The 575,613-nt window shown below is 37.4% G+C and overlaps 3 protein-coding genes across 44 annotated transcripts; 2 read left to right on the forward strand and 1 right to left on the reverse strand.

Moving 5' to 3' along the window:
- The first annotated feature begins 8,127 nt into the window (after positions 1 to 8,127).
- On the forward strand, positions 8,128 to 480,106 carry RIMS2 (regulating synaptic membrane exocytosis 2). 42 transcript variants are annotated; one of them, XM_074145857.1, is made up of 42 exons: positions 8,128 to 8,297; positions 94,933 to 95,143; positions 104,056 to 104,067; positions 129,010 to 129,320; positions 206,247 to 207,172; positions 254,934 to 255,142; positions 256,497 to 256,616; positions 258,448 to 258,547; positions 259,357 to 259,480; positions 264,340 to 264,386; positions 265,560 to 265,672; positions 272,491 to 272,538; positions 280,871 to 281,001; positions 283,684 to 283,855; positions 284,375 to 284,528; positions 293,156 to 293,182; positions 301,109 to 301,177; positions 312,959 to 313,115; positions 317,308 to 317,424; positions 326,594 to 326,659; positions 327,263 to 327,370; positions 330,969 to 331,034; positions 333,436 to 333,498; positions 337,807 to 337,881; positions 340,397 to 340,465; positions 341,978 to 342,157; positions 343,284 to 343,393; positions 344,233 to 344,265; positions 350,804 to 350,857; positions 352,498 to 352,542; positions 362,432 to 362,521; positions 372,334 to 372,366; positions 382,189 to 382,224; positions 385,812 to 385,912; positions 405,370 to 405,542; positions 406,564 to 406,803; positions 424,080 to 424,321; positions 475,928 to 476,069; positions 477,444 to 477,556; positions 478,306 to 478,407; positions 479,304 to 479,443; positions 479,888 to 480,106. In XM_074145857.1, exons 1-42 carry the CDS (start codon positions 8,128 to 8,130, stop codon positions 480,104 to 480,106), a joined length of 5,718 nt encoding a protein of 1,905 aa, XP_074001958.1. The 42 variants fall into 42 exon arrangements, with proteins under 42 accessions (XP_074001958.1, XP_074001959.1, XP_074001960.1 ...); XM_074145858.1 differs by lacking the exons at positions 337,807 to 337,881; positions 350,804 to 350,857; positions 352,498 to 352,542; positions 406,564 to 406,803 and adding exons at positions 71,185 to 71,217; positions 71,598 to 71,684; XM_074145859.1 differs by lacking the exons at positions 326,594 to 326,659; positions 327,263 to 327,370; positions 337,807 to 337,881; ... (3 more) ...; positions 362,432 to 362,521; positions 406,564 to 406,803 and adding exons at positions 71,185 to 71,217; positions 71,598 to 71,684.
- Positions 480,107 to 528,876: 48,770 nt separating this feature from the next.
- DCSTAMP (dendrocyte expressed seven transmembrane protein) lies at positions 528,877 to 534,739 on the forward strand. Its single transcript, XM_074145734.1, has 3 exons — positions 528,877 to 529,887; positions 533,620 to 533,940; positions 534,656 to 534,739. Exons 1-3 carry the CDS (start codon positions 528,877 to 528,879, stop codon positions 534,737 to 534,739), a joined length of 1,416 nt encoding a protein of 471 aa, XP_074001835.1.
- Positions 534,740 to 541,744: 7,005 nt separating this feature from the next.
- On the reverse strand, positions 541,745 to 567,246 carry DPYS (dihydropyrimidinase). Its single transcript, XM_074144776.1, has 9 exons — positions 566,874 to 567,246; positions 563,237 to 563,395; positions 560,908 to 561,087; positions 559,591 to 559,780; positions 556,899 to 557,055; positions 555,765 to 555,906; positions 554,575 to 554,717; positions 544,586 to 544,793; positions 541,745 to 541,850 (listed from the first exon to the last, which is right to left on the reverse strand). Exons 1-9 carry the CDS (start codon positions 567,141 to 567,143, stop codon positions 541,773 to 541,775), a joined length of 1,527 nt encoding a protein of 508 aa, XP_074000877.1. The 5' UTR covers positions 567,144 to 567,246; the 3' UTR covers positions 541,745 to 541,772.
- Positions 567,247 to 575,613: the final 8,367 nt, after the last annotated feature.

The raw sequence follows: 575,613 nt of genomic DNA on the forward strand, positions 1-575,613 counted from the left end.
ACTTCTTAGGAAATCATTATGAATGTAATTATACTACTGTAGCTAGTGAATGAATCTTGTTTTAATCATACTTGTGCTCTTAAGTATGGCAGAATCCTGGTCTGGAGAGCAGAACACAAAGCAGGCAGCGTTGTGCTAACATGCGTTTGCTGACTCTCATTTGGCTTAATGCATTTTTTCCCTTAGCCTAGTAAAATGCCAAAGTTGATTAATGTTGATTAATACCGTTCTTCATAAACTTTTCATGCTACACAGTTTGATTTTATCCGAGGTACGTCAACTAGTATCACGGGGAGCTTTTTCAGGAAAACAGTACTAGAAAGTGTCAAATAAGTGCTAATCACCTCAATACACAAGAAAGAAATTGTTTTCCAATTAGCCTTTAGCTTTTGTCATTCTAGTGCTTTCTGTCTCTGGAGTATAAAATGAACTTTCACCAAATACTAGCTCCTTTCTTCATGTTCCAGAGCTAAAATTGTAATGAAAGCCTGTTTGCTTGAATAAAAAGCCAACCTGCCTGTACCCTTATGCTTTTAGAAGCAGTTTAGCAGTGCTACCACTTCTGCCTTTACCTGTTATTTGAATTAATTGAACTCCCTGATTAATTTTCTGGTCACTTGGCAGATGTGAAACCTAGATAGATTTCTAGATAGAAAATACCATATGCTAAGCTGTAATTATGATCCCTTTCAGGCATGTTTTCATTATCAAAGCTGCTATATTCCAGGTCTGCAAGAATTAACCTTAGTTGAAAATCCAAACAGGTAAAGCCTTTGGATTTTGAGGAAAATGAGCAGTCACACCAGGGTTTTCTTTCTTTTGCCAACAGAGAGGTCACAACTTAAACTGGGTGTAGTGAAAGAAGGACCTCAGTCATGGGCTGGTTTTGCATGGATGGATGTTACCTTGAGAACATCCCACTCGTGTGATAGTTTGGGAAAAGCTTAAACAGTTCCTCTCCAGTGATGCCCCTCTGCCTCCAAAACCCACTCTCCTTATTTTTCTTCAAAGATCAATTTAACCCCATCTTATGATAATATTAATGAAAAAATAGTCATCTCCCTCTTATATTAGTGTTGCTACCCGCTGCATTTATCTGAGTTACCCTCTCATTGCATTTTGTCTATGGCTCGCTCTCTCTGAGCTTTCTGTGGCAGCAGGCTGCTGTCCCTGCTATTTTTTCTATCAACACCTGGGGCACTAGATGCTTCATACATGACTAGGACATTATTACTACTTTTAATAATGAATAATGAATTGAGAGACAGAATCACATAGTAGAATCCATTTAGAAAAAAAAAAAAAGGCAAACAATAATTTCTATCTTGTATAAAATCAGGAGATTTGGGACTTTCAAGCTGACACTACAATAGGACCAAATATATTCCTGAGATCTGGTACAGGATACCCTGTACCAACTCTGAAGGACAATCTTATGACTGAATAAAAAAAAGATAAATCACACGGGAGTTAAGAACACTGGTGTTTTTTTCTGAAGCAGCTTGAGTTTCAGAAACATAGGAGGGGTTGGGGAAGAGGGATTAAAAGGCAGCAAACAGGGAAGGATGCCTATAAACATGCCTATAAAAACTTAAAGGGTGGGTGTCAAGAGGATGGGGCTAGTCTTTTTTCAGTGGTGCCCAGTGACAGGACAAGAGGTAAGGGGCACAAACTTGAACATAGGAAGTTTCATCTAAACATGAGGAGGAACTTCTTTACTTTGAGGGTGGCAGAGCCCTGGAAGTGGCTGCCCAGGGAGGGATGATCTCCAGAGGTCCCTTCCAACCCCATATCATTCTGTGAAGGACATGTGATAACATTCTAAGCACCTTCTGTGTCAATGTGAGCCTGCACTTTATGTGTTGAATAATGTCTATATACTCATTATTGTGGATTTTGAAACCCATATAGTATCTGACAACTCAGAACAGTTAAAAAGAAACCAAAGTGCCCAAGTTGGGGACAATTTTTAATACCAATGAAGGTATTAAATAGCAATGAATGGCCTGTGAGTCTTGTATGGTTTTGGTAGGATTCTTGAAAATTAGCTGTACAACTGCTACACTATCGAAAACAAAATCAGGGCCTCTTAAGTAATTTACTGGCCAGTTACTTAGAAACATTGGTGGTACAGGTCAAGAAGCAAACAGAAATGTGTAACTGAAGAACTCTCATTATGCAGGAATTTTTAGCTTCTTTCAAAAATTCCTCCTTTGAGTTTCAACTGACTAACTGAACAACAATCAAAATTGAATTTTCAAATTCAGACAGAAAATATTGCCTAAGTTTAAGATCCAGTAAAGACTTTTACCTACACCTTTAATTCAGCATGTTGTATGTCACACTTAGTTCAGCCAGAATATTTCAAACTGAGCGCATAAACAGAATTGCAAGAATGAGACATGATAAAGTTTTTAGAATTAATCATATTTACAGTCTTATGAACCGTATGCCTGTGTATAATTCCTCTGGACAAAACATCCCAAGCCCTAGAAATCATGCTCATCAAGTATCCCATTCATAGAATCACAGAATAGTTTGGGTCGGAAAGGACCATTAAAAGTCATGTAGTCCAAACACCCTGCAATGAGCAGGGACATCTTCCACTAAATCAGGTTGCTCAGAGCCCTGCCCAACCTGACCTTGAGTGTTTCCAGGGATAGCACATCTGCCACCTCTCTGGGAAACCTGTGCCAGGGTTTCACCACCCTCATTGTAAAAAATTTCTTCTTTCTATCTAGTCTGAATCTACCCTCCTCTAGTTTAAAACCATTACCCCTTGTAATATCACTACAGGCCTTACTAAAAGTCTGACCCCATCTTTCTTATGAGCCCCCTTCAAGCCCCCTAGGTTTCCCCAGGCTCTTCCCCAGGCTGAACAACCCCAATTCTCTCAGCCTTAAAACAGAAAACTAACTGATCTGAGCCTTCCTTCGGTGTTCAGCCAACTGTGCTTATAGAACACCTACGTGCCAGGGCCTCTCCCACATTGCATTTCAAAATACAACCTGGATACTAGCTCCTCAGTCTGATGAGAGAGGGCAAATCAATCTCTCACCACCCAGGCTAGTTTAGGAATAAGGCTGAAAATCTTCTATACCCCCAGCAGCTACGGTGTCCATGGTGAGCCCCCACTCCTCTAATCCAAAAAGTTTTTGCTAATGGTACTTCCTGAGCAGAGAAAGGGTTTGGAAGTGGCTAGTGTCCTCTTCAGCACAACTTCAGGACTTCCCCCTTCTTCTGAGTCTGTGAAGATACTGATCATATCCATGGAGAGGAGGAAAATGTGGGGGCACTAGTGAAAAGACTGATGTTTTTCCATCTACCGCAGACAGATCATTCACACCAGTAAAATCGGGAGGGGGTTGTTTCATTGACTATAGTTGACATAAGGGTATGGACAGTATTGTGTAAACTATGGATAACCCTCTATTGTGAGAAATGAGAGTAACAAATAAGGAAAACTAACTTTTACCCATAAACATCTAGCATTCTTCAAATCACTAGTGGGCAAGTATCCAACAAAAAGAAATTTACTTGGAGTAGAAAAAAAAATTGCGTATAGAGTAAGCAAAATCCTCCTGAAAGAAACCAAATGAAAATGTAGGTGACATTACACAATATAATTATCTTTCTCAGTTTAGATAGGGGAAAGCTGGGAAAGAACCAAGACTGCACGAGTAAACCAGTCCACAATGGTTTGATAGCATTTAGTATAGGACTTTCCCTATAGTACAGGGAATCACAAATTGTTGCAGTGTAAAGTTTTGTCCTTTCTCAACAGGAATTTGAGGCAAAATGCCTCCAGGAAGAGTCCTACAGGACACATTTCTTGCTGGTTATACATCTGATTTGATCCATCAAGAGTCTGACTACTGAAGGTTTTCAGCCAAGAACATGTTTAGCATTTTCTCCGTTCACTGATCCATAAGAGAATACTTTAAAGTTCCTTTCATGTCAGCTACATAAGGATGTTTTCCAAGTGAATGTTTCAACTTGGGAGAAAAATAATGGAAAGAATTAGTAACACTGGATTTCTCCCTTATACAAAACATTATAAAGCAGATGTTAGCATTACCTTTTCAGGAATGAATTACACTTAGCATGCTTGAATGATGAATCTACCAACTCATTTACTCCTGTAGTTGCTATGAGGAAGGAAATGGGAGTAAGTCTAATGAGACCCTTAGTGAAAGACATTTTGTAGTGATATATAAAACCAGGTTACAACACCACTGTTTCCTTGGGAACCCCTCTTGTCTAACAGAACTGGAAAGGAACAGAAGAGAAAAAAAAAAAAAGGATATCAGAAAACTTATATTAATAACACTGCTGTGTTATATGTCAGTACATTTAGATGACTTAGAGAAGCCACCAAAAGAAAGTATCATGTACCTTGATTCACTGGAGTGAATTTTCAGTTGCAGATTATACAGTGGAAGAACAATTCCAACAGAAGAATGTAAAACAGGGATGGGAATCTGGTTTTTCAGAGTATTGTGCTGAGTTCGGAACGAGAGCCGAGATGAACAGGAAGGGCAGGTACCTGGAGACATGAGGAAGTGAAGGTCAGAATTTATAGCTGTTTTGTTACTGAGGGAATTACAAATGAACGCTCCTTAAAAATATGTTTCATAAATGCTCATACTACATGATAATATTTTGTCTTGTTGGTTGACTGTAGATTATTGTTGACACCATTACTCTGGAGTAGGTAGAGAGGTCTGTGCTCTGAGTATATTTTCATCAGTATGTCACCTGGGTAATGTAAATAACAGTAACAGCATGAGACAATTCTGTGCAGGCTGATGGGAATATGAACAAATAACATTAAATTTAATTGCAGGAAAATGCGAGGAATGATAGGTGGAACTGATGGGAAGAAAGGAAGGTAGAAGCATAGAAAGGTCAAGCTGAACCATTTCTTCAGTGAGTCACAGGATATCTTCTGCTCTGAATCTGCTCTCTCTTTTCAAAGCAAATAGTTAGATAATATAAGGGGATTACAGTTCCTGTCCCTCGATTTGTTTGTTTATAGTTACCTGCTTAATGGTACAGGATTTATGGGGAACAGGGCAAATACCAAGGAGGAAAGAAAGCTCTTGAAATTCTACAATCATACTGAGAGCAGGTATTTGTAATTTGTGGATGAAAAATCACAGGCACGTTGAAATGATTACAGAAGCAGGCACTGCAAATCCAGAAAGTTCAGAGGTAAATATCCATCAGAAAGAAATTCAGATGAATAAAGCAACGCACAGAGAACTGTAGTGATGTCTTGCAACCAAAACTATGGTTGGAATACTGTTAGTGTTTATGGTTGAGACGTGGCATAAAATATTTTTGAAACAACCGTGTAACCAGACAGGGTGAAGAGATTGCTTTCAAGTGGTCTGGTTCTTTTTAATTATTCTTAGAAGCAATTGAGTGATTTCTCTCTTTCCTCACTTCCCCAGAATAAAGCGTAGTTTCCCAAAGAGATCAGTCCAGTTAATTCTTCCATTCAACATTTATAGATTGGTAAGGACTGTACTATCTTTGGGAATCTGATGACACACAGTTCTACATTTCCTCCTCTTTTTGTCTTAGATGCCAGATTTATCTATTGCCTGGAAGAAACAAGGAACTGGGTGAGAGCCAGTTGGCTGGAATCCAATCTGAAAGGTGAAGGTGATGTGGACTGGAAGAGCAGAGTGCTTTCAGGACTTGATGAAAAATCATATAGTTTATTTTACAAGGGTATCTGCTGAAATATAGTCTCCTCAGTTTCTATACAATGGTTTATGTATAGTAACAAAGGGTGTATTATACGTAATTTTACATCAAGAAACAGAACAGGCTCCTTTCAGCTAAGGATGCCAATGACATTTCTTAGACAAAACTAAAATTTGATGAATATATGTGCATGACAATAGGTATGGATTGCTATTAAGACTTGCTTTACCACAGCCAACCTATCATGTCGCTCTGGTGATCTGTTCCTCCAGAACTTCTTTTCCCAAAGGAATGATCTCTTCAGCCCAACATCACATGCAGAACTCTTTAGCTAATGAAGGTACATCCTGGAATTTATTCTCTGTGGAAATACAGCTAATGAGGACCAGGATACTTTCAGGAAGACGACATTTTTTTCTCAGGCCTTTATATCTGGCTATAAGTTGGTATCATAGTCCATTAGAAATAGTGCCAGCTCCAGAAATGTATGATCTGTGGTGGAGATTTCACTGTCGAAACCAGACCTTACAAAAGGACTTCGTTATTGCTACATACACTTATAAGATATCCAGTGCTGATGTGAAGTAGGAGTTATGTCTCATGATATGAGAGAACAGCGTTGTCTGTATTTACTATCTGTAAAATAGATTGAAAATCCACAGATCTGGATTGAATAGTTTCTTTGGCATTCTTGGACAGGTTATTTCCCATTTATTTGGGCTGGATGGCATTTTGAGCATTGTCCATAAATTACTTCTTGCCATCAAAATGACTGCTGAGGTGGGGGATTCAAAGGTAGCATCTCAAAAGGTAAGCCTTTTGAGAGGTTTATTCCATCCCAGCCTGGTTTCCAGGGCGGGAGGAGGACTTCCTTCTCCAGCCTTCTCTCATTGGTGTCATATTCCTGCTCTTCTGGGTTGGAGGAATCTGTCCAGACAGACGCTGGGGCAAATTTCACACCTTGCCTTGGCTGAAGGGCACTCCCGTAGGACGTTATGTAGTCGGCCGTGGAGCAGCAGCTCTGTTGGGCTGGTCCCGCCCGGCCCAGCAGCGGTGCCCCTCCCGGCCCGGGGGAGCGGAGTCGCTCCCCGCGCCGTTGCTCTCTGGTTCTCAGCCTAAACTGCAGACCGCGCCGTCGTGCCTCCGAGGGGACGGGGCTGCGGCGGCCCCGCCGCCCTCCCGGGCCGCTTCCCCCCTCGCCTTTCCCGCTGCCGCCTCCTTCTCCTCCTCTCGGGGACCGGCGCTCCCCCCGCCAGCTCTTTCGCGCTGGGGCTTCTCTCGGGGCCGGGCCCCGCCGAGCGGATGCCCCTCTCCGCCCCCCCGCCTCTCCGGGCAGCCCCGGCGGCAGGAGCAGCGGGGGCGGCGGCCGCGCAGCATCTCCCCGCCCTCCCCTCCTCGCCCCCCCCGCGGCCGCCGGGCTCGGTCCTCCCAGCGCGTCGCCGGTGCCTTGGCTCCTCCTTGTCCTTCCTCGCGTGATTTTTATCGCGTCCATTTTTTTTTGTGCAGGGATAAATAAATAAATAAGGAGCGCAGCCGGCCGCCCCCCCCTCGCCGCCCCCCACCGCCCAGCGCCGCTAGGGGCGGCAGCCGAGCCCCGCGCCGCTCAGCCGGGGGAGGCGGTGGGACGATGCGGAGCCCCCTCCCGTGACTCCGGCTCTCCGCCATGCCATGGGTTAGAGGGACTCCATCCCGCAGCCGAGAGGGCACCAGCCAAGCGAGGCGGCGGCAGGAAGCGGCGCGGCCCGGCCGAGGAGCGGCGGTGGGAGCGGGAGGCGGCGGCGGGAGGCGGGCGCGGCGCCCCGCCGCACCCTCCATGGACGGCGGCGAGGAATTATGAGCCGCGGCCGGGACTGGCACTCGCCCGCTGGGGCTTCCCCCGCTGCTCGCCCCGGGGCGCCGGGGCTCCGCTCTCGCCTGACCCACGCCTCGCCCCCCAGCAGCCTCTGCCTTCCCCCCCCCCCTCCCCATCTCCTGCCCCCCGCCGCTGGCTCCGTCCCCCCGCTCCCCGCTGGGTGCTCGGGGTTAGGATAATCTCGCTCGCACCCAAACCACAGCGCTCCCGCGGCTAATCCTGCCCTTTCCCCTCTCCCTCCCCACCCCGCCTCCGGCTCTTCCTCTCCTGGCGCTGCCCTCTCCCCTCCCCGCTCCCCCTGCTCGCCCCCCTGGGCTCCGCCGTCCCCGTCCTCCCCGCTTGCCCCGGCGAGCCGGCGGCCGGGCGGGTGGGTGCGAGGTCGGGGCCGCCGGCTACCCCGCCCCTCCCCGGCGGGGCCGTCATTAGGCTGCCGGTTGATTACAGGGTATTGATTTGTATGTGCTTCTCCCGGCGCCGGCGGCGGCCGCTCCCGCTGGTGCCGCCGCGGCCGCTGGAGTCAGGGCAGCGCTTCCCGTCGCGGCGGTGAGCTCCCACCAAACATGTCGGCTCCCGCCGGGCCCCGGGGCGGCCCCGCTCCTCCTCAGCCTCCACCGGCTCCTCAGCCCGAGATGCCCGACCTCAGCCACCTCACGGAGGAAGAGCGGAAGATCATTCTGGCCGTCATGGACCGCCAGAAGAAGGAAGAAGAGAAGGAGCAATCCGTGCTCAAGTAAGGGCGGGCGCATCCCTTCCTCGTCCTCCCGGCCCACGGCCGCGGAGGGCTCTTCCCCGGCCTCGGGGGCGGCACGGCCGGGGCAGGAGAGAGGTACCGGGCGGCCGGGGGCGGGCGGAGATGTCTGTCGCCGCCGGCCGTGCCCCGGCGGCTGCTCGGCGCCGGGCGAGTGTGGGGCGCGGCGCGGGGGACCCGCCGCGGCGGAAGCGGGCGGAGAGGTGGCCCGGAGGCCGCCGGGCAGGCAGGGAGCCGCGGCCCGCGCTCACCGCCTGCCTCAACCGCGCTCGGCGGGGCGGGCGGCGGCTCCGGCTCCGCACGCCCCGGCTCTAGCGGGGGCAAGGCGGCCAACATGGCCGCACAGGTGCCGTTCTCACCCGGCGTGTGCCATCAGGGGGAAGGCGGGGTGGGTCGAGGCGGCGGTTGGCGCCGCCGGAGGGGGCGGATCGGCGGCATCGGGCCCCGTCCCGGGGGCGCGGCGGGCTCCGGGCTGCCGGCGGCGGCCCTGCCCGGCGCTGCCGCGGCCGCCCGGGGCGGAGAGGGACCGCCGGGGCCTAGGCTCCGGCCGTCTGGCTGGGTGGGTTTGCCACAGCCGCCATCTTCCCCCGACAACGTGTCTGCCGCCCGCCCCCGCCCCGTTGCTCTTTCCAAGCGGGAGCCCCGGCGCCGGGGGAAACGTGGCGGCCCTGCCGCCCGCTCGTGCGCCGCGGGAACGGGAGGCGGCGGCGGCCGGGCTCCAGCACCGGGAGCTGTCCGCGGCCGCCGGGCTCCAGCACCGGGAGCTGTCCGCGGCCGCCGGGCTCCGGGGCCGGGAGCTGTCCGCCACTGCCCGGCTGCAGCCCCGGGAGCTGTCCGCCGCCCGGCTCCCGGACCGGGAGGTGTCGGCAGCGGCCGCGCCTACAGCCCTGCTCGGTGCTGGGCGGCTCCGGCCCGGCGTGGCGGGGTCTGGTTCTGCCGCTGCTGCCCGGGCACCGGGGGACGGGGAAGCGCGATCCTTCCCCTCGTCCTGTGCTCCAGCAGCGAGGGGGAAGCCGGTCGTGTCAGAGGTGCGGGGGTCCCGCTCTGGCGAGTGGCGTGGGTCCTGTCCTTCCCTAGTCCGGCACTGAGCAAACGCAAGAAAACTGTTCTCCCTCCCTAGCCAAGTAGCCACTCTGGCTTCTAACGGCTTAAAAATAAGCAAAGCTACTAGTGGCGTGGACATGACTTTTATGAGTGCCGTGCAGCTGAAGCACTAAGTGGTTTTTCATACCAAAATTCGTGTTGTGTCTTGGACATGTTACAGGCAGTTGGCCCTTCCCACTCGGTACCTGGAAGCTGTCTCCTGGGCTTTAGTTGCTGACTTTGGAAGTCTGTTTCCAAGATTCATTGCATTATTGTTAGTGTCACAATGAAAACTTCAGATACCATTTCTTGACAGCTACTAAACTGTGAGGTGATCTCCTAAATACATTTAAATATCTGTTAAAAAAGGTATTTTATTGGGTGAACATTTTGAAGAATGACAGTGTAATGTGAGCACTGGAAATAAAGTGCCATACCTCATTTTATCACTAAATATCTCCCAGGCTCATGCTATACAATTTGCTTGCTATTGTAAGTATCACCTTTTATTTTAAAGCAGTTTAAACTCCCTCACATTGCTAAATCATGTGGCATATCAAAACAAATGCAAATTTTTAGTCTAAAATCTCTAGACTCTTAAAAATCATTAACAAAGAAGAAAATGGAAAATTATTCAAGTTCCAGTTTAAATATATAATAACAGAATTACGGTTTTGAAGAAGGCTCCAGCAACTTTTATTGTGGACTATAATATTTTTATGATCCAATATAAAGTAAGATTTCAGTATGGTACCAGGATCAGCTTCAAATGAAGAATAAAACATTCTCAAGTAATGACAAGGTAAAACCAACTGAAGAAGTGAAACAGAATGGTTTTCATTTGTAATCTTCAGAATCTTGGAAGCAGGCAATGGACAACAGAAAGGTCTTAATCAAATCTAAAGATTAACTATAAACTTCATGTGGGGTTTAGTTTCTCATTATGTGTCACTAAAGCTTTGAGTTCTGTGTAAGCTGTGAGAGGTATGGTATGGTGTAAAGTTTGTACACAAAGGATAACCTAAAAAGGCTCTCTCAGGGAAATGCTTTTGCCAATGGAATTTGGATAGATGGCCCACAATATTTTACAGGATACTGAGAAGTGATCTGATGTCAGATGAGTAACTCACCAGTTTCATTTTTCTTAAAGTGAAGTGGCTCATTGAACCATGAGGTACATGTTTATTCTGAAAATATCTACAGATTTATTAAGCACAACCCTCCACCACAGTCATACCAGAGCTTGTTCTGCATTTTTAGGTAGATATTACTGAGTTTAATTCTCTAGATAGATGTTTTCCTTCTGTCAAGAGAAGAGAAAGAAAAAAAAGCCCTATATTTATATGAATGAACTACTGTTATTGCACAGAGATAAATACAGAGCTAAATCCTGCAGTTTTTGTTCCAGTGTAATTCTCCTCGAAGGCAAGCTCTCTTTGAAGTGGAAGGTATTTTTGTCTGACTAAGCAATAAAATTGTGTCATTTCATTCCATGGAGAAATATGGAAAGATAAAAAAAGATGCTGAAAACAAGAGTTGACATTTAGAGATATTATCACAAGAACGGTTCAAATGCTGTAGAAAGGGGCAAGCATGGATTTCCTCTTTTTTTTTTTGATAATTTATGGTAATTGAATGTCAGTATGAATGGCTGGTCCCTGGGCTCTACTTCCTTTCTCCATTCTACTTCTATTTTGTGCTTTTCAAATTCTTATGCTGTGCCCATCACTGTGGTATTTGAGCATCTTCCAAAAGTGCATTAAGTAGTGTGACTCACATCTGTAATGTGGACTATTTATTCTTTTCCTTTCGCTCCCTGGGGTAAATATGTGTGGATTTAAAATAGACACATAACTTCTTCTCCTCATGCCTGTTTTACTCTTTTTGGGGAAAGGAAATGCAGATGGTATTGAGTTGTAATCTGTAGCAATAGTGATCAGGTCAGCATGAATTCTTGCCAGGACTTGCTGGAACATGATGGCATGGAAAGCAGAAGCTTTCCAGATTTGCTCTCTCCTTTGGCCTGGTTCAGTCTGTGAAATACGCCCAGCTACAGTTGTGCACTGTGTTCCTGTGGCAGAGCTTCACTTTAAAAAGGAGGATGGGCAGCAAACTCTGCTGCTTTGACTGTCTCTCTTCTGGAATTTTTGGGACCCTTGGAGTGCATTTTGAATGTCATATATTAGGAAGGTGCCTTTTTGACAAGGTTATTGAACATATATTTTGCATAATATTTAATATGCAGAATGCATGACACTCAGAGAGAGTGAATTTATGTCTGTACACTTGGTGTAAGTCCTTCTCTGCTGTTATAGGAATATTTACATATTTTCAACTTTTATCTTTGTGTGTGTTTTACTTCCATGCATATTGAACTTTTTATGCTGGCTTTTCCTTTACATTATGCACATCCTTCCTCTTATAAATCCTAGTTTTCTGTGTGTAAGCTTTCTAACAGATTTTAGCTAGCATGTTTCCTCCATACAGATTGATTTGTGGGATCAGTCTTGTGCTTTTCTACTTTTCATTTGTACTTTATTTCTATACCAAAAGACTGGCTTAAGAGGATGCACACAGAAAAAAGATTTGTAGAAGATGCTAGGGTGCTGACATTATTTTTAAAGACTTAAGTTCCAGCCTGTGTGATGTGCATATAAACTTTTGTACTAGCAGTATCACAAGTTTCCAGCTCCTTTGCCTAACTATTCTAAAGATAAAATGCTCTCCTTGTAAAAAGTCAGACTTGCAGCTCTGAAAATACATGCATTTCAGCTTTTCATGGGTATGGACAGTTTGGCCCAGTGGAAGACAAGTTTTCCCAAGAGAAATTTCATAAAATCATCCTTAGAAAAGATGTCTTTCATATTGTGTGTGTGTGGCTGAAATCAACTGGCATTTTCATCTGCTTTACCCAGGGGGAGAAGACAGATGGAAACGTGGTGGGCTAGCTAGAGAATGGTGGCTCTCCGTTAGCCACCACTGTCAAGTCCAGAGTAAGCTTTAGGAAGGCACAACTGGCTGCAGCCTTGTGTGTGCTCTGTAGCCGTGTCCGTGATTGCACAGCCATGGTAAAAATCGGGTAGCTACACTGACTGAAACAAAATCTCTGACAAGCAGATGTCAAAGACTGCGTGGGCTCTCTGTGGCACCACGGATGAGTGAGTTGTGGGACAGGATGCTGGGCCTGGGGGAGAGGAAGCAATAGATTGATGGCTGTGAGTCACAGCAATGTAAATATCCACCTCGCAAAGCTATTGTACTGCTTTATAAATAATTATCCTGGTTTATAAATAATCAACTATTTTATGCTGCTTTAAAAGCATTGTATGTTTAGGATTTGGGGGCTGGGGCTGGAAGGATGACAGAGATGGTGGTGATTATTTGTTTTGTTTTTTTGAAAATAGAGATATGTATATGGGAATTTCCGAAGTTTATAGGGTAATGCGAAAAGATCTGCTTTGGACTACATAGTAAAATAGGACTCCAGGCAATTTTAGTTGTTTAAGTTATACTTCCATAACCACATTGTGTTTTGTCTGAATCTGGAGAGCTCATCAGGACAGTCCATTGCTATACCACTCATCATTTTGCTTTTGTTTCTATGTATCATAAAATAAAATGTGGTCAAGGTGACTTTAAAAGTAATAAATTCATGCAGTATAAAATAAGTGATAAAGGTAGTTATACATAAAGATGAATTTGTCCCCTTCCCTGCCCTGTCCTGCCCTGCCCACTTCTCTGCTCTTTTCCCTTCCTACTATCTCATTCTCTGCTCCCTTCTGTCTTCTTTATCCCTCCTCCCTTCTTTATCATCTCCGCTTTCTTTTGTTTCAACAATTTGTACTGCTTTTTTGGGCCGCTTTCAAAATTGTTATTATTCCTTACTCTTCTGTCTTACCACATGCTTAGACATTTTATACTGCAGATAATACTTGTCAGGATGTTATGACTTGTACCATTTGCTCTTCAAGAAGACCCAGTGTTTACAACTGTTCTCTAAAGCATCTAGCACAATTTTGGGCACTGTCTACAAATAATAGCAGTAGTACTTCCTCTTAGTGACTAAGCAGAATGTATTTGGGGATTATACAGACTGGCAGTTACGCTAATTACTGGGCTTGCTAATGTGAATGTTGAGTAAAATTTCAGAAGACTGCAATAGTGCTGATGTTCCCGCATTCAAGAAGTACGAGCAGGATGGGCTGGATGTAGAAAGACCTGACATCATATGGGGCTGAAAAATAGAAAAGCTGATACAGGATTTAGTTAACAAAGAACCCAAAAAATAGATATTTAACACCAGCCAGTATGTGCTTTCTGAAATCTTGTCAAATAAACCTGATTTTACTCTTCTTTGAAACAAAAAGGAGAGAACATTGAATTTTACATCTGAAAGACAAGAGTGTAGATCATAATTCAAGGTGCTGGGACTGTGTTCTAGAAAGCAGTGACTGGGTGAAATTCAGTGGTCTCTGGAGGTGAGGTTAAGGGACTGAATGGTCCATTCTGGATTTTGTCTGCATGCATTTGTGAGCTGGGTAACATCTAAATAACTGAGAATGTCAAATAATTGATTTTTCCATTGAAACAACAGCTTAATTAGCGTATATATTGTAAGTGCAAAAATGCACAGAAGTGGCAGATTACTACAGAACTGATATAAAATGTGTTTTTACCCTGCTGATGAAGTTTTAAAATACGCATATATTCAAAGTTCTATAATAAGACAGAAAAAGTTGTAATAGTTTGAACTTTGGAATTTAATCCAGTGGAATGTGAAATTAGCCATGTATATAAATGCTCAATTTTTAATCTGTGGGGTAGATCTGAGAGGCTTGAGAATTTTCAGGGGAATGCCTCCTCTCACCTCTCTGCTTTACTGGCTTCCTTAAAATTTTACTGTCGTATTTGCAGTCAGTCAGAAGGTTATGAAAGTTTCTAAGTTCATTAATCCTAGCTTTTCCATGAAGGATTTTTTTTGTGTGTTGCCATCTTTCCTTTTCCCCCAACATCTTCTCTGATGGCTTTTTTGACAGGAACTTGGGGAGATAAAACCCAAAAGAACACAAGAAATTATGAGTTATGATGTCTCCTATACTTGTTTGACTGCAACAGACATTACACCTTAACAATGAGCTTTGGGGCGGGGATGATTTTTTGAGTTAAGATTAGATCATGTGGGCTGTCTTAATCATATGTCTTACTATATCGTGGTTAATAGCTACAAGTTATACACAACCTAATTTCTTTAAAAGTGGGCAAAAATAAGTCTTCTTAATTTAGACTCGTGAGCGGGAAGAATCTTTTTAAATACTAATTGTTTTAAAATGGCACTCAAACCCAGTTGTCTTTCAGAGAAATTAATTCATAGTATAAATCTTAAGTTTAAATCAAACCACATTGTTTCCAATGCTTACTGAGTTTAGATTTTGTCTCTTTTGCAGGACTACGTGGTTTAACAGGAGGAACTGTTACACCTTGTTATGTCCTTGAAGTATAATTGTCTGTTGAGGGTATATTATAGTTTATTAATAAGAACAGTTTACATCTACTCTGGTAGTGCTTTTGTAAACTCAGTAAACTCCAGCAACCGCATCTCGTGATTTGTTAAACTTCTGGTTATACAATAAAATTGCAGAATCAGCATTGTGCTCTAAAGCTGCTTCTGCATGATATTATGTTGTGACTGTTTCCTCATGTTGTTTCTCCAGGGTATTGTCTTGAAGCTGCAAAGGGATCAGCCAGGACTGAGATTATAACAGTTAATGTAACAATACAAGATTGTACAGGGCAGTAGTAGTGCATTTAAGAAGTTAATCCATATAGTTTTTGAAGAGTAAGAGTTCAAAGTAATTTATACTGTTCTCTGCTGTTTTCACTGAAGGTAGAAGACAGTTCTTTTATAGTCTTGGATTCAAATATCAGTTGTCATCACATTTCTCTGCCTAACCATGTTTACAGAGTGATCTTAGTTGTACTTTGATAAACTGAAATCAAATTCATGCATTTTGATAGGGGCGGAGTTTATAATAGTTGACCTTATGCATCTTTTGGAGTTTTGAAGTTTTCATACGAGACCCTAAAGAATATCTTTGATTTAGACTTTAAACTCTTTTATTAAAACCATAGTGAGATACCCTGTTTGTTCTAGCAGGAGTTAGTGAGAACTTGTGTTTCAAATAAGCGCAAGTGCTTCTGTTTAGAAAATTCACAAAGAAAATCTTTAAGCTTTAAATAAAACATACAAAAGTTGTTTTCTTTTTGCTGTCTCCGTGGGGTTGGTTCTTTGTTCTTATATCTCCTACTAAGGCGCTTAAATGCTTCCTGATGACTTATTCTTTCTCTATTTAACATTAATGTTTTTGAGGTGAATGGTGAATGGTTTCTTATAGAAAATACTATATTGTATTTGTACATAGAATATCTCATGTCATACAGCATTGCTAAGTATTTGATATAATGCAACATTTTGGTTCTATGTATTTGTGAGGGAAGTCTTTCTTTAGAATGTGTATTTCTTAATCATATGAGGGAAATCAAATTTTTTTATCTTTAAAATTGTTAGAAGCAGACAGGCTTTTTTTTTTTTTTTAATATTTTGCAACCACATTTCGTGTAACTAACAGAAATAAGTACTCCAGTGTGTTAGAAAGAAATCTTTTTCCATATAGAATTTCTCTAACTCTTGGTGAATTTATATATTTTTCTCTTTACAGAAAGCATCAGTGAAAAGTCATGCTTTTAAAGCTGTTTAAAGCCAAGATAACACATAGAATAATAGAAAATAGGGCTGGTTGGGACCTCGAGAGGTCTTCCAGTTCATCCTTTGCCTTGAGGTATGACCAACTATAAGATAGAAATTCCTGATACTTATTTGCCTAATCTAGTGATTCCCAGCTGTGAGGGCCCACCTAGGCAGTGAAATAAACAGGTGCCATGGCCGAGGCAAGGGCACATAACAGACAATACACAGAATTTGAGTTAATCAGCTCTGGAAGAGCTGTGCTGCCTACATAGGAGAAGTGGGCCAAACAGATCTTAGAGCTCTTGGATCCAGTATGAAACTTTTACAGTTTTTTCAATTGGTAGTTTACTACTGAAAGGTATGTGAACAGCGAATCAAACTACTGACCTAACCAGGGATGGAGATTCCTTGAGCTCCCTAGGTAATTTTTCTCAGTTAGTCAGAGTCCTTATCCTTACCATTAGATTTTTTCCCCTACTGTTAACCCTAAATCTCTTTCCTGCTGTTTGCTACTTTGCCCTCAGTGGAAATACGGAGCAGTCTGCTACTTTTCTGTTTGTAGCAACTTTTTATATATTTCACAAATGCGATCTTATCTCCTCTGGTGGATTCTCATTTCTCCTTTCTGTAGAATCAACAGGTCATATTTTCTAGACTTTTGGCCATTCTTGTTGCTGTTCTTTATATAATTTCTAATGGATCTTTTTTGAAATACAATATCTAAAACCAGACACTGTATTCCAAACAAAAGTGTAGGGGGAGAACACAAGGGTAACAACGTGTGTCTTGCACAGAACGCTTTCCTTGTACAGTCAGTATGACTGTATATATATGACGTATATACATGTATATGCATGTATATACATGACGTATGTTTGGGTTTTTTGTTGTGATATAGCATTATGGACTCATGGTCAGCTTGTGATCTACTATACCTTCAACACACTTTTTTGCAGAACTGCTGTTGAATCAACCATTTCTCGTTTTGTATTTTGAAGTTGATTACCTCAGCTATGCATAGTGCTTGTCTTCATCCCCATTGAGTTGTGTTCTGTCTGTATCAGATGCCTCTTATGAATTTTGCATGAGAGTGCTTAAATAAAATGCACAAACAGCCCTTGGAGCAAGAACGAGGATTTGCCTCTAGAGAGTATCCTAATCACAGAGCTATTCAGACTTTCTCTTGCTTGTCCATACATTCAGGTCCCGAACTGCACAGTTGAACAACTTCACTGGTAGGATGCAGAATAATCGTATTCCAGTTCTGCCCATAACTTGTTTGCTAGGGAAGAGAGAGCTGTGTTCAAATCTCCTCAAGCTGAGAACGGTCTACAACACAGGTCTTGCACCTCCGTGGAAAGACATAACTGCTACACTGTTGTAAGGGAAATGGTTGTGTCCTCTACTATATTTATTCAATCAGTGGAAGCTGTTGGCTGACTTACAGCATATTTGACAAGAAAGTTAAGATCCTGAAGATACCTAATTAGTAAGAGTCTAATGAAAGTAAATAGATAGGTAGTGGAAAGGGATTGTCCACACTTCTGACTGTGGAAAAGTCTGCTTGCACCATATTACATACCAAGGAGTCCTTAAAGGGGAAAACCAACCATAGTCATCAAAATAAATTAATCATGAGCTGTGAGTCCTCACGACATGAGACTTCTTTAGGTTCAGCACTCATAGAACTGCTTCGTTAATTAAAATGATTACCTCAGTTTTGGTATCTTTTTCATTCCCGTGTTAAAATATTTAGAGCTTGGGTTAAGGATTGAGCCCAGCGAATCTCTGGGGCTCTGACCAGATGTGAATACCTACAGTGTAAGTGTTGCGCATCTGAAATTGCTTAGATTCAATTTAAAGCAAATGGAAATAAAGGGGTGTCTTTAGGATGTGATCCATCTCATCTTAAATTAGACATTTCAAACAGGCCGGATGAATTTCAGAGCCCATTTCTGGCTATGGCCTTAAAAAGACGATAGAGTGAATGTGTCAAACGTAGAGGTCTGCCTTGTAGTCATCTTGAGCTGGTTAAGATGAATCTCACCTTCAGAGTTCTGGCTTTGAGAGTAGCTCTTCACTACTTGGTCTTATGAGAATGCCACAGCCACTTTTCCTACTGGCACTGATTTTTATTGTTCTCCATATTTCTTTAGAAGCCTGTTTGTCAATCTGCATCTTTTGCTTTTATTTCAATCAATTATTAATTAGAGTACACTCATTTATCCATATCTTTACTATTTAAGACTTACTGCTGGGAACCTGAGTATGTTTCCCTTCTAGTCCAAGGTTATTCCTAGGATTTGATAGATCTTTTATACTAAATTCAGAAAGCCTTTGAAGAATGAGATCAAAAAGAACACTTTGGAATACAAGGTCTTTCCAGCATGTGGGATTAAGCATACCTATGAACAAAAGTACATTGCAAAGAAAATCTTCACATGCCATTCACTAATAAGAATGATTAGTGGATATGTTGAGCCAGAAGATAGACTCTCATAGCTGAAGCTAGTCTGAGTGCTAGATGAGAAGTTACAAACACAGGCTTTTTCTACTACTTGTAAACTTAAAAGAATGTAACATTAAGATGCAAAGAAAACTCTATAAACTCAATTTAAGTTGGTAATTTCTTTCCACAACTCACATACCATGTCTCTTTTGCCAGGTAGGAATGCAAGCTTTTCATTGAACATGTGCTTTGAATGTCTTTGTCTTTAGGGATAACGGTTTTAACTGAAAGAGGGTAGATTTAGAATTTATGCATTCTGAATTCAGCACTTTCTTGCATTAAAAGCCTGGATAAATGAGTATTTGTAGAAAGTGATGTGTGGTATAGAAATCAAATATATTTTTGCTGAATCAGGCCCTAAGACAGTTTGGGAGCATGGGTTTTGATTCAGCATGCTTTCATTAATTTGGTTAGTCATTGCGATTATGATTCATTTCATTATGTGTAACCGACTGCTGCACAGTAAGTGACAGCTGAACCATGTATTATCTAACAGCTAGAAAAATAGCCTCACTGTCACGTTTAGAAGTCTGAGGATTATACTTTTATTGAACACGTGTTTTGTACTCAAGTCAAAATGCTTCAGGAAAATCTTACTTTTTCTCAAACTACTTGTAGCGTTACAGACTTGAAATATCACAGTAAACAATATGAGCTATTTAAAAAGAAGAACTTAATTAAATTTATGAATAGAATGAAGCTTTTTGTTCTGATAATTTATTGGGTTTTTGGATTGGTTGTAAAATTATGTGTGTGGATGCTTTGCTGACAGTCTGGTTTACATATATGTGGTGGGGTTGAGGAGCTAAATGTAACTGAATGGCAAATATTTCTCAAGGGCTGATACTACTTCCATACTAATATATATCACATCATAAGATATTTCAAGTGAAGCAGTAATTTTAATTATTCTGCTGAACTTTACCAAAAAGGTCATGGAGATTCAAAAGCTAGCAGGTTGTAAAGTTAATAAAACCCCAACATGATTGAAAGAAAATTTTACCTAGTATCCCACATTTATTTTTAAAAATTGTATCTTCTGTGTTTAAAAATATGTATTAGAAAATTCAAATATATTTTTTCTGATTCTGTTTATGGATTATCTGAAAAAATGCTGTAGAGGGTGCTGTGAAGGCACTGAGCCAAGAAAAGGTATTTTCAGGGTAGAGAAAGTACTTGATATTTGAAAGCATTGGATTCTTCTGTCTGCTTGATATCTGAACATGCAGGTGGCCAAAGATGAATGAAATTTAATGGATTATAGCTGAGCACTGATGTGCTTTTATATATTATGAATTTATTTAGGCGTGGTTGGAAGATAAGTGTTTTTAGCTACTTTGTAGTATTTATTTGAACACGTCTTCTGCAGAATTTACTGTGTTCTTGTCTAAAATTTGGCCTGCGTTATATATTTGAAAGGTCTTCATAACACAGAAATTCTCTTCTATAAAGGAAGCTTTTATTTGGGGAAAGGAAAAATAAACATTTAGTTAGATTTTTAACTATTAGTATGAATTGTATATTTGTTCTGCACAAACAAAAGTGATTATAATTGTAGGAATTGGGCCATGATCACACTGACACTTATGCCCCAACTTAACTTCTCAGACTTAAATAACTATTTCTTAACTAAGTAGAATCAGTTATTTGCAAGTAAGAGATTCATTATTTAAAAGGAATATGGGTTAAAATGGTGCCTTTGTTTAGACTTCATAGTTTTGCCTAATAGTACTTCAAAATAAATAAATAAAAAGCATTCACTGAAAGTAGAGTTTCACTATGGAAGTTGAGTGATGATTCAATAGTTAATAATCAGTTTGGTTTTTTTTAAGTTTTTAGCTTTTTTTGTGCTTATAAAGAATATAAAATATGCTTTGCAAATGACAAAGTTTACTCTTTCAATAAGAAAGGATCTCCTGAAAGTTTACCAATAAATTTCATTAGATCAGTGGGTTATTAAATGACTAAAGGCACGGTTGTATATTTTTTTTTTGGTGTTATTATTGAAATAATTGAATAGTACACTCCTAATTTTATTCTTAGGTTAAATGAGAAAGAGTAGTTTAGAATTAGCATTTTTTGTCACTCTTCATAAACTGAAGGTTTTTCTTTAACAAGGGCTTAAGAGTGTTTTATTATAGTATACATGAAAAACTTGTCTTTCAAAGGGGATGCTGTTCCTAACACAAGTAAGACTAAGCACTTCCTTAATAATGATGACCTATTTTAAAACAGTTCCTGCCTCCTCCCATTGGCACTGCTGAGCGTTCAGTAAAGCTGCCCACAAGAAAGATGGTCGCTTGTGTTAAAAGAGGGAAATTGCCAATAAATATCTTCTATCTTGGACATAAATAACTTTTATTCAGTATCTATAAAGTTACTGAATGGTTTTATCATGATGTAGAAAGAGGTTTATACATGAGCTCTACTGTGCATTTCCATTGCTTAATATGTTTGGTCATCATTAGTATCTTTTTTAGGGATAATTTGAACATCTGCATAATAGTTTTTATATTTACATTACTGAAACGTATTCTAGCTTTCGTTTCAGTTTAATAAAGTATTTCTTCAAACAATTACTCCGTGCGTGAAACAAAGGGAGGAAAGGGTTGTTATTGAACAATCCATCAACCCGATTATTCTTTGCCTTTTAATCCATAATTAGGTTCATGGTGCCATACTAAATGAAAACTTACTAAGAACTTGTACGGAAGATAGATTCATCACTAAAAATCGTATCCTATCTTTTTTGGTATGGAGTAAGCATTTGTGTTGGGTTTATGTGTCCAGGTGTTGGGGGTGGGCTGCAGGGGTGGCTTCTGTGAAGACACCAGGAGCTGTCCTCATGTCGGACAGAGCTGGTTTCAGCCAGCTCCAAAATGGACCTGCTGCTGGCCAAAGCTGAGCCCATCAGTGACACTGGTGGTGTCTCTGTGATACCGTGTTTAAGAGATGATAAAAAATGCTGCACAGCAGCTGTGAGAGAGAGGAGTGAGAAAAAATGTCAAACTACTCTGCAGACACCTAGGTCAGTGAAGAAAGAGGGGGAGGAGGTGCTGTAGCCCGTGGTGAAGCTCATGGTGAGGCTGGCTGTCCCCCTGCAGCCCATTGAGGTTAACAGTGGAGGAGATATCCAGCAGTCTGTGGGGAACGCCACACCACAGCAGGAGGATGTGCCCTGGAGGGAATTGTGACCTCGTGGAAAGCCCACGCTGGAGCAGGCTTCTGGCAGGAACTGTAGCCCATGGAGAGAAGCCCACACTGGAGCAGGTTTCCTGGCAGGACCTGTAGCCTGTGGTGAGACCCATGCTGGAGCAGTCCATTCCTGAAGGACTGTACCCCATGGAAGGACCTAAGCTGGAACAGTTCTTGAAGAGCTGCAGCCCATGGGAAGGACCCATGTTGGAGCAGTTCATTAAGGACTGTATCCCATGGGAAGGACCCCACACTGGAGCAGGGGAGAAGTGTGAGGAGGAAGGAATGGCAGAGGTGAAGTGTTAGAGACCAACAAAAATGTCCATTCCCCCATTCACATGCACTGCTTGGGGAGTGGAGGTAAAAGATTCAGAAGTGAAGTTGAGCCTGGGAAGAAGGAAGGAGTGTGGAGGAAGGTGTTTCTTAGCTTTGTTTTTATGTCCACTGTCCTACCCTGTTATTAATTGGCAATAATTTAAATTAATCTTCCAAAGTGGAATCTGGTTTGCCCATGATAGTAACTGATGAGCCATATTCTTGTCCTTATCTTGACCCACGAGCTTTTCCATCTTATTTTCTGCCCTGTCCTGCTGAAGAAGGAGAATGAGAGAGTGGCTTGGCATGTGTCTAGCAGCCAGCCAACGTCAACCTACCACAGTATTTTGCAAATATATTTACAAAGGCTAACTTGAGCCTAGTGACACCGCTCTTCCTGGGTTCCCTGTGGAATCAACACAGCAAGAGAAAGAGGCTTCTCCAGAAGGCAGCTCTGAGGGGATAAATTCAGCTCCGGAGCCCTGGGTAGTTCTCTGCTGTCAGTGCAGCACAGGCAGCTCCATCGCCACCCCAGCTGCTCCTTCTTACCTCCATGACACCATCATGGCCCTGGTACAAGTGTCTGATGAACTGTCTAATGAAACTGCTCCAGGGAAGTTAAGCTGATGAAAAGTATTTTCCCCTTCGCCATTTTGGCACAGCATTTTTTTAATCTACAAAAAGGAACTGATCGGGTTTACTGTAGAGTCCCACAAGCTGCTGAGCTAGCACAGCTGAGGGGCTGGGAGAGATTAGCTGCAGTGCTTTTGGAGTTTCTGGGAGCAATGGACTTATTCCACCTTTATTTCCAGAGTCTGCAATGACTGGTCATGATGCAGTTGAGAAAAGCAGCAGTCAACACTTCCAAAGTCATTTCTGGTTTTGAATGTGCCGTTTGAGGCTTATGAATGGATGCCGCCAAAATTAGCACTCAGAGCTTTTTTCATGAAGAAAACAAAGAAAATGCTCATAAAATTTTGCGGTGGAATAACTGGAGGTGGAAGGCCATTGCTGGAGTTAGTTCAGATAGAATTAAGTTTTGTGTCTCTATCAAACAGCATATGCAGGATTTTTTTTCTCAGACACTTTTAAAACTGATTTTCTGACATAATGGAATAAGTTTGTTCAGCTCATAGGACATGGAAAGAAAGGAGAGAGGAAATACCTTAGGTGAAGCTGGCTAAGTGAATGGGCTCTAGAAAGTCGTGTTGCAATTTCCGATGTGATCTGGGACATAAATAATGAAAGATGTGTAGCAAAGATCCTAGTTGTAATTGCTGCACACACAAGCTTTTATATTTTCACAGGTAACCGGACACTCTTTTTATTGTGTAAAATAATAGGAGAGCTGCTTTGCCCCCAGTATTTAAGTTTTTCTGTGAAGATAAGATCTTCTGATTGTTCAAATTATGTGGTGGCTTTGGCTTTAAGTTCGCTTGCAATTTACTTGAAATATAGGCTACACTGATATTTTTAAAAAAAAAAGACATATAAATAATTTTTTTGTAATTTAATCTGTTATTAAAACATCATTTTAAATAGTGAATCCTGTAATTTGCAACAATTACGACTGAATTTCAGTATGCTAGGGTCATGAACTACCAAAAGCTTGCAAGATCACACAGCAAAACTCAAAGTGTGAACTTACCATTGCTACTGCCTATGCCAACACGTAAGAAAAAGACAGACATCGCATCAAAGCATTTATTTTTTTTCTAACTGTAATAAAAATAATTCATTCTGCTAAGTTATAAACTTGTAGACTTGTGCATCTGATATGCCGCCTCATTGGCTTAATTGAATTTTTTTAAAAAATGACTGTTTGAGAAATACAGCAATTAAAAATATCACCATGCTAGTAGCAATTTTCTGAATGCCTACCTAGCTGTCTTATTTTTAAGCAATGCTATATTTAGAGGGACATTTCATTCTTTCAGAAGAGAAATAAATCTATCAGGACTAGGACTATTATGTAGGACTATTAAATATTCACATATTTTGTACTACTTGGTTGCTAATATTAGCCCAGTATTCATTAGGAGCTACATTCTACCATTGGTTAGAAAATGTTGTGGTGGTGTTTTTTTCTTTTTTTTCTCTTGAATTGCTATAAAAGTCATCTTTGATCTGCATTTTGTTGAAAAATAAAACAGCTGTCCCCTTTCTTATGCATCCCCTCTAGACTGCTGGCAAAAATTACTACAGAAGCGATATTTTAACATGTTAACGTGTGTTATTACCCCCAAAATGAGTGTGATGGTCCTCCTTTCAGAATCAAAGCCCACTCTTCTGGAATGATTTGCTGTCCCCAAATATGAATAAATTATACAATTTTAAAATGTCAGATTCACTCAGAAACCAGCAATTTTATTAATACCTACTTCATTTTCAACATTTTTTTCTGTAAATATCAGACACAATCTTCTGGAGGATATAGTAGGCTTTTACTTTTTCACAGGTTAATATTCAGACCGTCTCAGTGGCTGGTTGAACAAATGTCCAGTGTATGACTGGATTGGTGACTCCATTACTGGTTTGTGCTGCTGGCTTGAATGCTTGTGTTACCGTAAAATGAAGTACTAAAAGGTCTTTCTTAGTAATGCTGTATTTAAAGAAGATGCACTTGTATTAGATGTTTCTCTGTAGAAAATGAGTCTGGAACTTCAGTAGAGATATATCTGAGATAATAATGGAATGATTCTGAAAAAATGAAGATATTATGGAGGGCATGTTCATCTTAAACAAGACTTTTTCCATCCAAGAAGTGATGTATTTCTTTCAGTGCTCCAAATATGTTTTAAATTATATAAGTGCTAGTTTAATATTTTTAATTTTACTTACATTTAGGCTATACAAGATAGGATTTTCCAATTTTTATAATTTTATATCCATTTTATATAAAAAAAGTGTTCTGGGAGATGACCGTTTAAGTCTGTCAGTCGTATAGATTTTAATACAGATTAATTTTAAATTATACACTTTCCCCAACTCATTTTTCATGGATGGAGCTTGTAAGAAAATATTTGGGTTAGACCATATCACTGGCAAATAAAACACTTTATTGCCTTTTTGTGATGCTTTCCTGAAAATTTTGTTTCAATAATAAAATGATTGAGCCTGATTTTGGTTTAACTATTCTGTTATAAGTCTACTGATGGCATTAGATCACTTCTGATTTAATCTTATTGTCAAAGAAAAAAAATTAGGTCCATTATTCCTCATCATTTATGTCAAAACCTGTAATGGCTATGCGGGAGTGAGAGACTGCAGACAGCCTCGCTGCTCTCCTGTAGAATTTAAGCAGTGAATTTGTTGTTCCTGAACTGGCGTTGCTGCCTGTGGAAGAGCAGAGAGAACAGCAATCTGAAGTGAGGTGTAGTGCCCATCCTGGGGAGATCCTGAAACAAATAAAACCCCATTTTGTCACGCTGAAATTGTATTCTTTAGTCTCATACGACTTCTACCATTTTCACTTGATACAGACAACCATATCGCATTCTTATAATCACTGCACAGATTTCCAAATTTTCTTATATTTATTGTTAATACTGCTTGAGCTGGAGGTGTACATATTGAAATCCTGGATTGCAGGCTGGCTGCTGATATTTTGCTGATGTCTTTATTATTCTTACACAGTAAGGTGTTTTCTGGTAATTTCTTCAAATATTGATAATGTTTTCCCTTCTTAGAAGGGGATAAAGATCATAATGTCTAGTGTTCCACTGGATGTAGATAAGTGGATAAAATCTGTAAAATAAATACAGAAAAGTGAGACAATTTTCCCAGAATGCCCTAGCAAGAGAGTAAAATGAGAGTTATCCATTATAACTATTGAAATTAATCAAGCTATTCACTGTACCTGTTTAAAATGAACTTACAAAGCAGTGAAGAAATTAGCAAGCTTTGTAGTGTCAGCTCTTATTGTATTCACTGTTGCTTCTAGAGATTTTTCCTTTCTATTTTTTTTAATATCTTAAATACTTCATTAATCTTACGCATCTTTGGCTACTCTATACCTGCAGATATTTTTGTGGAACATCAGTTTGTGGAATATGAAGGTTAGCATTTTAATAAACAGGGAAACCAGGGTACATTCCACAAACATGACAAAGTTTTGGGGTTAAAGTTCAAGAATAATCACATGTGTAGCAAGTATTGTGCTTACAATAATAAAAATAAGGGAGTTGAAGGAAATTGCAACTTGATATCTACACTTATGACATCATCTTGTGTATAGATAGAGCTTTAGGTTTTTATTTGTTTGCAGTAGATAAAGGGAGGACAATAGGGCTTTCAGTGGTTCTCATTCTTTCTTTTTTCCAGCCAGTTAACTAGCCTTTAAGAGCACACTCAGTATTTGAGTTACTTGAATCAGTTTTTATACAATTTTTTTCTGGAATCTAAAAATATTTGAAGAATAATTCTGAATTAAAGCTAAAAGAAAGCTATTTAATTAATAAAGTGCAAAGTAGAAATTATACATGCATTTGTCTAACATTAAAAATCTAAAATGTCCTCTGTATGTGTGTATATATGATTTTTATGAAAAAGTCAATTATTTTTGAAAAATAAGCAATTAAAAGTCAGTAACTTTTGGTGTCTCATTAAGAAAATCTTTCTGATTGAAAGTTTTTTACTGTGTTACACTATAAAACGCTTTAGCGCTATTTTATATGTAGTAGATAATATGTAAAAATAGATGTCTTATGGCCTTGAATTATCTTTGTCCCAGTATCTTTCTTGCAGCTCTTTTTAGTGAAAAAATTCCTATGTCTGTTGCTAAAGGAATACATCTTCATGGATGCTAACAAAATTAACTCTTGTCTATAGTTAATTTATCCAGTTTAGTCAAGTAAGAATCAAAGTACAGAAATTTGAAAAGGGCGTATTTAATTAATGTTATTTCTAACAGTTGGCATTTGATAGTTGAAGCTTTTTTTTTTTTTCTTTTTGTGCTGTCAGCTGCACCATTTCAAACTGAAGTGCTGTTTTTAATTTGCTTGTGACAGACAGCCGTGCCAGTCAAAATGCGAGAGCCTGGATGCTCTCAGTTGCTCTTCATTTGCTTATTCACTTTCTTGCTTTGCTACAACCTACTTGTGCTCTCTCAATCTGTCAGACACACTTAAAGGAAGTTGTAGTCTACATTTCCACACTAATTTTGTTTTCCCAGGTTTCCTTATTTTAATAAGCTGTTTTATCCGGTTTTAGTTAGAGCAGATTGATCTAAATTCTCCAGAAGATGGATGGATTGAGTCAAGGCGCCTGTTAGAACGACACCAAAATGCTGAACATGCAGTGAAATCGCCCAGCCCTGTTTCTGACTGGGTGCTGAAGAGGGACAAAAAGCTCTTCTCAGGGCCAGGAAGGAGGTCTGCTACTCTTCATCTCCAGCAGCTGTGTGGGTGTTTCCTGGGCAGAGGTGGAAAGGGAGCTGACCTTAACATTTGTTAGGAAGTTTTGGGATTGTCTGCACTCTCACAAAGAAGGAAGTGATTAGAAACAAGAACAAATCTGATTTAGATTATCCCTTTGCACTCCTAAAATACATTTTCACAGCCTTGAACAAATGTTGCCCCTGGAGCAGCACAAGTAGGTTTTGTTCCTTTCTCTGGGTTTTCAGTAAAAATAGAGCAAATGCGGATCATCCACGAGACTCGTATCTTAGTGTGTTCATCTTTGTCTCTCTCTCTCTGCTTCTGTTAGTTTCTGTCCTTGAGGAAGGATGTCATTATTACAAAAAGTTTTCAGTGGGAAGGTAGGCTGTTCATTTTTAGGGGCATATGAATTTGAGCTCTGTCTAGTACTTGAAAATAAATAGTTGTAAAACTCGATTTCCAAATTGAGAATGCAGTTCTCAGTACTGAGGATCCAAGAGTTTCTCGGAATACATTTCCCAGTATCTTCAGCTTGGTACACGTCCCAGTTCTCTGGCTTCAGGTGTGCACCTCAACTTCGAGGGTTTTACTCTGGAATGGAACAAAATTAAAGTGTGTACCAATTTTCTCCAGTTTCCCTGTGCCCTGGTTTCCACAAAAAGGAAGCATTGCCGTGTGAATCAGGTGAGAGCCATCGCATGCTATAAAAAATAGCTGATTTTGATGATTCAGAGGGGAGGGTATCTGGGTCCTGATGTACAATGAAAGATTTGTTTAGGTTCAACCTAGGTCCTATTCTAAATTCCATTACCTGCAGTGTGCATTGCATTGTAGTATCTACTATCTAGCAGTATCTATAGCAGCAAAATCTGTAGTTTGGCCTGCAGTGATGTTTTTAACCATAGAGTGTGTGATGAGGTGTGCTCTCCCAGGTTATTCTTGTTTGACAGGGAGATTGCTGAATTTTATACAAGTTATGTTTTCTCATCCTTGTTAGAAAAAGTTGAAGTAGTCTGATCAGGAAATGATTAAAGCATGAATCAGAGTGACAGTGTCCTCATTTGAAAAGAAAAAGTGCAGCCTCCTGGATACTTAAGGTTTTAAAACCACTCTTTGACATCAGTACAACTGTGCCTCCAGGAGAAATGAAGAATCCAGTATGACCCCATGACTGTGCACTTGATAATCATTTCACTCTTAATAATCTAATCCGTCCGTTGTAATGAAGCAATTAGCTTGCTGTGCCCCTAGCTGTAGTCTAATAGTGAATAAGGGCATTTATTCTTATTTTAACAGTTCTACTGTTGAATACTATTAGGTGGGGTTTATTTGACCTGTCCTTTCAGGCCTCATACACAGTAGAAAAAAATATTTTTATAAATCAGGCTATCTGTTGTGAGGACATTTATGATGGATGAATTTAGCTCACTTCCATAAATTTCTTTGGATCAGAAATATAGGTAATATAACATGGGAGGGAAAAAAAAAGGGAAAATATAAAGAAAAAAAGGGCAAGGAAAGGAGAAATCACAGCACTAAATCTGTATGCTATTAGTTCCTCTGGTTTCATTTAAAGTGATCAAAGAAGTGATCTGTGACAAAGTATTATTCATTCCTGATCTCGTCAGCTAGCCTCAGAATCTTCCCTGTATTTTTCAATTTCTTTTATGGTCTAACATTCCATTTCAATATAGGTTATCTTTTGAGGCTCTCTGTTTAAAATGGGAACAAAAAAAATCCTTGTATATTTTTAAATAGGATATGGGAAAGATTTTATTTGATATATAATATTTAAAGTTACAACATGTTTATTCTGATTTTTCCAAAACTGGGTAGCACTTGGGTTTTTTCTTCATTCACTGTCTCTCTCTCAGACTTCCTTTTACTCCCTCCTCTTTTTTTTCTGCAGTGCTTGTACTTTCTAAGAGCTTTCTATGACACAGGCAGGTTTTGTCCAGTGCAACCATTACTCCGCTTCTACAATGACTTTTTTCTTTGTAGGAATGGCACACAGTATCACACAGATGAGAGAAGGAAGGCAGAAGGAAGAGTGTCTGGGTTTTGTTCAGTCTAACTGCTGGAAGGCAGATCCAGGTGGAAAGTGACATTAAGAAGTTCTTCAGGGGAGAAAGTCCCTTTTTTGTGTGTAGTGTTTTCAAGGTTTTATTTAAGGTTTTATTTATTTTCAAACTCTACCAATAGAATTTCCTACTGCAGCGTATTGCGCAGGAGTACTACAACTGTGTATGTTCTTGTGGGCTCCTTGGCTTGTTTTCAGATCCTCAGTAAAGTTTGGGTATACTCAAGGCTTCATTAGACCTTCTCAACTTTTTGTTGGGATTTGCATGTTCACCGAGGTAATGAAAAAAATCTTTTCAGTTTTCATCAGGATTTTTTTTTTTTTTTGACAGTACTTTCCATGTGCTGCTAGATATCTGGATTCTGCTGGGAGAAACCAGAATTTCTGCCAGCTCCTCTCCCCAGTTCCTTGGCAGCCTCGCTGGCAGGCTGGTGGGAAGCCGTATTCTGCATCCTTTGAGTCGTTCAGTCCCTGGTTCTTCAGCAACAGAGACAGCTGGGGCTTCCAGGACCCTTAGTTCTGGGCAGCATGTCAGGTGGCTTGTTTCAAAATCCAGACTCCTGATTAAACTAGGTCAAAACCAGTAATTCTACTTTGTGGAAAATTTCTGAATTGTTGGTGTTCATTCTTCCATAAAACAGAATGGTTTGAACCTTGTATCTTCCTTTCCTTATGTGAATTTTGAATGTGTTTCTGCCTGGATTTTTTTGGTATTTCAGATGAATCTAACTCCTTTCTCTCTTTTACCTTTTTCTCTTCAGTCAGTTATAGAAAATAGTTACAGAACAATGTTTATGCCTTAAAAGTGCTCTGACAAATATGAATGAAAATATTGAATTGTTAAGAGTGTGTGATCTGACATGTTTCTCAGGGAAGAAAAACAATTCAGCCCAGCTAATCTGTACAGTGAGAGATTATTAACTCTGACTACCTCTTTCTTTAATGGGGACTGGAATCTTCTAACTAACCAGTGAAACTACATAAACCAACAAAGTTTACACCCAGAATGGGCATTCAATGTTAAATTGTTTTTGTTCTATTTATCTATTTGATTAAAATCACTTGCTGAACCAATGCTTCATAACTATATGAATCTGATAGCATAGTGGTCTAAAGCTCTGCTATAAAACCTCTGATATTACCTATATTCTGTAGTGTTTAAATATTCTTTTCTGTGTATTCAGCACAGCCAACAAACAAAATGTACTTCTAATTATTGTTATCACTTAACAAATAGCCTTCTGTTGTCTCATTTAGAACAAGAAAATTGTTTAACTCCTCAGAAAACTAAATTAGAACCATGCTTAGAGAATAATAGAGAACAAATTTAATTGCCTACCTTTCCCTATTCTTCCTTATCTAATTTATATTGTGGGCATTTGGGGGCAGCTCACAGGACTTTTTGTTGTTTTAGAAGTGCACGTCTAGTCTGGATTATGCTAAAATTTGTAGTAACTATTTGCCTTTCTGCAAGTTTTGTTAAAATGTAACTGTGACTGACATTCCCCAGAGGAACTGCTCTTAAATATGCCTTTTTGCTTGCATTAATTTTTGGACAACCCAGAAGAGAGCTCATACTGAGAACATACAAAGAGGCAACAATAGACACTTATAAATGAAACAGGAGAATAGTAAATAACACGTAGAACTAACACCAATTTCAACCTTAAATTTCTTTGAAGGCTGCATCTGTGTTAATCAGTTTCTTTAAATATAATTGGAGGCAATTACTAAGTCAGACACATGGTGGATTTTTTTTTTTTCTTTTTCTGTTTATCACTAGATATTATTCAAAGAGATTAAGATAAAAAGTAAACAGTATTTTCACACTTTCACCTGTTTTTGAGGTTGGGTTTGGTTTTTTTTTTGGCCACTGTAACTTTCAGAATTTGAAAGACTTTTGGAACAGTTTTCTAAAAAAGCTTGGGGCCTGAGAATAGCTTCCTTCTGTTTCCTGGTTTATAGCTTCCTCTACCATCTGAATTTCATGTCAGGCTCTTCTCCTGGGACTACTTTACCGGCGCACTTCCACAGGCTCAGACAGCTGCCCTCTTCGTCAGGGGTCAGTTTCTGAAAAAAGAATAGGTAGCTGCACAAGGAGAGGCAAGAGAATAAGAGGAGGAATCTGTCTGAGCTATTCACAGATAAACAGCTTGGAGAAAAATGGGATTTCTCCTGCAATGTCTTTGGACTTTGCTCCAAATGATGAAGTGTGAGTGTCCTAGTCAGAAAAGTATGCTGATTTATACTAGCTGAGGATGTGGTCTTGCACCTTTATTGTAAGACTAAATTACAGTCTACTCTCAGTACCCATGTCGGCATTGAGGAAATTATAACAATATCCTAGGGAAAACCGGAGGATTTAATTTTCATATTTACTCCTGTGTTTGTTTAGCATTCCAAATGAAGAAAGCTTGAAGCTTGACTTGTGGGTGAAGCATGTTGCTCATCTGCACTTGGGAGAATACAACTACTTCCCTCTCTTTTTCACCATTCTTGCTTCAAGCCTGAATGATTTTATGGCACGTTTTTCCAGAACTGTGTTTATTCCTTGTTTCAGGCTACAAGTGCAAATCTGTGTGAAAGCATGGAGCGCTACAGTGTTGTTGCTGTTGATAAAACAGCGAATAAAAACTAACTTGCCAAGACTGTTTCTTACAGATAGACATTAATTTTCTTGAAAAAGTTGGTTGTTTTTTTCTGAAGATCCATGAAACTGAGGAGGCATTTCTTCTTAGATTAGAAATAATTTGTGGTGTGGTGATCAGTTTTGATTTTCTGAAAGTTTTTGGTTTCAGTCTCTGTACTTGATATCTATGGCAGACTGAAGACACATAAAGAAATTTGGATCAAACCGGGTTTTTCACCTTTTAGTTTGATACTTTATTCCCATCTTGAAGGCCTTCCTCATTCTAAATAAGAGTTGTACTTTCTGGGCAGGGTTATGTGGCTGGATGGTGCCTAACCATCAAAAGCTTATTGTCCTTAAAGATGAGAAGACTGTCCAGAAGATTTTCAGGGCTTCTGTCTGGAGTAGGATATAGTGATGGAACTGAAAGCATATTCTTTTTTTTTTTTTTTTTTTTTTTTAGTATCTCTTGGAGAGTGACAGGCCATCCAAAGAGTCTGAAGGACTAGAAGATTAAGCCAAATACAGAGAAATTTTGAGAATTCTGAATAAAGAGAAAATTTGAAATTTCCTCATGTCCTCATTTTGAAAAGCAGGCTCTTTTCCTTCAAGTACAAAGCAGAAGATCACAGAGGACCAGTGGGAAATCTCTGTTTCCATCAAAAAGCTTTGCATTCTTAGAGTTTAGTCACTGCCCATTTGTTCCAGACAGAGAATGAAGAAACAGTAGCTATCAGATCTTTGTCAAAACTTAGCATAATAAAATTTTTAGAGGGTTACTTTTTGAGAGTGTGTACTGAAATCAGAGTTCCTATTTAATTTTGTGTTCATCCGGTGTCTTCTATTTGGTCTGCAGAACATTTAGGGGAGAGGCCACCCAAATGGTTATATGACCATCTACGAGGAATACTTTGTGCCATACTATGCACACATATTTTAAAGGAATTCTCAGCATTTTCTGAGAGAGTTTTAGGGAGGTTGGAGAGTGTGGTGTTTGCTCTTTTTTTTTTTCTAAAGTGGCACAGATCAGGAAGTCTGTTGGTAATACAGCCATGTAAAATCACCAAGCACATTTTATCATGTGGTTTTGTTGGTGTGTGGTTTTGTTTTGTTTTTTTTGTTTTTTTTTTTTAAATTTACTATAGCTATGCCCATACTTAGGTCTTGTTTCACCCTTTCTTTCTTCCTTACATTATTGACCCAAAGCTCAACACTGCTCAAGCTCTGGCAGATCAGGTCATTTCCAGTCGTGTTTGCATGACTCTGTGGGTCTATGCAAAATGCTATTTTGCCACTTCTCGGATCCCTAAGGGCGTAGCTTCACTTGTATATTCTAGCATTTACAGATTAGGTGTGCTGTTGTACCTCTGTAAGATTAAGGAACCAGAAAAGCTATTCTGTCTTTACCGCAAATGCAAAATGTGGAAGTTGGGATTGCTTTCCTAGGCTTGCAAGAGCTGTGATAAAGCTTTTAGTTTTTCCTCAAATGCTAAAATAATTGTGGATTAAAAATTTTCCATCCATTAGGCTAAATTGTCTCTGGAACAGTAGGATTTACAGTTTGTGTCAAACAGAGAGTCATATTACATTAAATAGTCTTACGTTACAGAGATTTTTATAAGTGATCATTTCCAAAGCTAAGGGTATAAGATGATACAGAAAGCAATCACATTGACTAGTATGCATGCCCAAGATAACTGTCATGGCTAGGAATTTGGTTTAATGTTGCTAGGACAGTGATTTCTGAAGTGTTGAAGAAAATATATGAAAAAGGATATAGCAGGGTCAGAGACTGAAAAATCTAAGGGGTAAGCTAGAGAGCTTTTTTACAGAACATGACACATGCAAAAATGTTATGACATCTCTCAGATTTTGCAGGATATGCTGTGGTAAAGGCCATACAAGAAACTAGTGTTGATGGGACACAAAGAATTAATTCATGAGGCAACATAGTCATAGATGTGTAAATGCATGCTGAGAAGAAGCTTTCTAATTCTAGACTACTATTTTCGTGTCCTGCGGGTAGCTTTACAAGAAGGCACTGCAACTGCAGTGATTTTGCAACCCAAATATGTTTTACATTTTGTAATACCTATCAATCGATCTGTTTACTGGGCATGAGTCATGGAGCTTGCAATGAAGTTTGGTATCAGGTGTGTAACACTAGCGCCTGTTGTTCCACTGGTTGGTGAGGAACAGAATTAAAAATAATGTGAAACCTGTCGGATGAAGCTGGCGATAGGGATATTGATTTGTTTAATTTTTTTAAAACACATCGTATCTGGAATATCATTTGCTATGGAATGATCTTTTATTCCAGAGAAAAGTATAGAACATGGCAGACATATCAGACAAATTGGGGTTTTGCAGACGAAGCAAATAAGACTTTGTTTTGATTTGGGGCCACAGGGGGCTCTCACTAATACAGTAAATGATACAGTCATGTGTACCAAGGAGATTAACAACCTTCAACATCAGGGATGTCATGTGAGTGCATCCTTAGACTTTTAATATTTTCACCGCAAATAGTGGTGAAGAAATAAGTCGTATTTTTCAGCTTCCGCAGGAATATGAAGTACTAAGTTTGCCATTCTCTTGAGAAGATTATGGACAGGTGATGGTAAAATGAGATTAAGACAGACAAGCTGTCTACTGTGTTGATAAGTATTTGAAATTCTGTACTACCTAATTATTGATTGTTCATTGATAAATGTGCTGGGAAAGAAACAGTTCACTACACCTTTCCCAGAGTCGTCTGATGTATAACTTGATGTACATATTGCAAAGGTCAGAGGCATCAGGAATTGAAATTGTAAAGGAAACTATTGTTTCCCTGATTTGTAGTAACCTGATTTAGTAAGAATACACAGTGGAATACAGGAACTAATCTTTAAATACTAGAGGAGATATGTCTTTTTCTCCCCTCTCCCTGCAAAACGTGAATAAAAAGAATTTCTTTCTGCATTTTTCTAGGTTTTCTGTAAGAGCTGGAACAAAGTCTCATTTGTTCCATCTTGACAGTTAAAGAAGCTGAACTACACTGGTTTTACAATTCATTGCAGAGTGGGGAATGATTTGGATTGCCTATGCACTGTATATCTCTTCAAATGTATTAAATACCTTGGGTTTTTTTCACCTTCTCAATAATACAAAAGACAGCCAAAATAATTTTTTTTTGGTGAATGACAGACTAAATGATTAAAATATATAAACTATCAAATCTAGGCTGATATCTTTGACAGTGGCCAAGCATGAATGTTTAGGACAGAATATCTCAACAGGCATTTTTACACCTATCCTTGTTCAGAAAAGATTTTGCCAGAATCTAGGATTTGCTGAGTGGGGTATTGTACTCACACCACTGGGCACTGATGATCTATTGTGTGAAATTCTCTTAACCTTTTTTTAATCTGTTCATACCTCTGGTTTCAACGCACACTGTGTACCACATTTCCAACTGAATGAATGAAAGCAGTGTGGAGGAACTCCCAATTTTTAAATTTGCCAATTGATAGCCCTAGTAGGCACCACATAGCTCTACTACCCTGAGGAAAGTAGCAAAGCCATATCCATCTTGACCACATTCGTTGTGTTTGGATGGACTTTGTTATATTCCCCGTCAATTGCTTTTTTTTACAGTTTAGACAATCTTAGTTTATCTGAGTTTGATCTTAGGCCCTTAAAGTGAGCATGTATAGATTTTCTAATATGGAAATAATCCTCTGCTTCTGATCACCCTTATTGTCCTTCTTGCTAGTTTTTTTGAATAAATTTTATGTTTTCTGAGGGGTGGTAACTAGAACTGAGAAGTTAAAAGACACCATTTTTATCAAGTGATACATTATGTAATATATTGTCTTTCATAATAAACCCCCAAAGTTACTGCCTTTGCTTTTTTTAACTACTATTATAAGTTCTATTTCATGAAACATAATAGCTAATGTATTAGTGAGCTTTGTATCTCTAGCTAGAGTTATTTTTGCATGTGCATTACTTTGTACATACCCATACTGAATATTATCTAACATTTAGTACCTGTTTGTTAAGTTTTTTAAGATTTCTTACAATTCTTCTCAATCAGCTTCAAATTCCAGTAACTTTGATCCATTGGTGAATTTTGTCACCAAAGTTTATTTTGTGTTTATCTAAAACCTTGTGTTTAGATGACAATATCCAAGCTTTAAGAACTGACATTTTAAACTGAGAATGCACTAGATAGAGGATTAAACCCATATATTTTAATTACAGCTTTTTAATGCCGCATATTAAGGTTTTCTCAGATTTTTTTAGTCCTAAATAAAGAGGAATTCCTGCAGTTTGATAATTTTATTAAATCAATAATATCAGGTGTTGATCTGAATATAAATATTACTCACCTGCCATCTAATATTCCAGCTACTGAACTTAAATCTTTCTGCACCTCAGGACTACAAGAGAGGGTTTTCTTATATGTTTGATTGCAACAGTTATATATGCAAATGTAAAAGAAATTATGAAAAATGTGGTCTAAATGTGATTATAACCTTATGTAATAAAGCTTAATATATTTTTTATTCAGAATTATTGTAAAGAATTTATAGTTTGTCTTAAAAGGAGTAAAGCAGTGCTAATTGGAACAATTTAGAGAACAGATATATGTTTATATGGTCATAGTACGAGATTTATTTACTTGGCTGGAAATCTTGTTAAAATGATATACGTGACTATAATTTAGATAACAGAGCAGATGAAGCGCTGTTCTTGACAGGTGTTAATGTTTTAAAATTTACTGATTTAAAACTTTAATAGCCATCTCCGGGTTTTGGCTCGGTTTCTTTTTTAACATTTAGAAAATTTGACATTACAGTGTTTCCTGATAGCTTTGCAAAGCTTACAAAGCACCTACTGTACTGCATTTGCACACTGTTCTGTGCGTGCAGTGTTTGAAAAATGTACAAGGCTCCTACAAGCCAGAGGATTCCACATAATGCACAGAAATACCTACTGAAGACTATTTTCTAAGTCTCCCCAATATCCGAGGCACCTTTATAACCAACTATTGAAAACGTAGACATTTTTGTGTGGGGCATATGCACATAAGGATATGGAAGTATTTGAGGCAAAGGGGAGAAATGCCAAGTTTCTACTGGTATACACATATTTAGTACCAAATGTTATAATTAAAAAATAATTGACTGCTGTGCTTTTAAAAGGAAAACTGATAATTATTCTTAATTCCTGGGTTTTTTTTTAGCATATAGCTGAATGGAAGATGAGTCCCTAGAAGGAACGAATTATTCTTTGGTCACCAAGTCCAAACTCTAGCTCTCAGACAAGCATGTCTTAATAGTCCATTTCATAACTATTTTATATGTAGAGCTTAATTAGTTTAACTGTATTTTGCTGTCACTTTTCTTATTTGAAAGTGTACTAGTATATCCCTCTCTCCAGAGCCAGAAATCATCCTCTAATCTCCTGCTTAAATGAGCCCCAGACATTTTATACCTGTTCTTTCACATTTTTCTTTTTTTCTGTGATATTTGACTCTACTTTTACTCCATTTTTCCATTTCTCATTTTACTACAATTCAAATCTCCTGTTTCTTAACTTAGGCTCCCTCTTCCCTAATCATCCTCCTGACTCTTCAGGTGTAAGGTCATCTGTCTTGAAGAGGGATAAATGGACTGCGGGTGGTGTTCAAGGTGAAGTTTTATGAGGATTAGTGCATTGGCATTAATGCTCCACCCTTTAGCATACATGGCTGAACTGATTCTCCAGTTTCTCTCCTTTGTTATTCTGTGAATTACTGGCCATTCCTAGTCATTCATGTGACCATGAACGCTTTCTGTACGCTGGATTCCTAAATGTGTGATCTTGTACTTAGCACAACTGGCTGTAGCAGTTTAAGAAGAGAGCAAGAGGACTAAAAAAAACTCATATACCAGCAAAACACTTATCACAGATGTATTTAACATTAACGAGTGACGTGACTTTCCTGCTCTGAAGAGTAGATGCCACAGCCCAAAAGCAAAGCTGGGGGTCAGCAGTTCCTCACACAGCCTCCTGTGAGGAGAGATGGCACAGCCCCAGAGGAGCTTGGGCTGGTGAGGGTTGTCTGGACACAAGGCTGTGGCGGGGCCCTCACCTTGCCCTCAGCATGGAGCTGTGGGGGGCCCCTCATCTCACCCCCACTGTGGAAGATGGTGGTGGTGTCCCCCCTGCTGCTTGGCACTCTCAGAGCTCCTACCTGCTGGAGCTCCTCTGCCAGGCCTCCTCAGTGAGGCCTCACCCTGTCACTTATAGGTGTTGGGGGAGAGAATGTCTCATTCTGATTGGCTCATGATGTGCTGGCGATTGATGATTGGCTATTGCTGTGTGGGCTCAGCCTGCCCTTCTGGAAGGTTCTTCACAGGCAGGTGGCAGTAGCTGTGTGAGGCTGTGGGTCTCTGTTGCATTATGGGGGAATGACTGGAGAATAAAGACTGTTTCAGTGGTCCCAGCCCCATGTGACACTGCCACACCTGCTCTCATGCAGCTATTGCTGTGGGTTTACTTCAGGTCAGTTAATTTTTATTGCACAAAACGTTGATCTGCCTTAGTTCTGCTGTGCTTAATTTGGTGGTGTCATCAAAAGTATGTGTTGTGTTCTTTTATACACGAGATTAATGACAAACGTTAAAAAAATTCTTCCCCAGATAGATTCTAGAGGAACTTTACTATTTATGTTTCTTCAGCTTAATGCTGCTTCTTCTAGTCAGATACAATGACATCTTTTTGGGGGCCAGTTCCTGACTGGTTTAATTAATTCCCCTGTGGCATAGCTCAAAAGGTTACTGAAATCTGGACAAATTAAGTCTGGGGGTTGGTTAGTTTCTTTGTTTTCCCCTCAAGAATCAACTGTTTTTGAAAGAAAAAGATTAGTTGGACTTACTTTTTAACTTTAATTAGTCTGCCTTTATCTTGCAACTGCTACGCAGGCTGAAGGGAGAGGCAGACATGAGACAGAGAGCTGAGCGCCCAGTAAACACCGAGTTGCTTTTGCAACCAGAAGGACAGGTAACTTTGCAAAAGTAATCTGAGCATTTAGAAGCCCAAGCACCACTGGGACATTTAGATCAGGTTTCTGCTAGCTTAAATAGTGGTATAAAAATGTAATTAACAACTTGTTGTGATGGCAAAACTATAAATGCAGACATGTTTAAACTTTTTTAAGCAGGATGGTATGTTCAGTACAAAGGACTATTTTCTTCAAATACAGTTTTTCTCTTTTCATATGTATTTTTCATTAGATTTTTTTGGTTGTATACTAGAATTTTTATCTGTGAATAACATTCCTAATGTAGGCATAGTGTGTGAATTCATGCCCTTTCTTTTGGAGATGTCACCGTTCCTCTCTTGCTATCTTCTGTGTGACCTTTGCTAGAATATTGCATTCACTTTTAAGGCCCCCTGGTGAGAAGTAAATTGATGGATTAAAAGTTGTTCAGAGAACTATGAAGCCATTTACCTGGGAAAGTACCAAGAATGTGAATTCTTTTATTTTTTCATGTTATTACAGGGTTTAGTGATAGTAAGGGGGGAAGAATATAGCAGTCTGCACAATTTTAGAAGCAAATCAAGGAGAAGCAGTAAATAAAAGTACAAATTCTTAATAAATATATTCTTGGAATGAGGATTTATTAGTCTATTAGTCTAGAGGTAATCTGTTACAGGGATTGCCAGAACTCTTTTTTACTTGATTCTTTCAAAACAAGACTAAGCATTGCATCTGTAGATACACAGTAAAGAACAATACTGATGACTTAAGGAACAGTTATTTCCTTTCACTTTATGATTCTACAGTTCCCAGTATTGACTGAGTGATTTTTATAATGGTCTTAAGAACTCTATTATCCTCAGGGATTTCTGTGCAGCATACTCCTATTCAGCCCCATACACTTTCCTCAGAAGTGCAAATGAAAGAGGCACATCCTGAATGCCATATGTTTAAATTGGAACAGCTTCTTTTTGTTTTGAACCTCTTTTTTTGTTTGTGTATTTGATTTATTTCCTTACATTTTGTTTACTTTTCCTGGCTGTTCTTATTCAGTGGGGAAGTTAATGTCTTACAACTTTTTCCTGGACTTTAGTTCATTTTCTTCACAAAGCTGCTGCTTAAAAAAACCTTCTGGCTTCAGGCCTTGCTTGGCATGCAATATAGCATCCTTCTGTCAGACAGCCATTCTTACCTTCTTGGATATCTGTCTGGTGAAGACATGTTTGGAAGAACTGTAGTGATTGCCAGACGTTTGAGCTCAGAAATAGGAAGGAACTGCAAAAAGGTCTCAAAACCACTTGTCTGAGAGTTTCACTAGATAAATTTCCAATCTGGCAGTTTAGGTCAATCTAATTAGAATATCAAATGGGCTTCTCTCTGGACTTGTGCTTGAACAAGAAAGGAATTTTCAAAATTAGTCTAATATCTAGAGTGTATCATCTCCAGAACTGGTCTTTAGTTATTATCATGCTCTTTCCCATTGTACAGAGGCGCTAGAGGAAGCTCTTCCTCTTCTGCTCTGGTGAGTTGACCCTGGCCAGCAGCTAAGCACAGCTGATCACTCCCTCCCCGCTCCTGTGGGATGGGGAGAGAAATAAAAGGAAGGTGAGAAGATTTGGGGATCAAGACAAAAACAGTTTAATAGGTGAAGCAAAAGCTACACGTGCAAGCAAAGTAATTGATTCACTGTTTCCCTTTGGCAGGCAGATGTTTAACCAATTTCTGGTAAGCTTAGTCTCAGCACTCAGAACAGTTATAGACGATTATAATGCACCACCTGTAAGATGCCTGATCCCAGCAGGGAGCTCAGGAGAAAGAGCCTTTCTATTCTCATTTCAAGTGTCTGGATCAAAACCTGGTATGACTCATAGAAGCTCAGAACTGTCATTTCAGATATGGTTTTGTTCAGTAGAGTTAGGAGATTCTCTTTGCAGATGAAATGTTTGGAGGATTTGGCTTCTAAAAATCTAAGAATTCTCTTTAGTATGTGCGATCTGAAGTTACTCCCAAAGGGTTTTTTTGGTTTGGCTTCTGTATGATGACCCAACGGCACATGCTTTGTCAAATGTTAAGGCCTTCTTCCAAAGTAAGTTGCTCAATATGATATCATCAGGTTTTTTTGTCATTTTTTGAAAATATAACGGTTTGTTTTCTTGCAGCTTTGTTTATGCAAACAGAGAAATCTTTATAGAGGCTGTTAAAGAAAAGCAGAATGAAGTAAAACCTGTGATGTAGAATATCAGGACATATGGCTGAAAAGTGACAAAGTTTTATGCAGTTGAAAACAGTATTTTATAATGGAAGTGCATTGCCATCTTTGTCTATTAGTAAAGAAGAATATTAATTAACCTATATCTACCTGAATTAATGTGTATACATATTTTTTTTTTAAATTATAACATCTTAATTGATTCATTTTTTTATTTTTTACCATAAAAAATAATTTATGAGGAAGTATGGCACACACATTGCAAAAAATCAAAAAACTACTCTAGAAACTCAATAAGGTTAATTTTATGTTTGTTAGGATATAGGGTCTGGTGCTCTCTGTATGAAATATTATGTCTTTGGTACACTGTGTGAGAACAGTAGAGGCTAAAGGCAACCCATCATGTGGTTATGCTTTGAAAAATGGCAAAGTAAAAATGACTGTATGGAGTTCCACGTACATGTGGTTAAATGTATCACCTTTCAGAAAACAGAAAAAAGACAAAACAACCCCCCTGAAACAAAATCTAAAGTTTCTATACTTTAAATTCTGGGAATTTTAAGTTAAACTCATGTTTTTTTCCCTTTGTGTTCTTCATCATACATCATTCATATTTGGTAAATAATTCTGCTAAAAATGAATAGAGGTTAAAGGCAACATAAAATATAGCACAGTGCAAAATCAGCCAATAAATTGAAATAAAATTTGTGTCGTTGTCAGAGCAATGCTGTCTTGGAGATATTAGTGGAGGTGAAAATTCATGAAAATGTACTTATTAAAGTAGGAGTGTGACTTAAAAACACAAAGAGAACATATTAAGACAGTAATTTTATCTTTTTATTGATTTTATACACTGTAAACAAAAAATTGCTCTGTTTTATGGTCTCTGGCAGCACTGGGAGAAATCTAGAACACTTTCAAGTGTAAAGGATTTTTTTTTTTAATTGTAAATATATTTGTGGGAGAATCAGAAGATTGTTTCTGAATGTATACTTCTACTGCAAAAGTGTTATGCCTCACACATTACAGAAAATTGATACTTAAATTCATAAAAAGAGAATTTGTGTATTGATGACATGTTTTTACATCCTGAAATTAGTTTTTATTGAGAATAGGTAGGATAGTTTGCTTAACTTGTCTATACAGCAATTGTTTATGCTTTATGTAACATTTTCTTTCATGTTATTAAGGAGTACAAAACAGAGAAAAAGTGGCAAATACAGTAGTGAGTTAATTTATTTAAGGATGCTGAACAAAGCAGGTATAATCTGATTTGAAGTTAAGAGAGCATCTAGCTTGATTTGTGTAAACATGAAATAAAATAATTGACTTGCTGATTTACTGTTTTTATAAAATGTATTGGTGTCATTCTCCGTGGCAGCTTGGGACTGTATTACTTTGTGGTGTGCTTATGTGCACGATGGAGCGCGGATGAGGAACAGTCATTTCCTCATTGATGGCTCCTGGTTAGGAGGGCAGTGCTGTATCATCTCAGCGGTGATGCACACAGCTTGCCTTAAGCACAGGAAGAACCAGCATTTCCCGCCACATGAATTTTTAGATTTTCTTTCTAAAACAGTATTGAAAAGTTTTTGCGGTAAACCAGAGGATGATCTCAGTTATTTTTTTCTGAGATGGAAACTAGGGTTTAACTTTTTAAAGTATACTTAATATGTATATAAAAATTAAGTAATATTAAGTATCTGCTGTTTACTCTGCCTTATATCAGTGTGAAAATAGATTATTTGACTACAGTGTGAACATTGTAGCAGTTGGTAAAATGGAAAGCTAAATATCTGTAGTTCATGGGCCTTTCTGGCTTTGCAGCAAACCAATAAATTTGCCAGATCACAACATAGTTAATCGTTAGGAAAAATAAATTCAGTTCACTTCTTTGTTCATTAAATTGTGTTGATTTTTCTCAAATAGAATTCTGAATCTAACCATTTCTCTACTTGATGTTAGAAGAACCTTGAGTTAGCAAGATGTGCTTCTGACTTCATGGTGATGACCTACCCTGTCTGTATATGGTTTTACTAACTTGTATATTGTGTTAGTTTCCCCTGCCTTTTTTCTGGTTAGTGTTTAAAAATTCTGGTTTAGTGTAGAAGAGGTTGTGATGTCTTATATTTCATACAGCATTTAACACTCAGGAGGTTGCCAGAGTGCAGATTAATAATAATAGACTGGTTGAGCTGCAATAGAGGAGTGATATTCTGTCAGTTTTGAGGGGATGAATGAGTTAAGAAAGCAGTGTAACAGCATAGCTTTATATTGCTGAACAGTTAGATTCAAAGTTTTGAGAAGAGAGACCTGGGCCTGCTTAATCCTATGGAAAGGATGACCACAAAAATCTCTTAAAAGCTCTTGATTAAGTGCCAGGGAAGAAGGCACAATTAAAGCAATTAAAAGTGTAAAATGCTAAATAACACATTTTCCTTACCACTATCTCTTAATGTATTCATGCTAGCTAGGGAGTTTTTTAAAAGAAAACTAACTTTCACAACATGTGACAGTCCCTTAGATGTCCCATTAGGGAAAAGAAAAGAACTAGACAGGATGGGCTTTAGCTACCATTGTTTGAGTCTTCTTCCTTTTACTGACAAACACAATAAAGGGAAGGTAAAAGAAAGCAAGAAAAGAGATGCACCTTTGTGCTAATTTTTTATTTGCAACTCACTGCTGGAGGAACACGGGCAGAGGACGAAGTCTTGCTAGCCTGAAGTAGTTCGTTCAGTCATTGCTTTCAGCTGTCTTACTCGCCGTTGGCTCATGGGGGTGCTGCAGCCATGAGGCTGTGGCTGTGAAGGAAGTTTCTGATCTGGTGGTGCCAATAGGAGGGAAACGAAAGAGGAAGTAAAAGGCAAAGAAGAGAAAGAACGGTTGAGACAGGTTTTGAGTCTTGCCTTTTATTTTTTTCCTGTGATTTACAAGCAGCTGCTTGAGATGTGTTTTTAAAAAATTTGGTCTTACTGGGATGTTTCTTAGGATCAGGCCAATGAATGCTTGTTACTATTGTCTTAGTTATTGGGCTGTTTAGGTTGTTTGATTATTGAGATGAGGGGATGGCAATTTGTCTTTCTGACTACATAATCCAACATAGTCCATTCTTCCATTGGTATTTTTTCCATCATTTGAGGCTAGTTTCTGACATTCTGATTAGTTCACCATTCATCATTAACACATTGTCTTTTAGTGGTAGAAGTATTTTTTGAAATGAAAGTTTTTTTTCAGTTAATTCACTTTATCTGCCTCATATCTTTTCCTGTCAATACTAATTCTTCTAAGATATTTGACATTTTAAGAGTCTTTATAGTACTTCAATGTGCAAGATTGCTGATTTATTTCAAAAGTAAGATTCCTTCTTGTTCAGCATCATATCCTGAGTTCATGAGGAATGCAGCACAGTGACAGACCAGCAGACGTCGAGAAGGACATTTGCAATACAATAACCCAGCTGGTCTTTTAAGTCAAAGTTTAGGTCTCCAGACCTCTTGACAGACTTTTTTGTAAACTAGTGTTTAACTTAGAAAGCCTTTTTTTTTTATTATTATTTTTTTTTTTTTAATTTTACCTGCAGTTATCATTGTGGCAGTTAAGATGTCTCTTTAACCTCCTATTCAAGGCAGAGAAAACCCCATGATTGCATTGATATAAGCTTATAAGCTGACCTTTTTCAACCTTGAGGATTCATTTTCACTTCTGTACATGTAAATGAAAAAGAAGAATAAAAGAATGTATACATTAATCATATATAGTGTAATAATTGCTTAGTGGAAGTGCAGTTCAATTTTTTTTGCTGATTTCCATTTTGAATTATAAAAATTTTCAAAACAAAAATAAATACATTTTAGTGGAACTAAAAACATTCCATAGAGATTAGTTAATTCAATCAAACTTTAGAGGGGAATAGTTGTGCTGATTTATTTATTTATGATAACTTCTAAATATTTTACTTACCAGTGTCATTGTTTCTAAGTAGTCATCTGTATTAGACTCATATTGAAAGATCATTGTATTTGTATGTGATCACTAAATCATCATGAAAAGGAGAATCACATGCTATTGTAGGAGAGAATATAAACTTTTTAACCTTATTTTAAAAATATAATGCTAATGAAACAATAGTCATTGTTTGACATAGTTAAGATTTTTTTTTTTTTATGCGACATTTTAGGCTTTGTCTTCACAAAGAAATTCAGAATTACTGTTACTGGTCAGTTCTGCTCAAAATGTTTCAAGCTGTCTTAAACTTAACTCAGTATGCATCCTAATAGTACCCAGTTAAAATGTTCAGTTGCAGATATTAAAGCTATGAGGAGCTCCTCCTAAACAGGAGTCGGTATGGCCATATGATCTAACTTCTGTATAAGAGATTGTAGAATTTTTGTAGTGGTCTGTATTAAAAACTTCAGCTATAAGAGCTAGAAATACCTAGTCTTGATACATCTCCCCCTTATTTTTGGATATTAAAGTTTGTGATTTGAGGACTAGCAGAATTTGTCTCCTTTGTTGTAAAACTAAAAAGAAATACTCATAATAACTAGTAATCATGTTATTGTCAATGCACATCATATGATTTTTTGTCTTCCAAACGTGTATTAATGTGTGCACGTAGTTTTTCAAATTTTTGGTCAACAGCAAAAGTTGTGAAATCTACTCTTTCATAGATTTTGTCCAGATGCACATTTCCTGGGCAGGTGTCATGTGCCTACTTATTTTAGCCCCCCTCCCTGCCCCTTATTTTTCATGGTGGGACAACTGTTGGAACTATAACTCTCTTTTTCCATGGGAAAGGAAGACATCTTTTATGTATCAATTCCTTGAAATGCCTTAGATAAATAACTTCTGTGAGCTTCTGTGAACTGAAGAAGAGGAAATGCCTGTTCGATATCCATGAACATAAAGATGATTTTGTATAGTATGCTTTAAAAATATTTAAAATAATATAAGTAATTAAAAAATGAAAGTATCTAGTCCACTTGTTTCAGCTTGCGATAAATACTTCAAAAAGCAAGTGTTAGGGATGTTATGTTCACTTTGTCACTTAGTGACAGCTTGTTCTGTATTAAGCGAAGAAGGATCAGTGGCATCTGTCAGAAACCACCTGTCATGTTGCTTGTTAGATGTGTTTTGCTTTAGGTTAGAACAATTACAGGAACTGTGTTTGCACATTCAGTACAAATATTGATTACCCTATTTAATTTTTTTTACAGCTAGTACATTTTGTAATAAGTTCCAGCAATCACAAAAATTGAACATGCATAGATTTTGCTGTTTCAGCTTTTCAGATGACAAAGCTAAATTGATAATTTGTCTCTTTTTAGACAGTATTTACTTAAGTGAAAATGATAATTAGTTTTTTTTTTTTTTTACACTGGTAGTTATCTATCATTTAGCAAAATGGCAAATCTTACTTGTACAGAAGCTTCTTTCAATCCTCATTCAAATGTTTGCTTTTGTCAACTGCATTCAAATTGTAAATGAATGGGCAGTGTAATGAATGATAGGATAAAATGTAATGTAAAAAGTGAAGCTGATACTTGTTTTTGGAATGAGACATTTCTATTTGAAATAGAATCAAAACAACAGTGATAATAGCAATGAACAATTAATATGCTACTTTGTCTTGAACAGCCGTGCGTAACTGTGCGTAAGTGAATAATCTCTAAAATTGCTAAGGTTCCTCACAGCCTTGGAACATATGTAAGATCCAGATGTCTAAGAAATATATCTTCTGACATACACTAACCATCGCTATGGAACAAGGTGTTTGTTCTAAAGCTAAATCTGGGCACTAGCATGTGCACAGAAGTGTCTTAGTGTGAAGAAACAGAAGATTCAGCTTGTCATAATGCAAAAACTAGTCAGGGAAGTTCTTAAACTCTCAGCACCATCAGAGATACAGTGCACTCAGCTTATGAATACCTATGGTTTTGAGTCTGTCATAAAACACAGAAAATGTGGCTATATTTAATTGAAAGCATTTTACATTTTTATAAGGGAATGAGAGAAGGCAGTTATAGAATACAAGCCCAGACAACAGAAGATAATTTTGTAGTATCATAAGACTGTGGAAGTTGGAAGTGGCCTCCTGAGGTTGTCTAGTGGTCCTGCTCAAAGCAAAATCAAGTAGGTGAAGTTTTGTTGGAACTTGTTGAATTCTGAACATCTCCAAGGATTGAGAATTCAGTCTGTCTGGGCAACCTCTTCTGGTATGTGACCACCCTCAAAATATGAGATGTTTTCTTTATGCATAGTTGGAATTTCCCATGTTCTGAGTTGTCTGCCACCTCTTGTGTACCTCCAAGCAGAGACCAGCTCCATCTTTTCTGTGCCCCCAGTTAGGCACCTCCTGTTGGCCGCCTTCTCTTCTTAAGGACTGCTTAGTCTCTCAGTGTCTTTTGTACATCATGTGCTCCAGATCTGTGACCATCTTGGTGGCTCTCTGCTGCACTTGATTCAGTATGTCAGTGTCCCTCTTGCACTGATGAGCCCCAAACTGGACACAGTACTCCAGATGCAGTTTCACAAGTTCTTCTGAGTAGAGGACAATAATCGCTTTTGTGAACCTATTGGCTAAATTCTGCTAATGTGGCCCAGGATGTGGTTGGCCTTTGCTGCAGGGCACACTGAGGACTCCTGTTCAGCTTCTCCACTAGGGCTTCCATGTCTTTTTCCAGCAAAGCTGCTTTCTAACTAGTTGGGCCATGAGTTGCTTCCAAGATTCTGTACTTTCAACTTATCTTTGTTGAAATTCATAATGTTAACCATTTTTCCAGACCATTTATATCTTCTGCATAGCAGCTGTGCCCTCCTTGACAGATACATTGATAGATTCCCCTTGTTCCTTCTCAATTTGGTATCATCCACAAATGTGCTGATGATGGACACCATCTATGTTGTTAATAAAGATAATAAACAGTGTTGGCTTCAGGACTGATCCTGGTGGAACATCACTAGTTTCTGGCTACCAGTTTGATTTCAATGTCTGATCACTATGCCTTGAGCCTGGCAGTCCAACCAATTTTTCATCCATTTGTCCAGTCCACGTCTCCCCAGTTTGGCTATAAGGATGCCATAGGAGACTGGGTCAAAAGCCTTTATGTTCACTTGTCCACACAGCCAGTCCTCTCATCACAGAAGGCAATCAGGTAATTCAGGTGTGTTTGTGTTGACCTTCTTGTCCTTCCTGTGCTGGGAAATGGCTTCTAGTAGGATTTGTTCCATAACCTTCCACCTAGGATGTTTGAGACTCACACCTCCTACAAGGATTAGGTGAAAAGTCTGATAGGAAATTAATTATTCCGGCTGTTGAACCTACGATATTATGCAGACAATGCAGAAAACCTCAGAGGCTGACAGGAAAGCAAGCTGGAGAGTCTGGCTCTGTAGCCCCGCAGGTACAGACTTCATCTGGGAGTGTAAAAAGGTCTGGATTTCTGTTCTGTTACTTTCATTTCTGGCTGGACAAGCTATTTAAAGATCAATGCCATGTTTATAAAAGGAATGAATCCATTTAATTTGGTTCTAACTTTTCCAAGGATATTCTGGGAAAAAAACAATTCATGGTACTATTGCACATAATTTTAAATGGGTAGAGAAGCATCAGCCATGTACCCAAATTAATGGAAGAGACAGAATTTCAGAACAGCAGTGTCATTTTCCTTCTGTTGGCTAAATCTATGCGGTTTCTTTGTCGGTTTTTCAAGTGTCTGGGTTCTATTTTAAGGATACTTCATTAACCGTACTTAATGCATGATTTAGACACTTTAAATAGTTTTCTTGGGGTACTTTTTAGGCCTTGTAAGAATGCAGCACAGTAGCCACTAAAACTTGCCATTAGTGCTTGCCTGTGCAGAGACTTGTCTAAAGTTAAGCATGTTCATGAACATCTGTGGTCTTTGAGCATGACCTTCAATTTATTTGAAAGCAGAGCTCTCCAGCTCTCTCTTGCTGTATTTGTGGACTTTTGACATAAAAGTGGTGGGAGGGAGTTGTCTGGTGCCTCTGTGCTATCATGATGCAGAGAAATAATAATTTTTGTTGGAAAGCTAATTGGGCAGTTACCTGTTTCTTGAAGGCTGATTTAGACTTGCCTTGTTTAACACCTGTGTATTTGCTTGCCTGACAGCCATGTGTATGTTGTGGCCACAGCACATGAATATGTCCTTAATTTAGTAAGAAATATCAAACAGACATGGATAAGATAGTGCTGCTTTTTTTTTAAAATGAGAAACCTGAAAAGTCTAAGGCTATTGCAGTAAGATTTTTGTCTGTGAGTGCTAACAAGCTCTAAGCTGTCAATCGTATACAAGGCTAGGAATTCTGGGATATAATTCTTTCCAAGAATTTTGCCCTTCTTTCCTGGAGGATGAATGATAATGAATCTGTGTTTTGCTTCTTTAAAAAATGACTTCCAGTATCCACCATCAGTTGTTTTATATTTAAAAAGCTATATAACTTTCAAGTAGTCACTGACATTGCAACCAGAATATATATATTTTGTTATCATGGAGCTGACTATTTAAGATAAAATATGTTAATTATAACAGTGTCATCACAGATGCGATATTCGTTTTATAGAAAATAGCTTGCATTTCCTGTCTACTTTAAATTTCACAACAGAAAAGACTACATTGGCCATTCCACAGATATGTTTGCATATCATACATTTTTTTGTTGACCACCTTTAGTAGTTCCCTTAACTTCAACTAGTATTTTGGAAAGCGGTTAGCATTTTCCAAATATTTTTAATGACATTTAAACACATTTAAACTTAAAGTGCTCTTTTTATGGGAGTTTGGGTTGAACTCCGAGTTTTTTAAGTAGCTGCCAATAAATACAGTTATTACATATTTTTTTTTAGGTGTCACCTTTAGTAGTTTTTTAATTATCACTTTTTTCAAAGCTAGTGTCAGTGATGCACAGAACAAATATCCTGTTTTGTTTAAAGAAAGTCTGAGTCCACAATCATTTTCTTTCCTGCTGTGATAATACCTATAATTAATAATACAATGTTTGTAGGAATTTTGACATTAATTTGTGGTTTCAGTAACTAGTTTATATAATGTTTATAGTGAAGTCCCTCCATTTACATCCTGAAACCTTGCACAGGAACAACAGAAGACATCACAAATAGAGTATTAGTATCAATCAGTTTGACCGCAGTGCTGTGTCATCTGTGGCTGACAATGTTAATTTTGAATCATAGTCTTCTGGGGTTTTGGCAGGCTTTACAGCAAATTAGAAGTTCTGAAGCATCTTTGTTGGACCTTCTAGAGTTTTCAATTTAATTGAATGTGAAAAAGAGATTTGTTTTTGCTTTTACTTTGTACTGTTCCCTCATTTTTAACAATAGATACTGAAGTGCTGATCCCGTTCTGTTCTGCAGAGGTTCTTATGTTGTCCTCATCAACATAGTATCTTTAGTCTTTCAGTCATGCATTAAATGACATGACTAACATCTGTTAGGTTTGGGTTGTTCTCTCACATTCTCTCCCTGGGGGAGGAATTTCATGTGCAGTTAGTTTAACATGGTGGGTTTTTTTAAATATGTACATTTCTTTGTGTTCATATTAGAAGAGGTGAGATCAGTGCACTTTGCAGCAATAACAAAAGACAAGGTGGTTTAGGAGTCAAGGATTACTGTAGAAAAGCTTTGTCTCCTTTCATGTATATTAAAACCATTATTATGCCCAAGGACTGAAATTGTTGACCATGATCTTCATCCTGGACATGTCTGTCACAAGATGCCGAACTTTTTGAACATACGAAATGAAACTTTCCACTCAATGCTCTCTTCTGTTAAAAATCAGTGCACAGAGTAGAAAAGTAGGCTACAGCCCTTATGGTGGAAAAATGTAGATTGGAATTTAATAACGGCTGATAGATTCTTGCTGAGGAATCTTGCCTTACTGTGGTTGACGTAGGTAATAGTAATGGCAGCTGATAAATAAGGGCACCCATAAAGGTGAGATGGAATCTCCTGACAAGCTAGGAAAGGAGAAAACAGCTGTAGGTGCTGTATGGTAGCCCATTATCAGGAGGAATTCCAAGAGAATTCTTAAATATTTGACTGAGTTGACAGTTTGAGGATATATGTGTTCAACAAAATAGGGATACAAACATTTCAAAGCGGCCTCTTTTGCCCATTCACTTCATCTTGTTCAGCTTCCACCAGCTGTTCTTCGTTCCTGAAGAGATCTTGTTCAAATAGCGAAACCCTGTTATCGTTATAAGTGATAAGAATCAGCACATCCAGATGCTAAGCTGGGCTTTGAAGCATCATAGAAAAATCAGGCAAGATTTCTAAAGCCATGATCAGTGTAACTCTTGTGCTTATTTGCAAAGATATAAATAAATTTTATTTATAGAATGCTATTTTATTGAAATCAAAAGAACTTGCTATTTCCTTACGAGAACTGTAGAAGAAGGCAGAGTACTTCCATCACTGCTTTCTGTTCTAAGAACATTTTGCAAATCAGTGTTATTCTGCAGCATTGTATTAGCAGTAAAAAGTATTATGTGTAATTAATTAGGTAGCAATTTTATGTGCTTTTTATAGCTCAGTCCTGAATGTTTTTATTTTGTACAGAAATGAGGTTGCTTCCACACTTCATTTTCTGAGGGTTTCTCTTCCAGGTATAATCTTTTCTTTGAGCTGCATTGTAAGCCGCTGTATACAAGTTCTCCAGAAAGTAAGATCCTTTTTCACATAAGTTAGAAGAACCTACGGTTTTCTCCTTCTGAAGCTCAGTATTTTATATTTTTATAGTTTCATCTAGTCTTATTGAATGTGCTACTTTTTTTAGTAACTGCAGTCAATGAGGTAATATTGCAATATTTTTAGCATTGCTTGTATTCCTGCTATTATCAGAGATGTTGAAACAAAATAATTTTAGGCATACTGGAAAACTGGCTTCTATAGTTTTAGCCATACAAACTACAGAGATTTGTTTGACAATGCATGAACAAAATGTACACATGAAAAGCCCGTATCTTTTAGATAACATTATTCATTGTTATTTAAAAATCAACTGTATATTATACATTTGAAATAACTTTAAATTTGTGTGGTGGTATTTTACTAATTTAAAATATGCAGTGTATATAGAATACAACCTTTATTTTTTCAGTGGGTGTTATTATTTATCCTTTTTAAAAATGTTTACATAACTAAAAATACATAATGTTCATTTCAGGTATAGCTCACTTTTCAGTTAGATGGTTATTAATAATATGTGATTAGGACATAACAGATGATGGCTTGCCTTGGAGTAGGATGATCAATTGAAAAAGTCTGCATGTTTGGATTTAACACACATAGGAAAATTTTGAGTACATAAAAAGAGAAGGGAAGAGTAGTTAAGTAGATTCTTAACTCAGAGGAGAGATAATTATGATCTGATTTAACCCATCACAGATGTAGTACAGTGTCTTTGAGCAATTATTGCATCAAGCTCAAGAAAGATTGAAATAGAACATATTTAGAAATGTATCCAATATTGACTTAAAATTGTGAAGTTTCACTACTATTGTGAGTAAAATGTTTCAGTATTTAAAAAGTTCACCTTTTAAATTTTGCATTTGTGTTCTAGTCTTCCGCTCTCCCCTGCAACTTCTATTCCTTGAGAATAAATTTTTCAGTGTATATCAATACTGTCCTTTTATATTTGTTAGGAAACAGGCCTAGGCTTCCAAGCCAGATGGTATTTGTATTCAATCTTTGTTGTCTTCTCATTCGTAGCTGTTTTTTCTTCATCAAGATGACTGCTTGGTTCAACCATAATGAGCCCGGCTGCAAACTAGTATGTATACACGTTGGATGATCAGGGAGCTAAAGTGCCAAAGTGGAAGAGAAAATGAACCAAATTCACAGTCAAAAGACTCCTAAAGAGTGTTCATGTCTCCTGTGTACACAGAAATTGATAAGACTGAAATAAAATTATTGATGTTATTTATCACTTTTCAAATAAGGTTAAAAAATCCTCAACTCGGGTCTCGCTGATGTTTCCCCAGTCCTTATACCATTCTTGACCATCTTTTCTGAACTCTTTAATATTGCAATTTTGCTGGTCACTCTTTTAATTCCTCTTTTGCTACATGTTGTTTGGAAAGAAAGGTTTAAGTAAATTTTTGAATTTTATACCCTGTTCATTAACTGTGGCATTCAGTTTAGCTACTTAGGTCCTTCTTCTCCTTGTAGTTGGTGTTGCTTTTGAGGAAAACACTATTATTTTCTATATGAAAAAATAGAGATTATAAGTAAGACTCAGTTTCAAAATGTGTTATTTCTGCAGCTGTGACAAGCATATCCATCTCTCTATGCATTTTCTGTTCTCCATCAGGGGCATTTCTGCAAGTAAGAACTCAGCTCTGGCTAAGTATCGTGAGATCTTGGGGGAGTAGGTCAGATAAGTTAAAAAAATCTGGAATGTTTGATACAGGCAAGCAGTGCCACAGACAGGCCTGGCAGGGCTGTCATAGATGAACCTTCTCCATCTTTGGTGAATGGTGATCATCAGTAAGAAACCATTGTGCTTTCCAAGACACTTGCCCAAAAGTATTAAGCAGTTTTAAATTTTGTTTCTTGGTTAATACAAGTGTTTAACTGTAGGAGACAGCATTCAGTACCTACAGAGGACTATTGCATTTTTTTTTTCAGGAATGTGAATGAGAAGAATTTTGAAAGTGGTCACAGATGTTCTATACCTTGTTTTGATCCTAGAAGCTCAAGGTTAGACTTTCTACTAATATTTGATTATAATAATAATAATGAATAAATAAATAAAATAATATGACAGCCAACAAGGCTTCACTAAGGGCAAATCATGCCTGACAAATCTGGTGGCCTTCTATGACAGCATTGCAGCATTGGTGGGTAAGGGAAGAGCAACTGGCATTATCTGCTTGAGGAAGTCTGATGGAATCCATTTTCTGGATATGCTCTTAGAGAAGACTAGAAAAGAGCCAAAACAGGATACACTGTTAAAAAGTGAGGATGGTGTGAGTGGAAGAAGAGCCAGAGAATTAGAAGTGAATCAGCCCACTTTAGTTCTCAGAAAAACAGTGGAAGAAATAAGCAAAGTTCTTGGCAGTATCTAGAAGATAAAAAAGAAATGAATAACAGACAATGTGGATTTATCAAGAACAAATCGTGCCAAAAAATCTAATTTAATTCTGGAACAGGTATCAGGTTCTGTGGACAGAGAAGTGGTGATAGATAACATATCTTGACTTGAGGAAGGCTTTAATATCATCTCACAGAACATATTCCCAAGCAAGCCAGGGCAGGTAATACAGAGAAAGCTACTGTAGAATAGTAATACGTACCAAGAGTAATAGTCAGAAGGTTTTACTAAGTATCTATGGATGGTTTTCTGTCTAAACAGAAAGATGTACCAAGTGAAACTTTGCTGAAGTTGTCAAGTGCATTCATTAATGTCCAGAATGATAGAATAAGGAATACTTACAAACATGTTTAGAAAAGAGGTTTAAAATTATTTTGACAAATTAGAGATATGGTCGAAAATTATTGAATGATACTCAACAAGGACATTATTCAGTAAGTACTATGCTTAGATGTAATCATACATTTAAATTGAAGTTAGCAACTGATTAGGTAGCAATTCCCAAGTGCAATATCTAGGCTCTAAACTGCCTCTTATGCTGAACATGAACTTTAATTGTCCATGTTGTTATGGAAAGGGTATTTGCCATCATAGGTTGCATAAACATTACTAGGAGGCAGTCCTTCATTTCAAATCAGCAACAGTAAATGCCCAGCTGGAAAGTGTCCAGTTTTGAAAACTGCAGCTCAAAATAGTGGTGGATTAGTTGATAGCAGTCCAGGTGAGATCTCTAGAAAACATGTTATGAGGAGATGCTGAGCAAATTTGATATGCTTTAGGACAGAGACTGAGGGGAACTTTAAGATTTTCAAAGGCTGCTGTTTTTCATGCCTGTAGTAGATGTTGGGACAGGAAGTACTGAGCTTAAATTGCAGTTTGGGAGATTCAGGCAAGATAGAAGGTAGTAGGTCTAATTTTCATTACACGTTAAGTTATTTAATGCATGTTTTCTCCTTTGCCCTTCACTTAGGCCTGTGTGTATTGAACTTATGCTTGGGATAAACAATGATTGATGAGCATAACCATGACTGAAATATGGTGAACTCATCCTTCCATCAGTAATTTCTGCAGTTTTGAGAACTCTACTCCATGTGCTGATGTTAGGTAGCTTTTTCATGTATAAAGTACATATTTTTCTCTCTCACTGTCTCTTTAAGCAAAAATGCATGTACCTCTTTCCTCAGAAGAAAGGGGTTGGTATTTTCCTTACAAAAGAGCAGCATACAAATTCATTAATTTATGGGCTTGAGAATCACTTTTAAACTTGTTTTCTGTAGATTGCCTTTACTTCTCATTTATACTACTATTGTGGATTTAAGAAAAAACTGAATTTACAAAATTTAGCTTCATACTCACAATCAGAAATATAGACACTAGTGTTGTAGCTCTGCAAAATGTGTTAACTAGTGAGTTTTTCAAGGTTGTTTAGCATGTGCTACATTTAAAATCATGGGACTATTGTCTGCGCTGCTTTCGATACCACTTTGTGTTTGCGAATTTTCATTTATATATAGTGTCTTCATGAATGGCAGTTCTATTCATTTTAAATGCACCCTAATTGCAAACAGACATGAATGAATGCTTGTAATTAGCTGGAAATGAGAACAATGAGTGTCTGCATTACAATAAGACTCAGGAGTTAAATGATCATCCAAAACTGTGATTCAGAATTCTGTTATTAAACATTTAGAACTTCTCTTCACAGAAGAGTTTGAATAACATATGTTTATGAAGAATGATGTTCACAAAGGTAAGTATTTCTAAAGGTAGCATATTCCGTTTATGCCTCTAGTACAGGTGTAGTTTTGCTGGAGGAAGAATGTGAGATCTGAGAGAACTGAAGTTCCTTTTTTCTACCCCTGCCTTTCCCCTACAACTGCCTTTCACCTATTGTGGCCAGTACTAAGTTTCTGAAATCCAAAAACGATCACTCTTACAAGAAAGTAGAGAGCGTTCAAGATAACATGTATATCAGGGAGAGGGTCCTGGGTTCTTAGTTGATTCCTGAATTTATTCCAAGGAAACAGAAAACAAAGGGAGCAAGCTTCATATTCTTCTTTATAATGCAAGAGACATCATATCCTTTCAGGAAGGTTAGGTGTTGAGTCAACATTGAAATGTTAATTGTTGAGAGAATAATGTAGTTTAAAAGGTTTAAAGGCTACCACCCTTGATACTTGATTTTGCCTCTGACTGTTGGAAGACTTTTTGCAGCCTGACTATGAAAGTTAATCTTAGGAAAAAATAGAAGAAAGTAAAGAAGTCACACAGAAAAATATAAGACTATTACAGTTTCAGTTATACTTTGTTTATATTTTAAAAAAGCTATGTTAAAACTAATAATGGGATTGAAGTTTTTCACCACTTCTGGGAGAGAATTTTGATTTTTACCTAAATGTCTGAATACCCGAAAGGAGGTTGTAGAGAGGTGGGTGTTGGCCTCTTCTCCCAGGTGAATAATGACAGGACCAGAGGAAATGGTCTGAAGTTGCGGCAGGGGAGGTTTAGATTAGGTATTAGGAAGAATTACTTTACTGAGAGAGTGGTCAGGCACTGGAACAGCCTGCCCAGGGAGGTGGTGGAGTCGCCATCCCTGGAGGTATTTAAGAAACGTGTAGACATGGCACTTCAGGGCATGCTCTAGTGCCTGAGATTGTTGGTTTGTGTCCGTTTGTGGGTGGGGTGGGGTGTGGTTGTGGGTGTTTGGTTTGGTTTTGGTGTTGGTGTTCTGGGATTTTTGTTTTGTTTTGTTGTTGGTTGGACTCGATGATCTCAAAGGTCCTATCCAACCAAAATATTCTGTGATTCTGTGATTCTGTCTGTACTACTTTTAGGCACCACTGTGATGTATTTTTGAACCAGGAGAAGAATGAAATTAAATGTTTGAACAACTTCTATAGAATTACTATGTAAAATCTCAGAGGTTATATTGGGGAATAGTTATACTTGCGTGTGAGTAGTTGTCCTTTGAAACCCAATTAAAGGAGTGTAAATAAGCACAGAATTTACTAACAGTAATACAGTTTTTGTTTGGTTATGGTGTCTCATTTTTGGATTCCAGAGTTCTTTCTTGGAGCCTATTTAGAGAGTAGATGTTTTGCTTTCATTGAGCAATGGGGATAGTTACATAGATCAGATTCTCATTTCATTCTTCATTCTATGATAGAGATTAAGGTTAAGATATTTTTGCACTGGTTATTAAGTCAAGTTGCTGAATAACCTGTAAAGAGTCACTGAAGGAGATTAACATCCAAAGAGAAAATAAATATATGATATCACTACAGCCATGAAATTTAGTACAGCCTGATTGTGCTCTGGAACATCAAATCTAATGGACCCAAAACATCACACTTCTCCAGTTTTAACGTAGCAAGATTTAGTAGGTTGAGTAAAACCAGAACTTACTCAACCAGGAAATGTCTGTTAGATTCAGCCACCAGCCAATGCAGAGGTTTGTATGTGGCAGGAGTTAATGAAAATTAATCAAAATTATATAGTTTTCGCTTTTAAAACTATTGGTATTCTCAGCCAAAGCAAGATACTTGGAAAGGCTAAGGAACTCTGATCAGAGGCCCTTTGAAAGAAATTTCATTAATTTTTATAACAGATCATTGAAATGCTTTTAAGCTTCTGCTTAGTGTGCAGTTTGTGATATAGAAGCTATTTGAAAGAATTTTAGTTCTGGGCCAAAAACCCCCCCCAAATTATTAAAGATTAATCTCAACAGTGTGTTCTGGAAAAGTTTTTCTTTCTTTTTTTAGGTGGTATTTCTTTCATGAATTAGACCAGATGAGTTGGTTTCTGTTTAGCATACTTTTATCAATGCAGTTCCTCTTTTAAGACAGGTAGTATTATTTGAACATCAGTTTTAAAACCTTAGAAGTTGAAACTAACTGTAGAGAGTGGAATGTATGCAAATTTGTCAGAAGTTTCAAATCTGGCTATGTTCCTATTATTGGATTATATTCTTCTCCTGAGCCTGATGCCTGGTCACTAGATAAAAATGAGTGTGAGCAATTAAAACACTCCAGTTTAATTGACATCTGTGATAAAGCATTAGAATCACTTTGCTAGCTAGTTGAAAATACTTCTGCCCAACATAAGAAATAAAAATTTCCACAAAAATTACCAATTTAAATAAACTCCTCAGACTAGGAGAGCTGTATTCATACAACAAAGAGCGCAAGACAAGGGGACACAGAAAAAGAATCAGAAAAAGTCCAGAAAAATTTGGTGAATTCCAAGTATTATCTAACTTTGATTCACTTTAAAATGAAGGTGCAAATAGCAAACAAACCCCAACAGAGTACTGATCAAAGGAGACAGAAATAGTAAACCATTCCGTAAAAAAATAGACTGCTACCTTTTATTTCTTAGTGGAACATTGATTCAGGCTTATAAAATCAATGGAAAAGAACATTTCCATTATTGTAAACTGTGTTACTATACCTAGTTATGCAGACAGTTTATAATAATATTCTGTTTATCATTCTAGCTCTTCCATGCATCAAATGAATCACCAGACAACATCTGTTTTTAAAGAAAACCACTTGTGCTTTTTCATTCAGTAGCATATAAACTGGGCATTGGATTTACCTCAGATATCTCATGTAGATAAAGATTATATCACAGATAGATGAGATTATATCACATTAATTTCCAGTGATTTCCCAGATATAAACAAATAAATTCTGTAGAATACATGAATAGAGAATTCAAAGTAGCTAAAAGTATTCTCGTTTATATTTTTATTCAATTAATCGTATTCTCAAAAAAAACCCCCAAACCAACAAACCCAGTATTTTATGTTTTACTCGCCTAACAGAAGGTCTTTATTGGAATTATTCCCTCAGAAAATATTTTAAAAAAATTTCTTTAATAATAGTATAATTTCCACTTCTTAAGATTTATGTGAACAGAAACAGCAAATCAGCAAAAATGAATGATTTCTTGATAAATTGGCTCTTAAACATGCCCATCTATTAAATATGTAATTACATTTTCTGTTCTTTAACAAGGAGATGGCACAGCAAAGTTTGTATCAGTAAGAATAACACTTTCCTAGATTAAAAAAAATCTATTTCCTAGATTAAAACATCTGTTGTATGGAACAATAGACTCTGCGGTACTGTTGTATTTCTCATTTATTTTTCTTCCCCTGGTTTTTCATTTCCTGGTTAAATCTTAGATTCTAATCTTGTTTTCATAGCAGAAGCTTATTGTGTTTCTTTTTTGGTAGGGAACTTTGATTTTTCTTGCCATTTAATAAGCTGTCCCTAGTGATGAAGTGCTTATACTGACAATACTGCTGTTTATTATGGGATAGTCATTCAGAGCTTCGTGTATCAGTGGATGCTGGACATAAGTCTACCCTACAAAGGGGCTCTCTGTAAGGCTGATTTTGAAGAGGCTGAGCAGAAGAACAAATTTGTGATATTTGTTATTTCAGTTCCTGTTATTTCCTCTGCAAGCAGTCCTTCTCTAGGATTGCCTGCACTCCGGAAGAAATCCGGTTCCATTTCATGCAATTAATTGTAACAGTCTGTGAAATACTAACTTAATATCTGTTGTGTAGTTGTTAAGCTCTTAAACATATATAATTTTCACCTGGTGAATATACTATAGCTAATAATGTAATAAAATCCTTATTTAACAGGCAAAATAACATATCAAGAACAAAGTGATTACTAATGCATTTCAAATTGATTACAGAGTTAAAATGAATTTTTATTTAATTCACCTGCTAGCAGCTGAGCCCAATGTTGCATATTTCGCTGTAGCAGCTGGTGACAGTACAAGCATCTAGGAAAGCGCTTTCTGCAGGAGATGCTTGGAATGCCATCTACTGTTGAAAAAGAAAAAAAAAAAAACCAAAAAACAACCCAAACCCCATAGAACCAAAAACCTTCACAAAACCTACTCTTTTGGAGTAGTTTGTTCTAAAATGAAACTCTACTTATATTGTTACAACTGTATATTTATTACTTGTGAGGCCATCTTTTTTTTTGCAGAACATTTAAAATAAATTAGAATTTATAGATAGATAAATCTATAAATAAATAGATAGATATAGATAGATAGATATAGATAAATCTATAAATCTAGAATTTATAGATAGATAAATCTATCTATTTATAAATAGAATTCAACTAGTGCTCTGAAAAGGGATTAAATGTGTTTTGATTTCAGTATCCTAGCTTTTGTATCAGTTTTAAATTTAGGCTTTCTGCTTTGTTTTCTGAGTTCCCTGAGAATTTCAGTTAGTTGCAAAACAGTTTGAAGCATAAGTAAAGATAAATTCTCATCTTTCCAATATAGAATTGATAGAAATTACATTAAATAAGAAAAGTTGCAATCCAGACACTGCAATAAATATTCCCTAAAAATCCTTATGATTAAAATTTTCATTTAAATGGAATGAAGTGTTAAGACAAAGGCCTTTCTCTGGGAAAAAAAACCCACACCAACCAACCCAACAATCCCCAAACCTTTTTTTTCCTCTTTTATTAAAAGCAAGTGTAGCACAACAACTTAAATGGTATTTGATTTTCTGTTACTGAAGTTCACTCTCATAAAATTATGCGTGGAAACTACAGATTTACTCAAGCTTGAGTAGTCTCGTGGACCTGTATGTTACATTGGGATATATTTATCTAAGATCTTAACTAAGATTTAAGTGCTATTCCAGCACTCCTATGGTGAAACCTGATTTTTTTAAAGTAACATTAGGTGTAAGAGTAGAGTATTTGCTTAAGGATTGTATTGGAAGAAAATTTTCTTTCCAACTAACTGTTTGTTAAACTGTTCTTAAAACCATAGGAAAACAAATAAACAAAATCAAAACCTGGCTAAATTCAAAGTAACAACAGTTAAAAAGTACAAGCTAATTAGAATTTTCTTCAATTTTATTTAAAAATAGATACATTCAAATGAATCCTATTTGTCAAAAATTATTCTTTGCTATGAGATTCTGTTGTAGTGGTATATGTAACTCGAGCATTTTTCAACCCAGATCTCACTTGAGACTTGCTATGAGGTCCTCATAATTACACAGAATTGCAAGTGACAAACCTTACGTGACAATTGGGCAATTTTTGCCTGTGTCCCTTCTTTGAAAAATCAGAGGAAAGTCCAGGATTTTTTTCTGATTTGACTCCTGCTATTTTATCTTGAATATTTTTTTTCTGTAAATCACCTGCCTGAAATATCTGTGTATCTGCAGGATTCATAAAAGTATCATTTATTAAATTGGAGAGAAAAAATTAAGCCCAAATAAACCTAGATCTTTTTTCAATGAACTTAAATATATATGTTTTTAAAGCTTAACCTGCTAAAATTTTGTTAACATAGTTTAGAACACCCTGAACATCCTGAGTGAAGGCGGTTACTGCTTACGTATAGGCCTTGAAGAAGTGTCGGGCTCCTGTGTGAGGCTTTTCAGCCAGTATGTAGCACGAGCACTGAGATTATAGAGAAATTGGGGCTTTTCAGACTGTGTGAGAGAGATGTTAGTGTGACCAAAGACACTGCAAGACAAACGATTAAACTATTGTCTCAAAATGCAGCTTCTTAAAGAGAAGAAAAATTATATTTGTTAGGAATATAGCCTTTTTTGTCTAGAAAGGAGTCCACTAACAGAATAAACCCATTAAATTCAAGGAGGTATTTACCTGTACCTCAGGTCCTTGAAACTGGATTTGGAAATTCATTCTAGTGAAGAATTACATAATACTAGCTGCTCTTTAAATGAGCCAATAGAAACTGAATAGATAAACTTCTATTAAAGAAATATTTACTAAGGCTCAAGGGCTCCTTAAAACTTGCTGGGTTTTTCTAACTGTTTTCCTAACTGCCGTCCTTGACAGCCTTCATATGCATTGACTGGATATCTGTTTTGTTCTTACTTCATTTCTAACAGAGGCTAATTTTTGACTTTACATGTTGCAAGTTAGCTGGTCTGATCTTGCAGCTGTTACATATGGCATCAGAAGTGAACAACTAACAGGTGATGGATAATTTACCTAGAGCAGATCAGACTGGTGAAGCTCCTAGTTCAAGAAAGTTGGTAATGTGACAACCTGAAAAAAACTTCTGGAACTTACATTCAGCGAAGAAGTGTCTTCCAATCTATTTTCTTATGTTAATATTGTTTATACAGGATGAATAATGCTACTGTTTTCTAGTTATTTGTATTGCCTCCCCTGACAACTTTGCTTGATCCAAGACTTTCTATTAATTACTGCTTTATAGTTTTTGTTTTCCTGGTTTTTGTACGTGCCTTGTTCTGTCAGCAGACACAAGATACCCAAGTGGGAAGCAGCTGGTATATTCCACATGGCAACCAATTATAATGCTGACGGCTACAAATTCCCACTTACCCTCTGATAACCAAAATACACTTTTGTTTGCTGAATACCGGAAAAGGCCACAGTACCCATTTTAAACAATGTGGTAGGTTTGGACAAACACTAGATTTTTAACATTGACCTTTTAATATCACCTCCCTGGTCAAGGCCTCCTGCTTGCAATTTTGGATAACCTTCAAAAGAGAGCATTGATCCATGAATTAATTATTGGAACTGCACATAACATAGTGGCTACCATTCAGTGTAGTACTTATTTGTTATTACAGTTGTACTACAGTTATTTTCTCATGGGCTGATTTGTGATTTTGACACTCATTTTATGGTTTTAGTATCAACACCGTAATAGAAAGGAAAAAGTCTGCCCCAACTAGGAAATGTTTGAAAAGTGTGAGAGCTTTAATTTGTAGAACACAGTGTCTCTATCTCTTTCTCCAGAAACAAATAATAGGAAACATTTTTGCCCTGAAGAGTTCATATCCTAAGATAAGCAGAGTCTGATTTATTGTGCTGGTTCTGAAATCATCAAAACATTCTGTCAGTCTCTTCAGTTTTAGATTTGAAAGTCCAGGGCTGTTGGGCACTATGCTTTCAGTTGCAGTGAACCACATCTTAGTATATATTTTCTAAAAATATTAGTGTCAAAATTTCACACTGAGACTTGTTTGTTTGGAACCTTTGATAAAACCATCCTGTTACTATCATCTAAATGCCAGAGTAGTCTTAATCTTACAGAATTTATTATGTTTATGGGTGATGTTCATACAAGGTTCATGCAGGGAGCTCATTCAGCCTCGACTATTATTATGCAGGAGCATGTATAGGTCTGTGTTTATCCTAAAGTATATATGGTACTTTCTTGTTTCTCTTGTATCTTTAACATCACTTTGGCTTGGACTTCAGGGATATTTAACCTTTTCATCTTGGATTTAGATAGGTTTTAAATTTATTATGTGATACAGGTATTGTTTCTAGCCCAAGTACCCAACTTCTCCACCTGCTTATTCATGAATATCCAATTTTCTCTCAGCTACTGATCTTGAAGGTGTTTTTTTTTGTGTAAACTGCTGATACTTTTTTTACAAACAGGTCAAAATTAGTCAGAAAAATCACCTACACACTTCTTCTTCAGGAAAATCTTTTCTTTGAAAAGACATCAATTTACTTTATTATCCAAAATATGATCCTTCTTAATGCAAATGCCTGTGCTCTCTAAATCAATAAAAAACTTGGACCAGTCATGTAAAAGGAAGACTTTAATTTTGATCAAAAATAATTGAGGTGAATGTTCTTATAGCATCAATAGGATAATCAATGCAGAGAATCAATTCAGTTAATATGTAAATACAGTTATCCAATTGACACGGCATTTATTTTTAACCTCCTTAACTCTCTTTTCTTGGAGTTAAATATACTTGCATAGTTTAACTTAATTGATCTGTAGAGGTGCTCTCTTTCAAGGAAGTAGCTGATTTTACACATATTTCACTGTGTGACTGTTAACTCCACTGTTTTGTCAAGAGTAGGTGCAAAGTTATGTATCGTGTATGCGTCATATATCTTGACTTCTGATGTGTGAGCAGATAGTCACTGCATACTAATCCTTTTTTAAAAGTTTGCCACTTGGTTCAGGGCATATATATCATTGGGATACTGTTACAAAGATTTAGAAAAAGAAGAGAAAAGAGTCCACAGCAGGCAGTCTAGGAACATGGGTTAATGGATCTTGCACCCTAAGACAGGGTGCTGGAAACCTCTGAATGTGGCTGGAGCTGATAATCTTCCCTCTTTTTCAGCACAGTCCCTAGTTAGCCCAAGGGAACAACTGCCACAGTGGTTTAGATATAGTTAGTTAGTGATATGTAGTTAGTTATATATATAGTTATAGTTACTTATGGTGTAGATATAGTAACACTCTGAATGCCATTTTTGGTGAGGAAGAGTGGGAGGCAAGGGAAAAGGAGAGAGGAAGGGGGGATAGAATTTTATCATTGTTTTTAAAAATCCTATTTTATTTTCAGTGTCATTTTCCAAGTTACATTGAGTTTTTCTACATTAAGAAATATTGTTGATAGTAAATACTTCTAAAAGGTTATGATGTTTGTGTACTATGAGACTATATAAATTCCTGAGAAAGACTGTTATATACCTTAATAAAAATGTTCTAAAAGTGCTGAAGACTGAAATAACTTGCTTCTGCTTTCTTTACCAGCTTCCCATGCAGTCTTCAGCCCTGTTCAAGTTGGGTAATGCTATATTTTTTTTTGAAGATTGAAGTATTAATTCAGTAATTGCATTTTTAATTTGTGGAAAGTCTTATGCAAGGATTCAACAGTGATCTCCTTTTTTCTCTTTTTCTTCAATGTGTAATCAGGGTTTTGGAAGGGTGGATGAGCCACAAAATGCAGAACTCCCAGCTTGTTGATGATACTTAGTTAAACATTTCCAATGGCAAGGGTAATTTTTCTCCTTTATAACCATGGCAAAGATTTACCTGTAACTTGAAGTTTTTACAGATTTTGACAAACATTTGGTAAGAGCATGTATTACCACAAAACATGAACAGATTTTTTTAATCTAGAGTATGTTAGGTACCTACACAATTTAGTGTATTAAGGTAATTTAAGTTGGGGGTTTTTTATCTGCTTTTGAATTTTTGTTGAAGTGTCTTCACTAATGATGAAGCGTGTGTGCCTTGAAAGATGTGGGTTTCTGCCGTTCAGATGGGTTAGAACTTCTTTGGTCAGGTGATGGAATCATCAGCTTGTTAAGGATGGCTTTAAAAGTGTCTCTCTGATAGGCACTTGTTTGTTAGTATTAGACTTTTCATAAAATTTTTCACTGTTACAGCAACTATCACAAGCATCACAAACACAGAGATACCCTCTTTTTACTGCTTACAGGACTTCTACATAATCCTTTTTACTTTTCAGAATACACTATAGCGTGGTATAGTCACAGTAGTCCTGTAAACTAGTAGTATCTCCGTTTTTAGACTTCTGTGCAAGAATTAGCAGTATCTAACTTAAAATCCATGAACTGAATTTATAGTTTTGTCTTCACTCTTTGCTTTTCACTAGGTTTGCATTGAGAAGACATTTGCTAATTATCAAATTATTTTGGAATATTTGAAATCTGCTAATAATTTGGGACAGTTATTAGAGAGAGAGAGAGAATACTGTCTTCCCTTCAAAGATTGTGTTGGCATCTTGACTCTTAAGAGAGCTGCTGGCTCTGTACCGTCGTCCGGGCTAGTGGGGTCTGGAATGCAAAGAACAACAAATCCAAATTCTGAGGATAGTATTTAGTTTAATTCACTTTATGATACATGTGGGTGTCAAGTAGTTAGCATTCATGTTGTTTTTATTTGAAAGATAGCAGCTCAATAGATTATTTGCTTTATGTCTATAACTAGAAATATATATTTGAGAAAAAATTATTTGTTGCAGTCTTCTTTCAACCATTTTCCACTTTACTGTGAACACAGCTGGAGGTCAATGTCAGTATTGCATCTGTAGAGGAAGCAAAATGTGAAGATTCTTTTTATAGATCTGAGACTATTCCTTATTCTTCCTGTATGATTTGCTTTAGGAAAACCAGATAGTTCTGGTTTTATATTAATATTAATAATTAATATTTAATCTCATCTTAATTCTTAATCAAGTTTAGTGTAACATGCAGTGTAACATGCATTGCTCATTGAGACTACTGTACATATATTCTACTTTGGGTTTTGGGTGATTAGGCTTTATGTTCTCTAAACTTAAAATTTCCTACAAGTGTCCCACTATTTGGACTTCATAGGCAATATATTTAATAAAAGTAGCTACTGTAGAAGCATCAACAACTTCATTAAATTCATACCAGCAACATCAATTACAACATTAATTGTAATAATGAATACATATTTAAAAGTTTTTGTTTGTGGATGAAGGAAATCAGAATCCTAAACAGAAGATTGATTTATATTTGCAATCCTCTCAGCTTGAGCCAAAGGTCTAGAAGAAGCTTCCATCCTAGTCTGTCCTCTTCTAACCACCTCACTGAGCTGGTTAGGAGATAAGGAGAGCATAGAAAGCTAGTGAGCAAAGGACTGGAAGTATCAGACTGTAACATTTAAAAATGAAAGTGATATAGAGTGTTGCATGGTATGTTCAACTCAGTGTTTCTATAAGTCATTAGGTACACCCAGACTATTCCTGAAGATCAGATCTCCTTGTGCTTGTAGGTCTGTGGATGGCAAAGTTGTTCTCTTGAGAGCACTGTTGGGTTTGAGATCGATATTAAGATGTTTATTCCTGCCAAGGATTGCTGATTTTGAAATCTGGATTTCCTCAAGCTTCACTGGAGAAGAACTAGATACCTGTTTCATTTCAGATATCTAGGAGGTCTAGAGTGTGCTTTACTCTCTAGAGTAAATTTATTTACTTGGATTTAGGCACCTGAATTCTGCCCGCATGTTTTTGTGGCTATGTATCCAACTATGTAGAAGTAGGTAAGAGATCTGATAACAGTGTTTGTTGGTTTAGCTGTGAGCAGCACATCTTTTGGGAAGAATGCCTTATGGTTTTGGCATAGTAGATTTTAGAGAGGCAATAGATTGAAGAATAATAAAGTACTAGGATTTTAAAGGGCCAAAAAAATTTTGTATAATAATGTTGTCACTACCTTTTCTCCTGCTTCCCTTTTTCTTGTTTTCTTCCCTCTTCTTTCTGTTCTGTTCTCTTATTCTTTCTCTGTGCCAGTGGGACTAGCCATAATCTTTGAGGAAATTTTTAGTACGCTGAGAGGATCTAACATAAAAGCGTTCACTGAGAATTGAGGTCTAACCTAATGATGCTAGCTCTTGGAAAAGATCAAAGGGATCTTGCAGAATAACACAAGAGAAATGGTGCTATGAATTTTTCAAAGGGCAGAGGTTCCCGATGACGAAGTGCATGGTGCAGAAATTCTTTATTGTTGACAAGTAGAAAAAACCTGGCTTGTTTTCTGTCGAAGCAGTATATGGAGTTGTGATCCGTGCAAAACAATTGTGATAGAAGCTTCAGACTCTTCTAACATTTTAGAATTAATTTGGTGCTTGTGCAGTGTTGAGTGAATTCCTATAATGACAGAAATAATCAAAATTGAAAATAAGTGGTAAAGTATTTACTATTCTGCACTGTTAGTATGCATTGTCTCAGTCACTGTTGATCAGACACGTTATTTGCAGCCTGTTGGTTGTTTTAGTAATCAGATACCAATTGGAAGTTGTTTCTAGTGAATAGCTAGATCTGGCATTGTTCTTGGTGGAGTTTTGAGAGGATAAGAGTCAAAAGATGTGGGGAGGTAAAATAAAGACAGGTAGTCTGGAAGAAGCAGAATGCAGTTGTATTGCTTGGGGGTTTTCAGTTGGTTTGTTGAGTAAATGGAGGCTTGGGATTTTTTTTGACCTGTCAGTCCACTTTAAGCAATTATTACTTGCTGATTTTTGAAAGAAGGGGAGAAAACAATGCATATATAAGGGAGTACATCACCTAGTAAAACACAAAGCAGTTCTTGTAACCAAAGGAAATAAAACTGTATGTGTGTATGTAGACAGGGTTTAAGAATCTGGAGTCTCTTCAATCCTTTTTTGTCTAGAAAAAGCTATTTAAACCACAGCAGTGTTAAAAACGTATATCTGTATTTTATCTAATATGTCATTATTTCTATCAGTTACTACAACTTCCACTCCTAATTTCATCTGATTGAAGAGTCTTTTGGAAAGACAGTAACAGGCATTAGCTTGTGGTTTGCTGGTTTAGATACAGAGTCTCTGTCCCTGACCTTGAAAGATAAATAGCTGTGCTGTACACCTGAAGGGTCGAGGCCTGTTGGTCCACAACATCAGTATTAGTGCAATTTCATACAGTAGAATTGGGTTTTTTTTCAATAGAGTTTTTCATAATTTCTTTTCAAATTGTAGCTTGCCCTCCATGTTTGTTATAAAGTCAAGGAAGATTGTTGCCTAGTCCAAGGACTGAAGGATGTATGGAGAGTGCTCAAGGAGTGCGTCACAGTTATATAATAAAGAAAGCTCACATAACTGCAGTGTTGAAAAGTGTATAGTGGATGAGACACAGAATTGTAGGAGGAGAAAAGATTATTTCGTAGGAGATATATTTGAATTATGGGGTCAAATGATAACCTGACATAGAACACAGTGTTCCTATAAAATGCTGAGAAAATAATTTTAAATTTGGGCTTTCAAAGTATCTTCTAAAGGGCAATGTTTTTTATTTAATGGTGCTAAACTAAAAATCTGATTGTAAGATTTAAAAAAATACCAAGGATTTGCAGCTGCAGTTGAAGTCACCAAACATATACTGTTATGTTAAGATGCTAGATCCTGTTGAAAAAAATGTACCAAAGATTTCAAATAGCATACTTGGAATTAGTGTGCGCTATTGCAATTTTGATATTTCTCTATTATGATCTGTTCCGCACGTGAAAAAAAATTGACCATGGTCAATATCCAAAGGAAAGGTGTTGATAATAATCTGATTACGTGAAGTGCTTAGATTTCCTTTGTTCAGTTCAGTAGAAAAAATTCACAATGAAATAATAACTTAAAAGTGTCCAGTAAAGATATTCTGGAGTCATGTACAGAGAGGAGTATAAGGAACCATGGACTAGCTGCATATTCAGTTTTTTTTGTCCAGTTGCCAGGGAGGTGATATTTACACTGTCTAGCTCTAGGCATGTGATTTAGGAACTCTGAATCATTGTCTAGGAGTGTTTCCTTCTCACAGTTATATAGAGCTTTTAGGCTCTTAGTGTTGAGAGATCTGAATTAAATGTCCTAAGGTGCCCAGTGAAAAAAGTATGAAAATGCTTTGATTCCCTGCCCTTCCCACTCCTTGCCCTTTAAATTTCCTTTCTCGAAAATCTAGTATGGAATCTCTTGGATAAAGATAATCTTATGATTAAGATGCATGGTAGAGTGGAATTGTGACTGCATGATAAATTTTTATTTTCATATTTCTTAACTTTGGAGTATATCTGCTTTTTCTTTTTTCCTTTTTTTTTTTTTTTTTTTTTTTTGGTACTGGAACATTTCTTTGTATATAAATTTCTAAAGTGCTGAAGAGGCAAAACCATGCTAGAAGACTCTGTGCTGCATGTTCAGTTTTCCCTTTTGTAGTCAATTTTGGAAAATTTTTAGTGTGTCTTAGTGTTCACTTATTTAGATCTTTAGTCACTGAACCCTGTTTATAGAGATATTCACTGTGGTATCGTATGAAGATGTGCACCTGTTTTGGTGAGATTTACTTTTCTGTCCAATGTTAAGCATCTGCTTGAAATGGGAGCCTGCACTCCCTGTTTACTTAAGTAAGAGAGTATTCATAGAGACATTCAGAGTATCTATTTAGGAAACTTTTTGGGTTTTTTAAAGTATACGGAAGCTAGATCCTAACTCAATATTTAAGACACATATTTGCAATTGGAGGATGTAAATATCCCTGTGAGCATTTTTGAGTTTGGTGGAGAGGAGTTGCATAGAACATCATCTTGCTCACACAAATTAAAGCATGTATTTCAGATTTTCCAATATTTTCCAAATTTTTCAATATTTTCCTAAAGACAATGGACAAATATTAATCAGTACTATGCAGACAGTGTGTGTGTATTATCTAATTGTTCTTTTAGCAAGTCCTAGTAAATTTTACTGGGAGTAAAATTCCTTATCTTTCCTTCCTTAGATTTTAGAGTTGCATTGTTTGCAGAGCCTGACATCCTTTGATCTCTTAGTTCAGGATATTGCATTTTAAATAGCATGTTACGTGTTATAAATTCACCTTGAATTATGATAGGTAATATGGTTGTAAATAAAAATTAAAAAAATAGGTTATAGTTAACATAATCAAATGCAAATCCTTTGCATTTGTAGCTAAATATATTGCTGGGAATGTTCTAACATGATACTCTGTCCAAAGAATTGGAAGGCAGTTAAAGAACGTTACAGATTTCATTTTGTAACTAAAACTTTTAGATACTTGGCATTCCCCATTTTTAATACTAAATGGAAATAAGCACAGAATACAACTTAATATAATTATACAAAAAAATATTAAATTCATTCCTTTTAACTTAAAGTAAGAACTTTCTCCTGCCCACGTAGTACAGATCATAGAACTTCAGGGTAGTTGTTTTACAGTATGTTGCACTCAGTTGTGCAAACTTATCTTTTTAGGGTCAAAGAAGAGCAAAAACCACAGCCGACACAGTAAGTAAAATATCTTAAAAACTGCAGTAGGCTTGACTTTTCTACCTTTGCCATGTTCTGCTTTCTGCACCTTTGATGGTATTAGCTTTCACTAATACCTGATAGGCTGCAGGTAGTTTGTCATCTGCTTCCTGACTGGCTTGTAAGAGAGCTGCCTGCAGCTTCTTACTTCATCCACGTTAGCTGGATGTAGGTTCTTGCTGTCTGCTTGTGAACTGTAAAACTTTATTTCCCTTACTGGCTGACTTAGTATTGCAGCTAACATTCCCATTGGCTATAGCTTTCCCGCCTGTATATTTCTATTAGCATTGGATAAGAAAACATTTAAACTAGTGTGGTTTTATTGGTTATTCAGTCACATTATTTGCTTATTTAAACAGGTGGTTTCCCTTTAGTGGGATCACTGAGCTGGTAAATAACGTTCTTCAACCACAGCAAAAACAGCAAAATGAAAAGGAGCCCCAGACGTAAGTAAGCTGCTCTCTGTAGACTAATATCTGTATAGCGTTAAAACATACTGGAGAGTATGTTTAAAATAATTGCTCATTCAGAATATCCTGCTGAGGGCATTTTACAAGCTTGACACCGTTTGCTTTTGAACCCCTCATTTGCAAAGGGAAAACTGAAAATCAGGTTGTACTCTCCTTATTGGTAACTTAAGTGATTACATTAGAATAGAATCTGAGGAGTTACTACTACTCCATTTGCTTTTTTTTTTTTTTTTCTTCTACAAATGCTCCATACATGAAACTCCCAGTTGAGTGTTGTCTTTTCTGTGCATGAGGAGCTGGAATGGTAAGACATGTAGTGTTATATATATAGCATGTCTATGCACATGCATGGTACTTGTGATATTGGTCATGCATAGAATGCTATACAAATCTACATAATATGTATGAAGAGCTTTTTAAAGGATGAGGAAAATGTCATTTCATTTTTTTTCATGCTTCTAAAATATCTGTAAAGTTTCAAGACTTTAGCAGATATAAGGTGAAATCTTGGTTCTGTCAAAGCTGAGGGAATTTTGACTTTGATAGGACCAGTATTTCATTTATAGACCTTTTACAGTGCTAAGCCAGTATGAGAGCCATACGAAAAATTTTGCTTTTCTTGCTATCTGAAAATTTTAAGATATAACAGAAACTGGCAAAGCTAGACGTTCAGTCTTAGAGTAGGACTTAAAGAATGGAACTGAAAATATTCTTTTCATAATGAGAAACTAAAAAATGATTTATTATTTCAAATTTTCAAATTCTTAAAATGTGAGTTTTGATATTATTTAAGCTTTAAACAGTTAAGTTGCTGTCTTTTCTTTCTTGTAAAGGGGAATGCCGTGTAAGTTCACATGATAAAAGAAATACTTGCATTTGAACCCATGTATAACTGGTTAAAAACATGCATATTATTTGTTGTTAATTATTTTCCAGGCAGAATCAGATTTAGTTTATTTTTAAATATGTGTATTTAAGTGGAGTTTCATATTTGTAGGCCATGAAAGCTGTGAATTATTTTTTGAGAATACACAGTGAGAAATTTTCACAAAATTAAACAGAGAAATAGGCTATAAAATTTATCTTCTGTGAAGCAATGTATTATTCTGAGCTCTGTTTCTGATATCCTTACTTAAGTTCTTATAAAATTGCGTATAATGTTAATAGTGAAGTTTGTCTTTATTGGTTATTGTTAGATACTGACAATATTACATTTTGTTCACAACACCTCAGTACCTCCTTTGTATTCCCAGTTTCCTTAATGCATCAGAGTTTGTTCTGCTTACCAGTGTTGTACGTATGAAGCATATGGCTTTGAAGAAACTGAAAATACTATATACTCAGTGTAAACAGTTGAGTTATAGTTGCCAAGAAATATTTATAAATGGATACTGTTATTATGGAAGGATATTTTTGAACAGTGATCTCTTCGGGAACCCACTTTGTTCAGTGTTTTTATTAAATAACTAAGAAACCAATTAAGTTGTATACTCATTGAATTTACAGATGGCACAAGGCTGGGAGGAGCGTAACATCTAATAGCAGGATTATGTTCCAAAATTATCCTGAAAAATTCAAACTGTGGTTATGATGCCATTCAAAATATAAATGCAAGGTGATGTAGATATGTAGGTTTAGTTTATGTGGTTGACATAGGATAGAGAAGAATGGTATGGGTAGAAGTTCTTTGGCAGAGAATCTGGGAGCCATAATGGTATCTAAGTTGAGCGGGAGCCAGTATTGTGAAAGAGATAAATATCATAGTGGAATGTATAGACACTAGCCTGGAAGTGCTGTGAAGAAGTTTTCTTCTCTGCTAAGCTTTAGTAAGGTTTCACCTGGAATAGCATGCTCTTTCTTAGACACTATCCTACAGAAATGTTGTGGAGCAGTTGCATTTCAGTGGAGAGCAATAAGAATGAATTATCAGATGTCTAAGAAACACGGCATGTATAAGGAAAGATTTAAACATTTGAGGTGATTTAGCCTCCTGAAGAGAAAATCCCAGAGGATGGTGATGGATAAATCTTTAATTATGCAGAAAGTTGCTGAAAAGGGGAAGGAAATAATCTCTATGCCTCTGGTGGGGAAGGAGTAAACTGAAGTTGTATTAGGGAGGATTCAGCTTGGTAGGGAAAACTTTTTAATGAAAGAAAACTTAAAGTGCTTGCATAGTTTGCCTAGGGCTTGTGTGGAAGTTCTGTCACTGAAAGTGTTAAGGAGTGGGCTTGGCAAGTATCTGTTGAAAGAGACACAACTGTAGCTGATCCTGAGCTGGGACAAGAGAATGGACTAAGTGAGTTTTTAAAGTGTCTTCCAGCACTCTTTATTTGTGATAATTTCATTAATTTATTAATGAACATGATATATTTTTGCAATTACTGTAAACTGTTAAGGAAAAAATAGAACAGAAACACTAATGTGCAACTTTATTTAATTTCTCTTTCTGACTTCAATGGCTTGCAGGGAACTGTTGTACCTAGGAACATTGTAGGATGCTGGGGAGTAAGCGTCTGAAGAAATTTTTACCACTATCCATACGTATTGGGGTGTTTTCCACTTGAAATCACTGTCATTATCTGAGTCTGTAATGGATTTCAAGATACATCTGTGTATCCAACTTTTCTGGTGAAAAATTTATTTACAGTAAGCTGGGGGGGACAAAATACAGTGGAAGAAGGCAGAAAAGGAATCATAGTAGTTGTTGAAAACATAAGGCATCATGTTACAAATTCCATTTTTGCTCTTCTGGAAGTATTTTTGAAGAATGTTTGACCACGTGTCCTTATTGGCAGAGGCAAGATTATTCTAACACTCATGGACATGAATTCTGTACAACAAAATCACAGAATGGTTTGCTTCAGAACTTGGTGAAAATGAATTCTACAGTTTAACTATGTGCTGTGTCGAGGAGTTGTTAACCGTTGTTTGCTTTAAACCTGCTGCATATTAATTTCATTGGGGTGTACTAGTCTTGTGCTATGTAATTCCTTAGATACTTGTCTATACTATGCATAACCTTTACACATTTCAATTATATTCCATGCAGTCTATTACATTCCATACAGTCATCCTTTTAAGCTGAAGAGTCAGAATTTCTGCTTCTATGAAAGGACTCAGTGCTTCTCATCATCCTTGTTGCCTTGCCTCCTTTTAAAAATTCTATTAGATCTTTTTGAGTTAAGGATGACCAGTGTCACTCACAGTGTTCAAGAGATGAGAACTCCGTGATTTTGTACAGTGACTTAGGAAAGAAAGTTTCTGGTGTTTGCTGCTTGAAGATATCCAAATATTGAAAAGATGGTATTTTTCTTTCCCCTTTTCCCATGAACATTTTTTTTCATTTTCAGGCTGGAAGTGAGTCTCTGGTTGGTTGTGTTGCTTGCTAAGAACTGCAAGAGGACTACTGTTGACTTTGGCTGCAGAAATGGAGCCTTTCCTCTAGCTTTGATAATTATTAATGAACAGTAGACAAAATACAGTCAGCATCAAAAGGCATTAAGCATACTGCCGTTTGTACCTAAGATATTTCAAAATATACATATTATAATATTTAATTGCCTTTTTGTACATTCACTAGACTAATTGTAGGAGACAAAAAATGTACATTGCTTAGCACAACATGACAGATTTTTTTTCTGCTAAAAATAGCTTGTTAATAAATGAATATATTTAGGTTCTGGATGTTATAGAGAAATGAAGATTGAAAATTACTGTAAAATGATACTTAGTGAAACCTTTTTTGCATGTTTTTCTGTAAACTAAAATAATTTTTCTATTGGTAGAGCACTCCAGCAAACAGTAAAATTTTCAGTAAAATTCCTTCTCCTGTAGTCTTGAAGAGTTCCATAAAAAACTGTAATTGAAAGAAATTATCCATCAAGAATGCTTGATTTTTTACATTTTAATTCGTTTACTAGTTGAAATGCGAAGTAATACTGAATTTTCATAATACATACTCATTCTCTGTGATCATACACATAGTTTTGTGAACATGCCCTGTCCTGTTGGTATAAAATGGCTAAACATAGTGGAAAGTTTTCAGTATATGAATGTGTGTACTGTAAAGAACAGGTAGTGTATTTATAAAGAAGGCAGTGTCATTATTCCACATCTCCTTTAAGGCACTGTTGCATAAGTTGTGCAAAAGAGCAGAATAAATTGTAAGACGCAGCACATAAAGCACTTTTTTGGGGTTTATGATGCTAATTCAGTCTTACTAGTCCCCAAATTCAGCATTTGACAAATAGACTTTCTTAGGTTAGATATGTTACTTTTTTCATAAAATTAGAAATGTCTGGTAAAGAAATATTACTGGATATTTTAGTAAGTGCTGAATCAAAGCTATCTTTGTAATAGATTGCTCCATTTATAAGAATATCTAATGAATTCTAGTTAAAATAGATTGGCATTTCTCAAATACTTAACATAAATCAATGGATCATTATTTTTGTGTTTCAAATTTACTGTGTAAACAATATGTCCACCAACAACTACGTAGCTTTGAATTTCTTCAGATTATCTATCCTAAGTGCAGTATCAAGCCCACATAAACAATTATTTAATAAAAATTACAGTATATGTTGTCAGAAGGTTTATTTGCACTCTGTGTAGTTCCTGTTCAGAATGGTTTTTAATTGAACCTGTTGGAAACAACCCATGCTTCATTTCAAGGATATTTTTCTTGAAGAGCAAAATATGCCTTTGCAGCCAATACACTTGTGACACTGAAGTCATGAGAAATCTAGCACTCTATATGTTTATTTTCTTAGGCAGTAAGATGAAAAGAAAACAGAGATTAAATAAGCTAAAAATAAAGTTATAATTTGCAGTATAGAAAAAAGAGTTAGATTGTAGCTATATTAAAGTCAAATATAAATCCACAGAATTTCTTTTTAACTATAAAACTATTTTTGTCTCAGTCATAAGGTACATAAACAACTTCTATTGTGTGATTTTTATGACTGATCATGATTCTAACTGTTATCATTTGCAGCATAAGATTATGGTTTCCTGACTTGTAAAGATGACCTGGACTTTATTTATATTTTTTTTCTCATAATATTTAATACAAGAAAGACTTATACAATGTTTGTGAGGCCAGGATAGTAGTCATGAATATGGTGGGACTCCATTTTATCAGAAGGTAAATATAAACACATTGGGGACAGGTAAATATAGTGATTATAAGAAATATATTTCTATATTTAAATTGGTATCCACCTGATTTATTTTAATCCTAAAGTAACCACAGATTTTTAATTCTGCAGATAAACCCACAGAATGTGATAGTTCAAAGATAATTTATTAAAATGTGAAATCTATTAAGAAATCTTATTAATAAGGAATTAAAAAATACTCAGTGACAAGGGACAATGTGAGGAACCTATTGTTAATAAAATTGTCTATTTGTGAAAGGAAGTGGTAATCTTTAAAGAAAAATCAGGTAGTATGGGATAATGAGGAATTCCTTGAGGATCTAGAATTAAAAAACAGACTTGCAAGTAGGAAGAAAAGAACACAACCAAAAGTACTTAGCTGGGCAGCAGTTATCGTTATGTGCAAGGAAAAGGTGAAAAAAGCCCCCCAAACTGAGATAATCCAAGTGTATATGCTTTACTCAAATAAGAAATTAAGATAAAAATAGTAATAAAGGAAAATATTTCCAATTATTTGTAGGGCTGAAGTTGAGCTATATCTGAACTATTTAGTATACTAAAATTTCCAGATATTTTGTGTTAGGCAACATAACAAGAAGTAAAAAAAAATTGGTATGACTGAAGAACAGAATGTTTCCATGTGTATATGCATATAGGTGTAAATAAACCTGTTGCTGTCTAGACAATACAGACTGCAGTATGTTGTAAGCAGCTCCTAAAAGCGTTGTGTGAGAGTATTTTCTCTTAGAATTTTTTAAATTTTTCAGAGTTTGTGGATGTGCTACTAATATGCTGACAACATCCTGCTTTGAACTGCTTTCCAAAAGAAACGGACAGTACCCCTAGAGGGATGACAGGTTGTCTGAATGAGATAAGGAAATAGATTTAGAAAATGCTGGCTTAAGCTTAATTTAAACAAGACAGTGATACTCTTACTATAATAGGAGGAAAGCATGTTAAGCATGCAGCTGAATCGGTCACCTCAGTCTCCAATGGAAACTGCCTTCTTGACAGTGACAAAAGCGGTTCTTGTAAGACATAGAGGCTATCCACTCTTTTTGTCATTGACCATAACCATAATGGATATATATATTTTTTTCCAAATAAGAATTATGCATTTCATTCTATGAAGAACTGATGATAAGGTCATACAGCAAGTTCAATTTGTATAAAGTTTATTAAATCTTGTCTTAGGAAGGTCAAAACATGTAGAGAGGATCGTATCACAGCTGCTGCACTCTACTGGCTATGTAGTATTCTTAATAATTTAAAGTCTTTCTCCTTAAAATGACAGGTGAGTATATTTTGTGAGTAAAAGTGATGTAAACCTTACTTTACTTGCAATATTACTAGTTCCAAGACTTCTATTTTTTATCAGAAATTATTCTAAAAAGATGGAACAAGTTGGTTTTGACTTGCCAAAAAAATTTGAACCTTGCTTTCCCCGATGTTTGTGATCATCTTAAACTGCAAGTGGTCATTTACATGCATAACAATATGTGGCTATTCAGTAGAGTTCCTATCCTGCCTCTGGTGCTAAGTAAGCAACTTTCCTCATGCTCTGAAGAAGGGTGTGAATATCCGTTACTTACATTTTTGTTTCCCTCCTCTAACATGCTTCTACCTTCCCATACATTTTTTCAGTCCATTACAGATACCTGCTCCTTTATTTACCTTTTTGTACCTGTCAGGGACTAAGCTAGTAAAGGAGTGGCTGTTTTTGCTGAGGCAGTCTGACTTAAACTTGCTGGAAATATTAAAGAAAAGCTTCAGTTTTTACAAAGGGCAGACTCATTTTCAGGGTAGAGCATATATGGAAATGTAGATAATTATTAGTTTTTGAAAATACTTTACACAGTAGAGACACCTGGATTTTTATTTAGAAGTGACTCTTCAGTGCACCCGTAGCTGCCACTATGTATAGAGTATTTTTCATGGATTATGTCTCATTTTTTAACCGTTCATGACGTATATCTTTTTATTAATAAGTAACTTTTAATAACTTTTTTGTAACCAATGAAATATTGTTATAAGTAATACATTCTTAACTTTTTTATAGAGCTTCCCTTTTGTTAAAATTAAAATCTCTTATTCAAATTCATGGAGATAACTTGACAGAGACTAAGCAAAAGAAAAGAAAAAAGAGAACCTTCTGGTTCTTATGTTTTGTTTGAAGGCTAATGCAAGGTGTTGTCAACCTTTTGGTACTTTTGGCTTTCTCTTCAAGCAGAGAACATTTGTCATCTGACACTTGAGTAGAAAATAAAGAATACAGAAAGTAGTATCACACTGATGAATAGTGGCTGGGGTTATGATTCGCATTGTGAAGATAACAAATACCAAAGTCTGTATTTCCATGGACTTATATTATCTCAGTCAGTTTTCATAGCATGCTTTTAAATCATTCTTTGCCCTCTACTACTTCTTGCTGACTCAATATTCCCATTGGGATTATAGGCCCAGTACGGAAGTACCATTAAAGTGCTTGAAACTGAAGGGAAGCTTGGGAGCCCAGCAGTTCTAGAGCATTCCTCCACTAGCATCCTAGTCTGAAACTTAAAGGAGAAAATCACATGGTAGACCCAGACTGTGCTTGGTGTATCATCTGAAGGCATAATGATGTAATTTGGTGTCATGGTTTAACTGCAAGTGGCAACTAAGCACTACACATTTACTCGCTGACTCCCTTCCAGTGGGATGGGGGAGAGGATTGGAAGAGTTACTAAATTTTGTTAAGAACTTTTGAGGACCAACCAGTAATGGTGATAGTACTTTCAATAAAAACTTAAATCAGACCAAGATATAGTAATTGACAAGGTAATAAACATCGCAAATTCCTACAAGGAAATGTAGTTCTTTTCTTGCAACATAGCACATCGTTAATAAAGCTCTTTTATTTTTTGAGGAGGTCCTTCCACTTAAGAAGGACCTGAAGGCAGCAGCAGAATATGAAGTTGTGTGTTTTATTTGTGACTCTGAAAGCCGAAATGGTTGTTTATTGTTTCCGTATACGCTGAGAGAGCTGGGGTTGTTCAGCCTGGAGAAGAGAAGGCTCCAGGGAGACCTTATAGCAGCCTTCCAATATCTGAAGAGAGCCTACAGGAGAGCTGGCAAGGGACTCTTTGTCAGGAAGTGTAGTGACAGGACAAGGGGTAATGGTTTTAAATTGGAAGAGGGGAGATTTAGACTAGATATTAGGAGGAAATTCTTTACTGTGAGGGTGGTAAGGCACTGGAACAGGTTGCCCAGGGAGGTTGTGGATGCCCCATCCCTGGAAGTGTTCAAGGCCAGGCTGGATGGGGCTTTGAGCAACCTGCTCTAATGGGAGGTGTCTCTGCCCATGGCAGGGGGGCTGGAACTCGATGATCTTTAGGGTCCCTTCCAACCCAAACCATTCTATGATTCTATGATTTATGTACTGTAGGACAAACGTGTAAATAGGACCCCTACAGTATGTGGAGAATTGAGATATCTCCCAAAGTATTTTCTTTTGGCTCTCTGGGCTTGTCCACTCTATTACAGTTTTCTTCCCCATGGACATCAGTTATCGTTGTCAATATTTTTTATGATTCTGAACATTTAAAATTTCAGTTGATACTAGTGGATTTGAAGAACAGCTCAACATATTATGGTGTTGTCTGCATTATCTAGTTTAAGAGTGTGTCAAAAGAGATTCTTATTAGTTAGTGCTTTTCTTTTTGGTTGAGGTTTCCCAGAGAAAATAATTAGCCTAGTGATCAGAATTACAAAATCAAAGGATGTTGGAACCAGTTAGTGACTTCAGTGGAAGAAATATATATATATATCTTCCCTAAAAAGATGCTTCTATGAGTCATGTTGCTACTCTAGTAGTACTGTAAAAGTGAAGAGTATGTTAAGGAACCACTCACACAAGACAGCAGAGATATGGGTGTCTATCTTCATCACTTGGGAAATATTTTTATGGCACAGTTAATTTGAGCTCATTTTGGCATTACAGCTTCTGTTTTCACATGAAAACAGCTGACTTGCGCTCACTGTTGTGTTCAGCTCTTGTAAATAGGGTCACCCAGTATTACAGACTAAGAGCGACTTTCTCCTGGGATGGTTCTCTAGACCTTCTGCATGAGGCTGTAGATTAAAACAGTCCTTCAGTACCTCTTTTCAATTTATTCCTCAGTCTCCTTCATTTCACCTTTTTCATCCTCTTAATGTTTCACCTGGAAAAACTCAAATGGCTTTTACCAAAGTGGAATAAAAGCCCAGAATATTGAGTATCACACATGAGTAGGACTAATGTAGAGACGGTAATTTGTTTGGTCTTTGCAGAGCAGTACCTTTCTCCCAGAGCAGCCCCTGGGTTTTTTCCATATAACCTGATAGTAAGAAAGCATGAACAAAAGATAGACTCATAGAATCATTTAGGTTGGAAAAGGCCTTTAAGGTCGTGAAGTCCACCACTAAATAATGTCCCTAAAGTGCTACATCTACACATCTTTTAAATACCTCCAGGGATGGCAACTTAACCGCTTCCCTGAGCAGCCTGTTGCAATGCTTGACAACCCTTTTGGTGAAGAAATTTTTCCTAATATCCACCTTTCCTGGTGCAACTTGAGTCCATTTTCTCTTGTCTTATTACTTGTTACTTGGAAGAAGAAACCAGCTCCCACCTCTGTACAGCCTCCTTTCAGGAAGTTGTAGAGAGGAATAAGGTCTCCCCTCAGCATTCCTTTTCTTCAGGCTAAACAACCCTAGTTCCCTCAGCTGCCTCTCATAAGACTTGTGCTCTAGGCCCTTCCCCAGGTTTGTTGCCCTTCTCTGGACACACTCCAGCACCTCAATGTCTTTCTTGTAGTGAGAGGCCCAAAATTGAACACAGTATTCTAGGTGGGGCCCTAGGTGGGGCCAGTACACGCCAGTGCCAAGTACTGGTGATGGCTACTTCCCTAATCCTGCTGGTCACACTATTTCTGATACAAGCAGATACCTTCATTTCTTTTGTTGTACGTGTTACTGAGCGATTGGAAAGTTTCTGAAAACAACTAGGAGAGATTTTTTAATTATTGGATGATTTGGGAAGAAAATCGACCAAGAATTTGAAGTCAGAGTTTTATAATAGATTATTTAGAAGTTGAAATAATGTTTCCTGAAACAGAGTGACTTTACCATAGATTTTAAATTACCTTTATCAAATATATCAGACTTCTTAAATCAGTAGTGATTGGTGTAATAAAAAAGGCTCTCAAAGAGATAGTTTTAATGAATGGTAATTTGAGATGTAGAAGATTCTAAATATTTTTATTTTGCACCAAGGTTAGAGATTATTCTTAAATAAACACTAGCAGCCCATTCTATTATGTATGATTGATATTAAGACATGAAAACAGCAAAATAAGCTATGTTGAATAAATACTCAGGTGAGAGGAGAGTTTTAGTGATCATGGTTGAATCAGTTATAACATTGTAACTGCGTAACTACCCTTAAAAAGTTGGATCAAATTCTAAAAAAGAAAAAGTCAGGTTCATGAACCAATAACCAATTTCAGAACCAGGAAGTAGGTTCTGGAACAGTAACTCTAGAAATGCTGGTGGCTACCATTTAACTCCATCGAGTTTCTTTGGTACTGAGAGGTGTTTGGCACTTCATAAAGGCTACCTGTGTGGTTTAAGCCCTACATCTTAATGTTTGCTATTGAATGTAAGTACTGAGAGTAGTTTGTTCCTGTGCAAATGACTTCTACAAATGACCCAGTTGCAGGTAGTGCTGAATCCTATTATAAAGTATTGACCACTTCTAGCTGTTAATGATACCAGTGGAAACAACAGTTGTTTTTCATGCTGTTTCACATAAAAATGGGTATTTTTGCTTACTTGCAGGTTGAAAGCAGAACCAGACCTGTCAGTCATCAGTATCTGGGGAATTCCTGTCCCCTGTCAAGAAACAGGCGTGCTGGAAATACATTTTCCCAGCTGCAGAGCTTTTTGGAAGAAAGTTCAAGTCTTGGTTAAATGCTATTAAATTTCCAGCTCCTTTCAATAACTTTTCTGTTTAATTGATAGCCATGAATCAGTGTTGTGTTTTCCTGTGGAAGAGTTTATTCTCTCAGTTATATGCTTCTATTTTGATGTATTTGCATTGGTTGATTGTATTACATGCTTCAGAAAGAGTGAGGTTTTGAGTAAAGTGTTTTTTTCACTGTTGTCTTGTTTTATCCCTTTGATGAAGAATAGTTGGAGTATTTGGTCAGTTCATTAGATAAAAATAAAATGAAGTATTCATGCCTTAATTGAAGAGGTGTGGAAGGGCAGCAAGGTTAGAGGAAAGAAACATCTATTTATCTTCCCATATTAAGGCAGGAAAGGATCAGACTGATTTAGAAAGGCTGACTACAGGATGTGGAGGTCTGCTGTTTTTACCTATGGAAGATGTAGTTGTCCTTTATCACCAGGTGAATATTTTTGTGATGTGGTGGTAGTCTCCGCTCTAGATCTGGTCTTAGAGATTTGGAGATAAATGAACAGATGTCCAAAACATCTCAGGTGTGTTCCAAAAGGAGCACAGCCTCAAAACATTATTATCATGAAACCCTCAGTCAGCTCTTCTATTTTCAGGTGAATGGGTCTTTTTAATTTTTCAATGTAATCATTCCCATTTGCTTTTACATGTGTCCTCATGGGTGGCTTTCTGTGGTAATAGTAGAAGTAATATTGATTCTACAGAAGAAGGAAATTCACTTATCTCTTCCTAAAGATGTTTTTCTGATTAGGTTCTGTGTAGAGAGAAAGTTGAAGCAAATTCATAGTGATGTGGCTCCTGGAGTATCTTGGACCCAGAACAAACATAGACAGATGGTGCTAGGGTGAGTTGATCAGAAGCCTGGGGTGAGGATGAGTACTACTGGGTACAAAGTCTCATCTATGAATAACATTAACAGACGGTGAAGATTGTCACAGAGCAAAAAAAAAGTAGTCTCACAGAAACAAAATCCAGTTTTTATTGTGGCCTATTGGGAATTTTGATCTGTCACAAACATGATTCAATGATTCCAAACTTTGAAAGCTTGTCAGTAATTCCAGTTATCTGTTCTACATGTCACCTTTTTCTCCTCCTTTAGGAAGCTTTACATTCATTTGTATATTCCCTGCTTCCACAGCTGATTACTAAGGATAGTTTTATTTTAGGAAAGGGATATTCTTGGTTCAGTGCAAAGCATTCAGCAGAGAGAATTTGGGTTCTGTCAACAGGAACACAGTACTACTTCTTATCTCAGGTGTTATTCATCCATGGATTAGAGACTGTATCAGAAAACAGTTTTGGAACAGTTTTTTACTCCCTGTCTCCCAATTATGTACCTCAGAACAAAACATGTTTTATTTTTCCTAGCACAGTGTTTACCAACAGAGTGAAAAACGCTGGCATTTGTATGACAAAAATCTGATTAACAGGTGACTTCTGAAACAGCAGAATATTGTCTATTTCAACATTAAATGTGTATTTAAGGTAACAAATGTATTCCAGCGGTGTTTCATCATATGTAGTGACAACATTGCATTCTCCTCTTTACAGTATCCATCTTTAATCTCGGAAGAGAATGTTATGCTATCTGTTCTGTTGGAAACTATTTTCTGAAAGATTTACTGTTTAATTTTTGACTGCATCATGTTCATTTCTTAGCTATTACAGTATTAATTACCTACATACACTAAATTAGTGTTCTTTCTTTGGTTAAACACGAGTAGTGATAAATGCTAGGATTACAACTTTATCTCCTCTGGTGATTTGTTCAAGTATTGGCCCTCATGTCTTAACCAATGCCTTTGCCTCTCTTTCCTTAGGGGCCAGGGAAAGGTGAGAGAGAGATGTTCATATGATCAAGTTCTTTTTTGGGTGTCCATAGTTAAAGAAAAATCCTACTTCCAATGCTGGAACCCTACTGTTAGAAATATCCCATTGTAACATGTTAATTACATTAGCAGAAAGAATTGGAAGTTTATCAGCATTGATATTCTGCCTTCTTTGAATAGTAATGTCTGGTGAATCCTGGATACAAAAGACATATCTGTAGTAAGAATGGCAATTGATTTTGGACATCCAGATTTATTTTCTTTAGGTGGAATTGACCATGTTCTGCTGTGGGAATGATAGTAGGTATTTTTTTCTCCAAATTATTAGCAACACTATAAAGTAAGGTTTTCCTTCTGACAGAGTCTGTTGAGTTTGGTTTGCAGCAAACATCTGAGCTGGGCTGAACCTGCTCAGGGATTAGGTCTATAGATCTTCTTATTTAAACAAAAAGTTTTCTCAGCAATTTACATAATTATATAACAGTATAGTAATCTGTGAGTCCTGATCAACAATATAAAAAATTGAATGCATGAACATGAGAACTGTTTTACAGGAAAAAAATTAGTTGATGAAGAGAAGAACTAAGACTTGTTCTACTTATTTAAGTGCAATTACACTAAACCAAATGTGAATAGAATCTGTTTATATTTACTGTTTTTCTAAATGGAAGTACTCCAGCAGATGGCTTTAATAAACTGATATCAAAATCTTGGCAGAGAAAAGTATTCAAGCATTATAGGAAAACAGAATTTCATAGAGCTGTCTCTAGGATAGTTCCTGACCTTTGCACATTGCAGTGTCCTTGCTGCCTCTGCCAGTTTACAGGGCCTTCCGTTACCGCATACTTCTACTCTACAGGAGTATGAACAGCAGAGCATGATCAGCAGGACTACTGGGGGCACAACATTGTTCTCTTACAACCCCTCATTTATACCTAGTAGCTCTGAGCTCTTAATGGTTAATTAATTACTTTTAATTAAGAGGTTAAAGGATTTAAATATGGGATTGAATTGTTTTTTTCTGGCAGATTTTTTTTTTTTTTAAATTTTCTGATTATTTGGAAAACTCAAGCATTACCTCTCAGAAATAGTATTAGATTAACTACTATCTATACAGTTTTTGAGGCATAAATCTCTTATCTTTTCAATCGTTATCAAATACTGTTTATCTAAAATGGAGAAATACTGCTGCAGCCTAAATTAAAATTATGTTTTACTTCTGAGAAATTTGAGGTCAGTGCACTTTTTGAGTGCACTGGGTATGGAAGGGGAAGGAAAGGTATGGAGGCATGAGTTTAGATATAATTAGTATGGGGAAAATTGTTACACACCTTGTTCATAAACTTATGAAAAATCTCTTCTGCAGGTGAGAGCATCTCCCTCCTTTTGTGATCTCCTTCTTCATAAAAAATCATCATTATTTTTTATATTTGAAATTCCATTTCAAGACGTGTTTCTTTTGTTTGTGTCTAGAAAAGGTTATATTAGCATGATGAAAACTAACTTGTGTTTTGGATCTGCTTCTTGTTACTTTTAAGAATATGAGCATTGTGGAAAATCAGTCTTTTGAGAATTGGGAAACTGTTGTAAGAGGATTTCCCCCTATAGTGCTGCTAGCAGTGTGGCTCGGCTGGTTGTACTTTTGCAGGTAGAATGCTGATAACAGTCAAAACCAAGATACACCACAGCCAATTACTACCACCAGTTCTGGTGGTGATAACTCAGCATCAAGCATGTTCATGTAATTTGCTTAGATGAAGCTGAGACAACCATATAGCAATCACAACTGAGACTTGGTTACACTAGCTTTCCTAGCATTGCTCAAATTTATTTCCTTTTTGTTGAAAAAGAAAAATCATCAAGATAGGAACAGGCCTGTCACAGAGGTAAAAAGATAGGGGCTACTTAATAATTGAAAATGCTCATGAATGTTGTAAACAATGTGGAATGAACTCGCTCTAATCATGATACTATAATGTCAAGAGGTGTTACATTTCGGAGCCAAGATAGTCTGACCTATTATTTAGCATGTATTTATTTTGGCTGTGTGTGTAACTGTCTAATGAAAAAGTAATTTTGGCTTTCATAGTAAGGATAAAAAAGTTTAACACAGTAACTTAGTTATTTTGGGCATTTCTAAAACCACAGGTGTGAAGTTAATGGCTTACTTTTGTAAGTCAACTGATGATGCAAATAAAGTAACCCGAGTGACTGTGAGAAATATTATCTCTGCTGGAGATGCCCTTTATAAATGTAATAATGTTGCAATGTGCTTAATTGCCCACAACTGAATTAGCCTCTTTTTAGGGTACATTTGTTAAATATTGCATACCTTTAAAATGAAATTTAGTATAAAGTAAATAAAAGTATGATTTATAAAAAGAAGTCAAATATAAGATAAACTGTGAAACTTTTTTGTGAGTGAATTATTTGGATAGAACAATAATTGGTATATTTTTTAATAATGAGGCAGTTTAAAAAATAAGGGTCTTGTAATTAAAAAGAATATGAGTGTGGGTCAGCTTTCTTAAAACTGATATTTATTTGAATTCCTAACATAAACAGTATCAGAAAAAATATAGAAATAGCCAACATGTGACTAGTTTTCTAATGTTTTTAGATTAATATAAAATTTCTGTTACAAAACATTTCAATTGAGTGAATCGGGAAGAAACATGTAACAGTATGTATAAAAACCATCATGGTTTTTAAGTATAAAAAGTAGAATGATTGGATACAAATAGACTGTCAAAGGAAATTTTTGTGAGAGCCTCAGCCAAGTGTATTCCTCAGTGATTTAGGTTTCAGATGAGAATTTTTGCACAGGAGATGAACGTCTGTGTAAGGTCTGTGTCAACTGTGCATGGAAAGTATACAAATAGGAGTCTTAATTTTTGCATAAGACTCATAACATAATAAGAATGTGGCAGTAACAGCAAAATAATTCTAGTTTCTAAAGTAGTTTTCTGTTATAAAATAAGTCATGAGATGTTACTTTGGTTCTGTTTAGCAAGGAGCTCTGACTCTTCTTTCTACTTTTTTACCTAGGCATCTGTTGTGGCTGATTGACTATCACCACTTAATGGTAGTCCAGGTATTAAAAAACCCCAACCAGAAACCAAGATTTCTTAGACATCTAAGTCAGAGTATCATGATTCTAAATGTATATAATGCTACATTTCATGTGCCTATTTTACAGCAATATGCATGCTACAGATTCTTCCTGTCCTTTGTACCGTCTCTCATAGAAATTAAGGACAGATGCTGGTCATCAGCAATATGAGACTGAATGCTGAAAGACTCATTGCTCCTGTGTACAGTTTCTGAAAACTCCGCTACTACTTGTCCAAAATGCTTAACAGCAGCAATACAGGATGATATTACAGTGTCAGTACAGCTGAAGATTCAAATAGTATCACCTATTGTAAGGTGTCTCTCTCTCATTATATCCTTTCTAATATTCAGGAAAGCTTGAGCTCATGATACATCTTTACCCCTAGATAACCCTAGTCCAGAAGTTCCATTCTGTCAGTATGACTATTTTTCCAAACTTGAAACCCAGTTGTCTTTGGGACAATTGTTCTTTCCCATCAGAACTGGCGGAAATTATTCAAGTGAGTTGAAAGTATCTGCATATCTAGGGCACACAGAGTGACTGCTTACATATTGTTTCATAACAAGTTAGTAAAAAAAAAAAGTTGACCATAATTAACTGTAAATTATAATCTGTAATCTTGTAATTTCTTTTATTTACTATAAGTGAGATGAAACACAAATGAAATGAGAGTACAGATGCTCAGCTTTAAAGATCCTATTTTTGTGCTCTGCCACATACACTTCCTGGCAGCCTACTTTTACTGGAAGTTAACTACTTGCCTCTGATCTTCATTGTCAATTGAGGATTAGTAGTTACAATTTCAGCACTTTACCAAAGAAGCTCCTTTGGGACAGCATGGATTGCAAAAGCAGGGACAAGGCCCATGGAACTGGAGATAAAATATTTTTAATTGAGGGAATGCAGCTGTGGAACGAACTTGGAGAGTCAGGCACTGGAAGATTCCCTTTTTCAATGGCTGGCATGGTTAATCTTACTTGAATGAGACCTAAAAGTACCTGGGAACTGTTGGCCTTGTCACAAGGGTAAAGGGCAGAAGGAAAACTACCACTGCTGTGTATAAGAGTATGGATTTAATTTACCTGCTTGATGCTTAAACATTAAAAAAAGAGTCCTACTGATATTTCCAGTATAGGTGAAGAAGGTACAGAAGTAGGTGGCAAAATTTATTATAAGAATAATGGAGAAATAATGAAAAGTTTAGCTAAGGATGTTTATTTTAGAAACAAATGAGAGAAACATCATGGCAATCTATAGACTCATAATGATTTAAAGAAGCTTAGCTTTTTTTTTAATACAGGAGCAGCTAATGAGAATGGTGATTATATGGAGTATTTTTTCCCTCAAAATATTTGTATGAAAGTTGTGGAAACTTCTGTTCTAAGTTGGATTTTAAATAACATTCAGAAAAGGGTAATTAGAACCTTCTCAGTTACGTTGAAATAAAATACAGAGGGGCATGAAGGTGCTCAAAGGTGCAAAGTAATTTCCATCTGTTATGAAGGAACCTCCCTTGCTTAGTCTCATAACTGTCAGTTATGGAGAAATTAGGTAGCTTTGTCTGAATGATTTGGCCATTGTTAAACTATTAGAGGAATGTGGTATTCTCGTTATTTTTGAATCCCCCTCTTATTTATTATAGCTAAAAAAGAGTGTTGAGAAGGTTCTAGATTAATTTGATGTGTGTATTCTGCTTGCTTAAACCTTAAGTGGGATTTTATAGCTTTTTTTATATTACAGATTGTAAAAATACAATAAACAATTCAGTTAAAGAGTAATTTTAACAAACAAGAAGAAACAAAGTCACAAAGTGACACTTTCAGTTTAATCTTGCAATTAGTTTGAACTGCTGCAGAAAATGTAGAAGCAATTATCTGTCTGTTCTGAGGAAACCTGGAAGTAAATTTGTTTGAGAGTTGGGGAAAAAAATGCATTTTCCCCTGAAAAAAAATAGTGTGGAGTTAATTTTCCCCTACATTCTTCACTTGAACAGATTAAGAAATTCCAGATTATTAATATATTTAGATTTTTCTCAGTTATTGTAAATTCCAGGGCATAGATTAAAAAGTAGCATTTTACTCTACAGTTGTTTTTAATACTTACAATTTGCATTCTCTAAATATTTTTTGTAGATTTTTTTTTTTAACTAAAGTGTGAGCTTAGACATTTCACTTAGGTAGATTGCTCTGAAGCCACTGACAGTAGAAAATAGTTAATTATCATTTATTTGAGGAAACCAGATAGTTAAAATCATACATCAATTCTAATGAGACAGTGGAGATTTCATTTTGCCAGCAAGAAAGTTAAAGTGCTGTGGATTAAGTGAATGTTTGTAGAGATCTCTGCTGACATCTAGTTTCTGTCAATATTTCATTTTCACTGGTATGAAAGCTGAAAACTCTGAATTGTGAATGGCATCATGACTGTAGTTGTGTTACCTGCCTGGGTACGATAATCCATTAATTTTAAACAGAATTGGATGTGAGGTTCTTATTTGAAGTTAGGCTTGAGTCTTTAATTGCTTAGTAATTTTTCTTTGTCTGCTAGACTTGAAGTAGAATCATGGTCTTCTGAAGAGGAGTTTTATATGATGCCCTTTCTCTTTTCAGTCAAATACTGGCAAAACTGTCATTTGGTGTCTAAGAAAAGTTCTATTTTGCATTGGTGAACATAGTGGTTTTCTAAAAAAATTACTTTTCTATAGCCTCCACAGATCAGTATGAAAGCACAAACTAAAGGCTTTTCTGCCCATTGCATTACATGGAACTGAAAATACGTGTGAGGTCATTGGTCAAACTTTGAGAAAGTTAACTATTTTCACAGTAGTTTATAAAATGGATGAAGTTTTGGGTTGATTTTTTTTTTCCTTTTTTTTTTTCTATTGGTAAAAGTTAAGTTAAATCTTTTTTTTCAGTGCTGCTGAGCCAAATAGTTGTTGCTGAATATTTTTCCCTATGTTTTTGTTTGAGTCTAGACTTCATATTTCTTGTCTTATGCCACAAAGGTGTTGTCAAGTACATAATCACAGAAATGCTGTTTGAAGGGGATCTCTGAACCAGCCTCCCACTCAAAGCATGGTTATTGCCAACACTAGATCAGGGCAGCTTGACCTTTGTCTAGGCGAGTTTTGAAAACCTCCAGGGATGGAGATCCCACAGCCTCTTGGGAGAACCTGTGCTAGTGCTCCACTGCCCTCCTAGTGAAAAAAATTCTAATGTCCAACCTGAGCCTCCCAATGTGCCATTATAGTCCATTTTGCACCTTGTTTTGGATTTGTGACTATCAGGAAGAATTTGACTCAAATTTTTTCAGGTCATTTTTAGATTAGATAGCTAGTTTCCCTTTTTCTGTTGCTCATACTCTTGGTAATGCACCCCCATATGTAATTTGTCCAGTTTGTAATGAGAGCACACACACCACTGGCTCATAGCCTGGTTTCCACCCTGTTTTCCAGGTTTTCTTAGCTGATGTTCAGCCAGTTGTTTCCTAACCTGTACCTACACATAGGGTTGTGTAAGAATAGCATCCATTCCAAAGAGAAGTGGGTGTACTCAGTGACAAGTTAGCTAGCACTATTATAAAAGCAGAAAGCGCTAAGTGTTTTATACAGTACAGGGAAGAACATTGTACGTTACCAGATAGTCATTGCCACCAGGCAGAAAAATCATTGAATGAATGGACTTGGCAGAACTGAAAGAGAACAAACCCTTTTTGAAGGCTGGATTCCAGCCACATCTGTGCTCCGTGCCTGGGAATAGGAAATGAGGGACAGGCTACAATCAGTAGCAAAGCTTTTGAGAGAACTGTAGCCAGGAAATGAGAAGCGGCTGCTACACTTACATCTGGCCTCAACCAGGGTATTTGCTTAACTGTCCCCCTTCTAGTGGGAGATTTTAAGCACCTTTGGAAATTTCAGAATTGTTTAAGTCAAATTTTGGAAGGCAGGAATGGCTTTTGGAACTTGTCAGTATTCAGGATTATTTTTTTTTTTAATAAAATGCTGAAAGTTTTGTGGGCATATCTGGAGGAGAAAACAAAAAATCTTCTGCACAATAATAAGATACACCAGATCACTGAAACTGCTTTTCTTACTTGCCTTTGGCAGTAGCTCATAGACCATGAGAGGCCCACAGATTGCTACTTTTTGATTGATACTGAATTTCTCATTTCCAGAAATGTGTGGGGAATCAAGAATAAGCAGAATTAAATCAACTCAATTCCAGAACAAAACAAGTATTCTATAAACTAGATCAGAAAGTTTTTTTTATGGACTTCCTAAAAGAAACACTGTGTATTTTGTTTCAAACATACATATCCTTGTCAAGTGGTTCTGCTCAGTAAGTAGAACACATATTGTGTGTAACAAATTATTTAATAGATTTTTGTCTTCTGTGCTTAATTTCTTTTGACAGCTATCAATAAATGTAATTTTTTTTTTTTTGAACAGAAAAAGATGTAATAATGAACTATTTTGGCAGACGATAAGTTGTTTGCTGCTAGAAGAAGTTTTTTAGAAAACTACTTTATAACCTTGAAAAGCTTATACTTTGAAGCAAAAGTTGTGACCTTGTGCCCAAGAGGAAACAAAAGTGAAATTATTTCAGTTCATGAGGCTTAAGAATTGGCAAAAGCCTTGAGCTTTTTATGCATCAGTGGGACTGGTAAGCAAATAATCATACAAACAAAGGCTGTAGATTATAAGGAAGCCACAGAACTGAGTGTAACCAAAAATAAACTTGAAGTTCAGCATAGATAATATGCTTTAAATGAAGAATGCAGTGTTTGGCAAAATTAAAAGGCAAGCAAGGTCTCAGAGTTTACATGTGTTATTGATGGAAATGGGCCAGACTACCAACTACCAATTATACACTATTATCAGTGTAAAATGTTGAAATGTGCCAGGTTTCCAGATTTCCAAATTTTGTTCTCAACTTCATTCAGCTCTTTCTTATTAGCGACTCGTGTCCTGCCCCGTTCAACAAAGAACAGTCAACAGTGAAGTCTTTTTGAACCAGTGAGAAGGCAGAGGAAGCCACTTACCCTGACTCCACGAACTCCTGTTAGGGCAATGATGACCCTCATGTCCTTCCAGCGGAGGCCAGAGGCATGACCCCTCTCGCTGCTCTGCTGCAGGCCAGAAGGTTCTGTAAAGCATGTGGGGGAGAAGGGCTGAAAGCGAGAGAAAAACATGCAACTGCTGTGTCCTGAGGGCAGCGTATGGACTCAGGACTGATCTCAAGTGACAAGAGCAGGTAGATCAGAAAAATGACACATAAGCAACATGAAGTAACCCTGCTTTCCCTTTCTGGAAAAGGGTTGGTGGCAGCTGAGAGCTTGAGGCAGCATATTGGTGCACAGAAGAGGCCTGCCTCCAGACTCCTGTCTTGCCTGATGGAGAGAGGGAGCTGCTGGTTTGTTCCTACAACTCCTCTATGGTATAATGTAAAATACATTCTTAGGGGAGTTTTCCTGAAAAAACAAAGCAGATCCCAACAATTCTTGCCATATGTGTGGGTATCCATGGTAAATAATATTTAAGATAATTTTTAACTGATTCGGTGTGGTAATATTTGTTTCAATAATAGCCTCTGACACATCAGATTAAATAATTTTGTACCAGGAATTTATATCTGAACTATATAAAGGCTATATTTCTGCATTAAGGAAGCTCATCTCACAGATTTAGTTTTTTCCAGGAGGTTATTCTTTGTTCTGTCTTAGGTTCATGTGTGCTTTTTAATAATCTCCTCTCAAGAATCTCTGAAAGGATAATTCTAAAGAAAAATAAATCTCTTTGCACTTTTAATTTTTTGGCTTAGTATACCATTTTAATGTTTCATAGAAAATGCTTCATTTTTGGGGGTTTTGCTTGTGTCTGTGCAGGGAACTAAATAAACTGCTTAATCTAGATTAATGACTTTTAAGTTGCTAAAATTTACAGTCTCTATTAACAAAATCAGGTGTGTTGAATTCCATGCTAAGAATTCAAAGATTGCTGTTCAGACCCCTTTAAATCACAAGGATAAAAACAAAAGAGAAGTCAAAGTTCTTTTTGGTTTTTAGTTTGGGGTTGGTTTTTTTTTTTTTTTTGTATTTGAATCTCTTACAGTATGCCGTGTTGCGTTTTCCAGCTTTTTTTCAGCAATGACAGGAGCTAAAAAATTCTAATTTTTTACAATGAAAATTAAAATTCCTATAACATCATTTACCTTCAGAAATAGGGGCTTTGAGAAAAAACTGACATTATAGAACGTGAAATGAGTTGGTAACTTTGGTCATAGTGAGAGAGTTTTAATTATCATACATGGAGATTTGATTATTGTGGGCTCAGAAATAAGAATGAAATAGCATGCCTGAAGGAACCATTGCAGTTCTGTGCGCACATGGCAGCTGACCGTGAATGTGCTCCTAGTCCACTGGAAATGGAAGGTAAAATGCGTGTATGTATCTGAAACTACTGTCTCTGAATTTTACACCTAAGGTAGTCTCGTACCTTATATTTGGCATGAGATGGCAGTACCTATATAATGATATGAACGGCTGAAATGATTTATAATAACTTGTTAAGCTGAGGCAACTTGTTATGGGCTTGAACTCAGTGTTTGAAAAGTGATTGAAAAAGCATTTTAGAGTCATTACTCTGTGCAGTATTGCTGGATAAATGAAGATAAGCTATAACAAGATATTTGCATCTGTCTGGTGGAATTAGGTAAAAGTACACTTGGAAGAATAAATTAGATTTGTTTGTTTTTTTTTTTTTTTTTTTTCTGGTATTAACCAGTTTATTGTCTAGTGCCATGGGCTCTTGGATCACTTAGCCCATGTTTCCTGCTGTTGTATTTGCAGCTAACAGCTGGTCACATCCTAAAGCAAAGTTACTTCTCTTTGTAACAGCTGGACTGTATGCTGCATGTTATCAGTATTGGGCCTCCTCCTAGAGGTTAGTTATAATGAAAAAGAAGTAGTTCTTGAATGTCATTCTTTTGGAGCATCATAAATTAAATGTATTTGCCTTACTACAGTATTTCTTTCTGCTTTGTGTTTTGAAACTGATTGCAGTTTAGTGATTGTGAAGTATTTGTGGGCTTAAATAAAACAATTGTTAATTATCTTTTATCTTCTGCAGAAAATTGCATCAGCAGTTTGAAATGTATAAGGAGCAAGTGAAGAAGATGGGTGAAGAGTCACAACAGCAGCAGGAGCAGAAGGGTGATGCCCCAACCTGTGGCATCTGCCACAAAACAAAATTTGCTGATGGCTGTGGCCATAACTGTTCATATTGCCAAACTAAATTCTGTGCGCGCTGTGGAGGAAGAGTGTCTTTACGGTCAAATAAGGTATGGAGTTATGAAAGTTTTATAACAAGCTTCTGCTAAACTCAATATCTCTTATTCATTGCTTATGCATCCAAATCACATACCTACTGAAACGGATTTCCTTTCAGGAGGTAATGATACCTGCTTTAGGAGCTTTTAAGACATCTGTCCTCATTTCAAATAATTTCCATTTGCAGATGGATTTGTGACTATGGCTTTTAAGTTAATACATGCCACATGTCTACCAACAGACTCATAAAGTACAATTCCTTGATTGGAGGATTGAATCTTTGTATTGGAGACAGGGAGGTATATCTAGTGATCTAGTGATGCTAATGTTGAGACACTGGTTATTACAAGTTAGAGCAAGGATTTGTTTGTTTTCTGCTTGCCCAGGCTCTTCTGTACAAGACAATTGTAAAATTAGTGTTAGAACAGTATATACAATATATTATGGAGTTTTAAATTTTACTATCTGTCATACATATGTATGTGTATAATGTGAATGTGCATATAAGTATGCATACATATGTCAAAATATTTTAGGAAAAAATACATGCACTAACTATAGAGTTACAGCTGCTATAGTGGTGTTTATTGTATAACACATAAAGCAGCAATCTGAATTTTTAAAAAGTTTGATTGTAGAGTAAAAAGTTCAGCAGAACTGAAGTAATCACAGAAAACCGTTCTGAGATCAGTTTATTCAACATTTAGATAAGGATTCTGATAAATGCTTGTAGAATATTCATGACTACTCAAGATGTCTTATGCTAGTCTTTTGTGGAAACACATTTTTTAAATCAATGCAATAATTTAATAATTTAATATTTATTAATATAATAATTTTCTAGTAAAATTTATTTCCATAAATCTATTTTTTCCACTAGTATGTTCATTGCAAATGCCATGCAATATGCAAATATTATCTTAATCTTTTGGAAAGTAGGAGACAGTGGTATAAATGTTATGTATTTCTTTGGCCAGGGTGGGAAGGTAGGCTTAAATAATGCATTCAGGTTTTTGATTGACAAAGTATAGAATAATCTGCTATTTCCTAATGATTAAGGTAACTGAGATTATGTGTAAATCTCTCAAAATGCCTTGGATTTTGTTAAGGTAATTTTAAATTTTTTTTCTTCAGTAAGCTCACATATTTTTATTGGGTTTTTATAAACTAATCATATTGCCAATAGTAAGAGATATAATTTCTGTATTAATTTAATATGATTATAAAAGGCAATCAGGGCAGATATTTGAGTCATTATGTCTATGTACTTAGAAACAGAAAAAGTACATTAGGAGGAAGATTTTATCTAATGAAGCATTCTGATACATCATTTAGACTGTCCTCGGGATGGGGCATGTGAAATTGGCAGATATTTTTGTGACTTCTCTTGACAGATTTCCAATGAGTTTCTTCCACACCCTCGTAGGTCATTTGTTCCATTGCTTCACCATCCTCACCACAGAAAGCTTTTCTTACTGTCTAACCTAAATCTGTCTTTCTGTAAACTGACTTCTCCATTCAGTATTATGAGTCTGTTCTGCAGCTCTTCTCAGCGGGCTTTTTTTCTACAACTGTTGATAGTTGAGTGCGATAAGTAAGCTTTTCTGTCTCCCATTCATTGCTGTTCTAGTTAATTTATAAATCCAGTGGACTGAGCATCTCTAGACAGATCCCCTGTGAGGCTTCACTAGTGATACCTTTCCCTAAAAAAAACTGTGACCATTTATTCCTGTTCTTCTTGTCTTTTCATCAATTAAATTTTCTCATGGATGAAAATATTTCTATTCTGTAGCAGCTGAGATTCTTTAAAAGCCTGGAAGCCCGACTCAACAGTATGAACAAACCCCATTTACTCACTTTCTTCTTGACTCCTTGAAGGAATTCTAATATATGTAACAGACACAAATTCCCTTTACTAAAGTCATTCAACTTTTATGCATTTTATCATAATTTATTCATATGCTTGCTAATTTTATTCTCTATTTTGGTTTCTACAAATCTATCCAATGTGAATGTCACTTGTCTATTATTCAGTTGATCTAATGCTGAAATTCCTTAAAAATTAATAAATTTGCATCATATTTGCCACCTTTTATTCTTCTTGTCAATGAAAGACACTATTATTGTAAATAGTTAGGTATTTTACACAAGATGTTGTATGCTGAATATCATCTGATTTTAAACATTTTTTAGTTTTTTTTTGTTCACTCACTGTATAGCTTCTCTTTCTGAAACACCAGTTAGAAGTATATCCTCTAGTTCATTCAGCATTAAATAATATTGTAGAGTAAATATCTCTCTAATCACCATGAACATGAACGCAAAAGATATAATTCAGACACAGACTGTGACAGTCTCCTATTTGTGATCTCTTTTATGCCTATACACATTATTCCATGAAAAGTATTTTTTGTCTACCAGAATTTACAAGAATTTATTCTTTTCTGTTTTCCTTAATGGATACAACTTCAGCTTCTTGAAGAATGACTTCTAATAGCTTCCCATTTTAACTGTGCTAGATTTTCTTTGGTCTTCGTAGGCATTTTTTGACAGGTTGTATATATCTGCTTTGGACCTTACATACGATGATTTTTAAACTGCACGGAATGTTCTTCGATGGAACTGTTTGATCTGTTTGTGATTTTTTCATAATATCAGATTTCAAGCCGAATTCATGCCACATTCTGCTACTAAGTAGTTTAGTACAGGCCAGTGTTAGCAGCAAGCATCTCAGAAGATGTAGAATTGCAAAGAATACTTCTCTTTCAAAGGTCACAAGGAGGACTACTGCTTACAAAGTTCATGGTCATGAGTAGGAACAGAGCAAGGAAGTGTTTGACTGTTTCCAGAGCATTAGATTAGGATTATCAGAGTAGTTGGATGATGTATTCCTTTTTCAGTTTAGTTACAGTGCCTGAATTATAAGCATTATAATTCAGTTCAGGTTGTACAAGTATTACTATTATGTGGGAGTTCCTTCTAGATCAAACAAATAAAACTGATAATGGCAGTGCTGCTGCTTCTGTACTGCTTATTACCTTAGTGAATGGAGTATTCAGCTAGGATTGGGGGCTTAGATTTCATGGGAGTAATGGATGTTGAACTCTATCTTTTATGTTTATGAACAATTTCACATTGACTAAAACTGAAATAACAAATCACATGACAGCAAGCAGTAACTGTTCTTAATAATATAGGTACCACTGATATACAAAATGTTACTGTTATTTTTTAATTATATACTGATTTATATAGGGAAATGCACACTGAATGAAGCAGTAAACAGCAGAATGAGGTTTATGCAACTGAGAAATTTACATGCTAAAATATTGAACAAATACAGCTTCCAGATAGATACAAGTTTGTATGCAGTGAATATAAATTCCAGCAGCTTAGAATGCCAATTCAGTAAACCAACTTTTCTTTTGTAGAGGAAGAAAGTAATACTCACCTGAAAACTTAATTTGATGCATGCCAAATACCTTCTTTCAGGGTGTTTGGCAACTTACTATCACTTGCAGCCACTGAAACATTCTTTTCTCTTTGTCTTTGAACATCAAAAGTAAGAAGTTTTCAGTTGTTTTATAGGACCCAGCAAATGTGTGCAAAACACATAAGGTACAAGTAGGGAACTTCTCTCGGCTCCCTCTGGTTCTGGGAAAGATTTACATTCTGATTATTTCTCTAGGGCTATGTTGGATTTTCAGAAAACCATCAGGTTCCCTTTGTTGAATGATTTTAACTGTTGAATGATTTTGCACTTGCAGTGTGACCATTTCTGTATTGACACCCTGGATTCTCTTGATTCTTCAAAAGAACCCAGTGATTTTAAAACAAACCATGTGGATATGATCGTTCTTTTCAAATGACAACCGCACAAACTATTTCTGTTATTAATTTTATTTATTTCACTGAATTTCACTGAATTTTTAGAGTTGGAAGGGACCATAAAGATCATCTAGTCCAACTCCCCTGCCGAAGCAGGATTGCCCAGAGCATGTCAGAGCATGTTACTCAGGACTGCATCCAGGCGGGTCTTGAAAATCTCCAAAGAAGGGGACTCCACAACCTCCCTGGGCAGCCTGTTCCAGTGCTCTGTCACCCTCACCATAAAGAAGTTTCTTCTCATATTTGAGTGGAACCTCCTATGTTCCAGTGTTTGAACATATATATAGTATATATATTTGAACATATATATAGTATTTGAAACTATTTTCATTTGGTAGCTGTTTTGAATCTCGTTAAAGAGCAGATGATGGTTTCAATTTCAACAGAGGCTATGCATGTTTGAACTCCACTCTGTTTCAAAGCTTTCAAATACCTTGGAGGTTATTATGATCCTGACACAATGAAGAACTGATAATTTTAGACAAACTGATAATTTTAGACACTTAAGGTGAAAAAATAATTTCTTGCAGAGTGGCTTTGGTTCACGCAGTCAGATGCCAGCTTGGCCTTCTAACATGTTTTTTTAAAAGGTTAAGGTGTAGATGTTGTCTCATTCTAGATTTATTTTGAGTATGGGATGGAATTCCAGTCACTTTGTTAACATTTCTGTGTGTCTGAATATTCATGGAGTTAAGGCCTTTCCCCATAAAACTGATACTAAAATATACTTGCATTTTCATGTGGAGCAGAACAAATATCATCAAATGCTGACCAATTTGTTGCTTTTTTAATATCAGTTCTTTGAGAACTGAATTGAAAAATTTCTTAAATGTCTTTCTATTAAAATAACTGACTAGACTGTCTCTCATACGATCACTCATGTCACCACTTACATTGTACTGCTATGAACTCAAGAATTTTGACAGAAATGTGGGGGAGGCAGCTAAGAAGCTGGAGGTAGTCTTAGGTGCCTAGTAAAGCATGATGGCTTGTCTTGAACTTCACATATCTTTATATTTCATAGCCTGTTTCTGAATAGACACTTCATCCTGGAGGTTATTCAACATAAGTAGATTGTGTGAACCAAGTCTTGATTACTGTTGCGATCACTGTGTGAATGGTAGGATTTGGAGCCTTCATGGCCCTTTCAAAGCCACCAATTTTTGGAATTACTGCTTTGTGTTAGAAAGCTTGTACTATGGTGAAGTGATTGAGACTTCATGATGCCATTAATTTCTGAGACAAATCTTTCATCTTATTTTATTATATAGTTCATAAATATGTGTGTGTGTATATATATATTTTTTTAATTGTTGCCTGAGTGGTGCTTGTACTTTGGGATATCATTTGAGCTAACAGTGAGAAAATATCTTTGATACATGAGAATTACTCATTAGCCATGATTTTCACTAATATAGTCTGAGGGTTTGGTATGTTCTCCTTGCTTACAATCTTAGGATGCATTTAGTATGTATTTTATCTTTTCTGTGATTTAAGTTTGTTTTCTGGAAACTCTTGATTTGAACATGAATTAAGATTTGGCAAAATGAGATAATGATCGAATAGAACAGTATTACCAGATCAATATTTCTGAGCCAATATTAGAACCTTGTGGCACAAGAGTAGCTATTAGAAAAACTGTCTCAAAACTCTTAAACTGTCCTCTCTAAAATATGTAACAGTGGTGTAGTAAGAGTTTGTTTCTGTGTTTTAAATGTTTTATTTCTGAGTTATCTCTGTTACTGGTTTGTAAGTATACTCTATTATGTTGTCATCTGAATTTATTTTTCTTGTATGAATTTACATTTCTCCTTATGTATTATGATTTTACTCCTCATAAGTGTTTTAAAAATCCTGAGTGAAAAAATAGATTAGAATATAATTCATAATATGAAGAGGTACAGATCATTTATGTGTTTGCAGAAGACTTAGAATAATTAATAGGTAATTTTTTCTCTATATAATTATCACTTATGGTTTGGCTAGACTGGAATACTATGTTAGAACAGCATAATAGTAGTCAGGACAATGGATAAATCATACTAGTCATTTTTGGAATAGACAAAATGGGAAAGAAACCCATATGAATGACAAAACAGAATGTTTAAGTATATGTAGGTGTATTGTATGTAAGAGAAAATTGTTTTAAAAGAGTAATATAGCTAGATTTTCTTCATGAGTGAGGAAAAAGGTATAGAATAATTAGGCTGGATGACCTCCAGAGGTCATCTCATCCAACCTCTTGCTCAAACAATGTTGAATTACATGAGTTTTCAGAGGGCCTTGACCAGTTAAGTTTTGAATCTTGAAGGAGATTCAGCAACCCCTGTGGGCAACCTGTTCCCGTGCTTGACCACTCTCATGATTAAAAAATAGAATAAAAATTTCCTTATATCTAGTCTGAATTTCCCATGTTCCAAATTGTATTTGTTACCTTTTGTTCATGCTTCACTGTGCATCTTTGAGGAGAATACTACACATAACACTACTAGTCATCAAATGGGTTGGGTTTTGTGTAGTGAAAATTATAAGGAAATAGAACAATTTCTAAGCATTTTCTTGAAATATTATGGGCCTTATAGTCTGTTTTAAAACTTCAGGGATAGTGGTGCAGTGCAGAATAAGAAAACCGGTAGGTAAACCCGAAGTCATTAAAAGTTATTAAGACATTAAGGACTGTGCTAGAAACTGTCAATTCTGCTCTAAAGTACAGTCAGCCTGGGTAGGTAGAACAGTAAGCTAAGCCATATGATAAAAAAAATCAAGTAATAAAGATAATTTTCTTCTCAAAATTTGTTTTATTAAGGATTTTGCCCCTTTTAAAACTTTGAATACATTTTAACATCTTCTGCTTAATATTTGCATTTTTTCATTTGTTATCGATTGTTTTAAAGATGTGCCTGTTTTCTAGTTTGAAATATCACCGTGTCTGTTTCAAATTTTTTTTTGTGAAACCTGCTACCTTTACTTTTTTCTTCAGTTTAATGTATTTAAAGTCTTTTTCTTTGTCATGTGCTGTTTTACCTACGTCTTGTTGGATTTTTTTTTTTTATTTTCTCAGCTTTTTGTTTTAAAATTTTATTTTTAGTTGCTCTATGCATCCTTGAAGTGGGGAACTGGACTATTCTGACTTAATTGCTCTTCTGTGCTGTTACTTGCCCCTTCCTGCAGCTGTGAGACATTCACTGAGAAATCAACCTAGTCAGGCATTTACAATTTAAAAAATTTCTTATCTCTGTGCTAAAAATACCTGGTAATGGAGTGTGGTCCTCTTGCATAGTACAGTATATTCTTCAGAGGTGAGGATGAGAAATTGAGGCACTAGATGTTGCTATTCAAAGTATCGATGAGCAACAACTGCCACTTTTGTTGCAGTGGGACAGGAAGCCCTGCTAGGGAAGTAGCAGAGCATCTGGTGCTGTGCAGGTAAATATGTCTCTGCACACAGAGTGATAATGCTTAGAAGTCCTGTGATTTAGATAGCTTTCAATGGTATTTCCTATTTGTGTAATGGAGAATGCCACTAAAACCTCTAGCATCTTTGAAAATACTTTAATCTTTTACCACTACGCATAGAGTCATTGAATAAATTGGGTCAGATGGGACCTGTGGAGGTTATCTAGACCAATCTCCTGCTCCAGGTAGGCTTAACTTCAAAGTTAGATCAGGTTTTCAGGATCTTGTCCAACCGAGTTGTAAAAAACTCCAAGGATGGAGAATCCATAACCTTTTTGGGCAACCTCTTTCAGTGCTTAACCACTCTTGTGATTTTGTTTTTTTCTTATATCCAATCCAATCCCTTGAGTGTTGCATTTTGTCCATTAGCTGTGCATCTTCAAGAAAATTCTGCCTTTGTCTTCCCTATAGGTCACCTTTAAGTCGTTGAGGAATGCAAGTAGTTCCCCTCTTCCCGCACCCTTCCCTACCCCAGCCTTCTTTTGGCTAAACAAGCCTGTCTCCCTTAGCTTCTCCCTGTATATTGTGTGCTCTAGTGCTCTGACTGTCTTCATTGGCCTCTGTTGTATTCTCTCCTGTTTGTTTGTATCTCTAGTATTGGGGGGAACCTAAAACTTCTGTAAGAGCATAGCCGGACAAAGTTACATGTCATACAGGTATCTGAACAACAAAGCAATTAAATGACTTGTCACCCTTTCTTGGTGAGCAGTTGTATTTCCAACATGGCTAAGTGCTTAATTGCATGCCTAGACTTAGCCTCTGTATTGGCATGTGAAACTAAGGTACCAAAAAAAAAATAAAATCATTATTCATCATTCACAAAAATGGGAAATAGTTTTGATTGAAAGCATTTTGAATATTTTTGTTTTCTAAAGTATTATTCCATTTACAGTTTTAGACAGCTAAAAAGAAAATTCCTTCAAGGAAAATAATAATCAATGGGAATGTTTGCATTAAATATTTATGGGTATGAAAAAGTATAAATAATACAGATCTGACATGATATGCAGTAAACACTTGTGACAAACTCTGTCTCTTTATGCTTTTAAACTCTAATATTTTAAAGATCTGTTCAGTGACTAACATGCAGTTATGGCATTATGCGTACCCTATATCTGGTTGTAGTAAACACTCTTCATTTCACTGCAAGTGCAAAGGGTTGATGCATGCTAATCACATGCAATACTGGCGTCCAAGGAATGTAGAGCTAAATTCTGCATCCTTTTTATGAGATGCCCCAGTTGTTTTATTAAGGTAATTAGGACATGACTCCCAAATTATTTTTATTAAAATAATTTTCTTTGTGCATTTTTTTTTGTACAAATATTTTCTTTGGTATATAAAATCATCTCAGTTTCAGCCATGAAAGGATTAAGAAAATTATTTAAATGACATAATTTTCACTAGATCTTCTTCACCACTAGGGGAAATAAGAAAGAGATATATTAATTCCTTTGATGTTTGTTTGTTTATTTTACTAACAAATACTACTTCTTGCTTTCAAAATGAAAGTGACTCTTTCCTTCTTTGTCTTTTTTTTCTGTCCTTTCTTTCTTGCTTTCGTGGATATGAACTCCAGGAGGACAAAGTGGTTAGAGCCTTTTTTCTGTCTAAAGTTCTTTTCTTTTACGGGTAGACTTACTTCCTGGCCTACATTTGCTTTCATTTACACAGGTGTAATTCCTGCTGAAGGCAAGGGGAGTTACTGTCATTAAAATGAAAGCAATGTTTGGCATGAAGGCTTACCTGTGTTTCAGATAACTTACTAATAATCTGTGAGTTGTTGTGAACATTATGCATGATATTCCTCTCTGTTTGCAGCTTTTGTGAGCATGCCCCTACTTTTCCTTTAGTTTTGCAATATGGTATGTGCACGGTTTTAAAAAAAAAATATAATTATCTCATAGGTGTTTCTCTTACAAAAATACAAATTAAGTTTATCAAAGTGGCATAAAGTTATTAAAATAATTTTTGCACCCTGTGGTAGTGATGTTTATATCATTGAATTGTACACATTCAACCTTTTTTTAGCGTCGTAGTTCAGTTTTGATTTTTAATTACAATACAGTTTGATACCAGTAAACATTAAGAAAACATATTTATTCTAAACATTTAGGAATATGTCAGCAATGTCAGAGTTATCTATTAATATAGAAATTATTTTCTAAACTAAATGGTATGTAGGCGTTCCTAAAATGTAGTGCACATATTGTATTGAGCATAATGTTGAAATAATGTTAGACGTTATGCATGTCACTGACACTGTGTTTGTCTTGCTACTATTAAACCTACAATAAATATTTTAATCTGATTTTATTTTAACTGTGTTTAGAAAAGGTAGTGTAAAGCTGAATTTGAGAATAAGCCTGGATATATTTCAATATTTTACCAAATTAAATGTGAATTTTTATTTTTTTTAATAAGGGAATTGAGAAAAGCACTTGAGGTAGTGTAAATCTGCTCTTCCATGAAAATCTCTAGTGTATTCTAAAGAATTTCAATTGCAAAAACAACTTACCCTGTAGTGCTTGGCAAATGATTTCCTATATTAGATGGATTAAAGGAATTCTTTAGTGTTCATATGCACCTAGTGAATGTTCTACAATAAATGACATTTTTTCTTACTGATAACAGTGTCAAGGCTCACATTGAACTCACAAGAGTGGTTCAGAAATGCATTGCTTCATACAAAAGTTTTAAGCCATCTGCTGTTGTTAACCATTTAGGATATGTTTTTACTAGCGGGCAAGTCATCGTTGTGGTGCACCACATACTGGTCCCCCACTCTGTTAGAGGGTTACATAGTTTTCTTTTGGGCTACATCATTAGAGTTTTCCACAATTAAAAGGCTGTGAACTCATAGAAGCTGTGAAGTAACACCGGTTCCTAGAATACAGAGTTAGCTGTAGAGCACAAAAGGTAGATGAATGAAAGGAACAGTTTTCTCCTTGAAGAATTTACCCTTTCAGTATAATCTTGTGAGTAATAGATGCATGCAAAGAGTATTCCCACTGTCAATCCAACAACCAATGTCTGTGAGGTACTCGTCTATATTGCAGCAGTATAGAATTCTAAATTCTCTTGGAAAATTGAAAAAAAAGAGTGAAGGAGGTCACAGTAGTAAGGTTATATGATTATCTAGTTTTACCATGCATGCGTGTTAAGGAGGGAAGGGACATGAATTTCTCTAGCTAATCACCTAGTTAGATTTTTCCGTAAATAATGACAGTGCCTCAAGTTGCTTTTGGTAATATCTGTTTCTGCTATTTTGTAATAGATGTTTTAGAAGTTATGAAGGCAGAAAGAACAGGAAGTATTTTAAGTCAAATTTTTCTTTACTACAAACAGTGCGAAGTAGGTGCAGCAGTGGTATTCATCTTGCTATTTTGGTGCTAACAAGTTAAAAACACTGATGTGTTGTGTGCAGATACCCTCAAAACAGATAACTTCAATGTAAACAGGATTTTTAAATTTCATGCGATACAGCATTTACCAGTAGGTTAACGCAGTTAGAGAATCCTTAATATTACTGGCTATCCTTCATTTTCTAGTGTTAGCATATCAGAGAAGGTGAGAATTCCAGTATTTCTTAAGAAAACTCTTCTGTATTTTGTAACTATGGAATGGCAAATTTAATCTAGAGCAATCTTAGATAAAATTATAGATACGGGGTGACTGTTGGTGGTATGTTGACAAAATTAAACAACACGGATTTGGAAAATGAAGTGTAATCAAAGCATCAGGTCTGTGAGGAGTTAGAGAGTAGAAAAATGTTTTACTGTGTCCCCTGTAGAAAGCTTGTCACATCTTTTGATAAATGTTAAGATTGTAAGGAATGGTAGGATAGCACATGGTGGTGAATGACTGGAACAATCATACGCCAATCTACTGGTGCTATTTATGGTGGTGGGGGATGGAGTTGGACATGAATTCTGACTATGTTGTAGGTATACCATTAAACGTGCGTGGAAGGGTACTTACATTACATACTGATGCCACTTCAGAGTATAAAGCTCACTGTGCCTTTTTGCACACAGAATGTTGGAATGTCCCAGTCCTTCATTAGTTTGGTATCACTGTATATAAAGAAGTACTTTTGCAAAATGGAGACCCAAATGTGCCAGAAAGGAATAATTTATGTTAATTTATAAAAGAGTAGGATCATCTCTGAGAAGGAAACAGTTGATTTTTTTAAATTGAAAAATAGTGTGATTAGTGATTTTTTTTTTTTTCTTTAAATAACAAAGGTACATTTTAAAGGATATCCAGCATTTGTGTCACTATTATTAAATGAAAATGTGACTTCGAGGTAGCAGAATACTCTTTGAGAAACCAGAGTCAATTAAGGCTGATTGAAATGAAGTTTATTTTAAAAAATAAAGATTTACAGGATCATCTTCCTTTTATTTAGATTTTGACACATATTCTTAACCAAATAACTTCATTAAAATGAGCAACACCATTAACTAGAGTAGTGAAATTGTATGGCTACATGAATGAAAATCATGGAAGGTGTGATTAAAAAGATAAGGAATTAAGATGTGCAGTACGATTTGTGTAAAAACGCATCTTCATTGCAAGTAGTAGGAAATGAAGAAGTAGTAGTAGAATATTTTAATTCTGACTGAATGTTTTCCTGAATTTAAATGAAATTATATACTACATACCTTTTCTTGAACGCAGTGGCTTTAAAGTAATCACTGATATTTCTGGAGAAAACAAGTAAGCAACCTAATATGGGAAATTTTTGGAAACAGTTGGCAGGAGAAAAGTCGGTTTCTTCTGATTTAGCTTTTTTCACTTGCTGATCATGACGTGGCTTTTAAAAACTTTGATAAAATCCCTATACAGTGTTTAGTATGGACATTTGAGGTTTAGATACATTGATTCATGTTTTGTTTTTCAAGTGTTCATTTTCTTATTTGTTGCTTTCGAACTGTCTCAGGTACAGAGATAAAAAGACGAATTTTATGTTTCAAATTAGATGCAACAATTAAATGACATGGAACCATTATTTGCAACAAATGTTTAGATCGGTGCTGCCCTATCTGAAAGAGAGGGAAAGTCTCTTTCTGGATTAGACAATGCCTGTTGCTTATAGTGAAATGTGGTTTGTTTGGGTTTTTTTATTGTTGTTGGTTTTTTTCACCCTCTATCCCAGAAGTTAGTATGCAGTTGCTGATTATCTCTCATAAAACCAGAGTCAGCTGAAGCAAAAAGATGATGTATATGTGTGTTTATGATATAGTGAACACACATGGTTTTCTAAAAGCTGAAGGAGAAAGGGGACTTCAGAGAAACTGTGATGCCTTTATATTCCTGCCAGTGAGAGGAAGTCTTCTTAACTTTCTTACATCCCCTTCATTTTGCTAGGAATAATAGTTTCCTAAGAAAGTACTGATGGCACTGGAACCTGATCTGGAGACCATCAGAGAAAGTGAAAAGACCAAACTATTCAGTATTAATCTCACAGATTCTAACGCAGACCTGTTACTCAAACTGGAAGAGCAGGTTTTCTTTTCGTAGCTATATTTCTGCGTAATCAAGTAAAGCACTTCTCTTGCTGATCATGATGTGGGTTTTAAAAACTTTGCAAAAATCCATGTGCAGTATTTAGTTATGGACATTTGACATTTAAATACATCGATTCATGTTTTTCATGTGACAAGTTTTCAAGTGACATGAAATGGCCAGTTCAGTGGCCTGGCCTTCAGAAGTTCTGATACTTTCTCTATTCTTTCATGTCTTTTAGTGGGTTCAGGAAGTTGTTTTTAGGGAAACTGTTTTAAACTGCTACAGGTAAATCAAAGTCTTCAACAGAAGTTTTTATAATTCTGTAAAGGATAAACCTGAGGAGCAATGCCAGAGAACTTCCTCTTTGTTCTATCTTTATTTCCTGTGCAAGTGGATAAATATTTGACACTTTCCTTGAAGTAAGTCTTCTACCTTTGTCATGTTACAGATTTTGAAATTCTTAAGACACAGAGAAATAGCTTTTCTTTAAAAGTCAGGTCTTCAGCCTTCATCAGTCTTAAGAACTTGCAGAATATTTTTTGTTATAAGGTCATCTCAAAGACTCTTCTAAGCAAATTCAGAATTGAATGTATTTACTGAGCAGTTTACTACGTTAATTTTCCTAATAACTTGACTGACTTTGGATTTTTATTTGAACTTTAATCATGCATTGAAAGTTTAATAATTGTTGAGATTCCTAGATGGAGTTTAGACAATGAAAGTTTATTTTTAGCAAATTAGTCTCCTAAAAGAATTCTATATAAAATTATATTAGAAAAGATGAAAAGGAATTACCATAGGGCATTATTCTCCCTCCCTTTGTCTTCCTGCTGTTAAAACTGCCTGTTCCCTAGTTTTCCTTCACTGTGTTCCAGAGTAATGCGCATTACTATTCCAGTCATGAGAGACCAAGGTGGTGGTGAGAATGTTTCCTGTCATTTTGTGGAAATTTCACTGTTAAACAAGCGAGAAGGTTTTTCTCATTTTACTTCTGCCTGTCTGAACGGGTCCTGGGCCCTACCAAGAATCCTGTTGTTTCTAAACCATCTGTGTTGTAGATCTGGACCTCCACAGTGCCCTATGACTTTCTCACCTGGAATTGCACAAATGTGACAAGTATTTGTAGAAACCATAGGTTGCTGCCTGCTTGGTATTGGAAGATATCTGTTTGGGTAAACTCTTACCCTATTCTTGACACTTGACGCAGACTGACTTTGTGTCTTACAAGGAAACTTGTGTCTTATGAGACACTCTGAGTCTCATCAAGCTTTTCATGGGCTATATATGCTCTAGAAGATATGTTTGTTTGTTTGTTTTTTTAACAAGGAAATATGTTAATTTCCAGATTACTGAAATTTGGGAAAAAACTTTTTTACAAAGAGACTTGCAAAAACAGTAGAATATTTCCTAGACTTAGCTCTGAAAAAAGCCTCCTGTACCAGCTATTATTTAGGATCCTTTTCTGAGATACCTCTCTGCAGCGGGAAGCTTAATGATTTTCCTTAGCTCTTGAGTATTGTCTTTCAGATTGAGATCTCTAAAAGTAATTCGGAGAGTTGGCAGCTTAGCCCTTCCTGTCTTAGGCCACTTGTCATAGGCTGTTCTCTGATCCTGTTTCTCATGTATCCATTTGTCTAAGAGGCTCTCCTTTATCTTACTGTGTTCAGAGCTCGCTCTTGTTTCCTTCATCCTTACAGAATGTGCCTCCAGTAGCAGAAGTTGCTTTTAACAAAAGTGGCACTGAAAGCCCACAGTTTTTCTGTCTTCTGTCTCTTGGAGTTGGATTGCAAAACATAAAATGGACTCTCTGTAAATAGAAGTACTAAATTACTTCTTTTCTTTTTGTCAAAACGTCTCTGATTCACAGTCAAATCATGTTCTCTACTCACAAATATGTTACCTAGCTTTCTGTTTTAACTATTTTCAAGACTGTCACAATGTGACATGTAATAGAATGTAGTTAGTATGCATACATCTTACTAAAGTTGCAGATGTAATCTTGCCTGAAATCCCAATGAAGACTGCACATAGAAATGCATCATACTGATGGTTAAATTGATGTACAAATGTTTTCCCTAAATTAGATCACTTTCCACGTGTTGTTAACTTTGACAGCCTTACTGTCATATACTCTGCCTTGACCATCACAGGGAAATTACACTGCTTTATAGACTCACTTTGTGTTAACTTCTGCTCGTTCTTTTTTTTTTTTTCTTCACCACAATGCCCTTTGGCCCATTTCCTCATGCACAGATCAATGGCGTACCCTCCACAGTGTTCCAGGAAAGGGGGATGTGTATTTGACAGTTAATTGGAAAACAAAAATAAAACAATTTATTGACATAATGGAGCTTCAGAATGGTCTTAACTAGTTCAGTCTAATGACTACATGGGATTTTATATATCTATGTAGAGATTCTTTGCTTTTGTTAGCAAGCTCCGTGCTTGAAGAACAGACTCGGATATGTTTCTTGCTTAGGAACAAATAGAAAATTGACTAGAAGAGTATGTAAGTCTGAAAATATTTTTACAGTCATATATGTACTTCTGTATTAGATGAGCAAGGGTTTATGTGCCCAAAAGCTTGTATATTTATTCACCTACGTCAGTGTAAAAGATACTAGTTCCTCCTATAAACCTTGTCCTGTCCATGTACACTATGGTGTTGTAATTTTATAGTACAGAAATTAGAAGTAGTTGGTTTGCTTTTAGATGGTACTGAATTTCTGAAAAGCATTATAGCTGATTTAGAGAGCCTGGTGGAATTAGAGGGGCTGGCTTTCATTTTGCTAACTATTTTTTATGTTAATTTCTCCTATTCTGATAGCACTAGAAAGTTATCTTTAATTTCAAATTGTGCAAAATAGATCAGTTTTCCATATGATTTCTTCTTCAAGCTATCCTAAAATAATTTTATCTTAAAATGTCTATGGAAACAATATAATAGCAATATGTACTTTATCACATCAACAAATTTTGGCTTTCATTTTCATTCAAATTAATAAAGCTATTTGCAATTCTGGAACCAGAAGATGAAACAGTTCTTGAGCAGTAAGTTATATTTGCCACCTGTTGCAATATTCAGAAACCATATCATGTGCTATTAAGTTCCAGGTGTAGACCTTTTATCAAAGGTAGCTCAGCAAATTCCTTGTTTCAGTCCCAGGTGTGTAACAGCACACCTAGGACGCTTTGGACACAGTTAGACATTATGGCACAGCAGGGGATGGTATAAATATTTAATTATCTAGATTCAGCTTCAGTGGCTGGAAACCAGTGCCTATATATATAAATAATGAAGACACTGCTAGTAATAGAGTAAAGCGGCAAACGTCTAAAGGTCGTGGTGGTTGATTTTTTTTGTTTTTTTTTCTCAACTGTTTACTTAGAGCTTTATTTGTATAGCATGTTCAAGGAACAGCTTATTGACAGGTTGAGGAATTAAATGAAAAAGGCCTTGCACCTGGGTTAATATTGTCTGCTGTTTAACTGTATGAAAACAGGAATTTTTATGGTGAATATGTCAAATATTGGATTCACAGGCAAGACAATTATGCAGCATAGTATGACTGACTTTATGTAGACAACTTCAGCAGATATTGGACTTCAGTGGATTCATGGAGAAATTTAAATAAATGTGAAAAATACTGTGTTTAAAGAGATGTCATCTATGAAGTATAAATAGGAGGGTATTTGAAAATTAAAAATTCCTTGGTTTGAATTATTATAAAGATGCCATCATTCAGCATCAAGGAGATCTACGGAAAAGCGTGGACTTCAGGTAGCTAATTCAGTTTCAGTCAATTGACGTGTACTAATGTTTGTAGTTCTCTGAGAATTAGTTTAATGCAATTCACAGGTCCTTCTTGTCATTTTAGATCTGCAAGAAATAAAATAACTATACTTTTTAAACCAAATACATAAAAAATACTACAGGAGTTCTGTTTGATATTGGGGAAAATACGTTTTCACAAAATAAATCTCTAAAGTGTTTTTATGCTGATAGAATTGTAGATCTATCTTTATTAACTGAAGTTAGAATCTTAGTCATTTAGTTTACTATGCATGCAGGGACACCTCCTGTTTATCTTTAAATGTTTAAACTTCTTGGGCAGTGTTAATCACTAGTGTTTGTTTAACCTGTTCATCTTTCAGTTTCAGTGTAATTGCTACATAACTTCAGAGTCATGACCTGGTTAATTAAGGTGTTCTTGCTCTCAGATACTTGGTCATGTGATTATGAAAGGTGATATTTACTGTTGTTAAAGATTTGGATTTCTTACAGTTCTAGGTAGGGAATGTATGGTATCTTTATAAGTGTTTAGAATACTTTTACCTCTACATTGAAGATAGGGCTCAAATGCTTTTTTCTCCTGATTTGTAACATTATCTGGTTTTCTGTTTGCATTCAGTGTTAGTTCACTTTTAAACTGTAGTACTGTGTTTTTTAAAAAATTGGTTTTTCTCTGTATGTGGGAGGGAAATTCATATGTCTCAATCTGCTTTAAATTATTTTTTAGTTTTATCTAATCCTGGTTTGTTTTTATTTTTGTCATGGACATCACTGGGAAAGGCCAAAGAAAACTTTCACTATGGTGGATGTCTGGCCTCAGTCATTTGGGAAAAGCATATTTTTTTTTTTTTTTTTGTTATTCACATATTTGTTTTTTAGCAAAAGGTGAAAATTGGCTCACCATTTAGCCTATAGACCCAGACACCAATCTCAAGTGCTCATTAAAAATGTCTAAAAAATTTCTTTTTTTATTCAAGAGAAAATGCTTTATTATTATGAACCATGTTGCAAAGAGATATTTTTGTGGTAATCTATGTTTCTCAACTCTTTCTAGATTAATGTGATTTTTTTTTTATAGTTTCATTTATTTATCTTAACTGACTATTTATAAAGGACTTTGAAATACAATAGCTATGAGTCAAAAGCTTAATAAAATACCATAGATACATTCTGTATTGTGAATAGGATACTGATACTTCTATTGTAGTTGTCACAAATTTAAAATCAAATTTGAAGTAATAACAAATCTAAGTCTTACTATGTTTTTCCTTTTCCTATAACTTTCAGTTTTTATTAACGTTATTTATTAATCTTCCCTTCTCATATTTAGTGGAACACTACCAACACAAATTATCTGGGGATTATTTAAGGAAGACCTCTTGCAAATGAAACATGTTAACTTTTTCAGTAAAACATGGCCTTTCTTTTCAGTGATTTTTATATAGGTATGTTTTTATTTACTGGTTACCATTCAGCTCAGCATGGAGTTCTGTTAGTTGAAGCCTCCTATAGAGCACAGGTTACATGATGAACAAAGAATGCTGTGGACTAACTGTGTCCTTTAATGATAAAGATCCAGCCCTTGACATAAATATATTGTTTTAGCTCTTTGTATAAACTGTGAAGCACATCTGTGAAGCATACGTCCTTCAGAAATTATCTGCTGCAAGATATTTTAAATCAGAAGTTTCATAAAGCTTCTGTGATAACTCACTGTTTCAGCTCTTAGTGATACCTTTTGTCGAAAAGTGTTCATAAATAAATTTTAAAAAAGGTAACTGGGAAAGTATGCATTTGATTTGAAAGCACACAGTGTCTGAGCCAACTGAGAATAATAGTACCATAAGTCTGGATGTCCTCTGCAGTGATAAAATTAGTTAAGTGTAGGAACCACAGCATTACTTACTTCAAGGATGGTAAAGACACGACTGATCCAAACTCACTCTCCCGATGTGCCACCTTGTTCCTGTCACTCTGATAATGCTCTCAGTAGGTGAGATGCCGTAGTGATTTACATTTCTCAAGCCTCTAATTAACTTGGGAAAGTGTTTTCTTCACATCTTTTGATGTGGAAAGACCAAGCTAGATGATATTCATATATTGTAAATTTGTAATTTGCATTGTAAATACACATGCATGCTCTCTCCTATTTTGCCCTCAAGCATGCAGTAGTTCTCACAGCTGATGCTGAATTAAAAAGAGTGTGTCTTTAGGGCCAAAGGAGAAGAGCTGCATATAAATCTGTGAATTTTCTGTTATTGACCTCACCAAAATCAGCATTTCTTACCTCATTAGCAGCAGTCCTGGCACATAAGAAGGAATTCCACATTGAATTTGGGGCATTAACGGAACTTTTGTTTTTAGACAGTCCTGATGTAATTTACATAGTTTATTGAAACTACTAGATGCGAAGTAATCCTTTTTTACTCAAAGTGGAAGTACAACAACACACAGAGAGAGGAAAGTAAAATCCAAGAAAGACAAGCAAAATAAAACAAATGCTCACCACCAAACTGATGCCCAGCCAGTTCCTGAGCAGCTGGCCCCCGCCAACCTCCCACCCACTTTATTGCTGAGCATGACATCATTATGGTATGGAATACGCCTTTGGTTAGTTGCATTTTGCTGTCCTGACCATGTCCCCTCCCAACTTTTTGTGGACATCCAACCGACCTGCAGGCAGAGCAGTCTGGGGAGCAAAGGCCTTGATGCTGTGAGAGCACTGCTCAGCAATAACTGAAACATCAGTGTGTTATCAACACTTATTTTCAGCACAAATCCAAAACAATCCAAAAATTTAACTCTCTCCCAGCCAAAACCAGCACATCCTGTGGGTTTCATCCTTGCAGTTGTGCGAGATCACGTTCAAACTCTGGTTATAGTTTTATATACATATAGTGATGCTCATCTTGATGTGAGCAGTTCTTCCCCTGTCTTATGTCATATGCTTATAGGAAATCAACTTGTTAAATAGGAGTGAGGACATAACTGGTCCCAAGAAATTCTGCAAATAAATCTTCAGTAGATGAAAAATATTTGCCTTTTGATCACTTTGACCCAGTTCCCAAGGAATCCTTTAAATTACTGAAGTTTGATGTAATCTTCATCCTGTTTTTCTTTAACAGTCAGTGAAATTGCATGAATGTGGGGTTTTTTTGCCTGGACTTCATAATTTTAGTGTTATGAACTTCTATATTTTGAAGCCTTTCAAGTATCTAGATCTGAAATATAAAAGAAAAGAAAAATAAGATTTAAAAAGGAGACTTTAAAGACATCTGGCTAACTTCAGGGGTTGTTTACAGAAATGCCAGAAGTATTAAGAGAAGACTTTAAAGGTTTTTTTACAACTTTCCAAAGCCTTTTAATGTTGCTGTGCTACTGTAATGTTGCTAACATATACACGACTAAAGCCCACTAGAGGGAGCCAGAAATATTTTGTTATGATATTGCCAAGTCAGTATTTCAGGTGATTTTCACTTCTACTTTTTCACTTTTCATTTCTACTGACGCTAGGAATGCTCTGTCTTTTATGGCACATTCTAATCTGCATGTTGTATGGTTATCATGGGTAAGGGCTTTTTCATGCCCCAAATCTACAAAATAGGAGCTGTCTGCTGCGTAGGCAATTATATGAGGCAGAGCATCCCACCAGTTACAAACTTACACGTAACAACTAGGGAATAAAGGGGTGGCTTTATCAGAGAGAAATAGACTGCTGCCTTCACTTTCAAGCGGTTAAATGTGGGTTTGGTCTGGTCCAGAACCGGGAATGAAAACACATATAACTTCACATCCTGAGAAGATAAAAAATTCTTACATAAAGGAACCATTGTGTTAGGATTTAATCTCAACAAAAGTGCCTGTTTAACTGCTTTTCTTTCTGAAGCCTCAAATGTTTAATGTAGCCCATTTATGTAGGCTGCATGTGGTGTCTCCACAGACCTTGACTTGTTTCACTCAACATTGTCTGTAGTATATGCCGAAAAAATGAAGGGACAAGCAGAAGCCACATGGAGATGATAATAGTAAGATATGCCGGTTTATCAAGGTAAATTGATAAGAGCTTCTAGCTGTGAGCTGGAACGTAATAACTGCACAGTATATTTAAAAAGATTTCCTTATAAACTACATGCTCTCTGTTAGGCAAACTGCATGTCATTTCTAAGGCACAGACATAGTTTCCAGGACTTGCTTCTAGAAAGTCTTTCATTCTGATGAGAACTTCATGTCTTGATGCAAAGTTTGTCAGGACTAAATTATTTTTATAATTAGGTAATAGTCTTTGAAAGGTGTACTAGTTGTTAGCTGCAAACTGGAACGATAGTGCAGACGCTTTCTGGAAGAGAGATTACTAGCCTATTCAGTTATTGGTGTTCTTCAGGACTCTTAGTCTGTGACTTGTTTCCTGTTTTTACTTCATCTGTATTCTCATATTATGAGTTTTGAAGTCCATGAATGACTTAAGGTATGAGACTTTGCATTGTTCTGCTTTACACTGTCAGTTCCAATACACATAATGCGTACGTGAAGTGTTTTACTACCTTATGTCTCTCTTTCCTTGCAAGAGGGAAGGATGCAAAAGAACAATAAAGCAGAAAGTGGTTGTTAAACTGTAGATACAATTATCTGCATGAAATGCGAAGCAGTACTTATTTTAGGGAAGGCAGTAATTCTCACTAATAACACTTTCAAAGCCTGCTAGTTTACACTAGCAGCGGAGGGGGAAGCATTCACCTAGCTACCTCAACAGGCTGCTGAAGTAGCAGAAGGACTTTGTGTATGTGGAATTTGTAGATATTTTAAAGGAAGAAATAATTATGGAAGTACAGAGACTTGTAAATTTTATGAAGTAGAAATGTAGGCAATTAACCAGATGTGTCTTCTAACAAAGGGGATTATTTTACACTGGAATTAAAAAGATTAGCTTTATTTCATTGTACGTAACTTCCTTTTTCCTTTCATAAAATATGTTTGTTCTCTTCAGCATATTGATTAGTAATATATACCCCATTGTCTTAGGTGTCACTAAGTCTGTTGCTTTTCTACTCTTATTGGCCTTTTCTATTTTGAAATTCATTAAACTGACATACTGACATACGTGTAAAATATTTTTTTTAATCTTAGATTTTCTTACTGTTCTGTCAGGGTTAACTGTGGCTGCATCTCATGTAGGCATAAAATGTGCAGCTGTTGTAGCATGCAACTCGGTGTAGATTCTTGCCTGGATAGCGCAGCATAGCTCGCTGGTTGTGAGAGGTGATTGTCCCACCCTGCACTACACCATCTTGAGTACTGCCTGCAGTTTTGGGTGCCTCTATGTACAAAGGGCATCAGACTATTAGAGTGTGTCCAGAGGAGGGTGACTAAGATGCTGAAAGGTCTCCAGGGCAAGACTTCTAAAGAGCAGCTGAGGTCAGTTGGCTTGTTCAGCTTGGACAAGAGAAGGCTGAGGGGTGACCTTTTCGCAGTCTACAGCTTCCTCAAGGCGGGTAGCAGAGGGGGAGGTGCTGATCTCTCTCTGGTGACCAGTGATAGGACACAAGGGAATGAAATGAAGCTGCATCACAGGAAGTTCAGACTGGACATTAGGAAAAGGTTCTTTACTGGGGGGATGGTAGGTCACTGGAGCACGCTCCCCAGGGAAGTGATCACAGCACCAAGCCTGTCAAAGTTCAAGGAGCATCTGGATGACACTCTTAGTCCTATAGTTTAGTGTTAGGTAGTCCTGAGATGAGCAGGGGGTTGGACTTGATGATCCTTATGGGTCCCTTCCACCTTGAGATATTCTATGATTCTATATGTCATATTTTCTTGGCTGAGCTTTGTAGCCAGCACTGAGACCTGTGCTGCTGTGACTACATTCTTAGTCTCTAGGCAGCAAGTTTATGTTAAGTTGAAGAATATTTATGTGGGTTTCAATAGGACAGTAACTGCATGATAAGCATCTAAATTTTTCTATTACCATTCTGTTACATTTCATTACAGTTGGATCTTCCATTTTTCTCAGACAATTTCAGTAATAAGTGATGACACAGATGATGTATGTGGTGTAGTTCTGTTGACTTCAATTTAGTGCCATCTGCATAAAGACCTCAGGCTTATTGTGGTCCTGTCACATTTTCTTCCTTTTTGGCCTCTTGTTGGTATTGATATCGTGTCTTGTAATACTAAATAACCTGTGAATGTTCAGTGCCATTCATCTTCAAGCAGTTTACAAGTGTTAACTAATGAATATGCTCAGCACCTCTGTGCTGTAGATCATTTGTTATTTTTATTAGCTGGTTCCTTAATGAAGCTGTGACATTAGTACAGAACTTTGAACACAAAGTAGTATAAATAATATCTAATTGAGACTTTCAGGCAACAAAAGTCTCAAAATCAAATCACTGTAAAATATTTTAATGTTTTTACCAGTGACTTTGAAAGTAAAACTTATGAAATAAAACAACTTGGAAGTGTCATTTGGATGATTTCTATTGTGCACTAAATCTGGTGGAACACAGTACTTATTTTGCCTGAATTAATTATTATAAAAATATTTAAGAAAATAAGAAAATGTAATAATATTTTCTTAAATAAAACTTAATATTTTCAGACATTCTGGATTTGTATTATATACTGTTAGGGTCAATTGCTTTGCTATAGAATTGTGGAAAATTAGTAATTCTAATGTCTATTTACGTTACTATAATCCAGTCATAACTGCCTATTTGTATTTTTCTGCCAAAAATCCAATTAGCTTTCCTCCATCTCAAATTTTTAATCCCTCAGCAAAGTTACTCTAACAACAGACTTTACAGAGAGAATTATATTTTTAGGAATTAAGGGAACAGATACACAAAACCAGTTGGACTGAAGAGTTCAAGGAACTAGTTTGTGTGCAGAGATGGCTAGGGATTAGAGTGTAAAAATTAGCTGAAACTTCTTTGCAGAAGATTAAGTAATGCGAGACCACCTAGAAATTATTGGTTAAACTGAAACAGTGAGAATTAATTGAATAATGATATAGAGGGAAAAGCTATAAGCAACTTCCTAGCGGAGTTCCTCCTGAATTAGTACTGGAGAAGATCTTTAATATTTTCAGTAGTGGCCTTGGCATAAAGAACAAGAATGTCATCGTTAAATACATTGGTGACACAAGGTTGGATACTTATCAGTACAGGGGAGCAATAGGGTACCATGTAATAAAGAACCAGATGACCTTGTGAACTCCAGTAGTAAAAATGAGTGAGATTAAATAGCACCAAGTGTAAAATCAGGAATTTAAGGACTAATAAGAATTTCTACTCTGAACTACAGGCCAGGGACTCCTGCATGGCTCAGTCCTGGTTAAGAACCCCAAATTCTGTTTTCCGTTGGGTTGCTGTGTCCAAGCTGCTCATTAGGAGCAGTTCCTGCTTCATGCTGTTCTCCTGCACTGCGTGCTGGCATTCTCTGAAAGATGCTGGTTGGCAAAGGCCTAACTGTGCCAGGAAGCGTAAGAATTAACAGGCAGTCATGGGCCAGCACCTGGCCCTGTGACATGGTTAAGTCTCGCTAGTATAGGCGTAGCCTGAGAGAACAAAATCTATTTGGTCTTGAAAAATAAAAGGAGAGAAGGTATGTGATGGGTCTCTATAAAAACATCAGGCAGCAAACACTGAGGAGAGAAAGGAGCTATTTAGCCTAAATGACAACACTGGTACAAGAATCATAGAATCATAGAATCATCCAGGTTGGAAGAGACCCTTGGGATCATCGAGTCCAACCATCTACCCTACACTACAAAGTTCTCCCCTATATCATATCCCCCAACACCACATCTAAACATCTCTTAAACACATCCAGGGATGGTGACTCAACCACCTCCCTGGGCAGCCTATTCCAATGCCCGACCACTCTTTCTGTGAAAAATTCTTTCCTAATGTTCAGTCTAAACCTACCCTGTTGGAGCTTGAAGCCATTCCCTCTTGTTCTGTCATTAGTTACCTGTGCGAAGAGACCAGCACCGACCTCTCTACAGTGTCCTTTCAAGTAGTTGTAGAGAGTGATGAGGTCTCCCCTCAGCCTCCTCTTCCTCATACTAAACAGTCCCAGCTCCTTCAACCGCTCTTCGTATGATTTGTTTTCCAGGCCCTTCACCAGCTTCGTTGCCCTCCTCTGCACTCGCTCCAGCACCTCGAGCGAGATTCACCTATTGAATAAATAGCAATAAACTAGCTTGGAACAAATGAGCACTGCAAATTAAAAGGCATTCTTTCCATTGTAGCTGTAGGACTTGGAAAAGCATTTTGACAGATTTTTACCTCATTATTGCTAGTTAATTTTAAGATGAAACTTTATTAAATTATATAGTTAAAATGCTGTTGCCTGAAGCAGCAGGCAACTGTGATCAATATACTAGGTCTCATTGTAGCTAATATTCTTATTTAGTGAGTTTAAAATTGATGAGAAAAGTGACAGCAAATGTATGCTCAGTTCCCTTGCTTTCTTAAGATTCTGAACCATTGTTAAAGGTGGAGCTTGGTCAGCTGTACATTCTCAATCTATTACAGAATTATGCAAGTTTCCAAGGCTAAAGGAAGGCTTTGTGGAACCGTCTTGCAGATTCTGTTCACTTATGGCAGGTTTCTTTCATGCCAAAATCTACCATGCTTATTTAATCAGCCCTCATTACTCTGTGGAGTGGGCTTACAAACTCTGATTTGGAAGCAGCCTAGCTGCATTTGCTGGGACATAACATTCATGGGTGTGTACTATGTCCAGGTTACACTCAGTTGCACATTAGCATTTCCTCACTGGAAGCCTTTACGCCATCTAGTTCTTCATGAAGTCATGAAAGCTCAGGGAAGATTTATATATGGCCACTATGGCACTGTGCAGGAATTACATGCTATTTCCGTTGGCATTGGTTAGAAACACTTTGGACTGGACAGCGTTGAGTTGTGCCTGTGCCATAATGAAAAAAGCTGTTGAGTTGTGCCTTTGCAAATCTTGAAGAATATAAGTTCTTTTATATGGGAACTACTCTTTTTCATCCATTGTACTTTCGGAAGGATATGCTCAGGCTTATATTAACCCACGTAGATTAGCGTTTGTCAGATTTTTTGAACATAAATAATCCGTTTTCCTAGCCAGATATCTTATTCAGTGATTGTACTTTTGGTTTTAAAAAAGGTATGAGCAAAATTGGTAGTATGTGCCTTCAGGATAAAAAAAAAAATTGATACAAGAGAGATGCACTGTCCCATTTGGATGATAAGTACAGCGTTAGTACAAAAGAGTGAATATACCTTTTTAAAATTGTAGTCACTTTTGATATTTTTCTCTTATGCTTAAAAGAATCATGTAAATATATACTGTATCAAATTCATGCAAAAAAGGTATATACTAATTTTTTGCTGACTTGCTTATGACCATCATAACTTTTCATATATAATATATAACCATTCACCATGAACTGAAGAACAAATGGGTAGTATGGTCACCCTCTCAGTATTCAGAATTTTTGTGTGCAAGTACACATAGCCTTTAGAATATATGTAAAGATGTTAGTCTCATACTAGAATTGTAAGCTTCCCCACTTTTATTAACTGGTATTGGAATCCTTGTGGTATTTAATACAATTTGGGAGGATGGGTATCCATGTATCAGTACGGATATAGGGCCAATAAACATTATGTCAGTTTTGGCAATTGGTCAAATTGATTATAATTTTGTTACTTGCATGAAAGTGAAAAGTCAGTACCACAGTGGCAAAATAGTGAAAACCAGGTAATATTTATCAGCTCTTATAGTTGTCAGAATTTCATAGATTGTCTTTGCTTTAGCAATATACTTCATTGACTAAATGCATTAATTTCACAGAGGGAAATGGCATGACACAAAGGGTGAAGGTTTACCACAGGTATAGTTGAATGAATAAGGTAGAGTTGATTGGGTAAATACTAAACCTTTGTTTGCTATAGTGCAGTATCAGAAGAAGCTACCATGCAATGTCAGTAATGTTATTAATTTATTTTAGAGGATATGAAATCTTTCAGATTCATTTTGCTTTGAAAGAGAAGCAGTAAAATTGATTGATATCAAATAAAAAGCTAAACCATCTTCAAGGTATGTTTCACAGTATAGTAGCCACTGCAAGGAGCTTTTGTTTCAGTTACAATCAAGTAAGTCCAGAGTAGTTCTGTTGATCTTAAAACAGTTAATAGGACTTATTTTTATGTAGAAAAACAGTTACCAAAATGCAGTTGCAAATGATCATAGAATTATTCAGTTTGGAAGTGACCTGGGATTTATCTAGTCCAACATCCTGCTCAAAGTAGAATTGACAATGGAGAAGTAAAGAGAAGAACTATTATATTTCAAAAAAGAAGAGATGTTTGGAAAGAAAACAGCAGGAAAAGAAAACCAAGATTTCTTAAAAAAACCAATAAATTGATGATGGACAGGCCTTCCTGTTTACATGATGATGACTTGTCTGTACAGTTGGAGTAGTAAAATGAATTGGAGAAGTTTCTGCTTCATTAAAAATATATCAAGACTGCTCTTTACAGTGTGTGAGCATAAAGTAGGTATGATTTATTCCATGCACTCCACAATAATGGATTTGTGTCTTTAAAATAGATCTTAGTTGCTACAAAACATGCATCAGTAATCTAGACTTGAACGTCTAGATGTCCTGATGTCTCTATAGATGAGCCCTAAATGCTCCAGCTGTTGTAAAAGTTTCTATGTTTTCCAGAAATATGAATGTTGGCTATTGGTAGCAAATGCTATGTTTAAGTCTTACACAATCATAGGCAGTTGTTTTTATTAAAAAAGAATACCAAAATCAAAAATTTAAAAAACCCCACCTCATAGAAAGGAATACGGACTTTCCCTCACCAGTAATGGAAACCAGTACTCTTAGCTGTAAGAGAGAATGCAGATTTCAGATGGGGGAGAAGTTAATTATTGGTTTTTAGAGCAGACATGAGTGGTTTTTTTTTGGTGGTGTATAGAACCAAATGGGTAGGATTTTATAGCTAACTGCGAGATGTCTTCTATTCTAATTTAAAGAACTTTGAACGCTAAATAATATGTAGAGTACTAAAAAGTTTCACTTCTGACAAGGACAACTAATAGTGCTGATATATCTTAATGGAAAATACACCTCAAATACTGTGTTCAGTTTTGGGCCCCTCACTACAAGAAAGTCATTTAGGTTCTGGAGCATGTCCAGAGAAGGACAACAAACCTGGGGAAGGGTCTGGAGAAGAAGTCCTGTGAGGAGCGGCTGAGGGAGCTGGGGTTCTTTAGCCCACAGAAAAGGAGGCTCAGGGGAGACCTTATCTCTCTCTGCAACTACCTGAAAGGAGGTTGTAGAGAGGTAAGGGTCGGTCTCTTCTACCAAGTAACAGGCGATAGGACAAGACAAAATGGCCTGAAGTTGTGCTGGGGGTGGGGAGGTTAGATTGGATATTAGGAAAAATTTCTTCACTGAAAGGGTTGTCAAACATTGGAACAGGCTGCCCAGGGAAGTGGTTGAATCGCCATCCCTGGAGGTATTTAAACGATATGTAGATGTGGTGCTTAGGGACGTGATTTAGTGGTTGGACTTGGCAGTGTCAGGTTTATGGTTGGACTTGGTGATCTTAAAAGTGTTTTCCAACCTAAATGTTCCTATGATTCCATAAAACTTTGGGAGATTTTAATGTATTCAGAAACAAACATAGAACCAGAAAAGCAGGTCAGTCTCATTTTCGGGGGAGACAATGTTCAAAGTGACCCTTGCAGTTCCAGAACCGTGAGACCCACTGATTAAACTTTCAGTTAATTAGAAACACTTTTTTATTTCAAATAGGCAAAATGGGGAAAGGTCAGCATAGAATCATAAAATCATAAGGAAGGTAAGGAAGATACCATTGAGTCCTACTTAAACAAGGGCCACATTAGCCAAAGAGGCATAGATTTGCTATATAATCATGAGTTCCATGGCTGTAGAGAGGAAGCTGACTCACGATACTGAGTGCCAACGCTGATTCAGCAGTGTCTGTTCCAAGACAACATAATGACTGATGGGGAGATGAAATACTCCTTCTTTGAAAAAACTTATTTGGTACAGGGTGGCTTCAAACATTGCACTGCTCCATGATGTAATGAAGTTGATTTACATCTGTGACAGATTGAGGAAAAAAACCCCATCAAAACCTACTAACTTTAGTATGTTAGTAAACAGGTCTAGTTACCGTCACACTGGACCCAAGCAAAGAGTTTTCCTACTTTTCCATTTTGCTCCCCCTTCCTTTCAACACTGTATTGTTGTTACCTCGTATAATTTTTAAGGAATTATATCTTATATAAAATATGAGGACCCTCCCCCCCCCCCAAAAAAAAAAAAAAAAATTAAATCAAGAGAAATTTTCTGAAGTACTCTAGCAGCAAGCATCACAGTTAATATAATGCTGATATATTACAGGCTTCTGCCAAGCAGATATGGTAGAACCATAGCAATAAACTTTACTGTCCCATGGAAGCCCTCCAGTATGATTTTTCACCTCTGCATAACTGCAATTCAAAGTAGCGTTCTGAAGGCTGATGAGGATTTGGTGTAATTATTTCTGAGATTGTAGCATCAAAGCTATCAAACTCAGGCTGATATGTAATCAAATATACTGTGTCTGTTAATCTAATCTTAAATAAAGATTTCTGTTTTGTTCTTAGAGGCTAGTGTTAGGCCATCTATAATTATACTTAGGGAAACAGTGAACAGTATTTTGTAAGTTAGCTGTCTTTTCACATAACGTGTCTAAAATATTAAAATTATTGTAATACCGTATATTTTTATTAAATTACATAACTTTGCTTTAAAATGTCTGCAGATGCAATTTCTTTATAAATCTCTTTTCTGTTTTTTTGAATTTAAAGTGGTGTGTGAAATGCGTTTTGAAGAATTTAATCTGCTAGACAACTTTGTAATGTTTTATTTAGGACAATACAAAAGAGTGAGTTTTTGTGCATTAATTATATCTGATATGTAGATGTGAAATGGCTGACTATTTGGATATTGCAGGTTTTGCAGAATTTGGTTTTGTGTGCTTATGTAATAAAAAGTGCTGATATGTGACGAAAGCTTTTGGGGAGTGTTAGCAGAAGTTAGAGCATATTATAGAATAATCTTGTAAAAATTGGTGAAGAAATCAAAAAATATTTAGAACTTGTTCGTTCCATATATGGAATTAATCTTTGTAAATGGAAAGCACGTGGAAGCTTTGAGGTAAATCTGTCTAACCCAAATTGTGAATACTTCTTTTCAGTGTTCTATAAAAAAAGAAATTTTTCTTAAAAAGACGGAATTAAATTAAGAGTTAATGTGAAAATGTCAGGCTAGATAATTTCGTGTTGTTATTTTCACACTTTACAGGAGAAATTTATTTGAAAAAGAACTTCAGCAGTTCTTATCCTAGGCACTAGATGGTGTTTCAGTCTTTTGTACTGAAATGCACATCTCGATACAGTACCACTGGCACTTTAGATTCTAGTTTTAAAATAGTACTTAAATAATTATCAGAGATGATGGAAAGCAGACATTTGTCCATTTTTCCCTTTTCAAATTGGCAGGGCTCTCATGCTGAGAGGAACTGACACCCTCAAATTGCAACACTGATGTTTGTGTACAAAATGTGTTCACGACTGGAACTCTAGAGTTCGTGTTAGGAGATTTGAAAATGGGTGTAGTAGGTAGCGTGCCTACTTAAAGTGCAGATTCTTGATGTAAGGCATTAGCCCTTTTTAAATTACTATTTTAGAAGGGAAACTTCTGTGGTTCTTCTTTGCGTATAGATCAAAATGCATGCATTAAGCATGCAATCCATTGGTGTAGTCTCCCCTTCTTCCCTCTGCTGTGCTGCTGTCATAGTCACATGAAAAGCTCTGTCCTGGTGGGGACTTGGCAAGGATAGAGCCACCCTGCATGTGTTTGAGCTGCTGAGTGCTCTGTCACAGGCCCCTTGGGGCAGAAGGAGAAATCCTGTCCAGGAACATGCCACCTTCCCGTCTGTGCTCTTATGCTACTGTCTTGCATTCGTGTCTGTCATTTAACTGAGAGGTCTGCACTGTAAATCGCTAGTATTTTTTAAATTGCGAGAATGCTTCTACATGCTACAATAAGATGGAGAAGTCAGGTCAGCCCAGTACTAATCGGAGGCTTGAATTTCTTGGTGCTCACTGAAAGCATCTAAATTTCTACGTGTGTGTGACAGCTGCCATTCCGCTTATTGTGTGTGACTATTTGAAGCTGAAGTTATAACTGCTTGTGTCAACATTGTGGAAGTCTGCATGTTGAAATTACATTGGAAATAAGGCATTATGGAAGTGTTAACTATAAATATTATGAAACACTCACAGAAAGGCAGAAAAAAATCCACAAAAGGCATAAATATATGCGTTTTTCATGCTGTTTGTTTGAACTTTTTTCAACATGAAATACCTTAAGTAAATTTTTCTTTTTTAAAAGAGAAAAAATTTTTTTAAAGAAAATCTTAAATTTTTTTAAGATATTTTTTGTTTGTTTTTGGAAGTGCTTTCAGTTTAAGTGTTCATATTGTTTCCTGCAGGTGTGACCCAATTACTTTGGTAGTCTGTAAGAAACATCACACAATGGAAACAATTGGAAGCAGTTTGACTTCAGTAGGGCCTGGGAGATAATATGGTGTCTTCCTTAAAGTGTCACTGATAGTGAAAAGCAGCTTCCAAGACACAGAGGTGAAAATAAGATACCAGATGATGATACAGCAGATAGTGGCAACAAAGACAGGCATAGCATCTTTAATCAGGGACTGGGTTTGATTGAACTTTTATAATAAAATGTTTGCTTGTTTCATATGGGTCTCACAGCACTGACAATTGCTTTGCTCTGTTCTGCTATACATTGTCGTCTACCTGGTTTGGCAGGAGCTGAGATCTATGTTGAAACAGGTCACTAAATTTTGTGTGTCATGGGGAAGAGGTTAGGTCAGGAGTACTCTTCCTGATTCTACTTTTGGAGGAGGAGATATTAAATCATGTTCATTCAGAAGGACCTCTCATTCTCTTGGGTACAAGGGAATAATACTGGTCATCCTGGAGTGCATTGTCCTGGGACAAAATGTGGCTGTCAGCCAAGGACATAGTTGCTCAAGTGTTTAGACTGTGGTACTTAGTTTTTGTGACATTCTAACATCTACTAATAGAAGGAAAAATAGCACACAAAAACTTTAGGGGATTTTATCATGTAGTCATTCAAATATTATATGTTTGTATACTTAAATAATTGTTTCAAATCTCATCCTTTCATTGCACTGATATATATATGGAACGTTTAAAACTTCTTTCAGCTGTGTACAAACCAAGCAGAAATGTTAAAGGCATTTAATTGCTATTGATTAAAGAGGGCAAAAATACTTCTGTGTTTGGTGCTGAAATTTAAGTTTGGAGCTTTTCTGTACTTTTAAACTTAATTAGCAAAGGTAGAACAGACCTGTTCTTACATTAGTACTTGAATGATGGCCAGGCCTGAAGTATACACAGTATTGACCATTCTCAGAACATCTAACCTGCTTCAGAGAGCAAGCTGCTACTCAGGGAGTCTCTCTTTTTTACCGTCAGTGCTTTGATAGCTTGTTCTGTCTTGTTGGAATAAGCAGTTCTCAAAGATGGAGTACCAGCACTATAAAAAGTTAAGAAGGAAATTTACCTGGATGGGGCATATCGCCACCATTAAATAGGCAAGTGATGCCTCCTTTTCCTGCCCCAGCCCGGCAGTTTGTGAATGAGGCAGTCAGGGAGTTTAATTTGAGTACAACTCTGCATCCGAGTAACCTTCTATATGAAGCTTTCATCAAAACATTTTTGGTGAGACTTGACTTGACAGCATGGCCCAAATTTTCCATTAGATACCTATTAGATAACTGCCTACAGATTGCAGCTTCTGAAACCTTTTCTGGTGGATTGAGCTTGGATATATTGTGAGGTACAAACTACATTTTCCATGTAGTTCAACCATTCAGCTAGTGGCCTTTAAAAGAATAATGAAGAGCATTAATGTAAGCCTTTGAATGTCCTGTACTGTAAACCCTTGAAAAAGAGGCAGCTCAGTGTAGGATTAGAACTGGAGGCTTGATAACTACATTGAAGGCTGAGTGTAGACATTCAACGAACATGTAGTAAAAATTACACAATTTTGTCTGTGAACTAAGACAAACATACATAAAGAACATAAAAGCTGAGTTGAGGCTGGAAAAAAATTAGTATTAAGAAGTGAAGGACTTGCAGTGGTTTAATGCTATCTACAATCCAAATTTGAAGATAACACAATAACCAGTTTGAATGTGCCATTGTATTAATAATTGGTCTGGTGTATTTGATTCATTACATCCTGATTTATTCTCATATAACATAAGAACTGAATGTGAAATTAACTTACAGATAATTGGCACTGGCAATTTCCTGCACTGCCATGTGACTAAGGTGATCAGATACAAAAGCTTTGCAAGCAAGTACATTTTAGAATATTAAACAATCTCATTATTATGCACAAGATCTCACAACTGGGAAGCTGCAATCATTTTGACAATTTAGTAAGAATACAGTGAAAGCTAAATCTTGGGTATGAAGTGGAGTGATTTTTTTTTTTTTACTTTATTTATAAAATGGCTTTAATTTACAATAGCTTTGAAAATCAAGTCTCTTCTTGAAGTCAGCTTCTTTATGTAAATATAGACAACCACTGAAGTAAATCAGCAGAGCATTTTGGAGAATTGTAAAATTACTTGTTTGCAACAGCAGAGGATCTATTCCAAAGTTCCTTGCTTAGTAAGAGAATGGATGGAATGTTTAATGAATTTTTTATTCCTTTCTTTTTTCTATCATTCTCAATCTATAGTCTTCATTTTCAAATCTTACATTTACTGCCATTGGAATGTCAATAGGTAGATTCTTTTCATTTATATGGCTACTATCTGTGGTTTTCCATGGTATTATAAATGATGAAACAAAAGTAGAATAAAAGTATTTTTATGTTTGTATTTTTTTCTAAACCAATTTCCTCCAAGGTTGTACAGACATATTTTATTGTGCTGTGGCTAAACTATTGTAATTTTAATAGAAAATTAAAATAGTATTCTTTCTTTATTTGGAAATGTCAACAATCAGTTGATGTAATCTTGATGAAAACTTTGTATACAGTGTTTACAAGCTAACAGATTTTTCATTTTCATGTCTGAACAGGTAATGTGGGTATGTAACTTGTGCCGAAAACAACAAGAAATCCTCACAAAATCAGGAGCCTGGTTCTATAACAGTGGATCAAATGCACCACAGCAGCCTGACCAAGAAGGTACTAGAGGTCTGCGGAACGAGGAAGCACCTCAAGAGAAAAAAGCAAAGCTGCAGGAGCATTCACAGTACCAAGGACCATCAGGTGATGTATCCACACAAGTTTTGGACAAAAACAGATCTCAAGGGCTCACAAGACAAGACTCAATTAAGAATGGTTCAGGAGTAAAGCATCAAGTAACAAGTGACACAACGTCAGACAGGTAAGAAAGTATTTAATTTTTATACTGATAAGATCTGCTGAATTTATGCTACAAATTTCATATTACCTTTTTAAGTTCTATCTTATTTTTATTCTGTAGCCTATAAAATACATAGTGTGCTTTTTGAAACAATCCTAAGAAGCAGCAATTGAGGAGTCTTTTACGGTATTCAGATGGTCATGGACAATATATGTTCTCCAAAAAAAAAAACCAGCTATGGACAATGAGTGTGTGACTGAGGTTGTCCATGTGCTTGCAACTTTGTTGAATCATAGTCACTGTGCTGTACAGAATGTTACCATATTTACACTGGAGGATCCCGTGTTAGATTACTTTCAGTAATTGACCCTCCTATATTTGACATTGTTTGAGGTGAGACTAGCATCATTTGTGTCACGTGGAGATTTTATGCTAAGGGCAGTTGAGAAGTAACAATATATAGTAGTTTTCACAGATTTAACTTTGTGAGCAGAGTATAGGTGTTGATGTGTTATAGCGCTGGACTCCCTGAAAACTGCCATATGATGTGAATCAAAGAAATGCAAAATATTACTCTATGTAATCCATGGGCTCAGAAGGTCCATTCTGAGGTGTGGTGTGTCCAGGTGGTAGATTTGTGCGTGTATACAATGCAGCTCTTTGATTTGTGCTATCCAATTTCACATTAATTCTGGATTATACGAAAGGATCCTTTTTATTTTATTTTCATCATAGGCATTCATGTACTCTATTGTTTCCAAGACCTACGCTACTCATAATTCAATACATTATGTTTTCTTTCTAGCAACACAGTTATTTGAATAGGCAAAATCTTTTCTCAGTCATTTTGTAGCAGGCAATCAGCTTGTGAAATGGTTGATTTCTTCATTCCAAAGCTTAAGCCAAAGCAAATGTTTATAATGTCCTATTAAAATGTGTATGACATCCTAATAATAAAAGCCAGGGAACAGGGAACCATAATGCTGATACAAAGCTTTTTTATGTGTCATTCTGTTTGCCTGAATTGTTAAATCTTTAGGTGGTGTTGCAGTGCCTGAGTTGTAACATAATTATTTTTCTTGCTTGTAGAAGGATCCATTGTAAAGTCATTTCAGTCATTTTCCACATATGAATTCAGTGTTTTAAATTGTAAATAATTTGTGACATTCTAGAGGTGTTGCTTCACAAACCTCATTTCTATATACCTGGCATTTCACAATCCTTTTTAAGCAATAGCTCTCTTAAGTAGGAAGCAACACATGCATCTTCCAAGTGCAAGGTGATGATGACATAACTATTTCTAATCTAATGAAACAATGTTGTGTAGTTCAGGTAGATGGGAATAAGTGAGTTTTTTGTTTTGTTTTTCCCTAATCCCTCCTGTATGAATCCAAAATTTGAAAGTGTTAACTTTGAGTTTACAATATATATTTGTCATGCATTCTATTACTGTAAGAAAAGCTTTCCTCAAAGACACTTTTAATGAGATTCAATGCAAAAAAAAAATAATATTGAAAATACTGTGAGAAAGTTTGCTGAGTCAATTTATCATTGCTGCATCTATCAGAGGGCGAGCCATGTCAGAAAAAAGAGAATTGGTTCTTGGTATCTGTAAAAATCACGATCTGTAAGGTCATGATTTGGAGCAAGACTAATGAATAAAGCTGCCTGAACCCTTTTCAGATTCACTGTAAGGATATGAGATTAAATCATAAAAACCAGAAAGGAAACAACAAATTGAGAGAGTGAGCAGCTGCAGAGTTGCACAACAGCAGTATTTATTTTCCAGGCCAGCAGACACAGATAAAATATATCCTCCTTCCCTCCTCCTTCTCTTCTCCTTTCAAAGATATATGTGTGTGTATATATATATATTTTTTAGAGGTTCTTTTTCTATCGTCCCTTTTCTTTTATCCCAGGAAAAAAGAGGATTTATGTGGTGGTTTCCACACGCTATAGTGGGTTTGGAAAATGCATTTTATTCCCGGTAAGAACAAACAAGACTGTTGAGGCTACTTGGGTCTGAAGATGCAGGTTTTGTGTGTATATTCCATATGGAATGAATACACGTGTATATAAAGGTTTTATTCTATTGTGTTACCAATGGCAGTAGAATGAAAATGGTCCCCTCTGTCCCTTTGCTTCTGTTCTTGGAAGGAGTGCCAGTGTGTTAGCAGCGTAGGCTCTTACTTTTGGGACTGCAGTTGGGGATGTCAGGGTGTGAACAGACAGAAAAAAGAGACCAAAATAAGAGGGAAGAGGAGGAGAGAGGAACAAGCAGGCATAAGCTAGCTGAGAAACATCAAAGAGCAGCATGAATTAAATAAATGAAAATGTGTGTCCATCTGTTTCATGTTATATCTTTTTCAAAAGTCTCTACTTCCTGGATTATTGACAACTGATACTGGGGACAGCACTGATGGTAGTTTATTGCAATTTAGAATCCGACAATGCAATGTTACAGAATCAGTCAATTACATTTCTTTCTGAAAGGCTGAAAACTGGCCATTTCCCAAGATTATTACTATTTTTTTTCAGCAACAGTTATGACACAGCACTATAGTGCAGCCTCTGATTTGGATTGTTTCTGAGTTGAGAGATCTTTAGCCCAGGTGTCTTTAAAAAACATACAATATTTACTTGGATCTGTAGAAACTAAGCTTATTTGGAAGCAATCTCAAGTAAAATAGAGGCATTTAAACTTTTTTACCTATGTTTTTCTACCTGCTGACATATTTAAAGGAAGTGAGAAATATTAAAAGAATTGTGTAGAGAAAGTATTTAAAATAAAGGAGTTGATATCCAGGAGTCAGAGTGACAGTGCAATGTGCAGATTGTTTGTGTTCAGAAGTATCCGTTAAGGACAACAGTGTCTCTAAATTTTTTAGAATTCTTTCTGTAAGAATTAGCTGACATGAATTTATTTTTTTGAACATTTTCACCACCACAGTAGAAAAAAACCACAACTGTTGAGAAAGCATAATGATATTCTTTCACTTCATGAATAAGTTTAATACTTTATACAAGTATTTTCAGGTTGAGTTTAAAATTGAATCAATATTCTTTTCCATGCATGACTGCAAAGAGCTGTCACTGACTTTCCGTGGTGCTAGAACAGGGTGCAAAATTTGGGCAGTAGAGGTACCTTACAGTATTTTTAACATATTAACTAAAGATTTAAGTTTTATGGGATTTGAACTGCATCCAAATAAGTTCTTATCTTCCTCTTCCAGCATTTTTCACCACTCTGATAGTCAGTCCTTGGAGCTGTAAAGTGAAACCAATGTCACTGTGAAAACTGTAGTCTTGGTAGTTTTGCTTTTGTTTCTTGTGCTGTCGATCTTCTGTTTCAGTGTATGCTTTATATGATTCTTGGGGTAATAACTTAGAACAAACGAGTTAGTTTCTTCTTCACAGAACTCCTCTTTTAATTATTTAATACCATTACATATAGGTTTAGGGGTGCGGATCAACATTTCATGGCTATTCCAGTTTTCGGGTAGAAACTAAAGCTATGCGTATCTGCTGTCTCAATCTGGAGTGGCATAAAAAGGAAATTAATATTAGCTATGGCCAATATTAGCTATGGCCAAAGGAAGCAATAGAAATTTATGGGAAGGGAGCCAGAGAAAATGCAGTATTTAATTATTGAAAAGTAGTACCTTGGGTCCAAGAAAGTCAGATATCCTTCAGTGCAGAAGTTTTAATGAAATAATTAGACACTTTTGACAAGGCTTAAGCTAAACCTACTTATGAGGATGAGTAAAGTATTTGGTACCATCTGTAATGTCTACATGCAGAGTCTCTCTAAGAAGTTTCTGAATGGTACTGACATTGTCTATTAACAGCCCAAACTACGTATTGTGAATATACTATGTTTTTACCTATTAGTAATAAGTTACAATGGGTTATAGCATCTCTATTCTATTCTAACTTCTGGAAAAGAGAGGGAGCTTTTTCTCTCTCTCTTTTTATTTGCAGAACTGAATCTTCTTCTTCTGCGAAACAAAACTGCTTGTACAATTCTAATGTCGGTTTTGTGGGTCTCCCACTCATGTGAATAGTGACAATGCTAACGCAACATTCAGGTCGTGCAGCCGCACTGCGACTGAAGTGTGGTTTTTCTGAGATGTGCATTGCTTCCCTCCCTCCACTTTTCCCCCAGTGTAGCAGAACAACCAATGACCTAGTTGTTCCTAATTTTTTCCTGGTGATGATTAAAAGAAAGAGTTTGGTTTTGGATTTTTTTTTTTCTTTAAAAGCTAGCCTTTATCTAGCTGTAGAATCTGTACCGAGTAGTGTTGGGCCTCTGACCGACGGTAGGTGCAATTTGGGATCCTTTTTTAAGGGAAACTTCCCTAACTGCAGCAGAACTAACCTGCCTCAAAGAATACTCTAAAACTGCTGTGTTTCTTTTTCAAACATTAAAGAGTGTTTTTATCAAGCAAATAACAAAAAGATTTAATTCCAGCTTTAAGTGACAATCTGAACACAGCAGCAATCATTCTCTGCAGTGAACAAATCTCATGTTGGTTTTAGGGAATTTTATTTTCAGAATTTACTGTAAAGTGCCTTTTCAAAAATAATTGCATTGCAACATGATGTTTGTATTTTGCTTACTGTTACTGATTAATTTTTTTTTTCTTTATTAAGCATATTTGTTGCATACTGCATGCTGAAAACTAGCACTGACTATTCATCTTTTCTTGCTCTTATGCAGAATGAGCTCAGGGAAGCCTTGATATTCAGTGATGATATTTGGTATCTTTGAAGCAGAGTTTGGCCTTCAATTGCAGTGTTACACTTCTGTATATCAGAGCTATGTCTTTAAGCATGCTAAAAGACCATTAATAATCTAAATCTGTAAACACAGATCTCAACTGTGTCAGAATATTGAACATTTTTTATTAAGTGCTAACTACAGCTAACATTTATGGAATTAAATGTAGTTTTCCTTTTAGCTAAATTAAACCTGAAAAACAGCTATACCAGAAAAAAAATGAGGGTTGTAACATTTTAAATTTTTTAAATTAATGAGGCCAGTACCTTTCTGGTTGACCATGTCTTCTGTTTTGTTGACCTTGCACAAACATGAACGTTAGAGTTCACTGTGTGTTCATAATCCTGTGCTGTGCTCTGTTCTTTGGAGGCTAATTTCTCTTTAGAAGTACAAATAACAGGTTTTGTTTGAATTTCATATTTAGAAAATCAGTGTGTAAAGGTGAATAAGTTACATCTATGGAGTGCAGCCGAGAGAAATGGTTAACATTTAATACCGCACTCTGCTAGCTCAAGTTTGTAGTTTCTGGCAGCAAAGTGGTTCTGGGATTTGCAGGAGGCAATTCAATGAATGGCCTTTTATTTTCGTACTTTTACCATAGCCATATAGACTGAATTAAAATAAAAAAGGAGAATGAATAATTGTTACTGGTACAAATTCTTTCTTTGGCTCTCTCTTTGTGCCTCTAGAAGTCACAAATGATAAAACAATCACTTCTGTAGTGCAATTTAGTTGTCATTTATCTTTTACATGGCAAGTTTAATAATTTTAGTAAATGTCAGATCTCAGGAAAAATTATAACTAAAAAGTGAATGTAATAGGACCAGGGTGACTATATTTTCATAATTAAAAATTACATTATTAAGCAATACCATTTTGTTTTCTACTTGGTCATTAGCATGATTATTATGTTCCTTTTTCTGCCCCTTCTTCAAGCCAAATCCTTGTTTGTCCCTTTGTGTACTCTGGAATGTATTTATCTATTTGTTTATTTATTTATTTTATTAGCTCATTTTCATCATCTCTTTCTCACTGGTGTGAGTTAAATACTTAAAGGGTGGGTCTTGTAAGGATGGGGCCAGTCTTTTTTCAGTGGTGCCCAGTGACAGGACAAGAGGTAATGGGCACAAACTTGAACATAAGAAGTTCCATCTAAACATGAGGAGGAACTTCTTTACTTTGAGGTTGGCAAAGCCTGGGAGCAGGCTGCCCAGAGAGGTGGTGGAGTCTCTGTCTCTGGAGACGTTCCAAACCCGCCTGGACACGTTCCTGTGCAACCTGCTCTAGGTGGACCTGCTGTGTCAGGGGGGGTTGGACTAGATGATCTCCAGAGGTCCCTTCCAACCCCATATCATTCTGTGATTCCGTGAATTCTTACAAAACTCTGGCTAGACACTGGAAGTATTTTCAAAGTTATACCTATGGTATTCCTTCACTTACAGACATTCTTTTCTTCTCTAACCCAGGTCTTTTTCTTTCCACGAGCTCTAGCTCACCTCTCTTCCTCAATTTCCAACAATTTTTCAAACGTTCATAAGTGTCCTTTCAGATTTGTGGTGAAGTAAGTGGATGCTTCTCTCTTAAGCTTTGAGAAATCTTGATTATGTGCCTTTCAGTGAAAACGGACCTTACCACATTCTTTACTAACCAAAAGGAAGACAGGCACAGACATTTCAAAGGGATAGTTACCTGTTTCAGAAAAGTAGTGCAGTACGATGTCATTTCAAGTTAAGTAGAAAATGTCGGTGACCTGGAGTCAGTGACTCTTAACGCAGAGTTGTAAAATCCGAGGTAGTATCTATGTATGATATGCAGTGTATACACAACTTTTTCTGACATTTCTGTATGTGCAGCACCGTGCCCTGTAATCATGACCTGGTGTTTCAGAAAGTGACATTAGAAAGGGCCCATTTCTAGGGACTCCAGTAAGTGTATCATCTTCACAGAATAACAGGAGGTTAAGTTGCTCCAAACACAGTTTTCCCAATTTCTGGTCCAGTGTTTTGTCAGCTGATATTACATGCTTGAATGGGTCCCTTTGTGTAGTTTATCTGCCAAAGTAAGTTTTTATTATGCAGCTTGTAGTAGGATTAACCATGAATTTTGCTACAGTGGCATTAGTCAGGGGTTGGTACTGGGACTGGTGCTGTTTAACACATTTTGTGACATGGATGTTGAGATTGAGTGCACCTCAGCAAGTTTGCCGATGACACCAAGCTGTGTGGTGCAGTAGACACACTGAAGGGAAGGGATTGAGAGTTGGGCCTGTGCGAACCTCACGAAGTTCAACAAGGCCATGTGTAAGGTCCTGCACGTAGGTCAGGAAAATCCCAAGCACAAATACAGCTTGGGCAGAGAATGAATTGAGAGCAGCGCTGAGGAGAAGGACTTGGGGGTGTTGGTGGGCAAGTGCAACGTGAGCCGGTAATGTGTGCTCACAGCCCAGAAAGCCAGCTGCATCCTGGGCTGCATCAAAAGAATCGTGGCCAGCAGGTCGAGGAAGGTGATTCTGCCCCTCTCCTCCGCTCTTGTGAGACCCCACCTGGAGTACTGCATCCAGCTCTGGGGGCCCCCAACATAAGAAGGACATGGACCTGTTGGAGTGGGTCCAGAGGAGGGCCACAAAGCTGATCAGAGGGCTGTAACACCTTCCCTGTGAAGACAGGCTGGGAGAGCTGGGGTTGTTCAGGCTGCAGAAGAGAAGGCTTCAGGGAGACCTTATAATGGCCTTCCAGTACCTGAAGGGGGCCTATAGGAGAGATGGGGAGGGACTCTTTATCAGGGAGTGTAGTGATAGGATGAGGGGTAATGGTTTTAAACTGGAAGAGGGGAGATTTAGATTAGATATTAGGAAGAAATTCTTTACTCTGAGAGTGGTGAGGTTGCTCAGAGAGGTTGTGGATGCCCCATCCCTGGAGGTGTTCAAGGCCAGGTCGGATGGGGCTTTGAGCAACCTGGTTTAGTGGGAGGGGCATGGGGAGTTGGAACTACATGATCTTTAATGTCCCTTCCAACTCTAACCATTCTATGATTGGATGATGCTATGAAAACCCATTTGCTTTAGTAAAAAGAAAACAGCAAGGACAACACTTCTTATGATAATATTTTGACAGAAAGCAATGCATTTTAGCTGCAAGAGGTTTCATTCTGTAATGACTTAGTGAAAATCCTTTGCTGGACTTTAAATCATAGCCTTTCTTGATGTTCACTTTAAAAAAATAATAAAAAAATAGCTATCAAGGCAGATGAGATTAAAGCAGAATGCATCTAATTTTCTTTGTAATTCCAAATAAACTGGGAAGCTTCAGAGGGACATAGCATTCTAAAGTTCCAAATCAGTGCACAAAACCAATTTTTTTTCACAGAGGTAGATTAATTTTAATTAAATCTTGTTGACTCTGGCATGAGGTGCTGGGCTGACAAAAAAAGGACCTGCCTTAGTTGTATCTTTATGCTCCAGTTAGAATTTGAGAACTCCTTTAAGCTAGAAGAGGAATCACAATTAGTTCAACAATCTCAGCTCTTGAATATAAAAAATTTGACAACTCAACAGTTAGTTCAGCAATTTCACCTCTTCATGATGCTGAGATAATTGCATTTTATTCCTAGAATGGACATCTAATGATTCGTCTTCCTGTATCATTCATTAAAAGGGACTGGAACAAAAAGGAATTCTTGAAAGAAACCCAGTTTAACTTGTGTTTCCATTTCTTAGAAAACATTGTATATTTTGGGTGTTTCCTATGTCTTGTAAATACAATGTCAAGTAAATACAATGACTGGAGAATTTATTTTCATTTAGAAAATATGTATCAATATTTAAAGCAAGAAATTGGATCTTTGAATAAAGTTCAAAGCAAAAATAATTTAATTGTTACTCAGTAGATTTTTTTGGATGCAGAGATTCTTCCTTGAACAAGAATATCAATTATGAAGACCCTGACAATCGGACAAGGAAAAGAGGAAGCTATGTCATTAAATAATGGATAAGGGAGGAATATTTTGTGGATGAGACTCATTCAAAACGAACTCCGGAGCTTTGGATATTAATGCAATGTCATTAATGCAGTGTAGTACTGTTTTAACTTCTCCTCCTCAACAGACTTGTTTTGGATGATGATATGCTACATTGCATTAATGACTGATGCACTGGTGCAGATCAGGGCCATTCATTCTTACCTATCTCTTCGCTCCTCCTTCAAGTACTTAAGACCGCTTATGAGAATGCTTGTGTCCCATTTGTAGATATTCACAAAACTGTCAATTAGTTTCAGAGTTAAGCCCGGTGAAGCTAACTAAACCAGGACGTGTCCCTCAAGACAAGCATTTTAAATTTCATGCTCTGTGTGGCATATGGGTACTTCTTTCAGAAGCATTTATCTCTGAAAATGAGATTTATTTGGAAATTTATACTGTGATATATCACCAATATCATGAAGCCTTACAGTTAAGATAACAATCAATTATGAAATTAACCCTAACCCCCTCCCCAAAGCTTTTAATGACATAGCCAGCACTGCCTTTTCTCCACTAATGTAAGACTCCAGTATTAAATGGAAATCTTTCCAAAGTAAAATATTTGCACTGCCTTAATGCTTATAAAACCCAGGCTCCGTGACACTGTCAAAGGAAATGAATTCCAGAGGTGTATGATCATCAGGAAAATATTCTTCTGGTATTTCAATCAGCTGAAGATAGGAGCAACCCAGGAGACCATAAATCTTATAATGACATGAAAGGAAGATAAATTAGTCTCTTTGAACTCGTTCCCAAGATATGGAAGGCTCCAACTTTTTTCCAGTGTACTGAACAGCAGAAATTAATAAACAATCCAGTGCATAGATGTGTTCTCTTAGCTTCTGCTTCACAAAATTAAAAGGCTAATCTTAATCTTACTGTCATTTGGAGAACGATCTATCTTCTCGTTTACACATACGTTAGCCTTTGTTTCCATCACAGATCACCTGGACACATTGACACCCAACACAAGTTTGGAGGCCTTTAAAGGTTCAAATCAGTCATCTGAAAGTAGAGATACTACAATAAATCTCTTAAGATATTTTCCAGGTGACTAAACGGAATTTCTAAAATGAATTAAACTCCCCAGTTCACATGGAATGAGAAGCAATTTCTGCAACCTATAGCCACCATGGACTTCAAGATCAATGTAACTGTTACTTTCTTTACATCATAAGGAGCTTTACGATCAGCCTGGTCACCCAAAGAAGTGTTTGTGTAAAGGGTGTCATCCAAATAGGATAATAACTGTGTCTTTCACAGAGAGAACATACATCTCTCTACCCAAGTGCATATATTGAAATTATTGCTTTGCTGGGTGCATTTACGTTGTTGGTAATCATCAGTGGACTGTTGTAAGATTTAAGTTTTGCTGTCTCCTTTGTGGTAATCATGTCCTCTCTTAAATTGGTATAATTTGGTGAATAAGCAAGTAAGTACAGGTAAGTAAGTAAAAAACCCTGAGGAAATCAACTTTCACCTTGAATACGTTATCCTGAGGCGGAGAGAAAAGACAGATGTCTGAAAACTGCTAGTGTGTGCACTTTCATCTTCTGTTTTTAGTATTTTACATTATTAATCGTGCGTAATACTTTGTTAGTAATATCTTAAATCACCTTTTGTTTTTTTTGAAAGGTGACAAATTACAACTTTTAATGAAAGTGAAGAACAGAAGTCTCTTTTGTAGCAGATAAAGTTTTCAATGCATTTTTTCAAAAATCAAACAAATCTCTGTTCTAGGCCAGCACTTCTTGACTAATGAGACACATCTCATTGGTGAACCATCCAGAACTGCAAATGAGGCATAAAGCAGGATTCATGTACTGTAATGAGGTGCAAAGAAATATCAATTGATTGTGAGTCAGCTTAAGGTAAAATTGGTTGAAGTATACTACTCTAAACTACACGTTCTGCAAGGTGCAGCATCTACTGCATATTGAGCCTCCTGTATCAATGTGTATTGCACGTACTTCTCTGCTTATTCAACCAGAGTATAAGAGCTTTCTGTTCCTGTCAGGTAATGTAGCTATTTCTTCAGTCAGGGAAATGAAGTCTCAGTTAGACTTCTGACTCTGATTGCCTGATTCTTCCATCTTAGTAGTATTCCTTTAATACTTTTAAAAATATTATGTATGTGTTTTACGCCTCATCTATGAACATGGATGAATGTATATATTCGTATTAAATGCTTAGGATGTATAGCTGGTGCAGTAAGCTGTCAGAGACTCTGAGGCAAGTGGGGAACTGCTTATAGGATCATTCTGTGATGCAGAATTTACAGACATTATTTTGTGGAGAAAAACAGATGTATTTCTCCTGTAGGTAGCCTACCAGTCCTGCAGACACGAAACAAAATTAGCAGTATGTATGAATTATTTTAGTACAAACTAGAATCATGGTCTTGCAGGTTGAAGAAGTAATTTTTACATTTATTAGACAAATAGGTTGTTTTTTGCCAAGTGCAGTTTCTGCCCCGGCAGCATTTTAGTTAAATTATGTCTTAGTTCAGGGCAGTGGGTTAAAAAACACTTATCCCTAGATTTTAGGGATTTTTTTTTTTTTTTAATATGGGAGATCTATCTTCTATAGGAATTTTGCTAGAAAATATACATATCCATAAAATGTCTGGATTATATGCTGGGACAATGCATGGATAAGAAAAAGGGAGAGACTGTACACACCTGGATTTTTTTCTGACATGGTGTCAGAACACAACCAAGGCAGGAATTGGAAAGTGTTCTCAGATCCAGTAATAGAAATGCAACCACAGACTTATATTCATACCTCCTAAATAAGGTGCTTAGACAAGCGTAAGAACACTTCATTGAACCTATTTTTGCTTACATGATATTTTTTTTTTCTACATGGTTCTCTTTCTCTCTATTGATTATACAGGAAGAAAAAGATGGCTAGGCTTCTAAACTACGCACCTTAGTCATATATATTGGAGTGGAATGAATCTGGGTGTCTGTGTTAATAACTTCAGACGATGATTCAGGCAACCTAATTTCAACCTCTGAATTTGCCTAAAATCTTCATTTTTAAGCACAGAATTCCCTAAGCAAGGAATACTTAGAAATGCCCAGATATGGCACGTAAGGCAGGAACTAGCCACTGAAGCTTTGTTAAGGACCAGAGATAGGCAACAACATACTTAAAACTTAGTGTTCGGAGTTTTTTTTGTAAACGTGTCACTTAGCATATAATATTATTACCAGAATAGCAAAATCCAAAGTGCCTTATTCCACTTGTGCTAGGAAAAAACCTCAAACTCAACACTATACCATTTTATGGTACAGTTTTTAAGTTTTCATGGCATGTTTTTAAGTCACAAGATAGAACTTGTGCTTTTTCTCTATTTTGTGCTGTGCCCTAGCAATATATAAGCTTTTTGTTTCACCAAGTGAGTTGTATATATATTATGTAATCTTCAGAGGGGTAAGAAGGACAGAGATAAGAGAAATAATTAAAATTAAACATTTCATGTAATTATTTTCAACTGTTCTTATCATATTTAAATAAAATTTCCCATATTGCCTTTCAACTAAAGTATTAAAGAATATTCCTTGGAGAGGTTTGAGAAGCCATAATCTATATTGAGCTAAGGAAATTAACCAATAAGTCAAAGTTATTAATGTTAAAGATAGCTTAAAAATAATTATACTGGGAGGTATACCTAGTTCTGAGGTGTACCTACTGATTCATTTCAAAAAGTAGTACTGTCATGGTATAGTCTATCATCATTAATAACAAAAGGATTTAAAATGATTATTTTCGTATTTCCCTTGTCCAACTTATTTGTTTTTTTCCTCTGCCTTACTCATCCTGGAATGCGCAATTTGTACGGTCACTGCCAGTTTTTGTATGTGTCCATACTAGGCCTAACAGCAGGATTTCCCAAGTGAACATATGGCACATTTCCTAGTATCTGCATAAGGAGCAAAATCAGACCTGTCATTGTGTTATCTGAGTTTTAAAAAATGCAGATTTCTTTTAACACTGAAACTATTTATAATAAACAGGTCATCTAGCATTTAACTTGCACAAGTCTTCATTTTTTCCTTTCGAAGATTTAGAATTTAATAAAGCCATAACTGGTCAAAATAAGATAAAATCTCAGCTTCCAAGTATTTCACTTGTAAAATATATTCTTTCCAAACTAGTAAGTACGCAGGTAAAATCTCATGTTTAACTTGCTTGCCACCTTTTAGAAAGTTTTAAAGCCATATTGATTAGTGGATCATTATTATTTTTGTCATTTACTTAAACCATGATGAGACACAGGAAAATGGATTGTTTTGTCTCATCACAGAACTTCAGCACACCTAATCAAGGACAGTTGGCACTTTCCTGCTAAGGAAGTCCAAAGCTCATCTGGAATCTCCCATCAAGACTTCGCCTTTTGGGCTGATGTAGTCCTTTCTTGGGAATCTATAAATGTCAAGGTTAATTTTGTCTTTTGTTAAAAAATAAGGCATTTCCTTGCCTTCCACACACACCCCCCCCCCCCCCCCGCCCCGTCTTGATGACATTATTTCTGAGAATTTTCAGAGATGGGAATATCCAGATTCCTGTAAAAGTGAAAAATGTAAACTGAAAGCTTATCTTTGTATTTTATCCTGAATGCTGGAATGTAAGTAGATTAATTAGAGCATCGTCTCAACCATTTGGAGTGTTGTGGTACTTGCTGGGTGAGTTCATGACTGAGGAACAGTGCACAGACTGCTTCCACTGGCACTAGAGGAGTTCCAATATTTGGAAACGTGCTAGAGGCATAGTGCTGAACTGCGCTTTTGGGTCTTGATCCAAAGACTGTTGGCATGCAGTGTTATCCCTGATTTCACTGGAATTAGCCTACTAAACAGTTGCTGCTACAGGGAATGGGAGCTCAACAGAGTTTGGAACAGTAAAGTTCTAGTACCCTAAACACAGCAAGTAAGAGAATGGATTTGGGTTCACACATCTTATCTGGGCCACTGACATTATTCTTTTCTGTAAGCTGAACCAGATAACTTCAGCTTCATTTCCTAAAGTATTGAAAAGTATGGAAACTGAGGAACGAGGGAGCTAAATGCAACTGAGAGAGGTGGTTCCATGAGCACCAGATTCAATACACCCTGTAATGGTGTCTCATGTTTTTCTATCCTATTTCCTCTGTGATGTGGTGGAGGATCACAATAACTTAAGCCCCTTTTGCTATCACTTATGATAATTTTGTCAAAGTGAAGATGGCAATGATGTGGCTATATACTGACCATATTCTGACTGTCTGTCTACTGCCAAAGCCGATGGGTAATGGCTCAGTTCTACTCACCCTTCCTCTGTGTGCACTGACTTTGGTCTTTCTCCTCCTATGATGATGCTGACTTTCACACTATTTTAATATTTATGTCCCTATGAAATTAACCAGTCTCCTCAAGCATATTAGTCATGGTGATAGATGGCAATATGGACAGGAAAATGGATAAACAGACTGTCCAGGTTTCTATGTCTCATATCCTTGGTTTCAAATCTGTAACTTAGGCTAAAAGAAGAGTATAGATTACTATTAAATGGCTAAATGGGAGTAATATGGAGAAGGACATTGAAAAGACTTGGAATATGAATATGGATAGAATGTCTGAAAAATGAAAGTAAGGAAACAGGGAAATGTGGAAGATACTGACATAAAAATGCAAGCAAGAAAAAACAGTATTTGATGGTTGAACATGAGGTTGGATTTACTTTCTTTAACATTACTGTACTTTGTTAGTGGATATTTTCTGTAACAAGGTTTGATCTCTTAGCTGGAATTTCAGTATCTTCCATCGTGGATCTGTGACCTGACTACCAGGGAATAAAATCAGTATCACTTTTCCATTTTCAATGAATGTTTAACTTAGTGAATTAAACAGTTCTTTCAATATTTAATTATTTGGCGGGAAGGAGAACAGCCTCAACAGCGAAGACAAGTTCCCTTTGGAATAACCAAGAGGGTGTTGATGAAGACTTTGTGGGCACTTTTGAGGAAGTCAGAAGAGAAACTTCGGACTCGGTTTTCCATGTTCCCAGACACTGTTCTAACTGCCAGAGTTCCTGTAATAAAAAGAAGGGTGTGCTTTGAATGACTGCTCAGGCGCCAGATCAAGGAGAGGATCCATTATTACAGTTCTTGGGCAGAGCCTGATGCTTCGCTGCAGCCTGGATTTAGGTACTTTTATCCTTTTGGGATTGGGGCTTTAGCTGCATCCCTCTCTTTATTATTTCCTATCCTAGTATTCAGGATATTGGCTTCTATGACTCCTATTCTTATGCGATTAAATTTACAGTTGTAGATTTTGCCTTAGTTCTTGCTGAATTTCTCTTGTGGAGCTGGACCTTTGAACACTGATGTGATGAAATACAAACAAATGTGTGCTTTACTCCAAAAGAAAGTCCGGTTGCATTTCGCTTGCAGTAGCGAAGTGAAATGTTGATCTTTGAATTTAATTTGTTAGTCCTTTAAAATCATGTCCCACCTTGGAACATTAGTTTGCTAATCTGACCCCAAATGAGTGGTAATAAAATACCATCCAGTGTGCAAAGCCACTCTTGTTAACTTACCTGTCTGAAAAGCATTTGTTCAGATTTGTTTTCATAATGAGAATACTTAAACAGTCAAACTTTTTTAATCCTAAATGCTTTGATAAGGATGTACTGGAGAGCAATGGTAGCTGCATTACAGGTATTTATGTGCTATTAATTACCCTATTTTATGTAGTGTCTAGATGAAAAAATAGAGGTTTGACTTTCGGTACATTTAAAAAAATCCCACTCTTGCCCCCAAACTCCAGTTGACTCACCTCTACCATTTTCTTCTGTGATTCCATCAAACTGTACTTATGTAATATCCACTAAATTAGAATCGAATCAAGTCCAAAATTATACTTGATAGTATCTTTTATCACAGAACAATCTTTGCCTTATGAGCTGTAATGTATAGCTTTAATGAGGTTGCATGACTTTACCTTGTTTAAGCTACAACTTTCTGTAAAGTGTCTTTTCTGTGTGGCTGTAATTAAGAAATAATACCTGTAAGTAATGTTTGAGATAAACCTATTATACAAATGAAGTTGACAATATATACAAATATGTTATCTGAAGAGCTTTCTGAATTCTAGATGAAAATTCAAAGAAGTTTAGTCTTATATTGAATTAGAAATGTTTTATATAAATTCAAAAATATGCATACATACTTGGGAGCTTTCTAGAATAACTTTTCTTCCAAACTGCTGGTTGCCGGAGGGTGTTTGTTAAGATTCAACGTGGCTAGAGAAATAGGTATCTGTATGGATCTCAGTGTAGCCTGGCTTAATGGATCCGATGATGCTTTCCCAGGCTTGTCTTTTCATTTTGAAATAGGCTGTCAGCCATGTCAGGTAGTTGCTTAGACTATCTGGTACTCATTTTTTCCATTCTGTGCAATATCTTTAAAGCAATTTGTGTTCATGTCTTTGAAATCCTTTATAAAACTGGTATAGAAATGAAATTTGTTATTATTAAACCATGATTAGCAAGAGTGTGTACATATATATGCAAGTATAAATACACACAATACTATAATAAAAATGACTATCAAAATTATTTGAATCAGGCCCTTGAATGTTAGGAAGTGCTAGAATCACAAGTACTTGAGTCGTGCTTGGCTTACGTAGTGCATGTTGAAGTATACAATTAGGGGTGTTTTGAAAAAAGGAGCCTGTGCATATAGGACCTTTTTTCTTGTAATATGAATATTGGATGGTCTTTTCCAGAATTCTTACATGAGGATTTTAACCTGGGAATAACTGAGGATGTAGTTTCCCAGATCTTAAAAATGACACTAAATCACTATGCCCTTCACCACAGGAAATTTTCTAATATAAAAGCTACTGACACGTTTGAAGATCACTAACAGGATTGACATAAGGTAACTAGTACCTGTACTGTTTTGTTCTCAAACAATATTAGTGTACAGGAAATAATTTTTTTGTGCAGTTCCACAGACTTCTTTTGATTGTCAGTTCCATTTTGGTCCTGAAAGGATGAGTACTTCAGTGGGCAGAGTGTACTCTGCTCGTGCTCCTTCATTCCATCTTCTCCATCCTTTTCTTGCTAGGCCTCTTTGCTTCGTTGATACTTCCAGCCCAAACTATTATCTTTTGGAAAAGGTGGGAGTAACTAAGAAGAGAGCTTAGTAGTAAGTCGACATTAGAGGGCCAATACAATAATACTGGCAACATAGTAAATATGGGAAAGAATTTTTTATTGGCCAGAGGGTCTCTTGGAGAGCAATAGAAGGGTCAGGAAAGACAATTCTGTTTATTTTTCTCTACCATTTATTTTTTTGAAATAAAAAAAAAATGTATTTCTAATCAACAGTAAGTTCCATCTTGATGAAAATTCCAGATGTCAAAAAAAATGTATATTTGCCCAACCCCTATGTCATTATAGTTGAATTTTCTGCTAGTAGCAACTACAGAGTATTTGCCTTTAAAAATATCCTTTTACTTTTATCTTTTCCCTATTAAAGGTTTTACTTGCATGACTATCTGTAGAGTACTTTTCATTCCTTACTGCAGAATTAAATGAAAAAATTAGAAGTTTTAAATGTGTATTCCATTTTGTCAGTAGTTTTAGAACAATTTTACAAAAAAAAGAATTTATGTAATAACTTCCCTAGAAAGGGGAATGTCCAGTTTTCAAGACATTGGTTGCAACTACAGGAGCATTTTGGCCTTGATGACCATTCATAAGGCACACTGAAATGGTGATATAATTGAAATATATGATACGGTATTGCTCTTGTACCTGCTCCATGGTTAATGTTGTCTCTGAACTGTTAAGTGGTGCATGTGAAACTGATAATTATTTGAATAACTTGAATCATTTTTAACAAGATGATTCTGCTTCTTGCAGATGAAAATTTTATCTTTTTGATGGAATGAAGTTAAGGCAAATTTTCTTATATTGTAATCATGAATTCTCTGTAATGTAGGTAAGGTGGTTACCAGGTATTAAGTTTCCATTTTACTATAGCAAGATAGCCATAAATACTCATTAGCTCCTACTCCAGGATCTCAACAATTACCAGATTTGCCATGCATATAGCCTGGTACTTTTAACTATGAATTGTAAGACGTTGCTCAAATACAAATGTTCAGATGTTTCCATAATGCACAGTATGCTATACGCATAAAAACAGATATTAAGAACTATTTGGTGTAGTACTTTGTAGGTTTTCACATGAGTTTTGGGAACAGTTTTGTTAGTGGCTATTTTCTTGATTTTTTTTTTTTTTTTTTTTTAATTTAACATGAATGTTATTATGGAGTCTTCTATATCTTTTTTAGAGGGATCCGGAGATGAATTTGTTCCTTTCCTTTGTTGTTTGAAAATCTGAGTTGTAGCTGCTGTCCTTCTGGCCAGAGAAGCCCGGATGGGTACTCCCTCCTGAGCACATCAATACAACACTTTAATTAGCTGGAAGGTTGCTTATTCCCATATCTTCTGGGATTAAAATCGCTTTCAGTGGAAGAGCTTTAATAATGGCCCTCATTTTCTGTTGGTTTATTCAGAGATTTTGTAATTAGTGCTAAGATGTTAAAAGCTGTGGATAGAAAATGAGATATTCAAGGAAAATCTTTTTAATTGTTATTTTTCAATTTGACAATGATAGAATATATTCTGTAATGTTATGTAATGCCATCCTCTGGCACAAGCGTTGAAAGAAAAGAGGAAAAATATGTTTTGTAGTCAGGGATACTTATTTTCTGTACATTTAACGGTATTCACTGTGCATATTATGCTGCAGAATCTCACTGTGTTCTGTTAGATGACTGATTCTGCTTCTTGCTCTTTGACTTTCTATACTGTATGTGTACCGGAGACATAGGCTTCTAAGACAGTGGGTTTTCCTGGAAGTAGACAGGTATGGGGCACCCAAAGAAGTGACTGATTTTGCTCGGTTCCATCATGGCTGATTCTGTGCAATAAACTTTTAAAAGATGCCGAAGACTTCTTATTGTGCAATGTAGTACATATATAATGCAGCCATTCCTTTTAGTGATTGTTCAAGTTTGCGTGATAAATCATTGCCTTGATGCTGTATGTACATTCCCTAACAGAGTAGTTACATGTAGAATGTATACTGTTTTCTTCAGTCATGAATTGATATTACATTTAAATGTTTGCACTGAAAAACCCATTATCTCATGTAAGGTACAGTATAGCTTTTCAGATATGAGATGAAAGGTCTATTGTTACAGTCTCAGTGCTACATGTTATTTATTATATGGAGAATATTTTTCGAGTGGTCTTTCTGTCCTGCAGAGCTGGCTTTACATTAAAAAGAAAAAAAAGACTTACATACACGGTCACTGATGTTAGTCCTTTTTACAGGGGAGGGAAGGAGGAGGGGAAGATGCAGAAATCCTCCTCCTCTTAGACAGTAGTAACAGTGTGAGGATGCCTTGTCCTCGTTTTTTTTACTTCTGAGATTTTATTGCTGGCAGCCAGATGTGCTGAAACTCCTGACGACAGCATCTATTCACTGCGTGTTTTTAATAGGCTTGGAGAAATATGAGTAGAGTACATGAAAGCAGCTCAGCTTCACACTTCAGCTGGGAATGCCCAAAAAGCTTACTGCTGTTTAGAATTCTTGCTACAGTCAGGAGAAAGCCGCACGGGTACTAAATCTTCTACGACTGAATTAGAAGAATAATGACTGTACAATTAGCTATCAGCCCCTGCTCATTTAGGCACAGTTTTTACAGAGATCAGGAGAAATATGGAACTTGATTGGCATGTTTGCATTTGATGGTGTGTGCAAAATAGATGACTTTTAAGACAGGTGGTGAAGAAAAATAGAAGGGAAGGAAAGAGAGAAAATGCAATTTGAGACACTGCGCCAGGTCTGCAATTCTGTTTTATCTCATTTTCATGGGGTTTTCTCATCCCCTCCAAACATTTTACAAAATGATCTTTTTGGACAAACGTTGAACAACACTAGGTGAGTAAAAATGAAACATTTTTGTCTTACCATTTCTGTGCTTATGCTGATAGTAATCTATTTGCATGTTTTTCAGTGGGGTACTTTTATAATTGCACTCTTAGATTTTAATGTTTTTATGGTAGCAGTGAGTCTCTTCTGTTGGTGCTTTTATGTTTTATGTAAGGATTTAAATGAGAACTCAATCTGCAGAAATAAAGCCAGCAAAGATAGAATAAAATATTTAAGATGGTTATGTATCTTTCAAATACATTAGCTACCATTAGAAGCTAGCAATATTAGCTGTAATCCTTAAAGCATATTAAATATTCATAAACAAATTTGTCTGAGAAAATGATTTCTGTGTGGATGTGGCAGTGAAAGGATTAAATGCTCAAAGATGTGTCTGTTTAACCATACATAATTTGTTGGAAGATGTAAATTAGTATTCCTGCATACCATTTGCAAAATAGGCAGAAAGCAGTTTCTTATTTTTAGAAGACTTAGATTCTGTGTGTGACGCTTTTCAATAACCTTTTTAAGTGGCCAAATTATAGCTGATCAGTGGATGCTTTGTAGCAGGTCAGTCAGCTCTGTAGGCTATCCATTTATGAATAGCTATTGTTTTGTGGGAATTAGAAATGATAGGGAGAAGTTGTTTATTGGTGTGAGGTGGTTATTAAATTGGTTTCTTAGGATTTTTTTGGGAAGTAAACTGAATTAATACTGAGTCATTTTTTTGGCATTTTTCAGTAAACATACTGTAATACTGATGCTTAGAACTTTTTCATACTGCTATTAAATATGAACAGTAAAAATGATTAAGAATTTTATCTAAAAGAGTGTGAGTGCAGATAAGGGAGAAAAAGAATCCTGTAGTTTTTTATAAAGGTAGTGCACTGATGGAAACATTCTGGAAAAAGGGTGGAAGTAATATTGCAGAGACTATATCCAGCATTTTAATCTTCTTCTCTGTATCTGTGGGAGAAATCCCTTTTAAATGGGATATTATTTCTTAAATACAGTGATACTTGCATTTAATACTTCAGAAAACTATCATTTTCTTTCCCAGAATATTGTTTTAAGGATTCTCTGCCTTACTGCTGGTGTTTCCTGTATAAGTATTGTAGTATTTATTTAATGTTACTGTTTTCAAGTTTTGATATCTTGGTTATGAATTTCTAATTAGGCATGCAAAATGATGGAGGTAGCTTTAGTAATCACGATCACTTTAATGTATTAAGATTTTTTTCAGATCTATATGAGATATGTAGTCAATGAGATTTTTCTTACATCTTTTTGGTGTACTGTGAAATCTTTGAAGCTCTACAAAATGGAGCAATAATTTATGTATTATCAGCTGTGATTGTAAAGCAGTGCATATTTCCAAGTGCACAGTTTCAGGCCTGCAGCAACCAACAAAGCCCTTAGCAACTGTTCTAATCAGCTACAAACCAAGTCCTGATTCTCTGGATCTGTTTTCGCAGATCAAAGTGCATGCTTTTTGAAGATCAAGGTGCATGCTTTTTGGTAATTTTTTTTTACAGATGTATGTGCGTGGTGCTTTTAGGTGTGTATTTTGCTTGTAAGTCTCTGGTAAAAGCTGCATATAGTATCAGTTTCAAATCAAAAGCCATCAGAGAATTATTTTATTGCGTTTGCTGTGTCTGAGATTTAGAATTATATTAGTTCTAGAAGACTGGGAATTAAAAGACTGTTAGGAAACCAAGCTTCCTAACTAGTATGGGCTGTCTTATTTAGGATGAGAATTTTTCTATAAGGACCAATGTTGTGGTTTTCTAGTTACCAATGCTTTTGACCTGAAGAAGACATTGTGCAATTTTTCAACAAAATGCAGCACTAATCATAAGAGACCAAGTCCTGCTTTCTGTCTTCTGAAGTTAAAGTTAGTTGAAAGTTATTTAAGGTTATTGAGTAAAAAGAATCTGTCTTCTCAATAGGTATCAGTATTCTAAATTTGATCTTGATAAAAGGACTTTGAAGAAGTCGTCTATTGAATAGTCACTAAAAAATCTTGCTGACATTTATTTCGGAGGCTCGTCCTTTTTGTTGTCTTACTGACATAAAAAAATACTTTATTTTTTCTAATTAAATCAATATAGTGTATATTTTAGGTAGATCTTTTACATAAAGCTTTGCACAATTAGTGTAACGTACTTGTTAAAAGCTAACTGTTCATGCATTAAGAGTTAATGTTTCAGAACTGTGGTAAGGAAAAAAAAAATACCTCTAGCTTGTAAAAGATTCCACTTTGATGAGGTATAATGTGGTCTGTTTCTTCAGCCTTTGAAGTTAAATATTTTGTCAGACTAAAAAGAGATGATCTTTTTTCTTTTTACAGTTTTTCTTTCTGTTTTTAAGTCTAAAAAGTAAGAGTCAGAGTCCAGAAAGATAACAGCTGACATTAAGCACAGAATGATTAATTGCTGCTTACAAAAAGTCATAATGTGAAGAAAACAGGTTAATGCATACTACCAGTACAGTAAATAAAGGAATATAAAACAGGAAGTCATAGGGAACCAGATAGTATGCCTATAACTGTAACTGAAAGTACATTCCTATTAATTTTCGCATGATCTGTTCTTGGAGCTCTCAGTTCTTCTGAAAGTTTAGATGCGCTGTGATTTTGGTGCAGGAAAACCAGTTATCTTGGCCTCCACTTTCTGATATTATACCAAACGTTAACAGGAACATATATCACACTGTTTTTTTCCATAGAGACCTTACATGAGTTGGTTTTTATTTGCATATTATTTGCTTTGCAGTAGCTGATGTGAGAGGACCCAAAGGATATTAAACTCCTTGTGAGTTAGATTGATTTTACCTTTTAAATGGGTTTAGTTATCCTCTGCTAAGAGCTTCTGTTGGAAGAATGTTGGCAGTTTAGTTCTCTTTTGCTTGCTACAGGGCAACCCTGCTGTAAGGTGCTATTATGGGTGTAAAAGTGATAGATGGTTTACTGGGTCTTCTTCCTGGTCCTGCACGTCTTTATCTGACATTACCAACTCCAACCAGTTGAAGCAGTAAGAGCTATGATTTAACTCAAAATTGTTTCACTGATATTGGGGGCTGTAGTGCTATTTCCTGCGTAATAGACTACTTCCTCTTGAAAAATGATTAAAATTACCTCATGTCAGGAAGTTGCAAGAATTGTTCTGCATTCTTAGCATTTGGCAAATACCTAGTTTTGGAATAAATTCTTCATGTGTCTGGGAAAAGAGAGTATGGGAAAAAAAATCATGAGACCTTTTCCAAAAACATACTAAGTGCTTACATTACATCCAAATTCTAAAGCAGCATCCACAGGATCTTCAGTGTTTTTGCAGTCTAAAATTTTTCTGATGACTTTAATTGACGTACTTTTCATTCAAATGACTAAAGACAATGAAATAAAGCTTTTAAATGTCTTTAAAAACCCGTAGTTATCAGATAAGCTGGATTTTCTGATTGCCATTCTTCATTTAGAGTTTAGCGTACAAATACTGTGCTGTCAGATGCTCTATTTGTAACAGCATGCTTTGCGAAGCCACAGTTGCTTTAGGCAATATTCAGATTAACACATCACTGCGTAATGGCGAGTATCCTTTGTGACTAAAATTGATACAAACTGTACAGAACAGTATCAGTCCAATTTTACCATTCCAGTATATATTAACAGCTTTTCTCTGAGAATAAGCAGTGGATTTACCTAAACGTGGTTTCTCCTGCGACACGTTGTTACTTTTTTGTTAAAGCTATGTGAAAGTGAATTTGTTGTCTAGGTTGGCCACACAGGGGCATAAGATAACTATATTCCGCCCAAAAATAGTACAAAGGTTGTTCACAAATTCTGTGTACAGCAGAGACTTAGGAATGGTCTGTGTTTCGAAATTAGACACAGTTTAAAAAATTAAGCTGTATTTTCTTTCTAAATTAAACCCCAGTATTTTAAAAGATTCTTAAGAGTTTTCACTTTTCCGGTCCCTTGGTAAGCGTCTTTTACATAAATACATTGATTTTCAAAAGGTTAATAAAATACCTAATAAATTAGTCTGTTCATGAAACCAGATATTTACACAGAAAATATAATTTTAGCAGAAAAATATGATTTATTTTCATTATTTAATTTTATGTTTTATTTCCTAAATATACCTATGAGCTATTTACTAATGCTCCATTTTATAATGAAGCCATCACATGATGTCAAGTATTACTGGCACAGGCAATTGTTATTTGTCATGGTGCAAGTAATGATTACTTTGACATTGAAGGAAAGAGATCATTTTCTGTTCCTTGGGAAACAATTTTGGCGAGATATTTCTGTAGAATAGATCTAAGGGTTTTTTCTGACTCTATATCAGTTCAACAAAGCAAGAGGTTTGCTATAATTCTAAGAGCATGTTGCATTTTCAGCTATTATCAGTCTAACAGCCAAGGATAAAAACACACTGATGGTATTAGAACTGAGAGTATATTGTCATATTCTGATATACAATAGTGAATAATAACTGAAGCTGCCTCTTCTCACTTCCAAAAACTAGCTTGTCTATAACTACCTTTAAAATTTTAGCTTGTTGGGATTTTCACATCTGCTCCCTTTTTACCTCCATACTAGATTCATATAATCCCATTTTAAATAATTTCTTGGAATTTGCAGATGATGTGCTTTCTAAATTGGAAAATCATGCAATGTTTATTTTATTTGTACTCCTACTATGTATTTTCTCCTTAAGGAGTTAAAGGCATAGTAAAGCAATTTCCTCCCCTGATTCTTAACTCTGTGTCTTGCATCAGACACAATCAGAATTCCAAAAGTAAGCTGACACAAGCCCTAGATACCTGTATTACTTTGGAGAGGTTATCCATGTCAAATTATCTTCTATCTTTTTTTCTTTCTAAAATTAGAGACATAGCAATATCCAGATGAATCCCTATGTGCATATGTACATAAAACCAACTGTAAACACAAGGGGAAGTCTCACTGAAACAGCAAGTTGTATATAAAAGGCAGAGAGAGACTCTTACAGCTGTGCGTTTGGTGTTTTTTACACCGTTGCCATGCATCTCTCTCATGGAGCGCTCTGTGTCCTCTTTGAGCTGGAGTAAGTATATCTAACACCATCCATCCTTTGCCCCTTATGTGTTACTTTGGGAGAAAGTGGGACAAGTAGCATGAGTTTTTAAATCTTCTCATCTTTCTATTTCCCTTGGAGGAAGCAACTGAACGTACTAACTTGCCCCAAAGCTATTTCTTTCTGAGAAGTTCTGTATTCCATCCTGTCTTGGCAACTGTTGGTTTTTGGGTTTGTTTTTTAAATCCCTATTTCTAGGAAAACCATCCCTGTAACATCCTGTTAAAAGATATTTTCAGAGAGAGAAAAGTAAGAGGTTTCCGTACAGAACCATTTCTCTTTCCATCTCTTCCAGCTCTGGAGAGAGATACCTTCTGTTACTTCCACCTCAGTTGCTACAGATTTAATAAGGTGACATATGCTTCCTCCATGAATCTTACAGAGCTGTGGATATTTGCAGCCATAACAGGTTTCTCTCTATTCTCATTGTGCATCAGCTGCTGTTATCTGATGATGGCAATAAAATCCTAGCTGGCATATGATTTTAACCTCCCACCAGGAAGAAAAAAGAGGTTGGGTCAGAGCTGGGTAATTTATTTTAATTCAGATAGTATGTTAAATTGACAAATTTAAATAATCCTAAATTTGGAAATGATTAAACATGCCTTAAAACTTGATTATTTTTTTTCCTCACCTGGGTGAGAGCAACAGAAATCTAAGCTATATTTGAGTTACCAAGTTCAACGTTTTTGGTTAGAACATATAAAAAGAATCTCTTTCCATTCTTGAATAACTCAAATAATTTCTCTCATGCTCAGAACATCCACGTAAGTTGTGGCTATTACCTTCTTTTTCTGGAAGACGAAAAGGCAGAGGCCATGATATTGAAAAATGAATAGTGATTTTGTGTACTCAACTTGAAACATTTTTAAAAAAATTTGTTCAATGACAAGAGCCCAGTAGTTTATGAAAACTGCATGTTCCAACAGGGACATCCAGAAAGCAAGGTTACTAGTCATGACCCTTGATTAGGTAATAGACACATTTGGGGATGGATTGAGCTGTGATGACTGAAATAACAACTAGCCCTAGCTATCCATTTTACCCTTCCTCAGCGTGCTGTCACTCCGGTAACACTGGCATGAATGCTATGCCAATCTGCTCAGTACTGCCTCAGTGTAGAGTTTGGTAAATTGGTATGAGGCAAAGTCAGTATGCCAGACTGTTTGCTGTAGCTGGTCAGACTAATTTTCATAAATATTTCTGTTTTCCCAGCTGTATGGTCAAAAACTCCTGTTGAGAGTCTTCACCAGTCCTGCTTTGCTCAGTACCAAGGAGTCCCTCACTTGTTTTCACTGCATTTTTATCCTTTTAGCTCTTTTACGTTTGGGTCAGCAAGTTAAATCACGTGCATGTTTATGGCACAACATGCTTACTAATGGCACAATTTATCTGCTAGGTCAGTAATAGTAATTATAATGCCTTGTAGAAACATGGACCTCCAAAAAGCAAAACTTTCCTTATCAGAACTAAGATATGTCTGTGTGTTCCTTGATGGAGAAGCTTTGCCAGCTGTTTCTGTCACCATTTATAGACTCACTGAAGCAGTGGAATGGAGGAAGACCATTTCTGTTGGTGTGGGCCCTGCTGTTGCTTGATGGCTTTTTTGACTCTTTTTTTGATCTTTTTGGCATAGTGTCATTCTGGGTAAGAACAGAAGGGAAGCCAAACCTTTTTAAACTCTACTATCAACTTACTAACCACAACTTACAGGTGGACAGAATACCACAAATAAAACCAGGACGTTTGGCTGTGTAGATATAGATAAACTGGGGAGGATGGAACAGTATTGCAGCTACATTGCTGCTTTCCTTTCAGGTGAGACAGGACTATTCTACCAGTTTCTAACCGTGGACCTAGTGTCCCTTTAGATTTCTCAGGAATGTGCTCTTGATTTTGCACTGTAAAGGTAGAATGAAGGTTTACTCATAGAAAACACTGTGTTTCGAAACAGTTCAAGAAAGATTGGTATCTGGGCCTCAAGTGATTTACAAAGTTCCAAGACAAGGAATAAAAAATATAATATTGGCCCCTGAAAAACAGTGAAATCTGAGATGAGTATTGGAGGTATCACTATCATTTTAGCTTTACCCCGAGCTAGAAGGTTTGAAGGAAAAGTTGGAAGTATTTCAAGTCCTTGGCTTCACTTCAGCATGTGCTTTGCAATAGGGAGGCAAAGGCAGCTTCTGGCAGTTGCTTTTTGGTTTCTGCCTTTTTTTTTTTTTTTTCTTAACCTGACAAGAAATAATTATGAGAATGAGAAATGAAATAAAAAGTAGTTGTGTATCAAGAGTTTTGTCCCAAATTTGTCTGACAGGGATTACAGATTGAATTGCTGAAACATAACTTTTACTGGTTTAGAATAAGAGTTGAGTTAGATTTATTGTACAGAAGTCAGAGTGAACTTCTACTGTGTCTTTATTTATAAGAATGAAATATGTCTTGATTAATACACTTTATCCTCCCTGCAATTTTTGGCTTATCTTTATGATTAAGATATACTTCCAAATTCCTATCTTCTGGTATTCGAGATAATTTTTTATCATGAAATTTCATCAATATTTTCAAGAAACTAATTTTTAGTCCATGTCTCTTAGATAGTAATAGCCATATATATTATAATAGGAACAATAACCTTTACTTGTTAAAAGGTGCACAAAATTAAGCTGAGAAGCAAGGTAATGCAATTATGATAATTGCTTTAAAATAGTTATAATTTTTAACCTATACAAGAATATGGAAAGTCACAGAGAAATAATCTAAACCAAAGAAGTTTAGTGTGTGGTTTAGCTATTGTGCACCAAAGATGGCATGTATTACGTATGTATATTTTTAAATAAATAATAACTCACTTCATTATTAAATAAGTAGTAGAATAATAAAATGAGACTGTCGCAAATTTTATTATTTTTTTCTGTGTAGCACATTCAAAATATTATTTTTAAAGTGACTAAAGATGATGGATAAAACATTACTAAAATATGGAACCTCAGAATTTCAAGAAGACTTTACACTCCAATTATTGACTTATCTCTACTCCTATAACAATTATTTGCAAGTATAGATATACAAACATAATTTTAAAAAATCTAGGATAACACTAAAAACTTTGGCTGAAGCAGCAAGCACAAAATCTTTCCTCCTCTCTTAAGCCTCGCCTCTTCAATATACCAGTGTGTTTCTCTTTACATTTCTGATTTTCTAGTATCATTTTTTATGTCGTCGCTCCTCTGTCTTCAGACTGCGCTTAGAGCAAGTGCATTTTGGGTGGATGTTAGGACCCCAGACGTAGTCAGTGTTTCGTTCACTTGAGGACTTCAGTTTTTCACTGCTAATGGTGGCATTGTTTTGCTGCAAAATTACAAGAAAAATGTGTTTTTTAGAGAAGAAGCAAATTTTATAGCTCTTCTGTATCACAGTAACTAACACTGTTTGATCATTATTCAAATAACCTACAGTAAAAGCTTCTAAGTGACCTGTTTTCAGGAACTCTTTCAGTAGAACCTGCTTCATCTAACTGTAATGCTTCTGGAAGTTTTGGAATAGTGTCAGGAAGGACAGAAAAGATTTTAAAATGCAGCAAGGATTATGATTTTAAAACTACAGCAATTCAAATAATTTATATGCAAAAAAGTTTGGCTGAGCTTAGCATGGATCTTTAATGTTGAAGTATGCTCATTTATGGGACAGCATAATCATGGTGTATAAGGATCACCTGCAATAGTAATTAAAATCTCTTATTTTTTAATAAAACAAGAGAAGAAGGTATTAATGCCATTCAGTCAAAGAACTGGAGGGTGCAGGAGTTTGAATTCTACACCTGCCACTGTCAACATCTCCTTTGTAGTGCCAGGAAAATCATGTAAACGTCACTGCTGGAGTTTTCTGGGATATATTTGGTGTTTAATACTTCATGGAAGTCTCTGAAGTTTAATTTATAAATATTTGCAAAGGTCTTCATGATCCTGGGTTTGTAAGTACACAGAAATGAAAGATCAAATCAGTTTTTCATTCTGTTTTCTGGGAATCTGAGTTCATCGTTAGATTTTAGGCCATCTGACAGAATAACTTAAGTATCTTAGAGATACACAAGGATTTTGTGCCATACCCTTCACTTGCACCAAGGATGCCCTCAATCATACCAGCTGCAAAATGCATCATGTTACTAACTACGTTATTTCCTTACGTACTGTCAGCTACACAGCTGATGTGGCCTCACTACAGTGTTTTGGTGTTTTTTTTGTCTTGGGATAGGTCTTTCAGAAGTCTTTTTCATTAGTGTAAAAATAGAACATAATTTCTCAATTCTGTATTCTTATACAAATAAAGCAAATGTATTTGTGAAGAAATTCTTAACAAGTGTGAGGATGTTGTGTAGTAAGCATGTTTGACAGAGACACTTAAAATTAGGTAACTATACAAAATACTGAGAGATTATGCTTGCAAGATTGCACTAGTGTACAGAAACACCTTGTTCTCCTGTTAAGCACAGAAAAAAATCATTAATTCTGCAGGGGGTGTTGTGTGGCCTCCCGATGGTAAAGTGGGGAAAAACCTATGATCTGCGTTTTTGTGGATTTTATTGTTGCAGTATTTCTATGCACCTAGTCCAAAGGGATCTTTACTGGATTCTGGTCTGTTGATGTAATCCACTATGAATAAGTCTGTATTTTAGAGTTCACAGCTAAATATAGAAATAAACACAGCTGAGAAATTTGAACATTTCCTACTTACTTTTAGTTGGGAAACCTTTTGAATAATCACTGGTGTCTAAATGCTTTCTCTCTAATCACTTTTCTACTCAAATTATGCAAGGGCCATTAATCAGTATTTAATTTTGATCACATATAGGTGATACCTGAACTTTTTTTACATCATATAAAAAAAAGTCTGTTGCATTTATTCACCTGTGATTGAAGCAAGTGGATTTTGAAACAACTTTTTGGGTCAGATGGAGAACTAATCTCGAATCTACTACTGCTTCAGCTGAAGTGAGATGACCTAACTAAAAAGAAAGGAAAAGATATGTTTTAATAGATCTTCAGCAATACATCAGCTTTACTTGAAGTCTGTAAGTTTCATTATAACAATTTCAAAATTGGAGTGATGTGTTAGTGATGTGATATGGTTTTGTCTACAGAAAATAATGTTAGGTCATTGTAATTCCCATGAAAATGTGTGGGAAAAGTACACTGAAATCTAAGGAGTGCAACAGTGTGGAGATAAGATAGGAAATAGAGTTTAGCAAATAGACCTGTTCACTGAGTTGTAGTGTGTTATTTCTGTCTCTTGCCTATCTGTATTTTTTTTCCTTCTCCTGCTTCAGTTCTCTTTTCTGACAAGAAAATGCTGCAAAATAATAGAATATCCTCATTAAATCATGTGTCATGCATCTCTCTTGTAATGCAAAATTTAAACTATGGCAATAGACTGGAATATTTCATTATCTCCATGTACCTAAATAACAAATTTCAAAAACTTTAATTTCTTTCCTGGTTACTTTTTATGGGGATGAATCTCATTCTGTTGCATAACAAAACACTTCATTCAAAGTTCAACATCTTTTCCTGCTCATCTCACTAGCTAAAAACAAATAACTTATACTTGTTTCAGTTTTTCAAATGATTTTGCACTTACAGCCATTGGTGGCTTTTTTTATCTTCTAGAAGAGAATACACTAAGTTATATAATCAAAACCAAGAGAAGGTAACATGTTCTCAGGACAATATATTAATGTCAGAATTTTATCAGCACTGTACTGGATTAGTCTATGTACTGAGCAGATCTAGAAAGAAAATTTTATTTTCTGTTTTTTTGACAGATTTTGTACTTAATCACTTCTGTGCAGGTTATTTTTAGAGTGTGCTTTAGCAAAGACTGAACTGGATACACTGAAAAAATATAAGAAAATGCTGTAATGATTAATTTTAATTCACTTTATACTGATTGCAAATTGACTAATGCCAGCATGAAACTGATACAGTCATAGCAGGGACCTTTGCATATAGACTGTATACCCAGACTTTGCCTGTACTCAAAACATGTCGGGAAGTCCAATTTAGAAGCATTACTGAACTGGAAGAAGAGGTTTATGAGAGCAGCTGTAAGGAAGGATACTGTCAATATCACAGCAGAAGTCTGTATTAACTCTGCAGTGAAACCATAGCCTCCATTTCACCTGATTATCTTTTCTGTCTATGATCTACTTTGTGCTGATTAGCTGCACTTTCTGTTGCAGGGCTGCTGCATTTTATTTGTGATGCATAAATCATGTATAATAAATACGGCAGTTTGAATACTTAACTGGGAATGATATTACATTTATACAGGTGTCCATGCATTATCAAGGATTAATTACGGTTCCATAGTTAATGTTAAATCCTTTTCTTTTTTTTTTTCTTCTTTGAAGCAGAAAATTTAACTTTGTTGCTTATATGAAGGAAAACAAAAATCTCAGGTATTCCTAGCATTCTCTCAGGAAAGCTAAATTTCTCTCAATATCTTGAAGCATCTCTAATCCTATAAGATAGTATTTTAAATATGTACATATTGGGTCTCATTTTTTTCTAACTCTGTACAAACAGTACAAGGAATAAGGTACTAGTATAGCCCTTTTCAGTTTCTTTGTAGCTATGTAATCTGCTAACTAAAAAAGACTAAAACTGGCTAGCTAGAGATTCCTTTCCATGAATAGTTATTGATCTTGATTAGTCAATAGAGATTGCTTTTGCTCTGGTGGTTTAATAATTGTAAGTTATATATACAGAAATAATTTATTTGTTAAAGGAGGATTATGATACCTACTGCTGTCCTCAGTATATCTAATACAATAAAATAGGTATATATTTTGCCATGAAAGCTCTTACAGTATTCCTTCCAAGCATCCTTATATTCCTTCTCTAAACCATCTTTCCATATCTTGATGAGAATTTTAGCTTCTAGTGAACTATTGGAAAAAGGAGTTTTATATTTGAACTCTTAGTGATGCACACGTTTATTGTATGTCACTCAGGAACTTATATTGAGGTAATACACAGTTTTAGAAAACAGCAGTGAACTTCAGATAAACATAATTTGTAGAATGGAAATTTAATGTTTTCCACATAGAGCCCACAGGTGCCTGTTGGGACTGACCATGACTGATGGCTTATCACCTAATTAAAAAGTTTTGAACACCGTCCTAGGTTTTGAGTAATGTTTCTAACTGTAAAATACAAGGTGGAACATGCTGTCCTAAGCATCTCTGAGACACTGACACTGGTATCGCTGTGCATAATTCTGGACATATGTTTTTAGGAAATTTAGATTTCAGAAAAGCGATAAAAGGAGGGTGAAAAATCCAGAAGAGAATTGTGAAGAGAAATGGACATATGTCTAGGTTGGTTTAGTTAGAGTTGAAAGGAGACAGATAGCAGCACATATATGTATTCATTACTTAAACAGCAAGAAGGGAAGACATTTATTTAGGAGATTTAAAAAAAAATTCTCAAGTGTGGTATAATCAATGGAAGGTTTTGACTGAATGCCCATGCAGATTTCTTAATCTACCACATTATGGAACGAATGACATAGGAAATGGTATAAAAGCCTTAAAAAAATAAAAACTTCTGAAATTAGATTGAGAAAACTCTAGAAAATGTACTGTGGGGAAAGATCCTTCATTGTCATGGAAACAAACTAGATGATCTAATAAATGTTTTCCATCTCTCGCTATGTTCTATTTCTGCCATTTATTTTCAGGTGAAGTTAGAGAAGGGAGGCATTTTTTTATTATTTTTACTGTCTGGCAATACAGTATAATATACCAACAGCTGAGATTTCGGTACTATCTTTGGAAGTTTATCTTTCATTAAGATTAAGTAGGAATTATTGTTTACAGTAAGTGAAAGGCTAATTAAAACTCATGGACTAAACAGCATTATTAACAGAGCAAATACTACTGCTACTGTCTCCACTGTTTTTTGCATTATGTGAGCATCGCTTTTATTATATCTTGCTAATTCTACTGTCTTTCAGTCCAATGAAGGCAAGTCAAAGAACTGAAATGAAAATTAATTATTTTCATTTATCTAAATGATCCCTTTGACTAAAAGACCTTGTTTTCAGAAAACTGCCTGGACTGTGTTTGTATGTTACCTTTACACAAGTTTTTATAGAGTAAATTATTTGCTTGGAAGAGTCTTTAAAGAATAATATCACGGATAAAATATGTGCTTCTTCCCATAAGGCTAAAAATTAATTTGATCTAGCACCAATCTAACAGCCTTTTTTCCAAAGAGGTAACTGTCACCTGACACATGAGAAGTTTGTAGTTAAAACATCAGAAGTTTTTTACTTAAATTCCAATTCTATATTTAGTCTTTCTTTGTAAGACTTAATTCAGAAGTCAAGTGTCTATATGAAGAAATAGCAAAAAACCTGAGGGCACAATGTATAGATTCTGAGGACATTTTTAATACTTGCTGCACTTATTTGCATTTTCTAAGTTTTCGTCAGAAAGGTTTTACCCTTTGCATTGCTAAAGTATTTTACAGTTATATAAACTTTTAAAGTCAGACAGGCCGCAGAAGGAAATGAGACCTTTGCCCAGCTGTGTCTCGCCAAACTTCAGATACTGACCAAAGCGTTATAGCCTTCCTGTGAAATCAGTGGAGAGACATAGGTATTTCAAGGCAGAAACCAGTTGATGTGTTTTAGGCAGCTACATTAATTTAAGTGTATTGCTGGCCAGAAAAGGTAAGGTAGTAGTAGCTTTATCTTTTTTACAGAGTGTTTACAGAGGGATGTGGGTGCAAAGGCTGCAAGGGAAATTACTGTTCCCTGAAAATTTCCTCGCTGCCTATATCCCACCTTAAAGCTCCTGCTTCACATTGCATGCCTAACATTTTACATGCTGAAGATAATTAACCAGTTAATGGTAATTATAATGAAACTCAGAGTATTCTGAGAAAAGGAGTGTGAGACAAATATTAATTACCTCATATGAATATGACTATTAGATGCACCCAGATTTTGAATCAGTTTTCAAAATGAGGTCAATGTATCCTTGTTACGGTGATTTCAGTGGTTGTTTTGGCATTATAATGTGTGGAAATATTTAATGACGATATAACTTCTAAAGAAAACAGAAGTTGCTAAAGAATAAATATTTGTTTGTAGCATTAATTATTTCTTTATTTTTCCTTAGGCAAAAGCAGCTCTTTCTACTTAGATTGTAAGAAGACTCATGTATAGGAAAGAAATAATTTCTCAAATAGTATGATAGAGAAAGGTTATCTTTTACTTTCCCTTAGTAGTCGAGATATAGTGTCTATATCAAAAAGAGGTCTTAATTTTTTATTTAGGTACTGTGGTTGTTGATAAGAGGAACTGTGCTGCATAGAGAATAAGCACAAAAATTTTATTATGTAAAAATTAAATGAAATAAGTAATATAAGATTACTGAAATTCAAATTACCATAGCTTGAGTCTGTGAAAATTAAAACTTTGATTGAGGCTACTCAAATAAATCTATTGAAATAAAAAAATCTTTGAACCTTCTTTTGAGTGGGGTCCAAGCTCGCAGCAATATTTGCTTATCCGTGTATGCTTTGACAGCAGTGGAACTTTTCAGAAGGAAAATTTGTCAGACTATTCACTGCAGATACAATTTAATGTAGTTTGCCAAAACTAAGCTCTGTACTGTATCATTGGCCATAGAAGCAGCTTATTTAAAACTGTACTAATTATCAATATGCTGCTCTCAGAGTTATTTTTTCCAATGCCTTCACTGTTTAGTTTAACGTCATTCAAATTCCTGCACTTTACAAAGATAATATTATTTTTAAAGTGAAGAGAGAGTTTCAAATTAATCTTAGACAAAAAGTTCTCAGAAAATATTGCAGACTCATAAAAAAATTGTCATACTCCCAAAGAGGGTACATTTGAAAAGAGTGTATTTCAATGTATTCAGATTTCACTTAAATCTGTTCCACATTCTTGTTAGTCTAATGATAACTACAGTGCTGCCTACCTTTTCTTCCCTTATGGCTGTCAACAGCAGCTGTTGCAGCCAAACCACTGAAATGAAAAAGAATCAGCACAAAATATAGCCATGTTTTCCAGAATATTAATTTAGGCTCTGTACTCCAAAATAAAAATAAGAATACTAATTCATTAAAAGTAATTAGCAATGCTTGAGAGATATTTATTTGACTAATAAGATGGTTACATTGATTCTGATTGTGTTTAAAGAATAGCCACAGGAGAAAAATTTAATATAAATTTTCAAATTAAAATTGGATTTATCAGTAGCTGTTTATTTCTGTTCTTTGTGTCTTGTGCTACAGTCTCCAGAACTTTCTCGTTTTGTATTTTATTTTTTTTTGTAAAGTAGAAGCCACATAAAATTTAATTGAATAGCTCTGAAATACTGTACAGAGACATTCACAATTAATTCATTCAAGTAAAAAACATACTTCGCCAAATACTTTGGGACACATATCCAACTGCAGTGTCAGTCTCACTGGTTCCAGATAAGTTTTCTGTTCAGTCATCCAGAGGTGCAACGTTAGACTATAAATTATTGTAAAAATCCCTCAAGGATATTTTTCAGTGTATATGTATATTTATGTATATGTATATACACATGCACATTTTGAAATACATATAATAATGAACACAAAATTATGACTGTCCTAAGGAAGAATTACTCTTTTGTTTATTTGGCTTACATTTTGAAAAATGAAACTGTGTACATCTTGTAAATTAAGTAGTTCATAGAAATCTGTGGATAAGTGCTTTGGTAGCTGATAGATCATCGACACCCACATTTTTATGACTAAATTTACATACTGCTTGCAGTTCTGAGAAGATCCTACCAGTTTTGTGGAGCTGAGCATCTTGTCACCTAACAAACATAGAGTACTGTATGAGATTCCCAGGCGAGGCACTCTTTGATGCAGCAGGCATGCTCAGAGACGCACAGGGCATGCAGAGAGCCCTGAGGCCAAGACAAGACACAATGACCGTGGACAAACTCACTCAGAAACACAGCTAAGTTATGAGAATACACAGCTGCGAACTGGGATCTGTTGTCCTCCTGCTAGTGAAAGCATAAGGACCTCCTAGAAGGTGACTAGAGTGAAAGATGCATAGGAAAAAAGGGAAATATGAGTGTCAGAGGCTCAAAATTGGATCACAGAGACATCAAGCAGAGCACTCCTGGTTATGGCCACTACTCCCTGGAGGCACTCAGGAGGTGGGGGATGTTCCAATCAGAGATGTAATTGAGTCAGTGGAAGCAGGAGATGAGGTAGTGAAAGTAAGTGCCCAAAATGCCAAAATTCCCAAAGGATTTTCTTTGCTGGTGATGTGGATGGCCTTCTTCACCAGGGCTAAGAACTTGGTGGCATCTTGGAAGGGGGCCATCTATTTGTTGACTCAGGTATCCCATATACGGTTGGACTTGATGATCTTAAAGGTCTTTTCCAACCTAAACGATTCTGAGATTCTATACACTGCTTAGAAACATAGTGAGTCAAATTCTCAGATTCCTAAATCTTCTCATTTGCTATGTAAGAACTGTTAGTGATTAACTTAGTGTCTTGTTTCTTACCTCATGAACTGCCTACTTACGATGCAATTGTCATTGTTCCCATACCTAAGTTCTTGTAAGGAAGCAAGATTATCCTGCCTTCTCATCTTTGACTCTGGACCCACTAGTGTAGCCAGCTCCTATTTTCTGATTTTAAGATATTGTGGATTAGAAGGTGGGGCATTTAGACCTATTTTTCTCTTATATGTGCTATGGATAGTTATTTATGTACATATGTAATAAATCTGGCAGCAGCACTTTTAAAAATATATTAATTAGCTCTTAAGAATAAGTAAAGCTAACAAAATTTCAAGCAACAAAATAAGTACTAAAAGCAGTATGCTGTAGAAAGATCCTATCAAATTGGAGAAAATAAAGGAATCTTTATAAATGAATTGAAAGTGTATATAATTAATAATTTACCTGTTATTTGATTTTACTTTGATACATTGTTTTGTGTCTTTTACATGAAAACCTGAGATTTTGATAACTGCAGTTAAACAACTTCTTAGCTGTTAATATGTACTGCATAAAATTTACTTGCTTAGCATATTAAGCAAAATGTTGTAGATATTTTTTTTTTTGAAAGATGCAATAACACAAAACATGCCAGGTCTCTACTGATGGGGAGATTGAAAGAAGAAATGGAAAACAAAATTATTATACGGTACAGAGATAAGTGTTGTCCAGCTTTGTGAGCAAATGGGCTGAGTGTTGTATCTTAAAAACATCAATAGATCACAGTCATAACTTAAGGGCAATTTTTTCTGTTCACTCTTGCTCCCTCTCTGCTATTCAAAGGAGCTCAAAGGAATCTTAAAACACCAGTGGAATCTCCTGGGGATTCTCACAGTTACTGATGTTACCAGAGAAGTTTAAAGATACTTGTTAGACTTTAGTCTACAAGATTAATATTTCCTGTGTTATCAGCAGCTTTTTTCTTGGTTTTCAGCTCTAGATGGTAGTGTGGTAAGTTAAGGTTCTGGTAAGAAAAATACAAAGTTATCTTGCTTCTGTTTTCCTCTGTTTAGTGGATTAGCAGCCAAGGCCGGGGGTGATGGTGGGATGAAGGAAAGTCAGAGCTCTTTGACATCCCATAGCATGAGATTGGTCTTAAAAACCTGAAAAGCAGGGCTTGTTGTCAGAGGCAGTATGAGAGAGGCAGACTGATTCAAATACAATTTCTTTAAAATTAAAGTATCTTAAATGCATTTTCAGACTGTAATCAGACATATTTGGGGGTTTTGGTGCAGTAATCTTTGAGTTTTTTTTTTACTGTACACTAGAAGTAGCACAGGAGTGCATGCTGTTATTATCAGTGATGTATTAGTTAGCCATTTGTCCACTGAATACAGGTTACAAGGTAAGCATCCGCAACAACAATGACATATCACCCAAACTTTTCCTTGTATTAGAAAAAGGATTTATTCTCTATTTTCTCTATTAGGAACTTAATTTCTAAATTACAAACAAACTATATCTTGACATTTTGCCTAAACCTCTCTGTGAAAATTAAATTGTAACAATAAGTAAAGTGAAAAATTTCAATGCAGCTCTCTATTTTAAATGATTTATGACCCAGTGTAAAAACGTATTTCACTATTATTTTGTCATCCATAAATACATTATTAATTGTTAATTACTTAATGCATAAGTAGATTATTATTATATAAGCTTGCAGAGCACTATTGTATTGATTGTAGTCTTGTACAATACGATAGCTTGAGGTGATCAAACCTTGGCAGAAAGAATTGCTTACAAGTCATGGAGGACAATAATAGGGTAGATCTTTCAAAACAATGTACTGTGGGAAGTGGTTAAATGGTGTCCAGCTGGCCTCAGAACAGTGCAGTCTGTATAGTCAACCTAATGGATGGGAAAGGATGGGTTACTGAAAGGGGGTGAAAGAGACAGGGAAAAATCAGGAGGCTCTTCCCTGTGGCTTTGTCTTGGGAAGAACCCTATCTGTGCATCTCGTAAGTTTAGTGCAAAAATTCTGTCACATTCTGAGCAGTGTGTGACATATCGTTATTATGGTTATTGTGATTAAATCTTACATCTGAGAAAAAAGAACTGAGAAGGCTAAAGAAGGACTGGAGGTGAGGTCCAGTTTGGAGCAAGAACACGAATATCTGAAAATTGATTAACTGCTATTGTTTCATGAACTGCTCATGTGAGTGTTGCAGTCCCAAAGTTGACTCATGATAGAGATAAAATTGTAGGACAATTAGTTGAGTAGATAATAAAGGAACAGTTTCAAATGGATGAGTTCCTAATGGCTTTACAAGTTAGTATCTTTATTTTTTTTTGTTGACTGTAGACTTGTGTTTCGTGACTTTCATTCAGACAAAACTCTGTCTTTCAGAGAGGTGTGGACATAAATCAAGTATGACCAGATTTGCCCATGTGGGACATAAGTGTGAAAAACATTAGTAAAATCATTAACTATATCTATTTTTAGGTTCAGGTTTCCAAAGGGATTTTCACTCCTGAGAAGAGCTTAAGAAAACTCTGCAAGGCAGCGTCAAAGTCTGGAAAACCTGCCTGAAAGTTTATGAAGCTAAAGACACAATATATTTAAAGAAGTGGAAATGCTTACTTGATGATTGTTGATAGGTGCCTGCTCCCTGAAAAGTTTTCTTAGGTGTAACAAAATCTGTTAGCTGAAAGGAGAGCAACATCTCAGATTAGAAAAGGGTAGAAGTTTTGTTCTAGAAATGGGGGACTTTACATCAAAAGACTCTAAATCACAATTGAATGTTTTTCAGAAGCTTATTTTTCAACTCAAATGCAATTTACCGTCCTGATGTAAGAAATCTTCTAGTCTTTGCAGTCTGGGAGATTATACGGGTCGTGTCGTGGTTTCAGTTGGGATAGAGTTAACTTTTTTACTAGCGGTTGGTATAGTGCTGTGTTTTGGATTTGGGATGAGAAGTACGTTTGATAGCGCATTGGTGTTTTTAGTTGTGGCTAGGCAGTCAAGGCCTTTTCTGCTCCTCATATCGCCCTGCCAGCGAGTAGGCTAGGTGTGCACAAGAAGTTGGGAGGGGACACAGCTGGGACAGCTGACCCCATCTGACCAAAGGGATATTCCATGCCATATGCCATCATACTCGGTATATAAAGCTGGGGGCAGAAGAAGGAAGGGGGGGAACATTCAGAGTTATGGCATTTGTCTTCCCAAGTAACTGTTACGCATGATGGAGCCCTGCTTTCCTGTAGATGGCTGAACACTTGCCTGCCGATGGGAAGCAGTGAATGAATTCTTGTTTTGCTTTCCTTGCGTGTGGCTTTTGCTGTACCTATTATACTGTCTTTATCTCAACCCATGAGTTTTTTCTCACTTTTGCTCTTCCAATTCTCTCCCCGATCCCAAGTGGGGGAGTGACCAAGTGGCTCTGTGGTTCTAGCTGCCAGTTGGGGTTAAACCACGACAGTTGATAAGAATAATTCCTTTATAATTTAATTTATGAACTAACTAAAGGCCAAGCGGTGGATAAAAGTCTATAAAGACAGCCATATCCTAAAAGATTTGAGGCAAAGGGAAAATAAGGAAGCTTGTAGTAAAAGTAAAGAAGTGAGTGTCTAGGTAGAGATAAATCTATCTTATATAGGAAGAGAGTGGAAATATGCACAGAAGTAGTGGTCTGCTTCTGGACATTCAGCAGGTCAAAGCTGTGAATATGTTAGGCATCAGGGTCATTTGATAGATCTTTTTGCCCCCAGATATTCCCACATGAAATGGTCTTTATGTTTAGTACTTGTGAACATAATATTCTTCCAATTTATTGTTTTATCTATATAGAAGAAAAAGCAGCAATATTAATTGGGCATACATAATTTTACTTTTGAAGCAAGCTTTCTGAATTAATTTTAACCATTCATCGTGTTAATACTATATTATACACAATGATGTTATTTAATTTAATTTTTTCCTTAGACATTTTTTTTTGTATCATGTTGTTCTTTCCCAATGAACCAGGTTACTGAGTTGCAGAAAATTTTGCATTTTGCAGCTGCAGTCAATCAAGAAGGGATATTTTAATTCAAGTAAATTTTCCATAGCAGGCATTTCAAGGAATATTGATCTTAGCATTAATTTTATTTTAAAACAAGCCTTAACAGCTTAGCTATTTTACCTGAGAATATAATTTTAAATCTAGTTTTTACTTAAATATGTACTACTGTGTGTTTTGTGTTCTATGTATTGCATGCCTTCTGTTCAGTTTTAGCAGTCCAAAGGAGTGGAGGGTGGATATGATTTCTGTGCATTTTAAGAAACTTGCCCAGATGGTGGGTATTGCTGATTCACCATTCCAGCCACAGGTAGCTGTTTTCTATGGCCCTCATAAAAATATTTGTGATTATTCTCATCAGTTTACCTGGACAAAATTAGGAAATTTATTTCCCATTTGATAAGCTAAATAGACTGTATTAATCAACTCCCTTTTAAATAACATATTCCCAGGGGTTGCACCATACCTATCTGTGCTTCCTGGAGTTCAATCATTAGGCCTGGACATGATCTTCGGAGGTAGTTGTAATATAACTTTATAGCAATAATGGAGATAATACAACGTAATGAATTAAATTTCCTCAGTTCCTACTTTATACACTGAAGGATTATATTAGCCCCTTTGCTCAGATTGTTTCTTGAAAATTGAAGTGACCACTTTTCAGTGTGGAGTCTTCCATCCTAATGATATGGCTTACCTGTTTTTTCCTAGCTGTTAAGATTTACATTTAGCTATACTGAAACATGATTTTTGAAGTAATCCCTTTCCTTTAGTCATTCAGTCAGTGTCATCCTGACGAGTTCATGCTTACTTGGGAGATACATAAGTATCAATGTGTAAATAACTTGACAATACAAGCCCACTGCTTCAGAATCTTGAAAATCACTGTTAACACATCAGCCTGCTCTTTGTGTACCCTTTTTGAAGCTACTGGGTACAAACTGATAAACTCTGTATCATTTAAAAATGTAAACCAATCATTACTAAAATTAGAGATTTCCCCAGCTACTGATGGAATAGGAAATGTTTATGATCATCACTACCTAATATCAATGTATCATCAGGCTTCCTTCAGATCACAGTAGAGCAATACTTACTGAGTGTCAGCTGAAAATTTTCTGTTTCATAAGACTCATAGAATTGTTAGAATTCCTGTGCTCTTAATATACTTGCAGAAATACTTCATAGATTTTTTGGTCTCATCTGGCAAGGGATTTTCCTTATATATTTTTGGTTCTATTACTAGATTTCTCTTAACTTCTAGCTTTATGTTAATTATTTTCAGCTGCTTCTCTTTTCCACTTGTTATATTTGTGTAACTGCTTTTGCTTACTGCTGAAGTAAAGGATAGCTGCTAAAATGTTCTGAAGAGTACTTGATCAGAATTTCCACTTCCAGTTTTTCCTTCATGTGATTTGGATCCTGATTTGGAATTGTTTTCGTCTTTGGGGCACAGATTACTTTAAAACTCATTGAATGTATATTACAGGCTTGGACTTGACTGTGAATCATATTACAAATACAAAGTAATTGTGATCATTTGTACCTAGGATGTTACTAAGTTTTAGTACCAGTTCCTCATCCTCTCAGATATTTTGCAAGACTGAGGTTCTTAGTGGCTTACTACTCAGTACAGGACACATAGGTGAACATGTCCCTTGAGTTACTTTCTTACTTACTTCCCTAGTGTTTGCATACTTTCAAGTCAAACAGCCTATTTTTCTTCGTGTCCTTTTCCTTTAGGCTCCTGTCTACTCAGGGAAAAAAAAAAACAAAAAAAAAACCCCAAAGAAACAACCCACCAACCTTTGCATGCCCTTAATGTGAAAAAGAATCCTTTTTTTTGAGAGAGAGAGAACAAAGACCTTTAAAAACTAAAATGTAATGATGTTTGTACCCTACAGGGAAAACTGCAAAGGTGATTCCATTTAAAGGTTTTCCAAATGAATGAGATCATGTAATAAAACTTACTAGAACACATAAATTCTTAGCGTATAAAGAGCTCAGCCAAGCAGGGTTATGGTCACATTTATTTGAGGCACTTTCAATGTTGCAGTCTGTAGAACAGTTCTTTGTAGCTGATCTCACTCATTTACTAAATATGCTTACTCTGACATAATGTCTTATTTCTGATTTGAGGAAAGCTGTGTTAAAGTTTTTGTTTGGATGAGAATCCTTTGGCTCTTCTTGGCTGGGTTGTGCTGCTAATTAGTGTCTTAGTTTCAGAAATTAGGGTCTTGCTTTCTCAAAGGAGATCATATATCCTCAAATAGGAGATAGGGTAGAAGGTACTAGAATTGAATCCAGTCCCTTACACTGCAGTTAAGGATGCAAGTAGATACTTTTGAGAGGTCTACAAAATATTGTCTGCTACAAAGCACTGTTTGTTTGTTTATTTGTTTTTCTGTTTTGTGTTTTTTTGTTTTGGGGTTTTTTCTTTCGTTTTTACACTTGAAGAAGTGAGACCTATAGTTTGAGATTTCAGGGAAAGGGAAGGAATGACCAAGAGCTTTATCAGCATCTTATATTTTTGCAAAAGGAGTAACACCCGTAGATAAGAATGCCAAATGGCGTATAAAGTAGATCAGACATTATACTCCAGAGAAAGACAAAAAATAAGTCCAAGCCAATCTGACATAGCTAAAGTTCATTGTTGCCCTCAATTGCATCAATTAGTCTATCCACGAAAGGGTAAGGAAGATGCAACAATAAGTTGAGATTTTTTTCATACCATCTGGAGCATGCTTGTCCTCCTCTCAGAAATCTGTTGCTAGATAGAGCCAGATTCTCACACATCAGTGAAAACTGAAGTCTAGCAAACCTAAAATCAAATCATGCTTCTGGAAAAACAAGAATGTACATGTGAGCACTGAAAGTCACAAAGCACAGGACTTGTTAAATGAGATGGTGGAACAAACAGGATCCAAGCCTTGGTTTTAAACATTTCCATATGTGTGGTAGTTAGATTGTGCTCATATCTCAAGCTTATATTTCTGTATCGTGGTCAGATAACGCCTTGTTTAAAATTACTGTTTCTGTTGTAAAACAATGTAGGTTTCATGCCTCTGCTACCCTTTGGAACACAATCCCAGAAAAGTACTTCATAGATGATTAGATAAATTTTCAGTTTTCAGTTAGTTTATTCATGGCTGATTTCTGTCTATCTCATCTTGTTACAGCATTATCCTGTAGCTCAGGTTGTTCTTTTCTTTCCGTGTTTGTCCCTAGTTACATGCATAGAGTTGTAATATTCTCTCTTTCTTTGTGCATAGCTAGATAAGCCAAACTATTTTCGTATTACTTTTTAGTGAAATTCTCCATTTTCCTAGTTGTTGCAGTAAGTGTTCTATGTGATTTACTTTTTTTTGGAAGATAAGTGACCAAAAGTGTACAAGGTAGTCTAAATGGAGTCTTACTGTGCTTCCTACGATGATGCCAATACTTATTTCTTTTGCTGAAAGTAAGTTTTTGATTAGTCCTAGAATCACGATTGCCTTTTTCACTATATCATACCTTTGTATCGTACTGCAGTCATACTGTGATTTGCCACCGCATCTATCCTGCATTTGATTTAGAAACATCTCCCTTGCCTTCTCTAACAGCTTCAGTCAAGGACAACACAGTTTGCAGCAGACGTTTTTGTGTTTAAGCAAGATTACATTTTTTTAATAATAAATTTTCCTATTTCTCTTACTGTGTTTGATTCTGCATGTCTGGAAACTCTCCAGTTCCACTGATGAACATGGATGGTTCTGGACTGCACATTTCTGTGTTTACTTTCTGCTCTACCCTATATAACAGCACTTGTGTAGTCAACTTTTAGGAGTAAGACAAACCAAAACTGTACTTCAAAGATTCCATTCAGATTGGTTGTAAAATCATAGGGGTTTTTGGTGGGGTACCTCCCCCCCCAACATCCGCCTAAGAATGGACGTTGTAGATTTCCCTTTCAGAATCTTTAGGATTCAGGTTTTCTACTTTTTCTCTGTAACTGAAAGGACTAGAAACTTATTTTATAAAAAAGATGATGTATTTGCTTTTTAGATGTGAGAGCTGAGATTCCTTTTTTCTGCTTAATGTGTAGAGCACCTAAGTAATCTTCAGCTTGCATGAATTTTCCTAAGAAGCAATGAATCCATCAGTTAATGGAGGGTAAAGCATGGTCAACTACACAGAACTCACCATCTGCTACTTTAGTGGCAAAGGTTTACTAGATATCCCATTGGAAAGCAAACCTTTGTATTTTCTTTTCCCACTCTATTGACTTTTTGGTCGTGTAGGCGAGGCCATACAGTTTACAGATTTGAGTACTTCAGTGTCCTGTCTCTGACAGTGATGAGCAACAGAGGTTTAGGGAAGAATATGAACAGCAGTGGAAGTGTAGAACATCTTAGCTGCCAAGAAATAGAAGTTCAGGGACTTCTTGAAGGATTGTTACGGCTGGATTGTCTCCGGTAGCCCTGTCCTCCCATTTTTTAATAATATTCTTAATCCAGTTAGTGTTTTGGCATCCACAGGCTACTATTGCAACATGTGAATTATGTCCTTTGTGGAAAAAAAGTATTTCTGTTCTGTTTGTTTTAAAATCTGTAATCTTACAGTTGAATCAGGTACATGCAGTTTTGTGAGATACAGTGAGTAAATGTTTCCTATCTATCTTTTCATAAATGATTTTATGAACTGACATCATCTTCCATCAGATTTCCTTGTTTCTTTTCAACATTTCAAAGCATTATTTCTATGCTTTTAGTTCATCGTAAGTTATACATATTTTGCTCAAAGAAGAGCAATCTTTCTCTGATTCTGCTTTCTTGAATGCTTGCCTTTTCTGTTGCCTTTAAAGACCTTTTTGTCTTGACTTTGTCTGATAATCTTCCCCTCACCCTACAACCACTGGCTTTAAGGATTGTATAAACCCCAGGTCTTTTTAATGTGTAATGTGATGGAATGAGAGAGAAAGGTAGAGAAACACAGAGTTTTCCTTTTTCTAAGTGCTTCCTTTTTCCTTCAAATGTGGTCCCCAGGTCCCCAGTCCCTGGTAGTATAAGTGCTTCTTTGAGGTCCATTACGCTCAGTACTATATGTACCCAACTGCCTTTGTCTACTTTAATAGCTAATGCAGCTTCTACTGAGATCAGTGGAAAGTCTCCCACTGACTTCACTAGGAGATGGATCAGACCCTATTGTTAATTCTCTTGGAGTCTGTTACCTTTATCTAACTTCATTTGCTAGTTTGGTGAATTCAAATATCCAAAAGGAATTCCAGGTTAATTTGCCTAGTTGCTGTGTCTTGGATTTACACAGCTTTACAAATTAACAAAAATGTGTAGTTGGATGAGATATGATATGTAGTATGTAAATCTGCCAAATTCCATTTCCTACTTCCAGCTTCAATTCCTAGTAAAATGTAAAAAATTTAAAGGGAGAGATCTGTAAATCTGTACGGGGCCCCAAAACCAATTGTTATTTTGAAAGTAGGAGGGAAGAGTATTGCTTAACAAACTGTTTTATTCGACAAAATTGTGTAAGAGGATGCATAGTTTACTGTGCTCTGCAGAAGACTTCGATGCAATCTCTTAAATTGTCTTCAATTCAAATCATGTGGGCATAAGCAGAATTCCATCTATTGAAAAGAGATGGAATGACATCATATAGTAGGTTAGGATAAATGGTAATATTCAGAATGGGAGATAAGTAACACGTGGATTTGTGTAATCTGATCACATGCTGCATTTTTATTAAAGCATCTACAGATTAATATTCTGTTAATTAAATACTTTGATGGTGCTAAATGAGACTTGTTGCTAACACCAGAGTTGTCAAAAAAGGGTAAAATAGGATGAGTTCTAGAAAAATACTGTCTATAATGAAATGAGTATGATGAAATATAGCTTTAAAAATGTAAGTGACTAGCTCTGTGCAGGGAGATAATGAAGTGCATGCCTAACTTTGATTATGTGAGTCATCAATTAGCCTGCTCAGAATCCAGTTTAGATGACATGTCGTCTTTGACAGCTGAAGAATTTTTTTATCTATTTTCATCTGTCCCATATCCTGGCTTACACATTCCCACCTCTAAAGACAACAATTTACCATCCATTTGGGCAGCTAATGCAAGTGCTCATTCGTAGCTTGTTCAAGTCAGACAGTGCATCCTTGAGCAGTGTGTTGAATGACTTCTTACGGCATTTTAGATACTGAATAAGTGAACAGCAGTTGAGTCAAACTGAAGGCACAGATACTGGGACCCTGTGCTTTCTGTGGCTCTCATTAGGGGTTCTGCTGGGCCATAGCTTTGTATGGCATTGGTATTTGATTATGGTAAAGAGAGTATCTGTTAATAAAGGTCAGAGATAATGTGTTAGTCCACTTAAACATTACTGGACTTTTATTTATTGTAGTGAAATTACACTATTATAGACACAGAATTGGTTTTAAATTATTCTTCCTCATAGATCTTAACTGTATAGTAGTTACTAAAAATCTATGGCCTAAATTTTGATTTTGTTTTGGTTGCTTATGGTAATTTGTTAGTTATGCTTCTGTACAGTATACATAGAATTTTTTTTACCTGTTTAAAAAAAAAAAAAGTTTGGATTAGAGATACTGCCTGATTACAACCTGAATTTTTAGTATTTGTTCAGACTTCTATTTTTACCCTCAGTGCCCTTAAACACCTACACCAACTGTCTTTGAAGGCTGTAATTAGCTCCCATAGGCAGCGTGAGCCTTTGTTTGAAGCTTCATTTAGGAGAAAATCCTTTGTGTACCATTATATTTTTTTAACTTCATTTGGCAGGCTGAATTACAAACTGTTATACATATATAATGCTTACACAGCTAAAATAGGTGTCTCTTACCTCCTTCTGTTACTTGTCTTTTTTTCCTTTGACTAATGACAGACTCCTAATACTTACACCTCTTAGGTAAATGTGGCAAAATGGTCACTGCTTGCTGAACTATTATTTCTGCGAAGTAAATTTTTAAATGAGATCACACTGTAAATTAATTAGTTAATCATGTTTTCTGCTTGGTAAGGTATTCATATAGCCTCTGGCTTGAATGTGGATATTGCTACACATGAAAACGTTGCTTGAAAAATAAAAAAGTATCATCTTATCTTTTGTCTCACATTTTTTGGTTGTGGAGTGATTTTTTTCACTTGACAAGTCCCAGTATGAAGGACAAAAGACATTAAGCATAATTTTTGAAGACATTTTACTTTGCTGACATTATTTTTGAATAGCTGAATGGTTGAATAGGCTTTTTATCTGAGTCCAAGTATGTTGAACTACAATATTCATGTAATATATTATAGAATGTAATACAGCATAATAGAATACGTAGTATAATATTCCATTACCAAAAAGGTAGGGTTTTTTCCTTAACAGTAAAAAAGAAGGAATTTTAGTCAAGCTTTTACTGTTTTGGGTTTTTTTCCTGTAAATTGCTTTTCATTGAATTAACACTCTTAGTAACTTGAAGGAACAAAAGGTAGATGCTAAAATTTTAGCCGAAGCTGATGTTATTGAGATGAAAAGCTGACTAAGGCTGCAGTGAGCTGTGAAAGCACAATTGAAAATGTTGAGAATGATCAGAATGCAAAATATTTCAGATTTCTTTGTACTGTAACTACAAGCTTTTCCTAATTTGGAGTGACTGGATTATTTGAATAGCTAATCTGGATACACTGCATTTAAATTGGACTGTACTGTCTTTACTGAAACATCTTTTTCTCTCTGAACTGAATTGAATTGTATTATCGGAATGTTCATGTAACAAATTTGAAATTCCACATAGAATCATAGAATGGCTTGGTTTGGAAGGTATCTTAAAGATCATCTAGTTCCAACCCTCTGCCATGGGCAGGGACACCTCCTACTATATCAGGTTGCTCAAATCTCCATCCAGCCTGGCCTTGAACACTTCCAGGGACGGGGCATCCACAACTTCTCTGGGCAACCAAGTCCAGTGTCTCACCACTCTCAAGTAAAGAATTTCTTCCTAATATCTAATCTGAATCGACCCTCATGAATCATGTACCCATTTCCGGTAAATGACTTATGGACCACTGTACAAGCTGCAAATGTTACTACAAATTAAGCCTTCATTTTTCTTTAAAGAAATAATTTGTTCTTAAAAGATTCCTTATTCTATTTTTGGTATTCTTATAAAAGCCTTTACTTTCCAACGCTTTTATTTAATTTTGACATAAGATTTTTTTGATGGGCTCTAAATATATATTATGCTGGCTTCCATAGCTTTTTGTGACAAAGGTTAAGAATTACATTTCTCTTCTGTGATTTTAGTATTAAAAATTGGCTATTACAGAGTTTTAATTTTCATTTTAGCTTTACACTACCATAAAAATGTGAATTGCTTTTGAAGCATAACATAATTTTTTTACTGTGAAAGTCTACAGGCAAATAATACTGGGATATATTTTGACTGAGGATGGGGAAAGGAAGGTTTTTCAGGTTTCAGAATATTTGCCCTTCTGATCCTTGTACCTGCTGGGTGTAAAATAACTGTTTACAAAACTTTGCATTTTCTCTTTCAAAAGCCAAATAAATATTTAAATTTGGATTCTGAGGCCTATGTAAGAATGCAGATATCAAGTTTCAATTAAGTAAGTCCTTTTGGAACTAGAGTAGTACCATAATTTCCTAGCATGAGAGTAAGTTGAAGTTAGGGAAGAAGGTGCTGCAGTCTGATTGAAGGGTGAAAAGTAAGCCGGAGTTCAAAAATTTAATACCTTTGACCATAGTGATTTTTCTTGGTGTACATTACATTATAACATAATTGGTCTTCTTAGCAGCATCACACCTAGGAATTGTGCAAATGGTTTGCGTTTTTTTTCCTTAGCAAGTTTGCAAGATACCTCCTCTTACTAAAAGACTTGAATAAGGAGAAAAAAAGGTGTCTGCAGGTGCTTATTAAGGAGGATATATAGCAAAGCAGATAAGGGGCAATAGCTAAAAGATTAGCTGTTTATCAAAGATGATACATCTGTGTTACTGGGTGTAATCTCAGTAAATAAAAATTACAGGTGGTATTACAAAAAATGGTTCCTTAATGACCATATGTAACTTTCAAGTGTCTACTTAAGCATTGCTTTGTTTAGGGGACTTGTTTTTCTTGACTCTCCAGCTGAGAACTTCTTAGTCAGGAAGTGCAGAAGTTCAGATCTCCTAATAAAGCAACACAGACTCTATTGAAATGGAATTAAATCACACAAGAACCCCTTCTTCTCTCCTGCAGTGTTTAACCACGTGTGTTTAACACAGTCCTGCATTTTGACCTTGTGAACATGATCCAGTCAGTCTGTCAGCTCACATTAATGCTTCAACTCAGTAAAATTTCTTAATGAAAGCATTCAAGTTCTGGAACAGACCCTGGTAGGGAGTGGGGTTTTCATGACTGACTGGAAAAGATACGTACTCAAGTCAATAGGTAATAAGCAGTGCCTGAAAGTCTCTCAGAAAAATAATTAATAAATTAGTTTATATTTTGCTAACAGTTACTTAGTTAAGAAAATTATTATACTTGATAGCATTTAAGTAGAGCTTTTGTAAATTGGCTGGAAGTATTCTGTCAGAGTGGCTATTGTATTTGGGATAATAATATAGTACTTCAGCATACTATTTAAAAGCACATATTGGCAGGAAAATCTCACATTATCTAAAACAATTGACACAATTTATTATTCTGTTTTGCTTTGGCAGATCAGTTTAATAAAAGAGAAAGAAAAAGTATCTTCTCTGTTTAACAAAAGTCTATAATTTCCCATAAAATTTTGATGCAATGGGCTTCACTTAATTTTATCTAAACTGGGATCAATAAATTGTCACAGTAATCTGGATTGTTTCATGGGGCACCTTAGAAACATATATTTGTCTCTGTTCAAGGCAACGTGTGCTCACAGCCCAGAAAGCCCATCGTATCCTGGGCTGCATCAAAAGAAGCGCAGTCAGGGGAGATGATTCTGCCCCTCTACTCTGCTCTCAGGAGACCCCACCTGGAGTACTGTGTTCAGCTCTGGATTCCTCAGTACAAGAAAAACATAGACCTATTGGAGTGGGTCCAGAGGAGAGACAGTAAGTTGATCAGGGGCCTGAAGCACCTCTACTATAAGGACAGGCTGAGGGAGTTGAGGTTGTTCAGCCTGGAGAAGAGAAGGCTCTGAGGAGACCTTATAGCAGCCTTCCAGCACCTAAAAGGGGCCTACAGGAAAGATGGCGAGGGACTCTTGATCAGGGAGTGTAGTGGTAGGATGAGGGGTAATGGTTTTAAACTGAAAAAGAGTAGATTTAGATTAGATATTAGGAAAAATTCTTTACTGTGAAGGTGGTGAGACACTGGCACAGGTTGCCCAGGGAGGTTGTGGATGCCCCATCCCTGGAGGTGTTCAAGGCCAGGCTGGATGGGGCTTTGAGCAACCTGGTCTAGTGGAAGGTGTCCCTGCCCGTGGCAGGGGGGTTGGAACTAGATGATCTTTAAGGTCCCTTCCAAACCAAACCATTCTGTGATTCTATGATTCACTTTGTATATCATTTAAAGCTCTGTAACATATCCAGGATACTAATTTTGACTAAATTAAATGGAATCATTCTCATATTTGTAGACAGAGCCTTAAGAGGTTCGTAATTCAAGGTTAAAAACAGAAAAATAAAATCAGTAATGCAATATAATTTTATTAAATATCAACTTAAAAATCAGAACCCTCCAGGAGCACTTCACAATACTCAGTTTCTTTTCAGTTTACAAAATATCTTTAGAGTTAAGGCCATTTTCCAGTAAAATTTAATGAATTTTTGATAAAAAGACATAACAGTATTTGCCAGCTCAGAAGTCATGAAGTCTTGTTAATATCGACTAAAAGATATATTTTAATTTTACAAACATTTACTCAAGATACATCTGTTCTCCAACAATTTTTTTATTAGTCCTTCAATGTTTCCTGACATTTAAATTATTCTACAAAGCAACTTATTAAAACAAATTTGAAGCCCTCTGATTTCTTTTGAAAAAATTCTTCGAGGGTGTTTTGGAAAATAAGCCAAAACCAGCTGAGGCAATATTAAGGAAAAAGGCCTTGCTTTTGGATCCTGCTTTAAACCTGGCAAGGTCTGAGTCAATCCTCTTTTTGTCTGAAAGTTGGACGTTTGGAGGGCAATGTCGTCATCCCGGCTGTCAGTTATTGAGAATGAGAGAAAAGAACATTCATGCCAGCTGGTCTCATCCTTTTTATCAGATATGTAACGGTGATAGACAGTATGTGAGCTAGGCAACAAGAGGAGAAACGAGATGGAGGAAAGGAATATAGATGTCAAACAGATACGTTAAGTCTTTCTTGCGGAATAATGGAATAGATACCAATGCAGGGCGGCAATCCTTTGCGTCTGAGGAAGCAGTGTACTTGTCAATTCTAGGCTTTGCAGTGTACAAAGATGCAACACGAGCATAATAGTGATGCAAAAATACACTAAATTTTTTCAGTTCTAGTTCTTGTTCTACAGAAGTTTTTATGTTTTTCTAAGACTCTTAATTAACCTTGAAAAATCTAAGAGAAATGTTAAAAGATCCATGTAAAGATGAACCATATAGCATTTTTATGTTGTCAGTATGCTCAGACTAGTTTTTCTTTGTTAGTTTGAGGACTGTTGATGTTTGAAATACCAACTTTTCTGAGTTATTACATATCCAATACTTAGAATGTAATTCAGAAAATGAAATAGACTGATTTTGAAAGGTTTTATGATTAACTTTTTTGGTAAAATAATCCTATGTCCCGATTCTTTGCTGTGGTGTTGCATGAAGTCTTTCAGCTATCAGAACAGCTGCCCTAACCTTTTAGTGGAACTTTGTTAAAATGAGAAAATCTGTGAGACTGTTTATCATGCCACATTTTCCTCATCATGTAGGATGGGCATTGATTATTCAGTTATGGTACTGCAGAGTACCATAAATATTCAAATCGTATCCTGGGCTGCATCAAAAGGAGCGTGGCCAGCAGACTGAGGGAGTTGATTCTGCCCCTCTACTCCGCTCTCATGAGACCCCACCTGGAGTACTGTGTCCAGCTCTGGAGTCCTCAGTACAAGAAAAACATAGACCTATTGGAGTGGGTCCAGAGGAGGGCCACAAAGATATCAGGGGACTGGAGCACCTCTTCTGTGAGGACAGACTGAGAGACTTGGGTTTGTTCAGCCTGGAGAAGAAAAGGCTCCGGGGAGATCTTATTGCAGCCTTCCAGTACTTAAAGGAGGCTTATTAAGAAAGATGGAGAAAGACTTTGTATCAGGGCCTGTAGTAACAAGACAAGGGGCAATGGTTTTAAACTGCAAGCAAGCAGATTTAGATTGAAAATAAGAAAGAAATTTTTTATGGTGAGGGTGGTGAGATACTGAAAGCGGTTGCCCAGAGAAGTTGTGGATGCCCCATCCCTGGAAGTGTTCAAGGCCAGGCTGGATGGGACTTGGAGCAACCTGATATAGTGAAAGATGTCCCTGCCCGTGGCAGCAGGGTTGGACTAGGTGATCTTGAAAGGTCCCTTCTGACCTGAACCATTCTATGGTTCTATGAAATAATGTCTGTCCCTCTAGTAAATAAGCACTCAATGAAAACACCATCAAAAGGAGACCAAGATGCAGAGGGGTCCTACTAAAGAGATTATTTTAATATTGCTTCAACGTATTTGGACTTTTCATGTCATGACAAGTTTCATAAGCATTGGCACAGTATTAGAAATAGACAGACTCTCAAACATCATCCAGATCAGGTAAGACTATGTGTAGTATTACTTGTTTAGTTTTAGGTCAATATGCTGTTGGTCTCAATTCATGATGCAGCAGCTGCATTGCAAAACCCCACCTATCCCATAATGAACCTAAAGTTAGTGAGAGGTTTTTTCTTGTACTCTGATCCTAATAAAACTTGGTTTTCTGTCACTTATTTCACAGCCCAGAGCAGAGCTTTCTTATTCCTATATTTCCTGGTTCTCTACATGATTGGTTTGCCTTTCTGTTTGTTTGGGTTGGTTGTTTTTTTTCTTCTTCTTGTTGTTTTTTTTGTTTTGTTGGGATAGTGCATTTGGTATTCTTTATTTTGGATTCTTCTCATTTGGCTTTAAAAGTCTAGACTGTAGAAGTTTGTATCTTAGTTGTCTGATCTTCCTTTACAGTAAATGGGGAGAAATAAGCAATTCTAGGGAACCGTTAGTCTCTTCCCATGATAGATATCTAAAATTTCTTAATCTCTACAAGTGCTGTTTCTTTCTAGTGACTGGTGAGTTAGGGAACTTGTTCTGGAGTGCCTAAATTACTGTTTTCACAAACTAGGTGAGATCACCCAGGCTCTTGGGTCTGAGGTTTGTTGTTTTACATGTTTTAAAGAAAATTTAAAATGAAAAAATGTTTGGGTTATCTTAAATAAAAATGTTAAAAAGGCAGCTGTTCTATTGAAAACCACCTTGATGGTGTCTTTAGGCTGCATTTTTTCCAGATTTACAACTGTGACAATGATGATTACTAGTTTGAACACCTTAACATGTAATGTTCAGTATCAGAAAGGCAAAAGTTTCAATTTCATTTAGTATTTTTGGAAACTGCCATATATAAATGAATGCTTTTTCTGATTTTTCACAAAGCATTGTCCGAAAGAGATGTAGATGCCAGTTCTTAGCCATGAGGACTGTGATAGTTTGTTCACACTTTATACAATGTGATACCGTGCAACAGATTCGTAAATGATAACTTTAGCTTGAAGCTCATCTCCCTTGGCTCCCATCATAGTCAATGGAGAAAGAAAGTTTCTCTTGGGGATGACTCAGAGAACCTAAACTTAGTTTTCCGCTCTGAATTGCCCATTAGAGTTGTCTGCCTCTCTCCATTGACTGTAGAGGAAGCCTGGGGAGAGCAGATTCTCTGAGCTAACTTAAAAGTGTTTGAATATCCCCATGCAAGTACATAGTGAAAATCTAATGCTTTGCGAGCACTTGTAAGTCAGTGAACACCCACTGAGGTATATGTTGAAAATCAAGGTTCTTGTCCCATATTGTATAGAGATAGTTATCCTCAATCTATTTTCTTTTCTTCTTTAAAAGCAGTATCACAATGTAGCATGTCAGATGGATTAAAATCTGTTAATTCTAGAGTAAAATATGCTATATTTGATTTTTATTTTAAGGTACAGAATGATGTGGCTTCTGGTACATGTGTGTGTTAGTTTCCTTGTTCTAATTCTTTCTAGATATGCTGTTTCAGGTAGGACATTTCAAACACACACAGTCTTATTACATTGTAGATCACCTTATTGCTACTGAACAGAGCAAGAATGTATGTAGTTATGAATTTTATCTTTATGTAGTCTTGATAATGTTAGGCATACTATTTATTCACTTTTAGGTAGGTAAATGTGATTTACTAAAAGATGATGCTATAGGTATCTCATCTATATATTAAAATAAAACAAAAATATAATCCTTGTGTATGCATTCTTAACATATATTGTATTAAGCATTTAAATTTTCCAACGTCATTTGGCAGTATAATTTAAATTATTTTAAACAGATAGGGATAACTGGATTAACGCAATATAAGGCACAATGAGCAAAATAGTATAGAAACACATTCTTCTCTTTGTCAGGAAGATAGAAATTTAATGTCCCATTTACAGCTTCACTTTTATGGTCAAGTCTAGTTTTGCAGTGAATTTGAGAAGAAAAAGGGTTTTATTTATGACTAACCTTTTCAACACATTTATTAAACCCTGAGTTAAAAGATGTTCTATGATGTTTCCCTGTAATTAATTTTAAACAAGCTTACAGAAGCACAATTAACATTTTCCCCCTGTCTTTATTTTTCCTTTCTTGGAAGGCTCTCTGCCCAGAATAAAATACTGTGAAATATTGGGTGATCTGATATTTTGGGAGCAGGAGAGGTTGTTTATTAATATTTCAGTGAATTATTTTAAATGAAGATGAACATACTGGAACTTGAGTCCTCACTTTCAGGACTAGATTGTAGGTTTTCTTAAAAAGGTGCTCTCTGGGAGTTATTATGAACATTCATGGGATACTATTTCATTATAAAGGCTTATAGGTATGCTGCTCACTTTGGCAGAATTGTATGAGTCATTTTTAGGCGGACTTGGAGCATGTAGATTCTGCATATCAGGTTACTGTTTGTGAGTCAGCAAAAATGAGGTGCTGATGACCAGTCATTTGAAAAAGAAAGAGGATGTCAATACCTGTGGTTCCTTGAGGCGTCCTGTGCATATGGAGGCATGGTTCTTCCTCTGTCCTCACCACTGAGGAGTCTTCCATCTGGGTTCTGCAGTGGCGGGGGAGCTGCAGGTACTCGCATCGCCTTTCTCATGCCTTGTAGGGAGTAGGGTGGGAGCAGTCAGGTTCAGCCCCGACAGATATCAATGGCCTTAAGATTACATGTTGAGTGCCTGAGGTGTCTGTGCATCAAAGCGATACATCTCAGAGAACTCCAGTTTCTGTAAGGTAAGTAATTATTCTCTCCTTTTTTCCCCCTCATGATTATTCCTACAAACAAGCAAACTGATTAAGTCTCCATATAAGAGAGAGTAAAAGGGATTATGTGCAAAAGTGATGACTGCAAAAGCTAGCTGTAAAACAAATTTTGAATCTCTTTTGTTACCCTTTACTCTTTGAAATAAACAACGAAAAAGTCTGTCTGCCTCTTCCCGTGAAATTTTTATGTATCTCCCTGATCTGCAGTGGCTAAACAATAAGTAGCTAAATTAAATATTTGCTATTTCAGACACGGGTGGAAAGAACTAAGTACATTTTGACACATTCAGAGCTATTGCATAATATCTGGTGATTCATAAAAGTGTAAAGATAATAGTTTTCAAGAGATCTCAGTCTCCTTTTGAGGTTTTAAAATCTGTGGTCATCCTAAATATTCTTGGAAAATAATGCTCCTGAATAACTGATCCTGTACCTTAATCACTGTAGATATTTCTTCTCCTTTGGTGTATGCACCTTGGAAAATAAATAAAAAGCAGGATGCTTATGTATTACTGTATATTTTCCTCTGATGATTTTCACTGGCTTTTTATGAGAATTCTACTGAAAACCTGTGTGTTTGTACAGGGCACTGAATTCTCTGAGAAATCCAGCTCTGATTAGATTCTTCTGTCGTTTCTTGGCCAGTTAATTACATTTCTTAAGCACAGTCACAAATATAGACTGAGACATATCGCTGTTATAGTTTATCCAGGGACTGCATTGCATATTTTGAATTGTTTAGCTGTGTCCTGTTATTAAAAGAGTCTGTAAAGGAGCATGTCTTTGTGATACTAAGTGTGCGGTTACATTTTCTATATTCAGTGACCCAGTATTTTGTAGCATTTCGTATGAGCCATAAGAGAAAATGAACAAAGACTAAATGCATGAGTCATTATTTGCTGAAAGGGTCTTCTATTCGTATTTTTATTGTCTCCCTCAGAATGAACATGTATGTTTTTTGTTTTGCAGGGACTGAAGGTTTTTTCTAGTGAATATCAGAGTAAATGTGCAGTTGTCTCCTTTTGCTGCTCTTTCAACCGGAAAGTACAATGCAGCCCCAGCATGTACTCTCTAGTTCTGATAATGGCATGAAAAGTATGGAGCTTTAGAGAAAATCAACTAAATACTGTGGTTATTTAAAAAAAAACATCCCTTTGACTGCAAAAATGCTCTTTTAACTTTTCAAAAAACCCATATGCATTAGTAGAATATAAACCCACTTTGACACTAAAAGAGATACTATGTATACTTATTTCATTATATAATTAATTTTGTGAAAAGATGGGTAAAATAATTAAATAGCCTGTGCCAGAAGTATGGAAATTTTAATAAAATTATTATCATAATTTACTTAGTGTAAAAAAATATTGTTTCTGAATACTAGAAAAATATAAATTATAAATTGATATTAAAAGTTTGTTTAACATCATTGGCTTGGAAGTGAGGGATGCTATGGATTTAAAAAGCCATGATGTGTAGATACCTCAGATTAATGAATTCATTGAAGTATGATTAAGAAAACATAAGTAAAAATTTCCAAGGCTTTCTAAGCCTGAGGATGATACTTCAGGGGGCATACTGAATTTTGATAACTGAGAAATTTCCATATAAATGTCTTTGGAAATGTTACAAATGCAGGTGCAATATTTCAAAGGAGATAAGGGAGCATTTTTTCATCTCTCCCTCCTCGTTTTTTGATCCAGCAGTCATGTTATGCCTTGCATAATGTCCCCGTTAGATCCTGACAAGAAAAGCAGTTGCGCTTTTTAACTACAAGAGCACAACATGTTTAAGCTTACCTTCATTTATTTCAGAAGTATTTTACAAATACTTGTAAATTGTTTTCTATCTCAGAAGTAATGTAGTATGGGATTTAGGAAAAAAATATTTGAATTCTAAAGACATTTACTTACCATGTTTGCTTTTATATTCATTATTGCAAACATAACAAATATCTGTTTTACTGAACAGAATGCAGTAAAATAGCAATATTTTTATTTGTATGAAGGTATAAATCTTGATCTACATAGAGTGAGCCAGAGAGTTCATAAAAATGCACTTCATTGAAGGTTTTGATGTTAGCTGTTTGAGCACTGAAAATTGGCTTACAGTGAAACTGTCTCATGGCATTGTCAACACTCTACTGGTTAAAAGATTTGAAACTTTATTAAACTTATGTCATGGATGCCCATTGTTTCAGCGAGCTTTCATCTCACTGACAGGTCTCTGGACATATTTTAAAAATTGGCAATATCTGTTGGTCATGCCTGGAATTACAATTGAAGTTATGTCTAGTTGGACATCTTTGTCCTTCTAAAAATCAGACTCCCCACAAATACTTAGTTTTAGCCACATAAAATAAAGGCTGAAGTTATTAATATATAGGCATTTTTTGGTGACATAACAGTTTTCATTAGAAAATATAGCTCAGTGTGAGACTTAGCAATGAGATGCCTTTTTTATGGTCTTTTTTTTTCAGATTTAGGGCTCTGGATTTCCTTAGAGGATGCCACATTATTGTTAATTGTGATCTTGGTAGGAGATAGTCACAGATGTCAGGTTAAGCTTTGTAATAAATCCATCGTTTTGCATTTGGCCCAGTACTCGGGGAATGTTGACAGGAATGTTGGGTCTCAAGGAATGGGTGACAAATTCTTCAAAGATGAGGCAATACATGCTCTGTAGTCACAGTACAGAAAATTGCTAGTGATACTAGAATAGGTTTTACTTTTTGGCATAATAAAGTTTCCTTTTTTTAAAAAAGTGAGTATTTTCTTAAAACAGTATTTGGAATATAAGAACAATTTCTGTTTCAACCATTCACTTTTTTTTGCTAAATTTTTGGTACTGAATATTCCAAAAGAATGTTCAGACCTACTTGTGGCTTGCCATATTACAATTTACTCTGAAAAAAGTAAGCATAATATAACCGCACCTTATTGTTTTAAGAAACATTTATTTTAAACAATTTTTCATATAGATTTCTGAAGTTCAGACTGTTATTTGCCTGGGTATTATGGAAAAATTATAAACAAGTTTTAAATCCCCCACAGCAGCATTTCTGCTGAGACATAAGTAATAAGAGGAAAATAGCTTTTCTGTTGAAGATGATCTCTCTTAAAGTAATGGCTTTAGGAAAAGCCCTGAAATATGGACTCAGATGTTAGGCACTTTTGAGAATCTCAGTCTCCTAGCTGGAGTAAATTTGATGATATCAGAACCACTAAATAGGTCTCCTAATGTAATGACGGGAACCTAATTTATAGTCAGTGCAGGTTATGCTACACATGCTCTCTTGCTTCTCTTTCTGTTTCTTTCCCCCCAGCCTTTGCTTTGAAGTTCTGCAGATGTATGCTTCCCTTCTCTTTCTTTTGTCTCTCCATTCCTTCTAATGCTGTGAAGGCATAAGGGAATAATCTGAAGGTGGTCACACTCTGGATGTACAGTAGCCCATCCATTGCATAACTACTTGTCTGAAATTTTCAGGAAGTTTCAGTCACATATCCCCCTCCTCCTTCACCTTATCCATCTGAATTCCAAATAAAGGTTTTATCTTTGCCATGGTCCTATTTCTCTTTAATCCATTTGTTACTAAAGTGACAAATTCAGAAGACTTAAATGTTATTTCTAATCAGAATCAGTGTGCGTTGGTGTTATGTGTACCATGGGTTCCATATGGGACATGGACAGTCAGCATTGAGACTTCCTCGTACGGCTGCAATGTTGGAGGTTTTGCATACCAAACTGCTGCTCAGTGATTTCACCCTGAGCTTGTGTTCAAGGCTAGGTATCTTCCACTTTGCAATCTGAAACACAATATTGAGTAGGAATGGTAAAGATATCAAGTTAAATCATTTAAACTATTAAATTAATTGTTAATAATTGTACAGTAATTGTACCACTATTCCTTAGTGTATTACTTACTGTAAGAAACAAGTGTAGGTTACCTTAAACCAAGAATTCTGAGAGTCTTCTAATTTAAATTGCCTTTTATAATCTTTCTATTTGCTTTGTATCCTCTTCTGATATCAGTGTGTTTCAATTTTATCTGCCATGCTGATCTTGAATCATTACTTGAGAAAAGCCTCCATAACTCCGTTTCATATGGAGAGATACATTTCAACCCAAAGTCTGCTTTTTGTTGCCTACCGTCAGAATGGGGTGTTGTAAAAGATGACCTGAAAAGACAGCATGATCTCTCACGAGAAGGCTCTGAAGATAAATGCTTTAAAAATATTTTTTATTGGAAGGCCTGAAGCAAACAGATTCTCTAATGGAAGAGATCTGATTTGCAGTATGACATAATCATGAAAAGCCTGAAAGCTAGATGCCTTTTGTTAAAAGGTGGTATAGAAATACGTAGGTCCTGGATGCTTGGTGTTGATAAGGTTGTGGTTGTGCCATGGTTGCAAGATACTTTTGATGGCAAAGAATAGGAATATGTGTGGATTCAGGAAGAGTAACTAAAAAATGAAATACATCTCTAAATAAGGTGTATTAATTTTTATTTGCTCTTTTGCCATCTTGTATTATTGGCCTCAGTATGCTAGCCAACTACAGAACATGTAAAGAGCTGGAGTGCAGGTTGTGTTACTGGAAGAATCCTGTGTTTCTTTTTTGGGCACCAGAACAAACCCATGTACTAGAATATTTGGAGTATTTGGAGTATTTATGTTTTGCTGTACTGCATGAAACAGTAGCATAATTATTGCTAGACAGTGGTTAGCTTGACAACAGAGGAAATCAGGGAAGGAAATCATGTCTGTGTTGAACCTCCCTTTAATAATCAGCTAGCTTAAGAAAGAAGTCCAGAGGACTAATTTTCTCTTGGTCTTTGTAAGTAATATATATTTTTTAAAAAACACCTCCTTTTATGCTGGTGCTTGATCTTGGTCCTTGAATCAGGTGATGAAACTGCTTTTCACTTGTGATTCTTCACTTCCAAAAGCTGTCCATATGAGCATTTTTATAGGAACACCTAGCACTGTTGAACTGTCCTTAACCTTACTCATGCAGTTATTCCCTTTTTTTATATGATAATCTTCCCAGAGACATTTTCAGCTACATTCAATGCGCCTGAAACAATGAAACATGGATACTTATGCTCCTGCTTGTCTCTAGTAAGTACTCTATCAAGGAGATTTACTTAAAATTAGAGTTTGTGAGTATATACAGTAAGACCCATATCATCTTGAATTCTTCATCTTGGCCACCACAGATTTTTGGAGTGCAGAAGTGCATGGCTGTTTTTTGTTTTTGTTTTTGTTTTAAATGAGAAATAAATTATTATTGTCATGTTGCTAGTCTAAGGCTGATTAGGACAGAAGTTTCTCAGCTAACCCTCTCCTTTCCTTCAAATTCATAGACAAGGAGGTATCAAATGCTGTAGGCCAGAAATGCTGTCCTATTCCAGATTAGAAGTCTCTTTGTGGCAGTATCCATTCTAAGAAGGAAGAATATGGGGCAAATAATACCTAATCATAGGAAGCCAGAAGAAAAAGTTTATTAATAAAATAATAAAATGTTATTTGAAAATTTGGGATTTGAAATGATAAGGAACATCTTGAAAGCAGGAATATTTCTGGCCATGTGTGCAGGCAACTAAATAGAGTATCACGGTTTGTTCCTGCAGGGGTACTCAGCCTGTACTTACACCCAGCAAGTCCCAGCTCCTGTGCAGTGTACAGCAGCAATGTACAACATTCCCATCTTGTTTCCCACAATCATTGCTATTACAGAGAGTGTAAAGTAATGACAGAAACTCAGATTAGAAATATCCTGGATTGCATTTTGTGTCCATCTTTCCTAACACTGAGGTTTTTTGGTTTGATTTCTGTAGGCGTTATTTGTAAAGCTGTAATGTTGATTTACAGCTTTACCTTTTTGTCAAATTTTTTATTAACCAAAATTTGATTATCTTTTTGAGTACAACATCGGATTTAGCATTTATCACATTCTTCATTCCTTCATGAGCTTCTTTGCCCATTGTATCAACTAGTGCTAAACACCGATTGCAAGACATACAATTTCCAAGTAAAATGATTAATAAAAGCATTTTAGTCCACTTCATTGAAATGCATATCTCTGTATTTGCTTGCAGCTCCCCTATGTTTTTAGGATAATAGCAGAGTAGTCCTGATCAAGGCCCCAGTCCAGGTTCTTGCAGAATTTATAGGCTCCTGTGTTAGTCTCTCGATTATACATAATTTTCTTAAAATGCCAGTCATCTCACTCTTTCTATTACAATCTTCAATCACATTATTTTATGTGAAGAATAGATCCATTATACCTGATCATCTGTAACTGAAATGTCAAGTCCAGGTTCCCATATAAGTGAAAGACTCTTTTAAATCCAGAATTTTTGAACTAAAAAAAGAACTGTTTGCAGGTGGTGAGAAAACATGGTCCTAACAGTGTTAGGCTGACCTGACCTGAAAATGGCTTTTGATTCATTAAGCGTTCTCTTAAGGCAACTTGTTGAGAAAGGGAGAAAATAGAATTTTTTATTCAGTTGAATTAAGATGAATTACATAATTGCCAGTCTTTGTCAGCCTTGCAAAGCCCTCGAGTGTCTTGCTGGACCAGCCTTTGCCTGTGAGGCTGTGTCTTTGATGATTCTTGACAAAGAGTTTTCAGAGTGGTTGGCAAAACGTTGGATCTCTTGACTCTGAGTGTGTTTTCTATGTTAAGTTTGCCGTCTTGCAGAGAAGTGTGGTATTCCTAATGACTTTAGAAGTTTGACTTCTTTTTCTCATATTTCTTTCAGTAGAGTTAAAAAATTCCACTCAACATTCCCTTAATCCAGCTCTTTAAGGAGGAGCTACGGCCAAAGAATAAGGCAGCTACAGTGCCTGTAAAAGCAGAGCAGGTGAACCTGGGCTGGCACTTGCCTCTAAAAGTCTCTAGGGAAGTTGTGCTCAGAGGGACTCTCCTGCTGCTGTTAATGCTGGTGCAGTCTAACTTTGCTATATGTGGTTAAACTGTCTGGTGGGACAGAGCTATCACAAGGCACAAGAGCAGCCCTAGCACAGAATAAGCCATCATCAGGATAAAGCAGTAATACAGCACAGAGCATAGACAAAATGCTTTGCTGTTAAACAACTGAGAAAGAGAAAACAAGTCTTAAAGTTTCTCGGTTTTTCAAAAGAAATTTGTGCTTTACTATTGTATTTTTATAATGTGGAATATAATTTTGAAGTTACAGGTAAAGTTTCTACTTTCAGTTAAACTGATCTAATCCCTTTTTTCCCTCATATTTTTGCTAAACTGGAATTTTTCTTCATATGCCAAATATTTTGTTAAAATGGGGCAAATGCTAGCTAGAAAATGCTTCTGTGTCATTAATGTCAGTTCTTAGGCTTTACACTATTGATTGGTAACTGCTCCTGAATTCTCCATTCAGAGATAGTCTCTAATGCACTATTGAAGGTACTTCTAAAATAGTTTAAAAAAAGCAAAAGGGGGTGAAGAAGAAAAATGTCTATGAACTAGCACAGTAGTATCTTTTTGTCCACTTTTCACAAAACTAGATTTTAGAAACCTGTTTTTTTCTATGGTGTATTGATGATGGTAATTCTCTCAAGATTTTTTCTGTATTTTAAGTGTTTATATCTGAGGCAATGATTTTCCATGGATTTATGAATCAAACTCAAAATTCTAGCTGAGTACTGCTGGTTCATCTCATCTTGCTACAGGAGAAGGTCTTGGGGGTGCAGGTGGATGAAAAACTGAATATGAGCCGACAATGTGCACTTGCAACCCTGAAACCCAATCATATCCTGGGATGCATCAAAAGAAGTGTGGCCAGCAGGTCGAGGGAGGTGATCCTGCCCCTCTGCTCCACTCTCATGAGACTCCACCTGGAGTACTGCATCCAGCTCTGGGGTCCTCTGCATAAGAGGGTCCAGAGGAGGGTCATGAAGAAGATCAGGGGGCTGGAGCCACCTCTCCTGTGAAGACAAGCTGAAAGAGTTGGGGTTGTTCAGCCTGGAGAAGAGAAGGCTCCTGGGAGACCTTACAGCAGCCTTCCAGTACTTAAAGGGGACCTACAGAAAAGATGGGGAGGCACTCTTGGTCAGGGAGTGTAGTGGTAGGATGGGGTTATAATGGTTTTAAACTGGAAGAGGGCAGATTTAGATTAGATATTAGGAAAAAATTCTTTACTGTGAGGGTGGTGAGACACTGGTCCCGGCTGCCCAGAGAAGCTGTGGATGCCCCATCCCTGGAAGTGTTCAAGGCCAGGCTGGGTGGGCTTTGAGCAACCTGGTCTAGTGGGAGGTGTCCCTGCCCATGGCAGAGGGTTGGAACTAGATGGTCTTTAAGGTCCCTTCCAACCCAAACCATTCTATGATTCTATGAGTCTATGACTTACAGCTGTAGGGAAATGGCCAGATAGTGGAAAGGTAAAAATTCTTTTGGTTGTACTATTAATAGCATGTCATCCATATAAACCCAAATAATCTAATCCATTGCTTTTGCAAATATCACTCTAATGATTAGGATTAATGAACTTGGTGCCACACTAAGGCCAAATATAAGGAATTTAATTTGATTATGTTTTTCCTTCTAAGCAAAGTTTCAGTTAGATCTGGCATTAATCTAATATCTAGAAAAAAACTTCCTGTGGCAGGAAGGACATCAAACTATATGATCGTGGTTGTACTTCTGTCATTACTATATATGAATCTGTTAACCTTGTAACTGTTTTGTTCGTTAACCTAGATATGCATTTCAAAATTGCTATATGCCATGAAATGCTCTTTGGCAATTGTAAAAGTCGAATCTGTCCAACTATCCATTTTGTTTGTCTCCTGTAAAATTATAGAAACTTGATCTTCACTTTCTGCTCCGTCAACTCAAGCATCCTAGATGTCTCCTACAAAGATAGCATGGCTCCCCAGCCTAACATCCAGTTGCTCTCATGCTTGAAAAGTGCTTCAGTGAGCATACATTTAACCTTCTTGCTTAGCTCAACAAGGAAAGTAAAGGCTAACTTAAAAAATACTACAGATCCCAACAATCTGACAATAACAGTACTGAGTGATGAAGTCATCACTAATCTGTAAAAGCTTTCATGTGTGTCTTCACAAATTGATTTTAAAACATCATTTTCCTTAATTACTTTTTTTCCTGTTCCTTTACTGTTCTCTTAGCTTTTTACTCACATTCTACTTAAGACTGAGTTATTGAGAGTACTCTGTAATTTTTATAATAGACTTGTGTTATCAAAGGTACTGAGAACTTGTACGACTTGAACAGTTCCCTCTCAGTGTTTCTCAGCTATTGCCAATGGAGTCTAGTCAGTCTTGGTTGGCCTTCTTTTTATTAGTTCTCATACCTTTTCTAGAGATGCTGTTATTGATGGAAGAAGTGACCAACATTAGGTCCAAAATCTTCTAGTATGTAGCCCTGATCTTTAGGTAGAATTTCCTCATTTGTATCTTGACTTTGGAGAATCTTGCTGAAAACTGGCTTCTTGGGTAATGCAGGTTATGTTGGTGACAGGAACTGTAAAGCGTTAATTAGTTGGGATGTTTGTATATACATGAAGTTACAAAATGAGCATTCATTTCTCCTGTGGAATATAAAAAGCTGGCATCTATTTTTCTTAAGTAAGACTAGAGTAATTAAGTCTATCTTCATTGCAGTAGAATGCAGAATATATCTAAGGGCTTCTTTATGTTACAAGACTAGGTTTATTTTTGTTTTTTCATTTTAAAGTGCCTTTGATACCCACACAACTTTCTAGGAAGAGACATAGTTAAGTAAATTTTCTTCATGACTATTGTGTTGCTAGTAGTTCTGCAAGAACTGTTCAACAGTGGTTTGCTTCCTGCTAGAAGAGGTCGGTATTTTCCTCTGTATGTTTTATACTGTTGTCATCTTGACTGGATGCTACCTTTCTGTACAAAAGCTGTGTCGTGGTTTTGACCAGATTGACCAATCAGAATGACAGATGGCCCCTCCCTCCCCCCTCTAAGGAAAAGAGAGGAGAGGAAAAGATAAAAGAGATTTATGAGTTTAGAAAAAACTGAACTACTTTAATGAAAATATTAATAAATAATGAAATAATAAATAATTAAAAAAAGGAAAAGAAAAAAAAGGGGAAAAAAAAAGTATACAGTATATACAAAACCGTATCAAGCTCCCAGGGTGATGATCATGTCATCAGCAGGCACAGGGGAAAGTCCCAGGCTGGACTCGGTGATGGACAGGAGCTGGATTCCGGATCTGGAGTCAGGAATGCTTGGATCGGGATTAAAGGCAGACGAACAGACAGGGTCCTCCTCAGATGTCGACCATTGAAGGAAGAGAGATGACCCTTTGATCCCTCAGCTTTTATACTGAGCATGATGCAGATGGGATGGAATACCCTGTTGGTCAGTTTTGGGTCACCTGTCCTGTCTGCTCTTCCCTACAGGTGTGACCCCTCTACGCTTTTCTGCTTCCGACCCTCCAATGGGGCAAATAACAAATTTACCTGACCTTGGTTGTTAAAGCAATAAGTATAAGCAAGGGCCTCTCTGCATACCATTCCTTGGTATAATCAGGGCTTATCAGTATGAGAATGAGCAGTTTCTGAACAATATGCTGTTCATTTCAGAGTTTAGTTAGTTAGAAGAGGCCCAGCTAAAAAGGTAAAATTACTGAACAGAAAATTAATTCTGTTTTACCTCTAACCAGGACAAGCTGCTAGGCAGCCAGGGTTACCCATTTGACTTCCAAGTGTTCACTTCCATGCGCTTTCTACAGTAGCTGGTGATCTTCCGTATGGATTTTTACAAAGATCCGGGAATAAATTTTCTTCTTTGGAAAGCTGCATGTTAAGCCTCTTTTAGGGAAGACTTCCTGTCATGCAGACAACTTGAACAGACAATCAGAAACTAAGAGGGGGGAACATCCAGAGCTGGTCTCAGCACTGTGGAAAAGTTCTGGAAAAAATACCTAATTCAGGAATCTGAACTGGATATCTGAGTATGACCCTGCTCTCTGCTGGTATTTCAAGAAACCAGGTTGTTGTTGGACACATGATGTTGTTACTACACGGTAGTGTGGTGGGAAGTTTTTCACATAGTGTCTCTGAAAGCCTAGGCAGCACAGGCATGGTGGACATCTCTCTTCCTCCTGTCTGAGCCCTGGGATCTAAACTGAAGGAGGTCTGGCTAGGCAGCTGTAACTGATCCTGCACACGGGGGTGCACATTTGGGCTCATATAGGGACTGTGGATTGAGAGCCCAGTATGTATATTACTGTGGAGCAAGTTCTTTTAGCTTGAAAACCGTTGTAAAGTCATGTCCTACCAATATAGAATATAGGTGCTGTAACTTTTTATAGAAATACATATTATTTTTCTGTAAATTTGTGGTCTGGTCCTATGCTGGATAGAGTCAGGTGCTGCTTTAAAAATACACACAATTAATCCCGTCTCACCAGCATGTTGAGAATGACAGTTGAATTGGAAGTTTAAAGTTTTATCTACCGTGGTAATTTCCTAGAGTTATTGAGTGCACCTGTCTCATTTCATAGTGGTCCAGCTGATGTTCCCTAGCATGAACACGTTCAGGCCACCAGCTTTGTCTTTGAGAAGCTGCTTCACACAACCCAGCATTCACTGACGAGCCACCACTGATTTAATTCACTAGATTTAATAACAGGCATTTACCTCACTTTTCTGAAGAAACTGGACATTTTCATAGCTGTTATTTTCTGCTTGCTCTTTTGTGGAGGCATCAAAACAGCTCAGTATGACCTATTTTGTCTCTTCCAGACTGAAATATGAACCACAGAGATGTTTTAAAACTGAAGTTCATTGTATGATATCACAGATATATGTAATTGTGGATACAATAGACAGAGAAAAGAAAGAAAAAAGATACACTGATTCACATTCGTTAGTAAAGTTACAGTTTTAGGAGTTCAACAATCCAAAACAGCCTGCAGAGATGTTATTAGGCAAAACAATTCTCATATGACTCCACATTGCTGATATTTTCTTACAGTTTGATCATTATTGAAGTAGCTGTCTTTTATTTAATGGTGCTAATACCCTAGTAATAATGGAGGTTTCTTTGAAAGAAAATTCTCCTCTTCATCAGACTTAAAGGTTTCCTTTGAAAAACCAGGATACTTTCAACTGCTGGGAGAAGCACCTGCTGCATGATCCCTGTGGTAAGAAACTGAAACACTTTAAAAAGATTAGACTCAAAATTAGATACAATGATGTATAGATAAAGTGTATTATGATATATTCTCTGTGATGACTGAGGGGAAAAAACTTCGGTGTCAGAATGCCTTTTCTAGGAGTATGAACTCAATGTTATTCAGGTGGATAAAATCTGGGTTGCTGCTCAGTCTGTATTTTTCCCATGTCATGTCACTTTGCCATAGATTAAATTTACTACAGTAAAATCTGGCTGGGGTATGGTGCTTTATATTGAACATAATTTGTTTGTAAGCTAGGTTGGATAGGCAGAAGATACCTTCCTTGTGAAATTGTGGAAAAATGTGTTTATAATTATTTAATGCAAATGAGACTGTCTACACATTTCTATTGTTTTCACATTCTCACCATATTTTGAAAGACAGTTCTGATGACTGCTGCTAGAAATAATTAGTCCATTGAATTTTACTGGGGTTTTTTTTTAATGGTATGTGAAAAAAAAGTATTTTTTGTTCTACAGTATGTTCAGCACATCAGACTGAAGTAGATGATGCAGCTATTTCAGCCTAACGGTTGAAAATTATGTCGAAATTTGACTTGTTACAAACTAAAAATAATAGATATTACATAATTTCATTTGAGACTTAGAACACAAAGAAGATGCTGGACCTAGTAACATGAAACATGAAATACTGGTCCTGCAGAATTTTAAAAATAGTTTAAATTAAATGCCTTGACCAGCATGTACATTTGTAGGCAATAGTTCTGTAGCAAGGCACTAATCAGCTAAGTACCATAATCCTCCTTATAGGGTAAATTCTTACTTGACCTCCAGCTATATACAGCACATGGTAACAGCATTAAACTATAACACTCCTCTCATGCTCTCAATAGCTTCCCATTGGGTCAGCTCTTTGACTTGAATTACTGTTGTTTCATACACTAGACTTTTTTTTTTTTCCCTAGATGCCATATATTTTGTAATTGCATTTTGGGGGAAGGGAAAGGATTGTAAAATATATCTAAAAAATTGTATCTCAAAATTAAGAGAGTGTTCATATGATTTCACTGAACACAGAGGATTAAATGAAAGACCTAGCCAGAACAGAAATTGATGTATTCTCATGAACCTGAGGCTTCCAACTTCCCAGATGTGCAGTGGCTGATCAAAAGGTAAAGCAGGGAAGAAAGATGCTGAATACGTTGTGTAAAAACAATGTGTAATGCTCAGCATTTTTTGTTCTTTTTGGGGATGATTAGGAAGATATTTTTTTACTTTTAGCAAAAAAAGATCAATGGAAGTATTGAAAACCTTTTTATTGTGCTTCAGATATAGGAGAATAGTATCTTTAACAAAGTTTTGTACTTTTATTTAAATTAGAATTGTTAATTGTACTATATTTTCTGTGACAAAAATATTATTGGAAAGTTGGATTTCATTTCGTAAAAATAGTATATGCAGAATGTTGGAATTTTCTTGTATTTTATATTATTATTTGAAGTCCTTTTTAGTAATAGTTCAGTATTGCACTAACTCATGTTTTAATGGTTGTGACCTAGTATTCGTTTAACACCCTGGGTTTTACACTTATTTGAGTCCTGTTGTATGGCAGCTGTTAATTGATTCCCACCTTCTGCAAATGATTTCTATGATGTCTGTACTAGATAACTAGAATGCATATTCTGACCAATTATTCTTGAAAGCAATTTAATTCATTTAGCATTGTTTTTATGATTAGCTTTTTTAACAAGAGATTTTACTAAAAAAGTAGGTGAGATATTTCTTGTTTATATATTAAGTGGAAATAATTAGCAAAATACTCTGAAAATATTCAAAAGTAGAAATAAAGAAAACTCTCAAGATGTTTAACCTATTTGTGAAAGGTAAGCATTCATCAATGTAGCTGAATAAACAGTACAGTTATAATATAGTTATTTTATTTCTCTCTTTGCAGTTCTCTAAAATAAAATTATATGATAAAAGGCTACTGAAAACTCAGTCAAAATAAAGGAGGGCAAAGCTTTTACTTACAATCACTAGTTTTGTCCAGTAGTTGCTCGTTTTCCCATGTTACAACCTTTTTCCCCACTCAAATTGAAATTAGCCCTTGAAAGCTGCAATGCTGAATTTTTGCTGAATTGCTTGTATAGAAAATGTGTGATTCTGAAGTAACTGTATTGCTTTATATGTCTGTGCAATCATGTCAAGTTCAAAGCAAAGTTGTTATCAGTGGTGAATTTAATTATGTTAATGTTTTGTTACTACAGATTTCCTTTCATTCCGTTGGTACCAGCGTGCAGTCAGTGAATTTATATTTTCAGATAAAATCTAATAGAGATCAACATCTGTAGTATCAATCTCATGCTTCAGTAAATTTTATAATCATAATTGTAAACTTAATTCATTATTGTTTGGAGATATTTAGTTGGAAGGTATTTTAATGGTTCAAAACGGTTGCTATAAAATAAAATTTGTAAGGCATGGCTGAAATGAAAGGATGTCTCAGATGAACTTTATTTAGAGAATTGCTTAGATATCTGAGTATTAACTGTACTTCGGGGAACCCTGTTTATATTGTTCAAGAATTATGATAAATACCTGTTATTTTTATCAGAGTAGGCTGTTTAAATGAATTAGTTTGCAAATCGTGCATTGATTGCTCATGTTCTTTCTTTCTGGCGGGGGGGGTGTAAGAAACCGAGGAGAGGGGAACAGACAGATCAGTAGATTAATCTAGTATAAAACTAGACAGCACAGAAGAACTGCAAAAAGAGATCTTGGTAGAAACTGTAACTGCTTAGAAGTCAGAAAAAGCTATTTTTTCAGTAAGCTGGAGCCACAGCTGCTTTGGAGAGTGTGCAAAATGATTTCTCATGCACAATGTGACTCAGCAAAAGCAAACGTTATACGCAGAGAATGAGAAAAGGAGTTAAATCAATACCAGCCAGTCTCTTAAAAATACTGCCAAAAATAGGTAAAAATTTTGCAGATTCTTCAGTATAGCAAAGGAAGTGTGTGGAAATGCTTTCCAAAGAGCACTTAGCAGTGAGAGAGCAGGATCCTCTCTGAGAAAGGCAGCCAGGTCCTAATATTGCACAGAAAGTTTTCTGGGTTAATTGCACTCACGGGAGTCGGTTGCAGTGTGTTCAGCTCACCTTCTTGTAACCTTTTGCAGGGTGTTATGATCGTGTTTTATCTGTTCCCTGTCACTGTTGTTTTAAAACAAGTGCCTGACTATCTGTTGAATACAGCACATAGAAGTATAAAAGTTTAGAATAAGAGAATATTCTTAAGTGATCACTCAGGAATCAACAAATGCTGTTTTCCTGACAGGAACCATATAGTAAAGGATACACAAAGCTGCACAGTGTATTTGACGAGGTCTCTGACAAGAAGCCCTCTCTCCTGCATGGCTTTCATGACAGAATTCTAGTGGGAAATGTGCATTTTTACCTACTCTGAATTAATCTTTCATGTACTGAAAGGATCACATTCTGAAAACAGTTAAGCAAAATTACAATATGTGCAGGAGAAATATTTTTATTTTTAATTTCCCAGTCAATTTTATTCCTTGCTAACTTTTATGAAATGGAGGACAATATATTAAAGGATTGTCTACCAAATTATAATTAGGTATTAAAAGTAGCTGATGATGACTCAGGCCCACTGAGCCCTCACTATTTCTTAATTGACCCAAAACTTATTTATAAAAATTTCCAAGTAAATGTAGATGAGTTCAGGTATCCATATGTTTGAACATATCTTTGGAATGATATTTTCTTGAAGGTTTCCTCCAGTTCACATGTGTCTTCTATTGGTCTGAGAACAAGATCTAGTTTTGACTGTGATATAAACACTTTACGTATTACAGTGGTTTTGAATATCAGTGGCTTCTGAAATGTGATGGAAACTTACCTTTTAAAATTTCCTTTTCCTCAGTGCGCTTGGATTAATTTTTTAAAAATCTAAATTAAAGCAGAAGAGTGTTTTCTCTTTAAGGAAGAATATAAATGAATGTTAAAGACTTTCAAGCTATTTAGTTCCGCTTCTGAAATCAGAGCTGTCACAGCAGAATAGCTTATATTCTTCTATGCCATATTTTAAGTACTTAATTCTGACTGTAGTGTGGGGGAGTTAAATTATTCAACTTTATGAGCAGGAGGTCAGGTTACAGTCCAGCTATTTGCTTTTTCATAGCACTAGTGATACTTGTAGTGCACTGCAGATAAGGTTCCCATCAGTGTAAGGTTCAGACACGTGTGTTACAAGAACAAATGTCATGTATTGATAAATGACAATAAAAAAAGATAATTAGTGATAATTGGTAGAAAATAAGTTTCAGTTTCTCTATCTGAAAAAAATAATATTTATAGAATGTATTTGATGAAGAGATTTGTGCAGGTTCTAGAGTTTTCTAACCATAGTAGAGATTTTATTTTATTATTGTTTCAAAGAAGCAGTAATCATAATGGCCTGGAGCATTTTTCAGTGGTGTGGTAACCTTTTCAGAGGTGGTGGTAATCCTTCTGACAAGAGATATATAGTGCTTAGTTGAGCTGGCAGCTGGGGGTGCATATCACAGCTGTTGACACACATTTAAAGTTCTCCTAACTTTTAATGTTCCAGGAAAGTCCTGGAAAGGCAGGAGTAATCGTTTTTCCATGGTGTATCTAGCTGGAGGTAGAGGAGGAAAGGCTTTTATTAAGGTATCTTTAAGGTAGTTAATGGCGAGAAATAGATTAGACAAAGGCTCATGAAGGTGAGTGAGAATTAGCTTCTGATCTAAAAATAACAGCAGATTTTTAATAGTCATGACTGGTGGTAAGTTTTCATGACTACTATTCCTCCTACCATGATTTAATAACACTGGTTTAAAATGTATAGCACACATTGCCCAACTGTGTTTGTAGCAGGTATTTTTAAAATGAAAAAAAAAAAAAGTGACTTCGGTAAAGGGGGGGTAATTGTTTAGTGACGACCAGTAAAGAGAGTGCCAGGCTTGAGTGCTAAGTGGTGTGGTGATTGCTGGGCAGGATGAGACCTCTCCTGCCAGCAGTTTCTGGCTGATCAGGTGTACAGGTACAGTTAATTTATTTCTGATGGATAGGATTACAACTTCTGGCATTTGATCCTGATAGTGAAGTTAGATCCCTTCAGCAGGGATGAAATTAATTAGAAAGGGAGTTTGATAGTGCCAATCAACATAGACCAGGAATTATATTAGTTACTTTTATCTATTGGGCTGCTTTCTCTGAAGAAAAAGGTTGCATTTCAGGAAGGTCCTTATTCTTGCATGGCCTAGAACTTGCCACATGCAGGACACCTGTGTAAAGCTATTGCCTTCATGAAAGCTTCAAATAGATTGAGGGCCCATCTGATCTTTACATTACTGTCAGCCATAGATGGTGTTCTTATATTCATGTATTAGCAACCAAATGGAGGAAAGGCAATGACTGCTTGTGGTAAATGTAACAGACAAGGTTAGAAATGTTTGTGTAAGAGGTATAAAAATATAATGCTAAATTGGTACATCCTCCTCTCATTAACACAGTTCATGCTAGAAAAAAGGGTGGATTTTTTAGTAGATCTTGTGCCAGTTCCTCAGATGATGTGTTTTCCTGATAGAAGTATATTTGCCTTAGCAAAAAGTCTACAATAAGTGTTTTTACTCATGTAGAAACTCCATCTTTTTTATCTCCTCAGTCTCTCTCCCCATGACTTTGTAGCAGTAATGTTTCCAGAATATGTTTGTCCACTATTCTTTGCATCCAAATGAGGACACTGTGACATGGAGTCATAGATATATATATATATACACACACACGTGTATTTGTGTGTGTATATATATAACATCTTCTATATGTAGCTAAAACAATTCTCAGTGTTCTGGTTATATTACTATAGATACATGTATGCAGATGTTTAATCGTGAAGAATGTGTACACTCTGCTCCAAGCCACGTGGGAAATTTATCAAACTAGATTCCGTATGGCTTCGTGTGTTACACAGTTTGTGGAGTTGATCCTATATACCATACACACTAGAGTGTTTTGATGTATTGCAGGATCAAATCTATTCGAAATCCTGTGGCTGTGAATACAACTTGACCCATATGTAATATAGAATCATAGATTCATATAATCACAGAATGGTTTGGATCGGAAGGGACCTTTAAACATCATCTAGCCCAACCTCCTCTGCAATGAGCAGGGACATCTTCCACTAGATCAGGTTGCTCAGAGCCCCGTCCAACCTGACCTTGAATGTTTTCAGGGATGGGGCATCTACCACCTCTCTGGGTGACCTGTTCCAGTGTTTCACCACCCTCATTGTAAAGAAATTCTTCCTTATATCTATCCTAAACCTACCCCTTTTTAGTTTAAAACCACTACCCCTTGTCCTTGCAATGAAGATCCCCATGGATGAATGACATATCTGTTGAGTGCCATTTATTCCAATTGGGTTGGCATAGGGAGAAGATATTTTGCCTATATTGGTGAAATTGGGCATGGTTTTATTGTAGGCATGGCAGAAATTTTCAGCGATGTAGCTAATTTGCTACTGGAACAACTTATTTTTGGATGTGGCATATTTTTCATCAGCTGAAGTATTTAAATGAAAAATAATTATCTTGTCTTAATGAAAACTCATGTGTCTTTGCAAACTGTCTGGGTTCTGGTAGTTTTGTTGTCCTAGTTGTCTGTTCCCATTGGCCATTCTGGTTTTAGACTTACGAAACTCTGTTCATGTCATATTAAGAGTGATTCAACTTGAGTCCCCAGAAGCAGAATCCATAGAGTTTTTGTTAAACTTACAGAGGTTATGATTTGTGCTGGTACTAACATGACACTTTAGTGAGACAGGACATCTTAGCTTCACCATAAGCAAATAGGCATCCAAGTGATGCTTATATTACTTGTCATGCTTCACAGGAAGAGTTGATTTTCGCAAGATTGAATTAGTTACTTCATTCGCAGATGCCATTGTAAGGCTAAAGTACTTTAATATTTACAAGGCAAGACTGGGTCCAAATCTTTCAAGCACAGTTTAATGACCCTGTATGGTACCTAAGGCAGGATGCCAGTTTGCTAGTCACCCCTCTGCCCACAGTCTGCTCAGGCAGTTGTGGTTTCCCCATGCTGAGAAGAGACCACATTTCCTTTCTGGCTGTGAGAAGAGCATTTTCTTTCCTACTAGCTAGGCAGAGCCCTTTCTGCTTTCCTGGGAACCAATGAGAACCTTTTCCCCTTCATTAAGTTGAAGCCTTTCCTTCCCTTATACCTTCTAGGACAACTGTGGCAACAACAGGGCTGAGTCTTTGCTCTCCTTTTCCCTGTCTTTCCTTACACTAGGCAGGATCTCGTGGTTGCTGCCTGCAAGGCTGCCCTTCAGGATCAGTGACCATTTATAAGGGTAGAAAACATTTTCAAAAGGATCTTAATTATAAAGATTGAACTAAATATAAAAGGAAGGGGCTGATAACACAAAAATACGTTCACATACATATTTTCATTACTTAAATCTTGAGCTGATCTCTCTTACCCCAGAGAAGGCCCACCTCTCAGTCTCTTTTAACCACATCTGGGATCTTTGCTCCAATTTCCTGCAGGTAACTCCTTCAGATCCATCTGGGGTGAAAAACTAAGTACAAATCTGGACGTGTCTGGAAGTAGCATTTTAAATGCTTGTTAGCCTGTTAGGATTGATAAAGGCAGGATCTGAAGCTCCAGCTTGGTTTTTCTCTATGAATCACTACTCCCTATTTAATTGATCCCTTCTAATCAAGTAGCAAATAATGTTGTATCAAATAAACAGAACATATAACATTCATAATATATTCCAGACACATCCTCTATTAAAACATTGCATATAATAAAATCACATGCTTCAGTGAATCATGTGTCAGGAAGGAATATCTGTTGATAATTTTTTTTCCACCTTCCTCTGAAGCCTCAGAAGTTGTCTATGGCTAGATGTAGTCTATGACAAACAGTCAGTGCTTAGTGTGGTACAGGAACTCCATTCTGTACCTGGCTGGTGTGTCTTGCTCAAATGCTTGGACTAATACTATTGCCATCCCTATAAGGATGGGAAAGATTTTTTTTTTCAAGGCAGACAGACAGGACTTTGAAGCTCTTTCCGTTCTTATGCAACACAAAAAAATGTTTTGTTTTCTGAGTTCACGTCTTCTGAGTTCATCTGATTTAGACAACTGCTGCCATTGGATCTTTGTCCTGTTTTCTGCCCTTGGCTCACACTATAGTTTTGTGGGAATTGAAATGTATGGTTTTTAAGCAATAAAGTCTGCTAAAAGATCAAACTAACTGAATGATTCATCTAGCTTTAATTTCTATGGTAATTATAAACCCCTATGAAATAGAAGTATATGGTCAAATTATATTGCTGTAAAATGATTACAAAGTATTATAAACTTTTGGTACTTATAGTTATGACTACAAAGTAGCGTAAGTATTTGTATTCTATATTTTATAATGTTGTATTAGCATTTTTCCTTTAAAGCTGTTTTTGATTTAAACTGCACCATAGGTAGATTTGTAGCACAACATTCTTTAATTTAGTACAGAAAATGTGCAAGCACATTTACAAAGAGATGCAATGAACAGATTTTTTTTTTCATCAGCTGATTATTCTATCATTTAATTACTGTTAACTGTGTATTTGTGCTACAAGAAATATTTACAGAATTCTCGGTCTTCTTTCTTGTCGTGATTATTTAGGAAAAGAAGCCCATCAATATCAAGAGAACAGAACAGAAGATACGACCAAAGGGACGAGAGAGACGAATATTCACAGTATGCTACATCAGACAGTGCGATGCCCAGGTCACCATCAGATTATTCAGATAGGCGGTCGCAGCGTGGGCCTCAGTTATATGAAGAGCCTGAACTGGGTGATTATAGAGATTCCAACAGAAGGAGTCGCAGGCGTTCCAAGGAGTATCCGGTAGAAGAGGAAGATGCACAGAACAGGGAAGAATATGAAAGACAGCGGAGGGAAGAGGAATACCAGGCACGATACCGAAGTGATCCTAATTTGGCTCGTTATCCAGTCAAGCCACAACCGTATGAGGAACAAATGCGTATCCATGCTGAAGTGTCCCGGGCACGTCATGAACGGAGACATAGTGATGTCTCCTTGGCAAATACTGAGTTGGAAGATTCTCGGATGTCTATGCTGAGGATGGAACGACCGTCAAGGCAAAGATCAGTGTCTGAGCGTAGGGCTGCCATGGAAAATCAGCGTTCATACTCTATGGAAAGAACTCGAGAGGCTCAGGGACCAAGTCCCAATCGCCAGAGGACCACAAATCATAGCCCTCCTACACCTAGGAGGAGTCCAATTCCTCTGGAAAGACCAGACATGAGGCGCTCTGATTCATTAAGGAAACAACACCATTTGGATCCCAATTCTGCCGTACGGAAAACAAAACGTGAAAAGATGGAGACCATGTTACGGAATGATTCGCTCAGTTCAGACCAGTCTGAATCTGTCAGACCTCCACCACCAAAGCCCCATAAAACAAAAAAGGGAGGTAAAATGCGCCAGGTTTCATTAAGTAGTTCAGAAGAAGAATTGGCGTCCACTCCAGAGTATACGAGTTGTGATGATGTAGAGATTGAAAGTGAAAGTGTTAGTGAAAAAGGTAAGATTTCTAATTTTTTTACTGTTTCAATATGTAGATGTGATTTAGTTTCCCTTCCAGTGTATGTTTATTTTACCTATTAAATTGATTGTAACAACATATTTATAGCCCTTCACAGGTGACTCAAGTTTGTTGTGATGGGAATTCTTTTTTTCTGATTTTGTGTTTCATTTACTTAAATGTAAATTTGATGATTTAAAATGGAAAACAACTTCGCAGCTACTTGAAGTATTTGGACATGTTAAAGGAAAAAATATGCCTATTGAAAAACCTGTTAATTAAATCTGCAAAGTACCTGAAGCTGGGCTGTCATATCAGGCCCTGGCTTCATGTCCATTAATATCAGATTCATGTACTCCTGGATCATGAGTACATCTTTGATCTGGATCAAGTGTGGGCGCGTGACCGCATTTCTGTTGAATTAACTTGAGCACATGATACAGAGCTTATCCCAGTTTCATGCTGGCTGCTGCAGGTTAAAGAGCATCTGATCTGTGAAAAAAGTTGTGCATATAAAGTTAATCCATTCAAGTTTTAAAAAAAAGTTTTTAAAACAAATTTTAAATGATTGATGTGGTTTATACCAATGGAGGTTTCTTTTTGCTGTGGGGCTGTGGTAGTTTTTGGTTTTAGTGCTTTTTAGGATTCATGATGTTGGAGATACTCCATTGTCAGAAAGAAAAGCTAAGATTAATTGAAATGATTCCCAACCTATCCCAAAGGTAACCTATGACTTAAATATGAAAGCACTGGGGACCATCAGTTTAAACTGAATCAAATTAATAATATTAGTTTGCTTACTTACATGTATGTTGTTGGTCTAAAGTACAATAGTTACAACTTTTCCCAGTTATTGTTCTTATGCTAGTGCACCTTTACTAATTTTCATGATGGTCGTCTGCTGTTGTGGATTGGGAAAATTTGCTACTATTTGTTATTAATATTGCTATCAAATTGGTTCTGAAGCAAGTAATGAATTAGAGTTAGTGAAATAACTGAGTTTTCATATGTCAATAGCAGCAACCATGATCTAATAAAGAAGGAGCCAAGATAGTGTAGAATGGAAGGAAATTTCACCCAGGTCAAACAGACATGCCCTTAGAGGAAACAACTGTGATGAAACCTTAACCCCTTAGTCTTCCTGATGAGTAGAAAAACTTCAGGGTGTTCATGGTTTTGTTCTTAGGAGCACCCTCGAGGAAAGTAGACTCAATCAATATATGGGAAGTGGCAACACAGTGTTTATTTAATGAAATTCAGCATAGGAAAGATGGTATACAGAATAATATGCAAACAATGTATTTTATTTACACATAACATACAAAACATTTAAATCATACTATACAAACAATAATAGATTCTCTGTCATAATAATCTGACAAATTATAGCTTTCACTTAAATAATTTTGTTTTTTAACTGTCAAAATATTATTACTGATAACAATATTTAATAATAATGATAATTTCATGTCTGTGCTGATTTCTGAGGTAGTGAATGAAGCTAAATCGAGCATGTATTTCCTAAATGAATGAAAAAACTTGCTAAATTTTGCAGGAAAAAAATGCTGGTTTATACTTTGTTAAACGTGACTGAATTACTGTAAGCAGGTTTCGTGACATAGAGTGTAGCTGTGTCAGCGTGGCCTGTGGCTGGAACCAGTGTAGAGAACAGCCTTAGTTTTTCACAGAGGAAGAGAGCAAAAGCTTGAACTTGGGAAGAGGTCTGACTGCTGCTGAGTGTGCCTGCTTCCAGCCTGAGCTGGAAGGTCCTGTTTCTGCCCATGCAGATGGGCTGGGAGGCAGTGACCGTGCATGGAACAGGCAGCCATCCCAGCAGTAACGCATGGACCCAGAGCCAGCTGGTGCCAGCCTCAGCAACCCTGATCACATTATTGAATGATATCCTCAGCTCCTTTCACACTTCTCCCCCACTCTTTAACCCCTGGAGCAGAAGCTCCAGAAAAGTATTTGAGTGGATTTGGGAATATTTGGCTTCTGCTACGCATTGGGGAGGAGAGAAGAGATCTGCTAGGATGAAGAGGGAGAGGGGGTCTCACTGCCTGGATCAAGCCTTCAAAGCTGCTGTAGGTAGATCCACAAATTCTTTTTATTTTCATTGATTTCTCTTAGCGTGTAAACCAGCCTGCACTCAGAGTCTCTATAACCAAGGGATTTCTTCACGAATACCACCAAAAGGAATCCAGCACATAAATCCCCATCAATCTTCCTTGTATTGCAATACATTATTTCCTTAATTCACAGAATCATAGTATGATTAGAATTGGAAGGGACCAGCTAGTTCCAACCCCCCCTGTCATGGGTAGGGACACCTTGAACTAGATTGATTAATTGATAAAATGCATTTGTCAATACAATAATTGATAAAATACAATTAATTACTTTAAACACCTCCTACAAAAATTAGTTTCTTCTTCCCTCAAATTACTCACTTTCTACCTTTCAGAAACTTCCCAGACCTGATGATTTTTCAGCTGTCCTTTTAAGCCACATACAAAGTCCGTTTGTCCAAAGATACAATGCTAAATATAAAACATTTGGCCTTGGAGGGATGAAGGGTGAAAATATTAGAGTGAGAATTTGGATGCAGTAATAATGAGTTCTCCAAAAGAGGAGAATAATTTGTTCTCCATTTCTTTCTCTATGGAGTACCCGTATCTTTTCACAGATTCTGCAAATAAATATTAACAACTGCTCAGCTGTGAGGAGCAGCCTGGGCCTGAGCTGCAGGAGCAGCTGTTCGCTGAATTACATTTGAGACTTTACAAGCCGCTGACATTGGTTTTAAGAAACTAGTCTGAAAATTGTGAATTATCTGAAAATGTAGGAAAAACTATAGTCCTATGCTCTTAAGAGGGCCAAAAGTTTGCCTTTTTAAGCTTATCTCCCTCCAAAATGAAAAGGATTGATACGTATATATGGTTGGAACATATAGATGCATACAAAATGAAGAGAACCATTTCATTTTACAATTCCAACAGACACGTGGACCAGCTGCTGGATTAAGAGCTCTGGGAAGAGTATCCATTATTACTGAATGCCTGTGACTTAAAGTATTTGGGTCTGATCTTATTTAGTCTGCTTTAAGGTATTTTTTCCTTGATTTTTAAAAATGTAATCTGATTGTTTTCAGGGAGGGAACAAGGCAAAATTATTTTTCTGCATGTTTCTGGTAATGGCCAGAGAAACCACTGCCTTGAAATGCTCGTACCTCCTCTCTATGGAGGACAAGGGATACTGTGAGCAGAGAAAGCTGATGAACACCCAGACAACACTCAGGCACCCAGTAGACACCCATGTGAAAGGCATAGTGAAGAAACATTGTAGATGGAGATTCAACTGCAGAAGAGAAGAGCTAGATTCTTAAGATACTGCATAGTTTTTGTAATGCAACTATATTTGGACCAGTAAATTTGGGTCATAAACTAGGCTGAGGACTGGCATACTGGATGGGAATCAGGAGGCTTCAGGAGGTTGAGCAGACAAAGGGAGGAGGTTTAGGAACTGCAAAATAAAATGTCATTGGGTGGCTGGAAACCAGTGGATTGAGGTGGAAAGTGAGGCTAAAGAAGAAGAGAGGAGAGCAAAGCTGGTAGATCACTACCTGTGACCTGTAGTTTGGGTACTAAAGTGAAGAAAACAATTCTGATATAGATAACTGGGAAGGTGAGAACTGGAGCTTCCTGAGTGGTAGGTTAGAGAATTCTGAGATTGGCTGAGAAGCTGAAGCAGCGGTTTGGGAAAGATGGTGAGTGTCTGGGAAAAGAGCGTTCAGAGAGAAGGACAGGAGGGCTGAGCTGGGCTTGGGAGCTTTGGCAAAGAGGGACCGGGACTCCCTGAGCAAGGAGCATGGGCCTGGCAGCACTGACTTGAAGTGCTGAGAGGGCGTTTGGCGAGGTGAGAAGTGCAGGACGATGGTGAGGAGCCAATGGTGTGATAGACCAGTTCATCCTTTAAAAGGTGAGGAAATAATGCAGGACAACTGTGTTAAATGGGCATAACTGAGATTATACACCTGTTTACTTGAAATCTGGGTTGTGCCAGAATTAGACATATTTTGCAGATTGAATTTTCTGCAGGTCTTCATATATGTTAAAACTGTCCTTAGTGACATAACTGAATACTCATTTACCAGATGGCCTCTGCCTTTTTCTGTGCATAGGATGAACAATTCCTGCTTACTGTGCTATCCAAAATTTTCTGAAGCTCCCAAGATTTTTCCCGAGTTATCTAAGAGACCTTTCTTTACTCTTGCTGTGAATACCACACTTCTGAAACTGCAAAGACAATGTCTCCTTTTGCAACATTTGTGCCAGTCCTGGAGATGAGGGTAGGGGCAGTCCAAGGCTGTATTTCCACAGCAGGATTTCCCCATCTGTGTTATGAAATACACTTTGCACAGGGAAAAAAAAGAAGTTGACCACATGTTTTGGACTAAAATATTAGGTATATTTCTATTTTCCCTAATACTGAAAGAACAAAATTGCTTAAAATGTTAGAGAAAACAATTCTTGAAATGCCAGTACTTTTATGAAATTTTAAGTTTTAAATGGCAGTAAAATGGATCCTCAATCAGTAAACATAAAGATCATAATGACTTATTTTTAAATGTTCTAGATTGTTCAGTTCACCAATTCTTTCTTAAAACCATCTTGGTTGGCTCAGTTTCAAGGCTCTGAGAAAAAGGGGTTATAAAGTAAACCTTTTGTGTGTTTACAAATTGTGGTGTTAATTGCAGTAAACATTGAACCATGTCACCTATAAAGCTCCAAGTGAAGATATGTTTTACCTGATGTACGAATTAGGCTAAGCTGTCGCTATTGCTAGTCCAGTTTAAGCATCTTCTATTGTGAGGGAATATTAAAGTATTTTTTATTTGCATTTTCAGTTAAATGTTTGTCTGTGCAATTGTAAGGAATAGGCCTTAGGGCAGGTTTGAAAGGGCCCTCATAATTTGTCAGCCCGCATGAAGCAGATGTGAAGTAGAGTGCTACAGGCTTGTTCTGTGTGTCTGCAGGCTTTCCAGGTACAGTTAGAAAAATCAAATGGTAGCACTGCCCATACGTTCCTTGTGGCAATACTGTCACACCTGCAGTCCACCAAAGTGCCGGTCTGAAGACACTTGCCACAGCCACGCTCAGGAAAGCCAGTGCTCCCTGGGGCTGTTGTACACCCACTCAGGACATAGGCAATGGAGAGGTGACTTGGGCTCAAGCAGGGATTCCTTCTGTTCCTGCCCCAAACATTTGGGTGTCCTGAATGTCTACAATTCTTTACAAATCTCTCAAACTCCATGGTTCCAGCAAGAAACAATCTCTACATGGAAAAGATAATTCATTCAAGGAAATCTAGGCATGTGATAGCTCTAAATACTCCTCTAATTTGCTCTAAATATAAAGTAGGACATAGTAGATTTTCCAATGGTGGTAAACAGTTCAGGCATACGCAGATACCAAGCACCCAGCCACCTTCCAGAGCAGCCTGCGAGAGAGATCTGCTTGCACAGACGGTGACTGACATCTGATGTGGGTGGAATCTGTGGTGAGAAAGGCAAATGTGTCTGTGCTTTGTCAGAGGTGCAGTTCTTAAGTTTAGTGTTTGCTTTTACTGTTCTTTTATTAAAACATGGTAGCTAGGCGGATGCCCATTTTTATTATCACAGAAACTTGTATGCATAACATGTGGATAGATAGGCCAGTGACCAAGCTGGATGGGGCTTTGAGCAACCTGCTCTAGTGGGAGGTGTCCCTGCCCATGGCAGGGGGATTGGAACTAGATGATCTTTAAGGTCCCTTCCAACCTGAACCATTCTATGATCTTGTATATTTGAATATCCCTGTGTTGATGATTGAAAGCTGCAGAGTCCAGGCTGAGTGAGCAGAAATGTGTGTATGCAGGACAAGGTGTTAATATACAGTTCTTTGTCACTAAGTACATTGAAAACATGGATATATAACCTTGCCTTGGCTATATTATGGTCATTTACAAACATATGAGTAACCCCATTTTTTCATTACAGGAGTTTATAAGGTCCTCAGGTCTGGAACACCTTGCAGGACCTACTTGCTTCCTGCACTATTGAAACCAATCTGGTAGAGAGACACTAGTTTTTGACAGAGAATGAAGTCTGTTTGGAAACAATACGCTCTTGTCATAAGTTAAAAATGTATGGTAGCTCATGGTGTGAGGAGCAGAAAGCACACTTTCTGAGTGCTACTGCAAGAACAGTGCATGTCTTTCGTGAGCAGAGATGCCAAGGAAGTGGGATACCGTCACAGTGCTATCACTTTTAAATTCTAAGAGATAAGGGACCTGATTTCAATCCTACTTGTGCCAGTTTCATACATCTTCCACAACTTTGGCTTCAAAGTTACACTGAGCTAAATTAGATCAGAATGAGGTCATTGTTCCTAAAATTTGCTTCATTCAGGTTAGCAAGTTCCTGAAAGTCTAACTTCACTGGAACAAATTATACTAGAAGGCAAAATTTCAGGACTGAGCTGCAGCACTTGTCTTGAAAAACAAAAGGCTTTGAAACTCCACACAGTTTCAGTATGGAGATGCCTTAGAATTCAAAGTAGGAAATTTTGAACAGTCATAAGGAGAATAATTGATTATTTAAAGCACTGAACTGTTTGACATGTTCTATTAAAAGCCAAATTTGAAGGAGTTACAAAATTTCTTCTTATTATTATTATTTCACTTAATATTTCATTGTAAGAGAATGTGTTTTGCATTTATAAAGAAATCTTCCTTTTCCATAAAGGAAAATCTTATGTAAAGAAAATGTGGCTTCAAAGTATAAAGAGTTTGACTGGAAATTCAGAATTCTTTTTTCTCTTTCTTTTCTTCAGCTTTCTCCTAGGAACTGCCTCTATTTTAAGTGCAAAGATAAGAAATATTAAGAGATAAGAAATATTGCACTTTTCACCTTACTTGTGTTTAAGCAATAAAAAAAAATTACTGCGTTTAAAGTACTTCTTACAACAGTGAATGAGAAGTGTCTTACTACTTTAAAATATTAGCATTGGCTGCGATAGAGTTTTCCTACAAAAATATTTTTCGTAGATACACAGATGATAACAGAACTAGAATTTTTAAAGTTGCAGAGATTTCTAATAGTAGATTCTAGTAGAATGCTTTTTTAAATTTTTTGCCAAACCTTCTCCTACCTAGACACTTGTATGTTACTTAGAAGATAAAGGGAAGGGATGCAATCTTCTGCAGCTTTTCAAAGAAGTCTACTGTATAATATTTTAAATTTGCAGTCACTTAAACCTAGCATAAGCCAATAATTTCCCTCACAGAAAGAACCCTGCCTTTTCCCAGTTCTTGGCTGCATATTCACATCCTTATAATGCTCCTTTCACTCTGCTGGCAGAAGCATTCAGGCAGGTTCACACTGCATCAAGACAGGAAACTTTTGTGGGGTAACACTAATTAGGCAAAAAGATGGTAAATATTAACATTCAAAGCTTCTTGATAAAATGATATTGAATGTCTTCTTAGATATTATAGTGCATGCTGAAAAGATAATGTGTAACTGATTATGCCTTATGAGAGTCTGAGGATAGAGAGGGATTTTCTGAAGTATGTAAGAAGAAATATTTTCATATAATAGAGAAGAAAGAGTATTTTCTCATAAGTGAATATGAATAATTTCATAGAGCTTCGATTCCAAAAAAAACCCTAATGCTCAATTTTTATTCATTAAAAACTTGACTAAATTACAGCCTGAATCTTCTATATGCAAATATACACAAACCATTAAGACTGCAGTTTTTTTGTTCATGTTTCCTTTTACTGTGGGACTTTGCTGGAATTACAGCTATACCAGAAGTGTTATGCAGGCACCAGGTTAATTCTCTCTGATAATACGTAATGGAAGAAGTATGAGCTATTATTAAAATATTTTAGTGCATTAGTTGTACTTATTTATGGTACTAGGTGAGATAAAGTTGGTTATTAATAGGAAAATATGATTTTTAATATTTTTAACTTAGGGGGAAAATTTTATAATTTAAATTTATCTTCAGTTTAATTTTATATTTTTAACATGAACTACAAGATGTATTTTGCCCTGGAAATTGTCAAAAATTTCTATTCTGAAGCTAAACATTTTATTTTTTTTTCTTTTTCAATTGAAGCTGTAAGCCATTGAATTATCTGGGTGATTATTATTAAAAGTATCATTAAAAAGCATTACAGCTTTCTCTGAGCACTTTTTTATCTTTTTCAGATTTAAATAGATAAAAAAAGACACTTGTGTTATAGTTTAAAAATAATTTCGTGTTATTCTTTCACATGTTTGCAGCTGGAATATTTGTGGAATAAATTCAGTGAACATTCATTGGCCTTTTACTATAAATAGCAATAAAAGAAATTAGTGTCCAAACATGACTGGAAAGGAATTGGTCATAAGAAATACAAGGCTTCCTATGGAGGTAGTTCTTGTCTTATCCAACCTGGTCCCCTTATTTCTAACTAAATAACTAAGTTAGAAACTTGGGACATGTTGTCCAAGTCTTGCATGAGAAATAAGTGCTATTAATTCTTAAAAGATTTGGCAAAGGTGATCCAAAATGAAGACCTGCTGGATTCTGTGGAAAGTGTTTCAGTTCTTTAGAATGCCATGGTAGAATAAAAAGCCATAATGGAATTTTTCTCTCAAGTTTTCAGGCTGTTTAGCTAAATTTTTGTAGTCTTTTCACAGAGAAATCCCAGCAAACAGAAATAATAACAGCATTAAAATGACATGCAAAGTCTCCAGAACATAGAGAACATGATTTTCTTTGTACTTTGATGAAATCATTTATAGTTCCAGTAAAACAGGTTTGAGTGTTTTATCTATCACATATCTAATGACTGGAGTAGGCTCAGTGTCATTTTAAATTTTGTTAGGGCTTTTCTATGACATATTTAAAGAGATTTTTCACATAATTTTCCTACTTCCCCAATTAACTATCAGAAACTAAAAGGGCCTTTGTCAAATAAATTTACAATTAATTAAAAAAAAATATTTACTTGAGAGTATCCTATCAATAATGTGGTATGTTTTTTTTATGTTTTCTTTAAAAATGTAAGCATATTTCTTGTTCTACTGTTACATTTATGTGCATTTCATTAAGAATATGATAATGAGAAGGGAAGAAGTAGAAAAACAGAAGTGGAGGGGGAATAAGCAGAATGGGCTGTATCTATGTCATTCACCTGAAAACTGGGCTCCCAGGATGCGCTGTCCTTTAGCCCTGTTGCCTGAAGCTTCCCCAAATGTGCCATCCAAGACATGGAGTTAGTCACAGAAGATGCTTGAGATTAAATTGAATATTGTTAAAGGCGAGAGCTGGAAGCAATATGCTTGCTAGAGGGAAGCGTATCCTTCCCATCTTTTCACAGTTCTCTCCCCATCCAAGCCTCAGCCACTGCAATTCACAATTTAGGCACCAGAAATATTTGGCACAAATAATCTAGGTAAAGTGGCACCAGTTTCTGTGTCCTTTAATGGGTCTGGCTGTAATTTCAACTACAGCTGTTCAGGGGCTGCATTAGGGCATTGGAGCTGGTCCTGTGATGAAGGCAATAGTGCAAGTGTGAGAGGTGAGCCGGGCAGCTCAGGGCAGGAACCGTCACTGCTACAGTCCTACAGAAATCTGTCCCCACTTCTCATTCAGAGCCCTGAGAGGGTGACCAAGTTTTTTCAAAAGGATGAAACACTGCATTTCCCCACTGCTCCAGTGAAAATCGACCTGCCCAATGATCAGTGCCTTTGAAAATCAGGAATTTGATTATTGATTTAGGAACCAAATTTTACCCTATTTGTGAAAATTCTAGCAAACTTTTTCCAACCATAATATTTTCTTGAAAATATATTTAAACCCCTATAAATGTGTTTTGAAGTTTTTGGTGTCTTTCATTAATTTCAAAGGATCATTAATACATTTCTCCCCAAATGGTCCACTGTTTTGCTATGAGGGGCAATATAGAAGAAATTTGATGTAATGATAATGACTTTCCTGATAATTGAGAAAATATTAAATAAAACTGGTTGAAGAGAATTAGGTCATTGCAGTCTATCAAATTGGTGCTCAGTGGTTCTGTTGTAAAGTTGCATTGAGAAATTTGTTTTGTCTTGGGATACAAAGTACCTACATCTCCCCCGAGAGTGAAGTTCTATGCTAACATATATGCTAACATTTTCAACTTTTCTATTGAACTAATCCCATTTGTCACTGAAAGGCTAAAGACTATTGCACAGAGAAAACAAAAATAAAAATAATGTTTACCCAGCATTGTTATTTCTTGGCTATAAATCATTACTTTTTTAGTTATAAAGTTCTCTACATGGCTTTGAAATATGAAAGCATTTGAAAATTATAGTTTATAATTTATTTCTGAAAATAATTCTATAAAATGTATCATGTTCTACTGTTAAAATATTTACATCTTGAACATCCAGATGTGTTGAGGACAAAGCATGACAATGCAGTCTTTGTTCCTAACTACTAGGTGATTATGATTGGGCATTATCACATGTTAAATGAACCATTACAAGAGAGAGGGAAAAATGGAGAGAGAGCATATAAAAATTTGACTGAGTTCCTCACAGCAAGATTGCCATTACTTACGCAGCAGCCTTCTCCCACTTTGTGTATCTTGACATTATTTAGTGGTGCTTTTTCCCTTTACTGAATTTGTAATTTTTCTCTTACATTGTTTCTTTCCTTCCCCTCTTTTTTTTGAAGCCATGTAGTTCAGCCAATGATTTCATTGATCATGCTGCAGCACTTACAGGCATTCAGACTTGAAGAGACTTTTAAAGCAGTTTCATTTGGTTAATATTTAACGAAAAATTAACTTGCTAAATTGTCACATGTGCTGTGGGAGCTCATACATATCCGATGTCTTCATTTTTCCTCGTTGATTAAGTAACTTGTAAGGGAAAATTTGAGTAGCATTTATGAGCATGGAGATGTAGATTGTGAGAGAAGGGTGTGTGGTAATGCAGGGTCTGGTTTATGTCTCATCTGTTTCAGTAGAAAAGTGAGTTTAGTAGCCTGTAGTCATGCAGCAGTATTCCCTATGTTGATATTCCTTTGAGATGTGTAAAGACAGGTGAACTGAATGAATATGTACATGAAAAAATATCTATGTCCCGCACTGAAGATAGCAATTCTTATGGAAATATACTCAGATGAATGGTATTCTGGAGAAACATTCCTTAAGAAATAGTTCCAGTGTTTATACTTTCAGCCTTCCTGAAAATTTAGATTATTAATATCTTTTAGGGCCATAGTTATATAATCTGTTTACTTGGAAAATGGAAATATATGGACATTAGTTACATAATCTAAATAAGAGTTAAATAAAAGTTTTCATCACAAATCTCCGTGACTATTTACTGTTATGCATAGTTATAGGCCATTTTATATACATCTAGGAAAGGCTTGGCTTGTGACGCACTATGCGGGGTGTCTAGGTACTACATGGTACCCAATCTAAGAAGTGACTGCATTCAGTATTTTTTATCATTTTTAAGAATTTTAACATTTCTTGTGCATATTATAGTTTTGATTTATTTTTTTTTCTCAGTTCTGAAAATCCATTCATAGTAAGAGTTTCTAGAAGCTGAGTTCCTTTGAAAATCTTCCTGTTCTGTTTTCATCCTGCAATTTTAATACTCTTTAAAAAAGAGAATTACAACAAAAAGCATTTTTTTTTTAAAGCTAGCATATTGATGAGTTGAAGGAATTGAATTCATTCTTGAAAGGTTTTGACTCACGAAGGCCACTGGAATTAGGTTTCAACTTCAGAGTAATCATCCAAAAACAATTTAAAAGGCTGCTGTTATCTCTTCAGTGTAGAAAATATATTTATGAGGCTGAAAGTTCCTTGTTTTCAGACATATGTAATCATTGCCTCATATCAATCACTATGAGTCTTAAAAAAAGCGAAGACTGGTCAGCAGTTGAAATCTTTGTAAATGGAATTCAGTATAACTAAGGCTGGCAGCAGATTGCAAGAAAAGAGAAATCCAATCAAAACCACGAATTTCATTGTAAAAGTATAAAATTATCACGGAAACTAAGGTAAATAGAGTGGCTGAACCAATTTAAAGTCCTCATTAAAAGATGAGAAGACACCAAGTGCTAGTGTCTCACTTTAAGCATTGAGCTGGCAGAGGTTTTGTCTTGAAGCGTGGGTCAGTAAGGAGAGGTGCTGTGAGCCAGCAGCTCATTGCCATCTTGAATGAACATCCCATTCCTCATGCTCTCCAGTGCTCCCTGATCTGGATTAAATCCGATATTTAACTGACTTTAAGTGAGCCAGTTTAGGTCAGTACACTGGTACAAATCTAAACTGTTACAACAAATGAACACTTTCTTTCACCTTAGTAAGCTGAAGAATTACTGTGGTATTTTGTACGGTTACCAGATCTGTCACAAAGAGCGCAGTCACACTGCTGGGAGCAGCATGGAGAGGAGGAATAAGACAACCATGTCCAGTGACAATAGGCTGTTAGATGACTCAGCCATCTAATGGACCACATTTGCACTAAAGCAGTAAATAGTAGTATGACTTTTGAGCAATACTGGCAATATCATAGGCAAAAATGCAAAAAGGTGATGCATGTAACAGCTTGAGAGGTGATGGAGTAGGTGAGAGTCTCTTGGAATTCCTGTTTTCCTAAAATTGAAACCACACATTTTATCTAAAGATAGGGTTGCACTGCAGTCTGAAGTGTGACTGCAGCTTATCTTGATAAATGAGAACTTGTTTTGAGGCTTGTAGTTAAAGTACTGATAGTGGTGGAGCTGCAGGGAATGCTGACTGCTGAGATCCTGGGTGAATATTAAGGTGATGAGTCTGTGCTGAGCTGCCATGCCTATGGCCTCATTACTACAGAGACTGGCTGCTGGTGTACAGATACGCTGTGAGATAAGTGGCTTTTCAGCCCTGGCCTCTGGAAGAAGATGACTTCTCTAAGCAGTAAGCTTGAGCAAATAAGAATCTGTTACGGCACCTGTGTAAGATGAGAAAAAGCATCTATGAAAATGGCAATATTTTGTGTTACTGCTACAGGTTAAGTTCACAGATACATGGTTATGGCAAACTTTGTACCAGAAAAATGTATCATGTGCTCAATGCTGATACCTTTTTCACTAATACTTTTCTGTAAGAAAGGAAAAATGCAGTAAAAATAGAAGGCATCTTGATGTGATTCCCATTCAGCATTCTCTGAGCTCCACTCCCTTTTTATCTGTACAAAGTGACTGAGAAGTAGGTGTAAAACATTACCATTCTGATTTGCTAGCATTAACACCTTCCTTGCATTCACTTTACAGTAGATCAGATGACTAGACAAGATGCCATAGAGTGGAAGATAAAAGCTTTACTCTTCAGAAGTGCTAAAGTCTCAGTGTGCCTTGTGAAATTCAGTGAGAGCACAGAGTGCTTAGTCAACAGCTTTGTTCTTTTTAAATGTCTGGAAAGAGACTTGTACACAGTGTCTTACCTCTTTGAGCCATTTACATTTGTGTAGTGTGAGTGTGAAATCCCATCACCCTGTGAAGGCAATGACCTTCAGTGACTCTGCACAGATACACATCACTGAGCATTTTACAGAGCTGGGTGAAGCTGAAGTTGGCTTTTTTATTGACAATGCTAAAATGTGTTGTAAGAAGTACTATGAAAGTACATTGTAATTATATAATTTAGTTGCTAATTATAGATAACAGTTGCATGTCATCTGGACTGTTTGGAAAAATCAAGTCTTAGCACTGCCTTACATTAAGACTTCTTCACACTTCCTACCTGGAGATTGTTTTATCTATAGTTTCTTTCTCAGTGAGACTTGGCTGTTTGTGCTGCAGTTTTCCTTGCTGGGTTTGTGCTGCAGGCTGACTTTAAAAAAAACACCATATAACAATTCAGAAAAACTAATTCAGCCATTTTGAAGGGTAAGTCCAGAAGAAATTGGCATGTTTTGTCCATGTTAAAACACTGAAGACACTAATTTGAAGTGGTGCATCACCTTTGTTCTACGGGGGTGCATTTCATGTCACTATGAAAACTGGCACGGAGTTGGCTGCATTATAAGCCTCTGAACAAAAATCACAGTTCACATAGGCATAGGAGAGAATGGTTAGTATTCAGTTGCTAATATCTATGGCTCTACTGAACTTCTTGAAGCTTTTGTGTATAACCACAATACAGAGGGACCTTTCCTAAGGAATTATAATTTCTGCTGGGTACTTACAGACACTAGGATTTTCCTTATAACCACTCTGGGCCAAGGCAGTACAGGAGTTAAAAAGAAAGGCTATATATTTTGTATTCTTGACATGCTCACCACAGGAAGGAAAAGCAGGTGACTTACAAAGTGGATTAATGGTGATGTCATGAGGAAAACCACTAAACTGGGAGAAGAATTCTGTGGCAGAGACAGGAGATGGAGAAACTGTCCCTGGGAGTAGATGGGTGGGACAGGAGGCTGTGGGAGTGAGAAGGGGCTGCTGACTCTGGCAAGGGCAGACTGGGGCAGGGGAGCTGGGAGAGGAGGAAGAGGGGAGGACTAGTGCTAGCCAGTTGAAATCTGCAGCTGGTAATGAGACTGGGATTGGTAAAATTAACTGTGCCGTTTCCCAGTTTTTTGAGCACTTGATCTTACAACTATATCTGTGTTGTTCTTTTACCTGTGTGGGTTTTTATTATTATTATTATTATTATTATTATTATTATTATTATTTGAATAATAACACCAAAAAGATTTGACATCTAGAGAATATAGCTGAACGTTTTTTTTGTTAAAATTAGCTTTCTGTGATACTCGACAAGTACATAAATCCATTATTTTAGTTCTCTCTTTTACCTTACTTGCTCTGCTTTTCTTAAATTTTGTTTTGTTTTGTTTTGTTTTTTAACTAGAACAGACCTTTAGCCTAGTGCCTGTTTCTCCTAACTGTTCTGTTCTTAAGAAGAGCAAAATAAATGTTTTGTTTACCTAGATATTTAGCTTCATTAATGTCACTATAGTTGTGCAGATCTGAACTAAGCAGCTGGTCCAGGGTTTCTGCAATAAGTACACTCTTGCAAGGATCCATTTCCTTAGCGGACTTGAACAAGTGTTTCTTTTACTTGATTCCAGCCCCTGCTATGTGGTTTTTTCATATTAGCAATTGTTACAATATTCAAAATGCCTCTTGCTCAAGGGGAAGCCAAGGCTGAGGAAGGAAGAAATGTGCAGAGGAAAATAAGATTCATTCACCCATAATACTTCAAGAGAAGTTAAAACACTTTTCCTTCTGTCTGCACAGTTGATGGTAGATCCTTTTTGACAAGTTGAAATATGCTCTGAACAAAAAGTTTGGAACAGTTATACCAAATAATTAAAGAGATTTGAGTGAGACCTCTGTATTGAATTCTTATTGTATTAAAGGAAAATAGCATAATACTCTTTTGAACAGCACCTTTTTTAGCCAAAGCTATGTGTTAATATTTTGTTCCTTGTGGAACAGATCATCACAGATCTATGCTTAAACTGAGCTATTCCTTATCTTGGTTGTGGAGAACTATAATATGTTAAATATTGTTCAGATAGTGCTTTCTGCAATTTACTTAAGCTCATTATCATAATTTATTTTGAATTGTAAAAATATTGTTACTTGAGTAAATTCCTACAGTCAAGGCCTGTAATACAGATGCACTAAACAGCATTATTAAGTGATTTCTATGGCAATAACAAGCCATAGAAACTGTCTCTCCTCCTCGCCCTTATCAGATTATAGCAACGGGATCAGCAAGCTCACAAAGCAGGACTTCAGGTACTGAATTATGTGAAACAAATTTCAGTATCTTTTTAGTTTGTTAATATATGTCATCATTCTACTTTTTGCTGCTGTGTAGTTTTCTGAGTATTGGTTCTTTAGATCCTTCTAGCCGGATGTTTTTTCTCCAACTTCCTTTTGAAAATTCTGCTGCTGCAAGGGTGAAAGTTATTAAAGATTTATCCTTGTATGAGAACAGCTAGTACAGTTGGCAAATCTTTTCTAATCATATTTGTCAAGAGGGGTTGTAAATAATTTTGAAATAGATTGTCTAATAGTGAATGACGCAAGGGTATTCAATTCAATTGTACAACATAAATTGATAGATTTGCATTTTCCCCTCCATTTCAGGCCTTGGATCTGTATTCATTTGTAGATCTTTAACAAACACTTTACTTGTGTTTGTTTATTTAATATGTAACTGAAGTTATATATACAACAGATACCTAAAGCTTTACTGTTCTTGGGGGACAGGCTGAATAGGATCTCAGTGTGTCTCATGGTGGATACAGCTGCACAGACTAACAGTTCCACAGCTGTGATTATACTGTATCAAATCAGCTTGTGATGTCCTAGTGTTTGCTGGAAAGGTAAATTATAGAATCATAGAATCATAGGCAGGGACACCTCCACTAGAGCAGGTTGCTCAAAGCCCCATCCAGCCTGGCCTTAAACACTTCCAGGGATGGGGCATCCACAATTTCTCTGGGCAACCTGGTCCAGTGCTTCACCACCTTCACAGTAAAGAATTTCCTCCTAATACCTAGTTTAAATCTCCCCTCTTCCAATTTAAAACCATTACCCCTTGTCCTGTCACTACACTTCCTGACAAAGAGACCCTCTCTGGCTCTCCTGTAGGCTCCCTTCAGATATTGGAAGGCTGCTATGAGGTCTCCCCGGAGCCTTCTCTTCTCCAGGCTGAACAACCCCAGCTTTCTCAGTCTGTCTTCATAGGGGAGGTGCTCCATCCCTCTGACCATCTTTGTGGCCCTCCGCTGGACCCGTTCCAACAGGTCCATGTCCTTCCTGTGTTGAGGACTCCAAAGCTGGACACAGTATTCCAGGTGGGGTCTCATGAGCGCAGAGTAGAGGGGTAGAATCACCTCCCGCGACCTTCCGGCCACACTTCTCTTGGTGCAGCTCAGGATCTGGTTGGTTTTCTGGGCTGCCAGCACGCACTGCCGGCTCATGTTGAGCTTCTCAGCCACCAACACCCCCAAGTCCTTCAGCTGAGGGCTGCTCTCCAGCCATTCTCCGCCCAACCTGTATTTGTGCCTGGGATTGCCACGTCCCAGGTGCAGGACACTGCACTTGGCCTGGTTGAACTTCATGCGATTTGCACGAGCCCATCTCTCAAGCCTGTCCAGGTCCCTCTGGATGGCATCCCTTCCCTCCAGCGTGTTGACCCTGCCACTGAGCTTGGTGTCGTCGGCAAACTTGCTGAGGATGCACTCTATCCCACTGTCTGTGTCTCCGACAAAGATGTTGAACAGCACTGGTCCCAGTACTGACCTCTGAGGAACTCCACTCATCACTGGCCGCCAATTGGACATTGAACCATTGACCACAACCCTTTGAGTGCGGCCGTTCAGCCAGTTCCTTATCCACCGAGTGGTCCATTCATCGAACCCATGACTTTCCAATTTTGAGACCAGGATGTCATGCGGGACAGTGTGTCAAACGCTTTGCATAAGTCCAGGTAGATGACGTCTGTTGCTCTGCCCTTGTCCACCAAGTCTGTGGCAGTATTGTAAAAGGTCACCAAATTTGTCAGGCACGATTTGCCCTTGGTGAAGCCATGCTGGCTGTCTCAAATCACCTCTTTATTTTCCATGTCCCTTAGCAGAGATTCCAGGAGGATCTGCTCCATGATCTTGCCAGGCACAGAGGTGAGGCTGACTGGCCTATAGTTCCCTGGGTCTTCCTTTTTTCCTTTTTTGAATACTGGGGTTATGTTCCCCTTTTTCCAGTCAGCGGGAACTTCGCCAGATTGCCACGATTTCTCAAATATGATGGAAAGTGGCTTAGCAACTTCGTCCGCCAGCTCCCTCAGGACCCGTGGGTGGATTTCGTCAGGTCCCATGGACTTATGCACTTTCAGGTTCCTTAAGAGGTCTCGAACCTGATCTTCTCGTACTGTGGGCAGTTCTTCATTCGCAGAGCCCTTGTTTTTGCCTTCCGTGACTTGGGCAGTGTGGTTAGAGCCCTCGCCGGTGAAGACTGAGGCAAAAAAGTTGTTCAGTAGCTCAGCCTTGTCCATATCCTGGGAGGCCAGGTCTCCCGTTTCCTTCCAGAGAGGGCCCACAACTTCCCTAGTCTTGCCTTTGTCCCTGACATATCTGTAGAAGTTTTTCTTATTGTTTTTTATGTCCCTGGCTAGATTTAGTTCTGCCTGGGCTTTCGCTTGCCTGATCTGGTTCCTTTGGGACCAGATCAAAATACGCTTTTGCCACCCCAATTTATAGTTTATTAGGTCAGGCTTGCTGTGGTGCAGAAATATTCTCGTTCCACTAGTATATGCTAAGTACCTGGCATTTTCATTTCTCTACTACCCCAAAACTTTCTCACACTGCCCAGTTTATCAGATGGCTAAGACTGCTTTGATGGCTTAGGAGTGCACAGTAGGTCTTTTTCAAGGCCAGGGATCTGGCCTGCATATTAGAGGTTTAAATTTGGTATTATGTAGCATAATCCACCAAATGCTTTGACTATTATATTCCCTGTAAAAATAAAGCAGATTTTGCTGAACTAGACAGCCCCATCAGATCATATACTTGTGAACTATTTATGATAAAAACATAAGCATAAAATAGTAGCTGCATTTCCATACTGCAGGCTGAGGCATACTCAAGAGGGCCCTAATCCTTGACTGCTGCTTTTAGGTACTATTGCAATAAAACTAATGTATTGCTGTCTAGAGGCTAACTTGATCAGCTGACAATGCTTTATTGAGCAGAAAAGCTCTGCTTTAGTACTTGTGTAGTAGTTCTGCTGTTTTTTCCAAATAATTTTTATAGCTTCACAGAATTTAAAATGAATAATTACCATTACAACATCTAATATGGCCTGCTATTTATCACAATCCATTCAGTGTCATGCTGTTAATTTGTTATTGAGCTCAATAACTTGTATGACTGAAGAACATCTTGTGTTTGATCAAAGGTCATTTCTTGAAAGGCATCCAGCATTTGTGTAAGGGAGAGATGAGAATGTATGATATCTCTTAATTTTTAATTTCCATATGTGATTTCTGTTGTCATTTAAGGTAAGGATTTAGATTCCAGACATTCGTCTAGCCTGGCATGTGTTTTAAACCTTCATCTTGAAAGATCTAGAGGCTTAATTTTATGCATTCTAAATCATCCTGGTAAAGTCAGTGGTATTAATCATAAAGTATAAGTTTCTGTATTTGCCTAAGACTGCGTGGGAACAGAAGCAGGGAGCAACATTCATACCTCTATGTAATCTGGGCTCCTGAGGTTGCTGCAAATGGCAGCAACCTCATCTTATCATAAGTTCATCTTATTAACTTTGGATGCATCTTCATTAATAATTATGAGGACACAACCTAACTGAAATCATAAAATATTCTTATTTCAATCCCTAAACAGGTCTCCTAACTGCTGTGCTCTGAAGTTTAGCTGGATGCCTTTTCCACCTTTTAATATGAGGAGTTTTGAATTTAAAAGATGTGAAGGCACAAATAGAGAAAATAATACTGTGTTTTAATTAAAGAATCACATATCTGTTTGAGAATATGCTTTGTTGTGTGCTATGTATGAACTGGCTGATTTGCTTTAGGTTTTCAGTATAGTAATTTAGATGTTGTGGGCTAGAAAACCTGTAAATGGATTAATATTATTTAAAGGAAAATATTAAAATTTCAAAAATAATGTAGGAAAAGATACACAGAAATGAGAATGATAGGTTTTATTGGAAGAAAATTTCAAAACCAACTGCATTTAGATTAAGTACTTTCCTGCCATTTAAAATGAGGATCCAAGAAATCAGGGAATAATGGTTACGTCTATCATTATCATTCCAGTGATAAAAGAATATGTTATGTGATACTATGATTTAACTATTCCTTTTAATAGAAAAATATGCTTAGTGAACTTAAAATCACTGAGGGGAGGCATTGCTAAAATTATATGAGGAGAAAATACGGATTCTAAAATTAGACTCAATAAATGATTCATTTAAGATTCATTATATACTTGAAAATTAGAATTTACTTAGAAATATTTAATTTGTAACTTGTTGAAGTTCAATATCATATTTTGCTACATGCAAATCTAAAAGCTGTAATAATTTAACATGTTCAGATAATATTTAAAAGAAAAAAAAGAATGAAATTTATGATAACAAAGCCAAGTATCAAAGAAAGAAAATAAAAGATTTCATCATCCATTTATCGATGAATGCATTTGTCAAAGAGTGAGAACAGACACAAAGTATTTTTCCTCTGGACTGCAGAAGAATTTTTGTTCTTTCAGACTTTTTTTCTTCCCCTGGAGCTTTTGTTGCTGAGCACAACATTGTATGGTATGGGATATCCCTTGGGTCAGTTGGGATCAGCTGTCCCAGCTGTGTCCCCTCCCAACTTCTTGTGCACCCCCAGCCTACTTGCTGCTGGGGCCATGTGAGAAACAGAAAAAAAGTCTCTCGCTAGCTCTTGTGGGGTGAATGTTAAGCTTTTGGTGTCAGAGGGGAGCTTGTTGCAGGCTGTTGCCAGGGGAGGTTTGTGCTGAATCAACATACCTTCCTGGAAGTGTGAGCGGCTGTAGGCATTTTTGCAATGTACCAAGTAACACCAACCTGAAGGAGCAGGGTTTGAAATGCTTCCTAAAGGTATTATCTATCCTAATGTCTTTGGAATGAACCAAAATCAGAGTTTAGATACACTATGGCTATTCAAGAAACTTGGCATCACATATTCTGCAAGACCTTTTAATGTAGGAGTAACATATTGAGACTATTAAAATAAATGTGGCACCAGGTATTTCAGGTTTGCTAAAAAGAATGGAATGTTCTATATGTCTAACATACAGACTGATGTACCCTGCTACCTGAATTGGCTTGAATTATTAACAAGATGCAAATGGATAAAATTAACACTTGAACATATCTGCACAGCTAAATGCTAGCCTCTTCTGTGCTCTGAACCAGAGGGGCATTTGCAAACTCCAATTCAACAGCCATTGTTAGTATGTGACTGATAATAGCTCAATAGAGTGGCTGGTCTTACTAGCATGATCACAATTTGCATAAATACAATTATGCCCTTTCCAGTTGAGGGCTTGCTTGTGCATCTTTGGCAGAGGTGGCAGGAGAAGTAAGCGTGTAGGACTTTGCAGCTGACTGTGTAGATAATGTCCTGGATGGGTTTCAGGACTAATCTAAGTAGGCAGCAGCCCAGGATAATCAGGGTTGGTGAAATTGCCTAGTTGATTATTTTGCATGCTGAGCTTGCTCTTGCTGCTGCAAAAGAGGTTAGTGTTTGGTGCAGTGGTTGCTGCTGGCGAGAGGGAGAGCATGAGCTGGGTGATCTCTTCAAGCTGCAGTGACAGCTGTGGCCTGGAGGCAGCAGGAACAACAAACTTGGCTCTGAGTGTACTCTCATCCTCATCTTCAGCTCCATCTCTTCTGCCTCCCTAGCCCTTACTAAGGAACACCACCAGCCCTCATTGCAGAAAAATTCAGTTCTGTCTGCAAAGTTGAGAAACTTTTCTTTGGCTCTGTGCAGATCTGCTCATACAGCAAGCCTCCTGCAGGAGAGAGTGCATGAAAGTGCGAGTGGATGTCTTTCTAATGAAGTTTTATCAGATCATAATCTAAACTAGGATATCGACCTTGCTCCCTTTGGCTTTATAGTTGATATCTCTTATTAGGATGGGAATAATATGTGTAAAGGTCCTCTACTTTCACTACTGCAGCAGCAGAACAGTTCATTATGGTTTGTGGGGCTTTGATAAAGGGTTTTCTTTCACAGAAAAATAATTCTTTCAGTTATTGCTATCAAAATCTATCATAGCTACAAACAGAAAAGAATTAAATAACTAGAATATGAAAGTTAAATAGTTAGCAACTCTCATATTCTGTAACATCCTCAGAAGGAAAAAAACCCCACCTGTTAAAGGGACTCTCACAGGTGCTAATTGTCATTCCTAGGGAGAAGGAGAGGCAATGAAATGAAATGTTTTGGCTCATTACATTTGCTAATGTTATTTCTTCACTTTAGGATCAAGGTGCTGATAAAAAAAGGAAGAGAGGTGATAAAGAAATAGACAGTCTTTTCCTATTGGTGATTACTTTGTTCAGTGCAATACGTACAGGACTATGTAAATATATTGTTTGAGAATGGGGAGACTTTAATCTCCAGATTTTAGTTTGGGGCTATACTAATTGCCTTGCCTTTTCTCTTCCTTTCCTTTTGTTATCAGTTTGGACAATGTTGCTTACTGTATCTGAGCTTCTCATACTGGTTATGATGGTGGTGGTAGCATGAAGTCAGTTCAAAAGCTGGATAGTTTTGGAACGGGTTATATAGAAGCGAAGAAAATGACATAAGAGAAAATTGAATGTGGTGAAGGGAGAAAATATAATAGTGATTGTGACTGTATTCTGAAGGCTGGTTCAGATTCACTCAGCCGACTACCTCACAGGTTTCTGGGCTGGCCTGTGTAGCTTATCAACAAGAAAAGCTGTGGCAGGAGTAACGGTGAATAAAGCAGCCTAAAAGCAAAGGGTTTGTTTCCGGGGTGGCAAGTTGCGAGTTGCAATTCCTGATGGCCAGAGCTTTGAGTTGCTCTGCAGTAGTGAAATCTGGGCTCCACTGCAGTCAGTGGGAGTTTTCCCACTGTCTTAAGCGTAGCCAGGTTTCAGTCTAAATTTTGGGAGGCATTATCACTGATTATAAAACCATTAAGGTGTCCAACTGCAATGTAAGATTCTATGTTTCCTAATTCTTATTTTTGAATAAACTTATACTTTATTTTGAAGAGTTTATGCAAAGATTTAGACATTGAGGTTTTTTTTCTGTTGAATTCATCTGCTCAGAATATTTTTGGCTAACCTGAATTTAGTAGGAAATCTCTCATATGCATCAGTTGAAATAAGGGATTATGTTTGAATTACAAAAATGAATCCAGTTAATCTAAGCGCCTTCAAGTTAACCTGTTTTAATGAATGCAAATGCTCAGCCACTTTCTTGCAAAGGTTAGTGCTCATAGCCTAGATTTTTCTCGTAGAAGCCAATAGAAGCTGACCATGACAGTAGTACAGTTTGTGAAAGTGTTAAGTGGTCATTTGACTCAGATTTCTTAAGAAATCTTCTTCTCAAGAAAAACAACATAAAATTGAAGCTTGCAGAAAATTATAGTATTGGTCACAAGCATGAATGAAAAAGTTTGTCAAGCAATATAGAAGTAATTAAATATCTGACTGGCAAGTGCACATTTATATGGAGGATCTGGATAATACCTTTTGTTTATTGTGCTTGATATTTTTAATCCTACAAAACTTTAAAAGAGAAATAAAGAAGAAAGTATTCTGCTTGTTTGCGCACTTTCAATGACAGTGTTGATTTTTTTCTCAGATTTTATTTGGAAAAAGTCTTGAAAATCAAAACATTTTTATCCAGGAGCCACAATCTTGAATGAAATATTTGTTACCGTTAAGAAAACTCTTAATTATTTCCTTTAATAGGAAAAAAAATCAGATTAATTAATAGTATTATAAACTTTGTTAAGAGTTATGATAGTGAATTGGCATACCAGATTAAGTCTGTTCTCAAATGGCTGTGCAGATGTGGCTAAGTAAAGCATTTGTACCTCTGCTGTGAAAAACATCTGCACATAATTATTAATTGCATCTGTGCCCAGACTGCAATGTTTTTGTAAAGCTATGCCTCATCTTTGATTGAAAGTTTAGTCTTCTTTTCAAGTACATTGATATTATTTGTGAAAGAAAAGTGTTTGAGTTACGTTTATACACGTACTCCCATATGAGGGCCCTGGTGAGTTATCTTAAGGATTTTGCTACAATTTCTTTTTATGAGAATATTTAGGAAAAATATCATCACAAATATAGTTTCAACAGTGCAAGAGAGAAGTATATTGATGGAAGAATAATATTCAGGCCAGGGAAATTGAAACTGATGTGCTTTTCAAGCAGATGCGCTTTTGAAGTCCAGGGTTAAAATATCTCTCTGATAAGAAGGTTGTAAGGATTACATCTTTTTATAGCATCACACATATGACTAAGCAGTAAAAAGCATGTTATCTACATTCTTTTTTCTAAGGTAGGTTGTGTCATAACACTGGATTTATGGCATGATACAATGTAGGATTGCAGTACAGTTAAAAAGCATGCATATGACGTGTTCTGCTTCCTTAATGTGCATTTCTCATGGAACAAAATGCTCACAGTCTGAATAAATTATAGATGAAAAAAAGAGGTAGGTAATGTTTTACTTTTAGCCAGACACTTCAACTAAAAAATAATAAAACGCTGTTTTGGCACAACAAATTCTGAAGTATGGTAAACCTGAGATAACATGATCGTAGACTGAATTTTCAATACTATGTTCAGTCACAGTGCCAATGAAATATTTTAAGTGTTTAATCTAAATTAATCTCCCGGTTTTCTGTCCCAGAATTTATTTTGCAGTTGTAGACATTTATATCTACAGGGACTTTTATTTTTCATAAGTAGTTTCTTGATCCAACCTATGCATTCTTATGTTTTGTTTGACATTCCATACATTCACAGAGTTTGTTTGGGATGGGATGCTCTCCTAAGGCAGTGAGAGCAGCACAACACATTTGTTGTTAAGAATGGAAAGGACAAGAGAATACAGTTATTATAATGTAGTACTCGTGCACCAAGATGAACTTAAAAGGACAGACTTGTTGTGACCTTCTTTCTGTCCTGTAATTTGTCTGACTATTAATGATTTTCTTTGTGAATGCAAATTGTGGAGATTTGCAACACATGACAGTTGCAGTGTAACCATTATAACCTATGGATAAGAGTTTGGAGATATAACTGTAAACGAAGAAAACAAAATGCCTTAGCTCCTTCACAAAGTCTGTAGGCAAACCAGAGTTTGTTGAACAGTTTTGAAGATTGCCTTTATTACTAGGTATATCTAGGATGTGGAAAATTTGTAGTCAGTGAAAAATTATGCATTTTCCCCCTCTGCTTTTTGTGTTCTGTGACACCAATAGACAAATATCTGCCCTACAGAAGCCCCATAATCCTCTGTAACTCAAGTCTTTGGGATTAACCACCTTTTATCTGAACATATTTCTAGGTCCGATCTTTAGTCTTTTCTGTGTTCTGGGTTTTTTGCCCTGTTAGTCTCGGTTTAAACATTGTCCTTAAGAAAACAGACTTTTAATGTAATAGCTGTGTTGTAAGATGTATGTAACACTTTTAAGAAGTTCTTATTTTTTCTTCTACAAATATTTATATTTCTTAGCAAACTGAGAGACAAGCTTTTTTGGGGGGGGGGGGGGAGAAGACTGCCTGTAACCTCACTAAATTTCAAAAAATTATTTTGCCACAGGATAAGATTTGATCAAGCAAAGTATTCATATCCAAAAAAGAAACTAAATTAGGGTTGCATTCTGTAATCTAAAAACTTGGAACCTTTATATCATGGGCAAAAATTTATGTTGGTTTGCTCACAGTTTGTTCACAGTGGATTCATTTCCATGGTATTTTGGTGGTAAAACATTTGGCAAGTTATTTCCTAACAGTGATGCTAGCATGGTCCAATGCTCTGAAAAAATTTGGATAATGAGATAGTCAGAAAGTGTCTGCCAACCTGAGGAGGCAGAGTCATACAGCAAAATCAGGCTTTGCTTCTTCTGGCACCCTAGTAAAGAAAAGGGAATAAAACAGTTGGAATGGAGAGCAGGGAGAGAAAAAAATAATAAAGGTAGCAAGGGAAAGGAAGAAAAATGGGAACTATGTGGAGGCAAGAGGCATTTGCAACAAAGAGAATTGGGACACAGGGCTGATCTGGGTCTGAGTAGTAGGACAGGAGGGCAGTAAATCCGGGCTAACACCCTAGATTCGTACATAAGACTACAGAATGGCAATGCAGCAAACAGAGCTATCGTGAGTTAATGCCCGTCATTGACATGTGTAGGACTGTTAAAATGGCTAAAAGCATTGCTAGTACAAATCCTCCAAGCTCTGTCATGGCTGCTCACTGTATGGCCACTGTAAAAGAAAAAAAGATGAAATGGTCTGATTTTGGAACTTGGAATCTTTTATTGCGATTTGAGCTTCTTAGATACTGTTCTGTTTTCCTGAAGTTCAATGATTTGTTAGGTCAACAAATAAGTTCAACTGACACACATTTTTGAAGAGAAAATTAATTGTACTGGCAGTGGGGCATATTTTCTACTCTGAACGTTTATCCTTTTGCATGTGTGTGTCAGATCAAACTAATCCCACCTCCAGCTCAATGACAAAAATAGAGATACAAATAAGCAGTTTTACATACAAAGAAGGTAAATGCACACCTCACTTCCTTCCTTCTCCTTTCTTTTTAACATTTGAATGATAAAATGTTGAAAGAATTTATGAACGAAAATTTGAATTTTATTTCCCCTTAAGACTGTTAGATGCTATACCCTAAAATAAGTATACAGAAATTCCCACTTATGTGTTCTTCCTTACCTAGTGTTTCAAATTTGAAATATTTTTTGAATGATATGGGGGATTGAGTGCACTCTCAACAAGTTTGCAGATGACACCAAGCTGAGAGGTGTGGCTGATGCCATCCAGAGGGACCTGGACAGGCTTAGGAAGTGGGCCTGGGTGAACCTCATGAGGTTCAACAAGGCCAAGTGCAGGGTCCAGCACCTAGGCTGGGGCAACCCCCGGTATCGGTACAGGCTGGGGGATGAAGGGATTGAGAGCAGCCCTGCTGAGAAGGACCTGGGGACACTGGTGGATGAAAAGCTGGACATGACCTAGCAATGTGAGGTCGTAGCCCGGAAGGCAAACTATATCCTGGGCTGCATCAAAAGAAGAGTGGCCAGCAGGTTGAGGGAGGTGATTCTGCTCCTCTACTGCGCTCTGGTGAGACTCCACCTGGAGTAGTGTGTCCAGCTCTGGAGCCCTCAGTACAGGAAAGACATGGATCTGTTGGAGCGGGTCCATGCAGAGGGCCATAACAATGAACAGAGGGATGAAACACCACTCCTGTGAGGACAGGCTGAAAGAGTTGGGGTTGTTGAGCCTGGAGAAGAGAAGGGGAGACCTTATTGTGGCCTTTCGGTACTTAAAGGGGACTTAGAAGAAAGATGGGCACAGACTTTTTAGTAATGTCTGTTGTGATAGGACAAGGGATAATGGTTTTAAACTGAAGGAGGGCAGGTTTAGAGTAGACATAAGGAAGAAACTCTTTACTGTGAGGATGGTGAAACACTGGCACAGGTTCCCCAGAGAGGTTGTGGATGTGCCACCCCTGGGAACATTCAAGGTCAGATTGGACAGGGCTCTGAGCAACCTGATCTAGTTGAAGATGTTCCTGCTCGTTGCAGGGGTGGGTTGGAGTAGGTGACCTTTAAAGGTCCCTTCCAACCCAAACTATTCTATGATTCTATGTGATTTTCTTTTTAAGGTGTTTTGAGATCTAAGGGTGAAATTTTTTCCTCTGAAAGATGACTGTAAAATTAGCATCTTAGTGAAAAGACCTGCTATCCATATCAAATGTCTTCATTCTGCTAACTTTTTTTTGGTGTGCTTCTTGAAACCACCCCAGATTGCTGGGAGAAGGAGATGGTTTGCTTCTCATTCCCAAACATCAGCAAAGCTCTACTTGCATAGCAATTTATGGTTGGAGGTGTACAATCCTAAAGAGGCTCCTGAGGGGCAGGTTGGTTTTCATGTGAAATTGTTGACAAGAACTGCTATTTAAAATTCTAATATGGGCAGATTTCATCCAGAAATCACTGAGAGTTCGGAGTGTGGAGCTCCACATTTTTATAGTGCCTTTTAGCTGAGCAATGACTGGAAATCTCCGTTCTAGTTGTGATGTTCATTGACAACATTTGCTTTTTGTCTGGGATACTCGACTTTGCCTTTTTCTGGTGTTTTGGTTGCTGAAGTTCTTGTTTTGATAGTAAGAACTGTAGCAACACCAGTTCCTAAGAAATTAATTGCTTGATTTCTTTTACCCAGCATCCTATTCAGGCATTTACACCACCACAAAGAAAATGGCTAAAAAGCATTAGCACTTGAGACTGGAAATCCACTGTGGGAAGTGTTATGTGGTATCTAATGTTGGCTTATGGGAAACTCTTTATTGAAATATGGAACGTGCTTTAGAGCAGTGTTTTAGCATACACATAAAAATACTTTTTGCCTGTACTTGAAAAATATGTTAGGAAAAAGTACAAAAATTGAATTCACTTTTCAATTTGAAATGTTAATATGTACTGCGATATGAGTCATGAATAATGAACGTGGCAGAGAAAAGGACAGAATATGCAAGTCATGAATTCAGAAGTCAGCTGAGAATTTCTCTATTTCCTTTGGAGGCATTTATATGGATTATAGTTATCTTTTTTGAGTAAGTATAATATTAATGTATAATCAAATCTAGGACTTTAATGAACTGGTTTATACCTATAACTTACTCCATATTCTCTCGGTAGCTAACAGTATGAAATCATATGGTAATATGAAACGTGTTTCCAGGAATAAGTATTGAAACAGTACAGTAATACTTTTAAATGTTGACTGTTGATAGTAATGATGAAACAGACTGATAAGACTATCATTTTTCTTTATCGATTGCATTATGTTCCCCATCGGCTGCACAATATAGTGTAGACTTTTCAGAAAGTTCTAATGAGAAACAGGCAGCAGCTTCCATGTCTGTAGAAGAGCTAAATAATAAAAATATATTTGATGTTAAACTGAAGCATTGAAACAGGCTGCCCAGGGCAGTGGTTGAGTCACCATACCTGATGGTATTTAAAAGACATGTAGATGTGGCACTCGGGGACGTGGTTTAGTGGTGGACTTGGCAGTGCCAGGTTGATGGTTGGACTTGGTGACCTTAAAGGTCTTTTCCAACGTAAATGATTCTGTGATTCTATGAGTAAAAAAGTATTCAATATATAAAAAATGTATATTGTTTCACTGTAAGCAGTAATAATGAAGTTCTGGAACAATTCCCTTAAATGCAGCATTACGTGCTTACGGAAAGACCAAAAGGTTTGTGAATATTAACATAAGGCTTTTGTAACAATGCTACTTTACACATTTCAGCTTAGTATAACCCATGTGACATTAGTCACCCAAGGCAAATTTTTTCAAACTACAAAAATAATTACTCTTGACAGATGAAAGTGAGGTAGTCTAATTTTTATAGTATTTTATAAATTCCAAAATGAGAATTTTGTATATGAAAAACCACATTTTTCCTCTCTATTCTACAAAAAAAAAAGTGTGTCCATGAATATATTTGGTGTATTTAATGTAATTTAATTAATGAGGATAATTTTGTTTGTATGATCCTCTTTTCTGTGATGTTAGCAGAAAAGGAAACAAAACAAAAAAAATCACCATCAACACTTAAAATGTATGCATTTTAAAAGGCTGTATTTATATAAAACAAAGCCAAGCATTTTCCTAAGGCAAAAGAAAAAACTACTATATAAATACAATTTGAGAAATGCTGACCAGATTCTCGCTTACATCTGTATTTGCGGTGCCAGCTGACAACATTCTGGCTGATGTTAAATATAGACTGAGAACAGTGTTTTGGTGTTGTTAAACTGAATGTTGTATTTGCTAAGGTATGATAAGATTTTTTGATATTGAAATTGAATAAAAAATTCTGTTTCTATACTCCTAAACATCACAGTTGCAAGTTGTTTTTTTTTTTCATTTCATTAATACATAGGCTGAGCAATTAAATTTAAATTCGTTTTATGTGAAATAGCTGAACTAGGCAAACTTTTGATGTAATATTTTTCTGTTTTCCTAATTATCCTAGTAGAATGTGATTTAACTCAGAAGCAAGCAAGAACTGGAAATAGAAGCTTTGTCAAAAAAGTAGTGGTGTAAAAAATTAAAATTACTCCTGAAAATGGAATTCACAGTGGTTACAAAATAAGCTCAGTCATGAGCTGAGATTCTCAAGGTAAATGCCTTTGAGAAGGCACTTGCTCCTTTGTGCACAGAATCAGAGCCCATCTCTGATTACTTCTTCCTTTGAACTGGAGTCTGGATACAACATTGTTGTGTTTCAGAATCAGGCATGAATTAAAAAATTTCAGTAACAAGATTGCACGGTCAGCTGTACTTTGCTTCCTTAAACATTTGCTTTGTACCAGTATCTTAAATTTGATTACCCCATGGTCTGTTTTCAGCAGGGATCTGCCTTTTTCATTGTAGGGAATGGATGGTATCTGGAGTAACGAGACAGATATTTATTCTTTTAATTCTTATTGAAAGAGCCTGGGTTATTGTAACTGTCCATTTTTTTTTCATGGTCCTTAGCAGAACACTCATCACAGTAGTACTGGAGTAGCTCACATTCATTCCTTTATCTCTGTAGGTGGAAGAAAGCTTTATTATCTTGACTTTATGGATGGGAAATCAATGGATCACTGTCAGAACAAAGCTTAGCATTCAGATCCCTTGTATTTTGAGCTCATTGCTCATTACTGTTATGGGAAGAACTGAAGATTCACTTTTCAGTTAACTTTCATTATATTTGTTAGATTTCAGTTGGGGGTCACTTGCCAAAATTTTGGTTGAAGCGATTGTTCTATTCAGGCAGAAAACATTTAAACAAAGCAATAGATCTGATTTTTTCCTGCATTCAGTTCACTTCCGTCTAACCCCCAGGCTTCCTTCTTTGACTTTCTGTGTGCTAGTCTTCTTCCTTTGGTCTGCTCTGGATCTTGTAAGATTTTGTAAAAATCAAAATCTTATAAATTCTCAAACTGTGATAACCATTTGACTCTCTTCTATTAGCACTACTAGCATTTGTTCTTTCCTGTGCATTCACATCATAACCCTTTCGCTATGTTTAAAGCTCTCCTAAATCTACTCTTTTTTTTTTTTTTTTTGATCTCTTCTAGCAAATTAAGTAACCAAGGCATTGTATAAGGCCAGAGCTGAGAACAGGGCTGAAGTCTCCAATGTGGAATATCTGCCTTTGTTATACAGTGTTTGAGAGAGAACAAGCAACACCAGTACTTCCTTGTGGTGTCTCTGCCCGCTGGTTCTCCTGACGGGTGCCTTTAAGCCAGGGAAAGAACTGCAGAGTTTTGACATCCACCATACCCAGTTTCCTGGTTACACAACAGTTCTGAAAGTGTTTATTATGAGAACGGACAGCTTCCACAGAAGTGAAAAAGTGCATGAATCTTGCAGAGTCAGCTATTTTATTATGCTTGTCATTGATGGGATAGCTCCCGTTCCTCAGTGTACCCAAGCTGTGAAGATATGGTCAATGGTCACTTTGGTTTCTGCTATGCTGTGGATTGGTAACTCATAACCTATGGCTTCAAGTAAAGTGTTGCCATGGAACCCTTCCTTGTCTTGTTCAGGGACACTTAGAATGAAAGCTGCAGCTGCCAGTGAGAGGAGTTGTGGTATTGTCTGATGTGTAATACTGGCTCAGGAACTTTTCTCATCATTTGATAAAGGTTGGGACAACTTTTGTAGCTGAGTAAATTTGCATCCAAAGTTGCCTTCCACTGGCATTACATTCACCTATTTATTTAGTTCCTGTGTCTGATTACATGATGTTGATTGCATGTGACAGAGTTGTTGGAGATAAGAAAAGGAAAAGATTTTATGGTTGTAAAGGACACTTTAGTAAAAGACTGTGAAGGGTCCTATGGAAATCCTGCTATTCTCTCTAGGAATAGGCAAACTCCTACTAATTTCTTGGTGTGTGCAGTGCCTGGAATTAAAGAAAAAGAGCAGTAAAAAGTTTTTTACTTTTCCCCCGTTGGGAGACTCTTACACTTGGAAATGTATGAAGGCCAGGGAGTAGTGGATTTTTGTAGTATCAACCTTTGTTGCTTCTGACTTTACTAAAAGAAATAACATATTGCTTATTATACTTTGCGTATAAAAGAAAGTATGCTGTAAAAACAAAGAAAAAAGAAAATGAGAAGAGTCTGATCTTAAGAACACAGTCATATACGAAATGCAGAAGCTATTTTCGCATAAGATCTCTTTTGAGAACAAGGAAAAAGAAAAGGTGCTGAATTGTAGCAGAGAAACAGTTAAATTCTGTAACTATTTTCATTGAGACATGTAGTTTGCCAAAGTTGTTATTCCCAAAGCATATCATACTTGCCAGTTCTTTATTGGATTTGACAGAGGATGATCTAAAAAAAAATAGGCAGGAACAGCAATGTCACCCTAAAAAGTCATTAACTGCTTGTGTTGTTTACGGTGTATAGCTATGGGCATGGCCAATCCTATATTTGTAAAAACCTGTGGTATCTCTTTATTTCAACAAATCAATTCTAGAAATGGGAATTACAGTCCATTATGAAATTATCGTAATAATATTAATAGTGTCATTCTTTGTATTTGCAGTATTACTAATCAAGATTTCATTTTAAGCTAATTTTATTTTCTTTTGATAGATACTAATAGTCCAAATTTACTTGCATAATAGTAAGCAGTAACAGAAGAATACTGAGGTTAAAATTATTTCTAGTCACAGTAAAATAAATAAAATATTATCACAGACTTTTTAAAAATGACAAACTCAAGCAATACAATATTCTAATCATAATAAATTTATTATCTCATAGCTTATTCAAGGTTTTGCTTTTTTATAAAACCTTGACTTGGGCAAGGACTGCAGTTCTTACAACACAGCAAAGATGCTCTATGGTATTTTGTCTGTGCTGAGAAGACACAGGCAGAAAAGAATGTTTTGGGGAGTTCTATGAAAAATTTGCTGAGCAGTCTTTCAAGGGTGCATTTACAAGTGTTGACTGCCATATTTTAATCAGGAGAATGATCCTTCTGTTGTTTACAAGTCAGCTGGCTGTATCTCTTCAGGTCATTGTGATGACATCTGTGCCAGCTGGATCCCACAACTATTTTTTTCACATCTGAGTCCTGTACAGAGATATCAAGAATGCATGATGAGGAAAAGAGGCAGCATGTGCCCTGCTTTTCTCTCCTTTACCATAAAAGGCAACAAAAATTTCTTCCTTAACAGTAATATTTGAATAATGGGAATCTCCTGGAACTCAATTTCAACTTCTAATTTAAAATTTTTTAAAAAGGAAAAGAGTTTGTGGAGTTTGTGTAATTTTCATATTTCTTGTTATGTTTCCCCATCAAAGGCTTTCAGTTTCATATTCAGCAGAGATGAAAAAGTAGTTAATGAGTGAAGTGCATAAGTCTCTGAAGAGGACAAGCAATGGAAAGAACATGATGCATTTGCTGCTTAGTTGTCTTTAGGTAGTAGTGGATTACTACAATATCAGTTTATCTGAAGGTAAAACTGATACGGAGAGTCATGAAGTGAACATGAAAAGTCTTTTATTTGAAGGGTTGTATTAATCTGGATTAATTATATTAATATAATTAATATATTAAGGCACACACCAAAGGAAATGAGCAACTGAAGCAAGGGAGAAGAGGATGTTTTAGAAATGGCGGCACAAGTGTCTTACGCAATTCTATCTGAACTCACTTGGTAGCTTTTGAAGCATTTTACTTTGTTATCCTGGATATATGCATAGCAAGAATGAGTTATTAACTTCTTCATTTGGAGCACTATAGTTTCAGTGTTTACATCAGAAATGGGCAACTTCTATTCTGTGAATATAGTCCTTCTATCTGGAGAAGAGAATGGTGGCCTCATTTACACTGTTTGCTTCTGCAAAACTCTTTTGGTGTGAGCTACACAAGTTACACTGGCTGAAGGACTTTGTGCAATGAGAGTCTCTAAAATGTAGGACCTAGTTCGATTTATGAGGTGAAATTTCCTGCTGTTTTTGCAGGTGTTAATTAGATATTTTTCTCCTCTCATCTCAACTTTTCAGAAATTTTAAGATGAACAAGTAGATGATGTGAGGGAATTTTCCTTAAAAAGTAGTGAAAAATAGTGACCTTTTGCTTAAACTCATTCTGGAGATATTTAGCCTCAGGAGATATATTTTTGGATAATTGTGATCATATAAAAACAGGAGACTGAGATTAAATCCCTTATGTAACTTTTAGTACAGCTTCAGCTACCATGAAGGCTATAATTATGGGAGTAGTTCATGTTGACTGTGGAAAGGTCCCTGAGCAACATGCTTATTTAAGTATTCAGCTAAATGAAATAATTACAGAGCTAACATCAACCAACTCTTGTTTCGTGGAACCTTCTTCCATTGTTCTGTACTCTTTTGAAATCATAAAGATGTTGAAAATTACGATTAAGAAATTACCTTTTATCATTAGGATTCACAATTAATTTTCTAATGTGAATGTATCTATATCTCTCTAGATAAAACTTTAACAATCTTGCCCTTATATCTCCACAACACTTTACTAACCATATTGGTTCTCCTTGAAGAACATCCTTAGACAATTTCTATTCAAAGGAGATTTCCATCTAGTTTGTATACAGGACATGAGCAGTCCCGAGTGGATGTTGGGAAGAGGAATTCTTTTTGTTTTAATCATATAATAAAATTTAATGTAGATTTTTATAAATTCTTGTCATTTACTAAGCATGAGTACAATAGATATAGGAGAAGGCAGAACAACAACCCTAGAAATTATTGAGGAAAAATCAAGTCCTATATTTCTCAATTTTGGCCCTGAAAAATGTTTGGAACATTTCACAGTTTTTGCTTCTAAGTCTGTATATCAGCAGCTTGTTTTAAAAGAGGGCAGTTATAGCATCCATTTCATATGCACACAGGCCACAAAGAAAAATTTCATTAATTTAACCCTGACTCCTGCAGAACTAACATACTCTGAGGGCACCAGAGAAATACTCTCAGGAAACAAATAATTTTGTATTTAGATCTGCATTTAGATTACGTTCAGTAACTAATGAAATGGGTCATTAACTGAAGAAACAAAGATATTGATTAGTTACTTATTTAATCTACACCCTTTGTTCTGTGCACAGAAGATGATTGTGGTCCTGGGGGATGGGAAGAGTTTGCCATCATATTATGAAAGGGTATACATTAATACATTTGTACAGGGACTAAATTAATGCTCCATGGCAAACTAAGTCTCATGTCATTCTTACCTTCTGAATATTTCATTTTGCAACCTAACCTTCCTCTTACTGTAAGAGGAAGTTAACATGAATTCTTAATGTGAATTTCCCTGAATACACATATGTACATATAAACATACATAGGCATAAAATAAGGTTGATGGTGCTAAGATGTCTCAAAACCCAACCATGATCATTGGTGTTTTATTTTTGCACGTCTGCTCTTTAAACTGTATAACAGGTATAATGGATCATTGCTCTAAACTAATTTGATTATATAGTATCACGCTGTCAAGTCTGTGCGTAAAAGGTATGAAACTAAGTTAGACAGCTCATTATGATTGTTACTTCTGGAACCCACTGGAGTTTCATTTTCAGGTTTTCTGTTCCTCTTTAAGGAGGTAATTAATTTCCCTCAAAGAAGGTGCTTTGACAAAAATAACATGTAACCAAACTCAAAACAATAGGTGTTTTTACATATACCATATTACTTCATTGTGACTATTAGAGGGGAGATCAATAATTAATGATCCAATTACTAGTTCACAGAGGCTTTTATTGCAGTGTCATGGTGATGAAAAACCCTCTTGCACTGTTTTTTTTGCTTCAGTTCCAGCTTACTGAATCAGCAGATGCATTGCAGGCTTCTAGGCCATTTACGGCATGTGTGTTGCCGGGGATGGACGATGCTTTGGATTTACTGCTGTGATTAAGATCTTCTTAAATCAAATCATTTTAACAGTGAAGTGAGACTGTGTTGTGTCTGCTGTGGTTTAGAAATCAGTTTTGAGAAGGTAGCAGGTTGAATTAGTTCAAAACTATACCTGTTTAGACAATCAGAAAGGCTGTTATTAGTATCCCATGTGAGACACATTGGATCAGCTTCAAGGAAAAAAAAGCTATTATCATTTGTATTGAAATGCTGTATTTCCTTATTACATATAGTTTAATCTTAAACTGGTGACGTATACCATAGTAGTTTTATTTCCCTCTTGATAACTAGAATTTTAAAACTTGCCTATGACTTTCTGCATAATGCAAAGTGAGAATTACAGGCAAGAAAATGAGTCATCTTAACTCCTGAGTGGTGGTTTGCTATTCAAAATGCCGAGTTGTTCAAGTATGTAATGCAGAAGATTTTGTTTTTAGGCTATTCTTATATCTATTCTAAAAATGTGTGTTTCCTCATCAGTGATCAAGACATAGAGTGAATTTAGTGTCTTTTCTGAGCCCACTGAGAGCTTGTAATGAATTATTGGGAATACCATGCTCAAAAATGTGGACTGGAGCTTTTTTGTGTTACCACTTTCCTCTATCTGTCCTTATGGGACAACAGCTATGTCCAAGGGTAAAGGTGGAAGATATTTTTTCCTCCTAAACAAAACCTGATAACTGAACAGAAGAAAGCAATGATGAACTGGAACTTAGATATGGTTTGATTATTTTAAAAGATTGTTTCACTTCAGAATTTTAAATACTTCTATTTTAAAATGACATTTCTATTTTTATTGTATTATTAGCTACACATACATTAATTGCTTATTATTGCTTATTATTATTTATATACTGAAAATCACAAGATGAGTATTTCTTAGTATCACTCTTTGGTAGCAAGACATCAGTGATTGTGACTGGAAGTAGTGGAGAGAAAGGAAAAAGATGTGATCAATGAAATAACTGGCTGATCCTCAGTCATGATATATGGGTGGCTGTTGGGCTGATGATGGAAATTGATTCTAGATAATGGTGGGCCTGTAATAGGAGGCATCTCTATGGTAGTAGTGTCTCCTTTCATTAGGATTAACTCTATGTGACTTTGGGGATAAAGATACAGAAAGCTACTATGAATTTATCTTTAAAACTAAGCTAAGAAGATTTTTCTTTCCTTCCTGACGTGTTCACTATTTCAGCTTTACTTACGGTTGATTGTTCTCTTGATGAAATTAATACAGCTCTGTCATGAGTACAACTGACATGCTATGTTTATGTTCTTGTTTGTGAATTTGACATCACATCTCGTAAAGAATCCGTTCCCTTGCTGTCTCTCATGCTCTCCTGTTGTCTTCACTTTGTAAATTTGAAGCTAACTTAGTAATTAAGATATACTGATTCAAAGTAGCTTAAGGTTATTTTCTCTAATAATTAGCGTTGACATCAAAGCACTAAAGCTTGAAAGTAAGTAAGTGCACAATATAAGGGTTTAGTTTTTCTGTATTTTTTTCTGTAACTAATAAGTATTAGAAGGATCTATGCATATGTATATATGTTGAGAAAATAAATGTAGATTTTTATTATTTGCTGTCCCTTCAGCTGTTCTAGTAGCCTTAAATGTATTATTTGAAGAAAATGTTGATATAGACTCCCTGTCAGCAGATGCCCATTTCTAAAAGAAGTTAAAATGCACCTGGTTAAACACTACCTCTCAAAGGTAGAGAGCTCAGATGTCTGTCCAAAATGTCCAAATAGAAAGAGTTACACATTTAGGATTCAGTGCACGTGCAGCAAATCCTATGCCCCTGAGACTTCCAGATGCCAGGCAGCCTTGTTGGAGCTACCCTGACAGTCATTTTGCCAAAGTCACAACTTTTTCAGGATGTAAGAAGAATGTATATCTGTGGAATATATACTCTGTACTCTGAATTTAGAGTAAGCCAGCACAAAGTGAACTGCATGAGTAGATACATATACTAATGCTAAATAGAGTTTTCCGGAAGCTAGTTATTTCTTCAGTTTAACCAAGCTTCTTTCAGTGAGTGTAAATAAAATGGTAATGAAAATGGTAACGGAAATAGGTATCATGAGCACACAAGACCCAAATCTGTTTCTTAAACATTGCAGCTGTTTCTCAAAAATTTTTGTGGTGGTCCAGTTATGAACTGAGTTCTCTTCCAAGGTGCTAAAAGGCTCGTTTCCAACTGGCTTGTCAGGTTTTACTGTTGCCTTGCTCTTAGCAGCAACATAGTTGAATTTGCTTGGACTGTTTTCAAAGTCTGAGGAAGGAATTTGTGCAGAGCTGCTCCCAGTTGTGCAGTTCTATGATGTATGTCACTACACATCATAGAACTGTGGATCTTCTGTGCTTGTATGACAGAACTGTGCTTCTTTAGCAGACATTTTCCAAGGTGACTCATTTTTCTGAGCCACCAATTTGGGAAACATAGGGTTTTTTTCTTAACTTCCAGACACTAGTTAATTCCAATGTGCATTATATCCAAGAGCTTGTTAACTTTCAGTAGACTAGTCTGTGAAGAAAGGTCAGCTCATTCGGGACGCCTAACTAGGCTATCTACTTGCAGTTGATGTGAAAATCCTTACAGTGTAACAGAAGACTGAGCGCTGAAACATGGGCCAGATATGGCATTCTTTAATGGTATTAATAGGTTTTCTTCTCCCCTGCATTACAAATAGCGCTTATTTCCTCTTTAAATGGGTCCCTCATTCAGGTATAGGCAAGCTGGTATTGCTGATACTGCATCCAAGCTTGAGGTGGTGAAGAACTTGCAATGAAGCTCTCAGTTGAAACTCTAGGGTGGAGGAATGCATGGTAATAACAGATAAACAAGGAAGATGTATGAGGTCAGCCCATGAACATACGTATGGTCTTTGCACATGTGAATAGGGAATAAAGAGGAAAAAGGCATATCCTGTAAGAAGGGTCTGAAAATTTAGATTACTTAGAAGAATAATAAAAAAAATAGTAAATTTCTTTTGATTTACTTACTGCTGGGCATGATCCAGAAATACTGTCTTATCTAGGCTTTCCAAAGCTTGTTTTTCTTTGTATTCTCCTGAAGGAATTTCCTTTTCCAGGCATAGGCTCAAAACTTCCTATAGAGAGAAGAGAAGGAAGAAGTGGAAAAGTGAAAATGCCAGAAGTAGGGTCAAATGTGTAATTTGGTGTAAACATCTTCCTAAGACAAAGCCTCGAAGACAGTCACAAAAGAGAGAAATCCATAGGATATCATGCTTAATTAGTTCCAGTTTTCCCTGATCTTAGTACAAATAGAATAGCAGGGAACATATGACAAAGGTGTGCAAATCTGAGGAACTTGAATATTATTAAGATGTCAACTGGCAGTGGTGGACTTGGTTCCCAGTATAAAATGTCTGGCTGTTTCCCATGATTACTTAACAGTACTGGTCTATTTTCTTGGTGGCCCAGAGTGTAGGTTTGTGTACTGGATCACATGATAAAGGCCATAGTGTGACATATAGGGTCACACTCCAGGTGTCATAGGAGAGGCCGAGTCTGGTGAGTGTGGACTTCCTTTAAGAACTGGTGGTATTTCTTTTTCTCTTTGTCTTTTATTTTTTTTTTTAGCTCCAGCTCACTGGTTTTAATATGCAGTAGCTTTCTACAGGAAGTAGCTAATTTATCATACCAGTGTAGTTGCCGTATTGATATGCTTTCTTTCAATTTATTCCAAGGAAAGACATTTATCAAAATATATTTGACTAATAGACTAAGCCTAATTTTGTTCTAGAAACTGTAATTTTGAAGAAAGTCTTTCCTGTAATTTAAATCCTTCCAGTAAAACATACTGAAGAAAATACTACCCGTAGATATTCTTCTATCACCAGTGATGATAAGTCTCAGGTTTAGAGAGAGACAGAACAAAATAGTTTGCTGAAAACGTTTTATCCTTTATGTTAAATATTCCCTTCTGTTAAGAGTAATATCCTTTCTGTTTAGCAGTGCTAGTAGTAGTTAAATACAAGGCTACGTATTGTTTGAGGGTAAACCAGGGTCTTCAATTTTAATAACATTTTCTCTTAAACAGTATAACTTAAAAAAAAAAAAGAAATCAAGAGTTTTTTAAATTCTTAATGACTGATTCCTGTAGACAGGGAAGTTTCTTTGGTGACGTTATCTCTAGTCAGTGCCCACATGCTCTCCGTGTCATCATTCCTGCCACGTGGGTATGCATTGTTATGTGCTTCTCCCTCTCCCAGTTTATTCTCTCACCTGCCTTGTGGATGCAGCACTCTGCTGTTCAGAATCTTCTTCCACTTGTGTAGCTTCTCTTTTATGTATTTCTTTCTTGGCCATAAGAACTTCAAGTGTTTATGGATGTTCACCATTAACAAGGGCAGTTATGCAAGGTCACACAAAATCACTCTTAGACCCTTTATCACATGTAGTGGTCCTGTAAATCTGCAGATCAATATATCAGAGTTGGGATTCCATCTGACTAAATGCAGACATCCACAAACTAGGCATCTACACCCAACTACTGACTTCTTTTGCAGTCATTAAAGAAAAACAGAGACTTCTTGAGTACAATTCATTAATCCTTAAAGTGGATGTATAAAATAAGTCAGATGAATGGAGCCAAGAGTAACTGGTTTAGATATAGAAATCTAAAACTACCTGAGATAAATTCTGGGTGTCTCTACTTCTCAGGTGAGGGACACTTTCCTGCTTATTACATCTGCTACTATTCTGAGCTCCAAATCAGAAGTCTCTGCTGAATTGTGCATAGTGATTTTCTTAGTGCGTATGACCGCCAAGTTCGTGTGCAGAAGTGTGATTGCACTACCTAACCTTTGATTTCTCTGAAGAACTGCAGCATTGAATCTCACAAATGGGTCAAGTGCTGCTTTCTAGGAGATCTGATAAAAGATCTAGATCTTTTGCATTTATTTATCTGGTTGCCCTGAGACTTTCCAGCCCCTAGCAGTAAGGCTCTTGAGGCCTTTTAGTACAGCTCTTTGCACAGATGCCACTGATTTACATAGTCAGGGCTAAGTGCAAGCATCAGTGTGGTCCAGTTTCATTTTCACTAATGAAGTTTGATACATTTTTCTCTAAATTACTGCATTTCTCTGTATCTCACATATTAAAAGACAAGACTGTACTTCATATTCTTTACATAAAGAACAGCTTCTCTTTTCTGTTTTGGTAGGACCGGATCCTTCAGACTTTTTCCTAGGTTTTTCCATGTTGAAAGCTGTCAAATCCAGAGGAATAATTATTTCCAAACAAGAAATACTGAAATGCATGGTAGGAAGTTTCAAAGCCTGCTTTAAGACCTGCAAGAAGAAGCTTTTTTGTGTCATCAGTGCTCAAACTGCATTAGTGACTGTTGAAAAATATTTCTGTGCTTTGTGTGCCAGGCAGCTTTGCATTTGTCTCTGCAGCAAATGCTAGCATGTCCCTGAAGTGTCCAGAGCTGACAAAGCAATTGTTTAAACACTCATATAATCACCTCCAGGCAATTCTGGCTGTGTAGCTCCTCTTTGGAGTCATCCACTGTGTGACAGTCTAGATAGATAGTAATGCAAACACAGAAAGTAACCTGCTTAAGTGAAAGTTCTTCAATAGCTGTAGTCCACTTCCCACTTCTCTCCAGAGCCCTTCTGGTACAGGGCTTCACTGGGAGCCTTGCAGTTAAGAGGAGGATCAAGTGACAAGGGATGTACTCTGCTCACTATAGCCTTATGCTGAAAATCACCTTGGAGGAGGAATACACTCAATTGCAAGGCTAAATCACTTGTAGTTTTGAGTAATGACACATGCGCGCAATCACTGGCTCATGTAGTATGTATTCAGCATGCAGTATGTAGACTCCACAGCTTGAAGAATTTAAAGTTACATGACCTGTCCTTTTTGACAGTGAGATTTGAATTTGAGGAAATGTTTTTGTTTTACTTGGTTCAAAGCAAGATGATGTTTTTAATTTACCAAGGGAGGAACTTTTCAGTTTAGATAGGTCCTGGTTTAGAGAGAAAGGGTATGGCTCATCTATATATCCTATGTGAAGGTTTTGGGCAAAACCTTAGAGCATCCCAAACACCTCTGTATGTGTAGAATAGCCAATTAAATCAAGTGTCTTGTGTTTAAACTGTTTGGAAGATAAATGGTTTTGACCATGAACTTGGATAGCACTCAAGAAAGTAGACACATCTGTGTAGGTTAGATTCAAATTACTTAATGCCTTTTAAAAGATACTTAATTACCATATTTCTGCATGGCAAAGCTGTTCTAAGAAGCAAAAAAATACATAATAAAACATTAAAATATAAGGAGAATGGAAACTGACTGGAGTTCTTTTAAATATACACTGTTATTCAAGGTTCCCACCGCTACGGGAAGTTCCCATTGCTGTGGGTTCCTGGGTGGGGAAGAAGAAAATCTTTTCCTCTGCCTGTTTGGTTTTGGCTAAAGAAAATGAGCAAAACATAGTAAAGATCAGCAAGGTTACACAGGTTTCATCTTAACATCATTTATTCAGAAAGGCTAGGTCAGGGATGTAATTTTTCTCCCAACCTGATTAGTCCGTGCAAGCTTTCCATATACACATAGAGCTCACTGACATTAATAAGAGCAGACCTCACATATGTCCTTTCTCGTATCCAGCTGCACTCCTGAACTCATGAGGCATCTAAATGGTGTTATAATGACATTAGCTAAGATTGTATCTTGCTTAGTAATAGATGGCTTTGATATTATAGCTTATATAGTATATTGAGGTGACATTTTCCCAAGTCATTTCTGCTGCACACCCTAAGTGCGCATATTCTCAATAATAAAGCATCTACTATTGTGGAAGAGAAATATCTAAGAGACCAGCAACTGCCTTCTCTGGTAGCCAGAATTAAAACTACAGTGTCCTTGTTACAGAAAGATTATGGTTTAACAATTTTTCTTGTAGGGAACCAGAGAACTATGTGTCTTACATGTATTCCTTTTAATTTTACAAGATTTCACAAATCTTTTACCCAATCAAGATTTTAATATTATATTGAACTTGCACTGAAAAATTTGTGTCCAGTGATCTTACCAAGTCATTCATTGTACCTCAAAAAGATGTGGGTGTACTAAGCAATATGTGTCTCTCATAGAAACGTAATACACTATAGGGCTTTCAGACAGTCATCCTGGATATATTTTTGTAAATTTAAATATTTTATTAATAATAGTGTGATTGCATTTTATTAACTTTTATAGTATTTAGACCTGTCATTTAGATGACTTAATGCAGTCATCTAAAAAGGGCAAAACGTAGATGATCTACAAGGGCTTTATCTTCTTTAATTTCTATGACAATTTTTTAAAAACATATAGCTACATATTTTAATGGAAAAAAAGAATACATATATGAACAAAACAATCTTTGGATGGAGTTGTTGCTTATTTTTTATAATCTTAATTTTGGAATAATTGATATTTACTGTGAGACACAATTAAATTAAAAAGAAAGTCAGCTTTTTACATCTTGACTGAAAAGGAGAGGGGAAAATAGTAGAGCAAGAAGTGGTCAGACACCAGGCTCAGCTTTGCATGTGTTCCTCTGTGCAGGTTTAGGTTCAGGGCTTACCATTTGAGAAAGATTAACTGTTGCTGCAAAATAACTTGATCTTTTAAAATTTAAGTAATTTCTATGCGCTAATCCCTCGGATACGCTGGTGTAAATGTGTCTAATCTTGGACACATACTTGTGGATGCACCATAGAGTAATACATGGGTGAGAGGACTCTTGGAAACCTTTTTAGCAAGCAGAGATCAGTTACACCAGCCGATGAGCCTGGGACACGTGTTTAAAGACTTAAACACAGAAACTGGTCCAGAGGTCATTTTTGATGAGATGAAGAGTGAAAAAGACAGTATATGTTACCCTGTTGAAATAGCATATTAAAAGAAATATTTTGCCTTTCTAATTGAGTAAAATCAGTCCAGTAGACTTGCTTTGAATGAGGACTTGAAGAGTCCTGTGTCCTTTCTGTGATAATTTTGGTATTTTCTTGGATACGTAAACAAATAGTTGAGGCTGTGTCAAAATAGTAATTTAGGGCAGTAGGATTCTTCTGATGAAAAGATGATGACCCTCTCAATGAGTCACTGCGACCTTCTTTATAAGCAGTGGAGGAGAAATTAGACATTTTGGGTACGATGAAGGTATGATTTATCTCACCAGGAAGAATCTAAAATAGGTCAATGGAACCACGCCTTAAAAAGTTCTGTTTGCCTTCACTGGTTGTAAAAGAAGCAAAGGCTTAGTAATTTAGATGTACACATCTGTACAATAAATACCCAACCTTTGGGTAGAAGAATCAGAAGTCTCTAGATTCAATTATTTGAGAGAGCTGCAAAATTTCTCTAACAGGATGTAAAAAGGCATACTTCAAGAGATTTTTTTTTTTCCCTGAAAGTGGAGAGAAGTTGGAAGTTCTGCAGCAGGAAAATAACCAATGTATTTTATTTTTACTTTATAATGGGAAGTATTAAAAATTTTAAGTTATCACTTTCAATAATTTATCACTCTCAATAACTTAAATAATGTGTGATATTACATATTATTGTTAGCATTAAGGTGTGTAGATTACTATTTTGGATAGCTTTGTTAAAAAAAAAATGGATCCAGTATTTCTTTTTCTAACTGAAAGTCAGCGTGTATGTCTCAAATGTGTGTGTGCAGATGCCAGACTGTTACAGCCCAACACTGCTCAACATTTGCTCACATAAGCACCTATAAGATGAACTTACATATGTACAGCATGTCTGTGCTGTAAAGTACAGTTACTGTAAGCTAATTGGAGTCTTTGTATGCCAATATGCACATATTGTGGACATGCAAGTAGCAAGTGAAGATTGGACCGGTTTTGGTGACTAGGTATATGCACATTTGCAGTGGGAATGTGTATATAGTCGGTATATCTCAGGGGCCTCAACTTTTCAATAACTTATTTTCCTATTTTTAAGAAGTTATTTTCTATGTAGACACAGAAGTGAAAGTTCAGTTTGATAGGAATCCTTGCTCTTGACAAGCTCATACAAAATTGTATAGTTGATATTGGAAAATGCATGAATATGAGAGCTGGCAAAGCCATGAGGGGTTTCATAAAGTACACGTGAAGTCCTGTGTTCATTGTAGAACCACAAGGACATAATAGCTGTATTCCTGGATTCCTTTCTGGTGACTTCTTTTGGATTATCAGTAATAGTCAAGATTGTTGCTGAGAATTTTAAAACCTTAAAAAATGGCCAGTAATTTGCAGTTGTAGAATCTTAATGCCTAATGGTAGATATATACATATAAATTTAGTCATTTCAATGATAATACACCATTTCTCAGCAAAAGTCAGGAATTAGTGAGAATGATCAGTTTTAACTGTTCTGATTATAAATCCCATTTTATTTCAGTGGCTCACTCCTAGAATTAGATGCCAAATTATAGGGAATGCAGTTACAACATCTTAGGCAGACTTTGGGTTTGGGTACAGCAGTTGTATTGATGACACAGAAAGTCTGCTGGGAAAAAACAGTATGGGCTCATGTTCATGCAATCAGAGCTGAGAAGTCATCATTACTATAATGAGATAACTTTCCTCACTTAAGGTCCATTTAAAAATATATTTTAAAACCAGGATTTGTAAAACAGGCAATATATAGACTGGAACTCTTGTTATCTTCTGGATATCTCTAAATGTATATTTATGCAAAAGGCTAGATTTTCATGACCTCACTGATGATTTCACTCAGTTCCCCTGAAGCAATGTCTTTGGAGGCAGAAGTAAGACAGCACTGGAAATTCTATAGCAGAAGTACCTTTTGCGAAATGTTATTAGCTTTCAGAAGAATATTTCTTTTCCCTCTAGCAGGATGGCCACGCTTTTATCTGTAATAACAGTCAAGATGTTAACAGTCATGAGAAAACACTTGGTGAGAATTTCCCATTTTAAAATGTTATCTTCCTTTCAAGAATCAAAAAACACAGTACATTTACAGCAGACCTTTTTATTACTTAGAAAATATGAATTAATTAATGCTTCAAAATGAAACTTTTTATGAAATCAAAGGATATTTAATATGCTACAATATTTCGCCAAAATGTAAGGGACCAAGTTCATAGTGTCTTTTTGAAAATACCTTTGTATTCTGTACATTTTTCTCTTTAAAATAAAAATGAGACTTGATTTTTTTTTTTCATATAGCATATGCAAGTTTATATATTAGGAGAAAACAAGTGAAAAAAGATCTTATTTCTCATTGTACCTGATATCCCTCTGAGGAGACTGTATTTTACTTTTCTAAAGCATGTATTAGTTTATGTAGCTTATTTTATGTGGCTGTATCTTCACATCCTCTCTGTACAAAGTTTTTAGACAACTGTTAAGACTGTATTAGACCTATTAGTTACATTTCACCAATTTATTGATGTAATTTCAGAGGAAGAGGTTGAGCAATGTCAAAGTAGGATCTGAAGTACTGGAAACAGAAAAATGTCATTTGTAGTCTGTGCTAAAAAACCCCAGAATTACTTCACCGCTACTTTTGTTTAGTGGGTGTTTTGTTTGGGTTTTTTTTGTTGTGTTTTTTTTTTTTTTTAACCTGGTCTAGTGGGAGGTGTCCCTGCTCATGGCAGGGAGGTTGGAACTAGATGATCTTTAAAGTCCCTTTCAACCTGACTCATTCTGTGATTCTTTTGGTTATGAAATTCAATAGAGAAGTCAACATTTTTTTCTGCATCAAAAATTCTTTATCAAAATATTATGTAGCATGTAGCAACAAAATATTTTGCATGTAACATGTAGTAATAATGGGGGGGGGGGAAGGGAGAGAAATGTAATAATGCAAAATGTATGGGCATAATTTAAAATTTAAATTACCTACATAAAAGAAAATGTTTTATTAAAATTCATAAGTCACTCTCCAGTTCTATGGACAGCAGCATTAATTTAGACCTTTTCTTTAAAACTGTTTTTAAACCTTTCTTCCTTCTATGTTTCTGCCATACAGGTTAAATTTTGATTCTATAAAATACATATATATTTTTTAAAAACTCTACACATTTATACCCAGTTATGAAGTATCTGTACTTACTAGAATTCTTCCTGATATTTAACCAGTGGACATTTCTCTGGGAATTTCAAACAAAGTTAATGAGGTTTTTATTCTAAAAATAGTTTCTATATTTGTTTTTCTTACCAATGTATAATATTTAACAGAACATTTAACCTTCCTTAAAACATCATCTACTGTACAGTTGAATATAGAATACCATTGTTTTAAGTATTTTATTAAAGTGATTAGAATAAATACTAGTTTATGTTAGAAAAGCAAAGAAATACGTTCCTGGAGACAAAACTCTTTCTTTAGATGAAAGCTCATTCCATAGTCAGATGTTTTTCTTTCTGAAAATTCTATTAGGAATACAATACAATTTGCATTATCATTTAATATACTATAAGTAATTTTATAGAAACAGTTAAAAACTCTGAAGCAATGATGCTTTATACTGTACATAATTTTATGCACACATAGACACACACAAATGTACCTCCTTCTTCACTGTATTTCATATTCCGTGTAATCTGTTGTTGGAGCCTTAAATTTTTCTTGGAAGCACTTTGCAAGTCCTGCTAGCAGAGGTTATGATTCAGATAGGATAATCAGAAGTCTCTACAATTTTACTGTATCTTTGTCTGTCCTTTCTTTCACCTTTCCTTTACTGTACTATCTTGTCTGTCTGATTCTCACAGGAGACATGGATTACAACTGGTTGGACCATACGTCTTGGCATAGCAGTGAGGCATCCCCAATGTCTTTGGTGAGACATGTGGAGCCTTACCATTTAGTTTCCTTTATCATTTCACATTTCCTTTGTTTTATTTACACCTTTGCATGTTTTCTTTTTTTTGTATCCTTTTTTTTTTTATCCCACACCTATAGGGGACAGTCAAAGGGGAAAAAGAAAAACTAGTGAGCAGGCAGTTCTGTCGGATTCTAACACCTTATCCCAGAGGCAAAAGAAAATGGTGTGCTTTGGTGGCCACTCTTTGGAAGAGGACTTGGAATGGTCTGAGCCTCAGATAAAAGACTCTGGGGTAGATACGTGTAGTAGCACAACTCTAAACGAGGAACATAGCCATAGCGAGAAGGTACTGAGATTATGGAGCCTGCGTTTTAACCTGCTCATTTGGTCTTTGTTTGCTATCTGTCACTCATTAAAGTAGTGCATAAAATAAAAGATAGGGTGTTTCTAGAGACAATGTAGCATTTCTTAAGGTGCAGAAAAGAAAAACAAATGAAAAGTCTATGTATGCTTGCAGCTTTTATTGTTTGGCAGCCTAAGAAAAAAACTGAGAGGCATAAAGGAATGTTGTTCTTACGGTTGCATAATAGCATATCATGGTATTACCTTCAAGTATAAAGTAATTAACAATAAGGATTTTACTGATTGGCTTATTTGATTTACTGTGTTCAAACTCCTGGGGCTGAAATTAAATTAATAGTTTAAACCCCAGGTGAAAAAGGGAGAAAATTGGGTCTCTCTGCACAGAAAAGTTGTTTTTCTTTTTTCCCTTTCACTGTCATGGTTGTTCTTTTGTTTTGTTGCCATGCCGTTTTTGTGCAGTATTGTGCAGAATTAAAGGCTTTGCCATCTGCTTTGGTATTTTTTATTTTTGCTTTCTGTTTGGTGGAGGTTATGATGAATCTTTTTAGAGCTATTAGTTGTAATGGGAGCAGATTTGTCTGTGCCTGCTAATTTTGCATGAAATAGAGCATGAAATAGTAGTTTTCTGGGAAAAAGTACTATGATTACACAAAATAAAATGTTAAAATTTTATTAATTATGCCAATATGCAAGTATAACTATGCCCATGTATAGTAATGGAATAATAACGTTCACTGTGACTGTGCTTCATATGTGAAGTAATTATTCCAAGAAAGAAATGATACATTTAAATAGGGTAATGACTATACCTTTTAATGCATTCTATAATTTTTAATATACTACTACTGAGAGAAAGTAAAACACTCAATAAGTTTGTCAATCTTAGAGAAAACTGACATGTTTGGATTAGTGGAAAAAGAAGAAATGTCTTATATCAAATTTCTGGTTTGAGTTAAAATTCTTTTTCAGTATTACTCTTATACTAGACCTCTAAATTTTTTTTTGTCAGTACTCAGGTGTGATTGCCACTGTGTGTAGATAACTATATATAGGTGTCTATATCTGTCTAATCAAGGTGTAAAGATCATTCTATATATTTACAAATTGGATTTAGTAAAACAGATAATGTTATTAAATATTAGACATACGTTGTGATGGACTATATATCCAGATAAATATTTTCCAGCACAGTTTTCGGTTGTTCTATTACATTAAATATTAGTGTAATCATAATACTTTCCTGGCATTTTTGAACTATATCAGGAAATAAAAAGTATTACTGAAATTTTTTCTTTAAAGTCCTATTCACTGTATTTTCCATTAACACCATATGATAGCATCCAGTAACTTGGCAACCATCCAAAGATGGAGATCGTCTCATTGGTCGGATTTTGTTAAATAAACGCCTAAAAGATGGAAGTGTGCCTAGAGACTCAGGAGCAATGCTTGGATTGAAGGTTGGTAATGAATAATTTTGGAACTAACTAACAACTCTCAGTTAAACTAGCTACCTTTATAATGGAAGCATTCTCATATTATATAGTGTATGCATATCGTTATCTATAATGTCTCATCATTCTCAAAATTACAATATAGAGAAATTTTTATATTAATTACCAAGAGTAATTTTACAGGGTCCCTGACAGGCTCAAAAAATTTTATTTTTCTGAAAGACTAGACATGTTTTCACAAGTTTGCTGAGAATGTCTGCTCTGCAGGGTACTAATTGTACCCTTTCTGGGCAAGCCAAGCCCTGTCACTTTCTTCAGTATTAAGCATTGCACCATGGTATAACTTCTGTTTACCAAAAGAGGGGAGAAATGTGAAAAATAAATTACCTCTTTTGAAGGTCAAGGGGACATCTGGAAGTCAATGACATTTCAATCCAGAGCAGAGTCTGCCAATGGAAGAGACCGGTTCTGGATTTTTTTCCCCTCTGGTTGTTTGATTTGCTACATTTTAAATACACAAGACAGAAAATTATTTAATATTTCTTGTATATTATTATGAAGTAATGCATTTGAATCTTTTTCATGATGCACTACTCTTTGAACATATTATGAAGGTATTTCTAGCTCATACATTGATCTCATTTTTGTGTGGTACTATTTGCAGTTCCAGCAATATCAGCACAAGAATAAATGAATTATACACAGTAAAAGAAACAATCATGTATTTATTTTGATTCACCATCCTTGTTGTGAGAAATCGTTACAAAGTTTGATAATTGTCACTTCTCTACTTAGCATGCCACTGACTTCACTTTGGGTACACAGATTATGCTATAGTCATACACTTTAAATGGGGATTAAATCAGTGTAGTTACTTACATACTAACATGCTTTGGAAATTTTTCAATTTTTTCTTCAATTGACAAATTATTTTATTTTGAAGTCAGTGGAGATGCCAGTTAAGCATCACTTCTGGTATGCGTGTTATTGTTTTAATGTCAGAAAATGCAAGAAAAGAGACTAACAGTGCCACTATTAAGTACCTTTTGTTTAAATGTCTGTCTAAAATTCTAAAATCTTCTCTTATAAAGATGAACTCTTCACTGAGATCCAAAATAGTTTAGATTCAAGAGCAACTACTTTTTAATCTCTATAGACATCTGAAAGAGTGACTTTCAGCAGTTAGTTATTCCTAACCTGAATTTTCAAATATTTACATTATTGAAAGTAACATAAACTGGATTTTAAATCCAAATATGAAGACTATTAAGAAACCTTAAGAGTTTGAAGATTATGCAATTATAACCAATTCTGATACTGTGAATCTCCTGAATCCAAGATAAATATTAAGGTCAAACCTGTTGAAGTTTCCTGTGGAGAAATCTTCAGTATGACAAGTATTTTCATCTGACTTGCCCAGCCAACGTGAATTGGATTAATAGAGGTGTTTGATGCTTAGTGTGGACATCATGAGTTCTGTTAAATTATTATATCTGTCTTCAGTTAAAAAGTGTTGCAGTAAGCAGTCTAATGACTAATACCTTACCTTTTTTGGGTCGTAATTATAATACAGTGAAATACTATACGTATATGTGCTAAAGTTTAGAAGCTTTAGCATTCTGTATTTACATTGGGTTTAAATTACATGAGTAGACAGAATAGGTACAAACGTAACCTGTCGTAGCCAACATTCTGTGGTGGTTTTTTTCACGTATATCTGTCTTATCTGGGCTATCAAAAAATCAAGGAAATAATTGAATTCTTCTTTCTGTTGCCAGAACATTTAAGTCATTTAAAGTAATTTTCATTCTATGAAAATACTTCCTCTTTGAAACAGGTAGTAGGAGGAAAGATGACTGAATCAGGTCGACTCTGCGCATTTATCACCAAAGTTAAAAAAGGAAGCTTAGCTGATACAGTGGGGCATCTTAGACCAGGTATGTATCTGCTATAGATCTCTGCTGCTGAATTGCTTTTCTGAAGGTGATAACAAGCAAGCAAGTTTAATTAGATATGAAATTATGTTAAATAGGTGTGATGAACTACTGCAGAATTCAACCTGATATTCAGTTACTAGGTTATTGAAATTGCTGCTTTTGTGAAATATATAAATTCTCATGTTTTTCAAAATCATATTTTAATATTTTGATTTCCCAGAAAAATGTTTTTATACTCAAAATAATATTCCACTCATGTTCTGCCCAGTCATTTTGTGGTGTATATTTATTTAGAGCAAACCAAGCTATTGCAAATGCGTGAACAGAACCAGCTCACCTAAGAAACTGCTTCTATCCCAGCATGCAAACAATGGATTGCTAGATTGGAAAATGTGCAATAAGTATTAAGTATTAACATAAGAGCTATCTGAACTTTAAATATTAAACTTGCAGAGGTAAATGGATCTTCAAAATAGTAAGTTGATGAAATACGCTGTTTTAAAGATCTGCATTTTCTAAAGAGCACGTTGGGATTTCTGTAAGCCACAGCTGCCAAAGCGAGTAAGAGTTGTATCTAATTCAATAGGCGTCCTACTGATGATATTATTGTTTAGCTGACCTTTACATATTTGAAGCTGAGCTGCAGAAAACTTCTAATACTCAGGATTTTACTGCATGAAGGACTCCAGACTTGTTCTACAACACAGGCTTCACAATGCAGTAAACTGGCAGTAGGATGGTTTAAATTGTCATTGTAAGTACAGTCCACGGCAGGCTTCCTAAGCAGAGTGTTATTACTGAAATTATAGGTGATGAAGTATTAGAATGGAATGGAAGGCTACTACAAGGAGCCACGTTTGAGGAAGTGTATAACATCATTTTAGAATCCAAACCTGAGCCACAAGTGGAGCTTGTTGTTTCAAGACCAATAGGGTAAGTAGTTTCATAAATGTTCGTATTAAAGATGATAAAAATGTTGCTAAATTTCACTTCTAGGGCAGACCATATAAAACAGATTCATGAACATTGTAAACGGTGAAATTGTATGCAAAATTCTGTAAACCAAAAGCAGAGCTAGAATGATAGATCACACCGGTAAGTAAAAAGAAACTGGTGTGAAATCCTGTATTCTCTGAGAGAGTCCCTGGCACTATCTGCTAATATGGTCAAAAATAGAGTCCTTTCTGTGGTTGTTTAGTTGGTGATCCAGCCTATATTGCCTCCGAAACTGTGAACATACTCTTTATTGTTGCAGTTCTTGACTCTTGATTTTTATTTCTCCATTCCTATTTTTATATAATATATATAGAACTAGATACTCACATTTGGTCTATGAACCGATGATGAACTCTACTTACTGGAAGTCTGCAATATAGAATTTTGCCCCAAATACAGTATGCTAATGACATAATCAATATGCTTTGGACAGTCTTGAATCCATATTCTCATCATCTTCATCTATGAAATCTATGAAATTATTTCTTGTTATCTAATAGAGAACTTATCTGAATGAATAGCTAGCATTGTGTGGGACGACTTCTTTGGTGCTTTATGTAGCCCAGTTTTCTTAACTTTCAGACCTATCTCTCAATGTCTAAACTTAAATTTTTCTTGCATAGTAATAGGGAATTTATAGTTGTTTTGTTATATTAGACTGTGAATACGTCCCCTTCTTCATCTCTTCTTTTTCTTCCAAGTTCCTACAGCCTACAGTCACGTCCATCCCTTTTTCACTTCTCCATCAGAAGTTCCATAGCTGATCACACCAGGGCTGTGAAGAAAGGCTTGCTTATCACTGAATTTGAAGATGCCTATAGTTGTTAAGGATTTTCTCTTCCCTCCACCCCCCCCCCCCGCCCCGCCCCAAATTTATTATGATGTATATGATGCAACGGGACAAGGTGCTAGGTAATCTCATCTAGGCTCCCTTTTCCATGTGAGGTTGGACCAGATGATCTTTCAAGATCCCTTCCAACCTGGGCTATTCTATGATTATATAGTAATAAATATATTTGTCCCTTTATTTTGTACAAGATCCACACAATTATCTTACATTTATATGAGAAACATGGGTAATGTAACAACTAAAAATTAGGAAGAACAAAATCTATAACCATGTAGTTTGAAGATGGAATTTCATCCGATTCAACCAATAATTTGTTATCAGTTCAGCTATAATAGGAACTTCATGTGTTTGACACATCAGGAACTTAACGTGTAGGAACTTAATTTGGTTTGACAATTTTAAACAAGTTTGATAATAACAAGAACTGCTTTATCTTGTCAGTGAGTTGAGAGGTTTTATTCTACATACATATTGAATTGCAACCCCTTTAGGGTAAAGGCTGTATCATCTGTCCCATCCTTAAAAACCTTTGCATAGCTTGGCAGTTGTAGGTATAATAGTAATGCTAAGAGACAGACTACATTACTAGAATAATATTGTTTCAGAAAAGGAGGTTTCAAATTCATTTCATACAGGTGTAAGCTATTTCATAGTGTCTCTCAAACAGAAGTTTTTAGCAAAAGTTTCAAGGAACTGTGTCTTGAAAATATTTTTTTCCCCTCTTTCTGCATTCTATTAATTATGCAAAATCTCCTGTGTTCTTTCTTGTGCTTTTGTATTTTACTGTCTGTTGTTTACCTTCCTTATCATCATGTCTTCTGTTATGTTACCATGTACTCCACTTGCTATCACTAGAGCAGCTCATCTATAATTCCCTAAAGAAAGTTATGTGGGCTCTCAAGATGCCTTTTTCAGCATTAACTGCTTGCCACATAGTGAAGAACTGAGCCAGATCAGGCGTAAAAAAGTTGTTCTGTGGACTTGATTCCCAGTGTCTTTTTGCAGTAGGTGTAAAAGGGTTTTCACCTCCAAAACACCAGTTACTAGTCTAAATTGGTTTATAACCAAAGTCTCAGTGATGAATACTTTCTGCAAGTTGGTAAGATTTTAGACTCTGGTTAGATGTATATACCTCTTTGGATTTTGATATTGACAATATGACTTCATAAATGTTTTTCATGACACTTGAGCTGATGAACTGGAAATACCATATTATTTTCTCAGTTTAGAAGATTTCAGGTCATAATCAAATGAATATAGAAATTAATATCTTATGCTTGCCCAAGGAAAGTTAATACCATAAGTCTGTGTTCTGCTCCAGGGAATAAGTTTCAATGTATTTAAAATCATTAAAAGTTCAGATTTACCAGATGTCAGAAGTGATAATTACTTCAATTAGAATAATTGATGCCCACTTGAAGGTTTTCACTTTTGCATTGAGGTATATCCTATTACTTACAAAGTGAGTCTCTTGATGGTCTCATGTCAGAAATCTTCAGATAGTTACTGGCAATTAACTTGGCTGAGAAAGAGAACTTGTTGTCACATCCTCGTATTCTGAATACAAAGCAAATTCCAGTAAACACTATTGTTAGTTCTTCATTTTATTATGGGTGGACTGCTATGAAAACTGAAGATGACAATCTAAGCTGATAAAGGAAGATAAAATGGAAAGCTCCTTAAAAAAATCATACCATTTTGGTGTGCAATTTATCCCTTTTTCTATCTTGAAATAAAAATTAATGGTCAAGTTTCTATTCTGTGTGAAGTAGCTGTCTCTTATATACAAGAACTTACCTATTTTCTGCTTTCTTATTCTCAGATATAGTTAGTTTAAAATGCATGTTAACTTCATAGTTTCTACTGTTTTGAATTTGGAAGGAATGATGCATTGTGTTCTATTAATTATTCTATACAATCTGCTTGCAGTGGAACTTATCTTAAAATGTAAAGAAGTGCCTAAAACTACTTCTGCTTTATTTATCTCAATGAGAGTTCCTTGTAAGAAATATAATTCACACTACTGTGCAATCTATTCACAATGATAAGTGTTTTCAAGGTTTTCTTCTCAAACCCATATGATAGAAATACTTTTTTGAAATTACAAGTTAGGCTCAGGGGTGTGTTTCTGAGTAAAATAATAAGTGAGTATTGGGTCCCTTTATAAATTCTACATCTATCAAATATGCAAACTTAAGTATTTACTTCTTCAATAGCCCTGGTAAGTTTCTGACAAGTTTTGCCTACAAACAACAGAGAGTGATTTTTCCTTGTCTGCAGTGAGCAGTTACAGCAATTACAGAATCAGCCTTCTGATTTGTATGAGTTATCAAGTACTGTGCATCAATTCACTTGGGAAGTTTCCTCAATCTGCTCAGTAAAGCTGTCTTTCTCGTGAGTCTTGAAAAATGTTTGGAAATGGTATACCAAATAGTAACTAGATAAGTTTCATTTATATATAATAAAGACTCTTTTTTTTTTTTTTTCATTGTATGAGACAGTAGATATCACTGAAAGCATTTTAAACTTCACCTTCCATTTCATATACCTTTGTGGTGGGTTGACCTTGACTTGTCATCGAGCGCCCACCCAGCTGCTCTCTCCCCCTCCTCAGCTGGACAGGGAGAGAATATAAGACGAAAAAAAACCATGGGTCAAGATAAGGATGGGCAGATCTCTCGGCGATTACCATCATGGGCAAAAGCTACTTGACTTAGGGAAGATTAATTTAATTTATTAGGAATTAATAAGAGAAGAGGATGGTGAGAAATAAAAACAAAACCAAAACCACCTTCCCCTCACCCCTTTTCTTCCCAGGCTCAAATTCACTCCTTCGTTCCTGGCTCTTCTGCCTGCCCTTCCGGCCAAGCAGCGCAGGAGGATGAGGAATGGGGGTCGCAGTCACTTCTCCTCCCCCTCTTTCTCTGACCTTGCTGTCTGCAGGGATGTTTCTCTCATGGGTTTTTTTCCTTACTCTATCACAGCTACTGCACAGCTTTTTTTACCCTTTCTTAAATACGTTATCACAGAAGCACCGCCATCTTTGCTGATGGGCTCAGCTGAGCCCTGCGGTGGGGCTGTTGGAGCCGGCTGGAACCGGCTGTGTCTGCCCTGGGGCAGCCCTGGCTGCTCCTCACAGAGGCCGCGCCACCAACACCCAACGCAACCTTGAAGAATCTGACTGCAGCACACACCGTGATATTAAATATTGTTCTTGCTGTGACTCAGAGCTGAAGCTCTTCATCTTGCTTGGTTTTGCTCAAATACTCCCAAAATGATTTATTAGCGTATTGATAGTTTTTATTAGCATACAGTAATGTTTACCCCTCATAGGAAGAATATGTTCCTCTGGGAGGTGGGTGGGTGTAATGAGGTACTTAGTTATTGGGACTGAGTGTCTTAAAATTATATAGCTGTACACGCAATTTAATACAGGTGATGCAACCTCTCATGGATATGCAAGTATGCAGTTTTGCCAAATGAAATTGCTCATCCAATTTAGTCATGGGAAAGGTAAGATTGTCCAAATTTGGAGCTCAAGGACAGTAAAGGACATACTGGGATAGCCATTATTGGCAGTCTAGTATGTTTGAGTGAGGGTCCTATAGCCTGAATTAATGTATAATGTCATAATAAAGTCTACTACTCAGTTTTTGTCTACCATTAACTCTGAGATTGTTCTGGTTTTTTATTCACTGATTTAATTTGGGATTGTGCAGCCTCCCTCCTGCATTCACCAAACCACTTGTTCTGTAGGCTCTAATTTGCTGCTGAAATTATTTATACTGGACGAAAGATAAATTTTCCCTGTAGCTGAAGACAACCAGTAGATCATATGCCTTTTCTGAGGCATTCCATGGTGGCTTGAGAAGTGTTATAATGTAACTGAAATTTGAACATGCTTGATAGATAAAAGATCAGCCTGTCTTACTTTTCCTGATTTCAGGGACATTCCCAGAATACCTGACAGCACACATGCACAGCTGGAGTCCAGTAAGTTTCAATTGTGGGGTAGGAAAATCTTCTCTCTCTTTTATGTAAGCACAAATAGATTGAAAAATGTCATCTACAGTCAGTATAGCTCTCGTCTCTTTGTCTGTATTTGTCTCAATATGTCATCGTACTGTATTATTTATCTACCTTTGTTTAATAATAAACTATCAAAAGTCAGGGTATTTTGATTTAGGTTTGACATTTGATTATAAGCTTAGGCTATTTTTGTTTGAAAAGCAAAACAATTCTAACTAATATACAAGAACATTAATAGTAAATTTTAATTTCCTGTTTTGTTGCTTTGCATTTCAATTGAATGTTATAAACTAAAAATGGGGATGAAATGTTCTTTATTTACAATGTGAGATATAGCTACTGTGAAATCAGAATACTTCTACTGTATTAGAAACATTCAGAACTCTTTAAATCATCAAAAGCGGTATTTCTTGTGGGGAAAAATAACTTGTTCTTTGGCTTAGATCTGATAAGATGGATTTCAGCCTGGAGTTATTTTTTATCATTGTTTTAGAACTCTTTTATAATAGGAGCCATGAATAAATGCAGTGGCATAAACTTGATTATGGTAATATGAAATACTCCTTCAATAACTTTTCACTGATCAGCCAAGTCTTAAAATAAAATTCATTTTATGTTTTGTGAGATGTGGAATGTCTTTTGTATTTATAAAAATGCTTCATTTTTGCAGAGCTTATAGATTTGAAATAAAATGCACAAAAAACATTACGTGCATCTTGACATTTTTGTAAAAATTAATTAAAAATTTATCTGATTGTACAAGATAATGTGCCCTTCAGAAGACTGAATTCCTTTGACAAATATAAAATGGTCAAAAGGAAAAATAACTTTACTATTTAGGAATTTTGGGCCTTCAACTTACTAACATAATTAGTCAGAAATATTTGAATAAAATATTTTTTATTCTATATGCTTCAGATGACATTTTGCAGCTATAAGAAACTTGAAAAGCATTTGATTGCATCTGAGCACCAAAAATTGGGTATTATTATTTTTTAATTTTAAATAGATAAAAATGTGATATTTATGACAACTTTATTATATGTTTGGTTGTATTTCTACAATTTTTCTTTAAAGAACATTGTGAAAAATGCATAAGTGCTACTATTTATAAAATATTTTTATTTATAATTACAGGTTCTAGTTCATTTGAATCTCAAAAAATGGACCGACCTTCTATTTCAGTGACTTCTCCTATGAGTCCTGGCATGTTAAGGGATGTTCCACAGTTCTTGTCTGGACAACTTTCAGTATGTAAACATTTCATTAATATTAGTGTTGTGCTTTGTGCAGCATATACAACTCTCACTGCAGAGTGCAAGCTACCTCTAACATAAATTTCTTGTGAAACTGGCTACATTTTTTGGTTAATGCATATATATATATATATCTTAGTGTAGGCAGGGCCATAGTTTTATAAGGACATTCCATTTTACTAGCTTTTTGAAATTTTCTCTATGTTGAATTAAACATATATATATATGTATATATACATCTAGTAAGCTAGACTGGTAGAGTAAAATTTTTAGAAAGGCCTGATCTTGCCTCCAGTTATGTTTGTGGTGTTGAGTGTATACACTTTTTCAACTGTAACAATTACATGCACAGTTGGTAGATTTTATTACCTGTGTGCTTGGACTTTAATATTATCTATTTCTTATGCACTAGCCTTCATATATACCTTTCCCCAGATATCCCTTTGATTGTTTACTAATGTTGTATTCTTTGTACCAGTTACTCACTTTTGTTCTTTACTCTCATTGAGAACAAAATTCATTACCTGAATGTTTTCTTTAGAAGGGTAATTTCTTTGTACTAAACTGAAGAACTTGTGTTTTGCAAACCTTTCTGTGTCATTTACAACTCCAAAGTGTGATTTTCCAAAAGTGCTCCGTTGTGGCCTGGTACACATTGAATAGGAGAGGAAAATGGAATGGAAGCAGTGCAAAACTGGTGTTAAACAAGTTTGAAAAATGTCACGTTTGTGTTTCTTCCAAGTTGTTTGTGCTAAGATAATGAGTGCACCATAAAAATATGCATAAAATCCAAGCAGACTGTGTATAGGTCTCATAGAAATGGTTAATGGTATTGGTAGAGGAGAGGAAGAAATATTTTTCTGTCTGTTCAGCAGCCACATTGGCTCCATTTGCAATGCATGAGACATTATTTGTTTTGCTCATCAGACCAGCCATCTATACTATATAATTTTTAATTTTCTGTAACTGTTGTATGTAACTACTTTGAAAGACTCAATTCTTTGGATAAATGGAAAACTAGAAATCTTGACTGTAGAGTGCAGAATGCTTTGCAGAAATTACAATGACAAGGGAACCTGAACATGAACTGTCAAAACACACAGATCAAGGTTTCTGAAAACCAATTTAGTTTTAAAAGACAGCAAGAATTGTTGACAGTGGAAGCAGGGGGGAAAAGAAATCTCTTTTGGCTAAATCTCATAAAAGATTAGGCTGTCAGAAAGTTGCGTTTTCTAGCTCACAGCATGAAATTCAGGATCCAGAGTTAACTGCTCAGACATCGAAGGCACAGAGATCCAAATAGGAACCACACAGAACTGACTTCCTCACTTTCGTAGTTTCAGAAACAAAATATTCAGGAGTTTACATTAGGATTTATTAGTAAAGTGAGTTAAGTCTGTTGATTTTGTGGTTTGATAGGATATTGCAGTTTGAGATGAATAAGAAGAGTATCAGGAGATTTGCAGGTGTATTCTGATTTACTGAGAATAACAGAATTCAAGGTTTTTTGTCTCAGAATGGCATAGAATTCAGTGTTTAACTCAAGAAGGGCTCACTCCTATTTTTAATTATTTTTTGTTTGTTTCAGGGTGTAAATGTCTTATTAATAAGTTGATAGCATTTCTTTCCATCTAAGGAAACCAAATAGTGTTAGGGGACATTTAAAGGCCTTTCCTGCATTTGTCCTCTTTGTACTCCCTTATAGACTGTATGTAACTATATACAATAATCCCTACTACACAATATCCTTGTTTCCCTCAGCAGCTGATACTTGAGAACACGCAGCTCCAGTTGACTGACACTGAGGTCAGAAATGCTCAGTAACTCTCTAATTGAAGTCCCAATGTAGACACCTAACATCAGTAGACAGTTTGAAAATTTGGATACCTGTCTTAACTCACCAGCTAAAGAGAAGTTGGAAATAGCTGTAATTCATGTTATTATGTTAATGGCACAACCCAGCTCCTGCTGCTGTTGGCTCAAGGCTTTGGGAGGCTAGTGCTAAATCTTTTGCTTTGTGAGGAAGGGTGGTTGTCGCAATGTCTGAAGATGGTCTGGATAGATAGCAACTTGGCACCTAACTGGGCAGATTGAAATGTGCAGACTAAAATAATTTTTACAAAAAGATGAATTTAAGAGAATTGAAGTATTCTACAGGAATGGTTTTTTCAAACCAGTAAATTTCTGTTATTACTTGTTCTTCTGATGTATTAAGTTAGTTTTGAAAAATAACAATTTTTTTGACTTTACAAATTTGGGAGTTTATGTATCTTGAAGGTAGTGCAGTGAATAGTTTTTCCTTCACTTTTTATAATTTTGGTTTTTCATAACTTTAAAAAGTTTTGAAAATTTGGAAGAGTTAGTGGAAAAAAAAACTCTTTGTAGAGTTGGAGATGTTTTGAAAAATTAGAATGGACTACGAGATCTTCTAATTTTGGACCTTTAGCAAAAGTGAATTAATAGAGAAAAAATGTTTTAAAAATCTTATGAAGTTCCAGAAAAATGTTTTAGTTTGAACACTGAAAAATGGACAAGCTTCTGTATTTTAGGTTTTCATGGTTTTTTTCTGATAGAACAGCTCTTTTCTGACAGAACAGTTGATGAACACTCATTCGTTCCAAATAGCTGAGTGAGATGAACATGGAAGGACATACTAAATTCTGAATGTGGTTGGGAATGTGCTCTTTATGGTGAGTGCCTAGGCAGAAAAACAGCTGCAGAGCCCTGGCAATAGGTGAGGACAGGATGCTGTTCTTTGTAGAAGTAGTGGGTCAGTTGACCCGCCACTTTCTGGGTGTGAAATCCAGTTGGTGGCCAGTCACCAGTGGTGTCCCTCAGGGCTCAGTTTTGGGGCCCTTGTTTAATATCTTTATTGATGATCTAGATAAGGGGATTGAGTGCACTCTCAGTAAGTTTTCAGATGACACCAAGCTAGGTGGGAGTGTTGATCTGCTTGAGGGTTGGCAGGCTCTACAGAGGGACCTGGACAGGTTGGATCAATGGGCCAAGGCCAATGGGATGAGGTTTAATAAGGCCGAGCGCCGGGTCCTGCATTTCGGTCACAACAACCCCAGGCAATGCTACAGGCTTGGGGAAGAGTGGTTAGAAAGCTGCCCAGCAGAAAAGGACCTGGGGGTATTGGTGGACAGCCGGCTTAACATGAGCCAGCAGTGTGCCCAGGTGGCCAAGAAAGCCAACGGCATCCTGACCTGTGTCAGGAATAGCGTGGCCAGCAGGAGTAGGGCAGTGATGGTGCCTCTGTACTCGGCGCTGGTGAGGCCTCACCTCGAGTGCTGTGTCCAGTTCTGGGCCCCTCACTACAGGAAGGACATTGAGCTGCTGGAGCGTGTCCAGAGGAGAGCCACCAAGCTGGTGAGGGGTTGAGAGAACAAGTCATATGAGGAGAGGCTGAGGGAACTGGGCATGTTTAGTTTGGGGAAGAGGAGGCTGAGGGGGGACCTCGTTGCCCTCTACAACTACCTGAAAGGAGGGTGTAGAGAGGCAGGTGTTGGCCTCTTCTCCCAAGGGAATAATGACAGGACCAGAGGAAATGGTCTGAAGTTGTGGCAGGGGAGGTTTAGGTTAGATATTAGGAAGAATTACTTTACTGAGAGAGTGGTCAGGCACTGGAACAGCCTGCCCAGGGAGGTGGTGGAGTCGCCATCCCTGGAGGTATTTAAGAAACGTGTAGACATGGCACTTCAGGGCATGCTCTAGTGCCCGAGATTGTTGGTTTGTGTCTGTTTGTGGGTGGGTGTGGTTGTGGGCATTTGGTTTGGTTTTGGTGTTTGGTGGTGTAGGTTTTGTTTTGTTTTGGTTTGGTTTTTTTGTTGGTTGGACTCGATGATCTCAAAGGTCCCTTCCAACCAAGAAGATTCTGTGATTCTGTGACATTCTGGGCAATGCTGGATGAATTCAGAGAGGCGTGATGAATCTGAGGGAATGGATAATAGGCAAGATTTTGGAAGCATTTCCTGTATTTTCAGTACTGTTGGACAATACCATGTAGTCCTGATAGGCCGTTGTTGGGGCAGCTGCATGCAGTAGGTTGTGAGATGCAAGAATTGTGGGCAGAAGTGGAGATACCTACAGTTCAGGTGGAGGTCTGAAGTAGTTGAATAAATACTTGGATATATGCGTCCTTATTCAGACAATGCTACAAATTCTTAAAGGGTTTTTATATAAATAGTGGTTTGGAATGTATTTCTTTATGTTCAGTATGGTCTTAGCGAGTTTAGCTGCAGTGATGCCTCTCTGTTGTTCAGGGATGTCTCTGTATGTTCGGTCTTCCTTGTTTTCCTTTGTATTGGCTCTGTTTTCTTCTGGTGAAGTTAGACAGCCCACAGCTGGCTGATAGGATTTCCCATGAAGCAAATGATCTCACATAGCTAGGAAATCTTCTTTCCATTAATAATTATTCTGCCCAACTACATAGTTAATTGAACACATTATGTGCTGCTACAGTAAACTATTGTGTAATATAATTTGCTAAGGTATATAAATAATTTATCTGTATTCCATGTGTATTCTGTGCAGTTTATTTTATGGCATTTCTGATCCATATTGTTCTTTCAGGGGAGTATCTGACTGTTATTGCAATTATTGTTTTATTATTATTTGCTTTGTCTGGTCCTTGTTTCTGTGGTTTTTCACTGATTTGTTTTTCCTTTTGTATCATTTTGAAAAAGTATTCTTTGTGTGTTGGTGCTCTTTTTCATTACTGCATTCTGGCTACTTTTTCAGTACTGCATGAAAAGTATAACGTGGAATACTTTTGCAATAATTAGGTTTAGACACTGATAACATGACTAGAAGAACGTGTAAATGAATACAGGTATAAAATTACCATATTTCATTTTTGTACTGGTGGAAATTCTAACAGAAGAGGGATGTCATTTATAAAATTAATCTATTTCCTTATACAGCTGAACCACAGAACCACTTCAATAGATTTTCGATACATATTCAGTTTATAAAGCAATAAAAATACAGGTATATTAATTATAGTTGTATTATCTGTAACATATTAGAAAGCAGATATTGTACATTGTGAAGGACATAATATGTCGGCATACTGGGGGGCTGAGGTCAAGTATGAGGCATGCTCCCCTTCCTACTTTCACCTTTTCCTTTTCCCCTTTCTTTTCTCCTCTTTCTACCTCTACACAAGTAAATTGCTGTTGCTCTAACATCAAAGCCTGGGAAGTTCCAGGTAGTGCACACAGTGTCTCTATGGCCCTTCATTTCCAAGGCAGAATATGGCAGGTGAGGGTCCTTGGTGCATAGTGGGAGATATTCTATCCTTTTTAGGATTGCAATATTCTGGAATACCTGTAGTCCTCTTGTAATAAGGAGCAGAAGCAAGCTGAAGATCTACTTTCATTGTACGTGAGTAGGTCACATTCTGGCACCCAGACTTTGGGCTATGCCTGTGCAGGGGGACGGGGGGAATGTGCAGCTGCTGCACCTCGCAGAGCACAGGAGCACATCAGACAAACCCCATGATCCAGACTGTCAAATTTTTTTATATGTCCTCTTGCTTTGGCATGGGAACAGATTACTTCACACATTTTGTGGAACAGATTTCTCCAGCATCTGTGCATGCCAAATAAGCAAGGAGGGTGACAGAACCATCATCATACTGCCTATCTCCATACTTTGGGTACATTTTGTAGGGAAGTGAATACTGAGGAGTAGCTTCTTTCCATCCCTTTGAAATAGATCAATAATCTCAGGAAAACCAAGCAGAGAGGGAAGTAAAAGAGATTCAAGTCTGTCAGATTGTTGTGGTTGTTTTGACCTACCTCCATGCTCCTGTTCCCCCTGCTCCCTGGCCCTCTGAGGGCCAACATGTGCTCCGGTTCCTGTGCATACCCCATACTCGGTACCCTTTCTGTGCCACTCCATTAGCTGTCGCCCTAAGCTGAAGACGGAGAGTGGTTGGAGTTTGTAGCTAGTCCAGGAACTTGAGAGTGTTTCCTGTACTAATGTAGTCTTGATGTAGCCACTGGAAGCCACAAGGTTGTATGTGGTCTGAAACGTTACATCACAAAAATAAGTTATAAGTGCATCTAAGTGTGTAGTACAACTGCTAAGTTTGCAAAAATGCTCTAGATCCCATTTCATGCAAAGGTTTTCTATATATACCGTATGTAATTTCTGTTATGATCGCTAGAGAATTGAAACGCATTGATTGTACCTTCCCCCATGTAATGCTAGTACCAGATAGCCCTAACTTTCTTTTAATCATTTTTAAGTATTTAGGGTGGCTTTTTGTAGAAATGCCTCTCAAAGTTGCACAAAAGAGAAAACCTTTTATTTTACTTGCTTTACTCCAGAGAGCAACCAAAGCTCTCAGTGCAGGAACCGTCCTTGTTTCTGTCTCTGAATATGCATCTACGATCTTCCTGAAAGAGATGGTCAAGCTGAACTTGTGTTTCCTACCCAACTTTTAAATCACACTTTGCTGACCTGCTCCTTTTGTTAATGTTATTTCTAAATCTATTGTAAACGTTATCTGTAGACCTGTAAAGTGAAATCCTTTCTCCTGGGGAATCAGGGCAAAATTCCTGCTGACTTCCCTAAGACTAGAATTTCCATCATAGGGTTTTGATATGATTTGGTTACAGATTCACAGATTTAATTTATGCATTGCATTAAAATACTTTGTGTTTGATAAATATGTTGTTGGTGTAAAGCTCTGTTTAAAGTAATAGTTGTGTGTCTTTGTTTTTACTTTTGGTCTTTTAGTTTCCAGCGTGTTGTCCTTTTTGGTTTTGTTTTATTGCTTTTTCTTTAATTTTGCTTACCAGAGCCAAAGCCTTAGTAGAAGAACAACGCCTTTTGTTCCTAGGGTTCAGGTAAAGACTTCGTCTGCCTGACAGAAACTAAAGTTGTGGTTTTTTCTTTTGTTTGTTATGGAAAATGCATAGTAGGAAAACGTTACATTATAGTCCGTTTTCCCATATTTTTAGTGTGTTGCTTTAAGCCATATTAACAAATTTCATGTCATCTTGTGAGCAGCTTGTAAAATTCTGCATGGGGGTTACAATATTAAATTTAAATTTAAAGAGACAACTAGTTTTTGTTTGCTGTTTACTCAATATTAAACTCATATAGGTTTCGATAGTGATGATGGCTATGCATCCCATATACAAAACGTGTGTACTGTTTAAGCAATAAATAATTTTGTGCTTGACGTCATTTTATAAAGATGAATGTCTCTTTAAATCATTCATTGTCATTACTTAACACATCCTTTTTTGCATTTTCCAAGTAATAGTAGCGCCTTGAGTGGAAGACAGGCAAAAAATTTGTACCTTGTTTAAAGAAACACATTTCTTGTTTATGAAGCTTGGTTCTTGCATTTTAACCAAACCTCTAAATAAAAAAATTCTGAATTCTGAAAAAAATTCTCAATTCTCTCATTGTGTTACTGAATTTATGTAGCTTTGGAATTCTGTTTAGGTACAAGTTGTTTGCCTTTTTTCATTAGGAAACTGCCAAGGTATTGTAGATTAATGCAAAAGTAGGTTTTACTAATATGTTACAATGCTTATCTTGCTTTGCTGCATGTTTTTCAGTTTTGTAAATAGAATATTACCTGCTTTTCTTACAAAATATCTTTATGGAGTTGATCTTTTGTGTGCGAGCTGTATAAATGTTTCTCTTGTTTGATCAATTGCTCCAAGAAAGATGTAATGGATGATCTAAGTGATCAGAATGAGATGACTAAATTTCATATTGAAGTGGAACAAACATCATATATATATATTTATAAAGGAATTCTAAATAAGACTGTAGGAAATGGTTTGGTTATGACTCATATTATAAAGTACAATTTTTTTACAATATATTATTTCCCGAAATTAATCCTCACAACTGCTTAAATGTAAATTCAAAATAAAAATTCTAAGAAAAAAATTGAGATTAAAAAAGTAATGTCTTGATAGTAATGGTTTAGGTTAACATATTATTAATGTGCTACTGACATAAACTGGCTTTGTATTAAAAATTTAAAACATCCTGTAGGATGATTAAGAAAGTTGACTTCTGCTCATGGTAATGAAATGAAAGAGGGGTTGTTAAGTAGTTCATAAAGGTAAATATTGTACATGACATAAGTAGTCTTTTAATATTTATTTTCTTTTTAGATGTGTGCAAAATAAAGTAAGAAATTACATGACAACTGATTGTTCAGGTCTGCCTGAAACCTGCATGTTTCATGAAATACTGTAATGTAGAAGTAATATGTAGTAGTTCCTTATTTTAACCACATTATATAAAATAAAAAAATAGACATAAAATTGTCAGTTTACTTAGACTAATATCCTCTAATATAAAAAAGAATTACTTTGATCAAAGGATTATGGTAGTTGTTTAAGAAAATAAAACAAGTGTAACTCTTGATAGACAATATCCAGCAAGAGGTGAAAGTGTATGAGGCTTACTCTCTCACCTCTGGTTGCTTTATTTTTGATACTGTAGATGAGAATTGTCTTTAGCCCCTTTTGTTTCTTCACAATGTCTATGGAGTCATCATGTACCTCTCTAACAGTTTTTTTGCAGAGCTCAGTAACAGTGAAAGCTGAACGTAATGTTTGTGACAAGAGTTCCTAAACAACTCAAACTTATGACCTTGCCAACATCTTTACAACTAGACTGAAACAAAATCTGTCCACTTTTAGTAGGGCTGGTAGACAGTTTAAAATGGATTAATTTAAGATACATTACAATGCAGGCTGCAGAGAAGAACTGAAATTCTCCAGTGATCTTTAAGCAAGGATATTAGAAGCAATCCAGCAGCAGTACAGAACTCTGGTTACTTTTTGGCATGAGAAATTAGCTAACTCAGAGCTCTGAGTTGTTGTTTATGGTTGTCAGGAAGTATACATTACATTGTGGGCTGTGGTATAGCTGTGTCTGTAGAATTCCCTACAAGAATGAAGATCTCCAAACATTTCTGTTTATACCTATTTGTTTCATTGCTCTCAACAGGAAATGTACATCTTTATTCTTGCTTGCATCTTCTTTGCTTGCTAGTCTGAAACTGATCCTGGTGATAAATGTCCCAGATTCTGGCAGAAGTTCCTCTGCTACATGTCCCTCTATGTCATTCCATTCATTTTCTAGCTCTGGTATCACTGAATGATTTAGAAACTACCTTTATTATTTTATTGGGAAGAAAAGCAGTCAATTTCCTTTTTTTCCTACCATGCACACTTGTCCTGAACCTTTACTAATTCTGCAGTACTTGGAAAAGTGTGTGTTTATTTCCTGAACTTTCAAATTCAGTTTAGCATACCAGCAATTTTCTGACTTCTGGGGTGATGCTTTGCAATACCTTTGTAAGGAACAATTTGTTCTTAAATTTGCATTTTCTATGCAGTATCTCTTGTTTACTTGGTGGGCCCTCCTTTTGAGCCAGTGTTGCCATGAAACCACTGGGTTTTTTCTAACTTCAAATATTTCAGACATCCTTTTTCCAATAATACAGAACATCAGTATATTTGATCATGAATAAAAATATATGCATGCATCTATTTGGCATTATTGAAATCAAGATGAAGCCACTAAAAAATAAATTTTTAAAAGAAATCTAGATTAGGGCAGCTGAAATACCTCCATAATTGTCTGGCCTTCATATCCTTGAAGCTCTTCAATTTGACAGCCTTTTCTTGTATTTTTTCCAGCATATCAGACAGTAACTGAAGCAGAAAACAATAATAGTTTGGTTTAGCAACCCTCAGTAGTCAGGATTTGTTAGAGGTAAGTTTAACAACATCCAAACCTCACCTCAGCTACGCCGAAGACCTTACCACCTCAGGGCACTTTCTGCATCTACATAATCTTAAATCCAAATAAAATGATTCCTGTAAGCATTTTTGAAAATAAACTGAGATTTTTTTTTTATATTTTCTTTTTGCAACAGATCCTGCTGGTGTATCTCTTGTTTCAGAATAATGCAAGAAAGAAAGAAAGAAAAGTAGTATCTCAGTTTCAAAATATTACACTAATAAACAGCTATGTAGCTTACATGAAAAATTATAGTGAACAACAGAAGAACAAAAGTGACTGGCCAGATGTCTCTTAAACCTAGTGATATTTGAGTAGGCTGTGATGCTAGAAATCAAGCTGCAGGGCAGGCAGTCTCTCCCAATGGCACAGGTTTTATCTCTTTTCCATGAGATTTATGAAGCAACCCTTATGTAACAAATAAGGAAATGAAGTGTAGGATAGAATGAAAAACTTCAAATATTCTGCTTTTAAATCTAAAATTATCACTTAAGATATGGTGTGCCTGTATGTACTTTACAATAAACCACATTAGAATTGCATAGTTAAGCAAACAGTAAAACATTGATGAGATAGGAATATAGGAATAAAAATAATATTACCTAGATTTTCTTAAGTGATTTACGTTATGCATATGTATTAGAGTATATAGGAATAAAAATAATATTACCTAGATTTTCTTAAGTGATTTACGTTATGCATATGTATTAGAGTATGGGTCCTAATTGCACAATCATTTCTTTTCTAGAACTCTGACATCAATCAGTGCTCTGAATAAAATGTCTAGTTAAGATGAGATCTAAAAGAAAAAGGATGAAATCTAGTAAACTGAATTTATGTGCTTAAATTGTATAACTTATACTAGCTTCACATAAGTCTGAGGTGCCTTGGGGAGGAGCTTAGATTTGTACAGCTGAAGGAAAGAACTAAGTACCTCAATATCTGCAGATGTAAGATCCAACCCAAATAAAGGACACCTATCCCCATTAACTCTATCTGAAAATTAGGGTACTCCAGAGGGTGAGCCAGTTCTCCAGAGGGAGGCATCTTTTTCTGAGGCTGCAGAGGACCAAACAGGAATATTAGGTGCCTGCATCTTCACTTAGGATGCAACACCAACAGTTGGCTTTTGTATACTGTTCTATGGGTAGGAGACTCATTCCAGAAACAGGACATCTGTGGTCTAAGCCCTGTTTAGACTGAAGAGATTGAACCTGTCTCTCAGAAAAGTGCCTTTATTTAAAGTGCCTTTAAAAGTTCTTTTCTTCTCTGGAGTATAAAGTCTCATCTGAAGCTGAGATATTGTGTGGCTGGGAATATAAGTGTGTGGTGATAGCAAAGAAAGCTTAATTTTAGTGTAGCAGATTCCAGACCTGTTACCCAGAATGTGTATTGATCTTGTATTAGACCACTATTGGTAAAAATCTAGAAAGAATCCTATGAAGCTGGAACCAGACCCTCATCTCTTCTTCCTTCTGATGACTACCTTCATCACCTGACTGCTGAAGAGTTCTTGTTACTTGCACTCTGCATGGCAAGTATTCTTACCTGGAGGCCTGTCTCAAGGCGTGCAGCAGATGCACCACTCTGTGGATGACAGACCATCTCACAATTTCAGGATGCATTGAGTTTAGATGCCTGTTTGCCTGAATGTAGGTTACAATGGAAGTTTAGTCAAGAATTAGGTGCCTAGGGAAGGAGCCTAGGGAAGGGAAGTATTATGATGGTGTGTATGACAATTAAGTTTCCAGGACTTCAACACCAAGTGGAAAGATCTTTAGAAAGCATTCAGGTTATCCAACTCTCTAAGTGAATTTTCGGTGCCTATTTCCTAAATTATCTAGATTGACAAAGTCCTATTCAAGAAGTTTTTTACAGGTGTTAATCTGCACATAAGCATCAGCCAGCGTGGTTTTTCTATGGTGTATTTTATGTGTAGTAATTTTAGTCTTCCCTTCATTTAGATCAGGATTGTATTGTTGCAGTTTTTTAGATGTTCTAAGCTTTTAAAAGTGCCATTCCTGCATGTGTTAAAAACTGCTGAATTGGAGGTTTGTAAAGTCTGCTCAGTTAGTTAGCTGCTGAAGTCTTTCAGTGCTGAGCATCATACCTGTACATTCCTGTGGGGCTTTCACCCTGTGGATTGAATAATTAAAAGTTTTTCACTTTTTGGTGTTAGGAATCTTCTCTGCATACTACTCAACAAAGCTATAAAACAAAAGAATAATTTCCTCATCAGCTTTTCTGTTACACATATGCTATTGCATGTTTATTTCACTACATAAAATATATATAATATTCTATGAGGTGTGGTAGGATTGTACTGCATTTATTGGTTAAGAACTGAAAAACTATGATCAGAGTCTGAGACAACCAGGTTCTGTCCAGGTGTAATACACACCTCAGACTTCAATTCCAACACTTTCCTTTGCACTACAAATCAGGCTCCAGGGTCTCATGCCAGGCTTCCAGACAATGAAGAACAGGCAATTTGTGAATACTTCTTGAAATGTTTTAAGGGCTCCACCCTCAGTACACAAGAGCTCTGGGAAAGAGGAAGGGATGGAATCCAGTCCTCTTGGACTGTACGTGGCTGTCTTAAACGGCAGTGCTTTCCTTGTGAATAGAAAAGACAAGGTTCTTGTAGGAAAATACCATACCATCTGAATATTGTCATAATACTTAATGCACAGGAGAGTCAGAATTAGATCAGTCCTATTCCCAAACTCATTTTCCGTGTTCAGTATGCTAGTCTAATTCCTTGTTTCTCACTTTCCTTTCCAATTTCCTGCCTTGACTTCTTTTCAGATTTTCTTTCATCCCAGTCTCTCTGTGCAACACATTTTGTGCCAGTTACAGAATGGCTGGTTCTTTTTTCAGTTCATTCCATTTCTCTCATTCAGTCTGGTTTTGCCACTCTGTTCTTCTATGATCCCTGACATTAGTGGCTCCATTCTTCCTGTGTTTCACCATGGAGCATCCTGTATCCTTTACTTTCCCAGTAATTCTAAAGCAGTTTCTGATTTGTTCCTTCTTCCTTCTTCTGACCCCACGAGAAAGTAGTCCTGTCTTCCCCTCCATGGGGTTCTTTGTCTGTTCTCTCACTCCTCGTTTTTTCCTTTCTTCTCTTTGCGTCCAAGTCAAATGACTTCTTGGGTTACAAGTTCCTGTACTGTATATTGGAGTGCTAGCAGTGTGAAGACAGAAAAGAGAGAGCCGCCTGGTCACAGTTCTGCCTCCTGACCTTTCCTGTAACAAGCCAAACAGCAGGGAATTGTAGGGAAAATATGCCCATTATGTAGAAGTTTTTCCAATTTATTTTTAGAGCATCAAGAAAAAAGTAGAAGGTATAAGTCAATGCAATTTCAAGTTCTTGTCCCAAAACACAGATGCTAGGGCATCTCAAAGAAATGGTGTCAGGCAGTTTAACTTTCTGCTTAGAGTCATTCTCCAAACATCTTGGCTGAAGTTTTCCTGCAAAAATCCAGTCTGAAACAAATATAGCGAAGAAATATTTAACTTGAATATGAATGCGCAGTTCTGGTTGTATTTTTGGTGCCCGTGTCTGGATTATCTCACCTTCACTCAGTCACAGTTTGTGATAGTGGCTGGATCACAAATACATTGCATTCTGCTTAAGCAAGGATAATTTTTCCCAAAAAAGCAGATGAAGAAGATTGTATTCATGGCTACTCCCCTCAGGGTGTGGGACCAATCAAGTATGTCCTTTGCTCAAGGACTCACAAGTAAGCCTGCGGGTGGATACATTTAGTGTCAGAGAACATTTAAGTTGACTTGCACTTCAGAGGTCATTAAAGCTTTGCTTTGGATTCGTAAAGTTAGTGCAAAGCTTTCTACTTGTGATCTGTATCTGGATGAAGATACCTAATAGTCCAGATAATTCTGTTCAGAAAAAATACTAAGGCGCTTGCTTTGCAGGAATGTAGGAACAGCATCTAGAAGTCTCTTGAATAAGCATAATTTCCCTCACACAGTTTTCTGCTTTAGTAACCACAGAGCTACTGTTGGTAGCAGAAACCTATAAAGTCAGTGGTAGGGCTAACAGCACAATAATAGAGGACAAGTATCTTCCCCTTTTTAATATAAGTTCAAACATTACTGGTTGGTGGTTATGGGAGTTGCAAGATGTTGCAAAGTAATGGAGAAGGAAGAAGTGCACTGCCACCATCAAATGAGTTGGTGTGTCTTAGTGTAATCTCACTTACTGAAACGTTAGGAATGGCAGAAGGCTAATTCAGCCTCTAGTTGGTGGGTAAAAAGTCTTGAAAATTGCATCAAGACCTTTCTTTAAGTGACTGATATGCTGAAGAAGAGGAGCTATGACAGCAGATGGAGACCTTGTCTCCGAAATGATGCAAGATGGGGCTCCACAGAAAGCATACTTTCCCCTGACTATGTTTATGTTAGCTAGGGTATATTCATGCCTAAAGGTGCACTGCTTGGTTAGATGTGGATTTGGACATTATCCTCTTTGATCCCCTTAGTTTCAGGCAGGGTCAATGTTTCCTTTGAATGTTTTAGCTTGTCCTCTGTCTCAGGCAAACTTCCTTTGAAGAGAGTCTCCTCTCTCAGCTGCAGTTAATGATACCGCAGTGGTACCACCATGGTATTACACCCTGGCTATTTGGAAAGCTTTGTTTTGTCCTAACTGCAACATTTCCCCCATCCACAGTGAGTGCTCTAAAGTAGGTATATCTTCTCCTTGAATAATGTATCTGCAGCTCTAGTATTCAAACTGGAATAGGTAAATAGCATCTTCTAATGCCTGTAGTAAAAAAAGGATAGCAGAACGAGTCTAAGACTGGTTAATAATAATTTCTACAGATGAGTAATTTCTACAGTTTTTGCCTTGTTGTTGCTGAGTTGGACTGTGAAGAGGGTTGGACTACTGAGCCTCCCTGTCTTACAATTTCTGGAGGGCTCTGCATCTTGAAAACCATTTAGAGATTTGAAGTATTTATGGTCTTATCCCATAGTCTTTCCGGCACAACAGGACATGAAAAATTCATTCATTCATTGTGCATAAACTCTTTAGAAATGTATATATATGAATACCATACTTCAGTAATGCAAGTAATACAGTATCACTGCCAAGAAAGAATAATCCTAACCAGACCACCATGTGAAAAACAATTAGCATGAAATAATGTACTTACTGTACAGGGTTTTTAAAAAAGAGTAACTCCTGGTATGTACTGAAGCTATTATAGTATTAATTTATTTTTATGCTTTGTTATAAATACAAAGTAGAACATGGTATTTTCTGTTTAAGTAACCAATATAAATAGAAGCTTATGAGCAAAATTAATTTTAAGGATTAATATGATGCTTTGTTGTAGAAATGAGTTTTCACTAATTAATATTTTCTCATTGCAGATAAAACTGTGGTATGACAAGGTTGGTCATCAGTTAATAGTGACAATATTGGGAGCAAAGGATCTTCCTTCAAGGGAAGATGGGAGGCCAAGGAATCCTTATGTTAAAATTTACTTTCTTCCAGACAGAAGGTAGGGTGAAGACAAAGAACATTTAAGTAAGAATTAATCTGATACTCATATGGCACACACAGCTGAGTTTACTCGTCATACATATACAGAAAAATCTTACAGTTTGGAGTTCCTGTATTGAACATACTATGTAACAGCATTGTGTCTTTGAACACTAAACACAAACTCACTTTCAATGGATATTTTATTAAATACTGAATAGAAAAGGAAAGGTAAACATACGTCATTGCATGGGGTTCTGTTATTTGCAAAGAATGTTGTTAATCTGTTATAATGCCCTTATTTTCTATGACAGTTATTCTTGTCTCGTGCAATGAAAATGCTATAAAGTTAGGTTCACAGATTTCTGGAGCAATCAGTCCACCAGTTTTGTCATCTGAAACCCATACATTTCATATCACGGCATAGGTGAGTTAAGGCTGAAGGGGATTCAGTTGAGGCTTCCCTCATGCACCTTGAAAACTTTCCCCAAAGCACAGGAATGATACTAATACGGACAGTCATTATATATGCATTTAGGGAAAATTAAACTGTGGTAGGGATAATGTGCTCCTCAGTTTATTTTTTTTTTTAAATTGATATTTCTTCAGATTGTGTCACTAGGGGAAAATGTTTAGCTTTATTTTGTAGTGTATCAACAAAGTAATTCAGAGATTTAACCTGACTCAGTATATAAAAGATTGGTCATTGGATTGCTGAATCAATAGAATAGGATGTAACTTTACAGTTTTTATTTTTACGTCCTTTGCTTTTCCCAATATCTAAATTGGGAAGATGATAACTGTCTTCAGTGCCAACTGACTTCAGCAGAAATTAAAGCTATTCAGTTTTTTGGAAGATACTGCTTTCCCACTTTCATTGTATAGCGTATGTTGACAAGAAAATTTTCTGTGACTGCATAATTTGCTGTGTCATTGATGCCAAAAGTTTTTGGATTGTCTTGGGCTCACCAATACTTGTATTGTTGGACTAGATTCTTAGTTTTTCCAAATTGCCGTAGTGTCTTTGGAGATGCTGAAGCTGTGCTAAACTGAGAATCAGGTCTGCTTAAATGATCTTATCTGCTTTTTTCAAGATTAATAAAGCTACCAAAAATGTCTGTGTTCAGAATGCTTCACAATGAAAGTTGTAATAACTAAAAATACATACAAGAAAAATATTTAATCAATTACTTTCAAGTGTACATATACAAAAAGTTACTTAACATGAAAATTTATTATGCTGTACTGGTGTTTCCCACTTATGTGAAGTATTCAGAACTTTTTCTTTAGTTAATATATATGTTTTCTTTGACTTATATAAGAATCAGTAATTTGTCTTACTGAATTGTGTTTTTTTTTTTATTCTGACGTGCAAATTCATTTTCCTTTCCTTAGAAGTAAAAACTAAGTAAGCAACAATGTGTTTCTTGTGTAGTTGAAGGAAACGTGCTAGAGGTAAAATACACTAAAGTAAGTCAAGCATTAAATTAGATGAAGATACTGAACTTTCTTTGATTAAACAAATTCCATTGGAAGAGCTTGTCCAATATAACTTATTTCAGTTCTCAAGGGTAAACAAATCTTTAGTATAATAGAAATAATTGCATTATTTGTTTTAACAATGTGTCTAAAAGTATTTTGTTATTTAATAATTTGATCCAGCTTCTAAGTAGCAGTTTAGAAATGCAATAACTATATTACAGTTGCAAGTATTAGCAAACAGACAGTATCTGCATTGCCATATTAAAAAGTCCACATTAATTAATATCACAGCTACATTATGCAGCAATCAGCAGGTTTAAAATTAAGCATAGTTACAAGAACTCTTAACAGTATTCTCAGTAGAAGGAGTGTGGGTGTTTTCCAGCAAAAGTCGTTTCCATCAGAAAAAAATAATTTTTTCAAGCAGAAATATTCTGCAAAACACTTTACTTTCAACAACACCCTGGAGCCAGAGCTGGGAGTTCCATGGTAGCTTTGCATGGAGTCTTCACTGGGCTCCTGAACATACCTTCAACCTAGGCAGATCCTTGGGGTGACCCAAAGGATTTCAGGAGCTGTTTTGAGAACACTGTTCCTTCCAGTGTTGCTGGAAAAGGACATGTCACTCATTCTCAGGGCTTCTGGTTTCCCAGCTGTGGAGCCCTTAGTCAGGAAAACGGTGCAGAGAAGGCCCCACACTACCCACAGCTCCCTGACCATTCCTTCCTGTGGGCCAGCTGCTCCCTCCTGCTCTGCAGTTTAAGAGTCAGCTGCTGTAGGACTGGAAGCTTGAGTGAACCAGCTGGCTCGTTTATCTGAAATGCAGAGTTTTGCTATGCCCAATGTTATCTGCATACGTGTTCTACTGTCAGACTGTGCCTCATGGAAATCCCTTTTATAGAAGTATATTTTGCTTTAGAAGATGCCATTTCCAAAACATGCATATTTAAACATTTCTGTTTTCCAGGGAACTTCTTAAAACTGGAATTGGCACATGAACTGGAAATTACCTAACTTTAGTTTTTAATATGAAGTTATGAATTATCCTGAATGTATGTGCTGAACTTTATTTTATCATAAAGGACTAATCCTGACATAGATTATAGTGCCCATAATGCTACAAAATGTAGTGCTGATTTAAGATTTCCTGCTTTCCATTATATACTTATTACAGTAATGGTCTTTTGAGCATTTTTTTATATTTAATTGTTTTTTGCAGTGATAAAAATAAAAGAAGAACAAAAACAGTAAAGAAAACATTGGAACCTAAGTGGAATCAGACATTCATTTATTCTCCAGTTCATCGGAGAGAGTTTAGAGAACGAATGCTAGAAATTACTCTTTGGGACCAAGCACGAGTTCGAGAGGAAGAAAGTGAATTTTTAGGAGAGGTATAACATTATTGGTAGTTATTATAGAATACAGTTGCTCACATATTCATGTCTAGATACAGTGTTTTTGAAAACAATATTTAATATAACAAAGCAAAACTGTTTACAATTGTTTTATTTGTCCCTATTTAACATAGTAGTAAACAAATAGCGATCTTGAACTTATCATCTAATACTGATGGTTTCTCAATTTCTTTTAGAATTGTTTGTTAAAATCCCTATTACCCATAGTTATATGTTACCAAAATGTTGGAATCTTGCTGACTAAGTTGCTACAAGATATTTGAATACTGTCAAGGTTGTCATAAGGTAATAAAGGTTTTGTGAAAGATTTTTTATATATTTAGTGTTTTAAAAGGCACGGGTACTACTTTCATATTAAATGCTAGATTTTTATAAAAACTTCAGACAAAGTCCTTAACAATAAGTGAACAATAGAATGAGATTTATGAACATACCTATTTTAAGATATTCTGTTATGTAATGCTTTCCTACTTTTAACCATTTTTTCTTTTTTAGATTCTTATTGAGTTAGAGACAGCATTACTAGATGATGAACCTCACTGGTACAAACTTCAAACGCATGATGTCTCTTCATTGCCACTTCCCCATCCCTCACCATATTTGCCACGCAGACAACTCCATGGCGAGAGTCCCACACGGAGGTTACAAAGTAGGTTGTTAATTTTACACACTGTGCATAGTTAATGTGTAAAGTGTATTAAATTATTGTAGACGGGAAGCTGACAGAATCTGTATGTTCGTTTGTAGCTGTTATGAATTAGGTCATTTATGATTATTGATGAGAGTCTGACATGCTACAAATGGTAATACTGAACACTGTGCAATACACCAGTTTTTTCTTGTAAGACTACCTAGTTCAGATTCTGAGCTTGAGCAAATTATCTTAGTCTTTTGCAATGTACTATTTTTATCTTTAAGTCCTATCTTCTATATTGTGTTTATCATTTCATTTTTTAGCCAAAAGTGAATGTGCAGTACCTTTCTCTTTAGCTCATATTTCTTAAAAATAAAGTGACCTGTATATAACATCATATATTGCTAAATTAATACCATGGCCTGTTGCCTTGTTTAATACTCTTTTACGTGGTTACATTCACAAATAGAGTTGCTCTTAAAATTCTATTTGTAGAGTTTTGTATACTTGATTCACAGTAGTTTGACGTTATCAGTAGATGTTTTGAAAACAGAGTATATACAATATGCTAATAAAAATAGATACATAAGAATAAGACAGTAAAGGTGAAAATCTGTTTTCTTAGTACTTCATTGCTTCTCTAGTTTAACTGCTCAGTACTGTCAATGATTTAAAGCTATCCTTCACTGAATTAACTTCATGAAATATCAGTTGACGCTGATATAAAAAAACCCCAAACCCCCAACAAACTAAAAGCTATTTCTAAGAATTCTTTGGTGTTTTTTAAGTCATTGTGTGTGTGTGTGAATATGTTACACACATAAGCTCACAGAATCATATGCGTGTGTAGTCACACAAATAAGCTTGCATATTTCATACATTCTATGTGGATTCTCTATTAAATAATTCTATGTATATAAGTATTTCAAGTACTTGACAGTATTTGTTGTCTGTGCACTGGATCGTGAGAAGGATTAAAATGCTCCATATCATAATATTCTGAGACAGATACATTAACAGAGAGTTAGAGTGCATAGCCTTCAAACTGTGAGATTATACTTACCCACAAAAGAAAGAAATAAATTATAGTTAACAGGTAAGCAGGACCATTTCCATTCAGTCCTCTTCAGTCTTCTCACGTACCATTACTGTTGTTTTAGTAAAGTTTTAAAATTATTTTTCTTCCATAGAATCACAGAATCGTTTAGGTTGGAGAAGACCTTTAAGATCATGGAGTCCAACCATTAACTTAGCACTGCCAAGTCCGCCACCAAACCATGTCCTTCAGCACCACATCTACCCATCTTTTAAATACCTCCAGGGATGGTGACAGGTGGGGTCTCACCTGTCCCTTCTGAACAGCTTGTAGACATCAATAGCCACATCCAATCATGGGATTTCTCCCACCAGGTTTCAGTAATGACAACTATGTCGTAGCTTTCTAGCAGCATGGTGGCTTCCAGCTCCTCCTGTTTGTTGCCCGTGCTGCGTGCATTGGTGTAGGGACACTTCAGCTGGGCTGTCAGATGTGTCACCTTCTTAGAGGAGCACCCCTTAATTCCTTTGAGGTATTTCACTGGTGTTTCCTATTATCTCTGAAGACCCTGGCCCATCTCTGTAAGACTTCAAGTGTGCTGCAGTGTAGCCAGCATGTCTCAGAGAAACACGCTGAGGGCCCTCACTAGCACTCAGTCCCACTAACCTTGGGGTTTCATCCCACAACTTGTCATGGGCAAGCCTGATATTTTCCCCCTCCCCTATCAAGCTTAGTTTAAAGGTCTGTCAATGAGCCCCGCTAGTTTGTGAGCAAAGACCCTCTTCCTCCTTTCAGAAAGGTGAATCCCATCGGATGCCAGCAAGCCTGGTACTGAGTAGGCCATCCCTTTATCAAAAAGACAAAATCGTGTTGGCAACACCAGCCACAGAACCATGTAGACTGGGCCCATCTGCTTCTTCCAGTGTCACTACCTACAACTGGAAGGAAAGTGAAGTTAGTGAAATTCCAGTTTTCAGGAAATACTCGGTCCTGCAAACAAATCCTGTTTGTTTATAGTAATTCCTGTCTGTGCAGTTAAACTGCCATGAAAAATGAATAAGACAGTATCTGCTTTATTTTGGAAAAGATTGTAGTAATACTTGACTAAAGATCTGTTCAATGATACTGACTCAAAATACGAAAGAGAGTATGTTTTTTTTTAATACTACTAACACCAATACAAATTATGTGCTCAAATGAACAATCTTATATGCCTGTCTGGAAACGTAGAAGGAAGAACTTATAAAAACTTCTGGTTTGGTGGAACACTAAGATTTGGTGTAGAAGTCCTACTTTTCAATGAAGGTGATTTAGCTTGACTGTCCCCAGAGCAATATATTGGCAACTTGACTTTCTAAAAACTTCAGCCAAATAAGCAGTGTCAGACATTCACTGTGATTGTAGGAGTATGTAAATTCTCCAACAATAAATTATGCTATTTGCATTCATACTGAGATGGACATCCGATAAAGAAGGATTTTCTCTAGTGTCCTGGGAATATATGCACTTCTTGAATCCTTGTGTGTCATAAATAATTTTAAGTTTAAACAGATAGTTTTACATGTGCAGAACAAGGTCTCTTGAAATTAAAATCCCTCCTTTATGGGAACTGGAAAGGCATCCAAATGGAAACTTAGCATCTGGTCAGAGTTCTGCAATGGTAGCAGAATCCCTTTAGCAATTAAAAAAAAACATATTTTTTTTTTAAATTGATGTCACATCTCTGACGTGGAAATAAAAGTATTTCTTGGTGTCCAGAGAAGTGCTAGAATATCCTATTAGAGATATCCAAAACTCAATTGGACATGGCTGTAAGCAATACAATGCAAGTTGGCCAAGTCTGAAACAGGTGTTGCACCAGATGACCTCCAAGGGGCAGGTGAAGGGCAGAAAGCACATCTTATGACTGTTGGATTCACTAAATAAAATATTTCTAATATATTATTAACATATAGAAGTCTGTTTCTTTTACTTTGTTTTGAAGGTTTCAAAAGAACATTAAGTTAAACTTAATTTCTTAGTTTCCTGTGTCTGACGCTCTTTTTGTATCCTTCAATAACAATTCTATATGATGAAACAGAAGATGTTATCCAGGGGCACATTAAAACAACGTGAAAAAAATCTCCAGAATAAAGACAAGGCATGTCTAGCAAGCTTGTCTACCTTAGAACACTTACTGTGCTGTTACACAGTAGGCTGATTTCAATTTCTGCATCTGCAAAATCCGAGCAATTCAGTCCTCCCACCTTTTGTTAATTTCTGTCAGGCCTTTGTGTATAGATTTAGTGAGGACGATATGAAGTACTTTACTGCATGCCCCCCAAAATTGTTAGCGTGAGAAATAGCAAGAGAGATATTTTGAATTGCCAGGTGGTTTGTTGTTTGTATAAATACACATCTACACATCTAATCTTTCTTATCTTCATGATTGCCAAGTAGCTATAAATACATCTATATTGGAAGATAATACTTAAATGTTATTCTCTGAAGGTAGTTTAAAAGAACCACCTACACTTACCACTTACTTATATTCTCTTTTTAATATCACTGAATTGTAGCATTCCTGACAAAGAGCAGACTGTCAGCCCTGAAGACTGAACTCTTACATTTACAGGTAGCCAGTAGCAAAGTGCAAGCTTCCCATAGCGTCTCATATGCCATTTTTCAGGAACCAGCTTTCAGAGACAGTAACTTAGTTTCTACATATATTTATCTCTCAATATTTTTGAGTGGGCATTATGTTGTGGTACAGACTGATCTAAGCCAACTGTCCTCCTTCTTTTGCCCAGTCATCTGATCCATACAACCCGTTAACTTCCTAGTGAGGAAAGATCATTACCATGCGTTTTCCTTCAGTATTTTTTGAAAGTCATCTACTTAGAAATGGGAACATAGGATTATGACTTACTAGGTCTTTTAGCTAATTATATTTCAGATTTTCATAAACAGACTAGTTTTTATCCAATGAGTATATTTTAAGCTTTTCCTTATGTGAAATGTGAGGTAATGCATAAGTCTATTTTACTTATCATGCTGAACTTTTGAGGTGAATTTTTACAATGGCTTAATTTCCCTCTAACTTTTGACATAAAATCAGTCATACATTAAGAATTCCAGACAGCATTAACTAGAATTACAGACAAAATGAAGTTCTTTTTTAATTGGCTCAGAAAAGAGATTGTAAACAGAAAGGATTATTTTTAAAAAGATTTGGGAATTCCTGTCATTGGTTTGGCTACAGTATTATTGTTCAATCTCACATTTGGTAAGATGCTTACTACAGATTACATTGAAACTTGAATGTGGTTTGAATGTTGTGTTCAAAGCTGTTAGGATCAATGGGGTGGAAGTTATTGTTAGTATTACCATTCATTGAGAACTGATACAGAAATCAAGCAGGGCTTATACCATGGGATTGCAAATAAAAAATTATGTCCTCTCCATGTAGCCCAGAATACAGAGATAACAGACACCAAATTGGATCTGAGGCATTCTTATTCGATCTTTTACAGTTATGTCTATGTAATGTGTGCATTTGTGCAGTAAGAGCTGGTAGTGTTTAGTACCAGAATACTGATTTATTGTGGATTTTGAAGAACAACGATTATTTTTAGTTTTATATTGACTCTGAATTTGTTTTAGAAGCAGATTTTGTTTTACTTCAGGCATTTTAAGTATTTCCAGAATGCTTAGGATTACAAAGCAACTGACACTACTTTTCTAAGACAGATTTTGCAGGTTTAAAACCAAGCTGTCTGAATTATTGATCTGCAGACCACAGAGAGTGGGTGTGCAGTGTAGATAATGGCTATATGTCAAAACAAGAGAAGAAATATGAAAATAACAGTAAAAACAGACATTTTCAGGTCTCTAGTTACAGCATAGGTACGTACAGCAGTGGAAGGAGGGCTTTTAATTGCCATGAGAGTGCACAATATGGTTTGAAAAAGAAAAGTGAAGTTTTATATTTCGAGCATCCTTACTAAGAGAAAAGTAGTAAATCTATGTGAGAGAAACTGCTTAAAAAAACATCTAAGAGACTTTAGAAATGACAGTGTTTGGAAATCAACATATAGAAGTCCAAAATGGTGGATGACATTGTATTTTTTCAAGAACTGAATACCAGAAAAATCAGTCAGGATCAAAATAATTATAAACAGACTGAAGTAGCCTTCTTTTAAAATGAATTTGACTTTCATTACTTTTGTAATTAAAGTAATCAATGACTCCATTCACTGAGTTGCATGATTATTAAGGCATATAAAAAATATGGAGGGAAAAAAATTACAGTAATGAGAATTTAAACTGTGAGGACAAAAATTGAGTATAGTTATGCTCTACAAAAAGATCTGCATATAGTGCACAAAAAACCTATATATAATATTGCTTTTCCACATTTTATTTATTCATTCAAACTGGAATAAAATATTCTATAATGCAAAAGTGTTTTGAATCACATGAAAAGTTTTCGTCATCTTCTTTTGTCAGCTTTGTATATTTTCCCGTCAGACTATATTTTCTCAGGCAATGCTGAGAATTTAACACACAAAAAATTATTACATATAACTAGAAAAAACAAACTGATAGACTGAACTCACAAATAAAGGAACACATTGTTTATTATTTTTTAAAAACACTTTTAGATGGACTTGTCATTGCTGGCTGCTGAGAGGTTTTTGATTTTTTTAAGTTCTGTGGCTGTACCATAAAATCAAAGATGAGTTGAATGTTATAACTGTTAATTCAAGCCCTCTCTTCCGTTATTTAAATATTAAAGTTTTCAAGTCTATACTGTAGAACATTAAGAGATACACTTGGTATTACCAAAATCATTAAAGTTTAATAATAATTAATTACAATGTATCTGAAACTGTAAACTATGATATCTGAGCCCCTGCATTTCAAACCTCAGTCTTCCAGCGAAAGCTATTGACTTCCTTGGAACTCTGTGGAGTCTCATTTTACTGCAGAATCAGTTTCTTGCTGTCTCAGCAATTTCCTTTTAGTTTGTTGTGAATACGGTAAGTTAGTACAATAATTTTAAATCAACGTCACTGAAGCTTACTTAGGGAATTACAATAAAGCTATTCACTAGAAGGTAAGCGAGTGGTACTTAATGGAAACATGCATCAGTGGCTTTTTTTCAAATTATAATATGGAGCATTTTAAGGTCAGTGACATAGACTGTGAATGATGAATGTATTATAAGAAGTTTACCCTAGAGAACAAGAATAACACTTATTTTTCTGTTTCATGCTTCTTCCTTAATTTTTCTCTTTCTTTTATGGAGCACAGGCCTTGGGCATGTTCTCTTTGTTTGCATGCATTGATGATTTATTCATAGTATATTAATATATAAACCAGTATTGTATTTATTATACACCTATGATTTATTATATTTATCGTACATCTATGGTTTATTAAATACTTTAATTAAAAGGTATTTAGCATGATACAGGGGTGTCTGAAAAGGCCTTAAACTATCAAAATATTTTTCTTCTTCCTAATAAAAGAAACTTATTTAAGATATTAATTCTGTGCTGTTTGAAAATTTTAAAATAAACTTTATTAAATTGTAATTAAACTACAAAAATACTTAAAATTCTGTTTTTAAGCAGTTTAAGGAAATTTGATTATTTAGAATATTGTTGACCTGGTTACTTGATAGAATCATACTATTAAGCTACTCTTCTGTTATGTAATGATGTCAGAAAAGCAATGTTCTTTGTTGAAATAACTTAGTGGATAGGGTAAAGTAACCTTGCTAGGTAGTCAATAAATAGCAAGTCAGGTGACCTTTAAAAAGATTCTAAAAGATATAGGTCCATACAGTAGCATAATAATCTATCATATAACAGTGTGATGGTTCTGATGAAATTTTCAGATGGGTTTAATACTATTCTGATTTTTTCCTTTCTGTTTGTAACCATACAGAAACAAACATGGGTTCCTTAGTCCTCACTCCCATTATAACCTCAGTATTTTTATATTATTGTGCTCTTCAAGAAGCTCTACCCTTTTACAGATTTTTTCAGAAGTTAAATTCAGAAAGTCCATCGTTTTTAATTATATAAATAATTGCTAGACTCTGTCAATTGCTTTTTTTTTCTTTAAGTTTTTTTCTTTTTTGGATGGTACACTTGAACCTTTGGTGACTTTCTGATGTTGCTGGAGTAAACTAGAAAACTTCCCCATACTCCATTTTTCATGATTTTCTAGCCAAAGATGAGTCAGTTTTTAATGAAATCCATAACTGGAAGAGATTAGTACCAAGGGATAAAAATATTAGAGAAGTTACATAGTAAAACTTGTATCTAAAAATTTGTAAATGATGCTGAAAAAAACCCCAGTTTTTCACTTTGAAGAAAATTAACTGTCCAAGCCAAAACCAGCACAATAGCCTAACGGAATTCTGGAGCTGGGCCATAAAAATTAAATATGTTTATTAAGAAACCCAATTTGAAAATATATAGAAATAGGAATTGTAAGTAGTAAATTATTTAGTGATATGGTCTACATATTAAAATAGTACCTGGATGCCAGAAAAAGTGTTACTTACCAGAAGGTACCTAGTCATCCAGTGAATTCTTAACAGCACCAGCTAACAATTCATTTTTCTTCTAACACTGTCATATCTTGTCATCTGAGGTGCATCATTTACTCATGGACTGTCACTTTAATATTGAAGATGGTGTCTGTGAGCTGTTCAACTATAAGAAATAATATCATCATAATAATTCATAATATCTTGCTAAGATGGCAAGGTACTATTCATGTTATTCTGACTTCCTAGCTTCTTTGTATTACCTTATGAAAGTCACATTTAAAGAATCTGCAAACACAAAGTAGCAATTCACATTTCCATAACTGTCCAGATGTTTGCATACTGTCAAGTTTGCATATTGTCAAGTTTAGAAAAACTGGTATGGTTGTATGGAAAGCTAAAATACGTAAACCAGCCAGACTTAAGGAACACAAACAATAAGTCAGATATTGCAATTATTTAATCATTGTGCTCACATCAGGACTCTTAAATTCACTGGTAACAATTATATGTAGATAATATATTCATGTATGTACATATTTACCGAATCAAGTCCTAACCAGAGGCAGATTGACTGGAACATCACTTCTGAGTCTGTTAAATTTCAAGTAGGATTCATAGTTACATCTCAAGGAAGTTCTGCTAATAACTTCCCGCTGAGGGGGAAGTTATTCCCCGCCAACAGCGATGTACAGTAACTTTAAGGGTAGCAGCTCATATTACATGCCTAGTTGAATATACATTTTGCCCTTAAAAATTTAAACACTATCTTATAGCAAATATGCAGTTGTATTTCGGAATTGGAAATTACTTTAATAGCTCTACTAATCCTCTGTGACTGCTGAGTATAAATGTTGGTCCAGAAGTTACTGGCATTTTTGTGGTTTAATTTCTCCTAGCTGCTTGAGTGTTATTGTTTTGAAGGAATGCGGCCTATGATATCAAATTCTTCAGTCTCCAGCAGCAATTATAATGAAGTTTAAGGTTCTAAACATCCCTGTTACATGTATTGATTCATGTATTTTTCCCTGACACTACTTCATTTCAATATTTGTTTTCCAGATAAAGGCTTATATTCATATAATTCAGGTAAATTTTCAGCATGCCAGAAAAGCTTATTGCGTCCATATACATGCAGAATTTAATTTGATATTTTATTGGTGTGCTTTTGCTACCTATTGTGCAGATGCTAAATTGCTTAAATGTTCCTTGGCTTTTCGTGTCTGCTTTTCAGTCATAGGTCTTTTGCTGGCTTTCTTTATTCTTAACATCACAGTATTGATATTGAAGCAGTATTGTAACACTATACTTGCTTTGCCTGCCCTTATTTTAGGTAGAGCTTTTTTAGGTAAACTGTAGTGAGCTTTATTAACTATACTAGGAAAATGCTATTTTGCTTAAGCTTTATTAAAAGGAACACTGTTGTATTACAGCTGTTTGAGAACTAGTGTATTTTTAGAATACAGACATGGAGTAAGTGAAGTACTGGCAAAATCAGTATTTACACTGATACATATTTTTACAGTTTCATACTGATTTAAATCCCCAATTACAAATCCAGTTGCTATATCTGAGAAGTTTGCCTTAATTAAATATAAATAAATTCATAATGTACTGGTTTTACAAGCTTAAATTATGTAGTGCATTTCACATGGGACTTTTTGTAGTTCCTTCAGTTTTAGTTATGGGAATCTCTTTAAGAATTGGTCCACCTAATTATCTTTAAGTTATGTTTAAAAAATGAAATACACATAGTTAAGAAGATAGATCCAATACCATGGTGGAGAGAAACGAAAACCCCACAGAATGTTTCTTGAGAGTAGTATTAATAAAACCCAGTTTCCATTACATCCATCTTTAGTATCCCATGTTTCTTCTATTCCATTCTCTCCTAAAATAATCCCACAGTCTTCTCATGTTTTACAATATCTTCAAATGGGAAGAGACTGTGGATTTGTGCATGTGTGGATTAGCCACAAATTTTAGCTTGATAATGTTTCTTTTTCATTAAGGGGTTCTAATTTGCATCTCTGTCTATGCAGCAACCATTTTCAAAGATCTGTAGGAATTTAATTGAACTTGGTATTTATACCCCTCTGTCAATGTAGATGACATTGGTCAAAAACTTTAAAAAAACACTATTATGTGCAGGAGGATGAAGTGACAGATTGGCATGGAGACGGCAGGATTGCATGAGAAATTAGCTCACACTAAGAGCCTTCAGACGCAGACTGTGTGAATATGAGAAAGCAAATTCTTAAGACAATTGTCGTGAGACTGATTTTAGGGTTGCTTATACGTCAGCTTTGAACACACAACGATTACAGGCAAGGCTAAGTTACTTTAAGTGGTTCTGAAGGCCTTCTGTGAGATTCAGGGAAGGAGCTCGTGAGCATTCTTCACTGCCCTTTGTTCCCCAAGGAGTCCACAAAACCTTGTAAAAGCTTCCAGCATTGTAAGAGGCAGGATTCCCAGCTCAGGAGCTTGGTCTGCTTTCTTTTTTCTTTTTTTTTTTCTTTCCCCAAAGAAAAACAGAGAATTCCTGAGCCATGAATCTGGCACTTCCTTCTGTATTTAAGCTGACTCACCTTATTTCTTATTCTATCCCCTGTCCTAGTCAGTTCTGATAACTTTATTCGTTGCTCATATAGGCTTTAGTAGAGTTTTGAACCTCACGTGCTGTTGTTCTTCTCGAGGCCTATGTCAGAAATATCAATGGTCAGTACATGAAGCACAGAAGGTATTATATCTTGCATTGTTTCCCCTGTATATTAATAATAAAGTGGAGCACAGCTCTGCCAACTTCAGTTGTCATATAGAAGTCAGAAGATCATACAGAACTCTCCACAGGCTTAGGTTACCTTGCAAGAAAATATTTATGATTGCATGTTGTTTCATTCATTTAGAAGAGTTCCAGTTATTTAGAGTGTTATGGAGAGAAATGTGATGCTGTCAAAGGAATAGAATAGAATAGAATAATTTCAGTTGGAAGGGACCTGCAACAATCATCTAGTCCAACTGCCTGACCACTTCAGGGCTGACCAAAAGTTAAAGCATGTTATTAAGGGCATTGTCCAAATGCCTTTTAAACACTGACAGGCATGAAACATCCAAAGAAGATTCTCTAAAATTTCTGCAATCATTTTTATATTATTTTTATTTAGAAATTATTAAAGCTTTCCATGGCCAGCAACACTGCAGCCTGTGGAAAGTTAACAAAAAAAAAAAGTATTTGATTCATAGAATGGAATAAAACACCTCACTTCATTCTTCATATTATTCCTAGCCATGAAGATGAAAAATAGAAAGATTTTTACACTAAGAAACCACCATATTTTAAATTCTTTTTCTGCCCAGTAGAACGTAAAAATGTAAATAGCAAAAATGGTAAAATAGTAAAAATTTAAATAGAAAGTACTTCTTAAATGGAAAGTGAAAATAATGGATCTAATGCTTTTTAGGTGGTGGGGTTATTCCCCACCCCTGCAGTGAAAGCTACAGTGCAACTGTAGACTTCCAGTTCTAGTGTGTGCAAGCTTTTGCAGAGTTGTCGTGCTGTGGGATCGTAGCTTGTACAGCAGTGGTAGGGAAGGAGGCTGCTGAGGGTTATCAGGTTCTGATGGGTCTCCGTGGTCCCCAAGGTAAGCTGTCCCTGGAAAACAGTTTTATTGATAGTTTAAGGCTATTGACCGAAACCTCCTAAAGTGAATGAGGATATATCTTTTGATTTCGCTGGGGTTGGTGTTATGCTGATGAATTAAGGCAATTTTTGTGTGGCTTACATTAGCTAATCATACAGCACGGGGTCTATTTTGCCTTCAGTCTGTAACTGTAATAACCATTTTTCCTGGTGTAAGGCATTCAAAAGTCCGCATTTACCATCTGTTACCACCCAGTTATCAGACAAAATGGTAATAATATCCCTAAGAATTTTTTGTTAATAAGCTGTATTTCAGTGCAATGGCAGTGAGACTTAATTAATGCCATTCTTCATGTATAAAATCCATCAAAGAAAAAGTTAATTATATGCAAACCATTGGCACCAATGCATTTATTTGATGCACCCGGTGTCCCGGGTGTTACATACTTTTTACTGAATTTCGAATTTATGTTAGAATGGATTTAATCTTCTAGCTCTTGAAATAAGTACCATATTTTATAATGTATTTGTGAAACACTTGAAGTTATTCATTAAAATACTAAAGAACAGTTTCATTAGCAATATTTCTTTGGAATAATTTGTGAAAGGCTTCGTTGTCACATTTCCCAGATAAACTATGAATCGTTCTTTCTCTGTTTTATGGTCAGTGGTTCAAATTAGATAATGAAGTGGTATTTTGAAAAGACGTGGCTAAGGTGGGACTGAAGCCTAAATCTTCAAATTTACATTGTCAACAGGTTAAAAAGAAAATTAATATCTAAATATATAGCAGATGAAATTACTCTTTCAAATATTATAAGAAATATTAAACTTAACTGCCAGCAATTATACTGGTATTTCAAATACTCAGTTAAGTAAAGAATTTTGACCCATGCACTTTCTAGTCTGTTCCATTTCTGAAATTAATGAAAGACATCTTAAATAAATATAATCGGATTCCTTTGCAGCAGTTACATATTGCAGGCAGTACTTGAAATTACATATTTAATTGACATGCTTTCACAGAATCACAGAATGGTAGGGGTTGAAAGGGACCACTGTAGATCATCTAGTCCAACCCCCCTGCCAAAGCAGGTTCACCTAGTACAGGTTGCACAGGATGGCGTCCAGGCGGGTTTTGAATATCTCCAGAAACAGAGACTCCACCGCCTCTCTGGGCAGCCGGTTCCAGTGCTCTGCCACCCTCAAAGTAAAGAAGTTCCTCCTCATGCTTAGATGGACCTTCCTGTGTTCAAGTTTGTGCCCATTGTCCCTTGTCCTGTCACTGAGAACCACTGAAAACCTTTCTGAAAACACTGATTTCCAAAAATAAAACCAAGTAGTTAATTCTGGTTTAAGTTTCATCTGACTTTTTAACCAGCATTTAGATTTACATTTATAAGTAAATGTGAAATATTCCTTAAACATGATTATTTTTCAGATTTTTTAAATTTATTAGTAATTATATTTGGCTTAAGGTAGCCTCTGCTTGAGGAAATAGAATAGATGACCTGACCTGAACAAGCTTCATATCTCACCTTAGAGGAAAAGTTTTTCTATTCAAGGGTTGTCAGCTATTACAAGACACTCTCCTGTTTGCAGGAGCAAAGGCAATTGGAGAAAGTCCTGATACCTGATTCTTTCCTTGACTCTACTTTTCCTCTAATCCCGTTCTTAGTGCAGGTCTCAGTCTTTGCCAGTTCACTTTCCCCATGCCCCAGCTCTTCCCTGCAGCTTGGATGGGAGTGAAAACAGTGGGCTGTATATAAAAAGAGAAAAGGGTCTCTAGATCCTGGAAGGTGATTTGGAGTTGAGGTATTCGGAGATTCTGGAAAAGCTGGATGAGGTTTGAAGGGACAAAAAGAGACTCCTGCCTGTTATACCTGTGGTATCAGCCCAGGAAGGACATGGACCTGTTGGAATGGGTCCAGCAGAGGCCCACAAAGATGATCAGAGGGCTGGAGCACCTCTCATATGAAGACAGGCTGAGAGAGCTGGGGCTGTGCAGCCTGCAGAAGAGAAGGCTCCAGGGAGACCTTATAGCAGCCTTCCAATACCTAAAGGAGGCATACAGAAAAGATGGAGAGGGATTCTTTATCAGGGAGTATAGCGATAGGACAAGGGGTAACAGTTTTAAACTGTAAGAGAGGAAATTTAGGTTAGATATTAGGAAGAAATTCTTTACTGTGAGGGTGGTGAGACACTGGACCCGGTTGCCCAGGGAAGTTGTGGATGCCCCATCCCTGGAAGTGTTTAAGGCCAGGTTGGATGGGGCTTTGAGCAACCTGCTCTAGTGGGAGGTGTCCCTGCCCATGGCAGAGGGGCTGGAACTGGATGATCTTTAAGGTCCCTTCCAACCCAAACCATTCTAAGATTCTATGATTCTGTGGTCTGTTGAAGCTTCTTAGTCTCTCTTTTATGCCAGATGTATCCTGTGACTACTCCAGCATATCATTTTAGCTATGCAACTGGGAAGTCTAGAGCCCACTGTGAAAACAGCTGGCTATTTTCACCCTCAGAGATGCAAATCTTTTCTCCAGAATACAGAATATAAGATTCTAAAAATATCTTAAAGCAGATGTACTTAGCTGTAAATATAAACATAAATAAAAAGCAACTTCAGTTGTAATTAATTAGATTCATTCATAAGGATGAATTAGATGATGAGTAAATGACATTCATTCAAATCATAGTTGATTCAGCCCTCTTACGTCTTTCATGATAGAAACCTTTCCAAGCATCCATGTGATGACCATCAGCAAACTGTTCAATTGCCCCCTGCTTCCCATTCCACAATCCTCTGACTCTGAGAGAGCCTGAGCGATGTTATTGGCATCTCTGCACAGCAGCCGCGGTATCAGTACCAGGGTTACCAGAGGCCAGAATCATGCTGCTGTGAACTCCCTTAGGGAGCTTCTGCCTTTTAGATCCCAGCCAAATTCCAGCCAGACTAGTAGGGCTCTCTTGCTTAGTGTTTGGTCACAATTTTTGTCCTTGTTTAATGGCCTCGTTTTGAATTAGTGGCTAAGGAGAATGGAGACTAATCCTTCTTGCTCATTGGCATGTTAATCACCACACCAGTGGCTCTGCTGAAAATGGCAGCAGGAACAGCATCACAGGTGGAATGGATGCTCTTTCTTTGGGAAGCAAGGGAGATTTTCATTGGTCCTCTGTGATACTATAATTATGAAACTAATCACATTGAATGTTGTCCTTGTCAGACTTAATTGCTTTTAGAAATCCTGGTTCTCAGAAAGTCCATTAAGAGGCTGAAAACTTCCTTAACTCTTTCCCTCATCTTCTAGGTTTTCTCGAGTGCTAATTGTGATCACTTGTTTGCTATATCTTGTTTTAGAAAAATACTTACTATTTTTTGAAATCAACAACACCTTTCCCCCCTCCCCATTTTAGCACGGCTATTTCTAAGCTTTTAGAATAAATGAACTAATGATTCTACCATGTAAGAATTGCAGGGCATAGGAAACCAAAGCATGGCTTTTCTTGTACTAATTTTAATTTCCTTTTTGTGAAGGAAAAAACCCCAGCATTCACTGCAACTAAATAACAATAATTAACATTGCTCTACTGGAATTGCGTAACGTAATGCCAGACTATATTGTGTTTCCTAAGAATTAATGCATATCACATTTATACTATTTTGTAGTTGAATAATTTTTAACAGAGCAATTTTTATCCGAAAAGAAGTAGTCTGCTCTCTAGTTTATAAATTCATACACCCACATCTTGATTGCTGCAATCACTTCTGAATTCTCATAACAGGCACAGAAGAGATAGAAAATATACAAACAAATACAGCAGGAACAATCAGAAATATGGAAGGGTTTGCACATGCAAAGGAACTAAATAATATTTCAGCTCAAAAAGAGATGGCTGCGAGAGAAACCAGAATGCTGATTCATGTTTCTCAGAATACTGAAGCTTGGAGGACATTGTCTGAAGTAGTGTAATAAAGGAAGACAGAGAGAAATCTATTTCACACAAGGCAAAATTAAACTGCAGAACTTACATAGCATGTTATAGAGACCAAGAGAATACTCTGACTCAAAAAGAAAATATATGAGTTTGTGGATAATGGGTTGAGTAATGACTTAGGATAAACAGGATGGCTTAGGAGAAGTCTCAGTTGCCAGGACCCCTGCCTGCTGAAAGCTAGAAGGGTACAACAGAGAAAACTTTTTTCCATACAGACCTTGTAAACACACTCAGCTAAAGAAGGACCTTCCACTGTCCCCTGCTGGGTAGACAGATGTTAGACAGTCTGACAGATGACGGCAGTTTGTATGATTGAAATAATTTGTAAAATTTCTTTAAAATGAATTTTTTTTTTTTTATTTTTGTCAAAAATCCCCTTGGCACTTGTTCTCCCAGTTTTCTGTTGGGAGGGGTGGGATCCTTCTGTGCCAGTCATTCAGATACAACATTAATCCTGCTTTGTCCTGGGCTTCTTTAAGTTTACTCCTAGCTTTTACTGGTAATTTTTGTGCTTGTTTTTCAGAATAAATCATCCTGTGGTAGAAATAAAAAAATCTCACACATGATTGAAGGCTTGGTGACAATTAGATTAAATCTCCTACCTACTAGTTACCTATTTTTAGATACAGATAAGATACACCATCTTGCTGAAGAACAGGGTTTTCACAAGTAAAACAAATAAATGAATAATTATTATTCACATGCCAAGGCTTAATTCTGATGTCAGCGATCAAATGCTCTTTAAAAGATGCCACAGAAGACAGAAGTAAAATTAAGCTAAACACAAACTGACATATATTTTTGTCCTTCGTGACCTACATTTTTTCTCTAATTGTGGGTGTGGAATCTGCTTTTGCCAACTAAGCTCTAGCTATTCTGACAGGTGTACTCTTGTAGAACATTAATAGCTTTTTTCCTCTAAAGTATCACAGAGATATTTTGCTTTTCAGGACACACTATATGTGTGGCGCTGCCTCTTCTCCTTATAATGCTTCTCAGTGCCCTACAGAAAATATTACATCCGTTTAATATTATTGCTATCATTAATCTTTTTGGTGTTCAAAAACTTTGGGGAGGGATGGTGCCTTGTATATGAAAACTTGGAAGATGAACAGTGTCATGCCACTTTCTGTGTGGAATGAATACATATAGATAAGAAGTATATGAAAATATTTCATAAAAGCAATGTTGTGGAGCTGTATTTCAACATTTCATTATATATTACATTGAATATTTAGATTAAAATAATCGGTACACTAATATTTGCAATAATATAACATTGGTAATTTTCCTTATGCTCTGCATTATTGACTGAGGATAGTTTTAACTTACAGGAAGATAAATGTTACATTTCTGATTTTTTAAATTTTTTTTTTTGGCAGGGTCCAAAAGAATCAGCGACAGTGAAGTCTCTGATTATGACTGTGAAGATGGAATTGGTGTTGTTTCAGGTATTACTGTCTAAATTTACTCTTCTAGGTTCAGTAGAAATCCTTCTAATTTATAATTTATTATTATGAATTTTATAGTGTTTTCCTAGTGAAAAATAAGTGGAACCTAAATGTGTGTTTTTCCAACAGACACAAAATGAGTTTTATGGGTAATGCATATTTAACCACAAAAATTACCAACGGAGGGAAAAAAATCAATGTGTGAATTTCCTTGTTGCTTTTATAAAATGATAAATATAGCACAAAAGTGTTTTTCTGTTGAATGTGAAGAACTGTTTATTTGACTTTTTTGACAGACATTTGGGTTTGATATATCCTTTAAAACTTCATGGTGGAATAACAGCACTGCCAAAGGTCTGAAACCTGAACATTTAAGGCAGGATGAGAGATATCTTAACAGATAATATGTTTTACTAAGAAGTATTGGAATTGGGAATTTAATAAGTATTTGAGATTAAAATTGTCATGTGAAAGAGTATTTTTCCAGCTCTTCTAAAAGATAACACTGTAATCATAGCTGAAAACAATAAAATCAGAGAATCATATGTTTTTGCTGACTACAACAGAGAATATATTTAGGATGCAATCATGCCACCTTTAAACCAGTACTGATGGCTACTGGTACCAGCAGAGTTGGCTTCACAGTGCAGTGTGTACTCTGTTATCCTACTGCTCTACTGAGTTTTTTAACCCACTCGGAATAGTCTGTGTTAGTTTTTGGTTCCCTTTGGTCAGGCCTAGCTAAAGTGCACGTATGTAGTGCTTTGTGTACCTTACTTACAAGGGGGGAGCAGGATATGCTGCCTGGTCGGTCAGTATGTGTTGCTGTCATGCAGCCACCCATCAGCGTACGTGCAGCTTTCACATCAGGTGTAACATGCTGCTGGCAGGATAAGGAAGGGTATATAGAAAATGGGAGTCAGAGGCTTTTTACTACAGTTGGGCCTGGGGATAGAGGGAAAAAAGGAGGTAAGAAAGGCTATCCTTGATATTGCAAGATGGCATGCAGCCAGGTGTTGATAAATCCAAACATTTAGTGAGCTACCTAATTACTTGAGTTTGCACAGTCCTGTCTTAAAAACTGTTACCAGTCTGAGTTCAGATGTGTTTCTGTGTTTACGTAGTCATTCCCATATTTCCAGATATTTCACAATTATCTCTGCTATGTTTCTTTTCCCTTGCTATAGGTCTTTTGCTTGCTGGGAAAATGGGGTAATGGATTTTTTTATTAACCAGCATGTAAATTTGATTAAGTAGCCCTTTTTTAAACTAACATAATAATATGTACACTTTGTTGTACAAACAGGGCAAGTCATATTGTTGGCATGTTTATTGGCTGTGGTTCACTGTAGGTGTCTTCCTAGAATATCTAGAAAGTGTACACTTAAGCTCAAGTTGTCCTTGTTCATATTGGAACAATATAACCTTGCAGATTTCTGCCGTAAAACTTATTCTATCCCCAATGAATATGCTTTTTTTATCTTTTCTGCATAAACATTCAGATTTTTGTTAACTCTGCTCAAATTTTGCTATACTCTAAGGTTCCAAATTTTTTCCCAGAGACATTCAGTCTCTGGGATGTTGTGGATGCAAGACCACTAAGTTTATTTCCTTAAATCATTTATCTTCAAACAGCAAGAAGCTCAGTTTTCCGGTTATTACCTTAATTAGAAAGATACTTAGGGCATTTTTATATTCCCATTCCCCTGTTTGCTTTACTGCAGTCAGAAGACAGGAAGGATATGTAACCAAAGTGGTGTGAAGCATTGGAACCAGAGAGTCAGTGATCCTCAGAAGTCCCTCGTTCCTACTCACTGTGCTTTCAGTCTTAGGTTGGTTAGCTTTCTGTGGGTGCTTAGAAGTCACTAAGGCTTGCCTACTCTCCCAAAGGGAAGGATTTCCACATTCCTGTTTTTCAGTTAAATTAGAAATGTGTCAACCTAACTTTGGAGTTTAATAATAAAGGCAGGAACAAAAAGGTGGTTGATGGATGTATGTCTAGAGTGCCCAGTATGGCCCCATTTTAAAACTGAAATCCTTGTATTGTCCTGGAAAAAGGTACTGAGTTTTTCAGAAGTTTTACCAGGTGCTTGAACATCAGTGGAATTCTTGTGAAACACCTAGATGTACAATTTTATTATTTCGTAGGCTCCTCTTTCAACAACTTGTAAAGTTATGGCCTTTACAGTTCAGTGAACAAATCTACTTCCCTTACCTGAGTGTTTGATGTACCTCTAGTTCCTTTAGGATCTTTTAGCTTTTGAATTTCTGCTGACAATTCTACACCTTAGTTGCATTTTAATTCAGACTGGCTGTGTGGGTGGGAAAGTTTGATGTTCTTTTGGTTTTGAAATATTTATTTATTGCCTTTCTTTTTTGTGCTGCTGTCACTATGTTTGCAAGTCTTTTGATTTATCCTTGCCTTGTCGTATCATCCACATTCTTCTCTTGTTTAAGGTTCTTCTATTCATTTGCAGACTCATCACAATCTTGGTTTAACTGTATACCTTCTTTGGATTAAGCCATTTGTCTCTCTTTGTTCTCTTTCTTTCTCACCTACCCCAGTTCTTTCATTTTGTATTTTCAGGTTTTATTTAACATGACACTTCACTTTGCTCTTTTTCCTTCTGCTATATAAATACTGTATCACATCAAGTATGTTTGCTAACATCTGTCAGGTACTCTCAGTGATCCTTTACATAAAATTAATGCTTATTCAAAGTATTGGACCTGTGAGCTAAACTCCAGGAACCTGTAAGAAGAGCAAGAATTCTCTTTTAGTTACTTTTAAATTTACATTTATTCAAGACAGTGGACTAGATGATGTTTAAAGGTCCCTTCCAAGCCAAACCACTCTATGATTCTATGATTCCATGAAATCCACGGACCTTTGCTGATCTCATTATTTATTTATTTATAGTTCAATGAAAGATATATGCTATCTGGCTTCCCCATGATCCTGATCAAAACTGAGATTTTTCTCTTTCTCCACAACACCTTTTTATATAGCTTGTCTGGTGTTGGTCCCATAAGGTCAATTGACTTCGCCTTTGGGTAAACTCGTGATAGGTAGAAATCCAACAATGGAAGAACTTTCTTAATGCACATATGTAAGCAAGATTGTGTTAGACCATATTTGCTGAAGCAGAGGGAACTTTATAAGCTGCAGTTCCTTGCATCATCATCTATTTTTAATATATCTGCTGTTGCTGTTTGTCACTGCTGTGGTTCTTTTGATCCGCTAATTTAATTTCCTAATGATGAAATGCTTAAATTATTTCACATACTCTTCTTTTCTTTAATTTTTACAAAAAATTCAAACATCTCTTGGAAAAATTATTCATAAAAGCTATCAATTCTGGTGGATTGGATCTTATCTCGCTTAGACAAACTTAATAAACTTTAGTCTTATGAAAGAGAGTGTTGTTTCTGTCAACAGAAAAGGCTTTTAAGAAAATAATGATAGAACAATTGAAAAACTTCAATCTGTGTTTTTCTGGCTATACATGTGTTCTACACCAGCTACTGTCAGAAAAGGTTATAACATATTATGTATTGAAATAAGTATGCAAAAGTGATTTTTCACAAGATTTTAAAATAGCTCTCTTCATATACAATATACATTCATTTCATCTTGGGACCAAAACAACTAGAACAGAATCTCTATTATATCTCATCTCTGCTGGATTTAATCTTAGCACAGGCCAGCAGAAGGAGAGGCACTACCAGTTCTGTTTTTGTCTTTGAGATTGCTTGTATGTAGCCCTCAAACCAAGTAAAGCATTAATTTTGCTGTCCTGAACCGGAAACTTCAGCCCTCATAAAGGTGCCTGAGATCAGCAATTCTGTGTGGGAGCACATTAGCATCTTCCCATGCTGCTTAGAATGCTCTTATGTGCTTATTGATAAGAGCAATGCAATGTTTTTATATTTATTTTAGAAAAATTCCAAATCATCTTACAAAGCATGATTTACATTTTCATAATACTAAATACAATTCGATGTAAAGCAAGGTGGTTTTGTTTTGGTTCGGTTTGGTTTTTTGCTATTTCTATTGGCCAAAAGTGAGTGGGCATTACAGTTAATGAAGTTCGATGAATATGGACTATAATTTCTAAATAGTTTTCTTCTCAGCTACTTCCTCATAGTGTATGTTGAACACGCTGTAACCTACTGAGTGAGTACAAGTAACCTACTGAGTCTGACTTTATGAACAGAGACATTTATTGTCAAGACCATTTAATCATAAAAAGTCTCACTTATCATTGCTGTAAGACTTCAATATTAAGTGAGATATTAATGTTTAAAATTCAGTTCTACACCAATAAATCATCTGCATGACATCATTTTATGAAACACTTGTAATCTTATATATGTTTTAACAGATGAATCCTGGAAGAATGTAAGGCAGTGAATTCAGCATAAATTGCATTGCAAGTCTCTGTAGAGAAGAGCTTTTCCAAGTAAAAGAATGCAGTCTCCAGCCTTTAGAAGAAAAGCATTATAGTGATAAGTTTTTCTTATTATGCAAAAGATAGCAAAATGTTTCATGAGCAAGTAAGAATACAAATAAGATATTTATTCAGAGTATAGTTAGAGCCAAATAGATTAGAAAAAATAGTAAAAGCCAGTAAAGACATTCTTACTGGATTTACAAAAATTATTCTGCTTTTGAAGAAGAACGAAAAGCAATTATTCATTTTTTCTTCACTTCTCAAAACACCTGAGCAGTCCTTTGTTCAAAAGAATTCTTTTACTGTCTTGTTGCAGCCTCGCCTGCAGAGGAAACAAAAGTCCTTTTCTCTACTTGCTGGTAATGTGAACTGAATTTTTATACCTGAATCCTGTTGATGATTGTTGCTCAAAGCAGATACAGAATACAGAATGCTTCAGTTACAGCTTGAAATCAACTGCCTATTGAAAGACGCCTTACATCATTAGTACATAGAGTGGATTACTTCTACCCCTACTACAATAAAGATTTCATTTTATATCACCAGCTAGCCCTAAATGGGAGTCTGTAGTGTCCCAAAAGCCCAGTAATTACAGACATAAACATTGACAAGCTTGTTTTGGTTTTTTGGGGGGTTTTATTTCTTTCTTTGTTTTATTTTTTATTTTTTATTTATTTTATGTTGATAGCCTTTCCCCTGCTCTAAAATCTGTTCTTTGTGGGCTCTTCCTTGAGTAAAAAATAGCATTGTGTCTATGTGTCTCAAAAATTCCCCCCAAAATTGGAAGTCAAATTCAAGCAATGTTAAAGTAGTTCTTACTCTTACCTGTTAGATCAAGGGGTCCTTAACCATTTTCCTTACTTATAAACAGAAGAGGTATATATTATTCACACCTTTATGCCTACAGTTCTTAATACAGGAATTTTTATTATCATTCTCCAAGCTTTTCCTTGTATTTTTAGTTTAATCTTTAATGTATAAAAGGTGAAGTTTAGTAATACTTTTACTATTTTCAGAAAAAATTCTTTAGTATCATTTCCCCAGCTGACAAAACTTCTTTCTTTTCAAACATCCAAATTCTCTCAATTAATACAATTTTTCAAAAACCTTATGTTATGTTTTTAAATATAAGCTGTAAGATGTAACTAAATTTAAGTTTTATTTTCAGATTATCAGTAATTATCAGAAGCATTCTCTTTGAGTAAAGTTAAGCAAATATGTACTCAGCGTATTAATTTATGTTCTGCCACAGTTCTGATATCTACAGAGTGACAAAGGCATCTAATAGTTAATGGAAAGCTGCAAGGAAGTTGCATTCCTATCAGAGACTCTCTTGACAGATACTTTTCATATAAGGAAAAGTCTAGTTGGGATGAGTTACAAATCTGGTGATGAGCATCTCTAAGAAGGAAATGCTCCATGAAAAGACAGATAAATTCCAATCAGTGAATTGTCAAGAGTGTCAAGAGGAGGCTAATTTGGGGGACTTGCTAGATGGCGAAAATGTACATGGATGAGTACTTAAAGAAGAAGAAACACTATCTGTATAGTAACTGTGTTTTTTTCAAGCTTTGTATGTCATACTGGGTGTAGGGACAGTACTGAGAATTCAGCAAGCTCTGGTTTATTACTGTGTGGGAACGCTCTTCATAGGCATTAATGATCAAAAGAATTGTCTCAAGTGTAATGGGCCTGTACATGCCATTAGTGCCGTAGTACAAGCTAAAAACACCTCTTGAGGAACTCAGTTACTCTGCCGCAACTAACCGGTTATTCCTACTGTAATGTTTTCTGTTTCACTATATATTCATTCTTCCCATATTTGTAGAATAATATTTTGATGCAAAAAAAAAAAATAATCCCCAAACCCATGCATAATGTATCTTCAGTTTATAGAGTATTCAGATATCAATAATTCGATTTGGTTTATCAGTTACTGTCAGCACTTTTTCAGAGGACATCCAAATTCTGCATTTAGATGTTCAAATCACCATAGAAGCTGAGCACATTTGTATAAAAGAACTGAACCAAAAGTTGCCAATGTGTGAGATCTTGGTATGTTAAGCATTTCTGGCAATTTGGTTATATAATCTTTTTTAATTAGCACTTGTTCTAAGCCCAACCACAGTGAGTGTTAAAAATTAAATATCTGATAAAGAGAAAGCTTGACGCCTCAAGTAAGTACAGATGTTTAAGTGGAGAAAACACCCCTCAGCATTAGTGTCTGAAAGAACTCAATTATTTTGCCTGTGATAAACAGCAATTCTAATATTGCGTTTCTAGAACAATTTTCCTACAAAGAGTTTCGCTCAGGTCAATCAAGCAGTAAGACATCTAAATTAAAATATTCATTAGTACTTTTCAGCTGGATTTTTTTAGGGTTATTTCAGTGCTGTTGATGTGAACCTCGTATTTGGAGGTTTGTGATTTTCTGTAATTTTCTGTCCTAAAGCTGTGGAATTTCGTAACAATTTGTTAGTATTGACTGAACATGTACCCTGCATAGCATAATATTAGCACAGTACAGCCATACTGTGTGAATGAATACTTTAAGCCAAATATATTAATATTTTCTCTTAAAACACATAAAATTAAAACTCCAAGGAAGCTATATTTAACGTGCTTTGCAAAATCCTTCATTTGATGCATCCCATAGTTTTAAATTAAACCTTCCCATGAAGAGAAGGTGGTGGTGGTGTTGCAGATATCTTTGTCACGTGCCAATCTTTTAAGTGTCTGCAGCTCACAGTTGTGTATTGCTGATTATCTGTATACTGATTATCAGGTTCTGTGTGCTCTGTACATTGATTTAAGAGGCTTGCCATAGTTATAGAGCCCTTGATTCTATGCTAATGACTTCATATTTATAGTTGCAAGCAGATTCCAATGTTTATCTTATTTTTGCTACTGCTTTAAATAACTATCTGCTTACTCAATAGCAGCTTCTTGGTCAAGTTGCACTTACGACCTGTTTTTACTGTCTATAATTTCTTTCCACAAGAAAATATTTTTATTTTCTTTCTCTACCCTTTCTTACAAGACATGAAATATTTTTGAAACTGGAAGTGAAATCATAACTTTTTCAGTTGAGAATGTCACCTCTCTTGAGAGAGGCATGTATGTTTCAACTCCTGGTCAAGCAAAGCCAGTCATGTTCTAGAGAGAATTAAGTTCTCATGTTAGGAGTACCAAAGTTAATACTTCATATCCCATGGTCAATCAATCGTCAATAGCAGCTTTAAAGCCTGTTTGGGGTTTAGAAGAACTCCAGCTTTGATTGCTAAACATATTTATTACAGTGCTTGGCCACTTCTGTGGTGTACAGCTTGGTGCTAGACATGTTGTTAAGCCTCCGGAGTGAGCTTTGTGTTAGTCATCTTCCTGAAACTTTCTAACTGAGGAGCTGGCCCATTCCTCTCTCTGCCCCTTGTGTGGCTGCAGGGTAATGACAGATTGCTTGTCCTTCCTCTGGACCTCATGTGTCAATGAAAGGCACAAATTTCTTATATGTGGAAGTATTTTATTTGATAAATAGTAATTGCAACAAAAGGCACTGAAATTCATTGAAAGAATAAACAAGTGAAAGATGATTGAATCAATTATTTCAATATCAGCAGGTTCTCAATATATTTCATCTTCCGAAGTTCATTGTTAAACAATTTCTTAGGTACTTTTTATATTCCTGCCATGTCTCACTGTATCCAAGGTTGTTTCTTATACTTTCTAAATTTTGGGTTGAAAACCTATGCCAAGTGAAGTCTCAAGGTAGAGTCTAGTATGTGCCATCTTTTTCATCTGGTTTCGGCTGGCGAAAAAAATCTGTGCAGAGGTGAGATAAAGACATGATGGATCCTACTGGCTGGGCACACAACTGGGCTGCACTGTCTCTGTGATTCAAGCACAGACAACCGTTTCATTCTGCAACAGCAGTGGTCATGCCAAAAAAGAAAAGATATAATTAACTATACTTTTTAAAACTATACTATTCTGATCTCTAGGTTCAGAAAGTAAAATAAATATTACACTGGCCCTGAAGCTTGGAAATCTGCATTTATTTGTAAAAATAAAATAGTAAATAAAACAATAAGCCAATGACATTTTCAATAAAAAACTAATTCAAAAAATAAATAATTCAAAAAAATTGTCCACTGTTATAAATAAGGAAAGTTTGGTTTAAAATAAGTATAAAGACTTGAAGACCAATGAATCATTAAACTGTGATATACTAGGACCAAGTGCCTTCAAGACAAATACTGTAACTCTGAACTACTTGATCTGCCAAAGCTGCCTTTAGGCAGACTTGCTTAAGTCAAAATGGATCAAGAAACTTGCTAAGCTCTTATGTTTTAGATCTGAAAATTTTGTACATGATTATACTTTTTTCTCCAAATGTGTTTCTCAGAACTGCCATAGTCTGAGTGACCAGTCGGCTAGCAGATTTTTAGATTCCCAGGAAATGAAAAAACAGTTTTCATCTTATCCCCGTTCAATTCTTTTAAAAAATGATTCTGAGATATATTATGTCAGGAGGAAATGCAGGGCTTTGGATCCTGAGTGGATGGAAGCATGCTCTTTGCATCCTTGATTTTTGAAACTGAATTCAAAACATGGCATCTCCTGTGAGCTGTATCTACATGGCTGTGTTAACAACATGTAGTTTTTTGGATCTTTTTTCTGAAATACCTGTTTTGCCTCATGCATTCATACAGTTTAAATATTTTCCTTTGCAGCTGAGATTTTGAAGTGTTGGAATGATAATGACTATGCTCAAGAAACCTAAGAACCTTACTGGATCTATCCTGAACTCCTTTCTCTCCACATTAAACATGTTAATATTTTATGGTATTGCATCTTTATAGAATGGAAATTTTTAATTGAAGTATTAAAATCTACAGATGTTCACAGAAGGTTGTGTTCTGTGAAAATCTGATATGTTTTTTTTCAGTATGAGGTAGCATTCTATGTTGCTTTGACTCCTAGCTTGTGAAAATCTGTAGTGTGAAATAAAGCAGAGAGCTACATTAACTCTACAAAACTGAAAGATGACTCCGGAATTAACTCAGGTTAGTGGGTTGCCCCACTGAAACTGCTACTTTTCAGCGTGTGAGCTGTTGGCAAAAGAGAAGTTTATAAGTATAGGAGGTTTTGTTTTGAGTGAATTAATTATAAATTTCAATGTCTATTTTTGGCAACAATGCGTATAGAATATTAATTTGTTACTTCAAACACAGCTTAACATGTCTAGTTGTGTTGATGCAAAAATTATTAGAAGTGCTGATAGTTTCTGCCTTCTGAAATTGTTATAAAGAAGCACTACCAGTGTTAGTTACCAGAAATCATTGCATGCCTGCTTCCAATTTCATGTAAAACATTTTTTGATCAGGATTATACTTGACAATTTAATTAGATAGTCATAAATTTTGATTTATGTGCAAGCGGTCAACTATAACAAGTTAGAGCTGGAAGAGGCTTTTTGTTTCAATGTAATTAATTTGTATATGTATACAGATTTAGTAAATTTAATTGTGTTGATTTACTAGTTCTCACTTCTAGGAATTTTTTAGACAAGGTAGGGGGTTTTTTGTGTTTTGTTAATTGAATTCCTTGCCCTTCACTATGTTCATTCAGGTAGAATACCTTATGCTATCGCTGTTTCCCCTTGTACTTTGGTGTCTGTACATACCAAATATTCTATAAAACTGCTGATTGAAATGTTGGATTTTTTTTTTAAAAGGATTTTTCTATTTCTTCATATTACTGCTTTTCATTATTTTCCTCTCCCAATGCTATAACTGTGCTCTGTGTATGCAGAATACTAAGAACTCTCTCTGCATCTTTTTATATCTATAGATACAGATTACTAGGATAATAATAGACAGCATTCTGTCATGTGTACTTGTACAGTAATTGAGGGGGGTTATTTCATTATATATAAGCTTGTAATAACTTGCTTTTCACCTATGTGTGTGGTGGGTTGACCCTGGCTGAAAACCAGGTGCCCTCCAAAGCTGCTCTATTCCTCCACTTCCTCAGCTGGACAGGGGAGAGAAAATATAATGAAAGGCTCCTGGGTTGAGATAAGGACAGGGAGAGATCACTCACAAGTTACCATCATAGGCAAAACAGACTCAGCTTGGGGAAATTAATTTAGTTTATTACCAATCAAATCAGAGAAGAGTAATGAGAAATAAAACCTAAATCTTAAAACACCTTGCCCTCAACCCTCCCTTCTTCCTGGGCTCAACTTCACTCCTGATTTCTCTGTCTCCTCCCTGCCAGTGGCACAGAGGGATATGGGGGATGGGGGTTGTGGTCAGTTATCCCATTGCTGATGGGCTTGGCTTTGGCCAGCAGCAGGTCCATCTTGGCTCTGTCGGACATGGGGGAATCTTCTGGCAGCTTCTCACAGAAACCACCCCTGTAGCCCCCCAGCTACAAAAACCTTGCGATGCAAACCCAATACAATGTGTTTTCAGATTATGCCTTCCCAGAGATGACTTTCTATTTTCCCCAAATGTATTAACTTGTCTTTTAAAGATTAAAATCTTTCTGCCTCTTTAAGACTATCTTTAGAAATTTGTTTATTCCTTGTTGCTATTTACAATACTTTTCAATCAATGTAATCAGCAAAAATAACTGATAAGACATTTCCACATTTCTCAGTTTTTTAATGAAGATATTAAACATTCTCAGAATAAGCTGTTGACTGTGAAATGAGAAAAGATGTGGTTTGCATTGTAAGGATGCTGTTTGCAATTAATCACCTATTGTCATTGTGAAAAAACAAACATTCCTAAATTATCCCAATTTCAGTTGGGCTTCTCTGCAGAAAATATGGATTTTTGAGGTATGGTTTTATTTTAGCATATGGTATGATATCATAGCATAATAATTGCTGGTTGTTTCAGTACATTTCATACTCTGTACACAATAAGTTTTAATCAGTTCACTGAAACACATAGCTTGTTGTCTTAGTAATAAGTACCATGAATTAAAATCAGTAAAATATGAAAAATTCCTACTTGTGGTCTTAACTCTCAGAATTGCTTATACCTCTTTTGCTCTTTGGGGTAGCAGATACTGGCCTACAAAGCTCCTCACAGGTCTCTTGTATTCCCTTGGTTGCCTGTTTCTTACCTGTAGCATTTTTCTCTTGGTGACATCTTGACCAGAGTCTTCAAAGAACATGATAACATGTTCTTTGAAGGCAGACATAACAACATTCTTGATCAAATTCCATTTTTTATAATGCTTCTAACTACTACAGATATGTAGGAAATTAAAAAGTGCAATTTCAGATTTATTGAATATTTGCATTTCTTTTTAGATTATCGACATAATGGGAGAGATCTTCAAAGTTCAACGCTATCAGTGCCAGAACAAGTTATGTCATCTAATCATTGCTCTCGATCAGGGTCCCCTCACCGTGGAGATAGTATAGGACGGACTAGATCATGGTCTCCCAGTGTCCCTCCCCCACAAAGGTAAACTGTTATTTAACTATGCAGATATGTAAATTTAAGTGGTGTTGATCCTGTAGCAATACTGGAAAGAATCTCCAGACTTTCAAAATGGCAATGAATTAGTTAGATCTCATGAAATTATGTAAAGGCAATGATGTTTTTTCTTACATTATGCTGATGTGCAAAAGTTCACCTAATTTTGTCTTATTTTTCCAATCTAAGGAAAGAAAAATAGTTCTCCAGATCTTCATTTTCAGGAGCTATTTAGAGGGTGCCATGTTTTATAGCATGTGATGGTTTGACATTTTCTTAGTGTTCATTTGTCAGTGGCTGTTTTCAACCCTTTTGTGTGCATAGAATCAAGGTTCCGGGAGTGAAATGCTTTTGGCCTGTAGTTGCTTTCTTTCTAAGATTTTTTTATTCAAACTTTTAAAGCATCAAGAATAAATTGACACATGTACAATTTTATACCGGATGTCAAGTCTTGATCATAGAAAGCCTCTGCTAACAATTTATCTTGTGAAACAAAGCTATCCAAAAGGTAGCAATTTGACTATTACCTTACTGAATACACTGTTTAAGCCAGAATTAAGAATTTTCCTGCACGGATAAAGGAAGCAGAAGGACAGGTGTAAAGGGGCATGAAGCCTGTTTTCCAGCATTTTTGTCACTATGTGTGGGTAGGTTTCTAACTGGTGTAATTCAGCTGGAATAAAAGAGGAACTTACTTTCTTTGCCCATAATGTTCACAATTCCCATTTAATACTGAAGATCTGGTGTCCGATATTTCCTGACAGGTACGTGTGTGTTTCCCTTTCTTCTAAAGCCATTCCTGTACTCTTGTGTTCTGCTTTCCTTTCTTTTATCTTTGTTCTGTTAGCCTAAAATTCTCTTGACTTCATGGTCTCTTACTTATGTGTTTACTTACTATTTCCTCTAACAGATACAGACTAAATGATATCCTTTTGCGTTAATGAGGTATTAGTATCCCAAATTACCCAATATCATCACAGGCAGAAACTATAAGTTTCTACTTGAAATCTAAAACCATATCTAAGTACAGCCTGACTTTAAATGAGACATAAACAGTAGACACAGAGGGGCCTACTCCAATTTCTACTGTACTGATTTCAGTCAAAGTAATGGCCCGTACTAGATCTCCTGGGGTTATTTGTCTTGGATACAGACATAAATAGGAGCAAAATCTCTTTGTGTGTGTGTGCATTCATGCTGTGTGCGTTTTGGGCAGAACTTTTACACAAGCTAGTAATTAACACTTGTCTAACACCATTGAAAAACCTTCTTTTCATTTCCTTGTAGTTTTGCATTTCTTTACACGTATGGAATTGCTTCCTGACTTTCCTAAAGCTAAATTTTTAAATATAATTTTGAATTTACAGAGAAAAATGTTTCATCTGTTTCTTACAATCTCACAATCAAATGCATTATTTATGTAATAATTCCCTGCCCACCCACTAAATCATTTCTTTGAGGACTGGTCAAGCCCAGAGAATTGGGTTGCCAGAACTGGATAGTTTGTAGAAAAGCAGCATAATCCTTGGATTACTGAAATACCTTTTTAGTTCTAATGAGAAACCAGGTGTATTTGGCAAAACTATGAGCATTGTTATGACGTTTGCATCATGTTTGGTTGAGTTTGTTATACCTGTGCTGCTATAGACATGTTGTAACTGCAGTAAGTGTGCTGCACACCCAGAGATCTTCCAGTTACTGATTGATGTCTCTGCAGGCAGGAGCTCTTGGGCTATAGAAGTGCAAGTTGCTGTTACATCTCAGAAGCCAGTTTGCAGTCCTCATTCCTTCTACTGGACTTCATTAATAAACTCCACCAAAGCCACATTGTATAGTAGCTGACAAGACATTACTCCTCTTGTAATGTTTTCAGCTAATATATTTAATGGACTGCTATTCTCTCTGTAGATTAGAATGGAATTTAGACTGTGGCAGACACTGGACAACATCATTTTAGCTTTTTCTGAGTGCCTTTGAAAAAGAAAGATGAGGGTGACTATAGAAAGTGGAATAGGCTGAAATGGTGTGGTAAATCTAGTAGGATGACTCATTATTCTCTACCATCACCAGCTGCAATTAGACCTTTTCACCTGCTTACCTGCTATCTGGTTGCTCTGTACATGCCCTGTCAACTACAAGAAAGTTCCAAAGAAGTGAAGACGTATGTTGTGAAACCAACTTTTCTTATTGAACAAGTTTCACTGGAGAAAGTATGTCATTTTCTGTTAAATAGTAAATCTGGCTGACAGGCATGCTTAGCAGAGTGAAACAGAACTGAAATAGTAGTAACACTTCAAAGTACAAGAAATACAGTTGTGTGGGATGTTAAAAAGCAGCATGAAGCCAGAATCTGATATAATGTAGAAATTTAAAGAAGAAATTTATTTATTTAGAGCTATAAGCCAATAACACAATCTTATTGAAAGTGATTGGAACAGACAGGATGGTACTGAGTTTTCAGGACTAAGGCTTGTAATCAGAGTTTCAGCAGGAGTTTTGATTGTGTGGGCAGACAGCAAAGGTAAAATCTTCAGGAAGTTTTGCAAAGAAATGACAGCTTGAGAAAGCTTAAATATTTAATTCAAAAGAAGAGATGAGTAAAATATGATGATAATACTATAGGCAGGAAAAACAAAAAAAAAGTTTGGATTGTATTTGAAACCTGAATTAAAAGAGAGACCCTGAGGAAAAGGGTCAGACAGAAACTAGAATTCAGAAAGGAGGAATGAGAATCGGTTGTTGGGAAAAGTAAAAAAGTTAACAAGCACAGCAGAGGAGCCCTGTCAATGGTCATTTTAGAGTAGAAATATGCATGAAAGAGTCCCATGGTAGGGTAAAAGCCATACTGGATTTTCTATAATTTTGGTATAAATAAGGTGCTGAAAACACATACAGAGAAGTTTCAGGAAAGAGTTGTATAGTGGGAGGTAGAAGAATTATCTCACTTTTAATATAGCAAATATAAAGTTTACTAGCCAGAGTAAACTTTGTATTTGGCTTCATGAAAGCTGGAGTGGAGAAATGCTTTATGAGAAATGAAGCAGAGCAGGAGGCAAAAGTTTATGTGTAGTGCAACATCTTCATATCATTTACATGCAGAAATAATCAACAGCATGGAAGCAGCAGTGGAGGATACATGTACAGGTTAACACTAACCAGGGACTAGCAAATGACAAAAGATAAGGATGACAGGTACCTAAAGGGTAGACAAAGTGACAAGGAAGGACACAAGAAATGAATGGTATAAAAGTGAAAAAACCAATGAGTGCCACATTAGGGAAGGCTACAGGGAAGGACAGGAGGTAGAAGAATTTATTGGTGTAAAATATGAATTTGTGTGGAGGGAAGCATGCAAACTGTTATTTCCAAATCTGTACCAATAATTATTACAGTTAACTGTTGTCTTTCTATCTTCCTATTCTTGTGGACTTGTTTTGCAGAGCAGAAAAATTGAAGTTAGTGTGTATCAACAGGTCTTAATGGTTAAACTGAGTAAAGCCATCAATGGGCAAAGCTTTTATCTCAAACAATACAAAACTCTAAAGGTGATCGGTGCTCTTTAACAAAGTCTGCACTATGTGTACCACTTACACCTAGTTAAACAGTCTGTCTTTTTCAGATTCTATGCTAGTGAGATTACAGAATAAGCTTTCCAGTGCACAACAAGCATCCGTTGTTTAATTCAGATGACAATGTTTTCAGCAGGCTGCACTCTACCGTAACAGCCAGAAGTCCTCATTGTGTCTTGGGACTAGGTATAGCGACACTTTGAGGTATAGCCAAACTCAAGAACTCATGGAAAGTTCTTTACAGTATATGTTTCAGCTGGAAAGGAAATTTTCCTTCAAGGTACTAGTCTGGAAAGACTGGTGAAATTTTGTCTGAAATTAACCTTTCTAATTTAAAAAAAAAAAAGTTATCCTCTCATTTCCAGAACAAAAAACCATTGAAACAAATGAAAAAAACCCTATCCCTAGCATGGATTTAGCATCTTTTTTCTGTAGGAGAATCTTTTTTTACCATGAAATTTAAAATTATATGAGAGTAAAAGTATACAAAAGATAGGTCAGCTTACACATGTCATTACCATCATGTTTGCTAATAATTGTCTGTACAAACCAGTGAGGGGATGTAGTCCAGGCGCACCCAGAACTCAGAATCTGATGTCTTTTATCCTTAGTCGGAATGTGGATCAGGGACCACGAGGGACTCGATCTATTCCTGCGCATTACAATACCCTGAACCGAATGGATAGACACCGTGTAATAGATGACCACTACTCCCCGGACAGAGAGAGGTAAATATCTAACTGGAATCAGAAACAGCTGTAGCTTATACTCATCAACGAGAACTACTTCAGCATCATAGCTCACTAAATTAAATAGCAAAATTACTTACCTAATCCCACAGATGAGCATTTCCCTACTCATTTATCCACTGGTTACATGATATACGTTGAAAAAAATACAGTGCACACAAGGCTGACAAAACTGTCAAGTTAGTGTATTTTTGCCAAGAGGAAGTCTGAAAAATCTATGAGGAATTGCACAATACAAAAGACAGCTTATTTTTCCTTTTTTTTAAAAATATTTTTATGTACTATATTAATAAATTCTTTAAGTGCTGAATATCTTTAAAAAAATTAAGAGTACATTTAGTAATTTTTGCTGCTGAATGAAGAATCATAAAAATGCATAATTTTAGTTAAGTGTTAATGTAATGCTCCCACTGGATACAATGCAATTCACAGACATACCAAAAGTATATTCTAGCACTGTGTTTGTATTTTCTCAACTTTATGAGCCATTTGGGGGGGGGATTATGGAAATGTGTGTGAGAATGAAACCAAGGTCTTTGTGTTTAGAGGCACATCTTGCCATAACTAATGTTTTGCTTAATATAGCTTCCCAAAGAGTAAGTAGAGCAACCTCTATGAATTTTAATGATGTAAAAAAGAATTGCAGGCAATAGTTGGCTAATACAGTTAAAATTGCTGAATTAATTGTGGTAGTGCCTTTGTGACATTAAAAAAAATAATTTATAAGATCTTTCCCACTTCATTGTCTTCAGGCCAGAAAATCAAAAGAAAAAGCATTTTTTACCTTTAATTTTTAAAATCTTGCAGCTTCTTATACACCAAGTTGAAAACTTGCACATTATAATCGGAGGGCCATGACTGCTAGATATTGTCCCATTTCATAATTGCATATAGCAAGGAGTAATACGAATGTATTTTGTAATCTTATTGAGTGCTATGTGACTAGCATTTGAAGTTAATACTTTTACAGGTGGTTATTACAGGTTATTCCTCAAGTGACATCAAAGAACATAATGGGTGTTGCTAACTAATACAAAGAATTTAAGAAGTCAATGCCTTTTGGTAGCAATATTGAAGAGAAAACGTGAATATGCCAACATTAATGTGATGGTCAATGATTGTAAGGAGTGTAAGACAAAATTCTCCAGAAAAAAAATGTATAATTAATTGTTCCTAATTAGGTAAGTTAGAAAAAAGAGCACCCAAAAAAAACCCCCAAAAACCCAGCATATCTATTCAAGTGATTTGTAATTTAATTTGGCAAAAAAAAGGTCAAATGGGCAAAAAAATTAAGATGTTGAAAACCAATCAAGTATTCATCATCCAGAATGTTAACTGTATTTATTACAAGTATAATAGATCATAGGTGAGCCTCTTTTTTGCATTAAACTTCTTAATATTTCTGTTTAAGTTATAAAAAAGAAGAATGCTATTTAGCTGGCTCATGAGGCTATCTGATTTTCATACAGAAGCCAATAATTTAAGGATTCTGAGCTGTTTCCTTAGAAGAAAAGAACAGAATGCTTTTGGGATAACATTGTGTTGATTTTTAGACCAGTCATCCTTGAAATAGGATCTGAACTTGTCCTTAGAGCCTGTATATGCCTTATGGAATGCTTCTGGGTTTTTTCACTGGGCGAGTTTGCTTGCTGCCTCCCAGATAAATGCATAGGTGGTTTGATGTACAGCACTGCAGTCTTTCCCCATCATTTCAATAAAATAACCCCTACTGGACTGGCTTGGCTTAGAGAAAGAGAATTGTTTTTTCAGAATATGTCAGGAAAACAATGTCAGAAAGTTGTTGGTGATAAGATTATTGAACTTTCAGGTGACTATTACAGATGAATAGATATTTGCTTGTTAGGTGTGCTCTGAATCTCTGAATACATTTGTGTCATCTGTATTTTGCAAAACACGAAGAGAAGTTCTCCTGTTCGTACATGGTGAGTGGTTGCCTGTGTAATCAGATTGTTAACTAGTTACGCCTCTATTGCAACGTACATTCTCTGAAGTTTTAGGCAACACTCAAGAGAATAGAGAAAGACTATTCCCAAACTTTTATGATGCTTTATATTCATTGTTATTTTGACAGTGGTTTTATGAATGGAAAGATTACTAGACTTCAAGTTTTGTTAGTGAATATTTGTGATACTGTCTGTGTTACATAATCTAAAGCAATGGTGAGTACACCAGTCCCTAAAGTAACTCTTTAATGTTATTGATTCTGAAACCTGCTGGAACTGCAGGCAGTTTGGAGAAGTGGAAAACCAGAACCTTTTGTGTAGGTTAATAATCTCTCTACTTATCATCCTTGTTTTGTTCCACACTTACCTCTGAAAAAAAAATCACACTTTGCTTTCCCACAGCTCTGATGGTTTGTTGTTTCCATGGTCTATTTACCGCTTGGAGCTGTTTGCCAAAAAGGGACTTTGAAAAAGTACTTTCTTGTATATATGCTCAGTTGCTAAGTTAAAATATGACTGAGAATATGAGTAAGAAAATTATTTCCTTCCTTTTCCAGATAATTCAACATAAAGTTCTCTAAAGTATATGACACTATGGAGTTAGTTGGAACCACATATGAAAATGTCTAATGACCTCAGATCTAATGGCAGTATTTCTTCACAATTGAATGGCAAATTCATCTAATGATCTAATTTGCTATCTAATGGCAAATATTTCTTCACACTTGAATGCACACTTAGAATTGAAAATCAAATTATTTTAAAAAAGCTTGAAGACACAAATTTTTTAATTTAATTTGAGAAAATTTTAATTTCAAACACCAGGCCTCTAAATATGTCAAAGGTTGCTATCAAATCAAATACAGATTTTTGCTGGCAGGGTAAAATTACAGTTAAAGTTTGTATCTGTTGCTATATTAGCAAAAATGTCAGAATTGCAGTGTGTATACTGGTAACTCAAAGTGGGAAATCAAGTTAATTTGTTACCGATATATTTAATATAGCTGTACTAGTTTATTTTGCCAAATGTGTGGAGCTTTGTTGCCTACCTCAAATAGTCTTGCAGTGAAAATGTGAGAAAACTCCTAAAGTATAAATGTTTTCCTACTAGGCACGTACAAGAAAACAAGGGAGAAAAAACAAGTTAAATTTTTGGTCCGGTATCCCTTCATCAGGACTATTGCAGAGTTTCCATTTTAAAGAACAAAAGCTGTTATTTACTATGTTAAAGTAATGAGGTACTCATAGCCATGATTATTTAAAGAAATATTCTCCTTTTTATTTAAATTACTTCAGGGATGATATTTTGGTATGCTGGGACTAGCATGACTATCACAATGCTATTACTGAGAGATGATTTCATTAGCACATTTAAATACAGACTTTCTGCTGAACCCTTTGTTTCATGCTGTTGAAAGAGGTGGTTTTTTAAAACATGTCTTAAAGCAAATGCCAAAATACATGTCAAAAATTTGGCTTACTATAATAAAACCCACAAAGACCAAAATAATTCACTACTGCATGTCTGCTGCATGTTAGGTAAGGTGCCATTTAATTAGCTGCTTCTGTTATTTAATACAAAATTAAATGTGGCCCAAAGAACTACAAATTCTACATTTCAAAACGTAATCTCACACTAGCAGTTGCTTCATCCATAATTAGCAGGCTTCTAATCCAACATCGATAATAGCTAGGTGCCAGATTATGTCAAACTAGGCAAATAGTTTTTTGAGACATTGCACCATAGTGAAAACCAGAAAATTTAACAAAGTTTTTTTTCATATTCTTTATTAAATACATATCTGAATAATATTTGATTAAGTAATCACTTATTATTTACTTCATATTTTACAGTACAGTCATTTAAGTGTATATTACAGATAGAAAGATATTGTAGAGTATAAAGGGTAGCTGATGCTTTAAGTGGAAATTCTGAGACAATATTTTCAGTTGTAGTTGTGTATGTCATACCCATATATGGGTATGCAATGTCATTGTTTCTTTACGTCTTCTAATACCCAATAAACTAAAAGAAATGCTTTGCTGAAAATTTGCTTATAGCTATGTTATAAAATGATATGCATCAACTTAAATCACAATAATTGCAGCGTTTCTTTTTTTGTCCTTTCAAAATTTTACCATGTGCATTAATAGTATATTGCACTTCATAATTTTTTTGTACATCTACGCCTACGACTGCAACTGAAAACATAGTAGAGATTATAGCAGTAGAGAATCCTATAGATAAGACTATCCTACACTTTTCATTAACAGATTCTCTTTTCAGTTACTTACAATGTTGCCAAATACAATTTCCTCTCTCAGGTTTCTCACTTTTGAGCCCTAATGGATTTAATTGCTGAAGGGATTGCAGTCCTGGCACACTACCATGTCTTAGCCTTGCAGCAAGGATGGTAGAAAAGGAGAGTGTTTTCTCTTTAGCTGATGTTCTTGACAGTGGGCACATTCTTTCACAGTGAAATCACTCTTAAATTGCACAATTACCTGCACCACCCACCTGGTCTGCTGAAGGATGGCAACTTCCAACAGAGAGATGGAGTAGGAGGTGGCAAGAGAAGTGCAGTCTTGCAAATTTAGCTACATCTGTAAGGACTTATGATTCAGAACCTTTGAGCCAAATTAAAAAACAAACCAACCAACAACAAAAACTCATAGGTACATTCCTCAGAATAAAATACACATACAAAACACCTATGTTAACATAAATAAATAATGCAGATCTGATAAAAGACTTTAGTGTTGTGCCCTTTGGAGTGAGGACTCAAAATACATTATGGGACGCATTGTGATAATGTGATACAGATTTTCTTGTTGAAAATCATATTGATTGAATATGTGTCAGTTCACAAATTCTCTGCTGATAATTGCTGTTGTTTCACAGCTAAAATCTTCAAACTGCCAATTGTGATTAGTTGGTATATTTCTAGGATTTCATCTATCCCAGGAGATAAGCAGGAATTTCTATACAATTGAAGTGATAAACAGCATTGATACCATGATGGGTGGAAAAATTGTTGATGTTTACATGTAAAGAAAATCTGTAATCTTGTTTAAAAAACCTAAACTATTAAATAAAACTAGACTGTTAGTCTTTTCTAAGAAATATAGCAGGGGAAATTATATAACCAATGTTTTATTCTTGAATGGCATTTGCCATTTTCTAGAGGTTGAGAGTTCATATTTTATTTATGTAGTTTTTAGGAGTGATTTCCCAGGTGTTTATGAAGCAAAATGAAAGACTTTCTACCACAGAACGCCTTAACTCTTGCTTTGTTCAGCTGAGAATCTGAACTTTTAGAACCATATCACTGGCCTCATTTATTTGGGAAAACTGCTTGTAGTAGGTACTTACCATCATTGCTATCAGTAAGCTGCTATGAGGAAGTATGGAACACCTACGCGTGCTATACATGTAGGTGTGGTGCTGAGGGATGTGGCTTAGTGGTAACTTGGCAGTGCTACATTAATGGTTGGACTGGACTTGATGATCATAAAGGTCTCTTCCAACCTAAACAATTCTATGATTCTACCTTTCCCTGAAGCTACATGATTTTATTAGTTTCAACCTCCTCTTCCTGCAAACAGTTCTATGCTCAATCTTGCAGTCCTAACTGGTTCCCAGGCCCAGTTTTTTTACTGCATTTCTTTCCAGAGTGCTTATCCTAAATTTCATATGCCAGACCTCTCTCTCTTCCCTTCTACCACCACCAATGGCTCTTTTTTTTTCTGAAATTTCCAACTATTCATCCCAAAGAACCACCTGTTTCTTACTCTGCAGTCTGATTAAGCTAATTCCAGGTTTTTTTACATTGCCAGATTTGCAGAAAATTGTAACTTGAAAAGCTTGAGAGTATTTGGTTAAAGGAAAATTCATAGAATCATAGAATCATAGAATCATCCAGGTTGGAAGAGACCCTTGGGATCATCGAGTCCAACCATCTACCCTACACTACAAAGTTCTTCCCTATATCATATCCCCCAACACCACATCTAAACGTCTCTTAAACACATCCAGGGATGGTGACTCAACCACCTCCCTGGGCAGCCTATTCCAATGCCCGACCACTCTTTCTGTGAAAAATTCTTTCCTAATGTTCAGTCTAAACCTACCCTGCTGGAACTTGAAGCCATTCCCTCTCATTCTGTCATTAATTACCTGTGCGAAGAGACCAGCACCAACCTCTCTACAGTGTCCTTTCAAGTAGTTGTAGAGAGAAAATACCAGTAAAAAATTATATTTATTTTAGCAATGTAAATAATTTCATACTTGTCATACTTTTGATTTGCTATTTCAACTGGAAAAGTATATAAGAGCATAACTAAAAATGGAGGATAGTAGTGTTGCCAATGATACAATGTATCAATGTAATTTACAATCAGATAATACACTGGAAAAAGCTGACTATCAGAATGGATAAATAGTAATAGAATGATAGAAGTTTCTTGTGTCAGCTGGGTTTGATTCATGCAAGTTCTAACAGTGGAACAGAGAGTCTTGTTTTGTATTCAGAATTATTATGGATGTTCCAATAAGCACAAGATTGTCAGGACTCCAGTACTTCATCCTTTCCACAGAAATACATGGGAGTCAACTTCCCACTCTAACAGGGAAGCTGGAATGTTAATCAAATTGTGAGACCCCGTCACAGAGAATGAAGCTTGAAAAGAATAGGTTGTCTTCTAATGCCTCATCTTTACTGTTGAGTATAACACTCCAAGCAGCAAAGACCAGGTTAAACTGCCCTTGCACAGTAAGAACAGAAAGGTTTGCCGTGGGTGGTTCAGAGAGGCACTCTGTGTGTGTATGTGTGTGTGTGTGTGTGTTCCTGCGACTCTTCATGTCAAAATAGTGGAAGTCTCTCTTCATTTGATGCAGGAGTGTGTGTGAGTGGAGGATGTGTGTGTATATTAATGGTCATATGGCAAAACCTATAGTACTGCCTTATCAGACCACTTTCATTATTTTAATGTGACATGAGTTGCTACTGAAAATTTTCTGTCTATGCTATCTGTAACAAAATATGTAATGTTTCAGAAATCTGTGAGGATGCAGACTAATATTTTCATTTTGCCAAACCATCATTTGATATACTTCTGCCATTATCTACTATAAATAGCAAATAACGAATGCATGTTCAAAGGCAGTAAGTCTAAATGAAGGTTGCCAAAAAAAAAAAAAGTATCCACGAGTTCTTTTGTATTTTTAAAAATCTGCTGTATCTAAATCTTGTCCATATCTTCAGGGTCTTTCAAGTAGTCCTACATATATGTGCATATAAGATCATGATTTTCATGAATAACTCAAAAGACATATATTTTAGATGCAGATCTAGAACATTTCTGGAGTTCTTTTTCCATTTAGGCAATGCAAAGCTTAGTGATGTTACTACATTATTATTTATTTATATTGTGATTTTAAGTGTTTTAGACTGGATATTAGCCAAATTAAATGTCATCTACCAGCTGGAAATACTTAATTACTTATTAATAAATATAATATTTGCAACAGTTTTGTGGTGTTAATTTCAGGGTTGCATCTAAACCATTTAAGGGCAGATTCATGTGGATATAGCCTGGGAATGTCACCATGTAGTGGTGAGAATAAGTTAGGATGCAATTGTTTGCCATCGTCACACATATCATAGCTGCTGTGGGGTAGACTCCTACGTTTTTATTTGATTGTTCTATATGTGAGTGTTACATGATGGTATTATTTTTTAATGCTTCTTAGCACCGTGCTGACTGCCAGGCTGTTATGGGTAGACTGCTTTTGGTACTTGTGTTGGTTTAGGAACCCTAATACTTTTTGCAGCCTGCAGTGTAGCTCTATGATTATTTTCTTGATTGTTAGGCCTTCTTAGGATCTCCTCTTCAAATTTTCAGTGTACCATGTCAAATTGGGCCCTGCTGAATTGTGTACGGCTCCTCGTTCTTGTAACAAACTGCAAAGTTTAAATTGCATAATCAGGAACTTAAGTTAGAAGCTTTTTATAGTGGTGACTATGCCTTTGCCTTTGTTCGACAAAAAGCGAGCACAAGCATCTCTTCTACTACATATAATTAAACTAATATGCTTATAAAGAATATTTAAACATGGTTGATGACACATTTTATCCACATGAAAAAGAGGTAAAGATATTAAGTGTAGGTAATATAGCTACCTGTAACAATGTGTTTAATTACTACAAAATCATCAATTATAAGCAAATTAAGATATGAGAAATAAAAGTGGAGGATAGACATGAGGTTTTCCATGTTTCTTGTGAAAGCAGTTTACGCTTCCAATGTGGACTTTTGTGGTTAGACATTGCTTTAAAATACCGCAGCTTCAGAGGAGCTGTAGACCAGGAACTCCTTTGCATTCTAATAATTCCTTGTAAATTGGAAGAAAAAAACTATTTTCAAAACCATTGTTCCTGTACTGTATGTATATATTTATACTAAAAGAGAAATAATATTCTTCTATTTTTGATAACTGGAAAATAATGCTGTAACAATTACAAGTATATTTAAAATATGTAAATTTTGACATATTTTCAAAATACAAACAAAATATAAATACCTTTTTTATTATTTTGTAATGCATACATTAGTTTTTTGTTTTTTTGGCGTATTCTGTTACAGATGTTGTAGCTCTTCATTAACTATCTAAATAATAACAGGGCTTTCATCTAAATTCATCTTTTATCACCATAGGATAAATATTAAGAAAACTTACACTCAGAGGTGGGGACAGATTTTCCAGTGGTGGTAGCCTTTCAGACAGACTAGGTAAACTGCTGCCAAAGATATTATTCATCTTGAAGTTATCACTGCCTTCAAGCAAAAGAACAGGCAATCTGACTTCTTGAGATTGCTTTCAGATGACTATTTATACATTTTTTCCTCCTAACTGAAATAATATAGAAAATCCCAAATTTTAGCCATCTGCTTGGTCCATTGTCTCCCACTGGCTTCTCAGAATAAATCTGTGAATCATTAGATAATTTTACCTTTAGTACTGTGTATCAGATTTCTAATTTTGTAATAATTTCAGTACACTCTACAATGCTCTTGTAGCTCCTGTGTTCTCAGATTTTTATGTGTTCTGTTGTGTGATGTGTATCATTCCTTCTCTGCATTATTGTCTCATATTTGCATTTTTCTTTCTGCCATCTACTCAGTCATTATGTTACTTTACCTCGTTCCCGGTACACCCAGTCCACAGATCACCATTACAGAGATGCCAGGTATATGTTTTCCTCTGTGTGACTCTGTGTGGATAATGCATGTACTTTTATGTACCTACATGTCCACTTCTGTTTTCATTAGTCTCTGTACAGTGGTAGAAAACTTAGAAGTGTTGAGTTAATATCAGCATTAGCTTTCTTAATATGTTGTGTAGACAAACACTGGGTAATCTTCATGTTTCACTTTTTAAACATATTTTTGCTGCCAATGGTCTATAATTGGTGGTCCATGAAGGTGATGCTATATTTACATCCTTCAGATGTCTTTTTAAAAAGTCAATAAAGAAAATTATTTAAATCAACAAACATAAATATCTGCTAATACTGTGATTTTCATATACAGAATGTCGTACATGTATGGCTGTGTTAAATGTTAAAGGTTACAGTAGGTAAAACTGGAGGGTGATACTTTACTTGTAGTTTTAGCTGAAGGCCAATATACCTTAATTTTTAAAAGCAGTTTTGCAAAATTCACCAAAGTTCGAGCTGAGTTTTGTTCCAGTGTTTTGTTCTGTTGCTGACATTGCTTGCTTTTCATGTTGGTTTGTCCTCATTTCATCTTTGTGTTGCTTTTCATTGTGTTCACCCTTTATGTTTTGGCAGCCAGGATCACACAATGTATCCTCTATTTTGTGAAGATGCAATCAGATTACTTCGCTCCCGTAAGATGTGCCGTACCTATTCTGAGGGTGCTTACTATGATCTTGAGAGGTATAACTGATGTGGAGCATATCATTAACTCTGCCACTTATACTTTGACAATACTGTGGTTGGTTTCCAAACTGAGAATGTGATCTATGTTTTAGGTGATAAACACATACAGTGAAGATGTTTTTTAATACTCTGTAAATATGTATGTATCTAAAACTGACTACTCTGGACTATGGGTAAATCCCAAGAGATGTTGAATAGCTTTATAGAAGTCAGCTTCATATATTAGCTTATATGGATATTATATACGTGTAGTTGTATAACCCTTATTTTTGCTGGAATTTTCCAAAGTTCTTATAGTACTTATTATTCTCTTTCAAATAATGAGGAAAAGCCTATCTACTTCAAAGCACACAGAAATAGAGTCTTTCTGAAATCTCATACTTTGCTATGCTGAAAAATAGAGAGAAAAGTAAAAGTATAAGCTTACGTTGTAGATATTTGTATAGTGCTTATTCTGTAATTTATGAATACTTCTATACGTTCATAATACCTGTGTGTGATTACAGAACATCAGAGTTCCTATTTATATATGAAATATATGGCAGAGAGAAGTTGAACCCATAGTAATTTCTATGAAATAATTATACTTGAAATACAGTGGCTTTTAAGAGATACAATAAGACATGCTGGTGTACTACTGTGATTACAATATTTTCAGAAAATACTGCAAAACAGGAAAAAGTGTACATGGCTGTGTGTGAATAGAAATAAGGATGTAAATCTGAGAATCTGTGAGCCAATAAAAAGGAGTTGGTGGCTTCAGATCTCAAATAGCAGATAAAATGTTTGATATGGTGATTGCTTTACAAAAGGGGCCATGTGAAAATTTCCATAGCAAGAACTAAAGAACTCTTGATATATTCACTTCATGGCTGCACTCTGCCTATGGGTTTCTCTGAGAAGTTCATTAAGGTTTGCTTTGTATTCAGATCATATATAAGCATGTTTTTAGTAAGTGTAAAACTACTTTTGGATGCAGAAACAAAATAGAATCTGAAACTTTTATAGTATCATAGAAATATTCCCTCCAAGGAAATACTGCTTTTTAAAAATTGTCCAAAGTTATAGTATAATTGGCAGTATAAACTTCAGAACTCAGTTAACTTCAGTTAAAGATTTGGTTTGAAATGATGCTATTTTACATTAAACCTAAGAATGTGTGTAAATAGTTCAGTCTCCCTGTAGAAACTTTAATAAGGAGAGGGAGGGATTTTTCATTTTTTTTTTCTGAAAATATGTGATGAAATGTGCTCATACTTATGCTATTTCAATAGTTAATTTTTATATACTTATTTTGGCCTTAGTTATATACTTACATGTGCATTAGTTTATCTGAACCTGGTTCAGATTGCTGGCTGTGTCTGTTCAGATATTGCTGAAAGTTGGAGCTATTATCAAATTGTCTTAGTTTGAGGATCTTGACTTGCAAATCTTAATCTTTGTTTCTATAGAAATTAATTTCTCGAAAATAAAGTAAAATCAATGAAAATAAAGGGCAAAAGTGATAGTACTGTAGAAAGATTAAAAAGCTGGGGTTTATGCAGTGAGATGGAGTAAATCTTTTTCAAGACTTTATGGAAGAGAAGGCTATCATAGCTAATTCCTCCTGGAGTCAGGAAGGAAAATTCAACGTGAAGTGAAATATCTCTAGCTCACTGTTAGAGCAGACTGCCTTTGGGTAACATTAGTTACCTAAGTCGTCTTACCAGATATGAACTGCTCTGAGTATCTTATAGCAACTATCATTTTTCCTAGTTCATCCTTTTTGCCTTTCCATGTTCTCACAAGCAGTTCTCTAGTTATTTTAGGACCAATAAAATTAATCTCTATCCAGTTCCTCCTTATCCATTGAAAAATGTGAAGTAATTTCCTCTTCCTTGCTTTATTTTTTGGAAATATATGAAGAATTGTTTTTCAAACTGTATTTCCTTAATGCTTACCTTAACTTACATTATTTCTGTAGGTCAAGGTATTAGTCTTGTCTTCTTAGTTCCATCTGCTTAATCAATGTCATGTTGATATCAAGCAACGACTTATCTTCCTGTTTTTTACTTTCACTTCATTAAGCATGTGAAATAACTTTCCAGTTTCCACTATTCATCAAAGTAGCAATCAATGTTCTGCACAGTCCAGCATTCAGGGAAGAGTCTCTCATCTGGGACAGAGAGTTTTGTATATCTTGCCACTGTGAATCCACCAGTGTGGGTGTGGTGTAGGCAAATGTGTCATACAGATACATCAGTCAAAATTACTTACTGCCTTTGTTATTCATGGCTCCTTTCATTGCTTATCTTGTAGTCATTCACAGACAGTCCATTAACTCTTGTGGTCTCTTCCAGCAGATTTTTCTTTATTTTCCCTACAGAGTGACTACTTTCATCTCTACTCTGCTGAACTTTGTTTCAGTTACTGTTTATCAGATTTGATAGCCTTTAGTTCATTAGTTCTAGGACACATATTCATTATCAAAACCCTTAATTTCTGAGTTCCTTCCTAGGCTACAGTACTCCTCATTTTGTCTTCGTGATAGTTCCCCCATTTTGAAGAAGTCCAACTATTTGCCTCCCAAAATAAGCAGTGCTGGCATTGACAACATACTCCAGCATATGCCTAAAACAGGCAATAGGCACATGTGCAGCTTCAGTGACTTCAAGTGCCCTTTGGACCCAGTGCTTTCTCAAGAACATCCTGCTGCTCAATACTCAGTACCCAACTCCAATTTTCCTTGACTCTTTAATGTGATAGCATGGTATCACTAGCTGGTATCAGCTCCATTGCTGCAGCTACTCAGGTTGAACATAGATAAGACATCATGGCTGGACATGGAAAGTTTTACTTAGGCTTTTGTTTATATCTCCCAATTCACAATCCTATAGAGTTATACAGGCTAGTTCATAATTTGACATTCACCCATTTTAAATTGGCTGACAGAGACATGATCTTATTAACAGATCAATGTTCTCAAGATTTTTATCCCAATTGTTTTTAAAATTAAAACATTAGCAGCTCATCACAAATAAAAATCTGCTGAAAATTCTTTCTTTCACCTGTCTCAGAGCTCAACTTAGTCACTGAGATCACCACACTATGTGCTATTTTCATTTTTCTCATTTAGTCTGTGAGGTTAGTGTTTGGAAGGCAATAAAAGATCATTTGTGCACTTTTTGTGTAGGATGTGAGGTTTATTTCAGGCAGAATTGCTATTGCTTCACTTAAGGAAACAAACATTTGCTTCCATTTTGTTTTCTGGCTTTCATTTTACCAGTCAGAAATTTTCCAACATCCATATCCTACTTTTGGTGAAATTTCTCAGTTGCTCAAATACTGTTTTCCTATTGATGTAACTTTTCACTCCTAAGAAATATGTGTGTTTTGATCAAGTGTTCTTATTATGTTCTTAATTGCTTCTGAATATAATTTGAAAGTAGAAGTTTAAAATGACATATATGTGAAAATATATATTCAGAAGATACTGCTGAACTGTAGATAAATATGCTCTATATTCATCACTATCTTAGTAATACAGTGAGGGAAAACATGAAAGAAGCACCCTGTAAAATTTCTGAAATATCTGTGCTGTTTATTCCATATTCAGGAGGACTAGGCAGGAGAGAAGAGTGCCTAATTCATATTATGACGACACAACCTATACTCCTGAAAGGTATTTTAATGTATATAGTAAAAGTAGATAAAGTTGAATAATACATTTTTTCTGAAGTGTAGTCTAAAATTTTTAATTGACCTAGAATAATAATATTTAAATTTACAGTGCACTTTATGCAGTATTTCTCTAAATACAGAACAACTAATCTCCACAGTTTTAAGTACCTCATTTTCTTTTAGCTGTCCATTAACTTGACTTTAGATTATTTTTTTAAGCATAATCCTTAACTTGAAAATGTTTTTCTTCGAGGTACAAGTGACATTTTTTCCCCCATTTAACTGCAGTTATTTATAATGGCTAGCATTTTCAGTCACTAGGAGTGATTATAGGACAATTTAGCACCCCCAATTTCATTTTTTAATATCCCAAGTCACTTAAGAAGGTCCTCAGCTTTTGACATGTTATGACCTATATTGACTTTAAAATGATTAACTAAATGCCTTCAAATTGATGTTGCGTGCTTGCTGTGCTGGGACCGAAATAGTATTGTTCTTCCTAAATTTTGATATGCATATAATGTATCACAGTGAACATAACTATAATCTGACGTATCTTTTGGAAACTTTTAGAGTGTCTCTGGAAATAGTTAATTGATAACAGCATTTTGTGTTTAGAGAGTTAGGCAAAGTCCAAAAAGAAGAAATCTGAAGAGAGAAGTAAGCTGATGTTCCTCTCCCTTTGCACACTTAGACTTTTTATATTTCTCTGCTTATTTTTTAGTCAGTATATGATTTTTCTCTACAGCTCTGGAGCAGGTAAAGCAGGGATAACTAATAGCAATAATTTTTGGTTTTTATTTCATTGCTATGAATAAATACAGTCATATTTAACAAAAAAATAAAGTGCACTGCAATTTTAAAGCCACACATATATTTATGGTGTCTATAATAAAGTGCTTTTATAGAAGAATCTCACCTAAAATACTGGCTAACTGAAGAGACTGGCTTCAGTTTTAAAGATACGGATGATCACAGAGAGTGTAAATACATACCTGTCATTCTCCATCTGTATTCTAATTTAGATTGAACTAAATCTAAATCTAATTTAAAATTAAATTACATTAAATAACTTTCATCCAGTCATTGATCTGGCTACACACCATGCAAAAAAAAAGTCATTCCCCATACTTTCCAATTTGATATAGAAGAAACAAGAACAGCTGAGTGACATTAGCATATACTGCACTCGATACTGTCTATCCTCAACATAGTGATCAGAAGGTATGGGGTCATTTACTTTGTAAACATATTGTAGAACCTCAGATTCTGAAATCTGAGAAGTTTGGAAAAAAATGGAGTCATGCAAAAAATATTTCATGTATCCTGCTATCAATGATGGGAACAGATTCATGAAAACCCTTGGATAAGTGTATTCAAGCCACTAAAAAAGTTCATCCTGTAGTACTTTGGCTAGGATTTTCAGTACAGAAAAAGGAAGATTTATATCCAGGTTGATAATATGCTGGTCCCTTGATCTTTTCTGAAAATCTCAGCCTTGCTTCTCACTCACTGTCTTGTGGAAATCATTGAGTAGTGGGATTATTGCAGTTTGAAGGCTTTACTCACGCAGGATCCTGAAAATCTGTAACTCCAAAGATCCGGTTGAAACTTATTAACCAAATATTGCATGATTTGCCTGTACTCTTAATATACCGAAGTAATGGCACATAAACAGTTTATCCCCTGGTTTCTGAAATGAAAGCAGCTTTTTTTGTCCTGTTACTTCTTTTTTCCATGGTTCTGCTTAAGATATTTCTACATGTTGTCTTCAATTGATTTGCTGAAATGATGCTGCAAATTTTTACATAGCCCATGTTCAGTATCTGGAAGAATAACATAGGTGTGAAATTTAATGAGTTGTTTAATCTGAGTGAAGTGAGTTTTCTTCTGCTTCTTAAATAACTGTAAAAACTATCCACCCTATCAAACAGTAAAACAAATTTTAAAAAGTTAGATATTTGAAGTTAAAAGCAGTATTTTAAACTATTGCTATATAGAATGCTATTTTTGTTCATGTTATATCTCCGTAATTACTTTTCAATTATTCCATAAACTCAACATTAAACATTCACATTGAAAATGTGAAGACTTCTGTGTCAGAAAAGATATGGGATCAATTAGTCTTTATGAAACATGGCTAAACTGCTGAAAAGAGTAAAGGTGAAATGTATTAAGAATTATATACGGAAAAAATAAGCATAATTTGCTTGGTTTTTAATTAAGAAAAAGATTCAGTTTTCTTCATACCTAAGAGAAGGTAGGTAATGTACAAAATTATTTGGAAACATTTGAAAAGCTTCCCATTTTATTGAGAAGTGGTCATGTCATATGAATTAGAGTGTTATTAATAAAACATATGTTTCTTTGTAACACTTCTTTATTTTAACTGCGTTGTAAAGGTGGTACAATGGTGCAAGTTCATGGGCAGATCATGTAGTCAATGGTTCAGCTGAAAATTACGGGTAAGTAAAGAGTGTAGTGTTACAGATATAGCTAAAATATATTTCTAATCTTTATAATAAGAGTTCATTTATAATTGTACCAAAATATTGTACCTAATAAGTATATTTTTCTTGATGTCTTTCTTACTTGACTCAGAACTAAGGCACATTTATGTGCTACTCTTTTTTCCAAGATCAAGCTGTTTTATTCAGTTAGAAATAGAAAAAGAATATTAATTATGCTTGAACTATTTTTAAATCATGTTCTCACTGTTCAGGGCCACTTTAATGAAAAAGGACTTTTTGACTGATAATACCTGCCTACATTCACAGTGCTGGGGAATGTGTCTTTGAGACTTAATCGTTTTTAGTTTTAGAAATGATCTCAGTTCTAACTGTCTAACCTATATTCCTGTGTGATTGATGCATAACCCATGTGAAGCGCTGTGTACCTTACAATCTTCAGTTCTTCCCAACTGCAGCTGGCTCCTGATCAAGGGAGTGCACATTTTCCTTGCTATTAGTTCTTTGAATTTACTGCTTTTCCCTCATTTTCTTCTTGCTCTTATAATATTTTTCTTCTTTATTTTTACTTACTTCCTTTGTGAATGAATATTGAATTAATTACTTATTAGTAAGTTAATTACTGGCCATATTTTAAATTTTATGCTTCTATTCTTTTGTGGTGATACAAGTCAATATATCTCTCTGGAGAAATAGTTATGTACCGAAAGCAGATCACTGGAAGACTATTAGGCTATATTCAGTTGAATATTAAAAATCATACAAAATGATACTATATATTGAAAGGGATTTGTGTATATGTTTGTATATATATGCACACACAGTATATATAAAAGGGTTTAGTCACAGTTCCCCTGCAGTCCTAAGGCTATTTAAATAAAATTGTGATTTGTATTTGTCCTGTATATGTTGACTAAAACAGGAATTCTGTATAAGGAATTCAGAGACTGAAGGAGAACATAAGTGACTTTGTCAACTTGAAACTAAAGAAAACTGGTAAAAAACAGAATTAATCCTTCAATATTTTGATGCTAATTTCTTCTCTAGAGAGGAGAAGTTTGTGGTGGTCTTTTGGCTCAACATTAGTGCAGCCACAGAGTTACTTGAGACCATATTTCTTCCCTAGCTTTTTGAACCATAGTGCCACTCTTTGCTGGTTCTTCATTTTTAAGTGTTTGAATTATACACTTAATTTGTGGTTACTGCAAGAGCCATGCTTATTAGATCTTCCAGGGAAAGTGCACAAGCATACTGAAAATGGACAGCATTTGAAGTAGGCTGGAAAGTGCTTAGTGTAGACAAAGCTTTTGTATTTGCTTTTGATAGTCACATTAAATAGTTCTGGTTTATTTCATTTGTCTTAGATTTAGTACTGTATAGATGCTACAGTAGGTAAATATTGGGGGGAAAAAACCCAGATTTTTAACTTGAAAAAGAAACTTATTTGTTAGTACTTTCTATCCCCATTTAAATTTAGCTCTTAAAAGCTGTGGAAAAAGAAATAAAAGATGAGAACATTTTTGTGAACTAATATGACTTTTAGGTAGACCATAAGGCATAGACATACTTTAATAGGATGAAGACTACTGAAATGGATCTGATTCTGTTAAGATCAATGGATTTACAGAATGCCTTTAACAGAAACAGTATGCTATTTTGCACATTCTTAATTTAAGAGCTTAAAAATAATAAAGTCTTACATAACTGCTTATTTTGCAATGATCTGATTGAAATCCTGGACTCATCAAGTGACAGAACTCTTGTTGTCTTCAGTGAGGTCAGAATTACAGGTCTGTTGCCAAAAGTTAAGAAGACAGATGAACATGTATTTGCAGTATTAAGCCCTGTTTGTGATATTTTACTAATTAAATGTCTGTCATATTATCGGTCTTTTAAAATGTTACTGAAAAAAGAAGAGGCCCACTAAATACAGTGTGCCATGTGCAAATAAAATTGTATTTAAGATCTGAGGAAAAACCCCACAAAACCCACCAAGAACTAGTATACTTTTCAGTGCATTTAACGCATTTAGTCCTGCACTGTGCAAGGGCACACTTAGGTACATGCTTAATTTTAAACCTAAAACTAATTCACTTGATTATTCTGTAGTCTAATTGCTCTGCTGAACTACATTTGAACACTCAAATTCTACTCGGAAATGCTGTTCTCTCATTGCTTCTCTCTCAAGCTTCTCTATGCATTGTCATATATTCCAGTCATGAACATGTGGTCATTAAAACCCTTGAATGTTCCTGTCATTGCTCATACATTATCACAGAACATTCAATTTTAGTGGGTGAAATACAGTATTCTGAAATAGGAAAAATTGTATAATAAAGTTATAGTATAAAGCTGAAACACTTATACTTTGGAATATTTCTGATACTTTTATTAAAATTTAGATTATTCTCTGGAGAGAATTGTAGCAATATATTCAGTTATAAAATTGAGCTGAGGCGGAGGATTTCAGCTCTCTTCTTTGAGAATTTTAAGTTCCTGATTTTTGAATGCTAATCAGTTTTATCATGATCTTCAGTGAGTCATCTCATGAAGACAGAGATACGTCTTCCTGCAGTGTGATTTTTTAATATGTGTCAATTGAGGGTCTATGTTAAAGATGCTGGAAGTTGGAATTAGTTGGCAAAATACAAGGTACTATAAAACGCAACGGGCTATGTAAATGAAAATGTATGTTACAAGTACCAGAAACAATAAGGTAAAAACAAACACTTAACATATTGTAGCAAAAATAAGCCTCAGTCTCTCAGACTCTTAAATTACTAGTGAAAGAATACCTCCGAACATTTCATATTGTAGGCAAAGAATAAAAATAGGAATAAATGTTAATATGATAAAGTCAGTGCAAGCTAAATAAATTGGTAAGAGAAAAGGCAACACATATGTTGCTTGCATTTGTTGGTTGACCTCTGTTTAAGGAAATGGTAGCGAGGTTCGTTTTGTGAGAAATTGCCTTTGAGTAAAATACTGGAAACTGATTCTTAAACTAGTTGAAGTTAACTAGTTAAGTGAAATTAGTGGTATTGTTATTTGCTCATTGGCTGTGTTGTGCTGTGCTTTCATTGAATTCAGTTACAAGTAGCGTTAACTGAAAGCTAAAAAGCCTCTTTCTCAAAAGCATTCACCACTTCTTTTTAATTAATGTTGAGATTTTCTATGAAGAAATTGATTAAAAATTTTTTCTATATTCTCTTCAAATGCACGTTACTTTTCTATTCCTCCAAAATACACAAAATTAATTTGGTCTGATTATACAGATAAAGAGGATATGAAATATTTTGAGCACATCATTTCAGTCTTAATTGTTTCAGGGTTTACACTATGTAGTGGTTTTATTGATACTTGATTGTAATAGCTAGCATAAACCTCTGACTGTATCCATAGAATTAGAAACTAATATGTGTTAGAAAGAACCTTGAAAAAACTATCTGGTCTAACTCCATATGTAAAGCAGGGCTTTGCTATTCCTCAATAGTTTAACAACCTTACAGTCTATTGATGATGAAACACATTTTGAAGAGTAAATCTCTGTAGATATTGCTATGTGTGCTTTCTTTAAGCATTCTTATAATTGTACCATGCTATCATGTGTTAGCATGATTAGACGTGTCTAGAATAGAATCTCCAAAGTGACTGCAATGCCATGTACAGATAGCTAAGCAAGTTGTAAGCAACTGAGTTTCTGAAGCTGTAGTGGTCTGCGCATAGCAATGTGGAGCACAACGTGCTTGGGATCGCGGCTGAGTTCTCTGCTTTGTTTGCTTCGCTGGGCTAGCGAGTGGAAAAGTAGTTCAGATACTGCCATGTTATAGTTTAGTCATGCCTGTGACTGTTATGTAGATATACCTGTAGTCACATACACTACAGTGTAATGTGCATGTCAATAGGTCACGTGAGTGTGTGCATGTATGTGTATAGATATATATACTACTTATATATAAAGTGTGATAGCATATTACTGCAGCAAAAATATCTTGCTTAGCTTCCTGTTTTTGTTTATTTTACAAGAGTACCTAAAAGCATTACGTTCCTGGCTTTTAAAAATTATAGCAGCACATAATTTTATATTATGTTTCTTTATAGGTGTAAGTGAGTGATTTGGTGAGATATCCAGTCACCAGTTTATGTAGATATTTGGCAGTATTCTGCTCCTTTGCATTTTCTCATTTTCCATTACAATACTTATGACTTAAATTTAAGTTTGCTTGGTACTACAAATCTCAGTTGTTTGTAGACATGCTTATCTGTGTTATGCTAACAGAGGATCTTGTGTCTGTGACTAAACAGCAAAGTTCCTATAGCTAGTAGAAGAGTAACATGTCCAAGGATTGAAATCCAGCAGCCATCCACAGACACTGACAGGTATTACCATTGTATATTAGCTGGAGTTTGAAATTATGATCGTTAGAAAATGTATCACTGTATTTTTCTTGTTCTGTACTCAGTGTTTCTAGATGAAAAAGATGCACTAGGAGCTGAGTTGTAGTGTACTGTAATCCTACAGCAATTCTATTTTTATTTCTTCAGTTTTTTGTTACAAGAACAACCTTGTACTAAAATTGTGATTGGCCTGATTTCATAGCTTGTTTTTTCAGTCTTGCACACAGTAAAAGAATTTAACATGGCCTTTCTAATAAACTGCTTTCAGTTATTTTTGGGAAAAAATAATTTTGATTTCTCTTGTAAGCTTTAATGATTGCTTACTGTTGAAAAATGTCCATCTTTTATAAGGATTTCTCTATATACCAGTTTAGATCAATAAATGTATTCATTTGTTGAAAATTCTCCTTCATATTTGTTAAGAAAAGTAACAAATCTGAAAAATTAAAAATTAGAAATGGTTATTTTCTGCATTGAGAAAAGAGTTAGCTTTTGAAATTTCCAGAATATGAATATAGAACAATGCAGATAAACCAGTAGTTAAAACAAAATGTCATAGCACCTTTGGTTAGATATCGTAGTTACTAGAATTTACAGTTCCCAATAGTATGGGATTTTGATTCTAATTTTTGATGGGTTTGGAATATAAAACCAGATTGTGAATACTCAGAGAGCTTTCTGCCTGGTGGCTTACAGAGAGCTCAAACAGTTTCAGAGTGATAGGTGTGCTTCGTTGAGAAGCAGATACTACTGTACTCTTTCATCAGTGTAGGGAAGAGTTACACTCGCAAGTCTTGTAGACTTTGACAGGGGAACAGGTCACCCACCATGCATGTTTTCCTTAGCAAAGGTAGAAGGATGCTATGATGGGCAATACTAAATGGAGAAGGTGACTATTTGACATTTCATGAACTGCATTTTTCATAACGAAAAATCTGTTAGCAAAGATAAACAACTCTAGCATACATTAAAATATTATAGGGATGTTAAATACTTTAACTTAGACTATTATATTTCCCTCTTTAAAAATCAGTAGTTCATATGATATGAATTAAAATGAGAAAAGAGGACACTTTCATGTAGATAACTTGGGAGCATAAACCCTCACAAATGTTATCTGAAAAGTTGGGAATTTCTGTTTTTAATTCATTGAAGTGTTTGAAAAACTCCCACGCTTATGGCTGGATTGTGATATTAATGCATAGTTGTATACTGTGGTAGGTGAGGAGCTTCACTGTCCAAGCAGGTTATTGGAGTGATATTTTTCTATAAAAAAGACTGTTCATTCCTGAAGACCTGGACCATATAGCACATGTGTTTACTGTTAAAAGGACAAAAAATATATGAGGAAAAAGAACATGCCTGCTTCACTCCAGGCAGTAAAGCTGTCTGTTGAATTGTTCTTTATGTGTGTATTATCTAAAACCACCCAGTGAAGCTTTCAAGTGGAAGACTGTCAGTATGCTTGTATAGCCTTCCATTTGCTGCTGTGGGTACTGAGAGGTTTGCAGCATGTAGCCTGTAACTTGAGCGTAACAACTCAGTTTAATGTCAGGATTCACCTTAGTCTTCAAATCCTTTGGTCTACAAAACAACAGTGGTGCCAAAGCTTCACCTAAAAGCAAAAGGTTCACTGCCAAAATCCACATTCTCCTTCAGTTCGGGGAACTCATGGTTGTTTTTCCATCAGAAGTAAATACCAGTTGCAGATTGTGGCAAACTGAATATTTATATTAACTATTGAATATGAATTTTCTGAGGCCTTTATCTGTTAGCATAATGGTCAGCTATAGTGGCTCCATGATGCTCTGCAGAATTCAAAACCTGCCTACTAAGCCATTTGTATTGTTCCTAACAGTAAAAATCCCTTTCTGCCTTCTAATACAGACAATGGGTCAGATCCCTAACATCCTGAAAAATTCTTCTTATACAACAGCTAAAGAGAATGAGGCCTTAGGAGTAACAAGTGAAAGAGGCTTAACTTCTCATGAAGTGCTCATGAGAATCATGTGGTTGCTACTCACCTGTTTCTCTGTATGTTGTACTTGCTGTTGGAAGGAGAGAGAAATAGAAAACGGGACAATACCTCACACCATACTGTCCAGCCCCTGCTGCTGTGTGCTCCAGCAGCCCCCCACTCACTGGCAGGAGAAGGGTTGTTCTAGCTCTCTGTGTGTGACAGACCCAAAGAAGAAAGTCTCTGTGGGCTCACTAATTTTCTTAAACATGTGGGTACACGAAGCAGGGGTTGGTTGTCTGGACTGTAACTGTATTCTCTTTTGTAATTTTGATGAATTTAGGAATATTTTTTTTTTTATAATTTATTCCCATAATTTAAGATTTTATTCCCATGGTCATATTTTTAACCACCATGTAGATGGCTGACACCTTTCTCACCTTCCATAGCACCGAAATCTCTCTTGAACAGTTACCTAAAGTAAGCAACATTCATATCAAAGCTAAGGTTGTGTTTCTTTGTCTATCCACGATGTAAAAGAAGCGAGACAGTGGATGTTTTTGCTGATGAAGCTTCCCATTCAGAAACAGAACTGATAGAAGAAGTGAGGTAATTTTGTTGTGGTTTTGTTCCAGGCTCATTGTACTTTTCCTTCAATCTTTAGTGCCTTAGCTTATAATTGCCATTATGTGTCCCACTGTGGTGTGTTTGTTTGTTAGGAGCTTATAGATGTAGGTTCATAGTGAATGGTATTATTCTGAACCTGTCTGTGGCAATTCCTTCCTGTGCTCTTTGGGTCCAATAATTAACTCATGGAAGGCTTGAAAAGACATTAATTTTAATGAATCTTTTATCAACCCATTCAGGAAAGTTGGCCACCCTGGAGAAAACTATACTCTGTCTCAATATGGTCTTTTAGAAATAAAATGCTGTTAATAACATAAGACTCTTCATAATGAGGCTGTGGTATGGCTCTCTTTTTTGATACTAATTAAAATTCAGCTTCTTGTTACACTTAATCACCATCCAGTCACTCTTTGTATTAACTGACTTCATTGTAAAATACATGACTTCACTCAAGGAAAAGTCCTGAAGGGTACATGTTCCCCATTTGTATTCTATAGCTGTTGAGTTACTCAAGGAGAGCTGGGAGGAGTGTGAATTAAGTAGCTCTATCAGGATATGGGCTTTACTTTTAAAATTAACTTGATTTTATGTATTCTAGGATGTTACTAGCAAATATTACTCCTTGCAAACAGACCAATTCCATTGTGAAAAAAGGTTGGACTTGATTAATTTCTGAAAGTAATGGCATAATTAGTTGCATAAGATAGTAGAAGATCAGACTGCTTGATCAAGAAATTATCTTTTACTCAATCTACTTTCTCCCCATTGCATCTCTAATGGTAACATTTTCCATTGCTGTTTTGGCACAGTTCTACAGGCTGAGGGTTAGAAGATTATTATTTTTTTTTTATTATGTATCAAACATTGTCTAGTTGGTGGAACCTCTGCAGGTACTAATGGTGTTACAGATTTTCATCTGACTGCAGTCCGAGCACCATGTGTGAATCCATCACTATAGCCTAGCCTATATTTGAACAGATATCCTGAGTCTAATAATAGTTAACAGTGCTACATGGTAATTAAAACAGCTGGAATGTGGACTTTCTGACCATCAAGAGTACTACCTCTAAAGATAAAGCAGTCTGTAAAAAACTAGTCATGAGTAAAAACGGTCAATTAAACTGCATAATTAAATGAGTCCTTAGCTTTAGTGAGACTTAATATTGTCAGCTATTCTTTTCTTCCAAGGTTGATTTATAAATTAATAAAATAGCAATATTTTTACTCATAAATTGTCAGGAAACAGACTATTGCATGGGTAGTCATTATTGAGACATTGGAAACATTTCAGCCCATTTGTCAAGAATATGGAGCAAGCCAAATCATACATGTATAAAAACCCTGTATGTTATCAAGAACCAAACTCTGAAAACTTACCCGCCCCAAAAATGTACGTAACAAAATGCTTTGCTCCAAACCAGTATCATGCAGCATATTTTATAATTAATAGAAAAGTCAAAGGTCAACTGAGCTGCTTTTTGACTAACATTACAGGAATTGTGAAGCAGCAGATAGACAGCCATATCAAAGATCCAGATCAACAGAGCAACGTCCTATGCTAGAGCGGACCAACTCCCGCTCCCGATCCACAGAGCGTCCTGACTCAAACATCATCAGGTCGATGCCTTCATTAATGACTGGAAGATCTGCCCCTCCTTCACCTGCCTTACCGAGGTGAAACAGACAAATCAATCAGACTAATCCCCTTCTGCCCCACCAGCTCACCATTTTATTTTCCCAGTAGCTAATTGGTATCGCCTCATCCTTAGCTGATCACTCGTAGCAATAGATACTAACCCTTTCAGTGCCAACACACTATTTATATTCTACTCTGGATATAATGGTGTGGCTGCCATTGCAAATTGTGTGCTAACAGTATTTAACTACATTTGTTTGTGATTTCTCATTTATCAGGAATCCTGGATGGTTTCCCACATAAAGCAACTCATAATTATCATATTTTTCTCTTACAGAATGAGAAATTCTTTGTGTTCATCAGACATCGCTTATGGAATAACCATCATAACATCAAATGAAACTATTTTTTTTTTTAAAAAAAAGTTTCTTTTAATGGACTGTACTAACTTTGTCTATCAATTACCATTTTAACCACCATTTTCTCTGACTACATTTTACTGTGCCATAGTCTGTATTGTTCCTGTTTGAGTGCTATACTTTACTGATTGACATTTTAAAGATGTCTATACATTACTTTTAGTTTAAATAAACAAAATACAATAAAAAGATGAGTACATTTTGGTCTAGTTGATGTTCAGTAAAGTCTCTCCTTATTTTACAACTGCAGAATATTTTTTTTTGTTGTCTTGAAAGTTAGTTAGTAACATCAAATCCCCAGCGAGAGAGTAAAATGCCAGCATCTTTTCTCAGTTTATTACTTTGTTTAGACAAATCCCTGTAATGTCATTGCCACTCAATGGTAATTCAACCAAATACAAGCTGAGTAAAGATTGTTGAATTTAACCTGTGGATAAATTTGTGTGTATGTGGGTATTATATCTATATGCACATGAATATACACACAACACGTTTCCTGTCTTGACTGTGCAAACAAGCATCTTATAGATGTTCAGCCTTAGTTTGGCTTTCTTTTCTTCTTTTTCACAGAGAGATTTCTCTTTTTAATCAGGTCTTTTTCTGAAAAGAGATAATAGTTTCACCACAGGACTGCAAGGGTCCCAAGTGATCTAAAGCCTACTTAGTCATGTTATCAGTTCTTGATGGTATTTAGGATGAATTTGTCATTTAATGGCTATGGTTTGTTTTGATATGTGTCTCATAGGTCACATCCTCGAACTGGGTCTGTTCAGACAAGTCCATCAAGTACTCCAGTAGTAGGGCGAAGGGGCAGGCAGTTGCCGCAGCTGCCACCAAAGGGGACGTTGGAGAGAAGTAAGTGTATGGCTTTCTCCTTAATGATGTTGCAAAATTACTCATGAAGGTCGATTTTATTTGTTATTTTTCTTCTGGCACAACGGTTGAAATCTCCTGAGTTTTTGTGTACAGAATTAGGATCTGATAGTAGTATTGTATTTTGTACTGTATTTTCTTGTATTATCTTTTAATATCTACAACACTCTTGACTGAAATGGATCATCAGCAGTACAGTAAACATCAACAAATGCTGCAATACACACAAACCAAGATGGACTAACTATTAGCACGATCCTGTTCATTTTGAACTCAATAGGTGTTTTGTCATTGACTTCAACAGGCACAGGAAATGATCTTTTGTATGTTGTTTATCGATAAAACTCTGGCTCTTTTGGGAGTTAGGAGAATAGCTGATCACTTGTGGGTTCACATGGAGTGTGTTACACATTGCTAATATAAAACCTCTGCATCTTGAAACAGGAAGGGGAAGAAGAGAGATAATAATGTTTAAAAAAGGAAAGGTCAGCAAGATATTTCGTGATTCATGTTTTACTGGTACTGTAATTGTGCTTATCGTTAATGTCTTATAAAAGCACTGGTCAATGGAGAGATTTTCCAAAATGTTTAGAAACAGAGGTATATAAACACATTCTTGATAGCAAATACATTTTCACCCTTCTACTTCTGATAACTAGATGTGCTGTGCAAAATCAGTCTAAATGGCCATATACATTCCTTTTTTTTTAATCCTTCTTAACATGTATATTGTATCTTCTATAAAACTTCTGTTGTTTTTAACCCCTGTGCTTTGGTTCCCTTTTTTTGTTTGTTTGTTTTGTGTTTGTTACTTTCCCTAGACAATGGAGACAAGGAGATAGAATCTTATGAAGGTCTGTACATAAAGGAGGGTTTGTTTTTCACCTGAAAGCCTTTTTGAGAGGCTATATAGGGAAAAATAAACCCAACTGCAATTGATGTTACTTGATTGCACAGACACAGTCAGAATTATTGTCATAATTATTTAGTCTTTTTTATATTTAGATCTGTGGCTCATAAATTATACAGGGTTCTACATGAAAAAAAAGACAGTATAAATGATACTATCTAAATACGACCATCATTAGAAAAGTACCTAGACCTATACCCGCTTTTAAATACCAAGGGTTTACTCTGCAGCTACTAAAAGTATCTCAGTTAACCTACATAGATACGTACCTTTTCAGGATTAACACTTCAAGCACATATTTAAGTTTAAGCATTTAAGGCTATTTGACATGTTTAATGTTCACCATGCATTTAATCAGAACAATGTTTTTATTTCAAATATGTTGTAATGTTATACAAGTACTAGGTATAATAATAAAGGAGCAAAAATTACTTGAATCAAGATAGTATTTCAAAAAGTTATAATTCTTTTGCTTAAAATTAAATCCCCTTATATTTTATACCATTAAAGCCATTTAATTTCCTTAATAGCAAGCCACAAGATATCAATTGCAGTCCTTGGTTATACCACTGAGGGTCTATATGTAGTATTACTGTATCTGTCTCATCAGACTTTTTAATTTAGTATTTACAGTGTTTGCAGTGTTTATTTCCATTTTGGAAGCGAAACTTCATGATATGAGAACTCTGTTTTCTCAGATCATCACCCTAGTATATTCATTTCTTTGTCGTCTTATGTGTTGTGAAATGCTTATATCAAATAGCATCTAGATATGCCAGGGAATAATCACATCTAATCACATGACGTTTGCTGTCATTGCTGTATATGCTTTCATGTTTTACCACTCTTCCCTGCTCTTTGCTTAGTATATCTATTTAGACTGTGAGCTCTTTAGGGCATCAGTTGTGAAGTACTGCATATTTTTACTGTGTTTGAGTAGAGAAGGTAGCAGTCTTATTTACTCATAGGTTCTACAGAGAGAAATATGATAAATACAATAAAATAATTATTTTTATAGGAGTGCTAGAATTGTTTGCTCTGCTAAGTACTGCTGGGACTTGAGGAACTCAATTTGTTTTTACTTGAAGACTGAGTAATATTTTCCTGTACCTCCATCTAAAATAATCTTTTGAAAAATCTGGGTTATGGAAAATTGTCAAATCCACAGATACTAGAGTTTTAATATACAATCAAAGCATCATCAGTAAGTCAAGATACAGTACCTAGACACATTTCATGTTGAATTTTACATGTATAAAGGTGGTAAACATTGTAGTTAAAAACATAATCCATAGATACAGCTTTCACGTGGCATTGTGTATAATTTTCTGTCAGAATTAAGAGCTCATATTCTAATAAGAATATAGTTCTACTTTGAGGCTTTCTCTACCCTTCTTTAGGATTTTCTAATCCTTTTCTTTAAAGGGAATAATCATGTTCTTTAAAAGGAATAACGGTCTACAAGAACAGCAGATTACCTAACTTCTGTCAGTGACAGAACCTAATTATGATTAATAGCAGTTTTTTACTGTGGAGAATTGAATTTTACAAAAAGTTTTTTTAAGCAAATGAGGTACCAGTGATAAAAACTGAAATTCAGTAGAATCGAAAATGCTGACTGTAGTAGAAGGTGATACGTTATTATTTAACAAATAGAGCAGCAAGTAAACCTGAACACTTTAGTGACGTTTGTGTAGATTTTTATGTGTTCTTATATGCCCTGGTGATAAACAAAACAGGTGTCTGTTGGTGCTAATCAAAACAGTTGCCTGTTGTTGGGAAGGCTATATGGCCGTACAAGAAAATCTCATTGTCACAGGCTAGTCCTTTCTGTTCTTACAGAAGCATACACTTGCCTTAAATGAGAAAGAAGATTTTATATTAGAATCAAAGCATAGAATGGTTTGGGTTGGAAGGGACCTTAAAGATCATCTAGTTCCAACCTCCCACCAGACCAGGTTGCTCAAAGCCCCATCAAGCCTGGTCTTAAACACCTCCAGGGATGGGACATCCACAACTTCTCTGGGCAACCTGTACCAGTGTCTCACCACCCTCACAGTAAAGAATTTCTTCCTGATATCTAATCTAAATCTCCCCTCTTTCAGTTTAAAACCATTTCCCCTCCTCCTATCGCTATACTCGCTGATAAAGAATCCCTCCCCATCTCTCCTGTAGGCCCCCTTCAGGTACTTGAAGGCCATTATAAGGTCTCCCTGGAGCCTTTTCTTCTCCAGCCTGAACAACCCCAACTCTCTCAGCCTGTCCTCACAGGAGAGGTGCTCCTCTGATCATCTTCGTGGTCCTCCTCTGGACTTGTTCCAACAGGTCCATGTCCTTCTTGTGCTGAGGACTCCAAAGCTGGACACAGTACTCCAGGTGGGGTCTCAACGAGAGCAGAGTAGAGGGGCAGAATTGCCTCTCTCGACCTGCTTGCCACACTTCTTTTGATGCAGCCCAGAATGCGGTTGGCTTTCTGGGCTGCCAGTGCACATTGCCAACATCTTGAGCTTCTCATCCACGAGCACTCCCAAGTCCTTCTCCTCAGGGCTGCTCTCAATTAATTCTCTGCCCAACCTGTATTTGTGCCTGGGATTGCCATGACCCAGGTGCAGAATCTTACACTTGGCTTGGTTGAACTTAATGAGGTTCACATGAGCCCACTCCTCAAGCCTCTCCAGGTCCCTCTGAAGGCATCCCTTCCCTCCAGTGTGTCGACTGCGCCACACAGTTTCGTGTTGTCGGCAAACTTGCTGAGGGTGCACTCTATCCCACTGTCCATGTCTCTGACAAACATGTTGAACAGCACTGGTCCCAGTACTGACCCCTGAGGAATGCCACTCGCCACTGGCTCCCACTTGGACATTGAGCCATTGACTGCAACCCTTTGAGTGTGGCCATGTAGCCAGTTCCTGATCCACCAAACAGTCCACCCATCAAATCCATGTCTCTCCAGTTTAGAGACAAGTACATCATGAGGGACAGTGTCAAACACTTTGCATAAGTCCAGGTAGGTGATGTTTGTTGCTCTCACCTTTTCTACTGATGCTGTAGCACATTCGTAGAAGGCCACCAAATTTGTCAGGCACGATTTGCCCTTTGTGAAGAGAAAAAAGGAATCATCTTTAGGATGCCATTATCTTATCTAGTCAGAACATACCATAAGCATCTAGGTAGTTTGGATTTTGATTTAGACTTCGTTAGTTTAGTATATTTTCATTTTAAATGGCTGGAAAATAGTTCTAAAAGAAGTTTGGGACCACTTAAGGTTTTACCAGATTTTCACTACTGAAATGCAAGGAGACTTTTTTTTTTAGCTGAACTTCTGCTTGTATAGTTTTAAATTATGCTAGGATACAGATAGCTTGTTTTTAATGAAAATGTTTAGAAAAACAATAGTATTAAATTGAGCTTGGTTTTAGCAGTGAAATGGTTTTGTACTCTGATATGTTCTACAGAAAATAAGTGAATACTGGAATATTTATAGTTTTAAAGGTTTAATGATTTTTTTTTCATTTATATGTGGATACAGTGCATTTCTTTGTTCTTACTCACCTTGGCAGAAGGATGAACTCAATGACTGCTTGCTGCTAATTAAAATGGAACACCATAAAGTGCTCTTGAAAGTACTCTGTATTAGCCCTTTCAATTTGTTGTTGATTACTAATCAGAGAGATATCATTTTTTCCTAATATAGATTTTTCCTATTCCTCTTAAAAATAAACATAGCCCTTTCTTTCTTCATCCCTACAAAAAAAAACCCCAATCATCCACCCAACCAAAAAAACCTAGAAAATTATGTCAGGAAAAACAAATGTAATAAAACCTTTAAGTATAAAAATGAAGTACTCAGAAATGTAGGAAATAGTAGAGCTCAGTGAGGATTTCCCTTCTATTTATGCTCTTCTGTACAAACTTTAATTACATGATCTCATAATAATCTTGTGTCTTGGGAAAGTTATTTCAGAGTCTGCAAAAGCTGACATAAATGCTGATTAACTGTCTCCTCAACTTCTGGTATGGGTGATCTTATTTCAGAATAAAATTATCTATGAATGGAATTAACAGCAATAGTTGATTAGACTTAATCAGGGATAACTATCAGCCATAACTCCAGTTTTTTATCTGTCAGATACAATTTCAAAACTTTAAAAAGGAAATTTCAGTAGTGTCAATTGTATTGTTGTTGCAACTCATGCAGTATGGAGTGCAAGTTACTGAGACAGTCTCATGGTTAGGAAAACACAGATACAATTGACAGATAGAAGGACATGCTGTTTATTTTAAGGGATTTTGTGTCATTTGGAAAAAAGTTTCTTTCATAAGTGAGACATAATTTTGCAAAATGAGAAGAAATTTTACTGTGTGTTTTCCAGTACTCTGTCATAGTTTGATGGGAGACAAAGACTATTTATAATGCAATTGCAGAGAACCTGTATTCATACTGGTCATAATTCTATCATACTCTATCAGCTGTGATTTCCCGGGTTCTTAAAAATACATGGCATACAGGTGGTTTGTTTTGCAAGAGCTGATTGATCACATGCATATAATATAGGATAGGAACTTGGACTACCTTCAGTTTAGCTGGGAACTTGATGACTTAGTCAAACACAACAGCCTATGTGGATATTTCTGTGGTACTGACTGTCTGACGTTAGTCACCTTTGTGCTTGCAAGGGGCAACATTATGTGCGCTTGACAGGAAAGCAAAGAGAATAGCTTAGTTAACATTAGCAAGGCTGCCTTAGGATAATGCATGAATCTGCCTTGAGTTTTTTATTTCAGTTAGGAATGTGCAAGAATATATCTTTGGGTTTTACTTCTGGATGCTTAGTTCACTCTCTTGAGAGGCAGCAGAGTCCTCAGCCATTGAAGAATATTAAAATATTGTATTTGCATTAGTACAATTTCCATAGAAAAACTTGAAGAAATGTTACCTATAACACAGGGCTTAGGGTGCTTAACTGAAAGGTTCCAACCTGTCAAGGGAAGTAATAGTTCATAATTTTTTCTTGGATTGTCAAAAGGAGGAATTAAACACGTCTTTCTCTATGCCAGTTGAAGGTCTTACCATCTAGGTCTGAAGGGCATCAAGAAAAATGAGTAAGAAATCATAAGAGTGTGCTTATAACAGTTGTTGTTTACTCATGTTTCAGGGTACTAACATGTCAAAAACATTTTAGTTCAATTCTGCTAGAATCAATTTTTTTAAAGTCTTTGGCACACCTCCTATACATGATTTTCTATGAGAGAAGATTAACTGTATAGATAGTGTCCCTGCTGAATATTTTAATTGGAATTGTCAATGTCATGATTTTATTGCGGAACTATAGAGCAGAAATATATGTGGAGGTTAGCTTCCATTGCATTGGTTTTGATTATAACCTAAATCTCTTTCCGTATTACCAGTAACCTGCTAGAACAAGTAGTTTTTAAATTATTATTACATGCTAGCTAAACCTGAAGTCAAATAATTCAATGAGATATTTAGTTGCACATAAACCTATACAAGTAATGAGAGAACTGGAAAAAAAATCTGGAAACAGAACACAAAAAATCAATAAGTAATCAAAATCTGAACCTTGAAAAACTACAGTATATTGCGTCGCATCAAAACAGTGTTTAATAGATAACTGACATTTAAATTAAAGCAGGCATAGGGTACACCAGTTATTCAGCTCAACACTCTTCTGTATCATTACTGTTGTTACCCTGGTATTAGATGAGGTTTGTCACAAAAAGAAAGTTATGATTCTTTATTAATGACATAAAGGAAATATATTTGTGTTGCTCATTATTAACTGTATTTTCACTATTGTTCGACTATTTCAGTATTCTCTGATATTTAGATATGCTCTAGGCTGCTATAGTTATGGAAAGGTGTTTTTCTTTCTGAATTCTAACTACTCCGAAATCCAGGTAAAAAGCATATTATCTGGAAAATTGAGGATTTTTTTTCCAAGCTGGAAAAACGTTTGCATTGTTTCTTCTGCACTTCTGTACTGGGTATGCCAACTTGCTTACGATTTATACAGGATTTTAAATATGTTCTTTGAGAACAGAGGCTTGAACTTTTATTTCTAGAAAAACTAAAGCAAAACCAAGCAGAAGATGCTTTTAAACCAATTATATACCAATATATGTCTGCTTTCTCTGCTGTGGTATGTATTGTCTGCTTTCAAGTGCTTCAATAATTTAATAAGAAATTGGCAACAAGGGATATTAAGGGCTGCATATGACCATCATTACTTGCAGAAGGATCTTATTGGAGTAAACCAAAGATATTAATGAAAAATAACACAAAGATTTATTTAATCTTTGATTCACTCAAAAAATAATTTATGCCACAGACTGAGGGTTTGTATGTTATTGTGAATATCTTTTGTTTGATGTTTATCTTGTATTTGAACAGCTTGTAACAAAGCATGCATGTTTTTGTCTTGCTTTCCCCCCCCTGTCATACCTTGCTTGTACAAATGCAGCAGGAGATGAAGAAAACAAGCGTATTGGAGTTCAGGAATCAGAGGTCGAGGCAGGTCTGTCTGACCACAAGTGCCTATCTCCTTTAGAAACATTTTCCCCTGAGCATGTAGGGAGGCTTTTTCAGACAGCTTGTAAATTTATTAAAAGTCAAAATCCAGACAATGATTACTACATTTTATGTGAGAACAGCACAGACAAGTTCAATAAAGAATAGTTTCTTTACCAGTTTGTGAATGCTTAAAAAAGTTCAACCTGCAAAAATAAATTTCTAACTTTTTGTAATCCCTCTTTGTGAAAATATTCTGTCACTATGATCAAGTTACAGTTTTAGCAGATCTGAGTGGACACTTTTTAGATGTGGTACTTTGCAGTGATACTTTTTACAAGCAGGGAAGTAAACATTAGTGTATCATGATGCTTCTTCCCTAGTTTGCATAGGTGACTGATGATGCTGAACAAAAATAATAGGAAACCGCGTTACGTTGAAATACTTTGAATATTTTCTATCATGTCCCTCATCCTGCTTAGAAGACAGTTCAGTTGGTAGAAAAAGGAAGTTAGTGTAATGAACACTGATAGATGATGATAAAATCAAACAAATGCAAGTATTTTTTCAACTCAAATACCATGTGATTAAAATCTATAACTTTACCTTCTAATTTCAGAAAACACACACTGTACGGGTTCAAAGACATGCAGAGATCAAAAGATTTTTTTCAACCATCATTTTTCTGCTCTTAATTTTCTTTCTCAAAGGAAGAATCATAAAAGCATAAATGTGCATTTACATGCACTATTAATAGGTTATGTTCTGTTAGCTCTTCAAGTTAAATCTTTTCTCAAAAACAATTTGTTATCCCTGTTAATAATTGACAATACATCAACTGTGGTGGATGTGGAAGAGCAGCACAGATAAGCATTTCTGGTTATAAATATTTGGGGCTAGACCAATGCTAAACTTAACTGCCTAAAAGCAGGCAGCGTGGTACATACCTCATGGCCCATGGAATGAAGCCTGGAGAAGGATAATGCACTGAGGGTGTCACTGCAGTTATGTGGAGAGAATTAGGTGCTCCAGAAGAGTGGCTCAAAAAAATGGCAAGCTGAGCAAGAAATACATTTAGTACTAGCTGGTAGTAACAATTGCTAGCTAAGCATAAGCATGCATAAAATGCCATCCCTGTTTAAAAATGTAAGTGCCTGAATCACATTTTTTTTTTAATCCCATGCCCTGGACCCTACTTCCATTGTCATTTCAGAGAATATATGGATCACTATTTTATTCTTAAAATAAAGTAAGGAATAATTACTATAATAGGGCTCATTACTTGTTCAGAAGTCTGGATGCTAGAGTAATTTCAAGACTTGGCAGATGGAAAGCAGGTTTATTATTCTCTTTTAATTGTAATTTTCACTTAAGCATCCAAAGTGTCCTTAAAGATCTTTGCATTTTTCCTTATAATACACCTTACATTCTTCTTGCTTTTGTTGCGGTTCTGTCTCTGTGTGTGTACTGTTCACTGGTGTGTGTATTGTGTACTGTTCACTCTGTGTGCTTTGTGATAACTCCAGCATAGTGCATGGAAATGTGCTAACCTAGTTTGCAAAATATTTGTGTGTGCTATAGTTGTATTGTTTGTCGTAGTAGCTGTTCCAATTTTAATCACCATTGTCTGTTTTTAATGTTATAAAGATTATGAGGAAAAACATCAAACCCCACCTGTTAATGGGCGAAAAGGCAAGTTGATGATTATATTGCTAGTGAATTGTGGGTGTTCGAGTAATACTTACTTTTTGCTGCATGTGTGTGTTGCTTAGTCCTACTAGTTCAAAATTAGTAAGTTCATGTATGTTCATTTTTAATGTGTTGTTTTACTTCTTGCAGTTAAAATAATTATTTTCAACTATGGTTTTTAAATCTTTCTTGGAATCAAAAGCTCTAGATAATTTTTTTTTTACAGTTAATTGTATTATTGAAGATGTAGTTTTCACCACCTAGCTATATGATCATGTTGCCTGTTTAGAATTTGTGGGATTTTTTTTTTACTTTTGTTCATGTAGGCTCAGTCTGCCTTGCTCTAAGAGACCAAGTACACTGTGCAGACATCTACAAAATTTTTTGTGTAGTCTTCCACTTTTTACCAGGTCTATATACTTGTACATCACTTGGCTATGTATTTTACAAGTTTGGCACATTTTTGCTAGTCACACGAGAGCTGGACGATTTTAATTAGCATATATTGGGAGAGAAAGGCTTATGTTATTAGAAATCATCTCTATTGTCTAGTTCTTATTATGTTCAATATTCTCTTCTTTTTCAAATGCTGTAGAAATAAGCTTAATTCAAAGCACTGAAATCTAACATGGAGATTTAGATTTATTATCTAAAAATAGAACAGGAATGTTGCAATGAACAACCACAGCTTACTTTGAAGTTACATTTGAGTTCATGCTTCTAAATTGCTATGATAATTTTGAATACATCTGTTATTATTTTTCTGTGTTCTTCTAAAGCCATATTACGTTTAGACTTTGTCTCATCAATATCTTTTGCCAGCAAATGAAATATCATACAGATAGTGCCTTGGCTTTGTTAAAATTTGGATATTCACTCTTACGCTTCCCTCTCTCCCAGGAGCGCACACGGGGGATAGCCCCAGTTACACTATTATGGGCTATTCCTAGCTTTCCCTTCCCTAGAATAATTTAGCAGAGTCACTACAGGTATCAGGAGAGTAAGGATTCGGTTTTGCCTGTGCTAATTCATTGTATTGCAGGGAAAACCACACCGTTTGTAATACGCCACTTATTATCCAATGTAGAGGGACTGAATGAAGTGCCTTTGCAGAGAGGGGGCTGTGCTGGCAGCCCAGCAGAGCAATGCACAGGGTCACCTCCCTGGCTCTAGTGGCTGTGCCAGCGCAGTCTTGAGTGAATTCAAATGCCAGAAGTCTGCTGCTGTAGCTGTAATGCATGCTAATTATCAGATAACTCAGTGCTTTATACTTTTAAGATCCAAATTCCAATCCTGGTAAAGTTGGAGGCTTTTGCCACTGACTTGACAAGGTTAACAAAACAATAATCGGTGATTAAGTCAGGCTAAAGCTGTTCTTGTTCTCAGTTTATCTTCCACGCTTCCAACAAACACAATATTTTTTTATACTTAATTATAGAGCCTGAAAGATGTACTTTGCACAAGAAACTAAATACTACTAACCTGTAGTTAGTAGTATTTTATAAATTTTATACAGTAATTTATAAACTATATTTAAAACAGTTTGTTTTCATATATTTATTAATTTCTCTAGGGTGTCCAATTTGTGTTTTAGAAGAATCTTCTGCAGAGTTCTTTTACTCCAAAAGAATGGTCATTTTTGAATATTTATTACCAAAACCATTATCCCTTTCATTTTTTTTTCCAGGTCTTTTTCATTTCTCTTTCAAGTATTTTGTATGACACCTTTTGATCATTTGGGTTTGTGAGAAAAGGCTCCTGGTAATTCTGTCCTTTACTGTCTTAATTTAGGGTGCATAACAGATGATATAGTTACTGAAGCAGAATTTTAAGCTTTTCAGGTTATCAGTTCCCTTGCTCATTAGAATATTTTACATAATTAAACAACAGCTTTGTCTATATTATGGGAATCAGGAATACTTTCCAGTTCTCACCTCCCAGGCTGAGAAGTGTCTGGAGCCTATTTGTACCTTGAGTCCGTACCAAGACACGACCCAAGTCCCCAGGTCCTCCCCTTTGTATGCACTCTGGTTTCTGCCTGCATGGGAGCCCCACTGCTCCCTGAGCAGTCTGGAGGCCTGGAGTACTGGAATTGAAAGTATGCCATATTCCAGACTAGCTGCAGATTTCAGACACAATCTAAAGAGTTTAAGTGGCTGAAGTACAAACTAGGGCAGGATGAAGGGACCCCAGTCAAAGAAGTGGTAACAGATGAACCTGCTTAGCTGACTTGCAGAAATACTGTATAGATATACTTTTTTGAAAAACAAGCATGGGGCTGTCATGCCAGAGGGAACTCTCATCCTGCTGGCTGACCTGAGTGCCTTCCATCTAAGACCATTTGGGATTCCTGGAAATGGGGCCTACATTTTGCCTGAACTACTAAACATGGCTTCCATGAGTCTCTTGTGTATTCTCTGTTCCCCTGCCCAGTGACTCTAGGCTTTGCAAAGAAATGATGACAGCTTCTGAATTTTGCATGAAAAATTACTCTGAATATGTGTTTTATGTGTTCTGTGACACCACTTAATATATCTATATGTGTTATGAGTACCTAGAGTAATACTACATTGTAATTAAATTCTAGTTCAAGCAAAGTAAAGTTTAAGTAAGATAGAAACCTATTGAGAGTGTGGTAGTTGTAGGCAGGCACTTAACTGCAAACTGCACTCTGGGAAAATGGTGAAATAACCCAAGAGCACAACAACACAAAACAGTAGAATTAAAGTACCCATGAGATACAAATTCTCCAGATTAAAGAACCTATATTCTGCTGAAATTCCTCATGATACAGGTGACTAACAAATTTAGCTCTAAAACAACCAGGAAGATACAGCAGATGAGAAAGAGTCTAACTACTAACTTGTCCATAAATAGCTTCAAATTTGACTTATTTATACAAAATGTGAGGTGGCACTTTCAAAACTACACCACACTATAAAGTAGCATTGCTAAGACTGGTACGTGAAAATGTGATGTCATTTTGTCCGTTAGTCAAACATAGTTTGTCTGATTGCTAATCTAACACTTTATAAGTAATGCTGAGAAATAGCACAGGTTTTTTGCTGTGGACACCATTTGCATGTAAAGATGCATGTAAAATGTGCATGTAAATTTAAACAATAAGAAAACTTCTATGTTATTAATTAGTAGCAATTGATATTCTGAAGAACCTAGAGCTTTCTGAAGAAACAAATCTATGTTTTTCGTCTTTCTGTAAGCCATTTGTTGCATTTCCTTTGTTAGTTTGTATTAGTGCTTAAAATTACTGGTTTATTTTCAGAACCATTTTTTGACGTGAATAATTTTTTAACATTTTAGAATTGTGCCATAAACTTCAATCTTAACTGCACTTAAAAAGAGAAAACCTATGATTGCTTTCAGAGCTTTTTTGTGTATATGTGTGTGTGTGAGAGAGATGTATGGTCATATAATAATAAATTACCTTTCTGCATAGAAAATATTTGAAGACTTGCTATAAGATTGCACCTTTTTTAGTAAAGGAAAAAAAATAAACTGGAAAAAACCCCCACCCTATGCCAAGCTAAACCTTACATCCTGCATTCTGCAGAGTGGATTTGTAGGCTGTTCACATTTCCTTGCATGCACAGAGCACTCACTGACACCCAGGGAATGGGAATGCAAACTGAGCAGAGACTGCGGGAGGGAGCTGCAGAGCAGAAGCTTGCACTTTGCTCAGCATTTATGTTGGCCACTGCTTGTAATTTTCCTTACTTAATTCATTAATCATTAGACTTTGGAGCTATTTTGACTTTATGTTTACCTTTCATAGCATTATGAGGATAGCCATACTGTGTCTGACTAAAAATCTGTCTAGCTCAATGTCTGGTCCTCAGCAGACCAGGTGTGGATGCTGGGGAATGGAATATGAGCAGAAGAAGTGTGTAGTAGTGCTCATCCAGGATATGGGATCCCCAATCTCCTGTGACATGCCTCTAGAACCTGCAGAAACATCAATGGTATCTTTATATGGTGTCTTTGTCTTCCTCGTAAGGTCTCTGCACCCTTTCTCCTGCCTTAAGTCAGTCCTGCCAACATAAACCTGCAGTGCTTGTTTAAGCAGGTCACTCTTCTTCTGAGATAATCAAATCCGCCTATTCATAATAGGCCAGCTGTATTGCATTCATTTCTAACGTGTTTCAGGCACATAACCAGAAGAGGGAGCAAAACTGCCATATTTTAAAAACATATAAGAAGCTATGAAATAAACAAATCCTCCCCCTGCCCCAAACAGTCCTGGAAAAAAAAGCTTTGACAGTGACTTAAAACAAATATAGCTACTTTGTGATATTTAAATATAATTTATTAAATATTAATGTACACATATTTAATGTACCATTAACTGACAGTAGTTTTTCTTCTGACTAGTCTGGTGCATTTAAGTTTTTCTTCATGTTTTACAACTCTATTATATTTATAAAAATAGCAACATGATACTTTGATTTTTAGCTAAAGGTAGCCTGTGACTTTACTAAGTGATATTGCAGCATGTAGTCTCTGTGATCTTGCTTGAGTACATCTACATTTTTCTTTAAAATAAGCAATAGAAGAGTCAAATCAATTTATTCCCCATAGAGAGGGATCCACTAGTAAAACATTTTAAAAATAAGTTTAGAACAGAATTGATGGGATTTGCAACTAGGGAATATGATGAGAAGAGACTGCTACTGGACTAGGCTTGTTAAGTGCTTTACAGCTACAAGTAATTAATGTAGCCTTAAACTCAATTTGAAGAAAACATTTATGGAGTAAAGGAATAACCTACAGTGCACTATCATTTTTGTTACACTAGTAATGATAGTATTAAATGTAGATATGTGGCAATATTTTTTATTGCCTACCTAATGACTTCCATTAAAGTTCTTTTAATGTATTCCCACTGCAGCCCCAGGGAATGAAGCCCAGGGTGGCTTTTTTTTTTTTTTTCAGAATATGTAGTTCAGTAAGGAAGATGAAATGAAAATAATAAATAATTAAGATATGTCAGAATTCTTATTGGCATGCTGCATTAGTTAAAACCACAATATAAGTGATGCTTACATAGCCATTTATGAACAACAGTTTATTTGTTTAAAAACGTTATTAACACATCCCAGCATTCATTTGTTATTTTGGCACAAAATTGCAAACTGCTTCCCTGTGAAGGTGTGTGCATGTGTGTGCGTGCGAGCTGTTCGTCTGGCTCATAAAAAGCACAAGGGAGAGGTGCTGTCCCTGCCCCTGTACTATCCACACTATACCAGCATTTAGGACAATGCTCTAAGATGCAAGACCCAAATTTTCCTCTTCAGAGAAAAAACAGATCATCGTGTCTCAGATGAGCGGACTCTAATGATAGAATCATTCTTTAAAATATTCTTCCAGTGTATAGAGGGAAAAATGTAGATGAACTGTTACTGTATCAAAAGGGGAAGCTGAAAAATGGTGTCCTCAGATTCACTGTGGAATGTTACCTGGAGAGACAGGAGCTCTTGCTCTAAGTTTGTCAGAAAAAGAATATGTGTGGTGTTGTTTGTCTTCAGATAATGGATGAGTCTGGTTCCTCTTACAGCCGGGTAGGGGAACATCAGCCCTGTTTTAGTGAGGCAGCTGGAGGTTTCTCTGATGTAGGAGCAGCAGCAGTCTGGCATAAAGCATTCATTGCTGACTTTGTGTCACTTGGAGCTGGCCTTGATGCCATTAGCAGCATGCTGGTGGTGCAAGGTGGGCCTGGATTCATTCCAGATGCAATGTAGTAGACCTGGGATGACTCATGTATCATGACTTAAAGCCATTTGCTTTCCCCTAGTAGAGGTTTGACACAGCTGAGAATATTTGTCTCTCTGTGAGCTCTCAAGACTGATGGCTTTTTAAATTTTTCTTAGGGACTTTGTTTTGTAAATTAAAACTAGTATATCATGATTTTAGCCTTTTCTATGTCTTTAATTAATTATTCTCCTTCTTGTATTCTTAATACATGACTTCAAGACCTCGAGTATCTGGTTCCAAACATTTGGACGTTCTCAGCTTTTGATGGTTTATCACACAGTTCTTGTTATTGTGCTGCTGTGTGTTTAAGAAACACTAGCCAAATCCACTTTTGACTCATTTTTACAGTAGTTGTCACCATATATTATTAAGAACATAATTCCTTTCTAAGAATTCATCTTATAAAATTAAAAATAGAAAGAAGTCCTGAGGATTTTTCGTTTGCAGGAAAAGATGACTAAATTAAGTATCTCCTAATGAAAAAGTGAAGACTTCATGATAACCTAATTTAAAGTCTAAAACTAGAAATGCACAGATAAAAATTGGTTCACAGAAATTTTAGTTGCTGAAAAGAATAAAAAAAACGGAGTTGATTTAATAAAAAATAGACAAATTTAAGTAAAAGAAAGTATGTAAAAATGTTTGAAGCAAAGGGTGATTGTGAAAAGGGCTATTACTGTCTTTAGTGTGGAGAAAAGAAAGGAGGGGGGTAGTATTTGCATAAGAAAACTCCTCATCATTAGCATCTGGTATTTTGCTGTATAGTCTTGTACTTCTGCAGTTTTCTGCATCATTCCATTTCAACTGCAACATTCCTGGTACTAAGTTGGCATGTTTAGAAATTCAGAAAAGCTGGAGATAATGCTGGAGTTATTCTTATAATATATTATTTCCATATTTTTCATATTTATTATTCTGAACAAAAATGTAAGAAATGCTGAGGTTGTACTTAACACCGGATGTACTGGAGAGCACCACTCCCCTCTCCCAGCAGCACAAGTGAGTATCATTCTCAAGAGGAAATGGCACACAACCTGAGGTGCAGCGGGGAGAGCCCAGCTACATAATTCACTGCGGTGGGCAATGCCCAGGGGGTAGGTGCAACAACTGCATCTAATGAAACAACTCCATCTAAAGATTGTACCTTTCATACTGATGGGAAAAATCTGGATCAGTGCACCTATCAAATCCTGCTAGCCCCAAAGGGGCATCGGATAACTACAATATTCTGACTCAAGAATCTCATATTTTATATAATCTACACGAGGTCTTTTTGTATAAATATTCAATAATTATACACCTTTCTTTATACACATTTCAAACTGATTATCACAACAGAAGACAAGTTGAAGTTCATTTGTATGGGAAGTGAGAGTGGTAAGAGGTGAATGATGAATTAGAAAACTGTATGTTTTCTTTCCAGATGTTTACAATTTGACCAAAGTTGGCTTTGATTAAAACAACAAGGGGACAGATGGTGGCCCTTTGCCTTGGGGGAAAAAAAAAAAAGAGATTTTAGAGACTATAATGCATTTTTATCTAACCAGAGAGGATATGGGCAGCACTGACATTTAGCATGTTGCCTATTCATCAGCATTCTTACTAGTTCCCAAACAGAGAGCTCTCATTTAACAACATATTTTCTTAGCTTTGTAGAGCATGGAGATGGAAAATGAATTAGAAAATGGTGAAGAAAAGGTTAAATGTTCGAGTAAATCTAATGGATGTATCTACTTTTATTTCTCTGTTGATATAATAACCCTTACTAGCCAAACTCTTGCAATGTCCTAGAAGTCAATGAAGCTTTTCACCTGATCTGGAGTATCTCCAATCTGCTTATACTCAAACTAAGAGTTGTACTTAAGTGCTGGTAAAATTAAGAAGCCATTTGAATTTAATGCTGACATGCCATAACGATAATTAAAGGTATAGAAGGATGGTTATTGGAACCTTTTCTGAAAGTGTTTACATGCTCATACTATTGCTTTTACTATAAACATAAAAAAGTAGCCTGTCTTGCTTTTTATAATAGTTTCATTAGTTGTTTTGTTTTGTTTTAAATGTTAAAACATGGCAAAAATATTTATTCAAAGAGCTCTATTTTTATTTGATACTTATTTCATCATGCTTGTCAGTTCATGTGTTATTATAGAAGCACTTTTAGAGTGCTTCCAAGTGGGTTAACTGTTTTGTAGATACTTAGCTCTCAAAAAATTAGCAAGGTTTAGGAAAGCTTTTCTTTTCTTAGGGAATTATAAAATCACTATAAGTGATTTTGGTGACTGAGCAAACTACAGTTTTTAGGTTCAGAACTGTATCAGGAGTTATGAGAAAGAACTCTGACCAAGAACATCCTGTCTTCTAAAACTGCCTTAAAGCTAGCATAGAAATCACTCTGGGCTTCCTGGTATTCTTCAGTATTTAGACTATTTGTTATATATCCTGACAAAATCTTGTGCTTGAGATTACTCTCTGCCTACTTTTTATCTTATTCTGATTATCTCCACTATTTGTGCTAAATGATTGTCTAATGTTGTTTTTTCCTAGTGCTGACTATTCCTTAAATTCAAAGGTAGTTTTACTAAGGTCATTGATTTTTTTGTGTGCATTAGTTAAGAAGACACTTCTGGAAGTGTAGATGGCATCAGTAAATATTTTATTGCTAAATGTGTATTTTCATAGAGAAAAAGAAAGAATCATACTTCTTTAAGAAAGAAACATAATAAGATTTTATTTCCACAGTTTGGAAACAGAATGTTCCTTTTTAAATTTCTTATTTAGTACTTCGTACGCATGGTACTTCAAAAATGACAGCTTCTGTTTCAGCTTGCATATCTGTGCTGTCATTAAATCATTATATTGACAATTTTATTGATGTATTACCTGAAGCCTACAACTCCATCATTTTGAAAAATCAAAGCCATCTTTTATAGGACAGCCTGTCATAGAACCACAACAGCCACAGATAAGGCAGGATGCCAAAAGATACCATTTTCACATGTTTACATTTTGAATGCCGGATATCCATCAGTCTCATTTAAAAAGAAAAAAAAGTGGTGGGCTAATATCACTTTATGTCTATTTATTTTAAATTTGTAAGTTTGAAAATGTATTCCATATCTGTTGTGTTCTTGTCCATCACTGGCTGTTTCTGTGACCGTGAAAATGAGTATGTCTGTATTATGGCTGTGAGGAACTTTGTGCTCTGTGGGATCAGCAAAATAAACAGATTCTTAAGAGCCCAAAGCAAAAAATGGAGGTAAGGGTATTGAATCTGTCTAGTTAATTGGTATAGATTTGGTTTCAGCATGAGATACTGAAAGGTTTGAATACTTTGAAAAAGTATTATGGTAACCACCCAGTTTAATTGTGAGAAGATGGAGGATTAAAGTGTAGACCAAAAATATCTGACGACCTCAGAAAGACTAATGACTTGCAAGTAAAAGAATGGAGTCTCTGTCTGGAAGAGAGTGTACCTGCTCCTATTCATACCTCTTTTTCTGAGCTGTTAGGTAAGAAATGCTGGGTTCAGGGCACAGGATCCATAATTAGCAAGAGAGTTTTTATTGAGTAACTTAATCTGCCTAAAATAAAGACTGAATTTAAATCGAATCCCACATTTAGAAAGTCAATCCAACCTAGTTTTGACTTAACTCATTGTTAAAAATACTTTGTCAATTTATAGTAAACAAAACTGGTTCAGTTTTGTTTTGTGTATTTCTTTTTTTGAATTATACCTTTGCAAAGACCTTTTTACCAAAATAATTTTTGATTTCCTTTTTAATTCACAGAAACACAAAGCTACTGTAAGAAGTTATAGATTATAGAGTGCTAACTTTTAAAAATGAAAGAAATTATTGCGTAAATAACCTCCTGAGTTTTTATTCCAATTGTTAAGTATCAGAGAGAGAAGAACATTTGGCAAATTACATAGATATAGTATGTTCTGTTCAATGTTTAAGTTGTTTACTAATTCTCTCCACCACAGGCCTCTAAATTATAGAACTAATCTAAATTTGTGCCATGTTAATAATAGTACATTTGTTTAGATCAAGTTGTCCCAAATTATATTACGTGTCTTATAAGCTACATAATATTTCTGATTTTTTTTGGTTTATGCTAGAAGTTACATGGGAGGACCAGCAGAAAAAGGTGAATGGTACAATAACTGATGACAAACCATTGCCGAAAAAGAAACACCATTCTGAGCCAGGTTTGTCAGGGTTTGGAAAACCACATGAAAGCATGAGACTATAAAAACACATTTCATGCTTTTGTAATGCGTGTGTGCTTGATGTACCTTATTTTTTTTCACTTTGGTGTGAAATTTTTAGTATGTAGAGACCATAGCTCTGTTTTAGAATAGCCAAATTAGTTCTGCTTTTGTAAACAATTGTGTTAGAATGCACATGCATTAGACAAGAGGTGTTCTGGCACAATATTAGACTTAGCTTGCTTTTTAGTTTTGAATTTTGTTATGATTTATCTATGTGTGAATCCAAGTATGACTTATGTTGATTTTTATTCGGTTGACCAAACCAAGGTATCTATTGCATGTATGGTGGGAAAGTAATTTTCTAAAGACTTGAGTCTGAAACCTTCTTGCACCATCACACATGGCAGAGATAATGTTCTGATGCAATTTTTATACAAGCTACATTTCACATCTCCATATGGCTGGAGTTTTCAAATCTAAAAGAACTTTTCCTTCCTCCATCCTGTGCATGAATGGATTTCTTCTGAAACTAAAAACTATCACAAACTTTCTTCCACCCCAAACATAAAGTGCAAATCTTCAACTTTATCTTCATTCCTACAAATGTATAGCAATAAAAAGTAAATAAAAAGTAAAAGCAATAAAAAGTAAAACTAGTAGTAATCATGATGATAATGATGATAATAATAATAGTATTGTTAATAATAATAGATTCAGATTCTCTCATCTGCATCAGACAATAAAAGGTCCTAATCACATTAATTTATGCACTTGCAAAAGGCACTGTGATCTTATGGTGAAAAACACACTGTAAGGAATAGAGAGGGAGAGGAGAGGAGAGGAGAGGAGAGGAGAGGAGAGGAGAGGAGAGGAGAGGAGAGGAGAGGAGAGGAGAGGAGAGGAGAGGAGAGGAGAGGAGAGGAGAGGAGAGGAAAAAAGAAATCTTTAAATTGCAGGTTTCCTTCCTTTATTTAAAGGTTGATCCACGTCTATTCAAGTGAATGGGAATTTTTCAGTTACAAGACTACTTAGGTTCAGTTTTGGGCTGCAGATACCTCCCTATTGGGCTCATCAGTTATCTCACTTATTAGAATAACAACACTTTTCGCAATCACACAAGTTAAAGTTTACAAGATTGGCCAATTTTTCCACCTCCAAAATTAATGCTGTAGTCTCAGTTTTAGGCTCACCTACATAGTGATCATTTCCAAGGTTTTTTTGAAGCTCAACTGTTGTACAGCTGAAAATGCAAGACTCTGAGCTGAAGAAGAGCAGCAAAATCTGGATTGGCTGTAACCTAGGAATTAGGGAACCTAGCTGCAAAAGGCCAGACCTGCAGTTGTGTTTCCTGTTCCCTGAATTTTTAATGCATTTGAGAAAGTTACAGCATAAAACAAGTACTCATAAGAGTCAGGATCAGAATATAATGTATTTTCTTTTACAACTGAGTGTTTTAACTATTGCATGACAGATTCAAAATACAGTGTCTACAGATCTTCACTGTTGCCTTTCCAGGGCGAGTTCTGCAGAATAATGCCTCTGCCCAGACTTTTCCCTTACCTATTAGCTAGGTAAGAACATTATCTCCACCTCTCAGCTGTGGTGGGCTTAGAACTGTGGTCTAGGCAGATGGCACATTCATAGTTATTAGCAATACTTGTTTAGAGCCACCTTCACCATTTTTTTAGAAATGGGAGCCATATTTTATTAGATGCCTGCTCTTGGGGTGCTCTAGATTTTGGAACCCAGAATACAAATCAGAAACAAATATGGACATAAAGTTGTCACTTTAGTACTGTTTCGTGTATTAAAACAATATTTATTTTACCTGTTTCCCTCTGGAATGGTACCACTGATCTCCAGTGCTGCAGAGAATACACAGAATTTGTTTGGAAAGCAACAGTCACAATTGTCAAACTCTAGAATAGATATAAAGCTGAGTAAAAATTGTGTTCTGCATTCTACAGCCCTAGGTCTTTCCGTGAGGGCTGATGCCTGGTAAGAGCATAAATTTTGCTCTGATTTGCATTATCAGTAGTGTCTTCCATGGTAAGTTCACATGGGACAATGGCACGTGGGGCTGAAACATCTGAGATGGTTCTGAACACTCTACAATGAGCACCAAATAGTTCATACCTGTATTGCTAGGTTGGTTTTCCAAACTGATTCTGTTTGTCAAATAGCCCTACGTACTGAAGTGGTAGAAGTGGAGGAGTAGCAGAGGAACAAATCAGTGCAGCTTCCAGGACTTGCATTCTCTGCTATGCGTGGCACTCAACTGTCCCCTACAGACATCCCTCTGTCATTAAAAACAGTTCATTTTCAAGGCATAGCAGTCAGGAGATCTGGAAGGAGGTGCCATAACACTATTCTCACTCCTGGATGCTGAGATATATTTTATCTGTGACTATGATCTACCAGAGATGTAGCCTGACAGAATCTACCTAAGGAAGCTTCAAGTTCCTTGAAGCCTTCCAATAATGGGATTTACCCTCTGCACAGGACTGTGCTTGCTTTCATCTGAGAACGCTTTAAATGTTCTGTTTGCACAGAAAACAGTAAGGTAATACTAATACAGCTTAGTGCCTGGCTGCAGTTGGCAATCTGCAGAGAGAAGCAAGGAGGAATATGGGCACCTCATATTGCTGTTGCCCTGTTTTGATTGCCTTTTCATACAAAGATTTTTCTGCTATAGTCTTGTTACAGGAGCTTGTCCTGTTTTTAAGTTCAGTTTGTCTGTCAAGAATTTAACCTAAACAGTCACATGGAAATAGCCATGGAAGTATTATAGCTAAGAAAATCTGTGAGAAAAAATAGATATTGATTACATAAATACCGTAAGTGAAGAACTAAGACTGTGAGCAAATAGTACATAAAAACGTAAATAGAGGATAAAAATAATTCCAAGGAGCAGAAAAAATAACAGTAATACTGTATCATGTGAAGCATTATTATGCAAGAAATATGCATGAATAGAGATGAGATTAGCAAATTTGTTGGAGGACAATTTAAGGTCATTAAATAAAGGGGTAAAATAGTTCTTGTGTTTCAGGCTTTTTGATAGAAGATGCTAATAAAATTCCTGTTCCTGAATATCAGAGATCAACATGTTTTCTTAACAGTGCCTGTAATCTCTAAGTTTTGAAGCAATTTGCATAACTATTGTTCAGTATATTACAAAGAGTCAATTGTATTTATGCAAAGATTTTAAAGGGTTGGAAGGTTAAAACTGCAGAATCATAGGTAAGCATAACCTCAAAATTCAAGCCATGTCTTGAATGTGTGTGCCCTTCCTTTAGCCAACGTCAGCACCCTGTCAGAGAACACTGCATTCTCAGGACACCACCAAATCAAAGAGCATGTGGAATAGTTATTTTTTCCTATCTAATATTATTACACATTTCTACTTTCAGCACCCCTGCCTCTGAGCTTTAATAGACGGCATATGAAAGAAAGCAAATAAAGCTCTAGCCGTCTAATCACGTTTCCTTGGTCAGTGAAGAAAAAAAAAGCACAGCATGCAAATATTTTTACATAGTTTTGCATTTTTATATGTGATACCTTAAGAGAAGAGGTTGATAAAGTATTAGGCTATCAGTAGGAATGTCCTGTGCTGATAGAGATAAGGTTAGGCAATTACTGTTTTTCTTCAAAAGGAGTTACTTTCACCTGCTATCATCAGTAGTCTCTCTTGAACCTATCAGGGTTGCTTAAAGGGAGAATGCATATAGTTTATGGTACCAAGGCAGTGATACTCATTTCTGTTCCCTGTCAATTGTTTTTGAACTGTTCAGTCAGTCTCACTATCCAAAGTTTTGGAAGCTGAATGCAGTCTAGCAAACTGTGTCTCCATCCAGAGATGATACAGGTAATGCAGAAACTACCTTCGTGAGATAGCAAAGGAAACATTATTGGTTTTCCCCTGTTTTTCCTACTTGGAGCCAGTAGATTTGATGGTTATTTTCTGGAAACTATCCTATAGTGGTTTCATTATCGTTGCCTGTTAAGAAGATTGCGGTGTCATCAAATGTCCAACCATTGCCACAGACCCTTTTGATTTCGAAGCAACAGTTGAAGAACAGAACCATGGGAAAGTGTTGATATATTTTAATATGATTAACCAAAAGGACACAGAATAGTTCAAATGGATTTATATGTTTTGGAATGGAATTAAGTAAAAATGTAGTGTCCTTGTAATTATTTGTGGGAAAGGCATATTTCTTTAATACAGTACTAAAGTTTTGGAGAAATTATAACAATGGTGGGTTAAACACATGAGAAAATACAAAGGTAATGCTTGCTTACAAATGGTAAGCCTTTATATATACTGAGTGGCTTTCAATTTGAAGGGAATCATGGCCTGTTTTATCCATGGAACATTTATGTCTCTCTCCTGGGTGGGAGTATACCTTGACTGTACATAGAAAAAGCCTTTCAGAAATCATTTTATTGTGACTATAATTTTGTAGTTTATCTATTGCCATAGAATCAGTTGAAGTAGTAAACCAGTAGTCAAAAATAATTGAAAAAAAAGTGATAGTTATTTTAAAAGAAGTTTGTAGTCAGAATTGAAACTATGGTAGACTGAAAATTATAAAAAGGGAGATATGGCTAGAAATGGGGAATGAATGAGGCTGGGAAAGACAAAGTAGTGATAGGACACAGAGAGAGGAGAGCACACTAGTACTTCATATAAATTACATCACAAGCATCAGATGAAACAAAAATGATGGTTAAAGAAGAAGGCTGCTATAAAATTATCAGCTTGTGAAAAGGAGAGGAGTAGAATGGAGTCAGGGACTAGTTTATGATTGCTGAATAGGAAAAATGACTGGGCGGTAAAACAGTTTTCAAAATAACGGATTGCGAAAGGAAGTAAGAAAATGTCCATGGCCCTGATGCAAGTTTCAATTTGCTGTGGTAGGGCTGGGGACAAAGGTACAGAAAAGGATCTTATGAAGATGCTATGGGATCTGAAAAGCAACGAAGTGGGTAAAATTTACAAAAAGAGCTACGTTGCATCTATGAGGATTGTTTAACCTGTGACAAGTGCGAAGTAATGTAGATTGAATACATGGCATGACTGTTTTCTTGAAAAAAATGAGTGCACACTTTCCAGGGACTCTTGCACTTAATAAATGGTGTATTTAAAGCAGATAGTCTTGAAATGTATTTACTTCCTTATTTGCTTTCATTTTTTCCTGTACACTTCGAAAGACAGTATTCCTAGTTTGTACCTAAGTAACAAAGAATTGGATTCAAGAGAGAAAAGGGGACTCTCTGGTTGGGAATTGCAGTCGCAGTCTGATTAGGGCACAGATGTAGTCAAATATTGCACTTCAGCGTCCTAGCTAAACTGCATCAAGCCAGGTTATAATTGTAATTTACAATAGATCTCAAATAGTGAGGTGACCTGAAAATATCTAAAAAACCACACACCTTTTTGTACATAACATTTTACTGCTTTTTCATGTTTTTGAAACCATTCCTGTAGTCTGTAAACTATGTGATCTCCTGGACAATCTGATTGTGTAGGTGGTGAAACTTCTTGACATCACTAGGTGAGAATAGATTTAGAACAGGGAGATACCTGATTTAGGATAGCTCATCTATCCTTTATTGACAATAAAAGGTGTATCTGTATCTATGCTGTTAGGTACCTTTTCTGAAGTAAAGTATTGATGTTTGACTACTTTAATCGTCTAACTTATTAGTGAGATTTATTATCTTTTCAGGATTTATGATATTTCAAATCCTATGTGTAACTATAGTGTGTTAATATTTTGAAATGATACTTATAAAATTATAATCTGAACTTTATTGAGAGAAACAAAATCATAAAAGCTCTCTCTGAATTCCTCATTTACTTTATCTCTTGAGACTTGTGAAAAAGTAATGCAGTCTGCATGGTTTCATTTGATTTATAGAGTTCATGCTACTGAGAATATTTATATTGTTTTCTTCTTTCTTCTCTATTATCCTTGTCTTTGGGTAGGAATAACCTACATTTTCCATATTCTTACTGTCTTTAGCTAGTGTATATTATATATAGCATATATTATGTAATTGCAAAATTAAATGTATTGCTTCTGTCTTTCCTGTATTTTCTGTATCCTAGTTAGCCCTCTGCTTATATTTTTGAGGAAAAATGTCAGCATCTTTCCAGTATACGGCTGTGATTTTGTGTGTATGGATTTACACTTTAAGATAAAGAACTTGCCTTTAACTAGAAGGGAATTACCTCATTAAAAAGATTCAGATGTGTGGAGCAGCATCTGTATCAACAGGAAGGGTAACTGGAAGATGTGGCTTACTGCCATTAAAGAAGATTAAGGAAAACTGACATTATTCACACCTCAATGTAGTCAAATAGCCTTTCACTCTAAGTCTTGTAACAAATATTTCTGCTCTTAACTATTCTGCTATCTATTCTTCATCTTTTATCTGTATCCTTAGCATTGTACAGTTTGAATGGTGTCAGGGAATAACTTTCCTGAGAGTTAGATGCATTATTTCATTCTTCACATGTCTAATCACATCCAGACTAATGACATATATTTATGGAACTTACAGACTCCATGGAACATTTCCATCGTAAAGTCTCCTCCATATTTTAACATTGTGCCTATTTGATTGTGCTGTTGTACATCTTATTTTGTGAAGAGTGTACAGAAGTGAGGCTTTCCAACTCTGGAAGTCACAGAAATTTCTGAGACCACGTATGCAGTGAAAGGTCTTGGTTTTTAAGGGGAAATGAAAATTGAAATTAGAAAAGCCTTGACGGGGAAAAAAAAAAAAAAAGAGTAATTAACTTTCACCTCTTTGTCCTATGCTACTTTCAGAATTTTAGATGGGAATGTTTGCTGTATAAGGTTTCAAGCATGTTTTTTTAAATTTTTTTGAAGTTCCTAAATACTTCTCTTTAATAAGTGACATTACTTACAGTGAAAAGTTCTGTATCAAAGCATGATAAAGGAGATCATACTTCCTTTGTTTTATTCAGACTTGCAGTACAATACCTGGTTTTCATTTACTTGATAAATTTATTCATTGAGAATCTAATTTGTTTCTAAATCTGTGTATAAAATCCTTATACATACCACTCTTATACGTCAAGATGAACAGTTGATCCAAATAAATGCTAGTTCCACAACAAAGCAATAACTATGCAAATGAAGACTGCCTATTGACATGATGTAAATTTAATAGAATTTTATCCTGTGATTTTGTTCTCAGATTTTAATGTATTTCTATCAACAAAGATCTATTTTAGTGGATTACAAGCTATAGAGCCAGAGAATTTTCAAACTATTGTTTGGAATTTATGGCATGGCTTCTTAATCAGGAGGAGATTGATTCACATAAGTGCTATTGTGTCTAAATTAATCAGTCTATTAGTACTTTCTTCTTATCGGCATTAATTGAAAGAAGTTGGTGTATTACTGTGCCACAATTTCTACTAATTCATTAATATTTGCAACAATTAATACAAAAATATTACAAGCCATTTATCTCAAGAGATATCAGCTGAACAGATATCCACAGAGAGAAGATACCTATTATCTTTCGTTTTCCTCTCCAGTTTCTATCAGAATTATTCTTGTAGTATATTTGATCAGATCAAACTTAAAACTGAAAAATACTTGTAATTAAAAATTATTTTTGCCACTTTGATGTGTAAATATTTTTTTAATAACGCATACTTTGCATGATGACTTATAAAAGTGCAATTTTAAAAAGTATTGGTTTATGGGACTGTTATGCAGCCAAATATTGGTCATTTGGTTCTAAAATCTTCAAAGGGAGCTTCCCTGGTATTCAGTTCCATCCATGCTGGGCCCCAACGGCACTACTGGAATGCCTTGTGTTACCGTACCAGACATATTCCTAATTTGGAAATAATGCGATTTCAAGATCCTTTGAAAATTTCTTGGGAAAGATTTACCTTAATGATACATTTCTTAAAGCTATGCATTCTTACAGATATTGAAAATAATAAATGAAGTATAAAAGGGCCATGATAGAGACTTTTTAATGGCTGTTTTTGTCATGGTAGAAGTGCTCGCTTCAGGGCTACAGATATATAATAGAAAACATTTTCAGAAAAAATTAAGTAGTTCAGCTGGGGTTTTGGTGGTGGTAATAATGATTTATTAATTTAACAGTTATCGCAATTATAGCTGCACTATATTAATACCAAGCTATAATACACCAAGGAGAAGTAGATCTTTGTATTTACTTATTTGTATTTCATCCTATGGATTCATTGTACTTGCCCAGATAAAAAGATATTTATGTGCCATTACTTTTATTTAACATGTAAATACCTAGCATCCTTTGTCAAAACTGCCAGCTGTTACGCTTTCATATTACCTATCTCATATGCAGCACTTCATTCTGTAAGCAAACTTAGTTGCCTAAAAATACATTCTCAGTATATATGTTACAAGCTGCTTGTGTTTACAACAAAGTTTTGTTACAGTCTTGGCATTTGATAGTAGTAGATGAAAATTATAATCTGCCAGCTATAGAATAAAATTGTTTAACTGTAGAGCACAGTGATTATCAGATGAAATATAGTGTTGTCTTTCATTCAATTTTATTGATTTATATTGCTTATTCTAATTTTGCATTTTTTGATGGTATCTTGATCTTGTCTGTAAAATGTCGATAAAATTATAGCATATTTTTGTGGTGTATGAACTTTTCTGAAATTCTTAATCTAGCATATGCAGCGTTAATGAATTATAAGAAATGTTTTGAGACATTAACAAACTGCAAGCTGAAATTAGATCAGGGTTTATAGATATATTTTTTTATTATGAATCCTGATGATTTTTGGAAGAATGCATTTGTTTTGCTAATGATGATAGCTTCATAGTTCTTTGTAATTATTGTTACTTTTCAAGATGAATTCCTCACATTCTTTTGCTACAAAGAGATTTTCAGTACAGAGAACAGCACTGTCCCTCAGATGTTCTCCATGTCTGAAATGTCAGTGTTTTTCAATGTGAAGTAATAAAGTAAGTAATGAGATAGTTGCTTTAACATTTAACTTGCATGCAATTGAAGTAGCTTAGACTTCTGTGAGATGAGAGCTGAATTGACCTTGAGAGTTAATAGCTGTACATTCTCTTTTCTCATGCTCTGTATTTTAGTCTTGATAATACTGCCTTTGGCAGAGTGTTACAATAATGCAGTCCTTTCCAGAGTGTGTTATGTGGATTCTGAAATTACTGAGTTTGTATATCCTTTTGAAAAAAATTGGCCTCCTTTTTGTTTTCTCTTTTGGATATGTGAAGTTTGGTTCAGCATAATTTACAACAATTTAATAACTGAGTGATCTAATAAAACACTTCCCAATGGTGATATTACACTAATGTTCGCTACTTGAAAGAGAAAAATAATACTTGCATTCAAGCAGATAATGTTCCAAAAAGTTCAACAGTCATGAGCAAAAGTATTTATGCTAGTTAACATACCTTTTATTATCCAGCTTTTTCTTCAGCTTCATTGCAAGGATTGACTTTGCTGTCAATTATAACTTTTATTATTTCCTCAGATCCTATACTAACCCTGTCTTTACTGTTCTTTTTCAACAACAGTAGTTTAACCACTTCTTCCTCAGCTTTCTTTTTCCTTCTGGTGTCTGTGTTATTTTCTTTCCCCATTCACTAACTCTGCTCTGCAGACTTCTCTCTAAAACAATTTTTGGCCCTTTCCCTCAGTGTCAGTTTTAACCTTCTGAATACATCCTCTCACGCCCATCTCCTTTGTCTATGTCTGTCCATTACACGATGTGATCACAGAAGAAGTGGAATCATCAAGGAGAAGAAACTCAGGTCTGTCTCTTCTACTGCTTTTCTCTGTGTTATTTTTTTCATTTTACCTTTCCTATAGATTATATCACAGCTCACCTCACATACTTTTCACTCTCTTCCCCCTCAATATATTTAAGTATTGGCAAACTGTAAGAATTCAAGTTTAAGATGCCTATGTAATTGTTATTACCTATAAACTATGTAGTCTACAAAAAGTGTTAAAAGGTAACTGATGACACGTGTGCTATACCTTAAGACTTTAAACTAATTCAATTTCTGTTGTATCAGTGTTTATTTCCCATGTCCATTTTCTGTAAATTAGCCTTTAAGCTTCCAAAGAGCACATGAAAACAATCTATAATTTTTTTCATCTTTGCATTGGAAAATTGCTACAAAAATTACAGAAACTCTGATATAACTAGTTGTTTTTCACCCTGGGATATAATTTGAGAACTGAATAATTTTAGTAAGTTAAATTTCATGCACTGGAATGTCAAACTTAGGTTCAGTGAATAAAAACTATTTTGATTAGAAGTAGAGTTGTTAGTGATCAAAGATAATCTCTTATGCCAAAAAGTTTAAAACATAAGGCTATGATAATAAGAGAGAGCGAGAAGTAAAAAAATTGAAGGAGCTCTAACTTAGCTGTATTGTTCCTGCCTTTTCTTTCATATTGTGCATTACTTGTGGTTTTATCTTTCATATAGAATTTTAATCTGCCATTTTATTGAATTTTCCATGTACTTCATATTACTGGCAGAGAGCTAATGTCTAGCAAGGCATCCTGGCTCTGAAAATGCAGTAGTTGTTCACACTTCCCTGCTTGTTCAGTTCTGGTATGTCAGAAAAACAATGAAATTCCCCATATTTAAGTTAATTAAATTCACCTATAAAATTTAAATTCTGCAATTATTGCATGAAAGTGCTAATTAATTTCCTATGCCTCTGCTATTTTCCCAATAAATTAGAGAAGCCACTTGGGTGTCATTTGGCTTCTAAATCTGAAGCAGTTTTTGGGTGCATTGACTGACCCATTAAATTTCAGTGGTATTTTGTCAAACATTTTTGTCTTTTCTCTCCTATGGCTGGCTCCTTCAGAACTCAGTTTTACCTTTGATGCTGTTCCTGTCCTAATCCCCTTGAGTCAGAGATTATGTTTATGGAGTCTTGCAGGTTTTACTTGCTGTGGTTTTCATAGTAAACAAATCTCAGGATAGAAATCACTTAAATTACAGGGGAAAAAAGGTCGAGTATGGATAGAGAGGACAACTGGTAGTGTGATCTGAATTCCACCTTCTGTAAATCACCACAATTAATAAATTATGCTGTAGAAAGACTGAGTTTACTCACCTTGGGCTTAAGATCCATTCCCAGTTCCTGTGCAGTGATTCTGAATCTCTTTCATTACAAAAATGAAATTAGAGGATTGGGTGACCTGTTTCCTGTTTGTTCATAATTAAAAAAAAGGGAAACTTGTGGACCTTTTTATTCAATTTATTGATTGAATCAGTATTTTGAATCAAAATATTGAATCAGCCCATTTGATTCTTGAGGTTGGAAGAAATCAAACCTTAAAATGATATCCAGTGTCTCAGAAAACATGTATTTTCATGACCTATGTTTCTTGAACATATGTGAGACAGCAGTACCTATGTATTATAAACTTTTTTGGACTTTCTAACTCAGATGCGCTTTTGCAAAACTGTTTAGCTCACCAACAGTGTTAAGTAAATGTATTAGGCACTGATAAATTTAACTGTCTAGCACAGAAATGCAAAAGCATGATCAGCAGTGCAGTTACAAAAGTTGTTATTACTGCCCTTAAACTCAGGAGCAATTAGTTTGTTTTGTACGTAGTAACATAATTTCAGATATACATTTCAGATGGGTACTTTACATGTCCTCAGTGACAAAATAGCTTTCACATTTCAGTACAAGGCACTTTGAGCAACTGTGCGCCCAGCTAAATGCAAGAGTGGCATTTCAAAGGTATACCTTTAGAAAGAGATGTTTTCCCATTGTTTTAGAATTTGCTTTAAAAAGTGTGGAACTAGGATTATCCATTTAAGGTTTCATTAGGAAATGCTTTTCGAAGTACTTATTGTGCTACTAAACATTAACATGAATAAAAGGATTAGCTATTGATCTTAGGTGTTATTAGACCAAGAGGTGTTGTGAAAGCTAAATATCTGAATATATGAATATAGTATTGAAAGACAAATATTGCCATTTCCTCTCTCTGGACATTATAATCTTTAATTGCAAAAATGAGAAACTTTTATTGCCTGAAAAATATCTAGATTTTTTTTTTAATTGAAGAGTCCTATGAGAGTGCACACAAAGCTTATGCTGTATATTTCAAGCACAAAAGCAAGTTCAGAAAGCTAACAAGCAGTAATGTTTTTAAATGATTTTTGTTATCTGGCAGCAGTACAGTTTGATAGCATTCTTAATGACTAAACCCTGCTTTCCTTGGGTGAAGGAGGAGCTTTGTGATGCAGATTTTTCACAATTTGTTTCTAAAATCATATTCTGGAAATAATTTAATGTGTTTCATAGGATTTAAGTATTGTGAAAACTTCTAATGAGACATATGCCTGTTCACCTCCCTATATACCCAGTATGAGCAATGGAAGTAAGACCCTGCCTGCCAAAGAGCCTTAGTAATGAAGCAGACATTTTTCTTTTTATCAGTAAGATGGTTCAGACCAACCAGTTACCATTGCACCAAGAATTATTTGCAATTTCAAGTAATACTTACTGAGGTCTTCAAACATACCAGATACAGAAAATATTCTTCAGCCTTCAGTAAAATTAATCTAGGTCTAGATGCGAGCTGACTCAAGTAAAGATACCCAAAAATTGATCACCAAAACTATGGAAAAGCTGATCCAGGACAGTTCAACGGCAGTCAGTGTACATGTAACAGAAACAGTGCTGGCTAATTAATTCTAGGTTTATTCCAGGATGAGGAGGGATGGAGTAGTGATGCCCAGACATTGCTGCTTTCTAAGGAGGCGGATGGAAGCCAGAAGATGGAGTAGTGGGGATAGCTCCATTTCCAAAGGGCCATGAAATGCAGAGAAATAAAGATTACAGCTCTTTTCTGCAACATCTGGAGCAAAACTCTCATGTTAAGAGCACACAAAGGCTTGATTAGAGTTTTTCGAGAATGAAATTCAAATAGACAAGGACTTTGAAATACGTTTTTTTTTTCTGTTTTATCATTTTTATGGTAAATGATATTTCTTTGTAATAACATGATTGCTAGGAGTGAAGCCTACCAAAACTGAAAAACCCTATTAAAAATGGGTGACCAAATTGGAATATCTCACAGCCCTGAACAGTGGAGGGCCAAACAGTAGAAGAATCTGGCAAATGAACCGTTGAAGAAAGCAAGGGCAAAATATTTGTATGATTGAGAGAGTTTAAGAGATCAACTGCAGTAGAAGACAAGGAGCACAGTTATTTGGATTTGTTCTTATCTTAAAGTATCATGAGAGGATTTTCCAGCCTTATGAGAGTTAATCTGTTGTGATGTGCTTGCCCTTTGAAGAAACAGAACACGACACTGCTGTTTTTCAGTTATTGCTATAGTTAGTATTCAGTGACACGCTTTCCTTTAAAGACCAGCATGGTGCTTTGTTTTGTTTCCGTCTTTCTCATGTTGAAAAGAAATTTCTGGGTGGAATTTGTAACATTTTAGCACAAATATGATTAAATGACTTGTGCATCTCTGAAGGCTGTGATATTTAGTTTGACAGGCGTGTTTAAAATCTGATGCCTTAGACTGTGACTGAGACATTTAAAGAGCCTAACTCTATTTGGTCAACAAAACCCAAAGGGATAGGTAATACATGTATCATACTGGATGGCTTGGTGGCCCTTTGTCCTTATTTTTCATTTTGATTAGAATTAAAACTGGAAAGCAAAGGCCTCAAAATCCAACCCCCAAAATAACCAAATATACTGAACCATGTAAATAAAAGTCGATCTTCAGTCTGCTGAAGGAAAAATAGTAAAAATATCAGATGATGTAATTATAAATAAGAGCATAATTGTGCAGAAGACAGAATAGCATTATGTATGTAAGTTTTAGCAGTAAAGGTTTGCTAGTTTAATTCGTAATTCTCCAAAGTCTTACATGCAGGTGCATATGCGACTGTTGCTTTTGTGTTCTTTGGTTAAATCTTTGACCATACTTCTGATTATTCAGATGCTAATGAAGATGTCTTGCGTTCTTAGGATGGATGAAGAATCTCTATTAATAGCTGTTTGCTTTTCTGGAAGCAGAGACATAGTTATCATCAAGTGTTTGTGCCTATGTTCTGAAGTGGCTATATCAGAATGTCAAATATTCTGTGGTTATACTGTGGAGTATACCAGTGGTAGGAACTGTGAGGAGCTTGCATGCTTGGCAAATAGGATTGGAGAGCTTAACAATAAGACTGCGCTCAGGCTTTCATGAAGACAATGCAGAGTTTATAGCATGGCTGATCTGAATGGATTTTTGTAAGTACAGAATGAGGTCCACTAGACCCCTCAGATATTTTTCTTTTACATTTTCAAAATCCCTGTATCATTTGTATAGGGAGGATGTGCCAGAATTCTTTGGAGAAGCAAAATGGGGTGTTTTAGCTAATAGTAATCTTACTGCTTCTTTCTTCCTTTTTTTTCATATTGGGCATTCAGTATTTTTCAAATACTTTTGAAAATAAAATATACAAATACATACACCTTTGTATGAGGCAGCCAGGACAAACATCACAGAGTATCCTGTAAAAATCACTTTTGAAAAGGATCCAGACACCATAAAAAAAGCCAGTCATGGGCTGAATCATTACTTTAATAAACATGCAAAATAGAACTTCTCAGCTTGCTTCAAAGGTCTTTTACCAGCTACACTGATCTGTCCCTAGTGATGAAGACCTGAGCTGACCCTGTCAATTTAGGAACCCGTGATTCTAGAGATTCTTTAGCTTTCTAGCTTAGATCACCACACCATCTTATTCAATTCTTTTACTAAGCAGTGCCATGTATTCTGCAAATAATCTGAAGTAACATTGTTAACATGGTTTAAGCATTGTGATAAAAATTTGTTTAATTGGTGAGAAATGTCCCCCGGGTTTCAGTCTTTGTTTAGTGTGTCAAGTTTGAAGCCAAGAAGAAAAAAAGCCCAACAAAACCATCAAGCAATTCTCAAATGGAAAACGGGAATGCAAAGGCATGCTCCCCCCCCGGGAAGCTGGCTAACTGAAATTGGCTTCATTCTAACATTCCCTTTAAAGGACAGTAATTGACACTTCAATCTTATTTAAACAATAATTCAAAACCACTTAAACAACCTTCTATTTTTTTTCTGGTTCCACATTTCTGTAGGTGTCAGCCATATTCTTTTCATTCAGACTGTGTTGAGGATCACAGACTTCTTGGAAAGGCCTTGTTTGCTGCAACAATAACTTTTTTTGTATTTGCCACACATTGCACATAAAGCCCTGAAGTGAAGTTCAGCAGCCATTTATATCACACATAACCTGATATTTTGCTAGACCTGTAGCAGGTAGGCAGTTACATTTTTCACACTGTAGACAGCCAGAATGACAAAATTTAGAACTAATTTCTTAGAGGTAGAATTGGAATTGAATGGCTCTGGAAATGGGAGGAAATGTAATCCTTTGAGTGCAAGACCTTTAACTGACAAGTTTTGATGTTCAAAGCAAATAACTTTTAGATTTTTCTTTAGGAGACAGTCTTGTTTCCTTTGCCTCTTTTGATAAGAATATTGTTTCAGATATTTTTTCAGTATAAAATTGATTTCCCTGTGTTCTTACAACTAGCACTTCAGGAGAAATCTCTAGCAAGAAATTTGGCTAGCATTTTTAAAATTACTTATCAAAAGTTAGGGTCTTATGTATACATTTAATTTTTAAAGGAAAATGTTTTAAAAGAAAATGTTATTTAATAATTTGCACTACTCAGACTCAGTTTTCAATAAAGCACTTAAGCTAATTTATCCACTCTGTACGTACAATTGCTAGTCATATAGCTGATATTAAGTGTCTACAAATATGAAAAATAGAAGCATAAAACTTTTTATGTCATTGTTATATCTTATGCATAAACTCGGAGACGAACAAGGAGTTCCACATCTGTTGTAGTAAGATGCACATGCTCCGGTGTTGGAGGCGGCAGTTTCTTTCATTCAAAGCAAGGAAGTCTAGGTTTATTTTAGGCCCCAGGTCTCTTTCTTATGGATCCCAGGTGAAAGTAGTATCCTGAACCAACCTGTTGAACTGATGCCTCCACAGCTAAAAATCATTGCAGGAGACAGTTCAAGAAAGAACCAGGCTCTAATCTCAAGTTTGGGGAAGTAAGCTGTAAGAAGAGGAAGAAACCCTAGGGAGGAAGACTATTAAGCCCAGCACTTCCCAGTTGTAACCCTAAGGCTGCAAAGTCAAGCTCCCCTTTATTCTCTTAAGCAAGCCAGCAATTTTTGACCAATTGTTCAACGCTGCCATCAGAATGTATGGCTAGGGTGAAGTCTGCTATCCTACTTCTTCTGTGGAACTGTTACTCTATTCAAACATGTACAGAGATGGTCGTGTTTTGCTCCAAGGGACTTGCGGTCCCTGCTCCATGGGACTTCTTGGGGCAAGGTGGGCAGAGCCAGCTGGGGCACTTTGGCTGTGGGACCTCCGGGTTCCCATCAGAACATCAGAGCTCATTGACTTAAAGCATTTCCAAGAAAATGTACCTGATCAAGGCCATTTTAGATCAGTTTTAGTTCTTGTTAAGTCTGCTCCTATATGAGCCTCTTGATTAGAATTCTGTTCATTTTATCTTCCAGATACGTGTTAGATTGTTAGATACCTATTAGATATATTAGTACCTCTTAGAAAGAGTAGACCCTTACAGGACCAGGGGAACATGGCTGTGTCTACTACTTCATGAAATCTCAGTGGTCATTATAATAGCAATGTCAACTGTGATGGTGGAAGAAGGCTTTGGGAGAGGATCTTTCAGCATTTCTTTCTATCTATCCCTGTATTTCATCTCTATATTTCATCAATATACTTCAATATAGCTGTATTCTGATTAAGCGGAAAACATAAAGTTGTTTTCTGTAATGTACAGAAACATCGCGTTCATGAAAGCACTGATTTTTTTCTCCGAATTGTTTAATTCTGAAAAACTTTAGCTCTTAAATTGAGATAATTACACCACAGGATACAGTATATGCTTTTCACTTTGTAAATCAAGTGATGTAGAAAAACATTTACTAATGTGATGATATTGAAGAAATCATGTAAATAGAAATACACAAAGATTTTTAGGAGTGACTGGCGACTTTGTTATTTTATATTATTCAGTTTGAGACATTTTAAATTCATCTTATAGTGATTTAATAGTTTTCAGCATTTTCAAAATATTAAGGCTCTTTATATATTTTTCGATTTGAGCACCTAATAACTGGGGGAACCAAAAGCAACAATCTGAACCTGCTCTGAATTCTTTTAACAGGCGATTACTAGCCCATAGCTGCTGTGAAGATCTTTGCTGCTGAGAAGTTAGCATTGTTTTATTTGGTCAATGGACAATACCGATACTGTTCAGTTCTGATGCTTCTCACCCAAGTGAGATCTTTCTCAATTCAATCTTCTTTCTAGTACTTCTTCAGTCAGCTCTTCACAATACAACTGAAACCTCAGTTTGGAGAGTAGGATCCACTGTGCTTACCTTTCTTGTAAAGATCTAAAGGATTTATTTGTTGTAGAGATTTGTAACAAATGTCACAGCACTTCAATTACACTTTTAAATTCAAAATCTAATATAACTTTATGCTTGCTAATACTATGGTATTCTTTTCTATAAATTTGGAAATATTTTTCTATATAATTTTTAAACATGGAGCAGGAACAAGGGAAAGTCGGGTATGTTTCAAGTTTCTCCTATTTTGACAATGTCTGTATTTAAAGACTCATGGTTGAAAAGCCCTATGGCTCAGAAATATGAATGAATGGACTGCTAGACATCTTAAAAAGGAATTATCCTATATAGTATTAGATTTCTGTATTAAGATCATATTTCAGGCAAAGTAAGGATTTATTTTCACCATGTTTATGAAATAACTTAGAAATGTCATCATTCTGTCTGTGATCAAAACTCAAGAGTATCTTAATGACTCTTAACTTCACTTTCATTTATTTTGCATTATATTGAATCAGTGCTATTGCTATCAAATTGCTTTCTGGTTTAGAAAGTAATGAGGCAGTAGAAGACACTGTTGTATTTGTAGTTTTTATATTGGTGATGATTTAAAAGCAATTAAAAAATGAAAGCTTTAAAAGCAAACACAACTATCTCTTTCTGCTGTTTTCTAGCAATATCCACAACCCACATAGATAATGTAGGCGAGGCTACCCAAAGACCAAAGCAGACCTTATTTATAAATTGTGTACAATATGGGGCAGGAAAGATTGGAGAATGGGAGAGGTATCAAGAACCCATTTGGTATCCACTGATTTCCAAAAGTATAGACTTATGATTTGCCATATCTGTTTCCCATTAATTTGCCCAACAGTTCCACCAGGAGTTGCCAGCAGAACAACCTTGATCCCACACAGGATGAGATGCCACATCCCATCAGTGTGGCACATTATTGATGGTCTCTGAAAGAACATATTTTTCTTTCTTACACTTGTACCTTGTCCCAGTATGGTTTCTCTTTAAGTATGACTTCATCTTCTGCTTTGATACCACCTACAAAATAGTATTTCCTTAAAATATACCAACTCTGTTTCCCTCTTCAGTCTGTGTACTATATAGTAGATCATAATTTTGTGAGCAACCCTAAATAACCAATAATTCTGGAAAACTATTTAATTCTATTAATAAATGCTATTTTTGGTTTGTAGCTTGGGGGTTGTTGCTCCATATTCATGGGATTGTTTTAATTTAATTTAATATCATTTTGACTTACAGTAAGAAAAAGAAACAGAGAGTCTGTGTAAAAGTTAATGTATTTCTAATTAAAGTAAATTTAATTTGACTTACATTTCTTTCACATTAATTACCAAACTTGGATTTCAGAGTGCAGTATTTATGGGCTGCCAAACTATTTGATAGGAATCCAATGTATTTTCATTTCTTTGTGACAGAGGAATGCCCTGAGCCATTTACAACCTTTGGTATGCATTCAGAATATTTGTTGGCATCAGTTAGCTGGATTTATGTGCATGAACTGGGTTCTGAGTATTGTTGTTACTGTCTTTTGTTCTTCATAATTTTATAACTCTACGACAAGCTACAGTAACATCATTATTAAAGCTTTTAAGGTGTATAAGCTATGAGATTTGATTAAACCAATGGAGATTTAAAGGAATCACTGAAAAGCACTCTGACACATTCAATTTTTATGTTTGAACCATTTGACTGCCTATTGTGTGTGCATTGCATAAAACATACGGCACAAGCGAATTTTTTACTTTTATTTCTGTGTCATCCTATTCAAGGAAACTGTAAAGTAACTATGTCTGACACCTGCCTTGCTCTCTTTTGTGTTGAGTGTGTTAATGATTCTGGAAGTGCACAAAATACCCATGGGTTCCCTCCAGTAAGTCTTCAATAAGTTTGCACAAATGTATACACTAGCATGCAGTGAATATGCCTCTGGATGTAGAGCACCATACTTGGTTGGTTGACTAAACTCATCAGTTTAAATTAGTTTGGTGGGTTTTATTCATTTTTCCTTTTTAATGCATGATTTATATTACTTTTATTATTATTTCTGCATTTTCTCTCTCCCCTCTTTTTGTTTTACATATTGCTTTCATTTGTTTATAGAAGAAAAGAAAGCAGATCCAGAAAATGGGGATACAGGTAGGGTGCCTTATTCAAAATATTTTTATGTTTTTGCCCTTAAGTTCTTTGATCTATTATGTTTAAGTAAATGTGTACCATAGAGTTGGATCACAATGTTGATGTATTTTTGGGATTTCAAATTATACACTAGGAAATGGAAACTGGCTTTCCCAAATGTATTTCCTTTGCTTTTTTAAGGAAGTCAAATTAGGGTGAGAAATGGGAAGAAATGGGAAGAAAGCTAAAGAAGGCTGGCTCTTTGTCAGCCAAGAATTTCCCTGTGCTGATGAAAACCCCACTGAGCTAGCCTTCAGGCCATGGGATTTTTAATGTTAGAGAGTTGTTCAAAATAGCAAAACTGAGATGTTGCCTACAGTGTAATAATCCCAGTTGTGGTTGGTGTTCTTCCATCAGTGTTTTGTAATTTTCTGTGTTCCTATGGCTGAAGTTTGAGTTCATTGGCTATTTCTGTTGGAGGCACTGCTACTGTCTAGAAGCAAAATTCTGCAAGGAAGTTAAGGCAGACGTATACAAATGAACACACTTTTGCGTAGACAAAATTTGGTTGCATACACTTCGGTACATTATTGCAATACATTAAATGGTATCAGAAGAAGCTTTAATTGTTCTAGTGTCAGTCTCTATAGTCCTGAGAATGTGTTGGGCTATGTTCTAGCTAAGGACTTGAATAACACAAGGGCTCAGTCAGCCTTATGCTACCAGCATGAAAACTTATGCTCCTACATTTTCACCACTATTAATAACTATTAGTTAGATTCAGATTAGTTCTGATTTGTCTACGCACACTCCATAAACACCTCCTGGTTACAGTGGAGTACTTAGTATAGGACTGATGTTCAGCCTTGGTTAGGAAAATCACGTTAGAAGCTGAAGCTTCCTGATGCACCCAGACAATTACTGAACACTCTGGAAGTACTTTCTGCTCCTTCTAAACCCCCATACATAGGTTTCAGCTAAGTATAGATTTGCTAGCAGAAGTGGAGATGATGATAGCCCTGCATTCTCACCACTTAGTGCGACACACATGCACGCTGGACCATGTGAATGGGAAGTGCCCCAACACTCTCAACCTTTCCTACTCCCATCCACATCATGGCTGCATCTGGCTTTAGTTACATCAGGATTAGCCTGCGGCAGCCAGTAACCCTGGACACTCTTTCTGCCTGTCAGCTCCATGCATAATACAACCAAAGCTGGTCTTCTGCATTATGAACTTTCCATTGCCCTCAGGATTCCCTCTTTTTGTGTGTAACTGAATTCACTTACTTGTTAAAGGCAGTTTCAAAAATTCATAGCAAGTTAGATTTTCTTTTAATAAGCTTTTATGGGAATTGAATTTTTTTTTTCCTAAATTTTCTTATCTTGTTTTTCTCTTGAGACTAAAATATGCCACCAATTTTGATTATTTTGCTACAGAGGACTCACATGGAGAGCTTATGTGTTACACTTCCCTGTCAACTGCGTATTTCAGAGTGCTTGGTTCTGCAAACCAGGAGGAATTGGAAACCTAAGTTGCACGTTGCCAAATGATTATAGATAGGAAATAATATTTTCACAAGTAATGGTGAAATTTCTAATTTATGCTTAAGAATTGTTATTTCATTAATTCTTGTAATTTCCTGAAATTTGGCAGAATATCTGGGGAAAATGAACATATGTGATAATTTCATAACAAAAATTGACAAAATTTCCCTTTTGGTAAAAAACATCTCCTTTATTACATTACTGAAGAATGACAAGTGGATTTGCAGAATGTTAGGATTTCAGCAAAAGGTGATTTCTTTCTTTAAGCAAAAGTTACTGTTTTACTTCAAAACCACTTACGTATTACTTCTGTCATTGAATAAAGAAAATATCATTGTCCAGTTTAAAGTTTTTGGTTTCAAGAGAGAAAATATTTCTTAAGAGCTTTTAAAACTAAATCCTTAAAAAAATCACTGCATCTTACTGATAAATTGGCAAGTATTGCTTTGGGGCCTTTAATAGTTGAGGAAAATTGTGACAGGAAAAACTAGCTATGTTTTATTTTAGGAATTCTCATCTGCTACTGTTTTTTTCATTTTGTTTCTCCCTATAAACCACCATTTTTTCTTCTTTCATTTTTGTTGATTTTAATTTGTCTTAAAAGTTTTGATGAAGGCTTTATATTCATGTTGTTTGTATGGAGTAAAGATGGAGAGTTTGAATACAGAAATAAGAAGCCAGAGGATTTATAGATAATAGTACAGTTTATCCTTATTCCCTTCCCTCTTCCTTCACCCTCCTCCTTCCAGATTTCCCACAAAGTGCTGCAAGATTTAGCTGGCAGGTCTCTATTGTAGTATGTGTTACTGCCATTACTGCTGTCAAGAAAGAAAATACAAAGCTCAGAGGCCTTGCAGAGGCCCTGTGCAAAGCCTGACTTTACTATTAGATTATGACTTAGAACTGAGGTTTAGAGTTTAAATCAGATATATATAGTGTACTGGAATCAAATATACTCATTACAGTTCCATAAATAGAAGTCCAGATTGTTCAATATGTGTAATGTATAGAAACTTCCATTTATGATTATTGGGATTCTGAAATTTTAATCCGAGACAACTTTTCTGTTAAAATTATGGAAAGTTTAAAACAAATGTCAGTCAAAATTAAATGCTTTTTAGCATTCAGTGGATAATGAATTACTCTTGATTTATACCTTGTTAAAGTGAAAGAGAATCACGCCTCTGTGTGTATAACTATATTTTGTTTTAAAATCTTTTTTTTTTAATTCTGGGCTGTTGTCTTCCTCTAATTTTTCAATTTCTTACACTTCCACCTCAGCTTTGGCACTTAATTCCTTATTATTTTACATAGTAAACTGTGGTGTTACAGTACCGGTTGGCTGAAACCGGCTGCTGCCCAAGTCATATTTTAAGAACCCATCCCTAATTGATACTAATCATATATTTGGTCCAAGAAGAATGAATCCTGAAATCATTCTTGAAGTTGTGTGTCATTAGAATGTAATACAGTGATGCCACTGGGTGGCTCTTTAACATTCCTTTATATGTCTTTAAATTGTTTTGAGCATACTAAGAGTATGCTCAAATGGTCAACAGAAGCTCTGCCAGCCTGTGGTTGATACTTAGTAATTTGGTATACTAATGATTAGTAATTTGGTATAATAATGCTGGTATCGCAGTATAAAAAATGAAGAATCCAGGATCTCTACCCAAAAAGGTTATCTTTGCATTCCTTTTTTTAAACAAAAGACTTAGTTTCTCTTCAATATTTTTGAAATAGTAAAACTCTGTTCTGTGGAAACATTCCGTTCCATTTACATTTGTTTTTTCCACAAAGTTGGTTTCATTTGAATTGTGTAGGTAATGCAACACTTACTAAGATTCTGCTGAATTAATTACTTATCTTCTATTTTCCTTCTCTTGCAATTTTTTTTGTTTTTCTGCAAAATTATAATTCAGAAACTAAAATCATATACACTGTAATTTAAATGAATAAGATTTCATCTCTTTCTCTTAAAATGCCATGAGCATAACTTTAAAATTGGAATTGAAGATTGCTTGTGTATTTATTTATTTTATTTTTTTTTAACTTAACAGGTGCAATGGATGTAGAAGAGAGGAATCGCCAAATGAAAATGAGCAAGTACAAACAGGTAGCAGGATCAGATTCCAGGCTGGAACAAGATTATCATTCTAAGGCAAGGGAGTTTTGTTTTGAAAAGCAACAAAATATGCTAAAGTAAAATATCCAATATCCTTTTAGAAAGTAATATATGAGTGGGAGGTTGTTTCTTGAGTAAAAGTTTCTTGTATACCTATAATAAAATTATTGGAAACGTGCAGCAAAACCCTTAACACAGAGTGTTCTTGATTATTAAAATTTAAGAATAATTTAAGAAATCAAATAAAAGTGGTAGTGTAATTATCTATTGGAAAGAACAATAGGACCATGATTTAAAAACTCAAAGAAAAGGAAAAAAAGGGGTTTATTGAGTGACAGATGGAATGAGAGCTATGGAAACCTCCTGTTCATGGCATTATCTTGATATACTGAAAACTGGAAGATGTAGTGTTACTTAGTTTAAAAGTGGCAGTACTTTTGGAAAAGTATTTTATACATCAACACAAGCTTTCACCCCAGCTGTGGCAATTGCCAAAAATCTGAATTGTTTCATAGTAGTATAGTCCCAAATATACTATCCAAAATTTCCTGCTATCTGGAACAGGGTCATGTCATATACAGTGTGTTAATTAAAGTAATCAAGATATTTTCAATTTAAACTTCTATTATACAAAAATAATTTAGTGTCCTCTAAAAAACTTCATTAATTGAGGTCAGATTGTAAGTGGGAAACACGAGACTTCTGACCTATAAAAGCTGGGTGAGGAAGAGAAGTCTGTTTCAGACTTTTATTTCCAGGATGTAGTTCCTTGCTCCAAGGATCTTTAATATTTGAAGACAAAGAAATAATCAAATTTATTAAGTATTATTAGTTTTGCAGATAATGTAGACTAATATACTTGATATAATTAATTTCTAGAACGTACGTTTCAGTGGGGGAAAATAGAAGAAGAGCTGCAGTGATGCCCATGACAAAATGAAAAACACTATTAATGAAAATAGTTAGAATTGACATAACAAAAAAACCCTGTGAAAATGGCTTAAAATACTTTAAAACTCTGTAGATGTGCTGCATGATTATTTGGGTATTTTACAAATGTAGTTTTTACTGCAGAAGGCATAGGAATTTTTTTTTAACATGTAGGAAGGACTTGGTATACTGTCATGTTTAGATGCTTGTTTTATGTTGACACTTAACGGCAAAGTTATTTTCACGTGTGTCTATATTGTCAGCTTTGAAAGGTGTTACCATTTAGATCTGAGCATAGTACTGTGAGCAGACCTTATTGCAAGTGTTATGATTGTATGTACCACAGAAATATGACGTTATGTATTGTATGTATAACCAGACTTATTCTGCTAATATTCCTGCTTCCTCAATGCTTAACTGAAATTTGAGTCAGAAGTAGGACTGGCATGGAGTAAAGAGAATAAATGGTCTCATGTGAAGGAGCTGGATAAAATATAACTACCTAAGGAAACATTTCCTACCCTTGTTTTTCCATTTCACCCACACCATTGGGCCTCACTATCCATCTTTTATCTTTTTTATTAAAATTTTACCTTCAGTATTATTGGAATGTATTAAAGAGGAAAATTATAAATGGAATTATTTTATGAAAATGGTGATTTATTTATTGCACACATCAAACAAATTGTGTCCAGAAATAAACAGTTAATTTACTCTTCTGCCAAAGTGTAGTTTCAGTATTTGAAAATGAGTTATTTATTCTGTCAATGAACTTGTGGAACTAGATACTGAATATTCACATATATGTATTAATTCATAATGCATTCTTAAAATTGTGTAGTTTTAAAGCCATATAAGAACCATAACTCTCATAAGCCATATGAGAGTTCTGTCTTCACTTTTTTACTACCACTGCTTCAATTCCCCTTAATTAAGTGCTTATATTATCTAGAGACAGAAAATGAGTAAGTACATTTTATCTACCTGGTTTCTACAAAAATTCTTCTGGAATTATGAACTGAAACACATATGTCAAATGCTGACTGAAATCTCATGTTCTGTGTAGTATACAGTGACTTTGACTTTTTAAATCTGTCAACTGGCACAAGCAGGCAGTCAAGCATGCCATGGCTGAGAAAAATGTCATTAAGTAGGTACTAAGCGACATTCAGGAAAGTTAGCACATGGAATTTTCTTTTACATTTCTGTTCTATTTCTTTTTTTAAATGGGAGTCAACAGCAACTGTATGTCCCTCGTGATTACTTTGAGTTAAGAAAAAATATCCTTCCTTGCTGAGAAAGCAAAAGGTGTAACAGTAGAAGTTATATTAAATACTTAAATATTAAAATAGGCATCCTGTGCTATACCTCTCTAGTTTTATTCTACCTCTGAAAGTCAGTATTAGAGGCTTTAGAGGGAGGTACATACATTTCTATGGTGCATAGTTATACATTAAGAAGTTTGTGGGAAGAGTTCACTTCGAGACATCTGTATTCGTAGAAGCTGCTGAAATATGAAATTGATTTTCCCTTATATTTTTTCCCGAGGACTGATAAAATTGCAGATTGTATTTTTATTATTCATCTACATGCCTAATTATTTTTTGAAAACTAAGTATTCTGCTTCCATAATATTTTGTATACATGAGTTTGGCAAGTAATATATTGTGTAAAAGAGTTATTTCCTTAAATGCAGAAGTTGCGTAAGTATGGTTTCAGCACAAACATAAGGAAAGCAAGCAATATATTTGATTTTCATATAAACATACTTACAACTAAAGAGACATGAGAGGAAAAACAGTATGGGCATTAAGGATTAGGTAAAAGTATTTCTGGCATTGGAACAGCTATTTATTTCTGAATATTGAATACTAGTAGACTTTAGTAGACTAGTAGACTGAAGTCTGAATTGCAGTGCTGGTAGAAGCTGACCTGCAGGAAAACCTGAGTTCTGGTAATACAGAAAAAAAAGCGCAGTAGGAAAGTGTTCCACCAGAGGGAAAAAAAGCTAGTTACTGTACTGTAGCTCTGCAACACTAGCCTGATTGATGCAATTTTCCTCAGTAATGTTTCTAGGACTCATTTGTTGTTTTGCATGAAAATTAAGCTTCCCAGTTCTTAAGTGTGTAAGCAAGCTGCACTGTGAAGAGGGCAGGGCCAAGGTGGGAGCCGAGAGAAGCTGAGTGAGGAGCATCTAGGTTCACTTTGGACTAATTTGGTTGATCTGGCTTTTGAAGTCAATTCCCAAACTACCTTTTAAAACCTCTCTGAAACTCTCTGCCTTGCTTCTTGCCTGGTGCTGCTGCCATTAGCTCTCTGAGAAACAAATCGATAGTGCTATACTTGGTGAGTAACTCCTTCCCCTGCCCGTTCCCACCACTGCTCAGATTCAGGAGTCCCCACTGACAAACCAATGATAAAGGGTGGGAGGAATCGTGTCATTCCTCTCTCCTTTCCCTCATGACTGCAACGTGCCCAGTGAATTGACTAGGGAGAGTTGAAAAGCTTTGCTGCTACTGAGAAAAAACAGTGAAGATACTTCTTGTATATGGAGCCCTAAAAATGTTTGCAATCAGTGTGAAATCAGTACAGGACCAAGAGAGAATTCCATCAACTCAGGCCGTATTAGCCACTACAAAAGGGTCTGAGTAACTAAACACGTTGAATGTCAAACTAAAGGGGGCTGGATTTATGTAGGAGTTAGAATAGTGAAAAATTATTGTTTTCTTTAAGAACAAAGGTAAAAGAGAGACTGGCAACTAGCTGACACACATTTAAACCTCAAAGTATCGTGAGGCTAATTTTATTTGGTTTTTTTAGGAGAAAATAATGACTACAAAAAGGTAGAGAAATATAGCAGTTAGTAATAGTAATGTAGTAATTAGGAGGATAGTATATTAGAGCAACTAGGAACAAAGCTGGGTTAAAAGAGGTAGAAGACCAGATGAAAACTGAAATTTTTTTAGAACTGGTGACAAGGTTATTTAGCCAAATAGAGAATAATACAGAACATCAAAGAGGACTTTCCAACTTCACCTTTAATGATTCATATTGATGATAAGACTGAAACTTTCTACATCATCAGATGTATGCAATGCTGCAGGTCCTGTTAATCAATAACCACAATTCAGGTTTCTGGCAGGAGCATAATTCTCTGTGTTTGATGAAGGAAACTAGTAGTAGTAGGCAATCTAGCACACTGCTTTGTGATCTTCTAACCTGTTAGCAAGACCAAGACAAATTAAGCAGTGGAAGAGTTAAGCATGCATTCAGCTTATTTGATCAGTGTAGATGCAGCTGAAATGTCCTTGGAGCCTGCAGACACTGACAAGCTGCAGTTCTTCAGACTGAGACACTTTGATTCAGCAATGAATCAAGTACTGCCTTATGGGTTACCTGTGTGAGAGAGTGTGCAAAAGGTAAGAGCTGTAACACTGGAGGTGGAAGAGGTTGAGTTTGAATACATCAGGAGCAGATGTTCTTAACTCTCAGTCTTGTTGCAGTGTGCAAAAGTGTCCCAAGAACTGCCTTTTTCCTCTGAAACCTTCTGTAAGTAGTAGTGTCACCAGTACAGCTACATGTGGTATCCTTTGACCTGTGTTGTTAGTGGAATGTTTGATTTAATGGTGTTTTGGAGATGCCCTTGTCTCCTCATTAAAAAATCAAAACAGATCAGTACATAGAGCAGTAAAGATTACGAGCGGAAATATTTGTCACTTTTCTTCTTGAAACCCTTGCGGAAGAGGTGTTGAACAAACATCCAAACTAATAGGATGATAAGACCTTTGATATTCTTACTGTATATAAGCTGCAGTTGATTTATATTGTTTTCAAATTGTCAATCGTTTTTGAAAATTTAAGCTTAGATGCTGGGAGTTCTGGGAAGATCATGATATGCCCAGTAATAATTTGATAATTTATAACTATTGTGACTATACCTCTTTGATCCTATAATTCATAAAAGAAATGGAGGCTAGGTTAGATGTCTGTATTCCCTCAAAACAGTGCAGAAATTGGAACTCTGTTTTGTACACATTTCTTTTTAACATACCAGTTTAAATTTTAAAATTTTAAATATCTGGATAAAACTTGAAAAGACAAAATAATTTGAATGGAGCTATGCTGAAGAATAATTAAGATAGCAAAAATTAACACAGATAATGCCACACACAAATATTCCACACAATTAGTTTCTATAAAATACCTGTAAAACTAAGGGCCTAACTAGTAAAATTTGATGGGCTTATAAATGGGAATAGCAGTGTGTAGTTTTATGAGGTTCCTTCATCTTCGCCTTCCCCACCTCCACACCAATAAGCTCTTTGTTTCAGGAAATAAACCAAACACCAACTGGGCTAAGAAAGAATTTTCCATATGAGGAAACTATTTGGTTATTGCCTGTTCCATGGCTTCTGTGCTTTACTAAGGACTTGTCAGTAATTGCATTTTTGGACAAGAGACTTGATAGCTAAACAGGCTGTCTGGTCTGAAGGGACGGGTCCTGTCACTCTCAACAGGCTGTGAGCACTCAGGTTACCAAATCAATGTGGATTGGTGTGATTTCTAGTATTTTCTTCTTCAGTCAATGATATGCAAACTCTCAAAAAAGATTTCTGTTGCTGTCATTTTTCATTTAATTCAAACCCTCTTTTAATTTGTTTTGGTTCTGATGCTTTTGTAATTTATTTTTTAGTCTTGAGTGTCCGTGTCTATTAGAGATTTAGGGTAATCTTAAATGTAATAATGTGGTTAACACAAATACTACATTCACATATCATGATTATGGCTGAAACATATGAAACATCTGAAAGTAGACTGAAACTGGCTGTCTTTATTTGCCAGCATGTATTTTCTGTTCTCAGCCATTTTCTTAGGTTTTGTGTAAGCTTCTATTGCTATTCATATATCCAGAAAGCAGAGGTTAAATACATTACAAAAAGTTGTTAAAGTACCTTATCATTTTACAATGAATCTCAAAGAGAAAAAAATGACTCCTGGAAGTAAAATCATAAAATCATCAATCTTTTTAGGCTCTGAATATTCATTAGTTATTTGAGTTATTTTATCAAACACATCAGTATATCAAATATACATCAAAATGTATATCAAAAGATTTCTGTAAAGGCCAGAATCAATTTAGTATCTGTAACCATTCCAATATTATTCATATTTTTAAATCACCTGCATGCTGTTTTGACCAACTTCCAGCCAGAGTAATCACTGCAATTTGTCATAAATCCTTTTATCCTTTTTCTAATAGGGTATTTTTTCCTTTCAGAACTGCTTTGTATAGGCATGTGAATTGCTAAACTGTTAGTCTATTTTGCTTCAGAGTGACTATCTTTTCATAGTAAACTCAGTTATTTCTGTTTACGTTTCTCATCTGAAATTAAGCTGTAAAGTTCTAAGATGCTATTGAACTGAGTAACAATTAATGTATAAAACTGTGTGACTGTGCTTGAATTAATTATCTAAGATGTACTGAATCTGATGCTATGCTGATAATAAATGAGAAAATCTACAGAAAACAAGAAAGAAAATTAACTGGAAAATACGTACTAAATATCTGGGTGCCAAAGTGTGACACTCAAAAATAGAGAATGTATGAAGTTAATTGAATTGCTGCAACAGTCAAGGAGCTCCAAGAAATGAGAATAATGATCCATGATAACATGTATCACACCAGACTGCAGTTAATTCTGTGGCAGGCAGAATAGGCACAAAAAGGACATTATTCACATTTGAAACATAACAAGGGTATAGCAGTGGTTCCAGCTAGACGGAAACGTTTGCTAGATCAATTTCCTAGGCTATTGACCTTGAAAATTCAACTAAAGCGTGGCATGCAAGTAGAAAGGGTAGACGTGAAGTTGCAGTGCAGTGGTCGCATGGAGCCTGCTTAAACGTGTAGGATTCAAAATGAAGAAGCCGGACCTTTGTCTGCCTCAAGGGAGTGGCTCAGAGGCCACTGCCAGACTGAGAGGCAGGGGAGCTGGCTGGCCCCTTGCCTCCTGCGCCTCCTGCCCTGCCCAGCTCTCCTGTGCTCAGCAGCTTGAGAGTTGCTCCTGGCATGGCCGCTGGAGAGCCGCTGCCCATGGTTCAGCTGGGCGTACCTTAGATGGAGGAGTCGCCCAGAGTTCACTCTTCTCATTCGTAATTCTGATTATAATGATGAGGACTGTGATGCGGTTTTAGCAGTGTGGAAGTTTTCTTCGGCCCAGCCTCGGGGACTGCTTCTCTTCAGTAAATGGCTTGATCCCTGGGAGCGTTCAAGGCCAGGCTGGATGGGGCTTTGAGCAAGCTGGTCTAGTGGGAGGTGTCCCTGCCCATGGCAGGGGAGTTGGGACTAGATGATCTTTAAGGTGCCTTCTAACCTGAACCATTCTATGATTCTATGATTTTCTTTGATAGCAGCCCCAAAGTTATCAGTAGAAAATTTTCCAGTTTATCAACGTTTTTTGCAAAAAACAAATTTGTGATTTTGAGGTCATGCAAGAAAAAAGCTATGTATCTCTCAGATTTCCCTAAGGCATTGCATTTTTTTGATTCTTTTTTTTTGAAGTATCTTAACTACATAATCTTTCACAGTTAATTTTAGTGACTGTAACTGTGACTTCAAGTATACATATTGCAAGTAGTATATATGAAGGTTTTGGATGGGTATGTAACATACCACCATTATTCTGTAAAAGCTGCTTCTGTGCAATGGAGCTAATCAAAGCAGGGTCAGGACCTTGGGAGTCTCATCGTAGGGAGGTCTGTCCTTTATAAAGCCTTAATGCCTTCAGAAACACTTCTCATGAGGATGTTACTAAAACATGAAATTATCTCTGTGACCCTTCTAACCTATGGTATTTCTGACTGTTATTTGTTGGAAGTCTTTGGTTACAATAATTAATACTGATTTAGTGTTAGGCAATAGAGTATTTTCTTTAGGAATACATCAGAAGGAATATTATCCTCCTCTGGCAGATGGAAATCATTGCTTTACTAGAGATTTCACTGACAGTCTGGAATCAGCGAATAGTAACAGGAAATAACAAGAAAAGAACCCCACAGTTCTGAAAATTTAATCCTTACTTCTGAACAGAATAATGATGTACCCAAAAAGTGTTCATTTTTGTAATATGAAAAGTAGAATAGTTAAATTATTGCAGCAAACTTATTCTACTAGTAGTATTCCAAGATAGTAGAAAATTAAATTTTAGACAAAATTGACAAAGTCTGCATAACACCACCTCCCCCCCACTTTTTTTTTTCCTAAAAGAGCACCTTGTCCTGAATCGTTGCCTTGAATATATGTAGGTTTTTCACCTAATAATCTTAAGAATCATGCTGAAAAGAAGTTTGGAAATTGTGTTTCTTCCAGAGTCAGTTTATGTTGGGGAAAAAAGTTCATCTATCATACAGCCAATCATAAACAATTTTGTCATGAAGTTCAACTTGTGTTATCACAGTAAAATGTATCTGTTATATCTTTTTTTTTCTTCAAACTATAAAATCTTTAAGAGGTGTTATATTCATTTCTTCATATAGGCTATCTTAGAACCATTACATTTCAGAGAACCAGGATTTATCATCCTGTTTCTGTTCTCTCTCGAGTGACACATGCCATCAGGTAAAAAACAATTCTGTGATTTCCATGCTTCTGCATTTTAATCTGAAGCAATTACCTAATTAATAATATCTGCACTTTACTTAGTTTGAATATGATTTTCTAAAAACAAAATTCAAAATACTGTGACACAGTCTTCTGTATCTAAGAGACAATAACGTAAATTCACTTCTGGTAAACAGGCTGACTTTCAGATTCAAGAATTGTAAAGAAGTAACTTGGATGTTTTTTAGGAGGCAGTTAGAAATGTTTCTCACTTCTAAGCTAGTTTCTAGTCACGTAAATTTAGGAAATGCTATACTAATGTTATGCTAAGGAAACAACTGTAAAATGAAAATAACTTCAGGGGTTCTAATAATTCATAGACTCTAAAGATCTTTGAAAATGCTCACAGGAGTTTTTGACCCCAGAATAGTTCCAATATAGATAACTGTCGTGTGAAATGATCTAAATACACTTTAAATTGAATTTGTTTCTTCTGGAAATGTTACATATTATTATCCTACTGTTGAAGTGTTTTATGTGGTGAAGTTGAAGTTATAAGTAATGTTAATAGCTGTTGCATATTTTCTGTAAAAGTGAGTTCAAATTAACCTTACATGCAAGCAAAGAGGTAAACGGTTATAGTATTTGCAGTGCGATCTGACGGACATAAGTAATACATGTTTTCTAATTGCTCTGTCTTTGAGAACTGAAGCACAATAACTAAATAGAGAGTTCAGTTTTACTATTCCCCAGGACCAGTTTGCATCTTCAGGATCTCCCTGCAGCCTTTTTTTCCTAGTTGCAATATAATGAGGGTAAAGCTGCTGAGGAAATACATTTTAGGGAAAAGTAATGTTTTCTAAGCAGTTATAACTTGCTTATGGAGGGATAAGGAGATGGTGATATCTACATTTTGCAGATTTGTTTCCCCTTTAGCTAGACATGAATCAGCAGAAAATTTGTAGACAAATTATCAGCTGCGCTGTTATATTTCTTATTGTGCAGGGATTTTCCAAGATATATTCTAATAATCAGAGATAACAAGATTAAGAAAAAAGATTATGGGATCTTCCCTCAAATCATGCTTGATTTTGGAGGCTATCCTCTGATATCTGTGCATTTAAGGACTTATAAAGCAGAATCCTACAAATATATATTTACATACTGTTCTTGAGCAATTGCGTTACTCATGGTCCTTAGGCACTTCAGTTTACAGGAATAAGCACTCACCAGATGGCCCATGTGTCAATCCAGCCGTTCTCTTCAGCATGAATTCCTTTGAAGGTGCTGTGTCCCAGGACAAATTTGGTGAAAGTCATATTTAATAGGGAAAGCAGGATTAAGGGGGAAGTTCATATTTCTGTTCTCAAATGATCAGGTATGCTGAAATATTTAACAGGCTTTTGGAGTGGAATGAAATGTAATGAAACAGAAATCCTGTGATAAAAAAAGATGATTGCCTTTCCATCTTTTTCTATTTGTCTTTGTTTTTATGAGAGACCCAAGGACTAAAAAAAAAATTACAGTAATGTAGTTTAAAATCCAGTTTAAATGAGAACTGTTTAAAATGCATATTGTTTGACTTCCTAGTTTGCATTTGCAAAGTAACATCTCAAAGAAGCCCAAATAAGGTAGAACAATCAGAGACAAAAGGGGATTTCTTAAAACAGAAACCATGCTTTGTTACACTCTAAAAAAGAAGCTGTTGCTTGGATGGCAGGTCTGTATGAAGTGCAAGAGATTTCAAGCACAGTGGTGACAGAAATGGCATATGAACCACTTGAGGAACAAAAACAAATACAGGCAGCACACATTAATTCTGTTTATCCATTGTAAGTAGGATTCACTGGAGTTAGAAGATCGACAAAGAACAGAAACAGAATTAAAAGTTATCACTGAAACTGAACCCATTGAACAAGCGAGTTAACTGTGGGGAGGCTCATGTCCTAACAAACGTGCTGGAGTTCACCAGGAGATAAAGTGCTGGAGATACCGTTAAATGCAATTGAACAGTAGATTGTGAAGCCTTGGACACCTGCATTTTTGTAGTCACCCTGACCTGGACAGCTCAGATTTTTTACAGTGAACAGTGTCCATGATGATGCATCTTCAGGAGACTTGGCAGAGTGTTCTGGAATACTAAAGGATTGCTGATCTCTATTTTAAATAGACTTTCTTCCTTCTATATAAGACAGTCAAAAAGTTAATATGTAGCAGTTAAAAAGATCCTAGAAAGTTTGAGATCTACACCAAGAGTTTATTACCCACCATCACAAAGCCAGACTGTGAACCCATTTATCTAAAGTGAAACTTGGTGACTAACTCTTCCCAGTTTTAAATAGCATTTAAAAATCAGGAGAAGGTCAGCAGTATGAAAGAGAGCTTGGATAGCAAATGTTTCAAATAAATCTTAGAAAAAGCTTTGCTTTATGTTCCATTTTGCCTGCTTTCCTGAATTTCCTTTCATGTCAGAAAGGGGGGACTGAATTTTGGACATCCTTTCACCCTTAATTCTCATTAAAGAGTTCTTCTTTTGAAGCTCTTATTTATTTACCTTCATGTTATGTAGACTCATATTTATTCAAGATCTTTGCTTTTGTTCAAAAATGGTTTGGAATATTCTGGCTACATGAGAGCATTCTATGGCTCACCTATACCTTGTTAAGGCATGTTGGAATCATCAGATCTTATAACAAGGTGAAGTCCATCATGTGAAGACACATGAGATTTTTTCTATTCATGCCAATTTATATACTCAGTTATAGCTGTTTCACCCTAGCCTTAAGCTTTACGTGGATCTCTTTCTACCTTATTTAACCTGTTAGAATCACCTAGAACCATGGAAAAGATCATCTTACTTTTTCAGACTATGAAAACTCTTCTTTAAAATCTCATTTACTTTCCTTAATACATAATAGGAATTAGTTGTCTTTGTTTTTAAAGTAGTTGTCTAGTTACATAGTACATGAGTCATACTACCAAGGGACGCAGGCCAGTGGTGGTAGCCTCTTGTTATTATGAAATGCCATGTCCCAGAGTCCTGTTCTGATGACTTGATGATTTGGGGTAGAATCTCTCTCTATGAGCAGTGACTTCAAGGTAGCTTTTGGTGAGATATTGTGAGATACCTGCTTGGCCATTATAAACCTTACATTTTTCACTTCAGTGTGTAACACATCTTGGATTACCTTTTAAGATTTTTTTTGAGGTGATGCTTATAATTGTTCCTGTGTTCTTTTACCTTAAAGTAAATTTTTTTTACTTACTGTGTTTTTCATAAGAGAGGTGGGATTTTGAACAGTCTTTGTGATTTTGAACAGTCTTCGGGACAATGTGGTAACTATACCCCAGCAGAAAGTTTGCAGTGCTATCTCCTTTCAAAATTTGTAAAATTTGGTCCTGACTTAAGGTAAGATTAAATAAGAACACCTAGTTCCCTAGACTGGATGAAGCTATCTTGGTGAATTAATTCTACATCAATTGATTTCAGAACAGAAATCAGTGCAGATGAAATTAGAGGTTGTCTTGATCTTCCAAAAGTCCTATTGTATGAAAAAGAACATCAGAACAAGAGACTACTTGGTGTTTTGATACTGACTGCAGGAACAGGGTTTTTTCTGTAGGAAGACAAACTTGTTGACAAGCTAATTCTCAAGGTTACTAAAAGATCCAAGTACTTCTTAAGACCTGCCTTACTTCTTTCTACTTTACAAAATGTTTGCAGGTCCTTTCAGTTCTCCTTGATGTAATCCCAGAATATTTTCTAGTGCTCTCCTGTATTTATTTCATATTGTGCACTTAGGGAGTTCTTAAAAAAATTGCACCATATGCCAACATATATGAAGCAGACAACGTTTTGTCTTTTGATTTGGCTTGCCTCAGGACTACCTCACTCTAGATTTCCAGTTGTCCTTAGACAGTGATCTGTTGGTGGCTTCTGCATATTGCTGCCCTTGCAGTTTCTTCTGTCAGCTCCTGGATCACCTTGACCCGTAGGATGACAGAGTAATTTGGATTGGAGAGGACCTCAGGAGCTGTCTAGCCCAACCCATAGCTTAAAGCAGGGTCAGCTGTGAGATCAGTACAGGTTGCTCAGAGCTTTATCCCATCAGGTCTTGAAAACATTCAAGGATGAAAACTGCACAACTTCTCTGGGCAAAGTGATACACTGCTTCACTGTACCTATGGTAAAAATGATCCTTCTTATACCAGTCAGAGCTGCTTTAAATTACTTGACTCTGTCTTTTTGGCATCAGTATGATCTGTCAGGCTGCTGTTCGGTACTCCCAAAGCCATCACTTCTCCAGGCTGAACAAGCCCAGCTCCCCCAGCCTCTCCTCAAAGGGCAAATGCTCTAGCCCCAGTCATTTTGGTGGCCCTCCAATAAACTCATTCTAGTTTATTGATTACATTGTTGTACTTTGGGTCTCAAAACTGGATACAATATTCTATATATGGTCTAGTGAGTGCTGAGTAAAGAGGAATAATCCATCCCCTTGATCTACTGGTTATGCTCCAGTCAATACAACCAAGGCTGCCTTTCATTGCTGCCAGGGCCCACTGCTGACTTGCTTCATCTTTTTCATTGTTCAGTTTTCATTTGCTAATTTAGGTAGGATGCTGTTTGCAACATGGCTTAGTCCTGTGATGAAATCAGGCCTCAGGAGCTCCTTTGTAAAACTGTATACATGAGCACTGGTTAGTGAAATCAATAAATGGATGGCACTAAACCACTAAGTGAAAGACGTGAGAACTTTTGAAGTAGGTTTTTTACATGTGTTCAAATGAAATATGGATATCCCTTTTTGCCAAAATGTTTCAGTTGGTGGCCTAACTTTATTGGAAATGAGGATGGTTTAGAAGGTTGCAGTCAGCTCTTTTTATGCAAGGTAGATTAGAATGTTCTGAATAATGGGAAAAAAATTATGTTGGATAAGGAATGGGAGTAAGGAATGGATGTACAGGGAACCACTGTACATCCAGACAGATTTACTGGTTCAGGCGCTGTACTGCTCACAAGTAGCAACACCATGTGTAGCGCTCTCTTTTATGCTACTGCAAGACAAGAATGCCAAGAGAGGCACAGTAGTGCCAGAGTCAGGAGATCAAGGGGTGCCTAATGCAAAGCAAGAACGGGCCGAAGGGAGAACAGGATTGGAACAGTGCCAGTGAGACTCATCAGAAGCAAAATATAGGGCTCAGAAAGCAGGATCCAAGAATTAGGAACAAAAAGGAGGAAGGTAGGATAGGATCCAGGACTAGAAAGCAGAAGTCAGGATCAGCAGCCAAGAATGAGTCTGAGCTAGAACTGGTTGCAGCTCCACGTTGTGAAGCCCAAGGCAGCTGTGGAACTTATTATATACCTAATAGCAGAGCAGTGCAAGACTTCATCTCCCTGGCCAGTCCTTAAATCTCCCTAGGTACTGATGGATGCCATGTGCAGCTGATAGCTAAAGCAGGGCTGGCAGAGGCTGACCTGCCCAGATGTACCTCAGTTGTCTTGATGGAGCCTGAAAGGAGTGACAAGTGTAAGCACAGATTATCGAGTTGTCTAATTACATGCAAGGACAGCTTCATCATAGCCTTCATCTTGGGTTTCTTGGTATGCAAGCTACAGATAAACATATATTCTCTCTACGTATTCATTTGTATATGGTGTTTTGTAAAAATGACTTAGAATATTTTGCTTTATATAAATGTAATGCTAATGTTGTAAATATTAGTAAGCATTTAGTTTTGTTTTTAATGACGAACTTCATTAGGCAGCCATTAACAAAGGGTTTAGAAAGAGTCAAACAATCCAGTAACATTCATTGAAATGATCTGTGGTAACTAAAATTTGCAATGCCTTTAGAGGATGTGAACTTGCACTGAAAGCTACAGTTGAAATTACAGAACATTTCATACAATTGCTGTGCTCTGGCTGCTCAAGAGCTTTTGACAGTGAGGCTATTTTGACTATTGAAACAGTCCAGAATGGTTCTTTAATCTTCTTGCAGTAGTACAATGGACAATTGCCTGAAACATCTTCCCAACATTTTGATCAGTAAAAACATTGATCAGATTTGCATGTTCCTGTGTAAATTCTAGCAAATAAAAATGGATGAGTAGACTATAAAAAAGAAAAAAAAGAAGGGAAAAAAAAAGATGGTTGGAGATCACTGACAGTTTCAATTGCCTGGACAACTGCATGGTTGTATAGTCCAAGATAGAAGACAGGTAACAATAGATTAAAGCAATATGAAACACTTTTAAAGTCCCTTTGAATTAGAAGTTCCAAAACAGTTTCTTTTGAGAAAAAAGTATCAGAGCAGTTGTAGCTCTATGTGGCCTGTCAGTCATACAGTGGTAATTCACAAAGAGGTCAAAATGTTTGCAAAGGTTGTTGTGTTAGGAAGCAGAACAGGTATTTGTTTTTCAGCTTTAATAATCTTGAATTCGTCACAACAGGAAAGTAATATACTGCAGTGACAAGGTGTTGGCACAAACACCTCTCACTTTGTTGTGTCCAGCTAATTTTACTAATGCAGAGGAAAGGACTTTTAAAAACTGTGTTTGATAGAATTTGTAATAATGTAGTTTATCCTGTTCTTCAGCACAGCAAAATAGGACAAAATCATCTTAGTATTAAAAATATAAAAATTACTTTTAATTAATCCCTCTGCTTGCAGCAGACTTCCAATTTTGAAACAGTTTGAAGAGGCTGAGTACCCTTACTGCTTTATGCATCATAAAGTCCAGAATGCTGCCTATATTATATGAGTCTTGATTGAGTTGGAAATGAAAATTTAACCTTATTCCAATAAAAGAGACGCATATTTCCAGCATGGGGAAAGTCAGGAGATAATTTTCCTACTGCGATGGCTGTTATTTAAAAAATAAAGATTATTTAAAAATCAAATAGAATCAGTATTTAATGAACCTGCTTAATAAGCAGGTACATTTCATCACAGCCTGGACCTCCCGATTGTCCAAGCCAGGGGAGCTCTCAGCGCCCATAAGGCTCCCTTACTGTCCTTATGTTTTCTTCTGAGGGAAATTGGAGCTTACAGGGTAGTTGCTGGATGTGATGATCCAAACCTGTGGCTGTGCTGCAGCCAGGATCCGGCCACCAGGGCAGCAGTTACCCAGCAGGGCCCGTTCAGACGGTGCAAACCCCTCCAGCACGGTACAGAGGGACGGCAGTGGAGAGGGATGGGAAATGGTATCAACATCTCAGATATAAGGGGTTGATGGCACTTGGTTAATGATGACCTTCTCAGTCTAATAGTTGATCTTATCATGCAGTTGGTGACATTTAGAAAAAAAGGAATTGAAATTTGGAGGAAGGAAACAAGGAAATATATGAAATATATGAAGATGAGATGCATTGGGGCAACTTTAGCCACACAAAAACTGAAGAAAGAATAGTGCAAAATCATGCAAAAATGGTCGTGTTTTACAGTCAGAGTATATGTCATGAAAGAACTGAATACTTTTAAAAAATCAATATCCACACAATGGAAGTGCAATTTTACTTTTGAGGCAGAGAGCAAAGGAGAACTTCAGAAACTGCCTTATATACAACTTCAATTTAAGAAACAAATGTTAAACTGAAACGCCAGCATGGCTTCTGTCAGACAAGCAGTATATTTCCTTTTGCCTTCTGTGCTGTGGTTACTGAAACACGAACATGCAATATACTCACTAGTATAATCCATTTCCTAAACAAAATTGACAGATATAAGGTGAAAAGTAGAATAACAGTAGAATAAAGCGTAATTTGAAGCAGAGTTAATGGATGAATATGAGGTATCTGAACTTTGTCTAGCAAGAAAGACAATTTCGTTTCAGTTTCTAGATGTTACTTTGGTAGGCAGCTAGCAGATGCAGAGACTGAAACTCAAGACAATGTGTAAATAAAACTTTTTAAAAGAAATATTGTATATTAAGACATCCAGATTTAATTAAAGGATCAATTAACTTTCCCAATATCAAATCTAAAACATCCTGAAATAGTCAGGGTCAAATAATATTTCTGTGCTATCTGATACGATTGAAGATGTTTCATGGGAAGTACCTTTACGTACAGCTGAGAAAAAAGACACAAGGTAATGGTGTGATGATCTTTTTTCACATTGTATTTCCAAAATGAAGCAACCTTTAAATTGCTTTTATTGCCATAGCAATTCGCAATCTTCACCGTATATCACTAGATTATTACTATTGCATTAGCTTTAAAAAACCCACACAATAAAGTGGTTTTATTTATGAAAATGTTTGATGTGTTATATACAGCACACTGCTATGAAAAATGTATTTTATGAACTGATTTTCTCCAGGTGAGGAAATGAAAGAGATAAAAATCAAAACCATAGGTTTTTGAAACTTTCAGTGTGCTGCAGAATGGCTCTTTAGAATAGCTTTGTGCAATGCTGATGCCGTTTGCCGTTTCATGGTGCTTGCATGTATTCGATTTAGAAGGGCTCATTTCCATGGACTGCTTGGCAAGCTCAGTGTGGGATCTGCAGGTTGAGGTCTGTGGTTCTGTGATCACCACAAGTAATTATCTATCCCTTAATTGGAATGTAATTAACAATTCCATCAATGATTTACATCTCACACTATGGTCTATCCTATTTCCCGGAAGGATAGCCGTGTCAGGTCTGTAATGCTGGTGGGTCACAAGCTGCTCTCCGTACAACAGCTGTCCATGCAGGCTGTACATCAGCTCTGCTGGGAGCCAGTACCAGTGTAGCCTGGGAAGCACAGGGTTCGCCGTGACAAGTACATCTGCTTGGCCGCCTCAGCAAATACCAAGGGCTGAGGGCAGCTCTGCTTTGCCTTCTCTGTAGGGCACGGTGGTAGCCCAGTAAACCAGGCTGTGGTTCCCAGTCTGTGTAGTTTTAGGCTAAATCAACACAAACTACTCTCATACCTTTGACTTCAATGCAGAATTATTCTAGGGAGGGTTGAGTGGGTGGAACTGAATAGATGGGACTTAATATATACATGTTCTATTAGGCATGGTTATTTTTTTTCTTCTCCAAAGGGCTCAGTAGTTGCACTTTTAAAAGGAGTTGCTGCAAAAGAACAATTACTTTATTCTGGTATAATTTTCCATTATCCCTGATAATCAAGACAGCTGTTTAATTATTGTTTTTATGTTCCCAAATGAATATATCGATAATAATATTTGCTGTCTTCTTTATCAAGCAAAAATATGAATGGCATCAATAAAAACAGTCAGTAAATATTACAACATATAAATGTTGTAATCGCAGAGATACCCTGTGAGTTTATGTCTGGCTAAGTACACTCTCACACTTAAAGGCCGGGGAAGGTTTGTCAATAGACACAAATACTGCGAATTAGTACAGCTCAGGAAGCTGGCTGCAGCTTGTGCCACTGGTTTAGGTGATCCTGCAGTTCAGGCTGTCCCTGACCACTCTCTGCAACAGTTGTACACAGCACAAGCATTTTTTCTTCTCTTTATTTCATGTCCCTCTCTGAAAACTGGCAAAACGACTTATTATGTATAAATGTAAAATTCATTTATGGTAAATAGGCACTCAAATGCTATTCTGAAATGCTATTCAGACATTGCACGGTCTCTCAAAATATTTCCCAGTGTTAACTTATTCCTTGCAAGGGAACGGAAGCAAATGATCTGTGTACTTCATGAAAGACAGTTATTCTAAAACTATAAAAAAGGGACAAATTTGGTAGCCAAACCTGGACACCCTTCTGTTCTGCAGGACTACATAGGTCTGCATCATGAATTATTTTCTTCAGGTGACTGAGTCTATTGTTGCTTCCCCCAAGAGTTCAACAAGCCACTGATCTTTATGCAGATTATTTTCTCCCATTGTTTTCTTTCAGTCCTGTCTGTGGTGCTCTTCACATCTTTCCATACTGTCTTCTTTCCATGTCAGCCAAATGACTACCTGGTAATCATTGACAATTCATCTTGCAATACTGGTTTTCTGAAAAGATTATCGGTAGTAACCCATCAGATTTCTGTATACACAGAAATATCTATATATGAAAAGGAGAGGGCAAAATACCTTTTTGCTATTAATCATATCTGCACATAGTGCAATGCAGGGTGGCACAGACTTAACATTAATGTAAAGCTAGCTTATGTAACAAGAACAAATAGCTATAATGTTTTGTTCATCTCTAACTTGAATATCTTTGCACAGCTCTGCTTTATGTTGTATGGGCTTACTGCTGATCACCAGCCACCTGCCAGTTTCAGGTGACAATTCAACAATTCAATAATTGTTAACAAGCCCAAATACTGTTGTGATTTTTTTAGTTTCTGAAGCGTTTGTACATTTTCAAGAACAAATTATGTCTAGTCCTATCCCAGCCTTTCCGACTTCCCAGCCCAGCAGTCCAGCAAGATGCGGGGTTGGTTTGCCCAGCCACAACATCGCTTTGTCTTTTTGGTTTGATAATTTCATCTATTTACTTTAAAAAAAATAAAAATAAAGTTAACATTTGTCAACCAGAAGATTTTGTAAATAGGCTAGGGCCCAAAAGAGACATATTTTTTTATAGATAGCCTGAAGCACATTCTGTCTCCTGTTCAATCTTTCATGAGCTCAGTATTCATGGGCAAGTCACTAAGTCTCTCTGCTTTGCTTTCATGCACTGGTGAAACAGTTGTGGTAAGAATATTTTGTGGTGGTTTAGATGTCTCTGCTAAAGTTTGTGAAACATTTGGAAGAGCTGAAAGTTTTGTACAAGTCACTCTATGGATGAAGCTGGAGAGCTAATAACTTGAATCAGATAGAAAAGCAGAGTAAAGTTAACATGAACCAAGACATAACTTGTATTCTGTATCTTTTAAAAACTTTGTTATAAAAATTCAGGCAGTCTGGTGACAAAGTTTAGATAGCATCAGGGACCAGCTCCATCGATGATTTGTGGTAATGTCACTGACAAAATCTGTATCTTCGTCCCTCTCCTCTTACAGTATCGGTCAGGACGGGATCCTCAGCGAGGCTCAGACAACATTTCCAATAAGTCTTCAGACAGCGACGTAAGTGATGTCTCCGCCGTGTCACGGACAAGTAGCGCTTCGCGTTTCAGCAGCACAAGCTACATGTCCGTCCAGTCAGAGCGGCCAAGAGGAAACAAAAAAATAAGGTGAGCACGAGGAGCTGTAGTGCCAGCCATAGCAGTGTAATTTACATAACTGAACATTTGTCAATAATTATATTTCAAATTAATATTTTGCCTAGGTTGAAATTTGCAGAGAATTTGCAAAATACTGGTTAATGCTTTTTGAAGTCTTCATGGTATCTGTTTTTAGCCAAGTTTTGTCATCTTGGATTATGCTGACACACTAAAATAACAAACATATGCTGTCAGCAAGCATTAGGCACACTTAGATTTGCACTTTATGAAAACCATTTTGCAAAATACTTAGTATGGCTGAAAAGACAGTTTAACTTGAAAATTTGTGCCAGCAGTGTCAGAGGATCTTAATTTCCTTTTAAACTAGAGCTGCTGAACTTTTATAGAAGTCTTTTCTAGTACTTAGACAGACCAATTCAGTTTAATACTTAAAACTAGTCCAATTTAACTGTAGGCGTATAACCATTGAATTACTCTTCAACAAGATGTAGACAGTGTATCTGTGAGCAAAACACAGCACCTTCTTTGCCTGTGCCCTGTGCACGCTCAGAGGAGCTTTGGCTGTAGAAGGAATGAATGATCATTTTTTGGGAAGGTGTAACCCACCTGCATCTCTCAGCAAAATTCAATGTCAGCCTACATTAATTCTTAGGAATTTGTCGTCTTGAGAGAAAAGGTGCATTTGAAAAGGTGGTTTAAACATCTGTTTATATGGGCATTGTTAGGACCACATTGTTTCTGTCATGCAGTTATGTATACATTTCTAAATGTCATATATTGCAATGCAACTTTTATTCAAAGAGGGCGTTAGATACTGTTCTAAGAAAACATTCTAAGATTGTCTAGTGCAGGCTGGAGTCTCAGCCAGAATGGCTTAATTATGACTGCTTCCATCTTTTAGTTTTTATTTCATTTATTTTGCATTTCCTTTCTTGTGAGTTCATGCATGCTCTTCTCCATGACCTTAACTTTAATTTATTCTTTTCTTTTTTTCTTTTTGCATGCCTTTTTCAATTTTTGTTGACTTCAGAAGGACAAGGGATATAGAGGGAAAAAAAGAGGGAGGGCTAGAAGGGGATGAACAAGATGGAGTATTTCCTGAGGAGGAAGAGAAAGAGGAGGAGGAGGAAAAAGCAAAGGAGCAAGAAAGTAATGAAAAGGGGGAAGGGCAAGAGGTGACAGAGAACTGTGATAAGGAGGAAATCAAAGGATCAGGGCATGATGAAAAAGCTCCAGAAGACCAAGCTGAGGAAGGGAAGGAGGATGACAGGTAAAATATACTTCTGTTCCTATAGACCTATTCTTCTTCCTCGTGTACCAGGACCCTACTTGTCTTCCCTTTTTTCCCCCTTTGCTTATCTTATTGTCTATGTTCTCTGCAGCTTCTTTTGCTTTAAATCATGATGCTTTCTTTTATTTTTAAGCAAGTTTCACTCTGAGCTTCAGTGAACTTGTTCTGCATACCAAATGATGCAGCATACTAACTTGACTCATTATAACGCATGCAACTACAGCATATTATTTTTTAAATTGGTTTAGACTAGAGTTTGGATTTGACTGTAATAAACAATAGAAATTGTAAGATTCCTTGTGATATTCCCTGCTTGAATTATTATTATTTCAGGGAGAAATCTTTTGTTGAGTGATAACGATATCAAAACCATTTTTACTTTCATTTGTGGCAGTAGTAAAGAAGAGAGTTTGGATTTATTTATTTTTTTAATCCTCTTTGTGTAGGCTGATAGATATGCATATTGATTGACAATATCTTATTAATTAATTTTTAATTAATTAATTAATTAAGATGTGGATAAGCAGAGTCTTCCTTTTTTTTGTTGTTCTATATGAATAACTGTTGTGGATTGATGTATTGTGGAGGGGTCATGTACCTCTGCTGCTGTATTGTGTCCAGAAACGTTTCAGCACAATAGACTCTGGTTTTATCAGATAATATTCTAGATTTATACATTTTACCACAATTCCTTTGAACCATGACTTTTAATGTAAACAAGTGACATTTTGTATTGCAAAATCCATGTAATTTGCATATGAGAAATGCAGTATTCCTTCTTTTTTCAGTAGCAAAAAAATGACTTTGAGATTTGCTGACTGTACTTTAACCCCTTCTCACCTACTCGAGAAAATCTCAGAAAAATTGGTTTCTTTTAACCTGCCATTTCTGCACTACCTATAGATAACTTATATTTGTAAAACTGTGCACATATATATTAAGGTAAGCACAGAGCTCTCTATGGCAATACACTTTCTTCCTGTGCTACAAACTTACATGTGTACATGCCTGTACTTACACACACATGTGAACATGCACAAAGCAAAGAAAAAAGAGAATCAAAATGCATAGCGTTCAGTCTGGGGTGGTGTGGGCCAATATAGCCATACTACTGCTTTTATACATTAAGTGCCATCATTCTTTCACTCATGTGAGCGCCTTTTAGAAGTCAACAAAAGCAATTGTTTAGAAACAGCTGTCTTTAAGACTGGCTTGGCAGATGTGTTCAAGGGACTGCTAGATGGTAGTGTGGGAAAGGATGTTTTAAAGACGTTTTTCTCTCCTGGCTCCCACTAAGTTCCCAGTTTAATGGATCTGGAAGTCCTGCCTCTCAAAAAGCATGACCCTGTTCCTGGTTTCCAGCTTTCACTCAGGTTGGTTTCCAGCCAAAATGCTATCCCTCACAGGAAGTAAACTTCAAGAAACAACTTCATGTTCCCCATGCCAGCTTGTTCCTCTGCTTGTTATTTGCCCTCTGCCTTCAGGAAGAAGCAGCACAAGTCAGGGGTCCCTAATTGACAGAGAAACAAGATATTATGAAGTGACTGCTGGGCAGTGACTGATTTATATTTTGGCTGCCAACATGGAGATCAGCCTAGTATTATTTCTCCGCTTTGCCCATTTTGACCACTTTTAGTAAGTAAGTTGTGAATAAAAAGGAAAGTTTCTCTATATCCACCTTCATTTCTCATGGTACAATGTGTTCATCTTTTTAGTATTGTCTACATGTTTTAGGGAAAGAAGCAAATGGAAAAGCACAGATTGATTCCTATATAAGTACAGGTGTAAGTATATGCATACATTTATATACACGCATAGTTGTGTATCATTAACATAGTGAAATATCGTGACTTGTGCATTTAGTGGAAAAACCCAAAGGCAGGATCAGTCCTGAGCATTGTTGTAAATTCAGTGCCTTCTGCTTGCCTGTTTGGCAATTTATATGATACCTTATACCTGGCAATTTATAAGATACTTATAAGAAAAATAACTTCAGCTTTCCAAAAAATGTTTTCAGGCTCGCCACCAGTATTAAATAATCACCAAAGCATCACTTAATAATTAAACATTTCAATAAGTATTTGAGAGACTCAACAGAACCAAAGCAGCCAGTTCATCCAACATAAAATAGTAGTAAATTATCTAGTTCTTGAGGAGATCTTGGTCATCAAGAAAAGCTATATTGCAGATGGGAATTTTCAACATATATTTTTACTTCAGAGGTGCATCTTTAGATGAACAGCAGTCACCTTTCCTCTCAGCAATCTGGAACACGGGGGCTGCTCTCAATCACTCCACCATCGAAAATGTGCTCGTTAAGGATGCATCATGCCTCTTGATGTCACTATGCTTATATACTTCATGAGTAATGGTAATAGTTACACTAAGGGCTTCAATCTGCTGAGATCATAGGTGGGTTCAGCGTAATTTAAATGACCGGGAAGACAGACATCCATCATGGATTCATCCCATGCCTATTATAAAGAGTCCCTCAGTGCAATAAAATGCATTAACTTTTGGAGCACTGGAGCAAAATAAATCAATAAACCTTTTTTTGGCAGAAATAGCTGCAGCATCAGATTTTGCCTTCATTAAACCCTGTAAAGCTAAACCTTGGCATATGGTTGACCTATAGGGAAAACATAATTGTGTTCTTTCTTGGCAATACATGTTAGTAAACAGAAAGCATGGATCAAGCTTCCCTGTTGTAATTTTTATGGGTTCCTTACGTAAAGTTCCCTGACATTATTTCTTATTCCAGCTCCCTGATGATATCAGGGACAAAAAAAGCCCTCTTAGATCTAATGTGTGAGCATTCGTAATCTTTATTGGAGGAAATCTGTTTAAGACTGTTCTAAATCTTAACCTTCCTTAACATTTTTCTAAATATCAATCCTAAGCATTAATTCTGGTAGCCACTTCTTATCATATGAATACACAGCAATTGTAATCACAGAGCAGGATTTCACTGTACTACACACTGTTGAAATACAGAAGAAAAATACAACCTCTGTTCCAAGTACATAGAGTCTAAATCATGACATGACATATGAGTCCGGAGAGGGGAACACAGAAGAATTAAGAAATGCTCCACGTGACAGGAGACAGTTACAATACTGGGCTGGGGACATCTTGACAACAGGAAGTGCTAAGGGGAGATTTGAAGAAAGAAAATAAGATAGCTTTGTGAATGTTTCTGGAGAGCTCTTTTCAAGCATTAGAGTCAATGAGAAAAAAACATGAGGTTCTTGCTAAAAATATATTAAGTTTATATATATTATATATAAAATATATTAAGCTGATGACCAGCAGGAGCTGATCTCTCAGTCTTGAATATGAGAACATAAATGTGATAAGGAACAACTGTTACAATACTAGAAAGTAAAGATGCATTGTGTACAACTGGATAAAAGAGAGTATGGCTTTTTACATGACACAGACAAACCGATAGGCTATGAAACTTGTTTTTCCTACAGTATCCTGGAAAGGGGTTAGGGTGTGTAAATTGCCATAGCTGGAGAAAAGCACTGCAGAAGCTGGCATCTGAAAGGGTGAGAGAGTGGACAAAACAATTAGCTGTGTGGGTGGACAGAGAAGGTAGAGAAGTGCAATAGAAAGTCACAAAAAAGTGGACCTAATATGAAGCCTGAATCAAAAGGCCTGCCCAAATAGAAAGTCTGAATCACACACATGATCCACATGGCCAGGAGAGGAAGCAGCAGAGAGGTCTTGGAGGGAAATACTGTTTAACAATACTGAGTTTAATGATACTGAGTTGAGATCAGTGATTGTGGTGCAGGCAGGAAGAGAGAGGGGAGCCAAGAGGGAGTTTTCATTGCAGAGGTGATAATGCTTTAATGTACTGTTGATGAAGGGATGATGTATGAAGGGTAGCAATAGAGGAGACAATGCTACAGCCCTCTAGGACCATCACAGTTATCTGGGTGGGCAGAAAATGGGAATCTACTAGAGCACATTTTGAATGAAATATTAGAGAGTGAAAAATGGAGAGTGGATGAACTGTGGGAACTAAGGGAAGTAACATTTCAGAGCATGGTTAATTGTAGCAAAGTAAGAAGAAAACAGTGTACTTTTGGAATCTTAAGAAATCATTACAGACTTCAGCAGGAGTAGTTTCAACTCTATGCAAAAAGGGAAAGATAGTTGTTTGGGAAGTGTTTGAAATGTAATTGGAAAACAAGAACTCAAGAGATTTACTCAAAAAAATGTGTTTAATTAATTTGTCGATGAAAAGGAGAAAGGAGATGTGGCTGTAGTAGCAGAACTGATGAGACAAGACTAGAGGTTCTCTGTTACTTTCTACAGGAGTATGCTAAAGCATGTTTCTGTGATTCAGGGAGAGAGCTAGTGATGACCGGGTGGCTAGAGGTAAGAATAAGGAAAGGGGCACAGGAGGAATGGAAATAAGAAGAGAGGATACGATCACTCAGGCAAATCAAACAGTTGAGGAAGAGATCTAGTGAGAAATTTCTGCATCCGTGACAGGGGCAAGGGGAGAGAAATGTTTAAAGAGAAGAATGTAGAGACAGCACAGAAGAAATGGTCATGTGTTTTGCTGTGTATCGGAAGAAATCAGTGACGTCCCTTGTGAAGAAAAGAAGTGAATGCTAAAAGGACAGTAGAAGAAACACAGCTGATTAAGTAGGAAGATGACACAACCAAGGAAGGAGTATTTGTAGTAGAAAAAGTCAGCTGGGATGTAATTTTGCAGAGACACTTGAAGATAGAAGAAATAGAATGCAGGGTGTAGTTTTAAGTAATGGATTTATTCAGGTACAAAACTTTTTCTCTTCTCAATGGTTCTTCATGCTCTCTGTGCCCTTTCTTTTGTCAAGTATAAAGATTTGTTTCAAATTCACTTTCTACTTTTTTTGTGTCAGTCCTTTAAATAATTTAATTTGTAGTTTTTAAAACTGATTCCTGATGAGTATTTGTTACCTAGTTTTTCATTATATTGTGATCTTGGTATTTCAGTTTTTATGAGCCTTCCACTGTGATTGCAGCTATTATCAGTTAAATGTAGTATTTTGCAAAGCTGGATGAAAAAGCATGTCAATTCAGTCTGTGCAAGCTCCCTCACAGGGGTGGAAGCCAATAACATTTCTTGAAAATCTGTATTCTGATAAAGCATCAAAAACTGTGCAAAAGATAACAAGCATCAAGAATCTATTTTCAATGTGAATGTACTGTTTGGTTTCTTAGAGCTATTTCAGAATGATGATAGTGATTGCTCCAACTGCACTACTGGGTGACAGAAGTTAATTGTGCCCAACCTGTCCAGCCAAACAGGCCATACGTTTGTAAGGGAAAGCTGTAGCCTGAAACTCCATCCCCACTGCATGAGTGGTCCTTCAGCAAAATTGCAGTACAGGCAGTCTGCACTCCTAATAGCGAGAGAGCAGGGGAGGGATAACGTTCCCCAGCGAAATTTCTGCCGTGGCAGGGAGGGAGAACTTGGGTACAGCTATGTCAATGTTCATGTAATTTTTCAAGGAAAACATGTCAGCTTGCAGTTTCCTGCAGCTCTCAAGCCAAGATGTTGGCTTAACAATTTATTTAACATGACAACAAAGTGGACCTTGCCATTCCTGGGATGAGAACGGCAGGTTGCAATACAACATTCACCAGCTCTTTTCAGCTGCAAAATGTTTCGTTTTTCAGGCAGCTGGAGCAGGCAGGATGGACTGAGTCCTTGAACTGGCAACTTAATTTTGTGTCCTTTAACATAACTCTTTCTGCATACTTCTGACTAGATAAGCAGAGAGATGCTTACATATTGCCAGTCTGTGACTCAGAAGTAAAAGGACCTAAGATGATAAACTTTTTTATCAGTAAGATTTCATTAGTAATATTGGGCTGCATAGAATCTGTTAGTAATTCACAGCAAATTCTTACCCCATTTGAAGCATAGATTCAAACCCACTATTTTTGATGTGAGTTTTTTAACTTCAGCATTCCACATTGAGGCAAATCTTCAAAAGCTGTAAATTTATATAGCAACTTGGTCTATAGCAACACACACAGTCAATAATTTGGCCATTTGGTTTTTTATACTTCCACAGATGACAAATAGAAGAAAATTATCTGTGACTTCTGAAAAATATTGCAGAAAAGGATATAAAATATCAATAGTTCAAAAGGAATTGCATGATTTCATATATTTGTTGTGAAATCTGTACCAAGAGTAGAATACAAATTATAAAAAAATCTAGCAAAGTCACCTGCTCTAAGTTATTCATCACCATCTATCAAACCCTTGGAGAGTCGTTTTTTCTGTTACTTTGGAGTAAGTACAAAAGATGTATACACTCCTTTACAGCTAGTAAACTTATTTTGATCCACTGGGAAATAACACAGTAATGAATTTGAAAGTACACATTATTAACAGGTGAACAGTGAAAATATCTCATTTGAAACAGTCTGCAGCTTTGATATGCGGTGCCAGGCAGGGAACTCAGACATTTTTTCTTTGACAGCAGCACAATATCACTGTGACTGCTTCCATCTCCATGAAATGCAGTCTGCACTTAAGCCCCTGTTGAGTCAGCTCTGACCTGTGATCCAGAAAGCACTGATGTACTCCTGTTACTAAAGGTTCTTTAAAAATACTGCATCAATAGTTCAATTAAAAAAAAAAAAAAGAAAAAAAAAAAAAAAAAGAGGTGCAGATGGAACTCCCTGGAGACATTCAGGGAAGTAGGGATGAAGGGACAAATTAAAATGAGGATTTGAAGCAAATCTAAATGTTAAATTAGTTTTTGCACATTTAAGTGTATTAATAAAGGCTCATTTTCTGAAGATATTTAAAATGAGATTGAATCATAAGTTCTTCAATAGACAGACTTTTTTATCTTTATTTGTACAGGATTGAGCACAACAGGTCTGTGGACAAGAATAGCAATAGCAACAACTAAGTGTGGGGTAGAAACTTAGAAAAACAAAAAAATTGAGTGTTGAAGCCCATCAGGCTTTTCTTTCTTTGATGTTATGATTCTGTGGTTCTGTATGTTTTCTGCATGTTAGTACTGTATGTTTTCACTATTTTTACCTGAGTATTATTTTAATAGAAAGGTTAAAATACTCTGTTAAACTAATACAGTTCCTTTTCTGATTCCTCTAAATGTATTTCATTAAAAATAATTAATAAGCTTATCTCTTAGCCTTCTAAGAAGCAAACATAAAACCCTTCTTGTTACTTCATAAAAGTATTTCTGAAACATAGTTACTGTTTGTGTGCCAGTGCTTTTGAAGCAACACTGCCAGACCCATCTGCAAATATGATATTTTAACCAAGGGTCAGGGGCCCAGTGCTGGTCTTGCTATTGCTTATTTAATACCTATGGTGAAGTGATGGGCCAGTGGTTTGACATGGCCAATCTATCTGATTTTAACATTATTAGACCAAGCACATGAACATTTTGGTCCAGTACTATCACTGTACCTGCATGGTGTTCTTAGTCTATAAAGTCCATAAAGTGCTACCTTACGGCAGTTGTGTCGTCAGGTGGCCTCTAAGTCATAAGGAAATACATCCATATATTTCTGTACAAATGCCACCGGGAGCCCTGGGAGCCCAGTGCTTCCCCGATTGTAGCCATAACACAAGCACAATTCTTATGGAGGCCCAAGATAAACATGTGCAACATGCACGTTGCCTCAGCAGGGAGTTCTGGTCATAGACCTGTCCTCCCCAGGTCATAAAAGCAAAGTTTGCAGACTTGTGTTCAGAATGATGTAAGCCAAGTTTCCTCACAACATTTTCTTTTTATGATGGTCTTAAGTTTTCTGTATGCTTTTCTAATTTCCCCCAGAGGCCCAAAGTGACTCAAAGTCATTTTGTCAAAGTGACAGGAGTCAGACAGGCAAGATCATGGTGTCCCAGATAATGTCTCTTTGGTTGAGGTAATTATGGCTTCAGATCTCTTGCTCGTGTCCATTTAGCTCTCAGTCCCAGAAGATCAATTCAGAGAGATGCTGTGGGTTTGTAAGATGTTAGCAGTGCTATTCTGACCCTGATTTTTTGGAGTCCTCAAGCAACCTGAATTTACAAGGAATGAAGGAAATGTCAGAGTTGCTTTATTCTTTACACACCAGCTGCTGCACTTATTCACATGAGCAGTAGAAGGAGCATGAGCACGAGCATATCCACATTGTACAGTGCTAATCAAAGCACTCCAGTATGTCATGAGTGAGTATAGATGCAGCTGTAGTGAAATTCATATTGAATACAGCAATGTATTTAAATAAGGCCCTTTCAAGACATCTGGTTCTTCCCTGTGTATTATGTGATTTTCCCCGTAGTGTAATCTCAGAGCTCATCCTATCGAGTTCCTGCCTGTCTGTCTTTCAGAGTATTCTAGCTGTCAATGTGTTTTCTAAATAAGAAAATTTTCCTTATAGCTTGTTTCAGTAAAGATGATAAATCATGTTTCCTCTTACCTTGAGGCAATACATGATGATTCTTATCTCTATATATTTTTGTGAATTTTTGCCTTGAAGTCTGATTTTTTTCTCACTTTCCAGACTTTGTTTTTTATTATTTCTCTGGTGGTTTTAGTTCTGAGACACATAGTGGATTTATAGTCTGGTTTGTCAATTCACTGCTTGCTTTTCATTTCATAGAGCTCTTTTCAGCCCTTCAAGGAACAAATCTGGGCAGCACTAAGCAAGCTTGCATTACAGCTTTTGACTTAGCAGTGTTAATACAGAAAACAGAATGACCCCTCTCTTCTGTCTCTGTTGGATGACTGAACAGTACTTTTGAATAAGCACATAACATTTAACTTTCAAATTAAGTACATGCAAGGTGCATTTCTACAAGAGACACTCTCAATTAAATCAGGTTGCCAATTTGGCAAGCTGCTTGTTAACCTGCTTTTACAAATGCAACTGCTTCTTTGCCAGGGTGGGTGAAAGATGTTTTCTAAACTCTAAGATTTTGGATGTTATTCAAAACGGACTCTGTCTTTGTTTTGAATGCACTTACTTTATTGCCAAGCCTTCAGAGTTCATATGGACTGCTTGTATTTACAAATGAGTATCAAACTAATATGACAGCTGACTAATGCAAGACTTTTGGACCTCAGCTAGTTTTCTTGCTAGCCTTCTTTTGAATTCACACACAGTAAATGGCTGTTCACTGTATCAAAGGAAGGGATTTCTCCAAAGGTTCTCTACTGTTAGCAGGGTAATAAAGCTTTTCCATAACTTTGTAAAGGAAAACTTGAAAATTTATCAACAGTAGCTGAATATAATAATTTTTATTATAATTTTAATTCTATTTAAATTTAAAAGTTGCTATAAATTAAATATTTGTTATAAATTGTAATTTTATATAAAAATGGCCAGTTATCCTCTCAGAGATGGTAAGAACTTTTATAAAAAAATCTCTGAAGCTCTGTGAAGAATTCAACTGCTAGTGTTTGGAAACAGTTACAGTGGTTTTTCTGCATCACTCATTTGTTGTGGCAATGTTTGGTGAGTGACACAATGGCTTGACCCTAAATGATTTTGAAATTTGTTCCTATTAAAAAAAACCTGCTGGGCATGATATGGAAAAAGCTACTCCTCTATTAATTTGTAATAATAAAGCAGTGTGCAGAGCTTGATAACTAGCAGAGTGGGGGAGATCCAGCTCAAGTCAACCTATGTACTGTACAGGTGAGGTATTTCTGGTTTTTAATGAAAGACCGTTGAAACAGATACTTCATATAAAAATATTGTTACTTTTATTTTGAGATGTGCACACAAAGTTTTCTTTGAATAGTAATATACATAACAGAATACAGTATGATCACTGCTTTATCATTTCCCACCAACTTTCTTGTTATAATTTCAATAAAATAAACCTAAAAATTAAGTCAGTCCAGTATCTATTTGAGATTTATATCACAAATTAGTTTACAGGATAATTTTTGACCAAGTGAATCTCAGCAGACTAAGTCATTATAATTTTGAACCTGCAGTGTCTCTCTTTGATGTGAATTGGCAGATGAGTACATGCATTGGCCAGAAGCATTGTTCCCATGGAAATGTTATTTTCTACATCACAGCTGTCCCCATAATGATGGTTTTGTTAAATTTCTTCAGCAAATTAATGAAATTAAAGCCTCTCCAAATGAGTTAAGAAGTCTATTAAGAATGGCATTAAAATTCCTTTCCTGCTTGTAAAAAGCTGCACACAAAATCTTCACTGGGCCTTCCAGTCTCACAAGAGATATGTTTTAGAAAATATCTATTACAAAAATTGAAAAATTGTTAAAATCCTCTCCCTAGGGCATCACAGCACACGGCTGTGCTTCACACTTGGCAGACTGAGTTTTTACTATTGCAGGCGCTTTATTTCCATTAGGGATTGTTAACAGAGAACTAAGCGAAATGAAAGGGAAGTGGGACGTGAGAAAATGATGGGTGAAAATTATGGGTTATGGGAAATCGCCGTTCAGTTCAGCAAGTCACTAGCTGAGCTACGGAGCAGGGGTTCCTGGCACTGGGACTTACTTGCAGCTGGCAGCTGCATTATGATATTATTTAACAAATGAAATGCAGGGAAGGAGGGGTGTTCACCTTACGAGAGTCTGATTATTGTTTTGATAAGTCAAGGAGAGAAAAATGAGATGGTGGCAGAGGATGTCACAAAGGATATGATCTGTGTTTTTTGAATGATCACGGTGTCCCAAGATTTGGATTTGGGCTTGTTTGTCATTTGTATTTCTTGTCTATGGACAAAGATTGAGTCAGTATATTTTCCTAGTTTAGCCTTTCTTGATGCTTGTAGCTGTATTGCTTAATTAATGTACAGGCAGAACGGGCAGTACTGCCCTGTGCAGCAGCATAGGATGCCTCCAAAAATCTTAATGAAGTTCTTTAACCTCTGGGACTTCATAATTGCTTTTTATATCAGTAACAACTTTCAGGGGAGTCATTGTCTTTAGTTCCTCCATCCCCATTCTGGTTGGTTTGCCACATATTGTAAATCTCAACAGGCATGATAAACATAAGGACTGCCAGGTGTCAGTAGGGTTTTTTAGTTTGTGTTTTCTCTTGTTTTGTTTTTCTGGCCTAAACAAAAGGTTCCTGAGGAAATTTGGCACTTATTGTACTAATCAGCCAGTTTCTATAAAAAGTTTCTGTTTCTGTAGGCAAGAATCTGTCAAACTAGAGAGGTGTTGTCCAACTCTGCAACTGGTTCAAAAGTTGCAGCCAAAGACTGCAGGTTTTTAACTATGGAGACAGGATGAGACTTTCCATTTGATACATATGAAACAATGAGGATTCAAGTGTATCTGCAGCTGTTTCATGGAAAATGTAACAGCAGCCATGAATGTGATCAGTTAGTTCTAAAATTAGTATTTTCTTGTAAAATTATTAAACACCTCTAAAGCACTAATAAGTCAGTCAGAAATTGGGAGAGGTTGGATGAAGTTTCTGACTTGTTTTTTACTTCTTAACATCCAAAAACATTGATTAAACAAAGATTTAATCTGAAACCTGTTTATCTAGGATGTGGAGCATTTGCCCACACTGCAGTCCATTTTACCTGGTGCAAGAGTCACCAGCTATATACTGTTGTATTTAAGGTGGTTTCAAAACAGTTTCTCTGCCTTTACAGCAGGATCCTTTCACACTGTGAAATCTTTCCTCTCCTTAAGCCAAATCTCGCACACAGTTGCTTTCCTTCTTGGTCAGATATCAAGGAAATGGACTGTCTAAAGCAGGAGATACCAAGACTGAAGCAAAGGTCATACAAGACTTACTTTTCTGCCTCCCTTCTGTGAGGATTTCTTTAGGTACTTTATGGTATTCCCTTCTAGCTATGCATCAACTCCAAAAGGGATCGTTTTCCAAGTAGCCAGTCCTAGGCATTGTATTTTGAGAGAGTTTATCTGCCGTTGTTGTTTAGTATTTCTGTAATTCAGCACAGATATTGACAAACTGGGGAGAAAAACAAGGTAGTGTCTTATTATCTGCTATAGTAGGAGTCTGGGAAACCCTGACAGCAAATTTGATTGCAGAGAATAATTGCACTCCCTGTTTTGAAAACACGTGGGTTTCTGCAAAGAGATCTTGAAGATGAATGCCTTTAAGAAGTCCAGAAACTTAACATTGCATTTTCCAGAAGGCGATGTATGAATAGCAATTTTGTACTTGCTTACTGTTTTTCTTCAAAAGCATACAGAAAAAGCTTATGGAATTTATGGCTATGTCTACACCAGTACACTAGACAGTGCAAGCACATAATCTTAAGCACCATCCCATGATCATCCACACTGTTCAAGAAGTTTGTGTCCTCCTTATCATAGCTTTATGCAGGACACAGTGATAATGTGCCCCTGATTCAGTCCAGGGACAATTCAGGAGATAGCACAGGTCGGGGTCTGTATCCTCTAGGCAGCATGCCTGAGAATCATAGATCAAGCAATCATTTGGGTTGGAAAACACCTTTAAGGTCATCGAGTCCAACCATAAACCTAACACTGCCAAGTCCACCACTAAACCATATCCCTGAGTGCCACATCTACATGCCTTTTAAGTACTTCCAGGGATGGTGACTCAACCACTGCCCTGGGCAGCGTGTTCCAATGCTTGACAACCCTTTCAGTGAAGAAATTTTCCTTTTGTCCTATCACTTGTTACTTGGGAGAAGAGACTGACACCCACCTCTTTTCAGGTAGTTGGAGATAGCAATAAGGTCACTCCTCAGCCTCCTTTTCTCCAGACTAAACAACCCCAGTTCCCTCAGCCACTCCTCGTAAGACTTGTGCTCTAGACCCCTCACCAGCTTTGTTGCCCTTCTCTGGACACGATCCAGCACCTCAATGTCCCTTCTGTAGTGCGGGGCCCAAAACTGAACACAGTATTTGAGGTGGGGCCTCACCAGTGCTGAGTGCAAAGAGACCGTCACTTCCCTAGTCCTGCTGGCCACACTATTCCTGATACAGGCCAGGATGCTGTTGGCCTTCTTGGCCACCTGGACACACTTCTGGCTTATATTCAGCCGGCTGTTGACCAATAACCCCGGGTCCTTTTCTGCTGGGCAGCTCGCCAGCCACTCTTCCCCAAGCCTGTAATGCTGCATGGGGTTGTTGTGACCCAAGTGCAGGACCCGGCACTTGGCCTTGTTGCATCTCAAATTCTGCTTTAGCTTTGAGAAATCCCTCTTTTTGGAAGGATGGAAGCTAGCTGTGTGTATGCAGGCTGTCAAAGTCAGGGAACAGCATGAGCTGAGTCTTCTTCCTTACTTTAATTCTCTTTCCTACTTTTCTCAGTTGGTCAAAAGAATGTGGCTCAGTGAAGTCTACCTCATTTTTGGCAGCTGTAAACAGCAAATCTTGATTTTGTGATATAGAAGCCTTTAGACAGCAGCCAGGGAGCGAATTTTTGTAATGCATGCTACTTTTATAGTTACTGCATAGTGAAATTATAGCAACTTTGTTTGCATGCCAACCTTTTAAAGCACATCGATTTCTTTAATAAGCATAATTATTGTAATCCATTGCACTTAAATAGAATTATACATCTTGGGAAATGACACATGAAGCACCTCAAAGGCACATTAGACTCAGGAAATGGGAACTTTCTCCTCAGTGTAAGTTTTATGAGAAAAGAGAATATTTCTGTTTTCACTGCTATGACATAACACCTTTCCTAAATGTTAATATCACTTATAAAGCAGTGCCATAATTATTATTTCCTATTAGTAAATATAACAGGAACCCACTGATTTTCTGGATATCATTCTTGAAAAATGGATCATTGGAATCAGTTGCTCTGCAAGTAGTAAAAATGTTGCTTCCACTATTAGTCTGTCCTGTGCGAATGAGCTCCCACATGAAATAACAGAGGTTCAGTAATGATTTGTGCTACAGTCTTTCCCCACAGGGACATTCATAAGATCTCTCTCCAGGGATCTATTTTCAAAACAGTTTTAGAAACTAAATAGCTCTAGTTTTCTACTCCTGTGTCAAATTTGAACTGATTAAAAAAAATACTGAAAAGAGAGAGACCTGACAGAAAACACAGTCACATTAATCATATTTCCTTAGAGAACTTGGGTTAAAAATAGCATTAGTGGCTAAGGGGCTCTCATTTTCTGATTCTTAGAAGAATTTTGCATAAGGTAAAGTTGAAGATACTAGCTCTTCCCAACACTGTTCTTCCTAGATCTCTCTAGTATTTCTTATATGCAAGGTAGTGTTGAAACTGAGAACTAGTTTCTGTGGCATCTTGTTTCTGGGAATCAATCCCTAAAGATGTTTGTTTGAAAGAGAATAAAGCATGTGATGTTGTATTCTTACAAGTAAATTACTATAGTGCTAAAAATCCCTAGAAATAGAGATCCACGTCTTTTTTCCTTCCCTGACTTCCTCTTTACTCGCTTCCTACCCCAGTCCTTCCTTAGTGTTCAATGTACCAATGTGAGTCAGTGTGCATTAACATATAACAACAAAGAGTTAAAAAAGGATAAGAAAAGAACTTTCAGGTTATCACTGTGTTGCAGTCTTTTGTTATAGTCTGTCCAGGCAAGGCCACTAAGTCTCTCTCAGCTTTCTTTTGTGCCTCTCCATCTCTTGATCTGAACTCTCATTCATATTTTCCCTTATAACTTCCTTCAGAAGACACCTGATTTTTTTTGGCTTGATGGCAGAGGTCCACTTCTATAAACTAGCCCTTATGTGTTGTGGCTTAACTTGGAGCACTTTGTGCCTTCATGCACATGCAGCTGTCAGCTAAAGAGTAAAGCACTTTATGGGTACCTCTCAAATACCTTAAATAGTTGCAGTTGTTCCAAATCTGATGCCTCATCCCATTTTCCCTTGAGTCAGTGCAAAGAGACCCAGTGATCCATTTGCTTTTGGGGGTGCTGCATTAAATCCATTGATAATGTTTGTGTTCCAGAACATGTATTATAAAAACTTCATAAAGAAGCAATATAACCTTCCTTTTTTGAAATAGATTCAGGCTATTACAGGTAAGGGGAAAGGAGTATGGTTATACCCACTAAAATTTACTCTATGGGCATTTACTGAGCGGTAAAGCTCTAGGAATAACTTTTGCATGTTTTTGGACAAAAAATGAGTAATTTCCTCTGGTTTCCAGAAATATTCCACTGTTTTGTGGATTGTCTAAGACTATCTAGTGGCAATTTTCAGTGAGATTCTGTATTGAACAGAATAATCAAGGTTTAAGTTCTGTGCAAGAAATAGAAGCATTCATTATGTATTCTTAGGCCCACGTGCTCCAGAATCTCCAGGTCTGTATGTTCATCCAGACACATACCAGTGAGATGTCAGGGCAAAATTTGGATAAGTACTGCTGTCATCACTGTAGATTGTAATTTCTGTACAAAGGAATCACAGAATCATAGAATTGCAGGAAGGAACCTTCAGAGATCATCTAGTCCAACCCCCCTGCAAAGCAGGTTCACCTAGCGCAGGTTGGACAGGAACACATCCAGGCGGGTTTTGAATATCTGCAGAGAAGGAGGCTCCACACCCTCTCCGAGCAGTCTGTTCCAGTGCTCCGTCACCCTCAAAGTAAGAAGTTTTTCCTCATGTTGAGATGGAATTTCCTGTGTTCCAGTTTGTGGCCATTGCCCCTTGTCCTGTCGCTGGGCACCACTGAAAAGGGTCTGGCCCCATCTTCTTGACACCCACCCTTCAGATATTTATAAGCATTGATGAGGTCCCCTCTCAGTCTTCTCCAGGCTAAACAGACCCAGGTCTCTCAGCCTTTCCTCATGAGAGGAGTGCTCCATTCCCTTGATCATCTTCATAGCCCTGTGCTGGACTCTCTCCAGTAGTTCCTTGTCTTTCTTGAATTGGGGAGCCCAGAACTGGACACAGTACTACAGATATGGCCTCACTGGGGCAGTGTAGAGGGGGAGGATGACCCCCCTTGACCTGCTGCCCACACTCTTTTTAATGCACCCCAGGAGACCATTGGCCTTCTTGGCCACAAGGGCACATTTCTGCCTCATGGTCAGCTTGTTGTCCACCAGGTTTTCCAGGTCCCTCTCTGCAGAGCTGCTCTCCAGAAAGTCAACCCCCAACCTGTACTGGTGCATGGGATTATTATTCCCCAAGTGCAAGACCCTACACTTGCCCTTGTTGAACTTCATCAGGTTCCTCTCCACCCAACTCTCCAGCCTGTCCAGGTCTCGCTGAATGGCAGCACAGCCTTCTGGTGTGTTGTGTCAGCCACTCCTAGTTTTGTATCATCAACAAACTTGCTGAGGGTACACTCTGTGCCATCATCCAGGTCATTGATGAATATATTGAACAAGCCTGGACCCAGTACTGACCCCTGGGAACACCACTAGCTATGGGCCTCCAACTGGACTCTGCACGGCTGACCACAGCCCTCTGAGCTCTTCCATTCAGCCAGTTCTCAGTCCACCTCACTGTCCACTCATCTAATCGCACCTATGGACAGGTCACTTAGACTGGACCACTGGCAGATCAGGTGCTCCTGGGGCATGTTGTGAAACGCTGCAGCAGATAATTTAGATGATGCCACATAGAACATGTTGAAATAGTCTGTAAATGAGTGGAAAAAATATATTAGAATTAAATTCCATTTATCAGTTGTGGTGATCTATGTCACATAGATCAGGGTTGTATGAAATACATATATAATGCATGTATTTATTGCTGAAGAGAGGGAGCAAAAAACCTATGGCTGTTCATTGCTGTGTAATTTCATCAAAATCATAGGATGACTGAGCTAAACCACATCACTGAAAACATTCTTGAAATGTCTGAATGTTTAGAAACCAAAGCTAGACTTCAGACTGATATCCTTTTCCACTCTATTGAATCAAGTATCTGTTTCCCAGAAGAATATACATTATTTGTGTGTATATATGGGAGAAGAAGGGGGCAGAGCACTGATTGCAGAATTTAAATTTCCCAAGCAAAAAATATAGATATGATATACTGATGTATTAATTCTTTGGTATGTTCTTGCTGATAGTATGTTTTAAGACAATCAGTAAATAAGAGTTTGTTATTTTAAACAAAATTTTGATGAGTCAAGTATGTTTACAGGAGACCAAACCGGTACCTAAAATTAAAGTTGCCCCCTTTCACCTCCAAAAACCAAACCCTACCTGTGTGAATTAGCTGCTTTTACCCTCCAGTCTCCCAAAACCTTCCATCTGAAACCTGTCCTTTTCTGTCTTCCCCTTTTTACTCTTCTTTGTCTGCGCTGTTTATCCATCCACTGGCTGACAGTGTCTTTACATCCAAAATGCAAAGCAGACAGATGGGCGCCTCAGGAAAGAACATGACTAAGAGCACCAGCATCGGCGGGGACATGTACACGCTGGAGAAGAACGACGGCAGCCAGTCGGACACTGCAGTGGGCACTGTTGGTGGTGGTGGCAAAAAGAGACGCTCCAGCATCGGTGCAAAGATGGTCGCCATTGTGGGTCTCTCGCGAAAAAGTCGTAGCACGTCACAACTCAGCCAAACTGGTAGGAACTGGATTTTTTTCCCCTCTCAAATTATCATTTTAATGTACATAGTGTGTATGTATTACAGTTTAATCATTTGGATACCCTGTTGAACTTGTCTAATCAACAACATTCTACGGAATGAAGAAAATGTTCAAACATCTTTTTTCTCTGAACATCTACTAAACTATTTTTTTTTTTAGCAAAGATCCTTTTCAGGTTGGACTGAGGCTTTTATTTTCTGCTTTCTGGAACCTGCTTAATGCACTAATTCCTTGCTTCTCAGGAGCCAACATGAGCCGCTGTACCTCTCTTGGGGGGCATCCTTACTGCAAGTTTGTGAAGGGTTGCTGAAAGGGTGAAAAATTCTTTGCTTTTGTCACAAATGCATATTTAAATATGGTGACTTCTTTTTTCACATTTGAACATGCAACCTTATTTTGAAACAAATCAATTCTCCTGAAAAAAATGATGTTATATTTTATTACTTTAGTGCGTTTGATTGCTTTTTAATTAATTTCTTTTCAGCCTACAAGCATATTCACCATCAGTATAAATTTTCCTCATTTCTTTTTATCTCAGTCAAATTTTTATACTGAAATATTCTACCTTGGAAAAATGGAGAGTTTTTCTGCTTTGATGCCTAAAGCATTTAATATCATACATATTTTTTTCTGTTCCTCCTATTTCAGGGAAAATCCATATAATGCACTCTGAAAGGCTCTCATTGTCAATTAAGGAAGCTGTATAGGACAAGTGTATTTTACATGGAAAAATATAATTTGTATTTACATGACATATATATATATATATAAAGTGTTTAAGCAGTTTATATAGTTATGCCCATATATATTTGTATATTTCAAGGTACATACATAAGATATATTGTATGTTCAGCATTTAAGCAAAACTGTTGTAATGTTGTCATATGGCTCAACATAAGTTTATAGTGTTCAGTTGTGTGTGGTCCCATTGGAAGGTCTCCATTATGCTAACCACCATTCAAACATCGATAGATTTTTCAGTTCTCCGGAAAGTTTGCAGTTTATACCAAAATGATAGGAGTTTTAATGTACAAGTAAATGGAGCAAAATGATGATTTGCAATGTCAGAAACTGTGGTAAATTTTGTAAGCAAAATTTTGTAGGTGGGGGATTTAAAGAGTAGAAGTAAAAAAGGGGGGAAAGGAAGGGTAAGCTAGAGGGGTAACAGTGCAGAAGAAGGAGGGATATAAAAAGTGAGCAGGCAGCTTGAGTGTGTGTCTTACTGGATGTGATATGAGACAGGAGAGAATGAACGAACATATATACTGAAAGTTCTGAAATCATGCAGGCACTGATGACTCCACCAGTAGGCAAGTCTTTGCAGCAGTCTCACGTTTCACCAACTCACTTGCAGGGTATGGAAATGGCAGTTTCTTATACATTTCTGTTTTCTCTGAGTTCAAATGAATGTGAGGAAAAAAGATGAAGTCATCTTTATAGATTTCTCGGAAATGTCTGGTTGGGCAAGAAAAAAATCTTAGCCACTTGCTCACCTAGAAATCTAAATTCTACTTATGTGGTAGTACTTTGGTATGTAACTGTAACTGTATTGATGTATTTGAATACCAAGTCAAATACAATGCATTACATTACTAGTTCTGATCTAATCTGGTCTCTTTTACTGGAAGAGATATTAAATGAAGGATTTCAGCTCTGTTTATGCTGTTTAAGTATGTCTCAGCACTAGAGAGAATCTGTATTTTGTGGCTTGCCTAGGTTTGATTTAAATACCAGGCTGTCTTAGTTATTTGGGACTTCTAATCTGAAGTTTTTCTCTCTGTTGTATCCAGTCAGTTGCCCAACAACTGATTGGATGCTCAAGTCCGGGACAAATGTGAAATGTAACTCTTTCAAAAGTACTCAAGGTCTCTTGACCTATTGTCTGTGAATGGGGTGTTCTGAAAAACTTTGGAATAAGGATGTGTATTTCAGTGCTGCTAGAGGAGCAGCAGCGAGCAGGGGAGCCTGCAGGGCTCTGGCCGGCAGCCCTTCTCCCTCGGCTGCTCCCTGGGAGAGGTCTGTGCTCAGGGCTGGCCTGTGCCTGGCCCGGGGCACCTCCTGCTGCTGCCTTCTGAAAAGACCCCTCATGTATCGGGTGGTTTTCTAGAGCTGTTGCCCCACACCAGCTCCTGCTGCCCTATTTGACAGCGCTCCTGAGGGGCCTTCTCTGGTGGCCACATGTGGCTGCACCTAACAGGACAGGCACATGGCGTCATTTAAATAGTTGGGCCACACAAACACGCTGGTCAAACAGTGAGCAAGCCTGTGGCCACGTCAGCCCCTGGATGAGGTGTGTGTACAGTGCCCTGTTTCCAGTGGCACACAGTGATGGTCTGTTGGGTGGGTGAGGGTGAAGTCACATCACGAAGAAGTGTTTTGCATGTCTTAAGCATCCATCGGCACATCTTAAAGAAAATATTGGACAGCCTTGTTATACATGAATGCCAGGGGATTAAAACCTGCATTTAATATATTAAATGAACTAAAAAATTTCCCTGGTTTATCTCATCCTGTTCCTGTTTTCAGATGGTGTCTGCACGAGGAATTCTGTATTGGTACAAGCATTGGTACAAGGGCTGGGATCAAAACACTAATGTGCTGTAGATGTCCTGTAAGTAGTTTTGTGGAACTGAGAGGCTGGAGATACTCAAGTGGCAAGGCACTGGTACCGCATGGAAACTGGTCAAAGTGTAAAGGCTCTTAGGTAGTTTCTGAAGAAATTGTATCATTCATCAGCTAAGTATCTCCTTACATATCAGGCGTGAAAAAACATACCGGTATCCTGACATAACGATACTACTCCTATGGAAAGCTGTGATCATATTTATAGCAACTAGGCTTTTATAAACTGTGTGCTTATATGGAAGTCAGTGAAGAAATGCCCATCAGTATCTCTGAAAGTTTTTTCAAGTGTTTTGTAAAGCATAATTGTATTTCAGTGGTTTTCTTCATTCATATTTTATGACTAAATCCATGCCAGAAGTTTTTTTGAAAGTCATCATAAAAGCTTTCAGGACTGTGAGTCAGACTTATAATTAATGCCTTAAAAGGCCCATTTTTACCATCTTTTCAAATTAATTTTATGTTATTTGTTGTTATTTGGCATAGTATTAAGAAACTGAGACAAACTAAATACAAGGTTTTTTTTTTAATCTGATCTGTAATTCTTTAGGTTATTCATGTAGGAACAGTTGTTTGGGTTTTTACTGGTAAAGGGTATGTTGTTTTGTTCTTACAGGTGGGAGTAAAAGGAATAATTTTAATAACAACAACTACCTAGCAATGGTATTTGGATTTGATTCAGCTATGACTAGTGTATATTCTGTGTTGGAAGGCCTTCAGAGAGACAACTGAATACATCTGAAATATGACAAAAACCTGAATAAGCAATGCTTTTTTATTCTCAGACATATAGAGTCTTAAATGCCTAGAAAATTGCTAATCCGTTAACTCTGCTGACCAAGCCCATCAAGGGTAATTTATGAGAGTAAAATAATAATTCAAGACGTGGAAAAGGTCTGACCTCATTAACATAGGCACTAGGAACTGATATTTTCAGATTATCATAGCAAAAGAACCCAAGTGTTCATATTCATTACATGAAAAGATCTTAGGTGGTGCTCTGTGCATCACTATTGTTATGGGAAAAGAAAGAGCAGAAAAAATGCCAGTGTTAAAACCATGGGAATACAGAAAACATGAATAAAAAATAGATAAGACTTATTTTCTGGTTTCCATTTTGGCTTAAAGGAGAGTTGCAGTTTATTTTTTAAAAGTTCACACTCCTTTTAACGATGTGTATCACTGCTGTAATATTTCTTTCCTATTATCTGATTTAATGAAAATTTTAAGTGTGAGAATATACAGAATCAGTATTTTGTGAACTGATTTCATTTATTTAAAATCAATTAAAAAAAAAAAAAAAAGACCCTGGAAGTTCCTGCAATTTTTTGACCTTGGAATCAAGGTAATGGCGGGATGACACGAAAGTATTTTACTTAAGGTAACTTTTACTTAAGGTAAGACCTTAGTAAAAGACAAGATACTCCAAAGTAGCATGGCAAAGTAAATCAGAACTCATTTTAGTTATGGTTTGTGTACCTTTTCAGTGCTACAAAAAGTAGCTAAAGGTATACTCCCTACACTTGGGACAAGCAATCATTCCTACAAGCTAACATTTGGCAGATTAGAAATTATTTATGTTGTAACCTTCAGGTCCTGATTCCACAGGCATTCTTCCTAGTGGAAATGTAGGATTTCTTTACAGAGGAAAATAAAATACAAAATGCAAATCCCAAGCAGTATCTTAACAATGTTTACAGCGCTATTCATATCTGGAATGCAATCCTTTTCCTGCTGGACAGCCCTGAGGGAACTGATGCTCAGGCTTCCATACAGGTGCAGATCTGTAACTCTTAGTTACATTTAATTAATGAGTGAAGTCTTTGCCCTCTTCTGATTACACAATCTTAGATCTCCCTTTCAACTTACATGCACTATCTCTGAAAGGTGGATACCTGGGAGACTTGACTTCTCTTATTTAGCTGACACTTCTCCTTTAGCTGGGAAAATATTTTTTGTCTTTTCGTTAGTTAACCAAGAGTTATTGTGTTTGCAGGCTGATTATATCCAAAAGCCTAAGCAGTTTAATTTATGTTGTCAAGACTTTTCTTAGAATCTGGACCACACCATGGATCATAGATACTAAAACATTTGCTATGTGTGCATACATTCAATCTTATGTACAGAGTCCAGCTCACTCTCAGAGACTGAGTCCCATGATGTCTTTGGGTATATGATGACAATAGATGGCATCTGTTAAAATAGATGACAAAAAGCATGTAACAGGATGACTTGAAAGTGACCAGTGCATTAATGCCTTCAGAGAGGTGTAACCATGTGTTTGAATAGAAATAACCTGCCCTTGTGTGTCTTGGTAGAGCATTACTCCAAGGTACAGTGCTCTGGAGGGTCCTGCACATATAAATCTAGCAGATGACTCTGGAGGTCAACTGACGCTGCCTGAACTGCAATTTCTTTGTGGCGACATGGTGCTCCATGTAAACTAATTACTCTTCCCAATAGGTGAATTCTCCCAAGATAAAAGTTGTAGGAAAGCATTGGAAAACTATTGGAAAACTATGCAAGGTCAACCAAGACATAGACAAGTATTAAAACCTATTAAAACTCACTAGAACCAAAAGGCTTTGGGTTGGGTTTTTTTTTTAATGACCAAGATAAAGGCTGCCTCCCCTTCAGCAGGAAGACAAACTTTGGCAAGATGCCACATGTGGCGTGAAATTATAGGGCTATAAAAGTAGAGTTTTGGGACAGTGTGTCATGGTGTTCTGTGCTCTCTTAATATCCTTTATAACTTTGGTAGGGTTAAATTATGGCATTATATTCTTGAAGTTATAGTTCTCTGTAGAAAGAAAAGCAAAAACCAGTTGGTTCAGTGCAAATAAAATTATGATTGCCCTTGAGAGAATTAAATAGCATTCGTCAAAAAGAGGTACTTCTATTTTAACAAATTCTGGAGAGGTCCAAAGGATAACCCCAGTGAAACAAGGTTGAAGTATTTTGAGATTTTGATATTTTATGACTACATATTTTCTTAGAAGAAATGTAGGAGAAGTAGGTCTCTCAGAGCAAAAAGCTTGAGTGGGATTTTATATTTTGTGTGTGTTAAAAGCCAAATTTTGGATTCTATATGGTTTGTAGGTGTTGAAACTACAGTCTAAAGTGCTATATTCATAATCAGAGTGTCTCAGTTATGTCTGTCATGAACAAACCACGTACCCTGTAGAGCAATTTCCTCAATTACTGGAATAATTGAAGGGAATCTTTTGGGAACATTGGTCTTAGTCTTGTTTGGAATTTCACATTTCTCAGTTCAGAGTTTGGATTTTTATAAAAACCAGTCTTCTACTATACATACAGTACATCTGTTTCCTATTAAAAAGAATATGATTAATCACTTCCAACAGTGGTAACTAATGGAGAAACACTGATTGCCTTTCATTGTCAAAAATGAGATAGAATATGGTAAGCAAACAACTTACTGAACTAAAAGTGTATTTGTTTTCATAATATAATTTTTATTCTCTGTCTCTAGAATTAATTTATGTGACCAAAATGGCAAATGAAATCATCATTCACTACTCTTATCTGGCCATGTATTTTAATTTTTTTTAAAATCACATATACAATTCAGGTGATTTGAAGCAAGTCATTTGTTTGTGGTTTTATTACCTCTCCTATAGCGGAGAGATTGCTAATGTTAATAAATTGCTTTAATGTGTAGTATCATGCTTGTATCAGTATTCCTGATGTGTAATCTGATTTAGTTTCAAAATAAACCCATATTACATTGATAGAAATATAGGCTTAGCAGTTGACAAGAGATTAAGGCCAATTTGTCCTACTGATTAGTTGAGAATTGTGACCTGAATCCTTTACCAAAGAGAAAGTGCCATTATAATAAATACATTACCAAGAGTATTAATCAGCTTTTACTAAATAAACTCTGGAGACTATGCTACTAAATAAATAGACTCTGATTGCAAACTAAAAAGGCTGATTACACAGGCTTTTAACTATATTTTACTAAGGTGAATAGTATATAGTAATATAGAGTAATATAATAGATATTGATTTTAATGTAGAAAAAGACTAGGAAAGAAGGTAAGGCAGTACAAAATTTAAGCAGCTGTCCTCAACAGATTTTCTATAGAGGAGATAGGATATAAGTGAGCCCTCGTATTTTCATAAAGCTTCTGTGGGAGATTACAGAATCATAGAATCATAGAATGGTTTGGGTTGCAAAGGGACCCTGAATATCATCTAGTTCCAACCCTCCTGTCATGGGCAGGGACACCTCCCACTAGACCAGGTTACTCGAAGCCCCATCCAGCCTGGCCTTGAACACCTCCAGGGATGGAGCATCCACAACTTCTCTGGGCAACCTGGTCCAGTCCCTCACCACCCTCATTTCTTCCTAATATCTAATCTCTAAATTTCCCCTCTTTCATTTTAAAACCATTACCCCTTGTCCTAGCACTACACTCCTTCATAAAGAGTCCCTCCCCATCTCTCCTGTAGACCCCCTTCAGGTACCAAAAAGGCTGTTATAAGGTCTCCCCAGAGCCTTCTCTTTTTCAGACTGAACAATTCCAATTCTCTCAGCCTGTCTTCATAGGAGTGGTGCTCCAACCCTCTGATCATCTTTATGGCCCTCCTCTGGACCTGTTCCAACAGGTCCATGTCCTTCCTGTGATGTGGGCTCCAGAGCTGGATGTAGTACTCCAGGTGAGTTCTCACCAGAGCAGAGTAGAGGGGCTGAATCACCTCCCTCGACCTGCTGGCCACACTTCTTTTGATGCAGCCCAGGATATGGTTGGCTTTCTGGGCTGCATGAGGTTCACACAGGCCCTCCTCTCAAGTCTGTCCGGGCCCCTCTGGATGGCATCCCTTCAGCATGTCAACTGCACCATACAGCTTGTTGTTGTTGGCAAACTTGCTGAGGGTGCACTCAATCCCACTGTCCATGTTGCTGACAAAGATGTTAAACAGCAGCAGTGCCAGTACCGACCCCTGAGGACCACCACTCATCACTGGTTTCCACTTGGACATTGAGCTGTTGACCACAACACTTTGAGTGCAACCATCCAGCCAATTCCTTATCCACTGAGTGGTCCATCCATCAAATCCATGTCTTTCCAATTTTGAGACCAGGATTTCATGTGGGACAGTGTCAAACACTTTGCATAAGTCCAGGTAAATTATGTCTGTTGCTCTCCCCTTATCCACCAGTGATGTAACCCTGTTGTAGAAGTCCAGCAAACTTGTCAGGCATGACTTGCCCTGTTGGCTGTCACAAATCACCTCCTTCTTTTCCATGTGCCTTGGCAGAGGTTCTAGGAGAATCTGCTCCATGATCTTGTTGGGCAGAGATGAGACTGACCGGCCTGTAGTTCTATGGGTCTTCATTTTTTTCCTTTTTGAAAATGGGGGTTATGTTTCCCCTTTTCCAGTCAGTGGGAACTTCACCAGACTGCCACAACTTTTCGAATATAATGGAAAATGCAGTTTTTTATAATAATAAATAAATAAATGCAGTTTAGCAACTTCATCTTCCAGTTCCCTCAGAACCAACGGATGGTTGTACGGTGGCTCCATATCCCATGGACTTGTGTGCCTTCAGGTTCCTTAGATGTTCTCAAACCTGATCTTCTCCTATAGAGGGTGGTTCTTCATTCTCATAGCCCCTCTTTTTGCCTTCTGCAATTTGGGCAGTGTGGTTAGAGCCCTTGTTGGTGAAGATGGAGGCAAAAAAGTCATTCAGTACCTCAGCCTTCTCCATATCCTGGGTGACCAGGTCTCCTGTTTCCTTTTGGAGAGGGCCCACATTTTCTCTAGTCTTTCCTTTATCTCTAACATACATATAGAAGTTTTTCTTGTTGCCCTTGATGGACGTAATGAAAAGACACTGAGGTGTCAGATCTGAACTCCAGGCAATGCTAGCTATGACCTTACAGAAGTCCTTTGGAAGACTCTTCTCAAACACAAAGTGTGGAGACACCTTATGATATATATAAGCAGAAATTCCAGGCAGGTGAGAAGGAAGTCCTGTAATGAAACTAGGAAGTACGAATAAAAGGATTAATTTTGGGACAAAATGTGCTGATCATGTATGCCAACGGAGCAATACTGCCCCAGTCACAAATTACTCATTGAACTCACTCTCTGTAATATGTAGTTATCAACTCGGTGAAATATACACCTGTGAGGTTTCCAGCTGACTGTAGTAGAAGTAAAATTAAATCCCCTGGTTGTAGGCATTTATATGATTTAAAACCTTTACTTATATTTAAAAAATTATTTTCTGTGTTGCCAACCCTTTCCTTAAGAAGTAACATACCAATGTTACCACTTGATCTCATTAATAAGAGAAAAAAAGGAGAAACCTATAAGTGAGATCAGAACATTTAGCTTGACCTTCCACAAGATTTTTTTCTTTACATAATTAGAGGTAAAAATAGAGAAATGTAGGGTGATCTTTCTTGGTAAGTATACTGCTAAGCTATCTTTTCTTATTCAGAGCAGAAGAATTCTCTTAAGATCCCTGCTTGAAAAAAATATACATCTCATCAAAAAACTTTAAAGCTGTTTTATTTCTGTTTTCACAGTAAACAAGATTTGTTCTTTGTGTTGTTACATAAGGAAACCCCATTACAGTGCTTCCAGAATTAATTCAATCTGGAGAGCATTTCTTTTTTAGGTTATGTGAGAGCTATTCAACAGAATAATTTAGGCTTTCCTTAAGAAAGTTTCAGTTTGAGAACTCCTTTTGGGATTTTATAATCCCTTAGTTAACATGTGATATAATATATGTGAATTTATTGTTGGATATTGTGTGAAAAAGGGCTCTGACTTCATCCTACTGAAACTTGAGAGTGAAAAGAAGAACTCTATAGGAAAATTTCATACTTTTACTCTGGCAAATATTCCATTTCAAGTTTGCCTGAAATGTCTGAGATACTTACCTCTAGTGACAGTTCTGTGTATCCATGTAGTTTATACTTTAGGGAAGAAAATTCAGGTTTATTTGTTTACAGTTGAAACATTTTTTCTAGTATTTTCAATTTTTTACATAGCCACTTCAATGACCACTGTGTTCTTTCAGAAGGATAATACTCATCTACAAATTTCTCTGTGAAACACCTTCAATAACTAACAATGTGCCATCAAGGGAGATTTACTTCAGATCTCCAAAGGCCAGCAGGAAGATGGCTGTTGTACTTTGCTCTTGGACAGTTATCAGAAGTGTGGTTTTAATACCAAAACCAAATAAGTATGACATTTATATTTACAGATTCATTAGGGCTGCATCTTTTTTTAATTTACTATTTCATAATAATACAGGATTTCCTTCCTTGTACTTAAATGGAATGAAATATTAAGGGTCCTTTAGGAAGTCATAGCTCAATATTGAATTTATATCTCTAACACTACCCATGTAATCAGCAATACTATTAATATGCTTCTGATAATTGACTTTTTTTTCCTAAGGATAGAATGTAATTTATGAAAATTGTAATATGTAAATTATGAAAATAACCCAAAAGTAAAAGTGGTATTAGAGGCATGCTTGCAGACTAATTCAGAACAGTTCTCTGGCCTCAACTGGTATGCAATGTGGATGTTGCAGTATTTCAAAAGTTCAGTTTTACTGCACTCTCACATTGCCCATTTCAGCTAGCTGTCGTGTGCTTATATGATAAATAATACTAATCTCTGTTCTCTATAGGATAAAATGGAGAGGTAAACGTTATAGTACTTCTGCTTTTAAACACTACACAAGGTGAACAGCTCAAGGGAAATCATGCAGCTATGGAGAATACAGTTTTGTGGGCTCTTCATGCTTCTGGACTCTTTGTGCTGATGTCCCTCATAATGAACTGGGACATGCCTCCTAGGCATCTCCAGACCATTTAGATTGGCTTTGTCTTCCATGGAAGAAGTGTGATGATGTGATCACTCAAAACTTGTATGTGCCACTAACAGAAAACTCTTACAGGAGAAATTATATTAACATATTAAATTATATTAATTTAAAATTAGCTAAGTGTGCCAGTGATGATTCACAGAAAATACAGAAGCAGCCATTGAATCAGGGAGCTGAACAACAGTGGAACTCACAAACAAACTCACATGGAACTCACAAACAAATTAACCATTAGCCTACAGTCACAGCTCTCTTATCAATACTTTAGTTGGCCTCCTGGGTCTTCCTCTTTTTCTTTTTTTCAGTGCTAGCATAAACTTCAGTTTGCAAAATAGCTCATGTCAGGTATGTGTCAGATGGTGTGTGCCAGGTACTCTCCAAGAAAGTAAGAAATATTTTTGTCTTCTCCAGCAGGGGAGAGGCTCTGAACCCAGATCTCCCTCTATCATAGATACATCCTTTTGGTTGCAATCTAAAACTGAGATTTGTTTTTTGCTTCTCTAGAGATATAATAAAAAAAAAGAAGTGACCAAAACTATGTTTCTCGAGCAGAGTCCTGCAGCTGCTGTTTGTGAAGCTGTGTAAAGCTTACCTGATTTGTCCCTGAAGCAGAATGTGCAGAATCCGGGCTTTCAGAGTGCTGATGTGTAGGAGAGGTCCCTGCCATCTCCATGTTGGCAAGAGTTAATAGCTTCTCAGCATGTGCAGAATGAAAATTAGAGGGAAAATTAGGATAAAAAAACTGATATTGGGGAGCTTAGGCACCACTGGATCTATAAGCAGGATTTTTTAGATTTATTTCTTTGGAATGAGATGCCAAATTCCTGTGCATTTTTGGCACTTTATCCATTTTTAAACCATTTTTTACTCATATCTTACCTTTGCAGTCTGTATAGAGAAGTGAGACAAACACGGAAGAGGATAAGAGAATAACAGAAAAGATAAGTTACTGAGACCAGCAGAAGTCAATGGAGAGAGAAAATATAAGCCTAAAACTTGTCAAGTCCCTATATCCATGCTTTAGCAGCACAACAAAAAATAATTTTTGAAATTATTTTTTCTGTCCTTTTGGGTGTACATTGTGCTTCTTGACTATTCTATTGGACAATTCCAGATTAATTTTTTTTTTTTTAATGAAGTAAAACGCATCTTCTACTTAGCAATTGAGAATGGATAGTGAAGGTTTTGAAGACATCACAAATGCATCTAAATTCAGTGGAAACTTGAAAATCTAGTTCAAGGAGTGCACTGGTGGATTGTATATTTTTGCTACAGTTTTTTATAATTTAGTAGTTTACAACTGAGGAATTGCTCCAAGATTTTTCTTAAATGACAGTACAGGTTTTGTTATTGCATTTTGATTACTGCTTGAACTAAGTGATAGGATTTTCTCTAATGCTTTTAGGCATGTGTGAGTCCAGTTAAGCTCTTTCTTCCTGCTCAGAGAATATATTAAGAAGCAAAAAATTATTTTTGAGAACTTGTCACAGAATGAAGAAAACATGCAAGTTGTTCTCAAACCATTCCTAATGGAGCATGCTTAGGAAAAGGTGAATGATTCCTTAACAAAGGCAAAAATTTATTTTCTTCCTCATCAGCTAAATGACTTGTCTATTGTTCTTTCTGTATCTGCATAAGAATAACAGATCCTTTGGGAGATATTTTCTTAGCAGTCCTCCTTTTTATTGTAAAGTAATCAAAACAGAGTCTCCTTAATATTGGGAAGGGGTTTGTCTTTTTATACCTATTTTTAGAAGTTTTTCCTATGCTTGCAAGTGCTTGTGTAAATGACATTTAATTTTTTTACTGTCATGATCTTTTTATTACAATATGAAATGTTAAACTATATATGTTGTCTCTTAAAAGTCTGCTCCAAAAGTTACATTCAGATTTTATCCAGTTTCGTAACTATAGTACTCTAATATTTAGGTTTTGCTACTGTCTAGGTAGCATTTGGTGCCAGCAAAAATTATTTTTAGCTCAGTGTATGAAATCACATTGAAACTTAATTGAAAATATTCACAGTAATAAGTACTCTTCTTGTTACTTTTTGCTGCAGTAAGACCTGTCAAGAACAAATTTGTACTGTGAAGGAAAAATTAGTTCCCTGTGATTAACTGAATTAATTAATAGTTACCAACATTACTTAGTTTTTTTATAAGCTGGATATCTTAAGTATTTTTGAAAATGTAAAATTAAGGCAATATTTTCTGTGAAACCTGCAGTGTTAAGGCAGTGCCATATTTAACTTTATATTAAGTGGAAAAATAACATAGTAACACCTTACAAAATAAAACTTATTTTTATAGAAACTCTGTATCATAGATGTTCTAAATTCTGTAATTCACGTATTCTAGCAAAGCAATATTCTACTTGTGTTTTAGTACAGCATAAAGATATGCTGATATATCAACATCAGAAAAATTCTTTGAAGATCTGTTCTAATTTAATAAGTGAATTAATTTACTCATTGATTTCTGAATTATATCAGTAACAAGTACTTTTTTTGCAATAAGCATTAATAGAAAACATTATGACTTGAATATACGTCAACATTTTATAATTTTGACATCACTTTTTAATATTTGTTTTAATATTTTCAGTCATTTCAAGAGTATGCAAGATTGGATAGTATTTTTGAAATCTTAAACTCACAGTTTAGAATCATTATCTTGTGAAAATTCATGCACCCTAAAAGGGTCTTCAAAAGTGAAATAGGACTACTATTGAATTGGAAGATCTGGTTAGAATCATTGCCTGTGTTTCATCAAAATGTGTTTTTTCTTCAATAGGGCAAAGAACCTCTTCTCCCTGCTACCAGCTGTATTTCCTTGTTATGTCACTCTTTCTTGGTGAGATATGTCCTTTCTTTCACAAGTAGTAATGAGCTCCCTGCTGTCCTTGGGCATATGTGCAGAGCAGGCATTTCAGTTGGTTCCTCAGTGCAGTTTGTAGGCAACTGAAAAGTTGTTTGAGTTCATGATCTCTGTATACTCTGAGTTGCATTACTTGACTGAAAATTGAGCTCCCATCCAGAGGATGCAAATAAAATTGCTTTATATGGATATATGTAACTGGGAGGAAGAAAAAGGTTTAGGCAGACTTTTTATTATTTGCCTGTTGTAAAGACATTCTGATTTTATTTTTGAGGTTGAATATTATTCATGAATGTTGGAAATTAGCTGAGTACATGTGTTTGCTATTAAGCATATGAGTAGTTCCGCTGAAGTTAGTGGTACATTTGAGGGATACCGACCCTCACAAAGGGAGGGAAGACATGTGAATCCACTTTTCACACAAAAGCAATCCTGTTTTCTGCTTCAGCTCTCTTTCTTTGCTAGGAGCACTAAACGATGAGAACTAGAGAAATCCTTCAGCTGCCTCGCTGCTGCTGTTACTACACTTGTGGTTTAACATCACCATCTTGTCAGTAGCCAAAGTCATGTCTTCATCAGTAAAGGGACAGAAATGCCAGGAAGCGCAGAAAAACCACTTGCAGTTAAATAGGTGCAATACGTAAAAGTCTGGAGAGAACTGTTCACTGTGCCATTCCATCAGCTACCTGGTGGCTGAAGACCACGCTGCCTTAAGAGTTATCTGTAAAAGCACCACTTCTCAACTAGCATGCAAGAGACTCCTCATGTTCCATTCATGTTCTGACAGAAACCAGGCGCCAGGCAACAGGTACTTGTTAGAGGCCTGGCTGCATGAAAAGGAACAGATCAGTCAGTTCAGCAGCTTCCTTACGGAGACGTCTGTAAGTGCTCAGTGCACAGTAGAAGTCATTAACTTACATGCCTTTTGCTATTCCATTTAAGCAAGTGCTTTCATGCAGCATGTTGGCAGATTATAGGAATTGTTGAACAGAACCCCACTGGGAAAAAGAGTCTTTGCAATTTCGAAATGAATCTTCTCAGATGGTCCAAGCTGGATCTTGGCTTTTGCCATCATGCTTGTCTTTTCTTAGTGGGGAGATGAATCTAAACGTGTGCCAGTTTTGTCCATGTTGCATATTCTCAGCTTTCCTGGATTGAGGAAGACACTTTCTGTCATTCGATTTTGCCTTGGTGCCATCCTATACTCATCTGGTGTTTGAAGATGTGCAGTATATATGGAAAGGAATCTGAAGGTCTCCTTCCATAGAGACCTCTAGAGCTCTAAATCTTATGATCACTTAAAGTTACATCTGTACAGATTAATAAACAGACCAGGGTCTGTCTCTGGTTCTGACAGCAAGATCTGGCTGATGTCCGTATGGCTAACCTGTCTTTAAGCTTTCTTCAGAACAGGATCGCCTCATCCCTAAGATCTACTGGAATCTTCTCATACCCATGCTGTCTCCTCAACTGCTTTTTTGGGAAAGCACTGCTGGTTTGGGTCAAAATAGTGGCAAGGAGTGGGCTAAGAAATCATGAGATGATTATAAGTCAGTGTCCTGCCCCTGTAGACTTTGGTACTATAAATATAGCCTGAGAAAATTAGTTTAATGCAGTCACCCCTCCATGATGGAGGATTTATTTGCCTGTGTGCACCCTCCATAACACCTTGTAGTTTTATAATACCTTGGCTAATTTCGTCTACATTTGAATGAGTAGACCACAAAGGTAATTAAATTCAGGAGGATAAGGTGGATGGCAGAGCATTGTGCTCGTAATACTCACCTGCATGTAAATCCTACTGCATCCTCTCTCTCCACATTAGTTGTTCTGAGTTTTATAGCTTTGTGTTTCATAATTCTTTTTTTTAGTTTTTTTTTACATATATATAGAAGTGTGGACAGGATAGAAGTGATTGAAATCACAGTCAGTGATCACACAGTTAAAATTCATTAAAATCCTTGAGCTTACTTTCCATTTAAATTTTTGGCATATCACAAAAAATTCTCTTCTCATCTGAAAACACTTTGTAGGTAGCCAATTAGCCATTTTTAGCTAATTTGCATTCCTTCCCTTTAGCAGGGTTAACTGTGTTTTCCAGTTCCACCTTGAGCCCATCAGTTCCTCCACCTCTCATCCTGACTTATGGCATGTCTGTCCAGTGTCTAAATACCAGAGAAGTGAACACATTTTGTTGCTTTTTTGTTTTCAGCACAGAGAGTTTGGATCTCTCTGAAAGTAAGTAGCCTTGACATGAGAGCAGACATGAAAACAGTGACATCCTAGGAATTTTCTAGATTCTAGAAAAAAAGACTTGATAATTAAAAATATTAAGAAGAAACTCTCTGTCAGTTCTTAAGAAAACAGAGGCCCAGAAGACATTGGTCTTAAATCAGTACGAAAGGAAGGGATTAATATAATAGATAATATTGCTATCACAGGAAGGTAGCAAGGTATATCTGACTAGTAAAAATGTACAGATCCAGGATGAAGGGCTCAGCGTCTGTGGCTGGTGTCAGACAACCTGTTGAGAAGATTTTCATCAAAGATGAACCACAGCCTGAAAGCAAAGTGATCGGTGAGGATGAACAACAGCAGGAGGCAGCAAGGCAGACTTTATTGTGAGAGAAAGAGTCAAGAGGTGAGAGAAGTGGAGTATGGAGAAATTCAGCAATTATAACAGTGAAAGAAGGAGAAGTAGGCACACATGGACTACGTGACAGCATGGGTCTCGCTGCGGGTTAGGTGTGGGAATTAGGAACAAGGGAGTTAGAGGAAGAATAGCAGCTGGGAAAGAATATAGCAAGAGAGAAAGCTTTTGTGAAGGAGAACTGTGTAGTGACTTGAAGTGACTAGGATAATCCTTCTGAGAAAGCAGAGTACATGACAATTCAGACAGAAATTCCTTTTTTTCCTTAGGTGTCAGCATTTCTTCTCTCCTGTTCCTCATAATCTTTAATTAATTTTCTGCCACTGTTTGGGCTCAGTAATTATTTATTGTTAGTGTATCACCTGTTGGTTTTTAGTATCTAACAGTTTTATAAAAGTGTTGTAGTTTCTAATAAGCAAAAATAGTAATTAAATATCACTGCTTTGTTGGGAACAGAAAATCAGATTATAGTTTCACAATCCCATCCTCAGTGCAATAAACAAAATTAATCCAGCTGTGTAAAATTTTCTATTTATTTTGAATTAAAAGTTCATCTGGATTTTTATGTTACCTTAAGATGCCTATTAAGGTGCCTTTTTGAAGTATCCTTTTCAATTAGTAATGAAAAGTAGAGGGAAAATGTCCAGTTCTTTGAAAAAAATTTAGATTCAACAGTCTCAAAGAAAGCAAGCCTGATTTAAATATGTGCTTGAGATGTACACATTTCTGTCAAAGATACATGTATATAATATACACATATATATTTTCTACATATATAAGTTTTTTCTTTCTTCCTAACTTCAGTTGTTCTACAGATACTAAAGGTGTTGGAGCCTACACCTCTCCTCTCAACAATAACTTTACCTCTCTTACCTAGCATACTGCAGGTCTTGATCAAATTTCCTGAATCCCTGGAGTTCTCTTATCTCTCTCCCATATCCCCTGCCAGTAGGAGACAAGCTGTGCAAACCGTGACTGGCACAGTCCAACCTGCACTCAGGCTCCTTTACAGGAGCACTGGTTTGCAGCTCTTTGCAGCCTTTGTTTTTTAATGAATCTGTAGGAAACTAATATCTTTACGCTCTCTATCTACTGTGGAACTTGGAAGTGTTCCATAGGTTGAAAAGTTAGTAAGGAGAAAAGAACATCCACATGGGCAGACAGGACAACCATGTAAGAACCTTTTCCTTAGGAGATGTCTAGAAATGACACACTAACTTCTGTACCTGGCAGCTGCAGTTGCGCTGTCAGGTTGCAGCACTGGGCATTGCTAGGGTGCATCAGGACAGGATAATTAATATTGGTGTCATATTTCAGTTCTGAAATGGAGCTTTTCTCATCATCACTTCTCAGCCTGGGCTGAGCACAGAATTGCCAGCTGGATGCGTGAATTTGGTTCGACGTTTGGTCATGAAGTTTGTTATGTCTTTCTGAGGGATTGTGTCGTGAATTGGGCTCTCGTTCAAATTTAAAGCCAAATCTATGTAAGTGAAGCCAGTAAATTATTTTCTTCCTAACAATTAACAGACATGCTGAGTTATTTTAAAAAATGTAATTCACACAACATACAGCAACTAGTAGCATCGTGCCATTAGGATTTTTGGTCCTTTCCTGAATGGGCTGCCCAAGAGTGAACACCCTTGCTCTGGTGTTGGTAGCAGCTAACTGGATTAATAGAGTTCTCTGTTTCTAATTTCTCTGATTCTCCCCGTGAAAACTGATATTTTCTCTATATGTAATAGATATTATTCTGATTTAACTACTTCATTCCTGTCTGCCAATCTGAGACATGGTATGAAAGTCACCATGTAACGGTGACTACACTGATGCTTTCTTTGGCATCCAAGCAACAGCTTGATTTCTGTGACTTTTCCATGCAAGATTTTCTGCACTGTGTTAGTTCTTCAGTTCATTTTGTAATATATTTGCAGTAACAAGGATATGGGATTTTTTTTCTTCTGATCTGCAAGAGACAGCTTCAGAGACCAGCTACAGATCCTTCTCCATATGCAGATAATGTGCAAAATTTAATATATTTCAGCATGAGTGGAGAAGGTCATAGAAGTGCGCCAAGAGAGAAGGGCGAGATTCACATGCAGGTGTGGAAATGATTTCTTAGTGATGACTATCACTCCCACCCACTCCTTACCGGCTTGAAAATGCACTAAAGCTTTGTTATGTAAAAACCTAAGCCCTAAGCAGGAAGAAGATCAATTGAAAGAATGAAATGAAATGAAATGAAATGAAATGAAATGAAATGAAACAAAAGACTTCACCATTGATTATTCCTGGAGCTGTTTTTTCCTGTTACTTTCTTCAGCAGTTTATGATTGATCGTTGCTTAGCTTAATAAGTGCAGAGTACTTATTTTTACTAGACAAGAGTATGACACAGGATGAGACTTGATATTGCTGCTTTCAGGGCAAAAAGAGATTAGTTTTGGCCCGCCTGTAGAAAAAATGGTAAACAATGCGGGTATTAAGGCAAATGCTATGTTATAGTAACACCCTTCCCCAAAAGTAGGCAAGTCCTGTTTTTATGCCATACAGTTCTCTGCTGTATATGCACTTCTCTTCTGCAGCCCAGGATGTCTTGGTTTCTCCTGTACATCAGCATGCCCTCACATACTGCTCTGACAGACTTTCTTTCTGACTTTTTATCCCCACAAATTTAACCTCATTGTCCTTAACTTCAACATCCCTCAGGATTCTTCCTCTTATCCTTACTCTGTTTTGTTTCTCATCAAGTTACTTCTGTTCCTTTCACCCTGACAGCATAGCTAGATGCACAGATAGCATTGAGACTAAGTATCAGCAAATTATGTTTGTTCACAACTGTGGATAGACCATGGCGAGGAGTGTATTATCATTACCTACTTAGTCATCATTTATGAGTAAATTCCTTTGCTTCATTACCAAATACAGTCTTGCACACTTACAAACTATGTAAATGGTCTCTCTTTTACAATTTTAGGCCCTCAGACTTAGGTTACATCATTATTCAGTGGCCAGGAAACAAAACAGGGCATGTGAATAAAATGTTTCCTCCCCATGAAAGAAGGGAGGGGAAATGAAGAATGTTTATTATAGGACAAGAAAAGGATTGTTCTCTCACTCACTCTGTTTACATATACAGCACTGTACTTCATGGAAAAAATACTTAGATTTGTATAATTCAACAAGGGAGGTAAGATGAACATTCAGAAAAGAAATTTCAGGGGGGATACTGTTCAGTGATGGAAAAATGAACATAAGCTATCAGGCAGGGTACAGCTCAGTGGAGGTAGCTTTCATTGGAAGATTAGTCCTGTGCATGGTTGATGCACAAAGTATGTTGAATGCCTAAAATGATTCTGCCCAACCTGCACCTCTGTTATGTCACGGCTCCCTAACTGCTTCGGCAGAAATATGGTTTTCTGCACGCTTGGCAGTCTTCCCACTTCCTGAATGTATGTTTATCCTTCGTTCACATAATCTTATGGGCATTAACAGTATGCCAGTAAACTTCCTTCTCATACATCTGTGCACCCTATTTTGTCTTGTAATGCAAAAAAATAACATTTTAGTTTTATTCTAGCCTTTAACAGGTGATGTTTTGATGTTTTGATACATCTGAACACTATTGTATTTTACTTCATCTAGTCATAATAAATGCTCAGAATTAACAAGTTATGTTGCAAGTAATTACATAATATGATCTTAATAATTTAGAGAAGAACTACTGTGTTTCCTTCTATTTTGTGAAAGCAAACAATACTGTATTTGTTCATGAAAGTGATAACTTGCAGTAATCGAAATACAATATAGACATACTGCTGGAAAATTATATCGGCTGAGAAGCAGACATAAGGAGAATAGAGCCATTTCACAATACAAGTGTTTATGCCAGTGAATGCCATGTGTTCCTTTTAAAACATTTTTAATACAATACCAAAACTGTTAGCATAGAAGGATAATTACAGTGTTACTTCAATTTGTTCTGAAAATAAATAGCCAGTACAGACAGACATTTGAGAACCATAAAAGGAACAGGAATGTGACTTCATTCCACCCTCAGATTCATCATTTAGAGGTTCTGAGCACGTATATTATCTTTTGATTTTGTAGAAGTATTTAGTACAATGTTAAATAATAAATGTGTGGTCTTGAGAGTGCAGTTTTTTAAAGAAAAGGTCATGAAAAGTATCTCAGTCACAAGGAAGAACAAATGTGTTCCTTGCTATTGAACTCCAAAGCTCTTTGAGAAACCTGTTAACCTGATTTTCGTACGACCATTTACCCAGATTCATCATATTTAGTACTTATGATGATATTTTTTTGTACCAGCATCATTACTTCTTACCCCAATTAATCTGCATTTAACTGTTTCTTCTCACCACCTTGCCGACTGAAAAGATTGTTTTCCAGTCAGATCCAGATATTTTCAGTAGTTAATCTTTCTAAACAGGATTGTTACAAAAAGTCAGATCCTGAGGCTTACTGTGCTTTTGACACTCTTGTAGAAGTACAGCAAAGTAGGGCAGTGGACACAAAGCATCTAATACCTCTTGATGAGAGACTGAAAAACAAAGACGTTAATATGGCCACCTGCAAATCCTAAGTCATTTCACACTTGATGGATTCAAAAGTCCTGCACCAAGGGAGCTACAGTCTGAATGCCCCAGGAAGTCCCTTCCAGCCGTGTGTTCTGGACTGTCGCCCCACCCCCCAATCAAAATACTAGGTCAGATTTTTGATTCAAACTGAACCTGAAATAAACTGAGGCTAAAGAATCCCCTCTAATGAAATAGTTGCTTTCTAAGTACAGTCAATTATTATATATCTCAGAGAACAAACTTTATTTAGTACTATGATTCTCAGCAAATTTCTTTCATTTTCTTGGGAAATAAAGGATTTTTTTCATATAATGATGTTTTTAAAAATTAAAAATTGTTTTATTTTGTAAATTTCAATAATCCTATATTTCCATTAATGATAGGTTTTTATGACGTCTCAATTAAATTATTACTGGAATTAAAAACTACAGTTTCTTCCCTCCTATCTTCCCTTTCTCTTCTTCAAAATCCTAAGGAAGAAGAAAATGTTCACAGACTCCCCTGAAAGTCAGCAATTTCTTATCTCGAGGTGGAACTACATTTGAAAGTGAAGGATCCTTTTCTAAAAATACCCTGCTCTTACGTCTTTACTGTTTGATAGATTAGGTACAGCTGATACTCACTAGTGGAGTAATTACAAAAGGAAGAGGTAGTTCTTGAGTTAGCTATGACATAAAATGCAGATCTTCATAATTTAAAAGTGTCTATTTAGGTAGCTTTTGGGTGGTAATTTGTATGTGTGAGATAAAACTGTGAATCAAATATACAAAGTCCTCTCATAAGAAACAAAACAGCCTTCATGTGTATATAAAACAGCCTTCTAGCAGTAACCTTGGATGTGATGCCGAGATGTAGGACAGCAGTGAGAAAGCACAAGCAAACAAAAGAAAGTATTAGTCTGACTAACAGAAAATCATTATATGGTTTGGGTTGGAAGGGGCCTTAAAGATCATCTAGTTGCAACCCCCTGCCATGGGCAGGGATACCTGCAAAAGCACTTTTGATAACTGTTGGTATCAGACCTGCTAAATCTTAGGTACTGAGCAAAGATCCCCTCTTTTGTGCCCTTTTACTCCCTCACAGCAACTGGAGGTTGTCCAGGAGCCTTTATGTCCCTGCAGATTTTCATTGGTATCACCAGGACTCTGCAGTCATTAGGGTTTCTGTCTACAGGTTTCTTTATGTGTCTTGGACCAAAGATTTTACTGGGTACTTGGCTGCAGTCATCCTTCTAGTTCAGTCTCGTCTGGCTAGCTTGAGCTGCGTGAAAGGGAAGTTTCTTCCCTTCCAGTTGAAATTTGGCAGTGATGATGGGTGATTTGTCACAGTCCCATATAAAAATTAATTGCACAATTTGCATCAAATCCCATATCGAGATGTTTTCTAGTTAAATATATATATATCTTTGATTCTGACATTTGTTGGTATGTGCCTAAGAAGCAATTGCTCTTATTTTATCATTCATTTATATATCATCTTCACCAAACATTTTAGTTCTCTCTTCAGACCTGTTTGCTGACTTCCTGTGATGGATCTCATTACCTGTTTGCCAACATCTTAGCCACTTACTTTTCCTGATCTTCCTGTCAGAAAAATTTACCTATCTTCAAAGACTTTCCTAGTTAAGAAGCCTAAAAAAGTTTCTCATTTTCCTCTATAGTTTCTTTTTGTCATATGACAGTAAAATGGTCCAGGCTTACAATTTTCTATCTGTGTCAATCACACATGACCTTGAAATGGGATTCTCTGATACACCCCAGTCCTGCTGGATGCAACACAAGGCACGTACAGAACCTGAGTCAGAATATGTATACTGAAAGAGACATAGGTCCCTGAGTTCAAGCACTCAGAGTTGGTCACTGCTTTCTCAGGCCACTGTTTATGTGTTGAGGTTTTCCAAAATGAAGGGAAATACTTTCATTTCTCTTTACAGCTTAGAAGTTATTAAAAAAATAAGAAAGTTTATTTCTTATTAAGTCATCTCAAATTGAAAGTGATTAATGTTTTCCTGCCTCTGTTTTGACTCCACAGTCAAACTTCTATGTTTGGGGTTTGTCTTTTGGTTTTTTGTTCCCCCAAATATGAAGTTACAATTGTTAGGAAAATAATGTAACAAAGCAGCACATAAAATATCATGCATTTCTATGCATCTCTCATGGCCCCACGACCTCAGAAAGTGCACAAAGCTAGAGCAAGTAGGAAGAGCTGCAAAAAAGGTGATGAGAAATATGGAATAGGATTTTTCAGTTCAGAAAAAAATTACTTGAAGGAGATGATTGAGGGCTATAAAGTCAGAAATACTGTGAAAAAGGTGACTACAGAATGTTTTATTCATTCTTCTCACAATGCAAGAACTAGGGCATTGCAGGCAATTACCAAGCAAACAAACGAGAGGAAGTACATCTTCACAGTACAAATTTAAACTGTGGGACCTGTTCTATAGAATACTGTATGGACCTGGTGTTTATACTGGCTCAAAAAGAGTTTAGACAAAATGAGTTGGGTTGGACCTAGTAATGGCAATTAAACACAAAAGTCTCTAACTCAGCCTCTAAACCAGTGGTCATTGAAACTTCCTGTGTTTTTTTTTTTTTTGCTTATGTGTGTTTCTTAGGCATTGGTGCCAGCCATACTGACAGAGACAATATTGAATAATCGGACCTTTTCCTTTTTCCCGATATGGCCATTTTTATTTTCTTGTGTTTTGTCCATATTTGTCTCTGGTCTGGGGTATGGAAAAAGCAGTCTGATTATTAGACTATATGGATGCTGGGGACCAGAAGTTCGTGTCATTTATCCAGCATGGCAGATTTAGCTCTTCAAAGAAACATCTCGTTTCCTCACTCTGAAGACTTCATCTAATAAAAGTTTTATCTGACTTTTTGCAAAAGTCTGAGTAGCTCATATCAAAGCTGGTTTTCATTATCCCAGTTAAACAGCCTCACATTGTGTTAAGCTGTGTGTTAAGCTGTGATTAAGGACAAAGCTATTTGTCTTTAATCCTGTTAAAGAATACTTATCTTTCCCCCAAGAACAATACTCTAGCCATGATCTTAGTTTATTTATAAAAAAATTTAAGGCAAATAGGTGCATAACTCAGCTGATTTTTATGCTTACCTGACATACTTCTATGAAACCTCAAATGTAATCTAGAGAGGATCGTGGAGTAACTCCATATTTGCACAGGTGTAAGCAATGGCAGGAGGTGGCCCCATGTCTTTAGTAGACATTGGCATCAACAGTTTAGCTGTGCAGTCTGTACCTGTCTGTTATATATCACATAGAACAGAGTAAAATAAGGTTTAAATCCAAATGTAAAACTTTCTCTAAATATTTACAGGAAAAAAAATGTTCTCATATGGTCATTTGTCACATTTGTACTTAGAGAACATTTTTCCTCTTTTTCATGTGTACAGAACTGAACTCACCTATATATTAAATGACTCTGAGTCTAAAGATATTCCCCAAATTAAACACAAAGATATTAAGATTATTCAACATGGTGCAACTGAACAAGGGTAGCATATAGAGAAAATTAGAAGAAGTTTATTAACTAAACTATATTAAAACATTAACTAAAGACCCACATGGTAAAATTAAGAAAAAAGTCAACTATCTTTGACACACTACATAATAGGCAGACTTTAAAAAACTGTATTCAAATAACTCATTTGCATTAGTGGGTTGCTTCTATTCTAATTGAATTTTGTAGAGCTCTCTAAACAAGAATGCTGGTGCAGAATCCTGATGAAAGTCTGACATTTGTTAAATCCACAAAAGATTATTTTAGAAAGTAACAATAGCCAGTATTCATACAGAAAGAAAAAAAAAAAAAAGGAATTTTAATTAACAAAATGTGTATCTATTTTATTTTGTTTCTGAAACAAAAGGAGCAGGGTAGGGGGGGAAGAAATAAGCAAAGAATTATTTGCTTGACTTTTAGGGGTCTGAGAACCCGGAATTCCTGACAGAACCCTCCAAAAGAAGTGGGAGGGAAAGTTTCTCAGCTCCTCTGCAAAACAGCTTATGTACTATTCAGCTGAAATTTATGGAGAAAGATTTAAAAATCATATATTTTTTATAAAAAACTTAGTTATATTGATTTTTGGGGGGTTATTTTTATCATATCATTTATATATAAGAATATTTCAAACTAAATGTTTGTTGTCTGTGTGATATGGCAAACACATGGGCTGTTGTCCTGATTGCTTTTTTCAGATTATCATCAACTCCTACACTTTCTGCAGTATAAAATCATTAAAATAAGATATAGACACAAGTGTGTGTGAAAAAAACACAAGTAAGCAATTATATATATATGTGTGTGTTTCTTATATATGAATATAAATATACATTTGCGTAGAGACAGACACACAAGTGTGTACTACAAAGGAGTAGTAGTAGGCAGGGTAGGTAGGCATCTCCGTCTGGACTGGAAGGTGGGAGGTAACCTGCCTGTCTGGTCTGTCTGTAAATTGGCCCATGGACTTCTGGGTGGGTAAGTCAGAAGAAGTTGTATGTTGTACCACTGTGCACTTTGTTGAGTTCAAAACTTGATGTGCCAAAAAGGTTTGAGAACCTCTCTTACATAGCTGGCAGTCACCAGCACTATCAGATGTTGGGGTTTCTGTTGTCTTCTAGGTCTGGTTCTATTGCTTTTGTGGCTGTATGTAGCTCCTAATCGAGTCCATCGGTTTTCTATTTTCAGTTAATGTTGGCTGTTAACTTCGGCTGTTAACTTCTGCAGGACTGAAAATTCTTTCATTTGCCATAGTTGGTACTCTGGCAAAACAATTTGCTACAATCAGATTGTTTCAAATTTTTGTCCATTGACTACAGAGGGAGCTTGGGTGACTGGTTTAAAACTAGACTCCTACTTTTAATATGCAGAAGTCAAATGAGATGAACTGTGGTGCATGTCAGTGCCACACAGCGTAGCAGGGTCACAAATACCTGAGCTGACTCCAGACGAACAAGTGACACATTCTGCAATACTATTTAGCCTGGCGAAACCCAGTATTGATGTAGTTTCCAGTACCCAAGCGGGGGCTAAAGTACCAGCTCTGTTGTGCTGCGTAAGTAAACACATTATGTCACGCAGCATGAACTGTTCAGATCTTTTTTTTTTTCCCTTTCTTTTTAATTAGAGAGTCTCTTCTCTTCTCTAATCCAGAGAAACACCTTTGCACTTAGATGAGTCACCACTAGCAATGGGGACTGCTGTGACCCTTGAAAAAGAATGTAATTACTCAATTACTCTATTTTGTACTGTTAAATGGACCACTCTTTATTAGAAATATACCGCTGTTGGTTTTTATTTAAAATGGCTAATACAAGGAGATAAAGGAAAAGGCACACGTTTCACTTTCCCTTCCATTGAGGAGATCACAGTCCTCACATCAGGAAGCCAGTCTGAATTTACACTAGTGAAATGGAAATTGGTACAAACTATGTCTTAATATATATAGGTAGGCAAAGATTAGTAGGGTGTTATTTGCTAATACATTTGAAATATTGTATGCTGATGGAGATTATCCAGATGGCAGGAAGTTTGTGCTGCTGACTTACTGGGGATGGTGTAAATTTGGTGCCATTTCTTTCTATTCTGCAGCCTGTGTTTTTTTAACTCCTGTGCCTTTCAGACGGTAAGCTCTTTTGAGCAAAAACTCAAACTATGAGTTCATACAATGTCTTCTATATTCAGGGCCAAGCTTTCTTGGTCTTACAGCATTATCATTTTGCAAATGTTGACTAAATATGACAACAAAAAGTAGCCAGCTGCAGCTAAACGACCAATATTTTGAAATAGAGACAGACAGCAAATACAGCATAATCCAAGGAAAATTGATCAAAATTGTGAACATTATTCACAGGTGCATGCTCACGGGTGGTTTTGCAGATGAACAAAGTGGCTTGAGTTTGACATCAATTATATCTCCCTCACCTCTTTTATTTTCAGTCATTTACAGTTTAGGGGACAGCCTAAATTATATCTGAAAGATACTGAACCACGTATCTGAGGGAGCTTTGGAAAGTATATTTTTAGGTCATCTTGGATGGGACGCCTTCCTAGCTGGAGAAGTAAATTTTATTTCTTAAAGGGCAATGTAGGTGAAGAAGCTAAAGTTGTTCAGCGTTTTGCAGGATCCAGCACAGGTCATGCACAGGGCCAAATTTATATCAGCACATCTAATCTGTAATCAGTATTAGCTAGTGCTAGTTCAAGTAGTAACAACAGTATTAGTAGTAATACCATACCAGTCTAGGGAATTTTGCTGCTCTCTGTCTGTTATTCTCAGTCCTTAAATAGGAAATTGTGAAAAGATGCCCAGTGAGGCCGTAGATATAATCCTATGTGAGTGAAAAGTTTCTAAGGCTTCCAGGTTATGCACACCAATTAAAACTTCACATATGGTGTTTTGAATCCCATTTGAACTCATTAATATAGCGATAGCGTGGCTAAGTGGCTTTTGAACAGCTAATTTATTTCATAAGTTATTTGTAGCATGGTGACTCTGAAGCCAAATAAGTTGTTTGGCAAGATAACTTCATATTTTGTACCTGCAGTCCAATTCCTGTCTGGCAGTTTTAAATCTGTAGCAGTGTCATATCTGAGAGGAATAGGCTTCTGCTGTATTGCAGCATTAAAAATTCAGAGGGTTGGTCTCTGGCACTGAGTCCAGTTGGCACAGAGTTACCCAAATCCATACTGTGATACTCTCCTACCCTCTAAAACAGCCTTTCGTAAGTGATTTCTGGCCCATTTCAACTCTTGAACCAGGACTTTATTGGAGGTGCTCTAGAACTTCAAGCTGATACCATGCTAAAGACTCTTCTAAAAATGTGGCAGTAAAATGTGCACCAGAATGTATCTTGATATTGTATTTACTCATGTAGACATAGTTGTGGATTACCAGAATAAAAACAAATGGTAGAGAAAAATAAAATTGTTTGTCATCAGCAATGGCATTTTGGGATTCATGTGATTGTGCGATCATGGCTGAAGAGACACTGCTGTGACTCAAACGCCATGGAAATGAGAGCAGTGTAATGACAACAGCACACGTTTCTCTGCCAGAAATACAAACAACATGAAAACTTACAAAATAAAACTAAAATTTGAGATTTTGTCAGCTAAATGTGACATCAGTAGATAAAAATATATGTCTTCTTTGTCATTAAGACTTTGCTTGGAGACTATTTTTTATGGTTATTTCTGGATGGATCCCAGTGCCCACCAACTGAGTCATATCCTAGTCAGTGAGTTTAGAGCTGACCACTCAAATTAAAGTGTTTCATTGAATTCTCTGAATCCTCTAAATCCCTTGTGAAATCCTCATGAAGACTTAAAGCAGTCACACCACTTACGCTTGCACCTGTAAGAAGTGAAATTCATGACCTCATTAAAATGGTGTGGCTTCCACTGACGTTCTGGCACTGTCAGGCGTCCAGAGATTCCCACCTGCCAGGCAGCACTAACTGTAAGGGCATAAGTGGAAGCAAAGGTGGCTGATGAGTGGAGCTGGTTACCTGTGGACTACACAGTGCAGGTGATTTGACAGAGCATGATTTACAAAATAGATGTGACAAGTCTCTGTGGGGCTTTGCATAGCAGAAGAAGCCTCAGAAAGCCATTGTCTGGTTGTTCTGCACTGAAATAATGCACAGGAGTGTGGCGTATGCCGTTTCCAATAAATGTAGTCTGTGATCTCAAGAAAAACAGATAACCTAATAGGCACAGAACTTTGCAAAATCATCCCCGCTTAATATACATTAACCTTTTACAGGTTATGTCAAAATTACATTACGGACCTGCAAGACAAATGTCTCTTTACGCTGCTGACATTTGGACTCACCAAAGCTTTCACCACTTGATGATAATGTAATACTCTCATACAGCAAACATATCGAACCAGACCTGAATTGTAGCAGCGGTGTCCTCAGCAAACAGTGTTCTCTCTGGACATTGCAGTCCTTGAGTGCAGAGAACAGCGTGACAGGCACATACCTCACTCTCTATCCTCTTGTTTTCATTTGTCATTTTCACATGTTGTTTGCAAAATACATTTCATCTCTGTAGGGATTTTTTTGAACTTTCTTCTGGAATAATACAAGCATAAAGATCACAGGGTGCTTTTGCACAGTGTATCTTCTTAAGTAACATCAGCAGACTGCTGCATCAACCCAGGTGCACTGACTGGTCGCACTCATTGCGCTCTGCAGGCTGCTAAAGTGCCAATAGCTCTGCACTGGTTTTGTCCCTTCTGTACTGAAGACTGAATTACAGAGGGAAACAAATCATGTTTCATGAAGTTACAGTTTCAGAAACTAATTACATTGTCCTCATCTAAGATGCTTTGAAAACCTTCAGTGGAGTGAGTACACAGGCAGCTGAAATAATAAGATTTGAGAATATACGTGAATAGCTGCAGCTTGTTTCTAAGATGATGGGTCTGATGAATTATAAAGAAGGTTACTCTCAGAAACAAAACAGCGGATTAGAATCTAAATAGAGAGAGCAGATAGTCTCCATGTATGCATTTAAAAAAACAAAAAACAAAAAACACCACTTGGTTTTGGTTTTTTTTTTTACAGCATGTTTCCTGTAAGTTTCTTTCTCAAAAACAATTTTTCCTTAAAGAGCATGTACATTTTTATTTCTGTGCTCTTTGTTTCTCAGCCTGATGAAACATTACGAAGTCATATATTTTGCTGAGCTCTAAGACACCTTGTGGTTTGCAGATTGCCTTGTGATCACGAAGGTGTGAAATTATTTTAATCAAAATAGAAATACTCGGCTGTGTAAAGGTTTTCTGCTCCAATTCTGACCTCTTAGTTACTTGTGAGCTGGCTACACTGCATTGCTGCATGCTAGCCCATTAACAACTCCCTTTGTTATTTAGAAAAATTATGACTTTTGGGTTTGTGGTTTGATCGTAAACACTGGAGGGGAAAGTTAAAAATATTTTATTTAAATAAGAACAGACAGTTTTTATATGTGACTAATATTAGCATTAGAGCAAAAGAGAGACTTATTTTTACAGATTTCCTTCACATTCATTAAAGAAGGCATAATACAGAAGAGAATGCCAACTGCAGGACAAGCAATCCTACTATGTTGTTTAAGAAACTAAAACTGGTATCTCCATGGATGTGAAAATATCCTGTGTTTCCAGGAGGAAAAATCTTGCTACTTTTCCATTTCTACCTTTTAAAACACTTTTTATGTTAAAATGTCCCAATTTCATTTTCAGAAATGGAAATCTGTGGTTTTGGAAGAGACCTAGCAAAAGTAATTTTTTTCTGCTCTTCAAATCTGTATCCTCTGAAAATGTACAAGAATTTGAAATGTTCCATACAAGGGCTAAATTACTTACAGGTACAGTTCCACCGGCACAGACTGTTTAAGGTGATGGGAATAGTGGGAACACTTTTCTAGTGTAGGAATACTAGAATCAAGTACCAGCCAAAGAGCCCTAATGTGGGCATGCAAAACAAGCAGTTCTAGGAGAATCCTGTTTTGCTGATGTAACTGCACTTGCACGAATAACTAGGGAATTCTCCCAGAACAGCTGTGTCAGTCAGCAAAACTATTTCGGTCGAAATCTGTACTGTGTACCTAGCTTGATATTTGGGGTGGAGTTGACCTTACAGTAGAAAATGCCAGAAGAATTGGGAGAATGGAAAAATTTACGTTACCATGTAAGCAGATGGAAAAGTGTGGCTGCATCCTCCATGACTGCTTAGTAGGGAATGCTCAGAAAATCCAAAAATCATAGAATCATAGAATCGTCTAGGTTGGAAGAGACCCTTGGGATCATCGAGTCCAAACATCTACCCTACACTACAAAGTTCTCCCCTATACCATATCCCCCAACACCACATCTAAACGTCTCTTAAACACATCCAGGGATGGTGACTCAACCACCTCCCTGGGCAGCCTATTCCAATGCCTGACCACTCTTTCTGTGAAAAATTCTTTCCTAATGTTCAGTCTAAACCTACCCTGTTGGAGCTTGAAGCCATTCCCTCTTGTTCTGTCATTAGTTACCTGTGCGAAGAGACCAGCACCAACCTCTCTACAGTGTCCTTTCAAGTAGTTGTAGAGAGTGATGAGGTCTCCCCTCAGCCTCCTCTTCCTCAGACTAAACAGTCCCAGCTCCTTCAATCACTCTTCATAAGATTTATTCTCCAGGCCCCTCACCAGCTTCGTTGCCCTCCTCTGCACTCGCTCCAGCACCTCGATATCTCTCTTGTATTGAGGTGCCCAAAACTGGACTCAATACTCGAGGTGTGGCCTCACCAGTGCTGAGTACAGGGGCACAATCACCGCCCTACTTCTGCTGGTCACACTATTTCTAATACAAGCCAGGATGCTGTTGGCTTTCTTGGCCACCTGGGCACACTGCCGGCTCATATTCAGCTGCTTGTCAATTAGAACCCCCAGGTCTCTTTCTTCCAGGCAGCTTTCCAGCCACATTTCCCCAAGCCTGTAGCGCTGCTTGGGGTTATTGTGGCCCAAGTGCAGAACCTGGCACTTGCCCTTGTTGAAACTCATACCATTGATTTTGGCCCAATGATCCAATCTATCTAGGTCTCTCTGTAGAGCTTCCCTATCCTCCTGGGAATCAACACTCCTGCTTAACTTGGTGTCATCTGCGAACTTGCTAATGATGCACCCTATGTCCTTGTCGAGATCATCAATAAAGACATTAAACAGAAATGGTCCTAACACTGAGCCCTGAGGCACACCACTTGTGACCGGCCGCCAGCTGGATTTAAATCCATTGAGCACCACTCTTTGGGACCTTCCAGTCAGCCAGTGCTTGATCCAGCAGATCATATGCTCATCCAGGCCGTGTGAAGCCAGTTTTTCCACGAGAATTGTATGGGAAAAAAATTGTATTTCTCATGTATTTCCATGAGAAATGTATTGATTTTAAAAAAAAAATGGAATTTAGAAAACTTGTTTCTGATTGCTGGGCATAGAAACAATGTAGGAATCGTCATTATGTCATGAAACTTCAAGAAGAGTAGGAGACCACTGAAGGTTAGTGCTGCATGGATTGGGAGCCACTGCCCTGGGACGGAGTTCATGATCATGTTAGTCATGATCAAAAAGATACTAAGGTGAGAATAGTGAGTTGTGATATGATGGCAAACAGTAAAGACAGCCATTACTTTGTGAAGGACCTTGTATCTTTCTGGAATCTACCTCTTCTAAGCGTTTGGCTGGTGTTGGCACATGCCCCTCTCTGTCGGCATGGGGACAGCCAGCAGAGTCTGAACATTTAGCAAGTTACAGTAAGCAACAGCTTGTTACTATGTTACATGTTTTTCATACATAAACCCTGTTTTACACTGACTGGGCAGTACTTTTAATGATCTTTTCAGTGTATTGTTTTAGCTTTAAAAAAAAAAAAGTTAAAAGTTTAATTCAGTAATAATTGGAGTCTTATATCCCACTGACACTTAACCTGGACAAATTACTGGAAATTACTTGAATAATAACTTATTTGGAGAATCATATTTCCTCCAACTAATGCTGGCATTTACTTTCCTTTTTCTATCTTCCTAGAATTAGACAGATGCTGGGTTTTCAAACTGTGTTATTTTTTGGAGGGGGAGATAATTCAGTTAACTCTTTCTGAGGCCCTTGATTTTTATCAAGTGTTTCTTCTCTGTTGACGTGTCAACTCTCTCTGCTTAGTGAAAGCTGAGGGTATGAAAGGAGGCCAAAACTCAGTTAAATAAAACACGGTCTGTATTGCACCTCAGTGGGAGGTGTGGGGGACTGTCTCTCTCATTTTAAGAGGAAGCCTTTTGCCCTTCTTGTAGTGACACATTACACAAAGATTTCTTATAAGTGAAAAGTCATTAAAGAGTTTGAATTATACTTGTAATATGTTATGCCTAATAGTTGATAGATGTAGTGCAAGTGAAAGATAATTAGCCTGTGTAGAAAGCTAGGCAGCTGAATTGTCTTTTCTGAAGACAACCATGATCAAAATAAATCTCTGTTGTAGCAAACAAAAGAAAGCTGTGGGCAAGGACTGACAGAAGAGTAGAAAAGGTGACAAAGAAAAGGGCAATAACTTCTTTGCAGTCCCATTCCCAGAATACCTTCCCTAATTGCAGGGTAAAAAAGGCATGTTCAGAAACTTTAGATCACCTTTCCATAGTGTCTGCACTAAAGAATCCTCTCCAAAATGTGCACAAAGCATTAAGAACCCCTTTATGGCAATGTGTGCTTTTATCTTGTGTTCAGGAGCCAGAGCAGGCTTTAGGAATTAATCCATAATATAGGCAATAATAATAAAATAATCTGCATGAATAATTTTGCATTCTTTAAGTCCAGGAAATTATGACCTCCAGGTTCAATACACAGAAGTAGCAATAGGAAGTGAAGAAACTTTTTTCCTTCCCTCCCCCCCCGCCCAGGGAAAAAGGTATGTTTTCCTTAAAGAATCATCAGAGCATTATGTTTCCAAAGCATCCCCATTTAAAGTCTAATAATTTGTGTTCACTTAGAGCATGCTTGCTGAAATACACTCAGTTACAGTCTAAACATGGAAAAAGATGAATACCTTAATTTCCATATTATTTTTTTTAATTACCATATGTAGTATATCTATATAAAAAGAGAAAGATGTATTTATTAAATTCAGAATTCCATTATTTGCTGTCTGTATTTAGAGCAGGTTGGCACTGAAGACCCACACAAATTCATGTTACATGCCATTTTTTAGTAATTTTCAGGGAATACAACTAGTAAGCAATTGCTTTGCTAGTTCGGTAGATGAGCCACCAAAATATTTTATAATACATCTAACTCTACAAATAGAATTGCCTCAGGACAATACATACATTTATAGCAGATGTTTGACCTTGTTCTGTTTGACCTGGATTCTTACAACATACTGTTCTTGCAGCAAACTATCAGAAAATGTTAAAGAAATATGATACCTGGGAGTCTCATGCTTTGTCTTGATATTTAGCATTGAGATGGGATGCGGACGCAGTTCCTTTAACAGGAATTTGATTCACTTGCAACTGGTGACACAAATCAATGAGTAGCAGTTAAAATTTAAAAAAAACCAGCAAAACAATCGGGGGATGTTGTCAATATCAGGGTAGTAATCTTGTTTTCTGCAGTCAAGGCATGTGTCTAGATTGCCATCAATTAGATTATTTGCACAATGCAATCATTAGCAACTGTTCAAGGAGAGCCTCCCTAAATCCCAGAATCCTGACAATTTATGGTTTTCTTATCGCATGTCTTTGTTTTCATTCTTCCCTTTAATCCTTTATTTTAAAGAAAGAAAATCAGAGAGAGAAGCATATTGAGGAATCTTGGCCAGGACTGTGATCCAGTGTTTTTTCACAGATTTGCTGAATAGGTGCCTTGTATTGCAACCTCTGTTTGGGGTGATTTGGAATTGGCTACAGATTGTGCAATACTTAAAGTTATTTTCTTGGTAGAGGCTGATTTTATTAATGAGAGTTACACTTTTTTTATATATTGTGCAATGTTAGCAAAAATGACAACTTGTTATAATCGCTGTGGCTGCCAGGTCTTGTTCAGTGCTGAGGGGCTGAGAGATGTGGGGGCCTTGGCACTGTGGCACAGCCTTCAGGGTGCAGCCAAATTCCCACCCCACCGAGGCCACACACCATCAACAAAGTGCCCCGTTAGCAGCTTGTTTGGTGCATCATAGAATCACAGAATGGTTAGAGTTGGAAGGGACCTTAAAGATCATCTTGTTCCAACTCCCCTGCCCTGGGCAGGGACATGTTCCACTAGACCAGGCTGCTCAAGGCCCCATCCAACCCTGATCGGCACCTTGCTGACCACCCCTGCGATGGCCATGTCACAGCAGGTCTGCGTCAGAGGGGGACTCCCAGGTTCTGCTGAGGTCAGAGCTTAGGGAGAGGTGGCAGAGGTGCTCACCCCCTTACTTGGGAAGGAAAACTTGGGAAGAGCAGGTTGCTTGAAAGCTTGCTGGCTCCTCAGTAGGTGTACTACAAGGAGTACTTCTAAAGGGAGTACTTACAAAAGGAGTATTTCTAAATGGGAGTGAAAGTAGATTAAACAGATGTTACAAATCAGTTGCTTTTCTTTGAATATGCAGCTACAGTTTGCCTGTATTTTTGTGAATATCTCCAAGTCTTCCAACTGTTGTTTTGCCTTTCTCTGCATCCTTGTCATCATATTCAACTTTATTCAGCTGTTTTTATGAAAGTCTTCAGTGGTTCAAATGAAATGTAATGAACATTAACTCTTTTTTTGCATCCAACTTCTCAAAAGCAGTCATGAATTATTATTCAGTCAAGCCACTGACATTTACTTTTCTGCCATATCTTAAACTGATAAAAATGTTGAAGTTATTTGGTCTCGTTTAGTGTTTATAGATAGAAAATTCTGTAGTCACCAAGTTTTTTAAAGATAACTTCAGCAATTATTTCAACATGTTTTATTATTTTTTGCCAATTACAAGATAATTGTGTGTTTGAGATTTATTATTATTACTATCATTATCATTATAATTTATTTTAGAGCTGTTTGCTTTATAGTCTTTTAGTAATGTCTTTTTCGAATAATCTGTAAACAGAAAAAATTCACTCTGCAAATTGAATGTACTTTAATGTGACGTAGCACTGGTACAAATGCAAAGGAGGATTTTAGAGGGAGTTCTGGAGGTACTTTGGGCTGACAGGGTGTTCACCTCAAACAGGAGTGGCAGGTTTCTGCGACCGTGGCCTCCCCACGGGCCTGGCTGTGGCATACAAGGGAGATGTCTGTCTGTCTCAGCAGATCACCTTCCTGATAACCAGCAAAGAGTCACAGACATGATGGGAGGTGAGAGCCTTTGGCACGTAACCACAGAAAAAGAACTTATGTAGAATGACCAACTAAACTAAATACACATTTTGGTGTATGGCCTGAATGAGACATCTAAAAGATGTCAAAACCTAGATGAGTTGCCCGAGACATCATTTATTGCTACTGCAAAGGAAAAAAGCATTTGTCTTGTTCTAAAATAAGTGCCTGTGGTGTCACATGAAACAAGTTTTATTAGGTATACTATATTATAATAATCCAGAAATGAAAATATTGTGCATATTGTAAAAAAGGCTGTCTAAACTCAGTGTTTTCCTGTAGATTGAGTGATGATGGGTTCCATCCCATCCCTGAGTGCTGAAGTTCTGATTAGTTTTCATTCCTTAGCAAAGTGTCAGAGTAATAGTGTTGGCTCTTTATAATCTCTTATTATTATCCAGGCACAAATATTCCTTTCCAAGCATCAACTCAATGAAATACGTGCCAGGTGTGTGTGACTCTATACATGCTCTTCATGGAGAGATTCAGTTGGCTTCAAACTGGCAGTCTGTCTGCAAAATCTGTGAGATCAAACCCTAAATGTTGTTTACCGTTATTTTGGGGGAGTCAAAGACCTTTGAAAGAAAGCTGAAAAAAAATTTAGCATATTTACTATCATTACTGTTTAAAGGTCCAGTAAGAAAACAACAGCAATGTGCAAGGTTTGATACTGCTTTTGCACTGTCATGAACTCTGGTGGAATAAGTTATTAATACTGCAAGAGACTGCTACAGTGGCTCATAGCTCTTTTTAATGATGTCCAGTGCTTTAGTTGCTTATCATTTTGGGGGTAAGGAGGAGGTTGCCAAATGCTACACACGCCAGTAATATAATATACTGGATAAACAGAAAAAAAAAGTTGATGTTAAATAGTGGTGAGGAAAATGTGGAAGTAAAAGTGAATCAGAAATAAACATGTTGTGTTGTAGCTATGAGCAAATTCTGTGAATTCAGAAAAGATACAACCACTTTTGCGAAGGAGGCGGGTATGCTTTAGAGAAAACCCGCTTGCTCAAAGTAGAGGAGAGGTGAAAGATTTGCCTGGGGCTTATGGGGCTGATTCCTTGCCAGGTGCTGGGCCGTTGACAGGACCAGAGGCACTGGGCACAAATTGAAACACAGGAGGCTCCTTCTGAATATCAGGACAAACTTTTTCTCTGTGAGAGTGACTGAGCACTAGCACAGGTTGCCCAGAGAGGCTGTGAAGGCTTCATCCTTGGAGACACTCAAAGCCATCTGGACACAGTCCTGGTCAGCCAGCTGTAGGTGACCCAGCTTGAGTTAGAGGCTTTGGACCAGTTGACCTCCAGAGGTCCCTTTCAACCTCAACCTTTCTGTGATTCAGCGATTCATACAAACACCACTCTCCATACAACATACACCATACGAACATTTCCTCCATACAAACACCCTTGAAGAGCAGACACTTGCCCGTTGGCTGTAGGTGTGCCATGCTGGCCAGGAGCGCTGGCCGCGGTCACTAGCTTGAGCTACCTCCGGTGCCATCAAGGCGCCCCACACCTGGGCAAAGCGTGGGGGCCACCACGGCCTTCTCCCCGTTTCCAGCGTCCCTCTGGCCCCCCGGCAGGAGGCGGATGGGAGCGCTGGGACCGGCCCACGGGGGACCGGGCGGGGAGGAACAAAGTTTGCGGGCGGTGCCTGCGGGACGGCCCGCCGCGATCGGCCGGCGCCGTTTCCCGGTCCTGCCTCCGCGGCGCGCTGGGTATTTACAGCCCCGCCGGCGAGGCTCGCACGACGGGTGTCGTCCCCTAACCCCGTCTGTCCATCCGTCCGTCCGTCCCCCCGCCCCGGTGACTTACGCCGCCGGCTGACGGCTCACCCCGCTGATAGGCGGCCCCGTGCTGGCTGCGGCGGCCCGCCCCGCCGTGAGCAGCGGAGCCGGCGGGGCCGAGCCGGGCAGAGCGGGGCTGAGCCGGGTAGAGGAGCAGGGCAGAGCGGAGCTCCGCGGCGCGCAGCCCGCCCAGCGCTCCCCGCCTCCCTCAGCGCCCCCCCCTCCCCGCCCCCCCCTGCCCCGCGGCACCGAGCGCCCGCGGAGGCTTCTCCTCCGCGCCCCTCCGCGACCCTCCGCCCCGCACCGCTCCGCTGAGCGCCGCCCGCCGCCAAGACGCCGCGCTTCTTGTACCGCGCCAAAGGCGGGTGCCGCTCGGCCAAGATGGGCCGGCAGACGGCGGCCGGCGGGCGCAGCATGCAGCGGTCCCAGAGCCGGAGCAGCCTCTCCGCCTCCTTCGAGGCGCTGGCGGTCTACTTCCCCTGCATGAACTCCCTGGAGGAGGAGGACGGAGGTGAGGGGCCGTGGCGGGCCGTGGCCGGGGCCGGGGAGGGCTCCGGGTCGCTGCTGGGGATGGGACGAGGGTCCGGGGCCCCTGTTCCCCTCCCGGCGGGCGGGCGGCGGTGCGGAGCCGGGGGCTCGGTGCGTGGACGCGGGTCCCGGAGAGTGACAGCTGTTTAAGAGAGCGGTTAGTGAGACAGTGCTTGTAGCTGGAGAATGAGGTGTGATTTAAAAGATGCTGTGTACCATCACATTGAAAATGAAGTCGTTTAGCTGAGTTTTAGTTATGTTAAAAAAAAAAAAAAGAGGGTAGAGGGTCTTTTCGTTTTCTGCTCATTCATAAGGAAAACAAACCGCACTTCTTCACCAGTGGTTTTCTGACAGTACATGGACTTAGGTATCCTTTGTCTATTTTTACAACCTAATTTACAAAGAACACCAGGTCTGAACAATTAAATACTGGCACTGTTTAACTTTTTCTTAGGAACAGCAGTGTAGGTAGAAGGCTGTGCACACAAGTAGACCTTGCAGGTCTCACTCACCGTAAATCTCCACTCATAAAACTAAGTCCAATCAGTAAAGTGTGTGTGTCATCTCCATATATTTGTTGCAGGACCAGAACTTTACTTAACAAAGAGAAATGCAATGGATTTTCTGTATAGCTGTGGCCAAAAAAACCCCACAAAATAACAAAACGTAAGATAGCTATCAAAAATCATGAAAAAGTTCCAGTTGCTACTTGGAATGTGTGTAACAAATAAGTGTGTGTAGTTAAGCATAGCAGCAAACCCTATGCAGGACAGAACTTGAGTTTCATGAGCTTGTTTTGAAAACACTGGTTTTGTAAAGAAAATAATCTGGTGTCTTTAATTATGTTTATGTATACAAGGAATTTAGCATCTTCCTAGTGTTTATCAGAACTAATTCAAGATCTGGCATGTCATTAAGATTAATTGAGCATATTGCACCTTCAATATATTTCAGCAATATCAAATTAAGATATCAGTATTGCTGTAATGCCGCTAGACAAACATGTATCAACTATGCATGCACACCATCCGTAGTCTGTATTTAAAAGATCTGCAAATGCATAGATCACCTTCTACATCTCAGGCCGGGAGTTCAGTGGCAAATGTTTGTCCCCAGTCTTGATTTATCTTTTCATGTGCAACAGTCCCTGAAGTCTCTTCTCCAAAGCTTCTTTCCTTCTCTGATGCAAATGCTGACGTGTGGTCCCTCGCCTTGCCCCTGGACCCTACTCTGGGGTTGGCCAGGTTGCCCCTTTCCTCCCCTGGGGGAGCCGCTCCCTGGGGCGAAACGTGCTGTTCTTCAGTACTCTCATCTGTGCCCTGCCTTGAACAATGGAGTGAACTGCAAAATATTGCCAACAGACTGCAGGGTGGGCTTCAGAGGGCATTTTTAATCTTTTGATGTGCAAATAAACACTATGACTGAAAACACACATTTTTAAAAACTGAAAATATCATAAGTTATGCTTAACATGCTTAGGTATTCTTTAAAGATTTTTTTCTCTATCATGACAGAATACTTGTCTTTTCAGTCCTGATTATTGGTTACAATAATTGCATTAATCCTGTGTGAAATCAGAGTATTTATTTGTTTTGTTCTGATCTGTTTTCTTCTCTAGGAAACACTTAAATTATACCTCAGTTGAGATCTGTGTATGTTTAAACCTGTCCACTGGTTCAAAGAAATATGGAATATATAGAAGTCAGTAGGGGACTATCTGTTAATTTAAGGTGTAATGTGATGATTTATTTAGTTTGTGCTGGCAAGTTATTTAAACAGAAATGCTGAAAGAATGTATACTGATTTTTTTTTACATGTTGTGTTGATCTATGTTATCTGATCCTCTTCAGACGTAGCTCACTTGAAACTGCATTTTATGTAATTCCAGTGAAAAATAGAGATATAATTGCTATGCAGTTTTTATGGAGCTGAGTTTCTGTTACCTGAGATTTGAGACATATCAGGTTACAGAGGGAGTGACAGGCATGACAGCTAAACGCTTTTCCCAAGCGCTCTCACTGATATTAGGAAGAAAAAATGCAGTGGGGTTTTTTGATGGCGTCACCTCTGCACTCAGGTTGGAATTTGTTGTCTTCTGAGTGCTTCTATGCAATTATATTTATGTACCACCAGTGCCCTTAAGTGGGTGTGGTACGTGCAGTCCCATGTTCCTGTACTTAATGCTCTTTTACAGTGTAATCTGAAATAGATTACCCTCTTTGTAAGTTATCTATCCTCAATATGTAGTTATCCCTGTGTATGATGGATAGGTTAAACAAGGATAACCTACTACAGCGGTGCTTTAGCTTTTCCCACTCGATCACATTTTTAATAAATATAGAAAATCTGACCTGTTGAGCCATTTGTGATACTTTTGTTCATTAACTGCTGAAGTGAATACACTGGCTCATAAGTATATCTTTGGTTATGAAAGATTATAAATCAAATTCAGATTTAACTAAATAGTAAGTAGCTCAGGAGAATGTATTAATAAGAATAATTTTAGAAATTGTTTTTGAACATGATGATTGAGATGATCGATTTGAGTGTCAGTTGATTAAACAAAGCGACTTCTTGTACTGAAAAAGTGGGCTGTGGAGAGGCTGCAGTTTTCCAGTTGGCAGACATGACCTTGCCATGGGTAGGCCTTAACTTGCCATGGTCATCCAGATTTACAGTCCAGGGAACTGACATTTGCTCTTGCATTTCCTACTTGCTGTTCAGTTGGATGAGTCCTTCAAGTTTATTCACATTCGATATTTTTAAAGGAGTTTATTATTCTTGGCTGCGTCTACTGAAAGGTATTGAAAAATCATTTTTTTCATCATCAGTTTGCTTCTGCCACGTGTACGTATGCACACACAGAGCTAACGTGTCATATGGTACCAGAGCAAATGATGTATGTTATCAAAGTACCAAGGTTATCAAAGTCTGTCTCTTGCATTTTTGTTAGATTCATTGATGATAAAGTGTATAGCCTGCATTGTAAAGTGAGAATCGGCATCAAGTGATGCTTAGAACAGATTTAAATTACTTGGAAATTGTGGGGTGCAGAGGGCAAATCAGTACCTGTCTGAATTCCAGCTGCTCTTGAAGCATCCCAAGGCTCACATTTTGTCTGAAATCCTGGCTTTGTTGAAATTAAAGGAAAGTTTGTCATTGAATTCAAAGGACCAATGTAAATGTATGTGACGTCCTTTTAGATGACTGTGTAGTCATAGTGCAAAATTTCATCCACGGAATGTATTTAGAAGTAGTTGAGTTTACTGAACTTTCCTGTGACACAACTGGAAAATGTGCTAGAGCAAGTGAATTCTCATGTACAAAAAGGTTACTGGAGAAGAATTACAGTTACCCAACATGCACCGAGAAAGAAGACAGAGGCTCAGATCCCATGTGGTCACTAGAAAGTCTAGGTCTGTTTTTATGAGTGGGACTGTTAACTTGGTGCTTCCTCAAATTACATCCTGTGGATTGTTTGCTGTAATAAACTTGCACTACAGTTTCCTTTTTATACTCTATTTACATTCACTTCTGATTTGCATTTAGGCTGAGGTGTTGATATAAACTGTTAAATAGCAGGTTGCCAGGAGTGCAGCTATGGAACTGTTAGTCATGGCAAGATCTGCGTGAAGAACTATGCCTGCCAAAAGGGAGTGTATTTCAATATAGTGTTGTCTTTTGCCGGTTTTTGGGTGGTAGTGAAGCTATGAGATTCAAGAGGAAAGTCAAATGCTTTGCAGGTGCTGAAGACAATTCAAGAGATAATTTATGATAATATAAGACATTAATTCAGAAAGAACTGAAAAGCATCTTGGTCTCTCAGTATGTTAGAAAAACAAAAGGCAATTGAAAAAAAAAACAAAAGCCACAGAATGTTCTTCAGCCCAAGACAATCATGCCAAAAATAGCAAGAATTAGTTGTGTTAACTGAGGAGAAGATAATGCATATTGATGCCTACCGAAAGAAGTATCTGAGTGTCGCTGCAGGAGCTCAGTAGGAGCAGAGGGACGTTATATACTCCTGTCACCTGGCTGATAACTAGCTGGAAAACTTGCTTGAAGGGTTGTTCAATCCCACATAGATATCAGCAGGAGTGTTGCCATTGATGCTAGTGAGTGAAGCATCGGGACATATTTAAATGTATGCTGAACTGCTCAGTGGAGCACTGTTACTGGCTTCAGTGGCATTTCTCACTGATTAATCATTTGCTTATTGGTAGAGCTGGAATAAAGCTTGGCAGTTCCTGGATTCTATTCCTGTGGTTAGGCCGCCAGATCACACTGTCCCTCTGGAGGTCCCAGTAGACAATAACAAGCAGACAATAATTTAACCAGAAATAGAAAATGGGGGAAGTAGTAACAATAAATTCATTAACACAGTAATTATTAAAGTGAAGAGAATTCTGCACATGAAGTAGTTATGCTTTAAAATTATCCTCTTAAAAAGAATAAAGTAATAGTATGAGTATCAGGCAATGAAGAAAATGAGAATAACTACATTTTCTTGGGGGAATTGGCCTACTTTTTGGCCTTGGTGGTAAAGATGACCTTGTTTACGTGGAATGTTCATAGGCAGAGCCAAGGTGGAATTTGAAAGAAGGGTATACTGCCCTGTGGCAGGGTATCCACTGTAAAAGATGAAACTTTAAAGACCTCGGCTTTGTTGATGCTAACACACCAGAGACTGTCTGCTGTGCATCTCACGTAACAGTGGGCTGGCTCATCTTAGAGGATAAAAATCAATCCAAAGACAGAATCTGTACAACATTTAAGCGTACGGTCGATAATTTTTTGTGTTCACTGCTAGGGTTCTGCTCAGGGGCTGCGCTGAGTCACAGCCTGTCCGTCAGCGTGGTGGGGCTGGGTGGCTCGCGCTTCTGCAGCTCCTCTGGCTGCCTCCAGGGTGAAGGCAGCCCAGAAGTCATTCCCACCAATTTGCATCTCTCTCTCTCCAGTCCCAAGTGTTTTTTACCAATTACACTTGGGTACTATACTGATGAATGAGGTGTAGATGCCAAGATGGATAAGACCTTTTAAAAAAGAAGCATAGAAAAAGCTGTACTGTTGCTGGCAAAGTAGAAAGTGTACTTAAACAACACACGTGTTCTAGGAAATAGCTGGAAAATCAACAGACAAAAGTAGAAGAAACTACAGGAGGATTGATGTTCAAAGTACAACATACTTCAACCTGACTATATGATGGAAACGCCCAACAGACTTTTAAAGCTGTATTCCTCATATTTGTTGTATTTATTTTCTGAGCTGCTAGTTGCACTGCAGCATGTACCTGAATAGCTAACAGATAACTCAGGTATGGCTATAACAGCAGCAGTGAAGCTACTGTGTATGACAGGTTTCATTTCTGGTGGTAGCTACAGAAAACTGAAAAAAAACCCCAACATCTTGCTTCAGTCTACATGCTGTAATTGTCATTTTTCAATGGCAAGGTCAACAGTGTAGTCAGAGCAGCGGCATGCTGTGTTGCTGGTGTTTCAATTGGAGAGGTAAATGTTTAACAGCAGTAGTTCAAAAACGGGTCATTACAGTGTGAAATTTGCTCGGAGTTTTGGGAACTGTGGTTACTTCAGTAATGATATTTGCATAGTATCATTACTCATCTTAGACAAAGCTAGGAGGAAGAACTGTTTCTAATTTGTGTAATCTCAGTAGCCATCCAACTACTTGGCACCATCTATCTCATTAAGCCCTAATAGAGGGTGTTGAATTGTTTCAACATACTTGCTACATCATTCAAAAATGCTGTACAGATCTGTCTGATAGTATATGTAATGACCCTAGCTATCCTAAAAATAGTCAAGGTTGGGTTAAGAATGCTGTTACTGTCATTATTGCATATTTAGAAAGTATCTCTCAATTCATATAATACAGAAAAAAAAAAGAGCAATTCTAAGCTCCTCAATATATACACTCTTCACTGTTTAAGAAGTTTTCATCTGCTCTTGGCACTGCATGGAATAATTGTTATTAAAAAGTGCATAAGAATGCTATACATCCAGAAAATTGACTGTATGTATAAACATAAAAACAATGTCACTCAAAACTGCAGTGATGTTTTCCTTTTACTTAAGATGGTCATCCTTTTTCATTGGCAAAATCAAAGACTGGCTTTAAAGATTTCTTGTGGTGAAGTTGTGCACCTATTTAGTGATTTCTTATGTAAAAGGTATATAAAATTAGGATATAATTCCACAAAATTGCTTGCTCTATTTTTTCAGGGTTTTAATAGCTTAGAGATGAGACTGATTTCCCACTGCTTTGCACTTTTTGTAGTCATGTAGATTGTTGTACAGGATGTACAAAGTGGATATAAAATGCTACCGTTCTGTTTTGACACATGCACAAAATATGCACAAAGTCAGACCTATTATATTTGAATGGTGGGAACATCTGTTGGTGTAGAAATCGTTAAGTGGTCTAAATGAGGGTTCCTGAAAAAACTGTTCATTCGGGTCACTTGGCACGTGGGACATACAGCTGTGGTTTGCAAAGCCATGTGCTTCTTCGTTGCCATATCTCTGTGTTCAGTTTTACAGCAATCGTATGAGGCTTTTGGCAGGTGCCTCCTCTGACCACACTTAGGAAACCAATGGTCTTCCCAGTAACAGACACAGAGACATCTGCAGAAGTGCCGGGAAGGCCTGAGTGACTACATGCGGTTACGTTCATGATTCACATCTCACTGTCAGGAGTTGTGCATTTCTAAAGAAAAGTAATTAGGATAGCATATTAATTCTGCATTTGATGGCTGTGGTTTTTATATTGCATCAGAGCTGAATTGTTTTTTGATCCCGTATTTGAGACATTTCATAGAATCATGGAATGCTTTGGATTGGAATGGACCTTAAAGATCACCTCGTTCCAACCCCCTGCCATGGGCAGGGACACCTCCCACTAGAGCAGGTTGCTCAAAGCCCCATCCAGCCTGGCCTTGAACACTTCCAGGGATGGGGCATCCACAACTTCTCTGGGCAACCGGGTCCAGTGTCTCACCACCCTCACAGTAAAGAATATGCAACAGTATTTTTCCAAGTTAGATTCAAACCTTTACGGATCTCTGGTTGGACTGACTAGTCCAAGGGGTAATTTACTAGCTCAATAAACCCTAGTATAGCAGCTGACTTGGAAATATATCTTACACAAATTTGAAGAAAACGTTCCTTCTTGGCCCTGCAGTCATACATTTGAAAAAAAATGGCATAATAGAGATGTCCTGATCTCTCTTGGGCCAAATAGGTGACTGAAAACATAAAAAATAGTTTATTTTCTTACTGTGTATTGCTATCAAGATCTGTAATCAACATCTGTAAAACAAACGATCCGAAAAGATCCGCATATCCAGTTTATTGCTGTACAGTTAGAGCCAAGACACCAAAAGAGAAGTGGAAATCACATCAGTACTAACACCTCTCTTCCTTGCAGATGCAGTTCTTTAGTTTTGATTCCCTGGGATGACTCCCAATCCATTGGCTGTCTGTTATCAGGGGTAAACATTTTGTCAAGGGAATGGCCAAGCAGTAAACCTCTGTGGTGTGGTTCTGTATACACTTAATTGGAATTTCCTGGGAGTGTTACGTAGCACAGGTATTGAAAACAAGCTGTACAGTCAGAGGTGACTATTTGCACTTTTTATATGTAGCATGTTCAGTAGTGATTCTGAATAATAATATGGGGGATACAGGAATTCTAGGAACATTAAGTAATTACTGTGTATGTAGAAAACCATCTCTTGTTAGCAACTCAGGCTTGTAAAAATGTTTCAAAGACTTTTGGGACCACAGGTGTTGAAGATCTTAAACTTACAGATGCCCCACACAGACAGAAGCAGTTTCTATTGTCTGATGCTCTTAAGAATTTGCTGAAGGGTCAGTGAGGACTGAAGAACGGACATCAGCACAGCACTGAAGTTAAAGTGGCAGAATACAATTTCAAACACATTAAAAAGTGGGAGAGGGTAAGGAGCCGGTGCCTACCTTAAACCACAGCATTGCCTGGGAGCAGTGTGTGGTAAACTGACTTCACATCGTCTGGCCACAACAAGCCGAGGGAATCTTTTCCAGTCTGAACATATAACCAGCCTTGCCATGAAAGGGAAATGAAATATAGACAAAGGGTGCTGCAATCTGGCCATAGCTTTATATCCCAGGAGCAACCAAGATTCGTGGTGGCTGCCTCGGGTCCTGTGTATGGGGATTCATCAAGAAAGGGATCTGAAAGCTTCATACCAGCCTTTGACCAGAAGCTCAAGCAACTATTTTGCAGTTGATCATATCTTTCAGTTCTCTCTTTCTTTCACTTTTTCTTAGGTGCTATCTTAATTAAACCTAATCTTAATTAACCATGCTTTCAGTCTGGCCAGAGGAAAGAGAGAGGAGGAAACACAAAGGCACAGGACAAGAGTGAAGAAATATTTCTTGACCAAAAATTAAAAACTAGTGAGGCCTCCCAAGAAATTTAAAAATGCGTGGTGCAAACTGAGGCTGTCAGTCCAGGCTCTCTCAGACTTTCCAAACCTGGCTGCTCCCATACTGAAGAGCTTCGCTACTGAAGGCAGCTCTGCGTTTGGGCTATCAGGCCAGGCCATCCCCATCCCAGTTGGAATTTCTCAGTGTTTTACATTCAGATATTCATGGGAGCAGGAACTGGAACATGTCTTCCCCTCCTCCTTAAAAGTGCAAAGTAAGGAAGAGCCCCTGGCTACAGTTTTTCCTTAGCCCTGCAGATGCTCTTTGGCCTTCATGAACGCTTATGGCATGTGCTGTGAAAAACCAGTCAGAGGGACTGTAGCACAACCCTTCATAAGCTGGTCGTTAGCGCTGGCCTCTGAGAATTGGTTTGATGGGCTCAGAGCTTCTGAAACTGAGGTGACAGTGGAATCTGGGTTTCCCAAAGCCTGCTTAAATCAGTAGATTCTAGTCTGTGGCTGCTGCTTGGGTTCTGTGGGTGACACAAGGAAAGGAACAACTCAGCTGTTGTTCCCAGCAGTGCTTCAACAAGAGCTAAATGCCTCATTCGATGTGGCATTTTGGCTGCATTCCAGCACCATTTGGCTATTCCAGACACAGAACTGTGTGACTGCAAGGGAATGCGAGACCTACCCTGTCCCTCTTTTCTGAGGCAGGATCAGATCTTCTTAGACTGTCTCTGATGATTTTATCTAGCCTGTTCTTAACATGCCGAGAGCAGATCTCTAGATACGTAAAGAGCTTTACTCTTGAAAAACGGTCACTTACAGGCGGCTAACTCCTGAGGTCAGATGAAAATACTGAAGCAGTTTTTATGCAGCCTTCTTGGTGAGGTGAGGAGAGCAGAGCAGAGTCATCTCAAGCACTTGAGTGTGTTTCTGAAGCCACAGCTGCTCTGTACTCGGTACGAGCCCTGCCAAGAGATCACGTACCACCTGGGGAGTGGCGTAGCCAGCCTGCCTCTGCCTGCACCAGTGATGTCCTCGCCTGGGGCTCTGTGCCTGGTGGTGAGCAGTTGTTGGAAGCTCTTGCTGAGAGCTCTTGCTCTCCCCAGCAGAGGCAGATTTCATCTGGCCAGATACCAGATCACGGAAGAGTGTCTGTTGAATTCACTGCAGTTTTCGACTTGTCCTCATTTGATACCGAAGATTGTATCAGTAGTTTTGCACCCCTAATTTGCAAGTGATTTGCACTCCCAAATTGTGGGAACAAATAATTCCACGTGTAATTCAGAAAATGTGGCCTGTGGAGTCTATTTGCAGTAACCATATTAGTTAAATTACCAGTGTGATTAACTATAAGAATGAATGTGCCTTCATAAATGCCAAAGTAATTATTTCTGGTAATTTATTCCACTCCTTGCAATATGGCCACAAGAATCTGAACTAGTGTTTTTCAGATAATATATTCCATATTTTGTGATGGGGACTTGAGAGAAATTTCTTCTTTCTAGGGCAATTAGATTATACTAATTTGGAGAACATTTTCAATGTTCTTTAATTAGAGTTTAATAAATTGTGAGTAAGATGATTTTCAGTGTAGGTGGTCAGCAATATACTTAGCAACAAAGTACACTACTAGACTCTCTTGTTTCCACATCCTTTCATTTGGTAGGATTAAAAGGAGCGTGCATGAGTTACGTGTATATGTATAAATACTTTATGATTATAAAACCAAACCCTGACTTTTACAAGGGCACCAGTTACATGTTTATTTCTGTGTTAGTGGCAGATGCTCCCAAATTATTCATCCAGTTAGAGATTAGCATCACCTCAGTTGGGCTCATTCAACTGTGTGTTTGTTTTCACAATTGTTTTTGGGAAATGATCTGTCTTAAAAGAAGAAGAACAACTTTAAAATGTGGTGTTGGTCTGTCCCTTTTGGGCTGGGTCCAGTGCAGAATGCAGCCACACAAGTAGTTGAATTAGCATAACAGAGGAGGTTTTAATTTCCAGGCAGGAATGAGGGAAAACAATTTGGATTTACTGGTGTGGTGAGACCTTCAACCACATCTTCCACCAACTACAGTTGGAAGTATGGCACCAAAGGCTATTTATTTAATTACTTTGCATTTTCATTGCTATTTGCAACCTTTTAATTATTTTAATGTTGAATTCATGAAACAATTTATGGCTTATATAAATTCTGTCTTTGCTTTTAAATTGTTTGAGGGATTGTAAGATCATATTTGGTTCGTTATGTTTTTCCAGGGACCAATGTATCGCTAAGATTGTGGGCAATCGAGTGTAGATATTTCTCGTATGTATTATTACATATTAGTTTATTTATCTCTAAAATAGTGGCTCAGGAGTCATGTCTGTGAAGTGGGGGTTCTTCTGTACTTCTATTCCAAATTACCATTTTGCTGTTAAATCTTCAATTCTTATTTCAAGAAGCATCAACATCATGATTAGGAGCCTTATTGCTGAAAGGTCAGATCTTTCTCTTTTGGGACCATCAGAGAGCTCTGCTTGTTTCTATTGAAAACTCAAAAATAGTTATTCACATAGCCTCTTTTTGGCCCTCCTTAAATTCAATGTTAGGGTCAAAGTAATTGGTTCACACACTTATACAAATGTTGGATATCCTATGCGTGCCTAAATTTCATCCTGTATCAAAGTTGTATCTTCTCAGCTGTTGGCCTGTCTTCATGTGAACCAGAGCACTTATTTCAGTTAAAATGAATGCAGGAAAGTAAAACTGCTTAAAAATAAGGTTCAGAGGGATGCTAGGAACAGCTGGTGAAACACACATGCCTCTATGAAGAATAAAAAGGCAATTGCACCAGTTCTGCCTTGATTTCTCAGTAAATTGATGTGCAACAGATTTGTGGATTTTTTTCTGTGAGTGTTCTGCTAGAGTGAAGACACACAGACTTATAATTCTAATTCAGAAAAATATCTGCCTTACTAATTAATACAAGTTACTATGTACTCCTTCACATATCACATACTCAAAGTCATAGTTATCCCAAACCCCAAAATCTTTGAAAGATATGATATGAAAAGATTAAGAATCATGCAAGGTGGAGATGTTTTGTTAAATTTGCATGAGAGAATTCATGTTTGCAACAATAAGCTGAGAATGCCTACCATTCAACAAGATTAATGCTTACTAATCAGAAGAGCTCTTACAATGGAAGAGTAATATCCTGTAACAATATCTTAATGAAAAGAGCATGGGCCTTCAGGAGTTGTAAGCCTTTCACATGTAACGATGACACACAGTACCTTTCTACAAATCTATAGCACTTTTTTTTTTTTTTTTCCAGGCAGTTTTGTGGGAATATTTCTTTGATATGAGTGAGTGGATTTCAGAACAACTCTGGACCAGTACTGGAAGTCAGCTGCCAGCTTTCATTAGTTTAATATAAATAATAAAACCAGCAGACACTTGGAGCATTACAACCCAATAGAAATTAAATTGTTGACTTCTGCCCTTCATTTTTCATATGTCACATTAGCCTTGTATCTTTTTTACTTGTATTTATTGCACCAGATATTGATGGAATTTTCAGAATTAGTTTTGACATAGTGAAAAAAATATTTCCCTCTGTTGAATACTAAATTCATGGGGGTAGCTGAAATTCTAGAGCAAAATTCCTACTTCTGTTATTTTTTAGGTACTGATTAAAAGTTATGGTCTTAAGGAATGCGTAGGAGGCTTGTAATAAGCAATATGATTTGAACTACTCATGATACTGTTATAGAAATGTCTCATTACTGCTAAATATTGCAGTGTTATTAAATCTTTCTGGACAAGGGGCCAGTGGGTTTCCACAGTGTTTTGTATGTCTATTGCCCACTTCACTAAAATTCCCAGGTTCTTTATCTGATCTAGTGTCCTTCCTGGCTCGAGGGCCTCAGGAGCGTTCCTGGGAAACTTCAGCCCACTCTGCAGCCTGTAGGACAGAGTGATACTGAGTGGAGACCTTGAAATCGATGTCCCTCTCCTATTCCCTGCCCAGGGGTGCAGGTCCTCTTACTCTAAGCCAGCTCCTGAGCTCACATGCCCTCCTCAGGGTGTCAGAGTCCTTGTCCCAGTACAATCTTCTCCCTTTCTCATTCCCTTTTTTCAAATCCCCTTTTTCAAATCCCAAAGCTTCACTGACGCCACAGGTCCAGCTTCTGTCCTCTGGTACATGATGAGCCAGAGGAGAAGTAAAGGGTAGTAGAGGCTAGAAATCACTGCAGAAGAGGGGTGAGTCCCTAGATATCCTAGGATCTTGGATATACTCTACCCTCGTATCAATATTTAAGAATTCCAGTATCATTTGGTGACGTGTACATTTAGAGTTATTGCTCTTTCATAATATCAGTATATCACTGGGCTGAAGTCAGGAGGGTCTTGAAAAGATAAAAGAAATTGGATTGCAGAATTGGGAACAGCATTTAAAATCAGAAACTACATGGATTGACTGTGTTATTTGTGAAAGAAACACTGAGGCTTCATTCCTACTATTTTCTTTCTTTTTTTTTTTTTTGGTAATGCTTGCAGTATATCTTCCAGCTGAGGTCTTTATCAAAATTCCTACACTCAAATGCTACTATACTTAACTTTTGAGCATTTTTTCCCTTCTCTGATACCCAGCTATCTGTCACATTGCTGTTTTGTCAAATAAAATTTGCCTATGCAAGCAGGTACAAAAATTGTTACTCTTGGAGGTGGTAATAAAGTTTCATATTGTGCATAAAAGTCAATACTATATTTTTTAGATATGAAGTTAAAGCAGCTAGCGAAATGAGAGAAGGGTGAATAGAGAAGACAGAACAGGAAAGGTTCTTGATTTGTTGTTTACTGTCATCAGTAATGGATATCTGTAACTTGATTTAGCAGATAATGACCAAATGTTTTTAAATCAAATAATTCATCTGAATTAGAACATTCCTCAGACAATGCAGGTTTTGACATAATGGTAACATTTAAATTGAATTCCTAAAAGGGATGTATTCATCCAGAGAAAACATATTTTAAGCATACTAGATTATGGGTAATGTAAATCTGGTTACCTCTGTGGGCAGACTTGTGTTTTGCGTATGCTGTCTGCCTTGGAAAGCAGGCAGTGACAGAACTATGGTCCAGTAAAAGAGATTTACAACGCTGCTTGCCTAGTATTAAAAAAATGGTAATTTTAAAATGGAAGGTTTGGTACAGGTCAGTAATTTCTGGCTTTGAGTGTTTCTGCCAGGAGGAGCGGCAGTGTGCTGCCTGCAGGGCCCCCCAGCTGCAGTGGCATGGTTCAATGGGGGCTTCTCTTTTGTCTCCGCAGAAGCAGGGGGCAAGAAGCTACGGAGCACCGTCCAGAGGAGCACTGAGACAGGGCTGGCTGTGGAGATGAGGAACTGGATGACCCGTCAGGCCAGCCGGGAGTCAACGGATGGGAGCATGAACAGCTACAGCTCTGAGGGAAAGTAAGCAGAAGTTATTACTGTGGTTACCTGGTGCTTCCCCATGAAACTGGTAGTTAGACAAAGGTCAGGTAAGCGCTGTAGGTCTGTTCAGTAAGAATTCCCTTCACAAGCTAGTGTCACTAGCTAGTCTTCCCCTCTGACCAAAAGAGTCTCCCATTGTTGGTACAGGAAAGATGAGGATCATTTCTACAGTGCTGTGAGAAAGGCACCTGGTGGCTCAGAGCCATCAACATGCAATGCGACAGGAGGGGAAGCAGGCACAGTGCATGGGGTAAAACACAAAAAAGGACAGGTTCTCTGCTGAAAACTCCATGTGTATGTCTGTGCTTGCAGAGCAAAGCATTTCCAGAGTATTTCCAGGTGTCATTCACTGAGCTCAAGACTTTTTCAGAGATTCTGCTAATTAATCCTGAAGAATGGTCTAGGCAGATGTATGAGTCTGTCATGCGTCATACTTTTCATAAAAGCCCAAGTTAAAGACTTCTGACTGGTATGTCCAAGGCACTGCCCAGAAAAATCTTATTGTGAATAGTGGTATTCACAGCAGTAGATGATACTCCTATACCGGACAATATATCTTACATGTCCAAGTTGATGCGTTATATGCACTTGAGATGGACATTTATTTATAGTTGGTCGTTACAAATCTCATTAGTTCTTGTTGCCTTGTAATGGGTCACAGATAATTTATGGCAAGATTTTGAATTTTAAGTTACTTTGGTCATTTGCCACAATGGATTCAGTTCCATTATTGAATATATGTCATTCTCAAAGACATTTTTAACAAAATTTTTATAATGAATGCTGATTTTAAAAGGTGATTTTAAAAATAGTGACCAGTATTCAGTCTAATGTAATAATTTTACTGGATACATTTGGTATCCAGCCATTGAGTTCATGTTGACTGAGAAATGTGAGCAATTTTACCTTCGTGTAACTAAATTACTGTAAGGGCATTGTTTTGTTACTGACCTGATCTCATATGAATACTACAATAGTTAACAGTCTTTAATATATTTTTAATATATTGGGAAAAGAGAGCTTACTGGAAAAATACTAAAATAATTAACAGTGGTCTTCAATATATTGGGAAAAGAGAGCATGCTGGAGAAATATTAATGTGGAAATTAGACTCAGTGAGGATTAGCACTTCCTTCACCTGTTTGTTTATATGCTGGAGGCCAAATTGCTGCTTGTTGAACACTGGGAAGTTTTGAAAATTACAGTAATTGTTTTGTAATCTTGTCATTGTAAATAAATTCCTTGAGAGCAGTAGTACCAAAAATATAAATGCTAAATGCAAAACATCTAGAAAATAAAAAAGGGTAAATTCAAGTGTATTTATTGATTTTCTTTTCAACATTATTTTTTTAGTTTGATTTTCCCTGGTGTGAGGTTGGCTGCAGACAGCCAGTTCAGTGATTTTCTGGATGGACTTGGTCCTGCCCAGCTTGTAGGGCGACAAACTTTGGCAACACCATCAATGGGTAAGCATTTATGTCCTACAGATAAAATATTATCTCCTAGGTCTGGTAATTAGAACATAGACATTATCTAGGTTCTCATTCTTTAGATATGGATTTCACATGTGTCTTTGAACAGCTCAGTTAAGACCAAAACTATAACCTCAGCCAAAGTTAAACATAATTGTGGGTGTTCATTAGGACACTCAAAAGTAGAAAAGTGCTTTGAAAAAATCAGTCTTTTCTCTCTTCTGCTTCAGTTTTCCGTCTTTAAAAACGTGGCTAATGAGACAAGTCCTTTCTCTGAATCACTTGGATACTATTGAATAAAAATGGGAATTTAGGTGCTAACTATTTATTATTGTGCTTACAGATTTTTTTTTTATATTCGTAAGTATCTTTTCAAACCTTGTCTTAAACTAGAGGCATAGTGAAGAGATTTCAAGCAGTTTTACAGAGCTGCTTCATATTAATTTCCTTGCTGCCTTTTTATCTGACATTCATAAGACAAAAAATAATTTAATTTGGAGTGATAGGGGCATGAGAAAAGGGAGAAAAGGTGTTATTGCAGGGTTTTTTAATTATTTACTAGCATAAACAGCAGTGAAGAGGCTACATACTAAGTTATCTAGTAGTGTTAAAATCTGGGTCATACTTACTGGTGGAAAGCAGATGATACAAGCCATCACATATTCATCCTAGAACTTCCCATAGCTTTTCATATGTTTAGATATTTTTGAATTACAATGCCAGGATTTCTTTTTCTTTTCTAGGAGATATCCAAGTGGGAATGATGGACAAGAAGGGACAATTGGAAGTAGAAATAATCCGAGCTCGTGGCCTTGTTGTAAAACCAGGTTCAAAGACACTGCCAGGTAAGGAAGAAAAATCTTAGCAACAAGAATAGAGTTCTACCAGAAAAATGCAACAAACACTGACTTTCTGAGGCTTTGCTGTTCAACTTAAGTAAACTCTCAGCAGTTCACATGTCAGTAGGTTACAGTAACGTACACTGAAATGGAAAATGTACTGAAATGGTATACAAGCTTTCAGATGGTGCAAAAAATGAGTCCTACATTTCCTCCTACAGGAGGAAAAAAAATGCAGACTGGTGTCTGATGTATTTTAGTAATAACAAATACATCCTTCGTTATGGGCTAGAAAGGAAAGTATGTACTGGACACCTGATATAGGAATCTTAGGGGTGAAGAGGGTATCAACAAGAAGTGTGGAATAGGTTCCTACTTGAAAAGTGGACCAGTATTTGATACTTACTGCTTATTTTATAATATGATGTCCTATAACACTACGTGAAAAGGACAATATAATGATATTTTTAGCAAGCTCTTCTGCTTAAATAGAAATTGTGTCAGAGTCTTTTCTTCACTGATTTTCACCTTGTAGATAATTTTAAATTATTAACAATTTGGAGCATTGATCCAAATCTCACCAAAGTCAGTGCAAGTCATTCATTTACTTAATAGGCCTATTTTGCATACTGTACGGTATAGGGATACTATATATAGGAATATCTGATTTTTCCAGGTCAAAATCTAAATTTTTTCATGGCAAAAGAGACATATAAAAAGAAGTAAAGAAAAAATTATACTAGGGACAAAAGTACTAGGGTGCTTTGCATGGGAATAAATGTTAATATTGCTTGTGGAGATTTGTTCATTTAAGTTATATAAGGCAGATTTTATCATATGGTGATAGAACACTCCATCCGTTATGTAAGTAATCTGGACTTCTTTATTTTCTTTCTTCTAAGCACCATATGTAAAGGTGTATCTATTAGAAAATGGAGTCTGCATAGCCAAAAAGAAAACAAAGGTAGCAAGAAAAACGCTGGAACCGCTTTATCAGCAACTTCTGTCATTTGAAGAGAGTCCCCAAGGCAAAGTTTTACAGGTAATTTGCATCAATATTCTTCTAGATCTGAAAATGTGGCCTGTACAGTTTTTATTGAATAAGTTTCAAACTTCCTTTCTTGCTTCACTTGATGAGTTCTCCTATTTCTAATGCTTGTTGAGCGCATAAATACTGCAGTAACAACTGTTGATGCAAGTAGAAACTGCTGAGCAAAAGTTAGTTCTAGATTCTTTTGGCTCTGCTATATGTACAGGCTCCTTCTCTCACTCGACTTTCTTTAGTATCGTGGGTAACTGCTCTGTTACTTCCCAGGTAATTTCTGTCGCTGCCTCATGCTTATACACAGAACTAAACTATACCAGCAGTTAAATATTTCATTCTGTAGTATAATTAAGCAAGCAGAGACGTTTGAAGAATCAAATTGGATCTCTCGTCATTTTTTGCTGAAATGTTTCTATTTTCTTGTGTTTCCTTTGCTAACAGATAATTGTTTGGGGAGACTATGGACGTATGGATCACAAGTCCTTTATGGGAGTGGCACAGATACTTTTAGATGAACTGGACCTGTCCAACATGGTGATTGGGTGGTTCAAACTCTTCCCTCCTTCTTCCCTAGTAGACCCAACTTTAGCTCCTCTCACTAGAAGAGCTTCCCAATCATCTCTTGAAAGTTCAACAGGACCTTCGTATGCTCGCTCATAGCAGCTGTGAAACTGTTGTCATAGCAACCAGCGTTACAAAAAAAAATAAAATTACAGGTCGCAAACCCTGGTAACACTGCATGCTTAATGTTGTGTCTTCTGAGCCTGTTTCTAGGGCTGCAACGCGATCCTGTGTTCTCAAGGAAGTTGCACACATTGTGCCCTACAGAAGGCCCTCAGGTGAAGGACTGAAGTCATGAAGAACTGATAGGTTTGAAGTTCAGGGACACTCAGTTTTGGTCCAATCTGAAGCCATGGACTAAACTAAAAGAATCAATCTGTTTCATGCAACAAAAGTCCTTTTCAATGGCATATCTGTTTTGTTGCTCCCGTTTCTTTATTTATCTGCCCTCCCCTCCTAAAGCTTGGTTATGCCACAGAAATGGAGTTACCCTCCCATGAAGCCATGTTACAAGTCAGTGGATTAGCAGACATTGGAAGAAAAGAAGAATGTAAGGATGCTAGAAAAGTCAATTGTTGTTTGAAACAGTTGCTTGAGATCCGAAAACTCTTCATACTGAAAAGGTTCAAGACTTGAAGCGGCGGGCTTCATACCTCCAGCTATAGATACAGTGAAAACCCAGATGTGATGGACTCTCTGAAAAATAAAATTCTGTGGATATACTGTACTGTATGAAATTAAAGAAACTTTTTTGCATGGACACAGATTTAGCTGAACACTTAAATTATTTTCTTGGGGCTGCAACTTGCAAAAAAAAAAAGAATAAATCAGCCATTTTCAACAATTTATATTATTTTTAAAAATAAATTTCACTAGTGCATGGTTTTAAAGGGAAGAGAATGCAACAGGGTGATACAAAGACACACCACGTTTATCATTCTTTAAACCGGTCATGGTCTGTATTTTTGCAGACGTATATTAAAAATAAAAAATAATTTCTAGCAAATATTTAAAATTCTGTTTATGTGACAAGAAATAAGTGTAATATATTAAATTTATTTAAATGTAAAAGGTACAAGCCTTGTAAAGTTCAACATAATGTGCAAATTGTACACTTCTTTTACCTCCTCCTTTCTCTATCTCTCTTCCCAGTCTCCCTTTTTCCTTTTGCTCTTTTCCCCCTCTACCTCCCAGGATGATCATCATATTCTAAAATGGCTACCTTTTGACTTATTACTCTCTTATGCCCCATATTTGGTTCAGGGTTGCAGATTGTTCTGCATTTCTGAATTATTTGAGAAAAATATTGTTTAAGAACTTACTTTTTTTCAAGCATGTTGAAAAGGATTTTGCAACATGGCTTGGGAGTACATTAATGTAATTCAGCATGTATTTGATAAAGAAGATATTTGAACTTTTTGCAATTTATTGTACAGTGCATGGTAACTTATTTTCTTTTTTTCTCACCTTCAAATTGAATTCTACAGCAAAATACTGGAATCATGTGGCCATTGTAAGATGTCTTCAATAAATTTGTTTTCAGCACCAGCATCTTTCATTCAAAGGTTGAACTATCATTTCTTGAAGGTTTATGGAAAGAGGAAAAATGAAGTACCTGGTTGGTTTTAGAAAATAAATTTAAACACTTTTATTTGCACTAAACCAAATTAATTGCTACATTTTTGAGATTATGAAAGCAACAAAGGTTAGTAATTCCCACAGTTCTTCTGCTGTAAAGTTCAATTTTCATAAACTACATTTGTGTTGCAAAAGACATAAGTAATATCAGTCTGAAAAATTCAAATCTTTGGTTTGTAAAATAGCCTTAAAGAAAGCTTGTCAGTACCACTCCGACAGCTATTTGACACCATTTCCAGAACCCTCACTGCAGTAAATGGTTCTTCAAACCCCTGTTTTTTGTAGCAGACAGTAACTACCGTTGGGTGGTGCTGCAAGTTCAAGCTTCTCATTAAATTATGTTATTTAAAGGGAATGTAACTGGCTAACATTTAATAACAAAATATCCTTTTTTCTGGGTCTTTGTATGCCTTTAATACCTATTTAAGGTTTAATACTGAAACCTTGCAATAATTTTTGAAATATACATTGCATTTACCTTTAAGGCCACACAATATTATTCTGATTTTATTTGAAAATCTATTAAAGTTTCCCATTAAGAAATCGTACATGCCTCATATGAGGGCAAAAGTAATAACAGTATCACTTAAAATGCCTTTTACTTTGTGCAATATCATATAAATCAAGATTGTGTCTTGTCTTCAGAGTTTATATAATGGATTATTGTTAAGTTAATGGACAGACTGGTAAAATTATATTTATTGAAATAATTTAGACACCTGTCTACCAGCAGCAAATAAATACTACTAACATGCAGTCTACAATATCCCCTAGGATATTAAACAAAAATACATAACCATTTTCCTGATACTGTGAGATGTGCTCACACATTCTTGTATGCATAGTCCTATATAAATTATTTCAAATTTTAAAATCAAGGACATGACGCATGGAAGGTTTGTACATACTTGTCATTATGCAGTATTTATTTTAAAAAAATTAATGTATTTTTTTTAATTTTCACACGTCTGCAACTCTACTTATGGTTTAGTCATGTAAATAGCACTATTCCAGTGATCACTGCTGTCTTGTACATAGTACGTTTTAAAAAGTTAAATGGAATTACAGTTGGGAGAAACAACAAAAAAAAAAGGGCAGATTAGGCCTGTAATGAACACCAACTAATGTAAATCAAACTCATTCTGGTGATGGTATTTAACACTTTAAATAAAACATTTTCTTTACAGAACTTGCGTGCAGTGCTTTGTTGCTTTTCTCTGAGATGGTCAGCAGCATCCTTTAGCCGAGTTTGTGGGAAACAGCACATGCAGCTTTTCTTCTCAGAACAGTGCTGCAAACGAAATGCCATTTTTAGGATAACACATTCACTGCCAGAGGTTTTCGGACCTTGCATGCACGCAGGCAGGGGGAGTTGGGGGAGGCTGGGGCTGCCTCTCCCCCAGCTGGGCATCGGGCTCTGCACTCCGGCCGCACTCCTGCCCTCACACGCGCCTGGCTCCAGGGCTGGAGCTGGCTCAGAACTGCCTAATCCTGTGAAGATGTGCTCAAATTCTGATATAACCGGCACACTCAATGTGCTGGGACTGTGAAGTGCTACTGCCAGATGGTGTGGAGTGGCCCTGCCACCTGGTTAGGCTTCCAGCTCAAGGTGGCTGTTGGGGATGGCTGTGAACCAAACTCCCATCCTGTTCCTGGGTCTGTCGGGACGGCACTTCCCGGCCTCTCCAGAGCAATGCCAGTGGTGTTCCCTGCCCAGGTACGGTTCCTGCCACTGCTTCATTCACTAGGATTGTAGCAAGGTGGGGGGTCGGTCTCTTCTTCCAAGTATCAAGCAATAGGACAAGAGGAAATGGCATCAGGTTGCACCAGGGGAGGTTTAGATTGGGTATTAGAAAAAAATTTCTTCACCAGAAGGGTTGTCAAGCACTGCTACAGGCTGCCCGGGGCAATTGCCACCCCTAGAGGTATTTAAAAGACAGGTAGGTGTGGTGCTTCGGGACATGGTTTAGTGGTGGTTTTGGCATTGTTAGGCTGATGGTTGGACTCTATGATTTTAAAGGTCCCTTCCAACCTAGACAATTCTATGATCCTATGAAAGCTCTGGCCTTAGATTTTCAGCTGTTGAACTACAATATTAAACAGTTTGGACTGTAAAAAGAGTAAGTTTATAATCTTCTACCCTATCCCTCAATGCCACCTAATATCAGCTTTTTTTAATTATTTTTATGATCAGGGCACAAATGAGGATAGAGTACCCAGCCAGCAGTGGTGGCTGATGGGGCTTATGCAGCCTCTGCAGCAGGGAACAGGCAGTGGTCCAACACCTCTCCTGCCATAAAGATGGTAGGAGTGGAGGTTTTTCTCGCTGCCCAACTCCTCAGAGGCAGCACAGACAGTAGTGACTGGGCAAAACTCGAGCGCTGCCAGAAAGTTGGGTAGCTATGGCTTGGAAAATTACTGGAGACTGAGAGGCTGGCTGGTGGTTTGCACAGGAAAAGCTGAGCGTTTGATCCCGGATATAAGGTGAAAGAAAAGCACTGAGGTACTGCCAGGAGATAAAAACTCGAGGAAAGCAAGTGTGTGTTGGGCAGAGCGCTGGCGGGAATTATGAGGAAGGTAAACCCAATGGTTTGTTGTACTGCATCTGAAAGTGGAATGCTGGGGAAACAGACCCAAAATTCTGGCATGCTAACTAAACTGCTAACATCCCAGCACATCACTCATCTCTGCTAATGATAACATTGCTGCTGCAAGGGTGAAAGGGCAGGCAGGGACCTGGGTCGGAGCAGGGCTGTGACAGTGGATGAGGTTGCCCAAAGCCCTGCAGAATATCACCTCCAGCCCTGTGGTGGGGTGGGCAGCAGGGCAGCCACCCGCCTCCTGCCATAGCTGGACACATCAGAGCTCATCTGCCTTTGCCACTCTTTAGAAATAAACACAATTACAGTCAACAAAACTTGAGAAGACATGCTGATACAGCTGTACAGGCCAAAAAAAAGGCCGCAATATACTATTTTTCTAAAGGGTCCTTTTTTTCTTTTAGACAGTTACTCAAGATTGTTTCCCCTCACCAACACCTTCTTGCCCACCTCCACTTAATTTAAAACAAAACAAAACTGTGTATCGTTTTAATCTTAGAGGTCCTGCTTTACTCATGACTGTTAAACATTGCCTCAGATGATTTATTCATGGTGTTATTCTGCAAAGTGTTTGTGCCAATAAAAAGTGTGGTAAAACACTATGTCACCCTAATTGTGTGGCTTTTCTGCTTCCGTGCCTTTACTGCAGGTCTTTAAGGCTTAAGTAGTGAGATACTCTTGCTGTAATGAGGGTGCATGTGTGGCCAGTCTGTGCTAACCAACACCATTCCATTCTCGTGGCCTCCTGCTGCTATCAAATAGCCTTTCACAATTGAATAACCAATGAAAATATAACTGTTTTTATACAGAAGGTTAAATACTGATGTTTAAATAGGACATAAAAGTTAACAAAGCATTAGATTTCACAGCTTCCTTACAAAGTTAGGTAACGCTGTGGGGGAGTCTAGATGTTTCCTTAGCTCACACCTCCGTGCAATTCTCACCTCCCTGTCACCCAGGCAGCAAAGGGCAGACACCAGAGCTGTAGCTCTCTTCCAGTCTTCCAAGTGTGACTGCCCATTCTGTCCCTTCATCAGTAAATATTTCCAGGAAGCCTTTCCCAGGAACAAGCAGGTATGGGAGAAAGATGAATATTTTCCCAGGCAAGAGCGGCCTACATTTAGGACAGACTATGAGAATGAGCTTTAGCTGGCAAAAAAATAAAGCTATATGCTACTAAAACTAAAGATACATTAACTTCTAGAATTATTGGCTTAATACCTGCCTATTCCAGATGTCTTGTTTAGGATGGGATGAGTCCCTCTGGGGAGATCAGATTCTCTCCCTCTTTCCCTGTTGACCACAGGGGCAGAAAGAGTGATGACTGGCTTGTATTGAATGTCTAACTTCGCAGCAGCTGAGCTTAGAAGTGGACCCAGCCTCAGCAGTCAGGACTAAGAACTCCATGGCCCTTCATTAGCAAGTCCTATCTGAACTGCCTGTATAATTATCAGGTCTGAGGGCAGCGGGCAGCCGAAGACTGATGAGGGAGGAAATGGCTGAGAATTAATTTCCCAGATCTGACATGCTGCCCTGTCAGGTCACTCCTCAGCCCAGCCCTGAGGAGAAAGAGAAGCAGCCTTACTAATTAAACCATAGGGCATTAATGCCCAAAAATATATTTGTCATGAGGTCACATAGAAGGAAAAGAGCATCCTAGATCTGCAGAAAGTTCATGACACAGAACTGAAGAAAAGTTTGTCACAAATGTCTGTCCTCTGTGATTGTTCCTGCAACCAAGTATTGCGTCATCCAAAATGTACATATTGCTGAACTGGTCTTGGCATGAAGAATGGGTGAGTGGCACTAGATGCCATTAGTTTTATGGGTGTGGAAGTTTAGGAAACCTCAATGAGGTGGGAGTGGGTTTGGCACTGGTAGACTATTTGGAGGGAAAGACTTAAGAGCAGTGGTTGAGGTCAGTTGGCTTGTTCAGCTTGGAGAAGAGAAGGCTGAGGGGTGACCTCATTGCAGTCTACAGCTTCCTCAAGGGGGGGGCGAAGGGGGAGGTGCTGATCTCCTCTCTCTGGTGACCAGTAATAGGACACAAAGAAATGGAATGAGGCTGTGTCAGGGGAAATTCGGACTGGATGTTAGGAAAAGGATCTTCACTGAGGGGGTGGTCGGTCACTGGAACACGCTCCCCAGGGAAGTGGAGAGTCCAAAGAGTGTCTGGATGATGCTCTTAGTCATATGGTTTAATGTTAGGTAGTCCTTAGAGAAGCAGGGAGTTGGACTCAATGATCTTTATAGGTCCCTTTCACCTCAAGATATTCTATGATTTTCAAGATATTTCCCTGGACAGTTGTTAGACGGGCTTTTGTAAGAGTTGTTAATCAAAGTCATTCTGTCTAGCTGCAGTTTTGGTAAGGCAACAAACAATGTTTTAGAGATGCCATTTATATTAAGGTAACTGAAATGAAAACAAGACAAAATTAGGCCAAAACTCAACCAGCCGGTCCTGCTATGTGAATAGTGCGTTTGGCACATGAAGAAAAGGCCAGTATTACACTTGCCAGTGTATGTCAACCTAGTTTGAACGCCAATAGTGGTCAAAATTATTATCCCCTTGTTGAGAATAAAAAGCAGATTTAGGGAAGGCTGAGAGATGAAGTAGGAATGTGAAATTATCAAAGTAACAATGGGCAGATATTTTATTGATCCCTCATTTTGTTTCTGGTTAATTAGCACTTTAGCTGCAGCATTCCTGAAGAGTGGCAGACAGCTGCCCTGAAGATGAGGAAAAGTCATTTGTATCAGGCACCATCTTCCAGACACCAGCACACTGAGAGCGCTGCTGTATGAGAAGCAACTCAGTTAAGAATCTTGGGGACATTTCAAGTGCCTTCTTACAGCCTACCACACACTGCAAATGACACAAAGATTTTCCTTGTTTAACAGTTTCTCAGCCCATATTCTGATTCTGTACCAACTTCCAAGATGTGATTTTGTTTCAGAGTCTGAATGTTAATACCTGCTTACTCTCAGATCTGTTAACTTGGACTTTCAGAAGCCTTAGCTACCCCTGGCCACGCGCCTGAGGTGCCAGTGCACATATTTACATGGCCACATGCACAAACAAGTGAGTCCTGTCCTTCACTGTGTTTGGGCTGTACAAGCACAACTGCCTGGCAGTCAGCAGCTCTGGCTCTCTAGGAACGGCCCTGGGGTAATATGGCACTTCACCAATGGATAACTTTATTCATCACTGGCAAAGATACATGGTGGAGAAAAGACTTTTTTTTTATATATTCTGATGCACTTTGGCCATTGAAACAAAGTGAGAAGCAGTGACAAAGGATGAGAAAAAGGCTGAGGTGCTTAATGGCTTCTTTGCCTCATTCTTTAATAGTAATACCAATTGTCCTCTGGGCACCCAGCCCCCTGAGCTGGAAGACAGGGACAGGGAGCAGAATGAAGCCCCCATCATCCAAGGGGGGTGACCTGCTACACCACTTAGACATACACAAGTCTATGGGACGCCACGGGAACCACCCGAGGGTACAGAGAGAACTGGCAGAACTGTTCACCAAGCTGCTTTCCGTCATTTATCAGCAGTCCTGGCAAACCAGGCAGGTCCCAGTTGACTGGAGGTTAGAAAATATGATGCCCATCCACAAGAAGGGCCAGAAGGGGGATCCAGGGAATGACAGGCCTGTCAGTCTGACCTTGCTGCCAGGGAAGGTTATGGAGCAGAACATCTTGAGTGCCAACACGTGGTACATATAGGACAACCAGGTTATCAAGCCCAATCAGCATGGGTTTGTGAAAGGTAGGTCCTGCTTGACTAACCTCATCTCCTTCTATGACAAGGTGACCTGTCTAGGAAAGGCTGTGGATGCTGACTACCCAGACTTCAGCAAAGCCTTTGACATGGTTTCCCATAGCATTCTCCTGGAGAAACTGGCTCCTCATGGCTTGGACAGACGTAATCTTTGCTGGGTAAAAAACCGGCTGCATGGTTGGGCCCAAAAGGTTTGGAATGGAGTTATATTCAGTTGCGCTGGTCACAAGTGGTGTTCCCCAGGGCTCAGTACTGGGGCCAGTTCTGTTTAATATCTTTATCGATGATCTGGATGAGGGTATCGAGTGCACCCTTAGTAAGTTTGCAGATGACACCAAGTTGGGTGTAAGTGTTAATCTGCTTCAGGGTAGAAAGGCTCTACAGAGGGATCTGGACAGGCTGGATCGATGGACCAAGGCCAAGGGTATGAGGTTCAACAAGGCCAAGTGCCAGGTCCTGCCCTTGGGTCACAACAATCCCATGCAGCGCTACAGGCTTGGGGAAGAGTGGCTGGAAAAGAGTGGCAGAAAAGGACCTGGGAGTGTTGGTTGACTGTCAGCTGAACATGAGCCAGCAGTGTGCACAGGCGGCCAAGGCGGCCAACAGCATCCTGGCCTGTAACAGGAATAGTGTGGCAGCAGACTAGGGAAGCGATTGTCCCCCTGTACTCCGCACTGGGGAGGCCCCATCTCAAATACTGTGGTTGGTTTGGGGCTCCTCACTGCAACAAAGACATTGAGGTGCTGGAGCGTGTCCAGAGAGGGGCAACGAATCTGGTGAAGGGTCCAGAGCAACAAGTCTTATGAGGAGTGGCTGAGGGAACTGGGGTTGTTTAGTCTGGAGAAAAGGAGGCTGAGGAGAGACCTTATCACTCTCTACAACTACCTGAAAGGAGGTTGTAGTGAGGTGGGGGTTGGTCTCTTTTCTCAAGTAACAAGTGAGACAGCAAGAGGAAAGAGCTTCAAGTTGCTCTGGGGTGAGGGAAGAAGTGGGGAAGGGTATGGTGGTGTTAGATTGGATATTAGGAAAAATTTATTCACTAAAAGTGTTGTCATGCATTGGAACAGGCTGCCCAGGGAAGTGGTTGAGTCACCATCCCTGGAGGTATTTAAAAGACTTGTAGACGTGGAGCTTAGGAGCATGGTTTAATGGTGGACTTGGCAGTGCTAGGTTCACAGCTGGATTCCATCTTAAAGATCTTTTCCAACCTAACCAATTCTATGATTATGATTCTATGATCCTAATAAGAGTAGATCTCAGAGTGAGCCAAGAAGTGTTTGGGTCCCATGAAGGAAGCCAGGCCATCAAATTAGCTAAAAACTGTATCACTAATCTGTTCCCTAAACACACTAGACAGGTGCTAGACAAGGAAATATTGAGTGGAGATACAGAGGTGACATGTTCCTGCAAGCACCTTAAAGAATCTTAAACCAAAAAGCCCCTGTTGGAACAGCTCTCAACTCTGAAAGTTTCAGTCAGATGAAAAGGAAAAAATATGGAAATAAGAATCCCCATTTCAGATTTCTGTGAACTACATTCATTTCTAACCCAGGTCATATTGTTTCCAGTTAGCATGCTGAGGTATCAGTAGAGATCACAGTATCTGTACAGCTGCAGTGCTAGTTCTTTATTACACATTTGGTTAACTAAGAACTTTTTTTGTATAGTAATTGTTTTTCTTTACCTGCTTAGGCACTGTTTTTCCTTCCTTGTTTTCTCTAAGAATGATCCATAAACTGAGAGTAGGACCGAGCTGCCTTTCCATGACCTTTCCACATCTAATATGTGTCTGGTTTATACTTAAAATGTGAGCAGATGCCTCAGGCCACAGATTCAGAATAATTTGGCATAGTTTTCTCCCTCCCTCCCTCAGCAGCTTTGCTTTCCTAACCAGTGTTGATTAACAAACTTAATTGTGACAGCTGGGTGTCAATGCAGTTCAGCAAACCACACTTACAGCCCGAGATGGATGCTCAGGCTGTCTTCAGACATCTAATTTAGGTGAAAGCAAGAGGGTCAAAATTAAGAGTCTATTTAATTGTTCTCAATGGAAAGAGACAGGAGGCCCTCCAGGGTAATTCTAATTTAGGATCCTCTGGAAAGCCATTTTGAGCACCCTTCACTATCATCTGCATAAGAGGCAGTTCAGCTTCCAAGGTAGGCCATGCAAATAGCTCCCGAACCGACAATGCCACCCTCTGGATAAGACATAAAAGAAAAATCATTGCTTTTCCTCGTCAGTACTTTCTTCTCCCAGAAAACATCTGAGAAAGCCTCTCTCCTGAAACCTGTATGACAATGAATTTGAACATTGTGAAGGCAAAAATGTGGGGAAGGGGAAAATTTACCCACTGAAGCTTCTCAACCTTCTCATGCAAACCTCAGGACTTCAGAATAACACTGTGGCTGACCTTGGCCTCAGTGACAGACCATGGCAGGAGGGTTGGCTGTATTTCTGCTCTCAAACAGCTATTTGCAGACAAGTAAGATGCCACCTGGCTGCTGGAGCCCTGTAACAGCAGCATCCCAGTGTCCTTGCCTCTCTTCAACCTCTGGACCTCATTCAGATAGGTCACACCTGCACTGCTAAATAAAACTCAACCGCTCCAGTTCACAGGTGCAGAGACCCAGCAGCATGGCTTGCTTTCCATCCACATACCCAAACTCTCTTCCTTCCTCCCTTCCCCACCGTTCCCTTCCCCTCCTCAAATAAGATTGCCTCTCCCAAACTGCTGGGAATGAGGGCCGGCCTATACCGTCCCCAAAGTGTTTCATGGGAGAGCGCTGTGTGTCATGAGTTAAAACCATAGCAGGGGTGCCAGGAATGGCACAATATGTATGGTCCAAGCCAGGGCTTTAGGGTATGGCCTGTCCTTGCTTACAGATGCAGCCTGGCCACCTCTACACATGGGGATGCACAGCCAGATAGGAATTCAAGTGGATGAGCAAAGGACAGATTAGTCCTTTCCAAACTGGGAACATGGCACCTTTCTTGCCAAATTTGAAGCCTGTTCCTTTATTCTATGCGGCTTAAATAAATGCTTAAATAAATGCAGATCTGTTAAGGGAGAACGGCTGAAGTCAACAAGAATTTTGGAAATAAAAAGCTGTTTTAAGATGGCCAGGTTCTTAGGCACTGTGAACAAAATTGGAGATTTTGGCCTCGAGCATACAAGGGCCAATTTTCTCCTGCCCCAGGAGGGCCAAGCTATGTGGAGTTAAAAGAAACAACCGGGTGGTGTTGAAGATCCACTGTGTGCTGCTACCACCACAGGGGAGATGGGAGGTGTGGGAGCTGGAGGGGGCACTAGAAAAGGCTACAGCATGTACCCTGCCCCCATCACCAGGAAGGATAAGAGCCAGCCAGCTTGCCGAGGATTTGCTTCAGGAAAAGTAAGGAACAGGATCCATTTTCCACTTTCCTAGAAGTTTCCTCTGGCCAAATATTTACCTTGCTCAAGTTTGTCCTACTTGTACAAGTTTGCAAAAAGAGAACAGACTCACGGCCAATAAATCACAATCAACAAGAATAACATGAATGAACCAAGTAATGTAATTAAGGCCTGATGAGAGGGGGGAAAAAAACCAACCTACTAAGCAATTTAATTCCTTCCTTTCCATCCCTTGGCTGCACCCAGGGTGTTGCCTTGTTTAGCGCAGCACCTGTGATATTGTCCCGCAATCGTTTCAATAGGTAAAAGAAATAAATCAGCGTGCAGGTGTTTTTTCCAGTAAAGAGCCATCATTGATCTCAGTGTCACAACTGCTCCTCACTGATTTTTGGAAGGGATGCAGTTACTTGTGTTTCAGGGCTGAAGCTGATCTGCAAGCATCAGAGACAAGGATAAGCTCTTTTGGTGGGGCAGGTTATCCAGCTCCTGTCTACCAAGGAATGTCATGTACTTTCTTTTGAAGCATTTAGCAGGGCTGCTTGTCAAACTGAGGTGAAACAAGAGGCTGGGATCCAGGATGGTGACTCCCATGGTCTTCAAAGCTAGCTGTAATCTTGCTGCTGATCTGCAGTCTTTAAGGATGCCAAATAACAGTGAAATGAGATGGCATGAAGATCATGTTTATGAGTCTCCAATTGACACTCTCTTTCTTTCTCAAGTTCCCTTACACCCAAATGTGGTTTTGGGTTTTATTTTACTACCCTATTATTTACTGAGCACATGTATCCAGGTCATAACTATTAATACAGCTTGAGTTGTTCAAGACAAATTCTTCTCTGAAAAAAATAATAAAGTGTTGTCTTGGGTAGAGGCCAAAAAGAAAATGGCAAATTGGAAGGAAACAGCTCACAATTCATGCAGAAAAGGAAAGTTAAGGACTAAGTGCCTGCCTTGCAAGGCTCCACAATGGGCCATTGTCAAATGACGCCAAATCCCATACATCATCTCCCCTGGAAGTGAATAAAATTGAATTTATTTTAAAAAGAACCATTACCAAAGCTCTGCAGGGGGAGAAGAAGCTGGAAGAAGCTGTGATGCAGTTGTCTCCCACTAAGCCTTTGCTGGAACTTTCTTTTGTTGGGAGAGGAGCTCCAGTCAGCCTCAGAGGAACTGCTTACTGAGAATGTGAAACCACACAGACCCCTCAAGATCTTCAGGGATGATCAGCACGGCTGAGTTAGACGGTGATTGGCATGTAGCCAGGGCTGGGTTTTTTAGAAGTGCTTAGATGTCTCACTAAAAATGAAAATGCGGGTACCAATAATGACTGGTGACACAGCGGTGAGGAGGAGCTGGAAGGACTCAGAGCCTCTTGAGTGATATAGAGGCACCACCAGCTGTGGGACAAGACCTGCCCTCGGATTATTGGTTCAGTCAGCACTGAATTACGTTATACCCAGCAAATCAGTTCAGTGCAGTGTCTGAGAAGTGTCCTCTGCTAAATGCTCCACTCCTCTGACAGACTGGGACTCCCTAGGGCAGGTAAATGAAATTATCCATTGGTATCTGCATAAAAGAGGCACGTTATCTCCCTCTGATGGGTGTTCCTGTGAGAAGGGAGCATTCCAGCTTTCCCATCTATTGACACTGGACAGATTTTGAGGCCATTGATCCTCATGGGAGATTGGGGATGCTCCTGCCCTGGCACTAGGCTCTACTCCCTACTGCATAGGTCACACAAATACCTAATCTGTTGTTATGAATGCCCCATGCGTTACAATATCAACTTTATAACTACCTCCCCTAACTCGCTGCACTGTTTCACAGTGCCTTCACCTAGGATTTTCCATCTCCCTTGGTACTAAAGTTTGAGAGTGCTCTGCCCTCTGTCAGGTCTCTAGGAATAGGACTCATCTCACTTAATTTCAGAGGTTAGCCAGGTGGATGTGTGTATCTGAGTGCTTCATTCTGGTCTCCCTGTATAGACAGTGGAAATGGTACATTTAGAACCCAATATATCTGACAGTTTAGATGTCTCCTTTAAGATGGAAATGGATCATAGCTTCACTGTACCTATTCTCGTCACTGACTATAAAGGGAATAGCTCAGATGTACATCCAGTCAGCTGAATCCCATTAATTGAGTCTTGCTATTGACTCAAATGGGCTTTTGGCTGAAGCCTCCTACATGGCTCCAGCACAGAAGAGGCACCACTGCGGCATCCAGTCGGAGGCTGATGGAGACAAGTATTGAATGCTGCAGGATGGCAGCTGAAATAACCCCAGTGGTTGCAGGGCAAGAGGTGCCTTGAGCTAACCCAGCAGAGATGCCAAAGACATCTCTGGATATGTCCAAAATTGCAGGGGTTCAGGAGTTTCGTCTGGGGTGCAGAGTGAGAGCTCACCCCCAGATACAGATGGCTGCAGCCTTTCTTGTCTCAGGTAGATATTTCAGCCTCAAATTGTTTTTTAAAAGCATGCGGAGGCAACTGGATCACTCAGTCTCTCACCTATAGCATGAGGCCCAGATGCTGGAGAGTGAGATTGAATTTCCCCTTACTCCTGAAAGACTTCACACCCAAATCTCTTGCCAAGCAGGAGAGGGTCACCAAGAGCCAAATCTCAGGCATGGGATGGGAAAGGGACTTTTCCAGCCTCTGTGAAACTACATGTCTGGGCAGCCAAGGCAGAGATGGACAGACGTGTGGGAGTGCTCCTTGCACTGAGGGGTTAGACATGCCTGAGTTCTGGTCCAGGATCTCAGGAACCTCTTTGTATTTTGGATTTAAACAGCTGCTGAATAAAATACACATCAACATCCCTGGGTGAAGACTGTCCACCTCTGTTGTGGTTTTGATTTTAGTGGACTGGTTTTGTAACACAGACCCTAGCCACAACGTCATATATAACATTGGTTGAGAAAAACACGAACATGTGAGAAATATTTCTTTGTGAGTCCTATAGACACCAAGAGGCCAGTCAAGTCACAGGAGGTGACAACACCATGCTCTAGCATAGCACAGTTAGAGGAGAAGCAGTACCTCCTGAGGCTGCTACAGAGGCATGCAACCAAATAGACACTGGAAGATAGCAAGCCAGAACACACTGAGGGAAATACACTGCCTGTATTTCCCAAAGATCTTTCTATATGCTACCGATAGCTATCAGGCTTCCATTCCAAATTTTCAGAGCTGATCTACTCAGGAACAAAACTTCTGCTAACAGGCAGGTCTCCAGCACCACAGAAAAGGCTTAGCAAGACCAAAGGCAAAATGCTAGGGCATTTGACACTTTCCAATGATGCAACAGCACCGTTTTTTTTCTTAAGCACTGGAAAATTATCAGTTAATGATGCAGCTAATCCACAGATACAGTGCTTTCAGCATCACTGGGAGTATTTCAAGTTTGCGTGTTGTACTAAAAGATGTCCTCCAGCATAAACTGGGACAGATGGCTTCATAAAGGAATTTCAGAGAGGGGTTCTGTGGCCTAAATATACCCACCCCTCCTCACATTCAGCTCTTTTCCATCTTACTCTGAGGAAGAGGAAATGACCACGGCATCCAAATCAGATTTGTGCAGGTATGTTGGTAAACAACAAAGGTAATTGTTGCCTTGGAGACCGGATTTGTGCAGGTTCATTTTTATTGTTATATATTATCTCTAAAGCTGCTGAAATTAAGCTGTATGCCATTATTTCTAGCTTGTATATCTTGCGTAAAGGAGGGAAGTGGAACTTGCAAGTTAGCCTCTGTGATTTCAGCACAAGCTGAGAACACAAAAAAACAACCCAGGAATTATATTTGCTTTTTAAAAACAGTTTATTGTTTAAACCTGAGAAGCCCACCCTGGAAATGTCTGTCTTAGATCCTTCTTTCATCAAAGTCAACAACAAAATTTCTGTTGACTGATGCAGATAAAACTGTACCCGGTGGACTTCTGTCCACTGACTTTTAAGTATTCGTCACTTGGGAATGGAAAAAAGCATGCAAAGTTGTTTTTTTTTTTATATAGTGACTATTAAGATGAGCAGTACAAAAGGACATTTTCTTGACTGTTTTCCCTCTAGCAATAGTCTCATTTCTGTTAAAACTTATCTTTAAGGTTTGCCAGAGAAAGGAGAGCAGGACTCAGTACCAGTCAGGGTGAGTAGAAGGGCCAGATTCAGCAGTGGTGTAACATCAGTTTGCTGGCTCTGCTCCAGAGTTTGAAGAGCAGCCCTTAAACATGCAGCTTAGGGCAGTGCACTGTAGAGTACTTCCATAAAAGTTTTATTACCTGCTATTAAGCCATTGTTGACAACAGCTGTTGAGTGTAATGTATTATCCATACTAAAACGCTGGATTTCTCCAGAATTTAACAAAGGAAACCAAAGTGTTATGCTGAGAGGGGCAGACGATTTCCAGGCTGGTTGAGACCAAGGCCACCAAAAGAAGCAGTCAGCTGAGGGTGACTGATGGGAGGAAGATCTGCAGCCCCTGCTCTGAGTCACTGGGGGCCCTGCAGAGCCCCAGGAAACCAGTGGGAGATAACAGGCTTGCCTTCTGCATTGAAGAGTGGCAGGAAACCAAAATGTAAAAGGTTTTATCTCCACTAAAGCCTTCCATTTCCTATGTTGAAAGGTTTGCTTCCTGCAATAAATTTCAATTTTAATGGTGCTCTGAATCTTTTTGCTTTCCCTGGCCTAGGAAAGGGAAAGTGGAGACTTATCAGTACAGTTTGTTCCCTGCTAATTCGTTCTGAGGGCTCTGCCTCGCCTGTGGAGAAAGGGTTTAGGTTCTCCTTCTCATCCTTGCAGAAAATAGTGGGCTTTTTATTAGAGGATTAATTTATTCCACTGCAGATCACAGCATACTCAAAGGGGAGAAAAAGAAGAAAAAAAAAAAAAAAAAAGAAAGAAGAGCTCTACATTAGATGCTTGTGCTAAGTGCTATTGGCACACGACAGCAGACCCACAGGCTGGCAGCAGCCTCTCCTGCCAGCGCGCACGGCCCTTGCCTGCTTGGCTGCCTGTCTGTGGCAGCCTCAGCAGTCACACTCCCAGGCACATGATGTGCAGGATGGAGATGAACTTCAGGTTGGATTATTTTGCTCTTCAAGTGCAAGGCTCCGTGGAAAGCGTGGCTGCAACCAGACAGTCAACTATCACAGTGCTTCTCTGAAAAGCTTTTTGCTTTTTGAACTGTGCTACATCCACTGTTTTTTCCAGCTAGAACAGAGCATTATTTAGCAATGGGATTTAATACCCCTCTCCACATTTTTCTCTTTTACATGTACACATATGCTGTATTTGAGAGTCAGACACACACATACACAGGCACAGTGAGGAGATCGGCGTACAAACAGGTGGTGAACTGAAATGAATCTGTTCAAGCAGCTCCTGACACCCTCTCGTCCATCCTCTGGCTCTGATGGTACCTTCCCCTTCAGTAGAAGATGCATCATGGTCCCACTCAGCCTTGCTATGTGACTACCGGCTACATGCTTTTATATTTTGAACGCTTTCTCAGAAGAGGATCCCATATTAACATTTTAAAAATAATCAATATTTTATAAATGAAACTCATGAAATCATGACAGTAAAAGAAAGAGAGGGAAGACAAACAAGAAACTTTTGCCGTCTGCTCAGGCTGCATTACTTTCTGCTTAGTTATTCTTCTCACTCCCAGAGAAAGCTGCTAAATCCTAAGATCTACAAACCACTGGTGTTAAGATGGTGCAGTTGTTTCACAAGCACTGATCTCTGTTAATTGCAGCAACCAATTTCACTTCTCAGCAGCTTCTCCCCGGCCTATGAGGCAAGAGTGGTTGTGTACAGCACATAGCCAGTACTGGACTGGATTTCACCTCAGGTTTTAACTTCCAAGGGTTTGGGGATCAAAAACCTGAAAAATGCAGTCATAGTATGGGCATACGGTGTTCACCATGTTTCAGACTGACAAAAATCCAGGCTGTAACATCAGTGGCTGCTTAACTAAAATTGCCTCAAAGCTTTGGTCAGAAAGCAAATGCCAAATCACTGCTTTCGTCACTGAAAATTGCATGAGTATTTCTACTGACTTTGCAAGGGGGTTTTATCCCTTTGTGATCTTGTTTAGATAACTAAAACTGATTTCACAAACTCTTGTCTCAGCAGACACTGAACTGAAGTTGCTGGAGACAAACTTAGAGCTGGCTTGATAGCCCTGGGCAGTAGTCTCCTTTTATCCACTAAAGTAGCAGTAATGCAAGCATCCCCACACTGCCTCTGGATGCTGGTAGACTTTAAACCACTCATGCTATTTCCAGAAAATCTCAGACGCAGTCTTGCACTAAAACCTTGGCTCCAGACCTCCTGAATACAATAGAAATCAATAGGATTGTTTGTGCCTACTGGGACCTTCTTAAGAACTAGATGCATTCATGAATTGTTAAGACTGAGACATGAAAGATGAAATTTCTGGATGCTATACAGTAGCCATATAAAATATTGTCCACATATTTCCTTAGTGCCAAGAATATCCTTTATAATGTTAATAAAATTAATAGCAAGTCAAAAAGTGAAAACATTCCTTGAAGGAACTGAAGCTCTATGTCAAGGGAGAGGGATAGCGGGTTCAGTTTTCTGTAAATGGAGAAGTAATTCTGTATGGATAAACCATGAGAGGTTTCAAGGGTTTTCTAAACGGGTTAATGTGATGACTGTAACTGGAAAGACTGTACTCAGTGACCCTTTGTGAGATGCTTGCCTTTCACAGACTCCTTCTGAAATCATGGACAAGTCACTGAAGTAGTATTTAAGTACACTAAACATATTCCTGTGCATCTCAGTTCCCAATTTACAAAAAAAAAAAACCCCAAAAAACCAAACCACCAACTGTCATACCTCAGAGCAGTTCTGTGTACCTTGCTTTTGTGCTTAGAGAGTGCATACCAAAACCAGAATACAGTATAAAATTGTTATACACTCATTTCTTTTTTTCTACCCCTTTTCCCTCTCACCTTACCTCTGCTCCTCTGGGTCCTCAGGTCAGTGGTTACAGTCTGGTGGTGGTGGTGGAGTTTCTAGCACCTGGAGTGCCTCTCTACAGGAATATGATGTTCACGTTGATGGTTTCCTCTCCCTCTCTCCAAGATCCACCTGGGTCACCCTTTTCTAACACACCTTGCATCTTTATTCTTTCTTCACCAGTCTGCAGCTCCACAGTGCCTTTTATATGCATTAGATACTGGTTGTTTTCTTTGTTACCCCTAAACCCAGTTTTCTCCAGCTCCAGCTCTGTATTTCTTTAACTGACCATTAGAGAACTGTTTACAGCTGTGGGGTCTCCTGCTTACTGCCGGCTATCTACCTACAGCTGTGTCACACAAAGTAAAAGACATCAGCCATAGTCACCTGAACAATTAGAGAACTTGCTGTCACAGTTAGACGGAGTAAACCAGAGCTGCAGGCAGGTCAGGGGGAGTTCAGACAGGGCAAGCCTGACAGACCTTGGTCTTGAGGCCTTGCAGACTTGTATTGAAGCTTATGGTCTGTTACTAGTGATAACAATACTGTAGTCCAGTGCTACCTGATTACACACTCCCCTGATGTCCCGGTGCTGTGGTATGGGGATGTGCTGCCTGTCCCAGTGAAAGCAGAGCAAGAGCAAAAGCAACAGCAGAAGCAGATGAGATTTTTTATGACCAGCACTATGTTTTGAGAGAAACTGCTTCTGCTGTAAATATTGAAGATCAAAATTATGCTGGGAAAAAAAATAATACCAAAAACCAAATGTGAAGACTCTGGAATGACTCCACAAAACCTGCAGGAAAATGCCTCATAACCTGGAGGGAGCATATAACTTGGAAAAAACACCTGAAGTACCACAGCCTATAAAGTCCTGAGGCATCAGGCCTTCAGTTTACAGGAGTTTGCTCTGCAACCTCTCATCCCATGTTTATAAATCATGATTTCCAGCTTTCCTAAATCAGCCATCAAAACAAAAAATGCTGTAAAACAAACTGGAGGAAGATTACAGAAATGGTTCCTCCAAAATATAGCTCTGAGGAGCCTAAAGTCATGGTTTATCTCCCACACCCACATTTTATGTAAAATATGTCTAGCTTAAGGAATTACTTTTACCAGCCTCCCCCAGGGCTGTGAGAGGACCCTGTGCTTGGCACCGTGGTGGTGGTAGACAGGCGCTGGCACGCAGGAGGCTTCGTGCGGCAGCAGGAGGTGACTGGCAGGGCTGGAAGCTCTCCTTCATGCTGGGGGGAAGGTTTCTGAGTAACACGGAGTTTCATGCTGTAGGCTGGGGGCAGCCTCTGAGTATTATACATTTACATAACAAAAATAAAGGAATGTAATAGCTGAATACTTGATATCCTGGTTTTAATAGGAAGGAAAACCACAGCTATGTTGTGCAGCCAAACATGTTCTGAAGGCAGACCAAAAATGTGAAGATTTCCTCTCTGAGCCAGCTATTGTGTTTTAAAGCAAGGGGACAAAGATTTACAATCCCCACCCTGATCTGTGAAAGCTTGTCTTCCTACAGTGTCAGGGTCAGATGAAATGCAACACTTCCATAACTGGTGTTTCTCCATAGACCATGAGAAATCTCTGAAACTAAGGAGTTGTCACTGTAATGTTTGCCATACCCTACCTTTGACTCATCTGAGACAGATCTGTATCTCCCACCACAGTAGTCATAGCTATCAGCAGAGACATTTTTAAAGTTCCTCTCATTGTGTTGTCAGACACAACTATTAATGGATCATTAGCAGACAAATGTTATTTGAAATCATGTTCAGATGCCACTAAAAGGGCTTACTTCAACTTTTACCTATACCCAAGTATTTGTATGTTTACCTGAGGAACTATGCTATACAGACCTTATTCAGTTCTCTTGAAACTTAAAGTGAAGTTTTTCTAAAAAGTTAAAGGGAGGAAAATCAGCCCATAAGCGGCATTATAAAAACCTGAGTAGGGAGCTGAGAAAAGGACTTGCAAAGAGATCTCATATGAGCAATCTGCAAATCCCCTTCTGTAATTATTTTCGTATCAGGAAAAGATGAGTCCACTTCTTGTTCGCACACTCAGCATATGACCCTTTGGAATGATAACAGGTCATTTTTGCCGACTCTATATTAGGTTTGATATTGAGTATAAACAACCCCTTGTTCCTCAAAGTGATGCAGCTGAATCTGTATGAGATTTCAGGTCAAGTTAGGCTGACCTGTGTCATACTGAAAATAAAAGTTAATTGTAGTACGCCCAGGACTAACTCACATTAGTTCTCTGGTCCAACAACCGCATAGTTGTGTGAATCTGGGACTGGCAGAAGGTGGAGTTGGAAATACCTAGCACAGGGTAAGGGCAGGGAGGAAATACCTTCCTGGCAGCAGCTTAGAGCCAGGCTGCAGACCTGCACCTTAAGGGCAGGTCTGCTGTAGGATTGCAGTGCCAGTCCCAGGAACATGTGCTGGCTTCAAGCACCATGCTTCAGAGCTGCCCAGCTGGAGCAGCTCACATGTATCTCCTTAGCAATAGAGCAGAGCCTTGATGCATGTGTACCCTTAGTCTCTGTTAACTGCCTCTATAAACGTTGAATCCCCCATCATGCAACTGAACAGTTATTTTCAGTCATCACAGGCATTTAGGTTTTAATCAGTAAAACTGCATTGGCATCTGAAGATTTAATTAGGGATGCCTATTACTGCCTAAGTCCTACCTGGATCCACAAACTAGGTGATCCTCTGCCTACATTGGCAGAGAGGCACAAACTAGGAAACCTTTTCAGAATATACTACCCATACTGTTAAGCGTCCCCTATTCCATATGTAACAATCAGGTATTCACTGGCCAGATAGAAGCACCAGGTCAGGGCACTGCTGCACTGCTGTGGAGACCCACACCCTAGGCACTGCTTCCACAAACCCTGGAGTTACTTCTGCCTCTGCCTCCACACTTATTTAATTGTTCCCATTCTCAGCTTCAGCCTCACAACACATACAATTGCTTGTTCTGTGCTTTGTAGCAACACGTGCTTACACATCTGTAGGTCCTATTGCCTAGAGCTAAGTCCAGAGAGCAGATGGTCTCCAGCTGTATCATTGTGTGCTCTGGTTTCATCCATCTTTCCCAAGCTGAACTGTGCTTGTTCGCGTCGGGTATCTCAGGGTAGGCAGGAGGCTTGGCAGGGACACTGAGCAACTGAAAGCAGAAAAGCAGCACCATCAATGTAGGATGCAGCCTTTTCTCACCAAGAACCACTGCATCAGTCCTAAATGTGTAGATAGACATAGCATTCCCCTGAAGGGGTGGGTTTGACTATGCTGTGGTTTTGAAGGTGAACCATTCTGGCCACTGTGCTATGGAAGAAATGTGGTGGGAACTCCGATGTCCCAGGCAATAGTATCCTCCTGGCAGAGGGGACCCCTGCAGCCTCAGCTGAGAAGTGAGCTTTGCATTGCTTGTCTCCATGTGAAGAGGCTGGTGTGATTAAGGAGTCACTTATTGCTCCTGCTGAGCAACCTCACTGGTCCATGACTGATTTATGCCACTATGTCTGCTGTGCCTCACACATGAAAAGCATGAGTTTAAACACTTTAGTAAGCTCTGTTAAAAATTAGGCCATCGTATCTGACCTGACTTTTCTATCAGTATTTTCTATATTTTTTTTCATTATTATTCATTGATTATAATAGACTTAGTTTAGGTACTGTGAATATGAAGTCCACACTGAATTTAGAAACTTGTGGGCATGATCAACTGATTTTCATGTTATTTACTCTGATAGAATTACGTGTGTTCTCTGCTTATAGTCAAAGAAAGAAAAAACTGCTGTTACAATGCTCAGGCAGCATGTCAAATGCACACTAGGAATTTCACCCACTCTCAGACAAGACCTGAAACAGAAACAAGACACATCAATTCTGGCTTTGATGTGGCATCACAGTGAACACAGGTTGGGACCCTCAGTGGTTCAGAAGATATTTTTGGATTGCTCCTGACAAGCTGTTATTATAACCTGCAGCCACTGTGAATCCTGCAGCATGAGTCATTACAGCTCCTTCTGTGCGTGAGCAACTTACTTTCTAAAGGGGTACACCACCATCAGAGCCCTAGCCTGACCCTGAGGTTTTGCAATGCTCAGTGGCTCCTACATATTCAGGCAAAAAACCTCCAGCCCTTTGTCCTTGCTGGACAGTAAGTTTAGTCATTCCTGCATATACAGCTTCAGTAACACAAGGGCTTTATTACAAGAATACTCAGAATTTGAGGAATTTTTCTTGGTGATAGTACAGAAATACAGAACATGTATTTATAGAATAACTTGTAGAGGAAGGTGCAGCTTCGGTTAGCAATAACCATGTTTGCAATTTTTTTGTTTAAAATAAATTGAAAAAATTGAATTGGTTTGCTACTTGATGTTCCCAGTTGTGTTAACATGGCATTGAAGGAAGACAGAGAAGGAAGCACAGAATGTCACAAAGTTACAACTTTACTAAAACTGTGCATTACAAACCTGGCAAATAGTATTTGGATTGTAACTTGAAGCGAACTAGAAATACCCTTAACACATCCAAACATCTTTACCTCTGCTCTCCAGAGATGAGACCCCAGAGCCATTCCATTTGTCTTGAGAGGGTGCTGGCATCAGCACATCAAGCATAGAGAAGGAAGAAAAAAGAGAGAGAAAGAAATTATGACTCTGAAGAAGCAACTATTTTTTTTTCTCTGTGTTTCCTGGGCACAAGTGCCTACCTGCAGCCCTGAGGCACTTCTGTGGGAATGGATTTTGCACAGCCGTGTTGTTTGGATGGGAACGATGGGGTTACATTTCTTTCCCTAAAAAGTGAGCCAGAAGGAAGCCATTGTGTGTACCTTTTGCCCAGTGGCCCAGTGGAGGGAGACTTTGTGTCAATTCCTTGCATTATCTAAGGTGATTTAAAGTAATTTTTCTTTTTCTTCCCTAGAAAATGCCTTTAGCACAGGGAAAGGCTGAGGAGTGAAAGAGAAGCAATATGTTCTGGTGTCCCTCAGGCCAGACCGTTACAGCCACAGCAGTAAGAGCAGCATCACACCTGCGAGATTTGGATCAATTGTTGTCAGGATGTGTCAGACACTCAGCACACCTCTAAAAGCAGACCTCTGAGATGACTTTTCGGGGGTATACTTAGCCTGTGCTTAGCTGTAGCTCCTTGTAGATCTGCTTCTGCTCATGCAGCCGCTGGTTCCTACCTCCCCCATTGTGGATACAACTATCATGGGCAGAAACATAGCTCAGTTGGAAAAATAACCATTTTCTGTTACATTTTATTTTCAGTCTATATCATTTCCCTGTTCATCACTTGGACTTCTAAGTGTGGTGTCCTCACTTGGCAGGTGGGAATCGTAGGAAAAGGAAGGGAAAAGAGTAGCATCATCTAGTGTCCTGCATTTTCCTGTTAAAGCATGGAGACCAAGGGATAGATTCATTTGACCCAAGTGTTTCACCTAGATTTCCTTTACAGCAGATGAAGGGACACAAGCAGCCATACCATATGACCCATTTCATCCTAAAGCAATCAGGAAAGATTGTACCCTACATGTGCACATTTTCTATAATGAGAATTACAAGTGGCAAGCACACGTGTAGAGATGTAAAAGCAGATGAGACCAGTCACACTCCTACAGTCTCTCAGGACCTGAAGACAGTACTGGATGGGCTCTTGGGACCACAGGTGTGTAAGGTTCACCTAACTGCTATGAGGTGTCAAAGCAATTTTGCATGTTGCCCTTATTTTCCCCGTGACACAGTAGATTGAAAGGATTTTCATGCACCACCATAGGATGGGGGCCAACTGGCTGGGAAGCACCTTTGCAGAGAAAGTCCTGGAAGCGTGGACAAGAGGTTGACCATGAGCCAGCAATGTGCCCTTGCAGCAAGGAAGCCAGTGTATCCTGGGATGTATTAGGCTTAGTGTTGCCAGCAGGTCAGGGAAGGTAATCCTTCCCCTTTGCTCAGCACTTGGGAGGCCCATCTGGAGTGCTGTGGCCAGTGCTGGGCTCCCCAGTACAAGAGAGACAAAGACATAATGGAGCAAGCCCAGTGAAGGGTCAAGATGACGATTATGGGACTGGAGCATCTGTCATACGAGGTGAGGCTGAGAGAGCTGGGGATGTTCAGGCTGGAGAAGAGGTGGCTCAGGATCCTCATCAGTGTGTAAATCCCTGATGAGGGGTGGATGTAAAGAAGAGGAGCCAGGCTCTTCTCAGTGGTGCCAGGTGCAGGGACAAGAGGTAATGGGCACACACTGAAACAAAGAAAATTCAACATTTCAATGTTGAATGTTCCATTTCAACATAAGAAAAAAATAATTCTACTGTTTGGTTGGTCAAACACTAGAACAGGTTTCTAAGACAGATTGTGGAGTCTCCATCCTTGGAGATATTCAAAGCCTGACTGGACATGGCTCTGAGCAGTCTGCTGTAGCTGACCCTGCTCTGAGCAGGAGTCTGGACTAGATGATATTCAGAGGCATCTGACAGCATCAAGGACTCTTTGATTCTGTGATTTTCTAAATACCTGGTTTTAAAATATTTTTCCTTCTCATTGTCATTGCTGGGGAGCACTAAGCTTTTCTGACTGTCTCAATGATACATCAGTAACAGTCAACATGGTTCACTTTGAAGAATTGGTTCAACTTTGAGTTTCGTGGATGCAGAATCAGTGATTTGGGGGATGTGTTTCATTCTTACCTTTATCTTGCTGATGAGAAGCTTTATCTCCATTCTAACATACATGTTTGTCTAGAAATATCTTTAGGCTTTAAAAGTTAGCAAAGAGTTCATAAATAAACACTGAACATCATCCTTTGCTATTTTTAATGTTTTGCTGTTATGGAGTCTGGTGGTAAAACCACTCAAATTTTTTCAACTTTTAAGGAGAGATTCAGAACAGACCAAAGCAGTCAGAGTGCACTGGCCAGGAAAACCATGTTTGCATTGCCAGAGCAGCACAAAACCAGCCAAGCTTTACTTGTCTTTAGTTCACAAAAGTCTCATTTCCTTAGCATACTCTGTTATAAAGACCAGTATTTTGTGAGGAGCAGAATAGTTCTAGTTTCTCTTGTTCACGTGTCCCTGATTCATTACAGAACATACAAACATTACAAGACAATGGTAACAGTCAGACAAAAGAAAACCCCCAGATGTCAACTACAACGTCATATAAAATAATCAATGAAATACTCATTATTTAGGGTGTTTACAATGTAATGTTTTTCTAAAGCTAGTTGACACATAAGATCATTCTGACTTTAAAGTCCAGCTGAAGTTTGGATGGTCTGTGTTTTTGCACTATCATCAGACTCATTTTAGACACATTCAAGACAAGGAAAGGACACATAGTGAAGCTCTGAAAAGCTCTAGAGTTGACATGAAAAATGGATGAACAGACTCACATGGAAGTTCTTAGGAAGCTCAAGAAGTAAGAGCCAGCAAACCAAGTGCTCTGTTCCACAAATATTAAATTCTTCAAGTATCAAAGTCAGGATGTGACAGTCTGAATGGATAGACAGCTAGATAGGTAAAAAACTGATTGGGTGGTCAGGCTCAGAGGGCAGTGGTTAATGGACCATAATCCATCTGGATGATGGTAAGAAGTCTTGTTGCTGCAAGGGGTCTATCCTGGGACTTCTCTGCTTAAACATCTTTATTGATGAGCTGGAGAAGGTGGTGGAGTCTGTTTTCACCAAGTTTGCATACAGCACCAGACTAGGGGGCAGGAATCAGCCAATATGCTTGAGAGCTGTACTGCCTTCAGAGGCACCTAGTGAGGCTGGAGAAATGGGCCAAAATGACAGTTTCAGCAAAGGCAAATGCAAAGTCCTCTGCCTGGGGAGGATTAGCAGAATCATGAGACAATAGGATAATTCAGGTTGGAGCGGACCTTAGTAGGGTTTTAGTCCAGCCTCCTGCTGAGGAGGAGGTTTGGTGGGAGATGGACACCAGTGTCCGGGTAATGTGGCCTGGGGAGGGTGGGCTGCGATGGGAAGGTCTTCTGTTTGACACAATATATGTTTGAGAAACCACTCACCTTTTATTTGATTCAAGTTCTGAAGTGTAAACTGTGGTAAAACTCAACCTACAGGACTACTGCACAAAGACTACTTGGCAGGATTTATTGTATTTAATAGATTGTTATAGGAATAGCTCCTGGTTTTGGAGTAAAGCAGTATTTGAAACACTGTAGAAGAGTAGGGGTTTAGTGCTGTTTATTTTTATTTTTTTTTTAAAAGACAATGCGTACTAATCACTCTAAATAATCCGTGGGCAGATTATCTCGAGTGCATGTTGTCCATGTAGGCTCCTGGCATGAAGTGGAGAAGCGCCTTGGAAAGGCATTTACCAGACTGCAGAAGCAGGCAGCTGCCTGACATGGGGGATGGGCTCTGCCAGGCATGGGCTGGCACCACATGGGGCTGGGAGCTCAGAGAGCTCAGGGTGGTGGCAGGATGCCCACAAGAACATGGGTGCTGCTAGCCCAAACCCAGGCTGGCTTTTCATCAGGGATCAGCCAAGATCACAGGCTGGCAGCAGAGATGGCAGAAGTAGCAGCCCTTGGGTTGCCAAGGGAGGGGAGAAGTGGGGAGAGAGAAAAGATGTGGGGTAGGGGCTTGGAGGGCACAGAGATGGGGTACAGCCAGGAGGAGAGCTTGGTGGGTGTCTGCACTTCCAGAGCCCCAGTGGAGTTTGTCAGCACAGCATGAGCACAGAGGCCATGTCCCTGTCCGTTTCCCAATGAGCTGGTGGGCACCAAGGAGCACCCCAGGGCCTGAGTCCCACAGCACCTCTGGGATCCAGGTCTGCCCCACAATCTCCATTAACCCAAACAGTGCAAACTGTCTTGTACCGTAACTTTTACACTCAGCGATTTACTGTAAGTTGATGGACTTGGACTGACTTTGGATTTTCTGTGTCAGATGAACGTGGCTTTATCCACACATCCCCTTTCTCCAAAATCATCGATTTGGTAGCTCATGAATAGCTGTGCCATGCTGCCCTCCCTGCCGGTTGCATTTGTGCTGCTGAAAGATCACTCGGTCGTTTCCCCTCTGGTGGCTGGTAAGTGGCACTCAGCATTGCTGCTGGTGCTGCAGTCTTGCTGGCTCAGGGCAGTCTCAGCCACCTTTCTGGGCTGAGTCTGTAGTGGATCCGTCAAATCCAAAGACTGTAGCACAATGTATGTTTGGATAAAATCTAAATCCTCCTGTTCATTACGGTGTAAGTGAAGAGTAGCGTCCACATTGACTTCAAGGACAGCAGGACAGATTAAAAAGTCCTCAAAATATAAATGTTTCCAGTGACAGCTGTCAGTGATTTATAAACCATTCTCCATCCACATTGACAACTAGCACATGAATAACAAAGAATACACTTAAGACGAAACATTTTGTACAATTACTGTTTCCTCAGATGGTCATATTATGTTACTCAGAAATGTAGTCTATTCTGTTGCTCAGCTCTGCTCTGCTTGTGTTAACTCAAATGACTACTTTTGTCACCAGTTGGCTAAACTAATGCAGAGCGTGGAAAACATTTCCTGAGCTAATGGCAGGAACAAATAGTCACAAAAGAGTGAACTATTTACACGTTTCTCCTTTGGGATACAAAGTTCAGAATAATTACCACAAACACAAAAGATGCTGTACTAGAGTTTTAATTAAAAACAAAAACAAAGTAAAATACACACAATAATTTTGAGATTGGGAAACAGAAACAAGTCCTATTCTTTTTTGTCACACAGGCTAATGACTTGCTTTAATGTGATGTGTTTGTATCACTGAAGACATTTATCTCAACCTTTTATAAGTAAAGAACTTCAACTTTGAGGGAAAAAAATCCATGGGCTGTTTTGTATGGTCTTCCAAGTGTTGGTTAGCAGTTTAAAGGAAGGGAAATAAATAAATGAAGTACTTCACATTTAGATAAACAAAATGAAAATATTCTGCAAAAATTACAATTTTACAGCTGTATTAAAAATATTATTTAAGCTTGAGGTGTGGGCAGAACACATCCTGGCCAGCTGCTTAGAGTTACGCCTGCAAAGAGTTTTAAAATCAGTTTAGTGCAGTTGGAGACTATGTTTTGCAGTCATGTTAGGATGAAGGATCACCCGGCAAGCTGAGTGTAACCCCAATTTCAAATAGGAAGTGCAATGGACTCTTTTGCCATCAGATACCCCTGGAAGATGGGGTCTTCCCAGCCAGGGCAGTGTCTGCACCATGCACTGTTGGTAATGTGTATCACACTGGCATCCACCATGTACAACCGGCTGAAGAGATGCTTTGCTCTTCTTATTCCTTATAACACTCTGACAAGTAGAAAGAAGATATTTCATTCAGACTGTAAAAGGGTCTTTCGTTTCTTCTGACACAGACTCACACACGGGCACACCCTGCCACTCTGAAACTGGAAAAAGTCCATTAAATGCAAGGACTTATGAGAAAGAGCCCTTGAAGAAGAGCCTTAAAGGTTAGGTAGACATTTTACTGACAAAAAGCCAAGTCATCTTCAGATGCGCATAGAGTTATTACATAGCTTTACATATGAGCACGGGAAAATCCTCTGAATGATCCCTTGGGAAGGCAGCTCCTCTCTCCTAGCATGAGCCCAGCTGTTGATAGCCAAGGCAGCATGTGAGTTTTATTTATCTTACATGAAAAAGGAGAAATGTAGCCCCTAGAGGAAAAAAAACCCAACAACAAACCAAAACTCCAAAACTCCAAAACTCCAAAACACCAAAACCCAAGGAAGAGATGGAGTGACTGGACTGTGGTCCCCAGCATGCGAGGTAAAGTAGGGGAGAGGGTCACCACCCTTTCCTTCCTTCCTTCCTTCCTTCCTTCCTTCCTTCCTTCCTTCCTTCCTTCCTTCCTTCCTTCCTTCCTTCCCGTTGTGTCATGCTGCCTTGCCCCAGGACTATCCGGTCTACCCTTCACAGCACAAAGTCTGCTCATTTTTTTTCTTCATAAAACACACACAAGCTTAGTCTGGGAAGCCTGACCGCACAGCTGACACCAGCTGTGGGGTTGGAGCTGGGGGAGAGCCCCCAGCCATGTCTAAAGAGGGAACTTTGTAGGTGAATGACCATGGCATGCAAGTGGACCAGGGCTAGTGGCCAAGGCTAAAGTTCTCCTTCCTTCCCCCTACTCAGAAAGTTCTTAAAAATAGATAGCTTATTTTTTTCCTCAGTTCTTCTACCATCCCAACAAGTATCTCCTTTCTCACTGTGCAGGAGGAACACAGGAGAGCACTGGGTGCAATGGGTTGGTACTGGGGAGCTGCAGGGACCTGGTAGGTCTGAGTGCTGCAAGATTGCTGCTGTCTGGGCTTTTGGCTGGAGGCAGAGGCGGCAATATCTGTGATGCATGCAACAGAGCTGACCCTGTACCAGGGTTCAAGGGTTCTGCCACCATGGCAGATCTGGCCTCCATCATTTCAGATGGACACTGAGACAAGCCTACTTTCAGCCAGCTCCTAATGTATCCAGGCTGAGGATGCAGAGTGTCACCACCTCTGCATGGTATTTTTGCCATACATATCCTATTTATGGTGATATTTCCAGCTGAGGTCACAAACCACAAATGTTATTTTGATTACTGGGCTAGCCAAATCTGCAACTTTTTTGCCTTCATCTTGGATTGAAATTCCTGGAAGTGGTGACACAGGACTAACAACAGATGTTTGTGAAGCTCTAAAACACTTCTGCTTAAATCTCTGGGCAAGGGCATGGTCAGACCAAGAAAGCACCTGGGTTGGCTGGCAGCTAAGCAGCAGGTCTGGTGGGGACAGTAACAATAACCTGACAAGGGGTTTGCTCATTGCTTCGTCCTGATGTGGAGGACAGAGCATACAGAAAGGAAGTTTGGATGTTTTAGAAAGGGAGAAGGATATGAGAAGATATGAGAGGCCCCGTGATCTGAAGGAAATGCCTTGTGTGTGTGACATAGAGTGTCCTTCTCTGGGAGAAAGGTAAAACCCCAAAGCATAGTCAGGAGTGGGGAAGGATGGAAGCACTGGGGAAGGTGTATTTTATTGTTTTATCTGGAACTACAAATTGTTTGGGTTGCATAAAGAAAGGAAACATTAATTTATTACAAATGTTAACATAGTTTGTGTGGCTATGAGATATCACGTGTCTTAATTGAAAACTAGATTTTCTGTTTGGATGGAGGAGTGGAGCTGTAAGAAAAGGTCAGCTACTGCTACCCTAAAGTTTTGCCAAAAAGAGGACAAACCAACTGAATCAAACCAATTGGCTCAAACCAATCACTGCCTACTCTTTCCATTAAAAATGTGAAAGGAACTAATTGTATCTTAAGAGAATGAACATGCAACAAGCTACAGGAAATGAAGAGTTAATAGATAACAGACTTCAATAGTTACCAGGCTTATTATATTGGATCAAGATTAAACTCTCCATGGCATTGGTATTCTGGATAAATGGTAATAAATCAATTTGACTAAAAGTATGACAAGGCTATTTTTCTTTGCTAATCTGACCTGTACTTTCTACCTATTAGTTTAGTAACTAAGATATAAATCTTCTTATGAAACTTTGGTGAAACAAGGAGGATATTCACTGACTTTTATTGAGAAGATTTGGTTGCATTTCCTCTTACAGACATTTCACCTCATTAATATTTAAAAAATCTCCATAGAAAGGATAAAGAAAATAAAATGAAAATAGAATGAAAGCTTTCGGTATAATATGATGAGGGGGGAAGATCCATCGGGACTTCGTAAATCAGGAAAAAGGAAAAGTAATTACAGTGTATTGAGCATCTTCCTTTATTCCCATCCAATTGACTCAAACATTTACAATGTGCCAGAAGCAAAGAAAATGCAGTAATTCTGTCATAGCACTGATATTTTCTTTGGGATCGTTGAAAAGTACATAATAGGGCATTTGTCAACTAGGATCAAGTTTTTCAGCAGGAGTTATTGATTTTAATTATTGTACGGTAGAGCTTATATATAACGTAATCTATGTTTCAGATTTTGAGCATATCCCAGGCTAACTCTCTTTGCAAATTACTTTACTGCTGCAGGTTCTCACAGGGGAGGAATCAGCCGCAGGATCTCTCCCTGTCCTGCTTCCAGGAGGTTTGGCTGGTGTCCCCAACAATCCTTATTAGTGTCATGGCTATCATCAAGTTCTTTCAGCGCAGTGTAATTCAGCCCATTAGTAATTACAGTTGAATACAAATGTGTTCTCAAGACAACAACCTTTCCTATAAACCTTTAACCATATTTCCTTTTAACCATATTTTCCCAGTGCTGGCATATGATCTGTGTTGTTTGAGTACTTGGAGAAAAAATCAGGCTCTGGCTGGCTAACTCAGCTGGGAAGCTGTCTTCCTCAAAGCCTCCTCACACCCCTGTTTTCTGTCAGATGCCTTATTACCTATGAAATCTTTCATGCTGCAACCTGTTAGCTAATCATAAAATGTATGTTTCCCCAATTTTCCCATATTTACAGAATGTTTTGTAGTTCTAAAGTGGTTTATCTCATCTTCAACACAATCTTTGCTTGATTGCAGGAAAGGAAATGGCTGATCAGCTGTTTTCTTCCTAACAAAGTACAAATGTTGATAAATGGTAATTGAAGTTGTGGTTACTGAAGAAAGGATAACACGCTGAAAGCCTGAATGTTGCTTTTGATAGAAGTGCAGAAGGAAGTAAATCTACTAGAAATGAAACTCCTTTTCTTATAAATCACATACTTTAACATTTAGTGTTGTTTTTTATATTTCCCTTCATTAGATGTACGCTAAGGGTGCTCACCTGTAACAATTTAAATAACTAATTGCTGCTATCATTGTACAAAACTTATTTCAAAACTTACAATGAATTGGCTTAAGACACCAAAAAATGACATAGCCACAGAAAATTTCTTCCATTTTCCCTCTTTGTAGCCAACTAGCAGTATTGTCCTGTGTTTTCTATCATCAATAAGAAAAGGTTTTTCTTCTACTTTTGCATTACACCAAATTTCTCTGAAAATGTTGTACACCTAATCCTCTGATTTTATTAGTGAATTTGGATGTCAAAAAAACTCTGTGTAGGTCAGAAGAAAAGAAGCAGCCTTTCAAGTTTTTCACTTGGAGCTCATTTTTTTATTGCTGTTGTGACATTATTTTTAAATAAACATTTAACTTCTCCATATTTGAGTTATCTTCTTCCTTCTGACCGGAACTATCACAAGCTGAAACTTCCAGTTAGTCGAGTGCCTGCTGTCTCTCTTTGCTTGTTTCCATAAAGAATAATTTCATTGACTCTAGTCAGACAAACTAAATAAACTAAAAAAAAAGAAAAAAAATCCCTTACAGAAGCTATAATGGCCAGATATGAATCTTTCCCATCTCACTTTGTCATCACTCTTATTGTGGGTCCTTCCCAGGATAGCTCTGTTCATATTTGTCTTTTCTCTGTGCCCTTGGATGTCCTGCAGCTCAGGGCCCTGCTGAGGCAGAAATGGGAACCTCTCTGTAACAGTGGTGCTGTTTGTGAGTCCCCCTCCTTGCGAGGGCTCCCAAGAGCCTGTCCACAGAGGAGGATTATTACTGGGAGGGTCAAGATTAAGTTTTAGGACCATATATATGCACCCTTTCCTGTCCTGTCTAGGTCCTTCTCTTTTCTTTCTTCTTCTTGTTAAAATAAAGGTGATGCTACCCCTTTCCATACCCATGCAGAAGCGTTGAACTACAGCTTTTTGCCCTAATTAGCTGGGGGAACCGCTGGATAATGCATATTCTCAGTTCCTAAGTAGTTCAGGCTCAAACCTTCATTGGTTTTATACCTCTGAGGAGGTGAACTATGCTGTTAATATTTTTGTAGCTGATATAGGCTGTGGCTGCCTGGGAAGGTGGCTTGTTCTGTAAAGTTACAGGATGGATGGGAACCCATAACACTACATATTAATGTCTAATGAAATTCTAACTATTTCCATAACTCTGCAAACTTGGATGTGTTGAAGTTTGTTTTATAATGTTTTGTGGGTTTCATTCTGTGCCTTTCCCTTTGTTTTACCAGTTCTTCTTCCTCAAAACACTCTATTTCTATGCTGGTTTTAGTATCATATACTCATTGTGCACAAGAACTAACTTTATTGCACCAACCACTTCCTCGCCTTTTCTTTTTTTTTTTTTTCTTTTTTTTTTTTAATCTAAAGAAGCCATTCTTTAGCTAAACCATGTGAGAGCCAGAAAACAGAAGACAGAGAATTCAGTCTTTGGCCAGAAGTAGACAACACAAGGAAAGGCTTTGGAAAGAACAGTGACAAGTATTGTCTTGTAAGCCTTAGGCTGCCTTACTTTTTAATTTTTTTTTTTTTTTTTTCAGAAGGAACTTTCTTATTAGTCACTAACAAAACCAAAACATCCAAGACTGGAAAATAATACTTTATTGCAAGTTTGAATCAAGTTAGCGAAGTTATAAACTCCTTCAAAGCAACTGGGGGGCAAAGATGGAAATGCCAGACTTATTTTATAGCAACATTGCCAGATGCTTTGATAGATCCATTATAAATTCTACATGCATTATTCTAAGCAAAGATTCCTATCCAGGTACGGTTCCTTGGCTACATTATTTCTTTCCTTATCTCACTGATTCTTTTCACAGTATACAGTAAGGAATTCATTAATAATGTATCATATTTCCTGGTAAGATATGGTCTAACAATTGCTGTTGTTACAATTTTCTCTTTTTTCCATATAACCTTTTTCCTGTATCATTTTGGCAGTCTTTGCTGTATGGATGCCTTCACTGGATCAATGCTGACTTCAGTTATCTGGAAGAGCATATATTGTGGAAAAATTAGATTAGAATAGTTTGGTACTTTATTACAGTGGAACTGGCTGGGACAAAACCTTTGTCTGGTGCATCCTATTTGTTTTTCATTTCCATAGAGTCATTTAAAAGAGTCAGTTCTTTTGTCTGGCATATCTTTTTCTTTGGTAAAAAAGATAATAGGGTACTGAGTGAACAATAGAAGGAAAACACAAATGGGAAAAAAAGGAATGAAAAATCAGTTATGAATGTATGAATAGCTTGGGGTTTACTTTGGGCTGATGAAAATGATCTGGAACCCATTCCTGTTCTTTGTGAGTATCCCCAGGTGTTCCCCAGCTAAGCAGGAGCTTACACAGCATCTTCAGCCTGAGAACTTGCCTTGCTCTCCCCATCCCATCTCCATCATTACAGCTCAGCAGAGATTACTTCCCTTCTCAGATTTTCTGGAATAACTTCTTGTGCAATCTCTAGCTAGTGTAACAGTGTCAAAGTGATACCACTTATTTCAAGTTTTTTTAATAATAGACCTTTTCTAAGCAACATGATTTTGAAATGGGTTAAAGCAGGAATACACAAGCAGTTGGGCACATGACTGTAAGAAGGCTGGAGACGCTCAGGCCAGGACTCAGATGAGTCCAAAAGAAGGTGTATGACTGCACCAGGGGAAGCTCCAGCCCAAAAGCATGTGTCCATGAGCCTGCCCAAGAGTTCAGACTGTGGAGTGAAGGGCAGGAATCCCACAGGCAGCTATTGTCCAGGAAGCATTTATTTCCAAATAAGGTTGTTATTACGGAGCCCTTAACCCAGGATCTCACATAGGCTGCTTCCTCCTTTTTAGCACAGCTAGTTAGGCAGGTGCAGCTTCTCATTATAGCTGTGAAAGTGCAACCAGTGTTTTTTTAAACGTTGATTTTATGTTTCATTAAAAATGCCTGTTCTCTCTGCAGTTGGAGGTAGCAGCTGTAGCTGGCTGCATAATTGGTTGGGAGTGACATCTCCAACATAGAAGGGGTTATGAAACATAAACAAAGTAAAGTAACTTACAACAGCAAAGGCATTTCCAGCTTTCATTAAAAGAAGGATGTGACAAATCTGTACCTTGGGCAGTCACTTCATGGTATCTGCTGGGCACTAGATCAAGACTCCATAGAGAGGTATCAAGATCTCATTTTCCTGGGACCAAGTGAGGAGCATTTATGCAGCCATCAGCGGTGATTATTCAGCTGAACACTATCTGTTAAACTGCTTTCCTGGAGACTGTTAGGAATCTTCCCCAGCTCAACTTACTGAAATAGTTCTTTATAGCAAGGACCGAGTTAGTGTTTTCATAGTGACTCAAACACTACCTTTATATCATAAAAAGACTAGCTTCAGCTACCAGCATCAGATACAAACTTTACCCAAGCTCAGCACTATTTGCATCAGGTTTTTCTCTGGAGCCCATCAGAAGTGAGTTTCTGCAATCCTGATTCACTCTGAGAACCATTTACTCATAACTGTTGTGTCACTGGCTCCAGACATACTGCTCATCTGGTGGAGCTCTGCTCACTGTGAGTAATGATCCACTGTCATTATTTCATTTCCTCAGATATTTAGAAAAGAAAATGTAATTGTCTTATTTTAATCTAAATTTCTGTTGTAGCAGTAAAACAGGGACAGTAATTAAAGCCATGACTCAAAAACAAGAGCACAAATATTTACAAACGCTGATCTTTGTTTCTTTCCTGGCTTTCTGGAAGTCAGCCGCAAGGGAGGACTATTAGTTGCTGGCTGGTCTTCGTTAGGCAGAGCTTGTGTTGAATATCGGGTGATTTCAATGTGACACAGTGTTCACAGCTCTGAACTCACTTTGTTCTTGCAGCACACAGATATGTCACAAAAGGAAGCAACCTTCAGCATCCTAAAGACAAACCCAAAGAAATATGCATCCACCTTGCATGTTACAATAGTTGAAGCACAGCGTTATCATAACTGTGTTAATCACAGCGTTGATATCAGTTGAAATGCACTAAGGAACTGCCAGAACAGTAGGATCTTGAGCAGTGATGGTTTTAATACTTTTATGTGCGAGCAAATTTTGCGAGTCATGCTGCAGGGATTAAGGAGAAAAATGGGAAAAGAGGTCAAAAATGCACTAATTCTGAAACCATCTTCACTTTTTTAGTACAGAGGGATTTATACTGCACAGGCAGACAGAGTGGAAGAAAAAAACAAGAGCCATAACCCTACTGTTGTTCAAACTAACAAACTGTCACCTTCTCCCTGACAAGTATCTCAAGGGTGGGTTGAAGGAGGAGGGAGCCTCTTTTCAGTGGTTCCCAGTGACAGGACAAGGGGCAACAGGCACAAGTTGGAACATAGGAGGTTCCACTCGAATATGAGAAAGAATTTCTTCACGGTGAGGGTGACAGAGCCCTGGAACAGGCTGCCCAGGGAGGTTGTGGAGTCCCCTTCTTTGGAGATTTTCAAGACCCGCCTGGATGCAGTCCTGAGTAGCATTCTCTAAGCAATCCTGCTTCAGCAGGAGAATTGGACTAGATGATCTATATGGTCCCTTCCAACTCTAAAAAAATTCAGTGAAATTCAGTGAAAACTCAAATGTAAAAAAGGACCATAGTGGAGGTGGTCCAGGGACAGGGGGCTCAGGAGGAATGTAGAGATGTTGTCTGATTGCATAGGGATGGGGTCAGGAAAGCCAAAGCCCACCTGGAGCTGAATCAGGTGAGGCAGACAAAGGGCAGCACCTAATGCGGTAGGGGTCCAGGTGACAAAGGACATGGAAAAGCCCAAAATACTCAATGTCACCTTCAGCTCTGCCTTTACTAGGAAGATCACACTTCAGGAATCCCAAGCCTCTGGGATCACAGAGCAAGTCTGGAACAAAGAATACTTGAGAAGGATCAGGTCAGGGAACATTTAAACAAAGTCAGTCCATGGGACCTAATGAGAAGCTCTCACGGGTGCTGAGGGCGCTGGCTGAGGCAAAGCCACTCTTGTTTATCTTTGAAAGGTCATGTTGCCTGGGAGAGGTTCATGAAGAGTGGAAGGAAGCAAATGGTACTCCCATCTTCAAGAAGGGCAAGGAGAGGATCCAGGGAACTACAGTCTGGTCAGCCTCACCTTGGTCCCTGGGAAGGTAATGGAGCAGCTAATCTTGGAAACCATTTTCATGGAGTGTTCAATGTGGATTTACAAAGGGGAAGACATGCTTACCCAACCTGAAAACTTATGATGATGTGACTGGCTTGGTGAATGAGTGAAGTTTACTTCAATTTCAGAAAGGTTTTCAACAGTATCTCTCATAACATCATAGAATCATAGAATATTTTGGATTGGAAGGGACCTTTAAAAGTCATCTAGTCCAACCACCCCAGCAATGAGTAGAAACATCTTCAACTAGACCAGGTTGCCCAGCGCCCTGTCCAACCTGACCTTGAAAGTTTCCAGGGATGGGGCATCTACCACTGCTCTGGGCTACCTGTTCCTGTGCTTCACTACCCTCATTGTAAAAAATATCTTCCTCATATTTAGTCTAAATTTACCCCCTTTTAGTTTAATACTATTACCCCTTGTCTTATTGCAATAGGTGTGACTAAAAAGGTTATTCCCATCTTTCCTGTAGGCCCCTTTGAAAGGCCACAATACAGTCTCCCTGGAGCCTTCTCTTCTCTAGGCTGAACAACCCCAACTCTCGATGGGCTTATGCAAATCGCATGAAGTTCAACCAGGCCAAGTGCAGTGTCCTGCACCTGGGACGTGGCAATCCCAGGCACAAATACAGGTTGGGCGGAGAATTGCTAGAAAGCAGCCCTGAGGAGAAGGACTTGGGGGTGTTGGTGGATGAGAAGCTCAACATGAGCCGGCAGTGTGTGCTGGCAGCCCAGAAAGCCAACCAGATCCTGGGCTGCATCAAGAGAAGTGTGGCCAGCAAGTTGCAGGAGGTGATTCTACCCCTCTACTCTGCACTCGTGAGACCCCACCTGGAATACTGTGTCCAGCTTTGGAGTCCTCAACACAGGAAGGACATGGACCTGTTGGAATGGGTCCAGCGGAGGGCCATGAAGATGGTCAGAGGGATGGAGCACCTCCCCTAGGAAGACAGACTGAGAAAGCTGTGCTTGTTCAGCCTGGAGAAGAGAAGGCTCCAGGGGGACCTCATAGCAGCCTTCCAATATCTGAAGGGAGCCTACAGGAGAGCCGGAGAGGGACTCTTTGTCAGGAAATGTAGTGACAGGACAAGGGGTAATGGTTTTAAATTGGAAGAGGGGAGATTTAGATTAGATATTAGGAGGAAATTCTTTACCGTGAGGGTGGTGAAGCACTGGAACAGGTTGCCCAGGGAAGTTGTGGATGCCCCATCCCTGGAAGTGTTTAAGGCCAGGCTGGATGGGGCTTTGAGCAACCTGCTCTAATGGGAGGTGTCCCTGCCCATGGCAGGGGGGTTGGAACTCGATGATCTTTAAGGTCCCTTCCAACTCTAACCATTCTATGATTCTATGATTCTTAATCTGTCCTCATAGGAGAGGTGTTCCCTCCCTCTGATCATTTTCTGCATTAATGACTTGGAGAGAGTGCACCATCACCAAGTTTGCAGATGATAGGAAACTAGAAGGAGTGATTGATACACCAGATGGTTGTGCTGCCATTCGGAGTGGCCTCAGAGGCCAGAGAAATGGACCAACAGGGATCTCAGCTGTCACAGAATCATAGAATGGCTGAGGTTGGAAAAGACCCCTGGAGATCATGTGGTCCAAACCCCCCTCCACTCAAGCAGGGTCGCCTAGACCGTGTCCAGATGGTGCAGACATGGATCACCATTCTGTGATTCTGTAAACATCTGCTACATTCTGCTGTCAAGGTTGAGATGCTGGGATCAATGGAGACTTGGTCTCACTTAATATGCACTTACCTGGATCACTTTACAGAATTTTCCCCTGTATAATACTATGAAGGATATGTTCTGCTAAATTATCATTTCATTCGTTTGTCCTATAATGAACAGAGACTTTCTCCAGTTATAGATGGTCCGCTGTATCTAATTATACCCTTACATTATACATAATTTAGATGCCATGAACATTATGCTATGTTCATCTTGCTGCCTGCTAGGCTTCTGAACTTGTTCAGTAGCTGCTTTTGAAACAGCAGAGGTATGGCTGCTCTCTGGAGGGGAAACCTGGTCTTATGGTGAGCTAGGGAGACCTGCTACTTCAATGCTCTCAGTACCTGCTGGAAAACCAGCTGTCTGGAAAATTACATGCAGGGACATTTCAAACAAGGGCAGATAGGTAATGTTCATGCCAGCACTTCAGTAGTTGCTGGTTGGACTGGACTCTACAAGGAGACCGAGGACAGAACTGAGCCTGATGTACAGCCCTGGATCATTGAAATCAGAGTCTAAATGTGATTCAGTCTCCAATTTAGAATTCCTTAGGTGTAGTAGGAAGCATCTCTGCAATGAACCTAACCACCTATGACATTTCCGAGAAAAGAAATGGTTACGTTTTATTCCAAAAATGGATCTGGAAGTTTAAGGATAAACAGTAAAACCATAACTGCAAGTTAGTTCTGAAAATGGTTGTAAGAGACAGTAAATGGAGGATGTTATTGGAAAGGTATCATAGGAGCTCAGTAGATTGTGAATAAGATTCTTCTTACTCATTCTGTTACTGTTGTCCTTGTAAAGCAGTGTATCAGCCTTTGATTTCCTTTAAAGTAAATCTGTAGTCCTCTTTTATCAGATGGCCTTGATGACAACTGAATGAAAGGACTGACTGGTTCAATGGATCAATCCAATAACTGGTGGGATTGGTGTGATCCATTTCAAGTGGAGAGGATGGGTATTCAGAAGTATCTTCTTTCTCTCCCGTACACACAAATATGCACACAAACTGTAGTGTCTGTAGAAACCGATAGTTCATTTAAAGTAAAATTTTAAGTGACACAGTTAAAGCAAAATAAAATTCTTAGGTATTTTCAAGAAAGTTGTAAGAGATATGATATTATTTGGCTACTGAATGAATCAGAAGTATTAAAAGTCTCTGCTGTGTGTTGTGTTCCCATATCACTGTGATAATGAAACCTCTCCTAGATTTTCAACTCTTTTCATGTTTGAACACAAATTAGCTCTTCTCACCATTTTTTTCTCAGTACCATGAGCAAGAAGCAAATTCATTTTTACGTCCAATAAATGAACTTTTCATTTCTCTGCAAGAAAACTACTGTCTTGAAAAAATAAGAGATCATATGTCAGCTTATTCAAGTTATAAAAGCTGTAGGGTATTTAAGATGCCAACACGAATCCTTAAGTTACTCTGCAGTCCTTTATGCAGATAAAACTCCTGGAAGACAGACTGATTTCACCATTTCTTTAGGATCTCAAAACTACTACAGTAATAATAGTTTGTTGTGGTTTTTTTTTTTTTTTTTTTTTTTTTTGTTAATGAGGTACAATGTTTTGCTTTTGATAGATATGTAATATTAATTAAACTTATCTAGAACAAATGTAGAATATGAACATGGCACATATACACGGTACTGTGCCAGTAGAGATCAGAAGCAAGTTTAAATGAAGGTGATATCTCAGTCTTGACTGGTAAGGCATCCGATGAAAAATAAAATGGTTCTGGTTGGAGGGCACTTGTGAAAGCCATCTAGTTCCAATTCCCACTCAAAGCAGGTCCAGCTAGATCACGTTGCTCTGTGCTACTGGGATTTCTTCGCTGGAAGCAGCACTCCACATATGGTCTCACCAGTGCTGAGTCAAGGGGAAGAATCACTTCCCCTGACTTGTGGGCAAGATTCTTGCTCTAATAAGCTCAGGATGCTGTTGGCATTCTTTGCCCCTAGGGCGCATTGCTGGCTTATGTTCAACTTGTTTTCCACGAAGAGATCCAGATCTTTTTCTGCAAAGCTGCTTCCCAGCCAGTCAGCTCCAGCCTGTACTGGTGCCTGGGGTTATTCCTCCCCAGGGACAGGACTTTGCATTTTCCTCTTGTGAACTTCATGAGATTCTTGTCAATACATTACTCCAGCCTGTCAAAATCCCTCTGAATAGCAGCTCTACCCTTTTGTGTATCAATCAGTCCTCCCAGTTTGGTATCATCCATGAACTTGCTGAGAGTGCACTCCGTCACAGCTCTGAGTTGTTAATATAAGAAAGTTTGTGCATATTATGTGGCTCATGGGGCTCATCAGAGTGCCCTTGGTGATGTCTTAGTTTACCTGATTGTTTCTATGGTATTTATGAAGACCAAGTGCCAAAAATAGAGATAGGTGAACAAAACAGTACTTAGGTGGCATTTAGCCACCTACTTTCAAAGAACTGGTCTTAGAGTGCACTGAAAAATGTTCAGCCCCACTCATGTCCTGTTCATTGACACTGCTTGAAAGACAGGATAAATCTATACTAGGGTTTATGTTTTTCCTTCAGCGATGTTCTGCATCTGATTCCCACCCCAAGTCTCAGGTGCAGGCAACGCGTGTGGGGTTTGAGCCTGGGGCTGGATGCAGACACACACGCACACTTGATTGTCAGTGTAGATGCGATTCCTGATGTAGGAGACCCACGCTGCCGTCCCAGGTGGAGCAAAGGGTCATTCTCTAGTGAGAGAGGCTCTGTGCTGGGAACAGAGCAGCCCTAGGGTGTGATTCTGTTAAGCAGTCAAGACTAGAAAAACAATTTGAATTAAACAAGTCTTTGGTTAATAAAGATAATAATTTCAATATATTTAATTTGCAAAGATTTTTTATGTTAAATTTTGGGACATCTGTTTTAACACACCATGTCCTAAGAGTCCCAAAATAGATTCCCCAATGCAGCAGCATGTCTGTTTTTTCTTTTGCCTGCCAATAAGTAAGTCACTACTCATTTGATCCCCACAGAGCCAAATTCAGTTGGAATTTCTTGTCAAATAAAGCACTGAAAAGATATTTTCAGTGTGCTGGGGGTGTGGGCAAACTTCTGGTTTCTTATCATTCTTGAGATATTTGTGAAAAAAATGCAAAGAAACAAAAAAACCCGACAAAAATTAAAGCCTGACAATCGTTAATTGTCTGGTAAGTTATGACCACAGCTCATCCTGTGGTTGTTTCTTGACAGACTTAGACTAGGACTAAGACCCTTTCTCTGGTGTAAATTTGTACAGTGGTAACCTCTGTTCAGGATGTGACCTCAAAGGTCTTCTTTAATAAAGATGCTAAGTATTAATAATGGGATGTTTCATACAGGCTGCAAAGAATTCCTGCTGGACTAGGAGTGTGGCAAGGATCAGTTCATATCTGTAGATGATTTTGAAAATGCAAGTGCCACATCAATATCTTTGCTATTGTATCATTGAAAAACACTGAAATACAATTTTAAAACCTCATACAAAAGCCATATATTAAATGTAGAGACCACTCTGCTCTACAGACTACATAATTTGAGGTTTTTTGTTGGATATTTAAGGTGGGTAGAATTCTAGGGACCGTATTCTGACAGATTGTCTACAGAAATATTTACATAGATCTCAATAGGAATAATTGTAGGGTATAAACAAATAGAGCTTCAAAGTTATTTGGGCACTGAGTAGCTGCTAGTTTCAATGGGGAGCACCAAAATAGCTTAGATGTTCCAGACCTAAGGCATTATTCAACATAAATTTAAGTCTTTGAAATCTGGGTGCAGAACTCATTTGCTGATATCTATTACTCTGCCAGAAAAAAGGTGGAAAGTGGCACTTGCAAATTATATACTATTTTGGTCTTGTGCATAAGTTACTTCCTCATGAATCTTTGTCAAAACCAGACTAATTTCAAAATTGTAGTGTGCCTGACTCATTGAGGGAGGGTATGGGAAACAAATTACTCATGTGAAATTTTTTACTAGTGCCCATCTCAGTTCCTCACCAAAATCAAGAAACACACAGCACTGTGAAGATCCTTCATGCACTTTGCAGGAGGGCCTGTAAGTAACTCTTTAGGGTTAATATCAAGGAACTGTGGGTAGTAATCATAGACTGAGTTAGCTGTTCTAAGGTAATAGGACTTTAAGTTCATTGTTGTCACCTTACTGATTGGAGGATCTGTTCCTAAAGTTCATGAAACAATTTAGTCCTAAGCTCTCCCAAAACTATGTAGAGTAATATTATCTGCAGGAGAAGGGAACATGTACCGTCTCATGTTCCCTCCCATCCCTCATACTGGAATTTTCTGTTTTGTAGAGTTGTTTCTGTCAATAGGCAAACTAGCACTTACGTTTCCCAAACTGTGTCTCCATTCCTGCCTGAGCTTTAAGGGAAGCATATGTCTGTGCGTCTGCTACATCAGAGCTTCCAAACATAACATGGCCCATAGTGGTATAAGCGAGAAATTTTGATTTCTTGTTCCATGTTCCTTCCATAGCGGTTCATTTTCTATGGCTGATCATGACATATTTTCTGTGTCATGCTCTGAGTGCCCAGCTCAATCAAATATAACCTGTGTTTGCAATGGAGAAACATAGGGAGAGGTTCATCTCACCTGACTTTGAATAGCTCGTTCTGAGTAATCCAGACTCTTTTCACAGTCGAGCTAGAGAAGAAGCTCTCATAGGACACAATCCACCTCATGCGAGGATGGACTTCTAAACCAGGTCTGAAGTATAGCACTGGGTAACTGTCCTTTTCTCCTCATTGACGTAAAGACAGATAGCTCAGATGTGGACATTACACTATTAATATCTGATATTAGATGACATTTAACCAATTTGTGGCATCCTACAGACTTGATAATACCCTGCAGTGTTCAGAATTTTCCTGAGCCATGTATTTTAAATACATGAAGAAAAAGAGATCTCGATCAGTTGTTATTTTTGTTTGTTTGTTTTTGCATGTGTATGATTTGTTGCATTGCTGTGTTGTTTAGCATTTCAAGTTCCTATGTGCACACATTTGATTAGACATTTTAGTCCTTGCCTGTTTGTTGTGTTTAGTGCCATTTACTCTTCTTCCCACTGCAGTTAAAAGCAAATAATGTAAATGTGAGAAATGACTGGGGTCTCAACAAAGTCCTGGAGATAGTTACAGTAACATTGCTGGATTTTTGACTTGTCTTATATTTCTTTGCTGAATGCCCTGCATTGACCAAAGGAAATAACATGGGACTCCCTCCTGTATTTTTGCTTCTTACTAAACCATAGTTCAGCATTGTATTTTTTGACAGTATCCAAAAAAGGGAAGTAATTCTCTTACATTTCAAAGTAACTGATCTAGGCTAGGAGAGAAGGCTGCAGAAACTGCCAAAAAAGGGAATATTTGTTTTAATATTCTTATTGTGTGCTTTCTCTTCCTTAATTCCTGTATAAAATCCAAACAGGATTTATGAGGCAAAGACCTCTGTGTAGCTGAAGCTTTAGCATCTATGGGATATAAGTTTCCCATTTAACCTTATGCCTCTCTTAATAAGACTTTTTTTTATGTATGAGGATCCTGTGCACTGCACGGGGCAAAGGGCCTGCCAAACTGCCACTCTCCTGAGATCGGCTCACACAACAGTGCTGCACAGAGAAAAGTTGTGTCAGACTTTGTGTGAAGGCACCAAAACTGAGCGGTACTACTCAGTCCCAACTCAATGGGACTTGTAGTCCCCGGGCTTTGTCTGAGTTAGGTCTGCGTCAAAATGGAACATAGACTTAGCGATCTGACTCTGTAATTTTTTGCCTAATTGGCTATGACTCTACTGAAAATGCTAATTATTTAGTAAATCCCATTCTTTTTCTCACTCTACATTTTTAGGAGACATTTGCTTCTTCCATGGTATTAAAACAATTATATTGAAATTAGCAAAGAGATTGCATGGGTGGCTAATCCATGTACTAGAAATGTAGGCCTGGTAATCATCTCTAAGCAAGCAGTGGCCTGGGTTGAGAAGGTTTCAGAAATAATCCTAGCAAATATAAGGTGTTTCGATCTGTCACAGTTGAACTAAATGATCATTGCAGGTCCCTTCCAACTGAACTATTCTATTCTATTCTATTCTAGCTGTAGCAAGCCATCATCAGATACAGGGTGAGCACAGGAATAGAACAGGACTAAATTGATAGTGAAGATGACCACAGCTTCTTGGACAATGAATATGGAGGAGTCTCTATATCAAGCAGGGAATGAATCATACACACTGTGAACATGTCTTGTATAAAAATGACATAGCTCTAGCACAGGGCTCGTGCCTGAGCTGGAAAGACATTTCCTAGGGACTCGTGATGGTATGTACTTATCCTCTACTTACTTTAAAACTAGCCAGTGTCTTGAAATATCACAAGCAGGATCTTAAAAACTCTTTAAAATTTTTCTGTTTTAAAAATGAAACTAGAAAAATACCTCTTAATTATATTGCATTCATTTCAGTACATCACAAACCTTAAGATGTATAGGCTAAACTCCTTGCTGGAGAGGCTCCTTTGGAGAATTTGTTCTCATAACTACTCCTGCCAGGGTGCCATATGGTATATGAATATCACACGTCCAGATCTGAGTAAGTATTTACTAGAGAGGGAAACTAGGGCATACAGAGGTTCCTCTTGGACCCTATGGAAGAATCAGGTTCAAAGGCAGAGCTAGAGCACAAGAGTTTCCAGATCCTCTCTGTGATGTACATCACGAGAAACTACTGTGGAAAGAGACTGGCACTTAAGAGCAAGACACTGTTTCCCAAGAATAATTATTTCCTTATGCTACGTAAATAATGGTAGCAGCCCCCATATTAGTTCATGTTACAGGACAGAAGAAAAAACGCTTTGCTTCAGACTGCAATAGAAATGAAGGTCTTGTTCTTGTCAGACTCCTGTTAGAATTTGTATCTGCACCTAACAGCTTCAGGAGAGTTTTTGTGATTTGTGTTTTTGAGAGGAATCATTCCAGAAAGCTCACGAGGTTTACTATTTCTTTAAGCGCTCAATTAGCTTCTTTAGTCGGCCAAAGATTTATTTCTGCCTCTGAGCCAGTGTCATTTTCCCTTCCCAAGCATTCACAGCTGTTTAAGTGCCTGCTGATACAAGAATTTTCAGCATCCACATTTTTTTAGGTTTAGAGTTTTCATCCTTTGTGTGATTCTCCTGCGCTGAATATCTACTTCCGTCGCCGATGTCTTAAGGAGGAAAACGGAGGTGTCAGACAAGCCACAGAGATGCATTCTGTGAGCCTCACTCTGACCCCTGTAGTGGCAGAGCTCTGAGACAGGCTCTGCAGGGGTTGGGGATGCTCCCTTCCCAACCTTCCCAATGCAGAGACACCTGAGCATCTATGCCACAGGCTCCAAAAATCAGTGGCTCCTTATGATGCCTTTTCTGCCTTAAAACTCGGGGTTCATGCAGGTTAGGGACAAACCTGCCATGTATGTGCTGAGTAGTACAGTGATCTCATGGAACAGCATTGAACCTGTCCAGTAAAGGAGAATTCTTGATTATTTTAAAATTCTGTCCATATTTTGCAAGTCTACAGCCCCCGGGTCTGGAAGCACAGCTTTTGTCAGTTCTAAGGCTTCATTCTTGACTGTTTGTCCAATTCTTTGATCCAGTCATGCCAAACTCCCAGTCACATATTGCAGCCATTTACTGAATGCTTATAAATGGTAACAGGAATACACTATACCCATACATACAGACACACAAGACCATGCAGAAACTATGCTTGAGAACAGCTGTGAAATTGGTGCTGCAAAAGAAAACTCAAAATGTAACTCACATGAACTTTTTGCAGAATATTACATAAATGCTAGGTTTTTAGCATTTGATTTTTCATGGCTTCTTAAATCAAGAACAGAACTCCAGATCTATTCACTGTACAGGGCAATTTTTCTTATATCTACCAAGAAGATGCAGCGGCACATACTGTTTAAGGACCCAACCTAGGAAGTCAAGGATTCTCTGGCAGGGTTTGCTGGCTGTTAGGTCTGATCCTGCTCAACTCGAGGGTGACGGACATCTGATTTGTAATGAAGTTTCCTAAAACTGTCTTTATAATTTCTAGTTCAGTAGGAAGAAGGCAAAGCAGACCGTCCCCATAAGCAAAAGAGAGCTCTGTTCATGGCAAAGCTGGAGTCCGGTAGCTTGTGTGCAACCTCTCCTCCCTGTTTGGCTTGCACCGCTTTCTCAAACACAAGGCGACTTCTACCTACAGCTCCCTGAATACTTCATGGACATTAATTAACTGATTTCACTCCTGTGCAGAAGCTGCTAATTGCTGTTATACTCCCTTTACGGCTGAGTTGACTGGGACCCTGGAGGGAAGCAATTTCCTCAGCCTTCCCAAGCAGAGTGAGAGTGACAGGGATTGAGCCCACCCTGAGAGGTATTGCCCACCGTTAATCCCTGCTGAAGCTATTAAACACTGAAAACACTCAAGATCTTTCAGGATAGCTCTTGGCACTAAAAAGGATCAGGCCCAAGTGAGGACAAGGAAAAGCAGCACATGAGCACAGCAGTCCAAGAGGGTGCCAGCTGGGGTCAGATGCCTGTTCCAATTACCCTCAACTCCTGCCGCATGCAAAGCCGATAATGACATAACTAATAACTAATTACAATGAGAGGAAGGAGAAAATGGTGCAGCAAATGCTAGCAGAATTCATAAAGTCAAATGCCAATAAAATACACTATGTATACAAAATAATAGCTTAGTTCCTGGCTACCTGCTGTGTTCAAGCTAAAGAAAAGACAAAGTAATATCTTCAGGTTGTATTTGCAAAGACAACTGTTCCCTATTATAGGACAAAATTGCAACACTTTATTTTCTTTAATTAGTACCTCATTTGTTCTAGTATGTTAAAAGGCTAATATGCATATAAATTGATCTTGCATCTTCGGACAAATTGCACTATAAATAATATATTGTAAAAGAAGAAGGAAAGAGGTGAGCACTGGACTGTCTCCCAACAAACTGAACTGAATCTCACAGTACTACTCTGTAACTTACAGTACAGGCATGCTGGTAGGCAGGAGAGATGGCAAGAATTACAAGCAATTAGGGTTAAAAGTGTATATGGGCCAATTTGTAGCCGTGCCATCCCAGGAGAGACCCAAAGAAGGCACAATGCCTCTGAGACACACTTTCCTCCCTCTGTACTGACCTACCTCCAGCTGAAAAAGGAGACCTTCGTCCCCCATCCCTGGGCAGATGCTCCATTAGTTTCTCCGTCCCTGGCAACTGCTTTGAGTGCTCCCCACGGGTCGAGCCACTCTTCTCTGCATCAGGCTACCAGTGGGAAGTTTCCGTGTTCCCCTCTTTCCCTTCCTGGTGCCCCTGTAAGGCCAAGCGAGGGTCTGTGGGGAAGCACCGGTTGCTACAGAAAGCTTGTGTCCCTCTCATTCTCTGCTCTATACACACACAGATATGTATATATGAATGCTGTGTCAATGAGAAATCAAAGTGTACAGAAAGTAAAAGGACAAAGAAAAAAACAGAATACCTTTCAGAGTCATCTCTCCCATGTTTATTTATGTTACGTTGGTGATGGAGATTTGGGTCTCACACAGGGCAGTGGAGTCAGACCTGCATTTTTTGCAATGTGAAGTACTATTAATGAGCCAGTTAAAAGCATGTAATTGTCAATAGTGTGATCCTGTAACTAACATTATTTTTGTTTTCCTTTCCTTTTAGTTTGAGCCATTGCAGTGTCAGCAACAATCAGAAGAAAATGCGAACATTTGTCTCAATAGCCCAAAATGCCTGGAGAATTTTTATATCTGAAAGGAAGCCTGGCTGGAAGTATCTGATGCAGCTTTTTGCAGTTTGCTCTGCAGTTGGCTTCTTCTCAAGCTTTCTCTTATTCCTTGGCATGCACTTCTCCCTGGCACACCACCCTTTAGGTCCCTTATTGATTTCTGGATTCATCTGGATCTCGCTATCTATTGCGCTCTCCTGTTTCAAGCACCTGCGCTGTTTTAGTGTCCTGTTCCTTCTTTCTTGTGGACTGAAAAATGGCAGGAATGCTCTTATTACTGCTGGCACAGGCATCGTGGTGGCCGGCAACATCCAAAATATTTTTCACAACCTAAAGATTCTGGCAGACAGTATAACCTGTCATTTGGAGTATGAGCAATTTGCCTTGATAAAATATTACGTTGAGGCAGTAAAATGGATTTACGACAAAGCCAAGCTTTCCACTGAACTATTCCTAACGCATGAATTCACACCATCTTATTCAATTTCAGATGATGAATTAAAACAACAGCTAAATGACACAAAGCAAGAAATCCAGAGAGTTGCTAACCAGATATCTTTTATGCTGACTATACTGCCCTATATAGGCCAGAAAGTATTGCCTATAGTGGGGATTTTTCTAGCTTCTTTTGGAACTGGCATCTTTATCAAAAAATTTGTAGGCTCTCACAGTGCCAAATTTAAGAATACTTATATCACTAAACAGTTCATCGCATTTGACGAGAAGGAAAGGCAACAGCAAAGACCCTGTCTCCTACCACTTAACAGAAAAGAAAGAAAAGATTATGTGACGATCCCATCCCTCTGCCTCACAAGGAAGGACAAAAAAAACATGCAATACTTTTTTCTCCCTGTAATTGTTCATCTTTGCATCTGGCTTTTGTTTGCTGCAGTAGATTATTTGTTTTATTGGTTAATTATTTCTGTGAATAAACATCTCCAAGAAGTACCGGACCTAGAGATTAAACTCAGCCTCTTTCAGCAAGTAAGTACTTCTCAGTACTTTGTATTTCTTAGTTTAGTGTTGAAAAATTTCCCTTCATTTCAGCAGCTGCAGGAGCAGAGGTACAGCCAATGATCCATCAGTTCTTTCATGGCATTAAGATTCATTTTCTTTCAAAAAGGGCCATTGCCTTTACAGATATGTATGTTGGACGGAACCAGACAGTCCTCCGCACTTTCCAAAGTGTCATCATATTTCTAGAGAATCGTAAATATAGGAAGAAGGACTTCACTTATTTATGTGGAGAAGACCAGAAGCTTAAAATTGGAAACTCACAGTGCTGACAGTTGCAAAGCACCACTGCTATAGTCAAAATGCCACTGTGACAATGATGTAAGAGATGCTTACCTTTGTTCAGCTGAGTACATGAGGAGATCATCATTTGAAAGAGCATGGCCGCATACATACGAACTAATAACATGTTGCCAAAATCTCAACATTCTTCTAGCAGGAGCAACAGTGTTGCAAAGCGGCATACAGAATGAGAGAGTAATTAGGCTGGAAGGGACATCTGGAGGCCACCTACACCAACTTCATGCTCAAAACTGGGCCAACTTTAGAGTCAGATCGGATTGCTCAGAGTCTTGTCTGTGAATACTTCTAAGGCTGGAGATTTCACAGGCCCAGGAAAGCTGTCCAGTTTGACAGCTTGCAAGACCAGGCTTAAAACATTTCCCAAAAGCATATAACCCTTTGATACTTTCAAGATAAATAGATTTCAAATGAATGCTTGACTGGCTGGATGGCTGAGCCCAAAGAGTTGTGATGAATGGAGTTAAATCCAATTGGCAGCTGGTCACAAGTGGTGTTCCCCAGGGCTCAGTACTGGGGCCAGTTCTGTTTCATATCTTTGTCAATGATCTGGATGAGGGGATCGAGTGCACCCTCAGTAAGTTTGCAGATGACATGACACCAAGTTGGGTGGGAGTGTTGATCTGCTTGAGGGTAGGATGGCTCTACAGAGGGATCTGGACAGGCTGAATCAATGGGCTGAGGCCAGCTGTATGAGGTTCAACGAGGCCAAGTGCTGGGTCCTGCACTTGGGTCACAACAACCCAATGGAGCACTACAGGCTTGGGGAAGAGTGGCTGGAAAGTTTCCTGGTGAAAAAAGACCTAGGGGTGTTGTTACCTGAACTTTCTTTTAGGAAAGTAGGTGCAAAAGCCATTGGATTCTGTGCCATCAGCACATGTATAACAAGTCAGACCCATCCTGGAGAGGTCGACTCCTGTGCAAAAAGAGAGAGGCTTTCACCATCTGGTCAGTCAGTCTAATGCAAAGTATGTTGAGGAGGCAGATTGCTACACATGTTAAGGAGGCTTTACACCTCATATATACCCTGCTGCTGCACATCTATCATCTACAAACAAGCAAGCAAAATAGTCCTCATCCCCTGGAATATGGTCCTTCAAAGGAGGAGGGTTCAGGAGGCCTCATTGATATTCAAAATTAATCTCCTCAAAGCTCAAGAATGGTTAATCCCAGCTAAATCAAGCAAAAGCAGAAGGAAGCCAGCATGGATGAGCAAGGACCCCCTGACAAAGCTCAAATGTAAAAAAGAACCATAGAGGAAGTGGAAGCAGGAACAGGAGGCCCAGGAGGAATATAGGGACATCGTCTGATTGTATGGGGATGGGGTCAGGAAAGCCAAAGCCCACCTGGAGATGAATCAGGTGAGGCAGGCAGAAGGCAGCACAGAGTGCTTCTCTCTCTTCTAACTATTCTCTTCTATCTCACTAAGTTACCCACTAGCCTGCAATGTGCCCTTAGAGCAAAGGAAGGGCTACCCTGGGCTGCATTAGGCAGAGCGCTGCCAGCAGGTCAGGGAAGGTGATCCTTCCCCTTTGCTCAGCACAGGTGAGACCCACCCAGAGTGCTGTACCCAGTGCTGGGCTCCCCAGTACGAGAGAGACATACATATACTGGAGTGAGTTGAGTAGTGGGTCAAGATGATTAAAGGACTGGAGCATTTGTCTTACAAGGAGGGGCTGAGAGAGTTGAGGCTGTTCAAGCTGGAGAAGAGAAAGCTCAGGAGGATCTCATCAGTGTGTGTAAATACTTGATGGGGGGTGGGGGTGTAAGAAAGAGGGTCAGGTCCCTGCACTGGGCACCACTAAGAAGAGTCAGTGGTGCCCAGTGCAGGGACAAGAGACAGTGGGCATAAATTAAATGAAATGTCCTTTCAACATAAGAATTTTTTTTTTTTTTTTACTCTTCAGGTGATCAAGCACTAGAACAGGTTTTTGAGACATGTCTTGGAGTCTCCATCCCTGGAGATATTAAAAACTCAACTGAACACAGCCCTAAGCAACCTGCTATAGCCTCAGCTATTCTATGTGTGCTGCTGCATGTGGTTTTGCTTGTGTTTCTATCCTTCGCACCTTGAGCACAGCCCTGTATCACGACCTGCCTTGGGTGTGATCCAAGTCAGGGCAAAGAAGGAGCTTAGTCCCACCATCCACAGACACAGTGCCTGAGCCTGGGCCTCACCCTGTCTGGCTGATTCATGAGTCCTGTGCTATGAATTTGCTCTTTTTATGTGCAGTGTTCACTCCTGTGGAGAGCTGGTTGACTCTCCTAAACCAGAAAATTTTGCTGTCATCAGATTTTTTTCTAGTACCTCATTGAAGGCTAGCCACATTAAAAAATAAAATTTAATTTTAACAGATTTGTCATAAAAAGCCTCAGGGCTGCTGGTCTCAGGGAATCTAGAAAGCTGGCTGTGTGAGCAGGACAGACTTAGCGACTTCTTGAGATGTATACTCTTGGTATGAACAGTAAAGTTCTTCATGCATTTGTACCCCTGTTTCATATTGAGTTCCCAATGCAAACTTCCTTGCTTATACATTGGTTCAGTTTAGGGACAAAATGTACTGAGAGAGTTTGGAACAGGATAATGTCAAGGAAAGGCTACCAGGCTGAAAATGGGTAGCATGCTTTGGGCACGTGATTTTTCCAGTGAGCATCTAACAGAAGTGCCCAGCCTCTGCAAGGTGGTTAGAAGAGCCACAAGGAAGAGCTACGTGTCCCTCTGACATGGTCAGAAAAGTGGGCTGGGTCATTCAGTGTCCCTACAGTGTTCCCACACATAGAACAGAAAGTTGCCTGCCAGTATGAAATACTGGTCCCAGCAGCATGTCTAATTTAGTCCCTCTGATTCAGCATTTCAATCCACAAGCAGTGCAACACATCAGCTCTTCTAAGCGAAGACACCTGTTAGAGGAGGAGGGGTGGCTTTGTTTGCATGATAACCTCATGGTCAGAGCACCTGCCTAGGTGGGTGTGGGAGCACTGCTGACCAAGTCCTGAGCCAAAACCCACACCGGGACAGACACTGCTTTATGTCTGTTGTTTTACCCTAAAGGAAGGACACTCCAACCGGCGATCTGAGCTGATTTGTGAGTGGGAATATATTAAACTGTTACAGCCAGATTAACTACATATTTGTTTGTTAGAGGCACTGAGAAGGTAAGTTCTTAACAGCCTGAATTGTGGGACAGTGCCCCAAGAGAAATGGTGAAAATGCAGTCTGAATAATTTATAAATAGGTAAATATATTGTTATAAGTATAGTGTATGTAGACACTTGATGGACTGGATGACTTATGGTCCTTTGTAAAACTGAATACACAATGGGAGAAATACTGAAAAAAGCAGGAAACAGTACTATAATCAACTCTTTCCCCCCTCCCACCCTCTCCCTTTTCTTGTGCAGAGGAATGAGGACAGCTTTATAATTCGTATGAGAGAGCATATTGCAAAGACTGATCCTTTCAAGATCTCTTTGTTTAAGCATGACTGCATCCCTCAACCAGAGCTCGCTCTCTCCACGACATGGATCCAGCTTGGAGTCATCATCTTCTTCTTAAGCATTTTTGGGTTATTCTCTGGCCTCCTGACCCAACTTAAAATACTTGTGTCAACTTCATTTTATCCTGACACTGAGATGAAACGGATACATTATTTGCATGCAAAATTACTCAAGAAAAGAGCCAACCTACAAGCAAAAACTGGGAAGAATATGTTTGCTAGAACGGTAAGCCATCAGCTCGAGGAGAAAAAAATTTCCCCCTCTTAGGGTAGTAGCCAGATCCAGGAAATACTTAAACACTTGTTAATTTCAATTATGTTCTAACAGACTTTCCAGAGTGCTTCCCTGCACAGAGGCAAGAGACAAGTTGCCTAGTAGATTAGATCATATAATTGTTTTGTTCTGTCCTTCAACACACATGCATCAGACATGGCAGTGGTACACACAAATGATTATGTGCTGGCAAGAAAATCCCCCTCAGACTTAGAGCTCTCCAGAGAAGAAACTTGGTTTTCATGAATGTACGAAAAGTACCTCCATCACAAAGGGTATCCCTGCAATCTAGACAGCAAATGTTAGGCATTTGTGAGTGGCCTCTAAATGTTGATAAAGGTATTCAGTTGTTGCTTAGCAAAATGGAAGGTGATATATTTCTCTTTTAAAACATAGTGGGAGTACAACTGCAAATACCATTAGGAAACAAATTTTTGCTTGCAAAAGCATTTGCCCTGTATATATATGTATATATGCACTAATGGAAATACAAACACACATGCATATATTTATGGCAAATCCAGATAGATAGCTGCAGACACATACAGTTTGTTTTAGTTTGTGGGTTTTTAATAGTCTTCAATACTAACTGTACAGGATGTTAGTGTCTGGGCAATCTCTGTGTCAGTAACACTATGATCATAGGAACACATTTCTGTCTTTTCAGGTCAATTTTTGGTTTCCAATACTCAAGGCAAGAGAGACAGTGAGGAAGAAAGAAAGGAGTGTGGCAAATGACAACATGGTGTGAAAGAGACCAAGTGAATCTTTGGATAAGGCTGAGATGTTGTAGCTCCACAGGGACGTGTTTTGCACTCATCTTTTCTATGGAATTTCAATTTTAAAATGTAAAAATAGAATCAAAGGCTAATCAGCAGTATTTTGGAGACCTTTGGAAAAATTTTCGTTTTTCAACTTGGGTTCTGTATTGTCTGGTACTCCACAAAGCCATGGAGGGCCTGTTTTTCTGTGTAAAAGCAATCAAACAGTTTGGAGCTTTTAGGACTGCAGCACAAACCTCTTTGGGTTGAGATACAGAGGACATAATGGCAGCAGCAGGTTTGTCTTCTTCAACTTTGCCAGACACTGAAGCTAGAAGACACAGCAGAGACTGTCCATTGGCTTCTGGGCTGGCCAAGAACCTAACCAGAGAGTTTAGAAGTTTCTAGACATTTCTATTATTTCTCAACCCTCAACTGCCCTAAATCCTTCAGCCTGGTTCTTTCCCATCCCTAGCTTCATACACCTGCTACTGCCTCTGCAGCTGTCTCTTCTGCACTCTTCTGTCTCTTTAGTTGTACAGATCAAAAGGCAAGTCTGTCTCTCCCTTGGCACTACACAGACACATACCTTTCATTCTCTGCAGACCTTAGTTTCTGTTTTCTCCCATTTGTTTCTGTCCTGTGAAATGGGGAAGTCTGGGCGTTTGTTTATCTTCAGCTGTCTCCTCTTCAAGTTGTTCAGCTATTCCCTTTGGCCTCTCTGTTTACCGTAACCCCTAACCACATGACTACATTGTTCTTTTTTCTTTTTTTTTTTTTAAATCCACTACAAGTTACAATTAAAAAAACAGTGTTCCATCCACAATTATTTCTGCTCCTCTTCTTACATATCCTCTTGTCACATTTCCTACATTTTATTTTGTCATTGTCTGTCTTTGTCATTCAAAGTCTTCTTTCCTCTTTCGGGATGTTTTCTTCTGCTCTAATAGATCATTCTTCCCCATACATAAAAGCATGTATTTTTCCTTTCTGCTGAGCACAAGTGAACTAGAGGTACAGCTGAAATTAAGGGTTTTATTTATTAATTTATTGGCATAATGGAGACTTTTTAATATGTTTTATGTTACTGGGCATTGTCTCTAACTGCCTCTCTAGGGCTTGTCAGAAATGTATTCATACACCACCAGCACTCAGAACAAGAGTCTGAGGAGAAGTCTGGATTTGGCTTTTGACTCATTCATCCCTTTCCTTCCCCCAGCTCCCCGCAGAGCTCAACTTCCTTTTTTAAACTTCCTCCACTAGTGTAGAAGCTGTTTGATTTACTGTGAAACCCCCCCCAATTGGATCAAATCTGGTTTGCAAAATTAATGAAAGCCTGACCTGATTGTCTTGTGAAGATAATTCAGAGAGACACGCTAGGGCTTCTGACCCTCCTGAAGCACAATAGAAATGAGGCAGTTTCCTTTCAAGAGCCCTGTTTATGGAACTCTCCTTATCACTACCTCATATCCCCGAACTTGGCTTTCTTCACAGCTAAACTAAATGCTTTTTTTTTTTTTCCTCTGTGCTAGTTTTCTTGCAGCATTTCACATGGGCAGCTGGGTGTGCAAAGTCAGAGGATGCTGGGTTTACAACTGCTTTCACCCTGATCCCTGCTATGTCAATGTTGTCACACTGACTCACTTTGTTTTCATCACAGTTTAAATAGCCCAGAGATGCTTGCAATTAAAGAAGAAATTAACAGGCAAAGCCTTCACTCTAGTTCTGTTTTACATAGCAAAAGTGGAAAGTAAGGATCAAAGGATCACTCTGCTGCTGATGAAATAAAGCCTGAAAATGGGGATGTCAGTGTCGACTTTATGGGCACCGACTTCAAAATATGTAAACGTGCTTCATGGCTGCTGCTGTGCATGACAGTAACTTCCTCCTCATCTCATTCCTGATACATAATACCAGCCCTGCCCTCCAGTGGTCCATCAAAGCTACATGTCCCAGTATTGCTGCTCTGCGGAGATACCCTGGCACTTCAGGCTGAAGAGAGAAGCACTTCAGGTGTTTGTGCTTGCACCACAGTCATGAGCTCTTCACAGGTAGTGAAACGATAGCCAACAGGCTGCATGAGGATTTCTCTGGCAAATGATGGGGACGAAAGCAAAGTTAGGTATGCCAGGATCAGATCTCCCAAATCCCTTCTCTGCTCCTGCCCCTAGAATGTGTATCACCAGGGAGAATGGAGTACTAAAGATCCCAAATTTCTGTCTGGCTGGGGAGACCCATAAAAATATGGTTAACAGCATTTTTTCCTTACTTTAACAATGTATTTGAGTCTTCACCTTTCCATACAAGAGCAGAGGGGAGAACAGCAGAATCTCAAAGAGAAGTGCTAAGCAAGGAAAGGCTGTTCCATGTTTCAGCCTTGACAAAACAGATCCTCGTCTCCTGTGTACTGAGATGTGTTGCTTCAGAGAAAAAGTGGTTTAATGCAGCAATTCCACCTCTTGAAGCAATCAGAGAATGTCTATTGCTGAGTGACCAACGGGCTGAAGGAAGAATCAAAGAAAGCAAACGTTTTTCTCAACAGGCGCTGGAGAAGCCTGAGGACTGTAACTAAATGAGGTAGGATTCAAGTAGCTAGGAAAGCAATTGTGTTACTTCCCCATGAAAGGTTCAAGGAAACTGTGCTGCAAAAGTCATCTCTAAACCAGCTTTCCAACCTAGTGTGGGGCTTCTGTTGTTTTAGGACTACAGTTATAGCACAGCCCCAGCAATAACTTTGTGAGAATGTAATGAAAAATGATAGCTGGGATGAGGTTGTAGGACAAATTCAGAAGTCTTGTCAGTGTCTAGAGACTGAGGCAGGACTGAGAAACCTCTCAGTGCTCCTTCCAGTGCTCCAGTTCAGGACCGATGCTGACATAAATACATTTTATAATCCCATTTCATCCCAAATTAACTACATGCCTAATAGAAAAAACATCCTACTGTATTTGGCTCTGCTGTCACTTATTACTGGTGTTTTGGAATAGGGACCTGGGTAGTTCCAAAATTATATCCCTGTGAAGATCCCAGCATTATAGTGTGCCCCACATAAGTGGAAAAAGAAAAAGGACCACAGGGATTTGGACCCCGACAGTCTCAATTTTAATAGTAGTGCTTGAATAGCACACCTGAAGTACTTTTGATGTCACATAGTTTCTCAAGGGCTATTATTACTTGGCACTTTGTGGCTAGAGGCAGGATTCAGGTACTATGGCCCGCATGTGCCATGGCAAAACAAATACTCATAAATTTCACAAACTTGACAGCCTCAATAACTTGTTGCACTCAAGGATGTAAAAATACAGCAGATGTTTTGGCGTAAATCTCAGTTCAAACACACAGGTAATATTTTTCATGACATCTGCACAATAGTTTAAAAAGTCGTTGGCATTAAAAAGTAGGCATTTGTTAAGAACAAAATCCAAAGGCTACCTCCTACGAGGAGTATAATCCATGATAGAGAGCAGTAAATACCAGTACAGGGATCAGAAACTCTTTGCTAATTGTACAGGGAGGAGCTTCCTCATTTCTGTTCTAATAAAAAACTGTAGGAAAACTAAAAAGATTATACATTTTTCCACAGATTATATACTTTCATGGTTTGGAGAGCTCAGTTTACAAAATGGGTGTTTATATAACTCATAATACTACTTGCTGTTATCACACTGTGAGAACATCTGTTTTTAGAAAAATCACTAACTTTTGTTCCTTTGGGCTTTCATGATCTGCAGTCTCTTGTATCACTTTGATCTCAGTAGGTGTCCCAAGAGCCCAAAGGACATTTGAAAGTCCTGGGCGCATCTTCAGTATCCAAAGGATTAGCAGCCTTTACTCCTGGGTTTCATTTCAGTTATAATTGAGTCATTTTGGCCTTGAGCAAGTCACTGAAGCCAACACTGAACGTTAAACATCAGGCAGCTACATAAATTCAATCACTTGAGTGATCGCAGAGCTTTGAGCATTGAAAGTTCTCACAACTGTTAACTTATTCTAATTATATTTACTTGTCTCATAAGTATATCATGCAATGGCAAGGCTCTAATAATTGTTAAAACCTGAAGCCTCAGATGAAAAACTCCATACAAATATATGTTATTGTCAAAAGTAGAAAGAGGTCCATTCTCCCCACTGCTTTTCCTCCTACTCTTCCCAAATTTCTGCTATTCTCCTAAGGTAGCAAATGATTAATTAAAAATAATGGATTCATGTTTGACATGTGCTCTTGACAAGACAAAACATAAGAAAAGACAGGCATCCTTCATACCAGAAAGTTCCAGCTCTGAGATGCAAAGACGGACTTGGTGGAGACGCGAAGATGCAAAGATGGCTGCAGAGTAGCCATCTGCACCAGTTGGTCACGCTGCATTCTCTTCGTAGTCAATGGAGACAAACTGGCATTGTAAGAAAACATCCCATCTCATCTGAAAGAAAAGCAACTCTGGACAGGTTCATCTAGCCTGTTTTAGATCTTGATGCAGGGATTAACAGTGTTCCAGAAACACCTTTTTCTCTGTTGAGAGGCAAAACCTGTCCAGACATGGTAATGCAGCCCTGCTTCTAAGAATACAATTACTTCTCAAATGGGAAATCAGATAAGTTGAACAGATGAGATTTTTTTTCAATTAAGAATCCTGTCCTACAAAAACCGAAGTATTTGTCACATTTTCAGTAAAAAAAAAAGGTTTTTTTTAATTAATGCATTATGCTCTTGCTCTGGTGATCCCACAGGTAGGGGTGTGTTTCTCTCCATAAAATGAGAACACAAAGCAGTATTGTAGGTGAGTTCACCGGTATGGTTAGTATAGGTTTGCCTAGGGTATAAAAAAGGAAACACTTGAACACACCAATAAACGCTTGGCGGTGCAACTGGCAGGGACAAAATATATAAACTCCTTTAAAGAAAGGGACAGAGAGATGTAGCAGAAGCTCTAAAATGGTGACAGTTCCCCTGAATCAGCATTTTTATGTACCTGACCCCTTCCAGGAAGGGAAAAACAAAAAATCAAATTCAGCATCTGCCATCAGAATTCTCCGCATTGTTAAACATAACAGAAATCTTCCTAATACATGAAATTAAAGAATTAGGATTCATCTCCTGCGACCTAACAGAGCAAGAATGTAGAAAATATGCCTAAAGGCCTTTGCTCATTGCTTTGACTTTATAGGTTAGCTGATACCTTCTAAAAATAAATATTAAGAAACATCATCCCCAAACTTGCCTACTTTTAAGAACCTACAGAGCTTCTGCCACATTATAATTGTAGTTATTATTTTATTATTACTCCATTTTCCAGAAAAGAATTTTCCAGTTCTAATAACAAAACTCTTTTTTTAAGAGAAATTGCAATGACAACTTCCACGCAGAAGCCCAGTATAATGTTTATTGGTTACTGTTGTTTCATGTTGACTCTTTTGAAGTTGATTGTGGCTTGATTGTTAGACCCAGAATGCACTGCTTCGGTGGGGACAGCAGGGTCATTTTCATTTGCTTTTTATCTGCAGAGAAGAAAAAGACAATATGATATAATCTTTCAAAAGAAAATCTCTGTTTTGCAGTTTGTCGCTCAGAGAGGTAATAATGAAGAAAGTGTGCTAGGAGCTAGAAAGAATTATTATTGCTCCCTCACTCTATTCCAGCTTAGCCTTTAGTCCTCTCTATTACAAAAGCTTTCTCCCTTATGACAGAGAAACAAATAGCCTGCTGCACTCTATTGCTGCTGCTGATGCCCTGGATGAGGTTTACTGTGAGGCAGCTTTAAAGGAATGACACAATTAAATGTGGACAAGCTAACTCCACCCTCCTACTATCGCATTTGTTCCTGTCTTCATATTAATTAGCACTTAGAACAAACCCATTCTATGCGAGGTGTGACTGGGGCTTTACATCCATCTATTGGGAAATCATTTTTCAAACTAGCTGATCTCATTGTTGGTATGCATGTGCACTAGAAAACAGCCTGGATTTTGTCATGCTTACTGCCTCTCACTGTCCCCCAGACTCATATTAATCAACTCCCTGCTGTAGAAGACATTTCAGCTGGAGTTGGCATACAGCAGCATCATGTCTCAATCGTCGTTGCTGTAAGTCTTACCTAGTTCTTTTACTTTTCCTGCAGCATTTTTTCTGCTTGTTAAAAAGTTAAAGAGTGAGGTGGTGTCACCTAGTCCTCCCCAGCTGCCTTATCCCACCCGTATGTTGCACTGCACCGATCCTTGCTAGGTTCTTCTGAGAGACAGTTTAGTTCACTAAGCCAACAAAAAATTAACACAGAAAAAGGAAGCTAATTCTTTTCTGCTGGCTTAGCCAGTAAATCAGCTCACAGAAAGATCTACTGAGCACCAGGGTGTAAACTGGTGGGGGAGTATCAATAAACAAACTATGCGCTGTGGACACTGGAGAGGAGGGAAAGGGAGACGCTGAGTGTTATTCCCCTTTTAGCAACACTGAGTCTTCCAGGAGCTCAACCATCCATTAGACCATTGCTGGCATTGACTGCAGCACCTCTATTGCATGAAGACAGCTGTTGTCCTTGCAAGACAGATCTATCAGCTTAACCCAAACAGAACAATTGGTGGAGAGTTATTGTCTGTAACACAGGGACATCAGAGAATTTCATTTTTCACATCAAGCTGGTTTTGGTTTTTTTTCTGTAAATTTGCAAGCCAAACATTTATGCTTTGTTTGTCATCCTGGTGCTAACCGAACTCAGGTTTTCTATGGGCCTTCGTACCCATGTCTCAGTCTAGCAGCTAAACTCCATTTTCTTTTCTCAACTGAAATTTTTAAATGAGGCTCCAATCAGAAAGAGGTCCTCCATGGCTGGGCTGCCATACATTTTCATCAAATTTAAAGATACCAAGACAACTCAGCTTCTGAGAGGGCTTCTTTCAGACAAGCCTGTCATAAGTTAGAAGGCCTGCTGCACTTTTGTTTTCTTGAAGTTTCAGAGAAGCATTAAGTAAAGTAATTTTCACTAATCAAAAGAGACAGTTACCTGCAAGAGCCAAACCTGGGGAATGAGTCTATTGTTTTCGTTCGATGGGTGTTGCCGAGACCACATCTATATATGGTGCTCTCTTCACAGGAACAGGTTGACAGACCTGCAATGAAATATTTAAAATCTTTCACTATTATTTGTCTTCTTCTTGCAATTGCTAATTGGACACAATGAAAATAGCAGTCCTATGATAACCCAGCTTTGTATGTTATGCATCTCAAAACTTTCATCAAACCTCTGTCTTGAAAAGATCCTTTACACTGGGATTAAACAGTTCAGTTCTCAGCTTTCATAAGGAGCTGGGTGGCTCAATCTGTTCAGTGCTGTAAGAAAGCAATTCTAAAGCTATTTTTTTTAAAGAAAAACTGATCATGTTCCACCTCATTGTATTGATGCTTCTCCATTCCTTAGACCAAACAGATCTTGGAGTGGCAAATCCACAGAGATTATGGCACTTAAATAATTAGGATATGCTAAAACATGATTATAAATCAATTAATCTTGTTGTTTCTGTATATTTTTAAAAACTTGGTTCAGCTATTCAGGATATCCCAGGAGAGAACAGGTACAGAGAACACACACCTGAGCTGCTCTCTAGAACAGCTGACTCACTGCAAGTTCAAGCTATAAGCTTGTTCTTTGTTAAAGCAATTGCATTTTCCAGTGATGTTTTTAATACAGATAAGAGAGGTATTGAACATCAGTGAGGTAAAGGGAGTCCTGCCTTGTGTGGGTATCTACCATCCACCTTCACGGCTGCTGGCTACAGGAGGTTGAGCTGGTTGAAAAATCACTTCTGAAGACATATTGCACTCGACGTTTTGGTTAAGGGAAAATTCTCTCTGGCTTTGATTGAAACCACCACATTCACTGAAGTCTTTCTGAATTCTATAATGATCAAATTTCTCTTAAATTTTAGTGTAGTTTTGATAATCATCTTCTAACATGCGATATAAGGCTTTAGTAGAGGAGCCAGGATCTGGAGTCACTAAAACTCAGCTATGCTTGAGGAAGAACCTAATTATCATTTAATAACTGCAGCATGTTCTCTTACATGAAAAGGAATGCCCCAAGTTTTGCTGGTGTAATGCCAGTACAAATCTGGTTTCAATAGCTAGTTTCTATTACCATTACATGGCATTTATTTTGCATTAAAAGTCAAAGGGATCAACATTGCAAAACAATGAAAGTCCTATAGTAATAAGCAGCCCTCATTAGCAAAGTACCAAGTGACTTCAATGTCCAGTGGATTAAATAGATCCACAAGCACATACAACTTTGTGCATGATACGTAGCCCACTGAAGACAGATCCAAAGGACTATGATTTCTAAGATGAACACTGCAAAGAGAATCTATCTAGATTAAAAATGCAGAATGAGTCTACTGTAGGTGAGCAGTTCTCACTCTTTAGCCTGTGAGACATTCTTATTTGCAGCTGGCCATGGAATTGCATGACCTTTGCAGCAGTTGTTTCAATTTAGTAAAACATTCAGCGGAAAGGGAAGATCTTTCCTCCGGACAAATTCACAGTTACTGTTACCAGTTCACTTCTCTACTAGGTCTGGGAAGTGCAGGCAAAGGTTATTTTCTTTGCCCTTCCTTTCCTCCAGAAACATTAACCTTCATTCAGACTGAAAAGTTGAATAGAATATATAAAAATTGTGATCAGATTTAAATGATGCATCTGGTTACAAAATAAAAGCAAAGTAGAAACAGCATAGTTAAATGCTAGCATAATGCAAATGAAAATATCTCCAGTTTATCTAATTTATACTGACTCATACTGGTACAAAAAAAAAAAAAGTGTTCATTTATGTTTGAAAAATGCAAAAATGCAATCATCTGTTTTCTGTTAGTTTCCAGGGAAAAACTGTGTGCTCACGAGGGGACTTCCCTGCCCATCCACTGCAATATGTGTATCAGCTTGCAGACAGCCCACCAGCTCCTGTGAAAATGTGGTCATTTGAGGAAAGCCTCACTCAGCCACTTTCACATGCCTTTCTCAGTTCATCAAGACAAGAGCACAAAGAAATATATAGAAATATCTTAGAAGAATTTCAAAGGGCCATATCTCACATAGATGCTAGTCTGATTCAACTTTTAGATCCTGCAGTGAATTTGTGATTTTCAAATATACTTAGTCTCGGTGCATTGAAAATCCTACCCACAATAGGTAGCACTAAGGAGTCAAAAGCATTCTTCATAAATGCTTCCATGATAAATATGTATTGAAAATTCAATCTTCATGTATTTTGCAATATTTCTCTTTAAAAAAAAAAAAAAAAAAAAAAAAAAAAAAGAACACGAACAGAGCTATCTTGCTTGGTCCAGTAGTACGTTTTGCACGTGTTCAGCTTTTAACACATTCTTGTTGGAACAGAGCCAAGTGTTCAATATTCTACAGGGCTTAGGTCCAAACATCTGATCCATGAAAGAGAAAATTATTGATTTCTTCCACAGTATAAGATTTCTTCCTGCATATGATGTTAAGCCTCTCTGATTTTCAGTGAAATCAGTGATGAAATCTAGCAGTTAGTCAGATTACACATGAGAAAAACTCTTTCCATTTTTATTGTAGGTGGGAAGTGTTTATTTTAAAAAGTACCCAGGCTTAGTCTATGAGCTGTACAGACTATCCTAAGAGCAGGAACTAGGCTATGATATTTTTCTGTAAGCTAAAGAACAATAAAAATGGAGCCCTTAATTTCATTTCCTCCCACCTTGGCAGATTTTGATTAGTAAGGGAAATTACCATTGATTCCCCAAACCTCTCTTCCCAAGAGCTAGTTATCCTCATGTTGTACAAAGCATTACAGAGATTTATTAGTTTAATTAACCTGTTCCCGCTGCCTGACTCGTTTGTAGACATATGGAGGGAATGGTGGACGGGAGACATATTTGCCTTCTCCTGCTATGACATTGAAAGCTCCACCTTCATAAACCACTTTGCCTCTTGAAACTGTCGCAACTGGGACTCCATGGCAGACCATTCCTTCAAATATGTTGAAGTTATTGGCCTGGTGATGTGTCTTTGCAGATATTGTCCTGCGTTTACAAAACAAAACACATAAAATTACTATGATCCTTGCATTTTACTTTATTATAAAATTTTAAGAAATTGATAAAGGAAGAAAATTTAGTAGCATTATTAAACTACGACATTGTACAGTACATCATGGAATAGCTGTAAAAATAGGATAGAGCATTAACATTTCATTGAACAGTAATTGCATTTCAAAAGAATGAAGGGGAGTCAAAAGGACAGAACTTTGCAGCCTTGAAACACAGAATTTTCCACTAGAAAGAGATTAGTGGGAAAAAAATCAGGTTGTAATGTTTTATTTGGATAACATGATTTCATTCTGCCTTGCCAAGCAAATATCTATGCATGGTAAGGTCAGAAAAAGCTCTGACCTTTTAGCTAGAATGACTTGCAATTTCAAGTTTGAGAAGTATGGCTGCAGTGTTTCAAAGATTGAGACTCACGAATAACACAAAGACTATTTCACTGGAAATTCAGTAGATGACAATGAATTTTGGTAACTTTTAATGTGAGCTGGTTTAATCCAATGACTGAATGCCCAAATATCTCGATGCTGAGAAATAATAATGACATCACACTTCTATATACCTTTCCTCCAAGATCATTAAGCAAATTGAAATTTTAGACCTCAACAATATGCATTTGAGCTACAGTATTATTGCTTCAATTATGCATAGGCCTCATTCTTTATGATCACCATTTTTCTAGACAATTTCTCCAACCATAACTGGCTACATAAAAGACAGAGCCAATGCTAGAGCTGACATTAGCATCTGGAATTGCAGGCTGTGTATACTTCCTCTATTATCTGTTTTCCCTACTGAGCTACTTCCTATCTTACTGTATGTAAAATGGGTCACAAGATTTTGAATTTCAGTTAATTATTTTATTAAATTCCTGTTTCCAATCTACTGATTTCTTTTTTTTAAAAATAATTTGGAGAGTTTATATTTTTATTGTCATCTGTGATTCCTGAAAAGAAGGAAGCTTCATGCTTTTGGTTAGCAGTCAGTATTTTCCAGAACAGGTGCACACATAGTCAAAAACCTACCATGTATATACAGCATTAGCATTATCCCACAGACCACATCTTTTGCAAAACAATTATCCAAGTAAAAACTAATATGAATTACTAATAGATTAAAATATTCATCTATTTGGAGAATAATTTTCAAAAACTTTTGTTAACAACCTTATCAAAATGTGAAAACCACAACAAAATCTGCATCTTTGTTGAACTATAGCCATTTTCAAAAGTAATCACATATCAAATATTTCAAATGATTACTTATACAGAGGAAAAAAGAATTGGTGGGAGGATACTTCATTTTCCTTTCATATCGTTCTGCTGAACTAAGAATAATTGGTTCTGCTAGGGGTTACATTTAAGTCTTGGTGGCAAATGACTTTTCAAAGGCTGTATATGGCCAATATTCCCATAGGAGTAAAACCTTTTCCCTACTCATCACACCCTGGACAGAAAACTTATATATGCCTGCTCACCAGTATCAGCATCATCTTGTAGATTCACCGTGGAAAGAACAAGCAATAGAAATCAGACCTCTCTAGTATTTAACCGATCCCATGAACACTGTTAAACAACTTTATCCATGGGTATTAGAATAGTCCTACAAAGAGTTTGTGAACATATTCCTCTAGCTTATTGTATCACCCTTAGGGGTCCCATTGCTAGAACAGTAAGTAAGAACAACTGTAATATAATTATCTTTAGCATTCTCTGGGTATACATCACATCTATTTGCACAATAACACTGGGACATGAAAATAAAAATGGGAAAGGTAATTTGAGCAAATGAACAGAAAAATAAGCAAGATCTTTCAACTCAACATATGAGGTGTTTAAATGGGCTACAGCAGGATCACTAGAGGTAAACACACCTCAGAGGTAAGTATGTCCTTCATAAAAGATACAAAATGAATGGAAGTTAACACATTTAAAAGAAATATCCATTTGCGCAGATAAACCTTACAGTAGGACAAAAAACATTTCCCAGAGCTTGTCTCAACAACAAACTTGTATAGAACTCATTTATAACTTTTCTGTTGAAACAAGCCTTAGACCACGCTGTCCTTTCTGAAGGTGAAGCTCATTCTCTCTGATGGAGATCACCAAAATTCCTCTGTGATTTAACTCTTTGACATTATCAATGGCAGTGAAAGTTTCAGGGAGCAAGTGAGCTACCATTTAAAACATAACTAGATGGTATGCTTGGATCTGAAGCTCACAACTCAGCAACTTTATGCAACAGACTGTTTACTACAGTACCAGCCATTTCAGTAGCAGGCAGCTGGCTGGGAATCTTTACAAAATTCCAATGTTTGCTCCAAACATCTGAACACTATTGACCATTCAGCAAATGGCAAGAATGGCTGTAATGTACTTATTATCCAAGAAACCAAGACTGCCATCATAGTGAAGTATAGCATAACAGCTGTCTCCAGTATCCTATGTGATGCCTGATATAATGGATTACTCAACATGAGAGAGCAGATTCGGACTCCAGGCTTCAAAAAACTGTATTGGATTTTTTTTAGTAAAATTTCTAAAATTCTCTAATTGTTTTTATAAATTACAGTGGCGCTTGTTTCAAGCAACCTTTTCTCAAACAGAGACTGAGATCAGAATGATTTCTTCAATATTTAAAAGAACATTCTCCTCTACAAAATAGATATTGCAAGAACATCAGGCCCTGTTTTGTTCCTACTTACATCAGTGTTTCCATGTAATTCACTTTGGCTGCTTCTGATACACCTGTCTTGCAAAAACCTGTCTTGCAAAAAAATTTAGGCTATAAATATAAAAATTGGCATCCCTCTCATACCAAAGAAGAAGACATGCTTCTGAAATTTTCTTTTTTCAGTCCAGTGCTTCTGTCCAACTAATTCCAGTCAAATAGCAATTATTCTAGTCTAAGAGCAATTACCTGATTTTCTCTGACTGTGTGAGGATTCAGTGACTAGTAAGCCTGCATTTATTTATGTTCTATGTAAGAAAGGGCTTTACACGACTCCTAGAATATTATATGTAAATAAACTACAAACTGAAGATTGAAATTTAGAAGAGAGTATCAGATTAGACTAACACAGCAAGCTGTGGGGTTTTCAAGACTGCACAGGTTGTCAGATCAAAAGTTACGCCCTGAAGTTTTGTTAAGGAATTAGAGGTACCAGTTTTCATTTCAAGTCAAACACAACCCAGGAGCATCATAAAAATGCCTATGCCTCAGTCAGAGCCTGAAATACTAAATAGTGAGTTACAGTCAGGCAGGAGGGGGAACTGGATGAAGGGAAACCATTAGAGTGATCTTCTACCCCTCATAATGCATAGGACATGAAGCTACATCAGCCCAGTGAAGGTGGATCTGTTGGACTAGAATGAGCTATAGAACCTAAACTTTGACTGCTGTGAGGATTATCACTTTAATTTTCATGGTGGGCATAAGGAAACAAAGAATTTAATTACTTTCAATGGAAACTGGATGCATACATCACACAGTTTTGTTTAAAAATTCCAGGTACAGGAATATGAAGGAATTCTGTAGTCAACTGCCCTTAGGCAAGAATAGCTGCTCAAAATCTCGGTAAAGGGAGGACACCAATTTTATAATTACTTAATTAATTAAGATATAGTAATAAAGACAACTAAAATGATGCGAGTCCATTGTTGAAAACAACTGCTTCATTGACAACTGCCATAGAAAACCAACTTATGTAAGAGTGAGTATTTGAGCTGTAAGCAACTTCTCTCAGTGCTTACAGTGCAGTATCTCTAAGCTCTTGAGAGCTGGGGGTAGGTGAGAAATGCCAGTTTGCTGAGGATAGTATCAGCCTTTGCGAGTTGCCTCTTCTTATCACTTTCACATGCCTTTGTACTCTCCATATTGCTAACCTGCTTTTCTAAAGTCTAGAAAAAAAGAAATATTGTTCACCTTTCTGTGCTGTCCTGAGCCAGTAGTCATTTATAACGATAATTAACTTGAACTTTGTTAAAGAGTCAGTTTTATTAAAAAGAAAAACAAAGGAGGGGAAAAAAAAAAAGAGAGGAAAAAGGAGAAAGAGCAAGTCTTAAGATCTATGTGCAAAAATGCTATCTATAAGCCTATAATGTGGATTAAAACCCACATGGCCTATTTTATATTAAAGAATTGCAGTAACTGCACATGCAAATATATGCAGGCAACTATTCGTAAAGTTGTATTCCTAGCCTCTTAAAAAAATACCTTCAAATAAGCATTGAGTTTGATTAGCCATACGAAGTGAGGAGAACTGTGGATAAAATAATAGATGCAAGAAGAGGTAGCAAGTTAATGTTTGGGAGCTCTGAGTCAAAGTGACTTATTTGAGGGATGGGATCTTTATTTTATGCAATCATAACTTCTGAAATTCATCATTTTAAGAGGGGTAGAGAATGACAACAAAATTATTTTTCTGATTATGGTAAGTAACTTATTTGTCAACACACCAACAGTCTGCTCCTATGAATCACTTCAAACTGATATGGGATAAAAGTGAAAATTGTCAAACCACATAATGGGCAAGAGGGAAACAGTAATAAGAAATAAAGCTTGCAGAAAAGCATAAAAAGAGGAAAATACAAATTAGTCTACTCAATGACTAAAGAAGATCTGGAAGCAATTATCAGGGAGAAATAGGCAAGGTTATATAAGGAGAAAATAAGAAAGATTTAAATTTTTTTGGTAACATTTCCAAGATTCAGTTGTCTAAAGAGAGCAGCTGACATTTTGTGAGACAGCAAGTTACTAGGGAAACGTTCATCATGCTCTCTGAGAGAGTCGTATTTTGTTACAGTTCACAGAACCACAGTCATTGAGGTTGGAAAGCATCTCTAAGAGATCATCTATTCCAAGCCCTCTGCTCTGATCAGGGTCACCCAAAGTAGCTTTCTCAGGGCTGTGTCCAGTCAGATTTTATGTACCTCCAAAGATGGAGACTCCTCAATCTTTTTGTGCAACCTCTGCCAGTTTTTGATCACCCTCACAGCTAAAAAAAAGTTGTTTCTTATGTTTAAATGGAATTTCCTGTATTTTAATTTGTGTCTATTGTTTCTTTCTCCATATCCCCTTAATTTGAGATAACAGGCCTTTGACAGGAACTCTGATTCTAGTGAATTAGTGTACATTCATGCATGCACACGCTTGCAGTTGTGCAAAACAATATGGGGCTATTGAAAATGCCAGAACATACTTGTCCTATGCATACCTATTTGTATGCCACATTATTTCATTTTGTCTCATTGTGTCTAGATGCAGTTTTCCATATACTCAGTATTCAAAATTATGCTCATTCATCAAAAGACTAAGACAGTTGCAGCATTATTTATTCTAATCATCTGCTAACATCTTGGTTTCTTCCTCTTTCATGTCACAAACAATTACAGGCAGTTGCTTGGCAAAGAGTGCTTAAATGTTTTAACTTGTCCCCACTTAAGCCTCTGAGGCTGAAGACTTGACTGCAAGTGAGACAGACATGGGCTGCAGATTTTAGTTCTAACAAATGCAAAAGACTTATCCGTGAACATATCTACACACAAACGAAGGCATTGAGGGAACATGCGCCAGCAGACTGGGGCACTCTGACTTCTCACCGAGTGGCATCCAGTGACTGTTTCCCCTAAAATGCATAAACAACACTGGAAACAGGGGCTAGAAACCCCTGTCATAGCAGGTAGATTAGAGAGTAAAGTGTCCGTTTCCTCCTTCTCCTTTCACCTCCGGACTTCTGCCTTCCCTGCTAATCAGGGTCCCTGCTCCAGGAGCTGCATGCCTGGAGCTCCAGCCGTCACTCCATTGGCACACACTGGGCCTGCTGAAGAGGCAGGAGGATGGGGTGAGTGACTGCTACCTGCACAGCCAGCTCTGCCTCTGCATTCAAAAGTAGCTAACTTTTAGGCTATATTTAGGGAGTGGAAAAAAACTGGTGGGGGTAAGGCTTCCCAGACTGCAGGTTGCTATAATGAAGTGACTGAACTTTGAAAGTTAAGCTCTGTTTGAGACAGGTTTTTATCTCTATGTGTGTCTGATCTTGCCTTAGGGACCTGATCCAGGGCTTATTTGCAAAGCTTCAACAGGCTACAGTGAGTTTATTGAACCCTAATATCTGCCAGGAGCTGAATGTCTCTTATAAGATCTTTAGCACCTTCTTCCCCTACTCTTCAAGGGATGCTCAGCTCTTTCCATGGTCTGAATTGGGTACTGCAATATTTAGATTTCTTGCTGAGCATTTCTGAAACAAGCTGAGGGGATTTTATATTCTTGCTTGCTTTCAAATAGCTAAAAGCATCAGGTATAGAGGACACTGACTTGCTGACAGGTGACATTCCTTTTTCCTTGCTTAGTCTGCCCTCTCCTTCTGGGGCAGCCTTTACAGTTGCTTTTGTTTCTCAGACTTGAGGCTGTTATACTATTTGTGTGCATCTGAACTAAGTCAGTGAACATTCTTGATCAAAGCACAGATTTAAATAAGATAGTACATTGAGCATACATTTGCTGCCTACATATGTTTTCCAAGGTGTTCTTACAAAACAGTCCTGTGTGCACAGGTTGTACTTGGGATGCTGAGGGTGTTGATGTCTACAAGATGATGTTTGGTAACGCATGGCTGCAATAAACCAACAGGTCCCTTTGGTATTTGTGTATTCTTTAATGAATATGCAATGAGTATAATGAAGCTAAGAAACAGACCTGGCAGAACTCACAACCTATCTTTTCTAATGGTTTCTAACTAATTTATACATTTGATGTGTTTCTTCCCAAAAATGCTTGCTTTCATGCAGACCAGTTAAACCCAGTATTGAGAAGGTTTTAAATACAGTAGTAAATCTGATAACTGTTCATATAATACTTTCTGCAGAAATTACCAGAAAAAAAAAATCAAAGAATCTGATCCACAGAAGGAAAGCCTCAGCTGAAGTGGCACAGTGCCGGAAGTGGAACCTTGAATTGCATTTGCTTCCAGCTTACAGAGCTGGCATATTGAATTCACTAGGTTTTTGCAAACTAGAAAGAGAAAATCCTGAATGCCCAGATAACACCTAACATGTTACTATTGTGCAATGGTGTGGGAGGTGAAATGCAGCTGATTTTGAAGGGATATAGTTTTTCTATTTTGAAGAGCTTCACTACCTTTCAGATTGACTTTAGAATCTTCCCTATAGACTTCCTCTGACAGATTGTGATAATACCAGTTCCTCACAGCAATGCTTCAGCAATTCTCTAACTCTCTAGACTGGTATCAGCCAGTACTTTAAGACTACAGCAACACAGCATCAAATCAGAACTGGAAAATTGCATTTTCCTCTTACAAGATTTATATTTATAAATGAGAAAAAAGTCATGCTCAAAAGAGGAAGGACTTGGCAAGAAATAGGAACAAGCCTATTGCAAAATTGAAAATCACTCCCCAGAGTCAACAAAGCACATGAGGCTGCACCTTGTGTAATATCTTAAATGGTTGAAGTCCATTAGCTAGATTCTTTCTATTCTGCTGGGCTGTTTGTGCCCTCTTCAGGATTTATAGTGAAATGAATAGACAAGTACTAGGGAGATTTACTTATACTTACTCATGTAGCTCACACAATTGTACCTGCAGAGAGGCTTGTTCCCAGCAAAGCCAAAGGGGTAAACAATGGGAACAGTACGAGATCAGGAAAAAAAACTATTGGCTGAACTTAAAATCAGCTTACTCGGTAAGAAAATACAGTTTAATGTTTGAAAAAATATTTGAAGAAAAACTGCACCTTCACAGCTGCAGTGGGCAAAAGGCAATTAGAGCACTCAGGAGAGAGTGAAGGGAGGCAGAAGGAATGTTAGGGAGGCAGAAGGAATGTTTGGGAGGCAGAAGGATAAATATTTACAGGAGCTGACAAAGCACCTTGAGAACAATGTCAGAACTCTGCTATCTTTCTAGATTCATTTGTCCCCAGGCAGAGCAGAAGTGAGCCCAGAAAAGAATCCTTCAGATTTTTTTTAATCAGAGTTCATAGCTTCACTGTCCTGAAACAGCTCATTGCTAGTACCTCAAAATATGCTTGCTCAACATGCCAGAAGGCATAATGCACACAAAAATCTCTCTGACCCAGCACTGGGCAGGCCTCTGTGTTTATTGGGGTTGACACTCCTGAAAATTCTTTTGCTGGTGCTGCTAGTTTTCTGTGGGACTTCTGAATAGCAACCTTCATGTCCTCAAGCTTAGCAGCTTAAAACACAGAATCCTATTCCTCTCACTCTCACATGGTTTTGGTACTCATTAATATACTGAAATGAGTGAAAATTACATTATCAAAAATTCAAAAACCAGAAGATTGGTCAAGAAAATTTTGTTTGTGTAAGGTAAATCTAGAATTAGGGCTTTCTTTCCTCCATTTGGCTTCCAAAATCAGATTTGCCCAGTTATTTTTCAAAACTTTTCTCTGTGATGAGGGGGTTCTTCAGCTCTTTTTTTTTAAAAAAAAAAAAAAAAAAACCAAAACAAAGGCTGAAAATCTAATGCCTCTAATGTGTTACAACAGCTCAGGTTTCAGGGACATCAAACACTGACAATGTTGATGAAAGCTGGCCATAATGTCATCATGCCCAACACAAAGCTCATCTAGGATTAGTGACTGCTGTCTTCTATGGATTTACTGACTATTCGGATGACACTGAGGAAGGGATTTCAAGGAGGGTCAGCGTATGCCTTCAGCCGAGTTGTACGTTCACACCTCTCACTAGAGCTGAGCCCAAGATAAAAGCACTAGTCCAGGGCACCTCCTGGCCTGCTTCTGTTTTGTGCTGGGCTGGATGTGGTCAGATGTAAGAATCAGCTGTTAAAGTGCCTGCAGATTTAAACTAACCTGCTCAGTGGTTGAACAGTGTAGATGCATTCACACAGCCCATAGGCATCTCAGCTGAGAAAAACTACTCCACAGGTGAGCTGGCTCTGCGACAGCAGGCTGCCAGACCATTTTCAGGCAGTTTAAACAAGACCAGGATGGGCACAAGAGCCAGAGCAAGACTCAAGATGTGTAATTCTTGAGATATTTACAGTGGCCTGAGTATGGAGATGGATGATGGTGTGGTTATACCTGAAGACAGAAACAGCTGTAATGCATAGTATGCTGTGTTAGTTGGGGCTCCCAGAAAGACACTGCATGCCCTTTGTAGCAAAAATGTACTATGGCATCAAGACATGCAGCGTGAGACATCAGCACAAAAGCATAAGCATGCACAGCTTGAGCTTCAGAACCAAGATGACTCCTGGTTCTACCACTACATTTGCTCTATCAGCTAGGGAGAAGACATTAGGAGGGTAAGAGCCCACATTTTCACCATCCATCCTGACCAACTGTGAATATGTTTGAAGTAGCTGTAAGTTCAAAACACAAGCTTGTAATGGGTCATCCTGCAGGAACTGCTCTTTGCAGTGGAAGCTAAACATACTCCAGTACTTAACAGAGTTACTCTAAGATCCCAAAGTGGTTATTTTTACTCTTGGGATACCAAGTCCAGGTAGCATAATATACAGACCTTGCTATTTTTACATTTGGTCAGCAATCTAGGAGAATTTTTTTTTAATCTATCTAGAGATCAGAGATCTCTACTTACACACACTGTTGTAGGAGACAAACAACCTGTAAATAATTCATGTGAAGTGCTCTTGAAAAACACCATAACCTCACCCAAAAGGCTTATTGCTCTACAGAGGCTTTGAGATATTTTTTCCTGCAGAGAGGCTGGATGTGAGGAAATAACTACTCATACATACCTTGTAGCTTTGGGATCCCAAATTACAATGTCAGCATCAGAACCCACAGCAATTCTCCCCTTCTTTGGGTAAAGGTTAAAGATTTTTGCTGCATTTGTGCTGGTAACAGCTACAAATCTGTTTTCATCCATTTTTCCACTGTACTGCAGAAGATTACACAAAAGCAAACTCATTACTTTTTTAAACAAGGAATGAAAAAAATGTTCCTGTTGTTGAAAAGTCTAGGATGAGTGACAGCTCTACCAACATCACATCAATATTTTTTAAAATGTCATACTGAAGAGTTTAAAAGAAATAAAAATAACTATTTGTCTCAGATGCACATACTGCAATGTACATTTACTGAATGTAATAACTTTATCTTACTTTATCCCACAGCAAAGTGAAAAAATGACAACTTTAAAGCCAAATGCTCTGTGGATCTAGTCCCAAGTCAACTGAAACAATTTTTTTTAGCTGGCTTTGAATCTGTAGTCCTGCTCAGCAATTTCCTCAGGAGACATAACATCTCTCAAGTATCTAGGTTTTGGAAAATCATGAGACAGTATTAGGGAGAGCCTAGAACACGGTAAAGGAGAGGCAAGGTGCTGTGTGTAATATAGGAAAGGTGATTTGCAAATCTCTTCAGCAATAACACAGGGGATAGTACAGTTCAGTAAATGTTTGAGATCAAGTAGTATAAAAAACAGATTTGCTGATGTGACATGGCAAATAATAATGGATCTACACGTGTCTTGGGACTGTCCACTGCTACATAACTCATTTAATACAGCTTCCATGACTGTTGTTTGCTCAGAAAGGCAGCTACACTGCCAGTAATATTGTTCATAGGTCAGTCTAGGAATCAGAATGTCAAAACACATGTTTGTATGGTGGCCTGTGAGTAGTCGCCTGAGAAGAAAAGTGTAATGAAAGTGGTTAACACTACTTCTCTAAATAATGGTGTGTGGGAAGGGAGGGAAGCTTTCCAGACAAACTCTCACAGCTGTGTAATATCTTACAAGTAAGAATCTTCTACCTCCCAGGACCATAAAGTGAGAGTTAGTAAGGACTCTGTTATGGTACTTGATCAAAGGAGTTATCCTATGATATATACACTTGATAAAAATGGAGAGTTGATAACTGCTGAGAGAATATATTTTGTTGGAGAAATCAATTACCTCCATGTTCAGACATCTTGATATACTTACAACGCCTTTTTCCCATATGACTGACATCCTGTCTTCCACACCATTCACTCCATTAGGGATTTTTGTGAAGTCATCCTTCCCCAGAGCTTTCTGGCATATGTCAAAGGTACAATTGTCAGTCCCTGTCACAGATAGGTCATCACTGCAGAGAAACAAAGTTCATTATGAATCAGAGCACGTACCAGACAGTGCCACATAGGAAAATCTGTGCAAGACTGGGTAGATCCAGCCATCCGTCCTGCAAGGAAAAGCTGATATGCCCCACCAGCCTGTCTTCAGTCCCATTCTCCAAGAGTAGCTCCACAGTAACAGCCAATTCCCCTGTGAAGTAGTTTCCTCTTCAGAAACCACTCAGAAGAAGCCAAGCACCAAAAATAAATACTTTTTCTTTGGATATGCCAAAGGTGTCCCACTAATGAAGGACTGTCCCATTTTGCCCAAAGGGTAAAGGGCTTGGTTCCATTCTCACTTAGGGCAATTTTAGACTGTGTCACTCCATATATCCTATGAAATTTCTGTGGATCTGTACAATCATCAGCCGGTGTTCAGGCATACCTTCATAGACTCTTTGGTCAAATTCAACCCTTTTGTGGAGTTAAACTTATTGGTAATGAAATACCAGCAAACCACACATTTTGTTAACTGCAGGTATCTGAAGGGTACTTCTGTTTCTACTTCTTTCTGAAGGAGGCGTTATGAAGTGGACAACTTATATCTACCTTTAGAAGTCAACAGGCTTAGTTTTTATGCAGCATCCAAATTTCAAGCAAAAACGGCAGCTGACAACAAAACCCAGAACCCCTAGCTGTGACCCCACTTTTTACAGGTTTCCCACCAACTTACAACCTTAGTGTCCCCCAGTCATGTTTCAATTTTTGCTGCAGTATTAGCAAGGCAAGGCTTATTGATAAAAGTCAAATGGGGGCAGAAGGCCACAAGAGTTCAGAGAAACAAAATCTGAACACTTTCTAATTTCTATAATAAAAAAATGTTTTCCATCTATGGTTTCACATTCCATTTCTCCTTCCTTATAATGCAACTTGGAAAATCTTCAGGGCATCAACCTGTTATTATATACTCCAGACAGAATTTGCTGTGTATTTGGGCATCACCTGTCACTGTTTGTTTGCTTACTTGGCCAGTAAACTCATGAGGAAACCAGGAGTAGATGGATCTGGTCTCAGCGGAGGTCCCATGACATGTGCTGCAGCATGAGCCCAGTCTTTATTCCAGTAGTTGGTGCCATCGGTGCCAAGACTAGCAGCAATAGGCTCCCCATAAACCACCTTTCCTGAAAAATGTAAAGCAATAGTATCATCATCAAACAACATAAAAATGCATATCTTGTATTTTCTCTGTTCCATATCTTTTTGGTGGCAATGGATTTAAATTTGAATGAGTGTTTCAAATTAGACACCAACATATGGAAGGACATAACAAACTAAGCTATAACATAGCATTTCTGTTCTGAGTATTCTGCTGATGATCTCCCAATATATTTCCTCATAAGAACATTGCTTGGGCAAGTTTTTTAATTAAATTGTTGACAGATATATTATAATGGGTTTTACATGTTGTTTACCAGGCATGTGATTGAGATTTCAAAAGGAACACAGTTCTCAGTTGCATTAATTATGTTTAAGGTCTATATATTTCTTGATAGCACCCGTTTGGTGCTCTGAAATTATTGAGTATGTAACAGTGTAAGTTGATATATACACCATATAGACTTTGCAAAGTGGTACTTTTAATTGTCAGGGTATAATTGTTCCAGGAAGAACAATATGGCACCAGACATAAATTTAAAGAGCATAAAAGCATTTCCCAAATCAAAAACCATAGATAATTTAATTTTAAAAGCTATGTCCCAAATTTTATTCTTGAATTCTTTGCTGCTCAAGTATTCTAGATTCCTCAGAAGAGGACACCAACCCAAACCAGCTGTTAGCCTTTGGACAGAGCTAACATATTTTAACTTTTTTTTTTTCTCCTAGGAAACATGGGTTTGAAACTCATCAGAACAAAAAGGGAGATGAAACAAGGTGTTTCACTCCCTGAGGAGGTGGTCTCACCACTTTGCAGTTCTGTAGGTGACAGGTGGTAAAGCCCCTAATTGTGATAGTCACCAAGGAACCAGAGCGAGCTGGGATCTCACACACCCACTCATAGGCTGCTTGGTGCTGGTTAAAGGCAGCTTCTGCCAAATCCCAGCAAAAGCCTTCTACCTGCCCTGATCCCTACAGACAGTGGGTATCTTGCTATGGATCCCAGATTTCACTCCAGGCACAATTTCTATTAGAACTACCACTGAAGCAAGGGCTCAACTGGTAATTGCTTGGTGATGTAAGACAGTGAACTTTCTCTGGCTTTCTGCATGTAAGTCATACATTCATGGTACTGTTGGAAAACAACAAAGTAAACCTTTGTAGATTCCTCTCATTAGGTTCTGGTACTTCTGTGAGCTACTGGATTATAACAGCTACACTAGCATAGGTAGCTACCGAGGAGCTCAACTCTTTTCAAAATATGTTTCCCACTGCAGTAGTGCCACTCCTTAAATATTCTGTGTTAGACTTGCAAAAAGGCTTCATACCATTTAAAACAGAGTTCTACAGTTATTTCTACAAGGTTTCAAGACCTGCTCTGACTAAAAGTTATTTATCTGTTGTTACAGATTCTTGTAGTTAATGTTGACACCACTCCTGTAATTGTACAACTGTACACTGACTGATACAATCCACATTACCAGCAGCACTTCCATCTAGTGGAGGAATCTAACATAGCACAATACTAAAAGATGTGCTAGTAAGAAATATTCTGGTAGAATCTTTTATAGACTTGAATTACTGATAAGTCTCACTAGAAGTCATAATCAATACATATTTCACATAAACATATTCATCTATATTAGCACAATAATATCATGCTGGTTTTGATTGCACTTTTGTCAAGCTCTCATACTCTGCATTTTGCTATTAATCTGTGTAAGCATTACCTAAAGTCAAGAAATAAGGAAACCAAGGTCTGTATGCAATTCATACTATGTCAGACGAACACAACCTGAGATGTAGAAAGATAATGAGGGCAGATATTCCATAAAGTTTTAGGCCCTCCAAATCACAGGTTTCTGTCCTGTTCCTTCCACCCATATAATGTCTCCTCACAGTGCTGTGGTTCCACCGGCTGCTCTGGATGAACTTACAGATGAGGAAGTAAAACATCCCAAATCCCTACATCCTTTGGCCTGCTTCTAGCCTACCCAACAGATGATCAAGAGGGTCAGGCTCCCTTGGATGTCCAGAACTGAGGTGCATGCCCTGAGAAACCCTTCCCTGGAGGGAATCGAGATTTTCAGACACTGTCATCATCACCATGATTTCTAAGTGCCCAGTGAATAGGAGTCCTGGCCATGTCATGGCACTGTCTGTAAAAACATGCTGTGGTCTCTGTTGTAGAATTTCTCATCTAAATAGCTGGTAAAGGCTTGCAGACTATAACTCAAGGGAGGGCAATAGCAGAGCACATATTGTCTTGGACTGGTCACAACATTTTTTATGCAATAATGCTGTCCTGGCCATCACTTTGACCTTGGAGATACGGTACTAAGGAGAAAAAAGCTTGTTCTGGGGAGAAGGGAAAGTCTCAGTCCCAGTTGCTGTTCTTCCACAGTACTTAGCTCCCCTTGGTCCCCACAACACACACACAGTTTAGACATCTCACTCTGAGAAATTCAACCATGACAAGTAAGACACAGATGCTATGCTTGGTTTCCCATGACCCTTCCTCCAATGCCATCATCCAAGCATAAAAGAATTTGGACTTTTACCTTCTCTTCGTGCATTACTTATCACCTTTGCTGCAGATTTACTCATTACATGGACTACATAAAGGGGGCAGTTTACAGCATTTGCTATTGTAATTGCTCTTTGCGTAGCTTCAGCTTCCACTTCTTCAGGACGACACAACTCATGCCCCTCAGGGCCAGTTATTCCCATTGCCAACATCTTCTTTGCACCCTGAACATCACACAAAAACATGTAAGAGTCAGTTAAAGTGCAACCACAGTGTTGTGGACATGCTGCCAACCAGATGGATCCTAAAGCAGCCACTGCAGCTAGCAGAGAAAAAAAAACAAAAACAGGCAGTTATGATTTTTTTCAACATAAGTTATTGTTGTGTTAACTGAAATCCAATATATCTCTCAATAAACACAGGTCTCAGAATACCTGAGTGACTTCAGAGAACATGCTCCACTGGCTTGCAGGGGTAAATCACTGCTATTGAAAACCTTACTTCTCTCTCAATATGTACTCTTAAATGATTGCAGCCCCTCACTGGAAGTAAATGGAAAGATCCTTACTGAGCACTAAGATATGCATCCAGAGCCTCTGAATGAGGCTCCAAGGTTTTAAGATGCATAAGATTTTGTCCCTACTATATTCCAGGAACTTATGCTTTGCTGATTTGAGATTACTTAGCAAATTCATGAACAAATTCATTTCTGTTGCAGGACCTGGGGCAGAGTTAAAGCGCTACTGACTAGAATAGTTGAAGAAACTCAAAGACATCAGTGTAGCTATACTCCCAGTGCCTCCACATAGCACTAGGATAGCGATAGCAAGTGTGAAATGAGGCTAACTATGCACAGAGGGATGTTAAGACTTTTGTGCCCAGTCAGTGAAGCTTTCTCTGTACGTCTGGATTCATTCCTGTTAGATGAGCCAACTATGTTTGGAGGTACCTAGGGTTAAGCATCACACACCTGATGTCTAAATATCTGGCTGAGTGTTCCCGCTTTTGACTTGGTCAAAGGTTAGGTTCTGACTGTTGCTTTCTTTGTTGGTCAAGTATACATGTTATATTGCAAGTATATATATTATACTGCAAGTATAACTCTCATTATAACAGAATCATTTGTCTCCTGTCTACTCTGAGCCCAGGAGTCCAGGTTACAATTCTTAGCCTACCACAAGCATCCTTTAGGATCTTGGACAAGATGTTTCTCTTCAGTTCCCTGGAAGTAAATAGGGTACAAAAGCCTTCCCCTATGATACAGTGGTGGTACAATTACAACTATTGAAGCGCTTAGATAACAGGACCATTTATATTCCTGACTTCGATGGATAAAATATCAAATGCCTACCTGTGCAATTAGTTCCCCATTCTCTGCATGGACTTGAGCAACTGCTCCAAGTTCCTTACAGCAGGAAAAGGCTGCATATAACTCCTCATCATTGACCATGTATACATCTTTATAGGCCATAAACATCTTGAAGGAGTTGACACCTTTGTTTTGAACAAGAGTTTTCATTTCTTCCTTCACCTGAAAGCCAGCAATTTTTAAAAAACAACATTATATTTTACTTATTTATAATTCTTTATAAAGAAATTGTAAGTACAAATTGTGACCCTCTACTCACTCATCAAACATATATTTATCCAAACAGCCCAAGTCACATATTTACAGACTGGTTTATACTGTTATTCTTGTATCAAATTGATTCTCAAAGTATATAAACCTGTTCCACCACAGTGCAGATATTTGAGGCACACACTAATTGCAGGAAGGGAATGCTTTTTACAAAAAATAGTGCAGCAAAATTTTATTCCAAATACACCTCCTGGTGTTGAAAACACACAGTCCATTATTACAGCAAATATATCCAACTTACACAGTATGGACATTTGTGCAAAATTGATTTTCAAAATTGGATTGTAACAGGTTTCTGCTTCCTGCAAATAACAGAGTGACAGAAAAGAACTTATCTCCCAGGGCTTTGTCCTGACTCTAAACACCACACAGCCTTTCGAAATATTTTGTTGTCAAACAAAATGGCTCTACAACTCTAAATGCAAGCCTGCTTTTTTTCTTGTATGCATTCCTTGATAGGATTCTCTACTTCTGCTAGGATCTGCAAAGCCCAGCAAAACATTATGTCCCAAAGAAAGATATAGATTTTAGCCCAAAAGTTTCTTGTACAGCTGATTAGCTAGAACTACCCATTACCAAACTTTGGCTCTCCCTTCCCAGTAAAACGATGGTGACAGTAATTGACATATATCTGTGATGCTATTACAATTTCCACGGGATTAATTCCTTTCAAAAAATTAAACATTATTATTCATCTCTCTAATAATCTGATTGGATCTGCCAAAGAAAGGTGATTGATATAAAACCCAAGGAAATTTTTTGGACTTATCCAGAGGAGAGATGGGAGCATATCTTCACTGGGAATTATCAATCAAATATATACCTGACATAAGACCCTGCTCTGGAACAAATACAGAGGCATGTCATTTACTTTCTTCTTCACTAATTATTATGACTAAGGCAAGGCATCGTAAAGAACATATGCTTTTAATCAATACTTAAAATCCTGAGGAGATGATAGCTGATTAGAAGGGCATGAAATATCAGTCTTTATGCAGCTCTTTTACAGTTACAAAACATCAGACCTTTCTATTTCTTTCAATCTTGGCCTTTAAAAACAGTTAACTTCTTAACATAAACCAGTACATTTCATTTATTTACACCTCCCTAGTTTTATTATATTTTTCAGGACAATTTGCTGTTTTCTACTAAGGCTGTTTCAAATGCACATTCATCAAACTTCATTGGAGAATTTATTTTATGTCTTTGCTTTGAGCTAGAAGTTGCAGCTGATCTATTTAATGCTTTGTGAGCAGAAGACCAAAGATGGGGTGTTTGCAGGGTGAAGGCTTTGCTTTATATATTTTTAAAGTTAAAAATCAGAGGAAGTACTCATATTTAGAAATGGAATTTATTTAATATATCTCTGTACTGGTGCACATTCTCTGAGAATCCAAAGTGGTCTTGTAAAACATAGGTCAGCTTCAGATAGATGTCAAGTACCTTAAAAGTTAATTTATTCAGTAAATCTTTCAGGCTAACAGGAAACATTCACATAACAAGGATGACTCTCCCATATGTAAATTCCGAAAAGGTTTTTTAGATAATCTCACGCTCAAGTCATTATTAGCTCCAGTTCTGCTTTACTTTAAGGAGATATTACTGTGGTCCCTCAGGAATAGAACTCTCCCTTTACAAATAAAGTTAAAAGTGCTGTATTTTTCATGTATACCCTTATTTAAAAAAAAACATACCCCCAAGACTCAACAGGGACACAGATTATAAAGTGTTCAAGTACAAGAGTCAAAATTTATGCAAACACCTCTTGCCCCCTCTGGCCTGCCTGGTCTTGGTTTTGCACAATTGCTTCCTTTTCCCTTAACTTTGTGCAGTGTTATCCAAAGATAAAGGCTATCTGCAGACTTTATTTTTTTTTCAAATACATGTACTTTTAGAAGGGTATGGACTATTTTAAATGTAGTTTTTACGCACAAAAATACTAACTACTACACCACCAGCAAGCTATATTTAGCACGTGAGAACTAATTCAAAGCAGGTGTGGTACCAATTTGTGGAATTGAAAATCAGCTATTGTCTCTACCTTTTTGCTCCACCATGTAACTGCCACATGCAGTGAATAATCACAGCACACTTTAGGGTCTGCCCAGCTTTTCCATGTATCAAAGGCTTCAATAAGAGAACAGCCTTTCTGAGGGATGGCGAAGTCGATGATCATAGTGGTTCCTCCTGCTATAGCGGCCTGAAAGGAAGAAAGTTAGTATTTAGCAATTAGAGAGAATGCAAATTTCCTCCCACCCTCTTTGACTCCCTATGCAACAGTTAATACACTGAAAAGCCAAAAGCCACTGAAGAGTTTCCCTGAGTGAAGTCTGAACTTGCAAAATGATTGTGAAGTTAATTTCACCTCATTTTGAGAGGGATGTTCTCAAACAGGTATTCAGCAGAATCATGGGGAAATTCTCAGACTGAAGGGAAAGTTTTCACACGTGCAAAATCTTATCAAAGATTTGGAGATGAGTCTGCAGCAATTACGCATCAGTGAGTTTCCTTAAGTGAGTGGGATCACTGAGAAAGAAGAGCACCAGAAGACCACAGCCAACTTGAGAAATCCTTCCTCAGAGTCTACATAGTTCAAAAAACAAGCTTATGTGACAGGAAAGTATTAACCGGCAGGTACACAATGAAAAAAAAACCAGATCCTTGACTAACAGAAATTGATCCAATATCAAAATTCCTTTGCTACAATTGTTGCAGCCTTCCAAATTAGCCAGAGAAATCCTCTCTATTGCTCTGACAAACATCCCTTTGCACAACAGGTACAATCAATTCAGATCAAAATATTTGCAGTTCAAATTCATGCTATATTACTCTTCTTATGTCTAGATCAATAAATCTCTTCCTTCTCTTCACTTAGCAATCAGAAGCAAAATTATAAATATGTCTGCATATTTTGCAAAAAAAAAAAAATAAATGTTTGGAGAGATATAAACATTTGTGAATCTGATTAATTCATCAAAACATTTTTTCCAAGAGAAGTTGTTCAAACTGTCAAATTTTTTTCAACAGGAGAGACTGACTACTAATTTGTTAAACAGGATTTAGGATTAAAGAATATTTATAGACTTCAAGGAAAAAAAAAGTCATGCATTCTATAGCTCCACTCAAAGTCCCTTTTTTGACCCTAACATCTTTTTTCCCCTCTCTTTCAAAGAGAAGTATCCTGTGCCTTTATTTATTCTGCTGAATGGGCAAATCTTAGCTAATCATTGTAGCATATTTTGCAATAGTTGGAACACAACTCTGTCTCCCTGATTCTCTTGCCAAAACATTTCAGACGATGACCTTCAGTAAATAGCTCTAAACACCCTCCACACTTTGACTTGGGTTAAGAAGGTCCACAATACTGAACTTTTTGACATTTGGTCACTAGGCTGGATCTAAAGTCTTATTTTAGGCACCAAAGTGTCTGTCTGGACATCCTGTTTTGTGCACGCAGTATCTGTTTTGCAGCTTTCCTGTCCAGTGCATCATAAAGTTATTAAAAAAAACTCAAAACATTACTACATTGTTGGTTTTTGGTTTTTTTGGTTTTTTTTTTTTTTTGTTTTTTTGTTTTGTTTTGTTTTGTTTTTGCAAAGTAGCACACAATTTATCTCTCCTACTTTGCTATTTCACAGTGTAGGCATCTACATCTCTAAGAAGGCGTCTGAAGAGAAAGCCATAGTCATTGCTGTCTCTTTTACATATTTTGTCCTGTCAAACAAAATCCTCTTATGGCTTCAAGTCACGTTAGTTTGATTTCTCTTGTGATATCAACTTTCTAAATACGTTCTTGATAATTAATTTGCAAAAGCAATCCTCACAGAGAAATAAAGGATTGTTGCAGAAGATGACAAAACATTAATATATATATTTGTGTACTGTAAATCATGTGAAACATATTCCAGAAAGAAAATTCTGCACTTCATTCAGCCAGGAAAACATACTTAGTGACATCTGTAGAAAAGCAGAACAGACATTGTAGACTTGATTTTTTTCTCTCCATTTATCACAAAAAGCAGCGTGAAGACCAACAACTGCTCGAGGAAGCCATTTCAGTAACTATAATTTTTTTTCAGAAAATATTTCTTGTTTACGGACATCTGAAAAAGACAGCATTTTTAGGCCCATATAATAATAGATTCCCTCATTTCTACCAGATAGCTGCAGAAGAGACTTAGATTGGGGAAAAAAATTCCCATGAGCAAATTTATAATTCCTTTCCAGCTACCAGTTCTGGAGGAAGAAATAACATCTTATCTTACGTTTGACTTGGAGAAACATGTTGTTTGAAATAGCAGCCATTTTGGTATGGCAGGAAAGATCTGCTGTGATGGACAAAATAATTTTTGTTCAAAGTTTTGCAGAATAATTACAGTCTATTATAATGAGACAATATAACTTCTGTGCTTATTGAGAAGAACAATTCTAGTGCTTAAAACTATCCAGGGTAAAATATTTCTATTCAAATAACAGCTGAAACAATCTATCTCGAGTTGGAAAAAATACTGTTATTGAAAGAAACATGCCAGTAATTTGAGGATAGCATACAGGTCATTTGTTGTCCTCATTTCAGTTCTCTGGGCTCAATATTAAAAAAAGCCAAAACCTTCTCAGAGTGTGGAAATGTACAATTACTCCACTCAGACAACCTAACTTGCACTTTCATGACATGATGGGGCAAGCAAGAAATGAAATATCCTGTTAAAGAATTGGGTCAATCTAAGCAAGATGACGAACTTTAAAGGTTCTTAATAGTTGTGTGGTTACTGCACCACACCATTTGTTAAAAGGAGTTGAATTTAACTTATTTCAACTATTCCAAAGAGGCAAATTAGTATTTTGCACTGCAGAAAAATAAATGTACATCAGTGAAACCCATTTCTTTAGAAGGGATGCACTATCACTTTCTGCTTTTTAGCAAACTCCAGTTCTGCTGTGAACATATATGGGCTTTCTGAGGATGCTGGTTAACAGACAAGCCACGTAGGGCAATGTGATCCCTTCTGAGGGCCAAGCAAAGCTCTTAGAAAAGTACCTTACAAATTTTAGGGAGCTCTGTATGAGTATTTATACAGTATGGAGGAGATGCATAATACTGTTAATTGATACACTGCTGATGCAGGGAATGTAATGAAATCAGCTAAAAAGCTGAAAAAAAACCCACTTTGAGTGTAAAACGGGGAGAAATTAGATACTTTTAGGAAGTGTATTTGAACTGGACTTTTACTGAGAGACACAGTAAGGTCTGAAGTGAATGACAGAAGCTTGGATTCCCCCATACTAACAGAGGAGAAAGATCAGGTTACCCCAGAAGCTCTCCCAACACACTGGGAAGTTAAACTGTTGCTTTAGTTAACCTTTGCTCAGAAAAGTATGAAGCTTGTTGCATGTACCAATGTAAGCTGTAGTCTGCATGGCAACAGCCAGGGTAAAAGACTGTGCTTAACACTTGCCAACCACAGCCAGAAAAGTCCCTGAAGGAACCCAAGTAACATACTGGTTGAAGGTGGACCTCTGAGTACCCCAACAACTTATTACAATGTCCCAACCAAGGGACAGTAACAATTGCCCGTACTGTATTCTCTCTTTTAGAATTAATATTGAATAACCAACAGACATCTCTTTCTAAGCTCAGACAGACATGCGGACATGCAGACACGTATATGTGGACCCACCTTTGTTCCTGTATAGAAGTCATCTTTTGATCTGCTACCCATAAAAGGGAACTGCATGTGTGTATGCGTATCGATCCCCCCAGGGATCACCAGCTTGTTGGTCGCATCTAGCACAACAAGTCCTGTCGGTGGCTCAGGGTTTAGGTTCGGTCCCACTTGCTGCACAACTCCATCTTCCACGTACACATCAGCCACCACAGAGCAGTCATCGTTCACGACTTTCCCCCCCTTGATCAGAAGTCTCTGCTGAGCCAGCTTTTGGGGAGGCATGGGAGCCTAGAAGGCGAGAGTGAGGCCTCAGCTCAGAAAGGTGCTCTTGCCTGAGAGTATTTCACAGCTTCTCCCAGAGCAGCAGGTTATCTCCAAATGGCCCTAAACACACACCACACAGTGCTCTTTAAACAGACACCAGGGGAATTGTCCTCTCTGCCCTTGGCAGCTCCACCTACCACCTCTGGTGGAGCACCAATGCCCAGCGAGAGCAGTGAGCTCTCTGCCAGGCTGCTGGCGGAGTGTTGGCTTCAGGCCCTTTCTGCTCCAGACTCTTTGCCTGGAGAGAACAGGGCTGGGCTTTCAGGAGGGTCTGGCTGGGTTCTCATGGCACTTGCTCCAGCCCACCCTGTACACCCTGGGGTTTGAATCGTGCTGGGTTGTTTTGAAAATGTGGCCATTCATTGGCTTGTGATGCCCAAAGGTGACCCAAGACCTTTGTAATGGGGTTTGAGGAAACCAAGGGTGACTTGAACTCTCCACAGAGAGATACATATGCATCCCTGGAATGAGGAGATCAAGGGTGACCTGAGGTCCCTGCAGCAGTGTCTGGGGAGCCTCTGAGTCCTGCCCATGCAGAGGGGCCAGGAGAACGCAGGGCTGCAGTGGTCCAAGCTTTGCACCCATCTCAGCCAAGCCCCCACAGGCCACTATGGTGGGGTCCACTCTGCTGCCACAGGACTGAGCCACTGTCGGACGACACCAGCCAACAGGAACTGCCCCCAAGCTGTTTCTCAGAAGATGATTTGAGACATACAACCCTCAGGACCCAAACACAGCCTTTCTCCATCCCCAACTTGGACAATACACCAGGCTGAGGAGGGAAGAGCCCCAGGGATTTTCGGAGGTTGCTGAGGCCTCTCCTCACCCTGTCGGCAGGGGGCTCAAGTGCCAGGGATGCGTGGTCAGTCTCAAAGAACCACGTGAAAATCATTTTCCGGTAGCTGCTGCCTTGTGCCATCTGCACCGTTGTCCTGTGTGCCCGGTGTCCTCAGGCTGGCACTCCTCGCTGCCCTGTGCCCAGTGTCCTCAGGCCGCTGTTCCCCGTTGCCCCCCATTGTTGCCCTCACAATGGCCAGCAGCCCTGCCTGGCCCCGGCCAGCACAGGCAGCAACTGCTGGCTACCACCGGCCACACCAGGCTCTGCCAGGCCCCTGCACCCGAGAGCGGCCCCTTCCCACGGGCCGGGGTGGTGGAGCCCGCTGCTGGGCAGTGAGATCCAGCCAGAAAGGGAAATTTGAGGCTTCTGCTGTGGGTTTCATACAGGGCTGGCATGACCCTGTCCGGGAGAGGCAGCTTGTACCATTCAGAATATAGACCTGGAAAAAGAGGAGGGAAAGTAAAATTTGGACGGCTAGAAAACAAGCTAAAATCTTGGAGCAGTAGAGGAAAGACCTGCTCTACACCATCCCAGAGGCACCTGCTCTATGGACTTTTCCTGCTTCTCCGGTAACCCAAGGTTTGCTTACTCAGCAGTGACACTGCTCAAGCGTGTCCCTGAATCTGCTGAGCACCAGAGTCTTCATCCCCTCAACCTCTTCCAGTTCGGTGACGATGGCTTCAGAAGACAGAACATTGTCTCTGAGAGCAGTGAGAGGGTGTGCGCATATGCTGCCAAAAAGACATTCAGACAAATGACACTAGATTTAGAAAATGCTCACCTTCTCATCAGTGTGTCATGTTTATTCCTTCTCTCCCAGTGGGTAGGAAAGCTGTACCACACGCTTGCCTTTGTATCTGCTCATCCCAAATTGTCTTATGACTCCTGTTTATGCAGTGGGACAGGGATGTGCTGGGATTCATCACACTGCAAAGCAATAGAAAAGGTCAAAACTCATTTGGAAAAGGAGAACAGAGAATGAGAACAACAAAGCAAAATGCATCAGGGGTCTGGGGCATTTGTGTGGTGCTGAACGGGCAGGAAAGGGTAACCTGCACCCACCATGTCTGGCGGGTAAGAAGACATTTAAAGCTGGTAAGAAGACAAGGGTCAAGGTACAGTGACGGGAATTCAGTCATGAACTATGGCTCACTAATTACAATGGTATTGATGAGTCAGGAACAGTTGAGTTTCAGCAATACGATTATTCAGATGAAGAGCAGGAGAATAAAGATACAAGAGTGAAGTCAAACTATAGTCCTCTAAGATAGGAATTGTATATATTAGAGAGTGAGGATGGAAGAGGTCCAGGTGGGCACTGAAATGGGATAACAGGCCTGTACTGTGAATCTCAGCTGCTGCTGAGGCAGTAAACCCATTTCTTCCACCATGCAGATGGACACCTGAATAGCTGGACTGCCAGGGTTCTGAGATAGGTATGTCTCAGGTACAACAGTTTCACTGTGTGTGAATGCAGTGACCTTTGTTAAGTGAGAAGGGGTGGCAAAGACAGGGGTTCGTTCCATCATGTGTGGTCACAAGGGTTGCAGCAGTCAAGTTCGTATGCCTGCCCCAACTGATGTTTAATGACTTCAAGAGGAACAGCATCGACAAATGATTAAGTATTTATTGGCAAAGAGGTTTCATTCTGAATCTCCCAGCTCAGTTCCCAAACCGCCAACCAAACGTAGTCACTTCCTTACTATTTCTCCCTGGTCAATGAATATTTAGTTATTTCTACATGACAGACCTAGATAATCACCTCCAAGTACGCTCTTGGGCCAATGGTAGGGGTAGACTGCTCCTGCTGAAAACCTTCCCCCAGATGGGTCAGAGGGAGATTGAAAGCAGGCCTGCCACATTACAGCACCAGGGTATTCAGTTCCCTTTCTTGTGTGTTGTGCAGGAAAGAGCTAATAGGACTTTGACACCTAAATGGTGGAGAATAGCACAGTTTAAAACCAGCTCAGCACTGGGCTTGAGCTCTGCTTCTCCTACACCGATTTCCTCCTGCCTAGTTTAGACTTTGTGGATCCTACTCTTAAGTGTCCAAACCTTCCTACCTGTAACTTCACACCCAACTCAGAGCTGAAGGTCCCACAAATCAGCCAGGTAATTCAGAGTCAGGCCTTACAGTGCTGTGCCTAGGAAAACTGAATCTCCCACAGGTGGCTGAAATAGCCTTCAATAGCTTCAATAAGCTTGAAATAGCTTATTGACACATAACGACATTCTATCTAAGCAGTCCTTTTATGTAGTCCATTTGGACAAACGAGACAAAATCACATCAGCTGCATTTACATACATTTGGTAAATATTTGATATTTAACAGCTCAGCCGTCTCTGGAAATAAAGGCCTGAAATACCACCTGTGGGACAGAAATAATCCTTATAATACTGTGAAAAGACAACTGGCCCCATATTCTCAGTGATCACTGAATACATGTTGCTGCTGCAACAAGGTCTCTGGTGCCTAATTGCTTCTGTAACCTTCACTCACCCACAAAACTTTTTATCCCTCTGTTTGCACAGTTTAAAACAAATCTTTGCTCTGTAGTCAGTGGCTGACTCTGCACAGTTGTACTGGTTTGGTCTGGAAGAGAGTTTAATTTCTTCACATTAGCTTGTATGGAGCTATGCTTTGTATTTGTGATGAAACCGGCATTGATAACACGGGGATGTTTTCGTTACCACTGAGCAGCGCTTGCACAGCGTCAAGGCTTTTTCTGCTTCTCCCACCACCCCACCAGCAAGCAGGCTGGGAGGGCACAAGAAGTTGGGAGGGGACACAGCTGGGACAGCTGACCCCAACTGACCAAAAGGATATTCCGTACCTTACAATGTCGTGCTCAGCAATAAAAGCTGGATGAAGGAGGAGGAAGGGAGGGACGTTCAGAATGATGGCATTTGTCTCCCTAAATAACTGTTAAGCATGATGGAGCCCTGCTTTCCTGAGGATGGCTCCAAACACCTGCCTGCTGATGGGAAGTAGTGAATGAATTCCTTATTTTGCTTTGCTTGCTTGTGCAGCTTTTGATTTACTTATTAAACTGTCTCAAACCTGTGAGTTTTTGCACTTTTATACCCTTCTAATTCTCTCCCCCATCCCCCTGGGGGGGGAATGAGCGAGCAGCTGTGCGATGCTGGTCTTAGCTGCTGGCTGGGCTTAAACCACAACTGTGCAGAGAATTTTCCTGCTAAGAAACCTTTACTCATTCTAAAATATTACATAGTAGTTAAATGATTTGAGAGATATTGCAAGAAGTCATCAATTGCAACCCTGAACTTGAATCTTATGCTAATGATTTTGTGGTCTGCAACAAAGCAAATAAATAATCCTGGAAATCTGAACATTGGAATGTCTCATTTAGTGTAGCTATGACAGAAATACAATCAAAGAGGTTTCTTAGCAACCTAATGATTAACTTCACTGATTTAATTTTAAGATGAAGAACCCTGAAGAAAACCCAATCCACACCTATTATTTACAGAAAGAAAGTACTTCAGCAAATTAAGGAACAGGTTTGCAAGAAATGGACAACTGGTCTGAAACCTTCAGAAGACCTTGAGGACATCATCTGAAAGTCATTATAATGAAGACACAGTCAATTTAAAGTCTTTCGAGAGACACACACTCACCCACCTCCCCTTGGAACCTTTAACTGCTACCTCCTAGCATAAAATGTTACTAATTTCTATCTTCTGCTGTAATTATCTCATGTTATTCTTATCCTCCCTTTGCTTCCCTTTTCACATCCTTCCTACCCTATGCTATTTCTGAAAAGCCCTTCTATCATCTCTCAGTCTTCAGCTTTTTCTTAACCCTAAGATTCTTACTGGCATTAAGCTTTGATTAAAAGTTGGTGAAGCAGAGATGTGTCTTAAATTGCAGGAGAGGCAGACAAATAGGCTTTTGGACAAACAGTAAAGATGTTTTGTGATGAAAACTAGAGACTGCTGATGAGCAGTGGGGAGAAAGCTCAGCTAACGAAGATGTATTATTAATCATATTTTCTATTTTAGACAATTTTCCTTCAAGGAAGAAAGACTGGATCAGATTAACCAGATTTTCAATTCAAGAAAATTAACAGAAAAGATACCACTGTCTCTCAGTAATGATGGATAAAGCACTTAGATTTGGAGAATTGGTGAAAAGATGTATCAGTTTGAAGTGAACTCTGGATTTGCAGAAGGGAATGAATAGCTATCTTTTCCCATATTCAGAATACTCAGTAGGCATTTCTCTGCAATTCCTACGAAGAATCCATAATGCCTGTTCTCCTGGGATTTACTTTTGTACCCCACTTTTATTGCAGTGGGAATTTAATACCCATTCCATAAAATCAAATGGTCTACATGTAATTCTACCTGGGAAGTCTTCCTAATTGTGACAACAGTCAGGTGCCCCTCGTCAAAACTTCGTAACTAGCTTTCTGAACAATCTGGTGCTGGCTGCTTTCCTGAGACAGATTTGTAGACACGATTAATCTCTAAAGGCTTCTTCAGTTGCAAATGCTTTCCAAAACTAGCAAGTACATCCTATTGGTTTTCTATAATAAAACAAGACTAAAAAAAGATTATGAAGGGAGTTGATTCCTGTAGTTCCATGTACAATTATGAATATGCTTTCCTTAGTGTAAGCACTGGGCCACATCCAAGCTCCTACTGCCAATCTTTCCCCAATTACATTGGAAGTGATGCTGCAGCGCATTAGCATCCAGCCTTCGACCCTGCGTATGTGACACAAGGGAAGGCAGCCAAAACTGTTGCACGTGCTGAAGACCATCCTACTTTTTTAAAGCAGTAACAGGTACTGACTGTTCTCTCTCATTTTCATGAGACTAAGTGCTTCTTGCTCCATGAACCTGCTCAACACAAATAATGGATCACAGACAGCACAACCAAGGAAGAGAAATGAAAGACCAGGAACCCAGCAGAGCAGCATCTAAGGAATTGTAACGCTGTGCTCTTTTCAATATTCACTTCCCATAATTGCTTACTAAGGGTACAAGAAAATAGCCACCTTCTAAAAATCCACGAGACCACAAAGGCAGTTCAGCTCAGGCATTGAAGTTCTCAGTCTCAGGACATTCTGGGAAAGAGACTCATCAGATGTGTCTGTTGCCTCCTGGTGGATAATCACAGCCAAAGAAAGCCAGTTCATAGGTGGGATTTTTCCAAACTCCAAGAAACAACCACAAGAGCACAGAGATTAGTTTCCTTTGGAAGCTATTATTTTTAATAATGCATTATCTGGAAAAAACACTGCAAAACATTATTTATATTGTTGTAGCCAATTCTCAAACTCAACATCTCCCTTTTGAAGGAGCATAAAATCAGAATTATAACTGCTGCCCAACATACCAGGCAAGAGAAAGCAAAACTGAATACCTCTGTTCCTTGCTGTACCACTGCAGAAATAAGGTATCTGTTTATGACCTTCCTCATTATCCTGCCTTATATACTCTTGGAGTACTTATATCCTGCCAGGAGTATATTACTCCTGCCTTTGTTTCTCATCTGATGCTCCAGATCTGTTTCTTAACTGATCATAGGAAAGACAATAGGTTTAAAACAATGCATTTTACTCAATTTTCCACACCTGGAGAAGCAGCTAAAAATTACTTCTGCATTTCAGTTGGCATATCTTCAGACACACGGGTACTTGGTTACAAAGGTCCAAATGCAATTCTAATTGTTCTGCCTTACCTCTGAAACACCACAAGTCAGCAATACTCTGACAAAATCTGAGATTTCTGGTCTTGATTCAGATATCTGCCCCTGTTGGGTATCTATGATGTACCCTTTTCCCAGAGATCTTTTCCTCATTCCTTAAAACAAGGTTATTCATTTGTCCTTTACATTTTGCATTATTATTTGCTAGGAAGTGCACCTTGCACCAGAACTACTTCTTTCCTTCTCTTACACATTCCTGATTTGACATGCACTACCCACTTTGACTTACTTTTGGAGTGTCTCCTACAAGTGTTTATCTCAAAAAAAAAAAAAAACCCAAACCCAAAAATCCTTTGCACAATATAAAAGATTATAATTATATTCCTTTAGAGTTTCTAGTCCATTTTATTACAACTCTCCCATCATTCAAAATCAAAATACAGTGACTCATCTTTTCATCCTAATTTTTTTGCCTCCTGTGTTCCATCCCTTTCCTTCCTGCACAAGCAGCACACAGGGTGACTAATGTGGAATAATCTTTCAAACTGAATGCAAGTGAAGTAAGTTCTTTCAGATTGTATCTTTTCTTTCGTACTTTGATAATACGATACAACTTGGTCACAAGGAATGAAATGCTGAAATCTAAGCTCTTCTGCTAGATTTCAGGGGGGGGGAATATTGCAAACACTAATTTGTGTCAGCATACTCTCAGAGATTTGCTACATTTGGTTTACGGTGGCTTTCTCCAAATGCCCTTTCTCAAAGTGCAATTAGGAATCACTAACCTGGATTGCTTCTAGAGCTGCTTCTCTCATTTCTCCCATCAGTTATCAAAGAAGTCTTGTCTATCTGAATTGTTAGATAATACTTAAATTTAGTGAGTACTACACGCTCTTCCCCCAAATTAGTATTCACCACATAAACCATCCTGTGTTACTGGATGTGAATGGAAGCCTCAACTGGGCAAATATATTGACATAGGAATGTTCTGCTATAAAACTTGTCAGTATCAAGACAAATATGCGTGAACTCATTTAATTTACTTTGATGAGGGAAAGCTAACTACGGTAGTCAAATCCCAAAAGAGGCTAGAAGGAAAGCAGTTTTAACTCTGGATCTGCTTACCTCTCCACACCTCCAGTGACTTGGCAAAGGGACAGGGCAGACTTCTCCCTTGTCCTTTCAGAACGTTCCTCATTTTGGACAATTGCATTGTAAATGATATCCTGGAGGAGTTCAGTTACCAACTGCTTATTTTCAGAAACTCACAAGTGAGGAAAAAGAGACAAAGCAAAAAAAAAAAAAAAAAAAGACACCAGCCCAGAAAAAAAAAAATAAAAATCACTCATTACAACTACAGGAAGATTAAAGCTGTTAAAGATTTGTGGAAAATGTGCAGTACTTCCTCAGGACAACTGTAGCAGTCAAATAGCTGCTGGGGAATGAAACAGGCCAGTAAACATTCATTTTTCTGAAAGGAAGCAAAACCCCATCTCAACAGGAAAACCTGTGATTAACTTTGATCTGCATTAAGTATTTAACGTAAGGACTCACTGAAAAAGTATTTGCGACCCAAACTTGAACTGTGATTTTCCTAGGCTGAATCCAAGCTTTGCCACAAGTTATTGCTTTGGCATTTGGATAGGAAGTGGAACACAAGGTACTGTAACAGATTCCAGCCTCCTCTCTGGGAACCTCTTTTGCAAGAAGAGCTATCAGCAATAACTGCTGAACTTGTATGGAAAATCAACTTTACTTTGGAAACAAAACAAGCCCTTGTAGCATCAGCAGCTCAGTCTGTCCCCTTAATGTTTCAACGCAAATCAAATGACAGGAAAAGCATGATATGTGAAAAGGAACAGACAAACTCCTTCCACGCTTAGAAAGCTTTACACAAGGAGAAAAATCACCTCA

This window comes from Numenius arquata, chromosome 3 (genome assembly GCF_964106895.1).
Source record: "Numenius arquata chromosome 3, bNumArq3.hap1.1, whole genome shotgun sequence".
NCBI lineage: Eukaryota > Metazoa > Chordata > Aves > Charadriiformes > Scolopacidae > Numenius > Numenius arquata.

Coding starts and splice junctions, on each gene's coding strand:
- RIMS2 (XM_074145857.1), top strand. CDS start 8,128: ATGTCGGCTCCCGCCGGGCCCCGGGGCGGCCCCGCTCCTCCTCAGCCT. Junction 258,548..259,356: donor AGTGGGGCATCTTAGACCAG/GTATGTATCTGC, acceptor CTGAAATTATAG/GTGATGAAGTATTAGAATGG. Junction 342,158..343,283: donor CCTTCACCTGCCTTACCGAG/GTGAAACAGACA, acceptor TGTGTCTCATAG/GTCACATCCTCGAACTGGGT.
- DCSTAMP (XM_074145734.1), top strand. CDS start 528,877: ATGCGAACATTTGTCTCAATAGCCCAAAATGCCTGGAGAATTTTTATA. Junction 529,888..533,619: donor AACTCAGCCTCTTTCAGCAA/GTAAGTACTTCT, acceptor TTTCTTGTGCAG/AGGAATGAGGACAGCTTTAT. Junction 533,941..534,655: donor AGAATATGTTTGCTAGAACG/GTAAGCCATCAG, acceptor CTGTCTTTTCAG/GTCAATTTTTGGTTTCCAAT.
- DPYS (XM_074144776.1), bottom strand. CDS start 567,143: ATGCCTCCCCAAAAGCTGGCTCAGCAGAGACTTCTGATCAAGGGGGGG. Junction 561,088..563,236: donor TTACATGGTGGAGCAAAAAG/GTAGAGACAATA, acceptor GCTGGCTTTCAG/GTGAAGGAAGAAATGAAAAC. Junction 555,907..556,898: donor CTCATGAGTTTACTGGCCAA/GTAAGCAAACAA, acceptor GTTTCTCTGCAG/TGATGACCTATCTGTGACAG.